Consider the following 576,716-nt stretch of genomic DNA (forward strand, 5'->3'; position numbering starts at 1 on the left):
ATAACTTTTGAAACTCTACCCACCCATTTTTAGTTGCCTTTTCTGCAAGGATGATGGGCGGACACTGATCTACTTGCTGACTCTCTTGCTCCCACTCTCTCTTGTTACAAACGGCTTAGGTTCCCTAGTGTTTGGGATGCAGTGTGTTGCTTTGCAGCCTGCCCAAGCTCACTCTCCTAAACCAATCTCACATCTTTCAGGCTCATTAACTCTATACTCTAACAAGTTAAGTTCATTTGAGTTACATTTGTTAATTTACTCTGCTAGGGAAATTACTCACACTGTGTGTGTGGCTATGCCCTAGTGGTCTGAGAGAATGATCACTGTTTGTTATCTGAGAGTCACTTCACCAAGGGGAAAAATTTGACTTCATCAATTTTACCCATAATATCAGAATATCTGCTTTCTATACTTGACTTCTTGCATCCAGAAACAACTTTTGAATAAAATAAAACCATCAAAGCAATGGAGAAAACCAGTACACGCAGGGGACCTGGTAGTAAGATATGGGTATGGCAGCATATAAATTATGAAATAATTGTTTTGAATGAAAGCAATAATCAAGTCAACATCTCCTGTGAGTCAAACAGAATTATCTTTCAAATTTTACAGGATGAAAATTGTACTAGTGTTTTAAGAATCAGATATTTAACAAAAAAGAAGCTGAAACATACATAAAGTAAAAGAACATTTCAAGACCACTTTAAGAAAGCATACCTTTGTTGGTGTGAGTTTTGAAAGTGGCTTGGTTTTTGTTTTAAGATCAATACCTAAATTCCATTTTAAAATCTGGCCATATATAAGATTTGAGTTTTGACCCAGTGGGTAATATTGGGCATTACCTGAGATCATACAGATTCTGTTTTGATCTATATTCTGGTAGTTGTCTTTTAGCTGTTAAAGAAGAGGATTTTCCTCTCTCTGTCTCTGTCTCTCTTTCTCTCTCTCTCTCTCTCTCTCTCTCTCTCTCACACACACACACACACACACACACACACACACACACTACGGAGCAGGAGCTACAAAGTGAGATGACAAGAGCCATTTTCGAGATGTCTATCTTGAATGCTCTGCAGAAGAAACTCATACTGGAGAAAATAAAACCTCCTTTAGTTTTCAGCAATACCCAAGTCTGAGAAGAGAAAGAAGTATGGTAGATAAAGACGCAATTGTAGCCAAGCACTGAGGATTCTCTGTGAGTATTTAAAAAGTCCTGGATACGTCAAAGAACCAATGTCTCTGTCTATAAGTATGGGAAATGGAACAATATGAACTCAGGGATTCATTGAATCAGGGAGAACTGCAGAATCGGGAAGGGGGGATAAAAGGATGACCTGGAGCAGAAGAGGACAGAGCTATTTCTATAATTTATAGATTTCCATAATCATTATGGAAATACTCAACTAAGGATTTTCTGCATGTTTTAAGTAAGGCATAAAGAGTAAGTAGAATCTAGCACCAAGATCATATTGCATAGTATATGCAGTTCATTGGGTACATAATTATGCTTAAGTTATCTTTGGTAAATTGTCAAGTATCTTAGAAGAATCATTCTTAGTAGGGTAGAATTCTTAGTAGAGTAATTTCTTCATATATTGTTGAAGAGAAATAGCAGAATTTGGTGGAATCCTGCTGATAATTTCATTCAAGATTCTAGTAGGCAGAGCAGGTCCACAGCATCCCCCATACAATGGCATCTACTTATGGCCTATCGCTTGGGTTAATTCAGAAAGAGAAAGAATTTTATAGTATTACAAGCACTGAAAGAGACGTTATCTCATCTCTAGCAAAACGCTCATCTTTTAAGGAATTTAGGTTGGGGCAATAAATGTCCAAGGCTACCAAGGGAACATAGGGTCCTAGGGCTAGGACCAAAACATAGATCTTTAGGCCCCCTCCTTGGCTTGTGACCCTCTGCTTCCTGATTTCACCAAATTTGCCTATTCTAGTACAGGAGAAAGCCTCTCTTAATCTGTTTCTAGGAATAAAATTTTCTCTTGCCGTTTGCAACACTCTAGAGAATAGAAACATAACAAAATCATTGTTTGGCGTTAATACTTCCACTTCTAGCCATCTCAGCAATCAATCAGAACTTTTATCTTCTTGCCTGAAGAGACAAGGACATTTAATTCACAACAATTTCCTTTTCCCTTTCTCTCAGTGACTCTATTAAATAAAACATGATGGATCACACTCTGCATTTGCATGCCAGCTAAAACAGGGCCAAGGCTCTGCTAGAACAGAGAGGATCCTGCCCTTGCCTAAGCATGACAAGCGAAATTGAGGTTAGCCCTGCTCAAATTATGCATATGTGAGTATTTTCCACTCAAAGGGGGTTAATAAACAGCCAGAATGAAAACTGAAAGCTATGCTAAAAATTAATAAATAAATTTCAATTGACAAAGAGCATAGTCCTTCCTAATTAAGGCTAGTGTTCATTATAATAACACTTGGATCTTAGAGAGCAGAGCTGGGGCATAATCTGGCTAAGTATTTATGTTTCTATACTGGTTCTTTGAGTTAATTCCCTCCTTCCCATAACAATTAGAATAGAGGTTTTTTGAATCTGTGCATTTAGAGAGACTGTTCACCTTTCCTCTTCTTCAGAGTGCCCAGGAGTGCTTGTTTTGCACGTATTTTAGAGCAGCCCAATGCACCTTGCAATCTTTTGCATATGAAGCTATTGATTATAGTGTTGACAGGACCATAAGGGCATTGCCCAGGCCAGCCACCTGGTTTTATGAAGACAGAGGATCACATTTTTACTTCTATATTCTCTTCTACAGAAAGTTTATAGTTTGCTTAAGATCAAGGATAAAGAGTGAAGTGTTGACTTGAGCACAGGTCTTCTGCCTCGTAGTAGCAATGATATTTTCATTCATCCACTTATTCATTCAAGAGATCCCATTTTGTGCTGAAAATATAAACAAGATGCAGTATCTTCCCCCAAAAGTTTACAAACTGTGAGGGATTCTAAATAAATAAGCAATTATAGTAGTGTGATAAGTGCCATTATGGAATGAACATGAGATTGTGTGGGAGCACATAGAAGAGGTTCATAATGTAATTTGAGGGTTAAGGAATGCTTTTTGGAGAAAGTAAAATCTAAGCTGCAACCTAAAGAATGGAGAGGCATTAGCCTAGTAAAGGAGTGAGGAACCAGGCAGGGGAATAATAAATGGGAAAGCCTGGCTTACACAAGGAAAACAAGTGCGTTTATGCACAGGATGGCTATACCATTGACAATGGTGAGAGAAGCAGCTGGAAAGAGAAATTGTTTATGGCTTCATAAGCCATGTTAAAGATTTCTGGACTTAATATTTATTGCAATGGGAAACCACTGAATGATTGTCAGAACAAGAATGACAAAATAAGTTAATGTTACAGAATAATTACTCAGGCTAGGGTGTGCATGATAGATTATATAAAATCAACAGAAGCTTGGAAAAAGATGGCCCACCATCTTTCTATACCCAGCTCAGGCCTCACATTAGTAAAGACCAACAGAGCTCTCAGGAACAATCCTCACACAAACCAAACCAAGGGGCTGTTTGGCCCATGTCCCTTCACAATCCCAGTGTGGTTTGAAGTTAGAGGCCAAAGTAGATCACTTCTAAAGTCAAGAGAGGATGGCTCATAACCAGGATGGAGGTGACAGGAGGGGCTAGGGAACGTTTTGGGAGCAGCAGTGACCTCCCTCTCCAATGACTGGCTCTCTTCGTCATTTCTGGCAATTTACTGTATTGAACAGAAAGCATTAACTCCTATCTTCCTACATAGGTGTTTATGCTGAACCTGGGGCTTATCAGATCTCAAACCTCTTATCTCTCTCCATGTCATTTGCTGTGGGATTGTCTTGCAAATCATTGACCTGACAACATATCAGTCTAGATACCTGGCACTACCCCAGAACATGCCCTGTTTTCTCCACAGAAACCTTTTAGGCAAAGTCATCCTAGGATCACACACCTGTTTTCCCAGAACCTACAATATTTGTTCAGTTAACATTCCCTAAATGCAATTAAACTTTTAAAGCAGCAAATGACTCAAAATCTCCACAGGCAGTTTGAATCCTGCAAACAGCATGCCCATGCTGATGGAGCCACGCTGGGATGGGGGATGCTCACCATTTGGGACCGAGAGATGACACTGGGCACTAGGATGACAGGAGCCTGTCAAGGTGAAGGTGATGGAGAGCTTTGCACAAGGGAGGTGATTATTTTAATAAGTTTTATCTGAGTTAGCCCAGAATAACCAGCTGCCTGTCTCCACAGGGAGCACCATTTGACATAAATGAAGACAAGGACAATGATCAAGTCTGAAAGAATGTTAATTGAAAAGGAGTAGCCTGCTCTGATCTGCAGATTGAACTTCTTAGGATTGGGGGAAGTCAGAGTGAGTCAAATGATTTTACATAGAGGGAATTTCCCTGGGAGACACAAACACCGTAACTTTATTGACCTCAAATCAGGAAAAGGTTGACATCATAGCAGTGCAAAGGGGGTTAGTTTCAGGGGTGCATCTCTTAATTGCAATGTTCATTAATATGGTGATTATTTTTTTTTAATTTCAGAGCTAGTCAAACTTTTAAAGAAACATCAAAGAATAGGAGAATGAGAGTGGGCATTAAGTACTTGACTCTTTTTCATCTTCTAACAAAATACCTTAGCCTTTTGGTTGAAAGTTTGGCTAAAGATTCATTTCTCTATTAATTAATCTGGGAGTGAAGAATTAATAAGCATCTGTCTTGGAAAAGCCACCATTATTTTTGTCTCAATAACTATGAACGACATACCATTTATTCTCTACCATGCCAACCAAGTCTCTGTCCAAATGTCATCTATTCAGACAAGCTGTGTTGGACCACCACCCAATCTACGTTACTGTCCCCATCATTCTCTGTCAATAATTGCCAAGATACATTTTTCTTTATGGTATGTAGAATTAAGTGATATATAGTTATTTGTTTGTTTATCATGCTAATCTGACTGGAAGGCAGGGCCTTTGCTTAATTTACTATTGTGTCTTAAGCACCTAAAATAGTGCTTGGCAAGGTTAAAATGAATAACTGAGTATCATGGGCAAGAATTTTCACATTTCTTCCTAATAAGCCATATTCACTTTTTTCCATGTTTGGAAAGTCACTTTATTACTCATTTCTTTTATTCTTTTATGATGAATCAATAACAAAGTCATAAAAGTACCATTAGCAATAACCAACAAAGAAAACTAATTATAACTGGTCATATAGGGAGAAGAAACAACAAAAATTAATGGCTGAGGAGATAAAAAAAAAAGGTACCACAGACATGAGCAGCCTAAATATAAATATATTACAAAAATAAGTGAAGTAGAGTCAACTATGTAAGAGCTATCACAAATTTTATCATATAATTGGTATACATGATTCTGTTAGGGTGATCAGCTTTCAGGAATGAACTTTGCTGTGACTAGCTGTGCATTTGTTTAAAATGAAGTTTTTTTGAGATAATTACAGGTTCATATGCGGTTGTAAGAAATAATAAAGGGAGACCTTGTATGGCCTTTACTCAGTTTCCCCCAATGGTAACGTGTTGCAAAACTATAGTACAATATCACAACCAGGATACTGATACAATTTACCAATCTTATTCAGATTTCTCCAGTTTTACTTGTACTCATTTGTGTGTCTGTGTGTATTTAGTGTTATGCAATTTTATACCAAGTGTAGGTTGTTGTATTTGCCACTGTAGTCAAGATATTCAACAATTCCATCACCACAAGAATCCCTCTTGTTGCCTTTTATAAGCCATCCATTAACCTCTCACTTTCCCCTCCACTTAACCCATGGCAACCTCTAATCTGTTCTTTGTTTCTGTAATTTTGTCATTCCAAAAATGTTACATATGTGGAATCATATAATCCTTTGGGATTGGCTTTTTTTTTTTTTCACTCAGCATAATTCCCTGGAGATTCATTCATCCAAGATGTTGTGTATCATTAGTTCACTCTTTTTATTTCTGAGTAATATTGCACGGCATGGATGTGCCTCAGTTTGTTTAACCGCTCATCAGGTGAAGGATGTCTAGGCTGCAAACGATTTTTGGCTATTACAAATAAAGCTGCTGTGAACATTCACGTACAGGTTTCTGTGTGAACATAAGTTTCTTATTTCTTTTATAATCACGTTTAAGAAAAAACATAGTTAAAGGAAGATATGGGAATGTTAACCTTTTCTGCCAAAAATATCTTGCAAAAATTGTAGTTGTAAAGGTTTATTGAGCTTTGGACATTTGTAGGAACTCTACGGGACAAACTGACATCATGTACCTTCTGGTGTGATACACTGAGGAGGACATAACATCACTTAGGTAGTATTCCTGCCAAAAATTTATGACCTGAATCTAATCATGGGAAAGATCAGACTAACCCAAATTGAGGAACATTCTTCAAAATAAATGGCCTATACTCTTCAAAATGTCAAGGGAGATTAAAGGAGACTAAAGGGACATGAAAACTAAATGCAATGTGTGATCCTGGCTTGGATTCTTGACCAGAAAAACATGCTAAAAAACAAGGGCATCATTGAAAAGTTTGTTGAAATTTGATTAAGTTCTGTAATATGATAATAATATTGTATCAATGTTAAAGGTTCTGACATTGATCATTGTACTGTGTGTGTGTATATATATATCCTTGTTCTTGGAAAATACACACTGAATTATGATATCTACAACTTATTTTCATATATAGGAAAGAAAAAATTGCACATACATATATGGGAAAGGAGGGACAATGATAAATCAAATGTGGCCAAATATTAGCAATTGGTGAATCTGGATGAAGTGTATAAGGAGTTATTTGTATTATTTATACAATTTTCCTGCACTAGATTACAGAGCATTTGGGAAATTAAATGCATCTTACTCATTTGGGGGCCTCAGCACCTTAGAACAGTGGCCCAGGCATAGCATGCAGCCCAATAAACAGTGAAGAGCTGTCAAGAGCTATTGCCCATGCGCGTGCGTGCTTGTTAAGGATAATGGAGAAAGATGCTACTTGGAGCATCTTGGAATTACATGGAGCTGTCATTATGATGTGGCTCCAGCTTCCTTCTCCTAGAACCCTGATTGTTTATTTGATTTTCACTTCTTAGGGCTTTCAGCAACATCTTTATGAACTCTTGACTCTTCCTGGTTGAGGTCTCAGAATGGACCCTGGACAATGACTTTCATCCATGTGTTAGCATAAATTTGGCCATTTTCTTGTTGTATACTTCTTAAAATAACTTTTAGTATTTTATTTTTTCTCACTAATATATGCATATTTTGGGAGTTCAGAAACTATGGGCAAGCATAAATAAATACCTCCAATTCCAGGAGCAATTACTGGTGAGACCATTTTGGTATTTGTGTTTATGCATAAATGCATGTACTTATTTAACAAAACTGTGACCACATTGTGTATGCTGTTCAGTAATCTATTTCTTCCCCACATTTCAGTGTGTTGTTCACATCTTTCCACATAATTATTAATACATATTATTTTACAATTCTGTTTTTGATGACTTTGTAATATTCCATGATTATAATGCACAGTGGGGCTATTTATTTATCCAGTCCCTCCTTATTAGACATTTAGGCTGTCACCAGGTTTGGCCTATTATAAACAATATGAAAGTTGATACCATGTAGCTGAATATTATCACTCATCCCTGATTTTCGTTGGACTAGATTGTTAGAAAAAGACTTACTAGATTAATTTCAACGAATATTTTCATAGAGATGCAAAATATCCCTTCAGAAAAATTTGGGAATTATTTTATCCTCTCTACAGTAATGAATATGAATGGAGGTTTTTCCTCATCTTTGCCAATCTTGGCTGGTATTTTGAAAACATATGAGTATTGATCATTTTCTTTTCAATGTCATTATGGGTTTTTGTCTATTTGTTTTGTTTCAGTGGTTATCAACCCTGGCTGCATGTGGATGTCCTAGTGAGCATCTAAATACTGATGCTTGAATCTTAGCCCTAACCAATTGAATCAGTTGCTCCCCTGGGATTTCAACATTTATCCATCCATGTTTGACAACCATTGTTTGGAGCTCATATGGTAGCTGATAAGGAACAAACTATTGAGATTTTAACTCAGTTCAGCAGATCATAGTAAAGCATACTATCACATCAGAAAAACCACCCAAATAGACAAACCGGCTGACAAATATTTTGTGAACTCTACAGGCAATCAAAACTTGCCACATTTCCAGTGACAGTAGTTCAAAGTCAAGACAGTCAGGCAGGGCTGGGCGCGGTGGCTCACGCCTGTAATCCTAGCACTCTGGGAGGCCGAGGCGGGTGGATCGCTTGAGGTCAGGAGTTCGAGACCAGCCTGAGTAAGAGCGAGACCCCGTCTCTACTAAAAAATAGAAAGAAATTATCTGGCCAACTAAAATATATATAGAAAAAATTAGCCGGGCATGGTGGCACATGCCTGTAGTCCCAGCTACTCGGGAGGCTGAGGGAGTAGGATCGCTAAGCCCAGGAGTTTGAAGTTGCTGTGAGCTAGGCTGATGCCATGGCACTCACTCTAGCCCGGGCGACAAAGTGAGACTCTGTCTCAAAAAAAAAAAAAAAAAAAAAGACAGTCAGGCAGTTGACCAAGTTCGGGCATAGTAACTTTTACATGTTGCTGCATTGGATGTGTAAGATCAAACCAGTCAGGATCAGACATTTCTTTACATAAAGCAACTCTCCTTCTTCATTTTTTTCTGGATGATTACAGTATTATTTGCCTACTTCAGTAAACAAAATCTTGGCTAAATGTTTTTTATTACTGAAAATGTCAGGTACTTTGTTTCACATATTTCAAATAAAACAAATCTCTCTAAGATTATCTTCTATTGCCTGTTACATTGTTACTTGTAAATGAGATCCCAAATGGAGCCTCCTGTGTGGAAGGAATGAAGTTTTTACAGGAGGCATGGCTCTCTTTGTTGGAATTATCATTGGGGATGGTCTCTTTGGGAAATACCAAGGAAGAGACTCAGAAGAAGACTGACATTGTGTAGCGTTCATATGACAGGTGCTTTACACAGGTTATCCCATTTAATCTTACAGAGGTAGTGTTAACATCCCTATTTTTCAGCTGTGACCATGGCTTACAGGGGTTAGGATCACTTAAGAAGTATCAGGGTTGGTATATAAGCCTGTGTCTGTTTACCCATAACAATGACATTTGCCATCCTTCCAAACAACCTTCACCAGGTCATGAGATCATCACACTTTTATATGGAAGTTTTGTTCTAAGTCAGGTACAGTGTATTCTGAAGGATACACACTATAGATAAGCAGCAGTAGAGATAAGATCTATAATTATATCTGCCTGCTAACTTCAGTGACTATCATATGCCCTTTATAAAATGACATCTGGCAAATGGAATATGACAGTTCTCTTTCCTGATTATTTCAGCCTAGGCAACTTGATTCATGACAAAACTTCTGAAGAGGAGTATGAATTAAGGGTTTTTGGGAGAAAAGAAGTTGTCAAAGGAGGACAATGAAAGAATACAAGGTAGAGACATTTGTGTCTCATTAAAGCATCACAAGCAGTTCAGCACAAGAAATATTTTACGTATTAAAAGTGAGTGATTATTTTGACACAGTCAAATATCATCCACAGAATAAATCTGGAAAATAATCTGAATGATTAAGTAACATAATTATAATTTTGGTTTAAACTGGATGTATCAATATAAAATACAAAAGTTGTTTGATGTGGAACTCAGTAAGTACCATAATATAGGCTAAAATTACGATAGTTTCATGAATTAATCTTAATTTTTGAAGTATTATAATGATATTATGAGTACGTAACAGAATGCCCTTATTTAGGGGATGCATGCTGAAGTATTTTGATATGAAATGTCAGGATGTCTGCAACTTACCTTCAAATGGTTCAGCAAAAAAAGTCACTTGCAATCTTTTGTTTCCATGTTCTCTTTGCTTTGCTGCCACCTTCTCCATTCAGCATAGCAGGCATAGTGCGTAGGGCCCTTAATACTCTTAGGGATTCTTGAAACGTTTTAATTTCTTTTAAAATCAAAAGACAAAAGACGAATTTCCAGGTCAAGGAAATGTTTTAATATATGATATTAATAATCTTTATACCAACACAGTCATAAAATATAACTTTAAATATATTTTTATGGAGGCTGAGGCACATGAAAGTGCCTATGGGCCATGGAAGCTTTAATGTGGCCTTGGTTGTCATCATCAAAATTTAAGCTCCATGATAGCAGAGACCAGAGGTCTTGTTCCCACGTATATCCCAGATGTTCAACACAGAGCCTGGTATGTGGCATAGTCTTGATTAACATTTGTTGATTGAATGAAAGGTGAATGAATTACTTTGACTTGAGTTTTATGAACATTGGACACATTCTTCTGTTGAAGTTGTATAAAATATTCTTCTATAAGGTAAGTATACATTATTTTTAGAATATCAGACATTTTGTATTGTTAACATCTCTTTCCTTCTTTATTAGTATGGACAGTTGAGAACTGATGGCATAAGAAGGAAAGACTAGATCAATGATTGAGCAATCCCTCGTTGCCCACTCACTATAGGATAAGCAGTGACTGCCATTCTAGGCACTCTTTTTATATACTTTAAGTCCAATGTGTCTGCCTCTAGGAGGAAAAGACATGACAATTTTATGAATATTGTTCTGTATATAATTTGCATATAACAACATATAGCAACAACTTAATAGTAATTTATTGGGCACTTATCACATGCTAGGCAATGTGATCAAAAACACATCATATGAATGATAGCATTTAAGCCTTACAACAGACCTTATATATAAAAACCAATAATAGCTCATTTTATAGATAAGCAAACTGGGAGATCAAGAGGTTAATAAGTCCCCTGATATCACACAGCAAGAAAGTGGCAGGGCCAGGATGTGAACCCAGGTCACCTGACTCAGAACCACATGCTCTTATCTGCCTTGGCCTGTTCTGCCTCCCACATGTGTCTCAGTTGCTAGTGCCTTCAGCAAGCTGCCTGTGAAAACGTGGAGACTACTTTTGGCTTTTCAGATAGTTGGCCTTTGTGTGCATCCCAATTCTGGATTAAATCCCTCACCCATAACTGCCATGAGTAGTAGCATTTGGAACTGAAGAATCTGAAATAAACTTGTGATTTCAGGAAAGAGAAATTAATGTGAAATGGAAAGTTGTACAGACCCTTTCGTCACAACCTGATGCCCTGGAGTCAAATCCCTTATAGGGAGAGCATGATGCAGTGCAGGCTATGTCACCTGGGGAGGGTGAGCATTGCTGCAAAACCTCTCAGGGACCCATTGGCCTGGCAGTAGCAGTCAGTTAGAGAAATGGACTTAGGTTCTATCAGGCTGAACCTAATTTCTAGCTTCTCTGTCTGCAGGACAGGGAAGAGCCCAAAATTTAGGTCTACTAACCTGAAATTTGTCTGTAGGAGGTAGGCAACATCTTCCTTTAGAACCAAACTATCTTAAAGCTAAATGTGGCTGTGGTTTTACTGGCTTGAGCACACCATTGACTGAAAAAAACTAGAAGGTGTCCAAGACCCTAAAGTTGCCCCATAAACCCTAATCTGCAAGAGAATATATAAGAACAGTGACATTGTAGGCAAGATTAATAGAGGACAGTTTCTCCATGATGTCCCCTGTTTTGGGCCCTCTGAGGAATAATTTTTGTTTCTCTATCTAAGAGGTGGTTGGAGATATAGGGCCTGTATGTATGCAATGAGTGGATATATGAATGAATGAATCCTTCCCTCTGCAGAATTGTTATTCTCCCCCAGGGACCCTGTGTATTTTGTGAATACTTTACACTTGCTGGCATTGTTATATACTGAAGAGCCATAGAACGGCTCACAGTTCATCCAGGAAAGCAAAACAAGTTCATAGTTTGTTAATGTGGAATGCTACGTGGAGAAATTGAGGTATGAAGCATGGATATCATCTCCATGTGTATCTTTTTGGTTTGTTTTTTTAAATTGTATTACAGACATTGTATTTGAAAAGCTATCTGAAATACAAATTAAGAGCTAGAATGATGTTGTCATTTTTGGAGAGTATTTTTTTTACTTCTGCAAACATTGGGGGAATATCTGTTTGGATTGATGGGAATTCAGTTTTAGGGATTGAGAGGTTTGAGGCTGAGCATCAGTATTTCAAGGGCCAGGCTACCTTTGTTTCACCATTACCCTTGGGATACGGCCACTCCAACCCAATGTATGGAGGTTTACTAGGCTCCTCTGACCCCCACCTTCCCAGAGGGTCCCAAACTCCAACCCCTACCCCCTTAGACTCACAGTGCATTGGAAAGAACTGTTCAGACACTCCACTTTTCAAGTGGCTCTCCTGAGTCAGTAAATATCCCTAAGAGTAAAGCAACGTTAAAAGCCACACTTATGTCCCAGCAGTTCCATTTTCTGGGCCTTGGCCTGGTGATTCTTCAACATGTTGTTTGCTTCTGTGATATCTCAAAGTAGATTTTTCCCAGATTTTCTAATTTTTCTATGTAGGAGAGTTAGTCCCAATCACCTAAAGTGTTATAACCAGCAGTGTGAACACTGAGATGGCTTCTTTTTGGAAGAGCCAAAGTAAAAATAAATAATTATCATAAATATCAGTGGCAACAACACCTGTTGTAGACAAGCTTCTGCTACTCAGTATAATTTTTTTCTTGAACCAAGAACACTATAATTTTAGAGTTGGGAGAAATCTAACTGATCATCTTGTCTTGATTCCTTGCTTTACTGAGGATGAGGATGAGGAAGAGGAAGTGATCTATATAGGAGTGGGTAGGGCTGGGATTATTACCAGGTTTGACATATAACACATTTTGTTCATTCACTTGTGAATTGATGGGCACTGGGGTTGATTCCACATATTTGCCATTGTGAATTGTGCTGCAATAAACATTCAAGTACAGGCGTCTTTTTGATAAAATGACTTCTTTTCCTTTGGGTAGTTACCCAGCAGTGGGATTGCTGGATCAAATGGTAGGTCTACTTTTATTTCTTTGAGAAATCTCCATACTGTTTTCCATAGAGGTTGTACTAATTTGCAGTCTCACTCACAATGTATAAGCATTCCTATTTACATCCACACCAGCATCTATATTTTGTTTCTCGACTTTTTAATAAAAGCCATTCTAACTCAGATAAAGTGATATCTCATTGTGCTTTTAATTTGCATTTCCCCGGTGATTAGTGATCCTGAGCATTTTTTCATATGTTTATCGGCCATTTGTCTACTTTCTTTTGAAAACCTTCCGTTCATGTCTTTTGCCCACTTTTTAATGGGTTTTTTTTGTTGTTGTTGTTCTTTTTTCTTGCTGATTTGCTTGAGTTCTTTGTAGATTCTGGTTATTTGTTTTTATTTTTTCATTAAAAGTTCATATGTATCTACTGAAAGAATTTGGAAAACACATCAGAAAGAAGAAATTTACTGAGAACTCCACAACCTAAAGATGGCCATTTTGATATTATTCTTTCCAGCTTTTATTACACGGATTGGTAGGTGTTTTGTTCAGCTGAATTTGCAGGTAGGGTCACCCCAAAAGTGGCGACAGGGGAGTTCCCAAAAGGAAATGCCCAAACTATCCCAAGATGGGCTGATTGGGACTTCTAAGAAAGAAACACTAAACACCACAGTGATCACTTGTGAAGTTAGTATCTGAAGGGGAAACTTTTAAAGAGAATTTCTTTGAAGGATTATTCTAATTATTACTGACTGTTTTACAAAATTAGTCCAGGCCCCAGGCCGCTTTTTATCAGTTGGTGGTGGAGCTAGCTGGAACTAGGGTTTCAGGGTGGAGGATTTCCCTTTGGCCAGCCATCCATGGATGCCAGCAGTATTCTGCCCTGTGCCCTGTGTTTCCCTGTGACAGGGCAGCCCTGAGTTCCAATGCAAAGTCTTACAATCACTTCACTCTTTCCTCACAGATTTTTCTCTTCTCTCAGCGTGCTGGAGCAGCACTGCCAGGGGATGGAGTAGGGGTGTTGCAGGCAATGTAAGACTATCTTTTTTGCCCTCTTTGGTGTCTTTCCTTGATATAATGTTAAAACCAGGTATCATGATCCATACTTGAGTTTTGGTTCTTCTGTAGGTACTTCTTTGTGTGGATAGTTGTTGAATTTGGTGGGACAATCTCTGGGGATTTCTATTCGGCCATCTTGCTCTGTCCTCTACCGAGATGACCCTTTAAATGCAATATTTCTCTGTCTATACTTTCCATATCACCCACCCCCACCTTTGTTAGTCTTACTAACAAATCTTTTCCAACATAAATATATGTGCAATTTAAAGAAAAATAGAAGTGGTAACATCTGAGAGGCAGAGTACTCAACTGAAGTCATCTTTTAGTTCTCATAGTAAAGAAGCCATCTTTCACTTAACTTCTTGTTTTATGGTTCAAAGGGCATATGATAACTTAAAGCTAGGGATCAACTTCATAGAACTTTATGGATTATGATCATAATGGAATGAATTCACTTGAAGAATCCATTGTTATTCAATATCATTCAGTAGAAAAACTTCAGAATTCAGTGACCAAAGAAGAATAGTGTGACACACAGGCAATATGTTTCCATAGTAAGAGAAAATAGAGTTTATAATTAAATCATTTTTGTCAATTAATAATTTAAGAGACAAGTTTAACACATCCTTTGCCTTTGATGCCAACTAGAATTTATATATTAATTGCCCCAATCTGATGTGAAATAATGCAGATTTCATCCTGCAACTGCTCTTTCCTATTTACTTTAACTGATGAGTCTTTCATGGTTCTCTAGCATGAGATTTTTCTTCTTAAAATATTTATGATTGTGCCAAATATGTGTAGATTCCTTAAAAAAAAATCTCATTTTTCAAAGCAATTAAAAGTGAGAATAGGCCCTATTAAAATTCAGGAATAAAACCTGTCATTAAATGGAAGTAATCTGTGTGCTGAATACCAAAGGAATTGGCAGTTCTAGGCCAATGACTCTGAGCCTCGGCTAGAGCAGAGTAACAAGGCTTTAGTGACTGAAACATGAGTTAAACTGGAATTCTAAAAAGCTATGGTGAACTTCATTTGCATATGTGAGAAATGGAATTTTTTTTTTAATATCTTTTGAAATTCAGGTTGATCCAATGCATGTGAAAAAAGGAAAAGTGCTCGGGACGTAGAATGGAGAATAATAGAGTATATATAACAAAAAGAGATAATCTGGGCATGTGTCCCAATGTATAATGTTTCCATTTCATTCAGGGATGAAGGCTACATAGTGAAAGTATTCTAAGCAGAGTTAAATGGTAGAGACTGGCACCTTCTGTGGAATTAGGCCTGGGGGAGCCTGAATTGAAATACCTAAGGGCTTTTAATGTTCTTGTCCAATGCCTGGAAAAATGATTTACAGGACTATCTTGAACAGGCAGAATTTAATTACTCATCGGATTTCAAAAAATCTACATATAAAATCTCTTTTCTTCTCTTATACCTCTCTTACAACACCTATCCTCTTTTAAATGAGGTTAAGGAAAGTCTTGAGATACTATTCATGGATTCATCACTCCATTACAGCTACAATCCCTGTGTCTTTGTTATAACAACTTTAAATCATTGAAATCCTAGAAAGAGGCTCTGTGGCCTTAACTTTGCATGTATTGTTGTGAGAGCTGGGTGGAGGGGGGGGGTTGGATATACAAATGCTAAGGTATAAACCAGCTCTAAAGAGGTTATGGGGGGGATGTCTCATCTTGGAATATCAAACATATTAAATTTACTATCTGACTGAGGAGAAATTGTCCAAGGATATATTTTGAATATAAACTTTTGTATTTGGGTAGAAATTTTGCCTCACATTCTGTCCCCAATTGCCCTGGTTTCATCGCTGGTGAACTGGGCTAGATGTCAGGTGCAGCTACAAGGCTGCTTCATGCTTCTTTCCCTGGCATCATCCTGACCTTGACCTTGCAGGAGAGGTGATATCTTCTGAACATAAGCCGCTACCAGCTGCTGCTGGAGCTTGAAAAACCAGTTCCAGATAGAGGGGGAATGCTGAGCTCTTTCTCTCCCTCGGAAAGCTCCACCCTTAGTCAGATGTGGAACAGGTGAGTGTCAGTTATTAATGCACAAAGACTCTCATTCTTAAATCAGGGTAAAAAGGTAGGGGAAGACCAACATTATTCCTCATTTCACAGATATTTATGGAGGCACCATATGTGCTAAGCATTGTTGCCAATACAAGCACGAGAGTCTCTACCATTAAGGAAGTTGCAATCTGTTAAGACTAGAGAATACTGAAATTTTCAGGAGATCAATAATTAATAAACCTCTCCCCCAACCAGGTTCTGAACCAGTGGAGAGAGACAAAATTGACACGAAGGTAGGATCTAAATATCAGCTTTGGTACGATAGAGTTGTTGATGAATAAAGCTTAGATGTGAGGCAACAATGGGATTCCTAATAATGCACTCAGGATTATATAGATGTAATCTCCAAGTCACAACCTCCCCCACTTGCTGCATGGGGGGTAGCCCCTGCAAACCACAATTGTAGACGAGCAGACCTCCAACTATGCTTCTTGAAGAGTCAATTCCCAAGAAAGAAACTATGCAATATCCAGTTAATTATTCCAACTTTACCAACCAGATAAATTCCTTCTCTTCCCATAGAAGAATATGTTTTTAAGAAATATTTTCCTTATATAATCTTCTAGATTTTATCTTGTGAAATCTCCCAAGTAAAAGATACAAAAGCAATGAGTTTTGAGTCTGCCAAAAAATTTTATTGTTGACATCTTTTGCCTTCAGTTTTTTGGTTTATGCAATCTCACCAAGTGGTGATCTCCCAGATCAACATCTAACCAGGACTTGATGCCATTATTGTCCTTCGTGGCTTTCATTTAATATGCTTCATCTTTAGTGTCCTAATTCCATAAACTTTGAGCATGGCCCCAATTCTATCACTCCACTTTCAATAACATTCCTTCATTACAATTCACTTAGGAAGACAGTATTTTTCACTGCTGTTCATATGGATTTTCCTTCTGTGGTTTTAAAGGTGTCCTTGATAGTTTTCTAGTTCCTAGCTCCCTCTGGAGGTCATTCTAGTCTGCTATTTGACATCTATTTTTTTTCCTTGATGGATTTTGTTCAGTGCTAGGCACTCTTTCCGATAGAGAACAATTAAAACAATTAAATAGTCCTCTCTTTAAACCTTGCTTCTGAAACTTTTCTGCATGTGGGCACTACCTGGGGAAGCTTTAAAAACACTGATGCCAGATCCCATCCTCAGAGATCCTAGTTTATTTGTTCTGGGGTGCAGTTCCCCAGTAATTATAGTATCAGCAATGTTTGAGAACCACCGAACTAAAACATGTCCCCCCCGCTTTTTCATACTTTCTTTAAGAGCAATATGGATCTTTCTTATGTTATATCCATCTATTCTGACCTTTAAGTTCTGGTTTCTTTCATATCTATTTAGTTTGTTTGCTAACATCTCAACCACCCCCTTAAGTAAGTCTCTCTCTTGCTTCTGCTTAACTAGTATGTTGCTCTTTATTTGATTTTCATTCTTCAATGGTTCCTATTAAAATAGAAAGACTAAAGAATCTGAGAATTTGACATGTTTTCTTTACAATAAGGATTCTCTATATTTTTATTTGGCAATTAACAAAATCTAAAAATTTTTTCTGGGTAAAGACTAATTTGGGTCTAAAATCAAAGCCAGCTTCAGACCAAATATTGGGGTAGCTTCTGGGCCTATGAGAAAGTTTTATGAATTTAAGGTTAACTGCTTCATAGTTGTCTTCTGATCCCTGAATGAAGAATGGAATTCAGAACCAGAGACTAATCCCTAACTGTCTAGCTAGATATGATACTAAAATTAAATCTAGAATCTCATGAATACTCTGTAGAACTCAGCTGTACAACAGATCTGACTGTAAAACAGTAAAGCAAGAAGATTTTCCATCCATTGATGTTCATCCACCCTGGCATTACACTCAACATGAGGTCAAATCATTCTTATAGAGTTCAAGGTCAGACTGTAGCAGCCTCCACCTGAGGCCTGCATGGCATATCCCTGAATATGTTTCTAAGGCCCAGGGCCTACACCTCAGCCTTTATAAAAGAGCCACTCACCTGTAGTCAAAGCTATAGTCACAAGCTTTGATGACCTGACAAGGTTCAAGTGCCATGTGTTAAAGGTGAAATCTTAAAGCTGTTCATTAAGAATATATCAGTTAAAACCAAAAAGCAAATAAAACAAAACAACAAAAATCCCTCCAAGTTACATGCTAAAACCAAAGGGCTAGAAACATACTTCTTTTGGGCTACAACAGGTGCTTCAATCTCCAGGTATTAATTTAGTACCCAAGTTCCTCTCTTTGTCTATTTCTCATGGCCCTTGAACTAGGGCATTAGGACAATATTTAACATCTCCTATCTTCCTTCAATTAGAGACAAAAGAATAAGGACAGTGAGATCAAAACACTGACATGTTACTACTACGGCTTTTGGAGAACATGACTTGGTTGGGTGACAACAGTGGTGTTTTTAATGCTGCAACCCTAAATTAGATAGGTTTATCCAATCACAGCCAACCTAGAAAAGCACACACAACTCTTGAAGAGTAAAGCAGCCAACTTCTGTAAAGCAGAAGGCTTGGAAGAGCAGACCACAGCATGTGCTTCCCAAAGTTAGGCTGCCCCAACATATGTTTTGTTCCAAGCTCATAAATGACCTAAGTCACTCTTCCAAGAGTGTTCGGTTAACAGAAGTCCCTCAATGTGAGGAGTAGGAGTCAGAGAAGAGGAAGTTTTGTTCCCTCCAACAAAGGGGGTAAGATATGAACACAAGTGCCCATTACACCAGCAACATGTGATTGAAACCATGGAGACAAAGTTGGCAGCTTTAGCTCTGAGGAAGAAAGAAGGACTCATGCTTATTTCCATGAAAGAGAGACAATCCTTGCATTAGATCTTACATAGTAGGAGACATGGCACAAAAACAGGGGATTTGTTGTAGAAGCATCCTTGGCAGAAACATCACCAGAGAACAAGATAGAAAAGTTGCAGATGAAGTGTCATCTCAATTCTATTTTCATAATTTAAGTTCCACCATTCCTACCTTAATTAGCTCAGCTTTTTCTGTTAACCAAGTTAATCCCATTTCCATTTAATATTTTATAAAACATCTCATACAAAATCTTTTCCATGCCTCTTATAGCATGGAAATGACACAGAGTTGGATCTTAGCACCTTTAATTCAATCTATTTTCTGGTTTTTCCTCTAATAAGTATCATATTCTTGGCAGTTGTGGTCTCAAGTGATTGAACTCCAGACATTGTCACAAGGCTGGCAATGACCTGTTGGAGCATCCTTTTTCTTTATGGGACCATTCTGTGGGTGGTGATGGCATAAGGGACAGCCTGAAGAAGGTAGTTCTTTGAGCAGGACTGCAAGTTCACCCTGAAATCAGGTGAAGATCTATCCTCCCACCCAGGAAAAGAGAAGAAATGCTCTAATCAGTTTCTGTTCATGGAAAAACACCCATTCATTCCTGTGTTTATTGGATTGCCATGAAAAAAAGCACAAATGATCTTTAATGCTTAAATATTATGACCTATAAACACACAAATGTTATAACTTATAAACATATTAAGAAAAACATTATGTGACTTTTCAATGATGTGAAAATCTTTTGTGTGTGACAACATACACTCAAATATAGTAGAATTTTAGTCTCCCTTACAATCTTTAGTTAGCTAGCTGTCAGGAAAATAACAAAATCTTGAATTATGCAAATTTAATACATTAAAAATTCATCTCAAGTGAGAGTAGGAAGGTGAGCATAGGAGAATACTAATCATCTTTAAAGGTAATAACTTATTCTTAAATGATGACTCTCACTGTCACGTCTTGCCTGGATCTTGGTCTCTATAACTCCACCATTTCCACAACTGGAGACATCTGGCCACAGACTTTAGGACATCACTTAAAACAAATCTTTGTGACTTAAAATGGAGGCACCTGTGTGGGTCGTCAGACCCTGATTGTTCTCCTTCTGACAACTGAGCTGATGGTCTATCCATTTATCTCCCAGTGTCAGGATTCAACCTCCACGTAGGACCAGACTTCTGAGGGGAGGGCCTGGTTTTCGTACTCTCATCATCCTCCCTAGGGCACTTCACGACACTTATTTAACCCTTGCTATTGGTTCTGCTTTGCACACGCAGAGCCCTCTTCCCTCATGGGCATTGTAGTGAGGATTCAATGAGATGCATCTGGGTTCTCTATTCTGTTCCGTTGGTCTATATCTCTATTTTTGTACCAATATCATGCTGTTTTTGTTACTATAGCCTTGTAGTAAGTTTGAAGTCTGATAATATGATGCCTCTAGCTTTGTCCTTTTTGCTTAGGATTGCTTTGGCAATTTGGGCTCTTTTCTGGTTCCAAATGAAGTGTAGAATTATTTTTCTAAATCTGTGAAATATATTGTTGGTATTTTGATGGGGATTGCATTGAATCTGTAAATCACTTTGCATAGTAGGGGCATTTTAATAATGTTGATTCTACCAATCCATGAGCAGGATATGTTTCTCTATTTATTTGTGTCATCCACAATTTCTTTCCTCAGTGTTTCATAGTTCTCCTTGTAGAGATCTTTTACCTTCTTGGTTAAGTATATTTGTAGGTATTTTATTTTTTTTGTAGCTACTGTGAACGGTACTGAGTCTTTGATTGGACTCACAGTTTGACTGTTATTGATATATAGAAATGCTACTGATTTGTGTATATTGATTTTATATCCTGAGACTTTTCTGAACTTATTTATTGCCTTCAGGAGTGTCTTGGTGGAGTCTTTGGGGTTTCCTAGATATAAGATATAAAACCATCTACCTACAGCCAATTGATCTTTGATAAAGCAGACAAAAATTGCACACTGGGGAAAAGAAGCTCTATTTGATAAATAGTGCTGGGAAAATTGGATAGCCACATGCAAAAGAATGAAACAGGACCCCTATCTTTCACCACTCACAAAAATTAATTCAAGATAGATAAAAGACTTAAATGTAAGTCATGAAACTATAAGAATCTTAGAAGAAAACATAGGAAAAACACTACACATTGGTCTAGGCAAAGAATTTATGACTAAGACCCCAATGGCAATTACAGTAGCAACAAAAATAAATAAATGGGATTGATTAAAGTCCCCTTGATTAAAGCTTCTGCACAGCAAAGGAAATAATCAACAGAGAAAATAGACAACCTACAGGATGGGAGAAAATATTTGCAATCTACACATCCAATAAACAGCTAATATCCAGAATCTATAAAGAGCTCAAACAAATCAGCAAAAAAAAAAACAACCCCATTAAATAGTGGGCAAAAGGCATGAACCGAAGTTTTTCAAAAGAAGATAGAAAAATGATCAACAAATATTTGAAAAATGTCACTAATTATTAGGGAAATGCAAATTAAAACCACAATGAGATATCACCTTACTCCAGTTAGAATGGCTTTTACTAAAAAGTCCAAGGATGCTGGCATGGATGCAGAGAGAAAGGAACACTTATACACTATTGGTGGAACTGCAAATTAGTACAACCCCCATGAAAAACAGTAGAGAGATTTCTCAAAGAACTTAACGTAGACCTACCATTTGATCTCACAATTCCACTACCCAAAGGAAAAGAAGTTATTTTATCAAAAAGACACCTGCACTTGAATGTTTATTGTAGCACAATTCACAATCACAAAGATGTGGAATCAACCCAAGTGCCCATCAATTCATGAGTGGATTAATGAGATGTGGTATATGTATACCATGGAGTACTACTCAACCATAAAAAAGGGTGAGTTAATGCCTTTTGCAGCAATTTGGGAGGAACTAGAGACCATTATTCTAAGTGAAGTATCTCAAGAATGGAAAAACAAACACCACATGTACTCTCTAACAAATTGGAACTAACCAATGAGTATACAAGTGCACAGAAGGAAATACAAGTCATAGGAAATCAAGCAGGTGGAGGGGGGAGGTGGGTCAGGACAAAAACCCAGCTAACAGGCACAATGAACACTATTCAGGTGATGTGCACATTTATAGCCCTTCCTCAAGCCATGTATCAAAAACATTTGTATCCCCTTAATATTTTGAAATAAAAAAAATTAAAAACATAAATGAGATGTAATGCATGCAACACCATCCAGGCCACAGGTATTTAGTGAACCCAAGCCCCTACTGTTCTTCCTTTTCTTTCTAGGCATTTACTGCGAAAGGCCAAGTGTTGTACTTACTGTCCCAAGGATCTAAGGCATTTGGTGATAAATCTGTTCAGCCATCTACTATAGCACTTAGAGCCAATTATTCAACCACTGCAGAGCATGTTCCAGCTAAATGCACTATATCCCTCGCTAAGGCTACATGATGTTGGATGTCCATCTGAATGACAACAAGAATCTCCAACAGAACTTAATGGTATGCAAAAATTTCTATGGCGCTAGTGACAAAAATATGTATTCTACAAACCTCAGTTTCCTATATTTCATATCTTGATCAGATGCCTGTTCTTTTTTCCTGTTTTGCCTTACCTGGCTGCTATGCCTTATTTTAGTCTGGTTTATACACAGCTTCAGCAACTTACTTTTCCTCTCTGAAGCTCAGGCAGTTCATTTGAAAATACAAGAATAGTTTATCTCAAAGAGTGAGTAGAGATAAAATGAGATGATATATGTAAAACAGCATTTCTCAAACATGTTTGACTCAAAACTTCTTTAATGCTTAAAAATTATTGATCTCAATTTTTTATTTATATGGGTTATATCTATGGGTATTTGTTGTATTAGAAATTACAACAAAAATTTTATAATATTTATTAATTAATTTATTTAAAAATAGCAATGACAAACCCATTACATGTTAACATAAATAACATATTTTTAAATTAAAATAACTATTTTCCAAAAGATGCTTTAGAGAATGCTATTATTTGATCTCTTTCATGTCTGGCTTAATAAAGGACAGCTGGGCCAGGTGCGTTAGCTCATGCCTGTGATATAAGCACTTTGGCAGGCTGAGTTGGGAGTATCATTTGAAGCCAGGAGTTTGAGACCAACTTGGAAACAGAGTGAGACCCTCGTCTCTACAAAATATAAAAAAATTATCCAGGTGTGGTGGCATGTATCTGTGGTCCCAGCTACTCAGGAGGCTGAGGGTGAGGTGGGAGGATTGCCTGGACCCAGGAGTTTGAGGTTGCAGTGAGCTATGATCAGGCCACTGTACTCCAGCCTGGGTGACAGAGTGAGATCCTATCTCCAAATAAATAAACAAACAAACAAACAAATAAATAAATAGAAGAAAGCTGGACTCTTACATACCTCTACATTTGATCTGTTGCAATATGTTGTTTCAGTTGAAGTGCTGTACATGAGAATAGGGCCTCACATGAATATGCAGCTGAAAAAAAGAATACTCTTCTAGCCTTCTCAGATCATTGTGGATGTTGTTCTTTGAAATTCCACCCAGACTTAACAAGTGGTAGTTTACAAAAAATTAGTTGCAATCTGGAATCTTAAACTGTATCAGTGAACATTTTGTACTTTTATTACATTAAAATCCATTGTAGTCATTGTAGTGTGAGTAGATTTTTCACCCATGTATGACTTTTTACATTGTGCATGGGTTATTTGGAAAATATTGGTCTACTGAGTTGTATAGGTCTTCCAAATATTGACATGTTTTATTACAGGATATTTAAAAAGTCATATTTGCTAAACTCACTAGCAGTCAGATCAAAAAAGTCTTTAAATATTGGAAAGCTGTCAAGCTCATGGTGGTAGATACAAGTTTTCCAAAATTCTGATTTTCACTTGAAGGTTCAAATTTTATCAGTGGCCACAAATATTGTTAGTTGTTTTTCTTGAAGTGACAGTTTCACTTTGGTCATTGTCAGGAAAGTATCTGTCAAATATCAAAGTCTGAAAATCACTGTTTGTCTATCAGCTGTTCTTTTAAGTAAAAATGGTATTCTGTGAAAAAAGTGGCAAATGCCACTTGCAGCTCAATCACACAAGTGCTTTTCCTTAAGGCAACCATCGTACTTCAGTATGCAGCAAACAATCTTTATGTGTACTTCCCATTTCATCATATAGAATATCAGAAAGATGTGTACTAAAGAACTAAAATTTATTAAAATTATTTTTTACTGCTTCATTAAAAGCATCCTTAAGTGGAGCTTTCTTTTTTCCACCTGCAAATATATGGCTGTGTACAATTATTACTGATAAATATACAATTATTGCTGGTACATTTTCACTTTGGTGCAACTGCCTTGATTTGTACTGAGTGCTGCTAACAGTTTTACCCATGATTGATTTTACGTCATCAGTACAAATGTCAATATAATGACAAAAGACATATAACTTCTTAGCATTGTTCCAAAACTAGTTTTGACTTTGCAGAGCCTCTAATAGGGTCTTGAAGATCCCAGGGGTTCTTGAACCATAGTTTGAACTGCTAATATATGTTTTAGATGTTACATGGCCTAAAACAGAGTAGGGCCTCAGTAAGGAACATTAGTTCCATTATGGTGTTATATTACAAATTTTATAATGTGAGTATGTGTGTGTCCATGCATCTGAATCTACGGTGTGGCACATTATCATCACAGATCTATGAGAAATCTTCTATGTTTTAATAATTTTAACCTTTTCCCTTTGTTCCCCCAGCTCTTGCAGTGGTGGCTGCTTCCTGCAGTTGCTTCTGTGATAACTTCAGTGCTGCCTTTATGCCTGGTGTAGAAATAAACAAAGACCACCCGCGTGAGAACAAATGGAGGCTATTTATTCAGAGCTTGCTATAGCAAGGGAGTCATTCACTGTCACTTGGGTTTAGCAGAGGCTCTGGGCAGGCATGTGAGTGGGAAAGCTTCACTTTGGGTATGCCCTGATTAGAGGTGGTTAGCCTGAGGAAGTTGGAGGCAGAGCAACTAGAAGTGGCGCATATTATGTGATTGGTTTGGAGAACATATTTGGCTTTTTCTGATTGATCGTGAGTTGGAAGCAGGGGAAAAAGTAGAAAAACTGGTCAAGTCCTGACCATTCTTGGTCTATTGCTGCAGAGGTTGTGGGTCAGAGTTCTGAGTGCTCATGCCATGTATGGTCTGGACATCATCTATATATTCAACCTCTCATTGGTAAATAGTTCTTTATATTAAGTTCACTCTGTTAAAGTGGCTGGTATGGTTACTGTTGCCTAGGTAGACACCGATAAAATCACTAAACTGTGTGCTCATTGTTAACAAAGTTGCTTATAACATAGTGAAATAATGGGTAAACCATTTGATGAATATTTTAAATTATCACAGTTTGCCACAAAGATGGAAAATGAGAAAGGGTAAAGGAAGAAGGTGTAGTGCTAGGGTAACCCACTGTCCTGATTTGCCTGGGACTGAGGAGTTTCCAGGATGTGGGACTTTTCAATGCAAACACTGGGACAGTCTAGACAAATCAGGGTATTTGGCTGCCCTACAACAATGCCCAAAGTAGTAGTTCACTAATAACCTTTTTTTCCCCCTACCCAAACAATACGAAATACTCCAATCGATAAGAGCAGCATTCTCTCTGATTCTCCGTGGGTGGGGAAATCAAACACCAAACTTGGTGGGGTGGAGGAGCATAAGTCGTTTCATAACCCACTCCCTGGTAAAGGTTATTGCTGTCCCTCATTAAACAATGATCTGAGTTTTGAGGAAACAAATTACTCTCTTAATCCAATCAGTCATCACGGCTATTATTTAAACAGTCTGTGCCTCTAATACACTTAATGTGATTCAATTTATCCAAAAAAAAAAAGAAAAAAACAAACTTTCAGAAACAATGCTATTTTTAGAAATAGGAAATACTCTTCCCCCTCTACCTCCTGATATAATGCTACCTGAGGATGATTACATACATTCACAGGTGATATTTAAATTTGGCAAAAGTGTGTATTTGTTCCCAAACAATTGAGAAACTGAGATAAACACAAAGTGTTTCATCATTTGAAGACATTTCCTTCAGCTTTCTAACAGAGAGCAATTTAATTCTAAAAGAGTGCATGTATTGATTCAAGTGCTGGCCCCTGGATACTTAACGGATGAATGAAACCAATGAAAAGGGCACTTACTGTTCGCATTTCCCAATATGGGAGAACAAGTATTAATAAAGGGAGAGAGTTAATTTTGGAAAATGATACTTACTACAAAAGATTGCATTTACTGAAAGTGTTTTGTAAAATAGGGTTGTAGGTTATTAGCATGAAACAATACAAGAGAAGGAGGTCAGAGAGAGCAGTTAGGGAGAATGGCTCGTGAAGCTGCTTCGGATAGAGAGGACAGCCTCAGCTGCCTGAATCAGAGTTGGGCCTTTAGGCAGTGTCTAATCTTGGGAAGGGTTGTGAACATGAGTAAACCTTTGCTTTTCACTTTTAGCTCTTCTTCTTCTGCTCACTCTCCCCATATATATTTCTAGTCTTTAGGTCTCTTCCGCTGCTCCAAATTGTTGTATACCTACTGGCTAACAAAATGGTGCTTGCAAGTGGGCTTGCTTCGAACAATGGGAGGCATCATCTTTTTAGAGAGTTTCTATCTGAATTCATTTATTAAAAGAAAAAAAAAGAACACCAGCAGATCCTGTGATATATCTTTAAAGGATTATCTGATATCTATGATGTATAATATATAATCAAGTAAATCACCTTGCAGTGTGTTAAGTGACTGGCCAAGGAGATGAGGTAGGAATAAGAGGCATTAACTGTTACTTAGATTGTCAAGTTCTTTGGCAGTGTGATGGGTTTTACAAACATTAGTGCTTTTACTCTTCACAAAAATCCCATGATAATATCCATGATTGAAAGGGTGAGTAGACTGAGGGTCGGAGAGAAAAACTTGTCCAAGATCGTTCAGATTGCTGTGAATTTGCCTAATCCATTTGGTCTGTCCTATTAGCTTCCTATTATTAGATCAGGGTAGCCGCTGTCAAGGAAAGCCAGACACTCTTAAACAGGCAAGGAAGACTTTATTCAAGGCTATTACAATAGGAGACAGAGACCAGAACTATGTCTTAGCTCAACTTTGCTGGAACAAAGAGCTGGGACAGGGTAAACTTTGGCCATCCGAGTTTGCTAATTGGCTTGACCCAAGGGAAAAATAAACTATCACTTATCTTCATGATAGACAGTAGTTTTACAACTTGGAGTAAAGCACCTGACAAAGTTAGGCAAACCAGGCATCCCTTTGAACAATTTAGGAAAGGTAGTCCTGGTAGTTTGTTTCAGATTTCTGTTATTGAAGGATTAGTGGAACCATCTGCTGAGACTTGGCAGTGGAAGGAATTTGGTGTGAGCAATCAGGCATTTAGTGAGGGAAAGTCCAAAGGAAATCAAAAGGAAAACAAAGATTAATGGTTGGAGCAGACCTGTTTTTGAGTCCAGAGGGCAGCCAGTCAAGATTTCTAGACACTGGGCTTGAGGCTTATTTAGATGGTGGAATAAAGATGTCAGTAGCAATCTGAAGGATTTCCCAGTTTGCAGTTTGAATGCTTTTGGTGATGGCATAGACATCAGAGAAGTTTTGGTAAGACTGTCCGTAGCTCATAGTTATTTTCTGTAGCAGAGTGTGAAAGATGTGGGAATTCTGGTGAATTTCCTGAGTGGCCCACACAGAGCAGTTCCAGGCACAATGGTTGACCATATCTGATCTGCTGTGATAATGAGTACCCTAAAGTTTATATCCGGTCATCTGGCTTCAGCTCACAGAGTTTCTTTAGATCCTGGGGGAGAGGGCCAGCTAAAAGACAACCTAGGGTCCCAATAAGGGCCTGGAAAGTTAGGTTTTAGTTTTCAATGACACCGAATCAAAAGGGTGGGAGAAAAATTGGAAATGTTAGTTTGGAGGATTTTGTAACTAGATATTGAGGAAAACTGAAATGTTTAAAATTTGGTAAGGGTTGATAATTTTTCAAGATGATAGGATCTAGTCTAATTTATAGGTAGGTAAAAACACCATTCAGTTTATAAAGAGGTGAAAAATAGCTGAAAGACAATAAATAGGACTAGAATCTGATACCTTATAAGGGTGTGCTATAGTTTTCTCTTGAAACATACAATTTCTCTCTAAAGTCATCCCTGTTTTGATCAATGATAATCAAAGTAAGATTCTCTTCAATCACAAAATAAGTCTACTAATAGATTTGGCTTGATTATTTACATAGATGCAGAATGAAAATTAATCATAAAGGCCTTTCAAAGTTTGCTTTGCTGTAAGTTTTCATAAGGAGCTTCAGATGGGACTCTTAAAAGCCTCTTGAGGTTGGGAAGTAGAGCCAAGAACTCATCACCAGATTTCACCTGCAGTACCTAGATATTTGGATGAATTCCTCTCTTCTTAAGGTTCCCACAATATTTTTAAGGTTTCTAGCCCTGCCAGAGTGACTTTCCTTACTCATCTATAAGATTGGGAATCCCATAAGCCAGGTACCAGGCTGGTTTTCCCAAGAGGGCTTTGTAAGCATTCATTCCATAAAGTTCCTTAAAACTTTCCTTAGTTCCTTAAAACTATCTGGTTATATATGGTTCTATACATGTCATACTCAAGTATGTTAATCCAATGAAAGCCTTGGTTATATAATGAATGTTTCTAACCATGTTTTGTTATAATATCAAGAACAGATTCTGATTGAACCTATGAAAATAATTATATCGCCTGAAAATAAGAATTCTTTGGTTTCTGAATTACGGAGGGATCAGACAGGGAGAAAAAGATAAATGCTTCATTTCTGTTTACAAAAGCATAATCTACTCTGATTATGAATTATAGATGGCTTAAGGAAAAGAGAAAAGGGTTTCTTATATCAAGAAAATAGAACATTAAAGCATCAGTAATATTATAAATAAAACCCATAATCATCTTTCATTATTTCATTCAGACATACAGAACTGATTCTTGTTCTGTATAATGTTGTATTAGCAATATCATGAACCAATCAGCTTCTCCATCAGAGTTTTGGAAATCTGGAAGTCCTCACTCAGTCCAGTAGTATGGTCTCAAAGTTATTTGAGCAAGGCCATCAGAAGCCTATGTCTCAGAGTACCCAGCATAGTCCTTTCCATGGGTCTCTGTAAGTCCTTTATTGTTGAAGATGAAGCACTCTGGCCTGTTGCTGATGGCAATTGCTTTCAGACAAGCATTAGAGTAAAGCAAAAATATACAGACTGTCCTCTACTTACAATGGTTTGACTTATGATTTTTTGAATTTACGATTGTGTGAAAGTGATAGGCATTCAGTAGGAATTGTACTTTGTTTACTCATACAACCATTCTGTTTTTCATTTCAGCACAGTATTCAGTAAATTACATGACATATTCAGCACTTTATCATAAAATAAGATTTATGTTAGATGATTTTGTCCAACTGTAGGCTAATGTAAGTGTTAGCATGTTTACAGTAGGCTAGGTATATTAAATGCATCTCAATTTACTATATTTTTAATTTACCATAGGCTTATGAGGATGTAACCCCATTGTAAGTCAAAGAGAATTTTTATCTGTGGATGACAAAAGACTTAAAATGATTGTGACTAAATATATAATGAGTGTTCCTTACAAAAATAATGGGCTGACAAACATATTTGGCTGTTTCTGTGACATACAACATTTAAAAACCTCTGGATTATGACTGACAACACTATATTCAAGTTTGATATCAGTCATAGCAGCACCAAAACATATTATGGACAGTGAGGGCATTGAAAAATTTCTAGAAATTTAATAAATTTTTTTTAATATTTACATTAATAACATTTCACCCACCCATAGAAATATAACCTAGGAAAACATAAGCATTTCTTCTCAGTCGATAACAATTCCCATGCAATCCAACACATCAAAAAGAGTAGTCATTTTTCTGTAGCTGTTTACAAGGTGAAAGATTCTTTGTTGATTATCAGGGGCCTTCTCGAAAACCCCAAAGTCAGTTTTGGGGGCAAAAGATTTCATTTAGAGTTAAATTTTTGAGAGGCAAAATATTAAATGTTGTCAGAAGGTTTCAATACTTGGTTAAATCAGAACATGTGTCATTGAGAAATAATATTTAGCTGCCTATTTGATCAAAGTGACAATAAATGATTTCCAAAGTAAATACAGAAGGTATGATAACTATAAAAAAACCTTACCTCCTTTAAAAGTGAGAAAATTCTGAAGTTTAAGGAGGGAAAATGGCAGAATAAAGGTGACTTCCTGACTCTCTGCTCCCAGAGAAAGAGGCGAAGGACTCGGTCTACCACACACGAGTGGATCTCTCCCCCGCAAGAACAGCGCTGTGAAACTGCAGAGAAACAGCGTGGGACACACAATACAGGGGGGAAAAAGGTGAATGGGAGATACGATAGCGAAGTCTGGAGAGTGTGCGAGATAAACAACAGAGAATAGAGCATGGGATGGCTGCACCCACCCGGCCAGCGAGTGCAGTGGCTCTGACCCACAGGGGAACATCCTGCTTCCCCACTGACCTCCACACCCACGCAGACAGGGACCTGCCTGAAGCCAGCGCAAAATGGCGGCAGGAGACGCGGGGTCTGTGGAGAGGAGACAATAGCCGGCAGCTTCTTGAACTCCCCGGAGCTCTGTGCTAGGACTGCACGGGCAGGGGAGGGACTGCTCTGAGCTAGCACTGGAGGGAGTTAGGAGACAGAAACCTCGCCTCTGGCAGTGACGGGGGCCAGAACAACGGAGGTGAACACTGAAAAGGGGGCTCTAACCTGGAAACCGCTGCAGACGATTAGGCCGGCTCAGGGCGAATGAGAGAGAGCAAGACCTCCTCCCAGACAGGCCCGAGATTTTCGGAGGGCGACACACAAGAGACAAGGGGCCTCCTGTTGACTCAGCTCCCCAATGCAGCACCCGCCAATTCCTGAACAGTCGCCCCAGCGCTAGCGCTCTGCGGGTGGGCGGCCGCCATTTGGGGTCCACAGCCCAGACGCTGCGGTGCGCTACGGTTTCAGGCAGCACCTTTGCTCCGGCCTGGGGACTCTCGCGACAGGCTCTGCCCTTCTGCGACCTATTGTCAGCTAGCCGGCCTGTTTTGAGGGGTGAATTTTGAGTGCTTCCCCAGTCGTGGGAGGCTACCACCTGCGGGATCCACAGGCGCTGGGGCGCTGGGCGGTCTCAAGCGTGACCCCGCCCCCTAGCGCAGGGGCTTTCCCGCCAAAAGTGGTAGGCTCCACCCCTGGAGGTAGGGAGAGGCAAGAAAAGCCACTTCCCTGTGCAACTGGTGTGAATCTGCCAGGCGTTGGTGCAGATCAATAGTTGAAAGCCCAGTGACTCTGCCTGTCAGACTGGCTTAAGTCATCCAGTAGAATCATAACTCTGGGGCAGCTGCCAACAGTTTTGTACCCTCGTAATATTCTGACATTAAAAAAAAAAAACAAACTAAACAAAATGTAAATGAGAAGGAAATCTGCCACTAAAATATATCAAATAATTTATGTTAAAGTCAAAGAGGAACAATCTTTTCCAGTACTCTCCAGTTTGTATTCTACTAGTAAGTATTATATGTAACCTCTGACTCACGATTTTTATAACAAATGACATAATTAAATTCTTTCTCCATGGGGGAAAAAAAGTCCCCAAATAACAAATGCTGGCATGGATGTGGAGAGATAGGAACACTCTTACACTGTTGGTGGGACTGCAGATTAGTACAACCCCTGTGGAAAATAGTTTGGAGATTCCTCAAAGAGCTATAAATAGAAATACCATTTGATCCAGCAATCTCACTATTAGGCATCTATCCAAAGGAAAAAAAGACATTCTATAAGAAAGACATCTGCACTCGAATGTTTATAGCAGCACAATTTACAATTGCAAAGATGTGGAAACAACCCAAATGCCCATAAATACATGAGTGGATTAAAAAAATGTGGTACATGTATATCATGGAATACTACTCAACTGCAAAAAACAATGGTGATCTAGCACCTCATATATTATCCTGGATGGAGATTGAGCCCATCCTTCGATGGGGAGTATCACAAGAATGGAAAAACATGCACCACATGTACTCTCCATCAAACTGGTACTAATTAGTGAACACTAAGGTGCTCACATGGTAGTAATACTCACTGGGTGCTGGTCAGGTATAGGGGATGGGGAGGGTTGGGGGTAGAGGGGGTGTGGTGGGTAAACTCACAGCTAATGGAGATGGGGCACACTGTTTGGGGGAAGGTCACACTGTGGCCTGGGCTTGAGTGAGGCAAATGCATTTCATGTAACCAAAATGTTTGTACCCCCATAATATCCTGAATTAAAAAAAAATAAATAAATGAAAAATAAAAAAAATAAAAGTGAGAAAATTCTGGGTTTTTTTTCAAAGCAAGGACAAGCCCCATAATATGCTGAAATAAAAAAGTAAAGAAAAGAAAAATAGAGAAAAAAAAATACTGTGTGTGTTTAATACTTGCCATGATATTTCCAGGCCTTATGGTGGCTTTTGATGTTCATTGACTTTTGTGCTCTTAGTATTTGGAATAAATTGGATTTTTATTAAAAAAAAAAAACAAAGCAAAGATAAGATAAAGTCAACGTAAAGACCAGGAAATTATTCTGATAAAACACAGAGTCTTTACTTCCTAGGTAGATTATTCCAAGGTAAAGAAAACTGTTTACAAACTCTTAAGAGCAGACCAATAAGCCAAGAAAGATTTGTCTTTTTAACAGACCCCGCCCTCCTAGTTTTGCATTAGTATTCTATTGATACTAAAGCTCACTTTAAAAACCCACCGAATCTTAGCGAGCTTTGACTATGAGAAATAAAATTTCTTTTCTGTAAACCTTTACAAGTTTCATATCCATTCAGGCTTTGTCCTACACTTTATTCATTCCTTTTCTGGGTCAACCAGTCATCTTATTGTACCTGTATTTTTCTTTTTAAAAGAATCACATACATTTCATGTATCCTTTGCACACAAAATTGTTCCCCTTTGCCTTATTGCTTCTGGTACTGTTCATTTACATATATTGGTTATAATTTTTAACTATTAGTAGCTTTCATTTTGCAGAAAAAAACTAAGAAGTAGACAATTGTAAACTGTCATATGTCAGCATTGTGTAGTAGACTAGCAAATCTAGTGACTATACCATCTCACAATTTTTATAGGTTTATGTATTCTTATAGTACAATTTCTTAATGTGGCAAAAAAGTTTATCAACAGACTCAAATATATATAGGCTTTCCGTACCATATAAAAATAAGAATGCAAGGTATATAAACTTAAACTTATGCTTAGTAATTAATGTTTCCGTATTTAATCTTATTTAGAGATGATCTAGCTATTTAATAAATATCCATTACTTAATTTAGCATAAGTCTAAGGTGGTAAGTTACCAAAAAGATTTTGGAAACTACTTTTGAGTAGATAAGTCATAAAACATAATTATTGAAATAAACTAATCATATAAGATTCCTGGCTTCTAGTTAGTGTGCCTACAGCTTCCACAAGCCAACACTCTCCAATCACAGAATACCTGAAGCCTTACTTTTTGTCTACTATAAAGCTTTCTCATTCTGCTGCCTGCATTTGAGTATTTGTCAAATGCAAGTAGTGATGGCTGGCTCCTTTGCTATAGCAAGCTCTGAATAGATAGCCTTTGCTTATTCTTGAGTGGTCTTCATTTACTTCCACACATTTATGAGATACTATTTGTAATATCTACTTTGCTATTTAATAAACTACTATTAATAATGTCATTAATTAAAAAAACCCGTTTCTAACATTCATTATGTCAATTGGCATAGTTTGTGGTATAGTAGGAGATACAACAGCAGAGGTATTTGTTGCAGTTATATCTGGAATGTGGCCTTTCTGATTAAATGGTAGCTGACGATACCTAGAGTGTGAACTGATCAAGGGAACTGATTTCCTGAATCATCTTAATTCCTTTAACCCCCTTATCTTCCTTAATCAATTCGCCAATAAAACCTGATGGATCTACTTCTGAGACATATCTTCATGTCCCACTACTGCTACCCTGTCCACATCATCATCCTCTCTTGCCTGGACTAAAGCAATCACTTCCTAATTGGATGTTTCTATTTCTGTTGTTTATATACATCAACTCTCCACAGAGAACCAAAGGACTCTTTGAAATATATGTATCAGTTCATGTCAGTCACATGTTTAAAACTCTCAAATGGCTTTCTTTTCTACCTAGAATCATTTTATTTTGGCCCGCTATCCCCTACGTAGAGAAGCTAGACTTGACCTCTCTCTCCGCTCTCATCTTATTTTACTCTTCCCTTCACACACTAGTCCAAGGTCTCTGTCCATTTTGTTTCTTATAGATGCCAAGATTTTTCCATCTGAGAACACTTACACTTGATCATGAGGCAAAAATCCTCAGGATCATCATCGACTTCTCTCTTTTTGTCATATCACATATCGATCCATCAATAGATGTTATCAACTCTACCTTCAAAATACATCCAGTCTCTAACCACTCTCATGCCATCCATCCTACCTCCTGGTCCAAGCCAGCATTGTCTTTTGCCTTGATTATTGTTGTAGATTCCTATCTGGTCTACTGCCCTATAATCTCTTCCCAACAGAATGGCCAGTTAGCCCAAATTAAACAGATTTCCAGCTATGTCATTCTTTGCCCCAAAGCTTTCCATCTTGTTATCCTCTGCTCAAAACATTTCCGTTTCACTCACAGTAAAATTCAATTGCCTGTAATGCCCAGTTCCCTCCATCCTAATATCATCTCCCCCCACTCTTCCTGTCACCCATTTCACTCTAGCCAAATGGACATTATTGCTGTTCCTTTAATATGCCAGGCACCCTTCTCTCTCCGGGCATTTGCACATGCAGTAGCAACTGTCTGGAATATTCTTCCCCCAGATATTCACATGGTTTGCTCCTCAATTCTTTCAAGTCCTTGCTCAAATGTCACCAGATAAATGTGACCATCTCTGGCCAACCTATCTAAAATGGCAACCCCTTCTCTGATCACCTTATCCCCAGTAGGCTCTGGATCTCTAACATGTGACTTCTGTCCTTTACTCTGTTTAATTTTGCTCCTTAGAACTTTCACTATGTGACACATTATTTATTTACCTATTTATTATTGCTTTATGGTTTATCTCCTTCCAGTGAGATACATGTTCTATGAAGGCATGGACTTTTTCTTTTTTGTTCGTACTTTATGTCCTATACCTAGAACTTCACCCAACAGCTAGTTCTCAGTATTTATTTATTCATTGAATGAATATACCCCTGGACTTTTCAAATGTTTGAACCCATTTCTTGATTAAAGAAATCTGAATCACATTTCCATTTTTTACAACATGGTTTCTCAACCTTGGGAGTATTGACATTTTGGGCCATATAATTTGTCATTGTGGGGGGCTACCTTGTACATTATAGTATGTTTAGCAGAATCCTTTCCCTCTACCCACTAGGTGTCTGTAGCAAGCCATTAGTTATAACAATCAAAACATGTCTCCAAACAGTGCCAAATATCCTCTGGGGGACAAAATTTTCCCTAGTTGAGACTAGTTGAGTTCAAATATGATCTCCATAAAGGTTTGATAGATTTTCTGTCAATATGAGTTAGGAACCCTTCATCTGTGCCTTTGTAAAAATCTGTTTTATCCCAGTGTCTCTCTATGTGTAATTTTTTCATATATCCACATATCCAAAAAGGGAGTAATTGTCTCCTTATTTGTCTATACCAACTAGGCGGTGACATCCTTGAATGCAGGAACTGTATCCTGTGTATTTAACACTGTCCTTGCACACCAAGAGATCAATAAATGTTTTTGAATGATTGGACGCATGGCACTAACTCTCTTGTTGAGGTAAAGATGATGAAAATAGAGGTGATATAAGGCTCTCCATTTTGGTAGTTAAGAAATCAACTAAAGCCTTGACAATTTTATGACATACAAACAGGACTGTAGAGTAGAAAGTTCTGAGAAATGAAGGGCAGTGAATATTAGAGCTGAGTGCCCACTGTAGGGAAGTATCTCATATCAAAAAGAATCATTCAAAAGTCAGTGCAAGCATAGGTGCTATGGTTTGTTTGAATAATTTAGGCTGTTCTGCATCCAATGCACCAGGGGTAGGTAATTTTCTCTTCTGTTTTTCCAGAACATGAGATGAAGCCATCACTGACATTATTCCTACTTTCAAAAATGTTCCTGAAAAGGCAAATCTGAGATAAGTGATACAAAAACAAGCTTGTGACTCATTCACTTTATGTATTGCTGAGCTATTCAAATGAGAGTAACGGTGATTTGATTCTCTCATTTGGACTATTTCACTGTAAGTAGTATGAGCAATTTTATGTTTTGTTTTTAAAGTCTTTTGGTTTCTCTGATTTGATGTTCTTTTCAGCTTTGCTAAAAAAAATAAGGCTTGCTTAACTTATTCCGTATTATTTTTTTAATGTCCAAATAGATTTAACATTGTGATGATAATTGAAGGTAAATTTAAATGGAACTAATTTTAAAATCACATACAATTTTTTCTAATATCTTCATCTAGAGAGATTTAAGTATGCATATTTTCTGGCAAAAGAGGAGTGTATGTTTAAAATATATTTGTGATGATAAACATCAATGAGAGTAGAAAATGCAAGCCTTATTTTAACCCTCCACTTAGAAATTCTACAAACATCCCACAGGCAAACCAAGTGGAAGGGAGGCAAAACCTGCCTGGAAAAGATAAAGAGTAGTTTTTCCTCATCAAGATTGAGGAGCTCAGCCTCATCCTTCCCATCCCTGGAAATGTCACAGAGCACTTTCATATACCTAATATCATTTTATCCTTAGGAAATTCTGTGGAATAGACAAAACATATATATTTTTCCCTATTTTATGGTAAAACAAAATACTATCCAGAGTTATTAAATGACCTCAATAAAATCACACCTCTAGTAGGGATGATTACACTTAGCAGAAAGTGGTCATCCAATCCTGGTTCATGAAGAAGACATAGTTTACCTGTTGCCCAAATTTGTGTATAAGTGGAATGATTTTCTCCCCAGAACCGTTAGCAGGCTCATTGATGTTCACAGTCAGACTTTGTGAGATACAGAGGAACTATTAAATGAGATCACTATCCTGAAGTCCTTACATACACAAATAACCCACCTCAAACATGAATGAGCTATCCTCCATCTTCTCTTACAGGCTTTGTGTTATGAGACATGCTCTGGAAAGAGAAGAGATCAGATTAATCATATTTTTAAATGCTAGGTGGGCCATACTTTTGGAAATTAAAGTACAATGGTCTAAGTTGAATGTAAGATCAAGTTGCCACCTCAAAATGGAATCAAGAATTGTAGACCCAGCATTATGGTTTTATTTTTGGTGCTCCCCCATTACATTACCATTCTACATGTTTCTACAGTTAGTTACATAGAGTAACTATGTAAAGTAACTATGTAACTAACAGTTAGTTACATAGAGTAACTAACTGTAAAGTACATTTCAAATGACAATAGCTTTATATAGTTAGGATGGAAATATACATTTACTGGAAAGAATAAATCAAGTAGTTTGAACAAGACATGGATGCCTACTGTCACCACTTCTATTCAACATAGTACTGGAAGTCCTAGCCAGAGCTATCAGACAAGAGAAAGAAATAAAGGGTATCAACATTGGGACAGAGGAGGTCAAATTATTCCTGTTTGCTGATGATATAATCTTGTACCTAGAAAACCCCAAAAACTCCACCAAAAGACTTTTAGAATTGATAAATAAATTCACTAAAGTCTTAGGTTACAAAATTAATGTGCATAAATTGATAACATTTCTATGCACTATTAACAATCAAGTTGAGAGTCAAATCAAGGACTTAATACCATTTACAGTAGCTAAAAAGAAAATAAAATACCTAGGAATATACTTCACCGAGGAGGCGAAAGCTCCTTACAAGGAAAACTATAAAAAACTGATGAAAGAAATCATAGATGACACAAGCAAATGGTAAAACATCCCATGCTCATGTATTGGAAGAACCAATATTGTTAAAATGTCCATACTTTCCCAAACTATTTATATATTCCAGGTAATTCCCATCAAATTCAAATGCATTTTTCATGGATCCAGAAAAAAATAATCCTAAACTTCATATGGAATCAAAAGACCCCGAGTAGCCAAAGCAATCCTAAGTAAAAAGAAGAAATCTGGAGGCATCACATTACGTGACTTCAAATTGTACTACAAGGCAAACAAAACAACATAATACTGGTATAGTACAAGTAAACAAAACAACATAGTACTGGTATAAAGATAGACACATAAATCAATGAACACAATAGAGAACACAGAATTAAAACCATATAACTATGACCACTTGATTTTTGCCAAAGGAGATAACAACAGACACTGGAGAAAGTCTAAAAACTTTTCTAGACATTGGCATAGGCAAAGAATTTATGAGTCAGGCCCCAAGAGTAAATGCAACAACAATGAAAATAAATAAATGACACTTAATTAAACTAAAAAGTTTCTGGATAGCAAAGGAAATAATCAACAGAGTAAACAGACAACCTACAGAATGGGAGAAAATATTCACAAGCTATACATCTGGCAAAGGGCTAATATCCAGCATCTACAAAGAGCTCAAATATATAAGCAAGAAAAAAACAAATAACCCCATCGAAAAGTGGGCAAAAGACATGAACAGATTCTTCTCAAAACAAGATAGACAAATGGCTAACAAACATTTAAAAATGCTCAACCTCACTATCAGGGAAATGCAAATTAAAACCACAATGCAAATTAATTCAAATTAAGTACTAATTAAAACCACCTTACTCCTCTCAGAGTGGCCATTGTTAATAAATCAAAAAAATAATAGATGTTGGAGTGGATGTGGTAAAAAGAGTACACTTAGATACTGTTAGTGAGAATGTAAATTAGTCCATCTGCTATGGAAAACAGTATGGAGATTCATCAAAGAACTAAAAGCAGACCTACCATTCAATCCAGCGATCCCACTGCTAGGTATCTACCCAAAGGAAAAGAAGTCATTGTATAAAAAGGACACCTGCACCAGAATGTTTATTGTAGCACAATTCACAATTGCAAAACTATGGAACCAACCTAAGTGCCAATCAACTGATGAGTGGCTAAAGAAAATGTGGTGTGCGTGTGCACACACGCATGCATGCACACACCATGGCCATAAAAAGCCATAAAAACGATGAAATAATGTCTTTTGCAGCAACTTAGATGGAACTGGAGACGATTAAGCTAAGCAAAGTATCTCAGGAATAGAAAAATAAATACCACATGTATTTGTTCTCACTTATAAGTGGGAGCTAAATAAGGGATGCATATGTTCATAAAATGGTGTTATGGATGTTGGAAACTAAGAAGGGAGGAGAGTGAGGAGTAAGGGATAAAAATCTACCTATTGGGTACATGTGCATTATTCTGGTGATGGGTACACTGAAAGCCCTGACTTCAGCATGGTAAAATTCATCCATGTAACAACAAACACTTGTATTCCCTAAATTTTTTGAAATTAAAAAAAAAGGAGTTGGAATCCCCACTACCTACATTTATAAAGAAAACAAAATCTGGTGAACCAGCCCCATTCTATGGAGTATTTTAGAAAAAGAAAGAACACAAAGGGAACACAACAGTATCAGCTGTCATCAGCTAGTTCAGACTTGAGTGTTTTTTCTCCATGTTCTGCCAAAAACCCAGCTGGAGAAGTGGTGGTACTCCAAGACCTGCACTCTCCTATCTCCTTTGGTTAGTCCAAATTCTGTTCCTGAGCACATTTAACCACTAAACAATGAAATATATGGAAAACTTTTGTTATGGTCCTTAGTACCTAGTTTCACTTGTTTTAATGTTTTCTGTCATACTGTATCAAATACCAACAACACTATCAGCAATAAAAATCCAATAAGCAGCCATATAGAGTTTGTGACTACTTTTGCTATAAAATGGTAAGGTGTACATACTATTTCTGTTGTTTACTCATGATACATCTTTAGTATCTTTGACAGTGCTACACAGATAGTAATTGTTCAGTAAACATTTGTTGAATGAAAGAATAAATGGGCTAATAAAGAAAGACTTACTAGCAGTACCTCTTAATCTTTCAGGTCCTATGTTATGCACTGGGATATTATGGTGGGTAAAACAGACAAGGTCTGTGCCTTTGAGAAGCTTAGAGTCTAATGCAGGACACAAATCAGGATCATACACACACATAATTATAAATTGTGTTCAGTACTGTGAAGGGAATTTATCTCTTTGATAAAAGTTTCTACATTCTCTTAGAGGAAAGCTTTTGTTGCCTGGAGAAAATGGTTTGATTCCCCTTATACAATGATCTCAATTGATCAATTTCCTGTTTTCATTATATTTACTCAGAAATTCAGAACTAATTTGAGCCTAATTGCAGAAATTATGTTGACCTTATGATCAACATGTTTTGTGTTCTCATTTTTATTGATCCTAATATTCTAGCAATTCATTCATTCAATACATACTTATAGAATGCCTACTATATATCAGGTTGGATGCTAGGCATACAATATTGAACAAAACAAACATGATCCTTCTCCTATGGAGGTTACAGTACAGAGGGGAGAAAGAAATTAAATAGTAATTACATAAGCAAATATAATAAACACATATGAAAAGTCTTATGGGAAAAAAATCATGGTACTATTAGAGAGACTAGGAGAATAATGGAGAAGGATAAGAGAGGATTATTATATCCCTAAGGAACTGACATTTTGAATGGGGACCTGAAAGATGAGTTGCGCAGATGATGAGAAAGAAAGTGTGTGTGTGTTTATGTGTGTGTAGGGGGGTGGCTTGAGAGTGGAGGGCAGAGTAAGTCATTGCAGGCAAAGAAACACAGAATCTCTTGATGTAGAAAGATCAACTCTCTAATCACTCAGAGGAAGCCACATTCATTGATGCTTATTGAGCTAAAAGGAGAGGGGCACTAGATGGCATAAGAGTTCATGCAAAGCTTGGAAGGCTACTTTAAGGATTTAATTTTTAACTTAAGATCATTAAAACGCTATTGCAAGGTTTTCTATGGCTGAGTAGTGCTCCATGGTATAACATATACCACATTTTATTAATCCACTCATGTATTGATGGGCACCTGGGCTGTTCCACATCTTTGCGATTGTGAATTGTGCTGCTATAAACATTCGAGTGTGTGTGTTTTTTTTATAAAATGTCTTTTTTTTCCTTTGGGTAAATACCCAGTAGTGGGACTGCTGCATAAAATGGTAGTTGTACTTTTAGTTCTTTGAGGTATCTTTATATGCTTTCTATAGAGGTTGTACTAGTTTGCAGTCCCACCATCAGTGTATGAGTGTTTCTTTCTCTTTGCATGCACACCAGTGTCTGTTGTTTTAGGGCTTTTTGATAAAAGTCAATGGAAGAGGTAACATGATCATATTTGCATTTTATTGTATTTACTTTCTCAGCTACCTGTTGAAATGGACTGGAAAGAAACAAGTAGAGAATTATTTTTAAAAAAATTAAAAATATTGATATCAGCCATTCCTGTTTTGTTTAAGATTTTTGCTAATGTATATAACAATATAGATCTTTTGCTTAAATTCATACTTTTTATTACCATGGGGGTACTCTCTCTTGTCCTATTTTAGTTGTTTTCATTAGGCCACTTAAACAGGTCATTGAATGTTGTCAGAGGTTTTTCTGAGAAGAGACTTAGAAGGTAAATGACTGGCAAAAAAAGAAAATAAGAAGTGGTGTGAAAGAAAAAGAGGCCAAATGCCCCTAAAAGTATGGTTCTACGAGTTTGTTAATGGCTGGCCATACAAACCTAAGCTTAACTGGAGATGCAATCCTCTTTTTTGTTCACCTGGGGATACAAAAGCCTCCATTAGTAGTCTGACATCAATACATGTTTGTAAAATTAACTAATTAAGACATTCTTATCTTTTCTAAAAGTTTTTACATTCCATAAAAGAAGCTGTATTGGAAATATTTTTCTTCTGTCCCTTTCCCTTTCTCTCTCGGTCTAAGCAGACATGCCTGTGAGGTTCATGGAGCCATGTTTTTTTTTTTTTTTTTTTTTTTGGTGAGAAGAGAGGGTAATAAAGCAATAAATACAGCAATATGGCCTTTTTCTCTTCCCATCATGAAATTGATTTTGTTTTTCTGGGTTTATTTTTGGTGCAACTTTATATATTCCCCTAGCTGGAAAGAAGCCAACTTGGAGGTTTGAAATGTTTACATTCCATAATGGTTTCCTCAGGAAGACTGACAAAGAGTGTGTCTCTGTATGAATTCATGTTTGCAGGCAAAGACAGAGGAGAATATAGCCTACGCTTCAGTCCTGTTGTCACTTAGATGGCTCATTTGCTCTGATAATGGCCCAAACTGACTTATTAGTCTCTCACACACTTTTGTCTGGCAATGAAATTGTTCCTCTCTCATTAGGGAAATGCACAATGTTGGACAAGAAGTGCTTTAGGCTGTCTTTCAGCACTATCACAGCCAGACCATCTAGCAAAAACCTTCAAAAATTGCACTCCATCTCCTTCACACACAAAGTACCCACAGCTAAATTAAGATGCTAATGCCTGTGCTGATGACTCCAGCATGAAGATGTTGGAGTGCTACTGACAAGGAAATGTTTCTCTGCTGCCAAATCTATTTAGAATATTTCAAGTAACTGGACATTTTATTTCTGTGAAGTCCCTTGCTCTGCAGGTTTTGAACATAGAAAGACAAATTTTATTTTTTCATCACTGAAGGATGCCACAGTTGCGATGAGTCAGATATGGAAATGGGGTGTTCTAAATGTCATCTCAATATCTTTCCTCCAGCTGCATGAAGAAAAGCTGCTCCGGACCTCCTGACCTCATCAGGACACCTTCTGGGAGGGAGATTCGGAGCTTCTGTCTAGGTCCTTGGCCTTTTTATTAGCCCTTCCTCCCTGCTCTCTCTAGTTACTCTCCGGTTATGGCTCATCTGTTTTCACAAGGATGTGCCTTACTACAAAGTACCTCCCTTCAATGGAGCAATAAATTATTGTACAAGAAGCATCTTGAAGTGTAAGTGTAAGTTTATTATAAAAATAAAACTTCTAGTTTTCCCATTCTCATTCTATATCTGCTCACTCATCAGTCTTCTCTCTCTCAATCAATGACACCTCCACCCAACATCAAGGCAGACACACAGTGCCACCCTTGACACTGTCTCTTCACCACCCCTCACATCTCTCCATCAAGACTTCTCAATCATAGTTTAAAAATATCTATTAAATCTGAGATTTTCTTCATTTCCACTGTTACTCTATTTCAAGACACCTCTTACTCCCATTGGACTAGTATAATGGCCTCCTAATGGAGTGATATCTAAATCTCATAATGGAGGGTTTACTGAGAAAATACAAGTAATTATATGTCACTAGTAAGCAAGTGGAAAATATGGTTTAAAAAATTCTCAGGAATAAAGTTAGTGAGAGATGTTCATAGGTTTTCTTCTTTTCTTTTTTCTTTTTGGCATAAGCTAAAGCTCAAAGCCTTATTGGGATATTGAGAGTGTAGAAGAAATAGTGAGCATTTGCAGACTTGAGACATTCTCTTGGATGTGATGGATATCTATTCTTTCTCTGTTTTATATTTGTAGTTACATTCCAATTAAAATGTCATGAAGATTAAGTTTTATATTTCACAAGAAATATGTCAAATAAGGTGCAAACAGCTCCATGCACAAGTGAATACTGGACAAAATAAACCAAAGAATATTTGGAAACATAGCCAAGCTCAAAACCAAGAGAGATAAATCACCATGAGACAAAAATGAAGAAAACATGAAACATCAAAGATGTAAGCAGAGGCTGCTGCCAACATCCTCAATGGGTTATTGAAAATATATTGAGATCTTAACAGCCTGGTTATGTGTTTTAGATACGCAGAAGGAAAAAATGTTTATCCATCAATCTCAAATGCATAGGAAACCAGCACTAGGCTTCTTGCCTAAAGCCAGTGTCATCAAGGACTGCCCCATCCCTGAAATAAACATCAGAAAAGCACGATCCATGGCTCTGAGAAGCAGAAGAAAATTTATAATAACTTCCATTTGCTTGTCCATGGGGAAAAATACCCTTGAAAAATGAAAACTGCAGAATTGTGTCAGTGGAATGTGTGGGCTCAAGAAATTAAGAGCCAATGAAATCTGGGACTTGCAGTGCTGAGTAGGATACTTCTATGTAAGGTATTTACATAGTCCAGAGCATATTTGACTTCCCTCCAGACAATACAAAATGACAGGATAAAGATGATAGTGAAATCATTCAAATCACACAGAATGAACCAATGTGGGAGAGAATCACAAATTCAGTAAGTAGAAGGATTTAGATGCTTAGAACTTGAAATTACAAAATAGTCTGAAAGAAAATTTACAATAAGTTTATCTAAATTGTTCAAAAAAGTAAAGGGAAGAACACGTCATAACACAGGAACCAAAAATGCATAAAAAGAATTAGAAAAGATTCAAGTAAGTCTCTCTCTCCCTCCCTGCCTCTCTCTCTCTCTCTCTCTCTCTCTCTCGCCATATACATATAAATTCTGAATGCAAAGATTGAATAGTAAACAAGATACAGCTAAAGAGAGGATTCATGCATGGGATAGTAAATCTAAAGAAGTCACTTAAAATGTACCACTGAGAGAAGACAAAGGGATGGAAAGCACTAAAATGTTAGTTAAAGGACATAGAAGCCAGAATTAGAACCAAGATATGTTCAGTAGGCAAAATTTTAATAATTCACATTAAGAATTTTCTAAAGTTGAAGAAAAACATAAATTTTCAAATTGAAGGAGAATATTGAGTCTTAAGCAGGAAAAAAAATCTCACAGAATCATAGTAAAATGTCATGATTTAAAAGACAAAATTATTATAAAAGCTATTAGAAAGAAAATAAAAATTGTTTCTAAGAATAAATTTGCAATTGGCAGTACACTTCTTATCAATAATAATAGATGTCAAAATATAATGAGATTCCACCCCTAAAATGCTGAGGGAAAATAATGTTAAATAATCACACAAATTTTAAATAAAAAATGCATAATTTAATTACAATCCATATTAGTCTGAATAGGCTAGGTTATTCTGTGGATTAAAAAAATGAAAGTTTATTTCTCATTCTTGCTCAATTTGCTGCAAGTAATTCTTCAAGTTAACTCTTCTGCATGTAATGACTCCTTGATTCAGACTGCTCCAGTCTCTTGGTGCTAGGACCTCACCATAAAGCCTCCATGTTTTTTGCATCAGAAGAAGGAAGGGCATGGAGAGCTTATACTTGTTTTGTCTCTATGTCAGGCCAGAATTGACTTGGGTTCACTTCTGCTTACAGACCATTGGCCAGAACTAGTCGATTAGCCTCACCTAATTTTAAAAGTCTTAGCAGTGTTGCTTTTCACTTGCCTGGAAAGTGAGGCACACCAGATATTGTGAGCACTGATAATGTCTGCCACAGTTTAGTTCTATTATCATCAGATAGTCAGTTTACTTTTACCCAAACATATAGTGCCTTTAACCAAGAAAAGCCAAATCCCCTATTCAGAGAACCATGCTCTAAGTCCAGGATCTCTGGAGATCTCTATTGGATCCAGGTATAGCTCCTCTTGATCCAAAGAACTGTAATGTAAAAGCTCTCCATCCTCAAATGTAATTTATGGTGGCAGAATGAGTTTTGGTTAAGTACTTCCATCCATAAATTGGGAGAATATAAAATATACAGTAGTCACTGGTCTGCACCAACTCTGATATCCTGATGGCAGACGTTGAGAGGATGCTCTAGTTTAGAGCTGGGAGAATATTCCGTTATTAGACCATGAGCTAATGTCTAAACCCTCACCCATTGTTTTCTTTAGCCTCTGGCTCTACCCTATGAGAGATGCTTCCTTTTTATCATCCCCTTTGGCCACATCTGAAGGGTGCCACAGAATGCCCTCCTTGGGAGTTGTACTGCTTTCTCTTTCTATTTCCTGCTTATAGAAAGCTGGATGCCCAAGGGTTAAGTACTAAAGAGTCGATTGCACTTTTTCACTCAAGTTTTTAGCATCTCTCTCAACATTTATGAGGCTTCACTTTTATTTGGTTGAAGTCCATTCCATATGCCAATCATCACCTCTAGAATTCTTTTCAAAGCAAAGTTCTCCAGATAAACTCTATGTCTTTGCTTTCTTCTCTGCATCTCTTTGTATCTCTCTCTCTCTCTCAACTTAATGAGAGCTAAAATGGGGATGTCACATCCCTGAGGAATGGTAATTCTTTATTCTCTTCTTTGCCCTAAGTAATTTTACCCATTTGAAAAGTTTTATTGAATGTTTTCCCTCAAAGTCTTTTTTTCCCCAATCTTACATTTTATTGCTTATAACACAGGAAAATTAGACTTTTCCAACACTGCAAGGTCCTAATTTTCTAGACTTTCTTTCTTTTTCTTTCAATCTTACTTGCAAACCATTCAGTTCCTTCCTGAGTTCTTCCCTCTTGTAATTCTTTGCCAAAAATAGCAACCAACACACACTACCAAGGTTCTATTTTCCCACGGCTTCTCTTAAAGCTACAAGTTTATTAAGCAAATAACCTGCCTTCCAGGAAAATGTTTCTCATGCCCCCAAAGTCTATTGCCTTCCAGCCAACTCTTCAGGGTGGTTGCTTTCTGTGCAATGACTTGGTTCTCTGGGCTGCTGCACCATCCTAATATGAAGCTGGTATGTTCTTCTTAGCAGGAGAAGGGAGCTCCTACTAAAGCAGGAGATCACATAGCGAATCTTGTCTACTTTGTCATGGAAATGATAAATGTCACCTCACTTCTCAGTACTTTGGCCACAATTAGTCATAATGGCTTTCCCTAACTGCAAAGGGGCTAGAAAGTGTAGTCTCATCTGTGCCCTGCTGGAGAGGAGGACCAGATATTATCAAACACTAACAATGTCTACCTCATGATGTGTAAATTCTAAACAAATTAAAAAATGAGGGAGGAATGATAGAAGCTAGAAAAAGAAAAAAAGAAGCAGTAACCCAAAAGTTTTGAGGAATCTAGTATATGCTAGAGGTGGAATTACAAATCTGTTAGAAAAAGAATGCATTTATTTACTAAGTATTTTTAGAGCAACTGGCTTTTCACAAGGAAAATAAAATAAAATAAGATTATTACTCCACATGTATTACATGAGATAACATTGAAGGATTAAGCAAAGCCAGTTCCTCTATGAAAGTCATGGTAAGGAATTTAGATTTTATTCTAAGAGAGATGAGAAGCTATTTGAGCATTTTAAAGCAAACAAGTGAAGTAAACAGAGTTATGATTTTGAAAGGTTGCTCTTTTAAAATAGTGAATGGACTACTGAATGAAACTAAGAAGACCATTAGGAGAAAAGTACAGTAATCCAAGCAAGAGATAATAATGGCTTTTACTGGAGAATTGGCAGTGGAGAGTTGGAGAAATACCATGTGGCTTAGCCTGAGAAAGCAGAACATGTTTTACCTTTTATTTAGGGAGCTGCAGTGAGGGACAATAGGAGTTCGAGTGATAAATAAGGGAGAACCCCTCTGAGGTTGTCTTACTGAGGTGGGTAACTGATTGTTAGGTTTGTGGGACTACACTGATAAGAAGGTAAGTTGGATCTTAGAATCATCCTCTGAATGGCAAAAAAGGAAAGAATTATGCACCCATTCATGTTTTCCTTTCTATACTGAATTCTCTGTGGGTTTCACAAACCTGGACATGGGTGCTAAGTTGGGTCATGAGCAGTATAAACAAGAAAGCCCTGGATCAGGAGACCAGACATGCAGGGATGGAGGGAGAAGTGGCACTGTTAGGTTGCCCCTGCACAAAGTTGGTCAGGATCCAAGTAAAGCTAGAACAAGAGACAGATGAGGCCAAGATCTCAGGTGGTGCATAGTAGGCCTCTGGTACAGAATATTTTGGTATAAATTTGGGAGGTAAGAAGAATAGACAGCCTGGTGAATTGGATGGTGATGTGGTGGGTGATGAGGGAAAGGAAGGAAGGAAGGAAGGACGGAAGGACTTGAGTTTGGGTGGAGAAAGATGTGATTACATGCAGTAAGTGTGCTATCAGAGCACACATAAGGGGGCACCTCAGCCACAGTCAGGGCTTCTCAGAGGAAGTGAGGGCTGACAAAGATTTCAATAATCATATAAGTTGATGGAGAGGGGAGAGAAAAACAAGTGGTGACAAGATGCAATTTTTCAAGACATAGAGAAGTATCTTATGTGAAGCCCTGAGAAGAAAAGTTGAGTGCACAGATCATTTGAAGAACAGTATGCCTGGAACAGGGAAGCTCTGTCAGGGAGTGGGGTAATAAGAAAAAGTGAAATGGGAAATTATAGGAGCAGGGATCTGCAGGGCCTTTAATCTATGGGGAGGGGTTGGATTTTACAATAATAAGAATCCACTAAATAATATCTTTTAAAGATTTTTTGAAAGATCATTCTGCCTATAGGGTGAAAATAGATTGGAGAAACACAAGATCTGAGCAAGAATGTTGGAACCTAAGTGGGAGATGAGGGTGATCTGAACTAGGGTTATGGCAGTGAGGTGGAAATTAATGGACGTATTCCATGGAGATAGTTAGGAAGAAGAATGAACCAGATATGGAAGGGAAAGGGAAAAAGAGGAGCCAAGAATGATGCCAAGACTTCTGGGTTGAAGAAGTGAGTGGATACAGGCTTGGTGGACACAAAATATGTTTCAGACACAGTGAGTCTGAAGGGCCTGCCAGATATCAAGAGGCAATGTTTAACAGACAGTCGAAGGCTTCTGGACTTCACAGAGAGACAATATATGTTTTAAAACCATGAATTTAGAATGGCACCAATCTGCAAATTTGTGCTATCGTTTTTAGCATTGTTCAGGATTTTGTGCAATAACTCTGGAGAAAATAAAAAGCTGGAGTGACCATGACATGGGTTTACCAGCCAGTTGTGATAGAAGAATAATCTGTCTTCTCGGGAAAAGATTTGAATACATTGGTAAGAGAATGTCATTCCTAATGAACAAAGAAATCTAAGCTGAATTAAGACAGAAGTGGCCAGAGGAAAGGGCTGAAGGAAGGAAAATAAGACACCACAGCGCTGGAGAATGGGGAGGGGAGGAGGAACAGTTTTTCTTCCCATGGATCCTGGGTCTGCCTTCCAGGAGGCTGGCCCAGTACAGAATTAGGCATCTGGAATTGTGCTTCCAGAAGGTCTATGAATTTATCAACACAACACATGGGATTAAATATTAATGCACTACTCCCTACCACCCCCCCCAGAGAAGAAGAGTCCTGGAATCTTCATGAGAGGTAACACTGCTCTTCTTGGGGGCTTTGCAATGGCTTACTGGCTACTTTTGCCCTTGGAATGTTAGGAACCCAAAATATTTCCATTGTCTGGACCAGGAGAGACAAAGACAGTACAAAAAGATAGAGATAAAATGAGAAATGAGTATAATTTGGGCATATGATACTGCCAATAATGTCATCTCAAATATCTAGAGGAAACACCACTACATGGTTATCGACACCATTATGTATGTATTACTTTGTCATATATGAAGACTATTACATATGAAAACTAAATCTGAAATACTGGAGTATTAACTATGAAAAATAATATCTTGAAATGGGAACCTGATGCAATGTGATTTGATTTACATCATTAAGGGCTAGATGGAAATATTTTTCTCCACATTTTCCATAGAGAAGTTGCATCTACCTGTCACTTGTTAGGAGAATAACACAACTTTTAATATTTTCCAGGTTGAAGACTCTTGATATATTCCACTGGAAGTTTATCTCCCGATACAAGCCCTGTACCACCTTAATACAATATATTCTCAGGCTGGCTTTCTGCCATAGTGCATAGCACCCACATGCCAGGGGATTATAGCTCCCATAACAGGCCTGGCTGGAGGCAGAGAGGAGGGAGGGATGGCAGCGGGGGTGGGGGGGTGGGGACACACTATACAGTAATCAGGGTCTGAGCCATACCCATGTTTCATTCTTTGTTGCTTACAGCCAAAGTGTGAAGGGAAAATCAAACTCTGTATTATTTCATTCAAAGAGGATCTTTAATGACAGAGGATGGGAAGTAGAAAGTATGCCCTGGGCTATTCTCAATACTAGGATGAACAAGATAATTGCATTTCTGTCTAATTCATCTTTAAGGCATACCTTTCCTAATTAATTTAAAACTGTTGTTAATGAGAAAAAATGGGTACATAGCTTCCTGTTGTTTGTAGTAAACAAAACATCTTTAATGTTACCCTGAGTATGAACCAGTCTATATAAGTTAGTACCATAAATGTAGGCAGCCGTCTCTAGCACAGATAGATTTCCTGTAACACGTTAAGTTGTTGGCTTTGTGGTTTTACAAATGACCTCATTCAGAACTAGTCTCTTGTATTCAATTGGCTCTTTTAGGAATAAGTCACTCCCTTTCCCCTTTAAACCCAATGGAACAATGTTAATCCTGTTATGAATTCACTCACATTAGGACATCATATCTTGCCAGTATGCATAGAAGGCCATTTTTCTAGTTCTTGATGCAGAGCTCTGAAAAAAATACCATTAATGAGAATATTGGATTCACAGAAATGTCTGATTCAGGAGGTCTATGGATGCCAGCATTGTGATTGTGGCCTTATCACTTGATAATCACAGAGATGGTTTTTAAGGGTTCCCACATGAGCATATTGCACATTACAATTTTTTTCCTGCAATCTTGAATCAGCCCAGAAAGCTTGTTAATTGCTCAAAGTACTCCAAGCTTGTTTGGATAGAAAATCACCCTGAAACCTATTAGCTCACTTTTCTCTCAGCATGCCAGTTGTATAGACCTGAGTATCAGTTCCAGAAAAGTTATTTTTTTAGGGTATCATTCAATATTTTGTCAATTCCTGGCACACTTGTTCCCTTGAAAATATCCTCCATAATCTTTTTTCCCTGTGAAGTGTATATAAACAAATCTAATTCCTTGTTAGATGCTAATTGCAGCTGCTATATAACTGTGCCTCTGAAACTGTCTAAAAACATTATCCATATGTCAAGGTCTTCCCCTAATTGCTTCGTTATCCTAAGGAAAGAAGTATTTTCTTCTTCCTCCTGCTGCTTAAACCCCATCTATCTTGTAAACTAAATATCTACTGTAAAAATATCATCATAATTTAAGATTATCAGTGATGGTGCACTGATTTCAGGTCCAGTAGTGATAATTATAATAGGGTGCTCTGGAAAATCATCAGAGGCATAGGTAGCATGAGGCTGGAAAATTTGCTTCATTTTTTTATATGTTTCTGAATTAACAAATTTTACATGGTCGTTGAGGAACTTTCTGGAAAACAAGTAAACAAACCCAAATGACATTGATCCCTGTTTCTACATATATAAACACATCTGGAAGCCTTTGAGGTATGTGGAGATGGAGATGTTATGATGCAAAATTTCAAGGAAGAACCTTAGAATTGATGAGAGAGGCTATAGCCTAAAAAAAGGAGATTGATATGCTAAGTGGAACTCAAACTCTCAGTAGTGTTGGAAAATAATAGTTCTGCATATAATGTAGGGATCCTTATTTCAACCTAACTGAGTGTGACAGACACTGTAGCATGATGCCAATATCCCCCCTTTAGAACCTTCTCCCAGCTGCCAGAATATTGGCTACCAATGACTCACAACCAATGACTCTGTTTCCTGGGACCACCCCTGGCACCAAATTTCTTAGGCTGAGTACCTCTCTGGAAATTACCCTCAGCAGAGAGGACCTGCCTTGGTCAAGGCTATACCCTAACCCCCTGTGTTATTGGCTGAGGCCTCTGTTGCACTGCATTGTAGTCAATTTTTCTCTTTGCCTAATCCTTCTTTCCATGCTCCTTATAGGTGATGAGGCATCAGGAGGTCACATTAGACGCCCTGTAACAAAATCTCTGGACCTGAAATAGGTGCATCACTGCTGCTAATCTGGAGTTGTGCTGGTGATATTTTTATAGTGGATATTTAGCCATTTAGTTGAGTACCTCTTAAACTTGGAAAAGGAGAATACTCAGATATTCAGGGACTGTTGGGCATACAGGGTCATAGGGTCCTAGCTGACATTGATATCTGGTGACCCAAAGTGTTATCATGACTCCCTGGTTAGAGTTGGGGCACAGGTGGATCAGGTAACAAATGAAGGAGCTCTGGCCCAGATTTGTCAAAGAGTGGACCAGTGGTCATTACTGAGTCTATGAACATAATATTGGAATGGATGGACTTAATATTTGGTAGAAAACCCACTTTGATTTCTTGACCTGTCGGGTAAGACTTACATTGATTTGGGTAAGGCCAAGTCAAAGCAGTTCAACTTCCTCTGTCTAATCCTGGTTCTTTTCAGGCAGAAACAGTTTCGTGCTGCTAAATGTTTAACAACTAAAGCTTCAGGGCAGGTGGTGGGGGAGACCCTTATTTATTTATTGAATTTGCCAATTGGCAATGTCCAAGATATAGACTCACACCATGGCCAATTTTAAATTACCAACTTGATGTCATTGCATGCAGAGTCAGGAAGAGATGCACATAATTGCTTCTTGAAGTTGGTACCAGTTGGCTCCAGCATACCACTCACTGCTGAGTGCACACCTCAGTTTTCTTCAGTGTGAAAATATCTGTCTCTGAGTCCATTTCTGGAGAACCCAATCCAAAACATCCAGCCACTTCTCATGATACATATAATCTGGTATATGTGGTATATACAGAAATCCAAAACATCTCGGGGTCCAAGTAACCATGTTGTGGAATCTGGTCTTAAAAAGCTCCATGCAAGTCAGGAATATTCACATACATACCCATTTTTACTTCAGCAACAAGAAGCAACCCTGAATGAAGCAGCTGTGCTTGCTGCATTTGTGCCATGAGTCGTGTGGAGGAACATGCCAGTCATGGCTGGTGTCTTAGCAAAGTAGTAGGTGATGAGTCTGGAGCAAGTATGGGTGGTGGCTTAAGCCACAGTTGAGGCATTGAGCTGCCCAACTACTTATAGTCAAAGATATTAATAGCATAATGTTGCAGCAGCAGTATGAGATATAGTCTAGACAGATCCACTGCTGAGGTCTGAGATCTTTGTGCTCCACCATGATTGTAGCAACTATGTTTCAGGTTTTGCACATTATGCATTACCTACAATCGTCAAAACAACACTGTAAGGTAGATGGAATTATCTCTACTTTGTAAATGTAGACACTTAAGATGTAGAGACTGAGAGAAGTTAAGTGACTTAAGGACAGTCATTAAATATATACCAGTGAAAGTCCACCTGGAATTTTATTGCAAATCTACTTTTGATTGATAGGTGACATCCACGTGACATCCTCTTTCATTTTTTTCTTTCTCTCAATGTTTATGGCTGCGACATGGACTAGGAATTATGAAAACTGAAATAAACATTGAGAAGGGCAATAATATTTCAGTTGACATAAGAATTGATGGTTTCTGCTTTGCTTTTTAGAATTTTGGAGCATTTCCCTTAAGAGAATAGATAAGGGAAAATTAAAATTCATGTAAGATGAAAGATGAAGGAATATATGATCAAAGTCCATAAATCATGAAAAGTACACACAGAGATTTGCCCAAAACAGGGGTACCAGGGGATTCAGGATTGGCTTTATGCTTTTTAATGGAAGGTGCAACTTATAAAAGTGAAGTTATATATCTCTTTACAGCTAGGATAGGTATTAAGCGTGAAATATGGATATTTTCAAGAACACGTTAGATATTCCTGTATATTCATGTCTGATATACCCTCTTGGGTGACAGGGATCCCAGAGTGTTAAAGCCAGACTGTGCCTAAATGCCCAAGACCTTGGGCTGATGTGAGGGTGGGATATAGGAAAAGCTGGGAAGAATCAGAGGTGCTGCAGGGGCAAAACCAAAAATAAAAGCAAGTTGTCAGTCCAAATGGCAGAACTGAGAGGGGAAATCTGGATATAAAAAACAGGATAGAATTCTGGTGAAAATGGCCCAGGAAAAGGGCTGAAGGCAAAACTCAAAGGAATTCCTTGACTCACAGGGCTCTAAATCACACTTTATAAGGTGTTTAGAGCCTGTCTTTAGAGAGAAAAAGAGAAACCTGTTACAGGCACAGCAGGGGTGAAGGAAATCCAGGAGTCAGAGAGACTTGACCTTGACTTGACTATGCCATTACTCACTGTCTAGATTGGGCAAGTGATTTTAACCTTTCTGAGTTTTAGCTACCACATTCCTTAAAAGGAGGCAAACAATGCTTATCTCATAGATGTGTTATGAAGACTAGAACAAGCAAATATTAATAAACTGCTCAGAAAACAGTAAGCTGTCAATAAAATGGTAGCTGTTAATATATCTACATATCAAAAACTATGTTTAGCATGTTGCATATATGGTTTATTTTAATAAATCCTTGCTACATTCTATGAGGTAAGTGGATTATTACTCCCATTTTACAGACAAAACATCTGAGGCTTTGGAACAGAGGTAATTATGGCCTTCAGGTCAAATCTAGTCCACTGACTGCTTTTATAAATAGAATTTTATTAGCACACAGCCATGGTCCTTCATTTACATATTGCCTATAGCTGCTTTTGCCTTACAAGGTGGGGTTGAGTAATCACAAAAGACACCTAATGACCTGCAAAGCTTAAAATATTTACTATATTTGCCAACTCCTGCTCTGGAAAAATTAATAACTGTTTGAGGTAGCACAACCATTCTTTTTTTGGATATATTAATCTATTGGATCAAAAAGGAGACTCATCAGCAATGGAAACAAAGAAAAAAGAGGATTGCAAAGACATAAATTGTAATGTATACTATACGGATATAGAAATGTTTGCAAAATTTAACAAGTATACAAAGGTAAAGAAAAATATATAAATTTAAAAAGCATTTCTACAGTGATAATCACTAACCTAAAAAGTTGTTACCTCTTGTAGGTTTTGCTTAGGTTGTCAAAGGGGACTTTGATCTATCATTTCTTATTATAAATGAGAACGAATTCATGTATTATTTTTGAGCGTGTGATTAACTTTAAAAAAAGTAAATTAGATTCTAGAATTGTAACTTGTATCTTTCAGAGTACAGATGTGGGTGGGTATCAGAGAAAGAAATAATGGTATGTTAATTTCCCCATCTTTCATAAGAGGAGTCATTAAATAGGATTTTTTCTTGAAATTTATATTATAATTTTTGAACTGGTTTATGTGACAAAAAGATATCTATGCTTAAAATGAGTACATATAAAAATGAGAGAAAACATAGGTATCTGTAAGGTAGCAATAAAATGTAAGTTGTATTATTTCATTTAGAATTTTCACCACATCTAAATTATACACTAGCATACTCTCAACTTGGGTGAAAAATCAGAACGAAAATATAGTCTTTTTACAAGAAGCACACGGAAAATAGTAACCAAGAATGTTTAATAATGAAGAATAGCCAAACGTATTTAAGTTAAAAGTTAATTAAATAAAATCTTTGGCTTGAAAAACGTTAGACTGAATATATATGAAGTCCAGGGAAATATGTTAGAAATATATTTTAAGAAATGACAGAATCATAAGTGTAATAGGTGACTTCTATATTCATAATTCTTGACTAATATAATAAAAATTGAATAAAAACAAGCATTTAGAGAATCTGAAATGTATATCTGAATATGTGCTTTAGCATATATTTGTCAAATTTTATACATTAAATGAAATGCACCTTTTTAATCTTAGGTAATTTTTAATAAACTAATGGCAACTGAGCCACAATAAAATTACAATAAATTTGGAAAAAGGTATATACTACATTTTATAGCAATGATACAATAAAACTTGAAGATAGCCCAAAGTTTAAACAAACAAAAAGAGAAACTAAAAACCCCATTGGAATATTACTTTTCTAAATAATCATTAGTTGAAAGTAGAATTCAGAAGTGTTTTCATAGCCTTCTGGAAGATGAACGTAAAATTCCACGTATCTAAATTGTAAGGCTTAAAGAATTCACCCTCCCCAAACTTCCATCCAAACCTCCTAAAAACCCCACTCCTTTCCCCTTCCTAGGGGTATATCAGGCACCTAGCCTTTGCCAGAAACCTAGGGAGATAAGGGAATGAAATACAAAAGGGGAACTTACTTTCCTTATCCTTTCTGATAAGGAGGATGCTTATCCCTCGAGGTTGTTCCCTACGGAGATAAAGGAATAGAATGCAAGAGAGGAACTTATTCCTTATCCCTTCTGGTTGTTTGAAAAGAATTGGTTTACTCATCCCAGAAAAACCCTCTATAAAACCCAAGGCTCTCCCGTTTTCTCTAGTGGATGCCTTTTTCCGCCTCCACCCATTTGCACCCAGATGCTCAAAATAAACAGCATTTTGTTACCCGTGAGGCTTTGTGTGTATCTCTCTCTCAGCTCCGGACCTAATGAAAATGTGTGTGGTTCAGTCCAAGTTGTTTACAGAGGAAAATTAATAATTTTAATTATTAAATGGTAAAAATGAATTAAATAGCTCTTTCAAACATATTTAAAAAGAACAACAGAACCCCTTGTGTATGAAATCTATATAAATAATTTTATATTAACTAGCAAGTAAAGAGAGTATACTACATTATGAAAACACAATTCCTTTTTTTACATATTGTGAACATTATTATTAATTTCCATTCACCTGTGTTGGTTGCTAGAAAATTCTTTAAAGTTTTCTTCTTAGAATTTCAAAAAGTATATCTTATTTTGCTTTCCTATCAGGTAAATTGGTTATTCAAATAATACTTTTATCTACTTCTCTGTCTGTATGTTCACCTCTGTTCACCATGACCTCAGGAATTTAGAATACATTTATTACATGAATAAAATTCTTTTTTTATATTTTTGTTTGCATTTTAACTAGAAAGTGGACTGCATATGCATTTTTCTAAGACGGGAATATAGTTTTTCTCCTCTTATCTTACTCTTCCCAATACTTACTTCTAAAAACACATATTGCCAGCTACTTTCCCCATGGTGTCTCAAAAAGTCCATTAATAGCAACTAAGAATTGTATTTTTCATTTTATAGACTAGGGAAAAACTCAATAGAAGAGTTTTAACAGAACTGTGACATAATACTCTTCAAAAACTGACATTAATCTTTGTCCAAAAACTCTCACATAATCAAAATCAAATTTAGATTGCTTAAAAAAGTTTAATGTCCTCCTTTTATAATTTATTTTTCCATGTACTGTTGTCATATTTTACTTGTAACCGAAATGCTTCCCACTGGGTCAAATGGAAGGGTCAATATTAAAAGTATTATATTCTGTTTTCATGTACCACAGCTAAATGCTGTCACATGTTTTATAAATCTTAGTTTATAAACATAGATAAGACTTTAATGTAAACACAGACACATAGACATACACATACTCTGCTATTAATTTTTAATAACTTAGATTCCACAATTTTCAATGGATTTTAAGTTTTCATCTATACAATTTTTTTTTAGAAATTGTCAAACCCATAAACATTTTTCCTGGATCAGGAAATGTGTTTACATGTTGACTATGTCACATGTTTTCAGAATTCTGGGATTCAACTGAAGTCAGTATTTCAGAGAGCTCAGTGTAAAATTTTCACAAGAAAATAGCACTATCTTGCATTTGGTAGAATTATGGAGATTCTGTTGTTGACACTATTTGACAATTCCCAATTTAGAGTGTATTTTTATATGTTTGATATATAAATATACTTAAATATAGGTATTATATACATATAATTTGAATATGTGCATCTAATTATTAATGTAAATATCCATAGTAGAAAAATGATTTTTAAAAGTATGGTGTGGTTTTAATTTGCATTTCCCTGATGATTAGTGACATCGAGCATTTTTTCATATGTTTATTGGCCATTTGTCTATCTTCTTTTGAAAAACTCCTGTTCTTATCGTTTGCCCACTTTTTGATGGGGTTGTTTGATTTTTTTCTTGCTTAAGTTCTTTGTAGATTCTGGTTGTTAGTCCTTTATCAGATGTGTAGCTTGCCAATATTTTCTCTCATTCTGTAGGTGAATAAAGGGAAGTAAAACTTAATAAAAATCAAGCAGGTGGGAGTGGCAAGGGGGTGGGTGGGTGAAAACTTACCTAATAGGTACAATGAATACTGTCTAGGTAATGGGCACACTTATAACTGTGACTCAAGCATTATATTATTATTATTTTATTATTTATGTTATTTATTTTTTACATTTTTTTTATTCTTATTTCAGCATATTGTGGAGGTACAAAAGTTTAGGTTACGTGTATTGCCATTGCCCACCCACCCCCAGTCAGAGCTTCAAACGTGTCCATCCCCTAGACAGTGCGCATTGCACTCATTATGTATGTATACACCCATCTCCTCCCCCACCCACATCTGCCAGACACCAAATCAATGTTATTCCTAAATGTGCTCTTAGGTGATGATCAGTGAAACCAATTTGATGGTGAGTACATATGGTGCTTATTTTTCCATTCTTGGGATACTTCACTTAGTAGAATGGGTTCCAACTCTTTCTAGGAAAATACAAGAAGTGCTATATAACCATTGTTTCTTATAGCTGAGTAGTGCTCCATGGTATACATATACCACATTTTATTAATCCACTCATGTCTTGGTGGGCACTTGGGTTGTTTCCACATCTTCACAATTGTGAATTGTGCTTCAAGCATTATATTAAAGTGATCCATGTAGGCCAGGAGTGAACCCGGGGAGGCTGAGACAGAAGGATTGCTTGAGCTCAGGAGTTCGAGACCAGCCTCAACAAGAGAGAGAGCCTGTCTCTAATTAAGAAAAAATAAATAAATTAATTAATTAATTAAAAAATGTTATAAAAAATAAAGTGATCCACATAATCAAAAATATTTGTACTCCCATAATACTTTGAAATTAAAAAAAAAGAAATTAAAAAAAGAGTATGATGTGTTTGATAGACCTAGTATTTTCAAGCATGGAAATTATGAACAAAACCAGATTTATTTTTGGTTGATAAAACATGGAAATAGTGGGAAGCATATGGAATGCGAGCATTTGGTCATCCCTTGACACTGTGGTAGGACTTAGATTTACAAAATCAGGTACAACTCGTCCCTATTATTACAAAGTTTGTCATCTGAGGATGGGAAGGAAAAGAAATAAACACAGCAACGTGTAAGTGCCAGGATCTGGACATACATACATCCACACCGAGTAAGACACATGTTGTTTGCCTGGGGAATCAAGGGTGGTTCCCAAGACCAGGTAACATGAAAACCTTGTTGGTGGGAGAAGTGGGACGTATGAGGCTTTCAGGAAACTGCAGGTAGTTTGATACAATGAAGAGTTAATGCCTTTTGAGAAATGACTACAGGAATGAATGATTGATTAGCCTGAAAAAGTTTTTACAAATGTTTTTAAAAATTGAAAGTGAGTTTACCCCTGAAAATTATTGTTATTGTACATATCAACACTAAACACCATCTGATCTTAAACTTTATTAAAACAACAACTTTTGAAAATAGGGAAAGTCATTTAAATTGCGATATGCTTTGGCTTATGTAGTACTGAAGAAAACAGTGGAATATGACTGTTAAAAGTTCTTTCTGTGGCGTCAAACAGGCTTGGGTGAGAATCCCAGTTTTGTCATCCACTGACCAGGTGACGCTACATGAGTTACTAAATCTCTTTAAACAGCCTCCAGTTTCCTCATGTGGATGATGGGGCCAGTGATGTTTTCTTTAGACGATGAATAATATCTTTGTCCTAGTTTTCTGCACAAAGTAGGTGCCCCAAAATACTGGCTATTATTTTCAAGGAAAGCTGTATTTCCATTGGTCAGTCCTTTATTCTGTTCTATAATTTGGTACCTGTTTAAAAAAAGCTAATAGAAAACAAGTTTTGTGTTTATCAGTAACTCTTCTTAATGCTACATAAAAATAATTAATTGCAGTATGTACAAATGTGATATTGAAATAAAAGATAAAACTGAAATAATTGGTTATGCCATTTGTGTACTAACATGTGCATTAAAAGAATACCTACAGTGCATTAAGTATATTTACAAATATAGAAAATGATTTTTATATCTGTAATGCACAAACATGTATAAATATCCATATGCATAATGAAACAAAAGACTTGTATTTGAAGAAAACATTTAATGAGAATGTAGTTAAAATGAGTTGGATTTGATAAAATAAATAAAATGCCTCAATATAAGTATCTGTCTTAACATTATGGAGCTTATATATTTTTTAATATAATTCTTTTTCTTTTTAACATACAGTTTGTTTATTTTATGATTATTAAACACTCAGACATTAAAGACAATTTGAAACATATAGAAAATTGCAAAGCAAATATAACCAGTAAATCTAACATCTAAAAATATCTACTTTGAAATTTCATTCTTAATTAGTTATTATCTATTACTCCTGTACTGTTAGATGCCAACACTCTAAATACATGTTTTTCTACAATTATTATATCAGTCAGGATGGGCTGGTTATGCTGCAGCAACAAACAACCATGAGCCTCAGTGTTTTAAAACAAAGTACTATTCCCTGCTTTTGCTATATTAGCTGCTTTAGCCCTCCTTTGTGTCATCCTCAAAAGTTTGTAGGATAACTTAGCAGCCGCTTATTATCTAAAAAATTGCCAGTCCCTGAGATGGAAGGAAAGAGAGAGTGTGGCAAATTGCACACTGGTTCTTAGACCTTTCACCTGGAAGTGATAAATATCACATGATCTCATTTCAAGGCAAGTCATCTAACTTCAAGTGGGCATGGAAGTTCAGCCTGCTACTTGCCTGGAATGAGAATAAAAATATTTTGTGAGGAGTTTTCAATTACTACCATAATTATTAAACAAGTACGTGAGAATGTTGGCAATTATCTGTGGGAAAAAATAGAAGAGAGAAAAGTACAAGGAACCATTTGAAAAATCTTTTTAAGTACTGTCTTTCTTCATACTTCCAAAAACTTTACCCTACCCTTTGCTAAAATAATCAATTTTGCTCATTTGACTTTTGCCAGCTTTCTGAAATGTGCTCCTGCTTTCTAATTTCTTGAGAAGCCCTGCTCTTGATTCTCCCAAACTCATATATCTAACACTGGCTCTGAATCTTGGCCTTTTCAAAGTTTGTTATGTAATTATTTGTTTTCTGTGTTTATCATAGGTTAGTTTATTATCTTAACATCTTCATGTCTAAGTCAACTTTGTGATTTTTAGACGGTAAGTAGAAGTCACCAAAATAAACAGACCTATCTTACTGGTGTTTTCTTTGTCTATTTGTTTGTTGCTATCCCTAGTAAAAATAAAACCTTCACTAAAGTAAGCTTTTGGGAGAAAGATCATACTGAATTGCTTCATTAATACAATAAAAATAGGACATATAGCAGCAAGACAGTGATATCCAGTCATTCCTTTATTTACTCACTTGTTTAAGGGCAAATATTTTCTTATTGTTTCTCATGCACTGTGGTAGTTGACACAAATAGGAGTGTTTTTTTTCAATATTCTTGCCATGTTTTTGCTGTATTCCACTTCTGTTGGAGAAATACTTCCTCATCCCAACATCCGTCTTTTACAGGTACTTCTTGATCCATGCCTCTCTGGCTATGGTTTTTCAAGAGTTGGGTATCCGATTAAGTTGAGCTAATCATAGCAAATCTTCATCCCCCCGGTTATAGTAAGTAGTTCAGAGATGAAGGGGCAGGTGACTTCAGCTGGAACATCAGAGTCAGAGCCTATCTTTTGGATTTTTCAATGTGGAGTTGAAAGTGGATAGTCCTTGACTTATGAATGATAAGAATTGGGCCTATATTGGGCTATAATGGCTCTTGTTCCAGCTCTTATTGGAAAAAAGTGATTCTGACAGAAAAAGTCAGTAGGCTGAGAGACAGAGATAGAGACAGATAAAGAGATATTTCTGATTAATTTTTTGTTCTGATTATTCTGTTTTTTGTTATTCCATGTATCAATTGTTCCTGAGAGCTGAATTTTTGTTCTGCCTCATTTTTGATTATGAGTCAATAGACTTCTTTATTCTTGCCTCAGCAAACTTAATTTAGGTTTATTTTACTTGTAACTAAAAGGGGTCGGAGTAATACTTCCCTAGATGCTATAAACCTACTCATGTAAAAATGAGCAAAAATTGATTATATAAATACTTGGCAGTTTAAACCAAGGATAGCAGAGGGTGTCTGTTTTAACCTGATTTTAAATTATAATATTTTACTTTGATGTCACAGTGAATTTGAGTTCACCAAGTTGTCTTGCTGGGAAAAAGACATAAAATCATCTTCAGATGATTTTATATTTTACTTGAATAAAGAGACAAAACTGGTAAAGGGATTTTAGATAGTCTCTAATTGTAACAGTGTCTTTAAAAAAAAAAAGAGTATAGTCTTGCATTGGACTTTATGTCCTAACCTATTTGTATAAGCACCTGTATTGTCATCCAAATAATAACAGAAAAAAAAGAGCGAATAAAGAAAAGTAAGTGTAAATGTTTGATGTTTCCTTGATTATGATTTAAACTTTATATCATTTATTTACAGAAAATATATTTTAATATATAAGTAAAAGCTATTCTGCTGTTTTTCACAGGCTCTGGGGAATGCAGCAATAGGAAATCCAGTCCTTGTCAAGGTCCTAAACAGTGTTGGGTTTATTTTCTCATTAATTGGACTTCATTAGCTCATAATCATGGCATTTGGTTGGAGACAGGTTAATCTGTGTTAACAAACTGACAATAGGTCCCTTTATACGACAAAATATAAATAGATTAATTACTATTTGGAGAAAGGTAGTCTAGAATACTTGTGTTTGTTGATCAGTGCATCCTCTTTGCATTAGGAACAATTATTCAAGAAAAAAATCAATTTCAAATGATGTTATTTGGTAAGTAGAGGGTCAAAATAAATTAGTGGAATGGCTTTATAGCAATTTATATATTATCAGTTATAATTTACATAATTATAATGAACTAGAAAAGTCATATCAGCCAGAGTACTTCTCTGATCTATATTGTTGGAACACAGACATTCTTCAGTATCCACTTACAAATACTCTTGTCATTACCAAAATCATTGGCATTACTATATCCAGTATTATAGCTCATATTTCATCAATCACATTTTATTATTAATTATAATTTCCCAATTGAATCAGAAGTTAGCATAACTACATCAGCATTATGTTTACAAATCATATTTTAAAGAGATTTCCTTAATGGAAGATACTGTCATATGGGTTATACCAAATATGTGCAGGGATTTTCTGATCTTTTAATCAAAGATCAAACAAAAAGGTTATTTGAAACCACAAGGCTTTGTCTAAATGCATGGTATGCAACTCATGCAACCTTGTAATCGATAATCAAGAAATCCTGTAGACTGAGTCTTGAATTTATTTGAAAGATCATTTCCCTTTCATTCTGAATAGTCTATTTGTATTCATTGTATTAAATATTAGCATGAAATTGACAATAAATGTAATGAAGAATATCAACAAAGCAAGACATGCAGTAGTTCATTAACTTGGCAAAGACTTACTTGTCAATCTCGAGTAACTCGCCTTTCAGTGGATCACCACTATTCTAAAAGCAGTTAGTTTTCTACAATATGACATCTACAAAAATGGATCCTAATTTCCTTTCATAGAAACGGAGAGATGAGTATTATACAGATATTTATGCCAACACATAATATTTGAATTTGAAATTTTAACTGTTATTGTAAAAGCTTGTACTATTGACATTTCTGATTAAAAAAGGTCATTATTTTTTCCCAAGTGGCTAATACTGACAACGTGATTTCCCACATCTATGTGTCAGTTTTGCTACAAAAAGAGCATATTTTTCAAAGAGTCTCAAGCACTGATATGTCTTTCCTATGAATTTCCCCTTTGTGCCACATCACATCCTCTTTAAGAAAACCAGTTTAACAATTTCTGAGCTTGCAAATAGATGAATTAAGAAATAAATTCATGAAGTGAATTACAAGGTAATCTAGAGCACTTACAACCAAAATTGATTCATAAAATTCAATTTACACTAATCTTTTCAGACACTCAGGCATGCCACCAGATGACACAGGACTATAAGTAATAAAATAAGATTCTAGTGAAATAAATTGAAGCTATAACCAAATTAAAATGAATAGCCTAACTGATATTGAGGCCAGGAAAACTTTGGATTAGACAATTATTTCTTTGCATGAAAAGGTCTTTCTACTAGTTTGCCATTTTTAAAAAACTGATGTACTTATGAAATGTTCTTCACTTAAATGTGCAAAAATAGGAAAAAAAGTAAGTTTTTGGCTTTACTAATTCATATTCTTAATAGGCAAGGTCCCTTTTTGGTATTGACAGTTTTTGTGGAAAGATTATGGATATAGAGAACTATGACTGCTCATTAGACAGTGATTAGGCTATTACTAGAAATAGTATTCATAATAAGAAATAAAATGCATTTAAAAATACATTTTATGTGATTTTTGGTTCCGGATGGATGCTTTCTAAAAACTGGTAAATTAAATAGGAATTTATTTTTCATCATCCATATTTTAATGGTAAGCAAACTGAAACTTGCAGATATTAAAGGACTTGTCTTAGGATGCACAGTTTATAATAGTAGAGTCTTTCGTTCGCTGTATGCTGCTTCTAACCATAAAGACACTGAGAGTTTAAGCAACTTGCCCTGCCAAAGTTACTGAGTGTAGTGACGGTAGAATGAAAACTGAAGTCATAAAACTTTGAATATTTAGAAAACAAAGTCATAACACTTTGGCTATTTAGAAAACATTTTCTAGTAAAACTCCTTGTTTAAGCTAGAATCAAAATCTATGATCTGTTTGCAAGAGTCTTCAAATATTTACTGTAACTGTTGTGGCTTATTCCTTCCAGAACAGTAGAACATTGTCTTTTCCTCCTTGAGGCCATACTCAGCCTTAGGGTCCTTCTCAGATAGTGCTTCTGCCTTCTACCATGGGAGTGGAATTAGCAGAAAATGACATCTTCTATTTGGGAGGCAGTCATTGAACCTCCTGGCCTTCCTACAGCTGCGTTTCCCTGCCCCACCTGCTTCTGGGCCCTGCACATTGTGGAAGCTGAACGAATGAGACTGACTTATCAGAATGCTGTTTCAGGCCGGGCGCGGTGGCTCACGCCTGTAATCCTAGCCCTCTGGGAGGCCGAGGCGGGTGGATCGCTTGAGGTCAGGAGTTCGAGACCAGCCTGAGTGGGACTCCGTCTCTGCTAAAAATAGAAATAAAAATTATCTGGACAACTAAAAATATATATAGAAAAAATTAGCCGGCATGGTGGCACATGCCTGTAGTCCTAGCTACTCGGGAGGCTGAAGCAGGAGGATTGCTTGAGCCCAGGAGTTTGAGGTTGGTGTGAGCTAGGCTGACGCCACGGCACTCGCTCTAGCCCTGGCAACAAAGTGAGACTCTGTCTCAAAAAAAAAAAAAAAGAATAAAAAAAAAAGAATGTTGTTTCAGTTGAATGTAAACACCAAACTATCTGATATAACTATCAGGCAGCCTAACACTGTAATCTTGGAGAAATTGACCACAATCGTAAGGCTGATATGGCTCAATTTAGAAAAAACAATTCAGAATATAGCAAATGATGATCACTGGCTTCAATTTATGGGCTGCCTGATAGTTTTAATATATTTCTTTGTGGTTTGGGGCATTTATCTTTTTTCCATCTTTGGATATTGGAGTGAGAAGTTGAAGGGAGTTGCATTGGAGGTTACTGAGCCAGTTGCCAGAAGGAACTGGAAATACAGATTCACTATCTTTTCTTGAAGAACTAAAACCCCAAGTCCAATTAATTCACCAATGTATTCTAATCCATTTTGCATCTGAAATGTGTTTTATACCTAAAAATCTCCATATTGTTAAAAGACTAAGCACATTTTTCTTATTTTTTGTTATAATTGTGCCTCCTATAGAAGCACCTTTATGCTTCTATGGAGCTATGGTTTGAGTTTCCCATTCCACAAGAACAAACATCTGCCGTAAGATCCCCAGGTGCTTTCAGAGGAAGGCTGGAGAGTGTTGGCAGCAATATTGTATACAGTTACTAGTTCCCCAAATCTTGCTCCAGGCAGACTATTTAAGGAAATGTATCTTATAGAGATCTTTTGAAAATACTTTCAGTATAAGATTATGCTAAGAATGCAATTCAGAAAATCCATGCACTGTTCTTAACTTTGTGATTATAATAAGAAGCTAGAGGATTCTGCTAATTCTCTTTTTTTCTATCTGGATGCTTTCCAATTTACTGCAATTTATTGGTGGAAGGGGGAGGAGATGTGCAGAAAGAGGAGAAAGTGCAAGTGTTCCTAATCCCCAATCCTCTGGAATCATTGTCAAACATGGACTCTGGCTTTATCGTTGGTTCAGCTGAGACCTCTGTCTCCCAATCTTGAAACTGTATCGTGAATGTGTTTTCTCCTAAATATTGCCTTTATCATTATCTCCTGGAAAATAGATGACCCATCTTTCATAGTATTGGGAAGAATGTGCTTCTTGTTTCTATTACCAACCAGACTAAAACTTGGGAAGATATGGAGGAAGGAAACACAGAAGGTTGATGTCCAAGGCACTTATGTATTGAATGATGCATGTCATTTAACCTACACCACAGGATTTTTTGTAAAGTTTAATAATAATGGTAACATCTAAAAGAAGAGTTAGGACATTATTTAGTAATCCATCATTTCTAATTCCTAATTCATTTAAACTCAACACAAAATATTCATCTCCATGGTAGTCTTCTTCTCTAAGCAATTATTTTCAAGGTAGCAAAACTTGGGTCACAACAAACTGCGCCAACAAAAAATCATGTGCTTAGTGAAATTTCATTTCATTTGTTTGGTTATTTCAGGTGGATCGCCTCATACAGTTTGAGTCACACTGGCCCTGTTGCTCCTTCACATTTCAAGCTGCACGTCTGTGGCAGGCGCTGTGCACTGCTTGTTTCCTGGGACACCTTTTCCCCATATTGTCACCAGAATCATCACTCTCTCACTTCATCCAGGTCTCTGCCCAAATGGCACTGCCACCTCTGAGAGGGCTTCTTTTACCACCCTATCTCTCAGATTGTACCTTCTCTCTCTCTCTCTCTCCTCTTATGCTGCTTTGTTTTCTTTGCAGCATTATCAATACTTATAATATTTTGCCCATTTATTGATGGATTGATTGCTTGTTTTATACACTAAAGTATAAGCTCTATGAGGACAAGAACTTTGTTTTGTTCACTGTGCATTCCTGACACCTACAACAGTGCCTGGGACTTCATAGGTATTATACTAGGTAATTTTTAAACATAGCTTTAATGCCTACACACTCCACCTTTCTTTTAATAATTGCCTTTTTAAAAATTTCCATTATGGGAAATGCTCCAAATCTACCTAGCAGTTTCAACCTGGAACTTTACAGATATTATACATGGATATAACTTACTTTTTTGTTTTTAAAATTTATATTATTTTTAATTGACAAATCATAGTTGTATTACATTTATGGAGCACAACGTGATGTTTTGATATATTTATAAAATATGGAGTGATTAAATCAGTTAATTAACATATTCATCCCTTCACTTACTTGATAATTTTGTGTTGATACATTTGAAATTTACTCTCTTAGTTATTTTGAAATATACATTATTGTTGAGTATAGTCACCCTGCTGTGCAATAGATCTCAGAAGTATTCCTCCGGTCTAGCTGAAACTTTGTACTCTCTGATCAGTAACTTCACATTCCTTCACCCCAGCTTCTGGTAACCTACATTCTACTCTCTACTTCTTTAATTCAACTTTTTTTAGATTCACATATAAGTGAGATCATATGGTATTTGTCTTTATCTGTCTGGCTTATTTTACTTAGCATAATTTTCTCTAGATTTACTGATGTTTTCACAAATGATAGAATTTTGTTCTTTATAAAGGCTCAATAGAACTCTATTGTGTACATACATCACATTTTCTTTATCCATTCATTTGTTAATGGGCACTTAAGTTGATTACATATCTTGGCTATTGTAAATATGTTGCAATGAACATGGGAGTGTAGATATTCCTTCAACATATTGATTTCAATTTCTTTGGATATATTTCCAGAAGTGGGATTGCTGGATCATATGATAGTTTTGTTTTTAGTTTTTGAGGAACCTCCATATCATTTTCTATAATGGCTGTACTAACTTACATTCCCACCAACAGTGTATAGAGGTTCCCTTTTCTCTGCATCCTTGCCAACACTGATATTTCATCTTTTTGACAAAAGCCATTCTCATAGGTGAGAGGTCATAACCCATTGTGGTTTTAATTTGCATTTTCCAGATGATTAGTGATGCTGAGCATTTTTTCATAAACCTACTGGTCATTTGTATGTTTTCTTTTGAGAAGTATTTCTTCAGGTCTTTTGCCATTTTTTACATTGGTTATTTCTTTTCTTGCTATTTAGTTGTATGAGTTCCTTATATATTTTGGATATTAATCCCTCATCAGATGTATGGTTTGCAAATATTGTTCCCACTCTGTGGGTTGCCTCTTCACTTTGTTAATTGTTTCTTTTGTTGTGCAGAAGCTTTTTAGTTTGATGCAATTTGTCTATTTTTGTTTTTGTTGTCTGAGCTTTTGGGGTCATATACAACAAACCATTGTTGCCAGACCAATGTCATGGAGAGTTCCCCCTATGTTGTCTTCTAGTAGTTTTATAGTTTCAGGCCTTACATGTAAGTCTTTAATCTGTTTTGAGTTGATTTTTGTGCATCGTGTAAGATAAAGGTCTAATTTCATTCTTCTGTATAGATAGCCAGTTTTCCCAACACCATTTATTGCATAGACTGTCCTTTTCCCATTGTGGATTCTTGGCACCCTTGTTAAAAGTCAACTGACCATAAATGTGGGCTTAATTTTGGGCTTTCTATACAGTTCCATTGGTTGATGAGTTTGTTTTTATGCCAGTACCATGCTGTTTTGATTACAATTGCTTATAATATATTTTGAAATCAGGTAGTGTGATGTCTCCAGCTTTGTTCTTTTTGCTCAGGATGGTTTAGGCTATTTATGGTCTTTTGCGAATCTATATGAATTTAAGAATTTTTTTTCTATTTCTATGAAAAATCACATTGGAATTTTGATAGGGATTGCATTAAATCTATAGATAACTTTGGGTTGTATGGACATTTTAACAATATCAAGTCTTCCAATACTTAAACACAAGATATCTTTCCATTTATTTGTGTCTTCCTCAATTTCATTCATCACTGTTTTAATAACTGAATGGATAACACCGTTCTTGATCTTTCAAATTAGGTCAGGGTTTCCTCTTTTCAATGTTCATGGAATTTGTTACAGTTTGTAAATACATATTAACATGAATCTATATATTTTTTGTGTGTATATGTATATACATGTACACATGCACACTCATTTCCATGTAACAGAGACCTCAAATAATAAAATTTAAGCAAAAGTTTAAACAAAAGGGATGCTTTCTTCTCTTGGTATAAAAGTGCATAGGTAGGCAGTCCCAGAGCTAGCAGAGCAGCTTTGATGCACAAGGTCATCCAAAGACACAGCTTCTCCTATGTTGCTACTCAATCATCCATGGGCATAAACTTCTTGTGTATCACCCTAGGTAGCCATCAGTTACACATACCTGCCAGCAGGAAGGGGTAAATAAGAAGGGGCAAATCCTCCTCTCTTTTAAAAGTGTGATAATTTCCAGCTGCAAGGGAGTTTGAGAACCAGAGTGTTCATTATGCACCTATAAAATTCATTTGTCATGGAAGACAAAATAAATTATATTGGAGGACAAGTAGCAGGTTCTGCTATAGTCTCTTTGTGTAAGAATTTAATTATTGTTTCTCCCACTGAACCATTGAACACCTGTGGTTTTTATTTCTGTTTAATCCTCAGGCCCTAGCACAATGCTATCACATAGTAGTTACTCAGTAAATATGTAATAAATAAATAATTATTTTATTGATAATGCAGGTCTCAGCTAGGCATGCCTACTCATCACAGGAGGAAATTTTTCAGAAAGGAGGAAGGTAGGAAGATTATTCTATTAGTCTAGGTGGGAGGAGAGAGAAACTGAGGCAGGGAAGCATGGATAAGGATGAGGCAGGAAGACTTGAGGAATTTGAGGTTTTACAAGAGGAAGAACCCGAGGGTGGAAACTGTCCAAAGAAGTTAGGGAAAGTAAGGTGTTGGGTGTTTTGTAGTGGTCACTAGGCCTTCCCTAGAGGATGAATGGGAGGCAGCAGGAGGGTTCCTGGGGACTCTGAAGCTCCCCAGATCCTGTGGTCCCTCCTTCCATTCTGTGAGCTGCCCAGAATCTTCATCAAATCACCATCCTTCAGAGCTTACTTTCCATTATAATTCTCTCCTTTTCAAACAGACAAACAAACAAACAAATAAAAAATCCTGACTGATGCATCACTTAGAGAAGGGCCTTGGAAATTGTTCTTGGATTTATAGGTAAATCTTAGTTTATATGTAAACATCTGCAAGCATCTCAGTTTATAAGCAAACATCCCTGGAATGTTGAAAGAAACACATATTTCTTACGTAGTTAAGCTTAATATAATAGGAAAAATACCTATTGATTAAAAATTTGTAAATATGCTAAAAGAATTAAAAAATGAATATTGTTGAGTATGATAAACAGTTTCTATTAAAAGCAACATTTTTAATGATGAAATTTATTAATTTAAAGTGGCCATTTGTATGTCTTCTTTTGAGAAGTGTCTGTTCAGGTCCTTTGCCTATTTTTTAAGTAATAAAATCTTAATTTTATAAAATATAATAACAAATTTCATAGAGAAGTCACATTTGAAAGTTATAAAAACCTATTTTTCTTTGAGGATTTTATATACCTAAAATAATAGCAGGAGTAAGCAATGAACAAAACAAGGAAAAATAGAATCTTCTAAAAATGGTGGTATTAATTTGAGCAGGAAAAAAATGACAAAGATGAAAAGAATTTTAACCATCAGGGTTTTATCATGTCATCATCATAATAAGATTAGGTCGGCTTTGCCTAAGGTGGAAGCAATTTAACATCTTTGTGTCTTATGGTAAAAAAAATGCAATGGGAAAAAGGTCACTTTCACAACAAATTGTATCAAAGATGAAAAGTGACTAACAATAATGCCAGTGTGATTTTGCTGAGGTCTTCTGTGAATTAAAAGTAGCAAAATTTATGACTAAATGTGTGGTTTACAACATTAGTATAGTATTGACATTTGAATCCAAAAATAAAAAAATTAAATATGGGCTATATTTCAGTTGTAGTATGTTTTACCTAATTCAAATATATTACAGGATCTATTTATATAGTTTTTATGTTTAGTATTATATTATATCATGCTTCCCAACTTATTCAATATCATACTTATTATTTTCTGAGTAAATAGTCTGGGGCAGCTTATGATGGGCTTTGTATGACATGCTAAATAATTTGAATATTTGTTTGGTAGGACATGGTGAAGCATAAAGAGTATTAACAGGGCAGTAGAATAGTGAGAGCTGGTTTCAAAAAGATTATTCTGACAACAAGGAAGATAGATATGTGACAGCCAAACTGTAGGAAGGAAAATTAGAAGATTTGACATTTGAAACTGCTTATATTCTTTTTCTGTACATTACTGTATTTTCTAAACTGTTGTTTGAACTTTTCCACTTTCTCCTTATCCTCCTCCTTTTGTCTTCAGATTGCAGTTACCTTTCCGGGAGGGATTATTTTTACTTAAAGCCTTTGCTGTCCTAGTGACAGAGCTTCCAAGAATCAGGACCAATGATAGATTTGAGTGACTATCACTGTATTGTCTTCAGAGTCCTTATTCCTCATGAACAGTTAAACATTTGTATTGGGTTAAACTCCTTAAGCCGGCCTCCTTCCAATGGAGGATGGTTCTATTTCTGAACGTGTTTCGAGGTTCCTGCTTACAGATCCATCAGTTTGCCAGACATGCCTGCACATGCCTGAACCCCAGGAGCTTATATAACTTGAGATCTTTCTCAGGAGGCTCCTCAGCCCTGTAAATATGCTTCCGACAGGTCTATCTTACCAGTTTGTGAAACGTGCCTAAACCTGCCTGAATCCCAGCAGAAACGTGCCTAAACCTGCCTGAATCCCAGCAGTGAGCAGGAGTGTCTCAAACTGAGCTCTCTGCTATATACAGTGGATATGGTGAACATAAAATAAAACAAAATAAAACATAATTGAGTATCTTTGTATCAAATTTAATACTTCTCAATGAGTTTTCACATACTTGATCTTCACAAGAACACTGTGAGGTACATAGGAAAGGCATTTCTTATCATCCTATTTTAAAACCAAGAAAATAGTAGGAGATGTGAAGCCAATGGGAGAGACAAGGCTGGAAAGCAGATTTCTGACCATTGAGATGGAAGATAATAGGAAGCTGAACTGAGTTTGTGGCTGCAAGAGCAGGAGGAAGAGTCATGTGAAATGATATGGAGATAACTGACAACCAAAGGGACATGAAGAACCCAATGAAGGAAGAATCTAAAAAGATGAAATGATCAGAGACATGGCAGTGGGACGGTGGTGGTGAAACATAAGTGTAAAGAGGAAACCCTCCCTACCTGGAATCTAGAATCAATAGGAGTTTTCTAGGGATAGAAATGTAACAAAACAACATACTTCTGAATTTATTTTCAACAAATTATAGGGGGAAAAAACCCAAGTAGTTAAGATCATTTAGTTAAGAAATATATCTGTTACCTCTGACTGAATTTGTAAAACTTTAGTGTTTCATTAATACTGCAATTCCACTTCCTGATACCATATTGAACATAAGACATACCATTGTTTCATGCATTAATAAAAATTTTTTAATATGCAGCCAATTAAATATGGCAAGCCAGTAATTGCCACATGTATCTTGATTTCTGATAAAATATTTAAAAATGTGTATCTCCGAAAAATAAAATGTTAAAAATATAACATATTTTTATGTTATATATATGTTTTTACGTTAATGAGGGAAATCTGTGCACACTAGTTGATGAAGTTCATTGTACAAAAGACGATCTTACTTAGTGGGCTCCCAATTTGATCACTGGCCATGTGACAATCTAGGGAAAAAATGAACTTTATAAACTGTCACAAGAAAATCCTACCTCAATTCTTGGAGTATTTTATTCCAAAGAAATATTTTATGTAAGTTTTATTAAGGGAGAAGCATGTAATATTTTAAAACTTCTTAAATATTATAAGCCCTAATAATTGTGCATGCTTGCTTCCTTTCAATATTTCTATTAAAGAATCAAAGAAACATGTTAAAAGTCTCTCCAATGAAAAAGACAAAGTTTTCCTTGGATAATATCATTGTCAATCACCTAAAGCATAAAAGAGAGAACCAATTACCAGGTCATGTACAAGGAACTCAGCTAAGGAAGAACCTGTCTTTGAGCAGTCCCTTAAGGATAAGGATGATCTTCAGTCTGCTTGGATATATTTAAAAATTCAAAGAAAATAAAATCAGCAAAGACATGAGAAACTGATGTGGATAATATCTAACTAAATTTAATATAATCTTTAATGGCAAGTAAGAGTGATCAAGTCAATAATCCATATGTCTGATGTATGTCTGCAGAAATCATGAGCATTTCACTCCCTGTCTTGTTAAAATAACCTTGAAAAGAGTAAGAAGTATATCTGAATCTGGTCAAGAAACCTAAAACAAATGAAAAGTGTACTTGACTAGGAAACTCAAGACCTGTGTTCTAGTCCTGAGGCTGCTAATAAGTAATTATATGACAGACAAAATTCCTTAACTTATTTAGGCTTCACTTTCTTCTTTTGTAAAATGAACAAACCAGAATAAACCACATGCTGTGTAAAAAATCCCTTTCTACTGAAATAATTGTAAATATAAATAGGCAGAAAATATATGGTTCCATTATCAAATTAATTAAAATTTATAACACAAAGTTAGTATAAAATGTGCATAACATATTTTTTGGGAAAATACCTGTTAACTTTCCCTCTCAAACCCACTCCTCTCTGCTCCCACAATAAAATAGAAGGATTTTGTTGAAAACTCATAAAAGAAATCAGGGAGATTACCAGTTTCCAATATGAAGGAGTACCTTACAGCCTCTCCAATCTTCCTGTGAGAGAAAACTAAACCGGATTAAAAAAAAATCTGTTTGAAGGGACTATCAAGGTATAAGGAGCCAAAAAATCCTGGTGAGAAGGAAACTCAGGGATGTGCGCTTGATATTCTCTGTTATTTTAATTATGAAATGGGAAAAGGAAGAGATCCAAATGGGAAGAGGAAGAGGCAAGGAATGGTGGCAGAACAGAGTTTTTGGTGGTCTCACAGGACTGGGGAGACAGAGATATCATGGTTAACATGGCAGCCAAACTGAGACTCCAGAGAGAAGGGAAGCACAAAAAAGCCAGCCCTGCTTTTCATCTTGAGGTATTTGTGTGTGACCCAGGCCTAGAATATAAACCAAGTGAAAAGCTCGAGTAAGAGGCTGAGATAGTAGGTAGGACCTTCAAGGAGTCTCATTGCCTGGGGAGATGAAAAGTAGAATTCAGGAACTTCCAATGAGTAGGGACCCATGTAAAGCTCCAGAATAAGTATCTAGGTAAATTTAAGTAAGTATTATCTGTGTAGAATAAGATTAATAAAAATAATGTCACATTGGGTTAAACATTTATGTTAAACATATAATTAAATATGTAACATATACATTAATTATGAATTAAAATATATGACAATAACTCAAGACACAGAGGTTTAGTATTCTAAGCTCATAGCATTGTCAAGCAAGTGACATAAGTGCTAATATATATCAGACTATAATAAATCAAGGAAACATTTTAATCTCAAAGTTATCATTAAAAGAATAACTAAGCTAAAAAGGAGGGAACAGAAATATAAAAATATTTGATTATTTTCAAAAAAGAGAAGAAAAGAGAAACAAAAGAACCTATAAAATAAATGTAACATGGTAGATTTAAATTCAAATATATTGATAATTATATTAAATGTAAGAAGACTATTCCAATTGAGAAGCAAAGACATCAGTGTATTAAAAAGAAAAAATACCTGTAATTCTGCTTATAAGACATATAACTTAAATATGAGCAAACAGTATAAGTTAAAATTAAAAGGTTCAAGAACTTTCTCTATATAATGCAAATTCTATCTGCTACTGCTTCCTCTAGCCCAACTTAATGAAAACAAACAAACAAAAAAGCTGGTCAGGTTAGATTAATAGAATTGAAGGCAAGGAACATTACACAAGACAAAAAGATGCATTGCATAAATATATTATATAGATAGGGTCACTTCACCTGGAAGGTGTAAACATTCTAAATTTGCATTAGTAATCACTTAATTATATAGCTTCAACATTTATAAAGCAAACACTGACAGAAATTTAAAAAGAAATGGAAAATCCACAATCATGTCTGTCAGTAATAGATGAAACAAATAGGCAAAATTCAGTAAAGATTTGAATAAAAGGATTAACGAATATGAATAACTGAAATATATGAATGCTATTTCATGTCAGATCCAACTCCCAAAGTCACATTTTATAAAGTGCCCATGGAAAATTTACTAAAATTAACTACATACTGGTACATAAAACAAGTCTCAACAGATTTTGAATAATTTGAAATCATTTCAAGGATGTTCTCTGACCACAGTAGAATTAAAGCTAGAAATTGGTAACAAAAAATAAATCAATAGAAAAAGATAACTATTAATATAAAATTCCCAGTTTTGAAATTAAACAATATCATTCAATATAACCTATGAGCAGAGAAAAAAATCACCATGTAAATTTAAAATATTTTTAACTGAAAGATGATAGTTTGTCCATAGTTTTAAAAAAGGTTTCCTAGATATAAAATTACGTCATTTGAAAGTCATGGCAGTTCTGTTTTTCTCCTGTTCAGTCTTTACATTCTGTGTTTATTTTTCTTGCTGTGAGTGCATTGTTAAAGAGTTGTATTAGCAGACATCCTTGTTTGTTTCCTGATCTCAAGGGGAAAGTTTTCACTATTTCACCATTAAGTGTTATGTTTACATGTAAATTTTATTTCTAGATGAATTTCAAGATCAGCTTCTCAAAGGGCCAGAAAATGGTCAAATCTTGAAAAGAAGCAGAAACCTGGGAGACTTATACTACCAGAAACCAAACATTATAAAGCTATTAAGACAGTATGTTGCTAGACAAAGATGACAAAGGGACCAAAAGAACAGGATAAAGAAAGAGTATACAAATAGATTCACACATATATGGTAACTTGATTTATGACAAAAATGACACTGCAGTTTGGTGGAAAAATGATGGTCTTTTTAACAAATGGTGCTGCATTATTTGAATGTCCAGGTGAAGAAAAAAATGACTCTTGACCCTTGCTTTGTAGTATAAATGAAAATCTATTTTTGATGGATTATTGGTCTAAACGCTAAAAATAGAGAACATAATATTGCAGCAGGTGACAATTTCTTAATAGGATATAAAACACCAATTATAAATGAAACATTCAAATATCAGACTTCATTAAATTTAGTACTGCTGTTCATCCAAGTATTATACTAGGAAAGTGAAAAATCACAGACTGGGAGAAGACATTTGCAATACATATATCTGACAAAGGTCTTGTATCCGGAATATATAAAAAACTCCTACAACTCAATGAAAAAAAAATAGCTCAATCGACAAATGCACCATGTCACACATAGACAAAAAGATATCCAAATATCCAATAAACAAACAATAATGTGCTCAAACTTATTGTTTTTCATGGAAATGGAAGTTGAAACTTCAATGCCAAAATGGCATCCTACAATACATGCACCATAATGGCTAAAATGAAAGAATGATAATATTAAATGTTGGCAAGGACTGGAGCCACTGGAGCTCTCAGACACTACTGTTGGGAGTTTAAAATGTTAGAACCACTTTGGAAAATTATTCACATTATATGATAAAACTGCATACTCTTACCATTTGATTCAACAATTTCATTCCTAGATAGATATTCGAGAGGAATTAACACATATACACGTGCACCAAAAACATGTACAAGAATTTTCATAGCAGTGCTTGTTAATAGCTTCAAACTGGAAACACCTAAAAGTGATTTAATTGTTAAATGGATAAAAAATGTTGGCATATTCATACAACAAAATAACATACAACACTAAGAACAAATGAATTATCGCTACACGTAACAACACACTTGAAGCTCACAAACCATGTTGAGGGAAAAACACATATTGTATAACTCTAGTTTAAGGAATTCAAAAACACACAAATTAATCTGTGATGATGGATAATGGTTACTTCTGGTGGGCCTGTAAGGACTTGGATGCTGAAGAGGGTGAGCTTCTGAATGCTGGTATGTTCTACGTTTTGATGTTGGTAGTCATTACATGGATGTGTTCACTTTGTACATCTCTTATACTCTAATAAAACATTTTAAAAACTCATTAGATCCTTGATAACAGGGTGATATAATTTATCTTTAATATTACTAAAGGAAATGTCAAATCTAAACTGAAGATTCATAATGGAAATATTAGCTGTCTCCAGTTTTACCTTTAAATAAAATATATGAAATTCCTTTGAATGTGAGACAATAAATTACATTAAAATATATAGTCAAGCTGCAATTAAAATCTGAAGATTAACCATGTATGCACAGTATAAATCAGGGTAGAGTGATTCTTTGAAGGAAAACAATCTAGACATAATGAACCTTAAGATAGTAAAGTATAAGAAATGATTACAGGCCTAGATTTAGATATCTGCAAAATATATGAAATGAGTCTCTTTTTATTCCAAATAGAGGGCAGATAGGCTTAGTTTTCTTTTTTAGTTTTAAGTATAAGGTACTCATGTTTTGTTAAATCATACTTGAAAGATGGATTAAACATATTCATTTGTAAATGTATTTTTTGGTATCAATCTATTAGTGGCAAAATATTTCCCCTTCATGTATTGTTTGGGTAAATGCATAGAATGCCAAAACACTTTTCCCAAAACATGAACTGGTGTTTTGTGCTGTGTCTTCACAGCTCTGTGGTGACATGATTGATTTCTGGGTGAAGATCTTTGGCTGTTTCATCCACATACAAGGATGACCTATATCATGACAACAGTTATGATTAACCATTGATGCTGGGAAAATTGAAAAATGAATGGTGTCATATATTTTACTAACAGTATCCCCTAAAGTGTTAAAGTAAAAAATACCAGAGAGAAATCAAGAATTTTGATTCCTTGCAAACGTAAATATAAAAGTTTTTAATATTAGTCTGTGAAGATATTTTGTAGTTGATGAAAATAGTCTTTTGGTGATTTGTAACTATGAGAAGCTATAATGTTTGTCTATTCATCTCTGGCGGCAGGCAGAGAGAAATTTGGTAAAGAGTGTGTATGTGTCATCACTTTTCTCTGTCTAGGGGGAAAATGCAAGGGTAATTTCTACCTTTCTCTGAAAGACTTTAAAAATAGAAAAGAAGGATGAAAGAAAAAAATTCATCTCTTCAAGACTATGAAGACTGTAGTTCATTTCATTAGAATGCTTGTCTTAGTATCCGTTTGCTATGCATGATGTTAAAGCTTCCTCTTTTCCCCCATCCTGACAAGTCATGGTAATTAGCTCCTCCTGGAACCCTGGCAGAGTCTTCTAAATATTCTGTCCACTTCTGCATTTCCTCCTCCCCAACCTTTTTCTCCACTTATGTGCTAAAGTGATTGTTTTAATGCCTGAGGGTATCATAGAATTCCCTTGCTCAATACTCTTGAGTGAAGTTTCACTGCATCAAGGATGGCGACTGCACAGGTCTATGTGATGTGGTCACAGACTTGTCTCACGATACTCTCCCCTTTTCATGGGGCTCCAGCCACAGCAGACTTCTTCCTGTTTCTCATACTCTCCCTGCTCTGACTTGCCCCAGGGAATTTGCTCAGACCCGGAACTATCTACCTCACATTCTTTCCTCATCCACCAGTCTAAACCAAGTCTCTCCAAACCCTTCACTTTTCCATGATGATGCAGTATATGCATCCTTGTTATTTATCTCAAATCTGCCTATCCCTCTGTACTGCAAGCTCCATGAGGCATAGCAAAATGATTATTTTGGTTTTCATCACATTTCTAGTATGTAAGACAGTGTCTGGCATATATCAAGTGTTTAATAGATGTCAGTGAAATAAACTAACAAATTTGATACAAAAAATGAATCAGAAAGTAAAATTACTAGTTTTATCTTGTTATCTATTCATTTAGCGTTTCAATTCAAGTTTATTTGTAATGAAAAAGCTCCATTCTATTTCTCCTCCATTTAACTCCTATAGTTTAGAATTTTAAAGGTAGAAGGAAGGTAAATATTAAGTTTAAATTTTTCATTTTATTGATCAGAAAACAGAGACTTGGAAGAGGCCAGAAGACACTGACCAATTTAGGCATATCTCATGCCAAATATCTTTGGGAAATTTAGTCAATGCTGTCTATCCATGGGAATCCTGCTTGAATTCTTGTGGGAGACAAGGGTAATTATAGTATAAACTTTCCATATTGTAGCATGATATTTATTTTGTAGAATACAATGTACATAGGGAACAAATTAACTGATGTTTATTCAGACACATAGCAAAGCATTGTGTCTTAAAAACAGTGTTTTACAGCAAACAAAATTTTTAGAATTTAAACACTTTTCCAGATAAGACATACCTAGGCTTTCAGACTTAATATTTATTTTCATTAATTCAAGCTGAACATTGTCAATTGAATCACACACTTCCTTTCCAGGTGCCTTCCAATTTGTCTTTGACTGATGTTTTAATAATACCTTTTTTTCTTCAATTTCCCTAATACTTAGGTAGTGTTGGTGCATTTCCTTTAGAACATGTCATTTTCATTATAGAGTTTCAGAGCTACTATGCAAAGAATAGGATTGTCTCCCCAAGCTTTGGGATGCTCACATTAGGGTATCTGGACAAGAAGTTGTTAACCAGTTCCATGAACAAAAACACCTTTTTGCAGTTCCCTTATACTTTAAGTTCCCAGGCCAGTAAGATTTGCGGGCCCAAACTTTATAATTTTCTGTTTCATTGCTCCCCCTCCCATTTGAGTTGTTTTTCAGAAACAGTGGCCCCACCTTTCAGTAACGAGATAATCACAGGGCCTTGCACTACCTGATTGTTCAAAGAAATGAGGTAAGCAGCATTTCACCACAAATCTTGCCCAAGGACCCTGAGCATCCTACTCCCCACCACCTACATGTGCACAAGACTGAAAGGATGGCCAATATTACCCACTAGCTAGTAAAATCTGCACCCTGGGAGGGACTTATCCACCATTTTTTTGATCATGCAATATATGTGTCAGTCTGATTTCTCACTGTGCTTGCATGTCCTGCACTCCACCCCAAACATATAATTGATGTGCACTCACTTCATGCATTATTCATTCCACCCCTAGAAAAAACCCTGACCCTGCCAGTTGTGGAGGCAGATTTGAAGCAATCCTCCCACCTCCCGGTTGATGTCCTCTGCAATAAACTTCCTTTCTTCCTTGACAATCCTCATCTCAGTAATTGGCTTTCTGTGTGGCAAGCAACTGAGTCTAGGAAAAAAACCCCTTTGTGGTTTTGTTGACGAAGTTGGCCAGGACTTAGGGTTTTCCCTCTTCTTTTAGATGAAAACCAGCTCTTAATCTCAGCATCCTCCAGAACTGGTGGCTTTCTTCTCTGTCAAGAAATCCTGTAACATCCTGTGCCCTTTTTACACTTGTGCACATGCTTCTCCTGCTCTCAGCATCATCTTCACCCACTCCATTTTTCAGAGCTAAATCTTATGCTTTGGGTCAGAGAATAGATATCATGTTGCCCCGATGACTGTGAGGCTGGCTTACCTACTTCTCAAGTACATTCTCAGAGCTCTCATACTTTCTCTATCATAGTTGTTATCAAAGTGCAATCAGTGACTGCAATAAGTCACTTTCCTGTATGCCCCAAGAAGTTGGAGTTTTAGTGAGGACATAGTCTGAGTCTTTGCTCATCCAATACTTAACACAGTTTCTTTCATATTGCCTAATAAATATTTGTTGCACAAAGAAATTTCCATTTAATACCATCATTTAAAAACAGCATGCAATATCAAAATTTATTATATGTTTTATAGAAATAAATGTCCCACAGATGAGTATGAAATGAGCATTCTTTAAAAAAATAATGTTAAAAGGACAGCAACCATAACAATATCCACTCATATCTGTTAGTAGGACAATAGTTCAGAGGATTTGTATTTGACACTAATATCAATTTTAAGTTGTAAAGTAAAATGTATTCTTTTAGATCAGACTAATAGAAGACCAGAGTATAAATTATTTTGAGATTGACATATGTATGGTATTCTTTAACTTTGATTTTCCCTAATTATTAATGATATCTACAGAAAAATATGGAAATCAAGAATTCACTAGCATTTTAATAATCACTTCTACCCTCTCGGCCATAATTGATTGATACAGGGTATGACTTACAATCTGCTTTTGTGTGTGTGTGTGTGTGTATGTGTATCTGTGATGTGCATTATAACTATAGTGACTGTATATTCCAGTTTTCCCCTGTTGTCCTGGAATAATTATTAATATTATTCTCTGTTTACTCACAAAAGTGTCTGTATTTGAATAACAAATTTATTTGAATAACAAATTATGTGGTCATTTTAATTATAAAATCAGACCTAAAAGAAGGATCTGAATTATTTACCTTGTATTTTTTCTTCATTTTCCTTTGCTGATAACAGAGGGGAGATGCGGATTCAGTAGCGAGGATGGCAGAAAATGATACTTGCGATGCCAATAACATGGACTGTCTGATGCTTTAAGAGCTTTAAGAAGAGACAGGAATGAGAAGAGAAGAGAAGAGCTGGTTGTTTGCTCCAGGCTAGTGTCTGACTAGATCAGAGGACACGTCATGTGGCCCCACACAACATACATCTGAAATCTTGCACATCCAGGAGTGAATGTGAGGGAGGCCAACAGGAAACAGCATTTATTGAGGGTGTAGTGTACCGTGTGCCGATCATTCACCATGAGCTGGGGCCTTTGCATTCATCACCTCATTCCATTTTCCCAACAACCCTTCGAGGTAGAGATGTTCACGTCAGATTAGCAGGTGGGGAAACTGAAACCTAGCCAGGTGAGACAAGTTTCCAGTTGTCAATTGCCACATACATTAGTAAACTCATATTCAAACACTTGCTTTATCACCCTGGGATCGGCATGGAGAGAACAGATGGGTGGTACTAGTGTGTAAGTTACCATGTGTAAAGTATCTGCCAACATTTCTTTCTCCCCAAACTAAGTGTGCCAGCCACAAAATGGTACTCCAAATTTGCTTTCATTTGAATTTTTAATTCCCATGAGAAAGAGCATTTTTCCCTAAAAGGTACGATATGGCCTCTGAGGCCTTGCCTAGGGGCCCCTGCCTCCCTCTCCAAGCTAATTTCACTCCTCCACACACCTCACTCTGTATTTCAGACACACTGGGATTCTCTCCATGCCTGGAACCAAACATGTTCTCCGTCCACTCCACTCGTTTGTGTACGTTGTTCCATCCACTGGACAGTCTCTTCTGATGCCTCAGCCCGTGTTTCTGTGGTCCCCTCCCTGAGCTAGTGCTTCCTGGGCAAGGTCTCCTCTGACTTCTCAGACCAGAGCAGTCCCTCTGTCATGTTCTGTTATGGTATCTGTATTTCCTTTTTGGTAAGGTGCATCACACTTGCGATTTCTTACAAACCTTACAATGGCAAAGGGGATAATGATATGTACAAAACACTATTGTATTGCCAGTGCCCAGCACAGACCCTGGCACAAGGTATGCACTCCTTACATTCTTGTCGATATTAAATCTCGAATATTCAGTCCTCATCTATATCACACCTGCTTGAATATGTTTCCAATTATTTTTTTTTATCTGACTGTCCCTTCATGTCTAAAGTGTAACCAATCATATTTTTAAAAACTTTCAGCATTAAACAATATGTCTATGAAAGCAAAAAGAATCAAAAAGCTTTGGCTACATTTGTTGGAAAGACTGTGTGTGTATTTGAGTCCATGAAGATTAAAAAAGTAAAAATAAATGCATATGCCTCTCTGTTACTATGGAATTGCTTTGTTTTATTTGCAATAGGGTTCACCCCAAGCTTAATTAGCACTCTTTAGAGCAAAGAAATAATGTCTGACATGATTCACCTTCTATCTGGAGTAAAATTAACAAGAAAAATGTAAGGTGTGAAGACTTGGAGGCACTCAGAATGTATCAATTATTTATATTAACATTCATTATCTGACTAAAAGGCAGGATAAAGGCTTTGGGGAATGGTAGGGTTCACATAATTTCTCTCTCATTATTCTAATTTACTGTAATTAAGACACTAAAATAATCCTGAGAGAAAGCAATAACGTCTTTTAATATCAACTGAGAGGAGAAAAAGCTATTCTGCATTTTTTTTAGCTTTATTTACTATAATTTTTAATGTGACAGAAAGAATGATCCTGACTTGTAAAAGTTTTTAAAATTATGGCTTTTGGAACTCCTAACGTGAAACTCGAAATTCTAACATTTAAGTCTATAAAGTATTTATAAATTCATAAAATCTATCACATTGATGCTGTATATGAACTCTATCAAGATCATGGCTTTTAGGAAAAGAGTACCTTTAATATACATTCTCAGGATTTCAAGAGTAGTAAAAAGTATGAAGAAATAAATATGAATTAGATATGTTCTCTGTAGAAGTAATTTCTAGATGGGAAAAAGACTCTGGAAGGGAGAATCACAACAATAGGTAGATATAAAGCCTGATATTTGTTATTTAATAAATCCACAAGATCTATCAAACTAATGCCATTGCATATTTTTCTCATATAATTGTGAATCAATTTCTTTATAGTCGGATTGTTTTAGATTGAAGGAAGCATAGTTTAAGATGGAAATCCACACCATTATTACTAAATGTAGGTTACGTTGCAACTCCAGCAGCTGCTTCTGGGGCTTGGGAATCTTGGAAATAATAAAAAGACTTCAGGGGACCCAGCCAGTGGAGGAGCCACAGCATGGAACTATGACCAATTTCTCATATTCAAAGACCTTTTAAAGAAAGGTGAATTGAGAATTTATGTTAGATTCCTGAGGTATTTTTACAACTTTTATTTGTATAAATAGCGTTAATTCCTAGCAAGCCAGAGAAAAGCTACATTTCTCATCTTTCCCTTTCCAGAATATCCAAAGCAACATCAGACAGAACAATATTTACCTTTTCATATTTTTGTCACTGAGAAACACACTCTCTATATACGGTATATAGAACATATAGTTTCAAGAGTACTGCTATGCACCTAATGCCAATACAAATGATAATTAAGTACTTTGGAAACCCTCCACAGGCTTCTTCAATCTTCCTCTCCTCTTCCGAGCGACCATTGTGTAGGATTTGGTGTCTTCATTTTCTTTTCTTTGTCAGTTCACCAGAAATATAGGTAGCCCTAGATAATATGTTGTTTAGGTTTGACTTTTTGAAGTTCAGAAAAATAGAAATGTAATAGTATTTAGTAATTTTCTTTTTTTCCACTCGACATATTTCTGAGATTTGTATTAATATATATTGATGTATTAACTTAATTCATTTCACTGTAACCATTATAGAAATATACACAATTTCATTATATGAACTGTTCAAATCCCATTCTATACATTTCATTGTATGAGTATAACAATTTATTTGTTCAGTTTACTTTTGCTGAACACTTGAGCTCTTTCTCATTTTCCACTTTTACAACAATGTGACTATGACCACTAGGAACATTCCTGTACATGTCCCTGGAGCACACGTGCAACGGTTTTTCCAGGGCCTGAGGTTTTCTGTAGCCAGGAGTGGAATTTCTGGGTTGCTAGGTTTATGCTTGTTCAACTTTACCATGTAATGCCAATCGTTCTCCAAATGTTTTTTAACCAATTCCCACATCAATCAGGGTAGCCTCAGTGTTCCCATTGTTTCATATGCTTGCCAATACTTGGTAAACAATATCTATTTTTGTTGTTCCAATAGACTGAACATTATCCGAAGGAAGGTAAAGTACATATATTTTTGTTTGATATAGATTAAAATTAGTGTGATATAAATTATACGCAAGAGATACCTGTATTTTTGAATAGAGAACTACACCTGCGCTTGAGTCTAAAAGTGCTCAGTTCATGGCACCAAGCTTAGTATGTAAACATGCTAGGCATTGATTAAATGGAAGAGAAATGAACCAAGATATAATAGTTACTGAGACAGAGAAATCTTCTTGCTGTTTGCAGTTCTATCCAAATACCACAGATACTTGTAGGGGGAGAACTTATACTTTATATATCAGAAATAGTTTATTTATTTATTTTTTATTTTTAGTTAATTATTTTTTATTTACTGAGTTTCTAGGTTTTTTCAGATGTGTAAGAAGCATTTCGTGGGTTTGGAACACTAAGGACTCATTGTATTTTGTTACTTGTGATGTTCCTAGACACCCACCCCTGGACAATATTTATATTTGTGGCAGATTTATGGAAATTCTACCCACTTTCGGTATCTACACATTTTGTAACGGGACTCTGCAGTTCCCACTAGCAAGAGGTACAGTATATTTTTTTTTTTGGTATATCTCTCCATTTATTCAGATCTTTAGTTTTTCTCAATTTCCTCTTTCATGTTTACTTTGGCCAATCTGATAATTATGTGAAGTGGTGATTGCCTCTTCACGTTGAGTCTCCCAGGAGTTCAGTGTGTTTCTTCTATCTGGATATCTAGGTTTCTGGCCAGACCAGGCATATTTTTCTCCAGTATTCCAAGAAATAGATTTTCCAGCTCTTTTGTATTTTCTTCTTCTCTTTCCAGGATGCTTATAATTCTTATATTTGACTTCTTTACATAATCCCACATTTCTTGTGTGTTCTGCTCTTGTCTCTTGCTTCTATGTTCTTTTTTTCACCTGATTTATTTAGCACATAGGCATTATCTTCAAGCTCTGAGATTCTCTCCTCTATGTGATCCATCCTATTCTTAAGGCTTTCCACTGTGTTTTGAAGTTTCTTGAATGCCTCCTTCGTTTCCAAGATTTCTGTTTGTTTTTTTTGGTAATATTTCAATTTCTTTAGAGAATTTTTCATTCATTTCCTGCATTGCTCTCATGGTTTCTTTGTGTTGGGTTTCTATTTTCTCTTCAATTTCATTGAGTTTCCTTACAATCCATATTTGGACTTCATCCTCTGAAGAATTTAATCATTTCATTTAAATTAGTATCCGATTCTGAGGGTTTCATGATTCTTTTTGGGAGTGACTTTTCTCTCTGCTCTTTCATATTCCCTGTGTTCTTTCTCTGGTTCTTTCTCATCAGGGTAATTCATTGAGAACTGGGAGTGCTAGGACTGGTCTGTGCCCTTAACCTGAAGCCCCCAAGGGACATTCCTTAACAGTGGTGGGAGGAGGCACGCTGGTCTTGTATTGCCTTAGAGGTATTTTGGCAAGATGGGTTACCTCTGACCTGTTGTCTTCACCTCTTGCCAGTGGAGATTAGAGAGTTTGGTCCCCCAGCTGAAGCTCGCATGTGGTAATTTGCACTTGTGTGTATAACTCCACTGCCCTCTAATAGCTTGAGATGGAGGGCACTATGTTGAGCTATGGGGTTACCCTCTCTGTCATCAGTTGTAGAGTGTGTGGAGGAGCCAGTTACCGAGGTAGTCTGATGCCTCTGTTTTGGTTTCTGGTCCCAGGGTGAGGAATACTAATGCCCCGATCTTTAGGAAGGATCTTGCCACTCCCGAGGGCTACTTGCACCCTATTCCCCCTTAAAGTGGTGGTAGGAACAAGACAGATCACAGCTGCTGCCTACCAGCCTGGGTGTGTGTGCTTCTATGGTTGCCGGATCTGCCACTAGGGGGAGCCGCTAACATGTTATTCAGGGTTCTTCCACCAGGCTTGGGAGGCTGCTCCTGATGGGAGAGGTTACTTGGTGCACCTGCTGTGGCCTCTGGCCAGGATTTTCCTTCCCTGACCGAGAACCCCACTCTTGGCAGCTGCCTGGACGTGGAGATCAGGCCCCAGAGTTATGATTCTACTGGATGACTTAAGCCAGTCTGACAGGCAGAGTCACTGGGCTTTCAACTATTGATCTGCACCAACGCCTGGCAGATTCACACCAGTTGCACAGGGAAGTGGCTTTTCTTGCCTCTCCCTACCTCCAGGGGTGGAGCCTACCACTTTTGGCGGGAAAGCCCCTGCGCTAGGGGGCGGGGTCACGCTTGAGACCGCCCAGCGCCCCAGCGCCTGTGGATCCCGCAGGTGGTAGCCTCCCACGACTGGGGAAGCACTCAAAATTCACCCCTCAAAACAGGCCGGCTAGCTGACAATAGGTCGCAGAAGGGCAGAGCCTGTCGCGAGAGTCCCCAGGCCGGAGCAAAGGTGCTGCCTGAAACCGTAGCGCACCGCAGCGTCTGGGCTGTGGACCCCAAATGGCGGCCGCCCACCCGCAGAGCGCTAGCGCTGGGGCGACTGTTCAGGAATTGGCGGGTGCTGCATTGGGGAGCTGAGTCAACAGGAGGCCCCTTGTCTCTTGTGTGTCGCCCTCCGAAAATCTCGGGCCTGTCTGGGAGGAGGTCTTGCTCTCTCTCATTCGCCCTGAGCCGGCCTAATCGTCTGCAGCGGTTTCCAGGTTAGAGCCCCCTTTTCAGTGTTCACCTCCGTTGTTCTGGCCCCCGTCACTGCCAGAGGCGAGGTTTCTGTCTCCTAACTCCCTCCAGTGCTAGCTCAGAGCAGTCCCTCCCCTGCCCGTGCAGTCCTAGCACAGAGCTCCGGGGAGTTCAAGAAGCTGCCGGCTATTGTCTCCTCTCCACAGACCCCGCGTCTCCTGCCGCCATTTTGCGCTGGCTTCAGGCAGGTCCCTGTCTGCGTGGGTGTGGAGGTCAGTGGGGAAGCAGGATGTTCTCCTGTGGGTCAGAGCCACTGCACTCGCTGGCCGGGTGGGTGCAGCCATCCCATGCTCTATTCTCTGTTGTTTATCTCGCACATTCTCCAGACTTCGAGATCCTATCTCCCATTCACTTTTTTTTTTTTTCTGTGTTGTGTGTCCCACGCTGTTTTTCTGCAGTTTTACAGCGCTGTTCTTGCGGGGGAGAGATCCACTCGTGTGTGGTAGACCGAGTTCTTCGCCTCTTTCTCTGGGAGCAGAGAGTCAGGAGTTCACCTTTACACCGCCATTTTTCCTCCCTATGTCTCCCAGAGGTACAGTATATTTTCTTACCCTTGGGTTTGGACTTGTCTTGCAACTTATTTTGGGTACCACAATGTGGTTGAAGTGACAGTAAGGTTTCACATTTCCATTCTTACTCTGGGAACTCTAATGCTACCCTAAGAATAAATCCAGAATTTCCTCCTTTAAAGGAGCAATGCTGTCTTCCCAAGCAAGGCTCTGGTAGACCAGCCTTCCTGCAGTCAGCCTTCTAGTTGACCTTAGATGTGTGTGTGAGCTGGGTCCCAGCAGAATTGCTCAGCTGACCCGTAGAGATATGATAGCATGAGAAATTTTACTGGTTTTTGTTTCGAGCCTCCAAACCATAGCAATTATGAATGTTCTATAAACAACCATGTGCAGGTTTTTATGTGGACATGTTTTCAACTCCTTTTGGTAAATACCAAGGAGCACAATCACTGGATCATATGGTTAGAGTATGTTTAGTTTTGTAGGAAAGCGCCAAACTGTCTCCCACAATGGCCATACCATTTTGTATTCCCACGAACAATGAATGAAAGTTCCTGTTGCTCCACACTCTTGCCAGCATTTGGTGTTGTCAGTCTTCTGGATTTTGGCAATTCTAATAGGTGTATAGATATGTTAATAACAATATGTTATTATTGTTTTAATTTGCATTTCCCCGAGGACATATGATGTGAAACATTTTTAAATATGCTTATTTGCCATCTGTATATCTCCTTTGGTGAAGTGTATCTTAAGGTCTTTGGCCAATTTCTTAATTGGGTTGTTTATATTTTTATAGTTGAATTTTAAGAGTTCTTTATACATTTTAGACAATATTGCTTTATCTGATGTGACATTTGCAAATATTTTCTCCCAGTCTGTGGCTTGTCTTTTCATTTCTTGATAAACACCTACTCTTGGGATGCACATTTAAGAATGCTACCAAACTAAGACAAAATATTCATGTTACAGCATAAAAATTCTTTTTCATTCACTAAACATTTTAATAAGAGCATAATATCCAATTTCAGCATATATATTGATAGAACTATTTTTGAGAGTTTTTTTTTTTTTCAGTGAGAAAATTATCTTGTCTTGGAGACCAAATCTCTCCAAGGACCAATATTGTGGTTCTTACTCTTGATCACTGTTGGGTGTAAAATTCTCAAAATACCAAGCTGCCTTTTGAGAAATCTTGCAGTAGGAAAAGTTTATCATCGCAACTGCTGCCTGCTATGTTTGAGAGACGTTTAGGATATTCATTTTAATTAAGGAGTTCCTAAACAGTAAAGTGCAATTACTTTAGATATTGAAATTTAATTTGTAGATTTGTAAGTGTCTTTCTGTGGCTGTACCTCACATTCATCTCTGCATCTTAGGCTGGATTCCCAGGCTGGGGAGGCAGGGAAATAATGTCATGCAGTGGTGCCCTTTCTCATAACTCACGGCACCTGTACTGGGTATCTTCTCTTCCCCCAACTGCTTGAATACCAAGCATTCAGGAAAATGAAAAGTTGTTTCCTCCCAACACAACAAAAGCCCATTCATCTTTCAAAGCTTATCATTAATGTTATATTTTTCTAAGATTTTCTCTGAGCCCTTCCCAACCTCACAAGTCCTGCCGCATCTCTTCCCAATGCTTCTATTGGAATGGATCCTCCCTTCTTCTGGGCCCACATCACAGATTTTCAGTTTCTCGATCTTGGCACCTGAGTTAACCTACTTTACTTTCTGGGTCTGTGTGAGAGGGAAGTTACATTTTGAAGGGAGGATAACGTGGTTGTTATTTAAGAAAATTCTATGGGGCCTGGGCAGGGCAAAACAGGGTAGAATTACCTCAGAGCAGTGACTCAAGCAGTCACTCTCCTGAAGTGTCCAGTCCTCAGCTTTGCAGATGCAGAGTCCCATGTGGTCAGGATCCCAAAGAGATTTGTTCCTCATTAGGTGACTTTGCACTAACCAGACCATCATAAAAAATGAAAAGTTAATTCATTATTTCCCAGTGAAAACTGTAACAGAGAGTCATCTAGAGCAGAATGTTCTGAAGGGCACACTTCTCCATATATCAAAGTTTCAAAGACAGTGAGACTATAATCAGCTGGATGTTGGCAATGAGTTACCTGGGTAATGAATGAATGATACCAGGTGACGATAAATGAATGCACCTGCCTCCATTCTGGGGATGGACTGGACTCAAGGCCACATTCTTCCCCTTGCTGAGAATAGTTTCTTTTTTCTAGGGCAATCCTGGGTGGATATTACCAAATTCTACCTCACTGACATTACTTTCCCATGGTTCCATACTAAATAAATACCTTCTGTTGATTTCTTCCTTTTTTTTCCTTTTCTTTTGTTAAGTTAATTTTCAAACCTTATATTCAACTACAGTTAAGTCTTGTTCTTCCTGTATTAAGCCTAGGACTACTGTCTTGAGATGACTTCTACTTACAAGTGAACTTTTACCTCAAGAATGGATTTTAAGTGTTTCTTTCTTAGTTCTCAGAGTACCTCACCCTTGATGACTTGCAAAAATTACATATATCTGTTTTCCACTAATCACATGATAAATTCCATAGGAAAGAATTGCATTTTAAGTGTCATCTTGGCTCTACTATGTATACTTAGCAAAATGATTTACGTATGGTAGATACTCAAAGTTTAATTCAAAAAGGTTTTACTAGACAGATCTTTGAGTGAAAATAATGAATTACTAAATGAAAACAAAAAAAATTAGAAGTAATCATACCCAGAATTCTGTCCTTTCCAAAAATATTATTCCTATGTTTCTAGGTTGCCTTTCTCTTATTGTCTATTTGAATAGCTATTTTGCAAAATTAAAATAAAGGTCGGTATAATTTTGTACTTTGGTTTTTGCTTTTTTTCCATTCAATCATGCCCAAATATTTATTTATTTATTTATTTTTTTAGACAGAGTCTCACTCTGTTGCCTGGACTAGAGTGCCGTGGCATCTGGCTAGCTCGCAGCAACCTCAAACTCCTGGGCTCAAGCAATCCTCCTGCCTCAGCCTCCCGAGTAGCTGGGACTACAGGCATGTGCCACCATGCCTGGCTAATTTTTTCTATATATATATTTTTTAGATGTCCAAATTATTTCTTTCTATTTTTAGTAGAGATGGGGTCTCGCTCTTGCTCAGGCTGGTCTTGAACTCCTGACCTCGAGTGATCCTCCCGCTTCAGCCTCCCAGAGTGCTAGGATTACAGGCGTGAGCCACCATGCCCAGCCCATGCCCAAATATTGTTAAACTGTTATAAATTTTTATAATTATAATTGTAATGGTTGCATAATATTCCATGGAATGGAAATGTCATAATTTACAGAACTATTTTTACATTTTTAGACATTAAAAATGTTCCTGTCATTCATTAACATAAAGAATACTGCAGTAGATATCTTAATATTTATGGATTCTTATTTTTAGTTTATTACTTTGGGATATATATGCAAAAGTATGAGTATATTTCTGTGCAATTAAACTATGAAAGAATTAGGAAAATAGCTGTGAGTTGAGAACTGATTTCTCTCAGTCAGACGATGTGTGTGTGTTAGGTCTTGGCAGGCCTGCTGCAAGAAGAAATAGAAGCTGATAACAAACAGACCCTTGGGAGGATCCTGTCTTGGTTTAACAGTGTAGTGTAAAACACAATGTGATCTGTGACCTGACTGGTTCCTGGCTGTATGAAGATGATCTCTGACCACCAAACTTCAGTCTTGCTCGTGTGAAAAACTGCAAAGACAAGAGATCTGTGCAGACTCACTCTCTTGTATCTTTAACTGATGACCAGTCTTTACACCATTGTTTACTGGTTTGAAAATAAACAAGGTGAACACATCTTGAGTGAGGCCAAGACATTTTCCCCAGAGTTACGAATGTGGAGCAGGCTGTACATCTGGTCCAGCTACCGGTGCCTTTTTGTGATGACGTTAGGTTGACATTGTGACAGTGTTTAGAGAGGGTCCTGGCGATGCCTGCATATCGTACTCAACCATAGCTGCCCTTCCACAAGGTCCCTGGGAGGAAGAGAGAGAGGTACAAAGATGCAAAGAGAGGCAACATGTGGCTGAGTATTTGTCCCTAAACCCCAAATATATTCTGGTAATCCAGGCTAGGCCAGTAGAGGGCTTCCCTGACCCGAACTTCATAAGAAATCTTGGAGCTACTGTTCTAATCTGAGCAGACACGAAACCTTGTTACTATTTAAGCTGGATGTGATTAAAAAATAAAGCAGGTGTCTGCCAGTATGTCAGGCATTTTTCTCTACTGTCTCTTTTCCTTTGAAAAATAGAAGCACTAACCATGCTAATCTTTAGAATTCAGATACCATCTCTCTCTCTCTCTCTCTCTCCACACACACACACACACACACACACACACACACACACACACACACACACACACATGTTCAAAATGAATCATAATGGACTTACTGTCTCAATATCAACCCCTTTGCTTAATAACCTGTAGAACTTTTTCAATTCTAATTCATAAGGTTGTACATTATCCTTTTAAGAGTTTCAAAATAGTCCATTGAGAACTATGCCAATATAATTCTTTTGATTTATTTTATTTTCCAAGAGCAATTCCTCAAAAATATTTTTGAAAAGTTAAGTTAATGCTATATTTTATGAATTCTGATGTGTCTGAATATGCCTTTCTTTTGCCAGGTACATGGATAAAATTTGTCTGAGTATAACCCCATGGTCACAATCCTTTTTATCCAGAGCTCTATAATATTGCTCTATTGTTTTCTAGCATTAATCTTGCAGATGTGAAATACAAAGGCAGCCTAATTCTCTTTCCTTTGTAGACAGCCTATTTTATTTTTCTTTATAGAAGCTTATGGGATTTCTTTAGTCATTTTAATTTAGAATTTTCCCTAGGATATTTCTAAATGTGCACCTTCTATCAATGTTTATGCTCTGCACTCAGAGGGAGGGAGCCCTTTCTACCTAAAGAGCCAAGCTCAGGCATATTTCCTTTAATTATTTTGTTTATTATTGCCACTTCTTCACATACTTTGTTTCTACTTTGCCTTTTTATTCTGGAATTACTCTTAGGAGCAGGGGCGGTATAGCCAGGATTATTGCTCTAGTGTTGTTATGCAAGTATTTTCCATGTTCTGTTAATGGTTGTTCTAACCTCAGATGGGTTCTATCCTCTGAGTTCCAGAGCTTTCAAGCCTACAGAGTTGAAAAGAAGATTAAAAATGTCATTATATTGAGTACCAGGAATTTCTTAGAAAAAATTTTAATTTACTATTTTTTATTTGATTAAATATGTGCTAAAAGAAACCAGTCACTTAATGTAACTGATAACATTTTCCTCTTTGGTATAATCAGGTGATTATTACTTCACTCAGTAATAGCTAGGATACGAAGCTTTAAGAGGAGTCATCATGGGAATAGCATATTTCTTTGAAATAACTTCAATAAATAAATCTGCCTCTTTGAAAAATTATTGTATTCCTAACACCTTCTAGTGATCAGATCATGCTTATTTTCTGTATTAATACAACAATTTTTATATGTCTATTTCAGATAAACCAATTTAATATCTTCTTAGATAAGAATCTTCCTTTGAACCACTTTTTTGCCTTTTCTATTAAAAAGTGCACATTTATAAATAGTCTGCATAGTAGTAATATACAGATTATTTCCTCATACCTTACATCAGTACTTCTCAACGCTGTTCATTAGACTTGCGAGAGCACTTTTAAAAGTACTGTGGCCCACACCACATTCCAGAACAATTAAACCTCTGGATCTGGGGCCTGAGCTTCAGTATTTTTTATAAGTTCCCCAGATTATTTTAATATGTATCTGTGTTAAGAACTACTGCCTTAGAAAGACAGGAAGAGGAATGATTCTACATTTGTTGATTATTATTTGGTCCTATGCATGGAACTCTTATGGTGGCTGTATATTACAGAAAGCACATGAGGGTCAAAATCAGCAATGCTCTGGGCTCTAGACCAAACCACCAGTTCCAAAGGTTTGCAGCAGCCATGAAGAGCCATGCAGGGCCGTATGGTGCAATGTAAAGGCATGCAGATACATGCATAGCAATGGCCATGCACACTTGTCAAATGTACCTGAGTACTTGAGTACAAGTCTATCAGATAATGTGGCACATTGGAAATTGAAGATTTGTTTATTCTTTATTCACATATGAAGAACACTTTATTCTAGGAAACACATACGAAACATAATATGAGCTGTTACCTCCAAAAGACAAATTGTAACTACAAACTCTACTTTAAAATCTCACATCTTAGTTTGCTCATCCACAGAATTTCTGTGCCTAAAAAATTTCAAGTCTAAATTGAGATGAGAGTATATAATAAGATTTTCTTTGAAAAAATTCTAATATAACCTCACAAGTCCCTGCTATGACAATGACTGATTTTAGATTATGAAAAGTTCTAGATTGTGTTTAGGTGATCCTTCATGTTGATAAGGTGATACATTTTATCAGTTCTTCAAATAAGATAACTTCTTAAATATTTATTTCATGGTATTATTAATACATGAAATAGAAGCAACATATATGCAATTCTCCTCTACTCCTTTCTCTCTTCCTACCTCTTTTTTCCTTTTCTATATCTTCTTCCCAGAGAGGTTAGACAATAGAAGTGCATGGGAAAAATGCCAAGTTGAACTATGCAGACTTGATGTCTCAAGTATCACAGTGTTAATAGTTAAAAATTTCAAAGAACTTAATATTTAGTTAGACTTGTATGTCTAGGAATATATTATATCAATAGGAATATATGTATACATGGCTAGGAGTTTCTCATGGCATTACTACTACTGCTACTGTGACCAGTACCCCTGTACTACTGGTAATAATGATAATGATAATAATAATAATAATAGCAAACACTTATGTAGCACTTACCATTTGCAAGGCATTACTCCAAGCACTTCACATACATTAATTAACTCTCTTAATCCTCAGACCAACCCTATGTGGATGGTACTATTATCATCTGCATTTTACAGAAGAAGAAACAGGCACAGAGAGGTTAATGCATTTGCAAATGTTCAGTGCAGGAGTTAGGATTCAAAACTTCACACTGTATGCTATATTTAATTTATAGTGAAGTACAAAACTATACTCTAATTAGAAATATAAAATAAGATTTAAAGAGCTTGGAAAGCAGAGAGGAAAAATGTGCTTAGGTTAAGGAACCTCAACCAAAATAAATGAAAGAATGACTGCCCTGAGTTGTATGGGTTTGAATTTTAAGGAACTAAATCAGATTGCAGCTGAATTTAATATTAGAAAATAAGAAGCAGGATAATGAAACACTTCATTTATTAAACTATAGAGTGTAATAAAACAACTGGCTATTCAAGGAAACCAATTTTTAATTCCAAAGCAATATCTTCAGGCTTGTTAATTGCAATTATTATATTAGGTATTAAATTATGTACAATAGTATAATTTTTGGCTAACGTGGAATAAATTCAAGAGTGTGAACAAGATTTTTTTCCCCAAATAGTCCTTTTTTTTAATCTGTCATAAAATTTCTCATTATTTTCTTTTTAATGCATAGGCATTGAAGTGGCTGCCATCCATTTTTACTGCTAAGCTGATTTTTCTTTAAGTAGAATCACTTTTCTGCATCTTTGCTGTTGTACATTTATTTATTTAATTTATGGAATATGACAATCATAAAAAGGATATATAATGAATTAAAAAAGTTTGAAAAAACAATAAAGTAAACATCTGTGTACCAAGTTTAAGGAAACAATTATTGCCAATACAATTATAATCCCTTCTATGCTGTTCTCAATCTGTTCCCTGGCCTTCATGTTTCCCTCCCTGTCTCAAGGATAAACATGGTTTTGAATCTTATGTCTATCATACTCTTGACTTTCTAGATAAATATGTACATATATATACAATATAAAGATTATATTGTTGATTTTTATTATTCATAAAATTCAGATAAATGGTATTGTACCATAAGAATTCTTCTGCAAGTTGCCTTTTCCAATCAACCATCTGTTTTCTGAGATGTTTCCATGTCCATAGGTATAACACTAGTTTATTGATTTTCACCCTCTGTAGTATTCTGTTGTGTGAGTACATCAAAACAATTTGCTTGTTTTCCTTTTCATGATTATGTGTCTTGCTTTCAGTTTTTCTGTATCACAAATGAGGCTGTTTTGAACTTTCTTGTACGTGTTTTTGTGTGTTCATGTGAAGTAATTTCTAGGGGTGAAATTAATGGGTAATAGCATAGGCACATTTTGAGCTTTGCAACATAACACCAAATTGCTTAACTTGGTCATTGAAACAATGAGCATTCCCACAAAAATTCCCTTAATACCCAATTTTTAATCAATATATGGCACTTTCAGAATTTTAATTTTTGCCAGTATACTCAAAATAAAAGTTTACTTTGCTATGGTTTTAATTTGCTTCCTCTGATAGTAATAGTATGTTTACTGATCATTTCTGTTTCCTTCTCTGAAATACCTTTTTCTCGTCTTTTGCTTCTTCTTCTGTTGTCTTTTTCTTATTATTTAGTAGGAGTTCTTTATATATACTAGAAATATAATATTTGTCTATTACAAGAGTTTTAAATATTTTCCCAGTTTTGTCTTTTTTTTTAACCTCTATTCCATCACTTTGGGAAGATAAATTTTAAATTTTATTATTGTTAAATTTATTAATTTTATGGCTTATGACTTATGCCATGTTAATATTTGTAATTGTGAAAAGTAATACGTGTTCAATACTGAAAACATGGAAAATCAACAAAAGCAAAAAGAAAGAAGAAGAAAAGAAAAAGGAGGATGAGTAGGAGGGTAGGGAGTAAATATTTTAATTTTAGTTATAATAAATAAGGAGCATTAGTATGTTTTCACAGGTTTATTGGTCTTTATGCTCTTTCTTAAATTTCCCATAAAGGTCTTTGGCATACTTTATACTGAACAGTTAAAGTTTTTCTCATTTATTTATCTGAATTCTACATATGTTAAAGCTGTGTGCCTCTTGCCCATCAAATTTAAACCATGTTTTCCTACTTGTTTGTTTTGATTCTATGGCAGTTTATAATATAAAGATATTTAAACTGTCAGAATTTAAAATTCAAATTTAAATATCACTTTCATTGTAATGGGTTTTTCAAGTTTAGAAGGTCCTATGATGTCCAGGGATCAGTTAAGTATTATTTATTCTTTATTCTACACTACATTATACACACACGCACACACATATATGCACACATACACACACTTTTTGATTGATATTTTACTGCATTCTATTATTTAACTTGAAATTTGGCGCTCCCCAAAACATTTATTGAATAATCCATAACATCTCTCTAAATTATGATTTTTCATATAATCAAGTTCCTGTATATAATATGGCCTTAAAAAGTCTGCCTAATTCATTGCACGATTCTGACATTTTCCATTCTTAAACAAAGACTACATTCTAATATTTTACTTGTTGAATTTTATAATATGTTGTCATATATTTAGTGTTCTTAAAATTTGAAACAGAAATGGCTAGAGGAAAAAGAGAGACATGCTTTACAAATTATATAGTTGTTACTCTGGTTCTATTCCTACTGGTGGTTGCTCAAAAGTTACTCCTTGCCAGAACTGCTAGAGGTGTCAACATTTGAAGAAGTCCTTCAGAAATGTACTGAGTACTCCTTGAATGCTCTTAGACAAATGGTTGTCTCTAGGAAGTATATCATGAATCTCCCTGGAATGTAGAATGAGAATATCTTTTTGAATAATTGATGCCTTGCATACCTTCCACTATTGCTCAAAAATCCCTTTCTTCTACCAAATGTGACCTATTTCCACTCCCATCTTTGGCTTCAGCAACTAAGAACATAAATCACCCATAGTAATAAAAATGTTCTATATTTGGGACTGTATTAGTCAGAGTTCTCCAGAGAAACAGAACCAACAGAACTGATACACACACAGTTTATTATAAAAATTAATTCATACAATTATGAAGGCTGAGAAGTCCCAAGAGATGTGGCCAACAAGTTAGAGTCTCAGGATAGCCAATGATATAGTTTCATTCTGTGTCTAAAGGCCTGAGAACCAGGAAAGCTGATGGCATCAATTCCAGTCCAAGAGCAGACAGGCTTGAGATCCAAGATGAACCCATGCTTTAGTTTTTGTCTGAAGGCAAGAACAGACTGATATCCCAGCTCAATCAGTCAGGCAGGAGGAGTTCCCTCTTACTGTGGCAGGTCAGCCTTTTTGTTCTATTCATGCCTTCAACTGATTTTGTTTTATTCAGACCCACCCACATTAGGAAGGGCAATCTGCTTTACTCAGTTCTATTGATTCACGTGTTAATCTTGTCCAAAACACAGACACATACAAAGTAATATTTAGCCAAACATCTGGGCACTCCACTTGACTCCAGTCAAGTTGACATATAAAATTAACTATCACAGGAACTTTATCACATCCCTGTTTTGTCCCCATTACAAGAATGTTACATATAATCTTATGAATTAATAACATTCTTGGTTTATTTTGATATTTCAAATTATTATCCCTGTTAAAAATTGAAAGTGAAAGTATATTTATATTTCAAAACCCTTAATTTGGTTTGCTGGAGGAAACTACTGCCTCTAAGCCATCATCTGTCCCTGAATTCTTGGATATTCTGAAGCAAAAGTAAATATAAACTGTAGCACTGCAGATCAGCTAGAAGCAATAGAACTGTCAAAGGCTTTGAAAAGATATGCCTGGGAACCAGAAGTGCCAAAGAAGGAATGAGAAAATAATCATGTTTTTGCTAGAGCAGTTGACATTTTGAAATCTATATTTCTCCTCAGAGAAGTCCACATGACATCTGTAATTGAAATTGTTCTGAGTGAGAGAAGAAAAGGAGAGAAGAAATGAGTATTAAAACCTTTGTCATACTCAATTCCTAGTGAGTGATGCTCATAGTGATAGAGCTTATATTCATGACTAGAGAGCAGATACTTTAAAAGTCTATTTTATTTATATGCTTACATAATGAATTTTGTATGTTTTACCAACAAAATTTAAATACTTGAAATCAAAATTTTCAGAGAAAGGCAAATGTCAGATGCTAAAATTTATCTCAGATATATCAGTCCCATTAAACAGGGAAGCTAGTCAAGAGCTGTCACAAGAGACAAAATGGTCACTATATAATGATAAAGGGGGTCAATTCATCAAGAGGATATAACAGTTGTAAATATTTATGCACCCAACATTGGAGCATCTAAATCTATAAAGCAAATATTAACAGGACTGATGGGAGAAATAGGTAGCAATACAATAATAATGGGGATGCTCTACTTCAATGAGTAGAGCATCCAGACTGAAATTATAAGGAAATATTGAACTGATTACCATTATAGACCAAATGGACCTAACAGAAATATACGGAACATTCTATCTAATAGCAGCAGAATTCTTCTCAAGTGCACATAGACCATTCTCCAGGATAGATCATTGTTAGACCACAAAACAAGTCTTTCCAAACTTAAAAAGATTAAAATTATCTCAACTACCTTTTCTGATAACGATGCTATAAAACTAGAAATCAATAACAGGAGGAATTTTAGAAAATTCACAAATATGTGGAATTAAACAACACACTCTTGAGCAAACAAGGGGTTGAAGAAGAAATCTATAATAAAGACATCTGCACTCAAATGTTTATGGCAGCACAATTCACTATAGCAAAGATGTAGAAACAACCCAAGTGCCTGTCAATCCATGAGTGGATTAATACAATATGGTATATGTATAGAATGGAATACTACTCAATTAAAAGAAACAATGGTGATCTAGCACCTCTTATATTTTCCTGGATAGAGCTTGAGTCTATCCTCTGAAGTGAGGTATCACAAGAATGGAAGAATAGGCACCACATGTACTCGCCATCAAACTGGCACTGACTGATCAACACTAAGGTGCTCACACAGTAGTAATATTCTTTGTGGGTAGTGGGGTTGGGGTGGATAAACTCGCAACTAATGGACATGATGAGCGTTGTCGGGGGGTGGGGAGGGTGCATCTCAAATCATGGTTGGGATGTGGCAAAGTCATAACATGTAATCAAAGTGTTTGTACCCCCATAATTTCCTGAAATAAAAAAAATTAAAAAAAAGAAACCAAAAATATCTTGAGAAAAATGAAAATAGAAATACAACATATTAAAACTAGTAGCAGAAAATATAGGAGAAATGTTTCAGGAAATTGGTCTGGGCAAAGATTTTATGGAAAAGGCCTTAAAACAAAGGTAACAAAAATAAAAATAAACAAATGGGATTATGTCAAGCTAAAAATCTTCTATACAGGAAAGGAAACAATCAACAGAGTGAAGATACAACCTACAGAATGGGAGAGAATATTTATACATTATTCATTTGGCAATTAATATACAGACTATACAAGGAACTCAACCAACTGAATAGCAAAAAAAGCAAATAATTTGATTAAAAGTGGGCAAAATATCTCAATAGACATTTCTCAAAAAAAGACATACAAATGGTCAACATGTACATAAAAAATGCTCAGCATCACGAATCATCAGGGAAATGCAAATCAAAACTCCAGTAAGATATACTCTCACTCCACTTAGAATGGCTACTATCAAACAGACCAAAAAAATAACAAATGCTGGTGAGGATGAGGATAAGAGGGAACTCTTACATGCTGTTTGTAGGAGTGTAAATTAGTATGGCCATTATGGAAAACAATATGGATGATCCTCAAAAGACTAAAAATAGAACTACCATATGATCTAGCAATCCTATAACTATTTATTTAAAAAAGGAAATCAGTATGTTGAAGAGATATCTGCACTCCTAAGTTTATTGCATGACTATTCACAATAGCCAAAATAGAGAATTGACAGTGTCCATGAACAGGTGGGTAGAGTTTTAAAAAAGTGTAGTACATATACACAATGGAATACTATTCATCCCTAAGAAAGAATGAAATCCTGCCATTTGCAACACCATGGATGAACCTGGAGGACATTCTGCTAAGTGAAATAAACCAGACACAGACAAATAAATACTTCATGATCTCACTTATATATGGAATCTAAAAAGTCAGACTCACAGAAGCAGAGCATAGAAAGATGGTTGCCAAGGTCTGGGGGTGGAAATGGGGAGATATGTATCAAAGGGTAAAAATCATTAATAAAAATGAATAATTTCTGGGGATCTAATGCACAGCATAGTGTTTGTAGTAAATAATACTGTACTGTTGCTTCAAATTTGATAATAGAGCAGATTTTAGTGTCCTCACTACATACATACACACAGGCAATGGTAACTGTGGATGATGTTGAATGTTTAAATTAATTTCATTGAACTATAATCATTATACAATGTCTATGTATATAAAATCATGTTGTACAGTTTGAATACAAGCAATTTTGTCAATTATGCCTCAGTAAAGCTGGAAAAATACATTGGAAAATAGCTAAAAACCAGTATTGTGTGTAGGGTGTATGTTATTTACTATATGTCTGTTACAATGCTGGATATAAGGAGAATCAATGGTCAACAAAGGAGCCATGTTTTCTGACATTATGGGGTGAGATAATAAGTAATTGCATTAGACTGTGAGATAGTTTAATGCATGCTGTGATCTTAATTGAATGCTATCTATCTTTTGCTCTTATAATAGGAATATAAAAAACATTTAGATTTTCTTGGAACTATTTAGACATATACATGTAGAAAACCAACATTAATGAAAAATGAGCTTTTAAAATATTTTAGGAATAATTTTTCAACATGATTCATAATGTAGTAAATATTCATCTACATTAATGATACCTAAGTCCCATGATTCTCCATTTATCTTCTGTATGATGCATTTTGGGTGAGAGAACATTTTCAAGCACTCTTATTGGCACATTTCCAGCTGATTTTCTTTTAAGTTGTTTACATAATTTCACCTAGTCACTAATTTGTTCATTCATTCAGGACAGACTGATTGATTGGTACAAGTATGGTTCTTTCATAGGAGCTGCAGAAAAGAGAAATAAAATATGAATGAGACATAAACTCAGTATTATGAACCTATTGACCAGTCATGTAGTGGTAATGAGAAGACATCTATTCAAGATATAATTATGATTAAAAAAATGGTTAAGTCCCACAAAAGAAGAATGGGTAAAGTTTTATGAGAAAGATACTGTTTATTTTCATTTCACTTCATTGATGGAGGCATTTGACAGAACTCAATGCTAATTAATAATTTGGTTAGTGGGGTTGGAGTGTTGGGGAGAGCCCTCCAGGTAGAGAGAACAATGAAAACCAAACAGGATGATATGGGAAGTGGTATTCAGTTTGATAATGCATGGAATTTTTAATGGCACAAAGCAAGATAAGGCTAGTAAGACTGGGGACAGATATGAAAGCCTTAAAGACCATCTCAAGATTTTTTGCTTGCTTGTTTTCAGTAGGCAAAGGGGAGCTATTGAAGATTTTTGAACAACAGCACTTTTTACCTGAATGATCAAAGATACATTGTTGTTCTTATCTGAAATTGGGGATACAAGGGATGTACACATTCAAAAAGCTGTGCGTGTGTTAGGGAATTCGTACTTATGAATCTTTCATGGGATGTTTTATGCAGGGAGATGTAGATACAAGACCAGAATTCATAGGAGAGTCTCAAGAGCTGTGGTGGTAGGTATTTTAGTCACTGCCATAGATGTTAGTGCTGAAACCATGACATAGGATGAGATTTCCAAAAACCAGCTTGAGTTTATGTAGAGAAGATGAAAGTACCTAGGGTTTAAACGTGAAACAGGAGGGGGAACAAAAAATAATCTGAAATTAGAAAATGGGAAGAGGAAAACAAACCCAAGAAGCAGAGTAGTAGTTGCAATGTTAGAAAGAGAAATGGAAAAGTAGAAAAGTATGCCATAGAAGCTAAGAAAGGAAAAACTGACAGAAAAGGAGATAATGTTGCCAAATGATCAAAGATATTAAGGTGAAGAAATACTAAGGAAATATTGATATATAAACCTATAGAAGGTGAGCGTTTTTACAAATCATACATGTTACTAATTGCCCTTTCATTGTGAATTACATACAAACTCTTTTTTTTTCAATTTTTATTTTTTGAGACAGAGTCTCACTCTATTGCCGGGGCTAGAGTGCCGTGACGTCAGCCTAGCTCACAGCAACCTCAAACTCCTGGGCTCAAGCCATCCTCCTACCTCAGCCTCCCGAGTAGCTGGGACTACAGGCATGCGCCACTATGCCCGGCTAATTTTTTCTATGTATTTTTAGTTGTCCAGATAATTTATTTCTATTTTTAGTAGAGACGGGGTCTTGCTCTTGCTCAGACTGGTCGTGAACTCCTCAGCTCAAGGGATCCTCCTGCCTCGGCCTCCCAGAGTGCTAAGATTACAGGCGTGAGCCACCGTGCCCAGCCTACATACAAACTCTTAAGTCACAGATGTCAAAATATATTACTTAACTTAAAGTGTATAATCCATACTCCACTCATAGGAAGAAGAGTGACTGGGTGGAAGATATGATGTTTATTTACCTCTGCCTTGGGTTACGTTGTAACACTCAACCTGATTCCTAGATATGTGCTTTTTATGGCTTAATGAAATACTTGGAATAAATACGTGGTGCCTTGGCCAGAAAAGAGAAATAGATAGTGTTGTGTGTGTCTTGGGTATGAGTGTGAGAGTGGGGTTGGATGGTACATTTCATTGGTGTTCTGTGGTGGGCAGGTCTATGCAAACCTATCCCCAAAGGCTGCAGAGGCTGAGAGGCTGAAGAAAGAGGCTAACAGTTCCAATTTCTCTGAAAGAAATATTTAATAGGGTCTTAAGTACAGAAGCCAAGCTAGTGGCTGTGAGATGAGATGGGGGATCCCTGCACCTTTACCCCCCCATCCAGGACTTATATAGAATTGGGAAGGAATGTGAGGGAAAATTGAAGTCCCTTCCTCAGAGAAAGACAAGAATGCTACGTAAATCTTCCTAAGGGCAGGACTTAATGGTCATAGTTGTTTTGACCTAATGGGAGGATTTATGGTAACAGTACGTAAAGTAGAAATTTTAGAGGCATTCCTGGAACAGGGGTTGATCAGAAGTCAACATGGTGGATTTCCATCCAAGATGGAGTTGCTCTAACCTCCATAATTGATCTGGGCATAGTCTTCTCTTTCCATTGCCTTCTATGTGTTCCTTTTCAAGCTAAGAAACAAAAATTTGCAAATGAAAATAGTGAGCAGAGCTGAGAGGCCGCTTAAACATTCTGTTAAAAAAAATTTCACCCTTTTAGGATGGTTATTTTTCATAATTTTATGTTACCATAAATAGTGGTGTTGTTAAAACTACAAGGGAGTTTCAGTCTAGGTCCATTTGCTCTTCACACAAAGATCCAATTATTGAGACAGTGAGAATTGCCAAGGACAAAAGGAATTTTTTAATGTGACAAAAGTCTTGTCAGGAGAATGGGAGAAGCTGCCTCAAATGCTCTCTGACTACTGAAGATCATGGACTTTTAATCGCAGGGCCATGTGCCTTCAGGCAGGTTGTGGTGTGACCAATAAGGGGCTACATGCATTGGGGGCAGGTTGTGGAGGATGGTGAGTGTTGGCATTAGGATGTCTGCCCAGGGGCCTTCAGAATCTCAGCTCCTTTGTCTTGTAGAAAATATAACATTTCTGGGAAATAACTCAAAAGGTCAAGTAGTAAGTTAAGGGAGAGGATTATACAGGAGCCATTGAAATTTGTTGAATGGAGGACTGGTCATAATGGCACAAAATTAACAAAATAGATGAGAAGTGAAAGAATGGACACTAGACACATTTGGCAATGCACAAAATTGTCAAAATCATATATGACATTGGAAAGAACTTCAATGGATTTTGATTGACAGCTTAAGTCTTTTTCCTTCTGTTAGTCTCTGCCATTTCTGAAGAGGAATTCTCCCCTGCTGAGTTTTGTGAACTTGAGCGTGAAGGTAGAGGGGCTTTATTTTCTCCCTCTTGACCTTCCTGAGTAACCACCTGGTTAGAATGGATTTGCTCCAGATGCCTATAACAAGGACCAAAAACAAAACAAAACAAAATAAAACAAAATACCCAGCATTTTGGGAGGCTGAGGTGGGAGAATTGCTTGAGGCCAGGAGTTTGTGATTAGCCTGGGCAACATGACAAGACCCCATTTCTCCAAAAAATTTAAAAATTAGCCTAGTGTGGTGGCATGGACCTGTAGTCCCAGCTACTCTGGAGGCTGAGGCAGGAGGATCACCTGAGCCCAGCAGTTCGAGGCTACAGTGAGCTATGATTGTGCCACTGTACTAGTCTGGGCTACAGAGGAAGACCCTATCTTGGAAAAAAAAAATGCAGAAATTTATTTCTCTGTAATAGTCCAGAATTAGGAAGTCAAGATCAGGTTATGCCAGATCCACGGTATCAAAAACAAGGATATTTCTGTTTTATTTTTCCACTGATATGGCTTCTATTCTCAAGGTTACTTCATAGTCCTCTATGGCTGCTCAAGTGTCGCTATATCATATTCCTGGCAGCAAGAAGGAAGAAGCTGGAAGAAGTAGGACTTCTCTCCCATTTAAGGAAACATCTTGAAAATATTCACAGTGCTTCTGCTTAAATGTCCTTGGCCAGAACTTGGGCCCAGGGCCATACTTGGCTGCAAAATAAGCTGGAAAAATGTAATCTTTTAGGTGGGTGGCAGTCTGTCCTTCAACTACAGCCGGAATAATCTTGTCATTTTTCTACACAAAATCTTTTCATAGACTTCCCATTAATGAAGAATTAATTAGCAATTCCTTGGTTTGGTGTTTGAGTCTTCATAGTACAACCTGGACAAATTCTTACAGATTTGTTTTGCATTACTCTTGCACACACACACTCACATATTTCAATCATACTAAACTCACAAATGATTTCTGAACACATCTCTTGCTTTCTTTTTTTTTTTTCTTCTGCTTTGTGCTTTTTCTCATCTAGAGTTTCCTCTCTCCACTATTGCTTATGTAACAGAGGGAATGGCTTGAAAAAAATGGCAAAAATAGTTTCTGTCTCTTTAAAACATCCTCCACTCCTTTCTGAGAACTAAAACCTGCATCCTCGCCTCAGGCCAGTGGTTGGGAGGGGCAGGATAAGTCTTTTGTTATTTGTGCAACAGGAGATGGCCCAGCCCATACCTGGTAAAGGGAGGTCCTGGGTAGAGGTCATAGCTAGACAAAGGAAAAATACAGTAAAAATAAAAGATAAAAAATGGTACACCTACATAGGGCGCTTACCATGAATGGAGCTTGCAGGCTGGAAGTTGCTCTGGGTGAGTCCTGATTATCCTTACGATCTAATCACTGAAATTTTATACTCTGTTCGATATTTCTTCGAAAGTATGTGAAGCCACATTGTCTAATGTATCATATAAGAGGTTCTGCATTAAGAATGAGTGTTATAATGAAACATATAAATACCTTCTACCAACAAAATGCCAGTCACAGAGTCATCTCAAATTTTTCCTCTGCATTTATTAAGTTCCCTACCAGAAATTAAAGTTCAAAAAATAGTATCCCCTTATAAACTTAATGTGGAATATGATAATTCTAAAGGTATCAAATCTGAAATAAAATTGTCTTGTCCTAAAATAAAGGCCCAAAGTCTAAAATTCTTAGGTCAGATTAAAATCCAAAGTCATTCTCTCCAGTCTGTTAATCTGTTCATTCTTAGGTAGAGGCTCTTGATGCCTGGTTAGATTCCTGGACATTGTTTTAAGAGCTCAGGATATGTATTAAAGCAATGGATTCAAGGTTAGCCCTGCCAGAGTTTATTTCATGGTCTTGAATGAAGTTGATTAGGACTTCTGACACCCTTGATCAATGACAATTAAAGGTAGAACCTCATTAGTACCTGGTAGAGCACTTGGGAGTTAGCTTTCTGGCTAGAAAATATTGTTCCATGCTCTGAGATGCAGCAGACCTCTAGTCAACTTTCTCTGTAGTTGCATCTCTCACAAGGCCTGCTGTATACATCATTCCCGTATCTGCTCAGAGGTCACTTCTTCAGAGAGGGCTTCCCTGTCCCTCATCGGAAATCACCCTTACCACATCTCTTTCTATCTTTTCATCACATAACACTGCCTGATATTATCTTATTTGTCTGATATCTTATTTGTTGTATTTGATACTAGAATATAAATGAAGGGCAAGGACATTGTTGTCTTATTCTTGGCTGCATCTCCAGTAATGAGAGCATCTTCTTGGACAACAAGAGTCAACCTATCAGCATTTGTGGAATAATTGATTGGAATAAAAAATCAAAACTCTCCTGTTGGACACTCCTATACACCAACATCTTAGTCCATTCCTAAGGCAAAATTGCCTTTAATTCTGTTTATAATTTTTCTATTTATTACCTTTATTAATATATCAATTTATGAAATTATTTTTGACAACGTGCTATAAATAATGAGGCTTTTTAGCTCAGTTTAGCTATTCTCCTGACTATTGTTAGTATTACTATTTTGAAGGCCACAAATTAAGTCGTAAACATTATTTTCTTCATTATATTGATGTTAGGAAATGAATCACTGAATATCCATTTTTTAATTTCATTTTTAAGGTGAGATGGCATATAAATTTATTAACTTGCACAGGGGAGAATCATTGAATGATTACCCAAATATCCAAATGGGGCTCAAATACTTATATAGTCTTTTTTGAGGGGGCAGGGGTGGTGGAATATAGTCAATACCCATTTTCAACAGCATTTTTTTTGTTTTAACCATAATTATTTATTGGACCTGCATTAGGAGCTGACTATGGCTTCCAGCTCAATAGCATTTTTGTTTCAGCTTTGGCTGTGCCCCCTGCATTCTGTCTAGAATATGAACATAAAGCTGGAAGTGGCAGCAGCCATTCCGTGGCCCTAAAGAGAAGAAAGATAGGAAGGTCTCAGGTATTCATTAAATTGTTGACAAGTTGTACCAGCCTAGGGCTGAGACAGAAAAACTCGCGTGTATTCTCAATACCCTTAATCCTTGTTTTCCTGTCCCTTATAGTTGAACACATTACTAACTGATGCATTATTTAGTCAATTTTGGACAATAACCGTTGACTCCCCATTATACAAAATGCAGAAATAAGGGTTCCTATATTTCTCTTCAGCTGTCTCTTCTGCCAGTTTCTCTCAGCTATATTATTATTTTGCTATCAGAGTTTATAATTCTTACATGCTGTTCCATTATGGTAATCAGTTCTCCCAGGAATTGCCTTCAAAGTCAATTTAAAACTTGATAAATAATGAACAGAAATATAATTATGTAAATATCAGTCACAATTAGAACCTCATATTGGGATTGTATTTGGAGGCAAAAAAATATAAGTAACAAAACCTGTGCAGCTCGAAGAAGAATCTTGAACTGTAGTAAAATGTAGTCTTTTACAGTTTACTAAATCATGTTTCATTTGGTTTGTTTAATATTTGAGCCATGACTTTCTTTTATTTATTTTTCTTTGAAGTTTTGTCTTTATTTTTATTGTCATAAAAGTGCATTCTTCATCAAACAAATACTTTTTAATTAAGTTTCTTAATCAATCTCCTCACTGGATATAAATATTCAAAATTATTTCCAAATGTACCTACAGAGTTATATAAGTTCATCCTCCTAAGATAAGCAGATGACATTGCATTTCCTTTCTCAACTTACCACTAGAGATTTTATTCATTTTTTCATACTTAATAAATGTGAAAATATTTTAAAATTGGAATGGAGAAAAACTTACCTGATCATGTTGAGATTTAGACATTCAGATACAAGAAGGTAATTGAACTCCTATAATATATGTAACAAACAGCACAACTCCAAGGCCCACTGTCATCAGACTGGCCAAAGTCAAAGTGGTAAGTTGCCAGAGCAATCATAGAAGAGAAAGAAATAAAGGGCATCCATATTGGAAAAGGAAAGATCAAAATATCCTTGTTTGCTACTGATATGATCTTATATCTAGAAACTCATAAAGACTTCTCCAAAAGACTGAAAGAATTGATAAATAAATTCAGTCAAGTTGCTGGATATAAAATTAATGTACAAAAATCAATAGCATTTTTATACACTCGTAACAGACAAGCTAAGGGTCAAATCAAGAACTCAATACTATTTCCAATAGTTGCAAAGAAAATAACTTCCTTAACCAAGGAAGTAAAATATCTCTATAAGAAGAACTACAAAACATTGATGAAAAAAATCATAGATGACACCAATAAACGGAAAAACGTCTCATGCTCATAGATTGGAAGAACCAATACTGTTAAAATATTTATATTGCCCAAGTGATTTACAGATTCAATTCAATTCCCGTCAAAATACCAACATCATTTTTCACAGAACTAGAAGAAAAAAACCCTAAATTTCATGTGGAATCAAAAAAGAGCCTGAATAGCCAAAGCAATCTTAAATAAAAAGAACAAACTTGAAGACTGCACGTTACTTGACTTCAAATTATACCACAAGACTAGAGAGCAACAAAAAGATAAGGTACTGGTATAAAAGTAGACACATAGATCATTGGAATACAATAGAAAATATGGAAATAAAACTATATAATTACAAACAACTGATTTTTGACAAAGCAGACAAAAACAAGCACTAGGGAAAGGAAACCCTACTCAATAAATGATACCGGGAAAACTGGATAGCCACATGCAGAAGAATGAAGCTGGATCCCTTTCTCTCACCATATACAAATGTTAATTCAAGATGGATTAAACATTTAAATGTAAGATGTGAAACCATAAAAATTCTACAAGAAAATGTATAAAAAACTTTTCTCGACATTGGTCTAGTCAAAGAATTTATGAGTAAGACCTCAAAAGCAAATGCAACAACAACAAAAATAAATACATGGGACTTAATTAAACTGAAAATTTCCTCATAAGAAAAGAAACAATCAACAGAATAAATAAGCCACCTACAGAATGGGAGAAAATATTTACAAACTATACCTCTGACAAAGGACTAATACCCAGAATCCACAAGAACTCAAACAAATCAACATGAAATAATAAATAACCCCATCAAAAAGTGGGCAAAACATAAGAACAGATTTTTTTTCAAAAGAAGATATACAAAATGGCCAAAAAACATATTAAAAAATGCTCAACATCACTAATTTTCAGGGAAATTTAAATTAAAACCATAATGAGATACCACCTTACCCCTATCAGAATAGCTGTTTTTTTTTTTTTTTTGAGACAGTCTCACTCTGTTGCCCCAGGCTAGAGTGCCGTGGCATCAGCCTAGCTCACAGCAACCTCAAACTCCTGGGCTCAAGCCTCCTGCCTCAGCCTCCCGAGTAGCTGGGACTACAAGCATGCGCCACCATGCCCGGCTAATTTTTCCCTCTCTCTGTATATATTTAGCTGTCCATAAATAATAATTTTTTTCTATTTTTAGTAGAGATGGGGTCTTGCTCTTGCTTAGACTGGTCTCAAACTCCTGAGCTCAAACAATCCGCCCACCTAAGCCTCCCAGAGTGCTAGGATTACAGGCGTGAGCCACCATGCCGGCCTAGAATAGCCATTGTTAATAAATCAAAAAACAATAGACATTGGAGTGGATGCAATGAAAAGGGAACGTTTAAGCACTGTTGGTGGGAATGTAAATTAGTACAACCTCTATGGAAAACAATATGGAGATTCATCACAGTTGTGGTCCCCAACCCCCAGGCTGCAGACCAGTACTGTTCTGTGGCAACCCGGCCACATAGCAGGAGGTGAGCGGTGGGCGAGGAAGTGAAGCTTCACCTGTCTTTACAGCGGCTCCTTATCTCTTGCATCATCGCCTGAGTTCTGTGTACCCCACCTCCCCTGGTCTGGGGAAAAATTGTCTTCCATGAAACTTGTCCCTGGTGCCAAAAAGTTGGGGACTGCTGCATTAAAAAACTAAAAACAGACCTACCATTCGATCCAGCAATACTACTACTACTATCTCCCCAAAGGAAAAGAAGTCATTATATCAAAAAGGCACTTACACCCAAATGTTTATTGCAGCACAATTCACAATTGCAAAGATATGGAATCCATCTAAGTGCTCATCAACTAATGAGTGGATAAAGAAAACACGCGCGTGTGTGTGTGTGTGTGTGTGTGTGTGTGTGTGTGTACCATGGAGTACTACTCAGCCATAAAAAGGTAATGAAATAATGTCTTTTGTAGCAACTTATGTGGAACTGGAGACCATTATCCCAAGTGAAGTATCTCAAGAATGGAGAAACAAATACCACACATTCTCACTTGTATGTGGGAGCTAAACGTTGGGTATATGTGGTCATAAAGTGGTATAATTGACATTGGAAGCTAAGAAAGGGGGAGTGTAGGAAGTGGATGAGGGATAAAAAATTAATTACCTGTTGGGTACAATGTACATTATTCTGGTGATGGATATACTAAAATCCCTGACTTCAGCATTATATAATTCATCCATGTAACAAAAAACACTGTATGCCCAAATCTATTGAAATAAAAAAGTTAGATGGATTTGCTTACCAAGTATTTTAAATATTTTTAAAAAATTTTTCATTTTTCTTCTTTTAATTACATGTTCCTGGCCTCTGTGTGTTTTTAAATTAAGATAGCCATCTTTATTTTGCTGTTTTATAATAGTTTTATGTTGGTTTTATAATAGTTTTATGTTGCAAGCTGTTTCATGTTATTACAAATAATTTCCCAGTTTGTTCTTTGCCTTCTATTTTTATAGTAGATTTTTTTTTTTTGCATTGTAGTCTTTGTTTTTGTTTTTATACAAAAGTTTTAAGGTAGAAGTTGGTCAAATCAACAGTCTTCCTTTATGATCCCTGTCTTGATGTCATTTTGGCTGAACTTAAAAGTAAACTTAATCAGGTTGTGTACTGATATTACTTAAATGATTTATTTCATAAGTATGTGTTCATTATACCTCAATTACATGCTACACAATGTTTTAGACAAAGAAAACAATAAAGTATAAAACAATGTATTCATTGCTCATGTGAAACATATATTCAAAATTAAGACTTTCTTAGTTGTAATTGAAAGATCTCAAGTTTTTAAATGAACTCCTGTCTATCTAGATCATATTAATATTAACAGGGCCTTGAATTTAGTTTTGTGATCATTATACAGATGGCAGCATCATTACTCTCCAGCTCTCTCCTATGCCAGTTTCTGTCAATTCTCTTGATCCATAGTTATGGGAATTGACTAGTCGTGCAAATGCTTACTTAGAGCAGTTAGGTATCAAAATTTTAACAGCCTATATAATATGTCAACTAAAAAAATAAAAAATTTAAAAGAAAATGGTTGTTTCTTCATTTACTTAGCTCCAATTTTAGAAGTGCAGTGCAGAAAACACACACATCCTTGCAATTTTACTACACTGTTTTGCTTCATTTCCCCTAAAATTAAATAATTTTAATAATTAATAATTTTCCAAATTATAGTGTACATTTTTGGTATTGTTTTGCTTTGTTTTAAGAAGTTAAATTTTAATTAAAAATGTCTTGTGTTTTAATCAAGAAATATATATCTAATAGTTTTTGTATCCTTTAAATTTTTTTCTCTGAGATTCTAATTCCTTAGAAATCAGGAAATACACCCTGATAGTTAACATTTATGTGAATGTTTCTAAAATATAGTTGACAGGCACTATAACATCAAGGGGAACAAATGGGTTTTGTCCTGAGGGCTCCACCATTTGCTTGGTGGATTAATATTCTTAATATAATGCCTGTAAAATATAGTAATAACTATCTGATAAATGTTTTGTGAAACTTAAATAGAAAAAGGTGTTAAATATTTAAGACAGAGTCTTGAAAATATGCAATAACATATTTGCATTTATTATTAAATTATTACTTTTAATAACTGTATAGTTGCATGGTACCATTACAATAGGTCCCACTGCCATACATGATGGTTAACTCCAAACTAATCATAAGCACAATATTCAGGAACAAAGGCATTTTATGGCTCTAATATGTGATTTTGTTAACTAGAAAAGAAAACGTTTATTGGACAAAAAATGGGAGAAGCCATCAATCTGAAAATGCACAAAATTTGTTTTTTTACTTATATATCTCTCTCACTAAAAGTGAACATTACTCTGCATATTTATCACAAACCCCAAATAATGTAAACATTCCCATTACTACAAATATATCATTTCTTTACCCTATAACGTATGGAACAGTGTGATGACTTTGAATAGTCAGTAATAAATTCTCCTTTTAATATTTTATGCAGACATAAACATAGTACAAATGCTTTTCTTCCTGCAAGTATTTTTGATTAGTAAGTTTAGCAAAGACAAAGAAGTCACTGAACCACTATATAGAATAATTATCTTAATTTTCTTATTTATGCTTTCACAGATTACTTAATGCTTTCCTTGATTGTTAATTTTTTATTATATTTCTCCTAGCAAATGAAAGATAGGTTCAAAGAATAAATACCAGTGCAACTGGCACTAACATAGCAAAAACAAAGCCTGTGATGGTAGCCAGTATCATGTGAGGAGAAATTCCATGTTTAAAGGCAAAAAATTAATGAATTCAGAAACCAAAAAACTTGTTAACGTTTTTATTGCTTTACATTTATAACCTTTCTGTTTCTCAAAGTATTGGGATAATAAAGAGAAATAAAATCTATATTAAATTAGTAATTCCTTCTATGAGCTGCTATTAAAAAATGTTTGAAATCTAGATAACTTTGTTGATTAAGGGAACATCTTTATGTTGAGAAAGAAGATGATTGTGTGCAATACAAACAAGAAAGCTTGACAGTGTCAGATATTACCCTCTGCACAGAGGTGATATTTTGGGCTTTTCTACAAACAGAGGAAAAACCTTTTATTTATCCAGAAGCTCGGAATACTTAAGAGTTTTAATGATTATTCTATTGAGTCTGAATCATAAATAGTTTGAGAGAATTATTTTGCTCTAGACATTTTAAAAATAATTCCTCAGTCAGGCACATTTCTGTAAAGATTGTGGTACATGCTTTACAAGGGAAAAGAAGACACACAGTCATCCACTTTATGCTGCATTGTCCACGCTCATGTTCTCTAAACCGGTGAGAAAAGACATCATTTCACTTTCATGCCTAAAAGGGAAAACTCATTTTTCTATACTTTTTCTACATTAAAAGATACTGAATTTTTTTTAGAGCTTGTAAATTTTCTGCAAAAGTTAATCATCGTATAATAGAAAAAAAAAAAAAAAACAGACTACTGTCTCTCCAGGGCCCCTGTTTCACTTAGCTTTGCAAGGTGAGGTAATTAAAAAAGCATGAAAAAAATAAACAAAACTGCCTGAAATTTTCATATAAATAGACCTTAGTTTAGGGTGACAAAGTCAAGTACTTCTAAGTTAAATCTCTGGTGATTTCTGGGAATGAGGTAGAGACCAGAATTTCTCTGGGAGATGTGTTGGGTAAGGACAGGGAATAGGAATAGGGCTAGAAACATATCTATGGGAACACAACTGGGGCATACTAAGGGGCTCACACTTGCTTTTTAGGTGCAGATGCAAAAGCTTAGGAAAATCAAATCCCACTTACAGCGCTTGCTCTGGGTTTTCCCTCCCATAACAGAGAATGCTACCTACCAGGATTTGGAACTATAAAAGACAAAAAGCTTTGTAGGAACTCTAGTTTACTTCAAGATTGAATGAACCACTTTCCCACTCTTGAGTTTCAAGATGGGGAAGAGGAGGGTGTGAGTCTATACTTTATATGCCAGTTTTCATAGTCTTGAAAATCATGTGGAAACTATGAAGCCACTACTCTCGCTATCTCTTTTGTCAGTAGAGTTGGTCATATATTGATTGAAATTAGTTTATGAAGATACATGAGTGAAAACTGAGATGTATGGGGCAAAATAAAGAAGTCTGGGTGTTAGATTTATGTTCTCTTCTCATCTACCACTTACCAGCTGTATAGACCTGAGCAATGTAGTGTTAAAAAATTATTCAGAACACTTGTCAAAAATGATAAGAGGCTTTATTTAAGGGAGTCTACAGCAGTAGGTATAAGGACCACTGCAACAAGGTCTTGCACTAGGGCAGAGAGATTGGACCCAACTCTGACTCCAACAAGGACAAGTGAGGATTTACAATCAAGAAGCAGGGAGGTGGTCAGTGGATGGGAAATTACCGAGAGGAAACATGAAACATAAGAGGTTTCTGGCTAAACTGACTTGATAGGATTTTTGCTAGGGTGGCCAGATGTGAACAGTGGGGGATTTTTGATAAACTGACTTAGCAGGATCCTTGTTCAAATTGAATTCAACAGGGGCAAAGAGGGAAGACCAAGTTTGGGCCTAGTCAAACAGAGGACTCAGAGGAGCCTGACTAAAGTTTTGGCCTAGGAGAGTCTTTATCAACATTTAACGTCCCTGACCTTAAGTTTCCTCTTCTGGAAAACCACAGAATTTTGCGATATGGATTAAAATAAAAAATATGAAAAGAATTTGGCCCATAAAAATAAAAACTTAAGAATACATATTCCTTGCCTTATTATTTCACATGTAAAATGTTCTTATATTGATTTGGGGGCAAGAATTACAGAGTTAGATATGGATATAGAAATAAAAGTTAAGCTTCATAGTTAAAGACATTCTGAGTCAGATTCCTTAATGTCTCAAAAGCAAAAGTAAATTGTTCTATGTTCTACCAACAGTTTATTATTATTTCTTGGATTTTCCATTTAGTCTCATGGTTTTGATATAATTAATTCATACAGGTACTTTTATTTCAGATATTTTATCAGTGCAAATTCATAATGAAAAAAGCTCATAACACTTTTGCATATCATTTTGGAAATATTCTAAGTATAAATAAATCAATAATTTTGTTATTAGGAGTAAAACACATTTTTCCATGTTCTCATTTAAATATTTGTTTTGGAGGAAGGATGAATATTAACCATTTATATTTTGATCATTTTTCTTTGTTTTTAAGATGTTAACTAAGGCCAGGCGCGGTGGCTCACACCTGTAATCCTAGCACTCTGGGAAGCCGAGGCGGGCAGATGGTTTGAGCTCAGGAGTTTGAGACCAGCCTGAGCAAGAGCCAGACCCCATCTCTACTAAAAATAGAAAGAAATTAAATGGACATCTAAAAATATATAGAGAAAAAATTAGCTGGGCATGGTGGCACATGCCTGTACTCCCAGCTACTCGGGAGGCTGAGGCAGAAGGATTGCTTGAGCCCAGGAGTTTGAGGTTGCTGTGAGCTAGGCTGATGCCACAGCACTCTAGCCTGGGCAACAGAGTAAGACCCTGTCTCAAAAAAAAAAAAAAAAAAAAGATGTTAACTAAATGAGAATTTTTGCCTCTCATTACCAAGTGATCAGCATCCCAGAAATGAAATGAAAGAATAGGCCACAATATTCTGAGATATTTTTCAAACATTCTCTTTTAGCAAAATTATGTGGTTTGTTAATTTCCCTTTGACAAATATAGACCATGATTTAAATTTTTATTACTCTTCCTGAATTGTTCTATTCTTAGTACTTTCATAAAGATTAAAACTCTCTTTCTTTATCCCTGGACCCGAGAGACATTTTTATTTTAATTGAGCCCCTTAAAGTTGAAAATTCTATTAAGTACTTTTAAATTCACCTAATAATAAGTTTAACAATATATAGTCTAATTTCCCCATTTAGATGTAAAGAAATTGAACATCTGACTAAGGGTGAATTTCAGTAGGAGACAAGTAGAGTTTTACTGGTATAATGAGAAAATATTTTGTGCAAATTCAGATTTTAAGTGCCTAATGCTTTATATTTTATTTGCCTCAGTATAATTTTCTTAATAAAAATAAGTTTCAAAACTTTAAATATGCAATTATTTAATTTAGTGTTTTCTTTTTGGTTTTGACATTCTAAAGAAATTTATTTCAGTCGAGGTGGTGCTATGAGTTCATACTTTGATGTACTACATATGTATATATATATGAAGTATATAAAATTAAAAAAGAGAAAACAATCAAAAAGTAGGTATAAATAAGACTTAAAAGCAAAACCAAATCATCCTCATATAAACTATCAAAGCACATCAATTTAAAATTTCAAACACTATAGACTAAGAGAAATTTCTCAATCTCCGGGAAGGGAAAGATAGGCTACATACAGAGGAGTATGAATTAGAATACCTTTGTTCTTCCCTACAGCAACTCTAGAAGGTATTTAGACAATGACTTCAACATTTATTTCTAACTACAATTATATACTCAGCCAAAATGTTAATAGAGTTAATAGGTAGAATAAAGACTTGAAGCCCCTGGAAGACATGATCCACAAAACTAGTGGATAAGGAAGATGAATGAATGTGATTTAGGAAACAGCCTCCGAAACACAGGGAAGAAGTCAGAGAATTTACAGGATGATCCTGAAGGGAGCTAACAACATGTCAGCTATGTACTAGGAATAGAGGGTCACCAATTCAAATTAGATTAAACCAGAAAACTTTGGCATAGACCCAGAATAATTAAACTAATAGAATACTTAATGTATTTCAATCTCATGAGAAAAAGAAGGCAATTGAAAATACATACAAAAAAAAAGTGGGGGGAGAAATAATGATTAGCTTCACTGCATGAAGAAAAAGTAGCTATAGTAACCACATGTGTAAACAGCATTTGCTGATTGGGAGCTCATAAATAGTTAAAATTTATGAAATAGAAACTATAACTATTTGGGAGGTTGAGAAGGAAAGGGGTACTAGTTTTCTACTGCTGTTAATCAAGTACTATAAATTTAGGGATTTTGAACAATACCCACTTATTATCTCACAGTTTTTGCTGGTTAGGAGTCCAAGCACAGCTCAGCAGGACTCTTTGATTGGAGTCTTCTAAGGCTTCAGTCAAGGTGTTGGCTGGGCTGCATGGTCATCTGAAGAAAGACCCATTTTCAAATTTCCTCAGGTTGTTGGAAGAGTTCATTTGCCTGTGGCTGTAGAATTCACAGTTGCTCGTTTCTTCAAGGTCATTAGGAGAGCATCTCTGACCTTAAAGAGTACTCCATTCCCTCTGGTAAAGAATTTCACCCGATTAAGTGAAGCCTACCCTGTAGAGGCTCCCTTTTGATAAACTCAGATCTAACTTACTTGGACCTTAATCACATCTGCAAAAAAATCCTTCACCCTGTCATATTCTATGGGCTAGAAGCAAGTCACTGGTTTTACCTGCACTTCAGGCAGGGATTACTTGAGGGTGTGACTCAGAGGGGGTCAAAAAGGACCTGTGCATGTGTGTACTGAAGGCAATGAGGGGAAGGAAAGCTAAATTCTCACCCACTATGGTGATATGTTGGTATCGACTGTGCTTAAAACTGAAAAATTAAATAGTAATATGACCATTTTATTGAAAGATGTGGTGGCAAATACTAAAATTATCTACTAATAGAAAGAAAGATGGTTTTCTTTGAAAAGAAGGACATGAGAGGTTAGTGATGGCAACTGTTAGGTTTCCCAGGAAACTTCATAGAACTACATGGCTCTTTTAAATGAGGTAATAGCATAAATTTGATAAAAATAAAACCATTAGGGAAAGAGACTGAGAAAATTTTCAAGAATTCAAGAAAGACCCAGGTTCTTAGGGGGAAAAAAGTATACTTCAAGTTACAGGAAGAATAAATAAAAATAAATGTTCAACAAGACAGGTTTTAATGGAACTGTGGAATATCTGTAAAATTACAGAGGTTTCGTATATGGATTAAGATATACATTGTGAAAAATGCTTGTCATATAAAAGTAGACATTTAATAATATCAAGGATAAAGAAAAAATCTTCAAGTTATCACACAGAAAAAAGCAGATTATCTACAAAAAATGACAATTAGGTTTAGAATAGACCTCTCAATAAAATAAATGTCAAGAGAAAATGGAGAGTCATATTAAACATATCTAAAAACTACCAACCTATCATTCTATACTCACATATTCTATAATTCAAGAATTAGGTTAAAATAGGGATATTTCAAGGCATATGAAGATTAAGAGTTTACCACTCAAAAGATTTTTTCACTAGTAGAAAGACTGGACACAGAGAAAGTATGGGAAATAAAGAGCAGCTGTGAACATGAAAAGTAATTTTTATAATATCATTTAATTATATAATCAATTGCATTTCCCAGTAGAGAAGAGAGACACAGGATTACTAATGATCAAGGAGATTTATAAAACAATGAAATGTCATTTCAAAATTGCTGGATAGGCTTAAATAAAAAAGAAAAATTGGAAAGAAAAAACAAATCTGACTGTACCAACTTTTGATGAGCTTGTGGGAAAATAGGAATGCTTATTCAGTGCTGAAGTGGATAGGGATACAGTGTTTCTATCACATGGCAAAGAAATTTGTCACTGTTTAATAAAGTTGAAAATATGTATACACTCCACTGGCTACTATAACCCCAAAGAAAATTTGATTTTATATTCAGAGTCTTATATAGGAATGTTAATTGAAGTATTGTTTACAATACTACAAAACTAGAAGCAACCTTCACATAAAATAGCAAGAGGAACAAATAAATTATGAAGGTTAATACAATGAAGTATTATATAGCATTGGAAATAAATGGACATTGGCTATAAGTATCACTGGAAAAATCACACCATAATTTTGAATAAAAATGCGGCTGCAAAATTGTACATAAAATATGACACCATTTATATAAAATGTGAAAATATGCAAAATATTATTCATAGTATTAATGGAAATTGCGTATGTAGTAAATGTATACAAGATGCATGAGAATGATGAATATCAAAATCAGGTGAATGATTATTTCTAAAGGATGAGATAATGAAATGGAATTGGGTGGATATACTTAGGTTTCAACTGAATCTATGTGAAAAATAAGTTAGGAATTACTCATGGTGAGCTAAGGTCAAGAGATAACCAATAGTCAGAAAGTCCAATTTCAGTGAAAAGATAGAAAATAAAAGGCTCTTTTACAAGACAACTGATATTTAAAACTTAGCTTCATCATAACAGCAATCAAGGTGATTTGAAATTTTAAAATGTTAGCATCATCCCTCATGAGGACAATTTTAGTTGGACCAGTCTTGTTTTTTGTAGGGTCCCACTTAAATGTTAATATTTAACATTAATTTTTTTCCCCAGTTAGTGAACTTTATAGATATATCAATTAATTGGATGGAAATTCTTTTATAATTGCTTTTTAAAATAAGTTGGCTGGACTATAGGCTAGACTTAAAGTGAAGGCATCCTCTCCTCTTCCATTGCTGGAACATGAAATGCATGTGAGGTTATTTGAACAAGGAAACAATTGTCAAAATGTGGCAAGGGGAAGACTGGTTCAAATGTGGGAGCAAATCCCAGAGTGCTCCAAACCTGGCACAGGTACCTCTGGGTGACTGGTAGTGTAATTGGCTGTTGTACTGCAGTAGGAACATCCAGTTGGGTCAAAATCTTCTCCAACCCTCTCTCCCTCAGGTCAAGTAGAAGTAAACAGAGATGTCTGCCATTAGGGACAGGAACTGAGTGTGGGGACTTCAGTAGGAAGAGGGAGGCAGGGGCCAGGGTGACTGGGATGACGTCAGGAAGAACTGGGGGCATCCACGCTAGAAGACCAAGTAGTGGCACACTTTGGTTGGCAGATTATTAGTATGGGATTCAGTTACCTGAAGAATGGAAGTCACCTGAACAACTAGCCAAGTACAAAACTAGCCAAGTACAAAACCTAAGAAACCATAAAACTAAATGGCTTTCCCCAAGCTTCGACTACATGCATACTGAGTGCTCAACTGTTAGTTACTCTGAAACTAAAACATGTCCCAGCGTAAGAACTTTTTGGAAGCTGCAACTGATAGATCAAGGTCCTTCCAGAAACAAATGCTGTTTGTCACATGTCTATTTCATTAATCCTTAGTGAAAGTTGGTGTTGGGTAAGACCTGAGGTTCATGTAATTCTACTTTCACAATTCAAGTATTAGATTGAGCACTTACTATGTGTTAGACTCAGTAGTTTGATTACTTGATAAAGTAATACTAATTATTTGCCTTTTTATGTAGAGGTTGGAAGTTTCCTTTGAATTATATTTCTGCTGTAGTAGTTAGCAAACATATTTAAAGCATGAATTTAATTTCAACATACAATTTAAATGCATTTCATTTATAATTGTAATTATATTTTCAAACCGAGATACATTTTCAAAATGAGATATTATATGCTGAAATATCTCTTCTACCCTGATATTGTTTGAGGACATGTAATGTCTCTGGACATTTTTAAAAATTTTGTGCAGATGGGGAAAGTAAAGCAGAAAGGATTTTACTTTAGCTTAAATACCACACTTAGGTCATCATCACTCTTACTTGTATTTCTAAACTGAAATTACTTGAGTTTATTTGAGCAGCATTTATAATATAGCAACTTAAGATAAATAAATTCCATGATCATATTCCCAAAGAGGAGGCAAATTGGTTTGCTAAATGGAGACAGACCACTATGCCAAGCACTGTAACTTGTTTTTGACTTTGCTGCTGATAGAGTGTAAGTCCCTGGAGCATATGATAATATTTGAAGTGATGGAACGCATTTTTCTCATTAATTCTCCTTTATATCACCACCCACATCAGATATGCTCTCCGGCAGTTTACTGTTAGCTGTACACACGGAATTTAAATAGCTAAGGGCCTGTTCTCCTTCCAGAGGATATTACAAATCTCACTGCTGCTAATTGAAATTGTATGGGAAGGGTCAACTTTCTTTCTCCTGATACTCTATGCTTAAATACCTGATTATTATTAATCAATAGTCTGCAATGCTACATATGCTGCCTTACCTAGCAATCACAAAGAGTAAGGTAGAGGGAAGGATGCTTGGGTTGTTTAAGTGCGGGTTCCTGTAGCACTCACAGGCTTTCACGTATTTTACCATTAGAAAATACTTAGGAAAGGGGATACACTCTATCCTTTTATGGTTTTATTCATTGATTAAACAAATATTTTTTGAGAAATTACTTTGTGTTAGCACTGATCTGGGTCCTGGGGTAAAAAACAGGGAAGCAAAGAGAAAAGCAATCCTCATGCTTATGAAGCTTACATTAGACTAAACATCAAATAAAACACATCCTCAAGTTATATAATATACAGTATAAAATAAAATAGAAGGTAGACATAGAATAGAAAGTAGAATTTTTCTCTGGAGAAAAAGGAGTCAGGGAGTGATGTGAGGGCAGGTGTAACTTAGATGGCCAGGAAAGGCATTGAAGAGAGGGTGGCATGTGAATGGCACCTGAAGCCAATGTCACGGAGTATTGGAGGGAGACAACTGCAAGCATTAGGAAGGGAAATGAAAAAGCCCTGAAGCAGGATTGTGCCAGGAGGAGCTCAAGGAAAGTACATAAGAGGGGAGACCAACATGAAATGAGGTAGCAGAGTGGCAGGAGCCTGGAAGTGGGGCCCTGGGCCACTTTCAGGACTTGGACTTTTATAGGGGTAGAGATGGAAAAAATCACTGGGAAATTTTGGGCAGTCACCTGACATGGTCTGCCTTGTGTTTTTACAAGACGATTCTGACTGTGTGCTAAAAATAGATTTTTAACCAAAAAGCAAGGTAGGAGCAAGGGAGATGAGCAGAGGTGGTCACTTGTCATTCCTTCTCCCTGCTCTGAGCCTCAGAAAGCTGATGTATATGAAATACATTAACTACTAATTGACTTCTTTAAACTCTGGCTTGCATTGTGTTCAACTAATGAGAGGCACTAACAGGGGAGATTGGGAGGAGAGTAAAATTCATGTCCTTAATCCCTTTTCCTCCTGTCCTTTCAGGTCCCTGCCAGAAGCCCTCTCAGGACTCCCTGAGTCTAAGGGTGGTAATGTCTCCCTGTTAATGCGAACACTGGGGACCACACTATCCCTTGTGGATTTTCTGATTTCTGCTTACACCACTGTAAATAGCACCTTTATTAAATACGTCCTTTTTTTCTTTTTAAAAAAACTTCCTAAGCCTAGCAGGATAAATACTTCTTAATTATTCATATTTGCCATCTATTTCCTCCCTACAATTGCCTCATGCACCAGACTGAAGGCCATGCAATATTCTAGAGAGAGATGATGGTGACTTATTCCAGGGGGATGGTAGTAGAGGTGGTGAGAAGAAGTTGAATTATGAACCTGTTTTGAAGTCAGAACCTACTGGATTTACTAATGGGTGGAATATGGAATGATGTGTAAACACCTCTAGGTGATACCTGCTTTTGTGGCCTTAGAAAGTTGAATAATGGAGTTGCCATTTGCATACAGTCTCTTGAAGTTCAGCGAAGCTAGGCTAGAGATACACAATTGGAAGTTATCTGTGTTGTGATGGTATTTAAGCCTTGATATGGGATGTGGTCACTAACTGATTGAGTGTAGACGGCAAACAGAAGAGAAGAGATCCAAAGACTAAGGCTTGGAGTAGCTGAATATTGAGAGATTAAATAAATGAAGAGAAACCTGCAAAGAAGAATGAGAAGGAATTGCCAAAGAGGTAAAAGGAGTTCTGGAAGATAGTGATTTCTGGAGCCAAGTGAAGGAACTGCAGGGTGAGAATGAATAGACTGCTTTGTAAGGTTCTGAGAAACAAATGCTGGCTTTCAGCATAAATTATTAAAATTTAAAATATGTATGTGTATACATACATATTTTATGTAAATTTAAAATATCTTCAAGAGATATATTAAAAGTGTGTCCCTGAAATAACAACAGCATTTTAATTACACATACTTCAGCTGTCCTCAGTCACCTGAACCTCAGTGTGACCATTTCACAGGACAACTTGTATTAAGAATTGGACACACTGGTAGCTTCACAGTGTAACATCCTGTACAGTGTCTGTCTACACTGTCCCCACACCCCAATGCAACTGTCAGGAAGGAAAGTTAAAACTTATTTACTCCAAGAAGTAGAAGTTTCTGCATCAGGGAAAAAATAGCTGAAGGAAAACATCTCAGTGACTCTTGAGGAAAAATTCATAAATTTAATGATTTAAAAAGGGAGGGGCACTGCTTATCAGATCATCACAAACAATTAAAAAAGGGAGGACAGGCCGGGTGCGGTGGCTCACGCCTGTAATCCTAGCCCTCTGGGAGGCCGAGGCGGGTAGATCGCTCAAGGTCAGGAGTTTGAGACCAGCCTGAGCGAGACCCTGTCTCTACTAAAAATAGAAATAAAAATTATCTGGACAACTAAAAATATATATAGAAAAAATTAGCCGGGCATGGTGGCGCATGCCTGCAGTCCCAGTTACTCGGGAGGCTGAGGTAGTAGGATCGCTTGAGCCCAGGAGTTTGAGGTTGCTGTGAGCTGAACTGACACCACGGCACTCACTCTAGCCTGGGCAACAAAGTGAGACTCTGTCTCAAAAAAAAAAAAAAAAAAAAAGAGGGAGGAATAAGAAAGGCACTTTGGAGCCCACATGACTTTGGGAAACATTTCTATCTATTGCATTAATTTAGAGAAGACTTTTAGGTAAGGGTAGCAACTTTAGATTATTTTTCATGGCTTTAAAATTCTTAATTCTCCATGTCATTAAAATATTTATTTAAAAATAACTAGTGATTAATTTACTTAAATAAAATATTCAGTAAACATAATTTCTTGAGTTTTAATTGACACAAATTTTTTAGCTCAGTGGAAATCTCAATTTTTGTGAAGATATTTACTAATCATTACAAAAATGCTTGTGTGTGCCACATTTCTGTAATCAAATTATTTTGCAAAATGAGCTATTTTTGTGTGAAAGATTGGCTTCAAAACCTAATTCAATGCTACATTAGTGAAGTCTCTTCCTAAGAGACTTGAGTTAGAAAGCTAACAGGGATTTATTATACGATACTAGTTTTAATTATCTGCACACAAGTGCCAAGGTGACTAATAAAAAATTGATATTTACAGTTGTATGTGAAGAATTTGCTTCTGTTCAAGTGTTAAGAATGCAATTTTCTAGGACAAATGCTTTGCATTTAATTTTACTGGGCAATTTGAAGGAAGACCTGAGAATTTCTGATTTTAACCTCTTTATGATGTTTCTGTTTGTTATGTTCCAACATGATATCCATTTCTCCATAGAATCATAGTTTTCATAAGCACACTAGAGGCTTAGAAGATTCCTCTTACTAGCAAAATTTGCATTGGTTCTTTTTACATTAATCTTTTGCTAGTCTTTTCTTTCGCAATCTCTTCCTCTCTTTCAAAACTATGTTTAATATGTGCCTTAGTCCATTGGGGCTGCTACAACAAAATACCACAGATTGGGTGGCTTATAAACAATAGAAATTTAGTTCAAGACCAGAGTGCCAGCAGATTCAGTGTCTGATTAAGGCCAACTTCCTCATAGATGTCCATCTTCTCATTGTCACCTTACATGGCAAAAGAGATGAGGGATCTCTCTGGGGTCTCTTTTATAAGGGTATTAATCCCCTTTATGAGGGCTCCACTCTCATGACCTAATCACTTTCCAAAGGCCCCAACTTTTCATACCATCTGCTTGGGGATTAGGATTTCAACATATAAATTTTGAGGGAACACTAACATTCAGACCATAGCATTATGCTTTGATTTATTTAAGAAGGTGTGTGTGAGGTGTTTAATTACAATGGGTTAAAACACATCAAATATGTTAGGAATCTATGAAGTCATATGATACTTAAAAAATACTCATTGTACTTAATATGGGTGGATAGAGAGAAAGAATCCATGATTTATCCTGCCTTTCTCTTAAATGAACTGTACCTCTTGGTGATTAAAAAAAAATGGACTGATAAGGGGATGTTTGACTTTAAGAAGATAAATGAAGTTAGGTAATGTTAAGACTATTGATTAAAGATTCAAGGCTTAGTGAAGTTACATATTATCCTGTGGACTTTTGTGTGGTAGATAAGCAAATAGTTTCTGTCCAGTGGAAAAGATAATCCCAAAAGTAAGACATCAACCAGTCTGGTGTATAATCTAGGAAACTGACTCTAACATTCTCTTATTAAATTGATAATAAAGTCCTAGAACCTCAAAATGTATTTTGAATCACTCCTATTTTCTTCATTAATTAATGAGTTGAGTGAAATCTTATACATGCATGTGTTAAATTTGCATGTCATAATTTTAAATTTTTGAAAGCTTTATTTTAGCAGCAATAAATAATAAAACTGGTAAATGAAGAAATGTTAGAATCAGAATATCATACTGCTTAGCAATTCCTAGTGAATTAATGAGTATAAGCAATAATCATCAGTTGCTGCTACACCACCTATGAAGCAGTTTTGCCAAAAATATTGAACGTGGATCTGAAGACATAGGTCAATGAATACATTAGGTTTATTTGTTACTAGGTTTCAGGACAATTTGCAGTATAGCCCTACTACTACTAATAAAATGGATAATCTTTTTCCATTTTATCCTCTCTCTATCCCTTTCTGTCCCAGCCATCAATGTTCTTCTGGCTAATATTCTCAAGAACCTTGTGGGTATTTTACATATGTCTTGGGATTTACTTCAATAAGCCAGAGGCTCCTCCTCCCTGATCTTTCCTGGGTAATCCCTTCTGTTTAGATGGTTGAGTGGATCTATTAATCACAAGCTTAATCTTCTCAAAGAGATTTTTGTGTGACTGAATCCTCTGACCTAGTGATTCTCTGAGGGACAGTGAAAAGATTTTCAGTTCACACCCTCAATTTTTTCTCTAAAGCACATTTTCCTGAGAATGAATCTCTTAGTTTTAGTGTGTTTTGCAACCGGGATAGACAAAGAATTTTTCAAGGTGTTATGTCATGGTTTCTTTTCGTTTAACTGTTCTTCCCTCATTTTATCTCTTTTCTTTGGCATTTTGTGAACAGCAAGAAGAAACCTATTCACTTCAACACTTTGCTTGGAAATCTCCTCAACTAAATATTCAAGTTTATTATTTACAAATTCTGCTTTCCATATAACTACAAGACACAATTCCACTAAAACACTATATTAAAAGGATTCAGGATTCACTTACCTAGACATTCGAGGAAAGTCTGCAAAGTAATGAAAGAATGAGATAAACAAAAACTGAAGGAAGCATAATTAACCAACCAACCAACCTCCCCCCTCCCCTACAAGTTTAATTAATAAGAATACATTGCATTTTACCAGTGCAATATAAAGAAAATGTAATATAAAGAAATAATAAAAGAGCTGAAAGTTTTCAATAATACATTGCTCATTTCCTAAGCCCTTACCAGCAATGCCTTTAGTGTTTATACTTCTACCAGCAGTCTCCTGATTTAGGTATTTTCTAAGGCAGTGGTCCCCAACCTTTTTGAGACAATTTTTCCATTGCTGGGTGGAGGTGGGTGGGTGGGGAGGAGGTGGAGCCCAGGCAGTGATGCGAGAGACTGGGAGTTTGGGACTGGCTGTAAATACATGAAGCTTTGCTTGCTCACCCGCCGCTCACCTTCTGCTGGTTAGCCCCCTCTCCACCCTCCTAAGTTTCAATTTTTCCATGGACAAGGGTGGCAGCGGAGCTCTGTAGCCTGGTCCCTAACAGACTGCAGACCAGGGTTGGGAATTGCAGCTCTAAAGTAATATGTTGTCTCTACACTTTTCCTCACTTTCATGTGAGTCCTTCATAGCAGAATCATTATCATCCATATTTTTATTAAGGGTCTATTCAAATCACTCCAAGATTTTTAAAATCATTCTTCTCAAATTTCTTATAGCCTCTGCTTACTACCCAATTCTAAAGCCACTTCCACAAGATAACTTTAATAACTAAATAACTTTAACAAATAGCTTTTTAGGTTATTTGTTACAGTAGCATCCCACTCTCAGTACCAAAATTTGTATTAAGTTTCTAATTACCACACACTGGTTGATTTAAAATAATGAAGATTTATTATCTTACAGTTCTGTATGTTAGAAACCCAGCACAGGTCCCAGTGGGCTAAAATCAAAATGTCAGCAGAGCTGTATTCCTTTCTGGAGGCTTTAGGGGAGAGTCCATTTCCTTGCCTTTTCCACCATTTATAGGCTGCTTACTTTCCATGGCTTGTGGGCCCTTCCCTCCATCATTCAAGTCTGCAGTGTTGGGCAGAGTCCTCCTCATGCTGTCATCCTCTGGTTTTCTCTTCCAAGTCTCTCTGCCACTTTTAAGTACTCTTGTGATTACACTAGGTCCACTGGAATAAGCCAGGATAACCTCCTTTTCTTAATGTTAGCTGATTAGCTATCTTAATGCCACCTGCAACCTTAATCCCCCTTTGTCATGTAGCCTAACGTATTCACAGGTTAGGAGGATTAGGATGTGGACATCCATGGAGAACCATTACTCAGCTTGCCACATATGTTCACCCCTTAAGGGGTCCCCCAGCAAGGTGGCTACTCCTTGGCCAGTCAAACCAAAATGAGCCTAAAGGTAACAAATGCAGCCCATGGACAGAGACACTGCAAGCAACTTTTCTTTCCCTTTATTTTAAAATATGGAGAGATTGTAAACATTCACTAGACATTAGAAGAAAGTTGGCAATGTAATAAAAACCAAGATAAATCAGCAGAAAAATTGGCCCTGAAAGTAACAGAATTAAACAACTTTTCCTCCCTATCCCTCACTTTTAATTGATAAGCCTACAAAAGTTTAAGAATACATTATATTCTACCCACAGAATATAAAGAAAAATGCAATGAAAAGGAATAAGAGAGCTGAAAGAACTCATAGAATTTGAAACTATGAATTCAAATATATATTTTAAAAATCTTGTTAAGTGTTGGAAGATTTAAAAAAGCTCCCTGAAGATATGAAACAGAAGATCAGTCTAAGAAGTTCAGCTTCCAACTGATCAAATTTCCGGAAGAGTGCTGACAAAATGGAGCGTAAAATGTTACCAAAAGGATATATTTTAAACTAAATTCCTAGAACTGAAGGGGATCGCACATCTTGATATGGGAAAGGTATCTACATGAAAAAAGACCTAAACTTAGACATCTAAAAGAAATTTCAGAATCCAAATATAGAGGATTCTAAAACCTTTCATGAGAGACAATAATACATATAAGACTGAACTGGCTTTAGGCATCTCCTCAGCAGTCAAGAAGATGATGGCATGATGCTTCTAAAGTTTTAAGTAAACAGAACTTTAAACCTAGCATACTTTAGCCAGCCAAATTATCAATGATGTGCAAATGCAAAATTAAGTATTTTCACACATTCAAGGACTCAGAAAGTTTATCTGTACCTTTTTCTCAGGTACTGCATTCCAGTAAAATGAAGGATTCTCCCAGTGAGAAAGACATGAAGTACAGTAAACCGTGGATCAACTAAATAGAGCAGTAAGAAGTACCCCTGGATAACAGCTGTGCACCAGACCTAGAAGCCCAGGCTGAAGCTCTCGGAGGGAGGCCTCTTGATGATAGAGGAGGTGAACTGAGAGGTTCAAAATCTTGATAATGTGTTAAAGGAGTGAAAACAAAGAAGTAAAGGATGACAGACGCTGCAGGAAAAGACAAAAATGTTGTATTCCAGAGTTGTAGTCCAAACAAGAAAGAAAGGGCCCAAATGAGTACAGAAAGATAGAATGATGAAGAAGCTGGAAGGCCTCAGAGGTATGGTGAAAAATATAAGTGATTCTTCTCCCCTAGACAACCACCACCTTCAAAATAACAATAAAAAGTAATCAGAAATAGTGGACGGGGGATGTGAGACCTTTTCCCAAAGAGGTTGTAACATTTCACGTTTCTACCAAAAGTGTATGAGTGTTCTGTTGCCTACACGTTGGTATCCTTGCCAGCATTTAGTGATGTCAGTGTATTAAATTTCAGCCATTCTACTGGGTGTATAGTGGCATCTCATTATGGTTTTAATTTGCATTTCCCTCATGACTAAGGATGTTGATCACTTTGTTTGTTACTAGTTGTCTGTTCAGAATTCTTTATGTTTGAGGTGTCTATTGTGTTTTGCCCTTTTGAAAAATGGGGATATTGGTGTTATTTATTTGAAAGAGTTATTTATACCTTCAGGGAAGAAGTTTTCTTTCATATTTGTGTTTCACAAACATTTTCTCCCAATCTGTGGCTTGCTTTTCATTTATAAACAGTATCTTTTAATGAACAGAAAATTTTTAATTTTGATGAAAATAGTAACTTTTAAAACTGTTTTGTATTTTTTGTTTTCTTTCAACTATGAAATCTTTTTTCCCCCAGGTTATAACTATATTTTCCTATTATTTATTCTAAAGGCATTATAGTTTAAGCTCTTATGTTCAGGTCTATGATCTTGAAATAATTGTTATATATGGTATGAGGCCAAGGTGAAATTTTATCTTTTTCCACTTGAATATTCAGTTGTCCTTCATTTGTAGTAAAGACTTTCCCTTTACCCACTCAATTGTTTTGGTGCCTTTATTGAAAAACAATTGTTCATATAACTTTGTGTCTATTTTTGATTAATTAATCTATTTGTTTATTCTTATGCCAATACCACACTGTATTGATTACTGTAGCTTTATCATAAGTCTTGAAGTTCATTAACACAAGTCTTCCAAATTTGATTCTCATTTTCAAGGTTGTAGAGAATGACTAAACATAGTTTTACATGTGGCTGATTTCTTTCTGGTATTTGCATTCTATATCTGTTTTTTAAAAAATGTAAGTTAAGTATTCACTTAGAACATTTGAATTATGCAGGTAAATAATTGGAAGGAAATGGTAAAAATTACACCTAGATCTCAATTAGCTTTGACGTATCTAGGGCACATGCAAGTATATTATAAATAAGGGCAAGTCTATACCTAGAGTTGGCAAGTGAATAATATTACCAGTTACTGTGGTGTTTTAACTGCAGGATTTTAAATAACCCAACACTGGGACATATATACTTTTTATTCAGAGATTCCACCAGCAACAGCTAACCTTGTCTTGCTATTCGAAAAAAGCATTAACATGTCAAACTGGGTTATGAAAGTCTCCACTTTGTGAGTAATTCCAAAAAGAAGAAAACATTAGTAGGATTCTGGTTATACCTGCCTTAGCTTAAATTCTGAGTTCTACTTGATTGAGAAAATCAGAATCCACTGGGTTTTATATGTTATTTTATTTATTTATTTTTATTTTTTAGGACATATCAGATATTAAACTGATAAGAACAGATACTACACTTGATCTTGGCCAAAAGGCCGAGAAGTGATATGTAATGGTTTAAATTTGTGAAATAAACATTGCCTCTGTACATGTGAGTTTGGAGAAGGATGAGGGGATACACTTTAGGTTGTTAGCATGAAGATGCAGTGGCCTGCATAAAATACAGAGGGAGCAATCACAGCACATGGAAAAGAATTTCTCTGCCTAAGAAATTTATATTTCTGTATTTTAGGCAAGTCTAGAGTTAGCTGAAGTTCTCTCCCTTTTCCCTACCTGGCACTTATCCAAAAGTATGAGTTTGTTATCTATGAGTTTGTTGTAACTATCCTTTTGACCTCCCCCTTCTACTTGGCATACTGACCCCTCTAAGTGTCAGCTGGGAGTAATGAGCCATTCTGGTGCTAGCAACTTCTTCACTGCCCAAAGCCTTGGGATCTGCCTTTTGCTCCTAATTTCTATGTCTTTGAGTGTCTAAGTTTCAGGGCATTCTTCCTGATTCCCTGTGGGCATATTTTTTTCTTCCCAAAGGCTAGACTCTGGACTCATAGTACATTCCCAGTTTGCAACACTTAAAAGATATTTTTTCACTTTTTTGAATATTTTTTTGCTCATTACTATACAAAATTGGAGTTTGATCAGGGTAAAAACATGGTTTCAAACCACCACTGCAAAGTTAATCATTTATATATTTTATGTAGTGCAAGGAAGAATTTTCATATCGAATTAAGTAAATATCCATGGTAATTTCCAAACTGTTATACATGTTCATACTTAGATCAAAAAGGAGAAGTTAATATACTTTAAAACTTTTTTCTGTAGGTAAGTAAGCCCACTCATCTTTAGTGTAAGCAATGATTTTTTTAAAGAATCATGCTGGTGAATATAAGTTCTTGATGTAGTATCTTAATAAAATTTACTATTTAGACGAAAATCATTGCACCTGTCATAATGAGTACAAGATATTAAACAGCAGTCAACAATTAGTTGGGGTCCCTGAAGTTCTGAGAATTCATTATGGCTACAAATTAGAACCCCATCTCTTAATTTCTCTTTTATGTGGAACCCAAGTCAAAATCTAAGAAACATTATTCATTTGCCCATGAGCAAAAGGAACTATTTGAGCTCATTGCTGGCTTTCAGGAAAACCATCATGATGGTTATTAGGCATAAATGTAAAGTTAAACCAACTTATTTCTTCAGGAAAGTTCACTTTACTACTTGAACATATATGTATATATTTTTTTGTTTGCTTAATTTCTGTAATTATTATTGGCAGTCCCAGTGATTTGGCATTTAATTTAAAACTGCCTTATATTTCACTTTAGCTTTAGGTGTATGTAGGTGGGTGATGGGATAGCTATCTCCCCAGCAAAGGCCATGGTTGATCCATCTTTGGTGCCTTACACATTGCTTAGCATAATGTAGGCATGTAAGGAATATTCAGGGTACATTTCCTACAATAATAAGGAAAAATGGAGTTGTGGGATTTCCTGGATACTGTGTCAGAGTATTTGCATTTCACTGCATAAACCCTGGAAAGTGAGCGTAGTGTTTTGAGAAAACACATGGTAAAAGCAGCATTTTAGGACCCCTCTTCTTGGAGCAGTGTGTAGGAGGAATGAAAGAGGATAGAATGTCAGAGGAACCATATCAGTTATCAGGCTGCTACATAGAAATAGTTACTTCTATGGACTCTATTTCCAAGTCTAACAAAAATTCTTATTGCTTCCCTATCATTCTATCGCTCTGGGTTTTGTTTTAATTTATCCTTTCCCTGTACCTTCACTATCCCGTTCAGGCAACCTCTCTCCTCTAGGCTTTAGAACCTTCCAAAGCGTGAATGACTGTGATGCCCTGATGAAGTACCATCTCTTTCACTAAAACTTTTCTGACTTCCTGAGTTGGTAGTTTTCATTCTTGTCTCTGAAACCCATACAGCCTTTTTTTTTTTTTTTTTTTTGAGACACAGTGTCACTTTGTTGCCCTGGCTAGAGTGAGTGCCATGGCGTCAGCCTAGCTCACAGCAACCTCAAACTCCTGGGCTCAAGCGATCCTACTGCCTCAGCCTCCCGAGTAGCTGGGACTACAGGCATGCACCACCATGCCTGGGTAATTTTTTCTATATATATTTTAGTTGGCCAGATAATTTCTTTCTATTTTTTTTTAGTAGAGACGGGGTCTTGCTCTTGCTCAGGCTGGTCTCGAACTCCTGACCTCGAGCTATCCACCTGCCTCGGCCTCCCAGAGTGCTAGGATTACAGGCGTGAGCCACCGCGCCCGGCCTGAAACCCATACAGCTTTATCTCTAAAGACCTATATGAAATGTTTCTTCCTTTGGGCATCAGAGTTGCAGGGAAATAAGTTACTCAGATCCCTCAGTTCATGGCAGCGGTCCCCAACCTTTTTGGCACCAGGGACTGGTTTCATGAAAGACATTTTTTTCCATGCAGGATGGGGGTTTGGGAGTGGAAGGCCGTGATGCGTGCAATGGGGAGCAGCTGAGGAAGCTTCTCTTGCTCGCCCACCGCTCACCTCCTGCTGTGTGGTCCCGGTTCCGAAATGTCATGGAAGACAATTTTTCCATCAACCCAGGTGAGGGTCAAGGGTGAGGAACGGAGCTCAGGCAGTGATGTGCGGCCCAGTTCTTAACATGCCACAGAGCAGTACCGGGCTAGCTCGGGAGTTGGGGACCGCAGCTATAGGGTATACTGCTTCTGTATAGCGTCTGTCTATGCCCTTCTGCTGGCGTCTCCACCTTAGTTAGGACAGGTCTGCAGTACCTCCGCATCAGAGTTTTTCACAGGCAGCGAGGTGTCCTGCAAGCCACATAAGGAAAGTGCAGCAGAGAGAGGAGGAGGACAACTCTTTTAACTGCTGTCGGGCTTCAAGTAAGATGAGGACAAAGACTTAGTCAATAGATTAACACCAGCGACCTCATTAATGACCTTGAACAGAACAGTTTTGGGGGACTATGGGGGTATTAGACTGATTGAAGAGAGCAAGGAAGAAGAAATGGAAAGAGCAAATACATCCTTCTCTTTCGAGGATATTTGTGGTCAGAGAATCTTCTCCCAAAATGTCATTCTAAACTGGAAAGTAGCATGACAGAGAAAACCTAAATCAATTTTAAGTCTTACGTTCTGCACCTCAAAGAGATGAAACAACCACAATGAAGATACAAAGAAACAATATTGATGAGTAATAACATTCTGTGTTATAAGTATGATACCTTTATTATTTTCACACTAATTTGTACTCACATCTATAAGGAGAACAGCTTCAATGGAGAGTTTGTATAATGCAGGGTCTTTGAGTTAGGTAGATATTGTAGTTAGATCATTCAGAAACCCAACAAAACTTTTGATTTGAGATTTAAATAAGTTACACTGACTGGATTCTCTGGGTAATAAAATGTTTTCTTCCATTGTTGTATATCGTATACCTGCTGATTATTTGGAGGGTCTTGAAAATAATGCGAGGTATTATTTTTATTTTTATTACTTTGCAAGTGAAATGAAGCTGGCCAGAGTGAGAATAGTAGTATAAGCATGTTTTATTGAATTATGGTTTTAATAATGTATTCCATTATTATAAAACATCATCCAATTTTGCATTATTTTAACCACTCAGTAGTAAAGGGAAAAGCAATTCATAATTAAATTAATGAAACCTAGCATCAAGGTGACCTTTCATTAATTCATATTATGGCTGAACTGCAAGATAGTTATAAAATGCTGTATGATCTCTGACATATATTATGGATTTAAATAAATTAAATGGAATTAATGTAATACACATACAGTTGAAAGGGTGTGGAGATAAGGAGTATTGTTATGTGTAACCTTCCTAATTAGGGGGTAAAATAAGCTATTAAAAAAACCTCACATCATCGCCAATATTTTGCTGAGAACAGGGAGTAGGACTAGAACTAGAGATTAGGCTTCAGTTAAAGATGCCCTGTTTGTTTGAGTGGATAGATGCTGTAATGAGCTATAGAGTTGTTCTCCCTGTGAGTAGTTGATGCTTACAGGAGAGAGCCAACTGCAAAAATGTTCTTTTGTGCCTCTGATAAGCTCTAGTCCCTCAGGTGAAGCACTTGATTGCTCCCAGATTTTGGAGCGGCCTTGTAGCTCCTAGGGGGTTGCTTGATCTCCGTCACAGCAGAGGTGGGTAGAGGGGTGAGGCTGGGCACAGTTAGGTTGTAGGAGTCTGCAAGGCTTTGCAAAGCCTCAGCAGGGCTCAGTGGTTGTATTCTTAGCTGCTAGGGGCAACCTCTGGGAGGAGGGTCAAGGCCAGCCCTCCAAGCCAGAAAGGCTGCTTGTGAGGGAGCAGCTGTACTTCCCAGACTGGCTGTTGAGAGTGAGCTCTGTCCCTCTTGCCTTGCCTCTGCCATCAGGCCCTGCGAGTTCTGCCTGCCTAGTCCGATAGCACAGCTTTACTGCTGAGGGGATGGGCGCTTCCCCAGTTCCCCATATCTCAGACCCCCATAGTTTTTTCCCATCAGTTCTGCCCATGTGGGCTCCCTTGCCTCTCAAGTCCAGCTCCCAAATTGCTCCCACCCTATGTCCCCCAGCAACCTCCTCCAGTCCTGGGGGCATGGAATCCAGCCTGCATGTCTGACCCACTGGCTGTGTCTTTGCAAAATGCCAGAGGGCAGGGAGCTCCCAGATCTGGTGCCCCAGGTCTGCTGCAGGTCCCTAACTGTAGAGGCATGGGCCCCAGTCTCCATGGAAATTTCAGACTGCAGGACACACCAGCTGAGGTGAGGAGGCCACTTGCCATATTCTCAGCTCAAACTGTTCTTCCAGGTTGCAGTGGGTGGGGGAGGGGTGGAGGGAGATAAGAGTTGAAGGGAAGAAAGCCCACTCTCTGGCCTCTTGTGTCACTCTCCTTGGAGGGGGACCCCACATGGAATTTTTAAGCTCTGGAATCATGCAAATTCTCCCCATAATTCCGTGATTGCCACAGTGCTTGAGTTTGTGAAGGTGGAAAAACTACCCAGTAACTCGGTAGCCTGCTGATCACTAAAGGATTGTGAGAGGGAGATAGGGATCCTCTCTTACCCCTTTGCTGGGCTCTGAGCCACCCTGGGTTTGGTTCTCACCAATTTCTTTTTTTCCTTTTTCCTCTTCCTTCTCTGCTTTGGAGTTTTCCTCCATGAGATCCCCAGTAGGCTCTGGCACTTCTCTCACTGAAATTCACCTGTGCTGCATCCCCTCTCCCCTCTCTCCTCTCCCCTATCCAAAACCCTTCCTTCTCTCTGGGACAGTCCAGCAAGTGATATCTCTAGTCAGTCATCTTGCCCCATCTCTGTAATTAGAGCTTTATATTAATAGTATATCATTACCTGCCAGAGAACATTTTTTAATTTTTAAAAATTATTTTAGCTAGTCCAAAATGTTTATTTTCCCTGAAATATTTTAAAATAAATTTTATTAACAAAAACTTTCTTGGAAATTTACTATGCTTTTGATTAAACTTTTAAATTATTTTGAGATAAATTGGCATCTTTGTAATATTTAATAATCTCATCCATAAGCAAGGTCTGTCTTCTCCATGTATGTACACCTAATTTATACTTCAGACTACATCTTGTAGTTGTCTTCATCTAAGATCAGCAGATTTCACGTTAATATTATATATACACATGGCTCAGAATCTGAAAGAATCATAATATATTACTCTACATTATATATTTTTTAAAAAGTCCTTCAAACTTCTTGTCACTGTCCTTACCATTGACTGGTATTTTTTTCTTCATTTTTTTTCATTTCCCTAATGTAGACATTCAAAATGGTTAGAAGAAACTTATTATATCCTAATATGACTTACCTCTGTCAAGTCAAAAGTGACAAATAGATATCATTCTTGAATCAATGAAGGATAATCATGGTTCCTTTACTGTGATAGAGTAGTCATAGAAAGTGATTTTCCACCATTATAATTCAAATATAGTAAGATTTATGTCACAGATTCTCAATACAATATAAAATCTGATAATAAATCATTGAATATTTTGCTTCACTTACCAAACAAATTACTAGCTATTTCCTTTAAGCTCACCAAGTTAGATATTGCATTTCACAGTTTGCATTGCTTTTTGTTGTAGACATAAAAATGAAATCCATTAAGAATATTTGTGACAAGATAACTATAGTATAAAAACAGAAAGTGTTAAAGTTTAATGATACACAATTCAATTAAAGGTTATAAAAATGAAAATATTGAGACTAAATATCTTTCATAATCATATTTTGTGATACTCATAATCTTTGATGAAAATAATTTGTCATCATGAACTAAGATCTGAAATAGTTTTTGTTTAACATTGTACTTGACTTGGTAAAAATTTGGCTAAAAAGAACACTTTTAGGGGCTACATACATATAATTTTGTGTTAGGGACATTGGTTTATCTCAGAAACTGTAAAATACCTTCTTATATTCTCAAATCCCCTTTATAAATAATATAAATTTACTTAACTAAGTATGTTTTTTAAAATATATTTTATAGAAAATTTAAAGCATATATAAATGCACTAAGATTTTGGGGCATTTATATAGAGAAAAACACGATATCTAGCTCATCATGGATTGTAGAGGATTTTCCAGAGTGTGAATTGAGTTTGTAGTTAAGTGAGATATTAGTTATTATCCCAGAACAACTTGGTTGCAATCTGAAATTGTACTAAGTATAATTGTGTGTAAATGTCTTCTTATTTGTGTAAGCTTTTAAGTCAAGTTTATAATAAAGACACTACCTATTTTTAGTTTCAAGGAATCCCAGCACAGTCAAATGTTAGATGGGAAACATATATTTGAAAATCATGAATTCAAATGTTAGAGGTGAGAAATTATATTTTATACTGGGTATATAAAAATGTTTCACTTTAAAGTGTCCATATTACCTAAAGTGATCTACAGAATTAATGCAATCCCTATCAAAGTACCATCATCATTCTTTACAGATCTAGAAAAAATAATTCTACACTTTAGCAAAAAGAACAAACTGGGAAGTATCAGTCTACCAGACTTCAAGCTGTACTACAAGGCTATAGTAACCAAAACAGCATGGTACTGGCACAAGAACAGAGACATAGACCTTTGGAACAGGACTGAGAATCCAGAGATGAAACCATCTGCATATGGTAATCTAATGTTTGACAAAGCAGATAAAAATATACACTGAGGAAAAGAATCTTTTTTCAATAAATGGTGCTGGGAAAACTGGATAGCTACATGCAGAAGATTGCAACTGGATCCTGACCTCTCACCTCTCACAAAAATCAATTCAAGATGGATAACAGACTTAAACCTAAGGTATGAAACCATAAGAATTCTAGAAGAAGTCTTCCTTTCAGACATTGGCCTAGGCAAAGAATTTTTGAAGAAGACCCCCAAAGCAATAACAGCAGCAACAAAAATAAATAAATGGGACCTGAACAAATTAAAAAGCTTTTGCACAGCCAAGGAAACTATCATTAGAGCGAATAGACATACTACAGAATGGGAGAAAATATTTGCTGTCTACACATCTGATAAAGGGCTGATAACAAGATTCTATCTAGAACTCAAAAAAATCAACAAGCAAAAAATCAAACAACCCCATCAATAAATGGGCAAAGGAAATGAACAGAAACTTTTCAAAAGAAGACAGAATAATGGCCAGCAAACATATAAAAAAATGTTCAACATCTCTAATCATTAGAGAAATGCAAATCAAAACCACAATGAGATATCATGTAACTGCAGTGTGATTGGCCTCTATCAAAAAATCCCAAAACAACAAATGCTAGCGAGGGTGTGGAGAGATGGGAACACTCTTACACTGCTGCTGTGGGACTGCAAATTAGTGCAACCTCTGTGGAAAAGAATTTGGAGATACCTCAAAGAGCTAAAAATAGAAATACCATTGGATCCAGCAATAGCACTGTTAGGCATCTGCTGAAAAGAGCAGAAGATATTCTGTAATAAAGACATCTGCACTCGAATGTTTATGGCAGCACAATTCACTATTGCAAGGATGTGGAAACAACCCAAGTGCCCGTCAATTCATGAGTGGATTATTAAAATTTGGTATATGCATACAATGGAATATTACTCAATTATAAGAAATGACAGTGATCTGGCACCTCTTATATTTTCCTGCATTGAGCTTGAGCCCATTATCTGCAGCAAGGTATAACAAGATCGGAAGAATAGGCTCCACATGTACTCGCCATAAAATTGGCACTAACTGATCAACACTATGGTGCTCACATGGTAGGGTAGTAATATTCTCCAGGGATTAGGGGGTTGGAGGGTAAACTCACAACTAATAGATGCGGTAAGCATTGTAGAGGGGAAGGGTATGCCTCTGATCCTTGCTTGGGTGAAGCAAAGACATAAAATGTAACCAAAATGTTTGTACCCACATAATATCCTGAAATAAAAAAAAGTAAAAAAATAAAATAAAAATGTTTCACTTTAGTAATGATAATCACAATTCTATTATTTAACCACATAAGGAGTAAAACTATCTATTACCACCTACTACTGTAGGTCGAGTCCTTGGAAAATTAACCCACCTACTCTGACTTGCAGGTTAGCGAATAAACTCATTAATGGTAGTAGTGATTGGTAGTAGCTTGAACCCAAAGTGGTAATTACTTGCTATGAGGAGTTTTTAAATAATTGCAGAACATTTATATAGTTATTTTCCCCTAAAAAGTTTAAATCATATTTGCATAATTTAATCATTCATTATTAGAATTTTTTGGTAAAGTCAGAAATCAACTGAACCCTAAACATATATTTATAATTATATAAAATTAACAGCAAAGTCTTGAGAAAACACTTGTGTTTGGAATCTTTGCCTCTGCTCCAGAAAATGCCTAAGTTTGTGAGTAAGAAGGGGTAGTAGTGATGGAGTTAACTAACTAAGTGCTATTCTGGAAATATGGATTCCAAAGGGCTGAATACCTACCTGGTCCTCTAGATAAATTGTGTCTTCAGGTGCCCCTGGCTTCATATGGTAAATTCTGTCCCTTGAAGGCCAGAGAAGACAAATATAAATTTCTGTCACAACCACTCACTCTCCCTGTTCCTTGCTGGCTTTAGGCTTTACCTGGCTGACGTCCCATGGCCCTAGTGTTTTGTAGAGTTCCACATCTACACTTAAATAGAATTGGAAGTGATTGTAGAATATGTAGACTTCTAGGAATTTGCTTTGGAGAAGTGATCAGGAGTTGGCTCCTACATAATCCAGTACTTAGGACCTGGGGTTCCTTCTAATTCAATGCTAAAATAAGGATATTACAGGTTGAGGACATCTTGTAAAGGGGTTGTCTATGCCTCACAGTCCCTAAAGTCTCCCTATCTAGGCTGTAAAAAAAGAATGTCCACTTAGTGGTTTAACAATCTTACCGTGTTAATCTCTGCCATGGGAAATAGTCATAGCAAGAGTAACGCAAATAAATCAATACATAAATAAATTACACCGCTTTTTGTGTTTATTCATTAACCAGTCCTTTCCTGGCACTTGATATAACCAAAGCCTTGTCCTGTGCACCCTGGGAAAGCAGATTGCTAATACTTGTTTTCAAAAATCAAGGAGCTATAGTCTCATGGAGAGACAGAGACAAGCACAGGTAAATACAGGTAAATATAAATCTGAATGTAATAAATCTTTTAACTGATACAGAAACAGCATAAAATGTGCAGACAGAAGAATTAATTTTATAATAGCTTGGGAAATCAGAGAAAGCATCTTATAGAGATAATTTTGAGCTAAGCCTTGAGAGGTGATTGGTGGAAAGTGATGTAGAGAATGTATAAAGTTGAAGGAAAAGAATCTTAGGAAAAAGTACTGAGTGGCTAGGATATGGAAGGTTATTTGATAACATGGAAAGGGATGAATATTTACTAGAGGTTGATATGAGTGGAACTTGCACGTGGTGAGTTCTACATGCCATAATGAGGATTTGGGACTTTTCTTTATGCCATAAAAAGCGATTGAAATGTTGTGAAGAGAGAAGTGACATGTTTTGACTTCTCTAATGAGAAGGTCTGTCCAGAATATTAACATAGCAGAGGCTGAGAGATTATGAGAATCCATGAATCTATCACACAGTGTAAAGAAGAAAGGCTGAGAATCAAAGTGAAAATAAATAAGCTGATGACTTCTCCTAGGATATGAGAAATTGAGAAGAGGATCATTCTAGACAGGGAGAAATGCGGGAGTAGTATTAGGGTCTCAATTTAGGTTCCTCCAACCTTCTTAAAGAAGTAGCCATCAAGGCTAAGTTTGAAGGTTTCCAAGAGTGGTTTAGAAAAAAAACCTAATCAAAATTTGATTTGGATTGTGCTAAAATGCAGTTCTATTTCAAATTGATGTAATAATAGGTCAAATGATCTGAAACTCAGAACAGGAGGTGGATGGGAAGAACTAAGGGGACGCTGTAGGGATGGTGAGAACTATCCAGGGCACTGTGGCCCCCTAGAAAACACAAAACATGAGACATCTATTTCAGGAATAAACTTTCTGAAGAAGAAATTCCATTTATTCTTGGGTGGCAACAGCAGAAATTTACTCAAGGGTGAATAACATCAGGAAGACATCTATGTAGGAGCAGCTGTGGGCTTGTTATCTCTGATCATTCATCCTGCCTGGTGCACCTGTAGTTTTCCTTTCCGGTTCTTTCCCTGTCATCTTGCGCTACCCGGTTCAAAGTGTTCTATTCCTTAATTATTATCATTTTTAACTGAGAGGTAGACAAGATACAGATAAAATGAATGAACACCTGGTGATAGAAAAGACTCATGTTCGTACTTACATTGAGGTCTTATGATAAAGAGCAGCAAGTGGAGGATGGGAGGGGGAAGGAGGAGGGAGAAGATACTGCCTGGACTGGTGTATTTGTTTCTCTTCAAATGAGAGGGAACTAACATGTGTTATACACATACTATGACGAGTCAATATGTTTATCACTTTACATATATTATCTCTTTGGATTCTAAAACAATTTTGCAAAACAGGTACGAATATTTCCGTTTTACAAATAATGAACTTAGCGATTGAAAATGTCAGAATGCTTATCTGAGATCATCTAACCAGATAGCAGTAATGCTGAAGTTTGAACAAAGTCCAATTGATTCAAAAGACCATGTTCTTTCCACTATACCACATTAATATTCATGTGAAAGGCAAATGTATTTTTAAAAATCTAGTATTCAAGATAATCCTATATATGGAAAATTTGTTAGTAAAATGATCTATTTATATACTCTGATATACTCTATTATTTTTAGGAGCTTATTACTGTAAAACTTTGAAAGTATTTCCAAGAGAATAGTAAAATGGTGATTATCATTATTGCCAAGCCTTATGCAATGGGAGTTGACTAAAATTCCATTGTAACTCTGCCTATTAACCTTGTCTTCCACAAGGAAAAAAATTCAGTAATGTCCAAATTGATTCATGAGCTGATGGGACCATATCAAACTAAATGTGATTTAAAAAACCCTTCTGTTAACAAAATGAACGTGTTAACCTATTGAGTACATAGGTATAAGACTTTGTTTCCTTCTGAAGAGCTAATGTTGTTGACCCCTTCCTGAAGAAACTTGACAAATTGTTAAGCTGCAGCAAGACTATTTGTTTTCCCACAAAATTTCCATTGTAGCCTCTGCTACAGTGAATTACCCTCCTGTATTTCCAGTAAAATATTTATAGGCAGAAATCATATTCAAATTTAATTATGAGACCATAGTGCTATTTCTATACAGATTTCTGACATCATTGGTGTACAAAAACTGATTAGTCATCAGTGATCTGGTCTAGTAATACCTCCAAATGCCTTCCTTATACTTTAATATGTTCATGATGAGAAAGTCATGCTTCAAAATGAAACGTACAACTCTCCAGCTGAAAACCCCAGCTGTCTAGAAATGCTTAGCTATTTCGACATGAAAGAAAAACTATTACCCTCCATTGAAGTCTCTGTGTACCCTTGGCAATATTGACATTTCAGGAAGGACCAAGATGTGCCTGAAACAGAGGCTGAATTCACATAGTGATGACACCCGTTAACCACAACTAGCGAGAAAGAAATATTCTGTGATAAAACCATTAACCTCATGAGCTTTAGCCTCCTGGTAGATGAAGATGCGTGTAACTGACTTATGAATGTCGCAGAGAGCATGCATATAAAATCACTGTGATTTTAAAACATATCTTGGTGCTTTCTTTATTTTGGTGGTGATATGTATAGGCATAGCTCATAAACATAAGGAATTATTTCAGATGGTCAAAAATGTCATAAATAGACAGTTACTCCTAGAGCTCACATCTATTGCACCACGCCCTCACAGGGACTACCGAGATGTACTGACGGGGCAGCACTCCTTCCACCTGCACCTTCCCTGATAAGGGAGAAATTGGAGTCCTGGATTGGGTCAGGGGGAATGCAAATGATGATTGGCAATATGCTTGAGGAGACAGAAATTATGAAGTGAATATTTTTGCTCTTGGTTTGGTATTCAGTGGGAATGGCAGGAACCCAGAGAATAAAGAGTAAAGGAAGTTGGACATTGGGATAATGTTCCACCAGATCTTTCCTTTCAAATCTTATTTTCAGGAGTCTCCTGATTTTTTTCTCTTGCCTTTGCTCCACATTTTCTTTATGTCCTCTAAGGTATTGTTGGAATTTGTTCCTTAGTCTGGCTGAACCCCTTCATCAAGTGCTAATACCACTTACATTATGGAGGGACTATAAAGACAATTTGGAGACTTGAATGTTTCCCTTTTGACATACATTCTCCTCTTGTCCTACAAACCATCATCTGGATGCTTGCAATGACTTTATACAATTTGGTCAGGTTTTAGCATTGTCTGTACTTTTATGTGGAGGATGATATTAAATGGTGCCTTTCTTGTTAAAGAAAAACTAGAAACCTCGATTTATCAACGATATGTCTCAATACATGCATGCTTCTGTAATTTTATGCCTACTTTTCTGACTGAAAAGCTGTCTATACTTTTCATCAGCCTCTTTTAATTTTTTAAGTTTCTATTCAATTAAATAGTGCTTAGAGCAGTGTCATGTGGCTCCCCGGAGTGCCTTTAAGCTATTTCAATGAGTTTTATTAAATGTTTCCAATTTTTTTAAAGTAAAATTAATATTAATACACTTTAATGATAAAAGGAGATATGCCACAAAAGCATTTACTTATCAGAGTATAAATCTGATTTCAAACAACTATTCTTTATTTTTATTTCCCTATTAAGTTTCAGAAATACTGAACCCAGAAATTGCAGCTGACTGCATTTGAATTCATAAAAGGGATGGAACAACTGATAAAGCTAACTAAGTCTAAAAACTAAAATGCAGTTATGTCTGGCATTTAGCTTTAATTTTTTGTTGAAAAAAATGCTTAAATGGATAGAGAAAATTCTTGATCAGAGAATTAGAGGAATTAGCATCCTTAATAAAAATGGAATGATCAGGAAGCAAGTAAAAGCAAGTACGAATCCTTCTATTTGGAAAACCTTTAAACCAAAAATAAAATAAAGTGAAATATATTTATATTTTTATTGTTTTTTTCTTTTATTTTTTTTTCCTGAAAATGAGTTTTAATATATTTACATTTTGATATTAACAAGTAACAGTTACCAGTTCTCATAAAAATGTATGTAATGTCAAAATTATTGACTTGTGGATGTAATTAAATATATCTGTTGGAAAAATAAATAGCATCTAATAAGGTAACAGATAAAATTTCTTTTTGATGGAATTTTATTGATGTGATACTTCACTGAAGTCATTAAAGTGATAGATTTATAATAAAGGCAGCTTCTAATTTATGTAGTTATCTTCTTCTTTTGACAGCATCACTGGACACAATGTTAATGTTTAGAACCCAAAGTTTATAGGGTTTGTTACTTTCTAAACAAAGAATGAAGGCCTTCTGACTTTTTATCACTTGCAAACAAAGCAATGAGAAGGATTATTACATTAATGAGCCATAAGCAACAATAAGCAACTCTAGTTTATAAGAATTACAAAAGTAAAAGCTGCTCTTTAAACATAATACAAAATGATATAGAATATAAGACTGATTTAACAAGGAAAGAATTGTCAAAAGGAGAAAAAAGCCAAATTAATGATAGAATTTGAAATACAGTTCCTAAAAAAAAATCAAAGTGATTAAAAGTTAGATGACAAAAAGGCATTATATGTAACCAAAATGTTTATACCCCCATAATATTCTGAAATTAAAAAAAAGGAAAATAAATAAATTGAAAAAAATCTCATAAATTAATGAGGAAAAATTTTGGAAAACAAAGATATTCCTAACCTATTCAATGAAAAAAAGGATTTGTAATTTTTATATGGAGGCTTGTGGCAGCTAAGAGTTTATAATATGGAAAGATACGTGGTATCATTGATCGCATCAGAGGTAGGTAAAACTACGCACTGTAGTAGCTTGGTTAGGAAGAGATAGAAAAAGAAAACTTCTACTCAGTCACTGTAAGTTCTTGCAGGACCAGCATACTGTGCTGTGCATGGAAGAAATAAGTCCTCAAAAACAAAAACAAAATTTGGCAGCAGAAGTTGAAAAGTGAAGACATACTAAAATCAGTCATTTGGTGATTTATAAGCTGCACAATGTTCTTGATTTTAGCTTGCTTTAAATCCATTCCAAATAAAGATTCAGCCATTTACAGCATCTTGGACTTTTCCTCTGTTATCTTGTTTTATATAATGATTGACTAGTATAATAATAAACATAAAGTTGTGATATGAAATCTGTTAAGAGAACTGTCTATGAAATAACTGATTAATTTACACTTAAATCTGCTTGTGAGTACAATAGTTGAATCAATACATTTTTAGCATGGAGAAACTTTCACCTACAGAGTTCTCTCTCATTTGTTAATAGTAAGAATAATCAACTCTGCTTTTGCCATGTAGATGAATGCCTCCTTCCTAAGGAGGCATGGTACTGGGCAGGTAAGTTTATGTTTCTGGAGCTCAGTTTTAAAGTCTCTGAGTAATTAACCTGCCTCATCAAGGTAATGAACAGATAGTTAGGTAATATTTGTGAACATGCTCAGATTTGGAGATCAATAAATGTTAATTGTTAATGATTTTCTTTCATGTTAAATTTGGCATTCTATCTACATTTTGGGAGCAAACAAGTCAGCACAGATTTACAAATATAAACTACACATATGTGATTTTCTAATTCTTATCCCATCTTTAGTCTTATCTTTCAATATGTTGTCCTGTGGTCACTTCCATTGAAATTCAGGTTTTAACGTCTCTAACCTGGTATAAGGAATTCATGTGGAATCCATCCTCATTCTGCTTACTTCTGACTAACAATAATATTTATAACATTTTTGACTTTCTGCAATGACTGTGACAATATGACAGGAATGATTTGGTGAAAATTGCAAAGGAGAAACCATCCCCTTTCTCTCCTACACTGCTTAATGACCCCAAATACACAACCTGCACTTAGAAAAAAATCCTCCACATTTCCTTCCCATTTCTAAGACAAAATTTGATTGTGTCAGATACAAAAGAAGTGCCAGAGAGTCAGTATCTAATAGGACCTCAGTGATATGAATCAATAAACAAACTAAATCTGATGTATCAAAAGAATAAGTTAAACATAATGATTTGAATTTTGCCTGATGCATCAGAATATCATCTTTTGCATCATAAAAATCTTTCTTGATGTATCAGAAAATGATGAAGGATGATCTTTTATCATCCTATGTACAAATAAGAATTCTGCTGACAGTTTAATCAGATGTTGTTTTATCATTCTAAATAAATAAAATCAATATTCTCTTTGTTTTAATTTTTCTCAATACATGTTTGCTTCTTATTTTTATTATTAATACAAAAGACATTTGAGCTAAATATCAAGCATACTGATAGGTAGGATGGGGTGAGGCAATACTATGATTGTATCTTTATGGATTAGAGTCTACTTTAAATTTGACAAAAGTAAGCAAAAAGTGTTGGACTCATTTGAGCAAACTCTACAGTGCAGCAAGTTTTCATATTTCAACATAGTGTTAATACTTTGTTTTAAACTTCATTCCTTTTCAGTAAGAAAAGCATGTCACAGCATATAGCACAATTTGGATAATAGCGTTAGCTACTGGTTGCTACTGATAACTCTTGGGAGAATGGGGGACTGATCATATTTTCTGTATACTTGAGTATCAAAGCTAACCAAACACTGATGGTTGTGCAATCTGGTAATTAATGACAAATGGTGAGTGTTATAAATACATTTGTAAAGACAAGAAACAGCAAAAAACATGCAATTAACATTGACTTTTTTAGTAGAATCTTTATTTTGGATTACTCGATAACTTCCAAATACCTTCAATAAATCAGAGTTTTAGAACGGGTGGGGATATTTGGAATTTTATCATACAAATCCCTCATTTTGCATAGAACAATGGATATTAGATAATCTTTAAAAGTGCTTATTTTTGTTTTGTTGGATCCGAAATGGACTGAGATGTTTAGAGGTTCAAAATTATTGTTCCTGGTAATTTCTGCTTGGTCTCTTAGTTTTGCTCTTCCTATTGTAATACATTCTGTATACACACCCCACACACATGAATTCACCATGTAGAGTTTCAAGAGGATTATATAATATCATCGTTAAAATATTTAACTGTAATTAGTAAAATCTTCTCTGGTGCCCTGTATACATTTTTCTATGGATCCTCATTTGAAATTAATTTTGTCACCCTTTTTCTGTGTTGCTTTTTTTGGTCTGGTGAGTTTTTGCTCATTAATTTTCATTTATTTCTTTGTTTTATGCATATACTATGAAAAGGGAACACGGTTGGTATTTTTAAAGAAAAACCTGAGAATATTTACATCTGCTCAACTAATTTTATGTTCTCTTTAAAACTATACTACATTGTTGTTTACTTTGACTGCTTTTTTAAAAGAAATATTATGATTTTTTTGTCTCTAGATTTTCCAAATTTTGAAGATATACATTTTTGTTCAAATCTACTAGTGGTTACTTTTCAAAGTATTACTCTTACTAGAAGTGTAGGCATAACGACCATTGATTGTCAGATTGGATTTCAAGGCATGTGAAATTTGAAAACAGAGGGAGATGGATTTGATATAGCACAGTGGTATTTGGCTATTTTTGACAGTAAAAATTGATCTACTGTTTCTGGCAACAGCATATAGAATGTGTTTCTAACGTCAATCATTCACTTACTGAATTCATAATTTTGCTACAACCACATACTTCTTATACTGCCAATTACTTAATGTTTTTGTTAGATCAACTTATTTCTAAACATAAACATTTACTTTATAGCATTATCCTAAGCAATAATATCGGGGGAATCATGGGATCATAATGATAGGTGTTTTTTAAATATGCTAAAGTAAATGCATTACAATTAAAAGGAAATACTGTTCATGCGAGTACCCTATAAAATCATCTTACATGCCACTTGTAGTGGAACACTGATTTAGCTTACATTTCTCTCATTTTCAAAGTATAAACTTAAAAGGACATGGTTATAAAGAAAATGCAGCAAAGAAAAGCAATGGATAGCAGTGAAGGTAAAAATGCAGAAAAGTTAGGAAAAGCAATGAAAAGTTAAGTTTGAAACACAGAAGGAAAAGAGAGGAGTGGTCATAGATATACAGTATTTCTCAAAATATTTTTCTCCTCTGTAGTGAACATCTATTATTTCTGCTGTTCATTATCCATTCAGCCTTTCTCTGGTAATAACACCAAGATTTTCCCTAAGAAAGCATGTTGCCCCCTGGTTGAAGACTGTCAATTCAGTCAGGGAATTCTCAAACATTTTTATTAGCATGTAAGTAGGTTAATCTCTAGGAAGAGAAACTTGGAATTCACTAATAATTATAAATGTGCATCGGTTTTGACTCAATAACTGCTCTTTTGGAATGTATCTAAGTTGAAGTAACACAATGTCCTCCCAGCTTTGTTGTTGCTGCTAGTGTTTTTATACTGAGTTTCCTGGAATAATTCTGTAAAGTCTGTGTTCTTTGTCATATGTCACCTCTGAATTTTCTACTCTTTTAGTTTAGTGGTCAGCTAATGACTGGACAAAGATTTGTCCGATTTGTCAATTTGTTTGCAATCTAGTGGCAGATGTGGGCAGATAAAAAAATTAAGTAAAATTTGGATGTGACTGTATTTATTTAAAATAAAGAAATCAAAATAAATTGCCAGTTTTTAAAATTTGATAAATTCTTCCAACACCATGATATCTAAAAAATTAAATACTTTTATAATCAACAGGCTAATACAGAACCATAAAGCTTTTTACCCCACCTGCATTCTTGACTGCATACTCATTGATCATCTTCTCTTAGGGCAGTGATTTTGTAATATAATTTTCTTTAGAGAGTATAAAAAACAATTTATTCATTCCTACACTGCAGTTGATTTACATTTGTTCTTAACATTGATATCTGGGTTAAATAAAACAGGTGACTTCAATACGATATTCAGCTGTCCCTTGGTAGGCATGGGGGATTGGTTCCAGAACCTCTCTCAGGTACCAAAATCCGAGGATGCTCAAGTCCCTTATACAAAAGGGTCTAATGTTTGTATAAAACCTATACACATTGTTCTGTATACTTTAATCACCTCCAGATTACTTATAACCTACTAGAATGTAAATGCTATGGAAATAGTTGTTAATGCTGTATTGTAGGAGATAATGACAAGGGAAAAATCTGTGCATGTTCAGTACAGATACAATTTTTTTCATGAATATTTTGATCCATGGTTAGTAGAATCCATGGATGCAGAATCCATGGGTATAGAGGGCCAACTGTGTTTACTATGTGGAGAAATCCTACAAGCTTGTGTCCTAGAAATATGGGAATTCTGATAATTTATATGTGGTGTGGTCTCTACAATAAAAGAATAACTCTATAGTGGGTTTAAAATCATATATGCTGTGTTAGTGGGAATGTTCCTGACAGGAAAGAACTGTTTTGACTAGGAATTGCTGAAAATCAAATCTGCACCTTAACTCTTATGTAAACTACTTTCTGGCTCCATATATTTTAGACACTGCTTCTCTTCTATTACATATATATTTCTAGATGTCATAGGGTATGTTTATATCACAATATGATCTCTGGCCCTGCACCTTTATGTAATATTTCTGGGTGAGTTCACATAGTAGGCTATTTCTGGAAGACATTCCTATTTGGGATGGATAGCAGTAATAAACAACACATGGAATGACTGCAATCCACAGAGACACAGTCTACTAATAAAAATTAAATACATTGCCAACTCAACTCTATTCTCAAAAAATGCTTACAAGCTATTCAAAAGTGGAGTGTGTGATGAAAGAGAAGTATTAAAAATAGACATTAGACATAATTGATAGGGGTTTAGATCATTCATCCTTGCTAATTTTACAAAATCAAATGTGAACACATTGCTAGGGTACTCTTCATCCACCCCTGTAGCAACTTTCAGAGTTGCATTAGAGACTCCTAGAGATTTAGTTTCATAAGCCTCACTCAAAAGCCACCTATGGGTAAAGTCATAAATCAATATTATTTTGTAGCTAGAGGATTAAAGGTTGACTGTAGGAGCATGATGAAGATCTACCATTATTCTAACAGGTCTTCTCTCTAAAATAATAAATAGAAGCATTCCTGATTTTCCTGGACCAAATGTTCTTGCTCTATATAGGTAAATGTCTTGACAAAGCAGCCTATAATCCACACTTTCCATTTTTCACCAAACCAACTCAGTTCCTAGAATCTGACTTCTACCTAAAGTGTGGTACTAAATCTGCTCTTCTAAAATGAACTTGCAATGGTGAAGTATAATCACTTCTTTGCATTCTCAATTATTCCATCACATCATAATACTTGCCATAATTAGCTGTCTTTTCTTAAAATACTATCCTCTGTTGTTTCCTGTAACCCTGTATTCTTACTGCTCTCTAGCTATTTACTGTTAGTCTCTTCACTACTCTTCTTCCTCTGCCCATGCTTTAAGTGGTTGTGTTTCATTTAACGATTAACATGTATTGAGAATTTAGAGCCATGACTGCCACTTGTGAATCACTCTCACATTGAACATGTTACACATGTTAAACCTCGATTCTTAAAATAACACTTGCAAGGTGTGTCTTATGTCCATTCTACTTATGAGAAAGCTGTGCCATTCAGAGAAAAAAAAGTAAAGTAATCCGCCCAAGATCATACATGACCTTGGCATCTTCTTGAGTGGCATCTTTAGTTATTTTATTTTCATTCCTTCTGTGTTTAACAATAAAAGCATGTAGTGCTACGGATATTCCTCTAAATATAATTTTAGTCACATTTCATGATTTAAAATATATAATATGGGGTTAACTTTTAATTAGTTTGCAACTGATGGTTTTTAAATGTTCTTTGTACAAATAATTACTTATGACAGTGTGTTGTTTTTTGATTTCTGTTTTTAAAATTTTCAATTGTTTGATTTTGTTTATTTTTTATGTATTAAATTCTAGCTTTATTGCATTGTAGCCACAGAATATTGATATTACATTATTTCTTTTAAATATTTAATATATACCAAATTTCAAAGAAAAATTTCAGTAAATCTTTGGTACCTATTAATGGATGCTTAGAAAAAAGTCTTCTCCACGGGGTAAAATATCTTGATTTTTAAAAAGAGAACTATGTCAAAATCATTCATGTGTGGTATTTTTTTAATTACTCCAATTATTATTTTGAATAATCTCTATGTATGTATGTATCTGTCTTATATTAATTGATATATTTGTAAAATGTGCATAAAAACAGTACCTCCTGTAGGTTTACTTTTAGTATTAAGTGGATTAACATATGCAAAGCTCTTAAAATGATACCTGTATATAGAAAGTACATTAGCAGCAGCAGTATAAATGTTTATAAGTGCATCACATTGAGAATCAGCATGGTAGTTAAGAAACATATTAGATGTATATTGCCTGTTTCAGCTCAGGTTCCCCAGGAACCAGACTCAGAAATGGAGATTTATAATAGAGGAGGTTTTTTGGAATATGGTCTTGAGATCAATACCCCTAGGAGTGAAGGAAGCAGGGTTGGGCAAAAGGAGAGGTTGAGATGCCATGTAGTCAAACCAAAGGCTTCACCCATTCCCATCAGCATCTTTTAGGACTAGGATGGCCCTTCAAAGTTGTCCCAGGTTGTGGCAAGAGCCTTTATAACACTGTGTCTAGCAGTCTTGAGTGGAGGTGGGTAAGAGGACATGACCTTGGGTGAGGCTGTCTTCTTCAACTGAGGACATTCAGGTTGTTAGGAGAATTTATTATAGTTTCACATGGTTATAGGTCTGAGGTCCCATTTCCTGGCTGGCTGTTAGTCAGGGTTATTCTCAGTTTCTAGAGGCCACCTACATTCCTTAGCTCATTGTTCCCTCTCCACATCTTCAAAGCCAGTAACAATGGGTCAAGTCCTTCTCATGTTTTGATTCTCTTTGATCTTCCTTTCTGCCTCACATTTCCTCTGCCTTCCTCTACTGCTACATCTCTCACACTCCAGCCAGAAAAACTTATGTGCTCTCAAAGGCTCATGTATTAACAATTAGATCTAACTCATCCAGATAATGCATGATAATGACCCTATTTTAAGGTCTGTAACCTAATTACATTTGCAAAGTCCCTTCACGGCAGTACCTAGGTTAGTGCTTAATTGAAGAACTAGGAGATAGGAATCAGAGGGTGCATCTCTAGAATCTGCCATCCACAAATGGCATCTTTATGGGGGGATGGGCAAATTGCATAATGATTTCTGATAGTTCGTACCAGTGAAATCCTGTACTGTTATTTCTGCAATGTGATTATGTCCATAAGCAACATAGAGTCCAGAATGTACTGAGCAATGACCTATAGCCACCAGCCCAGTGTTTGGAAAGGGAAATGTGTGGTTCAATTCAAATCCCCACAACAGTCATGGTGTTTGTAGGTTTATTCCTTCCTTTAAAATGATGTTTGAAGTGTTGTTAGACACTTACAAAAAGATACAGAGAAAATATGTGGCAGGAGGATTTTTATGGAGATCAATGAGTGGAGGAAAGAGTTAAGTAGCAGGGCTATGACTCCCTACTAGGCAAGCCCAAGAGAATAGTTGACCTCAAACAGACCTCTTGTAACCATGCTGATGACCTTTACTAAAAGAAAAAAAAGACAACTTTTTTACCCAAATATAACTGGTATCTCTAGATGCTAATTGTAAATAAACCTGAAAATCCATGGATTTACGATGCATGGCTGGCTGGAGAATGCAAATTAGCCACTATGTGGCTACATAGAGTTTTGCTCTCTGTGTGATTACCAAAGTATAAAACTAGGTAGTCTCCCCAAACCAGAATTGCTTACACGGAGGTGAATGTCCCACATAAACTTTTAAGTACTCGTCCAAGGTCTCTTTTGAATGTGTAGGCTCTTAGTACCCTTTGAGTGTTGGGGCTTTAGCTAAAGCTGAGACAATACGAAAAATGTCATTTTTAACAGCCTACCTACTATATAGTTCTAAAAAGTAGGAGCCTGATGTATATAAGTAAGATTTACAGTAGGCAGAATTTACTTTAGGGGCATAGAATGGCTCTGTGACCCTGGAAAACCTCCAAATGTCAGAATATGGAGGTCTTTTTTCATCATTTTATTTCTTTAAACATATGGTTTAAGTAACCTAAACATTTGTTTAGGTTTGTACCCCCGTAATATGCTGAAATAAAAAAAGAAAACAACAAAATAATAATAATAATAAAAAAAGAACCATATATTTAATATGTATAAGGGTCACTGAAGAACACAGTTTCCCGTCCCATCCCCAGCAACTTGGTTGCATTTTGAAAAAGTTCACAGGTGATGCTGGGGATTCAAGCACCACACTTTCAGTAACATTGCTGGCAAAGGGAAACCCTGTGATGTTTTGGTGGATGGTTAGATGCCTACTTTCTAGGTGTTTTGTATTTGGGATTGGGGCGGGACAGGAGGGGAAACAGTTGATCTTTAATAATTAGGCCTTCAGTTAACTTCTCTGTGCTTATTTTCACTGTGGTCCCTGACCTGCTGGGGTCCTTAGTATTTCTGGGATTCTGAAGGGCTGATGATCGCCTTTGCTTTCATGTACCATGATGCAGTCTTCCAAGTGGAGCCTCCTCAGGCAGCCTCTCCTGATGTCATCCCTCTGCTATTTTTTAATTCATCAGAATTTATTGAAATCTCTTAGGATGACCTCACTCCTATTTTCATTGTTATAGATTTTTATATTTAAAAACATTTCTTTACCATTATTTTAGTGGTGGCTAAAATGTCAACAGAGATATAATTTTAAAAATTATAATTAAAAAAATGGAAAGTATAGCATTTTGGATCAAAAATTTATTTTAAGGTTTTCCATTGAGATGCTATTTTAACATCATCTTTAATGTTAATAGTGTCATTTAAATAATCTCATGTGTCTTTATGTGTATATTCTATTATATAATCTTTGTCAGTATGAATTATCAGTTTCTGACAAATTTAGGTTAACATCTGCTTCTGTGAAAGTGGATTTCTCTAACTTTATTATTTTTATGAGTTTGATTTGCTTGATACCATCATATATATATGTGTGTGTATATATATATATATTTACTCCGTCTTCCTTGTTGGCTTAATTTGATTTTCTCTGTTCCATCGAGTTTCTTCTACTGGTTTGGAATTTATATCTATTTTGGATGTCATATCTATTTTTCTACTGCATATTCTTACTTTTTTTCTTTTTCTCTTTTTCATTTTAGAGACTGGCTCTCACTCGGTTGCCAGGCTAAAGTGCAGTGGCACACTCATAGCTCACTGTAGCCTTGAATTTCTGGGCTCAATCAATCCTCTTGCCTCAGTCTCCTGAGTAGCTGGGACAACAGGGGCACACCACCATGCCCAGGCTATATTTAAAAATTTTTTGTATAGATAGGGGTCTCTCTACATTGCCCAGGCTGGTCTTGAACTCCTGGCCACAAGTGATGTATATTCTTAATTGTTAAACCAACATAGACAAATTTACATTTTTAATTTTTTTTAGTATCTATAGAGGTTATTAAGTGTATATTTTCCCACAATAAAATAAAGGAGTCCCAGAACGGACATTTTAATAATTCTGATAAATTTCTGATTAAAAAGATGCATCCTCTTCTTGGTTGACAGTATACCCACCCCATCTCCTAACTGTTCATGTCATAATCCATGGAACCTGTGAATGTTACCTTATAAGCAAAAGGAGATTTTGCAGATGTGATTAAATTAAGGATGTTGAGACAGGGAGTTTACGTTGGATGTGCCCAACGTAATCATAAGGTTCCTTGTAAGAGGGAGATAGGAGTGTCAGAGTCAGACAAGGAGATGTGAGGATGGAAGGGTAAGAGGCAAGGAACAGTAGGTGAGTTACCCATTGCTGGTGTAAAACATTACCACAAATTCAGTGGCTCAATGCAACATAGATTTATCATTTTACAGTTCTGAAGGTCAGAAGTTGAAATGGCTATATTAGGGCTAAAATCAAGGTGCCAGCAGAGCTGTATTTCTTCTGGAGGCTCTAGAGAAGAACCTGCTTCCTTGCTTTTTCCACATTACTTCTGGAGGCTCTCTGGGGGAATTTGTTTCCATACGTTTTCCAGGTTCTATATACTACCCGTATTCCCCCTCATGGCCCTTCCTTCATCTTCAGAGTGTGTCACTGCAACCTCTGCTTCCATCCTCACAACTCCTTCTCTGACTCTACCCTCTTGCCCACCTCTTACAAAGGTCCTTGTGATTACATTGAGCCCACCTGGATAATCCAGGATAATAACCCAATCTCAAAATCCTTAATTTAGTTACATCTCCAAAATGATTTTTGCCACATAAGGTAATATATTCACAGGATGAGGACATGGACATCTTTGGAGGGCCATTATTCTACCAACCACAAATAGATTCTCCCCTAGGGCTTCTGGAAGGAATGGTGGCTTTGATTGTGGCCCCATAAGACCCATTTCAAATTTCCAAACTTCAAAAATGTACCATAATAATTTTGTGTTGTTTTAAACCACTAATTTGTGGTAATGTGTTACAGCAGCAATAGGAGAATAACATGCTTTCCTTCTCCTGTATATTTTGCCTTCTGAACACTATACTGCATTCAGTGCATTAAAAGCCAATTGATCATTTTTGTTGGAAATCAACACTTTTAATCAGTTTTGTCCTAAAGTTGATTTGAACATGTGGCACTTTAATTATCCCCTCAAATATGTAAATCATGTCATTGTCATATCTGCTAAAGCCATCTAGCAATATTAATTATACGAGAGGGATGATATGTTTTTCATATTAGAATTATAACCCATAAATTGGATTATCTTATTTGTATAATTAATTGAGTTCAAGAAAGTGTCCTTTAGTGCTAATAACGATATGATATGGGATACCTCATATTTTATTAAGTATATTCATTCTATTAATAAGTTAAAGATAAGTATTGCTGCTAAATATATATTGCAACTTTAAAAATCTGGTGTAATTTTTCTATTTATAGAATGAAAGTATATCAATTTTCATGCTGAACCAAAATAATTTGATTGGCAACAGAGGTTCACAACTGACTTTTGAAATAAAACATAGAATATATTAAAAGAATATACATATACACACACACACAGTCGCACATCACTTAATGACAGGAATATGTTCTGAGGAATGTGTCGTTAGGTAATTTTGTCACTGTGTGAACACTATAGAGTGTATTTATACAAACCTATATGATATAGGTTATATGTTATGACCTATTGCTCGTAGGCTACAAACCTGTATAGCATGTTACTGTACTGAATACTATAAGTTGCCTATAGTAACACAATGCTAAGTATTTGAGTATGTAAACAAAGCTAAACATAGAAAGATGGAGTAAAGTACAGTATAAAAGTTAAAAAGTAATACATCTGTATAGGACACTGACCACAAATAGAGCCTTCAGGACTGGAAGTTTCTCTGGGAGAGTCAGAGAATGAATTGTGAGTGAATGTGAAAGCTTAGGACGTTACTGTATGCTAATGTGGACTTTGTAAACACTATACACTTAGGCTACACTAAATTTATAAAAAGTTTCTTTCTTCAATAATAAATTAACCATAGTTTGCTATAACATGTTTACTTTATAAACTTTTGATTCTTTTGCAGTAACACTTAGCTTAAAACACAAACACCTCATCCAGCTGTACAAATATGTTTTATTTTTTATATCCTTATTCTATAAGCTTTTGGCTATTTTAAAATTTTTTATTCTTTTTTTTACTTTTATATATATATATTTTTAAAAATCTAAGACACACACACCTATTAGTTTAGGCTTACACAGTGTCAAGATCAATATCACTGTCTTCCACCTCCACATTATGTCCCACTAGAAGGTCTTCAGGGGCAGTAACACATAGGGAGCTGTCATCTCCTATGACAACAATGCCTTTTTTTAAAATACCTCCTGAAGGACCTGGAGGCTGTTTTACAGTTAACTTTTTTTTAATAAATAGAAGGAGTGCACTCTAAAATAATGATGTAAAGTTTAATAAATACATGAACCAATAACATTGTCATTTATTACCATTATCAAATATTATGTATAGTACATAATTATATATGCTATAATTTTATATGACTGGAAGCTCAATAGGTATTTTTTTTACACCATAATTACCACAAACATATGGGTAATGGATTGTGATACATTTCAATGCCACTAGGCAATTGGAATTTATCAGCTCCGTCATAATCTTATGGGACCACTGTTGTATATGTGGTCCATTATTGACCAAAATGTTGCTATGCAGTGCATGACTGTGAATACACACACAGACCCACACATCATAGATTCATGTCTCCCATATCAATTAAACATTACTAGGCTTAATAACAGCTAACAACCATTAGAGAAATTAAAAATAATGTTTTTATTCATCCATTTATTATGAATCTTTATCTAGTTTTTAATGCTGAAAACTAAGTTCCACTGTTGGTGTTCCTTTTTAAGGTATATGATAAATTTTGGAAGTGTTGCAGCTCAGTAATTGAAGATAGGACTACTAGAGAAGCTTATACTATCTAATATCATATCTAATATGAAATAATACAAGTAATCTAAGTTTCTAAGATTTCTAAGTGTAATAATTACTTGTATATAATTTTAGTAATATTAATTAATATCATCAATTGGATCGTAAAGTACCTTTTAGGACAGGAAGATGATTGTAATTATCATTATATAATGATTCATGCTTTTATTAATGATTCTGTTCTGTTTGGAGAATGAGAATAAAAGAATAAAATGTACATATAGGATACAGCATGTAAAATGCATTAACTTAAAATATCCATCACGATGCAACTATATTAAGTTACCTGTGTGTTATTATTATTCCTTGTTATAAAGCTTTTCAAGATGCTAAAGTTCTATAGAAGTCTTCATTTTAAAATTAAGAAAATATTTAAGTTAAAAAATATCAGCTTTATAGAGAAATGTATTGTTTGAGAGACAGTATGGGAATAATTTTACACATTGAACAGAACAATCAATACTCACCAGTGTAAAAAGAACTGAAAGTAAAAGCTCACAGCTCTTATAAAACAGTAACACAAGGAAGGAAACAAAGCAACTAGGTAGGGATCAACATGATGACTGGTACAGTATCTCACATAGAAAATTAAAATTGAATGTAAATGTTCTAAATGTCCACTTAAACACTATGGATCAGCAGAATGGATAAAAAACACAACCCAAATATATGCTGTGTCCAAGAAACCCATTTAACTTGTAAAGATTCTCGTAGACTCAAGGTAAAGGGGTAGGAATTTTTTTCCATGTGAATGGAAACCAAAGTGAGCAGGAGCAATTATTCCTATATCAGACAAAATTGAGTTTAAATCAATGGCAGTAAGAAAAAAAAGCAAAGATTGTCATTGTATAGTGATAATGGTAATGATTCAGCAAGAAGATATAATAATCCTAAATATACACCTAACAAAGGAACTTGCAAATTCATAAAACAAATACTACTGGATTTAAAGAAAGAAATGAATAACAACATCATAATATCTGGGGATTTTACCACTCCAAGACAGAACTAGAGAGATCACTGAGGGAGAAAATCGATGAAGAAACATTGACATAAACTAGACTCTAGAACAAATGGACCTAACCATCATTTACAGAACATTCTACCCCCAAACTGCAGAATATACATTCTTCTCAATACATGAACATTTTACAAGATAGATCATATGTTAGGCCACAAACCAAGTCTTAGTAAATTTAAAAAATTTGGAATCATACTATGTACCTTCTGTGAAATAAAACTAGAATCAATTCTAAGAGAAACTCTCAAAACTACAAACACATATGAAAATTAAATAATCTGCTGCTGAACAACCTTTGGGCCAATGACAAAATCAACATGAAAGTTAATTTTTTTGAGTTGACCACCAAAAGTGACACAAGTTACTAAAATCTCTGGAATACAGAAAATGGAGTGCTAAGAGGGAAGTTCATAGCACTAAATGCCTACATTAAAAGACAGAAAGATAAAAAAATAACAACCTATTGTCACACCTCAAGGAAGTAGGAAAAAAACAAACCAAATCCAAAGTTAGCGGAAGAAAATAACAAAGATCAGAGGAGAACTAAATGAAATTGAAATAAAAAAATATAAAGGATCAATGAAACAAAAGTTGTTTCCTTGAAAAGATAAACAAAATTGATGGACCATTAGCTAGATTAACCAGAAATAGAAGAGAAAGGGTTAAAATAAGCCCAATCAGAAATGAAAAAAAGAGACATTACAACTGATACCACAGGAATACAAAATATCATCTATGACAACTATGAAAACCTCATTGTACACAAACTAGAATATGTAGTGGAAATGGATAAATTTTCCAAAACACACAACTTCCCAATCTTGAATCAAGAAGAAATAGAAATCCTCCACAGACCAATAAAAAGTAGTAATACTGAAACACTAATAAAACATCTCCCCTAAAATAAAAAAAAGCCCAGCACCAGACAGATTCATAGTTGAATTCTACCAGACCTACAAAGAAGAACTGGTACCTAACCTACTGAAACTGTTTCATAATATCAAGAAGGAGGGAATCCTCCCTAACTCATTCTTGAAGCTAGTATCACCAAAGCCCAGAAAGGACACAACAAAAAAAGAAAACTACAGACCAATATCCCTCATGAACATAGATGCAAAATCCTCAAGAAAATACTAACAAACCGAATCCAACAGCACATCAAAAAGATAATTCACCATGATTAAGAGGGTTTCGTCTCAGAGATATAAGAATGGTTTGGCAGTACAAGTCAATAAACATGATTCACCACATAAATGGAATTAAAAACAAAACCATATGACCATCTTAATAGATGCAGAAAAGTCTTCAATAAAATCCAGCATCCCTTTATGACAACCCCCCCCCAACAAAACAGGCATAGAAGGAACATACCTAAAAATAATAAAAGTCATATATGACAAACCCATAGCCAACATCTTATTGAATGAGGAAATTTGAAAGCATTCCATCTAAGAACTGGAACAAAACAAGGATGTCCACTGTCACCACTTCTATTCAACATGGTACTGGGGTAGTTAGGCAAGAGAAAGAAATAAAGGGCATACAAATTGGAAAAGAGGAGGTCAAAATATCCTTTTTGGCTGCTGATATGATCTTATATCTAAAAAATCATGAAGTCTCCTTGAATTGATATATAAATTCAGTAAAGTCTCAGATTACAAATTAGTGTACAAAAATCAGTAGTATTTCTATACAGTAATAACAACCAAGCTGAGAGTCAAATCAAGAACTCAATACCATTTGCAATAGATGCAAAGACAATAAAATACTCAGGAATATACTTAACTAAGGAGGTAAAATCTCTACAAAAACTTAAAACACTAATAAAAGAAATTGTGGATGACACAAACAAATGGAAAAATGATATATGCTCATGTATTAGAAGAGTCAATATTGTTAAAATATCCATGCTGCTCAAAGTAATTTTATGGATTCAATGCAATTCTCATCAAAATACCAACATCATTTTTCACAGAAATAGAAAATATAATCCTAAATTTCATATGGAATCAAAAAAGAGCCCAAATAGCCAAAGCAGTCCTGTGCAAAAAGAAAAATCTGGAGCCATCACTTTACTGGACTTCAAATTATACTACAAGGCTATGGTAATAAAAACATTGTGATACTACTGGTATAAAGTTAGACACATAGACCAATGGAACAGAATAGAGAACCCAGAGATAAAACCATATAGTTACAACCAAGTGATTTCTGACAGAGCAGACAAAAACATACATTAGGGAAAGGATCCCTATTCAATAAATGGTGCTGGGAAAATTAGATAGCTACATGTAGAAGAATGAAACTGGATATCTATCTCTCACCATATACAAAAGTTAACTCAATAGGGATTAAAGGCTTCAATGTAAGACTTGAAAGCATAAAATTTCTAGAAGAAAACATAGGAAAAACTGTTCTGGACATTGGCCTAGGCAAAAGATTTATGACTGAGACCCCCAAATAAATATAGCAACAACAAAAATACATAAACGAGATTTAATCAAACTAAAACTTTCTTGGACAGCAGAGGAAATAACAGAGTAAATAGATAAACTAGAGAATAGGAGAAAATATTCACAAACTATATATCTGACAAAGGGCTAATATACAGAATCTACAAAGAACTCAAATAAATCACTAAGAAAAAAGCAAATAACCCCATCAAAAAGTGGGCAAAAGATATGAACAGATTTTTCTCAAAAGAAGATAGACAAATGGCCAAAAAACATGAAAAGATGCTCAGGATCTCTAATCACCAGGGAAATTCAAGTTAAAACCTGAAAGTTTGTACCCTTTGACCAACATCTTCCTATTTTCCTGGTAACCACTGTTCTACTTTCTGCTTCTGTAAGTTTGGGTTTTTAAGATTTCATATATAAGTGAGATCATACAGTATTTGTCTGTCTGTATCTGTATTATTTCCCTTACCATAATGTGCTTCAGGTTCATCCATGTTGTTGCAAATGACAGAATTTTCTTCTTTTTTAAGGCCGAATAGTATTCCATTGTGTGTGTATGTTATGTGTATATGTGTGTATATATATGTGTGTGTATATATATGTCTCACATTTTTAAAATCTATTCATCCACTGATGAACAATTAAATAATTATCATGTCTTAGCTATTGTGAATGATGCTGCAATGAACGTGAGGATGCAGATATCTCTTCAAGATAGGTACTTAATTTCCTTTAGATGCATACTCAGAATTTATATTTCTTTTTTTTATTTCAGCTTATTATGGGGGTACAAAAGTTCAGGTTATATATATTGCCCATGCCCCCCCACCCTCCCAAGTCTGAGCTTCAAGCGTATCCATTCCCTAGACAGTGCACATCGCACACATCAAGTAGGTATACACCCATCCCTTCCTCCCAGCCCCCACCTCTGTCCAATACCCAATTGGTGTTATTCCCAAATGTGCACTTAGGTGATGATCAGGGAAACCAGTTTGCTGGTGAGTACATGTGGTGCTTATTTTTCCATTCTTGGGATACTTCACTTAATAGAATGGGTTCCAACTGTCTCCAGGAGAACCAAAGAGATGCCATATCACCATTATTGCTTATAGCTGAGTAATATTCCATGGTATACATATACCACATTTTGCTAATCCATTCATGAATTGATGGGCATTTGGGTTGTTTCCACATCTTTGCAATTGTGAATTGTCCTGCTATAAACATTTGGGTGCAGGTGTCTTTTTTATAGAATGACTTTTGTTCTTCTGGGTAGATGCCCAGTAATGGGATTGCTGGATCGAATGGTAGGTCTTCTTGAATCTGTTTAAGGTATCTCCATATTGCTTTCCACAGGGGTTGCACTAGTTTGCAGTCCCACCAGCAGTGTATGAGTGTTCCTATCTCTCCGCATCCACGCCAACATGTATTGTTGTGAATGATGCTGCAATGAACATGAGGATGCAGATACCTCTTCAAGATAGGTACTTAATTTCCTTTAGATACATACTCAGAATTTATATTTTTAATTTTTGAAGAACCGTGACCATTTTTCACAATGGCTGTACAAGTTTATGTTCCCTCCAACAGTGTACAAGCGTTCTATTTTCTTTACATCCTTGCCAACACTTGTTATTGCTTCTCTTTTTGATAATAGTCATCCTAACAGGTGTGAAGTGATATCTCATTGTGGTTTTGATTTGCAATTTTCTGATGATTAGCAATGTCAAGCACATTTTCATATGCCTGTTGGCCATTTAAATGTTTTCTCTGGAAAAATGTCTATTCAGGTCCTTTGCTCATTTTTAATCAGATCATTATTATTTTTATTTCTCATACCTCTGCTTTCTCAAAGTTTGGTGCTTGCAGACATGTTTTCTTTGAGCCTTGGTTCTAGGTTGCTTATATAGTTAATTCCTGATTTTCTTGCACAGGAGAATACCTTTCAGTTTTCTCCCCAAAATAATTTTCATTTAAATACAACTTCATTTATAAATATCAATGATCAAAGATGATGAACATTTGGGTGAAACATCTTATGTTTAAAAATGCCTACAACTGTGTGAAATGTAAGGAGCCCATGCTTCTCCATGCAACAAGAGTAGCTTCACAAGCAGCTCTAAATAAGATTGGCCTTTTCTGCATTTGTTGTTTTGTTTAGCTCTTTGAAAAGTAGACAGAGCAACAAGTGACATGTAAATTAAATTCAGGGCAGAAGTGGCTTGGTCAATATTTGATGTGGAGGAAATATTAGCACAGTATGAAACCCAACTTAAATTTGTTATAGCAAACTCCTATTTCTGCTAACAAAATAATAAAAGCTCAACCCTGCAATGTGTGCATTAGAAAATGAAATTCTGAAAAAAAAGTTACTTATAGATCATTGTCGTTGGGATAAAGTTGCACTTTTAATCATATATTTTAAGTATGACCTGGCAAATATATCATCCTGAATAAATTAATTGTGGTTTGTAGTGGGCTGAATGGTGGCTTCAAAGATATCAGGTGCTAATACCTGGAATTTTTAAATGTTATATGGAAAAATAGTTTTTGCAAAGGTGATTAAATTAAGGATCTTGAGATGGGGAGATTATTCTGGATTATCTGGGTGGACCCTAAGTGCCATCACACATACTGTTATAAGAGGGAGGCAAAGAGAGATTTGACACACACGGAAGAAAAGAAGGCAGTGTGACCACAGGGCAGATTGGATTTACACAGAATAAAGAATGTTGGCAGCCACCAGAAGCTGGAAGAGACAGGAACAGATTCTCTGCTAGAGCCTCTGGAGGGAGTGTGACCCTACTGATACCTTGATTTTGGACTTCAGGCCTCTAGAACTATAAGAAAATAAATTTTTGTTGTTTTAGGCCTCTCAGTTTGTTGTAATTTACCATAGAGGCCACAGGAATCTAGTATATGGCTCATGATATAAATATAGTGGTATCAATTATCATAAAAGGATTGAGATCTTGTTATTAAACCATTGACTACGTTTGCAGGAAAAAGACAAGTGTAACTAGTGAACATACTAAAATGTTTTTCCTAATAGCAATCATTTCTTAGTGTCATTTTTATAGTCCTTTATAAAGCGTATTTGTTCTCTTTTTAGTATTTCTTTCTCTCCTACATTAGCACTTGTGTTTTTCTTGGCAGCCTCTGACAATTGATGCTTCCCAGTTCCAGCACTCATTTATCCTCTTATTTTAACTCTGACACAGATAAATCCAAGAGCTAAAGAAGAGAACAGAAAACTGTCATACAGGCTTTTCAAAACATGAGACCCTGAGGCTACTGATGGTAAAATTCACTATTCAGTTCAAACTTCTCTTTTCTCAATATGTAGTAAGTGGCCATAATCTTCTTGAACAAAACTATTGAATTTCTCTTGGTTCTTAGAAAACAAAAGTTTGATAGCTGAGGTATAACAGTCCTCAGATATTTGTCAGTTTATGTTTTTGTTCTTATTTTAGTTTTTGGTGATTTTGTTATTTTATTTATTTATTTTTTTTGAGACAGAGTCTCGCTCTGTTGCCTGGGCTAGAGTGCCGTGGCGTCAGCCTAGATCACAGCAACCTCAAACTCCTGGCCTGAAGTGATCCTCCTTCCTCAGCCTCCTGGGTATCTGGGACTACAGGCATGTGCTACCATGCTTGGCTAATAATTTCTTTCTATTTTTAGTAGAGACGGGGTCTCACTCTTCCTGAGGGTGGTGTTGAACTCCTGACCTCAAGTGATCCTCCTGCCTGGCCTCCCTGAGTGCTAGGATTACAGGCATGAGCCAACATGCCTGGCTGTTTTTTTTTTTTTATCAAAGTAAAATAAGTACATCATAAAAACATTTTCAAAGGGTTATAATAAAAAGAAAGAGGACGCTTCCACACTTGCATCTTCTCCAATCCCAGTTTCTTTAGAAATATCTTTTAATGGGCTCAGTTATTAATGTTCTAGTTGTCTCCCTTTATTAAATAATACAACTATACTGTATTGCTTGGTTTATTATTTTTGATATTTTCTATTATTTCTATACTTTTGTGTTATAAAAGGTGAGAATTTAATTTAATATACACACTCTATAATTCCTTTCTCTCCTTCATCTTCCCAAGTTTTGATTGTTATTTGCATATTGTTATTTTACCCTATTCATTTGGATAGTTTTGATACTTTCAATAACAGATTCTTTTTGCCAACTGCAAGGATTCAGCACAATGATTGGATGTAGAAATGGTTCACCTTTATGTCGTGACAGGAAAGAAAGGCAAGCTTCCGGATGAAGCTCGTTTAATTCATGCGGTACCCATCTATCCAGCTTCTTTACTTTGCCAATTTTGTTTCAAATGGTCCAATATTGTTGCAATAGTAATGTCAGACCTTGCTGCTAATTCATGCACAGGTTGAGATAGATTCACTTCCACTACAGCTTTCAGCTCATCATTATCCACTTTGGTCTCAGGTCACCCACAAGGCTCATTTTCAAGATTAAAATCACCAGAATGGAACTTCTCAAACCATTGACGTAGTGTGCATTCATTAGCCACATCTTTCTCAAACACTTTGATAATATTTCAAGGTGTCTGCACTGCATTGGTTCCATGATGGAGCTCATATTCAAGAATAACACAAATTTTTGACTCATCCATGGTTTCACATGTGTTTGGAAGACTAAAGATGTACCTTCACGATAGAAAAAAAAAAACAAAGAAGTGTCAGAGTGAAATTTCAGAGATAGCAACTGTCAAACTTAGTACTTAAGGAAACCAGACATTTCCTACTTAATGACCTAATAATTAAATCACTGTAACAAACCTATGAGTATCATCCCCTAGGAAATTTCCAGAGATAAAATCTTAGGTCAAATGTTATGAAAAAAAAAATGTTAAAGCTTTTGAATGCCTAAATATTTTACTAGTATCTGTTGACACAATAATTACTTCTCTGGAATGCCATTATTTCTTTACCACTTTTGAACACAGGAAACTATTCTAAAATATTGCCATTTTAGAAGACTAAAAATAATATGTATATAAATATTCAAATATTCATATATATTATAATATATTCAATGTTCAAATGTATACTGAATTTGAATAACTTAAATATGCTCTTTAGAGGTTTGCATTTTCTTTATAAATTACTTATTTATGTTCTTTACCATAATATGTTCTAGCCACTGGAGATAAATCTCTAAAAATTTCTGTGCTCGTGGAGTTTACATTATAGGGGAAAGAGAAACACATATATAAACAGACAGACTATGTCAGACAAGAATAACCACTATGGTAGAAATGAATAGTTTGGTATGATAAGGGTCTACTTTAAATGGAATGGTTATCAAATGTTTGGTTTATCTGTAGGAACTTTTTATGTATTAAGGAAATTATTTACTTGTTTATCTTATATGCAGCATATATTTTTCCAAATTTGTTTCAGATATAGGAGAGGAGATAGGACAAGGCCCTGACTGGAAATAGCTTTTGTCTCCCCATGTGAGGAAAGAAACAATTGACTAGGAGATAGAGTCTTTGTGTCAAGAAACTTTAAACTTTTCCAGAGGTGTTTTGGCTGAGGATGGGAAGAGAGGGGCTAGGGAAGAGAAGGAAAGTTATAGAGTGATGAAGGGGAAAGGAAAATGTTGACAGAGAATCAGAAATGGTACTAGGGGAAGGGACTCAGCACCACACTATCCTCATGTTTGGATTTTCTCCACTCAACAGCCCCTCGCCTGTGCATAGCCCAACACCCAATAGTCCTGGACATTGTAAATCCTTGAGCAGAGTACATACTCCCCAGTTCAGTAACATTTATAACTAAAAAATAGAAAGCAAATGTTATCACCTGACAAGTTGAGAGGAGGCAGGATGGAGAAAACGTGGAGGGAAAAATAGACTTGCTCTCCAGGTTTCTTTGCTGCTGGCATAAACAAGCTACGGTTAAGATGGCAAAACTGTTGATAGTTTGGGCACATATTTCGATTAATTGTACTGCTTCTTGTTTGAGATATAATAAACTAAACTTTTGGTTCAAAATTGGACATTTCATACTTATGACCTAATGAATCAGTACTCGTTGTGGAACTGCTCAGAATGTGAAAAAATTAAATGCTCAACAAAAGGTAATTAAATAAATGATAATACATCTATTCAATGAAATTCTAGGCAACTCTCTCAAAAATCCACAAAAATATTTAATGATAAGAAATATTTTCATAAAATACTATGTGTACAACTAGATTGTATACCAGCATTTCACTCCTGTTGGCATTTTAAAATTAAAAAACAGGTATAAATAGACAAGCAGATGCACACACATACACATTAAAATAAGTGCATATAATGCTGGGGAATAAGCAACAAAACTTTGAGCCAGTTGTTAGTAATCACCTTTAATTTTTATTTTTTCTTCAATGTAATTTCAAAATGTTAGAGTAAGCATGTATGCGTTTTGTAATAAACACTGCTAAAAGAATAACAATATTCTAGGCCGGGCGCAGTGGCTGACACCTGTAATCCTAGCACTCTGGGATGCCGAGGTGGGTGGATGGCTCGAGGTCAGGAGTTCGAGACCAGCCTGAGCAAGAGTGAGACCCCATCTCTACTAAACATAGAAAGAAATTATCTGGCCAACTAAAATATATATAGAAAAAATTAGCCTGGCATTGTGGCACATGGCTGTAGTCACAGCTACTCGGGAGGCTGAGGCAGTAGGATCACTTAAGCCCAAGAGTTTGAGGTTGCTGTGAGCTAGGCTGCTGCCATGGCACTTACTCTAGCCCCGGGCAATAAAGCAAGACTCTGTCTCAAAAAAAAAAAAAAAAGAATAACAATATTCTACATACAAAATAATATTGCAATGGCCTACTGAAAATGTCAAATTAGGTTTTTTTCCTGTAACCAAACATGAAGTCTGTTTGATGAACTCAATTGTGCCTGGCATATGGGCACTTTTTCTGGACTCTGGCTTAGTGTCTTTGCTTGTGTTATTTGTAGCATGCAGGCTTGTCTCCCGTGGATTTTGACATTATTTTTGCTGTTTTCTGGTTGACATGATGCAAATAATCTCTTCTGGGCCTGATTCTGAAGCCAACGCTGAGAATAAAGGTGAAGCTGCTAATTCCTCCACGTTCTCTTTGGTTAAATCTTGTTGGTGAGGCAAAGTGTAAAAGGCTTTGTTTCTTAACAGCATTATTTTGCAGCCCTTAGACTGCTTCAGACAAAAGCCTAAAGATAAATTCATAGGAAAAACACTGAGCTGTCTCACTAGGTCAAGGAAGGCATTGCAGATCAAAATCTGGGAAAAGCAGCAAAAATGGCCCCAGTTCAGAACCGGGACTCAAATGAACTAGGATTCATTCTCTCTTATTCTGTTTTTATTTTAACTGTGGCTTCAGCTCGTTCCCAATAGAGAAGTTTTGTCCCTTTAGCCTTAGTTTGGGTTAGGTTTCTGTTCTCGCTATCAAAGAGTTCTTGCTAACACTTAATTTTTATAAGGTTTCATAATCATTTGAAAAGAATGTATTTACTTTGATCATGTGTCATTTATAATGCATCTATTAACCACAAGTGTAATTATAGTTTTCAGAGTCCTTAAGACTTATTCAGTGCTTCCATACTCACCTGTTATATACTGAAAAAGATGTGGTAATAAATTCTCAAACCATTATGCTTTTATCAGTATTTACTTTTATTATTATCAGCACCTGAGATTTATATTTTAATGTTTTCTTTTGTGGTGCTAACATTTATAAATGTGTATATATACAACAGGTGTGCCTAATGTAACAGATACCATTTTCTACCTCTATCTCTCTACCTCCTTTTTAAGGCCAATAACTCTTAGATTTGCCCTTTTGAGGCTGTTTTCTAGATCTTGTTGGTGTGCTTCATTCTTTTTTATTCTTTTTTCTTTTTTATCTTCTGACTGTGTATTTTCAAATAGCCTGTCTTCAAGCTCACTAAATCTTTCTTCTGCCTGGTCAATTCTGCTATTGAGAGACTCTGATGCATTTCTCAGTTTGTCAATTGAATCCTTAAGCTCCAGAATTTCTGCCTGATTTTTTTATTATTATTTCAATCTCCTTGTTATTTCTCTGATAACTTCTGAATTCCGTCTCTGGGTTGTCTTGAAGTTCATTGAGCTTCTTTAAGACAACTGTTTTGAATTCTTTGTCTGAAAGCTTAAATATTTCCATCACTCCAAGATTGGTCATTGGCACCTTATTTAGTTCATTTGGTGAGGTCATGCCTACCTGGATGTTCTTGATACTTGCGGATGTTCATCAATGTCTAGACATTGAAGAGTTAGGTATTTATTTTAATTTTCATAGTCTGGCCTTGTTTGAACCCATCCTTCTTGAGAAGGCTTTCCAGACACTCAAATGGAATTGAATGTTTTGGTCTAAGTCTCTGGTCACTACAGCCATAGAATCACTGGAGATTCTAGCAATGCTGTGACTCTTGCAGATTCCTGGTGGTACCATCTTGGTGAGCTTGGGTAAGATACAAGATAATTCTGTGGCTTACCAGGCAAAGTCCCTCACTCTCTGTGCTGGGCTGCTGGAGTTAGGGCCAGGTCACACCTGAAGCCAGCCCAGTATCACTCAAAGCCAGTAGTATCTGTTGCCTAGCTACCTCTGATGTTTATTTGAGCCCAAGGGTTCTTTAGACAGCAGGTGGTAAATCCTGCCAGACTGGGTCCTTCCCTTCAAGGCAGTGTATTTCCTTGTGGCCCAGGAGGGGATGAGTAAATTCACACCTAATGGGTACAATGCACACTATCTGGATGATGGGCACACTTATAACTTTGACTCAAATGGTACAAAACCAATTTATGTAACCAAAACGTTTATACCCACATAGTATTCTGAAATACAATTTAAAAATTAAATTAAGTTAAAAAATGAAAACAAAAAAGATGACCAAGTTGGAAAAAAAATGTACTTCCACCAATATGTTGAAATATCTTTGCCAGCCACATTTGATAAGCCAAATGTCATCAACTTTAGGATTTTCACTGATAAGCCAAATATTGAAATGGCTCATTGCACAAATACTTCTGAAGTTATTTGTAAATATCCCACCAATGATTTTCCTTTTTTTTTTCTTTAGCTTGTTAAAATCCATAAACAACTGCTTTGTATTTGTTACAATGTATCTTGGAAATATGTGTGTGTCTCATTTACAACACAGTTAAGTCTCTGAGTCAGACATGCCACTTTTAATGAAATACCATCCATTTTTCTGCCTGTGAAGAAATTTTCATCTGAGGAGATATTATTGTGTCAAAAGGGCACTTTCATCCAGAGAGTTTGTAATATTAGACTGATAAAACTTATCTCCTTCTTTCTTAAATTCTTTATCACATATTGTTCTCAGATGTTGATTCTCTTGGCATACATTCTTATGGTTCCACACTGGAAAATTACTAAGTTAAATTCTTGAAAGACATAATATTTCCTATCTTTTCTTTTTAATTAGTCAATAACATAATAAAATCGTATTGTTTTTGACTCAAAACCCGTGGAAAAAAGTCAAGACCATTTATTTAGCATCAGCTCTTTGTAGGCATGATATTATTATTAGGAAAGTAATTTCTAAGGAAAAGATGATACAAGTTAAGAGCTTAAGCAGCTAGCTATATGTGGTAGCAACATAATATATTGTGAAAACCTTATATTCCCTTAAGAATACTTTCAAAGGCGGCATGGGTCACTGCAACGTGCAGAAATCTTTTCTACATGTAAGTAGATAGTTCATCAAAATTGCGTTATCCAGGCATTTCAGGGTACATCTCTTTCTAGTCCCAAAAGGAACCTTTGATAACTCGTGCCAGAGGATCAAGTTAACACACACTCCATGAGCACTTGGGCTTTGTTGGCCCCTCTGCCATGGGTGACTACCAAAGGTGATTTCATACCATGACACACCAAGGTATGTGGTGTGTGTGTGTGTGTGTGTGTGTGTGTGTGTGTGTGTGTATGAGAGAGAGAGAGAGAGAGAGAGAGAGAGAGAGAGAAACAGCACATGCATGAGTCCCTGTAACACTGAAGGGACAGCTCCATAGAACTGTGATTTGCTTGACAGAAAGATGACAATAGACATAGTTAAAAAGTATAAAGTTTCCATAAAACACAGGATGTGGAAACAGGCAGAGAAAGTTAATTCTATAAAGGACATGATACAGTATACTTCTAGGATTCTCAGGGTCCCTAATTGTTCTCCACCCTTGTTAACAGCTGCTGCTCCATGACCTATGCAGAGTGAGGATTCCACCAGGTATGTGAGGCTTGCTTTTGCCATTCTGAGGTGTTATTGATATTCATCTTTCTTTGTTCTAGAGATACTGAATGAGTGCTTATCTGTGCACTGGGTGCATTTAGCTAGTGACAAACAGCCTAGCATATTCCTGACTGTTACTATAAATGTGAATGAAGGAAAGATCAATTTACCAGGCACGGTATCACTTAGCAGGCTTGGGCTTCAGGCTGCTGGAGGTCTAGTTTCTTGTTTATCTTGTCCTTTCAGCCTCTGGACTATAATGTTACATATGCAGAATTTTTCATTAAAAAAATTGAACAAATCATAGGAGGACATTGCAGTGTTACAATGTATGTAAAACAAAACTTGCTCTTTCTGCTCACTTAGACATGTCCTTGACACACAGATGCAGTGTCTTCCGTGAGGCTTTCTGCATTCTGACTTGTCTATTTCTCCTCTCGTCTTCTTTCCATTCATTCCTCTTCAAGTCTCATTTAGGGGATCTCAAACCTCAATTTCCCAAAGGAGAAGTTTTTGTTCCCTTTTACTTGTTCAAAAATCAGCCAACCCAATTCCTTCTATTGTGTGAAAAGCTTTTTTTGTTTGTTTGTGTTTTGTTTATTTTTTTGTTTTTCATCTGTCTTGTATGTGGCTTGCTTGCATTTCATAGTAATCACACTATTGCACTAGCCCAGATATGCCAGCACAGTTAAATTATTTGGTTTTCTGTTACTTCAGGGAGTTCTGAATAATTGGTAAGATTTCCATTATCACACGAAAATTTAACACTTAGGAAAAGGAACTCTAATCTACCACCCCACCCCCAAAACAAACAAACTAAAAAGCAAACAAATAACAAGAACAACAATAAAAAGAAAATAAGAGCAGAAATAAAAATAATTAAAGATATGATGGCCAGGTGCGGTGGCTTATGCCTCTAATCCTACCACTCTGGAAGGCCGATGTGGGAGGATCACTTGAGCCCAGGAGCTGGAGGTTGCAGTGGGCTATGATGATGCCACTGCATTCTACCCAGGGTAACAACAACAACAAAAAGGATATAAATTAATAAATAGAAGTCTTAATACTTTTAATTAATGTACATAATACAAAGATCATTGAATCTATAGAGGAAAAAATACAAACAAAATTAAAAATAAGAAAAATTAATATAATAATCTATAAAAAGTCAACTAAAATAACAGTATGTCTTCCTCAATTTCAAATGTAGTTTTATAAATCTAAAGTTGAAATAGAACAAATAATATAAAGTAGCAGCATTGACTCAAGAAGTAGGAAAATCTCAGTAGATTAATTATTTAGGAAAAAAATGAAAATATTCTATAAAGTCTACTCACTCTGCCTTCAAAATACCTAAAATGGGTAGATTTACTGGTGGTTTCTTTTAAACGTTGAAAAATATAATTAATACCCTGTCCTATAAGCTTTTCCAGAAAGTATGATTTTGAGAATGCAAGAAGAGTTCAACATATAAGCTTTTCCAGAAAGTATGATTTTGAGAATGCAAGAAGAGTTCAACATAAGGAAATCTGATAAATAAGGTAAAATTTCTCAATAAGAAAAGTTTGTAATATTTTGACAAATATTCATTGAATCATAGCATTGGATACAAAGATTCTCTAAACAGACAAGAGAGTATAAAAATGCACTTCTCCCAGCCTCTATGATGGGGAGAAGAGGACATATAAACATAAAATAATGCCATTGTAATTCAAAACAATAAATGATTAAATGTCAGGATGATTAACATAGAACATACATGTAATAGGACTCAAAAACAGAGGAGATCATTGTACAATGAAAGGTGGTTTGGGCTGCACCATTTGACACTTCTCCATAAGAGTCAAAAAATTCGTGTTGCCCATCCTAGTATTCCCCTACAGGTGGAAAAAGGTGTTACACTTTATTCCTATAAAGCATTACTGGGAATACATACCTGAAGAATTTTAGCATAATATACACAACACAAAAACAGAGCAGGGCATTGTAAGAGCATGCCCCGCTGACACAGACAATATTGAGAAATAAGCAGTAAGTGTGTCCTTGCTAGCTCCAGCTGTTATCTGTTACTTTGTCAATACCATTTAGTGTCCATGAAAAGCCTTTCAGACATCCAATTCTCCACTGTTGACATGTTAGTCTAAACTTAGTCACCATGCAAATGCTTCCTGAGGTTTAGTTCTCCTTATGAAATGAAAGATTTTGTCTTTTACCAAAGCAGCACTGATGTCAGAAATTAGGTAGGAGACACAGTTTTGGAAATATTTAGTGGAAGAAAGAATGGACATTTCTCTTGTTAGGCACATGGTAAATGGCCTCCTACTCTCTTGCGTGGGAGGGGAGATACAGGGCTTAGTAGTAACACCTTAGACTCTGAGGCCAGATTACCTGCGTTCAAATTCTGACTCCACCATTAATTAGCTGCATGACTTTGGGCATTCTTAACATCTTCATATCTCAGTTTCTTCATCCAAAAAATGTAAATAATAGTACCTGCAAGATCATTTTCATCTCAGTCCTGCGAGGATTCAATGAGGTAATCCATGTAAAATGCTTAGAACTAGCTGTTACTGGTTTAAAATAATCCCTTGCAAGGGATGAAATAATAGTGATTCTAGTCATACCACTAATAATGCTAAAAAACCATTGTTGCATGCACACACACAGACAGAGTACTAGTGGTAGTCATCCCTCACCCTTTGCACACACTCTGAAACATTGATTGACATCCTGCACGTAGTTCTGATATGCTGTGGTCAAACTTTAATGTGGCTTTAGTGCTTTCTTCTGCCCACACAATAGCATTCTAATTGCTCTACCATAATTGATCCTCCTTAAAATGCTCTTTGAGAAGCACATTGACATGCTTCTCTGGAGTTTTTTTTTTTTTTTAAGTATTTTTTTCTATTTTTTTAATTTCAAAGTATTACGGAGGTACAAATGTTGAGGTTACATATATTGCCTTTGCACCGCCTGAGTCAGGGCTACAAGCGTGCCCATCCCCAGACAGTGCATACTGCACCCATTAGGTGTGAATGTATGCCAACATTTGCTGTTTGGGGACTTTTTGGTAAAAGCCATTCTCACTGGAGTTAAGTGCTATCTTACTGTGGTTTTCATTTGCATTTCCTTGATGACTGCAGATGTTGAGCATTTTTTCATTTCTTGGCCATTACTCTATCTTCTTTTGAAAAGTTTCTGTTCATGTCCTTTGCCCACTTTTTAATGGGGTTGTTTGATTTTTTTCTTACTGATTTTCCTGAGTTCTATATAGATTCTAGATGCAGAGAGATAGGAACACTCATACACTGCTGGTGAAGTTGCTTTTGTGACACCTGAACATTTAATTAATACCCACCAATGGGGTGGTTCTGTCTTGAGTAACAGCTTCATTGCGTCATGTGTTGCCGGGAAATAGCAGAATAACCTCATCCTGTCTCACTAGATTAGCATCCCTGGGCATTGGAGAAGCACTGTTCTTTTACAGAACCACATTTCTTCACACGCTGTGATCTGGCCTCACAGTAAAGAGCCCCTAAGCCTGCCTCTTCTAATTTGATGTTACCACATGGCAGAGAAGATGGATCACAAAGGTAGCATAAGATATCTGAGTTGAGGGCCGCCAGCTGTTTATTGCTACTTAGCTGCTTCCGGAAAAGAGACTGTGGAGCTGCCTTCTTTTTTCCTCCCACACATAAAACTTGATGAGATATTAACATTTAAATTACAGCACTCTTTATTTTTATTCTGTTCTAGAAGCTTTGAAATGCATTAGACTGTTTCAAACTGCCTTCTGGGAAAGGTTGATAATACCTCCAGCTTTTTTTGTGGTCTTTTTCAACCTGGATGCCTGCTGTCACTCCCCAGGTCCACAGAAGAGAATTTCAGTGCTTGCTGAAGCCCCAGGCTTTTGTTTGTCTAAATATCCCCACATGTCTAATCTTCCAGGTACTTTAGCCTGACAACTTGGACCAAATAGAAAGTAAAATATTAGCTTCCCTCCTCTTATGAATTCCCTGGTGCCTAAGCCCTTGCTCTCTGTTTCCTTCTTGTCCATAAGTCTGCAATATGAGCACAAGGTGGACTTTTCATTAGCAAGTTGGAGAGAATGGAATTATTTTGTTGTTGGGCCTGTTGGGGCCCATTTTTCGTAACAGTAAGTGCAGAATAGTGTTTTCTACCAAGAAAACCTTCCTGCTCCGGCCACCACCACCACAGCCACATTTTGCTTTGCATGCACAGCCCTCTCTAACTGTTCTTTTAAGACTTAGATCAGGAAAATACAAGAGGTGCTATATCACCATTGTTTCTCATAGCTGAGTAGTACTCCACTTGTATTTTCCTGGAAAGAATTGGAACCCATTCTATTAAGTGAAGTATCCCAGGAATGGAAAAATAAGCACCACATGTACTCACCATCAGATTGGTTTCACTGATCATCACCTAAGAGCACATTTAGGAATAACATTGATTGGGTGTTGAGCAGATGTGGGTGGGAGAGGGGATGGGTGTATATATACATAATGAGTGCGATGTGCACTGTCTAGGGAATGGACACGTTTGAAGCTCTGACTCAGGGGGGTGGGGGAGCAAGGGCAATATACGTAACCTAAACTTTTGTACCCCCACAATATGCTGAAATAAGAATAAAAAGAAAGACTCAGATCAAATGTTGCCTCTGTTTGGTAGCTTTTTCTGACACTTCTTCCCTTCCCCAGTATCTTCTGAATTCTTATGGAATGAGTTTGTCCCATTTTTCTTCTCAAAGAATTGACTGTGTAATTGTAATAGATAGATTTATTAGCTTGTATGTATGTCCTACACGTTAGTCTGTGATGACACAAGTACATTTGTCCCTCAGTATCCACAGAGGATTTGTTCCAGGACTGCCTGTGGATACTAAAATCCAAGGACATTCAAGTCGCTTATATAAATTGGCATAGTATTTGCATATAACCTATGTACAACTTCCCACATACTTTATATCATCTCCAGAATACTTATAATTCCTAATACAATGTAAATGCTGTGTAAATAGTTGCTATACTGTATTTTTTTTATTTGTATTATTTTTGTATTGTATTTTTATTTTTTTCAAATATTTTTGATCCATGTTTGATTGACATGCAGAACCTGCAGCTATGGAGGCTAGCTATTTTATTCATGTTTGTACTATTTGGCACCATTGGGCTGATGCATAAGAGATGATCATTTGAACTGCTTGTGGAATTAAAATGAACTAAAATAATAAAGATTTCATGTGAAAACATAGGTAGGGTTCTAAAATACTTAAAATGTCATTGTAGTCTACAATACCTGCCTTAAAATCTCACCTGAATAAATCACAAAAGCACTGGTTTAGTTACATTAAAATAATAACAGTGATTGACCAGGGTTCAAGCCCCCACCGGAAGGGAGTAAGTGCTTCTTAAAAGATTAGTTTGTCCTCAAAATCACCCTGATAGTTTCAAAAGATCCCTTACAGGCAAGATTGGAAGCCATGAGCAAGAAGTCTGACAAGAAGCTCCTAGTAGGCCGGGCGCGGTGGCTCACGCCTGTAATCCTAGCACTCTGGGAGGCTGAGGCGGGTGGATCGCTCAAGGTCAGGAGTTCGAGACCAGCCTGAGTGAGACCCCGTCTCTACTAAAAATAGAAATAAAAATTATTTGGACAACTAAAAATATATATAGAAAAAATTAGCTGGGCATGGTGGCACATGCCTGTAGTCCCAGCTACTTGGGAGGCTGAGGCAGGAGGATCGCTTAAGCCCAGGAGTTTGAGGTTGCTGTGAGCTAGGCTGACGCCACCACACTCACTCTAGCCTGGGCAACAAAGTGAGACTCTGTCTCAAAAAAAAAAAAGAAGCTCTTAGTTACCGCCCTTAAAAAAAACCCCAAACGACAAATAAACCACTACATTTTGACCAAAATAACTAAAGAGCTCCAGAGAACAAGCAAAAAAGTGGTAGCAATCCTGTGCAGCAGCAGTCGCTAACCTTTTTGGCACCAGGGACCGGTTTCATGGAAGACCGTTTTTTCCATGGACTGGTGGGGGTTGGGAGCAGGAGTGGGGGGCGGGAGGGGAGAGGCGGAGCTCAGGCAGTGATGCCAGTATGGGGAGCAGCTGTAAATACAGATGAAGCTTCACTCACTCCTGCTGTGCACCCCCTCCCTTTCCTATGCTTCATGGAAGACAGGGATGGGGTGGGTGGGGGAGATGGTGACGGAGCTCTGCAGTCCTGGTCCCTAACAGGGCACAGATCAGTACCACTCTGCGGCCCAGGGGTTTGGGGACCACAGCTGAAGAGCACAGAAACCCAGGCTGGCCTCATAGGGAAGGGAAGGAAACCCCTTATCGCTGCCACCTCATGCCCTCAGTTTGGATCAGCTCCAAACCAGGAGAGACTTCTTCCTGCAAGAAAAGGTAAACAAGAGGACCCCAGCAGCCCCGTCACAGTGGACACCTGCAGTCTTTGCTACCAAAAACTCCTTCAGTCCTCATATCCCTGAGCCAAGCCGAGAGAGCTCCCCAGAGTCCATGCATTGAGCTATACCCCAGAGAAGGAGCTGATGTTGGTCCCTCCCCCCACCCCACTCACAAGGTACATGCTACTACTATGCTGGGCCATCTTGAAAATGGAGCCGCTGCTAGAGTATGTCCTGCTCCAGGGGCGAGCAGCCATTGCAGCCCTCCATCCCTAAGGCTGTGCTACCACTACAACAAGCCTACCCACTCCCCAGCTCACATCCCCAAGCAGAGTTGCCGCTACATCCTACCCCCTAGGCCAGGCTATCATGGAACTGCTCCATCCCCCCATTCAAGTTGCTGGGGAACCCTTCCCTTAGGGCTGAGCTGAAGAGCTAAAGCAGTGCCCTGCCCTCCCCACCCTCACCAGGCACCTCAGGCCTGCAGCACACCAGAGTAGTCAACCCTCCCCTGCTGGTGCCACAGGGAGGCAGCAACCTGCCAGCTGTGAGCACCAAGCCTCATGCACACCAGAGCAATTGCACTGTCTAGGGCCACAGCTGATGGAGTTTCCTGTCTCTCCGGAATCCAGAGATTCTGCCAACCCATGTAGTGACAATTTCTGGGGCTGAGCAGACACAGGGCCTCATATCCCAAGGATTCAGAGCTTTGGCTGAGCTATGCCATCTGATTCTCCAGGCTGAACAGCCACAGTGCCCTGCCTACCTAGAACAGGGCTAGCCTCCTGCAGTCTGAGCTGTTGAGGTGCTTACATCTTTAGATAGTGGAATTAACACTGTGCTGCTTCCCAGCTTCCCTCCTTCCCACCAGGGCCCAAGCCACAGTGGCATCTTGCCATTTCTGTGTCTTTGTTGCCACTGCACCAGCCTCATAAAGCCTGGGCCATAGATCCTATCATCCCAGGATCCAGAGTCAAGACTGCATGATGTCTCATCCCTTGGAGCCAAAACTGTTGCTATGCCTTGTTGGTTTGGGTCCTAAATTGTAGCTATGTCCTGCTCCCAAGAGCCTGAGCTTCTGGAACACACCTTCTTCCCCAGAGGTGGGCCAGGGCTATGCTCTGCCCCCCACAGTTGTAACAGTAGCCACATCTCAGACCTCTGGGCTCTATCTACTGGTATGTGCTTCAGAGGAACAGACCCCAGCTTAGTGGGAAAATTGCATCCATTTGTGCCTTGGAAAGTGAATCTGCACCTTAAGTCCTAGGTACTACAGTAGTTTCACGAGATACTGAACCCAGGAACCCAATTCCACAGCTGCTCAGAGCACCTGTGCCCTGGATCCCATTGCCACTGCAGCCACCTGTGGGCTGTGTCAGACTGGACACCATGAAAGATCCTCACAGTTAAGACCCCTCACTGTGGGGAAGGCAAGAACAGTAAGATCCCTAAATCACTTGCCCTCATAACCTATGCAGCCACCATCACTGTCACAAACTCCTGCAGCCTAAATCACTGAGAAACTCACAGTCATTGCTGACATTGATCACAACTGAAGAAGCTGCATGGAGACTATACCTCTGCACCCACACAAAACCACAGCCACTGTACCCTGACCAACTGGTGTCTTCAGGCGCATCTGCAGGTGAAAGTCCTTCCCTATGAAAGCATGACTCTGTAAAATTTGGAAAAGGTGACTACACTGTGAGATGCACAGACATCAATGGAAGGACACAAGAAACTTGTAAAAGCAAGGAAATGTATGGGGGGTGGGGGGAGGGGATGGGTGTATGCCTACATGACGGAGTGCGTTGCGCACCCTCTGGGGAATGGTCATGCTTGAAGGTGCAGACCTGGGGAGGTGGGGGGGGGAGGGGATGGAGGTATGACTACATGATGAGTGCCAGGCGCACTGTCTGGAGAATGAGAACGGACGCGCTTGGGACTCTGACTCGGGGGGATGGGCAGGACATAGACAATGTATATGACCTAAACTTATGTACCTCCATGATGAGCTGAAATAAAAAAAAAAAAAAAAAAGCAAGGAAATGTGACATCACCAAAGATACAAAATAACTCTTCAGCAACTTACCCTAAAGACACAGAAATTTATGAATTGACCAAAAATGAATTCAAAGTCATGATCTTAAGGAAATTCAGTGAGATATAAGAAGATACAAATATAAAATTCAATGAAATGAGGGAAACAATTCATAATCTGAATGAGAAATTCAGTAAATAGATAGATATAAAAAAGAACCAAACAGAAATCTTAGAACTGAATAATTCAATCAATGAAATAAAAAAATTCATTATAGAGCTTCAACAGCAGACTAGATCAAGCAGAAGAGAAAGAATCTGTGAACTTGAAGATAGGTCTTTTGAAATGATTTAGTCATAGGGATTAAAAAAAAATGAGCAAAGCCAGCCTATGAAACTTATGGGACACCACTAAGTGAACAAACATTTGCATTACTGAACTTTAAGAAGGAGAAGAGAAAGAAGTGGACAAAAAACTCATTCAAGAAAATAATTGCTGAAAACTTGCCAAGTTTTGGGAGAGATATGGACATTCAGATCCATGAAGCCCAAAAATCCCCAAACACATACAATTCAGAGGTCCTCTTCAAGTTACATTATAATCAAACTGTTCAAAAGTCAAAGACAAAGAGAACATTTTAAAAGCAGCAAGAGAAAAGCACCGAGTCATGTATCAGGGAATCTCCCTTAGACTATCACCAGATTTCTCAGCAGAATCTGAGAAATCCTTGCAGGCTAGGAGAGAATGGAATGACTTGCACATTGAGGATATTCAGTAGGTATTTGCCAATGAAGATTATTATGATTTACTAATTTTTTACTCATGGTTTAAAGGAACTATGACCAAACCTTTAGCAAGCAGACTTCTGTTTACACTTTATCAGGCATTAATATAATATATACAATGGTTGCTATATGTCATGAAGTTGATAGAATTAACAAAATATTTATATATTTTATTGTTGTATGGATGTTGACCAAGGCTGAATATTTTATAGCAATTAATGCTGGTAATAATCAATAAAGAGAACCTTACTACATTAATTTTCTAATTTTGAGGAGTAGCTGCACTTACACCTAACTTAGTGCTGGATCTGATCTTGGTATTTTCTGCATTGAAACTCCAAAGGATCTGATGGTTCATAGCCCAATTTCATTTATTACTTTTTAAATTGATTTTGATTGGTGGTACTAGGTAATATATAGCTACCTAACTTTGACCTTGAATTTTACTTCAAAAATGATGAACATTCGGGTGTTTGGGAATGTGTCCAACACAAGCTAAATGTACAGGGATTCCTGTGGAGCTAAAAGCGAGAAAGGCAGGTATAGTTATTGCCCTGATTTTTCCATCTCTCAAAGGTAGAGTCACTTATACCCTTTATATACAAGTTTTTATTTTTCCTGGAAAATTAGCTGAATAAAGGTGAGACAAGCAAACAGGAGAATGGATAAGAAGGAAGGAGGAAGCAAGTGAAGTACACTGTCTAGCTGACCTCCTGTTTCATTTCATACTGCTTTGTGTGACTCATGGCCAAACATTTTCTCCTTGAGATAGTGAGTAAATCATAACAGAGAGTGTTAGGCATTTCAGTCGTCAGTCCCAGTCCTCCTAGATGCAGCTTTAGTTATATATTTACACACATTAGCTTATAAGGGATTAATTTTATATATCAAATTCTACGTACACAGAAGTATTAATGTCAAAGCCTGTAAGATGGCTTTAACAGAAATGATAAGTATGTATAGTATAGTAAACATGTTTCTTTTGAACCAAGCCATATATTTTGATGAGTTATAATTAGCAATTATCTTGGCAACCCAAGTCACTTACAGACAAAATTTATACTGTAGAATATGTTCTGTAGAAAATATAAGCTTCTTTCAAAGTCAGTGTTGATATGTGCATCTGATAAGGAGTAAGTTAATTGGTCTGTTTTAGCTTTCTATTAATGATAAGCCTTAAGATTTTAAAACTCATAAATATAAGTACTGATTTCACAGTCCTACAAAGAAAAATGGCTTCATATAGTTTATTGGTTGCATATTGTATTTCTCAGGCATCTCCCATACGCTGAGACAATAAGAATTGGAAAATTTGAAGAAACCATGTATCCACTCTAACAAACAACAAAAGAGGGTCATTTTAATGGCTGAGTTATGAAAATGAATTATAATTTTGCTAGAGAGAAATAGTCAATAATGACTGACGATATTGCTAGAGTGTTTTAATAGTAGTCAGCTAAGTTTACTGCACAGGAAAGACACAGTCATTTTTACTTTCTGCTATTTACTAAAATTTATTATTTGCCTGGAAGGCACTGATTTACTATCACCAACCTACTTATATTTCAAAGGTCCCCAACTCTGTGAGCTTGCGGCCTTATCTTATGACAGCCCTGCTATGCCCACATGCTTTTGTAGTTGATACAAAAGAGTTCAACCTGAAAGGATACCACCAGAGTTTACTCTTCACCAAACCAGATGTCTGCTAGTGTGGCACTGCACATTTCATTAGCTACTTTGTGTAGCATGGTCTTTGGGGTGTCTTTTCTTCCAAATGCTGACAGGAAAAAAATCTAAGAGTAACTGAGTGCTTCTGACATGGCAGAATGTTTGTGTGGCCAGGAAAGCCTCTGTGTCTGACAGAGGTAAGAGGGGCTTGCTAGACAATAATTGGATAAAGAGGTAGAGGTTTCTTTTCACAGAGGGAAGAAACTAAAACATGACTACTGTTGCCTGTGCTTTATTAGCTCTGTTCATACAAATGGAGCATGAATTCATTAGCCAAGCTGGATTGAAATTTCTGATAATGGCTGAGCATAAACAAGCAAGAAAATAAAAGGAAACAGGATGAAAAAAGGGCATGGGTGAGAAGAGAAAGCCTGTGTTTTTCAAAAGGGAAGAGAGAAAGGTAGTTTGTTTGATTTTATTCTCAAGATCAGCTGGCCTTGGCCTCTGTTCTGCCTGGGCTACCATAACAAAATACCATAGACTGGGTGGCTTAAACAACAGGCATTTATTTCTCAAAGTTCCGGAGGCTGGAATTCTGGGGTCAAGGTGTTGGCAGATCTAGTTCCTGGGTGAGGGCTCCCTTCCTGGCTTACAGCTGGCCGCCTTATTGCTGTGTCCTCACAGAGCCTTTCCTTGGTGTGTGCACTCAGAAAGAGAGATCGCTTTCTTTTTTTCCCTTCTTATGAGGCCACTAATCCCATCACGAGGCCTCACTTTTATGACCTACTCTAACTCTCATTACCTCCTGAAGATCCTATCGTCAAATACCATCATATTGGGGATTAAGGCTTCACCATATGAATTTCGTGGGGACACCGTTCAGTTCATAGCAACCTTTAAGGCCTAAACTCTATTCCTGGTGGATGAATATATAGGGTGCTGGATGCAGAGAGGGTTTTCAGGGTCAGAGCTGAGCACGGAGGAGGCTCAGAACTGCTTGTTAACTACAGAGCCTGGAGCCAAGGGAGATGCAAAAGGTAGCAACTGGGGACCAAGGCCAAAGTCAAGAGCCAAGCCCTAAGAAATAATTAATCCAAAGGGGCTATGCTCAGAGGAAGGAAAACTGAAGTCACCACAGCTGAGCAAGTAGGTGTAGAAGAGAAGGTTAAGAGGTAGAGCCTGGAGGGAATTCCTGAAGAGCTGTGGCATAACTGCATGTGCACCCTGGTGGGGGTGGGAGGGAGAGGCTAGAAAAAGCAAAGTGCACTCAGATGTGTAAAGAGAAAATTGATTAGTGGCTTCCACAGAGACCTGGTCTCTGGGAAGATCTTAGAGAGTTCAGTCATTTACATAAAATATCTAGGAAGAGACCTAGAAACTGGTAGGATTTGTTGTTTCTGAGGACGGGAATTGTATGACAGTGGCTTTGGGCAGGAGGGAGACTTCTCACTGTAGTCTCTTTTGCATTTTTAAAAAAATTCTGAATCATATTTATATAACCAGGGAAAGTAATATCATTTAAAATTTTAAAAAGGAATAAAAAAATTCAAAAAGAATGAGGGATAGAGAGATTTCAAATATTAAGAGGAAGTAAGTAATGTAAAATTTTCTTCATGAATGTTTTTCAGGCTAGCAACTATGGGCCCTCTGCTATTTTCATCATGTATCTCTTAGTACTGAATTCAGAAAGGAAGGTATACAATTGTATCAATGTTCCTATTCCTCTTTAGGTACAAGAGTCTTTTTTTTTTCTTTGAGCATGACTGTGACCGAAAAGTTGGGCCCATACTCACATGAGAATTTTGTATAAACAACCTTCTTGTCACTTAATAGAACACTTGGTTATTCATAATAAATCACTATCAGAATTATCATAAAACATTTCTAATTGCATACTGATACATTTTCACTAAATGCTGAAATCACAAGCTACTGTTTTCTAGAAATACATGGCCCAATACAGCACAAAATAGAAGCACACACATGAAATAATATTAATATTACCATAATAATCTGTATAAGCCAAAGAGTGAATATATATGGAGGAGTGTAAAGTAGAGAAGGATCAGATATGGCAAATATTGGAAGCATTGTGAGAAATTTACCTCTCTCCAGCTACTAGGAAAAGTTTCCCTGGGGAAGGTAAGTCACTGTCCAGCAATCAGAGGGGAGAGGGAATGCCTGGCATGTAGCAGCTGAGAAGAACATTCAGAGATGAGAGTGGGAGGATGGGGTAAAGGCCAGTTAAATAGATGTTCCAGGGAAAACAAATTGTCCAGAGGCTGAATTGTGGGAAGAGAGCCATCCTAGCAAAGACGTGGGAGCAGAGGCTGGTGTAGGGGCAGGATAGACCAACACATCATCTTCAGAATGTCAAACTGCACAGCCCTGCAGCAAATGGTGAGTAAAAGGACTCATTGGCAGCATCATGAGGATGGATGCAGAGCCAGGGGAAGTGAATGCTTCAATAAAAAAGGGGCCAGTAATGTCAAAGCTGCACAGGATCCCAGAAAAATAAGGACCTAGAAAAGTCTTTTCATCTAATCTTTTTCGTTTTGCAACCCCAGGGTGATTGGGGACCTTAAGAAGGGCAGAGTTGGGGCAGGGTGGGGCAGGAGCCGGCTTCTGTGATTTGCAAGATGAATGGGACTGCAGGAAGTGGGGACACTGCATGCAGACAAATCTTAAAAGAAGCAAGGCTGGAAAAGAAGTGAGGACACAAATGGCTAAATGTGTCAGAGAGGGATTTGTTTTATTTTGCACATGAGAGAGGCCTGAACACATGAAATAAAAAATCATGGCAGGGAAAGATTGGTGTGGTAGCGGGTTAGCAAAGGCTGGGGCAGTAAGGTGGCTGAGTATGAAGGCTGCGAGCATAAGAGTACGAATCAGCATTAGGCAGAATGGAGGCATCTTCCACGGAAGAAGGAGGGAGGCTGAGTTTTTAACTATGGCTTCTACCTCAGCAGTGCCTTATGTCCAGAGGTATTGCCATATTTATGCCTGTGTGGTCCACGAATCTCAATGGATATTTAGTTGTCCTGCACAGTCTTGAGAACCATTTGCATGCTGGCATTTCAGCTTCTAGAGACAACCAAACTAAAGGGGATTTAGAGAACCCTAGAATCAACACTTGGCTTAGAGGAAAGAGTTGGCAATCAGTACTCTTTTTTTAAAATTTATTTGTTTTTTAAATTCACTATATTATGGGGGTATAAACATTTTGTTTCCATGAAATGCATTTGCCTCGCTCAAGCCAGGGCCACAAGCATGTCCTTCCCCCATACAGTGTGCCGTCTCCATTAGGTGTGGGTTTACCCACCCCACCCGCTCTACCCCCCCACCCCTACCACCCTTACCCCCACTATTGGACTCACACCCAGTGAGTATTACTAGCATGTGAGCACCTTAGTGTTGATGAAATTAGTACCAGTTTGATGGCGAGTACATGTGGTGCATGTTTTTCTATCCTTGTGATACCTTACTTCGAAGGATGTGCTCAGTCTCAATCCAGGATAATATAAAAGGGTTTAGATCAACATTGTTTTTTGTAGTTGAGTAGTATTTCATGGTATACATATACCACATTTTGTTAATCCACGCATGTATTGATGGGCATTTGGGTTGTTTCCATATCTTTGCAATTGTAAATTGTGCTGCTATAAACATTTGAGTGCAGATGTCTTTCTTATAGAATGTCTTCTTTTCCTTTTGATAGATGCCTAGTAGGATTGCAGGATCAAATGGTATTTCTATTTTTAGCTCTTTGAGGTATCTCCAAATTACTTTCCATAGGGGTTGTACTAATTTGCAATCCCACCACCAGTGTAAGAGTGTACCTATCTCTCCACATCCTCACCAGCATTTGTTATTTTGGGACTTTTTGATAGAGGCCATTCTCACTGGAGTTAGGTGATATCTCATTGTACTTTTGATTTGTATTTCTCTAGTGATTAGAGATGTTGAGCACTTTTTCATATGTTTGCTGACCATTATTCTGTCTTCTTTTGAAAAGTTTCTCTTCATGACCTTTACCCATTTATTGATGGGGTTGTTTTATTTTTCTTGTTGATTTTCTTAAGTTCTATATAGATTCTTGTTATTGGCCCTTTATTGGATGTGTAGAAAGCAAGTATTTTCTCTCATTATGTAGGTTGTCTATTCACTCTAAGGACAATTTCCTTGGCTGTGCAGAAGCTTTTTAATTTGATCAATTCTCATTTGTTTATTTTTGTTGCTGCTGTGATTGCTTTGGGGGTCTTCTTCATAAATTCTTTACCTAGGCCGATGTCTAAAAGAGTCTTCCCCACATTTTCTTCCAGAATTAAGGTTCCATGCCTTAGGTTTAGGTCTGTTATCCAACATGAGTTGATTTTTGTGAGAGGTGAGAGGTGGGGGTCCAGTTTCAATCTTCTGCATGTGGATATCCAGTTTTCCCAGCACCACTTATTGAATAGAGATTCTTTTCTTCAATGTATACTTTCATCTGCTTTGCTGAAGATTAGATGAAAATATGAGGATGGCTTTATATCTGGGATCTCCATTCTATTCCAAAGATCTATAACTCTGTTGTGCCAGTACCATTCTTTTTTGGTTACTATAGCCTTATAGTAAAGATTGAAGTCTGGCAGACTGCTGCCTCCCATTTTTTCTTTTTGTTTAAGATTGCTTTGGCTATACGAGGTCTTCTCTGGTTCCAGATGAAGCATAGAATTATTTTTTCTAAATCTATAAAGAATGATGGTGAAATTTTGATTTTGATTTTGGGATTGCATTAATTCTGTAGATCACTTTAGGTAGAATGGACATTTTAACATATTGATTCTACCAATCCATGAGCATGGTAGTGATTTCCATCTGTGCACATCATCTACAATTTCTTTTTTCAGTGTTTTGTAGTTCTCCCTATAAATATCTCTTACCTCCTTTGTTAAATATATTCCTAAATATTTAATTTTCTTTGATGCTATTGTGAAAGGTGTTGTGTCTTTGATTTGATTTTCAGCTTGACTGTTATTGGCATATATGAATGCCACTGATTTGTGTGCATTAATTTTGTATCCTGAGACTTTACTGAATTCGTTTACCAATTCCAGGAGTCTCTTGGCTGTATACTTGGGATTTTCTAGGTATGATAGCATATCATCAGCAAAGACTGAGAGTTTGACCTCCTCTGCCCCTATTCAGACACCCTTAATTCCCTTCTCTTGTCTGATTGCTCTGGCAAGGACTTCCAGCACTATGTTGAATAGAAATGGAGATAGTGGGCAATCTTGCGTGGTTCCAGTTCTAAGCAGGAGTGCTTTCAATTTTTCCCCATTCAGTATGATATTGGCTGTGGGTTTGTCATCTATGGCCTTAATAATTTTAAGGAATGTCCCATCTATGCCTATTTTGTGAGGGTTTTTATCATAAAAGTGTTCTAGATTTTATCAAATGCTTTTTCTGCGTCTATGAGAGAATCATATGGTCTTTGTTCTTCTTTTATTTATGTGGTGAATTACATTTATAGATTTCTGTATGTTGAACCAGCCTTGCATCCCTGGGATAAAAACTACCTGGTCACAGTGAATTATTTTTTTGATGTGCTGTTGGATTCAGTTTGCTAAAATTTTGTTGAGAATTTTTGCATCTATATCCATGAGGGATATTGGTCTGTGGTTTTCTTTTTTGGCTATATCCTTTCCTGGCTTTGGTATCAAGGTGATATTGGCTTTGTAGAATGAGTTGGGGAGGATACCATCCTTCTCAATGTTTTGGAATAATTTCTGCAGTATAGGTATAAGTTCTTTGTGTGTTTGGTAAAATTCAGGTGTGAACTCATTTGGTCCGGGACTTTTTTTTTTTTTGGAAGATTTTTTATTGCTGCTCCAATTTCTGCATGATATTGGTCTGTTCCGGAGTTCTATTTCCTCCTGACTGAGCTTAGGGAGGTTGTGTGTTTCCAAGAATTTGTCCGTTTCCTCCACATTTTGTAGCTTTTGGACATATAGATTTTTATAGTATTCAAAGATAATGTTTTGTATTTCCATGATGTCTGTAGTGACATCTCCTTTTTCATTTCTGATTGAGTTTATTAAAGTTCTTTTCTTTCTAGTTCTTGTCAATCTAGCAAGAGGACTATCAATTTTGTTTAGCTTTTCGAAAAACCAGCTTTTGGTTTTATTGATCTTCTATATAGTTCTTTTATTCTGAATTCCATTTAGTTCTGCTCTAATCTTAGTTATTTCCTTTCTTCTGCTAGGTTTAGAATGAATTTGCTCTTCCTTTTCCTGTTCCTTGAGATGGTTTATTAGTTCGTTGATTTGTGAGCTTTCTGTCTTTTGGATGTGAGCGTTTAATGCTATCGGTTTTGCTCTCAGGAATACTTTTGCTGTATCCCACAGGTTTTGATAGCTTGTGTCCCCATTATCATTTACTTCAAAGAAATTTTTGATCTCCATCTGAATCTCTTCCTTCACCTGGCAGTCATTCAGCAATGGATTGTTTGATTTCCATTACTTTGTGAAGCAGTCAGTGTTTCTGTTGGAATTGATCTCTAGTTTTACACCACTATAGTCTGAGAATATACATGGTACAATTTCTAGTTTTTTTAATTTGTTGTGGTGTGATTTGTGGCCTAAGATGTGGTCAATTTTGGAAAAAGTCCATGAGCTGATGAGAAGAATGTATATTTGGCTTTATTTGGGTGGAATGTTCTGTAGTTGTCTGTTAGGCCAATTTGTTCTAGAGCTCTGTTTAAGTCCATTATTTCTCTGCTTATTTTTTGTTTGGAGGATCTGTCCATTTCAGACAGTGGGGTGTTGAAATCCCCCACTACTATGGCATTACTGTTTATCATGCTATTTAGTTCAGACCAGGGTTTGCTTTATATATCTGGGTGTTCCTGTGTTGGGTGCATAGATATTAAAAATTGTTAAGTCTTCTTGTTGGATTTCTCCTTTCATCGTTATATAGTGACCATCTTTGTCTTTCTTTACTTTTGGTATTTTAAAATTTATGCTGTCTGAAATCAGAATCGCCACCTTCGCTCTCTTTTGGATTCCATTTGCCTGAAAGTTTGTTTACCAACACTTGACCTTGAGTCTGAAAGTGTCTTTGTGGGTTAGATGCATTTCCTAGAGATAGCAGATGCATGGCTTATAATTTTTTATCCACTCAGCCAGTCTGTGTCTCTTCAAAGGACAATTCAAGCCATTCACATTTATTGAGAGGATTGATATTTGGGGTAGATTTCTGTTCATATTGTTGGGTAAGTTCTTACTGTTTTGTTTTACCTCTCAAGCCATTGTGGAATCTGGGTTCTGGGTTTTAACTCCAGTGTTTTTAATTTGGTGGGTGTCTATTGTGCTATTCAGTGTATAATGCAGGTCAGAGTACTTCCTGCAGAGCAGGTCTGGTCTTCACAAATGCCATCAGTGATTGCTTGTCTGGGACAGTCTTTATTTCTCCCTTGTAGATGAAGCTCAGTTTTGCTGGGTAAAGAATTCTAGGTTGGCCATTGTTCTGTTTAAGAAGATTGAGGACATGTCTCCAGCCCTTTCTGGCTTGTAGGGTTTCATTTTAGAAGTCTGCAGTTAGTCTGATAGGTTTTCTTTTGTAGATTATCTGTTGTTTTCATCTTTTCATGCAAAGGATTTCCTCTTTCATGTTTACTTTGGCCAGTCTGATAATAATGTGATGTGGTGATTGCCTCTTCAGGTTGAGTCTTCCAGGAGTTCTGTGTACTTCTTGTATCTGGTTATCTAGGTTTCTGGCCAGGCCAGGCATATTTTCCTCCAGTATTCCAAGAAATAAGATTTTCTAGCCATTATGTGTTTTCTTCCTCTCCTCAGGATGCCTATAATTCTTATATTTGGATTCTTTACATAATCCCACATTTCCTGTATATTCTGCTCTTGTCTCTTGCTTCTGTGCTCTTTTTCTTCATCTAATTTGTTTAGTACATAGGCATTATCTTCAAGCTCTGAGATTCTCTCTCTATGTGATCCATTCTATTTTTAAGGCTTTCCACTGTGTTTTGAAGTTCCCTGAATGCCTCCTTCATTTCCAAGATTTCTGGTTTTTTTTTTTTTTTTTTTGGTAATATTTCAATTTCTTTAGAGAATTTTTCATTCATTTCCTGTATTGTTCTCGTGGTTTCTCTGTGTTGGGTTTCTATTTTGTCTTCAATTCCACTGAATTTCTTTACAATCCATATTCAGAATTCTTCCTCCATCAATTTAATCATTTTATTTAAATTAGTATCCTATTCTGAGCATCTTATGATTTCTTTTGGGGGTGACTTTTCTCTCTGCTCTTTCATATTCCCTGTGTTCTTTCTCTGGTTCTTTCTCATCAGGGTAATTCATTAAGAACTGGGAGTGCTAGGACTGGTCTGTGCCCTTAACTTCAAGTCTTCAAGGGACGTTCCTTAACAGTGGTGGGAGGAGGCACGCTGGTCTTGTATTGCCTTAGAAGTATTTTGGCAAGTTGAGTTACCTCTGACCTGTTGTCTTTACCTCTTGCCAGTGGAGATTAGTGAGTTTGGTCCCCCAGCTGAAGGTCCCATGTGGTGAATCGCACCTGTGTGTGTAACTCCACTGCCCTCTAGTAGCTTCAGATGGAAGGCACTGTGTTGAGCTATGGGGTTACCCTGTCATTGATTCTAGATTGTGTGGAGGAGCCAGTTATCGAGGTAATTTGATGTCTCTGTGTTTGTTTCTGGTCCCCAGGTGAGGAATACTAATGCCCCGATCTTTAGGAAGAATCTTGCCACTCCCAAGGGCTGCTTGCACCCTATTCCCCCTTATAGTGGTGGTAGGAACAAGGCAGATCACAGCTGCTGCCTACCAGCCTGGATATGTGTGCTTCTATGGTTGCTTGACCTGCCGCTAGGGGGAGCCGCTAACATGTTATTCAGGGTTCTTCCACCAGGCTTGGGAGGCTGCTTCTCATGGGAGAGGTTACTTGGTGCACCTGCTGTGGCCTCTGGCCAGGATTTTCCTTCCCTGACCGAGAACCCCACTCTTGGCAGCCACCCCAACGTGGAGATCAGGCCCCAGAGTTCTGATCCTACTAGATGACCTAAGCCAGTCTGACAGGCCAAATCAGTGGGCTGTCAAGTATTGATCTGCACCACGGCCCACTAGATTCATACCAGTCAAACAGGTAAAGTGGCTTTTGTTGCCTCTTCCTACCTTGATGGGTGGAGCCTACCACTTTTGGCGCGAAAGTTGCTGCGCTAGGGGGCGGGGTGATATCTGAGACCGCCCAGCGCTCCAGCACCGGTGAATCCCGCAAGTGGTAGCCTCTCATGAAGGGGGAAGCACTCAAAATTTGTCCCTCAAAACGGGCCGGTTGGCTGACAATAGGTCGCAGAAGGGCAGAGCCTGTCGCGAGAGTCCCCAGGCCGGAGCAAAGGTGCTGCCTGAAACCGTAGCGCACCGCAGCGTCTGGGCTGTGGACCCCAAATGGCGGCCGCCCACCCGCAGAGCGCTAGCGCTGGGGCGACTGTTCAGGAATTGGCGGGTGCTGCATTGGGGAGCTGAGTCAACAGGAGGCCCCTTGTCTCTTGTGTGTCGTGCTCCCGGAATCTCGGACCTGTCGGAGAGGAGATCTTGCTCTGTCTGACCCGCCCTGAGCCGGCCTAATCGTCCTCAGCGGTTTCCAGGTTAGAGCCCCGTTTTCAGTGTTCATCTCTGTTGTTCCGGTGCCGCTGACCGCCAGAGGGGAGGTGTCGGTCTCCTAACTCTCGAGCGGTAGCTCAGAGCAGTCCGTCCCCAGCCCAGGGCAGTCCTAGCACAGAGCTCCGGGGAGTTCAGGAAGCTTCCCGCTATTGTCTCCTCTTCACGGAGCCCCGCGTCTCCTGCCGTGATTTCGCACCGACTTCAGGCAGGTCCCTGTCTGAGTGGGTGTTGAGGTCCCTGGGGAAGCAAGACGTTCTCCTGTGGGTCAGAGCCACTGCATTCGCTGGCCGGGCACGCGCAGCTGTCCCACACTCTATTTATCTCGCACTCTCCAGACTTCGCGGGCCTATCTCCCATTCACCTGTTCTTTTTCCCATGTGTTCTGTGTCCCAAGCTGTTTCTCTGCAGTTTCACAAGGCTGTTCTTGTGGGGAGCCATCCACTTGTGCATAGCTGACTGAATTCTTCGCCTCTTTCTCTGGGAGCAGAGAGCCAGGAGATCACCTGTACTCTGCCATTTTCCCTATTCCTCCACAGTCAGTGCTCTTAATTGAATCAAGGTGAACTATTCCCTATGAGTCCATTGTGCTTAACGTTCCTATGGCCAAGTCCAGGGGCCTAAGAACATGGACAGTTATTGGCACAGCCATCTAGGGCCAGTGGGAATAATCTCCAAATAATGCCCGGAGGAGCCTGGTCTGCACACCCAGTAAGGGAGGAGGTAGGCCCAGTCTGTCTCCTGGGGCCCAGGGAGCTCTGTTAACTCAGGAGCCAATCATCTGAGTACCAAGGACAGAGCTATATCCACTGGAATGTAAATTCCTTGGGGACAGATACAGTGCATGTTCTCTTTAGTGCCTGGCACATATTGAGAAATGAATTGAATATATGGAAGTAAGCCTGTCTATACTTCCATTACAGAAGCAGTGATGATGGCTGTGGTGAGCTCTGAATGGAAAACCTACAGATGAGAGCAGAGAACCCGGAAAGTCCTGGTGTCTTGCATCTCTGGCAGCACAGCAGTAGCACTGGTGAGCTCTGCGGAGGGATTGGCAGGTAAGAGAGGATCAGAAGTGGTCTCCAAGGGACCACTAGGGGAAGGTGAAGGCTGAGACAAAGACAGGTGGTTGACATTTGTATCTCCTGTAGAGCAGTGGTGCTCAGGATCAGCTGTGTAGAGCTTCAGTTTCTTCATCTATAAAATAATGGTAATAATATCAACTCCCTCACAGGTTTGTCATAAAGATTATATGGCATAGTAATTGTAATGTGCTTAGCACAGTGTGTGGAAAATTGCTGGCTTTAGACAAGAGCCTTGTTTCTTCCTACTCTTAAGACCTTGGACCAGGCCAGTGTCCAATCATCATGGAGCAAAATGTCCAGTGTTTGCATGGATTCTAATATAGTTCAGTAGGTAAATGTACTAAGGTGATTATGACAGTTATTTGACCTAAAGAATGAGTGACGGTGAATCTAAACACCAATGCTGTCAGCTTGAATCAATATATATCAGGAGTAATGATCCATTGACTTTCGGGTAATGAGAGAAAGTTATGATATTTTGACTATATGATGGCTTCTTGGAATTTTTATTGCTTTTCACATGCATTAATATAATAACAAGGAGCATGAATCATTTGCTTCTGGACTGCAAGAAGCCACAAGCTGATGTGTTGATCATTTTATGTCAGAAAATCTTTTCTGGAAGAAAAACAATCAGGACAGTGCTATGGCATTTACTGACAAGTCCTTTAAATTTGCAGCTATCCATATTAGGTGATTTGTCTCTGGAATTATTTGGTTCCTGTCTTGGAGGAACACTTGTATTAGAAAGGCAGTATACAAAGTCAGTCAAATGTGAGCACTAAAAATCAATTTTACAGAGGATAATTGTGCAATATTTCAACAAAGATTTTTTTTATGCCTACTATGTGCCAAACTTTGTCCTGGGCATTAGAATATAAACATTTATATCACATATTCCCTGTCATCAAAACATTCATGTTGTAGTGGCAGACAAAGAAATATGGTAAATACTAAATCTAATGACAGATGACAGTTTGGATATTATGGGAACTCAAAAGAGTGAATTTTAACACAGGCTTGAAGAACCATAGCAGATGGTGTCCCTTGAATTTTTTTTTCAGCTTTGTTAAGACATAATTCACAAATAAAAATTGTTTGTATTTATGATATACAATAATTTTTCAAGATATACATACACTATGAAGTGATTACATCAAGCTAATTATTATATTCATCAGCTCACATACCTAACACATTTTTGTGGTGAGAGCATTTAAGATCTACTCTGTAACAATTTTCAACAATACAATATATTATTAGTAATTATAGTCATCGTACTGTATTGCCATACTGTACAACATATATGTAAGTCCCAGAGGAAAAGAAGGTAAGAATGAAACTGAAAAAAATTTTTAAAAAATAATGTCAGAAAAATGTTCAGCTCTTATGGAAAACACCAAGCCATTTATCCAGGAAGCTAAGCTAATCCCAAGCAATTTAAAAACAAGCAATTCTACAGAAGAAAAGGGTGGGGGGGCAGTGCAAGTAGGGGGAAGTAAACACCCCAAGAAACATAATAGTCAATCTAGAGAAAAATCAATGATAAAGATAACATCTTAACAACATCCAGTGAAAAAAGGCATATTGCATGCAGAGGAACAATGATAAGAAAATGTTTGATATTACATAAGAAAAAAATAGAAGACAGAAAACAATAGAATGCCATCTTTAAAGTATCTTTAAAGTGCTTAAAGAAAAAAAATTGCCAACCTAGAATATATACCCCACGAAAGTATCATTTAAGTTAAGTGAATTAGAGATCTTTATAGATTGAAAAAAGCTGACTAAATTTGTCAGCAGACATGTACTACACAAAATGTCATTTGGAAGAGCTTCGTAACTCACTGAAGCAATATTTTTCACATAACCAAGGCATGATGTTACAAGATCATGCATGGGTAAAAGATCTTTTGGAAATGCAAGATAGATAGATCAAGGATTTTAATGTGACAGAGAATAAAAATCCATTGATACAGTTTCAGATTCTACACTGTAAATAAATTCTTTTTTTACCTTCAACTTTTTATTTTTAGAATTATAAAGAGCACAATATATAAATATATTCTCACCGTTCTCACTGTAAAAGGTTCAAGCAAGACTTAAGTTACATATGTTAAAAAAATGAAAATCTTTATAGTCTCTTTCCACTTCCATCCTCAGATTTAATCGCTAATAACATTTTGCTACGGGTCCTTTCAGGCTTTTTTATATACATTTGTTGCATGGATACTTATACACACACGGCATTAGTGTCTATTTGCACGTATCAGATTATCTTAAAACTTAGTGGTATAAAACAACCAATATTTATTTTCTCAGAGTTTGTGTGGGTCAGAAATCAGGATGCAACTTCTCCTGGTATTCACACTGTAATTAAATTTTAAGAAACTATCACTAGTTGAAGTTTTGTATAGTATTAAAGAATACGCAAAATTATTTGGAAAGACTATACAATAGTCTTCCCTTTGTAAACTACATATATGTTTGAAGCTGAATTTTTTTCACCTACTTTACCCAAAACAATGCAGAACAACAGATTTAATGCAGAAGCACATATGGCAATTCACCTATCTTCTATCAAGTCAGACTTTAAAGAGATGTGCAAAAAATGTAAAATGATGTTATTCTTTTAGCTGAATTTTTTGTTTCAGAAAATACTTTTTTTACATTTTTAAAAAATTTTTAATAAAAATTATTAATTATGGTAGGATGTAATGGGTCTTTTTTTTCAAATAAAACAGTAAATATTTTCCAAAAATTCTGTTTTAATTTGTAGTACAGATAACACCAGTAGATATAGCCTACATTAAAAAAATGCTCTTTGGGGTCCTCAATAATTTTTAAGAGTATAAAGTATTTTTGAAAGTGAAGGAGCTCAGGAAATTTCACCCCAAAATATGACTCATTGATATAAAGAGTATTTTCAATTAAAGGCCCTTAGAGATCAATAGGCATTGGAAGGGGCTTTCTATCTTTTTTCCTTAAAAAACAGACCCATAAAAAAAGAAAAAAAAAACAAACTTCCCTTTCCTTCGTTGTTATCTCAATTTATTGCAGGAAAGATCAAGAATGCAACCAAACCTGGCCCAAATCATTTTAAATATACCTGTCTCTCAGGTTAATTTAATTTCCAAAGAGAACATTTATAAGTCAATCTGTTTCCCCTCATCCATTCATTCTCCCAGGTATCTATTCATCCTTCCATAATTTATTGCTCCTAAACAGAATTACCTATATTCCTCATCTCCCACTCCCCTCTAAAATGAGGTTATATACATTTCTGGACCCCACTGAAATATTAAGTAATCACTCTGTGATTTTCCCCATGCGCATGGTAAATAAATCTCTTTCTCTTAATAATCTGCCTTATTCTGAGATGATCTTTCAGCAAACCTTTCGGGGTGAAGGGAAGTTTCCCCAAGGGTAGAGGTTGTTGACCTGTGACCAGTTGTCCCATGGGTCTTAGAACTGCATTATGGAGAAGGATGAAGTCAGGAAGAGCTCTGGGAACACACCGTGGAGTGCAGCCTTTTGTAAATAACCTCTGTGCAGAGCAACTGTTTTTCTTAAAGAAAATTCCTGATTCTAGTTTCCTAAGTCCACTTTTGGGCAGCTTCTCTGCACTGTGCTGTCTGCCTTTAGGAAGAGAGAAAGTCCTGCTGAAAATGATGTAATTATCACTCTCCTCTAAATAAGTTCTTTAATTTTGCCTCTTGGTCTTGATTTGGACTTTCATGTTAAATCATTTATTTTCCCAGGCCCTTTCTAATTAATTTGCTAGGCTAAATTAGTGCCAAATAAATAATGAGCTTCCAAATTAGTTGACATCATAATGGAACAGAGATTTAATTAATTTACTATCAGGGGCCTCTATAGACAATTGTATGTTTATAGCATAAAATGATGATATTTATTAATGTGGAAAGTTTTCTTATTTGAACAGGTTGTTTTAATAACTAGACTTAAATATAGAAACTTTCTCATTTCATCTATGTAAACAGCAGGTCTTAGGTCAGGCAAAGACCACATTGATATTTAGTACTTTTAATTTCACATGAAGTTCTTTGATTTTACTTTATTTAGCATTGAGAATAATTGGTAGCTCTCTCTCAACTACAATTGTTTAAGTACTCATAATAATTCAGTAATATTTTATCCACGTATTAGACCACACAAAACCTACACAAAAATCTCTGGTATCTGTCTTTCACTGGATGGCCAGATTGAAAGGTTTCTTCTGTAACTGGCTTTGGTGTGTGTACTAGGCCAATTTCTTCCACTGTTTCCCTATATGGATCTTTCTGTGCTGGCCATTTCTATAGAACCCTGTGTGGTAGAGTCTACACCATAACTGGGAACTTCTACTTGGTAAACATATGATTTGGCAAATAATATCCACCAAAAACCCAGATTTCTTCCTGCCTAAAATGTAGATGTTATAATTATCTTCTCTATTAAGTTCATTGGATTATTTAGAAAATTAAGTAGATTATGGTCATAAAAACTATGAGGTTCCATGTTTTAAATTCTTAATCTTCTTGAATATTTTATACAATAAGAATCTTACGCTGCTATCATTCATATTTTATTCAATCTTAAAAGTAATTATATATCAAGTATCTGTATGAGTAGTCAAATATTGGTAAAATACTTGCAATAAAGCATATAAAATACAAAGTATATATGTTGGTAGAGATGAGGATAATGGTTTCTCTTATTTTTATCATCAAAATCATGAAGATATTGAATCATCTTTATTCTATGCAATTAACGTACTTCCTGAATTGAAAAAATCAACATTACATTACATTGGTACTCTCCTAGAAAATGCATGTCTAAGAGGATTTGGAGAGCCTAGGAAAAAAACACCAGAAAACTAAGGTGACTTCTTTCCATACCTACCCTATGATTTGAAATATTTTACCTTTTCATACCTGCCCAACATTTAAGGTTCTTTTTCTAGGGTTAGGAAGATAATGTATTTCTGAGAAATCTTAATGTTTTAAGAAGTTGATTTTATTTTTAAAAGAAAGTTTCTCCACTCAAATGGCTTTTTAAAATATTAGAATATATGGAAGTAGAAAGACATTGAAATGTAAAAGAAAAAAAACGGTACTCTTTGCTACAGGCTAGGTTCCTCCTTTGATAAAGAGTAATTAAAACTTCTCACAACAAATAAAAAAGTAAATCATGCACCAACCCTTTCTGAAAAATTGCTAATCCTTGTCATGGGATTATACAAAAGCATGATATAATAAAAGTGTCACAGGAACAACAAATGTAACAAGATGAATTTTTTTTTTAAGGCCAAGAATGATTTTGATTTCAATAAAATTATGAGAAAAGGGTGGGAGTAGGTGTATGAATAGGGATCAGCCTTGAGTTTCCAGAAACAAAGGGAAAAATATTAAAGAATAAACTAAAGAAACAGAGTAATGTATCAGTGAGGATGTAGTCAGGGGAGCAGAGTCACCATGAACATTATGAGCAAAGGATTTATTATAGGAATTCTCTTACCAAATTTTGGGAGAAGCTGGAGAAAGGTCTGTCTGTATAAGGTTCAGAGAGAGTCACCAAAAAGTCAATGTCAAAGTCTATGTCAAAGCCAAGCACTCCCAGGGGCAAAGCATGACTGTGGAGAGGGAGATAGAGGAGAGGCCTTGGGAAGCTATTGTTTGGGGGGTCTGCAGCCAAGGTGTGGGCAGTGAACCTGGGGATACTGCCAGCAGGCAGGAAGGAGAGATAGACATAGAGCAGAGGAGACCAAGGACAAGCTGTGTCTGCCAGGAACCTCTGTGACTATTTATTGCCACATCTATCTGTACAAAGATCTTCAGAGAATAATGGCCAGTGGACAATGTTTTAATTCCATCTTCTACATCTCAGACAGGTTCCTCGTTGGGCCTACTCTAACCAAATCATACAGCGATGAGGCTTCTGACATGTAGTTCTCAGGGTTACCAAGTGGACACAACATTATTCGAGGGCCTGCTGTATTTCTAATCAAGCTTCTGAAAATATAGGTGGTTTGTGTAATAAAGAGGGAGGAGCAAGGGCAAAGGCAAATACTGTAAATAATTAAAGGCAATGCTCTGTCATGCGATGGAAAGTGTCTAGTATGATTGCTAGTTAAGAGTTCGCTATACTTATAAGCAAGCCATGATTTTCTATTTGTGTTCAAGAAAAAGGGTTATGATTTTGGATAAGAGAAGAGTGTGAAACTCTGTGTAAGTTATTTGGGATTTCTCTATAAATGAAGCAATAATAAGCAGAGACACTGTGATATAAAATCCATCTCAGAACATCCTTGTGCTTGAGACAGGAGAGAAAGATTTCCGTGGGTCACTACAACGGGAGGATTACTTAAGGTTATAAAGCTGAAATTTCACCAAGAATTAATACACATTAGTCAGGAAAAACTTTGTGCCTCTGGGTAGATAAACTCCACAAGAAAATTCTTAAAGGAAAAGCTTAGCTGCTGACACAGAAAATATGCCTAATATGACCTAAAATTTATTCTTGAGGCTCTATTCTCTTCTCTCTTTCTTTTCCTCTCTCAGTAGACAGGTTGATAGGTAGATAGATAGATAGATATAAAGATGTATTCCATCACAGAATATCCTGTATGTGTGTATGTACATATGTATATAAAACCTCTTATTGATTTAATCTTTGTTGAAAACAAAACTGTTGTGGTAGGCATTATTCTCATTTTACAAATGAGGAAACTAGACCCAGAGAGGTTAACGAACAGGAAAAAGGTCACTCAGCTAATGAGTTACAGAGCTAAGATTCAAACACAAGGTTGGTGCTTCCACCTTCCTTCTGCTACAGCCTGGGCTCATGAGATGCTGTGCCTGTTTGTTGACTTGTCTCATCATCGCGCCTAGTTTAACACTTGTGGGACTTAGGGCATATATATAAATGGAGGTCTGCATATCATAAGTGTTTAAAAGCTATAAAGAAAGACAAAAAACTGTTAAAATATATGCTATTCTTGTATCCCAAGAAATCTACATACGGCCTGTTTTGAATTGAAAACTCTTGGACTCTGTCAATTTCCGCACTAAGACATGACTCACATTCCTTGCCCCTTCTCTTCCCACCCCTGGCTCTGTCTTGCACCCTGAGGAGTCTTCTGCATAACCGTGTAGACACTCCAGCCCACACAGCCACATGCCATCCAAACCTTCCCTGCTGCCCCTGGGCCTCCCTTGGGCCCCGAGGTGCACACATGAACATCACAGTATCATAGTCTGCCTCAAAAAAGAGGCCACACAGACACTGGAGGTGGGCTGGGACAGTCGGTGTGGAAATTTTCAGGTCTCAGGTACCCAAAACTTGGCCTAGCAGAGGGGAACCTGGGGGTGTGCACTCTGTGTGGACTTTATCTGGGCACTCCTCATTCCATGAGGGGTGGGCACAGCCAGAGGAGGTCCAGGAAGGGGCAGAGTTCCTTGTTGCCTGGATATAAGGTTGGTACTGCTCACACACTTTCTAGTAGTAGGGAGAAGATTGGCTGCCGTGCTTGTGAAACAACCAATAATTACTTACTCACATCAATGCCCTCTTTTTTCATAACAGAAAGGACCTTCTGACCCTCTCTCTAACCCTATCTCTCCTACTCCTTTATATACAGTAGGTTAAATTTGAGGTAAAGAGAGAGAGAGAGCACTTCTAAAAACAACAACAACAACAACAAAAAAAAAACCAAGTACCATTTCAACTCCCTAGATACATTCTAAAATTTTTAGAAGAATTATGTGCTATGCTGGCTACATGGTATATCTGAAATCCTCTCAGCAGATGCTTAAAAATAAGCCAGGGAAAAAAGAACAGAACCCACTCCATTGTAAGCCCTCCTGCCAACATATTCCATGAAATCTGAGCCAAAAATTCATGCAGAGTGATGCTACTTACTAAATTATTTCATGCCCTTCCCTTTACATCCCTCTTGAGAAATATCTCAGGCTCTAGCATCTATTGTTTCTGGACTTTTTAATAAAAGCCATTCTGACTGGGGTAAAGTTAAAGTGATACCTCATTGTGGTTTTGATTTGCATTTCCCTGATGATTAGTGACATTGAGCATTTTTTCATGTTTATTGGACATTTGTCTATGTTCTTTTGAGTAGCTTCTGTTCATGTCTTTTGCCCACTTTTTAATGGGGTTGTTTGATTTTTTCTTGCAGATTTGCTTGAGTTCTTTGTAGATTCATATTATCCATTAGGATCTTCTTCATAAGTTCTTTACCTAGGCTGATATCTAGAAGAGTTTTACCTACAGTTTCCTCTAGAATTCTTAAGGTTTTATGCCTTATATTTAAGTCCTTTTTCCATCTTGAAGTAATTTTTGTGAGTGGTGAGAGATAGGACCTTGTTTCATTCTTATACACATGGCTATCCAATTTTACCACCACCATTTACTGAATATTCAGGGCTTTTTTTCCCCAGTGTATATTGTTGTATGCTTTGTTAAAGATCAACTGGCTGTATGTAGATGGTTTTATATCTGGGTTTTCTGTTATGTTTCATTGGTTTATGTGTCTATTTTTGTACCAATACCATGCTGTTTTGGTTATTGTAGCCTTGTAGTTTGAAGTCTGATAATATGATGCCTCCAGATTTGTTCCTTTTTCTTAAGGTTGCTTTGGTTATTCAGGCTCTTTTCTGTTTCCACATGAAGTGTAGAATTATTTTTTCTAGATCTGTGAAATACAATGTTGGAATTTTGATGGAGATTGCACTGAATCTGTAAATCACTTTGTGTGGTATGGACATTTTAACAATGTTGATTCTGCTGATCCATGAGCATATGTTTTTCCACTTGTTTGTATCATTTGCAATTTCTTTCCTCAGTGTTTCATATTTCTCTTCATAGAGATCTTTCACCTCCTTGGTTAAGGATATTTCTAGGTATTTCATTTTCTTTGTAGCAATTGTGAATGTTATTGAGTCTTTGATTTGAATCTCAGCTTGGCTGTTATTTGTGTAAAGGAATGCTACTGATTTATGTACATTGGTTTTGTAACCTGAGACATTGCTGAATTCTTTTTATCAATTCCAGGAGTCTCTTGGCAAAATCTTTGGGGTTTTCTAGATATAAGATCATATTGCCTGCAAAAAGTAATAGTTTGATCTCCTCTTTCTTGATTTGGATATCCTTAATTTCTTTCTCTTGCCTGATTGCTCTGGCTAGGACTTCCAGCACTGCGTTGAATATAAATGGTGACAATGGGCATCCTTGTCTTATTGCTAGCATGGATGCAGAGAGAAAGGAACCCTTATACATTTTTGGTAGGACTGCAAATTAGTACAACTTCTATGGAAAACAGTATGGAGATTCCTCAAAGAACTAAAAGTACGCCTACCATTTGATTCAGCAATCTCACTACTGGGTATTTACCCAAAGATAAAAAGTCATTTTTATCAAAAAGACATCTGCAAATGAATGTTTGTTGAGCACAATTCACAATCGCAAAGATATGGAGTCAACTGAAGTGCCCATCAATTCATGAGTGGCTTAACAAAATGTGGTATATGTACACCACAGACTACTATACAGTCATGAAAAAGGATGACTTAATGCCTTTTGCAACAATTTGGATGGACCTGGAGACTATTATCCTAAGTGAAATATCTAAAGAATGGAAAAACAAACACCACATGTACTTTTTTTTTTTTTTTTGAGACAGAGTCTCGCTCTGTTGCCTGGGCTAGAGTGCTGTGGCATCAGCCTAGCTCACAGCAACCTCAAACTCCTGGGCTTAAGTAATTCTTCTGCCTGAGTCTCCTGAGTAGCTGGGACTACAGGCATGCGCCACCATTCCCAGCTAATTTTTTTTTTCTATATATATTTTTAGCTGTCCAAATAATTTCTTTCTATTTTTAGTAGAGACAGGGTCTCACTTTTGCTCAGGCTGGTCTTGAACTCCTGACCTCCAGTGATCCTCCCGCCTCGGCCTCCCAGAGTGCTAGGATTACAGGGGTGAGCCATGGCCTGGCCAGCACTCACTGTTAATATTAAATTGGAACTAACTGATGAGCATACCTGTGCATAGAGGGAAGTAAATCTCAAAGGAAATCAAGCAGAGGGAAAGGGAGATGAGGGGATAGGATAGAACCTACCTAACAAGTACAATGAACACTGTCTGGGTAATGGACACACTTTTAACCCTGACTGGAGCATTATAAAAGTGATCCATGTAACCAAAAACACTTGTACCCATATAATACTTTGAAATTAAAACAAAACAAACAACAAAAAAGAAACATCTCAGGCTCCAAGAAGCTTCAAAATTAAAGAATTAAAAATTAAGACTCTAAGACCTCTCTGCCGGAAAACTATTTTTTCATGCCTTTTGCCAATGTAACTTACAAAATGTTTTGTTCTTCAAATTGACATAAATTGGATGAGAGGAAAATCTAAATTGTTTCCTGATCTTTTTCATGTTGAAAACATACATAATGTTGGCTCTGCCAGGAAGTATGTGTAGAACACAGAGATTCCTACAGTCGGTAATCACTGGCAGTCTGAAGGGGTTCTGAGTATAAAATGCATAATATGGAAGATTGGTAAGAGACTCATCTTCAGTTTCCATGGAAATTAGCATATTTACCTAAAGAATGATACAGGATGAAATTTCTGAATAAATTTCATCTAATGCAATCACTTTGCTTTTAGGAACATAATATAGATGTTGAAGCTATAGACTGAAGAGAAACTAAAATCTTGAAAAAATTGTCATAAAATCATCATATAATTATTTTAGTAAATGAATCTATTTTTAGATTTAAGGAAAGTCGTATGTTTAAATTGCAGAGAATAGTGGGTGAAAAATATTGATGTAAGATCCCTTCCTCTTGTTTCTAAATACAGCGGAAAATTAAATCAATTTTTATGAGCAAACAGTCACTGAGGGCTATAATGAAAACAGAACGAAACCATTTAAACTAACACACATTTAGGGCTAAAAACATAAATGAGAGCAAGACACTTCTTAGTGAATTTACCTAATTCTCTAATATGGGCATTAACTGCCACTGGTGTTTACTTGTTGCACAAAATTATAATGTTGGTAGCTGGACGAGGGCTTAGAGATATTCTACATTGATGGTTTCAATGATCATGAAAATCATTTATAGCAGTGCTCTTCAGACTTTAATTTGCATTTAAATCATCTGGGGATCTTGCTAAAATGAAGATGCTGATTCAGTAGGTCTGGGGTGGGGTTTGAGTGTCTGTATTTCTAACACACTCCCCAGAAATACTAATGGTGCTGGTCTATGCCTATTACTTTGGGTAGCAAAATCCTAGAGACTCATGTAGAATACAGATTCTGAGGTTTCATCCTCAAAGATTCAAACCTAACACAATAGACTTGAAAATTTCCTCATTTTATAGATGAGGAAACTGAAGTTCAAAGAGATATAGTGATATCCTGGGTAACATAGTAGTCAATCCAATATTAGACAAAAGGCCTCCTAATCCCAGTCCAAGGCTGTTTCACCTACACAACAATGCTTCCCATATTTTGGGAACCTTTCACATTTTATAGTCAAGATGTTCCCCCTGTGCAGTTGCACAGAGCTTCATGCTGAAAAGGGCCTCATGCTTAGGGTTTTAGGCCCTATGGTTGCCATCTTGAAATTTATAATAATTTTAACTTTGAATTTGAGTTTTGTAATTGAAGTCCAATAGGATAATGGAGCACGTGCAGAGGAAGGGCCTGGAGTCACAGCTCACATGTTCTCTTGCCATGGATGATTGTCAGCTACCTGCTACCCATTCCTGATGCTCTAGGCTCTACTTGGCCTCCCTTTCCCCACTTCTGTACCAGACTGCTGCCAGTCCCCACCAGGAGCCACGCCAAATTGTACTGGTGAGGGAAGGCTTGGATTCTACCAGCACCCTTCACCCCCTGTGGAGACTTGGGTGTCAAAATGGGGAGGGTTAGGGTTGAGAATATCCAGTGGTGGCCCAGGACAGGTCATGATGGTAGCATCCTGAGCAATGGTGCAATTGGGTGGCTTGTTGGGTGGCCTGTCAGGGGCCTCTCAACTACCCAGATCCAAGTATTAAATGTATCTTCCTGGAAAGCTAAATACCTTGGGCAGTGGGTTTATGGGAAAGGGTGATTGAAGTCCCCTCACTTCTAGCTGGGGCTCTAAATTTTCATTTTGCATCAGTCCTTTTTACAACATTGTGTGGATCAATTCTCTAGTAGGACTGCAACCAGAGAATATCCTGAAAATATCCTCAAGGATCTAATTTTCCTTAGCTTATGAACTACACTCCAGATGGCCATCAGATTATTGATCTAAATTATAGAAGCCTTTAAACATACTACTGTAAGCAGTCTTTCCATGGTGATGTTGCTGCTGGTTTACATTCAGATTTTGCACTTGTTTGGTATGAAGTAGAGAGTGAGCCATCTGGGCACAGCTGAGGGTTGGTTTCATGAACAAAGGTGAGCTTGCATTGTTCTTGCCATTAGGCTTCACCAAAGGTAAGAGCGTCAGAGACAGCATGGTAACCTGAGCAGTAGTCAGAAGGAACACAAGGGCATAACTCTAGCCTGTTTAACAGGATATAGCCGCAGAAGCGAGGTCAGGTTTTTTTAAACAAAAATGTATATGGTGTACATGTTTCTGCTTAAAGAGAAATTCACTTTCAATTAATTTCTGAATGCAACCAGGCAATGTCCAATAACCTCAGCACACATAAAACAGAGACATGCAGAATGAAGATAGCAGAAAACAGAGGAGCTGGACAGAGCCCTAAGACAGGAGACAGATAACAAAGAGAAGCTACTGGTGTAAATATTGTTCAGAAAGTGGCATTTGCAGAGCATATTTGGTGGTGGGGATAGTCTCCTGGGAAATGTTATCAGTAAGATGCAAAGTGAATTTAGAATAATTATAGATTATCAAGATTGAGAGATTTCTAACTAGGATAAGGGACTTGTTTACATAAACCTAGATGGGTATAGCAAAAAAAAAAAAAAAAAAGAAAGAAAGATAAGGGACCTGGCACACAAAATGACCTGAAGACCTCCTGGCACAGACTGGTGTGTGGCAAGAATAGTGAGGGGCCCACCAGAGGATCAGCAGAACTGAAGTAACACAAGCAGAGAATTCAGGCCAAAGCCAAGACAACCATTCTCAAGGCTACGCCTCACTCCAAGTCCTCATTGCCCACTTAGAGGGAATATTTTCATATGAGAAATAGTTGTTTTTAATTATGCTTATTAACTATATAATAAACTCTGTGCCTTTCACATTCTACATAGAGTGTTTGATATTTTTAAAATTCCTCTACTGAGTCTTGTCAAATACAAATGAATGGAAGAACCACACCTAACTACTGTGGGCAAAAGTTTTGTGCCTAGAGAAGTAAGCAGACTCCTCATGGAATGTTGTCTTTGCCAGATGTATTTCTGTGGTATTGTGTTAAGCATTGTACAATTTCATCTGACTAGTGGGTCCTTTAATTTATTCACTGAGTTTTCCAGAGGGCACCACATGTTGGTCTATGAGAGCCCAATTACAGAACTAAGTTATTGGAAATTCTACCTCTCATCAGTTGGTCTCTGAAGGCCCAACAGAGGGCAAGGCAAATGCTGAAAATAGGAAGTGGGGAAAAGCAGCACCCCCAAGACTTCCTCCTGTTTCCCCCTCAAAAAAAATACAAGTAATTGTACTTCAGCAATTTTCACATCATATTTTAAAGCTTGAAGAGGAAAAAGTTTCATCTACATAAAAGTACAGCAGGTTCCAGAATTGTGATGAAAAAATGTAATCTTTAATAGAGATGAGATAAGAATACATTTATGGTTTCTTACTTCTATTATGCTAAACCCTCATAGCAAACTGAGACTCCCAAGAAAAAGAATGCAATGAAATTCTGGAATGTACCCTTGATTAGCTCCAAATTTACTGAATATAATTTTAGTGTTTTGCCATATATTTGTGGTAAAAATGATCTACATTGCATTAAATAATTTTCTTAGCAAACTATTTTACTTAGAATGTTTATTTGGAATGTGTGTTAAATTTTATAAAATGATATTTAGGCATGTATGGATATAGTCATAAGCTTTTTTCATTTAATCTATTTACTTGATTCATTTTATGGTAATGAATCATACTTGTATTTCGTGAATAAACCCTACCTTTTGGTATATTACTGGATTCATTCTCTGTTATTTTATTTGGGATTTCTGTATCTTTTTAAAAAAGTAGCTATTTTTTACACTTTTTGTTCTTGTTGTTACCAGATTCTGGCATTAAAATTAGGCTGGCTTCATGGGTAAAGTAAGGAAGGGTCTTTATTCTTTCTGGCCAAGAATAATTTAAATATCATAAAATAATCAGTTCTGTACGTGCGAACTCATTGTGTATTGATGCTTTTTAAAGGGTAGATCTAAAAATACCATTTTTCATAAATTTATATATCTAGTCAAATTTTCTATTAATAGGTCAATTTTAGTAAATAATTTTTCCAATATTTTCAAATTTGTTATCATAATATTGCATGTGATGTTTATTATCTTTTTTTACATCTACAGTTTTGTTTCCTTTTTCATTTCTAATTTTGTATATTTTTGGCCTCTTTTTTCTTAGTCAGGCTCACAGTAGTTTTTCTATTTTATTGATCTTTTCAAACAATTCTATAGTTTATTATTCCTACTGTGTTTTTGTTTTCCTTTTCATTAATTTCACATTTACCATTATCTATTCTTTCCCAGGTTTCGTTTAGTTTATTTTATTGTTCTCTTTATTAATTTCTTAAAATGAGTACTAATTTTTCTATAGTTTTGCCTTTATTCTTTTGCATTTAAAGCTATACATTTCCTCTGAGTATAGCTTTTATTATATTGGAGTCCATATATTTTGTAATTTTTTCTTTTATCAATGGATATTAAAGGATGTTAATATTTTTTGTAATATATTTATATTGTACTTTTTATTTAATTTTATCATCAGAGAATATGACCTATAAAATCTCTACTTTTTAAAAATAGATTTAGGGGGTACAAGTGCAATTTTGTTAAATGGATGTATTGCATCATGGTGAAGACTGGGCTTTTAGTGTACCCATCACCTGAATAGTGTACATTGTGCCCAACAGGTAATTTTTCATCCCTCAGCCCCCTCCCAGCCTCACAACTTTTGAAGTCACTAATGATTATTAATCCATTTGTATAGGTCCATGCATACCCATTGTTTAGCTCATGTTTATAAGTGAGAACATGTGGTATTTGACTTTGTGAGTTACTTCAGTTAGGATAATGGCTTCCAGTTCCATCCATGTTGCTGCAAAAGACATGATTTCATCCCTTTCTATGGCTGAATAGTATTTCATGGTGTATGCATATATACACATGCCACATTTTATTTAATAAAATCTTTATTTTTAGATGTAAAACTTTCTTTTCAATCAAATACATTATATTCTTTCATAAGTGGGTACAAGAAAGATGCATAATATATATGTGCATGTGTGTATGCATGTATACACACATATATATTTGTGTATACACATATACTTATTGTAGTTTATCTACTTGTATTTAGTTTTTTACTTTCCTTACTTGACTTTGACCTTTAATCCTCAAATGATTTAATTCAATTTATACTATAATTGGATTTTTATCAATTTCTTTCTACATTTCTAATATAATTTCCTTATGTATATGTAACTATTTTGCTGGTAGCTATATGCTGAGTTGATTATTATATCAACATGAATTGTTCCTATTATAATTTAAAAATGTTCCTTTTTGTACTGCTTACTGCTTTTAAGCTTACATCAAAGCTTTTCTGATGAAATATTGACATTCTTGCTTTTCCTAATGTTTGCATTATGCCTGGTATCTCTTAGCTTCTCCCTTTATTTTTAAACATTCTTTATCACTTGGTCTGGAGCAAGTTTCTTGTGAATAGCACATTCCTCAATTTTGTTTTTTAACCCAGTTTGACAGCTTTTGTCTTTTTATAGAAGAATTCAGTCAGAGGATTCAGTCTTCAAAAGCAACCACAGCACAGAAGGGAGATTGCCTCTGCATATTTGAGTAGATTGTGTTCCAAAGATACAGAAATTGTTGAGGCAGGAGAACTAACTGGCTTCTTATATAGAAAGGTGTTTCTATAGGGAATTCTCCACAAATTCCAATTAATTATTTCACAGATTAAGAGAGTCACCAACGTTCCCTTCTAACATTTCTCATCAAAGAGCGTTCTGTGGGGAGGAATTAAAAACCTAAATAGTACAGGAAGCCAAGACAAGAATCTGAAAAAAAGGAAACAGAGCAACAAGATAATGTAAGTCACCACTGAGCCAGTTAAGGAGCAGGAGACGCAGCAGGATGTTTCAGACAAAATGACTAGAGATCAAGTGTGGACAACCAGAGTGAATTCTTACAAAGCTAATGTATCCCCAGGTGTGAACTGAATAACATGAAGAAAGGTGTCCTACCACTTCCCTATGGGTTAACAAAGTAGGAACATTGCAGGCTGCAAAAATGGGCAATGCCAAAAGTAGCACGTTTTGAGAGGCGTGAAGCTTAAGCTATCGGTTGAGGGGGCTTCTTTAAGAAAAATAATACAGATACAAACCAGATTATTTATTGAGATAACAAAAGGAATCATACCAAATGACTGGATTTTTTGAGGTTCAGGTTTTTCTTCTTAGATCTCTTTGGACATGTTACCAGAAATGCTTATATAGGAACGCTCTCTGTTGTAGCCAAGTGTTCCCCTTCCACTTAGAACACTTGACAGCTCCCATCTCTGGCAGGGGCCATTTAAGTAAGAGGCCATGAAGCTTAAGATCAATTAGCCTCTAGGTAAATCTGCCTTTGGTTTAAACGGTAGCTTCTATAGGAGTAAGGGTAAGGGATGCATATGCTCAACATGGATTAGCCCAGGCAGCCAGGCCTAGGAATATAGAAGGCAATCCTAAAATAAAGGCTTTCTACCAGGATGCAGGAGAAAATCAGTAAACTCAGATGTACTCATCCAAAAAGCTAGGAGATTTGAGGACTCAGGTGTCAATGCATAATTTCTGAATCTTCACAGTTGGGTAAGGCACATCTTATTGATTATCAGAGAACCATAGTGAAAGAAGCTTAACTCCTGGGAAAAATACAATAGCGAGCCAGATTTTGGGATCTCTGGAAGTTGAACATTTGGCAGTGTCATTTGCTTTCCCAAAAAAGATGGGACTAAATTCTATAAAGAGAAAGGAGTTAAATTAAAGCACAACTTGGTGGACCTACACTAGAGCGAACCTAAATTTAGGCAGCCATATCTTTTTATTTTGTACTTAACTAATTATAAATCAGTTATGAAAGTGCTGAAGGAATTAGGGTGTAGTACAAAGATTGCTGACCCAGAAGAATGGAGTAGTTAACTTCTTTCCAGGCAGGGAAGCTGGTATAAGGATCATGATCCATTTGGGGAATCACATCAAGTTCTCTAGATGTTAGTATCCCAACGTAAGATAATGTGAAGTTATTTTAAGGAAGTTGATTAATTGAAATTTCATGTTCCAGAGGAAATGGGGAAGACAAAAACTTTTGTTGGGATTACCCTGGATTTAAGATCATGGAACCAAAGTTAAAATTTTCTGGTGAGGCACCTTCCTAAAAATTTAGGCTTTACCAAGCTTTGTTCTTGAGAGCCTACTATATACCAAAGATCTCAGCTGGAGAGCCTTCTCTGATCAACTGGAGAGATTAGAGACCTTCACCTGCAGGTGTGGCCTGGATTAGCTGGGGAATTGGGTAAACCTGAGTCTGGTAATGTATTAGGAGCTAAACCTCATTTGGGGTAGTAGTAGAAATGTCAGCTGAATTAGCAACACCTAGAGTTGGCCTCACTGACTTAAGTCCAAATCCTCTGTATCTGTCATAAGTTTCTTATGTGTATGCACAGCCTCTTCCATGCATGCTCAGTCTATATAAATGAGGGCTCTCCTTCTATTCCTGATTTATGTCTAATTCTCTGCTAGAGACTTGAACCTTACTTGGACAAGGTCTTCACAACCCATTGAGCCTCCCAAAACCCTCTTTCTAGAGAATGAATCTCATGTTTTTCAGCTTTATTTGTGTCCTGCTTTTTACTAATAGACCCCATTCCCCAAAGAGACCCCTAGACCTATGACCTCTTGAAAGATGTTTCTGAAATTTGCAAATGCCTGTTAACTCCTATTATTGTGCCAGCTATAGACCCTCTGACTAGCAGCCCCAAATTAAAAATTTCTTTTAACTGAGGTTACTTGTACAGAACTCTGAACTCTATAACAATTTATGAAGGAAACATAAGGGGTAGGTAAACTAAAGCAGTTGAAAGAAATCCTTCTGTGGTTTAGGTTTCATATAATACTCCCAGATAAAATCTTCAACACAGAGTTTTATGCTTCCTACTGAACAGAGAATGCCAGTGAGAACTGGCCTAATGTCTAAGACAATCTGAAGTAATGGAGACTGTGATATCCTAGTTTTATTGTATCTCCAATGCAATCTGAACTTGGTCTTAGGGATTTGATCTCCACATATCTCACTACTTATGACATAAATAAAAACTAAGTCTGGGAAGTATGAATTATCCTATTTTTGTGTATTGGATTTTGGGAGATAAATCATTCAATTAATTTTTGTAACAGTCCATATTTATCATAAAATTTTCTGTGTCAGAATCCCACATTAACAAACTTTGCCTTTGATTTAACATTTGCTTAGTGGAGGGTATTAAAAAATGCTAAGGCAAAATTCCATTTTAAAACATTATTCACTATATACATTTCCTTGGAAAAAAGTACATACTCTCAAGATAAAGTTGTAATATGTTTAATTGTGTATTTTCTGCAAGTTTTGATTTTTATTTATGGGGACTACCTACTAGATCATAGTTATAGAGAATATTTGGGATTTATAAAACATTCACTACATCTGTAGAGGTTTAAGAAGTATTTACTGGAATGAAAGATCTAACCCTAGATATTTTCAGTGAAGATAAAGAGCTAATCTAAATATAGGAAAGTTGAACAAATGTCAAAAAGATTCAACTGTGTTCAACTCTAACTGTAATTGTCAGGCTAACTGTAAATTATATTAATAATATAATAAATATAATTTATTGAGTATTTACTATGTTTCAGGTACTACTTTTAGCATTTTGCATGAATTAACTCATTGAAATGTTGTAACAAACCTATAAGGCGGGTACTATCATTAATTACATTTTCCAACTTTAATATTTTTAAATATAAAATTGATAGATATATTACAAAGTCAATTAGATTTAATTATATGTTGAATCACAATGGGAAACATTGCTTTTTTTATTTATTATTTATTTATTTATTTATTTATTTTTTTATTTCAGCTCATCATGGGGGTACATAAGTTCAGGTTATATACGTTGTCCATGTCCTGCCCATCCCCCTGAGTCAGAGCCTCAAGCGTGTCCATTCACCAGACAGTGCGCCTGGCACTCACCGTGTAGTCATACCTCCATCCCCTCCCCCCACCTCCCACCTCCCCTTGTCAGCACCTTCAAGCATGACCATTCCCCAGACGGTGCGCAACGCACTCATCATGTAGGCATACACCCATCCCCTCCCCTCACCACTCCGCCCACCCCCCCGCCCCCCGTCTCAGTCTGATATCCAATTGGTACCCTTCCCCGATGTGCATTTAGGTGATGTATCCAAAGAATGGAAAAACAAGCATCACATGTACTCACCAGAAAATTGGTTTCCCTAAAACATTGCTTTTTAAGATTGTAGTTGTCAATATTATTTAGGATAAAATACAATTATAACATTATTTTTTGTAATTATTGCTGTAAAATGGCACCAATCTTCTGCAGAAGTGACACAGAATTTGATATATTTCTCTGTGTTTGTTTTTGCTATAATCACCATAAATGATGAAATTAGATAAAAGGTATAAACACTTGCAAAGTAAAATATATTGACAATTTTTATAAGTTTGCCATCATGTTTTAAATAATGTCACTTTTGCCTGGTAATCTATTTTAACAATATTAATGAATGTCTGGAATATGATGTACATACAAAAATGATCAAAATTCATAGATGCTCAGGTACCACTGGTGTCATACACACAGTACTGTTACAAAATAACAGGCTGAGTATAGAGTCTAATACTCATTTATGCCCAATGGATACACAAGAGAGAGAAAAATATCTCCAAGCCAAGTTTGAATGCCAGTCAGTATTCACACATGTCAAAGAACACTATATCCAAGCTCTGATTGTAAAAACATTTTTAAAAGAACATTTTCTCCTCCATTAATTATGTCAGTTGCTTCCCCAGTAATTTACATTCATGAACCTTGGTTTCCAAGGCATTTTATAATGATATCATAAATGAATGAACAGAGCCTTTTCAGCCTTCCCTTTATGTGAAAATGGTTAAGGGCACCTTTTAAATGTTCCCATTGTTCTATCACTGTGTACTTCCTCTGAGAGTAATTGCATTACCTTTGCCTACTCCAGGATATCCTTGAAAATAAAAACCAAGGTTTTATCTCAGAGGTAAACGTTTTGTTCTGCAAAGCTGAGACAGTCATCATTGTACTTTCTAATTCCCTTGCTGAAGCCCATGACCTTCATTGTAATCAATCTGGGAAAATAGCTTTCAAGCAGTCCCATTTTGGTGACCGAAACTAAAATGTTTTGTTGGAACCACCACAAACAAGTCACATAACAACTCTATTTACATGTTAATGGAACAGCAGAACAGGGATGCTTAAGTCAACCGGAAGTTACCATCACAATTTCTCATAGAGTTTACATTACTTCAGGTGGTATGTTGTAAATATCTTCTAAAATATCCAAATGCATTGCTGGTGGCCTATGTGAGCCTTACCTAATCCACTTATATAAAGTGATTACTGGAGTAATACTCATCAGGCCCTCTTCCTTTTCATCCCACTCTTGTTCCTGGGCCAGGATTCTTTCATGGTCAGTGCATTTTTCCCATGGAAGAAGGTAGAAGATGATGGATGTGATATAAATTACAACTCTTAGACTATAAATTACTTATGCTGGGCCCCTGCCAAGGGTCTTACCTGAAGAAAGTCCAGTGGGTCAGGTTTAGTACCAAGGTATCCTTCAAACAGAAAGGATATGCAAATATTAGCAATCTTCTCTGTAACCATAATTCATTCCTTTCATAGATTCATGCTCATATATTTTATCAACTATAATAGGTCCCCATAGGAATAATGCATCAGATGCAGGGACTTATCTCTCATTGACTCATTTACTCCTTGCATCTACTCAGAGAACTGGGGGAGGGTTGTTTCATCATTATTGTCCTAACTGCATTATGTAACTTAGAAAGATAAATTATAATACTAAGGATCAAGGCATTTTTTGGTTTTTATCAGCTCTAAGTTATCCCTGATGTAGTTAAATAAACCAATACATTAAATTTCTAGTTAAACATGACATATTAAAAAATCTTGTTGATCTTGTTTTTCTCCCAAGAATACACTAAATGCCAGTACAGGAATAAAAACAAAATTTTAAGTTCATATTTTAATCTGTTTTCTGTTGCTATAACTGAATGCCACAGACTGGATAATTTATAAAGAAAAGAAATTTATTTCTTACATTTCTGGAGGCTGCGAAGTCCAAGATCAAGGGGTCACATCTGGTGAGGGCCTTCTTGCTGGTGGAGACTCTCTGCAGAGACCCAATCCTGAATGATGGTGCTTTCAAATTCTTTTATCCATCCAGCTTCTAGAAGACTAGCATAATTTACCACCACTGTACCTCCATGCCTGAAAAGAAGACCGAAGGATTTAAATGATTTTCACATATTTATATTTGAGAGTTCCCCAATGAACCAGCCATCATCATCCTATAATGAATATATATATTTTTTTTACTCACACAAAACTTCCAGCTAGTAAAATTTAATAAATAAAAGTGAGCAACCAAGAAACCACAAGACATTTGAGGAAAGCCTCTAAAATGAAAGAAATCAAAACAAATATAACAAGGGATGTCATATTTTAAAGCTTCAGATTATAGCCCTCTAATTGAAATCTTTAGTGAGACAAAGCGGCATTATGTACACAAAAGGGCTAATGGATGCTATGACAAAATAAAAATCAGGGAGGTCTAAAGAACTGTGAAAATGGAAATAAATATAAGAGCAAAACAAATTTTTTAAAAAAATGAATAGTAGAATTCTGGGTTCAAGAAAGATGGAGTAAGCACACATCACCCTGTCTCTCCCGCTAAATGTAGATAAAAACCTAGACCTAATGTAGCAGGTGGCAATCTGAGGACTCTCAACAGTAAGCTGGAACAGGCAGAACAGGTAATTAAGTTAAAACTGAAAGTATTAATAACTCAGTGGCAAATTTTCTAGTTTTTTTTTAAATTCTGTATCATCTAGCCTCAACTCAAGTGCAGTCAAATCCTAGAACTATACACTAAGCATGGACAGAAATACCTGCAAGAAAATCTCTCTTTTTCACCAGAGTAGCAGGAATGAAAACCCCTAGGGACAGAGACAGTGACGAAATCCCTAGGTTTTTGTTTTGTTCTGTTTTTTTCTCTCCCACCCAGGTTCCAAGTGTATCTTAGCTTTGAAGCTGCATCGCAGCTGAGTAGCAGTGGGTGACAGACACAAAAGATGCCTAACACTTTGAGGAAGGAGAATCCTTCTCTCTGACCATGGGAACTATGGTCTGAAGAGGGTAAAATGAATTCTCATTGCCGTTTAAAATTGAGATGTAATTCATGTACCTTAAAATTAACCCCTTTAAAGTATAACTCAGCAGTTTGGAATTTTCACAATGTTGTGCAGCTATCTCTACTATGTAATTCCAGAACATTTTCATCACCCCCAAAAACCTCCTGTGCACATGATCAGTCACGCTCTATTTTTTCCTACCCCTAGTCCCTAGCAACCACTAATCTATTTTCTATTTCTATGGGTTTGCCTATTGTGGAATTTGATGTATGGAATTTTGCCTCTGGCTTGTTTCACTTTGCATAATGTTTTCAAGCTTCATCCATGTTATAGCATGTATGGCTATACCACATTTTATTTAATCTACTCATCAGTTGGTGGACATTTGAGTGGTTTACACTTTCTGGTTCTATGAAAAATACTGAAGAACATATGTGTACAAGTTTTTGTGTGAATGAATGCTTTCAATTCTTTTGAATATTTACCTAAGGATGGAATTGCTGGGTCATGTGATGAGTCCATATTTAACTTTTTGAGGAACTTCCAAACTATTTTCCAAAGGAGTTCCACCATTTTGTTTTCATATCAGCAATATATTGGATATATCAGATATATAATTTACAATTTTTTTCCCATTCTATGATCTTTAACTGTCTTTTTACCTTATGAATGAGGTCTTCTGAAGCATAAAAGTTTTAATTTTGATAAAGACCAATTTATTTATTTTTTTTGGTGGCTTTTGCTTCAAGTATCATATCTCAGAAATCAAGGACACAAAGGTTTAAACGTATATTTCCTTGTAAGAATTTTATAGTTTATTTAGGTCTTTGATCCATTTTGAGTTAATTTTTGTATACAGCGTGAGGCAGTGATCCAATTTTATTCTTTCATATATAAAATATTCAGTTGTCCCAACCCCATTTGCTAAAAAGACTCCCATTGCTTTTTGTCTCCCTCTATCTTCCCATTACTTGCTTCTGGAGGCATATTGTGGAGCCAGGCATATGTGGTAGCTCGTGCCTGTAGTGCCAGCTACTCAGGATACTCAGGAGGCTAAGGTGAGAGGATTGCTTGAGCCCAGGAGTTCTAGGCTGCGGTGAGCTGATTGCACCACTGCACTCCAGCCTAGGCAACAGAGCAAGACCCCGTCTCACAAAACAAAACAAAACAAAACATGGTAGACATTATGCAAAGTGAAGTAAGCTGGCACAGAAAGACACATACTTCATGGTCTCATTTATATGTGGAATCTGAAAAAAAAAAATAGAACTTACAGTAAAGAGTAGGATGTTGGTTCCAGTGGGAGAGGTTATGGGGAGATTTTGGTCAATAGGTACAAGTTTGAGTTAGAAGGAAGAAGCTTTTGAGATCTATTACACAACAGGTGACCATAGTTAATAATAATGTTCTTATTTCAAAGTGCTACGAGAGTAAATTTCAGAAAATCTCACCACAGAAAGTGATGAGTGAGTGAGGTGATGGATATATTAATTAGCTTGATTTAATCATTCCACATTGTATTCATATATCAAAATATCACATTTATCCCATAAACATATATAATTATTATCTCAATTAAAATAATATTAATACAAAATTTTCAAAAAATGAGAAAAAATATTTAAAGAAATAATATCTGAAAACTTTGCAAAATATATAAACTTACAGGTTAAAAAAACCCAGTGAAATCCAAACAGGATAACCTCACAGAAGTCTGTGCCCAGACATAGCATAGTCAAAGTGCTAAAAGCCAAATACCACCCACCTCCTGAAAAACATTCATGAAAGCAGCCAGAGATAAAAAGTGTATTATAGGTAAGGTAACAATGATTTGAATGATAATGGATTTATAATCAGAAATCAAAGAGGCCAGAAAATAGTAGGACAGAATTTTTAAGGAACTTAAAAGGAATTGTCAATCTAGAATTCTACATCCCTAAAAAATATTCATTAGAGATAAAGGTGAACTTATGACATTCTTAGGTGAAGAAAAACTAAGATAATTCATCACACATCTGTTCTAAAACAAATGTGAAAGAAAGTTGTTAATATAGGAAGAAAATTATATCAGAGAAAAACTTTGAACTGGAGAAATGAAGGAAGAGCAACAGATGGTAAAGATGTTGCTAATTATATTTTTTCCTATTAAGTTCTTTAAAATATATATGATGGTTGAAAGGATAAATTAAAACATTGTCTGGTAGTTCCCCCCCAGCCCCAGCTTTATTGAGGTATAACTGGCAAGTTAAAATTATGTGTATTTATGATGTACAACGTGATGTTTTGATATACATATACACTGTGAAATAATTACCACATTTAATTAATTAACATGTCCATTACTTTACATAGTTGCCTTGTTCTTCTTGGTGGGGAGAACATTTAAGGTCTACTCTCTTAGCAAATTTCAAATATTCAAAAGAGTATTATTAATTATAGTCACCATGCTGTACATTAGATCTCCAAAACTTACTCATCTTGCTTAGCTAAAATTTTGTGCACTTTGACCAACATCTCCTCAATTTCCCCTGCCTCCTAGTCCCTGGAAACCACAATTCTACTGTTTCTGAGTTCAACTATTTTAGATTGTACATACAAGTGAGATCAGCAGTATTTGTCTTTGTATATTTACACATGGTGCCTTAAAGGCAGGCTTAACAACCTTGGAATCATATGAGGGAGGTTTAAAGTTTAGGTTATTTTGCATGTGTAACTAAAGTATTATCTAGAAACTCATTGTGTTTCATGCATTCAATGAATAAATATTTGTTGAGAACCTACTATTTCCTAGGCACTATGCTAGGGATACATCATTGGATGAGAGATATCACAGGTCGTATATTTGTCACTCTCCAGATTTTCCCAAGACTACTATGGCCAGTGGAAGCAATGGTTATATATTAGTTCAGAAAAAGAAACATTGCTGTATTAGAACATAGTAAGGGAAACACTCTCCCCATGATGGTTTTAACAGAATCAGAATTCTCAAACATCATTATTCTGGTTCCATTTTTTAAAAAAAATTCAGATATTTTTGGGGTACACATGTTTTGGTTATATAATTTGCTTTTTACAGTTTAAGTCAAAGCTAGGAATGTGTGTCCTTCACCCAGATAGTGAGCATTGTACCTATTAGGTGTGAATTTACCCATCCCCTCCTCCATCCACCCACCTACTTGATTTTCGTTGAGTTTTACTTCCTTATGTGCATGTACATATTGATCAACTAGTTCCAATTTTGTATTGAGTACATGTGGTGTTTGTTTTTCCATTCTTGTGATACTTCACTTAGAAGAATGATCTCCAGTTCCATCCAGGTTGTTACAAAAGATACTAGATCACCATTTTTTTATTTGGCTTTAAAAACTTCATAGCTGGGGATTTTCACTCAATTCTAGCCCATAACTGATACCGAGATATGAGGCATGATGTTCTCTAACACTTCACATTGAGATTATTCACAGTACTTGAGTTTCCAAGTCAAAGGTGAAACCTGAGCCAACTTGGAATGCCTCTGGCTGAATAGTAAGTGTTCTCAAGTCAAGAGATGAAAATTTTACCAATTACTTTGAGTTAAGTTTGATTAAGTTTCCTGCCAATCATGTAATAATTCTGGGATTCCTGTAGTGATTCTAGATACTGAGTAAATAGGCTCATCTGTTTAAGCATTTTTCAACTATTAAGTTCAGGGAAGATGAGTATACACTTATGTACATACATGTTCAGTAAATAAATATGTAGAGAAATAAAATTCATTCAAGAGAGGTATTCATTTTTATGTAACCAATGTAGGAAGTGGTAAAATTATTTTTAAGCAGACATAGTGGGACAAATATGGTTTGAGAATCACCTCTGCCACCTTACCAACTGTGAGACTTTAGCTAACTATTTACCTTTTTCAAACTTCTGTTTTCTGATTTGTAAAGTCTTCTGAAGATAAATAGCATTGATAGAGAAGGCATCTGTGGAACATGCCTTGACATCATTCTCTCAGGTTCTTCCCTGAGGAAAGAACCTCAGGGAAAGATGGCTACCAGCACTTCTGACCTCCCAGAGTTAGGGCTTCATGATCAGAGTAGGATAAGGTGTTCTTATTCTCTTTCTTGATTTCTCATACTTACCTGAGAACATTTTAATTTTAGATCCCCTGAATCAGGAGAAGAGTAATATACCAAGCCCAAGATTAGATCCCTAATTCTACTCAGTGTTCTGTCTCTGACACTTAAATTGATACTTTAGCCAGTTCTAAAACAATTGTTACTTGAGCATGAATTTTATCTGTAAGTAGGAAAAAGGATGTGGTTTGTAGGGAGTACCTCTGTTGTTTATCTTCATTGTATTTTACATTTTGCTCACTCAGACCACCTTCATACAATTGTTAGCTCTCAACCCACAAGTGAACACCTACGAGTAGATTTAATTGAAGTGACTATACATAGGTATCTTATGGATTTTTCAGAATTTCTGATGTCACTCTGTGAATGTCCCTTATTGATTTAGCCAATCCGTCAGTTGATCCTGCAACCTGGACTTTTGAGATGCCAGTTCTAAATCTCCCAGATCTTTCAGGGACTGTGTGGACAGTGATGTTTTTATGAATAATGTTAAGATGAAGCATGTGCATACAAAACACAGGGCTCAGCTCCTCTTGGAAATAGCAGCAGAGGAAATAGCAGATTTTATGTTTACTGAGGGTACAGTAGGCAGAGTTCTAAAATGCTCCTCCAAGGTTTAATACCTGGGATGGTGTATGTGATGAAAAATCACAACTGGTATTATGCTACCTTACATAGCCAAAGGAATTTTGCAAAAATATTAAAGTTACAAGTCAGTTGACTTTGAGTTAATAAAAAAGGAGATTATCTCAGTACACCTAATCCAATCACATAAGCCGTTTAATGACACAATGTTTTTTCTGGCTGATGGAAAAAGAGAAGGAGAGAACCAAAGCATGTGAAGAGGGACCTTGTACAAGGACTTCTAGGTGCTGAGAGTGACCTGCAGCCAAAAGTCAGAAAGATAACTGGGACAACCACAAGGCACTGACTTCTGTTGGTAACAGGAATGAGCCTGGAAGAGGATTCCAGGCTCCAGATGAAAATGTAGCTGGCTGTCATTTTGATTTTAGTCTTGTGAGACCGTTAGCGGAGAACCCAAGTAAGCCCCCCTGGATTTTTCACCTAGAGAACTGTGAGCTAATAAATGAGTTTTGTGCTAAGTCACTAAAATTTGTGGTAATATTATTAATAAAAGAACAATAGATAACTAATACAGATGTCTGTCTAGTAGCCAGATATTACCCTAAGTGTTTTCCACCTAGCATTTCATTTAATCACCACAGCAAGTCCCTTTTACGGATGGTAAACAGAGGCTTAGGTGGTTTATGTGACTTGTCTAAGGTCTCACTGGCTATAAGTGGCAGAGCCCAGATTGGGAGTGATTGGCTGTCTGTGTAAGTACAAGCAGCTTTCATTAAACTATTCTCAGAAGTCTGGTAGAATAACTAGCAAGAATACCATCCATCCAGGGCAAGTCAGGAATGCCCCAAGGAACACATTTTCCCCCTGAACTGCCTGGTAATAGACTGAAGGCAAATGAGCCCCAAAGGCTAAAATTGTCAATTTTCTGTGATTCTTCCCTGTCTCCTTTAATGTAACATGACTTCATCTTAATCTCAATATTCCAGTTCTAAACCATGAATCATGAGAGCTGCCTCTCTATGTAGTGGTAAGTTTTTGTTTTTTGAAGACTTGTCCTTAAAGTGCTTCATATTTTGCTTTACCTATATGGAATAATGCTAATTATTTCGTAGTTAAATGTGTCCTCCAGGTTCCCTCTCACCCTTATCACTAAAGAGGAAATACCTTCCAACTTCTTGCTCCACGTGATATTCATATTATTTTTAAATGTAATTTTTCAGAAGAAAGCATTGCCTAGTTCAGTTAAGACTAATCTGATTCAATTGTTGAATCTTCTATTTTATCACTTGGGTTGTAGGCATATTTAATTGATCAAGTTATGACAATTCTCAGAAACAAAATATAGACAAAAGCTATCCTCTAAGTCCAACTAAGATTCAACGGTTATCTTTATAGATTTCCCTGTGGTAATATTGTTTCACTTTGCAAATATTTCATTTGTAAATAAAATTTGATTTCATTTACAAATAAAATACACTTGCTCTGTGAATCATACTTTGATCTTAAACACACCTAGAGTCAATTTCTGATTTCAAGAATATAAGAATGCACATATTTAATAGATTTTAACATTTAGTGTAAATAATTTAAGACAACTTTATTTGGAATATCATATGGATGCTTAATTCAATTGTCATGATCCAGTGGCCCGAATTAGTCTTTGTGTTTTTTTTGTTTTTTGAGTTGAATTATTTTTTCACACCAAAAGAGCTCTAGCTGATGCTCTAGTAAGAAGTACTCAATTGAATTCCACAATGTAGGACATTTCCTACTGAATCAGATTGAGTACTTAAAATTCATTCTCCGTTATAGATTGTGATGAATAAAGCAAGTAGTATGCACTTACTAAAAATAGACAATTCAATTAAAGGAAAAATATTATCCTGAGTTCTAACTCAAAGAAAATAACTAAACATTTCAAATCCATTTCTTATTTTAAAATATGTATTGTTTATTTATAGAATTATAATCATAGCATTTGAAAAATTAATTATCTTTATTTTCTTCATTTAATATTTAAAAATAAGTATTTTCTTATGTTATCATAGTCTCCATAAGCATCACTCTATGGCTGTGTAATTTCCAGCATATGGCTATATTTAAATTCATGAAACATTTCATTATTTTTAAGTATTTAGATTGTGGCCAATTTTTCCCTACTACCATGATACCTTTTTTTGAATTGAGAAATCATAGTTGTGTACATTTTTGGAGTGCAATGTGATGTTCTGATATATGTATACCATGTAGTACGATTAAACAAATTAACATATCTATCACCTCAGTTACCTATATCATTTTTAATGGTGAGACTTTCCAAATTTCTTAGTTATTTTGAAATACACAATGCATTATTGACTATGTTCACTCTGATGTGCAATGAATCTCAAGATGAAGAATTTTGTATTTCTTTTATTTTGAAATAATGCCACTTTTCAATTGTGAAGCTGATACTTTTCAGCTTGATGTCTCTACTTGTGCAAATAAACAAAATTTATTAGACACTTCATCCTCTAGGGGCTTGACTCATGTAATACTTTAATTTTCATTTTTTTCTAAGCCAGTTTTCTCCATCCCCTGAAATAGATGCCTCAGCTTCCAGTGATTAAACCCTGGCATTCCTTTCACAGTTCATCTCCATCACAATGTTTCCTGTTTTGTGGTATAACTAGTGATTAATTTTAATTACAATTATGACTACCTTATAGCAGAGGCCAAAAGGATGATTACACATCATGTTTCATAATATTTTTCAGTAAGATGAAGCTTCAGTGTAGCTACTCTGCTCAAATATCTAATTTGCATGTGACTATATAGAATTCAAATGAACTTATTTTATCCACTCCCACTCAATGGTCATCTTATCACAGTTTAGAAAAATGTGTTGACTCTACACCATGAGTCTGCAGGTGAAAATAAGACAGTGGCATTCCCTTATAACACAGTTATAATGGTGAGGAAAAAATTTTCCAGATTATTTGGTGTTCTTCCTGATTTAATTGATTAAATCACTCATAGACCATCAATACACCATTAAAAATTTTTATAAGATTTAATTGTTTAAGAGGACTCAGTAACAATTATTATAATTTATTGAATGTGTGCTGTGAGCCTGGTACTGTGCTAAGTTTAACATGTTCTCTTATTTAATCGTTACAAAAACAACACTCCATTTTAAGTATGAGGGAACTGAGTCTTAGAAAAGTTAAGCAACTGACTGTGAAAAGAGGTGTTACTCTTTTCAATTCTTTATAGTCCTTTTGCATTTCTTATATGTGAATGACCAACTTTATTGATCAAGATGATTATGTGGATTTTTCACTTTTTGACTTGATAGATTTCTTCATTTTGAACCATTCTTTCATACTCATTGTCTATTTATGTCATGTATATTGTGTTAGATGCAGAAGACTCAATGGTGGATAAAAAAGGAGTTCCTGACCCCATGGAGCTTAGTACCTAATTGATGGAATAAACACATCAACCAATAATAATAATAAGTTGAGATAAGTGCTGCAGTAAAGCACTTATAGGTATGATAAAGCAAGTGATTTAGTTATAGTGCTAATTTAGGGTGTGAGTAATATTGCTTGGAATGGTCAGATATATCAGAGAAGAAAAACACGAGAGGTCTGTAACAGATAAGGAAAAAAAAAACGTTTCATGCCAATAAATCTTATGAAGAAATTTCTCAGCCTCTTAAAATCTTACACTTAATTACTCCCAAGGCACTAGTTAGGCCAAGGGCAAAATAAATGCTAGTTTATTCCCTTGCATATCCTTCATGGGTAGCCTAGCACCTTATTTGGAGGCACATGACACCCACTGTTGCATTTTTCAGCCTTTGTGGCCTCAACTAACTCTGAAACATATTAGCTCATTTTAAAATACATTTACATACCTAGTGCCAAGCTTGCTATGTGACACTGTAGCAAAACTGGAGGTAAGATACACTTCTGTTACGGTTCTGATTTATAAACTGGATACCCAATGAGTTGGACTCAGTACCTTTCATTCAGGCAAATTGAAGTTGCCAAATTATAAAGGCACAGACAATTTCTCTTGGAATCAGGACTTCGGGACATCCAACAAGATAATTAGTGAAGTAAATCTTTGGCCTCCAAAATGGTGAACATCTAAAGTAAGAATTTATGGGATGGTTGATGTCCTGATGTCAGTGCCAGAAGGACGATGCACATGTTGGCTGAGAGCCCACAAATCACCCAACATGTAGAGGTTTCTTGTGAATTTCATTTCTATTTCAAGTAGGAACGTGGGATTATCAGAGGTCCCAGAATCTGTGTTAGAGATGAATGAAGTGTAAAACCAATACTATGTGTAGAAAGAATATTAGGTTAAAACAACATGAACTTGCTTTATAAGTCAACTTTTTTCTGACCCTAGAATATAGCAATTTCATATGACTCAAGCTGGTAATAATACAAGCCCCTGGATTACATAAGCAATCTATAACAGATAATTTTAAATACATTTCCTGAGAGGTAGCTGAAAATTGCCTTTCTAAATGAGATGGGGCACAATGAAATATAATCCCCGTCTTGGTAGTATAGTGACTTGGTCACTACTCTGATTTGGAGATATATTCAAATTTCACAAGACCAAGACCTTTTACGTAGTTTTCTGAGGCCCTAAGAATTGAAAACACAAGGAAACGCAACTGCCCAGGATACCAAAAATTAGATCATTTTAAAATTCCATTAGATATTGATTTGATATATGTGTGAATAGCTTTGGTATTTTTACACTTTTATTAGATTATACTTTTATATACTTTCATTAGATTATAGTAGTAAAACAAGTGGATTGTCTTTGAACAAAGGCGGCCTGTATTCAAGACGTGATAGAGGCAGATAAAATGTTAGTGCATTTCATTTTGATTTAAGAAACCATATGCTTTTCAAATTTTTTTTTGTTATGAAGCTTACATCTGAATAAAACTGATTTTAACCAATTCACCAGCTTGGGATATAGATAGGTATGATGACAATTATTTTGTAATTTACAATTATTTTTTAAATAATTTATATTTTCACTATTATTTTTTAAGATAATAATAATTGCTGTTTTACAATTATTTGATAAATAATTGCTGTCTGCCCTAATTTTCAGGATATTTAGCATGTCTTTCTTAAAACTATGCCAACCTCCATTTTTAATTCTACCAAGTATATCTGGGAACTTGAGGGTGGCTCATTTTGAAGGGGTTAATCCCGCTTTCAGTGACAGGCGGGGTGAGAACTGGGAAGTCTGGTTAATACACCAACACCAGGATTTTCTTTGCACCTATGAGTTGCACCTACCTAAACACTGTTGACGGGCAGGACAGACCACGTATGTCTACCAATGCAATGATGTCAAGATCCACACCAGTACCCCATTAGAACTACAGACTTGAGCTCCATGGTTTGAGTTCTTTTAATTCATATGCATGTGATCAGTCATTATTCCAAAAGCATAATACTATGCCCTAATAAATTATCCCAGAGGCCCTTCATTCTTAGATATACAAATACCAGGCCATGGGAACATATGTTGTGGCAATCAATGTTTCTTTACCCAACAGGAATTCCTCCTAACTACCACTTTAGCTCAGAATCATATCAGTCCTTCTTAAAACACTTTATTTTCTAGGCAATCATACCCAGCTTGTTTTTTCCATGCCTCAGTGGTCCAACCTTCAGCTTCCTTTCCTGGCTCCTTTTCCTCTATAAGTTCTCTAAATGATATGATCGCTATCTACTTCTTGTTTTCTGTATCTATGGTCTCTTCCTAAGTGAATTATTCTAGCTCCAAGGCTATGAATATTATCTATATACAGATGAACCTCAAATTTATTTCTCCAAACAAGGCCTCGCTGAATCTCACACTCCTAATTGACATATCCACTTGGCTGTTGCTAGGATTGTTTGGGGTGTGTGTGTGTGTGTGTGTGTGTGTGTGTGTGTGTGTGTATGTGTTCATGCTCCAAGTAACAGAACCCACTCTAGCTGATTAAAGCAGAAATAGGTTTAGCAAAGAATAAGTACCTCACAGATTTTCAGTAAATAGTAGAAAGGAAGGCTTGGGAATATATGGCCTGGCACAATACCCAAACCACATTGCCAACAGACTGCATGACCCCTGCATGCAGACATCTTAGCTTATTCTGTTGACCCAGTGCCACCCCTGGACTCCAGAACACCTGATACTACTCCTTCACAAGGACAGATACAGGCTGATGGAGTCCACACGTCACCTGCTGCCTCAGGTAGCTGAATTCTGTCTTGGTGGGTGCATCTGATGGCCAGATTTTAGGTCACATGACTGGCCAAGCTGCAATGGGGTCTGGGAAAGTGAGGTTTCTGGTTTTTACCTTTGGAGATGAGACTTCAAGAATACAAGAACACAAAAGCTTGAAAAGAGTGTTCAAAAGGTTGGGAAACCAGATAATAGTATATGTCAAGTGTCCATTAAGATAAATAACTAATATTTTACATTTAATATGAACAAAACAGAACCATTGATTTTCTCTCGAAAATGCCCTCACCACCTTCCTACCACCCTCTCTTGTTCCTTCATTTTTTCTATTCATTGTCAGTAAATCTTCCTGGAACAAAATCTATCCCAAATCTGACCATCTCTCACTATCCTCACTACTATAAGCATAGTCTACAGCACCACCATCTCTTGCTTGAACTACTCTGAGAATCTTCCAACTGGTCCCCTGCTTTGCTCGTGTCCATTTGTAGATGGACCAACCATCGCAAGGGGTAGTGATGATATTAAATTTCACAAAGGAAATGATAGCAATATTTATCTCATTCCTCTTTTAACCTTATGCAAATTTACTCACCTCTAAAAGACTTGCCTGCCTAAGAAAAAGAGAGAAGATGGAGGTGCTCACAGAAGACTCTATCACACCCTGTGTCTAGGGTAGTGTATCTACTCTGGAGATTCCCATGAAGTGGGCAAGTCCAGTGACATTTCCCCAAGAGATTCTGTCCCAAGTTGAAGAACTATGTTGACCTACACAGGAAAGTGTTGTCCAAATTTCTCAGTAAAACATTCTGCCTTTTTAGGTTATACAAAAAAAATGTGTTTAATAATGATAATGGTAACCATTTATAAGGAGACCTCAGACTCTCACACATACCACAGAATTACAAATGTTCCCATCAATGATAAATAGCACTAATTAAAATGCTTTTCTCTCAACATAAAATATAATGATTCACATCCCAGTAAAGTAAGAATACTCAATCCCCTGAGACCATTGCAGTGAGGAGATTTCTGAAATTTTTAATGCCCCACCTTCTTGTTCTATTCATCAATCTCTCAGATTTGTTTTTGTTTTCACTTTACTCACAGAAGTTTATATTGAAGTTAGTTTTCATCTCCATGGCCTTACTTCATTTTTTTATGGCTCACCAAGATGCTGTTGCACAGTTTGCTTATATGAATCCTATGGGGTTAGAATGACTTTTGTGTTAAAAATTATTGCATTCAAACATATCCATGATGCAACAGTTTGCATATAAATAGAATGTAGCCTGTTACTTACCATTAAGGTCACTAGAGAAGTACCTTTCTCTCATGCTACCTTCCTGAAAATAGGTGAATACAGATGAATACAGTATATTCTACTCATTCTTGCATCTTCTTTTAATGTTTCTTTTCTGCATATGCCAAGCTTTAGAAGATGTATTATTATTTATAGTAGGGTATTTTAAAAAGCAAATAACTTTCTCTTCAATGTTGGCAAAAATCTTTAATCGTCTTCTTAACTAAAGAATTCAAAAAGTCTCACCCTCCAGAGATTTAAATAAAGTTCAAATAAAGTAAAATTCCTGGTCTGGTATTTAAAATAAAAATAGTATGTTTCTCATCTTTTGACAGCAGAGTTCATTGAGACAGAATCCCTTTGCTTGATGTTGTAGAATTCATACTCACTACAAATGTGGTAGCTCCCAGGAGTTTTTACAAAGACTTAATTTGTCTGTGCTTATTAATATGTGCATCTGTTGAAAAGGAGGAGGCTAGGCTTGAAGGAACAGGATCAAACCAAGTTGAGTCTAAATGACATTGCAAGACACATCAAATTTTGCTCTTTAACATGAGGAAAAGAATCAGTAAGTTGAATGCCTATGCAGCTAAATAAATCTAAACTAATTGTAATCACCATACTATATTAATATTACCACTGGAGACTTCAAGTTTAGTTTCACAAATTTAGAGTGCTGGGATCCTTTTAGAGAAGCTGAAACCTAACAGTGCATATTTGACAGCGAGTCATTAGTGGTCTACTGGTCATTTAAAAACTAAGGTATAGTTCATTTGCATAGCCGCCTGAGTATGCTGCTCCTGTAATATACCGCCTGGGTGATTGCATTTGCAAATGTGTTAGAATATTCAGTTAATGTATGCTGTCCTAAACATTGAGGGGAGAAAAAGCCCAGGCTGTCTTTAAACCTAATAGACTTTGAGAACTTGGAATATAATTTGAAGCTCAGGCCCCTAGGGATGCAAGTTCTGCCATAGTCAGTCGCAAACAGTTTTCTCCTGCAGAAATATTCCACAAGAATAGCTGCAGTCCAAATATTGGCTTGTCAGAGAGTCAAAAACTGTGTCAAGTGGTGATTTCAAGGCAGTAGAGTATGAGTTAAATGAGAGGCTTAGAATCAGACAGACCTGATTTCCAATCTGAAATCCACCACTTATCAGCCCGGTACATTTTTTTAACCTTGCTGAGTCTCAGCGTTCTTATATGTAAAATGATAATGATAGTGCTGATTTCAAAAGGTTGTTTTAAAGACTAAATGTTGCTGCTGCAATTGGTGGTTGTTGTGGTTGATGCTACCTGGATTTTCTTGAAGGCTACACATCTATAAATCATCTTCTGAGGTCTCTAAAGGGAACTTTTCTTTGCAATGAAAGTGTTGTCTGCATAATCATCTTTGTGGCAGGGCTTCTTCTACCAGGAGGAAGCAAGGAAATGTTGACCCCAAGGGTCAGTGTTATACTCAAGGCCATATGTCTGAACCTGAGCTTCCACTTTTTCCCACGACAGGTGCTAGTGCACCTTCCTGTCCTGCCACAGGAGCTCTCAGAGAGAGGACAGCACAGCGCACACTGCATCACAGAAAATTCCATGCCAAGTTGGCTGGGTCCTTGGAGGTTAAAGGTCTTAAGTCACTCATACAGGCACCTCCCCAAAGTGCAAATCTGTTCCAGGAAAGCTGGATTGGGTGGCCTCTTTTTTTCCTCTCTCCTTCCAATACCCCTGCCTCCTCTCAGATTTAGTGGCAGAGTCAGTCTGTAGGATTGTTTTTTTTTCTGATACCAAGTGTAATTTTAGTTCAGGGACTCCATTACCCTTACTCACTGCTTAGCAATGATTAGCATTAGCCTGCTTTGCCCCAATTTAAAGATACTAACTTTAAATCTTAGTATCTCAGTTTCTTCCCTTCCAGGGTACCCCTGAACTGGAAGCGCAAGTTGGTACACCCCCTGCCTAGAACTCTGCACGTCAAGATGGGATAGCTGTTTACTAAAACAGAAAATCAGCTTCATATTGACATTTTGATACAACGTCTATACATAGAAACTTCTAGCATAATTTTCATGTTCAAATTCATCAGTCAACCTTCTATAATAGATTATTTTACCTAATTACCAAATAAATATTTTGTGAGGGAAATATTATCATCTTCATTTTATAGGTGAGGGAATTGAGGCACAGTTCAGTTACAAGCCCAAGGTCATCCAACTAATAATAGTTGGGAGAACTGGGAACTGACCTCAGCCATAATAAATCTGGCGATTATTCTTCAGAAATACAGAAGCCACTTTTACTTTGGTCATATTTAAAGTAGTAGTTTATATATAAGAAATGTAGTTGCTTACTTTTCTACTTTTTATGTAATCATTTTAAGATATATATATATATATTTTTTTTTTACAAAGCAGACTACCTTGCTGAAACAGCTATGTATCAACATTGAGTATAAAATATAATGGTTGGAATAGATTGAGTATCCCTAATCTAAAAATCCCAAACCTGAAATGCTCCAAAATCCAAAACTTTTTGAGCCCTGACATGACACTCAAAGAAAATGCTTCTTGGAGCATTTCAGATTTTGCATTTCAGATTAGTAATGTTGAATATAATGCAACTATTCCAGAATTTGAAAAAAAATCTGAAATCTGAAACACTTCTGGTTCCACGTATTTTGGATAAGGGATACTCAACCTGAATTAATTGAGACAAATTGGAAGAGATGACATCAGAATACTCTCTCCTGTCAAGCACCACGTAATGGAAGCGTAGTGTTTTTTCCTCTGTTTAAGTAAACATTACTTGTTCCAAACTTCTGGAACTTCTTACTCCAGAGCCCAGGACTCACTCTACTTAGACATCAAACAGTCTAAATGTGTGCTCTGGTCGCAATGTTCTCTATCTCAGTCACAACTTGTAAATGGCAAGTTTATGGGCTTACAGTTAATGAGAAGAAAATGTCATTTTAGCTTTTCCTATTTTGCTCATCAGTATAACACAATAAAAAGAATATGGATTTGGAGCCTGTCAGGTATGAGTTCACAATTTACTCTTTATAAACTTTGACAAATTACTTAAGCTCATTGAATCTAGTTTTCTCATTTATAAAAATGGTTAAGATAAGTCACTCAGCTGGTAAGTTACTGCTATAGAAACTGAATCTTTGTCTCCTTGTCTATAAGGCCAATGCTCAGTCCACTAGACCATGCTGCCTCTTGGAATTTCTCTCTGGTGCTCATGTTCTACTTTCCAAAATAAAAGTTATAAGGTGGCAACTCAAAGTCTGCCACAGCCCTTGTCCTGGGAATCATGCACCTTTAAATGTCTCAGATCAGAAATTTTATTTGTTGATATAGAGGATGAAATTTTGAATATGCATATTTTCTTTGTTAAAGGAGTCACAGATATTTTCAGGTTTTCAAAGGAGTCCTTGTTTAAACATGATAAGAACCATTTTCTTTGAATCCAAAATATTTCCCTACCTTCAATAATAAATAATGAATGAGCTATGCCTGAGGAGGGAAGACAGATCCAATAGCTTCTTGTAGTTCTTGGTTTTGGAGCAAGCACCCAAGCATCGTGATATCCTGAGAACCTGTGTAAGTCAACATAACTTTAGAGTCTCGAGACTGTCCCCAAATACTCACCCCAACACTCCTGTCCAGGTCAGTATCATTCTAGCAACATTCATTTTCAAAATTACCTACATATGAAAGAACACTTTAAGCATTTGTAAAGAATAGAGAGAAAGGATGTGTAGTATAAAGGGAAAGCTCTTTAGGACTTAGTGAAATTTAACAAAGACATTGATAAAGTAGAACAGATGCTATCCTGTTGCATTTTTTTGATGTAGAGTGATTGCCTTGGAAAAGCAAGGTAGACAGAGGGCAGAGTCGGGAGATGGAAGTTGTCATCTTGCATATTGCTGAGGGAGGTACCAGTGGTCATGTTCTTATGCTGCAAAGGGAGGTGAATATTTATATTATATCTACTTCAATGTCTGGAAATGTCTGAGGAACAACTGCTTATCTCTGGACCTAATGATAATCCTCTATCTTCAAGTTATTTGTCTTTGTGAAGATTTGTGCTTTTGAGAAAGGGGAAGTTTACTCATGTTACAGGATGAAGGGACATGTCTATTGATGCTGGCCATATCATAGAATTTCTGCAACAAATAAGGGTACAGTCTATATTGGGAGACTGAAGCAACAAAGGATATCATAAAGATATTTTGTCAATGGGGCAAGCACATTTCTTGATACTTGTACTGGGTAATATATGCTTTTATCCATTATAAATATAATAAAAGTTGACCATCCTTATTTACATTGATAGAGCTTTATTTTCTAACATATTTTGCTCAAAGCCATGTTACAAAAAGTAAAGTAAAAAATTCCTTTACTTGTGCTAAAAAAGATAACTAATATTTAAAGATTGCCTATGATATGATGTACCCTAGGAGAAAAACAATCACAAAAATTCTCAAAACAGTCTTGTTGTTTTATGATGTCCATAGCAGAAATGACAAAATGACCTTAGAGGTAAGTCAGGTTCTCCTGTGACACACAGCCTGTAATAATAACATTATTACTTATTTTAACTTAATAATTTTTATTTACTATTAATAAATTAATATTCTATAACATGATGAAATATATAACTTTAAAAATTGGCTCAGAATAATAAAAAGTAAAATTATCTCCATGACACTTTGGACCTATGATATAAATGTGGCTTATAAAGATAGCACTACATAAAATTTACTAATAGATCTTTCAAAAAGAGTATTTATTTAACCTCAAAATTTTAATTTCCAGTAAAGTTATCAATTTCAATCCCAGTCAAAATCCCTATGGGTTGCTTTAGTTATATATGTTCAACAATAAAGCAATCAGGTAAGTACAGAAAAATAAACGTGCTAGAAAGTTGATGGTAGTGTTGCTTATTATAGTGAAAAATATATTTGTTGTTAAAAGATTAATTAATCAAAGTATGGTGTAGGCCTATACTGCAATGTGGCCATTATGAGGAAAGAATGTTTCTTGAGATGGAAAGACCCACAAAACATATTACTTTAATGGAAAATATTGAAAAATGATATGTATTATAATCATACTTATATAAACAACACAGGCAAATGTGCAAAATATGTTTGCTTATAAAAATATTTCTAGTGGAAAGCTCTAGGTAGAGAATTTTTATCTGTGCTATTTAGTTTTTTGTATTTTGTTAACTTCCTAAAAATGCATTTTTTTGTAAAATAAAAATATTAATTTATAAATAAATGTTATTAAAAAGCACACAAAACAAGAAAAATAATAGTAGGCTAGGCTATATGATGGACAAAGAGTTGGTATTCTATATTAGACATTGTTACAAAGTATTCAGGGAAAAAGCAAACATTTAGTACAAATTATGCAACAAAAATTGAAAATCACAACAGGAGAAATACAAATGATGGTTAATAGCAAGACCTTAATAAATAAATAAATAAAATATTTTATTGGCAATATATTTGGCATCAAATAGGCACCCAATGTTCATCTTAAGTCAAAAATGCATAAATGGAGTATTCACTGGTAATAGATTTTTAAAATGTAAATTGAAGTAGCAAATAAAATTTTGCCTTTTCTTATATGTCAAACAGACAAAAAATGTTTGCATGTTAATATCCAATGCTAGCAGAAGTTAGAAAAAATTGACATCCTCATACTCTACCATTGAGAATATAAACTACTAAAAATACGGAGATAAATTTGCTTGTATTTACAAAAATCTCATACTATTCAAAGAACCATTAATTCCATTTATTCAATGAAAGATAATTTACAACAGATTAAAATTAGAAAAAATGTAAATGTCAAACAATAGATTATTTAAATAAACTTGTGTAACTAGAGTTTTAGATATTTAGGATATTTAAAGATATTAAAAAATCCTTACAAAATAATATTAAATGAAAATTAAAATAAAGGCAATATAATCTTAATTACATTTTATTTGTTTAAATTTTATGCATTCATAAAATACTAGAAGGATAACATAAATACCTTCATGTTTTCTATATTTATATCTGGATCACTGCATGCTGTTGATAGTGTGCACACTCAAGGTACTTTGTGGTTTTCAAGTTTCCATAAGAAACATATTTTACCTTGGTAATAAAAAGAGATATGCTACCTACGTAAATGTTATACATATATCATAAACTAAAACTGAGAATGGTAAAGTAGAAAGAATTTCAATGCACATTTGTTTTTATTCTCCCAGGATTGCCTGGGGTTCTGCTGGGATATAGATGCATTATGTTTTATGCCTGTGTTGTAATGGGTTTATGTACAAAATGAGTCTTTAAATGACTATGGAGGTCATCATTCCCAATTGCCACACAGTAAAGAAGTCTTTAGAATAGTGATAGTTGCCATTATTGAGCCCTAATTATGGACCAGGCAACATCCTACAAACTTCACTTGGATTATTTCATTTCATCTGGACAGCAGATCTAAGAGGTTAATATTATTATCATGTCCATTTTTTCAGAAGAAACGTGGGCTTAAATAAATCAAGTGCATTGTTTAAATTCAGCAGCTAGTACATAGAAGAACTAGGACTTGGATTTGAGTAATCCAAAACTCCCATGAGGAATGCTTATGAAAATCATTCTGCTTTTTGAAATTTAGTAAAGTAAATTCACTTCCTTCACTTTTTAACATTTGAGGCTGATGGTGCAGCTTGTCTACAGAGAGTTGACAGAGAACCCATGTTGTCTTTGGAGACTGAAGGAGAGAATAATCTAAGCTGACATGGCTGCCTCAAATCGCTCTGACTTGGAATTCGTTAAGGGATATTTTGAAGCCAATTTGCTCAGGGACTACATGTATGAGACAGTGTCCTGTCAAAGTGCTGTCAAATCATGCCAGGCCTCTCAGCAGCTCATTCCAAGAGACACCTGTCAAAAGAGTGGACCAGCAATCTGGTATTCTCACAACCACATGAGAGGAAGAAAAGTGTTTATCTTTCAAACACAACTTCTATATTTTCATTTAAACATTTTAAGAGTGATGACTAATTTTACCCTCTAAGTCAGGAGAAGAGCTGGGAATGTGAGCTTCAATATTGTGTAAATTTCTTTTAAGTGAATGCTTTTTTGGGAAAAATATTATCTTCCTTGAATATAAATGTTAAAGTTTCTTAATTCAAGTTTATATAACCTCTTTGTTTCTTCTTTCTGATTGTGTGAGTTAGACCATTAGCAGTTGTTAAATTAACGTTAGAACATACCACAGTATTGAACCGAGGGCATCTGAGGTTAGAACCTTGAAGCTATATAATTATTTTCCTTTCTTTATTGAAATTAATGTGCCCAAGTCAATTAAAATTCCAGGAATCTTCAAAATATAAAAGAAAAAGGTGCTAACTACATGTTAGCTGAAGAACAAAACAAACAAAAGCTGTCATTTTTTTCCCTTCTGAATTCACTCAAGAGCATTTACTGAGAACTGACTGTGTTAGGTGGTAGGGATTCAAAGAGGAGTAATCCAGAGACTTGTTCAGTCAGGAGCTCAGAGTCCAGTTAAAGGCACAACAATGTAAACTAATAATTAAACACACCATGCAGCCTCAAGTCCTGCTTATAGAATTAGGATTATAAACACATACATACACACAGTGAGAAAAAAGTTATGGTAGCCCTGTGGTCAACAAGACACAAAGGAGAAGAAGCAGGGTCACCTAACCACTGTGGGGACATAAAGAAGGTTTATTCCTAAAGGGACAAGAGGAGACAAAATTGGAGCTAATGTATGACAATTAGAAGAAAAGAGAAAGAAGAAGAAAAAGAAAGAGGAGGAGAAAGGGGGTAGGAGGTGGAGGGAAAGGCAGAAAGCATGAAATTAAATTGCTTACATTTCCACAAACATGGCTGGCCACATGGTTTGGTGAGGGAATGTAAAACTGAAATATCTGTTTTATTTAACATTCAATTCGTTTTCAGTGCTCCTGCACCTTTTCTCTGTTTTGTTCCTCTCATTCCCATGACTGAGTTTTGAGCAGTATTACACCTGCTTACAGCAATTAAATCAGAATCTCTGGAAGTGGGGCCAGAAAATCAAAGCTCTGCTGGGCATCCTCATGGGTTGAAAACTGCTGGTATAGACTGACTGCGGCAAGCAGACAGCTGGGATCATACCATGAGAATATCTAATACTACTCTTTTAAAAAATTATGGTTAAGAACTCTTAGCATGAGATCTACCTATTTAACCATTTTTAAAATGCACAATACAGTATTGTTAATGGTAGGCACAATGTTGTAAACCAGATCTCTAGAATTTATTCATCTTGCATAACTGAAACTTGATGTTCATCCAGTGCTACTTGTTAAAACACGGGACTGAGAGAATGTGGAATCTAGAGGTGAAAAAAGAAATTTGAGGTTTTATTCATGGTTGCCAGGGATTCCTTCTCAGGAACTAATCAGAACCCTGTAACGATGTCCATAGGATTTAATCATTAGCAGGACTTGATTTGGCATTTTTATGAAATTGCCATCTGAAGGCAAGATCAAGGCAGCATCTGTGGAACATCATCTGGTCATATGTCCTGCCTTAGATGAAAGGTGAAAAGGCAGTAGGAAATATGAGACCACAGGGGCCTCTGTCACCTAGGTTCAGCTCTGTGGAAGAATCTACCACAGGAGTATCCATTGCAAGTGTGCATCCGGCCTCCTTCAGTGGCCCTTGTACAATATGCTTATTCCCTTTGCAGGGTCACTTTCCTGTCCGTATAACTATATATGATCCTGGGGGTTAAGCACTGACAGTGCATAGAAAATGAGTTACAAAGGCTCAAGGATGACCTGATAGTTGCCATAAAAAAAGGGTAAACATTGGGTCTCCAGTTATTTCTTTTTAACCATATCAATTTAGATATGTCACCTTTTTTTTTTTTTTTTTTTTTTTTTTTTTTTGAGACAGAGTCTTGCTCTTTTGTCCAGGCTAGAGTGCAGTGGCATCATTCATAGCTCACAGCAACCTCAAACTCCTGGGCTCAAGTGATCCTTCTGCCTCAGCTTCCTGAGTAGCTGGGGCTACCGGCATGTGCCACCATGCCAGCTAACTTTTTTTGGTAGAGATGGGGTCTCACTGTGTCGCCCAGGTTAGATATGTCACTTTTTATATTCACACACTGTAATGAAGCAAACCAACAACAACTAAAACCTTTTAGTTGAAACATCCTTTTCTGAAACCCCTAAATTCCCAAAGGATACCAAGAAAACAATTGGAAAATGAACTTGAAGTTAAATGCTAATGATCAATATTCTCCACATGCCAGACTTTGAAGACATTCTGCTAGGTAGCTTCTAGATGGGACCAGATTGAAGAAGCAGACCTTTGGTTAATTTTTACAAGCTCCTCCTGGAGAAGTGACTGTAGAAATGCAAGAAGTAAGCAAAGCAGACCCTGGCAAATGACACACACACTCTTTGATATGCAGGGACAGAGCATGTGGCAGTCTCCCCATGGAAGGAATCAACAGTGAGGAATCAGTAGTGCCAGGAATCAGCTGCACCAAAACCAGGAGCACCATTAAAGTCAGACAGAGGCGGGGGTGGGGGGGTGGGGCATGCTGGCAAGTAGAGGATTGGAGGATAGCATATGGTTTTTATGTAAAGCACTTAGGTCTGATGCATTCGAATCCTTTACAAGGATGTGCATATCTTTTGACCCAGACACTGCTTCTAGGTATTTGTCCAGAGAAATGGCTTAGATATTCACAAAGATTTAGCTACATTTCACTGACATTTATAGTATAATGGAATTATAAATAACTAATATGACTGAAATAATATTTAAAATATGTCATAACTATATAATGAATGTTATTCTATTATTAAAAATGATGCTTGAAAGGAGTAGTTAATGACATGGAAAAACACTTTCAATAAATTGCCCTTAAGTGAAAAACCATATTTCATTATAACATCACTTCTGTAAAATACTACAAAGTGCATATTCATATACACTCTATTTCTGAAAATCCTCCATTCAAAGATGCATGTTTTGTCCAAATATATGAAACTCAATTTGTCTAACAACTGATGTCAAAAAATTTTTGGCAGCCACGAAATCAGAAAGTGAGTTGAGATGTGGTGGTTGTTGTTTGCGCAGGTGGGAGCCTCCTGGTGTGTATGGGGGACTTGTTGACTGATTATGGCTTAAGTCACGTTCATTAGTAGCATCTCAGGCATTTACAATTTAAATGTACATTCTTCATTGTTGCTAAAAATATCTTCCAAAATATTACATTGGGATACAACATTGAAATTAAAAGTTATTGTTCATAAAACACATACTGTCACACACACAGCAATACAATTAAAGACATTAGAAACAATCATCTCCAACCAAATCCTGGAATTTTCAAAGATGTCACTCTGGTGCCAAACATTATCCGCCAAAATCTTCCATCAGACTTGCAAGGAAAGCTTTTTCATATTCTGTGCTGGTATTGAATTAAAATAAACAAAAACCCTACGTTTTCAATAAGTTTAAAAATGGAGTTGAAACTCCAGTATTCTTTGATTTTCCTTGAAATTGTACTACTGAGCACAACGGGCCTCAAAAGGTCAAACTCCTGATGCGGAGTTTGGAAAAGCAGCATGACTTTATGATGCTTGTAGTGCTGTCTGTGGCCAAAGTGGTTCACAAAATTTTTAGTCTCTAAATGTGAAGGAGGGTTTGATTCAAACTTTGTGATATAAAAGAAGAAAATGTTATAAAGACATATCAAATGTTTTTCTCTGTGTAATTTTTTCTATATATTAAATGTAAAGTTTTTTTTTCCAAAATGCTGTTATTGAATCATGTAGTGGTGTCATGTAAAATGAAATATTAGAATCTATATCTTCTAGAATTAAGAAAATATACTCATTACATATGCAATCATACCTTCTTCACACCCACATAGCAAAAATATTGTAAGCATACACCAAAAATGTGATTATCTCTCAATAATAAAGTTTAAATTAATCTTTAATTTTCTTTTTCCTTAAATGTTTTCTGTATTACTTTTGCAACATAGAGCTATTCAAAGTTAATACTTATTTAATCTTTAAAAAAATTTATCTTCCTCTGTAATCCAGCCTTAATTTTCATGTCAAATTTTTAATTTATCTCACTTCTTTGGATCTCTCATTTAGTAGAATTTATATTTTTTAAAATTATACAACTATGTTCTTCTTACATCATTTTATTGCTACATTTACGTCCTCTCACTGAGTATAATATTTTTAATTTTCTGCCTATGAATCCTTAAATAAGAAGAGATACTTTAGATATAGTATTTACCTAAAAGTATTCTCCTTAGGTTTCCTCTCTATTTAAACTGCTTTATAAAAGTTCATCTTTTCAGCTCTAGAGTCCAGCAATCTATAGGAAATAGAGAGGAGACAGAACCATAGGCACCCAGTTGGGAACTTTGTTTTGATGAATTAACCCTGGTTAGGGTTCTTGAAGCTTCCAGGACAAGGAACTGACTTTCTGTTCATTGGTCCAAATTGTAGTTTAGAAATAGAGTGTAGCAGGTCTGACCTCCTTTGTATGTCTCCTGCCCAGGATCTGAGGGATCCCTGCTGTCTTCAGAGAACAGCCTGACCACACTCCAGGTTTCCATATGCAAGATGGTTTTCATCTTGGACATTGGTGGTCCAGGGGCTTCGGGAAGTGTTTCTCAACAGAATGAGAGCCATTCCTAATGTGTTGCTTCTTTCTCATTTCTTCAGCCACCACTACTCCATATTAGGGACTCACAATGGGGATTCTTCCAGAATTTTCTGTATTACTCTCAAAAAGAGCAAGTGGATTGCTCTTAAAAATGGAGTTTTGTGTTAGCCCTATATTCCTTCCTAGCTAGTTCCATCTGTATTGAATGTCAAAAACTGTGATATGTGTTTTATACCCTTATCTAGTCTTTTCAGAGAGTATATGTAGGATTTCCCATATTTGTATATCAGTTTTGTCAATTCAGCCTGCTTCTCGGTGAAGGTAAGATAGGAGTAAGGGAGCTAGAATGTGAAGCAAGTGAGAAGTTTACATTTGGATGCCATCAGCTCACTGCAACTTCAAACTCCTGGGCTCAAGTGATCCTTCTGCCTCAGCTTCCCAAGATGCTGAGACTACAGGCGTGCACCACCACACCCAGCTAATCTTTTTTCTGTTTTAGGAGAGATGAGGTCTCAGTCTTGTTCAGGCTGATCTTGAATTCCTAAGCTCAAGTGATCCTCCCACCTCAGCCTCCCAGAGTGCTAAGATTCCAGGCATTAGCCACAGCAACTGGCCCCATCTTTTTTTTTTTTTTTTAAATCTGAGGTTGGGAAGCTTGATTATGTTCATCAACTTAGCTCCAAAGGCTTTGTAGTTAGTGGAAATTCCTCTTGTGTGGCTGGAAGACTAGATGTGTATCTCTGCTGTCAATGTTATTGAGAACTTTCTTCTTTTCATGTCTTCATTAGAATTTTAGTGGAGAATTGGAAGAGGTTGACTCAGAAAGCATTGCCATGAAATTTTAAACCAGAATCTTCCAGAGCATTGTATTTGCTGTAAAATGCTTAAGACCCTAATATAATATATATGGAAACCTGGGGCTAATGCTTTACTATGTACAAAATGTACAGGCTTAGAAAGGAAACTTTAGTTATGCTCTTACTTAAGACAATGATTCTCTTTGGAGCATCTTCAATTAAGAATCATGAAAAATAACAATATTTCTGTTGGCTAACTAATATTAAAAAAACACATTCATTTATACTTCATTAGAGTCTAACATGCAAGATATAATGGGAATAGTATTCCAGTTCCAGCCTCTACATAGTATGAAAAATATAAGTAGTTTTTAAAAATATTTTCATTAAAATAATCTTATAATTATAATTCAAAGTACAATAATATAACTAGTAATTTGAAAGAGTGTTTTCAGAATATCACTTACATAAATACATAATTTTATTTCTTTGTTATGGACAAGGGGAAGCATTTAGTCCTCTATCAGAAAGAGGCTCTAATTCTTCTCATTATATGGAAGTGATTTTCCTTTTGTGAAATTCAAATTTTAGAAGATATTCATTTACTCAAATTTTTATCCATGAGAATTATTTTATTTTCATAAAAAATATTCCACTTAATTGTTAAAAGATGCAAGTATCCTCAACACAACAAGATATTACTCTAAAGCAATATTAGTAAAACCTATTTTTTTTTTTTTTCTGAGGCAGGGTTTCACTCTGTTACCCAGCCTGGAGTGCAGTGGCAATGATCATAGCTCATTGCAGCCTGGAACTCCTGGGCTCAAGCAATCTTCTTGTCTCAGCCTGCTGAGTAGCTGGGACTACAGGCATGTGCTACTATGCCCGGCTAATTTATTTTTGATTTTTAAATTTTTTTAGAGATGAGGTCTTGCTATGTTGCCTAGGCTGGTCTCAAACTCCTGGGCTTAAGTGATCCTCCCACCTCAGCCTCCCAAAGCGCTGGGATTATAGGCGTGAGCTACCACACCTGGCCAAAGGTATGATTTTGAAAAAACATTTCAAAGGGTGTTTCTTTATTCTTTGTTTCATGGTTTTTCCAGTGAAATCCTTTTCATGTACCATTAAGCATTCCTATTCTAAATATTCTATTCTTGTAACATCATAGTGAAAAAATACTACCTTAGTATAAGCAAAAGTGACTGTTGGAAGTGGAAAGACTCTTAGGAACCATCAAGCTCAAACCTCTTATTTGGACTGAAGCCCAGAATTATTTGGACTGAAGCCCAGAGTGGTTAAATGACTTTCCTAAACCCTCACAGCTTTTGAATGCCACATGAAGGTCACAGCGGATCTCTAGACCTCACAGTCTGCTGAAAATTATATTGTGCCCCTGTGAAACAATGCAGTGTTAATTAGCCTATAGAATAGATCAAGGGAGTTGATACTCAATGGGATAGAACTCTTCAGGACTATGCTCATTCGGCCTGCCTCAGGTTTGGGTGATTCCTCCCCATTATTTAATTTATTTTTCCCTTAATTTTTCCCAAATGTCATTTGTACCTATCAGCTATGAATTGGTTCTACCCACACAACCTCAGAAATAATGAAATGATGACAAAAGACACCATGAGTAAAGCTCATTTAACCTCACAGTATTTAGGCATATAGTTTCTAAAGTACCATGTCATTTAATTCCTGCTGCCTTTCTTACTCATTGTCTGACCTTGAGAAACCACCTAACTATTCTGTCCCTCATTTTCTCAACATCAAAATTAACTTTGTAATATATATATGTATGTCACTACATCCTGGGCCTTAAAACAGCCTGGACCGTCAATATTAAAAGAATTTCTGTTTACCTCAATTCATGTATCCACAAAAGAATACCAGAAATTGTGTGAGAAACTTCATCTATTATGCAAATTATCACAAACATGAGAACATCTGGCCTTAAAATAGGGAGTAAGAGGCACATTTTTCAAAAGACATGCGAAAGTCTCAGCCATAGACACATGGAGTATCGAAAGGGAAACTTTCCAGATATAAGTTCAGTTGTCTATGCCTAATACCGCAAAAGCCCTGACTGATCCAGATAGAACAGAAATCCAGAGGAGTAGAAGTATGGAGAAGTTCTTCATCCAAGTTTATTTAGATGGCCCAGGAAACTAGCAAATGACATTTTTAGGAGAAGTAAAATGGAGTAAGAAAGGTTAGGGAGGCAAAGCCTGCTTCTTGTGCATCTCTAATCTTGTGGCAAAGCAAGCTTAAACACAGAATCTCTCAACTGATTCGAATGACCTAAGTAATGCCACTTACTGAAGAAAATGCTGCTTCTCAGCTGAGAAGTCCTGAGTTCCTTAGCTCACCATGGTGGCTTAGGAAATGAGTCTGCTGCACTTCAATGACAGCATGATGTGAAAATTAGTAAAGCAGCATTCTTCCCTGGGCATATTCTATAGTAAACTGAAATTATCAAGAAACAAAGACCATTTCCCTGATGTTGTTAACAACATCAGCTTAAACTTAGTTATTTAGCTACCTCTAATTGTTCAGAAACTATCAAGTAGAAAAATTAGACATTTGTCACATGTTGGAATAAAGAACGATTATAGGGTTAATATTAAAAATCTGGGGCATAGCCCAAGTTTCTTATCCAAAATATTTACAAGGATGAAAAAAAAATGCATAAAACAATGGCCACTACTTGGCCTCCACTCTTATGTCTGCCAGGTAACCGACTCAGAGGGCTCTAAGTAAATTTTCTGGTACATCCTCTGAGAAGCTGTAGATGAGGTATGATTTGTTCAAGTATCATTTAAAGGAAATTGATAATATGTCAGTTTCACTCAGTATTTAAAAGTGATATGCATTGTGTTGCTAAATCACTCTTAAAATGATAACCCAAGAACCATTCTCAGACTAATTCATAAAGTTTCTGGGCCAAGTGGCAGATATAACTCTTGTCTCTTTTTTTCCTCCTTCTTTCTTGTGCCTTCTGGAAAGTCCCCCACCTGTGGCAAATGAAATATTGGAAATGAACAGTTGCTGTTTCTTAATGGTCTTTTACTATCTTTAGGCCTTAGTTGCTGGTTGTCCTCCTGGAGTGTCTCAGCATACCCAGAAAATAATGGTCCGAGACTGGTTTTATTTCCATGATTTCAACATAATACATTTAATAATAGAATAAAACTTGTGGCATAAAATCGTTTTTCAAGAGGTGCAGTTATAGAGTGGGGAGACATTCCTTTGTTATATGGAAAAATTTTCACCCCTGAATCCTTGGGATGAGTTTCACTGACTTTTTTCTCAATAAAAATTCACATATTTACTTTGTATCTTGAAAAACGCTGCCCTCCCACCCCTGTTTTCTTCCCCCAACTCAAACAAGATATTTTTAGAAATCATATTTGAGGATGAAAACAATCATGATTCAAGTTGACTATTCAGGCAGACTGAGCCCCTCCTATATAAGAATTGTAAAATATAAATGGAAAATTAATTCCCAATTTGAATGATTTCATGTGTATATATATCTTCTCTCCCCAGCATTATGGATTTCTTAATAAAAGAGGCAATAATTTTTACTCCTTTGACTTTCTGTGCTGTTGCTCACCCGTGTAGGCAGGTAGAGGTTGTAATACTTAACCACTTTTTGTTTGGGTATTAGGAGTTCAAAGTTGATTTTGTAATCCAACTACTCTCCTACCAAAGGGTTTTCTGTAATTCCCAGTGCAGGACAGTCTGGTAAAGCTGGAGGAGAAAAACTAGGTGTTACTCACATATATGAGAGATATTTGTTCTGTATATTTTTTCTGAACAAGGTATTTATTGAAACATTCTTTTTAATTCTACTAGTTTGTTTTTTGGTGAGCTCTCTTGGATTTTCTAGGTAATCATATCATCTGAAAATATATACCTGTCATCTCATTTTTCTCCCAAATTTATGCCTCTTCATTCCTTTTTCTCATTTTTTTGTTTAGATTAGTATTATCAGAAAAATACTCACTGATGATTTTAATTATGAGTATCTTTGTGTTTGTTTTTTGTTTTATTTTATTTTCCTAAATGTAGTTGAGATGCTTCAAGAATTTCTTCATTAAGTATGATGCTCCCACCCGGTTAAGGATGGATACAATTTTGCCATGTTAAGAAAATATTCTTCTATTTTTGTTCTACATAGAATTGGAATTAAATTTTACAAAATTATTTTGGCATTAATTTAGATAACATAATTTTCTTTTCCGATCTATTTTGAACTAATTAGTTTTCTTGGTCATGGTGTTTTTTTAAAAATATATATTTGAGTTTATAGAGGGGTGATTGATTTTGAATAGATGAAATCATTTCATCATTGTTTTCCTTATTATAATTTTCCTTGTAGGCTTTATATATGTGTATTGGGAAAGCTAAAATAGACACGCTGAGATACGTAAGAACTAAGAAAATATTTCTTATGCTTTCACACAGGAGGATAAATTTGGCTAAACAACTATTCCCTGTCAAAACCCTGTAGACGCTGCTCTATTGTCTTACTGTATTTTAGTTTTATTTTTGAGGTGAGAAAGGAGATTTCTTTTATAGATTATGTAACTTTTTTCCTAATGTATATTTGTAGGATTTTTCTTAATTCTTATGATTAATTTCCCCAAGATACATCTCATTCTTTTTTCTATTTTCTAAGTGTTCAATATGACTTTTGATTTTAGAATTCAGGTCTTCCCCCACCTCCACCTCCACCTATTCTGCTAATTACCCTGCTATTTTCATCTTGGAACACTTTTTATCTTTTGATTTTTCTAATTCATGTTTAGAAAAACAAAGGAGCCATAAGGTAGGGCTTCAATTTCTAGGCTTCGATTCTAACATGCTGATTTTGATTGTTACTGCCTCTTTGTGATCTTTCTCTGCATTCTGAGAGTGCATCTCACATTGCTGATTTAATTTTCAGAAACTTTGTTTCTGTGGTGAGAATGTCTAGTCACAGTGGTGAAAATCTTGGTGAGTTGAAAAAGAGCTCATTTTCATGTCACTGGAAAACCTTTCCGTGAAGAAAATTAGTCCGTAAGGTTGTTTTGTGTGGTAGCATTTTCCCTTGACCTTTTAATATAACTATCACAGAATGCTTTCATCATTGTGAACAACTAGATAATTTTCCAAATTTTAATATCCTTTTCTTTATTCTAGTTGTCAAAGGGGAGGGGTTAGTAGTTATAGTCTTGTTGTTGTAATCTCATCTTTTATATAAATTAATGTATAGCTTAGGTTTTAATCATAAAAGAAAAGCTCAATGGACAACATATTTTTTAATGGTTTTTACTATTAGAATATAGATTCAGAGAGACTTTTTCGTATACATTCTTTCAGGATCTTACAAAGCTTGCTAAAATGCAGGACTTTTTGGTAAAACATTTACATATAAATGTTAAATATTTATTTATGTAAATAGAATTGATAGGAAAAACAACCATTTTCATACTTAGGGAAAAGGGCTGTGTCTTCTAAGAGTGAAACACAACTTTTCTCCTAATTTTATATTACAATTTAAAATAGCATGGGTATTAGCAAAGCAGTAAGATCTATCTTAATTTATTACACACTTTTAAAGGAAAAAATATTAAACTTGAATTCCATTTTATAATTTTTTTCTGTGAATGTTCACTTTAACATAAACAATGCTATAATCTGTCAATGGATTTTAATTAGCTTTCTGTAAAGAAATAGAAAAAGAAATGAGTCAATTTCTCATTTCAATTTCTCAGCTAGTCAATGAAAGTAGCTTTCAAGCTTGGTTTTCCTCCTACTCCTCCTCAGTTTCTCGTTCTTCCAAATAGAGAGATTCTTATGCCTTTTCTTTTTTTCTTAAAGGTGGCTGTCTTTGTAACAGAGGGAATGCCTGAAAAATTGGTAGAATGTTTTATGAGTTGTCTCTTTAACCCCTTCTCCCCACACACACTCTGTTTGGGAATCAGCACATTAACTGCCATGTGAGTTGTATTTAACTCACACTAGTTTTAAGCCTGGGGCCTTGTGAAGCAAAACCCTACAGTTGGTTAGTAAAAATCTTACTTGTTGATGTTCTTACTGTTACAATTAATATTGACAATTTAATTCTTAAAACGTGGGCTGCATTGCGTATAATTCACACACAGAAAATAATTAAACAATAACAAATTAGAAAGGATCATTTTGTTTTAATAAAATACTGTGGCCACAGGGAAAATTTTTTTTCACTAGTGTGGCAATCAATGTTTTAAAACCTGCATCCTTGCCTGAGGCAGTAATCTTTTTTTTTTTTTTTGCATTGACACCATAGGAGATAGCTTATCTTCACTGGAGATGGGCTTGATCAGGACCATCAACTGTAGTTAAACAGCAATAGTCCCAAGCTGAAAACTCCTTGTAAAAGCACTATATTTCTGCTTATAGGGAGGACTATGGCACTTTAAGATGTGAGGCTGTCATACTACTAATTTGCTGACAAATTAATAAACTTCTCTTTCCTTCTTCTCAAATCATTTATCCTCATTTTTCTGATGTGGTCTCAGAGACAAGTGCTGAACTTTTGGTAACATCTTTGGAATCTGATTATTGTTTAATGCTTAAATATTAAGATACAAAAAGAGTTAGTCTTTATAGTCCTTAAATCTTATAGTAATATTTTTAAATGGGATTACCTAATGCATAGGATGTTCAGGGTCACAACAGTTTTTTAGTACACTACAACAAACTGCCAGTTATCGTGAGCCCTCTGGTCTCAAAGTGCTCCTTGCTGTAGGATTTGCCATCTGTGGTGAGGCCTGAAAATTAAGTGACCATAAGCAGCAGCCTATTTGTCAAGAATTTATAAAACATGTATTCTGGCCCTTTTCCACTTCTAAGTGATGGGACTGGAGCTGAGTAAGAAGCCCTACATTTGCCAGACTCAAACTGAAAAAGGCAATTCATCCTTGAGAAAAAGATGCAAGGAGCACATTATTTGAGTGAATTTTCATGAAAACCAGTACACTCTAAAGCAAGACTAGAAAAAACATCTTGGCTAAGCTAAGTATTCATTATGAGAAAAAGAACCACCAAGAAACCCAGTAAAGACCAAAAGGAATCAAATTTTGGGAATAAACAATTGACCCTTTCCAAAGGAACTAGGGCAGAAATGCAACCTTGTATGGAACTATATAATTAACATACACTGACCTCACTTAATTAGTGCATTCTACTACTTACCAGGGAGCCAGAAAGTCACACTGAGATTTCTGGCAAATGAAATGAGCTCCTCCATACCATGGTCACTCACTAATTATATTGCATACAAGGCTTATTCAACTTGATGTTTTCTTAAAAAATAATTCTCTCCACATTGAAAAAGAAACCATTATAGTGGAGCAGGTATAACTACTCTGACTGGATGAGTTCCCAAGTGTGATATGGTGATTTTCATTTTTGGAGTGTATACAGCTTGGTGAAATGAAAAGAGAATTTGTTCATCCAATAAATATTCATAAGTGCCCCCTTCCTTGACACCCTCCACCATGTGTGTGTTGGACTACTCATTAAGACACCTGGTTTCAAGTCAGATTTGTACTGTGTGATGGATGTGTGACATTTACCAGGTTACTTCTCTCCTGTCCAAGTTTATTTGTATTTAAGAGAAGGTCACTGAAATTGAGCAGAGCTTAAAAAATAAAGTGTCTGATAGAAATAGTCCCACTGAACTTCTGTTCAAATATGACATCTTATACTTACCCCAAATGAGGCATCTCAGAATTTTTCATGTCCCAACAACCTCTATTAATAGTTTGGAGTGTGAAAGCAAAATTGACATCTTAGCAGGCCACAATTGTAGGTAAAGTTTCACATCACATCCTAAGACCAGGAAAACAAACAAACAGAAGAACAAAACAAAAACAAAATGACAACACTTTTCACCTCAAATCAAACCAAAAGAACAGTGCCACTATGTTTAATTCTATCTCAAAATAAGTGAAACCTTAAGTGTTCTCCATAAGTTAACTGACTGCCTAACAAAAACATCTTCATCCTTGACTTATATAATGCTGATACTTGAGACAATGTCAGGATCTTCTTGGATAGGATAATCACGTGGGAACACTGCTCTTTTTCTACCATGAACAGACTAAGTGTAAATTTGATAACCTGGTAATTTTGCAGGTTTTTCCTTTAAGTGAATGTTGTGTTTTTATTTGATGAACAAATTTTTCTGAAATCTGGCTCCCTTGCAAACTATCTTTGTGAGTAAATGACTTTTTCTTAAATGTTTTTGCCTTTGCATTTTCCTTCTGTAGGAATTACAACGTGAAAGAAAGGAAATCTACTGTTACATTTGGACTAGTAGGGTCTGGACAGTCATTTCCTGTTCAAAAGGTCTAGAAGAATGCTCCTCATCTTGTAGGAAAATGGATGACCGAGGTTTCCTCCCTTGGTGTTTAGTTCATCTGTCTCATTATTAATGGGTACAAGGTGAAGGGTAGACAAAATTTTCTGATTATAATTTTTGATGTTTGGGTTTCATGAATTATATAGTTCCATAGAATTGATACTTATAAGAGCCATCTGCTTGTCAAAGTCTGAATAGAGGCAGGACTGTCATAGCTGCTGTTAACAGCTAAAACACTTTAGAAGCAATACTCAGAATCAGTATTCTTCATATTCAGAAGCAAGTCTCTAATATATTCATAAAAACTAAAACAAGTTGTTCATTACATTTTTCTTTCTTTTTATTACTTTGAACAAATGTCAGGCCAAATCATTTCTTGCTATAGAGTAGAACACAACCCCTTCGTTAAGGCTCAAGCTCAAATTAAATGTTATATTCATGAAAGCTTATTTTAATCCTTTAATCATTGATTGTACACTCACATGAGAAATCCTATTTGATATATAGCTATTTGCTTATTGAAGTGGGAGTAGAATATTTACACTTTGCTTTGGATATTTAAAAAGAATGGTGGTCCTTGGCAAAGCAGGGGAACAGATGAGGAGCCCCAAAGTCCGAATCCTTTTAGAAGTTGAGGTATGGATTTGTCTTACGGTTTTCAGCTTGGCATAGCCAACCTGAAGAGAAATTGCTGGAGGAACCTGTTCTGAACTGGAAAAGAAAAACTCAGTGCATCAGGATATGGGTGTTATTTAATTCTCTTACAGATTCTAGGAAGTAAGAGGCGGTGGGGACACTGGACAAGAATGGCTGAACTTTAATGGGTTCCTTATGTTAAATCTGGAAAATATGAAAGAGGGACATTCTAGAAAATCAAGTTCCTGGCTTCCTCCTTACAGAGTATCCCATGGCAAGATTATCCAGAGTTTAGTCTTCTCTGTAGGAGCTTTGCAGGGAGTTTACCAGGATGCAGGGCAGAGATGAGGTGAGTGAGGCAGGGTAAGTGAAGTTGCCACTAGAACAGGGAATAGATACTGTGCGGGTATGGAGGTTAACGCTAGCTAGGTTCAGCTTGCTTGTGATTTGGGCTGGAAGGTGAGGAAGGGGGATGATATTGTGCAAGGGTAAGTAACAGAAGTTGTGGGGTGAGATTGTACCTGGCACACATGATCTTAATCAAATTTTGGAAGCCAGCAATGCTTAGATTTGGCCTCTTCCACATCCCTCTAACAATAAGGCCTTTCTTAAACTGGCCTGTTCTTTATCACCCTCTTGGTTCTAATACAGCATATCATTTTGCTCCTTACAAAACTAAAAATGAATAAGGTATTAGATAATGGCTTAAGCTGCAAGCCTTTTCAGAGATGTCAGGAAGGCATGCTTGAAGATCTTCAAAAGATTTACATATTGAAAGAAGTAAGCATTGAATTTCAATGATTGTCAATAACAATAGATCCATTTGGCCAATGGTTGCTAGAACTTGTGATTGATGAGTGAAATCATGGCTCAGGTGTGACCGTTATTTATCCCTTTCAATAAAAATCTGTCCCTAATTTCCTTGAGTGACTTACTTTTAATGTGAATATGTAGTCTGGCTATGTGCCTTTACTGTTATGCTAATGAGACTCTCTGGAGAAGAGAGGAACCAACAATTATGTGCTGATTTAGAAAACAAAACAAAACAAAAACAGCTCTGCATATGCAATGGGAGAAAAAAAGATATACAGAAAAAAAATTTCTGAATAGTTTATGCTTAACCAGAAACTCCCTGAAAGAAATTTAGAAGAAAAAAATAGTCACATAATCCCAGAACTGCTTGAGATCATCAGGCTTTCTGCTTAGATGTGAGTGTCCACGGGGTTCCCAAGTGCCTGATTTCTAGAGGATGCAGCCAGCAACTCATCCCCCCAAAGAAGCCTGAGACTAGGGGTTTCTGCCTAACTATGCACATGAAGAGGTGGAAGATGCCCATAGTGACCATATAATTATTTACAGTCCACACTAGAGGACTTTTGGAAGTGAAAGTGGATTCTATTCATTACTGCATATGGATAGCAAGAGTAAAGCTAGGCTGTCTCAGAAAAACTATGACATATGATCTCCTTAGCATTGTACCCCATACAACTGGGCAGCTTGATTTTTAAATACTCCCTGGGCCTCTTGGCTTTAGCAAAGGACTGGTTAGATTTCCCCAAAGAGTACTTTATGGGAAATGGCCTATGCTACTATGTACAGGGTCTGGCAGAATCACTGGCCCTTCTGCTAAAATATATTCTGATCCCGCTTGTAATAGGCCAGAAGAACTTTTGAGTACGTCTAAAAAGAAGAGTTGTCTGAAGAGTGAATAGATATAGACTCAGGCCTCAAGTCTTTAGGAATTGATGGATTTTACTAGAAGTCTTCGGAAGTCCACTTGGGAAAGCAAATCATCTTTTCATGGCCTCCCACTAGCTCTTACCAAGTACCTAGGATAGGAGGTGAGAAATTTGCTATTGGCAAATGTTACAGCATCCACTATAACTTTGTGTGTGGTCACACGCTACCTTAACAGGTTGGGCCAGTGCTCCAAGGGTCCCCAGCATGGTCTCTGGAGCCAAATTGCCTGGGTGTTAACCCCAACTTGCCCACTTGCTATCTGTGTGGGCAAAGTGCTTAGCTGCCCTGTGCCTCAGTTTTTTCAACTGTGAGATGATAATGATGATGATGATGATGATACTTATAGCATAGGCTTGTTTACCTATTAAAAATTTGTTAATAGTGACTGACAACAAATACTGTTCCTAATAAAGGATCCCCATGGTACCTATACCCTCAGATCATTACAGTGAGTAGAGCGGGAAGAGCTGCAGCCCACTAGACAGCACCTATCTCTGACTACTTGGGTTTTACCATTCCTGGTGCAATTAATGTTAACCATTTTTTCTATCCCTTTAACAGGGGGGTATTATAAGACACCCATTTCCAAAAAGGAGATGTGAATAGAGAACACATACCCCCGGGAAGACTCATTAAGAGTTTGCTAAAAAGCAGAGCAAGTTCCTTGTCTTGACTATGCCTAATTTCAGTATTTTTTAGATAAGCAATGGGACAGAAATTTCAGGGCATCAAGAGGTTCTAGAAGCCATTCAAAGCATTTTGCTGCTGGATTTTTATACTGTATTCACAATTGTATCACTCAACACTCATATTATCACATTGGTTTTAGACCACTGCCTATGAGATGAATTCTTCCCAAAGTGCTAGCAGGTTTTCCACCCCACATTTGTGGTTAAACACCCATAGACAAAATTGTCTACCTTAAGATAATTCTAAGTAAACTGTTTTCTGACTCTTTTTATTATTCCTGAGGACAGAAATAAGTTGAGATCAATAAGCAGCTCTTTCTTTTGAGGCTAACATTGAAAAATGACCTGGCAGGATTTTTGGACTAAGCGTCTCCAAGGAACTTTGCAAACATGTATTCTGTTTGCTACAACAAAGGAAAATTTATCTTTCTGAAAACAGGTATATACAAATCTTGGTGTGATTTTCTTGAGAACAAAAGCTCCCACAATTTGTTGTTTCCTTAAAAGCAAGGAAAAGAACCTTAAATATATGGTGAGAGTTAAGAGGCATTTCAAGGCTATAAAATGAAATTTAACTAAGATTTTAGTGAAACTTTGCCTCTGTGGATATGCCTAAGATGGAGGAAACTTAAAGTTTTTTTCCTTCCTTTGCTCATAATATTGATACACCAGGGATTGGCAGAAGTAGCCCCATTTTATAAATGCTTATATTGGGCTACATTTTAGCTCTGGTGCCTGCTACCTTTCACCAGGTGCTCTGATCTCAGCAGTAGGGTCTCAGTGAGATCCAGGTTAACCTAGGGGCTGCCTTAGAGGTGTGAACCCCTGGGAATGCTGACCAAAGAAAAAGACTGTGTATACTACCTGGCGAGTCCCTCTCCTAATTGCACCGGGTAGTAAGACACCATTCTTTTAATCCCTGAGTTTTTCCTAAAGGGGAGATGGAGCTTCTGATCAGCACAGAAATATCCTGGAGGCTGTCTTTGCTCTGTCCTGCACCACAGCTCTGCCCTTCGTCCGTTCGTTTGAGGCTCTTGTCTTATATTTAGGCTTTTCCTTCCTTGCCCTGTTAGTCTTTGTTTTTTTTTTTTCTTTGCTAATTTTATATTTTTTGGTTAGTCTTTGACTTTGGCTTCTCATTAGCATTTCTGCTCCCTTCTCCGTTCTCTCCGATATGTCAGACGCCAGAAGCCTGGAAACTACTTTTCCTATACTTTTTTGCTGGCAGATTTCTGTTTTCTCTGAGAATCAACGAGGGGCTTTCACATGACGTATGATGTGTGAAAGCAGACAGCAACTGTGCAGGCAATTCTTGCACATTGAGCTAGCGGGAAGCTAGCAGACTATCCTATCCTTTATTCCCCTACTTCTACCAGCCCCTCCAATTGCTTTGTGAGTCTCTGATCCTTGGTATTAATTTATTTTCTGTGTAAAATACTTAGAATGGTTTTCCAGATCGGACTGTGATAGATAAAGTAGCCACATTTTGGATAGCCTATGTCAAGATTATACAGAAACCCCCTTTGGATACTGACTTTAGCAATATATCGACATGCTGTAATTTATGGTGGTGAGAAATTACTCAATCCCCAGCCTTGAGACCCAGAATTCCACCAGGCAGGCATCTCTAGCCTCTTCTTTACAAGGAGATAAAAGAGACCATTTCTTCTACTTTTCCTAAGAGCATTCCTCTGAGGAGTATTGTCATTTTCTCCCACTTAGAAAAAAGAAACTGAAGGTCAGAGAGTTTAAGTAGCAGCAAACATGTTAAAAGGCAGAAGTCTGATTTAAACTAGGTTTTCTGTGCTATTTTCACCACATCTCTGAATTCTCATCTAGAATAGAACTTCTAGGAATTCCTTAAATCTAATTCTAATCTATTTTCCCTTTAGTATTTTGACTTCAGTTATTATTGTCAGATTTTTAAAATTTCCTTCTAGAAAACTTTGTAACTATGAAAAAAGCTGGAATGGTAGTAACAATATTAAAAAAGTATTACTAATTAGGCAGTTACAAATGTGAGATACCACTGAGCATTTTAGTTGTTCATTAAATCACTAAAATAATCCAGACAGCCATTCACTTTTACTATTTCTGTTTTACAAAAATAAAAACTTACACATACAGAGATTAAGTCCAAAATCATATAGTTGGTTTCCTGCAAAGCCAGGATGGAAACCCAGGTCTCTCCAACTCTAATGTCCCTGCTAATTCATTTAATGAGTATATATTGAGCACCTACTTTGTGCCAGGCACACTTTTAAGTACATAGGGGGAACAAAAGCAAGTACTGCACAAAAATAAATAGGAAATAGGAAATGAGGAAGGGGTGATGGAATCCAGCTTGAGAAATTTGTGGTGACTAACAGGTGACTAATACATATTCCATGAATAAGTTGTTACAATTATTTATGAATGAAATAAAATGTTTTTTGAATCTATGTATATTAGTTTATAAAATGGCTACAAATTTGTCAGTATGTAGACACTTATTAAGTAGTTTGAAACTAACTATTTAATAAAAAAACCAAGGATGACTTGCAAAAAAATACTGAGAAACTAAGAATGCTATGAACTGAAGAAGTTTGGGAACCTATGGGCTGTCAGATAGAAGTGAAATGAATTTCAATTTTAAATTTACTGATGTGGTCTTAAAATTTAGTTGATTTATCTAAATTTTAGGATTTCTTCTTTCCTCAAAGCACATATCAATCCCTATTAAATGTGTGTGCTCTCTGCTTTGATTTAAAAATATTTCTGAAAGCAAAGTAATACAGAGGAACACAGAGTTTTCTTACTAAAAACAATGCATCTTCCAATTGCTGTTATTAGTCTTCCTATATGACTTTTTCAGTATGCAAATACTTTCAAAAAACACCACTTCTTCTGAGAAACCAATTGTGAGAAAGAAATTGAGTGTTCAGAGTCTAGACTGGCAATGGACAAAGAATGAGTTCTCCACAGAATGATCTGTCTTTTGCTCATCATTTTGTGCCATGTTTCCGTGATTAGATGAATCACGAGAAAAATGCTTATTATGGTTAATAAAGCAAAGGCTGTATTGGTAAGCGGTGTTGGACTAAGAATGTCTGTATCTTTCATGCTAATTTAAAATTACCTACATCACACTCTCAAATGTATGTAAGATGATTTCAGACTCTATGTGATTTTATATAGCTTCATTTATTGTATCACAGTGTTTTAATCACTGCAACTTTACATACGTGTTACTACATAGTAGGATAAGTTGTCTCATTTTTTTCTAAAAAAATTCCAGCTATTATCATTTGTTCTTTCCACAGATAATTTTAGAATAGCCATTTCTTCAATTTTATTGAAAGATAGTAGGTGCTACTAAATAGTTGTTTCTTACAGCATATCTCTTAAAAGATTGCACTCGTCCTGTGTTTCCAGAGTCATGTACTGTACTTTTTGTATGTATATTTTCTGAATCATACTTTTCATACTTTTTGCACCATTTATACACTCTTAAAATTGGAAAGGTCTACACTCTGTGGAAAAAAAAAGACAGGTAGGTTAAGTGAACTATAGACCTTCAGCATTTATGAAGCGTAGAATGAAAAGGGAGTGAGGCCAGGCTTTGGGCAGTCTAACATAGAGAGATTTTGGATGCAGACTGTCCTGACTAGTTTCCAATTCCAGTTAAGACTCTTATCACCTGCAGGACCTACAGCAAGTTTCAGATCCATTCATCTGTAAAACTGGAATAGTAATAGTACTTATTTCACTGGGTTGCTGTGAGAATTAAATGGGATAATACATACATGTCCTTGCTGTAGTACCTGAGATACAGAGTGCTCATTAAATGGAGTTGTTTTCTCAGAGCTGATGGTAAGTCTGTAAAGAGTTTCAGAAGGGAATTCAATTGCTAAAACTGTCTTATAGACAGTGACCTCTGGTTGCCATGTGGAGGGTGGACTGGCTGTGGGAGATTCACTGAACATAGAGTGTTGGGAAAATAGAATTCAAACCAAAACATTCTTCTAATTCAGGACTCCTCCCACAAAAATAATAAAGAAAGAAAACACTTTTATTATTGAATAGGCATTAAACCAGAATGTGATCTGCATGACAGGCAATGCATTAAGAGATTGCAAAAACAGAACAGAATCTTATTTTCTTACATTACCAAGCTGATAGAACCCATTGCATACATGTTTTCAAGATAAACAACAGCTAGTCCTCAAATAAGAGGACTTGACAGCACTGGTTGCCACACATAGTTTATCCTAACTTTACCATGGTATTAGAGCCACCATCTTTGTTAGCTAATTGGCTTCATCCGGAGGAAAAACAGTCTTCTCATATCTTTATGACAGGAGATAGTTTTGCTACTTGGAGTAAGGTGCCTACTGAAGTTAGGATCCTACTTTCACAGAAACTGGGAAATAGGAGTGCTCCCTCCCCTGTTTGTATTTCAAAGGATGGCTCCCAGGTACTTCAGAAAGACATTCCTAGGTAATAAAATGGATGAAATGTCTATCTTACTGTCAAAAATAAATAAATCTATCTATCTATCTATATCTGTCTATCTATCTATCTATCTATCTATCTATCTATCTATCTATCTATCTATCTGTGTGTGTGTATATATATATCATTGACCCTTGAACAACATGAGTTTGAACAGCACAGGTCCATTTATACACAGATTTTTTTCAATACAAGTTACACTGAGTGCACCTGCCTCTCCTGCCTCCTATTCCACTCCCTCCACTTCTTCTGCCTCTGCCACCTCTGCCACAGCAAGACCAACCCCTCCTTTACCTCTTCCTCCTTAGCCTACTCAATGTGAAGATGACAAGGATAAGGACCTTTATGATGATCCACCTCCACTTAATAAGTAGTGAATGTATTTTCTCTTCCTTATGATTTTCTTAATAACATTCTCTCTTCTTTATTGTAAGAATACAGAATATAAAACATATACAAAAATGTGTTAGTCGACTGTTTATGTTATATCAGTAAGACTTTTGTTCAACAGTAGGCTATTATTAATTAAGTTTTGGGGAAGTTAAAATTTATATGTGGATTTTTCCACTTGTGAGGGGATTGGCACCCTTAGCCCTGTGGTGTTCAAGAGTCAATTGTGTATCTATAATATCCATATCCCAATAGACTGGGATGCCCAGTAGAGATACCATAGCTCACCTGTAGTTTGTCCCTCATCCCCTCCCCATAGAGACCCTAGGCTTTGAGCAAAGGCTCTAGAATCATGTGCCACAAATGATTTTCTAAAACTGTTTCCCTAAAAACTCAGGTCCTATTTATTTCTATAAAGAGCTTGCACAGTGTGGTGCTTGACATTTTTTTTCTGAATGGTAAATTATCTTATGTTTATCTATTATCTATTATAAATTTATTATTTTTCCTTTTGTTGGTCAGTTGTTTTTGTGTTTTGATACATGATGAGTTTTCTGATATTATTCTCACAGAAGTTCTTCAGGGTTTATGAGCCAATGAATTTATGTTATGAACAGTTTCCTGACATTCAGTTTAAACTGATATACATCTGTTATTATGGCCATTGCTGTTTTTTCCCTTAAAAAAATATTGTTAGCTGTTTCCTTTTAAAACCCCTGAATCCTCCCTTTGTTCAAAAGTACTTTAACACACTTGTGAGATGGTGAGTGTTGAAGGCTTTTTTTTTTTTAAGGGAGAAATGGAGGCATCGAGAGGTTTAATAAAATAGTGAACAGCGTCACTGCATTAGAGAACAGCATCAGCCCTAATTCTAATCACGTATAAATGTGGCCCATTTATCCTTCAGGTTTCTGTTTAAATATTATTTGTTTAGTGAAGGCTTCTTTAGTAACCTCAATTCTACCCTACCATAGTACTTACCTTTTGAAACACATTAAATTTGAACAGGGAATTACAAATATAATGAATTCTCCCCCAGCAAGTCCCCGAAGGCTAAGTACCAAAGCTTTCTTGTTATCCCTGTGTCTCCAGCATTTAGCAGGCTGCCCAGGCTTAATGAGCATTTGTGGGAGGGAGGGAGGAGGAAGAGGAAGAAAGGAAACAAGGAAGGAAAGAAGGGAGGAAAAGAGAGAAAGTAAGAGGAAGGATGGGTCCAAAAGTAATTTGAGAAAGTTAAAAACTGTGTTGACTGCAGTAATTAGAAGGACCCAGAGCTCTGTTCTTAAAGTATTGCTTCTTGAATGATGGCAACAATAGACCTTGAATGGCAAAGAAATGACTCTGATAATGGCATCTGTCTGCTTGCCAAGCTCCATAGATGAGAATTAAGGGGAATAATACAATCAGCAATTAAGTAAACTCATCAGCCTTTCTATACCGATTACTATTCCCTCACAATAAATAAGTGTAGAAGGAATAGACCAGTGCAAGGGCTGGTCTCAAAGAAACAGCAGACAGAATGGTTCAGACAAACAAGGAAAGTATTCTCAAAAGCACTGAAAAGCAACAGTGAAGCACAGCCAGCATGGTTCAAAGATCCTAAATTATACAGCGGGCGTCATTCTTTCCCACCTTCACTGTCGACTGATCGCAGTTAGCCTTGCAGGCCTTTCCGTCTTAGAATGTTAGCCCTCAGAAATTGGAACGTGTTTTTAACCTGGGACGACTTTTACTTCTCTCAGACAAACACCTCCACAATACCTTTCATCAAAGGCTGCTTCAATCAGGAGTTGTAACATCCACTCCCATTTCTTTTCATTTTTCTTACTGGTAAGATGAAATTATGTTTTGGGTTTAGAACTTTGGTTATCCACAGGGTCTCCTGACTGAATTAATCTCTACCTGAGTGTGCATGTCCATTAGGCCAGTGGCGTCCCTTTGATTTATGGACCCAGGTTTAGTGATCACCCTCTCATCTCTTAAATGCAAACTGCTGAGCAGAGGAGCACTAGTGAGTGTGACTGTCCTCCTATGAAGTCATTGCTGCCTGCTGGAAAACAAGCCTTCATGCCAGATCCTGTCATATGAAGTCACACACTTAAGAGTTGGCAGGATAATTAAGTTCCTTTTTCACCATAGTATAAATAACTCAGTTCAGAGAGATGAATTGGGTGATGTTTTTTCAAAGAAAGAAAAACTACGGATGAATGTTTTTTGTTTATTAATTTAAGGTGTCATAGCTACCCAGAACTGGACTTTTTCTTTTGCTTTGTACAAGCAAGAGCAATTGGTAAAAGAGCTGAGATATAAATTCTGCAAGTACAAACAACAATGAGTTAGAAGATGCCTAGAGAGTAAGTAATCCAAGAAGAGGAATTTGTAAGTGTATTCCACATTGGGAAGAAAATGGAGAACCTTAAACACTGATGCGAAAGAGGCCACTAGCAGTACACAGCCCCACTGAAGCTAGTCTCTGAGAGATTTAGCAGACTGCAATCTCCTTGGAGGAAAGAGCTTGGTTTCATTTCTCTTTGTTTGCTCACTGTCCCCTACCTCCACCCCCAGAATAAGTTTTCCATAAATGGTTGTGGACCGAATTCTTCACTGTCAAGTATTTTGAAGTGTAGTTTACATTTGATATCTATTACTCTTTACCATGCACTAACTTACATTATAGCTTCTTGTTACATGGTTCTGCCCTCAGTGAAACTGCCCTCAAAACTTATACTCTATTTACAACTAAATTTATTATTCTTTTATTTAAAAATTATTTTATTTAATAACTAAATTTAAAGTGTTATCAACTGAGTATCCATCTTATTTAGCCTTAGTGGAGTATTTAACATTTGACAGCCATGATTTCTTAAAACTTTCTCCTCCATTGATTTCTGATGCATCGTGTTCTTTGAAGCCCTCTCTCTGTCCCTCTCCCTGGATCCTCTTCTTTTTTGTACATCCTAGGACTGCACATTCTACAAGCTTCTGTCCTTTATCTTCTCCTTATACTCGCTCAGCAGAGATAACTGAAATCTTCATTCAAATATCTATCTATTTCTTAGGACTGTTTCATAGAAGGCATGTTACTAGGTCAAAGAGTATGTCTCTTTAAAGTGTCTCTTGATCCACATTGCAAATTGCTTTCTAGGAAAGTTATATCAGTTTATATTCCACTTATAGTACATTAGATGCCCACCTTGCTATACCCACATTGAATGCTAGCTTTAAAATATTTGCTAATTTGATATGCAAAATTAATACCACAATGGTTTTTCTTAAGTAGTTAAGCATCTCATAATGCTACCTGCTCTGAGCTGCCCATGCTTTCTGCTACTTTTATATTGGGCAGAGAAAGTAAAAGAGAAAGTGTCAGGGGCACAAGAAAGGACAATTTGCAGAATTGGTTTGGTTGACAAGATGGTCTCATGGTGCTGGAGATTATGACCTCCTTTTATGCCCCATGTAGGTCTGTGAATCCTGAAATTAGGTGGAGATAGTAGGGATGAATCAGTGTTCTCCTCACCTTCTTCTGACTTGCTCATAGACCAGCATAGAGTGCAGAGTTTAAGAAGGTGTTATTCATTGTTTCCTCATTAATAAAGTAGCTGGTAAACATTCTGCCCAGATTTTGGCAGATCTTCCTTATATTTAACATACAGGGCTAATGCCATTATTTGTGATTTTATGTATCTCCATAAATGTTGAGTGTAGGCATACCAAGTATATGCAATCCATTGCCATGAAAATCTGTAATGAATTCTTGAAGTTCCTCAATTTACTTCAGAAATATCTCTAGCACAAAACTTTATGAAAGATAGCCATCTTACAGAAGAATTTATGAAGGTAAATAGACTCATACTCTACTGCTTAAGTTAAAGAGAGTTAAAGAAGTAGAATAGATAAAGCACATACATAACTATAAACCAGGTGACATTAAGTAAAGTACAAATGAAGCATGTGAATAACAAATATAAGAATCATCAGGAAGGAAAATTCACAATCAGATGAAAATGGGAAAATTTGCCCAAATAATATGAAACTTGATAAAAGCCTGAAAAGATGAATAGGGTTTTCACAAGTAGAATGAGTCTCTGGTTGGGAGAGAGGGGGCAGAATTTCAAATTGAGGAAATTGTGCAAGAGCAAAGGGTATGGATGTATGGAGGAGAGCAGTGTCTCTATGACTTGTAGGTACATACTCAAATTGTGGATGCTAAGTGTCAAGATGATGAGATATTATTATATTCAGTAGCCATTAGGAGCCATTGAGAGTCCCTGAATAAGAAACAGATTTGATGTTACATTTTATTGTGAAATGGTATTCTGATAGCAGTGTGAAGTCTAGATTAGAGTAAAGAATGGGAATATGATGCCCAAATAGAAAGATATCCCATTAGTCCAGGGTGAAGGTGAAATATACTTCAGTTAGGGAGGCAGGAATGAAAAGAAAAATGAAAAAAGAGATGCAGAAAGGTCTGGTAGAAGCAAAAGCTAATAACTTAATACCTAACTGAATTTGATATAAGAGGGTAGGTTTCAAGTCCAGGTGTCTAGAAGACTATTACATTTGTAGTATTATTAATAGATAATGAAAGTGGAAGAAGGAAGTCACGTAGGAAGTGAAGTGATTTGGGTTCCAACATACTGATTTTAATCTGCTAGTTTTCATTCATTTATTTGCTAAGTAGGCAATTGGAAATGCAGGTTTGGGAGTTAGGAGAGAAGAAGTGATTAGATATGTTTAGGAGCAATTAGTGTGGTTGATTTTCTGATGAGAACATCACCCAAGATGGGTGAATCAGATTCCATTTTTAGGAACAAAAGAAAGGAAAGAATGGCCAGTCCTGCTTTGGTGTCACAGAGGTTGGTGATAGCACCATGCCCTTTTAAATGAAGCCAGCTGATCTGAGAGGATGAAGCAAATACAGAGGGAGGAAAAGAGTTGAAGGACAGAGAGAGAAAGGCCTGGTGTACTCGAGTCCCTAAGAAATGGCTTCATACCTTTCCATGGTTAACTTTATCCAGAGCCTTTTGACAAATTTATCCCTTTGAAGAGAATTACTAAATTAGTTTGAAGAGAATTGCTATAATTTGTAACTAAAGGAATCCCGACTGTTACGCTATTAACTAGTCAGAAGTAGTCTTCAGATATTTCCTTCCAATGTTAAATGTGCTACAGAATTTATATTCTCATTTAACATTTGTTAGGTGTCTGCTCTGTTCTGGGCATTGTGAAAGTCTCTGAAGGTAAATTGGATATTGAATTGGAGAGGGGACTGAATGGAGCAGGAAGGTTTTGAAGTAAGTCTTGTCCAGTAGTAAAGACAAACCTCAATTTATGAACAGGCAGAATTCCAAATGCCCTTTTGTAAATTCTCTGGTTGGCAGTAGGAATAGTTTACTCCACAGAAACCTCACTGTGAATGGTATGATGTGCCCAGGATAGCTTGGAAAAGCCAATTCTACCTAAATTATGGCAAATTACACACACAAAAAAACCAGTTTGACTACATGTAGCATATTTCTTTACCAAGTTCATACTAGGTAGCACCTCAGGACACCAGGTATGGATTGGACTTGGGTGGATTCCTGTGGGTTGAAAGAAGTCCTCCCTCCTACCTCGTGAAAGAGCTGTGGCAACAGTAGTGCCTAGAATGGAATTTTTAAAACTCTTGATATGTGGGGAAGGACTAGGGCATCTTAGTGGTGGCTGAGAGCTCCCTAGACTTTCTATCTGTGATGAGAAAATGGAATTCTCCCAGCCCTTATATACAGTTGAGTTCTCAGTTATAGTTGTATAAAAGATATTTGTAAATCAGGCTTTTCAGGCTGACTTACATATGTCAAATAAGTGAATTTAAATTTCTACTATCCCTGCAATAAGAACAATTATGACAATGAAATTGAAAGGTTTTGTATTCTAAAATAAAATAAAATGAAAAAAGATAAAAATATATATGCACTTAATCATTATTTCATGAGTGCATTCATATACATATTTAATAAGTCTTTATTAAGTACCTTCTATACCTTTCATATGTTCAGCAGAATGCTAAGCCCTAGAGATGTGGAATTAAGTAAACTCAAGAACTCAGAGTCTAATAAGAGCAAATGGTTAGTTAAAAAATAATGAACAAAGCATTATTTGAGTAAAGAAGTCCTTTACACAGTTGTGAATTCTTCCAAGAAGCTTTTATTTTTCTCCATAGCACTTATTACTCCCAGACATAAAGTATATATTCACTTCTTATTTATTTGTCTTTCCTCACTTGGAAATGAGTCTCTTGGGGTAGGAGGAAAATGAACTCAGTCCTTCCCAGACATTTACAGGAAAAAGTATGAAGAATGAGTCCTGTTTATCAGACCGTCAAGGAGAATAGCATGGACAAAATCATGAATAAAAAAAAAAAAAAAGAAAAAGAAAAAAAGAATACCTCACATACTTTATCTCACCTTATCTCATGGAATCTTTGTGGAATAGTTATAATAATAATATTAACAGCATATATTGCTATATTGATATACAAAGCACTGCAGTGAACACTTTGGGTACATCAACACATACAACCTTCACATGACTGGATAATTAGCATTATTATGTTCCTATTTTATGGGAAGAGGACACTGAAGTACAGAGAGACATTAAGCAACTTGCCAAAGGTCACATGGTTAGTAGGGGAAGGAGCCAGGACTTGAACCCAGATAGTCTGGTGGAAGATTAGGTTGAAAAGGTCAGACAGGGACCAGATCAAAAAGGACATGAATGTCATGTAAAGGGATCCATCTTTTGCTTGGAGATAATGGGGAAATACTGATGGGGCATTCCTGCAGGGGATATGCCTGATAAGATTTAGATTTTAAAAAGTGTTCTGAAGTAGAGTGCAGAATGGATGTGAGAGGGAAGAGGAATAGGAAAAGGGAGGTTGTGGTGGCAGTTGGTGGAAGAAATAATAAATCTAAATTAGGACTGTGGTGAAAGGGGTGGAGTAGAGTGGAAAGAGTTCAAATTATTGAATAGACATAAACTACAGGAAGATGAAATATTTTGCCAAATTACACTCCTACTTGCAAAGTTTAAGCTTGTCCATTTTACTGCCACTTTACCCACATTGAATGATACTGTACTTCTAATTTTTTTTCTGGTTCAGTAGACAAATAAGTATATCAATGTTGTTTCTGATTTCATTTCCTAACTTGTTGGAAAAGGTAATTTGCATCTTTCCATGCAGATTCCATAAAATGTTCTTTGCCTGTTTTTTTCCATAATAATATATTTTCCTCTTGGTTCCTAAACTATCTGGATTCTTTCATATGACCCTACACACAATTCTGGTAGAAGAACTCTGACCTCACCTCCTTTCCTCAGCCCTGTGGGAAAAAGGAATATGGCCAGGACTTGACTAGAGTCCCTCCTTTCAGGAGATGAAAATTAGGCAGTGTCAGTATCTTAATGAAAATTTGCTAATGAAGGTAAGAAATTTACTTTGTGATATGCTTAGTTTAATGTTCCCATTAAATGTCCAAGTGAATTTAACTAGGTGAGGAAAATGCAGGATTGGAAGTAATTATTTGAGCATTGTCAGCATGTAGTGATGATTAAAACCGTGATATACATAAACAAGATCACCATATATAGAGTTAGAATGTGCACGGCAGCTCATGCCTGTAATTCTAGCACTCTGGGAGGCTGAGGAGAGAGGATCACTCGAGGTCAGGATTTCAAGACCAGTCTGAGCAAGAGCGAGACCTTGTCTCTACTAAAAAATAGAAAGAAATTAGCTGGACAACTCATTAGCTGGGCATGGTGGTTCATGCCTGTAGTCCCAGTTACTCGGGAAGCTGAGGCAGGAGGATTGCTTGAGCCCAGGAGTTTGAGGTTGCTGTGAGCTAGGCTGACGCCACAGCACTCTGGCCCAGGCAACAGAGCAAGACTGTCTCAAAAAAAAAAAAAAAAAAAAGAATGTATAGAGTTAGAATGGAAAAATAAAGAGCCCTATGTAGATGCCCTGGAGATGGCCATTCATGGATCTAGAGGGTGAGAGTAGAAGACTCTACAAGGGAAATCAAAGTTAATTATTGGACAGGTGGGGTGGGGGAGGAATAAATAATAAAGTTTATGCTGAAAAAAAAAAAGGAAATTTCTAGATCAAGAGTAATGGAGCGATTCTGTGGGAAGATGAAGGGAAAGAATAAATGCAACCTTTATATTTAGCCAATAAATATCCTTTGGTGAGTTTACCCAGAGATGATTTCATGGATTGTTAAGATGAGACTAGATTTCAATATGTTGAGAAGTGAGAAAAATAATGAGGACTGAACCTCAAGCATATACCACCTATCAAAAAACTTTGTTGTTAAAGGAGGTAGGAAGAAATGTCAGGACGGTGAGTAGAAAGGGGATGAAGGGTCAAGAAGGGGCTGTATTTTTAGGATAGAGAAAGTTGGCTATTCCATTATGGGAGTGGGGAGAGCAAGGGAGTGTGGCCATTTGCAAATATAGGAGATGGAACAAATCCTGGAGAAGATCCAGAGGGTAGGTTGAACAACTATTGTTGGATAGAATAAAACATATGAAGAAGGATGAACCTGCTGTTTAGTTCAGATCAATTCAGAAAATACATATAAAAGACTAAGTGTGAGGACACTGTGTTTTGCCTCACAGACACAAAGTTTATGAATCATCTATGCTCTTATAGTCTAGTGTAGTGGGGAGCTTGGTGATTGGGGGATGGGAAAGACAATAAGGAAGCTCCTGACAGATGTGATATATTAATATTCTCTATAAAAAGGCAGTAAAGTCATCTCCCTCAGGAGTGAAGGGGAGTGGGTTTGAGAAAGAGACTTGAGGATGTGGGAAAGATACAGTAATTGTGGTAAGAGTAATGAGCGAAGAAATGGATAGGTGAAAGTAACAGGATCACTGAAAGGTCGAAGATCCCAGAGAGATTAGAAGCTGTTTACTTGAAATGGCATCAATCTTCGGGCCTGTGTGATTTCTAGCAACACTCTTCTTGGAGGAAGTGGATATATGTGCATGAATTCAGGTTTAGAGATAAGCATCTGCAAGATGGAATGAGTATGATGGAAAAGCAAAAGGGAAAAGAGGAGTTTATTAGGAAATAGCTTAAGTGGTAAAACATTTGTTCCAGGCTGGACAGGGAAGGAACTGGTACAGAAGCCTGACACGAGTGGATTAAGGAGAAGATCAAGAGACAGGAGCTCTTGATAAAGTTTAAGAGCAGATATGCTATTGGTAATAAAGGAATGAGAGATCTAGAAACAGAGAATTATATTTAAAATCTAGACAATAAGGTTAAGGATCAAGGATTGGGTAGGGTAGCTGAAAGAAAGTAGAAATAAAGGTCATTATGATTAAAAAAAGGCAAATGAAAAGGACTAAGGTTCATCATGTGTCTGTTTTGTTTTAGGCAGTAAAGATAAAGAGCTTGAGATATTTAAATTTAGGAACACAGCTGGATCATCCAGTTTGGTGCCAAAGTTATCCTGAACAATGGTAGAGAGTTGAGGTAGAAAGAAAGACTGTAACATATGCCAACTGCTTTAATCAGTAGTGGAGAATGAGCTTGCCTGTAAATAGCAGCAGTAAACTGTGCATAAGGCAAGGGACATAATACAAATCATAAGAATTGAGGGAAGAATAGCTTTTGCAGGAGGATAGAAAATATCAATTATCTAGAATTGATGTTGGACTTCAGGAAGAATCCCAAATGCATCTTCTTTTCCTGTAGTACATAAGTCAAATGATCAGTTAGAAAATGATCAGTGTCCACTTAAGATTACTTCAGCAGAAGTGGTCTCATTGAGCAGAGAAGAAGGTGTCACTGAAGGTCAGATGGTAAAGAAAGAGTTCAAAGAAGGTAGTTAAATTAGTTATTGCTAAGTAACAAAGAAGTTCAAAATCTCACAGTATACAACAATAAGCATTTATTTAACTTATGTGTCTACAGTAGATGGAATTGGCTTAGGTAGGCTGGACTTGGCTCAGTCAACTTATCTAGAGCATTCCTGTACTGTATGTCTATCATTCTCCCCATTAGACAATGGAGGTAGCCCAGTAATGTTCATCTAAGGCCAATGCCAGAGGAGCAAGGAATCAGAAGCCCAACTGGGAATGCATATGTTGAATTTCTGCGCTTTATGTCTGACTATTAACATCCCAGCCACAGCATTCCCCTAAGCCAAAACTTAATCCAGAACAAGGCCTTGACTTTCTTCAATTTTATGAAGCCTGACAGAGGGGAGGAAGATGCAGAAGAAAAGTGTGAAGCTAGCAGAAGTTGGTTCACAAGGCTTAAGGAAAGAAGTCTTCTCCATGACACAAAAGTGCCAAGTGTAGCAACAAGCACTGATGTAGAAGCCACAGCAAGTTATTCAGAAGATCATTGATGAAGGTAGCTACGCTAAACAAGATATTTACAGTGGAGTTGAAAGAGCCTTCTGTTGAAAGAAGTTGCCATCTAGGACTTTCATAGCTATAGAGGAGAAGTCAATGCCTTGTTTCAAAGCTATAAAGCACAGGCGGGCCCTCTTGTTAGAGGCAATTGCAGCTGGTGGCTTTAAGTTGAATCCCATGCTTCTAGAGTTTTCTGAAAACCCTAGGGTTCTTAAGAATTATGCTAAGTCTACTCTGCCTGTGATCTATAAATGGAACAACAAAGCCTGGATGACCGAAATCTGTTATGGAATAATATACTGAATATTTTAAAGCCCATTATTGAGACCTACTACTCAGAAAAAAAGATTCCTTTCAAAGCATTACTTCTCATTGATAATGCACCTGGTCTCTGAAGAGCTCTGATGGAGATGTATAAGGAGATTAATGCTCTTTCCATGCCTGCTAACATGATATCTATTCTGCAGCCTTGGTATCAAGGAGGGATTTTACTTCCAAACCTTCTTATTTAAGAAATATATTTTGCAAGGGTATAGCTGTCCTAGATAGTGATTCTTCTGTTGAATCTGGGCAAAGTAAACTGACAACCTCCTGGAAAAGTTTCATCATTCTAGATGCCATTAAGAACACTCATGATTCATGGGAGGAGGTCAAAAGATCAACAGTAACAGAAGTTTGGAAGAAGCTGATTCCAACTCTCATAGATGAATTTGAGGGTTTAAGACTTCATTGGAGAATATAACTGCAGATGTGGTAAAATAGTAAGAGAACTAGGATTAGAAGTGGGACCTGAAGATGTGGCTGAATTGCTGAAATCTCATTGCTAATCTAAGGCATGAAGGATTTCTTTCTATGAATAAGCAAAGAAAGTGGTTTGTTGAGATGGAATCTACTCCTGGTGAAGATGCTGTGAATATTGTTGAAATGACAACCAAGGATTTTAGAATATTCCATAAACTTAGTTGATAGAGCAGTAGCAGGGTTTGAAATAACTGACTCCAATTTTAAAAGAAGTTCTACTGTGGGTAAAATGTTATCAAACAGCATGGCATGCTACAGAGAAATCTTTTATGAAAGCAAGAATCAGTTGATATGGCAAACATCATTGTCATCTTATTTTAAGAAACTGCCGCTGCTATCCCAATCTTCAGCAATCACCACCCTGATCAGTCAGCAGCTGTCAATATAGAGGCATGACCCTTCACCAGTAAAAAGATAAGGACTCACTGAAGGTTTAGGTAATCATTAATTTTTTTTAGCAATAAAGTATTTTTGGTTAAGGTACGTACATTGTTTTTATAGACATAATGCTATTGCACACTTAATAGACTACAGTATAGTATAAACATAACTTTTATATGCACTGGGAAACCAAAAATTTCATGTGATTAGTTTTATGGTAATATTTGCCTTATTTTGATATTTGTTTCATTGCAGTGGTCTGGAACCAAACTTGCAATATCTCTCAGGTTTGCCTGTACTGATTTGGGGATTAAATGAAGCCTCCTATTTGGCCACCTAATTTATAACATAAAATTAAGGCAATAAAGAACCTCCTTGTAATCTTTCATTTAATAAATCTCGCTTTGACTTTAAAGGGAATCTTAACACAGGTGTGGATGGATTAAATTTTTTTTCAAAAAAAAGGAGAGATGGAAAGTAAACATCTGGGAACCTTTTGGCTCACCAAATTTGCAGCTGTACAGCAGCAAACATTCTTCCCTATGAAAGTTCTCTAAAGATTAGCCTATTCCTATTTTTCCCATTCAAACATATATATGTTATAGGGTATTAACCACCAGTAAATGCAGTCTATTTGCTATTATCAATAACAAAAAGTTAAAAATAGCAAGACAGTGTGAGACTAACTTGAATCAAAATAATTCTTACGTTTGTTATTTGTTCTCTGCAGTGGAGTTAGACTAGAAGCTCTTGATAAAGGGAGAATTGTGAGCATGTGTCACCTGTGTATTATAATTACAAAATGCCAGAAGGAGAGTCTTGAATTTTTCAAAAGGCCTTAATGACTCCCAGGACATTGGGTTGTAGCATGAATCTTGTTGAGAGAATATAAACTCAGTATTACAGAATAATAATTGTATGGATAGAATGTAGAGAGGGGAAAGATACTAAACAGCCACTCTGAATTGTTTGAATGGTCAATGGGGTATTTAATTTTATGAAAGGTTTTTTTGAAAACCTTTCAACCTAACAGAATCACAGCCAAAAGTGTAAGGGGAAGGATGGAGGTGTAGAATTATATTATTTAAATTATATTTATAAAGCCCACAGAACTGCTCCATCCTTCTTTCTCTGAGCAAAAAGGCACAGAAATGATGTCCTGAAGGCATATGAGATCAGAGATCAGTTGGAATAAATTAAGCAGTGAATGACAAAAGAAACATAACAGAAAAATATAATCTGCATTATTTAAATTATTCAAAGAATGCTAAAAAATTGTTAATAAAGTCACCAAGATGCATAATGACAACGTGTGAAATGTTAATCCTATGTGGTTTTTGAAACACAAGTTTTCTGTGCAAATTTGGAAAATATATAAAAATATGAAGACTGAAATAAAAGTAAAAATCCATAAATAAAAAGTTAAAAATTCTATTTTGTTTCCCAGTATTTTTCTTTTTAACTGTTGTTGACTGACTATAAAAACAATGAGAGTTCCTTATAGAACATTTAGAAAATATCAAAATATAGTCTAAAATAAATGTTATCTTTAACTCATTAGCTACAATAACAATTGCTAGCATTTGGTGATATATGCATCTAGGAATTTTATGCATTTAAATATGTATTTTATCCAGAATAAAAATTTACAATATGTACTATTTTAAGCACTTTGCTGTATTTATTCTGTTAACAATACATTCTGAACATTTTGAATATCATTAAGTATTCTTCTACTGTTCCATTTTAATGATCAAATAGATTTCCATTAAATTCCACAATAAAGTGTTGATAAAATATACTTTTAATAAACAATATCATGATGAAGATGAGGAATATGCACATTGATACTTTTTCTAGGGTAAAGACTTGGTTGATTTAAACTTCTGTTAGATGTTTCCAATAATTTTCCATTATAGTTGTACCAAATTCCTCTTTCATCTGCATTTCATGATTGGGCCCTTTTCTCTGCAACTACAACATTACCAGATCTTTGTGGTCTATGAAATCTTTGACAGGAAATTAGAGTTCTTACTCAAAACTCATTTATTTAACTTTCTTTTTCTTTCTTTCTTTTTTGATACATAATGGATATACATATCTTAGGAGTACACATAATATTTTGATACATTCATACAATGTATAATAAATCAAGGTTATTATTAGAATATTTATCACATTAAATATTTATCTTTTCTTTATTGTAGGAACATTCAAATTATTCTCTACTAGCTATTTTGTACTATATAATAGGCTGTTGTTTACTATCATAACTCTACTGATTTGTCAAACACTATGTCTTATTTCTTCTTTCTAACTGTATTTCTGTACCCATTAATTAACCTGTCTTCATATCCTACTCCCACCTATCCTTCCCAGCCTCTGGTAACCTCCAATCTATTCATTATCTTCATGGGATCTACTTTCTTAGCTCCCACATATGAATAAGAACATGCAATATTTGTTTTTCTGTGCTGGGCTTGTTTCACTTAAAATAATGACCTCAGTTCTATTCATATTGCTGCAAGCGACAGGATTTCATTTTCTATGGCTGAATAATATTCCATTGTTTATATATACCACTTTTTAAAAACCCATTAATCTATTGATGTGCACTTAGGTTGATTTCATATGTTGGCTATTGTGAATAGTGCTGAAATAAACGTGAGAGTACATATGTCTGCAACATATTAGTTTCCTTTCTTTTGGATGTATAACCAGTAATGGGATTGCTATATCATATGGTAGTTCTATTTATAGTTTTTTGTGGCACCACCAAACTGTTTTCCATAGTGGCTGTACTAACTTACATTCCCACCAATAGTGAACGAGAGTTCCCCTTTCTCCGCATCCTTGTCAGCATCAGTTATTCCCTGTCTTTTTGATGATAATACTTCCTTATAGTTTTGATTTGCATTTCTTTGATGACTGGTGATGTTGAGGGTTTTTTTTTATATACTTATTGGTCATTTGCATGTCTTCTCTTGACAAATATCTATTCAGATATTTCCTCATTTTAAAAATTGGATTATTTATTTATTTATTTTTTATGTTATTGAGTTATTTGAGTTCCTTATATAATCTAGTTAATTAATGCTTTGCCAGATGGATAGTTTGCAAATTTTTTCTTCATTCTGTGCTTTGTCTCTTTTTCACTTTGTTCATTGTTTCCTTTGCTGTGCAGAAGCTTTTTAGTTTGATGTAATCCCATTTGCCTATCTTTGCCTTTGTTTCCTGTGCTTCTGGGGTCTTACTTAAAAAATATTTACCCAGACCAATATCCTGGAGCATTTTGCCAATGTTTTTTGTAGTATTTTCATAATTTCATGTCTTATATTTACTTCTTTAATCCATTTTGATTTGATTTTTGTATATGGTGAGAGATAGGAGTTTAGTTTCATACTTTTCCATAAATTATTCAGTTTCCCTAGATCCATTTATTGAAGAGATTGTCTTTTTCCCAATATATGCTTTTGATGCCTTTGTTGAAAATCAGTTGGTTGTAAATTAGTAGATTTATTTCTGAATTCTCTGTTTAGTTCCATTGGACTATGTATCTGTTTTTATGCCAGTACCATGCAGTTTTGGCCAGTAGAGCTTTGTAATAAATTTTGAAGTCAGGTAGTACGATGCCTACAGCTTTGTTCTTTTTGCTCACTATTGCTTTTGCTATTCTAGGTCTTTTGTGGTTTCATATAAATTTTCAGATTAGTTTTTCTACTTCTGTGAAAAATTTCATTTGTATTTTTTTGTTTTTGAGACAGAGTCTCACTCTGTTGCTCGGGCTAGAGTGAGTGCCGTGGCATCAGCCTAGCTCACAGCAACCTCAAATTCCTGGGCTCAAGCGATCCTACTGCCTCAGCCTCCCCAGTAGCTGGGACTACAGGCATGCGCCAATATGCCCGGCTAATTTTTTCTATATATATATTTTAGTTGGCCAGATAATTTCTTTCTATTTTTAGTAGAAACGGGGGTCTCGCTCTTGCTCAGGCTGGTCTCGAACTCCTGACCTCAAGCGATCCACCCGCCTCGGCCTCCCAGAGTGCTAGGATTATAGGTGTGAGCCACCGCTCCCGGCCTCATTTGTATTTTGATAGGGACTATATTGAATGTGTAGATTGCTTTAGGTAGTATTGGCATTTAAATAATATTATATCTTCCAATCCATGAGCATGTAATATCTTCCCACTTTTGTGTGTGTGTTCTCTTCAATTTCTATCATCAGAGTTTTCCTTGTAGAAAACTTTAGCTTCTTTGGTTGAATTTATTCCTAGGTATTTTATACTTTTTGTAGCTATTGTAAATAGGATTGCTTTCTTGATTTCTCTTTCACATTGTTCATTGTTAGCCTACATAAAAGCTACTGATTTTCATATGTTGATTTCATGTCCTATAACTTTACTGAATTCTTTTATTTATTCTAACAGTTTTTTGGTGGTGTCTTTAGGGTATTCTAAGTATAAAATTACGTTGTCTGAGAAGAATAATTTGATTTCTTCCTTTCCAATTTGGATGCCCTTTTTTTCTTTCCCTTGTCTCATTACTCTACCTAGCACTTGCAGTACTATGTTGAACAAAAGTGGTGAAAGTGAGCATCCTTGTCTTTTACAGTTCTTGGATAAAAAAGTTTCAATTTTTTCCCTGTTCAGTATGATGTTTTCTGTGGGTGTGTCATGTATGCCATTTATTGTTTTGAGGTATGTTCCTTCTATACCCAGTTTGTTGAAGGTTTTTATGATAAACAAATGTTGCATTTTATTGAATGCTTTTTCAGCATCTATTGAAATGATCATATGGTTTTTGTTTTGGTTCTGTTAATGTGAGATATCACATTTATGGATTTGCATATTTTGAACCATCCTTATTTTGTTGGCTGAATCCCACTTGTTCATGGTGACTGATCTTTTCAATGTATTATTTAATTTGGTTTTCTAGTATTTTGTTAAGATTTTTAGCATCTATGTTTCATCAGGGATACTGACCTGTAGTTTTCTTTGTTTCTTGTGTCCTTCTCTGATTTGGTATCAGGGCAATGCTCTGATTGAACAAAAATGTGTTCAAGTTTTTTGAAGAGTTTGAGTAGAATTAATATTATTTCTTCTTTAAATGTTTGGTAGAATTCAGAAGTGAAGCCATCAAATCTTGACCTTTTCTTGATGTGATGCTTTTTATTATGGCCCCAATCTTATTACTTGTATTGATTTGTTCAAGTTTTCTATTTCAAGATTTAATTTTGATAAGTTGTATATGTGCAGGAACTTACCCATTTTTTCTAGATTTCTCATAATGGTCTTTAATGATTCTTTGTATTTCTGTGGCCTCAGTTGTATGTCTCTTTTTTCCTGTTGATTTTATGTATTTGGATCTTTTCTCTTTTTTTCTTGGTTACTATATAGCTAAAGGTATGTTAATTTTTTATCTTTTAAAAATCAACTTTTTTCCTTGATATTTTGTATTTTTTTTTAGTTCTATTTCATGTATTTCTGCTCTTATCTTTACTATTTTTTTGCTTCTACTAAATTTGAGTTTGGTTTCTTCTTGCTTTTCTAGTTTTTTCAGGAACATTGTTAGGTTGTTAATTTGAAGTCTTTCCTTTTGTAGATGTAGGTGTTTATTGCTATAAATTTCCCTCTTAGTCATGCTTTTGCTATATCCCATAGATTTGGTTATGTTGTATTTATATTTTGATTTGTTTCAATAACTTTTAAATTTTCCTTTTGAATTTCTTCATTGGCCCACTGATTATTCAAGAGAATGTTGTTTAATTTTTATGCATTTGTGTAGTTTCTTGTTATTGATTTCTACTCTGGCGGTAGAGGTGGGGAACAGTGAGGAAACAAAGAGAAATGAAACCAAGCCGTTTCCTCCAAGGAGTTTGCAGTCTGCTAAATCTCTCAGAGACTGGCTTCAGTGGGGCTGTGTACTGCTAGTGGCCTCTTTCGCATCAGTGTTTAAGGTTCTCCATTTTCTTCCCAATGTGGAATACACTTACAAATTCCTCTTCTTGGATTACTTACTCTCTAGGCATCTTCTAACTCATTGTTGTTTGTACTTGCAGAATTTATATCTCAGCTCTTTTACATTGCTCTTGCTTGTACAAACCAAAAGAAAATCCAGTTTCAGCTTCTTCCAAACTTCTGTTAACATTGATATTTTGACCTCCTCCCATCAATCATGAATGTTCTTAATGGCATCTAGAATGGTGAACCCTTTTCAGGAGGTTTTCAATTTACTTTTCCCAGATTTTATCAGAGGAATCACTATCTATGACACCTTACAATAGGTATTCCTTAGATAACACTTGAACGTCAAAATTACTCCTTGATCCTTGGGCTGCAGAATAGATGTTGTGTTAGTACGCATGAAAACAGCGTTAATCTCCTTGTATGTCTCCATTAGAGCTCTTGGGTGAGTAGGCGCGTTGTCAATGAACAGTCATATTTTGAAAGGACTCTTTATTTTTTCTGAGCAGTGGGTTTCAACAGAGAGCTTAAAATAGTAAATCATGCTGCAACAGATATCTATCATTCAGGCTTTGTCGTTTCATTTATAAAGCACAGGCAAAGTAGATTTAGCATAATTCTTAAGAGCCCTAGGGTTTTCAGAAAACCCTAGGAGCATTGGATTCAACGTAAAGCCACCAGATGCAATTGCCTCTAACAAGAGAGCCAGCCTGTCCTTTGAAGCTTTGAAGTAAAGCATTGACTTCTCCTCCATAGCTATGAAAGTCCTAGATAGCATCTTCTTCTGACAGAAGGCTGTTTCATCTCCATTGAAAATCTATTGTTTAGTGTAGTTACTTTCGTCAATGATCTTAGCTAGATCTTCTGGATAACTTGCTGCAGCTTCTATATCAGCACTTGCCACTACACCTTACACTCTTGTGTTATGGAGAAGGCTTCTTTCCTTAAACCTCATAAACCAACTTCTACCAGCTTCAAAATTTTTGTCTACAGCTTCTTCACCTCTTTTAGCTTTCATAGAATTGAAGAGAGTTCGAGCCTTGCCCTGACTTAGATGTTGGCTTATGGGAATATTGTGACTGGTTTGATCTTCCCAGACTACTAAAACTTACTGTGTGTCAGCAATAAGTCTATTTCTCTTTCTTATCATTTGTATGTTCACTGGAGTAGCACTTTTAATTTCCTTCAATAACTTTTCCTTTGTATTCACAACTTGGCTATTTGGTGCAAAAGGCTTAGTTTTCAGCCTATCTCAGCTTTCAACATGCCTTTCTCACTATGCTTAATCATTTCTAGCTTTTAATTGAAAACGAGAGACTTGCAACTCTTCCTTTCACTTGAACACTTGTGGGTCATTGTACGGTTATTAATTGGCCTAATTTCAGTACTGTTGTGTTTCAGAGAATAGGAAAGTGTGAGGAGAGGGAGAGAGATTGGGGAATGGCTGGTTGCTGGGGCAGTCAGAACACATGTAACATTTATGGATTAAGTTCGTCATCTTACGGGGTGTGGTTCTTAGCACCCCAAATAATTATAATAGTAATATCAGAGATCACAGATCGTCATAACAGATATAATAATAATAATAAATTTGTAATATTGGGAGAATTGTCAAAATGTGGCACAGAGATATGAAGTGAGCCCATGCTATTGGCAAAATGGCCCTGACAGACTTGCTCAAAGCAGAGTTACCACAAACCTTCAATATAAAAAATGCAACATCTGTGTAGCACTGCAATAAAATGCAATAAAAGCAAACTGCAATAAAATGAGGTTGCCTATCTGAGCAATTTGGCAGGCAGCACTATCTTCTGCCCTATGTTTTCCTTTTAACCAAAAATACTATGTGCATTTTCTTTCATAAATTTCTGATTTTGAAACCTGTCATATCCTGATCTGGATGTTATGTAGTTGTTCCTCCTTAGTTTCTTACAGGGGTGCTGCCAGCTTGACCGTTCCTTAATTATCTTCTCCAGATCAGATCTTTATCTCTCCTTTAACACCCATTTTTTAGTCTTTGGAAGCTCCAACTATAACTCCATTTCTTTTGAATTATCCCCTTAGGATTTTCTGATAAAAACAGTTTCAGTACCTCCAAAGGTAGTTTTTAAATATGTTAGCCAAAAATATGATTAACAAGTAATATAAAAAGGGATGATAATGATCTTTAGACCTCTGGAAAGAAAAGGTTTAGATGCTGAAACCCTGGGTTCCAATCTTTGTGCCGGCTCTGGCTCTGTATCCTTAGAGGAGGTAACTTCTCCAGGCTGCTATTGCCCCATAGGAAAAAGGAGGAATTAGACTTTATAATTGTTAAGATATAGTTGAACCTGCAAATTTTTAAAAAAACATTTTCACTGAAATAAAAATATGTATTACCATTCAACTCATGACATATAAAGAATTAAAAATCATAATTCCCCAGGCTTAAGTTTTCAGTCAGTCAGACATCAGTTTACTTTCTAAAAATAAATTTGCATTTATATTTTGCACATGATTTCTAATTTGGTTTAGTTTGTTTCTAATTTAGACTTTTATAAAACTTTTACTGAAAAATAATCCAAGTGACTACTTCAAATAACTCATTTCACCACTAAGAGGCTAAGTCCTTAATTTCATCTCTCATTATGAATCCCAACAACTTAGTTTATATTCATTTATTTATAGTACATTAGTTGTCTTTTTTCACACATGAGAAGTTTGAATCTAACATACTTAGACTAGAGCAAATTTACCAAGATCAAATTCAGTATTTGGCTTTGAAATCAGAAAACAACAATGCTATAAAAGACAATGGAACATCAAGTACATTAATGCCTTTTGGCTCTCTAATTAGTCATCCTGAAAATGTAGTCTTCTTAGGAAATATAGAATGCTGTATTTTAATGCCTTTAGAAGATCTCTCCTAAGCAATCAATTCAATCCAAGATCACAACCCAATAATGGAGTAAACAGATTGTAAAAATCAGAAAGAATAATGAATAGAAGACATTTTGTTAATGAATAGGGAGTGGAGAAGAATGTTGATTAAACAATGTTGAAATAATTTCAGTGGGCATATCCAAGAACATATATTTCAGGCTTTGAAATAATTTTTAAAAGACTTCTGGCTTCAGAAATTTCTGCCATACATGAAAAGGACACTAATATTATTATCAGCTAAGTCTTAAGTCATGTGCATGAGAAAGCTCTGCAGTAGTACAAAGCACTCAACTGACTCAAGCTCATTAGCTGACATAAAGAAAAATAACAAAAGTAAAGAGAATATATATATGGAATCAAATCCCATAATTTGTATATTTCTGATTTTTTTGTCTTTCCTTTTTTCTATTTTAACTGCTATACAATGGTAACAATGAATTAAAATATCATTACAGCTATGTTTTTCCATTACTCCTAGTATTTGTCAAAGAAATTTGGCTTTCTATATTGAAATGCCTTGCTAATGTTTGGACATAAACAGATTCTGCGTTTTCACATTTGTGTGCGCCTTTCATCATTACATTGTTACTTTCACCTTTCACTTGATAGCTCCCTTAAATTTTACTGACTTAAACATGGGAAAAAGAAGAAGAAGAAGAATGGCAATATTAATATTAGGCAGATAATTTTGTCTGGTGTTTTAGTCTAACTTTTGTACAGTTGTCCCTCAGTATTTGTGGGGGATTGGTTCCAAGACCACAGTGGATAACAAAATTCATAGATGCTCAAGTCCCTTGTATAAAATAGCACAGTATTTGCATATAACCATTCTAGGCACATTCTTGCATATACTTTAAGTCATCTCTAGATTACTTACAATATATAATACAATGCATACACATCACTTATTAGCATGTATTCAACACAATACTTTGTGCCTGCCAATTCAAGTATTGCTTTTTGAAACTTTGTGGAATTTTTCTTTCCCTAGTATTTTCAATCCTTGGTTGGTTGAATTCAAGGATGCAGAGCCCACAATACGGTGGACCAACTGTAATTTGCTTTAAGCATGTCTTTTGTATTGAAAAAAATTACATATATTACTTTATTTTGGGGAATCATACACTTGGTCTACATCTTGCCTTTTTACTTTTTGTGACTTGCCTTTTATCTAGCTCAACAAATAAGTATGCCTCTTAAATGTCCATTATGTAACCAAGAATTGTGCTAAGCATTAGGGACACTATATAAATGGTATTGGGACCAGGTTTTATTCAGGGTTTTAATCTTTTCTTGAACTAAGTATGATTTCTTAAGTTTAGAAATTAAATCAATTAGTAGCCTTAATGTTATATATATATTATCTATTTTGTTGATTATCTTAAAACTTCTCTAGCTATTGTTAATCCTTTGTATAACTCTAATAGCCCACAATAACTTGATTATATGGGAAAAAGAAGTATTATATTTTATATCTTTACATTTTCAGTGCTCCACCATCCTATTAATCTAATTGGAACTGTAAAAACATTTCTGTGTGTTTTTATATTGTATACTTTTTGTAATGTGTTTGTTTCAACACTAAGATAATCGTAGCCAGCTGCATATATTGCTTTTAGTGTCCTTATTTACTGACTTCTTCAATAAATGGATCTGTCAGCATCCATTTTCATCAATAATATCCCTGTCCCAAAATTCCTTTTGAAATTCAGCCTTCAATACCTGGAGATATTTCCTTGAGAAAATTTTGGTGAAAGAGCATGTTTCATAACTATCCAAAGATAGTTCTTTTTTTCCCTCCATATATAAAAGCTCAATATGGCTGTATAGGCAATTCTTAAAATATGTCCTCTTTTTCTTGAAATCTCTCACTTAACGCCACTTTTTATTTACTTCCAAATAACATGATTTTTCTCCTTAGTAGCCTTGATATTTGTTTATTTTACATTATATTTAGAATTTTATAATGCTATATGGCAGTGAGAAGGGCTCTCACAAATATCCTGTTTCACCACATTTTCCAGGAATATGAGATGATTGTACTTCTCTGCCCCTTTGTAAGTTAGACATAGTCATGTAACTTGCTTTGGCCAACAAAAAGTGAGTGGAAGTGACATTCAGTATTTCTATTGAAAGCTAAAAAGGTATATTGCAAAACATCCATTTGTTAATGAAACCTTTGTCACTCAGGGTTCCTGAGGTAGAATCCTCCCCTCCCCCAACGAGTACCCACTGGACTTGAGCAATAAATTCATTTTTTTCTATGTTCAGGTTTTGGAGTTATTTGTCATGTCAGTATAACTGGTCTATCTTGACTAATGAGAACTATATCTTATGGTCATTCTTTTTTTTTTTTTTTTTTTTTTTTTTGAGACAGCTCTGTTGCCTGGGCTACTGTTTAGTGGTATCATCATACCTCACTACACTTTCAAACTCCTGGGTTCAGGCAATTCTCCTACCTCAGCTGAATAGTTGGGAGCTACAGGTTCATGCCACCACACCTGGCTAATTTTTAAAAATGTTTTGTAGAGATTGGGTCTCGCTATTTTGCCCAGGCTGATCCTACCCTCCTGGCCTGAAGGGGCCCCTCCCATCTCAGCCTCCCGAAGTGCTAGGATTACAGTTGCGAACCACTGCACCCAGTCCATTCATCTTAATTGTAGATACAACCTAGTGAATACTATCTATTTTGGGGTGTTTTCTCCTATTCAATCAAGAATAAAATACCCTTGACTACATGTGTGATTATCAATCTTGTGCTAGTTAGTCTTTCTTCTCTGATAATATCTAGTATTGAAAGCTCAGACCTTTAGGATTAGTTCTGCAGACATGCCATCTTCTCTATGGGGAGCTAGATAATATTCCTAATTGCCTGCATATTGGTGAAGCACAAAGAGACATGGTTTGGATAGAGACGTAGTGGATGTTCTCCTCATCTTTTTATTTAACTCTTTAAGGTTCTAAATAACACTCAAATTTATTTTCTTTTGTCCTAATTTATTCTACACAATATAGTTTCTACCCTTTACTGATTTCAAAGTAATTTTTAGCCCATTTAATGCAATAGTCATTATGCCACATCTTTTCAAAATCTTCTGTGTCACATAAAAGATGTGGTCACTCCCAGAACTAATTACCTGCATCTAATGTACTCAGGTGAAAACACTCTTGAACAAATACCCAAAGAATATCAGATCTAGCAATTAAGCCAAACATAAGAAAGTGATGAGGTAGCAAATTGTTTTGTCAAACTCATGAAGATTGGCAGGAAAACACTGGAGAATTGAGCAGAAGGTGATAATCAATTGGCCAGGAATAGGTAGAGTATGTCATATTTTTTTACATCTCTAGTTTTAGTAGGAACACATCTTCAGTAGTTTCCTAGGAAGAGTGCATGAGGAGTAATATATTTGAGACATTGCAAACCTAAATATTATTAGTTTACTGCCATTGTTGATTAATATTATACCAAGGTGAAGAATACTAGGCTACAAACCATGTTTTTCTGTTAGAATTTTGAAGATATTCTTCAGTGTCATCTAGTTTCCTATGTTGTTGGTAAGAAGACCAGTGTCTTTCTGATTACTCTAGACTTTGTATACATGTTTTTTGTCTTGACAGTTGTAAATATTTTCTTTTAATCCCTGGTTTTCTGGAATGTCACATTAACACGTTTTGTGATAGGCCTTTTTTATTCTTTGATCACAGCACTTGTGGACCCTTTCAGTTAGAGTCCTTCAGCTCTGACTGATACCACTGAAATGGTCTTAGAAATGGTATCTTCTCTGTATTGTTTCAGCATTTTATGACCTAAATAATGTAGGTGCAAATATAACTTGGTGACATACCTGGCTAACATGGGCAGAGAAGAGACACACACACACACACACACACACACACACACACACACACATATAAATCTCTTCAACAAGACCTTATTAATTATTTGTAAAATTATTGAGAGGATGACAGGGATTTCAGTGAAAATACAGAAAATAGAATCAAGAAATCCTTCGTAAAAAGAATAGTCATTGGTATGATTCAAAACAAAGGTTTCTTGTTTTATATAGAACTCCATTGCATTCCTAAGAGTTTGAATTGTGTTAAAGAGAGAACTTCTCTTTGGGAGGCCCAGCCTGGAGGATCGTTTGACCTCAGGAGTTCAGACCAGCCTGAGCAAGAGCGGGAACTATCTCTACTAAAAATAGAAAAATTAGCCGGGCGTTGTGGCGCGCGCCTATAGTCCCAGCTACTCAGGAGGCTGAGGCGGGAGGGAGGAACCCTTGAGCCCAGGAGTTTTAAGTTGCAATGAGCTGTGATGACGTCACTACACTTCTAGCCTGTGCCACACGAGTGAGACTCTGTCAAAAAAAAAAATAGGATTTCTTCCAAAATTCCTGGCTCTGCAGTGGGCCTCTTCTGACTCTCTGACACTGCTCTGACGTGGGAAGCAAGGGGAACCTGCATGTTGGGCGCCTGCTGAGTGTGACTCTTCCCAGGAGCTGGCTGGGGCCTGCAGCGTTCGCGCCTTCACGCCCATGGGCTGCCGGGAAGGGACGCAGCTCCCTGGACCGGCCCCGCCCCGCCATTTTGCGCCGGCGTTTGGGCCCGGCCGCCCCGTGGAGCGGGTGTCGGCGGCAGAGGTAGCGGTGGGACGTGAAGGCTGGTGACGTCTGAGGCCTAAGGCTGACGCCTCCTCGGCACACCGGAGTCCGCAGAAGCCCTGTGCTGCCTCCCTTTTGCCTTTACACCTCTTTTCTAAGGCCCCTGAGACACTTGCTTATTACTTAGTTTGTGTATATGTGTCTCTTGTAAACGACCAAATGTTTGGGTTGTTAACAAATTTTGGAAGCTGATCTTTCAACAGGGACACTCGGTAAGTCCATATTCATTTTGAGTAGTAGGTATTTGTTTAAATGATTCCTGGCATTTTTGTTATTGTTTTCTATTTATAAGGTTCTCTTGTGTGTCTGGTTTTTGTCCTGTTTGCTCCCAACCTCTGTGTGTGTGTTTAATCAATTTTTTTTTCCCGTTAGAGTTCTTAAAGAAGTTTTATGGTTTATGGCCATGAATCTTGTTGTTGTCTTTAATTTAAAAGAATATTTATTTTATGCACATTTAATATGACGAAATATGATTAATTAAATAATAATCTATAATCCCACCCTCTGAAAAACTTAATTTCCTTTATTCTAAAAATAATATAGCAATATAATAACAACTACAAAAAAATCAAATATGGCTGGTCATGGTGGCTCACGCCTGTAAGTCTAGCACTTTGGGAGACAGAGGCAGGAGGATTGCTTGAGGCCAGGAGTTCCAGACCAGCCTGAGCAATATAGCCAGACCCCATCTCTACAAAAATAAAAATAAAAATAAATTAGCTGGTGTAGTGGCAAGTGCCTACAGTTCTACCGACTAGGGAGGCTGAGGCAGGAGGATCACTTGAGTTTGGGAGTTTGAGATTGCAATGAGCTGTGATGCCGCCATTCCACTCTAGCCAGGGCAACAGAGGGAGACCCTGTCTAAAAAAAAAAAAAAAAAAAAATGAAATTGTTACTGATGCTCCTGGGTTCTTGTAATCTCCCAGGATAGAAATCAAGAGAGATCACCAGACATAGCAACAAAGAAAAATGTTTTATTTACCTTGTACACAAGGAAAAGAAAAATTTGGGTTGCTCCTCAAGGATTGTGTGGAAATTGGTTATGTCACAGCATGCATAGGCGGGGTTTTTCTTGTGCCTGCACAGTAGCTTTACATACTTCATGCATTATATATAGCATTAGCATTTTAAATCTCCACCTCTGGGAGTGATTTTTACTATTAAAATGAAGAAAATGTTACCATAAGTTGGAGCTTAAGCCTAACTGCACCTGTAGGGGCTCCAGGAAAGTTCCTAGCCCTCTAAAGCAGGAACCTGTGGTTAACAGGTTTTTGGTCTCTTGATTCTAATTGGCTAGAAATTCAGCAATCCTCAGCTTGAGCAAGAGATCTCTGCTCCTCTCCTGTGGAGCACACCAAAATAGGAAACCAACCAGTCTGTCTGTCTCAAAATCACACAGCAAGTTACAAAATAAAAATAAACTTCTCTATGCTTTCCAAACTTCTCTTCAAAATTATTATTATAGGCTTTTTATTAATATTTTTGGTATTCTGTCTGTGTGTATTTAAATATATATTGCCAGTTATATATTATATATAATCAATGATGTTATGAAAATATACCAAAATAACCTTAATATTACTATTTTATCATATTATCTGTATTATATGAAGTGTTATCATCACATCAAAGAGCTTATGCTCTGTGTACTGTTCTAGTCTTTGCATTTTTCAGCTTAACCCAGTATACTTTGGAGATTCTCCACACCAATGTATATAAATGCATCTATTTAATTTTTTCTCATAATATTCTATGTGCAGATAAACCAAAATTTATTCAACCATAATTTTATTGGCTGATGGACATTTTAGGTTAATTCTTGATTTTTTTTTATTATATATGAGGCTGCTACAAGCAGACTTGCACATTTCTTAGCAAAATTTTACACATATATCCTAGCAGGGGAATTCCTGGATTAGAACATCTCGGAAGAGTGATTCTTCTTTGAATTGAGGTAGGAAATCTGTACTTTCTTTTTCTTTGGGGAATCTGGATGAACAAGTCCAGGATTTATTACAGCCTCAGTTTCCTCACATGTAATATTACAGATCCCAATACTTACCATTCCTTCCTCACTTTCCTCATACATATTTTCGTTATAAAACTAAACAGAACTGGTAATTGCCTCTCATAGAACTGTGGTGAGAATTAGAAATAATATATGTGAATGCTCATATATGACCCATATTTGGTGAATAAGAAGTAATTACTTACTTTCATTTTTATAAATGTAGTTATTAAAGAAACCAGAGAGGAAAAAACAACCTAATAGATCAATGGAAGAAAAAATTTTACCCATGAGGATCTTTGGTTCAAAAATAAATTTGGTAGTGGTAGAGGGGAACAATAATATTAAATTATGTTAGCTTATTCACAAACATTGCCTGAACTACTTTCAAAATGAATTGACCTCATTTACATTAAAAGGTATGTGCATAGTTTAAAAATGAAGGAAAATAAAAAAATAAAGATTAAACAAATTATAAACCACAAGGGAAAAGAAAAAACCAAGAACATGGATTTATGTAGTTGTTGCTGTTAGTCCTTAATTTGAGCATAAAGACCTATATTTTCATATTACATTTAGAAACCTGAAGCTGTTTATCATTGTAATGCCTGAACTGTTTTCAGCTCCTCATCCTCAAACCACTGGCTCCCTCCCTCCACTACTAGTGGGAGGCAAACTCCTTTGTTCATCAGTGGTATTCCATGTTTTGCTGTCTAGCTACTTCTATGCATTCACCATTTCTTGTGAGCTCACAGTGAAAACAAATAAATGAGCATTCTTCACACATCAAAAGGAGAAGAAAATTGAGGCCAAAAGGTTAAGCGAAGAAAGATGTAGTCACTCTTTTTTCTGGGCTAGTACATGGTGGTTTCAGTTTGAGTGGGCAATTATAGGTATCTGGTGAGTCAGGTTTCTGTATTTTTGCCACAAGCCTTGATAATTTGGTCCTCAGCGTAGTTGTCTTTGAATTTTTTATATTTTTTTCCCTTATGCTCTGGGTCAAAAAGTCTTAGATAAAAACTTCCCATTCTTTGTAATAAATTCTGAGTTTCAAACTGTTGCTGTAAGAGTGCTAAGGCAAAAGTGTTTCTTGTGAGTGTGCACACACACACATACACACACCCCCATTCCACTCCTACAGTCTTAGAGCCAATAAAAGGTGAATATAACATGAAAAATCACAGGTCAAAAGTACAGACCCTATGGTTTATATATACATACACAGGAGCATATCTATTAAGAAATATTATTCTGTTTTCCCATTTCTGTTTGTATTACTACAATATGTCTGTTTCCCCTGCATTTATTATCTTCCTTATTCTTTACTCTTCTTTTTCTGTACTCAGTGGTAAACATAAATGTGTTCATCCAGGTAAAAGATATAACATGCACACAAATACATATATATGTATATCAGTATATGCATTTGTTTCACTCTATCTATATGACCATTTTAGTTAAAATATATAAAAGCTTTACAAAAATGAAGCTATGTGATTCAGGTGGTGATACCCTTATTCTAATGCCAGAGAGAGAGAAAAATTGCTCAAGAAATAACAGTTACATTAAATACAGTCTTGCCATTTTGACTTGTCACATAATTTACCAGAGGTAAACCGAATTATCACATGAATAAAAGAATGTCATTTTCTGCAAGATAAAATAGAAGATCACATTAACTTTGGAGAAGCAAAAATAATATCACTTAGTTTCTCTTTTAGGCAGTCATCTAGATAAATATGCTAAAGATATCTGATGATCACAAAAGGCATTTAACAAAGTCTATGCCCTGTAAAACTGAAAGTATTGGTGTAGTAATCTAAGGAAAGTTGGAACCAGCAAAGGCTAATAAGTGCTATGGAATTTGTTTAATTCTGCCTACACAGAAGGAAACTACATTTCTTTTTTTCTAAAGAGATTTTTTTTGTAATAATAAATTGTTTCTCAGATTGAATTCACATAATTAGTGTATCAGTGCATTTGTTAAAATTGTCTGTGAAGGAACAGGAATACCAATGTAGGATCCAGAAATGAGGCACCTTTCTCAGCATCTGGGAAATGCAAAAACAAATGAAGGCACAATGAAGGACAAAGACAGGGAGTAGATGACAACATATGAAATGGAGCTTCTAGTACAGAACACTGGGATTTAGCAGGGAAGTGATGGGGATCCTTTAAGGCATGAAAAGAGAGATGAAAGCAGCTATCCCTGCCAGTAGAGGCTCAGAGCCAGGAGGACCTCCCCATTGCAGGGAAAAGGTAAGCTCAGTGGTCCACATTCCCACCATGGACAACTGTAATTCTAGCCATAGGAGAGCCTCTTGGCCCTCAAAGGCCCTGTGACTAACAGGGAGCTGCCTGCAGTACATGTGATGGCATTGTTCCAGAGAAGGAGTTCATACTGAGTGCTACATACCCACTGAGACCCAAGCAGCTGTATCATGGCACCATTTTGAGGGCCCAGTTTCCACCAGACTGCATTCTGCCCTGGAGCACAATGGTCCCTGTATCTCCACATTCCTGGAGCCCTGGATCTCCATGCCTGTGAAGCTGGGTCTCCAGCACTGTAGGCCACACACTGCCCTACACCTTAGGGAATGAGAGATGCAGTGCACCAGGGAAGCTGACCCTGGGACAAAGAAATAAAACTAGAAATTAATAAGGTTCCTAGAAGAACCTTGGAAAATACAGAAACATATGGAAATTAAGCAACATGCTCCTGAACAACCAATAGGTCAATGAAGAAATTAAAAAGGAAATTAAAAAATTTATTGAAACAAATGAAAATAGAAATACAACACAGCAAAATTTATGGGATATGACAAAAGCAGTCCTTAAAGGGAAGTTTATAGCAATAAATGACTATATCAGAAAAAGAGAAATACTTCAAATTAGTAATGTATTCATGCACTTTAAGGAAATAGAAAAGAAGAACAAATCAAACCCCAAATTAGTGGAAGAATAGAAATAATAAAGATCAGAGCAGAAATAAATAAAATTGAAACAAGAAAATACAGAAGATTAATGAAACAAAAAGTCAATTTTTTGAAAAGATAAACAAAATCAACAAACCTGAGCTAGACAAAGAAAAAAAGAGAGAACACACAAATACATAAAATCAGAAATGAAAAGGAAGAACATAACAACCTCAGAAATACAAAGAACCATTAGAGACTATTATCAACAACTATGCACCAACAAATTGGAAAACCTAGAAGAAATGGATAAATTCTTGGAAACACACAACCTACCAAGGCTGAACCATGAAGAAACAGAAAACATCAATAAACCAGTATTAAGTAATGATATCAAAGCTGTAATTAAAAGTCTACCATAAAAAGAAAGCCCAGGACCTGGTGGATTAACTACTAAATTCTATCAAACACTTTAAAAAAAATTAATACAATCCTCCTCAAATTCTTTAAAGAACTGAAGAGGAAGATATATTTCCTAACTCATTCTGTGAGACTAGAAACACCTGATACCAAAACCAGACAAGAAAAAAACAATGTTACAGTTCTATGTCACTAATGAACTTACATGCAAAAATCTTCAACAAAATACTAGTAAACTGAATTCAATAATACATTAAAAACATCACTCATTATGATCAAGTGGGATTCATCCCAGGGATGCAAGGATGGTTCAATATATACAAATCAATAAATGTGATATATCAAATCAACAGATTGAAGGACAAAAATCATATGACCATTTCAATAGATGCCAAAAAAGCATTTGATAAAATTCAGTATTCCTTCATGATAAAAACCTTGATCAAATGGGTGTAGAAGAAGCATACCTAAAAATAATAAGGGCCTTGTATGACAAACCCTTGGCTGACATCGTATTGAACAGGGAAAAATCAAAGGCCTTTCTTCTAAAGACTGGATCAAGACAAGGGTGCCCACTTTCACCGCTATCATTCAACATAATACTGAAAGTCTTGGCCAGAGCATGAGAGGAAAAGATAAAGGGCATTCAAGTTGGAAAGGAAAAAGTCAAATTAGCCTTGCTTGCAGATAACATGATCTTATATTTAGAAAAACTTAAGGATCCCACTGAAAGACTGTTAGAATTGACAAATTCAATGAAGTTGCAGGACACAAAATCAAAGCACAAAAATCAGTAGCATTTCTATACACCAAACAATGTGAAAGAGAAATCAAGAAAGCAATGCCATTTACAGTAGTTACAAAAAATATAAAATACCTAGGATTAAATTCCACCAAAGAAGCTAAAGATTTCTACAAGGAAAACTAAAAAACTGTGATGATAGAAATTGAAGACGACACAAAAAATGGAGATATATTCCATGCTCATTTATTAGAAAAATTAATACCATTAAAATGTCAATCCTGTCCAAAGTGATCTATAGATTCAAGACAATCCCTATCAAAATACCAATGAAATTCTTTGCAAAAGTACAAAAAACAATCTGAAAATATATATGGGACCACAAAAGACCCTTAATAGCCCCCCCAAAATAAAAAGTACTGAGCAAAAACACCAAAGCTGGAAGCATCACACTACCTGACTTCAAAATTTATTACAGAGCTACAGTAACAAAAACAGTATGGTACTGCCATAAAAAAAAATGGACCAATGGAATAGAAAACCATATATAAATCCACACATTTACAATCAACTCATCTTCGACAAAGCTTCCAAGAATTTACAATAGGGAAAGAGCAGTCTCCTCAATAAACAGTGCTAGGACAACTAGATAATCATATATGAAAGAATGAAACTAGACCCCTATATCTCACCATACTCAAAAATCAAATCAAAATGGATTAAAGACCTGCCTCTAAAACGTGAAATTATGAAACTGCTAGAAGAAAACATGGGAAAATGCTCTTGGACATTTGTCTAGGTAAAGGTTTCTTGTGTATGACCTTAAAAGCATAGGCAACCAAGACAAAAATAAACGATTGGGATTATATCAAGCTGAAAAGCTGCTGCACGGCAAAGGAAACAATTGACAAAGTGAATAAACCCAAAGATTGGAAAAAATATTTTCAAACTGTCCATCTCACAAGGGATTAATAACAAGAATATATAAGAAGCTCAAACAACTCAATAGAAAAAAATAAATATTCCTATTTAAGAATGGGCAAAATATGTGAATAGACATTTTTCAAAGAAGACATACAAATGACCAACAGGTATATAAAAAAATGCTCAACATCATTAGTCATCAGAGAAATGCAAATCAAAACCACAAGGTGATGGTACTCAGTCTATCAAAGGGATATCTGACTCTGATGTTTATTGCTGCACTATTCACAATAGACAAGATATGGAATCAATGTGTCCATAAGCAAATGAATGGATAAAGAAGATGTGGTATATATCACAATGGAATACTATTTATTTGTCAAAGATAGTGAAATCCTGTCATTTGCAGCAACATGGACAGAACTGGAGGTCATTATGCTAAGTGAAGTAAGCCAGGAACAGAAAGACAAATATCACATTATCTCAGTCATATGTAGGAGCTAAGAAAGTGGATCTTCTCAAGGTAGAGAGTAGAACGATGCTTACCAGAGGCTTGGACGTGTTGAGTGGGGGAGACTGAAGAGAGGCTGGTTAATGGGTACAAACATACTGTTAGATAGAAGGAATGAGTTCTACTGTTCCATAACGCAGTAGGGTGACTATAGTTAACAATAATTTATTTTATATTTCAAAATAGCTGGAAGAGAAAATTTGAAATGTTCCCAACAGAAAGAAATGATAAATGTTTGAAGTAATAGATATCTTAAATACCACCATTGCACATTGTATGTATGGATCAAAATAATCACATTCACTTGTATCTAATTAGTATGTACAATTATTAGGTATCAATAAAAAGTGAAGAAGGGTTCCTGCTCTCAAAGTGTCCACAATCTAACTGTGGGAGTTGGGAGATGGGGTGGCGGCAGAATAGCCCCCTAAATGCAAAATTAAATTGATAATGCCTACAAGAGCAAATAAACCAATTCAAGAGAGTCTAGAGCTAAAAAGAAAACAAACAGAAACAATACAGAGGTTTCTGAATTGCCAGAATTGTTTATGATAATACGTGCCTCTTCATGGTGTTATGGAAGTCGCTTACCCAATCATTGTCACTTATTTAATTACTTTTGCAAAACAAATTCTGGATCATACAGTTAACCAGATTTTATGTTACTAGAGTTAATTATGTATTGGAAACCTAGTGGTACCGAAAAAAGACCAAACTATTTCACTTTACAAGTCTTGAATTTTATTTCCACCCTTGCTACTTGCTGTAAGTTGTTTGACTTGAATGTAGTTAAATCTCTGATAATTTTTCTCTTTAAAAGAGGCATAAACTCAGCCTCCTGATTTCCCATAATTTTTATAAGCCTTGTTAAAGAAAATGTGAATGTAGTTATTAATTTTGGTGATAATGGTCTTATGCATATTTTTTTATAATTAGAACTGAGAAGTGGATATTTTTAAGGTCTGTTTCAAAATAAGGAGGTTACCTGAGATGCCAGGCTGGAATGGCCACTGCTCCAGTTCATGAAAATGACCTAGGTGAATTGTTATTAATGGAGCCTAAATACTTCTAGAACTGTCTTAGACTGATATCTAATACTGAGATCAGTAAATAATCAGCATATCAGAAATCACTTCCAATTGGTGATGGGAAATAAATGATAGAGAAAATCAAAATCCTTTAGGACTGGACAATTCTATAAAAGTTAATACCGAATTTTGTCTTCTTTGTGTCATTGTTCTAGCCCATTGCTTAAAGTACTTTTGGGTGTCCATTCTTTCCTCCACCTTCTCTCTAGGAGGAAGGGGATATGTGAAAACTGTGTCTCTCAGATTCCCTAGCCCATTGGCTTTTGTTTAGGTTCTGGAGTTGGGAAAGGACAGCTGGGCTCTTTCTCTGCCCTTCTGTCTGCTTTGTGTGGAATCTTCAGCAGTGAAGATCCCTCTTCCTCTGTGATTCTTGTTCTTTGTAGACAGCTCCTTCTTGCCCCCTGTTCCTTCCTTTATGGTCTCAGTCCCACCTGGAAGCCCATACTATGGGTCTAACTCCTGCCTGTGGTTCCTGCTCCAGAGTTCCAGCTATCCCCTGGTGGCCTCTTCTGCATGGCTTATCTGGTGGTCCCTTGGGAAGCCCCTTCATTGGAGTTGTGGCTCCCTCCTGGTGACCCTAGCTTCTGGACTCTGATATCATCATTTCTTCCTCCCTATGTACCTCCAGCTTTAAGGGTATAAACAGTAGCTTCCTGCAGATTATTTATCTCTGGGCTTCTCATCTTTCCCTGTTGTAAGCTTTCTGAAAACTCTGTGACTAGTTTGCTGAATTAAATTCCCTGGTGTGGTTCTGCTAACAGACAGTGTATATATAACTTATTAATGTTAAGAAACAAATTGAAAGAAAGGGAATGGGTGAGTGAAAAAAAAATCTATTTTTTTAACCAAATGCAATTATGCTTTATATACTACAAGAACCATTTTTTTTTAACCACGTCATCATGATGTTGATATATGTTTGAAATTTGATATAGGTTTTGTGACAATATCAGCTAAAAGATGGTATTTTAAAAACTCATACAGGTTGCTCATTAATAGGTTCCAGACTACAAAATCAATTTTTTTTAACCATGATCATTTGTAGAATAATTTTGCCTAAATCCCATCAGCTCTTCATGGAGAATAGTTTAGAACTACAATTTTTCAAGAAATAAGCTCGGATAAATTTTTAACCAATTTCCCCATAAATCAATGAATGAGTCTGTCATTTAGAGGGAATGGATAATTTTCTTTCAAAAATTTGGATAGACTCTGTTCTGAACATATCACTATGTGTCTACATCTATAGAATTAATAGAAATGAATGCATTAACATTAGAAATCTGCATTAGAACTAAATAATTATGATATCTAAAAGTCTTTTTACCACCACATGCTTTATTTATTTTGAACTTCTTATTTATTTATTTATTTTTAATTTTTATTTTTTATTTCAGCTCATTATAGGGGCACAAAAGTTTAGGTTATACACATTGCCCATACCCCCCTATCCCCCCGAGTCTGAGCTTCAGGCGTGTCCATTCCCCAGACAGTGCGCATCGCACTCATCATGTAGGTATACACCCATCCCTTCCCCCCAGCCCCCACCTCTGTCCGATACCCAGTTGGTGTTATTCCCAAATGTGCACTTAGGTGATGATCAGGGAAACCAGTTTGCTGGTGAGTACATGTGGTGCTTATTTTTCCATTCTTGGGATACTTCACTTAATAGAATGGGTTCCAACTCTCTCCAGGAGAACCAAAGAGATGCCATATCACCGTTATTTCTTATAGCTGAGTAATATTCCATGGTATACATATACCACAATCTAGTAATCTATTCATGAATTGATGGGCACTTGGGTTGTTTCCACATCTTTGCAATTGTGAATTGTGCTGCTATAAACATTCGGGTGCAGGTGTCTTTTTTTATAGAATGACTTTTGTTCTTCTGGGTAGATGCCCAATAATGGGATTGCTGGATCGAATGGTAGGTCTACTTGAATCTGTTTAAGGTATCTCCATGTTGTTTTCCATAGGGGTTGTACTAGTTTACAGTCCCACCAGAAGTGTATGAGTGTTCCTGTCTCTCTGCATCCACACCAGCATGTATTGTTTTGGGACTTTTTGATAAAGGCCATTCTCACTGGAGTTAAGTGGTATCTCATTGTGGTTTTTGATTTGCATTTCCCTGATGATTAGAGATGTTGAACATTTTTTCATATGTTTGATAGCCATTTTTATATCTTCTTTTGAAAAATTTCTATTCATGTCCTTTGCCCATTTTTTGATAGGGTTGTTCAATTTTTTCTTACTGATTTTCCTGTGTTCTAAATATATTCTTGTTATCAGTCCTTTATCTGATGTGTAGTATGCGAAAATTTTTTGCCATTCTGTAGATTGTTTACTCTCATGACTGTTTCTTTTTAAAACTGCTTGGTATTGGCACAAGTGCAGGGACACAGACCAGTGGAACAGAACAGAAAATCCAAATATAAAACCATCCTCATATAGCCATCTAATCTTTGACAAAGCAGAGAAAAACATACTCTGGGGAAAAGATTCCTTATTTAATAAATGGTGCTGGGAAAACTGGATAGCCACATGTAGAAGACTAAAACAGGACCCACAGCTTTCACCTCTCACAAAAATCAAATCACGGTGGATAACAGACTTAAACTTTGGGTGGGAAACTATTAGAATTCTAGAAGAAAATGTAGGAAAGACTCTTACAGACATTGGCCTAGGCAAAGAATTTATGAAGAAGACCCCTAAGGCAATCACAGCAACAACAAAAATAAATAAGTGGGACCTGATCAAATTAAAAAGCTTGAACTTCTTATTTATTTATAGTCTTTAAGAATTACTGTCTTTCTTGAATTAAAAAGCTGATGGAAATATTTCTTTTCAATATAGCATCTGGGCCTAGTTTATCGTACAAATGTATGTGTCTAGTATTTGCCTGCCTTCTCTAGTGTGAGGAACAATCTCAGGACTTTGCTCAAGGATCTGTTGAATGCAAGTTGCTTAGAGAAAGTAAATTTAGGATACAGCTCAATTGGTGATGTTCTGTTTAATTTGTTATAATTTTCATCTTTTGTTTTCCCTCAATAGGTACACTCAGGTTTTAGAATGATTACTTCCAAATAAAGGATGAGTGATCCTCATTCAAACTTAAATATCCAATTAAAGCTCTGTCTACTTCATCAATATCCCCTTTATCTACATTGAGAAGGGCTGAGAACTTCTATATATTCAAGTTTAAAAATAATTTTAAAGACCCACATTCTATTTTAATTTGTCCAATATATCTAGTGATGTTAAGTACAAAGTGTCATGAGGAAAGAACACTATGCAAAAGGTTGAACCCAACTTAAGGCTGATAGTGAGAATAAAGAGCTAGATTCTGATATAATCTATCAGAAGTACTTAGTTATTTTTTTAAAATCATAAATTCATTTAAATTCATAAATGATAATTATTGAGCAACAGTTACATGATAGACACCGTATTAGACATTTTGTATATACTATGTCAGTGTAGGACTCTATCCAATCTTTTTTCCAACTGGCATATTGGAATGCTCAAAACAAAAAACAAACTGGGAGGGTCTTAGTTGAAAAAAAGAATGGCAGAAAGTTGATGATTATTAAGCAAAAAGTAAATGTCATTACCAATAAGAAATGTATACTGAAGCCTTATTATGCAAAATTTAGTGATGTCTGGAATCTACTTTAAAGGAATCCAAAAAAAAAAAAAAAGAAATAAAGTGAAAAACAAGAAAACAAAGTGCATAAAAGTAGATGAAGGAATATTGACTCTAAGTAGGCAAGCAACATGATAAATTTTGCAATTTGAAAGATCACTATGGAGACCTGAGTGGAGAAAGACTACAAAATGGATTAGAGGGAGTGACTGGGGAGGACTGAATTCACTTCATGTCTTATGGTCACTTATTTTTTCTGTTATTTTGTTATGCTTGGACAATGGCTTTCCCTTGTTTCTCCTCTCCAAGGATTGGCCCTTGTTTCTCTACATTCTTAGCTCCTGGCTGACAACTTCACAAACCTGGCTGACAGCCTGAAACCACAGAACTATGTGTTTGGTTTCAAGCTTCACCCATGCTTTGAAATGCTTGCTACTAAACAACCCTACCAAATAAGATTACCCTACAAACTAACCATGGCCCATATGAACCCCAAATTTACCACTGGCACTATAATTTGTTTCAATGAAGACTAGCCCTACAGCTCAATTTGACTCATTAGCTCTGTCCTTATTTTATGTTTGCTTCTTTTCGTCATTGATCCATGTCTCTGAGGGACCAGAATCCTTACAACTGAGGCTGCCTGAATTAAATCTGAAGCAGACTTTCTCAATCCTTGTTAACTTGTATTAGCAAAGAAACATTTTATAAATTAGTTTTAGAAAATTTACCGTTTGTTGTGGAGAAGAGTCATAAAAATTATAATCTCTGAGCATAGTTATTGTGAGGTAGAAAAACTCTCTCTAGGGAGAAAAAAAGAAAGCTATGTTTAGAACATTGTTTTTAACATTGCAAAGATATTTTCCAACATTGGAAAATATCTTTGCAAACAAGTTTGAGTATTTTGAATATTGTAAACTAAATAATAGAGACTTGGGTATAGTCTGAGTAATGCCAGGTTATGCTTTGGTTAGTAAATAACTAAAACTTTCAGAGACTTAAGTCAACAAAAAATTATTTCTTGCTCAATGTTCACTTCAGTTCCTTGCAACAATCTGAGACAGCTCTCTTCTCAGCAGTATCTCAGGGATTCTAGCTGTTTAAATTTTATGGTTCTCTACTATCAGCATAAGACCTGGGTTGCTAAATGGGAACAGAGAAACTGAACAATCCCATGAGTTTTTCACTGTCTCAGCCTGGAAGTGATATATATTCAACTTACATTTGATTAAATTCAACTAATCACATGGATCTGCACAGTGACAAGTAGGCTGAGAAGGGCAAAATTATGGGAGCTGGGAGTCTGGAAGAAGAGAATATTATACTGGTGAACAACATAATATCTACTCTAGTTAGCACCTAAAATATAGAGACTCAAGAAGCATAAGAGGGAGGGGTGGGGGAATGGGGAGGAAGCAGCCAAGCAACATTGGCTTATCTCTGGAATTCAAAGAAAATTTAATATTTTGAAATTTTTAATGAAGGTTAAATACACGCAAAAGTATTTATAACCATAGATTCTGGAAAGTACCAAATAAACTAAGATTTTGTAAGGTTGGTTTCTTCCAGTGTTAGGCTGTTCCTAATCTTCCTTCCTACTGGAGATTTAAGAAGGCATTTACCAGGCCAGTAGCTGGCTACCAAGTGCAAGACACTGTGCTGATCTGTTGTAGAAAAGATAACATGCAGTACATAAACTAGGATTTGGGCTATCACTTGGTTAAATTTATGATAGTCCATCATTATCTACTGTGGACCATTTGTTTATTCATTCATTTTTTTGTTGTTGTTTTAATGGGGCACACTAATTAAATGGGGACATGATGGAACTTAAATCCTTCATGCCTTTGAGGGTAACATTTTATTCTGCCAATGTAGGATGTGGCATATACTAAATTTGCTTCACATACTCATTTCTAAGCAATTACTGATGAAGGGAATAAAATCACCCTGATTAGACTAGACCACCATGGTCCAGCTATTCTGAAACATACAGTTCTAAATACATTCCCTGAATATATTAAGACATTTTTGAAGGTGTGGTAACACTTTTATTTTAAACCTTCATTTTATTTTAAAACATATTCAAAAATCTAATAAGACTTCCTTTTTTATTGGCAAATGTTGGAATTTCTTGTGATGATGTCAGTGGATGTTAAATTAATGATATTAATTCTTTAAATCTATGAACATGAGCTAGCTTTCTAGTTATTTGTGTCCTTTTCAGTTTCTTTTATCAGCTTTTTTATAGTTTTGAGTGTACAGATCTTTGATCTCATAGGTTAAATTTATTTGTAAGTAATTTATTTTATTGATGCTATTGCAAATTGTTTTCTTAACTCCTTTTACAGTTAGTTTGTTGTTAGTGTATAATAACACTATTGATTTTTGTATGTTGATTTTGTATCCTGAAACTTCAGTGAATTTGTTCATTAGCTCTCACCTTTTTTTGGTGGAACTTGTATTTTATTTTGGCTTGTTGTTTTAATTGACTACTCTGATATCTTGTAGCTCAGCTGTCTCCAGCTTAGCTCAGCTCTTGACATAGAGTTTGACTTAACTGGTAATTTGTTGCCTGCATAAAAAAGTCTTTTTAAATAAAAAATTAATCCACCATCTATTTACTTATTTTTTTATTTTCCATATGTATAACCAATTTCTTTGTTTGAATAGCAGTAAGCTCTGCTCTGACCACCACCTTAGCCCTGACTCTAAGGCCTCCTTGGTAATAATTATTAGTTGACATGTATAAAGCAGTATGATTTTCACATGTCTGTATATGTATTGACATATCTATATAATGTTTACATACATTTCCATATATATACATATTGACAAATCTGTATACATCTGTATAATGTCTGTATTTGTCTATTTAATTATCTGCAAGATTTCTTTGTCCAACTAGAATAGTTGGAATTTCTCTCATTTGCCATTATGTAAGTATGTTTGGAAAGGAAAAAAAAAAACCTCAAATCTCTTTTCAAAAGTCAGAATATGAAAGTCTCTTTTATATTCATCTAAATTATCAAACAGTGTCATGAATTACGTGATTGAACTGAGCTGAGAGCAGAGGCTTTAGATGGAAACTTCATTTTTACATCAAATATGAGCCTGCAAGGGAGAGAGGTTGACTTCTTTTGGGTCTGTTTAGAGCCTCCCTATCTCTGCAGTGACCTCTACCCAGCTTGGAGCTGTATCGCCAATATTTGTTTTGTTGAGAGAATCCAAACAGCTTTCAAAATATAAGTAGGAAATTTACATATATATCGTTTGTTGGTGTCACTTTTAGTTGTTGCCACTTTTAGTTGTTGCCGTATTGTAGGTATAGTCAAAGATTTCTAAGTATGGGTTGAGAGGTTTTTTTTTCCTCCTGACACCAAATATGTGATGTCTTTTCCAGCATTACTTCTTCAACTTTCCAATACCAACTAGGTGTTCTATAATTCAATTCAATTCTGACACTAACCACCCAGAGTTAGCATCAGACCCCGTAGTTTTAAGGGGTCAGTGCCATAGGACTGCCCTCACTTCAGATGCTAGTTGCAAGCATCAGGTCACCCATATTTCTGATCACCTGGCTATAAATTGGAGTTGTCCATGACTCCCTCCTCAGGTTTGATGATTTGCTAGAATGGCTCACAGAACTCAGGAAGCCACTTACTTGGGTTTACTAGTTTATTATAAAGGATAAAAATAATAGCCAGATGAAGAGGTGAGATAGAGTGAGGTTCAGAAAGGTCCTAAAGGCAGGAGATTCTGTCCCCCATTGAGTCAGGGTGCAGAACCCTCCTGGCATGTATATTTGTTCCCCAATTAGGAAGCTCTGAGAACCCCATCATTTATGGGTTTTTAATCTAGGTTTCATCGTATAGGTATTATTGTGGCCATTGATGATTAATGCAATCTCTAGACCCTCTCCCCTCTGCAAAGGTTGGGAGCTGAGACTAAAAGTTCCACAGTTACAATTAAGGCTTGCCCTTCTTTCTGACAACGAGCTCTCACTCTGAAGCTATCTGGGAGCCTGTCAAGAGTTTCCTTATTAGAACAAAAGATGTTCCTATCATCCTTATCCCTCAGGAAGTTCCAAGGGTTTTAGGAGCTCTGTGCCAGGAACTGGAGACAAAGACCGCATATATTTTTTATTTTACCACAAAAATTTGTAAGCTCATATATTTAAAAATACACAAATGTAATTAAGATGCAAATTACAAACTAGGAAAGTGTTGGGATATGAATATACCGAATAACCTTATAGATAACCTCAGTTATCTATTCCTGCAATAATGTCATATAACAGCCACAAAATCTCAGTGGCAAAAAACAATCAGCATTTTATTTAGCTCTCAGGTCTATAGGGTTTAGCTGATCTCCTCTGGACTCATTCATGTGTCTGTGGTCAACTGAGGGGTAGTGAGGCAGCTCTACTGATCTGGACTGGGCTCTCTCACAAGTCTGAGAGCCAGCTGGCTGTCACTTAATACAGGATAGACTTGGCTGGGATGACAGGGGATGATTCAACTTTACACATCTTTCATCCGGCAGCCTAGCAGAGATAAATTCTCATGGCGATGGCAGAGGAATGAAAACCAGTAGAAATGCAGACACCTTTTCTAATGTCTATATCACATTAGCTAGCATGGCATTTGTCAACACAGGTCACATGATTGATCTCCAAGTTAAGGGGTGAGTATAACATCTTTTGCTGCATAGGCAGGTACTGCAAAGTTACATGGCAGAAGAACAGGGGCACAGGGTGGGGCAAAGAATTGGGCCTTCAGTGTAGACAGTGTATAGCACTATATAAAGAGCTCGTATACATCTACAAGAAAAAACATGAGCACCTCACTAGAAAAATAAGTAAAGACAAAGACATAATTACCAGCTAGAAACTACAAATAGCCATAGGGCATAATACTACATTTAAAACATTTTTATAGTCAATTAATAATAATTATAATAATAAAGCTTTATTTATTGTTGGCAAAGTAGTATGACATGTAGTAATATATTCTGTAGGGTGGAGAATAATTGAGGAGTTATTTCATAGAAAAATTGTTAACATCTTATTAAGTGCTTTTTTAATAATATTAAGCCTATAATCTAGTAAATCCCCTTCTTGGAATATAATATTAAAACATTGTTAATTAGCATAACTGTTCACATACAATTATTTTTCAGCATTATTTGTATGAGCTAAAAATAAAAACACTCTCTGCATGTAACACCTAGGGAGCGTGGGAAGGTCTATGTGAATTAGGGGCTGGATGGCAAGTGGGCCTGGCAGGATAGTGTGCACACCCTGCCTTCTTGCTGGGATGAGAGGTAAGAGCCTGCATGTCTGATCCGACTCATACAATGTAGTTTGAATTCAAATTCCTCACTTAGGGAAAACATGGTAGCAATGTTGACAGTATTTCTGGAAATATAATGAGTGAAAAGGCCCCCATTGAAGAAATATAAAGACAATGGGGGTAAAGCTGGGAGGCTGGAGCTTAAAATTTGACGATAGTTATTATTTTAATTAAAGTAACTACAATTTATTGTGGACCATGCTACATTCCAAGTGTCAGGGATTTTAAATACATGAATTCATTTATTCTTCATAGTTTATGAGATAAACATTATTGTTTCTATCTTACAGATGGCAGAACTGAGGGTCAGAGAAGTTAAATAATTTGTGCATGATCACACAGTTAGTTGAGTGGAAAAGCCAGGATATGAAAAAAAGACTTTCTGACTCCAAAGCCAGTGTAGTTTCCACTGTTCCATAGAGTAAAACACTCATTTTATCTTCTGCACCTTGGATAATAAAGGTGTAGAGTGACCTAGAATAGCTGAAATGGGATGTGATTACATAGTTTCTCAGGCACACACACAAAAACTAGATTGGGTATTGCTTATTGTAGTAGGAAGAATAATGGCCCCTGAAGTTGTTCACGTCCTAATCCAAGACACTTGTGAGTATATTACCTTGGCAAAAGGAACTTTTCAGATGTGATAATGTTAAGGATGTTGAGATGAGGAGGTTATCCTGGACTGTTCAGGTGAGCCCACCATAATCAAAAGGGTCATTATCAGAGGCAGGCAGGAGAATCACCATCGGAGAAAAAGAGGGAATGATTGCAGCAGAAGTCTGAGTGATATGAGGAATGGACCATGAGCTAAGAAATGTGGGCAGTCTCTAAAAGCTGGAAAAGACAGGGAAGTTCCAGAAAGAATGCAGGCTTGCAGACTCACTTTAGACTCCTGACCTTCAGAACTATGTAACATAATAAATTTGTGTTGTTTTAAGCCACTAACTTTGTGGTAATTTTTTAGCATCATTTGAAAACTAATGCACTTAACATACTTATTCTGTTTAAATTATAGATGTAATTAATCTGTGGGTTATCTATTTAGTTATTTTATATGGATGCACACTTTGTTATCCTATTTTATCATCATGAAGTTAAACTAATTTTAGAGAAAATCAAGTTTCTAAATCAATAACTGAATGAGTTTATTTCTGATAATGAGGAAATTCAAATAAATAAATAATCTCACATAAATATAGAGAACAAGACTGATTACATTAGATAGTTGGCTAATGATACTGTTAAGTACAAACTCCTAAAGTTGTATATTATGGGTAGCGTTCCAGCTAGAGAAATAGGAGAGAAACACTGTGCAAAAGGGTGAAAAATTCAATTAGGGTGGAGATGATACTGGTTACCTTCTGTGAGGCTCTTGAGCAAAGGAAGCATTCAAGATGTCTTTCTGTATGTCACTTTTTGCATGACATATTTTCAGTCTAGAGTGCCTTATGCATTAATACAAGGCACTACACAGTGGCCGTTTTCTTGCAGTCAGTTCCAAGACACAATGGGTTTGGTTTCCCTGTAGCATATAAACACAGCTAAATTCTGGACTGATTAGATACCAGGCATAAAACAAGGCTTAATTATTTCAGCAGTAAAAGCAGCACAAGGCACCTCCAGGTCCTTTACTGGAGGTTAATTGGATCTGGAAGGAATCAATGCCTGTAACACTAGGTCCCCTTAACACTAGGTCCCAAGGAATAGCATTCATAGAACCCAGGAATCTTTCAAACTGAGTGTGGCTGGATGTGTACGTGATGGCAGTGGCTTTCCTTGAATTAGAGTTTGGTTGAGTAGGGTTCCCTTCAAAATCAAGCCAAATAACAACTGCTGTAGGACCTATCCTATAAGCAGGATTCTGTCTTTCATAGTTTTTCTTAGTAAGGCTACTAATAATGCACAGTAGTGAGGCTTAATGCTTATTAATCTACTTATTAGTCTATCACTTCTTCCAAGAAAAAATATTAGCAATAATTAAAAGCAGAGAACATTTTCTAAATATTGGTTTGCACTCCTTCTATTTCTCTTGCCTATAGGAATAATGAAAAGGGAGCATAGTCTGGGCTATCAGGGGGGTCTGTTTAGCATATTTGATACAAATTAATTGTTTTTCAAGTAATACCAGTTAACCTATATGTAAATTCTAACTGGTGTAGGGCATGTTGAACTTGGCCATGTGTATACCCCAGAAAAAATTAAAATAATCACTCTTTTGAAATGAAATATCTCTCCTATTAGACACAGATAGTGATACAGGTCATAAAATTCTAGTTGAATTCTCAAAATTGCTATTTTGAAATACAGAATTTGGAGCACACCATTATCTTCTGGGAGATACAACTCTATATTGTGTTTTCTTAATGCAAACTTAACGTTCTGTAAAGCTTGACATTAAATTGTTTCATTAAAGGAGAGATGAGTTTTATTAATTTGTAGATTTTAAATACATGAGAAAAATGTCATTTTATAGCAGTTTGAATATATGACTATAAAAACGTAGAAAAACTATTCTTAAGCTAAGTTAGAAAAATTTATTTAAGAAAACTAGTAATGGTTTTTTAAAGACTGATTTTAAATATGTGGTATACAGTTAAGCAAATCATATAATGATTCTATTTTTTTTGTTTCATTTTGAGGGATGCATATTACAGAATTTCAAATGGTAGTAATGGCTACTAGGCCCATTATAGATATAAAAAGTACTGCCACTAATTGGTGTGACCAGTGTCAAACAACTGCATGAGATTTAAAAGCAGTTAAAAACAGTTTTTCTCCTGTGATCCTGATGTCTTAAGTGGTGAGATACCATCTTGGAGGTATGATAAACCATCTTGTAGGTTAAAATTCATGGAATGAAGTCTCTTTATCAGAACTTATACTAGACAGAGGATAAATTATTATAATTAGTGATAAATAATGACTCCACGGTTTTTAAACTTGTTTTACACCCATAAGAGATAATCTAATCAGAACCTAATATGCCTGCATATTTACAATTACTATATCACTGGGTGACAATATCAGCTTCCTAGAAAATTTCAGTGGAGATACTTCCAATCTTGCTGAAGTTCTACCTTTCAAACATGATCTGGTCAAAATTTTAAATATGTGCTGGATACTACAAAACTCTTATGGAGTCATTTCCTTCTGACTGTAGCTTCAGTGGATGGTAATATTTTTGAAAGTTGGAATAAGGCTGTTATTTTTCTCTTGTTTCATCTTGCAATTGAAAACATAAGGGAATTTACAGATGTGATACTTTTCAGTAATCATTATATTGTAAGCCAACCTGCTCTAACAGAAACATCTGCAAAGGTAAAGAAGTATTAAGTGTGGTTTAAAATTGATATATAATTATAAATAAAATAATAATACTTATACAAGAAATAGTAAAGATCTTGGCTAAAATCCAGAAGCATCCCTAAGACATATATTTTAAAAGAGGCAAAGATGGAAAAGGTTTTTGTCCTGAACCTGTAGTTATTATCAAATTTCCTTGTACAGTATTTGATATACCACTTTAAATTAAATAATGAAATAGGAATGGCAATTACGTTATATTATAATTGATTTTTTGTGATTGTAGAAATTGTTGTTGATGTAAGAGTAAGAATAAAGATAATATTGCCAAATAGAAAAAGTAATTATTCATAGATTTTACAATTACATACCTAAGAAATCCCGAGTAGTCTACTCAAAACCATTAGATATAATGAAAAAAAATTCATTGAAGGGGCTGAATAGGAAGAAATTAAAACACAAAAGTGTTGCTGCATTCCAGCAATAACTACCTAAGTTATATTTGATAAAAAATACCACTCATAACAAAAAGATAAATATTCTGGGGGATAGGCAATAAGCAATCTGGATGAGTCATATAGAGAAACTGCAAAATTGGGACATGCTCAAGGACACATACTTTATACATCAGAGTGAGTATTCATGGAGGGGAGGGAAGAAGAGATTTGTTATGAATGGAACAGAAATGAAGTAGGAACTGAGCTTTGATTACATCACTGACAAGGGCATGATGAAGAGAGGATTATGTTTAATTCAGCTCCTTGCCCCTGAGGTTAAAAAAAAAAAAAGATGGAGAATAAAAGATAACTGGAACATGTATCATGTCCCTGTTCTCACTAAATATTGTGAAAATAGACATTCTGTCAAGGTAGTTTACATTTTGAATACTGTACTCACCAACATTCCTACAGAAGTTTTCTTTGGCATTTTTAAGGTTACATAGAGGTACAAGTAGGCAAGAACTTTAAAAAATGAAATATTTGCCAGTGACAGGGACTTTTGATAACTGTATCATATGAAGATCTCATACCAAGGGAATGGGAAAACAATGTATATGAGAAAAAAGGGGAAAGCTTATAATTGTTATAAACAAATAATTTATATTAAAAAAAGAGAAAGGTAAACAGAAACCTGGAGGTCCTATTCATGTCACCTTTTAGAATCCTTACCATTGCCAGCCTCATTTTACAGAAAAGTGAGACACAGAGAGATTAGGTAGATTATCTGAGGGCACAGCTCCAATCAACAACCATTTATTGACTTCCTGCTAGTGACAGATACTGAACTAATTGGCAGGCATTGGCAAAAAGGGTGGAACTTGAGTATTCTCAACATGCACACTCACACACATGCACATAGGCACATACACATACACAAAGACTTAAAAAATAGTAGCTGTGTGAGGTAATAGATATGTTAATTAGCTTGATGTAGTGATAATTTCACAATGTTTATCAAAACATCAAGTTGTACACCTTAAATGTATGCAATTTTTGTCAATTTTACCTCAGTAAAGTGGAAAAAAATCTTTATAACAGAACAAATAAACAAACAAAAAACCCCCCCAAAACCCAGAAAAACAAACAATATTCTTCCTCTGGACTTATGTATAATTTAATGGAGGAATCTAGGAAACAGTCATGAAAATAGGCAAAATATATATATGGAGAGAGAATATTAAACTTATTAGCTACCAAAGAAGTGCAAATAACTTTATGCCCTTAATTAGCAATACTAATAGCATAATTCATAACACTCAGAGTTTCTGAAGTTAGAAAAATAACTGACAGTTATTTATCACTATCACTTGTGACTGCTTTCCAAAAGATTGTTCCTTTTTATACAATTTGGCAATGGATTTCAAGTCATAAACTCATTTATATAATTTAAATTACGTCATGACCCATAATCCAATTATTGTTCATTATATTTGAAATAACTTACAATGAGGGAAATGGTTATATCTATGTAAAGATTTATTTTTAACAATAGTCAACCATAAAGAGGAAAGGGACATAAATACTTAATAGTGGGGAAATATTTTAATCAATGAGAGTATAAATGTATAATAGAATATTAAACCTCCATTGGATATGATAAGATAGAGAAAGAGTAAGAGGGGAGAGAGAGAGATAGAGACAGAGAAATAGGGAAGAAGTGAGGGAACTATGAAAGTAAAGCTGTTTAATTGTGTGATAGTAAATTAATTGGTATGTTCTTTATTTTTATTGTTTTTTATAATAAAATGGTTGTGCTCCAAATTAAAAAAATTATGTCTCATGCAACTAAGTCCAAAATACACTAATTTAAAATATTAAATTAGGAAAGAATGTTATAATATACAGTTTCTTTTGTATTGAGTGTCATCATGAAAGATGATAAATGAGGTAGAATTTTTAAGTATTTCCTAAAACTCTAATAGCATCTGGCATTAACCAAAATGGAACCTGTTTTAGTTTTAATTTCAAGATAGCTTTACTAGTGTCATCCATTTTTAATAGCCTAAATTTTAGGCCTTCAAGATTTCCTAAGCTTGATAAACTTTTATATGAGAAATGAAGACTTTGTCTTCTAACAGGAATCATAAGATATCATAAGATAAGCAAAGATCAAGATTTTGCAACCTGTGAGCATCCCTGCTATACAACTAAGGCCAATTTAAAGACAGGTGAAAATATCCTGTTTCTTTTCTCTCTTCTGGGCCCACCCCTCTGTTTTTACTCATACACCTCATGTAAACCTTCCAAATTGATAGTGAGTTCATTTTTCCTCCAGTTGTTATTTTGGAATTCTTTCTCATTGACTGACATCCTCCAAGTTCTTTTTCAATAAGAAATGTATAATTTGCAGTCCCACCAGCAGTGTATGAGTTTTCCTGTCCCTCCGCATCCACGTCAACATGTGTTGTTTTGGGACTTTTTGATAAAGGCCATTCTCACCGGAGTTAAGTGGTATCTCATTGTGGTTTTGATTTGCATTTCCCTGATGATTAGGGACGTTGAGCATTTGTTCATATGTTTGTTGGCCATTCTTATATCTTCTTTTGAAAAATTTCTATTCATGTCCTTTGCCCATTTTTTGATAGGGTTGTTTGATTTTTTCTTGCTGATTTTCCTGAGTTCTAAACAGATTCTTGTTATCAGACCTTTATCTGATGTGTAGTATGCGAAAATTTTTTCCCATTCTGTAGGCTGTCTGTTTATTTTCGTGATTGTTTCTTTGGCTGTGCAGAAGCTTTTTAATTTAATCAGGTCCCATTCGTTTATTTTTGTTGTTGCTGTGATTGCCTTAGGGGTTTTCTTCATAAATTCTTTGCCTAGACCAATGTCTATAAGAGTCTTTCCTACATTTTCTTCTAGAATTCTAATAGTTTCCCCTCTAAGGTTTAGGTCTGTTAGCTACCGTGATTTGATTTTTGTGAGAGGTGAAAGCTGTGGGTCCTGTTTTAGTCTTCTACATGTGGCTATCCAGTTTTCCCAGCACCATTTATTAAATAAGGAATCTTTGTGCAACCCCTGTGGAAAAAGCATTATGGAGATACCTTAAACAGATTCAGGTAGACCTACCATTCGATCCAGCAATCCCATTATTGGGCATCTACCCAGAAGAACAAAAGTCATTCTACAACAAAGACACCTGTACCTGAATGTTTATAGCAGCACAATTCACAATTGCAAAGATGTGGAAACAACCCAAATGCCCATCAATCCACGAATGAATTAGTAAACTGTGGTATATGTATACCATGGAGTGTTACTCAGCTATAAGAAATAACGGTGATACGACATCTCTTTGGTTCTCCTGGAGAGAGTTGGAACCCATTATATTAAGTGATGTATCCAAAGAATGGAAAAACAAGCATCACATGTACTCACCAGAAAATTGGTTTCCCTGATCATCACCTAAATGCACATTGGGGAAGGGTACCAATTAGATATCAGACTGAGATGGGGGGTGGAGGGAGGAGATGGGTGTATGCCTACATGATGAGTGAGTTGCGCACAGTCTGGGGAATGGCCATGCTTGAGGGTGCTGACTCAGGGAGGTGGGGGGTGGGGGGAGGATATGGAGGTATGACTACGTGGTGAGTGCTAGGCGCACTGTCTGGTAAATGGACACGCTTGAGGCTCTGACTCAGGGGGATAGGCAGGACATGGACATTGTATATAACCTGAACTTATGTACCCCCATGATGAGCTGAAATAAAAAAAAAAAAAGAAATGTATAATTGATGGTGATTTTTAGTCTCTTTCAGTTTTATACTTGCTTGGCCTTGGAAAGCAGGACTTTTAAGATAAATTAGAATTTCATATCAAATTCTCAGTTGCAAACTTGAGGCTGATTTACTAAAAATCATCATTTATTTACTCTTTTGATATTCACCGAGCATGGATGATGTGCCAGGCTCCAGACTGAATCAATCCTCCCAATATCCATCCTCCAACCCCATCACAGATCCACTAATCAAATGAATTTCAACACCTGCTGTCATCACACATCCCTATATATTTGTCCCCATTCTGTTTTTTCCTCTCTTTCCTCCTATCCTTTGAGAGCCTATCATTAATTTTTTCAGAGTGCCTTCTGGAAATCCCAGTTCACTGCCAATAGGTGTTTTTATATGCTTGAACTTTTTCTTGACCACTAGATTTACCTCTGGTCTTTAATATTTTTTCCTCTTACGGTACCAGTTTCTTTTTTTTTTTTTGAGACAGAGTCTTGCTCTGTTGCCTGGGCTAGAGTGAGTGCCGTGGTGTCAGCCTAGCTCACAGCAACCTCAAACTCCTGGGCTTAAGCGATCCTACTGCCTCAGCTTCCCGAGTAGCTGGGACTACAGGCATGCGCCACCATGCATGCCTGGCTAATTTTTTGTATATATATTTTTAGTTGGCCAGATAATTTCTTTCTATTTTTAGTAGAGACGGAGTCTTACTCTTGCTCAGGCTGGTCTCGAACTCCTGACCTTGAGCGATCCACCCACCTCGGCCTCCCAGAGTGCTAAGATTACAGGTGTGAGCCACCGTGCCCCGCCGGTACCAGTTTCTGAACAACCATTCTGTTAGAGACCCTCACTTTCTCTCTCTCTCTCTCTCTCTGTCTCTGTCTCTCTCTCTCTCTCTCTCTCTCACACACACACACACACACACACACACACACACACACACACACACACACCTCACATACATATTTACACTTACTTTGAAGCATCAGGTATAGCCAGCATTTTTCTGCCTCCTATGAATGTCTGGTATTTTAAAGCTTTATTATGCAATGCTCCATACATTTAATAACATGAATTTAGTCCATTTTACAAGTTCTTTGGCACCTAAGTTCCTAGTTTAGCTCACAGTTAATGAGTTTCTGATCCAAAAGTAGCCATACACATCTAGGATTTCATCTAACCCAATGACTCTCTTTTTCACTTTGACAATCCACACATCAAACTACATTTAAAATCTTTTTATTACCTAGAGCTGCTGTCACTGAAATGTCGATCTCTAAAATTCTCAGACTACACTTTATATCCTACTTTCATTATGCACTTGCTCTCTTCACTCCCACTTAACCTATTGCTTGTTAGAATAGGAAAAGTCAATATAGAGATGCTTGAGGGATGTCATCACCTCTCTGGCTTCATTGCTGTTTGCTTTTCAATCAGCCTGTATCTCACAGTGAATTATTTTGGTGACATTCTCACCAGCACCATTAATTGATTTGTCTACATTTCATGTATTTGTTTAATTCTGTTCTTTATGCATCAATAGTCAGGGGAAGATGGAATGAATCCAGAGGACAACTTAAAGGATTTTCAAATTGGGATAAAATTATATGCATATGTTTACCTTTTAGAAAATTATGATATTGTGACCCTGCTCAATTAAGTATTAGAAAGTTCAGTTAATAATTTAAAAAGAACATAATTTTTGTATGTTTTTGAAGAAAATAACTTCATTTCCTTTTTGTAAATAAGAAAATACCAAACAGTACCAAGAAAAACTGTACTAAATAATCCAATATTTCATTACCCAGAATTGTAGTGTTAACATTTGTTAACACCATTTTTGTCACCTCTTGATAATGGTGTAAAAATATAATCACACACTAAAATGTATTAAATATCGTTCTAACTGAATTTAGCATGAGGAAAAATGTAAGGTGAAACTAAAAATAATTTCTAATTTTCAACAAGTATTTTTTATGATGGGGGATATTAGAACCTTATGTGATTCAACTTGCATCTGTATTAAGAAATTGGAGCCTTGGAATTGTAACTACAGTTCAGTTATGGAGAACATCAGTTTATTCACAGCTATGAAAGACATTAGCTCTCTGGGAATTTTTTTGCTTCTGGACTTGTGTTTCTTTTTTTATTTTTTGAGGGCAATAAAACTGTGCATTGTTTTTTATAAACATAATTTTCCTTATTGTTTAGTATTGAATAATTTTTTTGCAGTGTTCACCACTTGCCATTTTATTCATCTGCATCCATTTTTGATGTTCACATTAGCACCGGATCCTTCTCCCAATTCATCTCAGCATCCTAGCAAGGAAGAAGCCCCAGCCAATAGCCCTTCTTATTCTTGAGATCTTAATTGACTTATCTGCTCTCTTAGTCTATATTTTTCCAATCCAGGGGTATTAGTTATAGTTCTCAGGACTTTTTTAGGTGCATTATATTTCTTTTGAACTGCTTCTAAAAGGTGAAGTTGGGATAGAAGCCCCTTTCTGTAGCACAAGAGTCTCTTTTTCTTTCCTTATCATTTTTTGAAGTTGTTGGTGGAAGCATGAAAATTTTCTGCTTTAATGGGCCAGAGTCAACTAGAAAATGTATACTTCTCTAAGAACAGGAGTTCTGTTTACATCTTTCTGTAGTCCATTAGCATCCCTATGTCCAGAGGGCCTTTGGGTCCTGTCTTAGGTTGAGTTCCCCAAAACCAGAGCCTAGACAGAGGACTCTTGAGTGGGTTACTAAGGAAATGATCCCAGGAGAAACTGGTAAGGGAGACAGGGAAACAGGGTAGAGAAGGAGAAGACATCAGGTGAAATCCCATGGAAGGTAACTTCAGCCTGATCCCATAGAGGAACTTGAGGCAAGGGAACTGGGCTTGTACACCCCTAAATTTATTTCTCTTCTCTGTTGAGGACAAAGGTACTTAGATATTCTGACCTAAGTAGCTGAGAGTAGACCTCTGTAAAAGAGCCTCAGAAATATAGTTTTTGCCTTTGGAAATACAGTTGAAATTGGTCAGGGATGGGAGTGTACACAAAAATGAAAAGAGGAGTATGAGGGAATTTAGAAGGAGCTCTAATGTTATCCACTACAGATTTTCTAATGGCATGGTTGGTCTTTCCTCTGGGATTTCCCTATACATATTTGAATCTTCTTTTCACATTGATTTTCCCGTAGGGCTAGAATATTAATAAGCCTACATGTAGATAGTACCTTGCAAATTCATTACAGGCACAATGATGTTGACTAATCCTTGGTCCATAAGGTTAACTTGCTGACTATATGCATAGAACATACTTTAAAAATATATTATCATAATGAAGCTTATTTATTGTTTGTATGAGTCCTTGAAAAGACATGTGATGACAGTGGCTACTATAGGTCATGGTGTGTCATAGCCATTCTCTTAACACAAGTGAGCTGTGAATGCCCATGAGAATGAAAATTCTTTATTCAAAGCATGTGTTCTCACAATTAGAAATTTCTCATTTCATGGGCATGGACATTAAATTCAAAACTGGAGTTATCACTTGAGAATATTCCTTGGGATTATGGAAAGTGATATTTTTCAGAGTGGTCATTCCCTTAAAAAAGTACAGTGGTTCCCCCCCCCCCCCCCCGTTTTGAATACTCTTCTGAATTATGCTGTGAAGCAGCAGAATCTTTGTAAAATTCAGCTCATGGATTTTGTTTGAGCAAATGATACATTCTCTAAAACTACTTTATGTGCATATGATAAAGTACAGATTTAAACCATTATACAGGTTTTAGAAAAAAGAAACAGATCAAGCTTTATAAAAAAAAACAACCTAGCCCAAGTACTATATTCCAGGATCTGTGCTTCATGCTTTACATGTTTTATTATTTAATCTTGTTTTTTTGAAATATAATTATCATTAAAAAATGCAAAGATCTTCAGCGTTCTTTTGATGAGTTTTGACAATTGTATGAAACTTTATAATTTGTAACTCCCCAAAGCAATATATAGATAATTTTCATCCCCTCAAAATATTCCAGTTTATAACTCTTCTCAACCTCCTCTGCCTCCTATTCCCACCAAACGCTATCATAATAGACTAGGTTGCCTATATTTGCATTTAAAATCACTGGACTCATACGGTTTGAATTCTTAGTATGTGCTTTTGCATTAATTAATTTTTTGATTCATTCATGTTGTATAAATCAATATTTGTTCATTTTATCAATGATTAGTATTTCATTTTATGAATTATTAATAAGGATGTATATTGATGTACAAGTATTTTTGTGGGCATAACTTTTTATTTCTCTTGGATTATAAATCCTTCAATATTGTTTTTTGTTCACAAGTGTGCTTTGGCTATTCTGTATCTTTTGCATTATTGTATACATTTTAAATTTATTTTTGTCTATTTTTTTCTAAATAGACTGCTCAAATTTTGATAGAGAATTACGCTGAATCTATTTATTAATGTGGAAAAAATGGACATCTTAGCAATACTGAGTCTTTCAGTTAATGAATATGTTATACAATTCTTATAGAGGTCTTGAATTTTTTCCAACAATGTTTTATAATTTTCGGTGTAGAGGTCTTGAAGAATTTTTGTTAGATTTATTTCTTGGTGTTTGATGTTTCTGATGCTATTATAAATGCCTATTGACATCATTGTGTAATTATCTTTGTCTTGATGTAGAAATTAACTCACAAAGAAGATTACTAATATGCCCAAAGTCAATACAATTGTGCAGAAACAGGACTTAAACTCTGGTCTCTCTTCTCTTCTCTCTGCAATGGCAACACAACTTACAAAAATTTATTAAAAGTCCTGAAAAGAGGCTAAGGGTTGGGCTTTTAAAATTAATTTCATGCTCAATATTATGTAAAGCTCTATCCCCTTAAGTAGAAAAACATATAAGAAGTATTAGAGATAGACTTAAAGGTTCATTTGTGATGCCTAGTGGCTAAAATTGTTTCTAAATGGTATATTGATATGTGCCAAAACAGCACTAGGGCACTTGACCTACTTTCTAAATGTCAAATCTAATATTAAGGGTAAGCATTTGAAGTTTCAGACTTGTCTCTTTTACGGATTTTAGAGCAAACTGGAAGAAGAATTTCATGACTTAACATGCTAAAGCTGTTATTTAAGGCATATTGATAATAGTACCAAAGAAGAAATTGTCTTAAGCCCCCTAGGGAAGAAAAGGAAATAGAGTAAATACTTAAAGAGGAAATTGGATTGAAAAACACATTAAATTTGTGCACACACACAGTCTCACACACTCAAATACATAGCCCCATAACAAATCCACCCTGATTTCTCATCTGGATACTTTGGCCTAAATGCTGATGTACATATGGATGAATAATGTTTATTGTATATGAAAGAAAATTTGTATGCTACCAAATTAGCAGAGGTGTTCCATTGAATGTAGAAACAATGAAAATTAAAAGGATTTCAATTACATTTATTTCAATTATGAAACAAGTTGATGTTTTAGGATAACTGAAATGAAGTTCGATTTTAAATCAATAAGACTAAATCTAAGGCCCAAGAGATTATATAAATATATGAAATAAATATGCAATTTATTTTAAGTTGTATCTAGCTTAATAAAATGTTGATAATTCTAGGTCATGTTGCTAAAAAAAAGTAAGTTTACCTATGTGTATTACCCACCTTTGTTGGTAGGCAATCATATTTATTAACAAAAATTCTTTAATATTACTGTCAGACAGAAAATGGGCAGAGTGAACCACTGATCTCACCAAGAAACACATTTGTTTACCCTCATAATATAGTAGAGGAGTCAGTTTTGTCATCTGTAAATATTGTTATTTACTGTACTTTTTTGTTAGAATTAATCTATATAAAAACATTTTATGTACCCTTTAGCTTTTATTTCATTTGTAAATTCTACTAATTACAAATTTCATATAAATTCCACTCATAATAGATACTGAGATTGAGTACTGCTCTGTGCCGGGAAGTAGGAACACAGTAATGACCAAAATGAAGTCCCAGAATTTGTGGAAGTTATATTTTTTGGGGGGAAACAGGAACTAACATCAAGTTACATGATCAGTTATTTACAATTGTGATATTGCTAAGAAGAATAAAGTTATATCTAGATTAGGCAGGCAGTGATGGCTGCCTTGAAAAAGTGACACTTCATATGGACTCTGCAGTTAGAGTTAGAATTAGTTACTCATAGAGGGAAGCTGCTCCAAGCACAGTAAAGGTCATGTTTGAATGACCTGAGGCGGGAAATATAAACCTGTGTTATGAGAACTGAAATAAGAATGTGAGGCTGGTTGTCAGAAAATACAAGAAGGGTGGCATAAAATCAAACTGGTGAGGTAGGCTAAGGTGGGTTATTCAGGTCCTTGCTAGATCTTTATACTAAGAGCAATGAGGAGCATCTGAAGGCTTTCAGGAAGGAAGGTGGCATGATCAGATATGTATTTGGAAAGGTTCTTTTTTTCTACACATTGGAAAATGAACTAGAGAATTGTAGGAGTGAATTTAGTGACCTCAATTTAGAGGCTATTTCAGTTGATGGAGACATGATGGTAGCCATACCAGTGTGGTGACAGCAGAAATGCAGAAAGGCATCCTGCAAGGGGTCAGTCTAATTATTACTGCCATTGATATAAATGATACTGTCTGTGTGGTTGGATTTTCAAAGTGGAACTTCAGCTTCAGTGTACATTTGTCTCTAATGCTTTGATTATTGAGATCAGGATGAGCTGAGTGAAGGTTTTCTTTTTTTGCCATCATTTGTTCAGAAATGCATAAGCATGTGTAGAATAAAGCATGGGTAGAAAAAACAGTTACATTATTTACTATGAACAGCCCCCAATACATGGCGTTAACAAGTAGGGAAGTTTCCTTTTATTAGTTACTCATTGATGAATAATTTGCCTGGAATTTCTGAAGTTGAGGTTTGGCCGTCTGGTTTAGGGAGCCTCAAATCTAAGTTCAGAGGTTTTGTTCCTTCTAAATTCTATGTAAAGGAAAGTGGTCTTATAAGGTAGGAGAACTAAAAATATCTCGTTTTTGAGAGTTGTTTGTCCCAACAGTTTAGATAAATGACTTTTCATTTGGAGACATTTATTACTGTCTCTATTTCTGTAAGGTATCTCCTGATTTGGTTGAATAGTTACTGAGAAGTTACCTGAGAAGTGACAGCTAGGGGAAAATAGATGCAACCTAAATAAATATAAGCCTTGCTGAGAAAGAGGCCAGCTTAAGATGTAAATTAGAAAAATCTAGCTCTTGGGATGAATTTAAAGAAATACCACATTCAAACTACATAACATCATTTTTAGCTTCCACAGAAGCCACTGAAGTATTTATTGTTTATCTTCTACATATAATACTACAGAACCTGCTTACCTTTAATATTTAAAAATAATTAGAAGTACAGCGGACATCAGTGATCTTGGCTTACATTACTGTAGAGATGCTCTAAGAGGGCACAGCTCAAGATGAAACCAAGAGTATAAGACCATTAATAAGAGAAAAAAAATCTGAATTGTCTTCTAAGGAGAAAAGTTCAGCATCCTCCTGGCCTCACAGCCTTGGGAGTCCCTCCTAGTGCTGAACTCTCAAAGTAGTCCTTTGTGGAGGTGAAAGATGATCCTCATCAGATGACTCCTGAGCCTGTCTCAAGGCTATGGAGAATTTCCTGGAGGAATATGATCCCTATCCAGGCTGCAGTGCACTTAGGGTTCAAGGCTTATTCAAATCTTAAAAGTGAGTGACATTAGAAGAAATGGCAGCATAAGGACCTCTGAAAATTCACCCCTCTACAACCTTTACAAAAGCAATGAAAAAATTGTCAAAAATATCAAATTACAATTTGCATAACTCTTGGCTTGTGGCAACTCAAGAGTGTATTTTCAAAACAAATGCCTGAATTTCAGTAAGAACTGCAGGTATTTTTAAATTTAAAAAAAAAATTTTTAATCTTTTTTATTTCAGCATATTATGGGTGTACAAAAGTTTAGGTTATGTATATTGCCCTTGCCCCCCCATCAGAGCTTCAAGTGTGTCCATCCCCTAGATGGTGCACATTGCACTCATTATGTATGTATACACCCATCCCCTCTTCACCCCACATCTACCAGACACCCAATTAATGTTATTCCTAAATGTGCTCTTAGGTGATGGTCGGTGAAACCAATTTGATGGTGAGTACATGTGGTGCTTATTTTTCCATTCTTTGGATACTTCACGTAGTAGAATGGGTTCCACCTCTATCCAGGAAAATACAAGAGGTGCTATATCACCGTTGTTTCTTCTAGCTGAGTAGTACTCCATGGTATACATATACCACATTTTATTAATCCACTCATGTATTGATGGGCACTTGGGGTGTTTCCACAACTTTGCAATTGTGAATTGTACTATCTAATCTTTGACAAAGCAGACAAAACATACACTGGGGAAAAGATTCCTCGTTCAATAAATGGTTCCAGGAAACTGGATAGTCACATGTAGAAGATTGAAACAAGACCCACACCTTTCACCTCTCACAAAAATCAAATCATGGTGGATAACAGACTTAAAACCTAAGGTGTGAAGCTATTAGAATTCTAGAAGAAAATGTGGGAAAAACTCTTATAGACATTGGCCTAGGCAAAGAATTTATGAAGAAGACCCCAAAGGCAATCACAGCAACAACAAAAATAAATGGGACCTGATTAAATTAAAAAGCTTCTGCACAGTCAAAGAAACTGTCACAAGAGCGAACAACCTATAGAATGGGAAAAAAATTTTCGCATGCTACACATCCGATAAAGGGCTGACAACTAGAACTGCAAGTTTTGTGGTGTTTTATTAATAACTCACTTTGGTTCCATCCTCTGTTCCATAGCTCTGGGATGGCTTTGAAAAACCACAACCCACATTCCTAGTACCAGCGGTGGCATAACTGAACTAGAACTCTTTCCAAGTCTCATTTCCAAAAGATGGCATTATTTGACCTGCCTAGAGCACCTGTGGAAAATCTCACTTAAAATGTTTGTCTTTTTTGGCCGGGCGCGGTGGCTCACGCCCTAGCCCTCTGGGAGGCCGAGGCAGGTGGATCGCTCGAGATCAGGAGTTCGAGACCAGCCTGAGCAAGACCCCATCTCTACTAAACATGGAAAGAAATTATCTGGCCAACTAACAATATATATAGAAAAAATTAGCCGAGCATGGTGGCGCATGCCTGTAGCCCTAGCTACTTGGGAAGCTGAGGCAGTAGGATCGCTTAAGCCCAGGAGTTTGAGGTTGCTGTGAGCTAGGCTGACGCCATGGCACTCACTCTAGCCCGGGCAACAAAGTGAGACTCTGTCTCAAAAAAAAAAAAAATGTTTGTCTTTTTTGACCTGATGGAACATGCCTAGTGCTAAAAGACTCTCAGAAAATATTTACTGGCAAATATTTAAAGGTAACATTGCCTAAAGCAGTAGATAACGTTTGGGCCAAACAATAGGCTAACCAAAAAGCTTAAAGGAAAATGAGATGCCCACAGCACTTTGAAACCTCAAACATATTCTTGGACACCTAGAAAGCCACTTAACATACATGCCCCCAGGACAGTGGACGTGCCCAGGAAAAACCTGAAAAGCTATACAAAGTATGTTGTCTGGCCATAATAAAAATAAGTTAGAAATCAATAACAAGGAAAACTTGGAAAATCAATAAATATTTGGGTATTAACAACAATACACTTCTAAATAACCAATGGCTCAAAAAGAAATCATAAGAGAAGTCAGAAAATACATTTATATGAATAAAAATGAAAATGCAGGATGACAATACTTGAGGGGATGCTCAGTACTCAAAAGGAAATTTATAATATAAAAGATCTCAGATCAATAACTTAACCTTCTACCTAAAAATACTAAAAAAAGAAGAGTGCTAAACTCAAAAGTCAGAGTAAGAAAGGGAACAATTAAAATTAGAGCATAAGTAAATAAAATTGAGAAAAATATAAAAAAATCAACCAGATCAAATGTTAGTTCTTTGAAAAGATCAATAAATTATAAATTAGTAGCTATGCATACTAACCAAGAATAAAGAGAGATGTCTAAAATTATTGAAATCACTGAAAAAAGGGAGTAATTACTAGAGACCTTAGAGAAATAAAAACAATTATAAGGAAATATCCTGAACAGTTTTATGTCTACTAATTAAATTATACAAAATGTAAAATTTCCTGGAAAGACATAAAAATTAATGAAACAAACTCAGGAAGTGTGGAACATCTGAATAAACCTATAACAAGTAAAGAAAATGAGTAATTAATCAAAAACTTCTCACAAAGAAAAGTCCAGGGCTATATGGATTCACAATTAAATTGTATTTAAAGAAAAATTAAAACCAATCCTTCCAATCTCTTGTAGAAAATAAAAGAGGAGGGAAGATTTTCCAGTTCATTTATGAGATCAGTATTATTCTGATATGAAAACCTGGAAAAGACATCCCAAGAAAAGAAACTACAGAGCAATATCCTTAATGCATATAGATGCAAAAATTCTTAGCAAAATACAGCAAACGTAATCTGGCAGCTTGTGCAATGTATTAGACAAGATGATGAAATGGGTTTTATCCAAAGAATTCAAGCCTTGTTCAACATATGAAAATCAAGCAATGTAATTCACCATAAATAGAATAAAAGAAACACATATGATCATTTTAATGGACACAGAAAACAACTGACAAAATCCAATACTCTTTCATGATAAAAGCACTCAACAAACTAGGAATAGAAGGTTACTCCCTCAACCTGATAAAGGGAGCCTATGAAAAACCTAGAGCTAACATCATATTTGATGTTGAAAGAATGAAAGATTTTCCCTAAGATCGAGAACTAGATAAGAATGTCTGCTTTCTCCACTTGTATTCAACAATGGACCAGAGGTTCTAGGCAGGGAGATTAGGCATGAAAAGCAAAGAAAACACATTAGTATTGTAAAGATAACAAAGAAAAGGCATTAATATTATAAAGGAAGATACTTTGGATTGACACAGTATCTTGTGCTGGTTTCTTCCACAAAAAGGGACCAAAACAATGAATAAGTGATTATACTTTGACTGAAGTGACAGAGGATGTATGCCGGAAAGCACCAGTGGAGCGGCAAAATCCCTGTGGAGCATGGAAGCCTGGGATAGCACCACAGAGAGGGGAGGGAGTCATCTTGCTCTGCCACACTGTCTTCCTGGCCTGGAATGGCTTGGAGTCAGGAGGTACTACTTTTCACAGGGAAAAGGTAAGCTGGAGATTCCCAGTGGGTCCCATTGCCACTGCAGATGCCAGCAATTCTTGTGATAGGAGGGTATTCAAGTCCTCATAAGCCCCAAATCCAGATTGAAGAGTAGCTAGGAATGCATGCAGCTGCATTGTCCTAGAATAGGAGTCCACTTTGAGCACCCCTCCCCACCTCCATGACCTATGCTGCTATGGCATGATGCCATCTTGAATCCAAACCCACTGTATAGTGCATCCTACCCTCAAGGCCAGTAGCAACTAACTCTTTTTATCTCTGAGGCCCTACTGTCATTCTACCACACTCACATGGATATCTGAAATACTATACCCCTGGTTGTCTGGATCCTAGACCATATGAAATGACTGAGACCCCAGCATCTGAACCATGTAGTACTGCGTACCCCCAGGGAAGAGGTGGACCTACATATCAGAGAAACCATTGAACAGCTGGCTGGCCCAACTCCCCCACATGCCCTCACACTGCACAGCCAGGAAACCTACTACATCTGGGCATGCCCATACCCAGCGTGACAGTCAGCTGGGTGGCATCCATGTCCCCCTGGCACACAGCTACAGAGCTGCCTGTTTCCACCACACTCATGCACTTCCATGCCTGGCTTGACAGCTGCCCTGGTGGCAGCCCTGCTTCTTAGGACAGATTGCCACAGAGCTTCCTGGCACCGCTGTGCCCATGTGCATCTCAGCCAGAGCTGACATTAGCATAATATAGAGGTGATAGGTGCACAACCCTGTGAATGTACAGAATGCTACTGAATTGTACACTTAAACTGGTTAATTTTATGTTATGTGAATTTTACCTCAATGAAAACAAAATTATTTGGAGTGGTATACAACCTTTAGGGTTTTATAACTAGGTGAGATAAAAATAACTCAAAAGTACTGAAAAATAAATTTTAAAAGTCATAGTATTTGGACAAAAAATAAGTCAAAATATAGAACTGACTTTCCGTTAAGCTGTGAAAAAATGTAAAAAGTTCGTAAATTGAATAATATGTGGTTCTTCAGTCTTGTTTAATTTGTTGATTTTTTTTTTGTGCTTAATAAAAAAAATCTGTTCCAAATCAGGGCAGGAATGAAGTATTGCCTTCAGCATTGTTTAGACTGAGATTCTGATGGGTTGCGCTTCAGACTGAATTCTCTTTCAAAACTGAGCTTTGTTACTGCAGTTATAGTCAGAAATCAGAAATCAGAAAAAGGCCAACGAGGGTTTTGGTTTTCATCCCAGGACCAAATCTGAGTCTTTGTGGTTGAAAAACTGATTTGCTTAATTGTTACCACTAAGGATCCTCTAAAAAAAAAATCTAGGACTGCTATAGGGACCAATACTATGTCCACATTTGCCCCAGGTCTCAGTTTAATGATAAGAATGATCTCAATTAATGAAAATAATTATCCCTACCCTCAAAGTTAGTCCAGGGACTTCAAATGACTTTTTATAATTAGAGCAAGGTTAGACTAGCCAGCAATCAAGTGAATGAAGACATGATCTTTTATCATTCAAACTCCGCTATGGAGGTGGCTGGATTGTTAAACTGCCAAAATATTATTCATGACTATTGAAACTAATAGCAGTCACAGTTATTATTTCAGAGCATCTTCATTTGTGAGTCACAGTAAACAGAAAAAAAAAACAAGTTACGCATTTCTGAAAGTGTTAAAATTTGTCTAAATATCTAACCATAACAAAAGGACTATTCAGTACAATAAGTGTTAATACCATCATTTAACCAAAAAGATAAAATACTTCATTGTCTGTGAAACAGCAGAAATTACAGTTTCCAAAGGAGACCAGCTATATTCTATATTCTCTAAGGATCAGTTCAGCTAAAGGTCACATTCCCCACCACCCAATCCATTATGCTTCATGAATATAAAGTATATACTAAGAAATATTCAGCCTTAGCAGCTTATCACAGTGATGCTGAGGTGAAGCAAAAAAAGTCCATGATTTATGACCAGAATCTGGTTGTCCATATGCTCCCAATAAGCCTCAAGAAAAGTTTTAGTTTTTCAGACTGGAATCAACACATTTTATAAATAACAGCATTAATACAGATGTTCCCCCTACTGTTTTCTGGATTAGAGTTGGACTATTTCAAGGATCCCAAATGAATGTTAAAAATTAAACTAATACACGTTAGTCTTTAATCTCAATGTTAGGGATGAAGATTTTTATTTTGCATTTTATTTTCATGAGCTAATAGTGAACATTACATCATAAGTAAATTTTCATGTTATCACTGTGCTAACTTACAATTAACCATTTGAGACTTCACTTTTTAACATCTCTGACAGAGTTGTATTAGAATTGGCAAAAGAAAATAAAAAACCCAGAAAGGCCATGAAAGCTACCTGAATATACCGTAGCAAAATCGGATATTAAAAAGATGCAAAGTAAGCCAAAGACAGAAATATGGCCAAATCTAAAAGACATTAGTTCCACACCTCAAATAAAACCAAATTAAAAAAAATTCAAACAAAAAAGAAAATCCTTTGAGGCTACTTTATGTTATTAAACTTAATGAAAGCATGAATTAAGTAAAATAACCTTTAGATTGTGTATTTGTGTGTGTGCAGCGTAAGATGAAAATGAAGATGGGAAGGTGAAGGAAACAATGATCAAAACAATACATACAGGACTAAAAAATTATAGAGAACAAGGAACAGAACAGAATAGGTTGAACATTAAATTACTTACAAAGAAAAGTCTGTAGATAACTACACAATTCAGAGAGGGAAGCATTCAGAGTAAGGCACAATAGATATTAGGTGCAAAGACAATAATTATGGAGACAAAGACAAACCATTATAAGACTTTTTTATGTCCCTGAAATTAGAAAGAAAACACTCTAAAACTGTAGAACAAAAAGTATTTTACAACATATTAGAAATAAATATTTGATTACAGAAAAGAGTCTACATTTTAAAAATGTACCTTCCATTCTAGGAAAAAAAACTGATCAAAATTTGTCATGAGACATTATTTTTCTTAAAGTTACAAAAGTCTAATTTCCCACATGTATTTATGGCAAACTTATAAAAATTTGTAGGAAAAGAACTATAAATTATTTAACAGAAAAGTGGGCAAAGAACGAGAAATAATTTTGAGAAAAGTAAAAATGACCAATATATATATATATAAAAGATATGAAAACATAAACCTTCCCATCAATTATACCCAAGTTTAAACTTAGTTTAAGTTTACATCCCACAATAAAATACTTTTTTATTTATAGTTCTAGCAGAATATGTGAAAACACACACTATCATAAACTGTTGGTGGGAGCATAAATTAAGTAACCATTTGTGTGGAGAATTTGAAAGTAGCTGACAAAATTTATCATGCTATTGAGGGAGATGCATTGCTTAGAGGAGAAACCTTTTATGTAGGAGGAGAAAGGCACAAATGTTAGCATGAATTAAACTAACAAATTAGGAAAACTCTGCATGTGAGTCTGAACCTAGTAGAGAAAAAAACAAGGCAAATAAAAAAATGAGAGCAAACATACAGAACAGTGGGCTATTTGCCTAATTTTTACCACAAGGGTGAGGGTAGCTAAGACTCTATTCAGGAGAATGCAATCAGGTAGGTGAAAGAACTCAGCCAAAGCTGCATTGTGCAGACTACAAATTCTTGCCTTTGCCAAGGGAACTGGCCTTAAAACAGCATTATAGGAAAACAAACAAAAACTAACATGGAAATGAGTTCTCCAGTAATTAAGGCCAGAGCAGCCTGGATTAGTGCCACCTGGAAGAAAGCCTGGGGAGGGGAAAGGATTTGGAAAGAATTTCTAAAGGACACTAAGAATGAGGTCAAGAATGAGGAAGTTTGACTTAAGCATAGAAAGGTTAACTCAAGCCTGCATGCATCAGAAAGCAAGGATGTTCTTTTGGTAAACTGGTCTATTACTTCTCTTCCAGACTGATACAATCATTTTATATAAACAGATATGACATACTTGTGTTGATATCTCTGTCTCTACCTCTGTCTGCATAAGCTATTATTCATCAATTCACTGAACCATCTAAACAAGGCTTACTCTTGTAGAAAATTAAAAGATGGAGTACTTTGTCAGTCCTTACAGTCCTATCCTTATGCTGGTTATTAAAAGAAAGCCAATTAGATGACCTTTAGGAAACTTAGAGAAGACACATAAGCTTTTATTAGCTCCACTCTCAAAAACTGTTTTGTGATTATTAGATCATTGCATTAGTCAAAGTTTTCCAGAGAAACAATCAAAAGGATGTTTGTGTCTAATAGGAATGGCTCACAATATTATGGAGGCCTAAAAGACCCATGATCTGTCATCTGCAATCTGAAAAATCAAGAAAATCTGTGGTGTCATTAAGTTCAAGTCTGAAGGCCTGAGAACCAGGGATCCGTGGAAGGAAGTAGAGGAGGGAGGGGCCGCTGGTGTAATTTCTCATCTGAGTCTGAAGATCCAAGAACCAGGAGCTCCAATGTCCCAGCAGAGCAGGAGACGAGTACCGCAGTTCAAACAAAGAGCAAATTCACCCTTCCACCACCATTTTACTCTATTTGGACCCTCAGGGCATTGAATGATGCCCATCCATATTGGTGAGGGTGATCTTTTTTCACAAGTCTACCAATTCAAATTCCAGTCTCTTCCAGTAACACTCTCACAGACACACCCAGAAATAATATTTTACAAGCTATCTGGGCATCCTGTAGCCCATTCAAATTGACACATAAAATTAACCATCACAATCATTCATTGTTTTCTCCTTTAAAATGTGTTATTTTCCAACTTAAAGACATATTTAATAATTGAAATTTTGATGACAATTAGGTCCATGAGGCTTCTTTTAATTTTCATCATTAATTATTTAAGTTCAAATGAAAAGTTTTCAGAAATAAATTCACTCTTTGGTATTTTCCATATTCTTAGAGAAAACACAATGACAGCGAAAATCAACATGTTACATATATTATCATCTGAGACCATGAACAAATTTGATTCTGAATATCAGTTTGGGTATACTTAACACAACTAAATCATACACTTAAAATGGTAATTAAAGTGGTAGTTTTTTGACAGAAAAGAGAAAATTGTGATTGAACTTTTTCATGATTAATGATGGCATTAATTATGGTCTTGGCAGTTACAAAATAGAACAAAGGTACTAATGCAAAGTTACAACTTTAATTGGAACATGTTTTAAAAATTGTCGATTTATTTAGAAGGTAAATATGAGATCTGGATCATCACTCCTGAAAATATATTCAGTTTTTTCTTTCTTTGGCATAGTAGCCTTTGAACTTAATTTTCTCTCATTTTTAAGGTAATATTTGTAACATTTCACATGAGTATGGTGAATCAATTCTACAAAGCTACTATTGAGCTGGAAGTGTGGGCAGCAGTGAGTTATAAGTTCACTGAGACTGGAACAAGACTAGCTTTCTGGATCATAACTTGGCAGGACTGGAAATAGCTCAGGATATTGATTGTCATCATGGCTCAGAAAGTGGATTAATATAACTTGTCTCCTACTTTATGTCAAATGCACATCATCTGTTTTCATTCTCACAACTGGGGAAAATCCCTGTTTCGGTCTGATAGATGATGGTGCCAGAGTCAGAGAAGTTGACAAACATGTCGTATCCATGAATAATGGTAAGGCCAAGATTCACATGTAGGGCTTAATGACATCACAGTGTATTCTTTTCTCCACTTACTCCTATTTTCCAAGTTGAGGAAAAAAACAGGCCAGAATGGGAGAACTCACAGCTGTGGAAAATGAGGACATAGCTAGAAACCAGTGCTCAGAATGTTGACGTTGAACATCAATGCATTGTCCCTCTCATCCTTCAAAGCAGACAGCCGTCACAAAGGAAAGTTTACAGTGTGAACGGTAGAGGTCAGGAATCCAGATAAAGAAATTGAATAAGGTCCTTTAAAATTATCTTAAGGACAGGTTTCCTTTTAGGGGAAGAACCAATTCTCCAAATGTGATTGACTGGACTGCTTGAGGTGGAGGTGAGGAAGACAGTTCTGGAGGATAGTGTCTCAATGTAGATAGATTCCTGTGAACAGAATCTCCATCACACATTCAGATGTTTCGTAAATCTCTGGCATCTTCCATGGTAGCTTTCTAGCCCTCCTAAGACCATGGACCAAAAAATTCCAACTTCCCACCTGGACAATTTATTCCTTTCTCTCTTCATTAATTATTAAACATATTTTATGCTCTAGGCACTGTACTAGGTACTGGGCATGCAGTGACAACCAGTATGAACATGGTCCCTGTCCCCATGGAGTTTAAAATCTAGTCAGGACAGATGGTGTAGACACATAGATGATTATAATGCAATGGAAAAGTGAATGTTAGAAGAAAACAGTATCTCACTTTTCAAATAGTGAGATCAGCTGAAGTGTAGAGCATGCTGTCCTGTCTGGGAGTAGGCAAAAAGAAGAGGGAAAACCAACAGGTTAAGTGTTAACAGTATATTGAAGCAATATTATTTATGATCAAAATATGTGATACTTATAAGATAATAGGAGTATTGTGAAGTAATAGGAAGATTAAATTAAATGAAAAATTGGTAGTCATTCAGAGATCCATTTATCAATTTTTACGTACTTAATCTTGCATCTTATACTGTAAGAGACGAAAGAAGATATGATATACAATCCTTGTTCTCAAGGAGCTTCCACCTAATTTCATGAAGCTACTTTTAGCCCTGGTCATTGTATATTTTTGACATCAAAAGCAATGCCTGTAGATACAGCTATTCCTTGTAGGCATGGGATTCTGAACAATCCACACAATAAAGGACAGTCCACACTTTTCATATATTAAATCAACACTACTTAAACAGTATCAGAACAGCCTACCATACGATATTTCCTTACTATGCTGCAAGCTCTTTGAGGGTAGAGATTGTGCCTTATTTGTCTATTTATAGCATCCAACACAGCATTAGGCAGACACTGGGTATTTTGTAAAGGCCTGTTGGATTTTTCTTACATAGCTTTTGCAGTATTGGCTTTGAATCAATTTAAATCTTTCTTTATTTTCTAGACTACCTTCCTAGGCTATCGAGAATAAATCTATAAGTTAGTTGGCTTTGATGGTGGTTCCAAGTCATGGAGCAAAAGAATAAGCCTTTTGAGCACCATATCTACACAATTAGTGTAATGTCATTAGAAATGGTGCATAGAAGTAGAGAAGAATAACGATAGATTGGTACCTGTTTGTCCTGAACACGCCTGTGCATTCACACACACATTCATGTAGGCCCAAGCCTATGTTTTACAGGGAAGGGTATAAATTTTGTTATAATTGATCAGAAAATAATGTCCTAATACAAATTTAATTAGAAAACTCTGTTCAAACCCAAACACTTTTGAATGTCATACACGCATAAGCTGACTTATAGTTTTGTTTTGAGCCCCTTGTTTAATGCACCATTACCTCCTTGAACCAGATAGTACAACTGATTGTGTCTTCTCTGTTTGAATTGTTTTTCTGTATCTTGAAGTCAGTGATACTACATGACAGGTAGGCTATTACATTGCTTAAACTCCCCTGGGGTTTATCTCCACACCTCACTGACAATAAATTTGTTTCTCATATTAAATCAGCATTGTATCAAGTGGAGACATGAACCAAATTCTTCAGTTAACCAAGTTCAGGAACCATATTCTAGATGAGATATATGGTGATACTGTTAACTTATTCTTTTTTGATCTTCTTTATTCTAAAACCTATAACAACTCATTTTCCTATTTAATTATTTTAGAGTTATAGTAATTCTAAGGGACTTTCATATTCCGTACCTTTAAAAATATATTTAAGAATCTATTTTTTTCCACCTGGAGGAATCGTAAGTTTAAGTTCATGTGGAATTCTTAGATAGCCTCTTTATTTAGAAGAACTACATTTGAAATAAAATTTATATATGCTTTAATAATAGGGGAACTTAAAGCAAACAAAAAAAGATGATGAAGTACTTGGACTTTTAATTTAAACATTTGACTTTCTATAGTCTTTGCTTTTTTATGTTTAGAAATGTAGAAAATATGGGGTTATTGGTTAACTGTGAGTTTATTTCCCACATATATACAATACTTTTCTTTACTGTTACTCTACTGAAAGAAAAAGTTGTAAATTAGAAGAAGCTCTGTATAGTCATAGTTAGTAAAATCATGGAAATGACTTATAAACCACAAGAGATTTAGATTTAGACCTCCTGGTTAGAATGCCAGGATAATGATAAGGCAAAGATTTCTAGTTTGGGTTTTGCTACTAAATAAATGCATCACCATGGGATAACTAATCTTTTGAGTTCTCAGTATTCTCACATGTATAGTAAGAGCAATGGATGAAATGATCTTCACAGATCATAGGATGAGACTAAAATTCTAATCAGGTGCTCTTATTAATATTGTTGACTTTGGTTAATTATAACATTTTATTTGGTTTTTGTAGAAATCTTCATTTGAGTAATATAAGGTGTGGGAATTGCATGTACTTATCCATAAAAATGAATGAGTAAATAGGTGATGGTTCATGTTAGATTTTGAGGAGCAAAGGTAAATACCCAGCAGATATACCATTTCTTTCTTTTAGCCTTGTGGCAATGACAGATATCATTCATTCATCATAACTACGACTCCCTTGAGGATGCTGAGGCTGGGCTTGCAGCCAAATACTCAAGCATCCACTGCCTACAGATGATAAAAATGAAGTTCAGAGTGATAAAAGACCATTCAAGATCACAATGTCATGTGGATGATAAACTCTGAAGCAAAGGTTTAAACCCTGGTCATTTGAGTTCTCATCTGTAACAAGTAAAATCGAATGATTAATGAACTAATATTTACTAACATTTTGGTCCTATTTTAGCTGGCAATGGGTGACACATAACCAAGCAATAACAGAATTTATAACAGCAAGTTAGCGTAGTAGAAAACACACACATAGACACACAAATGTGTTCAGTGGATGATCACCGTCTCCACTCACTTAAAATAAATGTGTATATATATTTGGTGTTAGATTCTCTGTCAAACACTGGATATGTAATGATGAAGCAAATTAGAATTGCCCCTGAAATCATAAAATTTGGAATCTAGTGGGAAAATAAAAGAGATATATTAAATATACACACAAATTACAATGGAGATTTTATATGTGCTACAAATAAAATAGAACAGCATGAAAAATAGTAAGAGGACTGTATTTAGATGGGAGCTTGTGGTCAATGCTGTGGTGTGCTTCCTACATTCATTTCTTCAGGATGGAGACATTCATTTCTCAGTTGCTGTAGTATTGTCTGTTGATGGCTTACAGCTAAACCCCTTTCCAACAATTGATCTTGGCCTAAAGGAGCTGTTTCTTCCAAGCTGTGCTTACTCCCTATGGACATATTTCATCCAATAAATGGTCAGTGCAGAGTTACAAAGATCTAGCTCCAGTGGCTCCAAGTAGAGAAACATCTTAATGCTCTTCTACCTCCATTGATACCTTTGGTCTTGGCTGAGACCTCAGTTGCACTGCATCACTGTTCAATTCTCCCTCAATCCATTCCTGCTTCACCCACTCTCTCACAGGTGTTGATACTGAGGACTCCCCAAAATAAACTTCCTGCATGAAAATCTCCATCTCTGACTCTGTGTGCCAGGGAACCTGTTACATCTGAGATCGTTTTCAGAGTGATTTGAGGGACCTGATTCTAAAATGGGATTTTGGAATGAATTATCCACTGATCACCATGCAATGAGGATTCCATCACTGGTGATAGGTGGGGTCTGGATATCACATAACATGCTGTGATGCTGTGGTGGTGTAATTGTTAAAGTTTTCATGGATAGTGAACCGGGATGGGGAACTAGTGGGTAGGAATGAACAGTTAGGTATATCTCAGGAATTTGAGAAGTTTATGAGAAGTAGTTATGTAAAGACTATGGAATCATATAGTTACCGCTGGGGTCTACTGATGCACTAGAAAACAATAAAATTTCAGGATGATTATTCACCAATTTAGGGCAAAGTGTGGAAGCAAGAGATCCTCTTTGATAGCATTCAGGGAGACTCTCATAGCTGCAGTTGCATGACAAAAAAAAGTGAGGATCAGGCCCAGGACTAAATTATATGACCAATAGAATTTCAGAGAAAGTTGAACTTCAGCCCTTATAAGTTGGCTAAGCCACATTGTATATCTGATTGGGAGGGAAAATGATATAGAGACACTGAGAATGGTAAGGAGATATCTGGGTTGATACACTGAAGAACCTTGAATCCCCAATACCGCTAAACCCTTTGGGCCTGTAGAAGCTCTCTACTCCTCTGTTAAAGGCAGTGTTTCCCCCTGCTTGAAGATAATGCAGAGACCCTTGCTTTGCAAGATAATGTGCTCAGTACTGGGAATCTTACTCTACCTTCTCTTCTGCAAACACATCAATAACTTGGGTCAAGTAACAACATGATCAGGCTGGCAGATGATAACATCTAATGGTCAGTTCTCAGTCTTCATTTTACTTGTGCTGTCAGCAGCATCTGATAGCCAAGCACTCTTACTATTTGAAACATATTCTTTATTTGGCTTCCAGGATATCACTCTCTAGTTTTTTCTGTGACATCACTGTTCCCTCTTCTCACGTACTATTGCTAATCTCTCCTCAACTTCAGAATGCATCAAGCTCAGTCACTGGACCTCTTCTCTTAGCAGTGTTCCCTCACTTCTTTAATTATCTTATCCACTTTCATGGCACTAAGTGCCATCCATATGATGATGGCACTCAGATTTTATCTCCAGCTCAGACCTAGTTCACAAACTCAAGTTTTGTATGTCTAATTACCCACTCAGTATCTGTATGAGGATGTCTCAAACTTAATGTGTCTTAAATTGATTTCCTTAACTTGCTACTCCTGAAATCTTCCCTCATCTCAATTAGTGGCAACTCCTTTTTTTAGAGTTGCTCATGATAAAATGCTTAGGTGTCATTATTTGATAACTAACTTTTCTTTTACCTTCATTCTCATTATCAAATCTGTAAGTAAATACTTCAGAATATACTTGGAAACTTAACTTATTGTGTCCTCTATTTCTAAGACACACTTATCTTTCTCCTAGATTGTCGCAATAGTTTCTTTTTCTCTTTAGGGGTGTCATTAAAACAGAATAAGCTTTAATAAAATTTTCATTTATACATGCTAAGAGTCAGTGCTCATGTATTTTTGTTTGGCCTAAACATTCATGACTATTAACATAATTGGCTATCTGGAATTACCCCAAATTGTACTAGGTCCAATTTGTATAATAGCATAAGAATTAATAGTTATATATATCCTATGGTTAACCTTGATTGTCCTCTAGGATTTCACATAACTTCAGACTATGAGGAAGTGGTGGTTTTTATTCTAACCTTGCTCCCTGTGCCAATCATTTGCCTGTTCTCTCTTAGCTCCATCCTTTTCCACCCTTGCTCTGCTTTGTACAAAGGGACCTGATTCCTGGAAACTACATTTCCCCAAATCCCTTGTCAACTGGCTTCTGCTTAGATTTAGCCATGAAGAAGTACTTACTATTCAGAGATTGGAAGTTGGAAAGTGGGAAGAAGCCAGTGCTCTTTCTGCTTCTGGGTGTGTATTCAACAGCAGAAGGTGGTTACGGGTTAACTTGCCCATCAGTGGTTATGGCACAGGCGATAGTAAATAACTGTGGGCCCTAAGAGATCTTTGGAAATTCTAGATGCAGTGTCAGAGATTTCAGCAGCAGGAGAGTCAGCAGCAAGTATGCTCTAGGCTCTGGTAACATCACCTTCTCCCTTTGCTTCCTTCAGCACTAAGTGAGACAAGGAAATCTCTGGGTCTCTTCTGCTTCCTTGTTTTGATTCTGTATCCTTTTCAATGCTTATGTAATAAAGCCCCAGTATTAAAACCCCTCTGTTTGAAGTACCTATGTGTTTTTTGTTTTCCTGACTAAATGATGACTCCTACATTCACTAGCCTTCATCCTACTCTAAACATGGTTTAATAAACATGTCACATTATAGCGCTTCTTCAATCAAAACGCTCTAAAGACTTTAAATGTCACTCAAAGTAAAAACCAAAGTCTTTTACACTGTGCTATAAAGCCCTACCCAGTTTGATCCCTAGTTATCTCTTTGATCTCATCTCCTACTGCTGTACCTACTGCTTACTTTCCTCCCAAACACATTAACTTCTATTTTTTTTTTCTTTGAGCTCTTGTTCCAATTTAAGAATTATTCCTTTGCTAGTCCCACTGCCTGTGGATGCTCTCTTGCTCAGATTTTGACATAGTTTATTTCCTCATCTCAATCATATCTTTGTTATCTTTATAGGAAGGGCTTCCCTGTCCTCTTTTTCTAATATTGTATTGCACCCCCCCAACACTCTTCCATTAATTTTCTTCATAGCACATTCTCCACAAACATCCTCAATTTTACTTATTTATCTTATTTGCTGTTATCTGTTTCCATTCACTAGAGTGTTTACTCCATGAGCATAGGGATTTTGATTGTTTTCTCATTGCAGTAGTACTAGACTCTGAAATATTGCTTGGTTCAATTAAAAATTTTGAACAAATTAATTAATGATACTTTGGAGGAGGGGCAACAGTGTCTGAGGGGAGACTTCTAGGAATCACAAGTAAGGAATAATTATAGCTTATACTAAGATGGTGCGTGGAATAAAGAGAGGAGACAGATTCAAAGTATATTGGTGACACATGTAAGATTTAGATGAAAACAGCCTATGCAAATGATAATGCAGTGTAGATTTAGCATAGTGATTAAAAGTGTGACAAAATCTTCTCTAGATGAAAGTATAGGAAACATTTCCCTTTTTTATTTGTAATCTAATGCTTTCGTATCAAATGAATTTTTTAAAAAATATATTTCTGAATTTTTATCATTTTCTCTTCTTATAAATATTAACTCTATTAATCAGAAGATGAATTCAGTAGCCATATAGTTTGCAAAGTAGAAGCTGCTTCAGTTAGCTATGGATTAGTTATCTATTGCCACAATAATTCTGTATAACAAATAATCACAAAAATCTCAGTGAAATTCAGCAACTTATTTAGTTGACTCACCTGAGGGATAACAAGGGCATCTTATTTAACTAAGGGCTGCTGTGTTTCTCTTGATCATAGCTGGGCTCTCTTACATGATTCTGGGCAGCTAATCTAGGCTACAGAAGCTAGAAAGACTTTGTTTCATGATCTAGGTCTGGTGTTTGTGTTTCCCATTCACCTTGGATAAGTGGATTATACAGGAATAGTCTTCCAGAATGCATATTGAAATTAATAAAACCTCTTAAGGGTTAAACTGTAAACTGGCACCCCTTATGTCTGCCTCAGTCAATTGGCCAAAGCAAGGCACATGGCTAAACCCAAAGTCAAGAGAAGGCACTCCAAAGTCACGTGAGAAAAGGTATGGACGCAGGGAAGAGTGAAGAACTGGGGTCAATAATGCAATCTACCACACTGTAGAGCAATCTACCACACTGTAGAGCACAAATAATTATTGGAATAATTCCAATAATTATTTCCAATAATTATTTGTAATTCTTTGGTGATAATAAAGAATTTAAAATGGTAATGATAAGGAGAAACTCTCTAATGGGAATAAAAGAAAAATATAAGTAGAAAGAAAATAAAGGTGATACTCATATAGAATAAGCACATGATAAATTTTTCTACAGATGTTGAAAGAGGGATACATGTTTGATCCTGCTTATTATAGTGTTCAAAATAACGAAGAAAATGTGCTGAGTCACAAACTTCAAAGAATATGTTGGGGGGAAGATCATTTGATATAGTATAAGTTAAATTAAGCTGAGTAAAAATCTTTACTGTTAAGAATGTACATCCTTTATTTAGAGAAGGCTTTATAAAATTTAAAAAACAATTACAACAATATATTTCTGTATGCAATTAATGGGGGAAAAGAGCTTGAGAAATTATTGTATTTTATTTCTTCTTGGTTTTAATTTCGTTCTAATAGTCTCTTAAGATATGCTTAATGAAGATTAACTAAATCAAGTAAAAAGAGAAAAAAATTAAAGATCATTAATTTCTCTTGATGTATGGAGGAAGAAATACCAGAAATGTTTGGTTATATTATTGTCCCATAGACAAAAATAGGTTTGTAATCACTACATTTAAGCAAACTCTGCTTGTAATCATTAGTATTTTCCTTTTAACATATAATTAGATAGTGCTTTCAGGTGTGATTTCTGCACCTCTGCAGCCTGTTGTTTAGAGGACAGCAATAAATTTTAGGCTGACAATCCATGTTCTGTGAGTGTTAGTCATCAAGCATAAATGAAACTTGGCTACCTAAAGTGGACTATAAATTCAGGCTAGGTAATAGTGATGTGGCATAGCAATTCATTAGCTGAATTGCTGTTATTTAGACTGACTTTCTAGTTTTTGTTATCACTTCAAAGTGGGTTATCATTAACAATAGACACATACTTGTTTAGAAATCAAATTTGGTATTACACAGAAGAAATGTTTGCTTTATTCATTTGTCTACTGAGATATACAACTTTATACAAAGTTACAGTCCCTAAAATGTATTTTTAAATGAAGCAAAGATGTGATATATGCATATTCTCACTTCTGTATTATTTATCATTTACAGATTTAGAAATATGTCAAAGAGTAATATGATTGTTTTCATTCAATTCAAGTGAGGAATGTATCCTCAAACACAGCTCTTTTACTTCTCAGTATGGTCCTGGAAAAACTCTTGCACATGTACACAAAGAAGAGTTTATAATAATATACATTACAGCAAATTTTAAAATAGTAAAATTGAAAATATCGATAAGTATCAAGATCAATTAAAATAAGAAATTGCTCCTCATGGAATATCTTACAGCAATTAAAATAGTTAAATATAATAAGTAATTATGTTTAGATATAATAAATAATTAATAATAATCAGATAATATAGACAGTAAGATTTCCTATGGGGTAAGATTCCCAAAATATTGTATGATACATTTATGGCTAAATATACACCCATACATTACCAAATACTAAACTATATAAATGGATATGTATATGTGTGAGTATATAAACTTCTGTTTCTAGACACAATTAAATAGGGAAATGATTTGTGAAAGATCTGGGAAGATATGTATCTAACTGACAAGTGGCTAACTCTGTGGAAGGAAGTAAAATTTGTGATCAAGAAGGATTTCAGCCTTATCGGTATTGTCTGTATTCTTTTACTAGCATAAATAATAATTTTTTTTATGGAAATAGTGAATTGAAATTCATTTTTGCAGGTAAGGAAACTGAGTCTCAAGGAGGAGTGGATAGGAAGTGAGTTAACTTTATTAAGGTCAGGTTCAGTCTTGGAATCAAGTTCACTGCTTGCAGACATATAACCTTTGCCAAGGTACTATGTCTCTCCAATCTACAATTTAGTCATTGTTAAAAATGCAGGTGATGAAAAATCAAATCACGGTGGATAACAGATTTAAACCTTAAATGGGAAACGATTAGAATTCTAGAAGAAAATGTAGGAAAGACTCTTACAGACATTGGTCTAGGCAAAGAATTTATGAAGAAAACCCCTAAGGCAATCACAGCAACAACAAAAATAAACGAATGGGACCTGATTAAATTAAAAAGCTTCTGCACAGCCAAAGAAACAGTCATGAAAATAAACAGACAGCCTACAGAATGGGAAAAAATTTTCGCATACTACACATCAGATAAAAGACTGATAACAAGAATCTATTTAGAACTCAGGAAAATCAGCAAGAAAAAATCAAACAATCCTATCAAAAAATGGGCAAAGGACATGAATAGAAATTTTTCAAAAGAAGACATAAGAATGGCCAAAAAACGTATCAAAAAATGCTCAATATCCCTAATCATCAGGGAAATGCAAATCAAAACCACAATGAGATACCACTTAACTCCGGTGAGAATGGCCTTTATCAAAAAATCCCAAAACAACACATGTTGACGTGGATGCGGAGAGACAGGAACACTCATACACTGCTGGTGGGAATGCAAACTAGTGCAACCCCTATGGAAAGCAATATGGAGATACCTTAAACAGATTCAAGTAGACCTACCATTTGATCCAACAATCCCATTATTGGGCATATACCCAGAAGAACAAAAGTCATTCTTTAACAAAGACACCTGTACCTGAATGTTTATAGCAGCACAATTCACAATCGCAAAGATGTGGAAACAACCCAAGTGCCCATCAATCCACGAATGGATTAGTAAACTGTGGTATATGTATACCATGGAGTACTACTCAGCTATAAGAAATAACGATGATACGACATCTCTTTGGTTCTCCTGGAGAGAGCTGGAACCCATTATATTAAGTGAAGTATCCAAAGAATGGAAAAACAAGCATCACATGTACTCACCAGAAAACTGGTTTCCCTGATCATCACCTAAATGTACATCAGGGAAGGATACCAATTGGATATCAGACTGGGATGGGGGGTGGGGGGAGGGGATGGGTGTACGCCTACATGACGAGTGCATTGCACACCCTCTGGGGAATGGTCATGCTTGAAGGTGCAGACCCGGGGAGTTGGGGGGGGAGGGGTTGGAGGTATGACTACATGATGAGTGCCAGGTGCACTGTCTGGAGAATGAGAACGGATGCGCTTGGGACTCTGACTCGGGGGGATGGGCGGGACATGGACAATGTATATGACCTGAACTTATGTACCCCCATGATGAGCTGAAATAAAAAAAAAAAAAAATGCAGGTGATGGCAGTACTTATTTTCCAAAGATGTGCATTAGGCATATTCTACATCATGTCTTAACTCTCAGCTCATCTTTTTGCCCCCAGCCATTGCGAAGAAGAGGTGTAGCGTGCTAAGAATCTTGGTTTAGCTTCATGACGTATGTCATGAGTTGTGCCACCATGTGGGAGGCCTGTGAGCACCAGGTTATGATATGGCACATGCACACACCAGAAAGCACAGAGGGACAACTGTAGGCTCCTCAGGGATCTCCAGAGAGATTGCAGGTTGGCTTTCCCTTCTTTTCTGTTTGACTCTTTTCAGTCTCCTTTGCAATTCTTGTTCCCTAGGATCACTTCCAAAAAAAAAAAAAAAAAAAAAATCTACCTACATTCAAACTGTTTGTCTTGGGCACTGTTTTTCTTTTTTTTTTTTCCAGGAGGGGTGGGGTGCTGGGGAGGGGAGTTTGGGAAACAGACTGAAACAGGAAGTGTAGACAATTCTCTCTGGGAAGTACATAGAGCTGTTCCTAGCAAAAGTTAGAATACTAAATGGTAGATAGTGTTATTGATATCTTATCATAGTTATTGAATACAAAGTTGTAACTTTTAAAGGATTATTGAGGTGTAATTGATGAACAAATAAACTGTACATATTTAAAGTGCACCATTTGTTGAGTTTTGGCATACACACACACATGAAATTGTCACCAAAAGGAAAAAAAGACAACAGACTTTTTCATCTCTCCCCCAAATCTTCTTGTGTCTATTTATAATCCATCCATTCCTCCACCACTGTCAATAGGCAAACATTGCTCTGCTTCTTGTAATTGAAGATTCATTTTCATTTTCTATAATTTTATATAGATAGAATCATGCCATATGTGCCCTCTTCTGTTAGGCTTTTTTCACTCCACATAATGATTTTGAGATTCAGTCATGTTTTTCAATGTGTCAATAGTTCATTCCTTTTTATTGCTAGGTAGTATTTTGTTATATGTTGTAGTGCAATTTTTAAAACTTATTTACCTGTTGATGAACATTTGGGTTGTTTCTACTTTGAGGCTTTTACACATAATGTGACTGTAAACATTCATGTTCATGATTTATTGTGAATATATGCTTTTATTTCTCATGAATAAATACCTAGGAATAAGGTGGCTGGGTTATATGGCAGGTATATGTTGAAATTTTTAAGACAGTTCCTAAATACTTTTCAAGGTTGTTACACCATTTTACATTCATAGAATGAAAGTTCTGGGAGATGAGAGTTCCAGTGTCTTCACAACCTAACACCGTTGGTATGGTCATTTTTCAAAGCTATTTTATTGGGTATATGGTGATATCTCATTTTGAATTTAGTTTGCATATCCATGATGACTATAGATGTTGAATATCTTTTCATGTGTGTACTTGCCATCCATATATCTTCTGTGGTTAAGTATTTTAAATAGAAAATTCCTGGATTGAGTTTAAAATAAGAGAGTTAAATTTACCAACCTCAGAGTGGAGTCCTGGTTTCAGTGTTTATCTCATATTCTGGACATCTAATCATGCTGAATGTGATTTTATTTTTAAGTATACAGGATTAACAAAACCCCTAAATACAAGCTGAATACTTTATTTACTTTTCAGTTTAAGCAATAGGAGGAATGGAGGGAAATTTTGCTGTCTTTTTTTTTTAATAAGGAAATTTTTTCAAATATGCATGTAAACATAGAGATAAATACTAACACCCTTTAAACCAGTTACAGCTCAAATTTTAACATTTCCTGCTCTACTTCCCTCTCATCAACCTCCAAGGAAATCTGTCTTAAGTTTAGTGTTTGATGTACCTAAGAATATTTTAACACTTTTAAGTTATCTTTGAAGAAATATAAATTATGTCACAATTTTTCATGGTATTACTCTTTATATAAATGGTATCATACTGCACATATCATTCTAAAACTTGATTTTCTTTTGATATTTTCTTTTTGAAATTTATCCTTGTTGAGCATTTAGCTAAAATTCGTTTATTTACTACATAGTAGCACCTTAAATAAATATATTATACTATAATTTATATATTCATTCTTCTGTTTATGTACATTGAGTTTTATTTAAAATATTTTATTATTGCAAGCAATAGATAGATGAAAGGGGATATCTTAGGAGAATTGGCTAACATGATTATGAAGGCTGAGAAATCCCATGATAGGCTGTCTGCTAGCTGGACACTCAAGGTAACCTGTAGTGGTTCCCAGTCCAAGTTCAAAAACCTCAGAACCAGGGAAGACAATGTGTAACTTGCAATCTGAGGCTGAAAGACTGAGAAACTTGGGACAGGGTGTGCTGGTGCAAGTTATAGAATCCAAAGGCTGCAGAATCTGAAATTCTGATGTCCAAGGGCAGGAAAAGAAGGGTGACCCAGCTTCAGGAGAGAAAGAGAGCTAATTCTCCTTTCCTTTGCTTTTTTGGTCCTCAGCTGATTGGATGGTGCCTGCTCACATTGAGGGTGGATCTTCCCCACTCAGTCCACCAACTCGCACACCAATCTTGGGAAACCCTCACACATACACCAGAAATAATGCTTTAGGAGCTATCTAGGTATCCCTTAATTCAGTCAAGTTGATACCCACATTAACTGTCACAGTTGTTAATTTTGCTTCTTTCCAATTCTGTCTCGTATTTCTTCTCATCTTCATACAAAACAATACTAAATTGGAGTAGTGAGAGAGAGATATACTTGTCTTGATTGTAATTCGATTGTATAGTAGTATAAAATCATGCAGTTCTAATGTAAATATTTTTATTATTTTTTACTGAATATATTTTAAGGTAAACTCTGCTTAATAAAATTGTGTTAATTACTATTTTGTTTAAGTTAAACTACATTTTTATATTGAATATAGTATTACATGAATAAGCTCAAAGGGCACATTTCTTTTAAAATAAAGCTTGTTTTTTTTAAAAAAAATATTTATTAAAATAAATCTTTTTCTAGGGTATAGTCAGAATGATTGGCTCTTGAAAGTAGTTTTAAGTATGCCTGTAAATGTTTGTAAGAGCACAAAAAAGTGTGAAAGAATACATATCAAATTTTTAATAATAGTTACTCCAAGGAATTGATTTTCTAAGAAGGTGTGAACTTATGCAGATTATTAAGTTTATACTTCTACTTGTTCAGCTTACTAAACAAGGAAGAATTACTTCTTTAATTTAAAACATCAAATGAAGCAAAAAAACAAATAAATAAAAATAATTACAACCAAAACCATTCAGTGAGATGTTATAATACACCTTTATGCATTCTATGTGTGACTGGAAGAAACTGAGTGTAAATTTTATTACAATTCTGAGATCAGATAATTTTAAATAGAATGACACTAATTTCTTTTTTTATTAGCTGTATCCAGATCTGTATTTAATTCCCACACCTGGAGAGAGATTTGTTGATCTCCAGTCTCTGATCAGCCAGAGTCTCAGGTTTTACTGACACCTCTTTCTGAGAAGTATAAGAGAATGGTCACATCAAAAGTTATCATTATAGGGTGATTGTAATAGTCTGAGTATCTGAGTTCTCCAGGCAAGCAGAAACAATAATATATATATATATAGAGAGAGAGAGGTGGGGGGGTGGGGAGAGAGAGAGAGAGAGAAAGAGAGAGAGAGAACGGGGCGTGGCAAGAGACAGGGAGGGAGAGAAAGAGATTTACCATAAGGTATTGATTGGGTTATTGACTCATTGGCTCATGCAATTATGGAGGCTGAGAAATCCCACAGTCTGCCACCAGCAAGCTGGAGACCTTGGAAAGGAAGTTACGTAGTCTGAAGACCTGAGAGCTGGAGGGCCATTGATATAGATTCCAGTCCAAGTCTGAAGGCCCAAGAACCAGAAGCACACAGAGCAAGAGAAGATCTATGTTCCCATGCAGTGGGGCAGAGGGAAGGCAAACCCAATCTATTCAGGCCCTCCATGGATTGGATGATGCCTGCCCACACAGGGGGCGGCCATTTGCTTTACCCAGTCCACCAATTCAAATGCTAATCTCTTCCAAAAACATCCTCATAGATACAATGTTTAATCAGATATCTGAGCATCCTTCAGCCTAGTCAAGTTGACACAGAAAATTAACCATCATAGATGTCATCTGCTTCCTCAGATGGGAACCTCATGAGCAGGAAGTCCAGAAAAACGTCACAGAAACTCAGGAGATAAACATCAAGCTCAACACGGCAAGAATTGCACATTTATCCCTTCTTTTTTCTTTTTTTTTTTTTTTTTTGAGGCAGAGTCTTGCTCTTTTGCCCTGGCTAGAGTGCCGTGGCGTCAGCCTAGCTCACAGCAACCTCAAACTCCGGGGCTTACGCAATCCCTCTGCCTCAGCCTCCCGAGTAGCTGGGACTACAGGTATGCACCACCATGCCTGGCTAATTTTTTCTATATATATTTTTAGCTGTCCAAATAATTTCTTTCTAGTTTTAGTAGAGACGGGGTCTCACTCTTGCTCAGGCTGGTCTTGAACTCCTGACCTCAAGCGATCCTCCCGCCTCGGCTATGCTTTCTTAAGAATACAAAAATAAATAAGAAGAAATTGACTTCTAAGTGATATATTTTGGGAACAACATTTAAGTGAACTGGAACTAAGTGACCAATGACCTTTTAATTAAAAAAATGCATGAAGACTTAACATATACGTTTTGAAATTTTACTGTGACTTTCAAAATGTTTTATGTAAAACTGGAAGCATGATCAATTATCATGATTATTTATTTTTCTCATTGATAGAACATTTTTGAGCATCTTCTAAATAGAGATTTAGAAGCACAGTCAATTATCATGATTATTTATTTTTCTCATTGATAGAACATTTTTGAGCATTTTCTAAATATCAAATATTAATGATCTAATTGTAAGGAAAGCAAAGATGAAAATGCATTCTCTACCATAAGAACTTTTCATAAATGCATTATCTGATTTTTTTTTTCACGGTTTTCTTCATTGTAATTGTTCAACAATGTTTTTTTCTCATTTTTCACAAACATCTCAAAATACACATATTGTCTACCCATGATACAGTTCTACTATCCTCTATGTAGTTGCCCTCAGGCCAAACACGTATTTTGTGATCTTGTCAGTCCTTTTGGCTTTCCAATTGACTTTAGTATCTATTTTCTTATAAATATAATGCTTGGGGATGGATATCAAAGAGGTATGAATATTTCGTAAAAACATACAGTAAAAACATACAGTTAGTGGAAGAGTCAGAGATCTGGGACTGTTTTACAGGCATTCCCAGGTCAATGCTTTTTGTGCATTATCTGATTTCCGAATTTCTTATTTAGCTTTCAAATAGGGTAGTAACAATATTCACACCAAAGAGTTTGGGTGAAAATAAATTGAAATGATATATTAAAATGTTTTGTTCAATTTAAAGAGCAAGTGAAATCTTAAATAATCTACGGAAGCACTTTAAAGCCTTTAGATCCAAACTAAATTGAAGATAGTATTCTTACCAGCATTCCCTATAGCACTTTAGAGACAGAGTTACCTACAAAATTGATATTTTCTAAAGATATAATCATATAATCTCTTTAATGAAAACCCATATTTCAAGACAAATTGAGACAAAAGAATCAAATATTTATTGAGTGCCTTCCATGTACCTTGATATGCTAGGAAGGCCCTCGAGATACAAGAGAGGCTGTTTCTGCTTTCACAGAGCTCACAGGTTTTATATCAAAGTAATTGCTCCAAAACATCAAATTCTGAATAAATCATAGAACACTGCAGAAAATTTACAATGTAAACACAGTTGAACATATCATGTAGTTCATAATCAGGGCAAAATATAGGCATCAAAACAGCTCCTTTTAGGGAAATAGAAACCCATGCTGCTGTTTGGACAGAAATAAAACTGTACCACAAGCAAATGTGCCATAACAGCAATATGCACTCTAGGGGAGATGGAGTTGAGGTCTGAACCTGATTTCTCAAACGGATCGCTTTCAAAGGGCAAAATGAGAATCCAGAACAGCACACATCAAATGATATTCAAAATTTATTTGCCATCTCTCTAATTAGACCTAGAAGTTCATGTAGTAATACCCCTCAATACACTAACCTGAAAACAGCAAGAATCAGACTGCTTGCATTTTGTGATATAACATACACTGTGCTTCTTCTAAAGAATAACATAAATAAAAGAAAATCTAATGTGTCACTCCAAGAAGAGGCTGTAACAGAAAAGGCACATGACTAATTCCAGAGATACAAAAGTTACATATGGTAAGTCAAACTCCCTTTGTTAGTTTATAAAAGAGAAAACATAAGAAAATAAGCCTTTAATATGACTGTAGGACTATTTCTATTGTTTCAAAATTGAACACAATGCTGAATATTTTTTTTTTTTTTTTTTGAGACAGAGTCTCACTCTGTTGCCTGGGCTACAGTGAGTGCCGTGGCGTCAGCCTAGCTCACAGCAACCTCAAACTCCTGGGCTCAAGCGATCCTGCCTCAGCCTCCTGAGTAGCTGGGACTACAGGCATGCGCCACCATGCCCGGCTAATTTTTTTTTCTATATATATATTTTTAGTTGTCCAGATAATTTCTTTCTATTTTTAGTAGAGACAGGGTTTTGCTCTTGCTCAGGCTGGTCTCGAACTCCTGACCTTGAGCGATCCACCCGCCTCGGCCTCCCAGAGTGCTAGGATTACAGGCGTGAGCCACTGCGCCCAGCCTAATGCTGAATATTTATGAAACAATATTCAGCATCCTTCTTAATCATGAAGCACTAGAAGAATTCTCATAAAAGTCAGGAAAAAAAGGAGGCACTATCATTGATTATTTAACGTTGTTCCAGATGTACTAGCCATTTGTATTACACAAAAGAAAGAAATATGAGGAACATATCTGAAAAAAAGGAAGCAATAAGTTTATTATTTGCAGATGATTAGAATACATTCCTGGAAATCCCTTGAACTATTAGAAAACATGAAATATGTCAGTAAAGTTACTGGTCACAAAATTAGTATGTAAAAATAAATAGGTTTCCAAGATAGTAAATAAGCAGTGTGGGGTAAATGTGCCCACACACTCACCACATGCATATATTCCTGTCTTTTTATGGACACAGAGTTCATAATAGGGAGGGTTTGTTTATCCTGGCCTCAATTCATGGTACATTATTGCATATGGTCTATCCAAGATTCTCCTTTTGTTTATTTATGTGTTTATTCTCTTACATTTCTGTACTTATCTTTCTCCTGACATCTCAATGAATAATCATTCTAATCTATTTAATGTATTTTTGCAAAATGGTGTGGTTATATTAATGCTTATACTTTATTACTTGATGTCCATATATACATTTTACCTAGTCACTTCTCAGTGACAGTGATGAATTAATTTTTCAATTAAGAAGTTATTTATAAATAAGATTTTCTTTTTAAAAATGTATATTTCTGACTTTCCAGATATGAGTTGTGTTTTGATTGCTTACTAACGCTGTTGGTGAGAAAGGGTTGGACACATGATATCCAACAATGTATGGAGGAGTTTTTAGCAATTTACTAGTCACCTATACTCACATCCCATAGGAGGAGGACAGCATTTGCCATGCAGGGCCTCATAGAGGCAGGCCTTGTATTATAGTAACAAAGGGGTGAGTTGATCCCTGGTTTCCATGGGTGAATTTGATTGGCTTATTTGAACAATTCTATGGGCTTTCAGGGAAGTGAAAACCATTAGATTGAGGACCCAGCTAGCAAGTACAGCTAGCTGTCCAGCTGATAGAGAACTAGCCAGGTGAACATCCTTTCCCGCTGCGTGGGGTATACATCTGGTCAGAGCAGGGGGACTCATAGTTAGACCTTTGGGACCCTGTGAGGTTCAAAGATGTCAAAGCAGCACATGACATTTTAACCTTTACAATACAGCTTCAAATTCTTACAATATTTTTTGTGTTGGGGTCTCCCAGAGGCACTATAAAGTCTCCTTTTTGTTTCTCCCTTAGTTGGCATTTGAACAACATCCTGTTAGTACCAAAAGTAAGACAAACCTCCTTCCTATTCCATTGCATTTATTCCATGGTGACATGAGTCTTATCTGGAATTTCTATTTTTCAAATACATAAAACATTCATATATGTTGGTTTTCTTGTGAAATCTCATGTGAACCTTATTATAGTCAAAAGAGGAGAAGAGGCTAATAAAAGAGTGATTTCTTATCCCTCCAACTAGAATGGGCTGAGAAAGGTTAAGTGATTTTATCACATTTGGTAAACTTCTTTTTACCATGGTTGAACAATAATTCATATACTAGAGAACCAGATGTTTGATCGGTGATAAGACAAGGCAGAAGACATTGTATGGCAATTGAAAGTTTACAGTTTTATACTAAGGAAGGAAACCAGGGCCACTTTTGGAAATGATCATGACTGACGTGGGAGAGGATCTCCTCATTCAGAGAATTTAATGGAGAAGAAAAATAGGTGCTTTCACGTGTGGTGTAGAGAAAGAGTGCTTAGATCTCTCTCATTAGAGTGAAATAGGCTATGTCATGTGACAAGAAAGGATTATCCTGGACAACAAGGCAGGTCTTTCTGGACAGCAGTCCCAGTGTGTAGCACAGAGGAAAGGCGAGCAGAGTGGGAGCAGAGCTTGTGGTGGGGCCACCCAGGGGTAGCAGAGAAAAGAGGGGTTGGCACAGAAGGGCTCCTGAGTGAGCAAACCTTGATCATTGTGCTTCCTGAGTGCAAAGAGGGGTCACTTGACCCGTCTCACCCAACTGAGTAGTTTCTAACTTAATATTCATGAAGGTCCTTGGCAGCAAACCTGTGGTTCCTCATGAGCACCATCCTCCTTACCAAGTAATCACAGAAGATACTAGGTTCCTCAGGGTTTCAGGAAATTGAGCTATCCAATTCCTGCGTACCTCCTCTCTGGGCTTTCCAGTGTGGACATACGGTAAACACAAGATTTGTAGTAGTTTCAGCCGGGCGCGGTGGCTCACTCCTATAATCCTAGCCCTCTGGGAGGCCGAGGCGGGTGGGTCACTTGGAGCTCAGGAGTTTAAGACCAGCCTGAGTGAGACCCCGTCTCTACTAAAAATAGAAATAAATTATCTGGCCAACTAAAAATATATATAGAAAAAATTAGCCGGGATGGTGGCGCATGCCTGTAGTCCCAGCTACTCGGGAGGCTGAGGCAGTAGGATCGCTTAAGCCCAGGAGTTTGAGGTTGCTGTGAGCTAGGCTGATGCCATGGCACTCACTCTAGCCCGGGCAACAGAGAGAGACTCTGTCTCAAGAAAAAAAAAAAAAAAAGATTTGTAGCAGTTTCATGAATGTAAATAAAAGCAATATCTACTTCATAGCTTTTTATCCACACTATTTATTTATTCTTATTTATATTTGTCTACTACTGTCACATTTGAATATGTCATCTCTTATTTAATACATAAAAGTGCTTTATGAATTATGAGGTATTATACATGTTATTTTTAACATTTTTAAAAAATAAGGTTGATTTCTTAGAGGAGCAGAGAATGGAAGAAAGAAAATTACCTTACCTAATATTTACTGAATAACTGAGTGTGCCTCACCCTATAATAGATATTTTAGTAGATTAATTAGAAACCCAGGTTTCAAATAGCACCTTTGTCACATATTAGTTGAAGGAATATTGTTAAGTTTCTTACCATTTCTGAAACTCAGTTTCCTCATTGGTGAATGTCTGTCATTGAAGTTAGATAAGGAAAAAGTAAGTTGACATGTTTAGCATCCAACTCAGTGCTTTATATGATGGTGACCCATGCTCATGAAAACAAAAGAAGAAAAGATTAAATAGTTCTTTATTGTAATGGACTATTATGTATTCAACCTAAGTATTTCTATTACAAACATTCTCTAAATGATGAATACAGGAAAGACTAGAGCAGAAACTAGCACAGAATATGAAATTGCTGGGTTTTATCATTGCCATATTTTAGTAGAGGAAAATATGAATTTATTTAGAAATATGTAAAACTCAGTGAAGGGCAAAGTCTAACACAGACATCACTGTTGATTAGATGATATCGTGCATAAAACGTAGGTCTAGTGTTCGGGAAAACACCAGAAGTCATCCACTGCAGAGGAGGCAAGCCAGTCTTCATTTTTGGCAACCAACCTCAGTGCTTGCTGAGTGAATTCACGAATGTAATAATTGTGACGTTTGGAATGTAGGCTGTTCTGCAGTAGAGGCCATGCACCAGCCCTGTTGCTTCAGCTATCAACATCAAGGACTTATTTTGAGTTCTCATTTTGGTGCCATCAATTGAGGAGACCAAGGAATCAGTTACTGGCAAGTCACTTGCATCAGACATCTTCTACTCTGGAAAAGAGACCTATTCATCCTTACTGGGATTGATACATATTCTTTTTATGATTTTACCTTCCTTGCTGACAGCATCTTGGCAAGCAACACTATGGAGAGATCAGAGAATATCTGAATTATCAGCATGAAATGCTGTAGATGTTGTATTGGACCAGGGGACTGTGGTGTGAATAATGAAGATACGAACATGGGAGTTACTGCATAGAGACAAGTACTACCATATACTGCATCAACCAGAAGCTGCAATCTAGTGGAACACTGAATGGCCTCTTAAAGACACAGCCAGTATGCTAGTTTGAGAATGATACCCTGAGAGTTTGGGTCACTAGTTTTAAAACTGTTGAGCACGCTTTGTAGCAACAGCCACTATATAATGCTGTGTTTCCAATAGGTAAATTTATATGAGTCCAGGAAGCAAGTAGGAATAGCCCCTCTCACCATCACTTCCAGTTGCCCTTGTGGCAAAATTTATATTCCCATCTCATACAATTATCTAATTAGTTTGGGTTCCTCATGCCAGGAGACCAGTAGTCAAAGAAAGGAATTGCTACACTGCCAAGAATAATTGACTCTATCAGGAGAAGATAAAGCTATTTTTCCATAACAATTAGAGAAGATAATATATGGTACTTAAACAATTCACTGGGCACCCCTGGGTGCTTCCAAGGTCAATGGTAACTATAAATGGGAACAGGCATCATTCATAGCTTGAAAAACACATGAAACCCAAGGTTTAGACGGTGATGAATTTAAGTTGCAGCCTTGGGACCCACTAAAACAGCAAGGAATGTAGCTTGTCCCACTAACTGTCTTATACTTCTGTTTTTAAAAGAAAACTTAACTAGTTCGTTCTTTGAAGAAGCAATAACATCACAGAAAAAACCTAATGCAGAGTATTAGTAGAAATGAGCAGGACAAGAATATATAGGAAAGCAGACATGGTTGGTTCTGCCACCTATATTCTTTATACTTTAGATGCCAAATTTCAACTGTCAGAATTTTCTTTTTTCTTTTATGGCCTAAGGGTTTCCTCTGAAGCCAGGGAATGTTGCTCTGCCTCCATGCAGGGCAGGCTCAAAGTGTCAGGAAATTAACACTCCAGGCAGCAGCACTCAAGCAATGGCCTACAGGAGCTGGTGTACAAATACCAGCTTTTTTATCTCAAGGGTACAACAACTGAGGCATGTATTCAACACTATTTACCAGAGCTTCCCCATGAAATTTTGCTTCGGTTGCCCACAGTGATAATCAACTTGATTACACACTCTTTATTCTTTGCCTTCTATTGCCTAACTCCCTGACCAGTTTTTACTGGGATCATCCTCCAAGTAAAATACTTACATTCAAATGCTTATTTCAGGATCTTCTGGGAGAACTCAAGTCAGTAGGGTGGGAGGTGAGTAGGAAAAATCTTACTTGTAAATGTTAAGTTTGAGTGTTTAAGTGTATGCATCTGTGTGAGTCAGTCCATGCTTTAGCCATAGGTAACAGAATATCTGAGGAAGGTTTAATTATATAGGGAAGGTTTTTTTCCTCTTTCCCTCACACACACATGGAATTCTGAGAAGGAAATTTTAGAAAGAGGACCATACTTAGAGATGTTGCTGTAGGTGCGAGGCGGCCCCACAATGTCAGGGCTCAGGGTAAATATATTGTCTGATTCTCTTGGCCTTCTCCCCGTACAAGCTGGCTGCTGCAGTGCAAGCATCAGAGACCCTTTCAGAGACACTTCCCTGAAATCAGTGGGTGTCTGATACCAGAAAAAAACCGTGTTATAAGGAAGAGAAGGAAGAATAGTTTGCAGTAGGCAACAAACAAATTCTGCCCCAACGAGAGATGGAGATGACAAGTGAGGGGTTATGCTTATACTGCTTATGAGTTTGGAGATCAAAGAAATATGAGGAGAAGGAAATATAGAATTCTAGTCAATAATATATAGATATCATTTATAACAATGGTATTAGATGAGATCACCTAAGGGGTGAATGTAGCTAGGAAGAAGAATGGAGAGGCCAAAGACTGAACCCAATTCCACTGCCACATTCAGAGGCAGAAGAGGAGGAAGATGAATAGCAGTGAAGGAGGAAGCAAACCAAGAGTGGGGTGTCCTAGGAACCCAGTGAAGAAAGTCCTTCATGAGAGAGGAAGTGATCCCAAATGCAGCTCAAAGGTAGAGTACGGTGAGAAATCACTATGTTTAGCGACTTGGAGTTCACTGGTGACCTAGGTAAAAGCAGTTGCAGTGGAATGATAAAGGTTAAATTATTACAGGAATGGGTTAAAGAAAGAAAGGAAAGGGAGAAAGTCAAAACAATGAAAAAAACTATTTTGAGGAGTGTTGCTTTACAGAATATCAGAGAGCCAGGGTAGTAACTGGAGAGAGACATGAGGTTTAAGTAGGATGCTGCCTGTATTAATGATGTAGGAGAGGACGAAGTTAGAGTCAGGTTTGTCTCCAGATGTATTCAGTTTCTTGGGTATAAACATGAAGTTGGTGGAAATTTATAATATTAATTTCTTGGTATAATATAGTTTGTATATGTGTGTTATATCTTGACTCAGTTTTTTACTTTAAAAAAAATTTTTGACACAACACATAATAATTGTATGTATTTATGGGATAGAGTGATATTTCAATGCATGTATACAATGTGTAATGATCAAATGAGGGCAGTGACCATATCCATCACCTCAGTCATACATCTTTCTTTGTCTTGGGAGCATTCATAATCCTCTCTTCTAGCTCTTTGGAAATATATGACAAGTTATTGTTAACTATATTCACCCTACATTGCTATAGAACAATAGAACTTATTCCTATCTGGCTGTGACTTTGTATCCATTAACCAATATCTTTTTATTTTCCCTTCCCTTGTTTCCTTCCAAACCTCTAATAACCACAATTCTATGCTCTACTTCCATGAGCTCAATTTTTTTTAGTTCCCACATATAAGTGAGGACATGCGGTATTTCTTTTTTTGCCTGACTTATTTCACTTAACATAAAGTTGTCCAGGGTCACCCATGTGGCTATGAATGACAAGATTTCATTCTTTTTTATGGCTGAATAGTATTCCATTGTATATGTATCATGTTTTCTTTATCCATTCATCTGCTCATATTTAGGTTGATTCTGTATGTTGGCTATTGTGAATAGTGCTGAAATAATCATGGGAGTGCAAATATTTCTTTGATATACTAATTTCCTTTCCTTTGGATAAATATCTGGTAATGAGATTGCTGGGTCTTATGGCAGTTCTATTTTTATTTTTTTTGAGAAACCTATATACTGTTTACTATAATGGCTGTGCTAATTTACATTCCTACCAGTAGCATATGAGAGTTCCCTTTTCTCCACATCCTTGCCACCATTCATTATTTTTTGCCTTTTTCATTATAGTCATTTTAATTGGAGTGAGATGATATCTCATTGTGGTTTTGATTTCCATGTCCTTGATAATTAGTGATGTCGAGCATTTTTTCATATATCTGTTGCCTATTTGTATGTCTTCTTTTGAGAAATGTCTATTCAGATGCTTTGCTCATTTTTTAATTGGATTATGTGATTTTTTTTTTGCTGTTGAGTTGTTTGATTTCCTTGTATATTCCAAATATTTTTTCATATCAAATGAATAGTTTGCAAATATTTTCTCTCCTTCTACAAGTTATCTCTTCATTCTATAATTGTTTTCTTTTCTGTGAAGCCTTTTAGTTTGATATAGTCCCATTTGTTTGTTTTTGTTGCCTATGCTTTTGAAGTCTTTTCCATAAAATCTGTGCCTAGACCAATGTCCTGAAGCATTTTCCCTATGTTTTATAGTTCCAGGTCTTACATTTAAGAATTTAATCTATTCTGAGTTAATTTTTGTACATGGTGAGAGATAGGTTGACTCAGTTTTAAGGCTCTGCCTAGAGACCTGTCAATTCCTGTCATGAGCAGCTGATTAAGTCCACAGTCCCCAACTTTCCTTTTCTGGATCTCACTTTAGGCCACTATCCTCCTGCCTCTCCCAGAGCCAGGTACTGGACAACTAGGGCCAGCCCCTATGCCCAGAGATTATTCAAATTAGCCAATCTATAGAGAGGCTGCAAAACCCAGCTAATCCCACCCCACTTGCCATACATAAGCTGCCTGCTCCAGTTCCAGCTTGCTGTTACCCTATCCCGACAAGCAGCCCTTTGTATGACCCTGCTTCATAGCCTTCTCTGGCTTGGAGCTGTAGGTAACAATAAATTCTGCCTTTCATATATTTGAGTGTCTGTGTCTTTTTTCCCACCATCAAAAGACCTTTAAATCTTATAAAATACTAGGTTAGTGGATTGCCAAGAAAGTACAGTAGTGTGTGAGAGAGAGAGAGAGAGAGAGAGAGAGAGAGAGAGAGAGAGAGAGGGAGAGGGAGAGAGAGAGGGAGAGAGGATAAGGTGGGTAGTTGTGTAATTAAGGCAATGATTGTGCTGGGCCATGAGCACTAAGCAGAAGGACAGTGAAGGTGTAATGCAAGTAACCATGAGCAGGAGACACAAAGGAAGTCAAACATTTTGCACAGCAAGTGGTGCTGTTATTTGTACTGACAATGGAACTGGTTAGCTGAGATAAAATAACAGAAATATTTATTAGGATTCAGAAAGTAAAGTAAATGGGAACCCAGGGTGTTGCTTTGATGATCTATGTAGTTGTTGAATTTACCAAAAATAATGAAAAGACTAGCAGAAGAGAGAAAGGTTGTGACTCTTGGGCTAGAATTTTCAGGTGATGAAGAAGAGAGGTGAGGAAATTGGTAGATGACTGCAATAAAGCAGGGCAGTGTTCAATGTCATTGATGCTCATATTTCAGAACAACCAGGTTTTTGAGTGAGAGAGCAGGAGGAGGGGAGATGGATAGAAACTAGCCTGCCTCTGTACCCTGTGGAATGTGGGATCTGAGAGAAAAAATGCACACTGTGTGAGAAGGCTAGAGGGAAATAAGAGTTCTGATTTTTGAGAAAAACCTGGGCTGAGTTTCAAATAATGAAGATATTTTCTTACAAATTTTGTGGGAGTGCTACAAAACCATTATGGTGGGTTTTATTATTCTAACAACTTTAATCATCCCTGAGACAAAAATTCATTTTGCACTGTTATCTTGACTACATAAAATTGCAAGCTTAACATGAAATTACATTTAAAAAGATGTTTTCTTGCTTTTTCATAAAAATCATAATTTACATAGAAATATTATAGTACCTTAGTATTCATGGTATCTAGGTTTTCTGAGCTCTGTCTTTCTGCTCTTTATAAATAATCCTCTTTGTCTAATGAAATTTTATGTGATTGCACATTAAATTTCCTACATTGTATTTTTATTATACAACTTATTAACTTAGTGATAAAAAATGGCCTGATTGTTTCTTCTTCTGGATTAAAAATAACTTGGACACCAAGCAGGTTCTCCAACTGTTTATAAGCCATATGTCCTTTACAATAATAATTGCCAAATTTTTTTGATTCCCATATAAGGTATAACATACAACATTTATGTTCAACATTCTCTCATAGGTGGATCAACATTTATAGGCTGTGAAAGACATTGCATGGGTGTAAAAACTGTAGTTCTGCTATTTCCTTTCTTCTTAGGACAGAACAGAAGAGTTCCAGTGAGTGACTACACCTTTATTTTATAAATACTAAAACTTATTTTATATATTCAATGCAAAGAAAGTAATTCACACACTTCTGTTCTCTATTAAAACTCTATTAGTATGAAAATATTTGTGTCACACACTTCTATTATGTCAGGATATTATGCTTAAGAACTATCTTTTTATAAAACTGATCTATATTTCATTTGCTCAGAGGATTGGGAGCTGGTAGCTCTTGCTAAGTCTGTACCTAGAGAAGGAATCATCTGTCCCTGTCTGCTTTTCAGGGCAGGACATGTGCTGGGAAACTTGAAGCAGCTTCAGGGTAAACAGTAGGTTCATAAGCTGTAGGGACAAAGCAAAGGATACAAAGATTACAGTCATCTTAAACTTCTTAAAAAGTAGGGACCAATTCTTTTTAATTTTATTCTTTCTACTGGTATTCCTTTCAGCACAACACCTGAAATGTAGTGAACACTCAACCTACATGTAAAACCATAAACAGAATCCAGGTAAATTATAAACAGGGAGGAAGAACCAGGATATAGATTTAGATTTCTCAATGAGTAGAAAGGTGAGAAAAACAGGAAACCCATATATCATTGTCTTGACTAAATGGACAACATATTCCAGAAGAGTACTATGTCAGCTGAAAAAGTGCTCCCCCCCTTTGGACTAGGTATAGGATGATTAGTCTATTTCCTGATAGAGTGCCTGTCAAGGACAATTAAGGATACTGTCCTGGGGAGTAGAGGATAAAGAAGAAACATACAGGACATTAAATGATCATAGATGGGCACTTTGGGCACTGTACCTTGGGCAACAAAATCAGAATTTTCATTATGTACACAAAGAGTCTTCAAGGAGGGCCCATTACTTCACTGCTCAGGTGATCCTTATCAGACTAAAATAGTGAAATTTAAGGATTTCCTGTTTGAAGTTACAATTAGCCTGGGAACTAGAATAGGGAAGCATGTGGGTTTTCTGGGGAGAAGAGAGGCTAAGAAATAGGAAGGAGCCCACCATTATGAAGATAGAACCTTCTATCTCTAGCCACAGGAATGATGCAGACAATAGTTACAAATATTTTGATTTTAAGATTTGGAGTATGAGGGTTGGTGGATTAAACTCTTACCATTCTACTTATACTACATTTTAAATGCAGAAAGTCAAATCTTCTTTTCTGTATTGTGAGACTATCCTGCATGGCTGAATAAATTATGTTGCCAAATATTATCAGTATTAACTGCAAAAAAATCTCTTTCTGGGCAGGAAACGTAGCAGATTAGACATTCCAGTGATAATTGAGCAACAAGAAATAAGAGTCAAAATTTCTTACTTAGAAAGTTATTAGCCTCAAGAATTAAATGCTAGAGCCTGGTACTCTGAATAATTTTGTCTGAAATGCCTGTAACCTGCACCTAATAGTCTCCGTCCTGCTAAGGTAAATTTGAAAAGACATTCTAATGTTTATCATAGAATAAGCATTATTTATTTTTATTCTAGTACTCAAAAAAATCTTTTGTGAAGTCCTAGAGCTAGACAAAGTCAAGAAAATTGGCTCCCTATTCTTATGAGAGTAGAGAATGAATAGAGAAGGGACCCTAAATTCTACTTTTCTCCTAAAAGTTTTTTTGGGGCTAATCCTAAAATGTGGTTCAATTATCATGAGGAAGATCTGGCATTTTCCTTGTCGTTGATTCCAACTTTACAGCTATGTGATTATTTATTCAAGTAACAGTTTTACCAACATAAAATCTGTCCAGTAGACCAGGTGAACACCAGGGTCATGGTAATTCTCAACTCGGATAATATATTTCTCAGGGAATCATACTCTTAGCACAACAAAGAGAAGGCAACTGACCAGAATACTATGACATTGCTGGGTATTTATTAATACATACACATCCTCAGTAATGTCCACAATAACACTGGTGTTTTAATTTGTCTTTTCCAAGATGAAGAATTTGACAGTGATAAAACTTTTGCTACTTTTCTTAGTTTATACAACCATTAGAAGATGATGGAGCACAGATTCAAGTTCATAAAGTCTGAATCCGGAGGCCTGTTTTAAAATATAAAACAGGTGGTGTTCAACCTTTAGAATTTTTAAAAACAACCTGATGTGCTTTTGCACAAAACATCAAAAGAGGGGATTGGTAATGGATACAAAATTACAGTTGGATAGAGGAATAAGATCTATAATAGAGTTTGATAGCACAATAGGACAACTATAGTTGAAAATAACTTGTCATACATTTCAAATAACTAAACGAGTGGAATTGGAATGTTCCCAACACAAAGAAATGATAAATGCTTGAGGTAATGGATACTCCAGTTACCCTGATTTGATCATTACATGTTGTATGCTTGTATCAGAATATCACATGTACCCCATAAATATATACAACTATTATGTATCCAAAATAATTAAACATGAGAAAAATTAAAAATGCACAATCCCAGGCCTCCCTTAGAGATTGACTTCATGGACTACTTTAATAAACAAACAATAATGTACAATCAACTTCTCTTCTTTTTCTTTATACTCATAATTCCCATAACTTTAATGACCTCACATATATATGCTCACATCTCCAACTCCCACTTTCCAGAGCTCCACATCAATATTTTCAGCTGCTATTGGACCTGGTACCACAGTATGCATAGAAGGCATCACACTCAATGTAGTTCAGACCCAACTCTCATCTTTTTCAACTCTCCTCTGCATCCCTTTTTGTGTCTCAGCCTCTGTCAAACCATCCACCCTGCTACTCAGACCAGAAACTTCCAGAACTTCATTGATTTTTGTTTCCCTTTCTTCCTTTCTTCAAGTAGAAGATAGATTGATCTTTCTAAATTATAAATAAGGTCATTTTACTCTCCTGTGCATAGTGTTTCCTGTCGTCCCTCATTCTCATATATTCCTCTTACCCACTCCCATAGTACTTTAGCCACAAAAGGTTCAGCTGTTAGAACACACTCCGTTATTTCCTGGATAATACTTTCCTGTATCTGGAACCTGTTTGCTTATCACTGCCCCCACCTCCTTACCTTCCACCAACTTTATATGTGACTGGTTCATATCTCCCTCTAAACTTGGCTACCAACCCAGCTTTCTGTCTTTTTATTTCTTTATAGCTCTTATAAGAGGTTGCTATTTTACTAATATCATAAATTTATTCACACTGCATTCAGGTATATATAATATATATAATATATGTATATAGAACATACACACATGCGCACACACACACATAACCAGCTCTAATGACCAGTCAAGAAGCTCCAACAATTTGGGTAGAAACACAAATGAAAAATATTTGAGTCCTCATTTCATTTAAACACTTAGTATATTCAAAGTTTGCCTTCCCATTATAGAATCTTAAAAATTGTAACTTTTTGGTGGTTTGGCTTAACTATGACTTAAACCCTCATGCCAACCTCACTTATTCACAATGATAGCTAAGATTTCTTAAGTCATATCATATCCCCACTACTAATGTAAGCACTTTACATCCTACAGTACAACATTTTTGGTCCATTTTATCAGTTCCATATATTTGTGGCTTAAATAGCCAATCACTTAACAGGCAGTGCCTACAGTGTGAACAGTAGTATGTGATATGGGTACACTAAATGGCCCAAGACAAGTCCTACTATTATTTTGTGCTAGTGAACTCCGCTTTTGTCAAGAAAGCTTCAGTTCTCTAAAGTATGCTCTCTCACTGTAATATCGATACATGCTGCAGTTGCATCTTCTTCTTGCATCCCCAAAGGTGAAGGCAGATAAGGAGCCACCTGAACTTTACATATTCATTCCTCTGTTGGTTTAAGTTGCATGTGGTTTGATTTAACAAGTCAGTAAAAACAGCCAAGAAAGTGTGACAGGTAATATTCAGAAGGTAGAAAAAATAGGAATTTTCTCCTTGCATGTGTTCTCCTCACACAGTCCAAACCCTGGCTATTTGTGATTTGGTAGAGCACAGAATCATATATATTTGATTAAGTTTACTTTATTGTTAGAGTTTCTGAGTTATGATGACAGTGAAGAGTCCCAGAATAGTCCCTAGATCAGATTCAGAATGATGCACCAATGCTCTTGATTCTCAGGATGTGACTAGTGTTATCTGGGTGTCTTAGTCTGTTTTGTGCTGCTATAATATTAATAGAATAACTGAACCTAGGTAATTTATAAAGAACAGAGATTTATTTCTTAAAGTTCTGGAGAGTGGGAAGTCCAAGATTGTGGAGTTGGTATCCGGTGAGGTCCTTCTTGCTATATCATACTGTGGGCAAAGAGAGGGCAAGAGAGACCAGAAGAGCAAACTCACAGCCTCAAGCCCTTTTATAATTAGCATTAATCCATTCGTGGGGATGGAGCCCTCATGACCTAAACATCTCCCACGAGGCCCCACATCTCAACACTGTTGCATTGGGGATTAAGTTTCTAACACATGAACTTTGGAGAACACATTCAAACCATACCACTGGGCTTAGGTTCTTTGTTCATTCTCCAAAGTAGAGAGGAAGTTCCCTAGACTGGTGAAGATGTTAAAACTTGTTTCTGAGAATTTATATCTAGATAATTAAGGTATTAACTTAATGTTTTACCAAAGTTTTAGGTACTTATTATGTTACCTAGTTATGAGAAGAAACTTACAACATAAATAAACTCTTTAAATCTCAGCTTGCTTACAATAATGTGTCTGAATCTTCTTATTTAGAAAAATGAGTACACACAATGCACAATTGTTTTAATATCTGAACAAGAATTTTTCAGACTTAATTATATTAAACATAATTGCTTTTTTCATAGCTGTCCATGTTTTCTACATCTTCTTCAGGAGAAAGTATTAACTAAGTCAAGGCCACAACAAGCCATTAGTTTTTAAGTATTACTTTTGCTTTGGCTTCTTCCAGGTACATTCACCCTCTTACCTTCCTGACATGAGAATGGCACCTTATTTCCAAGAACCATTTTTTGGGAGGTGAATAAATTGTAGTGATTTAAAGATCGGTTATTATTTCTACCCACTTTGTTCAGAATAAAGTATGTAGTTTTATGGTGAAGCAGAGGATGGTCAAATTAAGCCAATGAGTTTTTTTTTACTTGAATATTCATTTATATTTGTGATATAAATTGGAGGAGGAAAATAATTTTCACTGCTGGAGCATAAAACAAATTAGGCATAATGGTACATAAAAGGCAAACCATAATCACCCTCTTGAAAATTAATGCTTTTTACAGGATATAAAGCCATTTAAAAAACTGCCACAACATTTTTACCCTAGTCTAGTTGCCATGCTCCAGCAACATATCCACTTTGTTGACCTCATTCTGGGAAGCTAGTACCAATAATTAAATAAATTACATTGTAGGAAACATACAATCATTTAATATGGCATGAATCCAACTCTTTTCTTCCACTTAAAAAAATTCTATTACTATTCTATTTTCTGACTGTAGAAATTTTTGTAAACAAAATGGTTTTATTACAAAATTCATTTTTCTCAGTGACATATGTGATCTCTGTGAAAGCTATCTTAGGTTCACAGATATATAGGCATAAAGTATTATACTTGTAGCCGTAAAAGGATAAAATACCTTAGGCCTAAAGTATCCATATAATGTGATTATTAGATTTGCATGTAAACAGATTCTCATGTGTGATTGTGTTAGAGAGGCCAATGTGGACTTCCTAGAATTTCAGGTGAGGTACTGCTCTAAACTAAACCAGCTCAACATTATACTGCCTGTATGTGACTGATACCTATTATCTGCAGTCTCATTTTAACTGCAGTCTCATTTTAACGTTATCTAAATTACCTTCATGTTTTAAATCTAGTTGAAATTTATTTTTTTGTGTGTGGTGAGAATAATAATTTAATTGCATTTATTATCCAAATGTATAGCAATTGTTCCAGAAACACCATTGTGTCTCTATTAATATTATATATACACATTTACATATATAAACACACCTGTGTGTGTGTGTGTGTGTGTGTGTGTGTGTGTAGGCTATGAAAAGCATGCATAAATAATACCAAAAACAAAGGTAATAAATGAAGACATTGATAAATTAACTGTATCAAAGTGTATTCTTTATAATGAAAGACAGAAATTAAGACAATTTGGATAAAACATTTTGGATAAAAGCAATTATTTATTTAAGATATATGATTAATGTTCAGGGTTTATAGAGAACTCCTAGAAATAAGTAAAGAAAAGTTAAAACTCAACAGAAAAAATAGACATAGAACATGTTACTGTCTGAAGAAGAAATGTAAGTGGCCGTTAAACATATGAAAAGTTGCCGAATCTCACTGCATTCTGAAAACTATGAATTAGAATAACCCTGAGGTGCTTACTTTCATGTATCAGATTGTCAGAAATGGACAGTTCTGATAATATCAAGTGATTGAACAGTATATATTCTCATAAACTTTCCTTGTGGGAATAAAATTTAGACTAGGCATTTCAGCAGGCAAATTCTATTAAAATTTAAATTATGAATACTCAAGTATTTCACTTTTCAACGTCTATCCTGAGATTCACTTATACTTGTTACATATAGAAGGATGTTCACTGCGTATTGTTTATAAAGCAAAATATCAGAAACCCCCTATATATCCAACAATGAATTTAAAATTAAATTATAGTACATGCACACTATGAAATTCTATGGACTAATTAAAGAAGAGACATATTGAGTGGAAAAAAGTACAAATCCTTTATGTAAATAGAAAGTGCATAAAACTATTAATATATATATTAATAGTATATATTATTATAAATACACAAATAAATAAATAAATATATATATATATGTAAAGCTATTTGTAAGCAAATAAATAGGAAAAATCTAGAAGAATCACAAACTTACAATAGAGGCCACCACTCATGAAAGCATGAGCAGGCACTTTGACTTTGTTTGTAGTACTTTATGTTTTTTATCTAGGTAGAATCACTAATACATTATTTGGTACTAAAAAGAAATAATTATTTAAAAAATTAATCTACATTTAGAAATAATAATATTATGCTAATAAATTACTTATTAGATTTGGAGAGAGCTTGAAAAGTAGGACCAGGGTGCAGTTAAAATGAAAATCCAAGAAACTAACCCTATGGATTTGTTAAGATAGCTAAACTAAAATTACTGTTGTCTCCTCCATTGACTTTATACAGCAGAATAGGAGGGACCTAGATTCAGGAACCTAAGATTTAAATTTCCATATATGGTAGCTAGAGTCAGGTCTTTGTGTTAATAAAACTATGACTGCCTAGAGATTCATCATTTGCAATAATTTTTTAGTTTAAAGGTAAAATCTCTTCATTTATTTTAGGAGTTGCCAGTCTTTGAGATGTTCATTTTCTTTGGCTAAGAATACAATTCATTATATTATTTGAAATAAAACAAATTTAAATACAGAGTGTGAGAACAAAAGACTAGTGAAAGGATTTGATATGTACTTATCACATGCAATGTCCAAATAATATTTGCCTATTAGCCACATTTCCTCCAACTTTCTGCTTGAAGGTGATATATTGGGATTGATCTGGCTGTAAATAACTAAAAACCCACCAAATGCTTTAATTCATAAGGATATTTAATATATTAACAAGAATTCCATAGGTAAGTATGTCCAGGTTTATTTCAGAGGTTTATTGATGTCACGTACATAGGGTTTCTGCCCTTCTGCTCCACAGTACTCAAGAGTGTTGACTTTTCATTCTTGTGCTTTATTGCTACATTGGCTTAAGGCAGCTCTTACAGCTCCAGGAATCCTTACCCCAACATCTTAAGCTAAAAAGAAAAGGCTAGGGAAAATGCTTTTCCTTTCACAAAGTTGTGGTATTTTCTTTTTCAAAATTTCCCCAGGAGAAATTCCTCTTTTGTCTATTTAACATGGAACCTATGTTTCATGGCCCTTGTTTCTATCAAGATAGGCTGGGGAAATACACAGAAAAGGGGACTGATATTACCATGGTTGGTTTAGACTAATCTTGATTCATCCAGTGGAACCAGCAGAGAGACATACTTTTTCCAGGTTTGAGGGATCTTTCTTTCTGCTTGCTTGCATGAATCAGAGTTTCATAAGCAGAGGACAAGGTGTGGGTGGTTAGGGTTTGTTGCATAGGGTCTGACAATGAGAATCTTTGGTTGTTCGTATTAATATAATCTTGCTTCCCAAAGTGGCATTGCTTGCTCAGTGCTAAGAATTAAAGACAGAGGTGTTACCTGTGTGTTTCAACTCATTCTGTACCCTTAACTATGCAATAATTTTAGCAAAAAGGAGTAAGGATCTTTCAACCTTTCTGTTTTTTCACTTAACAGGACAGAAATTGTAAGCTTAGATAAAATCCCAATTGTGCCATTTTTTTAACCTTATTCGGTATAGAATTCAGTCTTTTCTTGCTCCCAGATTAGCTAGGAAATTCTGGATTAGGGTATCCCTAATTATAACAGTGAGTTTCAGGCATTGTGCAAAAGGCATTCTCTGTGTTATTTTATGCAAAAAACTGATGAGGTGGCAACTCTCCAGATTTGCAGGTCATTTCTAGATGAGGGGGTCAATGATTGGGAGATTACTTAGTGGGCAGGAAATCAGAACAATTCTCAAGGAGCTCTTTGCATGGCTTATAAAACAAACAAAAACTTGATGGACTTTTCTCTGTGTCATGGCATTCCTTGGGTATTTAAAGATCAGAATACTCCTTTCTATTTCCACTGCTATTTGGGTAGTGGTAAATAGACACTGGTACATTGTTCCTCTGATCCTTCCCCCTTAGTTCTAAGCTTCATGCATTCAGTCCCCCCTTTGTTAACAGTCTATATTAATACAGTTTTTTTTTTTTTTTTTACAACGAGTTAAGACTTTGCTTCCTTGGCTAGAATCATATTTAAGTCCTGTTTCTGCTCAAACACTCTGGTGACTTTGATTGGATTCTGGAATTCTCATATCTTCTCAGCTTTATACTTATAGACAATCAATGAGCTAAATACAGTTGTCCCTCAGTCTCCCTGGAAGATTGGTTTCAGGATGGATTCCAAAATCTGCAGATGTTCAAGTCCCTTATATAAAATGACATAGTATTTGCATATTACCTATGCATATTCTTCGATGTATTACAAAAATCCCTAGATTACTTATAGTACCTAATACCATGTAAGTGTTACATAATAGTTGTTATACTGTTTTTTATTTGTGTTTTTTTACTGGTTTTTTTTTCCCAAATATATTCTCTCTATGGTTGGTTGAATGCACAGGATTCAACCAATGCACATAGATACAGAGGGCCAAATGTACCTATACAGAAAAAGTCTGTTATTTTTAAAATTATTTTGACTGTGTTCACTTTTAGAAAGTAAACTTATTTTCAAACTCTAGATGTGATTTAATTAATTTGATGTACTGACAAATCTATAGCAATTTTTGTTAGTGGCAAGGTGGAGGGAGAGAGCTGAAGCAAACAAGAGTGAGGTGGTCCCTTAGTAAGGAACCAGGTATACCAAATATGTCTGTAAATAGCTATATAATAATTCTAAGGGTAGAGTTCAATTATGTCTGCCTGGAGCCTACTAAGTGTATGTATTCCTCATTTTCTGAATCTTTGATGTGAGAACTTACGAAATTGTTTTATTATTTGAATAAAAAACCCACTATTACAAATCTACAAGCCAACCTAGTCAAAGTGTTTGTTTTCTTTGAATCTTGGTAAGATATTATAGAGTGCACTACATTCTACCTTAGCTACTCTTCGTATAATAGAACCCATCTTGTGCATGTAGAGTTTAAATGTATTTTCATCTTTGCTTTCTTCTACATAATTAGGTGAAAATGTTTTCTAAGAAAGTCAACTGTAGAGGTAATAAAATACTTTAAAAGGACTAAACCCCCCTATGTATTAGAAGAAAAAAATGAAAGTAAAAAAGTGCACGGAGAACAGCAAATGCATAAAATATTTTAATAAAGACATGCATGCAATCCCATAAAAATTGACATTAAAAAAATGTGGAATTCACTAAGGAGTCTAGAGTTAGTGAAAAGATCAGTGAACACATAAAAGAACTGATAGTTTCACACAGCAAATAATTTATTACCAAGGGATTTGATCTTTTTTGTTTTTGTACAACAAAGTCACAGATATTTATTGCCAAAGATTTAACAGTTATTTTATCTTATGTAGATAAAATGATTCTGAGTCAGTGAGCATTGATCATAGTGTACAGAACAATACAACACTCAGAAGTGTAATTAAAGGTGCTGCCTCATGTTATTGGAAGTCCAGTCACAAGCAATTGGTATCATGAGATTTTTTTTTTTTTTTTTTTTTTTACCCCATTATTTCTTCTACAGTTTTGGATGATAGAATTTTATGTGTCATTTAAAGTATGTGGGAATGGAGATAATATCTGCTAGTCTGAATAATTTTGAAGTCTGGACTTAGAGGTAGCCTACAGTCAGTGTAGTTGAAATGGCTGGAACTTCCCTAGTAAGAACATAGAGGAAGGAATCTGAAAGTTCTAGGAAATCAGCATATTGAATTTATTACAGTACCTACTGGCTCAGCTATTCCTTAATCGTGCCCCAGCCTGGAAGGGCCCAAAGGAAATTCCCTTCACCAAGGCATACAGATAGATGTTGGTGAGGGTATGTCAATGTCTTTGAACATCTATACAGTGACCTGTACTCTGCAGGCTCAAGATGATGATGCTGCAGTAGAATTGGATTCTCTGATCTTTTAGGAACAATAAATGAATCCAGAATGGTAGGGGCCAGTGGCAACACTTAACTATCCATGCCAAGATGTGTTCAATATATTATAAGAGAAGAGGGTTTGACCCATAGGAAGAGGTATTCATGGTTAATTGATCATGGGTTCTTTAGGAAATAAATAAAATAGCAGCTTGCAATACTATGTTTGACATATATAAGGAGAAAAATTCTAGATCAAGAGAGCAGAAACGGAACTAGCCTAGTTTTCAGACCTAAGTTGGCTCACAGATCCAGAATCCCTTAACCTGGGTTTCTTTGAAAAAGAACCCTGAAACACTTTCACCATTATAATTTATATAATGTAACTGAAGACTTCCAAAGAGGGATCTGCACCCCTCTGAGAGGGTAACCCTATGTGTTAAAAGGGAAATGATTGGTAGATTTACAGGCATATCCTTTAGTCATTTCTCCAGTTTCATAATGTATAGTTACAGGCAGTTACCTGTTCCAATGGTTCCTTGGCCACTAAGGTGGCAAAGACAGTTGAAAGGACCTAATGAAAGCCTTTGTTTGGAACTACCTACACTTAGCACTTCCACTAAGACCGTAAGCTAATGATATATCCCTGGAGGAATTACAAGAGTTAGTTCCATCACCATAGACTTGAAAGATGCAAAAGTGGTGATTCCCAGTACGTCCCCATTTAACTCAGCTCTTTGGCCAGTACAAAAGCCAAGTGAGTTAGGAAGAATTAGAATATATTTTCACATATTTAATTAGACAGTTCCAGATATAATATCTTCATTGGAGAATGTTAATACAGCTCTAATTTTAAATTAGAATAAGTTTTTCATTGTTCAATCCTAACAGTAAAGAAACATTCTGCATAGACATTATATCTTTACTGTTTTGCCTTAGGGATCAGTCACTTTTCCTGCTTTCGGTTAAAAATACATTAAAGATGGTTCTTAATCATCTCAGTATCCCGTAGGACATCAAGTTCATCTATTACATTAAAAACATTCTACTAAATGGACCCAGTGAAGCAAGCATCCTAGACTTCCTGTTAAGACATATGCTTGACAGAGGATAGGAGATAAACATACATGAAAGATTAGGGTCCTCGATATATTGAATTTCCTAGGATTTAGTGCTGTGTCAGGTTATTCTTTTTAAAGGGAGAAAAAACATTTTTTCACATGATATTGCATAGTACAAAGAAAAAAATAATCCATGGAGAACTCCAGATATTTTAGGTAACATAAGCAGTGTTTGAGTGTGTTTCTTGAATCATTTATAGTTTTGAATGGAGCCTGAACCAAGAAAGAATTTTTGAGTCAGGTCCAGGTTGGATGGAAGCTGCCCTACTACTTGGGTTTTATGACTCAGTAGACCCAATGTTAATGGAAGTATCTGACTTAGACAAATATGCTATATGGAGCCTTTAGCAAGTCTGAAACCTCCCTAGGGTTTTGCAGTAAGGCTGTGGTTTATTTTGTAACAACTGTTCTTCATATACAAAGTGGCTCCTGACTTGCTGTTAGGCCTTGGTGGGGACTGAATCTTTGACTATGAGACATCAAGTGACCCAAAATGTCCATCAAGAACTGGTTATTATTTGATCAAATCAGCAATAAAAGCGGACATGCACAGCAGCATTTCACTTCAAAATAGAAATAGTATATATGACCATGGGTTCCAGCAGGTCCAGAAAACAGAAGTAAATCACTGTACAAGCGGCACAGAATCTCATGGAAGCTGTTCAAACAGCTGTAGCATAAAACTTTAGCTTCATGGGGAGTTTCCTATGAATGGAATGGCTCATTCATTGCCATTTATTCCACACAACACTGCTTCTGACTAGGGTCACATAGTTCAGCAAAGGGAAGAATGACAATGGTCCATACACAGAGAAATCGCTGATTTTCCAACATGCTTTATTGCCCAGAAGCAGATGGATTGACATAGTTGAAATACCTGGCTTAAGGCTAAGTTTAGTATGCTGTACCATAGAAAGTGCTATATGCTTTAAACCAATGGATTTATGGTACCATTTTCTCATAGACAGAGTACAGGTGTCCTGGAACCAAAAAGTTTGGATGGGAGTAACCCCAACTTTTGTTATTTCAGTGCTTTTTATTCTCTTGATCTCAGTATGTTTAGAAGTCCTAGTGCATAATGGTGAAATGCTTTCACCATGGATTATGGGAAATACAGTTATGGTTCTATTTTATCAGAAGCTAACACTATGTCCTGGGTATTTCAAGATTCTCTTGCCAATAGGAAGAAAAGAGGCTTGTTCTGTTGCCTAAAATGATTGAAACTGACCACTAGGGGGGATGTGTTGCTGCTTAATTTCGGTAGGCAAGGAGGGAAGACTATGTCTTATTCCTTTCTTGTACTGTTATCATGGTTGATTGGCTTAGATACTAAAGGAATAAAATTTTGGATCATATTTCAAAGTATAGGAGACCATTGAACCAAAGTTATGGCAGAGGCTAAGGGGAACATGGACCAGGTGGTAGAAGAAGGTATCCGTGATCATCTACATGGGCTTTGTGGCAAACTGTAGAAGAAGCAGTTATGTTTCATGTTGATACGGGAAAGTAGACCCCAAAACTGGGGGGTCTGGTCTGAAAGTCAGATAGGTTCCTGTCTTTACGCAGGAAGGAATTCAAGAGCAAGCCAATAGAGTAAAGCAAAAACAATCTATTAAAATATTAATGAGTAAAATAGTAAAGAAACAGAAGAAAGGCTTGCTCCACAGGCAGAGTAGCAGCTATCTCTCAAACCAAAAGAGAGTAGGTCTTTGTGAATGTCTGGGGTTTTATTTTATACCTTCTATTTAATTTTATGTTAAGCAGAAGAAGGATTATTCACAAGATCTCTGGGAAAGGGGTAGGGAGTTATAGGAACTGAGGGTACTTCTTTTTAAACCGTATACTGTAATTTCCGGGAGTTGCATGGCATTTGTCAATTGGTGCTGGTGGGAGTTTATTTTAGTATGCTAATACATTATAAGCAGGGTCTAATGAGCAGTGAGGGTAAAATGAAGTCTTTTTTTTGTGACCATCTTGGTTCTAGCTGTTTTTGGCAGGTTTCTCCACCACCTCCTGTTTTATCAGAGACCTTGGTTTGGGTCTTTTTTTTTTAATTTTTATTTCAGGATATTATGAGGGTACAAACATTTTGGTTGTATTTTATGAGTTTGCCTCACCCAAGCAAGGATTAGAGTGACTCCTTGTAGAGCAGGGCCTGCTGGTTCCCTAGCTCAATGTTGTCCCTTTTTCAACATTTCTCATACTCTACCTTTCCTGAAGAGTACTGGTTTTAGCTAATGTTTGAGGTTTTAGGTGGGAGCATGGCTATGTTGATACTCTAGTTTTTGGGACTCTGTTGAGCCACATATTTTACCTGATCAATCATGATGTATTATTCTTTTTATATGTTGCCATATTGAAATCACTAAAAGTTTGTGAAGGATTTATTTTTGCATCCAGGAGAATTTTTTTTTTAAATTTCAATACTTTATAATATCTTTGTCTGGTTTTGGTATCAGGGAAGTTCTAGCTTAAAATGATAACTTGTGAAGTATTCTATTGTATTCGTTTTCTGGAAGAACTTGTGTAAAATGAAAGGGTATTTAAATGCTATTTATAATTCATTAGTGAAGCTATCTGGGTCTGAGTGCCCTTTATAGGAAGAATTTTTTTTAACTACAAATTCAATTTCCTTAATAGACAGAAAGGTATTCAGGTTATCTATCTATTCTTGAGTGATATTTGTTAATTTATGTCTTCTGAGTTTTTTTCTATTTCATCTAAATTATTTTTTATTGATTTACATTGTGTGATTTATTTTGCCTTATGCACCTTTTAATAGCTGAAAATATTGCTGTAGTGTCACTCTTGTACTTGACATTGGTAATTTGTGTCTTTTATTCTAGTTTAATATGACTAGTTATTTTTTTCAGTTCTGTTGATATTATCAAAATATCAGCATTTGGTTTCATTGAGTTTTCTATATTTTATTTTTATTTTTTGTTTCATTGATTCCTGTTCCCAGTTTTTAGTGAAAGTCTGCTGTTTATGAATTCTTTCAGCTCTCATGTTCCAGAGTCTTCATTTTACATTCATTTGTGAAAAATATTTTTGCAGGATAAAGAGTTCTAGGTTGACTTTTTTTTTCAATATTTTAAGGATGGTGCTTTATTGGTTTCTAGCTGGAATCATGTCTGATGAAAAAAATCAACTCTCATTCTTATCTTTGTTTCTTTGTACATAATGTGGCTTTTCCCTCTGACTACTTTTAAGATTTTCTCTTTATTTCAGATTTTAAGAAATTTCTTTAAGATGTGCCTTGGTGTAGTTTTCTTTATTTTTCTTTTGCTTAAAATTTTATTGAGCTTCTTATACCTGTAGGTTTACAGTTTTTATGAAATATTTAGAAATTTGGAAATTTTTGACCATTATTTCTTCAAATTTTTTAATTCCTCCCTCTTTCTTTTTGCATCCAAGGGGTTACATATTAGGCACTTAAAGCTGTTCTACAACATAACTGTTTACTTTTTTTAGTCTTTTTCTCTGTTTTTCATTTTAGATATTTCTAATTGCTATACTTTAATTTTAGTAATTCTTTCCTCTGCAGTGTTTATTCTGCCATAAGCCTTTATAGTGTATATTTTTATCTAAAATATATTTTTCATCTCTTAAGGTTTTATTTATGTCTTTTTAAATATCTCTTCTGTCTCTCTCTAACAGTCTCAATTTTTTCTCTACCTTTTTAAATATATGTAATATAGCTATAACAATTTTTAAATATTCTTGTTTGCTGATACTCTTATCTGTCATTTTTCTGTTTTTATTAATTTATTTTGCTCCTTATTGGTTGTATTTTCCTGCTTATTTGCGTGCCTACTAATTTTTTTTATTATAATAGAGACATGAATGTTGCCTTTTTTGCATTTTTGTATATGTACATATATATGTAAAAATATACATTTTTTTCTGTAAATAATCCTGAGCTTTGTTATACAATGTGCTTAACTTACTTTGAAACAGTGTATTCCTCTTGAAGATTGCTTTTAGGCTGTGTTAGACAGAATCAGAGCAATCTTTCATTTGGGCTTCTGAGGAATTGACCTTCTGACTTAACCTGTTCTCTCCTCTGGGTTGTGGGACTACTTATTATTATAGGCCTGTTGTGAGCTCCAGACATTATTTCTTCTAATCTTTTGGGGTATTTCTTTCCCTGGCCATGGGTAGCTTCGTTATACATATATGATGATCAGTGTATAACTAAAGACTTGTGTATATCTCTGTATCTCCAGAGCTCCCTGTCTGCAACATTCGCTTCTCTATTTCTCTACAAGTGGAAACCCCGGGAATCTCGGCCTCCTTAAACTCCCAACTCCATCTCCTTCACTGGCAGAAACTACTGGGCTCTTCTGGGGTTCCTCTTCCTGCACTGCTACCTGGAAACTCTCTCCATTTAATAACCTATGGCAGTTTTAGGGCTTCCTTTTTTCTTTTCTCAGGTATCACTCTCCTCTGCTGCTTGATGTCCAGCATCTGTAACAATTATTTCCTATATTTTGTCCACTTCATATAGCAGTTTCATGTGAGAGGGTAACTTCAATCTTTGTCATTCTACTTGGTCATAAAAGCTGTATACCTTTTAGTGTTTTAATTTTATAGAGTTAAAATTAAATGAAAAATGAATAATAGGATGAATTAAGATTATTTTCAATGAGGAAATCATATTTTATTTAAGGGAATAAATTTTATAAAACAGATTATTTATGACTAAAACAACAAACATAGCCTGTAAGACTAGTGTGGGTAAAGCAAGATAAAACACCTCAAACCAAAGTCTTCTTGTTTCTACACCTAGATATAGAGAACTAGGTATATCCCTTTATACTTAGATTTGAGAGACACAAGCCACAGTTGACCCTAACAGCTTCATTTTCTCTCCGTCACTTGGTCCCCCCTCAGTGACTTAGGGATATCTATTTACTTGTTTAAAACATGGAAAAGCAGATTGCACTGAAATAACAGTAGCAGCTGCACTTTCCCTCAGTGCACTTTCTCTTATTAAGCCCTACACAGTACTGATCTTCTATTCATAAATCTTCACTGTGTGCCTGCTGTTTGCTGAGATTCAAAGGCTTTACATTTTGAAAAATAAAAGCATCTGGTTTCTCCAGACCAGAAAATCTACATTGTTTAATCACAAAAGAATTGTTGTATAGTTTTAAAAAAATCATCATGAACATATTGAAAATCAAATAAAGGTGAAAGTATTATGTTGCAGTGAATGCTTGTGTTCTATTTTTGTTCAAGCCCCATAGCCAACTCAGTTACTTCTGGCAGCAAATCTTTCTTGTAACTTGATATCTTTGCCCTATCAAATAATAAATTAAAAAATATGCTTAGTTGTTAATAAGTAATCATTGTGAAACCTAAATCTTAATATATCCTTTAGGATGGTTAAGAAAATATATATTAAAAAATTGATTTAGTTTTCACTAAAAAAAGAAATAAAAACAAACAAAACTTCCACAATCTATATACTTATATTCTTTCTACCTTTACCCTCTTCCCAGTTTGCTAGCCCTATTCATTCACAGAAGACAAATCTCTCTCCACAAGACTTTGTTCTGAAAGTCTTCTAATGACAGTTAATGACTATTAATTTGACACACCAATCAAATAGATCCTAAGTATCCACTTTCCCTTCCATAAATTAAGTAAATGAATTTTTTTAGAAATAAAACATTTTCCTGCCAAAATAACCACCCACCTACCTTCCTCCTCTTGTCACTATGAACTTGTCTCACCGAGCTAGAAGATGTAAAGGGGTGGCCACATGTGGCCAGCAATTCAAGCCTCATTGGTTGATTTCTTTTGTGACTTTCTATAGTCCACTCTCATCCTTAACCCTTTCATTTTAGATGGAATTTCAAATATGTAGGATAACCTTTCTAGAAAATTCTGTTTCTTTCACTTTTTTCCCCTAGGAAGATTCAATTTTGAAAATGTAGAACTATTAACTGATTACATTTAAAAGTTTGCTAAACTGTGTAGAGTTAATTCATATTTGGTAAAATACCTAAATAGCATAAGAATCAAATTTTTTTTCTGGGAAATATGCAGTGTGGTCATATTAGAAATATCAAAGAATTAAAGTGGAGGGGTTTGGAGTCTAGTCCCAGTCCTAGCAGTGTGACTTGAGCAATTATTTAACCACCCTAGGACTCAGTCCCATCTTTAATAAAATACAAGGATTATACTACCTTATCGATAAGGCCATCTTAAAACCTAAATTCCAGATCCATGATTTACTTATTTGGTTAAGTAGGAGGGAAAGGAAATTATGTTGTGCTGAGCATGTGAGATGGAGTTCCACTATAAGCTAGGAAATGGGATGTGGAAGGCCATTTGAATATACCACTAGAGGATTAGATTAATAATCCTAAACTCTTCACTGTACTGTGGTCTTGGTAAACCATTCCTTTCATCCTCCTTTTAAGATGTAGTATACATGATGGTCAAAGATTATTCTGGAGGTATTTGCTTTGTCAGCGTTGATTTTGGCTGCCTCACTGGCTTTGCTAAGTGGTGGGTTCATTTATTTATATTGGTATAAAGCCATTATTCAAAATTCAAGGATTTTAGATCCTGAATTTATGATAAATTGGTGATAATTTTGCAGATATCTCTAACCATAGAAAATGAATTTTTAAATGAAGAGCAATGAAAAGTTAATGAAGTAATTACTCGTTAATTGCTGGTTTATCACTTACATGTCACTGCCCCCTCCTCTTTCTGAGATGACTGTTTTGGTGTACATTTATATATGTGTTTATTTATTACAGAAAGGATATAAGAGAGTTAGCAGGGAATGCATAAAATATAGCAAGATAATACAAATGAGCGAATGAGAAAGAAAAAAAAAAACAACAGAAGTTAAGGAAGTAAGGCAAATAAAGAAATAACTAGCACAGAGATCTACAATTAAAAGTCTAGGGTAAGCAAGCTTCATCACATTTATGGGTTAAAAGGAGATCCCAGTAAACCTCACGGTTCTTAATGTTCACCAAATACAAATAATTGTTATTCAGGAGAAGCACTCTAATTTCTGATTCTTAGGCAAGGAGGAAGAACAGAGTACTGGAAAATTAGAATAGTTTGGTTCAAATTATAGCTTTGGCCACATACTAGCCTTGGGGAAGTTAATTCATTGCTTGGTGCCTAAAAGATGCATCCATAAATTGGGGATGGCAATACTATTCACCCCAGAGGGTTGTTTTGAGGATTAAAAGAAATAATGTATGCAAAGAACTTAACACAGTCTCAGAGACTTAAGGGACTTAGTATAGGTAATGTTTAGCTATTTTCATTTTTTTTTAGAGATGACATAAATTCATCCAAGATTCCCTTCTATAAAAACACTGTGCAAAGTTAGAAACATATCAATATTCATACTATTTTCAGAGTCTCTTGATAAACTTATTTACACTTGGTTTGGGGAAGTTGCAAACAGTAGAGTGAGAGCCTTTCTGCTACAGCCCTTTGAGAGAAGATTTACCTTCATCTGTCTCCATGATAAATCCTGGCAATGTACAACATAGGGATCAAAAATAAAGTGGCCAAATGATAACCTAGATCTATAAATCTTTTGTTATACACAGTTCTTTCTTCGGTAATTTAGCATTGTAATGCAATGTACATAAAATACTGTATAGTATAATCAAGCTATAAGTGGTGTGTGACATTGGTCCAAATCAATGTGATGTCATGGAGTATTCCAGAATTTTATTTTAAACATGATATATCTCTGCCACTGCCTTCTGTTTTCTCTTCCTCTTCCTCTCCTCCTCCCAGTCCCCCTTCTCTTCCCCCTCCTCCACTTCCTACTTTTTTTTCTTTTCTTGCCGTATACTTCTTGCTTCATAAATTTAAAATGCTCAGTGCATTGCTATTCAGCTGAGAAGTATTTGTCATAGATATTTTCAGATATAAGTAATGCAGGAACTCAAGTCTTTCTGAGATTCTGTGGTTTTATGATTCTATTTGGCCTCTTCAGGATTGAGAAAAACGAAGAAAAGATAATACAGTTCAAAAAAAAGAAAAGAAAGAAAGAAAGAAAAAGGTGTGTCAGAAAAATACAGTGCTAGTCACTTGATCCACAGACTTGGTCTCTGTTCATTGTTGTAGAGTACAAGAAGAGAAGAGGACACTTCAAAATGACGATTTTTTTTTTTAATTTTTGATCAGCTCATGAGGCACCCACTTATCAAGCTTTTTCACCTGTCCAATTTGCTTCAAATGCCAAATGACCATAGAATGGTTGACGTTGAGCTCTTCAGCAACTTCTCATGTAGTTGTTAGAGGATCAACTTCCATGATTGCTCTCAGTTGGTTGTTGTCAATTTCCGATGGCCGGCCGCTGCACTCCTCATCTTCAAGGCTCTCGTCTCCTTTGCAAAATGTCTTGAACCACCACTGCACTGTACGCCCATTAGCAGTTCCTGGGTCAGATGCATTGTCGATATTGAGAGTTGTCTCTGCTGCTTTATGTCCCATTTTGAACTACAATAAGAAAATTGCTCGAATTTGCTTTTTGTCTAACATCATTTCCATAGTCTAAAATAAATATAAAATAAACAGCAATTAATGTCATTAGCAAAAAATACATAAAGCGAGAAATGTGTGTTAATATGATGTATAACATAACCACATTTATTTAAGAATATATTCCAATATCAAACAGCAAATTTCAACGATGCTAAAACCTCAATTACTTTTGCACTAACCTAAATATATATAATTCATGTTCCATGGCCCAAGAGTCAAAAGATACCAAAGGGCAGAGAGAGAAGAGTACACACCATTAGTTTTTCATTTTTCTTTCTGAATCCTTTGAGAACTATTCTATACATTTGCATATACATATACTTTTTACCACATTAATGACATATACCATGCAAAATGTTCATTACTTTGTTTGTTTAACATGATTGCTTAAAGCAGGGCTTGGAAAAATTTTTCTATGAAGAACCAGATAATAAATATTTTAGGCTCCACTTTTGTAGCCATAAACAATATGTAGATGGAAAGACATAACTGTGTTCTAATAAAACCTTATTTACAAAAACAGGTGGTGGGTCAGATTTGGCCCATTGGCCATAATTTGTCAACCTGTTTTGGAGAGTTTTCTGTATCTATAGATACATAGCTACCTCATTCCTTTTAAAAAAATTAGTATCTAGTCCTCTGTTGGACTCCCAAATTACTTACAGTTTTTTTGCCCTAGCAAATATTGCTGAAGATGAGGAAATTAGTGCCCAGGAGAACTGTAAGTTGCCCCCTAGATCACTAAGGTAACAAGTGGTGGAGCTTTGACTTGAACATAGGTGGTCTGGCTCCAGAAGCCGCACTCACAAGCATAACCATATACCCCTTCCAGCATATAACATGATTGGGTCATAGGGCTCCATTTTGGAAATGTGTCCTTGGTCACACTTTTTCTGCCCTCAGTGGTAAGGTCCACATGTGTGTCTCTGATTCCTACCCCCTGGGAACATTGAGTTTATCACTGCTTCTACATGAGGTCTCTGATGGTGGCAAAAATAATGACGCTGACTCTCTCTTCATTTTCTGGCCTTAATTTGTAGACTAGGATGAGGCTGTTCCCACATGAGTAGTCTAACGAAATGCCCATTCACACTGCAGCTTTTACACCTGATAGAAAATGTCTAGTTCTTTGGGTTTTTGAGAATCCGTTTAATTTGTACTGGAGATGGGTGTGTTGGCAGTCACGGATGTCTCATTTGTGAATAGATCCTGCCCTCCATCGATACCATTAAATATTAGTAATTGTGAGTCAACTAATTTTGAACTAGTGCCATGAGCTTGCTCTGGGAATCCTGATTTATTGCCAATTTGATCTTAACATTTTCAGCTCAAACTTTCTCTATCGTCTTGATTCATAATCCTTGCTTTCAATAATTTTTCCATACTCACCTAGTTTCAGTTCCTTGTATATCTAAGCCTGAGGTTGCATCCTGCCTCTAGACTTTACATTTATTTACATAACTTTTGTTATCTAATTACAACTGCCCCCATTGTTTTGTTTGGGATATTTAGGCCAGTGTGTGATGTGGACTGGCAGCATAAATACCTAGCAGTTTGTTAGAAATACACAGTCTCAGTTTCCCTATCTTCATACCTGTTGAATCAAAATTTCTAAGGAGGCCACCCAGACACTTTTGTTTTCATAAGGTCTGTAGAGAATTTTTATGTGCACCAAAGTTTGAGAAGCACTATTCTAAGCTATCATATACTGTTTCAAATAAACCTCAAAATCTCAGTGACTTAGAATAAAGGCTTATTCTTGGTGTCATCAGTCACTGCAGGTTAAATGGCTTTCCTTGGGAGCTTTCTCCCAAGTCAGAGATCCACATTCCTTTCATCTTGTCATGTCATCAACATGTGATTTTCATGGTCACTGTAGACAGAAAATGGACTATTGAGCATTGAGGGTTTTAAGGTAAATCTTAAAAGCAGCATATGTTATTTTTACCCACATGTCATTGGGTAGAACTCAGTCACATATCACCAATATTCTGCAAGGGAGGCTGTGAAATGTGAAGGAACATGTGGGCTTGCATGAGCACTGGCAATCTTTGCCACTTATGGGCTGTCCTTTGCTTGGCTCACTCTACTCCTTGCGGTTTCAGTAAACATGTCACCTCTTCATGCAAATCTGATACTGACATTTTTGTATACTCCTTGCTGTATTCCAGGATACTTAAGATTTAATTCTTAAATCTTTAAAAGATTTTACATCTTTATTTTGATATATGGTACTAACAAATTGCCCTTCAACTGTGCTTAACAATGTGCATTCTTAGAATTTTCATTCTCACATTAGGAAAATGATACACTTCCCTAATTTTAATTCAAATTAATTCATTAGAGAATTTGTCCATATTCTGATGACATTTTTTCCCAGACTTTCAGCCATATTCTTGGTTTAATTTACTGAGGCATTTCTCTTGCCTATCTTTTCTTTTAAAGGTTTCTTACATTTATGAAGAAATTTATTTTTCCTGAGATTACGATTATTTCTTGACTGCTCAGAGAGTTTTGGAGTTTTTTGTAGTTAGGAATATGTTCCCATTTGTATTTACCGTATTTCATCTTTTTGAGGTTATTTAATTTCCTGACAGGTTTAGAAAGTGTTCCTTACATGAACACCATGAAAATAATATCTGTATTCTTCTACAACAATGATGGTTGAAGAAAAAGAAAAATATAGAAATTCATGAACTTCTGATGGATACTAGAGATTTAATAAACCTGAGAAAAGAAGAACATTCTTTAAAAAGAGTTAAATGGCTAGTTTTATGAAGGGCCAAAGTGACAGCACTGACACAGGAGTCCTTCAATAAGCCAGCATACAATTTGTGAGCAGTTGGCAAAAGGGACACTTAAGAGAAATAAGGCTCATTTTACGGTTATGTCACTCTGGACACAGGGCAGTTATTTCATTCAATCTCCTGGCCAGAAAAACTGACTGCTCTTTTTTTCTGGACAATGTGCCTCAAAAAATGGGGCCCCACTAAATAGCTCCTCACTGGTCAGAAAAATTCATAGCTAAAAAATTTCCCTTACTGATATATCTTATGTTTTATACCCTAAGTTGAATTTGGCAATTAAACTGACCCCCTTTTATTAAGTTACTTGATATTACTTTCCTATCACCGTTATAGTCTGAGAGCCTATATTAGAAACGTATAATCCCTTTTAGCAGATTCTCTATCCTTTCACCCAGGACACTTGGTTGGCTGCTTCTATAATCTCAGGAAGATGTCATTAACAATGTCCTTTGGCACACTCTATCTCTATCCTATTCATCACCAATCGTGTGTCAGCTTTCTTCTCCGAAAGAAAGCTGCAGGGCTAAGTCTTTTATCCCTGTCTTCTGTCTCTGTCTCTGCCTCAGCTCTTCCTGATCAAGCTTGATTGCATACCTAATCTCCACCCAATCCTGAATAAATAGAACTCCTTATAAAATTTACTTGCTTTTTAAAAAATGTATTATAATATTGTCAGATGATCCATTACTTTCAAGTATTTTCATTCTTAGTTTTTTTTTTTTTTTGAGACAGAGTCTCGCTTTGTTACCTGGGCTAGAGGGAGTACCGTGGCATAAGCCTAGCTCACAGCAACCTCAAACTCCTGGGCTTAAGTGATCCTACTGCCTCAGCCTCCTGAGTAGCTGGGACGACAGGCATGTACCACCATGCCTGGCTGATTTTTTCTATATATATTTTAGTTGGCCAGATAATTTCTTTCTATTTTTTAGTAGAGACGGGGTCTCGCTCTTGCTCAGGCTGGTCTCGAACTGCTGAGCTCAGAAGATCCACCCGCCTCGGCCTCCCAGAGGGCTAGGATTACAGGCCTGAGCCACCGCGCCCGGCCATTCTTAGTTTTTTTTAAATAAAAATGTCAGTAGCTTTATACACTGTTCACCACTGAAAGGAGAACTAAATTTTATTTAACTACAGCCTTGTGTCAGCCATTGAAAAAAAATTTAACTAAAATTTGTAGTTATAAAATTTTAAAAATTATGCATCCACATGTTAATTATTCAGTCAATACAGAAAAAAATAATATACTGCCTCCTCTTTTGAATCCACAGAGGAAACTTGATGTATGCAAATCCTTGTAGATATTTTCTATTGATAATATATTTTTTATTCATAATATGTTTCTTTTATAAATAAAATACCACTCATACTGTTCAGCTCTTTAATACTTAATAATACATCTTAAAGATCTTTCCATTTCAAGCTCAGAGATCTGCTTCATCTCTTTAGGGGCTGCTCAGAGTGTCAGTATATGCCTATGTCAATTTACTTACCTAGTCCAGAGCAGAGGTACATTGTCAGTTTGCCTGACACACAAGCTGCTGCTTTTTCTTCTCCAACATAATGCTTAGAAAAATCAGGGTCCACTCATTAAATTTGACAAATGAAATCACTGAGGCCCAAATAGGGATGCTCGAAGGCATCACAGAATCAGTGGAATTGTTGGGACCAGGTGCCTGGTGTTTCTCCCCACCCCCACCCCCCAAGTTCCAGTGAAGACCTGTTTAATAATGTCATTTTCTTGTAGAATTATGTGAACAAGAGGTGTTTATAAAAGAGGTTACCTGGTACCTTAAAGGGGTTTGGAGAATAACAAGAGTGTGTGTTTGTGATGGGTTGAATCTCAATCATAAGATTGCTGAGGGCAAGCCCATTTTCTGTCAGAAAATGAGACTAGCAAGAGAATGTTTATATATTTCAGGGAAAATTGGGTGAGGAAAATAGTTAATTGAAGCCAACACATTTCAGTGAGAAGGAGGGATGGAGAGAGGGAAAAGGGAAGGGTGGGGGGGGAAGACAGAGAGAGAGAAAGACTCTGATCCAAGTTCTATCCACTGGGTAACCCAGGGAGGTGATTTAATCTGAAACTAAAGTAGTGCATCTCCAGCTTCAGTTCTCGTATTTTTATCTGTCCCATGCAGGTTTCCTGTACTTTCTTGTGAGCTCAGCTATGCAATAAAAAGTGGTCATTGTGATTTATCCATTATCTTGGCATTTGTATTGGAAGACTTTTCAAAATATTTAGTTAGCCATGAAGCTAGAAGTAAAAGTCTCTCTGAAATTTTTTTTGGTAATTTTTATAATTTTCATTCAAGTATACATACAGACGTGTGTACAAATTATAAATGAAACTTTATGGATTTCAAAATGAACACAAAATGTAAACGTCACCAGATCACAAGATAGAATGTTGTCAGCATCTTAGAAGCCTCACTATTCCTCCTTTCAGTCATCACGCCCAAGTGGAAAAGGGTAACCACTCTGTTGACTTCTAATACCATATGTGGATTTTCCCTGTGTTTGCACTTTATAGAAATGGAATCAGAATGTACTCTGTGGCAGACTTCTCACACTCCTGTTTGTAAGATTTACACATATTGTGTATACATGTAGCTGTTCATTCTCATTGCTGTGTAGGATTCCATTTTATGTATATTTAAAAATTTGCCTTTTCTGTGGATATTTGGTTAGTTCCAGTTTGGAATTTTTTAAAGTAGCTGTATTTTCAACATTGTTAAACATATCTTTTGGTGAACATATGTGCACATTTTTATTGTATGTGTCAGTATAATTTATAGGTCATAGATGTGCGTATTTTTACCCTACTTTCCATTGAGTTAGCTGTATTTTATTGATTTGTAGAGTTCTTTATTTTTTCTGGATGTAAGTTCTTTGCCAGATAGACATATTGATGATTTCTTATTTCTCTGTGACTTGTCTTTTTACTCTCATTGTTGTCTTTTGATGAATAAGAGTTCTTAATTTTAATAGCCTGATTTTTCAAAATTTCCCCTTGTGGTTAGTGCTTTTTCATGCCTCTAAGAAATATTTGCTTACCTCAGGTCATGAAGACATTCTGTATTTTCTTCTAAAAGCTTTATTTGCCCTTTATATTTAGATCTACAATCCATCTGGAATTGATTTTTGTTCAGTCTGATTTACTTCAAAATAGACAAATGACTTATTTCCATCATTGTTCTGCTAAAAGTGCTGTGCTTTTGTGAAGGTCATCAAATAACCCTAGGGCTGTTCATATTGCTCTGCTCATTAAAGATATTTTGTGGCTTTCCATGGAAACCACAAATTTTAAACTACTTAGCAAGGCTATGAAACACTTCACAATTGTACCCCACATTGATTTGCTAGCATCATGACCTATAACCCTATGTTTCTCCAGAATGAATTAGCCATGCCCCTTTCTAGCTAGGTATTAGCGTATTAGTCATGCACTTCCCTCTGAACTGCTGTCACCCTTCTCTATTATGTGAAAAGGCCTACTCATGTTTCCTGGAATATATATAAATGTTTTCCATAGTCAACCCCTGATCCCCAAGGCAAATTTATTTCTCCCTTAGTTCTTGTGTTTATTCATATTCTAATATTTTCTAGACTGTATTCTTATATCATCTCAACAAAGGAGGTGCTATTATATCCTCACTTTATAGATGAAGAAACATAAGAATAGAGTTAAATTTTCTAATAATTACAATATCAAAATTTAAATAATTGTAGATATTGAATAGATATGTGTGTTATAATCTTTCTCTAACAGTTTATGATAACTGATTTTCCAGAACTTAACATCATTTTAGGGGCATTGGTGTTTTTCTACAATGCTGTGAGAAAGGAACCAAAGGATACTATTTCAGTTGTAAAGAAAACTTCTTGCTGGACTTGCTTCACTCAAAGTGAAAATCTCTCTGGACAATCAGATCATACTAAATGAAATTAGAAAGGGGGAGACAATGCAGGGATTGGTTGCAATCTTAATTCTTGAAGCCAAGAGCCTTCCCAAAGTTCTCTCCTTTTTAGTAGGTCCTGAAAAGCCTAGGGTGACAGGTGCCTTGAAATTTAGGGGATGGTAATATGCATAGTCTGAGAAGACTGAGTCTTCTCTATTCCTTCCTTATAATGATAACAAGATGGTTAATTTTATGAAATGTAGTCCAGATTGTGACACCTAGAATTTCATAAAAGCATAGATTCCCAATCTGTAAATCTGTCTTCACATGCCTTGTTCTTTAGCCACTCAGATTCCTAAAATACTGTATTGAACATATACTGAGAAGCCAAATAAGGTATAGATGAGTAATACTTTATCTGGAAGTGGGATTTGTATTAATATTAACAACACTTTTCTCTGCACAATCTTATAATTTCCCACCCGTAATACTTAAAGTTGTATCCTGTAGTGTCACTAAAAAGTCTAGCTGACTGCTACATCACATGTCTTACTGTAATTCCATGTAGCCAGTAAGCTGCTCCTCAGCATAGCTTATATTCGTATTCTTAATACATCTTTTTAAGAAAGTGAGGCTTAATGGACATGTGATTCTGCTGCTCTGAGCAGTGGGAAATATGATTTGAAAAAACATTTTGGGCAAGGAAATAGATGACTATAACCTGGGAGCCCAGTGATGGGGCCCATATCCTTCGTAACTTCAGGAGGCATTCTGATGGCTTAAGTTTTTTTTTTTTTTTTTCATTTTCTCTCATTCTACATTTCTTGAAGCCAAATCTTGCCTTTCACATAGCATTCTTCTCTATGTTTGACCACCTTTTCATTCATATTTTGAGCAATTGTATTTCTTTATGAATTCCCTTTTAAAAGCACGGGTTCTTTTCTTTCTTGAATTTTAATTATTCAGAGACTTGTCTGCTGAATGTTTGCAAGGTGACTTAGTTTATGGCATGAATTGCCTCATAGATATTGCTCATGTTTCTGTAGTAAAATGTTTGTCATTTTATGGCTTTGGTTATTATCTCTTCCTTAGATCTTTCTCACTCCAGAATTTATGTTTGTTTTATAATATCTTCTGGTTTTGTCATGTCTTAAGAGCAGGGGTAACAGCTCTGTTTTCTGAAACATGAGCGCTATAACCATGGTGAAATAACACCATATTAATAGAGCTAGACAATGATGAATTGTGAATTGAAACAATTGAGAGTGCTACTGATTTATAAAGAAGTTTCTCAGCTTAAGTCAGTCAACTGTAATTATAAATACTTTATAAAGATGTTTTACAAAAATAAAACTATTTTAGAGTTTGATTTCATCTGAAGACAGGAAGAACTTCCTTTTATGTGATCCTATAGTCAAAAATCCAAACATAGTCTGTTTCTTGTCTGCAGTGCTACAATAAAATATAAGCTTAAATAATTTCTTACTGAATGCTTGTAAGTACATGAACCTACCGAAATTCTGCCTTTGGTAAGTGACATTTCAACTTAGAATCTGGCAACTCTTGATTTGAGCCAAATTAAATATTATTTCCTGTATTTTTAACCTATGTAATGAAATTGAAACCCATTTTTTTTCAGATTACATAGCTTCATATATAATATTCTGGATTTAGGCCATCTAATTTGTGAAGAGTTCACAAGAAGAACACGTAGATTTTTTTAAAAAAGCGAAGATAAATTAAAGTAATTAGAGAGTGGCTCATAGAAATCCCAGAACCTAGACCCATGCCTACTAGTGATTCAATTTCATGTCAGCCATCAATAACCTCAAAATAATGCAAATGCACATTTTACTCAATAGAAATATTTTTGAGTCTGTTTAAAGTGTTATGATGGGTTCTTATGGTAACAATCTTACTACTAGATCAATACAAAGGCTCAAAGATGTAACTTCAGTGTTCTAAGGCAAGGATTGACAAACTATACCCTGTTGGCCAAATCTGGCCACATCGATTCATTTAAATGTTATCTGTGGCTCCTTTCACACCACAACAGTAAAGTATTGCCGTTGCAAATGAGACTGTATGTCCCATAAATCCTAAAATACTATCAGGCCCCTCATGAGAGAAAAAAAATTACTAACTCTGAATCTAGGCTCTCATATGCAGGGAAAAAAAATAAAGGAAGGAAGGAAGGAAGGAAGGGAGGAAGGAAGAGAGGAGAGAGAGAACTGGTTATAAGTTTCTTATCTGGTACAATTTAATACAGGATTAAATTTGGCCAACTGGTGCAATTATAATATTATACACATCTAAGAAATGAATCAATGGTAAATCTCATAGTCACTGAATCAAACCAGCTCAAGGCTAAACATATACTGTCACCAGCCCACTATCTTTGAAATCAACTAGTGACAAAGTATAACATCCACCCCCGGGCAGAGTCTCTGTAATGAAACTGCAGTCCTGGGGCAGGCAAAAGTGATGGCACCAGCAACAAAAGTAAGAGAGGTGAGATGACATTGGAAGCCCTCTCAGGCGCTCTTCTGCCAATCTGCACCCAGCTGGAGCAGTTTTGGAAACTGCACAGTAGTCCCAAGAGTCAAAGGCTCTGCTCTTAACAGAGCACTATGGGAGTGAGCCCAGTGAACATGAACTGCTCACATCCTTGAAAGTCAGAATAAATTGGCACTTTTTCAAAAAACTTGGCAAAATATGTCAAGAGTCAAACATATGTTCATATCCTTTGGTAGAATAATTAACTTGTGAGAATTTGCTCTATGTGAAAAATAATCCAAATTATTTTTAAAAAGCCCAAAATATTCATTGGTGCTTTATTACATGAATTAAATAGTTTTATTATATATAATCTAATGATTTATGTTAAAAGCAAATGTCAATTCACATTGTTTTCAGCCATTCATTGGATCATTATGGAAGGTACACAAGAAATTAAAATCTATATAAGATAGTATTACATGAAAAAAACTGCTTTCCAGTTGAACTTGAGATATGAATAAAGTGCTTGAACAATGCAAAAAGTAATTTTGCAGACTTAGTTTTTAAATAATTTTTTAGATTTTATAATAGTAATGATATCATGGTGTTTTAAGAAATTCATAATGATTTAGTTTTTACTTAGGATATAGCAATTGGTTTAATACGCAAAGCCAAGTTTGTTTGAAGAATCCTACATTATATATTGGAGGTGTTTTAAGATCAGAGATGTTTGTAAACTGAGACAAAATAATTTAAGTATATGTATAACCGTGACAAACATTTTGGCATAAGTATTAAAATTCTTAATGTTTTTCCATAAATCAGAGTTTGGAGAATATCTTCCAAGAAAACTGACAGAGCTTATCTTTCAGTTTTCTATTCCTGAAATAATTCACTAACACTTTTTTTTCTGTTCTTTCTAATTTGGGTGCATAGCTGCCTTGTTATAAAGCAGGCTGGTAAGGTTGTTGGGATAAAAATAATCAAATGGTCCATACCCCTAAAATCTCTGGCCTATGAATTTTTTAATTTCACAGAGCTTTGCACTCACATCTCCTGGCTGGGGATGGCAGTAGAAGTGAGTGACAAGAGTACAGCATGTCAGTTCCAGTCATGTTCTCCACTTCGGATTGGTAGAGTGAACTGAGACATTTAAAATACTGCTACTGACAGTCTGGAATTCAATTCAGTTCATCAAATACTGACTTCTATGTTCCAGGCATTGACCAAATCTTTTGAATTCAGAGAGCTGATTAACCTTATGGTTGCCCTTCAGAAGAGACAGGCACAATACAAATAATACAATGTGATAAGTGCTTATAATAAAGGATTATATTAAATGATATGGCTAATATAGAATAGTCAACTCTTCTTGGGCTTTGGGGCAGGCCAGAGACTGCAACAACAAAGAGATATTGATTTCATCCTTGAAGCACTGAGTAAAGAAGTTTAAGACAAAGAGACTAGAACCATGAAAAACCTTGTCTTATTTGGGAGAGGACAGAGATAGCATTTCAGATACTGTTGGAATCATTCAGATTAGAGACACTATAGGTCCAAATCAAGTTACTGCCAATGGGTAGGTATTAAGAGATAGAGTTTGGAGTTATTAGGAAATTAGAACATACAGAATTTGGTTACTGCATGAGAGAAGCAAGGATAACTTTTAATTTTCTAGTTTGGAGTTTTAGTTAAATGTTGATGCCATTAGTTTAAGCCTTGCAAACGTGACTTTAACTTAACTTTTGAATCAATGACCAGCGTCTGTTCAACACTGTATTTAGTGCTATCTTTAATTAAATTTTGATGAAATAGCTAGTCCTCAAGCTCTAAAAGATATAGAAGCAGATTTCCCCACATCAAAAAAATTCAAGAAGTTTAATAAGTTATAAATATTATTTGTTCATCATTGACTTGCCTCAAAATATATATGTATACAGAGGTTTTATCTTATGAATTTAGGTTAGTCTTTCTGAACATCCAAATTACACAGCAATCCTGTCACTAGAAAACACATTCTATCACAAAGATGCTATGAAATATTGTTACAAATCAATGCTATCTGATATACTTAGAGTAAAAAGCCTAATTTCCAAAACCTGTAGGTTGTCCCATAGTGACCCATGAACAAATGCAAAGCTACAGGTAATCATGTTCAATAATAATCAGTCACACAATCTTTGCATGATACTATTAAAGCCAAAAGACTCAGAAAATTTGAATCTCTTACCAAAGGAGACCCATATTCAGAGTCAAATAATTAAAAATAAGCTACAAGTTTGGAATTAAAGGAATTAATTTTCCTATATATAGGATTCATTACAGTAATTGTTTGAACTCTAGTGAAACTCATTGAAAGTCTGAAAACTGGACAAATGAGTAACATTGTGAAGAATTCCAAAGGGCCAAGTGAAAGCAAAAAGAAGAAAAATATTTTTGATAACACAAAATGTATCACATTTAAATAAAAATGTTATTAAAATTAGGATATTTATTATATACCTTAGTAGGAAGAATAAATAATATAAGCTAATAATTCCTATCAATTTAATTTATTGGATTAATGTAATTCTGATTTACTTCATTAATAACTTATCTAATGTTTTATTATGGAAATTATCAAATATATAAAAAAATAATTTTTCACTCAATACTTGCTGAATATACCATCTGTATTCTATTGTTAACTTGCTTTATCACATAGTGATCATGGTATCAAACCCTAAATCCATCCATCAACCAATCAATCTTTTACATTTTGATACATTTCAATGTAAATTATGACTTCCTTTTCCAGGCAAGACAGAGTAACAAGGACTTGATTTACCTGAAGCATAACAATAAAAGAAGAGCAGACAAAAAATATGAAAGAACAGTTTTCATAACACTGGGGATCAGGCAATGAAGGACAATGAACACTGTTCTACAGTTGCCCAAGTTTACTGCCTTGAGAGTGTTCCAAGCTGTGGTTCACAGAGAGGGAACCCAGGAGGAGCTTCACAGACTCCCTGAGTTGAGGGGACTGAGATAAGAGTCTGAGGAATCCACCTAAGTGAAAGAGAGAAATTGCCTGAAAGTTACAAACAGCCAAAGCACACTCAAGAAGAAATAGATAACCCGATAGCCCTATATCTATAAAAATAAATTGGATTTGTAGGTAAATATCTCCGCAGAAAGAAAGCTCCAGGCCCCGGTGTTGATATGTAAACTCTACCAAATATTTAAGGAGAAATGATACCAATTCTATAAAAACTCTTATGCAAAATTGAAGAGGGAAGGACACTTCTCAATTTATTAAATGAGTGCAAAATTACCCAGACACCAAAACAAACAAATAAAACGAGATTACAAGAAAAGAATTCTGCAGACCAATATCCTTCATAAATATAGATGCAAAAAATTATGAAAAATATTTTAGCAAACCAAATCCAATAGTGAATGTAACAAATATAAAGAATAATACATCGTAACCAAGTGATATTTATCATAGGAATTCAAATTTGGTTTCACATCTAAAAAATAATCAGTGTAGTTCATTATCATAAACAAAACTAAAAAACAAAGAAATATATAATTACCACAACAAATTACAGAAAAACATTTTACCAAATGTAAAATCCAATTCTGATTAAACCACTCAGAAAACTAGGGATAGAAGGGATTTTCTTTGATAAAACTGCAAACTAGCATCATACTGAATTATGAAAGACTAAATGCTTTCACCTTAAGATCAGGAGTAAATTAAAGTAGTCCACTTTTGAACTTGTATTCCACATTGTACTGGAGAGTCTAGCCAGTGAAATAAGACAAGAAAAAGAAATAAAAGAAAGTATCCAAATTAGAAAAGAATAAATGATCTTTTTTGCAGAAAACATGATGATCTATGTAGGAAATCTCTTGGACTTTTAAAAAAAAGCTACTAAGCATGTTTAGCAATGCTGCTGGAATGGGTGATTAGTATGCAACATTAATTGTATTTCTATATACTAGCAACAAACAAGAGAAAGCATATATAAAATACATAGGAATAAATCTTCCAGAAAATATGAATTAAGTAAATACTTAAGTGAATTCAGTAATTAAGAAAGTAGAGATATACTATATTCGTGGTGCAATGAGTGAAAATTATTAAGTTCTCCTCAAATTGATTTATAGATTGAGTGCACTACCAGTCAAAATCCTGGTGGACATTTTGGAACCTGACAAGCTTATTCTAAAATGTAAAAGAAATTTAAAAGAAAACACCAAAACAGCTAAATAGGCAAAGCAGCTTTGAAAAAGAACAAAGTTGGAAGATTAATGCTGCCTGGTTTCAAGATTTATTTAAAAAAAAAGACTTATTTTAAAGTAACCAAGACCATGACTATTTGAATATACAAATTCAAATAATATATTTGAATTTATAGCAGTTGCCTCTACAGAGGGGTATGTGGCCAGTTTCTCCCTGGTTGAGAACCACTGGATAATGGTGGGGAAGGAAATTAATATTTTGTTATAAACATTTATAATATGACTTTTTAGACTATATACTTATAGTACTTCGATACACTAATTATTAACTAAGAATAAAATAAAAAGTTAGATTAGATGATTTTGAATATCTCTTCAAGTCTAAAATGCTACAATGTCAAATTTTCCAAGTACTGCTTTTTAGCTACATTTTAGTGGTAAACTATGCTTTTCCCTCCCCTTCCCTCCCCTCCCCTTCTCTCCCCTCCCCTCTTCTCTCCCCTCCCCTCCCCTCACCTCCTCTTCTCTCCCCTCCCCTCCCCTCCCCCTTCCCTTCTCTCCTCTCCCCTCCCTTCCCCTCCCCTCCCCTCCCCTCCTGTTCTCTCCCCTCCCCTCCCCTCCCCTCCTGTTCTCTCCCCTCCCCTCCCCTCCCCTCCCCTTCTCTCCCCTCCCCTCCCCTCCCCTTCCCTTCTCTCCCCTCCCCTCCCCTTCCCTTCTCTCCCCTCCCCTTTTCTTTTCCTTGACAGATAAATCTCTACTGAATAGTTTATATTAAGTACAGTTGATTAGGTAGTGCTGAGTACAGAGACATATGTAAAACCTTATTCCTCATTTCAGATTAATTACAAACCTCTCTGGGCATATGACACAAACAACAATGTAACGGTGGAGAGATTCTGGGCCTCTATTAGCTCTTTGTCTGTGAGCAATGTTGGGCACATACTTACTACCCAACAATGTCATTTCCTGCTGCCCTTCTCTTGAACATCTTGTTCAGTTCTATGACTATGAAAACACACTATGATAAAAAGTTTGATTTGTACAAACAACAGGTGCTGTTGGTATTCCAAGGAAGAAACAATAACATAGCCCTGAAAGAATAGGGTAACATGGTTACAGGAGAGTGACAGCTTTTTAAATGGGCATGAAACAGGACTGTGTCTTAGGTCCTTAGGTTTATATCAGCAAAGGTCCTTTTCCTAATGGAAAAGACAAACCAATAATCTCCCTATGTCATATCCAGTGTAAACCCCTGAGAGACTTACACTAATTTGTATGTTGCCACCACAACTAATAGTCTTTCTTTGACCCCTTAAGGTATTTGTTTGGTGTGAAATCCAGCATAAAAATGACCTGGCTTGAAACTTATAATAAGGCGCTGGGAATAAATTTTTCTCTTAATTGAGTTTATTAAGGTTATTGGCTTTTAACAAATGCTAAGAACTGCATACAAAGAGATTATTTTTGGTGAATAAGAATTAAGATGCTTTTTAAGCCTAGGTATAAATGACTTTGAACAGTAATTATATTAAATCAAATAGTCTGCATATACTTTCTTCTGATCTACCTTTCCAGGGTAATTATTTGCTATTCATAAGAGTAATTATTCTTTATCCAAAATCAGTTTTGTTGTGGTTGATGTTATTTATTGATACAGGTAGAACTAAGGGCATTTTCACATGGCATGAAGTAGATTTTTATTTTTCAAACCTGAGAACAGACTGAAGTTTGCTCGTGAAAGTGCTTTGGTAAATACCATCAGTTCTGATGACAGATTATTTTCAATAATCTCAGGCAGTTTTGCTCCACTGCTGTTATGTTTAGGTGATAGCAAATTAAAATGATAAAATGTCTTTATCTCTTTCCTGCAGCTGTTTTAGCATTCCCATAAAATGAGTTTATACTGTCAGTGGTACCTGTCCAGAAATATATAAATACAGGTGGCATTGTTCCTTAAGTGTTCCACTAGTCAGCATGCTGTGGAGACAATCTAATGGTCCATTTCTAAAGAAAATGTTTCAGTGTCTGTTTTTCAATTATTTGAAAAATATACACATTCATTGCTTTGCCTGGTGTCAGGGTCATCTCACCATATATATTATGGTAAATTACTATAATAGGAACACTTGGCATGTTTCATTAGAGCAAAAAGAAAAAAACAGATTGGGTGGAAATAAGAATTCTTTCTTCCTCCACTCTAGTGTGTATGCCCTGACTACTACCAGGGGAGCTTATTAACCTTTCTCCCATAGTAAAAGTTTCCAGAAAGCAGAACTGAATTGAACAAGCTGTGCAGTCAAAGAAGGTTTTTTTTATTCTACTGAAGATAAGTATTTCTTTCCTAGACATTAAAGGAAACCATTTAAATATAAATTTGGATTTAGTCCTCAATACATTTATACATGAAGTTTGTTTCCATTTATGTTTGAAAACATACATAAATTCTTTTTTTTTTTTTTCTGTTTGTGAACCTGATATCCTGTGCTTGTGAAGTATTTTGCACTAAACTGGTGGTTTCATCCCTATAAAATTTACTGAATTCTTAGTAGAAGTACCATGCATGGCACTGTGTCTTGAGCAAGTAGCATTGAGCCCATAGGGAATTAAGTTTGTAGTTTCACTGAAGGTCTGCCACCTCTTTGGTCACTTTTTTGGCAAAACTCTTTTTCCACTAAACATACTCCAGGGTTTTCAGTATTTGCTTTTCTATAGGTAAATTTCTTGGGACATGCTTGTCTTAAGTGTATCTTTGCCATTTCCCTAGCATTGTTGCACATTCTGGTTCAGTGTTCCATCTCATTTCTTACCAATCTTCTCCAAATATCCAAACCACATCGACACTAACATTATTCTGAAAAATAGGGCAAGATATCTGCTTCTGTGATTTAGACCCAGCTAGTTTGGATTAGATTTATGCTTCTGTAAGACACATTCTTATATCCAAAGGAAAAATAATTAAAAATTGGCTGGGAACTCCAATCAGATCTGTTTGGATTTGGTTTTCTCCTAACATGTCAAGATGGCTGTGTCGGGAAACACTGCCAATGGATGCCAATTAATAGATGTTCAATATTGTAACAAATGAGTGACCAATTGGGGACAGTCAGGTTTCAAGTCAGATTTAAGTAACTTTTTTTCATATGACTGTTGCTTTATAATTTGGACTTAGGATGCTAAGGGTGTAGTACTCTCGTGTGCAGCTCATAAATCTTGCTCTGGACACAGAAGAGCGTAGCAGCTAAGACGAGAGGCCCTGCAGTCATAGGATCGGAGCTTAAATCCTCTGCCCACTACTCCTTCTAGGCAAGTTATTTAATCTCATGTACTTATGGGGAAGTTAAAATTAGATGACCTATTTAAAACACTTACCAAATAGCCTGATATGTATAGAATAATGTGAATAAAATAAAAGCAGAGCAAACAACACACATGTCAATTTGGTATAACTTTAATTTGAAGAATTATGCTTTCTGAGAATCTCTGAAAACAGCCCATCTTTCTAGAAGCTGTCTGTGTCAGTACTAGGCAGGACCTCCCATCCACATTTTCGCTGGGGAAGACCCTGATTCAAACTCATGTGTAGAGCTCAAGTCCTTCAAAGGAAATGAAAGAGGAACCCATTACTGAACAGTTCTCACAGTTTAGCATGATGATGACTGTCTTTTCTTTGCAAAGGATTAGAATTGTCCTTACATGCTTTCAGACTCACTAATCGATGTGACTAAAGCAATTCCTTTAAAATCTCGGGAAAATGTATTAGCATCCAAGGTTTTAGAAATCATTATTAACCAAAAATGAGTGCTGTGCTCTTAATGTCAGATACCTCTTATACTGTAGTTAAGATACGGTTTTGTGTTTTGTTTTGTTTTGTTTCATTTTTGTTGAAAGAAAACAGAAAAATCTCATTATAATGATTTGATCTCAAGTTTTATTCAATGGCTTGTAAGTAAATGCAGTATTGAAAATACAAGATACCAGAAATACTGACAGTCATTTAAAAGATGATGTATCTAGGGATACTTTTAAAGAACAGAACTAAATATTGCCTTTTGTGCTAACATAAAGCACTTATATCTAGGTAGTTGTCAGTGTTCTCTGTGGGTTTGTGGAGACAAAATGCTATAATTTTGTTTGATATTAGACAGTTATTTGTAAATATATTCTTATATACTCTATAGTGAATGCTCTTATTGTTGTGCAAAATGGTATCCAATTTGGAGTGTGTATCATAGATCCTGACTGAGCTTATTTTTGATAAGGGAGTCAGTGTGAGATTGCATTCAGTTAACTTGCCTGCAGGCTTCCAAAGGAGATGAAGCAAATGAAGTGATTTCTTGCCAAAAAGGGAGCTACATGTTCTGCATAACTAGGACCTGGAACTAGAGCCATTAGCCCCAGCCAGTAATGAAGTGTTGATCTTATATCTGAACAAAAAGATCTCAGCTCAAGTACCTATTAGCCATAAGTAATGATCTGTTTGGTGTGTGATCTCTTAATCCTTCTAACCTGTTTCTTTATCTGTACAGTAGGAAAAATAGAATACTTTCATAAGAATATTGTAAAATTTAAAATAAACAAAATTTAGCAAAGTAAATGATCTATAGCATATACTTGAAAAATATGTTTGTTCTACAAATATCACTAATACCTCTACTACCATTATTGTCATCATCATGACAAAAAGTTTACCTTTGGTTACCTTTCATTTTCCCTTTCATTTTTCTTACTTCCATTTTTGAGGTTGAGCCATAACTTGAGGTGTAAAAATCATCAAGAACATGCTTATATATCAGAAGAGGTAAAACCAAGTGGCTTTATGTCTAATATACATTTACTTACCTTGATGCCAAAAGAAACACTCATCAAATCAGTGGCACAGAATATAGCAAGACAATCACAGATCTTAGAACACAAATTATTCAGGCCTGGGGACTGTTTTCCAAGAAATATATTGTCCCTGATGTCTCTGAGACAACTGTGTACTGTGGTAGGTAGGCACTGCCAGGACAATAGTTTACAAGTGGGTGATTCTAAGAGTTCCATGCAAGGGAAGTTTTTAGACTGTGGTCAAAGCCAGAAGTACCAGATTCCTTCCCTTCCTCTCCCTCTGGATCTATTCTAGGAAGTGAACCTTTGGGCAGAATTAGAACTTTTCTGAGAGGTCTGCCAAATGTCAAACATAAATTGGTTTTAATACCCTCAGTGGGCATTTATTCATCTATTTGTTTATTTATTCATTCATAAACTAATTTCCTGGGTTTCTATTAAATGTCCAGCATTTTATTGGACTTTCAGGTACTCTGATAAATAGGGCAAATTCAGGTTTTGCTCCTGTGGGGGCAAAACCTTTACAGACTGGTTGAGAAGGGAGACATTGAATCTGTAATGAAAGCGTAATGAGTGAAATGAATGGACAAGTAGAAGGTGTAGTTGATACATGTAGAAGGGGACATCTAACCTGACAGGAGAGGTAGAAAAATAAATGGAAGGTGTATTGTAAAATAAAATATTTATATAAGTAGGGTAAACAAAATCAAATGGGAAATGAATTGGGCATCAGAATAATAATTGGAGAGGAAAGGATGAATTCAATGTATAAGCAACCAACCAAACAAAATCATTATATTGCTGAAATAAAAACTGTCAGGAAAGTACTGTGATAGAAGCTTTTACAGGGAGAATGTAATTTATATGGTAGCTGGTAGAAAGCCTCAAATGATTTTTAATGATATTAATACAAACAGAACTTATGTTTTAAAATGTTCTGTTAGTTAGTGGGGCAGTATATGGATTTAAGATGGAGAGAAGTTAAAGAAAAGGCAGCTTATTTAGGAGCTACTAGTGATATGTCAGGAAAAGATACTGCTGGCTTAACGCGGGGCCCTGAAGCAAGGAGATGGTTGATTTAGGGTCTGGGTTCTTCAATAGTCATGGGTTATTTACTTAACTGATTTTATACCCAGTCCTATTTGTGGTCGATATAAAGAGGAGAAATACATGGTTCTTACTCTAGAGAAACTAGGATAAAGAAGGGAAAAGAGAGAGAGCATGAATATGAAATTGTACTGTGATAGTCTTCAGTTAAAGTTAGCAGGATAAAGTGATCTGTCAATTTTCTGAAAACAAATTCATCAAAAGCCCATTTAATAAAAGTTCAACTCTTCTAACTACTGCTACTACTATACTACTACTACTATTATTTTGCACTTCAACAAATTCCTTATATGTGTTAGGTTGGTGTAAAAGTAATTGCGGTTTTAGATTGTGAATTTTAAATCATTATAACTAGGCTTAAACACATCTTTATTCATCAAAATAGGAACCATTACAATCAACACATTTTTGCCAATGAGAAATAAGTTTGTTTATTCGTGTAGCATAAAAATCCATGCTTTAGGATTCAGTGAACTCTTGGAAAGCATTTTGTGCATCCTGATGGTTGTGGAAGTGTTTTCCCTGCAAAAAGATGTCGAGAAGTTGAAGAAGTGGCAGTCAGTTGGCCAGAGGTCAGGTGAATATGGTGGATGAAGCAAAACTTCATAGCCCAATTTGTTCAGCTTTTGAAGTGTTGGTTGTATGATGTGCGGTTGGACCTTGTCATCAAGAAGAACTGGGCCCTTTCTGTTGACCAATGCCAGCTGCAGGCATTGCAGTTTTCAGTGCATCTCATTAATTTGCTGAGCATACTTCTCAGATGTAATGGTTTTGCCAGGATTCAGAAAGCTGTAGTGGATCAGACCAGCAGCAGACCACCGAACAGTGACCATGACCATTTTTTGGTACAAGTTTGGCTTTGGGAAGTGCTTTGGAGCTTCTTCTCAGTCCAACCACTAAGCTGTTCATTGCTGGTTGTCATATAAAATCCACTTTTCTTCTCACATCACAATCCAATTGAGAAATGGTTCTTTGTTATTGCATACAAGAAGAGAAGATGACACTTCAAAACAACGATATTTTTGATTTTTGGTCAGCTCATGAGGCACCCACTTATCAAGTTTTTTCACCTTTTCAATTTGATTCAAATGCTGAACAACCGTAGATAGAATGGTCGACGATGTTGAGTTCACGTAGAGTTCTTTGGCGACTTCTCGTGTAGTTGTGAGAGGATCAGCTTAGATAATTGCTCTCAATTGGTCATTGTCAACTTCCAGTGGCTGGCCACTGAGCTCCTCATCTTCAAGGCTCTTGTCTCCTTTGCAAAACTTCTTGAACCACCACTTCACTGTAAGTTTGTTAGCAGTTCCTGGGCCAAATGTGTTGTTGATGTTGCGAGTTGTCTCCACTGCTTTACGACCCATTTTGAACTCAAATAAGATAATTTCTCGAATTTGCTTTTTGTCTAACATCATTTCCATAGTCTAAAATAAATATAAAATAAACAGCAAGTAATAAATCATTAGCAGGAAAACATACAAGAAATGTGAATTAAAATGATGTATAACATAACCACATTTAAGAATGCGTTCCAATATCAAACAGCAAATTTCAACAATGCCAGAACTCCAGTGACTTTTGCACCAACCTAAATATTATCATATCTAGCTCTCTTTACCAGTAAATAAACTGGGCTCCAGTTTTAGCTCTATTTTACAAATGAAAACATTAAGAGAAGAGGTTAAAGAGGCTTTGATTAAGGTCACTGAAGCAGGATGTAGTGAAACTTGAATTTGGTCTGACTGACTTCTGAGTCCATGCTTTTAGTAGATTAACAAAGACAATGAAAAAAACTGATAAATAAAATGTCCAGAAAAAAAATGCCATAAAGCAGCAATACAATAGCAAGGAAAAGAGGCATTGCATTTTTGGTTAACAGTGTTAAACTTCCCCTTTACAAGAGAATGTCAATGAATATCTAGAAATGAGAATAACATCACTCTAAGTGATGGAGACTTTTCAAACCAAGTTTTTAAGCCTTTAAAATGAATGTTGGAGACAACACTTCCTTAACTGAGTAAAATCAGATCCCCTCTAATTGGGATGCAATTAAATAACACTGGACTTATGGTTGGAAGTTCTGGGTTCAGGATATTTCTGTGCTTTTCTGGCTCAGGGAATTTATATAAATCATAAAGAATCTGTTTGCTTCCACATTTTTAAAATTAGAATAATAGTGCCCATCTCACAGATTTGTTTGAAGATTAATTAATGATGCATGTCAACATCTAGCCAACTCCAAGACATAGAAATGAATCCTGCTAGAGGTTCATATGATGATCATGAGCTATGCTGGGGAATGTGGAGAGAGGGGAATAGCACTGAAATACTAAGAAAAACAGAGTTAATTGGAAAGACACTAATGCTATAAGCAAAAAATGCCATGGAAGTGTCTTTTTTCAACCCCTGACACAAAGAGGAGAAGAGTATAGACCTACATCTAGTCAGTAGTAAGGAGTTGGACACAACTCTAGGGTTAAGCTTACATGGATATGAAACTCCACTGGAGACTGTTAAGTAGTTAACTACATTATAATGCAACCATGAAGAAAATATGACGTCCTAGATTAAAGGAAAAAATGAAGGCATACCCTACCAGCCAAAGTAAAGGGCTTGTCTTGCTATGAACACTAGAGCTTTAAGAAATAGGCAAATTTCTTTTATAGAAACTGCTTTTTATTAGAAAACAGGGCTTCAATTAAGAGATGATTTGGCTGATTGCAGTGGCTCACACCTATAATCCTAGCACTCTGGGAGGCAGAGGTGGGAAGATTGCTTGAGGTCAGGAGTTTGAGACCAGCTTGAGCAGCAGCAAGACCCCATGTGTACTAAAAAAAAAAAAAAAAAATAGAAAAATTAGATAGGCGTGGTGGTGCACGCCTATAGTCCCAGCTACTCAGGAGGCTGAGGCAGGAGGATCTCTTGAGCCTAGGAGTTTGAGGTTGCAGTGAGGTATGAGGATGCCACTGCACTCTATCGGGGGGACAGAGTGAGACTCTGTCTCAAGAAAAAAAATGGGTGGACTAATAATATTTTCGTGTCTTCAAAAACATCAAACCTAAAATTTACATATTTATATATACACACACACATATATATGTAAATTCACAATGCAGAGAGGGACAAAAAATAATGAGATATTCTTATATTCTAATCCTCATGCAAAAGTTCTCTATTCCCCATGAAATTAGTGAAGTTATGCAGAATCACTTTTTACAGAACACTTCAGAATAGGCAACAGTGAGGAGAAAAATGAAGGTTACTCAGCATATACATCAAAATTGTCTTTTATAAATTATTGAAAACAGTGTGTCCATTTGTGGCATTGCTAATTCGTTGGCAACAGTACAGCCATCAATTGGAATACTAATTACATTTTTGTTCTGGGCTGGTGCTGAGAGCTATGATCAAACATAGTTTTGCATTGAACAGTTCATGATGCAGTAGTCATTAAAATAGATTTGCTCTTTTTTTCTAGAATATTTATTCAATATATTCCACTGAGTGAGTACTTCAGTAAATAACAGCTACATAGTCTCTTTACATAATTCAATAGCACACAGGCATGAAGACATATTTTTTTCAGATTAGATCTTTTATTTTCAGTAATATCTAATGATACTTAGACCTGGTATTTTATTTCCCATTTCTTACGAATGCCTGGTGCATTAGGACCTAGATTAATTTTCTAACCTTTAAAACTGCAAGGTCTATGTAGAAAATAAGTCAGGGAGCGCCATTCCCCACTTCACCACAGAGGAGCACAGACCGATGGGATGGGAACACCACCCCCCAAACTTGGCTGCACATTGGAATCACCTGTGATGTCTGAGTCTCACTCAAGAAGTTCTAATGTATTCGGTATAGGGTCCAGCTTGGCTATAAGGACTTTTTGAAATCACAGGTTACTTTAATATGCAGCAAAATGTGAGAACCACTGGATGAGAGAGTACGCTTGTGTAAAAAGAGTAAAAGCCAGTGCAAAGGACAACGTAGTCCCTCCTTCTTCCAACCCTTTATCCCCCCCCACCTTCCCTCTCCTCCTTCCTGGAAACATTTAGCATTTATCGAGCACCTATTACATGTCAGAAAATGTACTAGGTAGTAAAAATACAAGGCAAACCAGACAGTTCCTCTCCACATGTTTACAATTTAGTCTGACTCTGGCCTCACCTGAACAAATGTTGCATGTGATGATGGGCCCCAGCCACAGTCACCTCCCAATCCTCAGGTGCCATGCTCTGCACTGCTATAATGACTTTCCACAGGTAGCTGCTGCTCCCATGTCAAGTTACTACTACTGCTTGATCTCAGTTTAGTCCTCCATGCCTTAACTTTCATGCCTGAGTTCAAACTCCTCTGATCATACCATATACCTCACTCTGATTACATACATCATAGATGTGTTATGTTCTCACATATTCGATGTTTGTTTTCCAACTAGACAGAAATCACTAGCAAGGAGTTAGTAAGCGTTGGGGTCCTTAATAAATGCTTAATAAAATACTCATTGAATGAAGGAAATAATTATGCATATGAGTGAATATGAGTCTGTTTTTCTTATTTGTTGCTTCATTAAAAAACTACCCTAAAACTTAGTGGCTTAAAATAGTAACCAGTTTACAACCTCTTATGATTCTGAAGGTTAAGGGCAACCAGGACTGCAGCCATCTGGGGGCTCCACTAGGCTGGAATATTCAAGATGACCCTGTCTCATGTCTGGCACCTTGGGAGGGGAGGACTAGAGGCTGGTTTCAGTTGGCGCAGGGGAGCTGCTCAGACCTCTTTTCCATGTAGTCTCAGATTCTTTCCCTCTCTGCATGGCCACTGCACCTAGTTTCTCTAGCACCTTCTCTAGCACCAGATTTCTTAAAGCACCTTTTACAGTGCTTGTAAAGAAGCATTCTAAGAGAAGCAATGCAAGCTGCCAAGTCTCTTAAAGTCTAGGTGAAAAGCTGGTACGGTACTACCAATATTTCATTGGTCAAAGCAGTTACGGGCACATTCCAAAATCAGTGAGAAAAAATAAAAATAAAAATACAGACCTCTCCTCCTTACAGGAGAGTCTTAAAGAAGTTGAGAATGTCTTTAATTCATCACAGAAACTAAGGCAAAAATGTATTGTGCTTCTTTCTTTTCTTTTCTTTTTTTAGCTGTAAATAGAGTCTTTTACTTTTATTTTTATTTTATTGTGGTAAGAACACTTAGCATGAGATCTACCCTTTTGGCAGATAAAATTTTTTTAATGTACAATTCAGTATTGTTAACTATAGATATAAGGTTTTACAGATCTCCAGAACTTACTCATCTTGCATAACTGAAACTTTATACCAGTTGATTCACAACTTTCCATATTCTCCCCACTCCCAGCCCCTGGAAACCACCATTCTACTCTTTGATTCTATGAGTTAGACTATTTTTGATACCTCATATAAGTGGAATTACACATTATTTATTTCTCTGTGACTAGCTTATTTCATTTAGCATAATGTCCTCCTGATTCACCCATGATATTGCATGTTGTAGGATGTCTGTCTTTTTTAAGGCTGAATAATATTCCATTATATGTATATGCTGCATTTTCTTTATCCATTAATCTGTTGATAAACATTTATGTTATTTCCATATCTTGGCTATTGTAAATAATGCTGCAGTAAACATGGGAGTGCATTCTTATCTCTTTGAGGTCCTAATTTCGATTCCTTTGTGTATATAACAAGAACCAGGATGGCTAGAGCATATGGTTGTTTTACTTTTAATTCTTTGAGGAACATCCATATTGTTTCCTGTAGCAGTTGCATCATTTTGCATTCCCACCAACACTATAGAAGGGTTTCAGTTTTTCTACATCCTATCCAATATATGGCAAAGGAAACAGTCAACAGAATGAAAAGGTAATCTATGGAATGAGATAAAATATTTGAAAACTGTGTACGTGATAAGGGTTTAATTTCAAAAACATATTTTAAAAACTCCTACTAATCAATGTCCCCCCAAACCTAGTAACTTGATTAAAAAATGGACTAAGTACTTGAATAAACATTTCTCCAAAGAAGACATACAAAAGGGACAGGTGTATGAGAAGATGCTCAATGTCACAAATCATTAGGGAAATGCAAATCAAAACCACAATGAGATAGCACCTTACACCTGTTAGATGGCTATTATTCTATAAGCAAAAGGCATAAAATGTTGATGAGGATGTGGGGAAATTAGAACTCTCTATTTTCTTCAAAACAACCTAAATGTGACTCAGATCTCTTGTTTGGCTAGGCTGCTGGAAATGTTCATATCAGCCATTCTTGAAGATTCCTCTACAAGGGTTTCATGTAGTGGTGAGGCACTGGGGTGCTTTCTGCTCAGCATTCCTCAGTCCTCACTGCTTACAGAGAGCACCCGTTATGGCAGCAAGCCTGGTCCTTTCAGGGGCAGCTATTTTACAGCCAGTGTGCCAGAGGATATGGGGTACTATGTATGAGTGGACATGCCTTCATAAGTTCACCCAGTCATTCTATACTAAGATATTCCCCTTTCCTTAGTTTTCCTCAAATAGAGGAAATTACCTCTGCCTTGTGAGAGGAAGAATGAACATCTCTAACTCCTCATCAATAACTTCATTACATCTTCTTTGGTTTGTTTTAGGACTAGGGCTAGGTTTTCCTGTTCTGTAATAGGTCTCCGTTGCCTAGCTTAGTCTCTTCCTCTTTGGTCCCTGCTATTTAACTTTTTATTTTGAAATAATTTCAGAAAATTTTCAAGAAGAGTGCAAAGAATTCCCATACTCCTTTTATCAAGATTCTCTTAATGTTCAAATTTGCTTCATATGTATCTTTATGTCATCGGTGTTATACAATTCACATCACTTCGTGCAGAACAGTTCATATTTCTTTACGTGGTACAATTCACTGTGTATTTCCTACAAACAAGAATATTTCTTTACATTATAACACAATAATAATTAAAATCAGGGAATTAATGATACATATTCAGAGTTTTTTAACTGTCCCAATATTATCCTTTACAATGAAAGAAAACTCCACTTCATGCATTGCATTCAGGCATCACGTCTCTTTATTCTCTTTTATTCCAAAACATTTCATCTGTCTTTCTTTGTCTTTAATGGCATTGGCATATTTAAAGAATACTAGACTGATATTTGGTAGAATGGCCATCAATTTAGGTTTGTCTGATGTTTCCTCACGATTTAATTCATGTTATTCAATTTTGACAGGAATACCACACAGTTAGGTTCTCAGTTCATGCTGTCAGGAAGAATTGCTGATGACGTTAGCTTTGATCAGTTTGGGGTTTCTGCATTGTAAGTTACTATTTTTTGTGTCATTAATAAATATCTTGTGTAATTAATAAACACTTTGAAACAAGATAACTATCCCATTCCTAGTTGCAGTTTCACTCTTTAACATCTGTTGTTATTTTAGGCCTGAATCAATTATTATTATATTATGATGGTTGCCAAATGGTGATTCCTCTTTTTCTTTCCTTCCAACTGTTTCGGTTCATACTGTTGGGATGTGAGCCAGATACTGAGTGCTATGTTTAAGTAGAGAAGTTGGGATGACTATATTAAATAGGCAGGAAGAAGGATAAGTAGGCCCAAGAGACATTTTCCAGAGCCTGTAATGAACAGCTCATTTTCGTGACTTTCTTATAAACAGGGCTGATAGATTCTTGAGTCAAATCCTCATGTATGTTCTATATTTTTATCTGGTAGTGGGTATATGGTTTTATATATATATTTGTATACGTGTGTGCATATATATATAATTTTATAGTGCTTAATATTTTACCTTTTACTACATGTAAATTATACCTCAATAATTAAAAAGAGCCACAGAGCAAAAATTATAAATAAATAAGAAAGATCTAATTTAGCTGCTCAGTTGCATAGCATTGTATATGGCTTGAAACATGGCATAAAACTTTAAAAAATATGCTCTACCCTGAGTAAAGAGATATAGCTAATATGGGGATCATTAAATATTATAAAATTAGGACAGTGGCTCTATAATAACATGTAGTGGTCACTTAAGATTTAATAATTTTCAGATAAAGAAATTAAAGCCAATGTTTTTCAAAAAGTCTTTTTTGAAAAACAAAAATTTCTTTTTATGAAAAGAAATTATTTTTTTCTTATGATGTTTATAAGGTCAAATATTTTGCATATTGATATAAATATTTTTAAAATAAGATAATTAGAATTTTGCCTACAATGGAGATTCACCCCTGGATTTCTTTAAGTTGGCAATTACCCTTTGACTTTACAATATGGTTTGATTTACAAAATGGCAACAATTTTAGTAACTTAATTGGTTATTCTCTGTTTACCTCTCCTCCTCCCATAAGCTCTCTGTCCTACTTCTGTGCCTCAGGGCTGAGCCTACGGATGTAGCTCCAGGGCTTCTTTGCACTCTTCCTTCTGGTTGAATTTGGCCAAAGGGAAAGCAGATGAGAAGAAGAGAGGTTGGGTTATTTCTTCTCCTTCCCCCACTTTATGCGTCGGCACTCTGGCTCTGGTCTAATTCTCTAAAATTATAGCTCTTTCTAGAAACTTCTATGGCTCTAGCTCTCATCATGTTCCTACTGTTTCTTTTTCTATTGTTTTAGGCCTAAGCCTTTATTTATTGATTTTTTTTCCACACAGGAACTTATGTTTATTTCAGAGAGAGAGAGAGAGAAAGGGAGAGGGAGTTGTCTGGTCAGAAGCACAACATAAAAGGTTAAGAGTTTAAAGACGTCTTACATTCTGCCTTAATGGCAGCATTATCAGTAGGAAGAAAGAGTTATCTTACTGCCTGCCATAGGAGGAGGGTATTTTTACAGAGCAGACCAGCACATTTTATGATATATGGATTATGAAGGAAAAAATCTTGTCAGGTCTTCGCTATAGACTCTGGACTTTCCAGCGTTGTGAACTGATATCCCTTGCATGGTCTGGTAGACATATAACTTCTCACACAAAGATCCTCTGTATTTGGGCGAGAGATGACTTTTCTTCTTCTGACTTGTTGAGCATTTTCAGGCTTCTGTATTTTCTTCAAAATGCCAACAAGTTGCACATAATCTATGCACATTCATTGAGCCCCCAGAATACCACTGGTGACACTGTAGCAGAGCTGCTCCCACAGGCTTGCCCTGATCTAGGAGTCTGAGGCTGGAATGTGATGTCCACGGCTCCATTCACTTGCTTCTACTTTTAGTTGCCCCATCATTTTTCAATATTCCTTATTGCTTCCTTTTCCTTGCATATTTGTAACTAGTCTCTTCATTAAATTATCCTCAAAATAATGCTTTAGTTACTTGCATTTTCTCCTGAGACCATGAAGGATGCAATACCACAATTCAGGGGAACAACTCAGAAAAATTAAGTTTCTATTAAATAGCTAATGAGTGATAACAAATAGGAAACAGACTTGAAAGTGTGGCCTCATCTGTGCATTTTGTCAGGTGCCTTCACTACAGACTCTTCAGTGAAATCCATCAGTAGTTCCTGACTAGCCTCCTGGGGGATATATATTTTTTCTGTCATATGAAAAAGCAGGTGATATTGATTTTATCAGTTGTGCAAAACTATTTTTAAAATATTGTTGAGAGACTTAGAGAATGGAGATAGGTCATGTTTTAATACTTAAAAAGCACTTGCCACATGACTTGAAACTTTGTGAACTTTCTTATACATAAGCTTATTTTCACTAAAATGCAAATAAAATAAAATGGTTCCAAAATATGTGGTCAAGTGTTGTTGGAGAGAGATAGGAGAGGAAATAGGGCTCTTTTAGAGATAATCCTCTCTGAATAAATGATTAAGCACTAGAATGGATATCATAGTCAAAGTCTAGCCTCATTTGTTTTAGTGATCCTGCTTCATTTAGGCAAAATGCCTCTTTATAACTTAGGCAGTTAGGCAATGAAGTCAAAGAATGGCTAGAAGGAAAAAAAAAAAAGATTAGAAAAGTCATTCCAGTAAAGCTGGGAAGTGAATGGATATTTAACTTATTCTCAGATTCATTAGTCTTACAGTCTATTACTTTAAAATGCAGAATAGCAGTCATGTATTATACTTAAATAAATCAAGAAAGGATCACTTTCAAAAATGCCAGATGTTTTGTATTTCTCTGGTGGCAATATAAATCTGCAGTTTAGCTATGGTAAACATATGTCAAAAATACACACTTGTTTAAGGGAGTCACAAACAGTTCAAAAATGAAGCATTTCGAATAATGCATCAGTAAGCAAAAGGTTTAGGTTTGTTCATGCTACTTAAAAATGAACTAAATATCTCAAACAATACCATATATCATTATAAGTATGGACATTATGAACTAAAAGTATAAAAACCTGCAGAATATTATCTGCAATCCTGAGGATAATGTGCTAGCTTCCTGAGCTAATTTTTATACTTTAAGTGTATATATTTGTATCCAACATATTAAGGAATATTTGTAATACTTTATTTCTTAATGAAAAAGGAACATACGGACATATATTTAAATTGTTAAATCTAGGTGGTAGGTATATGTGTCTGTTGTATTTTTGTGTACTTTTAAAATATTTCAAAATATACTGTTGGAAATGTTTCATGCTTCATATAATGTGTGAAAAGAAAAATCAGAGAAAAACTGAAGTTATACAGGGATAAACACCACAAACTGTGTATCTACAAAAATGAACACACTATGTGACTGAAAAGGCAAAACAATTGCTACCTCCAAAGAGTCGCCTGTAGGAATGGCAAGTCTGCCATTAGGTGGATGGCAGGTGACTGGGATAGGATCAAAACAAGTGCAGGGAAAGTTCTTACACAATCGAAAGGCAGTTCTTCTGAAACTAAAGATTCAGTAATTCTCTAATCACCCTGAAAAGAGGTGAAGTCATCTTTTGAAATGGATTTAGCTAGAAAAATGTGAAGTGAGTGTGGCTGGTGTGGGGGACAGGGAGACAGAGATGAGGGACACTGGAGAAGGTCAAGCTAAAGAATTATCAAGTGGTGTTTTGAGAACCTTGGTAAAATTGAAATCCACTGTTCTATAGTAGTGTGGACTTATTTATTTTAATATTTTTCTCTATAACTGCTTAGACGTGAAATGTTTTAAGATTGACCTAAAGTTTTGCAGAGTGGATGCAGTAGCAGGACAAGCTGCAAAAAGCTGAGAGTGAAGGAGAGAGAACGAATGAGGTTGCCAACAATAGGGTTCAAATGGGAAGGAAGGAAGGAAAGAAACCCAAGCGGGAACTGACAGATTGGGAGAAAATGAAGGTGTCATGGGACTGTGGATCTCAGTATAGTGGAAAATGTGTGCAGTGCGAATAAGAGAATGAATGAGGGACTAGAAGGCTAGAAGGCTGACATTTTTTTGAAACTCTAAATACGATGACAAAAATCTAATATATGGACAGAGAGTGGAGGCTGAAATGGAATAAAATTGAAAGTCATTGGATTTAAAACAAAATCTTGAAAGACAATTCTTTTGAAATCTATTGGATCAACCTCATGGACATTGAACTCTTCTAGGAATATGACAAGAGTTAGGTGTTAACAAACACTTTGTACTCTCCTCCAAAGTCCTCTATGAATATGGGAAATAATGAAAATATCTGTAAATGATCATGTTGAGGAGTGATGTAGCCAGAGCCAGTGGTCTAGAGAAAGTAATGAAGATGAAAGAAAATACTACTATATTTCTCCTTCCCTAGAGATAAGATGGTTGTGTGGTGGTGGGGCGAGAACTACAGAAAGTGACGTCCCTGAGAGAGAATGGTTTTAGTGTAGATTCAAAGATAGAACCATTGAGCAAAGAGGTTAAAGGCATTTTTTTGTGACAAGACAGGAGTCCGTAATATACAGAGGAAAGGATCAGGAAGAAAGTCAGCCAGAGCGGATGAATAGGGAAAAATTTAATATGTAGTTTGCAGAGAAAAATGAGAGGACGGGTGATCTAGACTATGTGTATTTGGTGGTCAGAACTGAGTTCTCTAGATGGGATCAACTGACCTCATGTTCTGAAATTAGAAGTCGAGTTGCTTCCCAGCCTGTATAAATGAGACCCCGAGATTTTTCAGACCCTAAGTTTAGCCAGATACCAGTAATTTGATTGTAGCTCTCAGTAGTTCTGGTATAGAGGAAAAAGTTACATTTCTTTGTATAATCTTTGTAGTTTTCTTTTTCTTCCATATCTATGTATGACATTTTTTTTTTTACAAAATAATAAATAATTAATCAATACCTACTCTACAACTAATATTAACCTCTCAGTTTTTCTTTCTTCTCACTTCTGGGCCTTTTCACATTCTTTCTATTGCCTTCATTGGAATGTCCTTCCCTTTGCTTCTACAATGCAGTCATTCCTATGCAGTCTTTTGATAGCAACTGAAATGACGCTGTCCTAGAAGTACCTTCTCTGATACTCTTCCAGCACATGGCACTGATAATTCACCAAATTAGCTTAGGTCTCCTTGGAACTTACTCTCATTGCTGACTCTACTTTTCATTTCTAGAACATACAATGATTGTATTTATGGAATTATTTTCGGGAATATTTATTTATTGTGTTTTCAAAGCTAGAACATAAGATTTAAGATCACAAGTATAGAGTCTATTTTGTTGTAGAAACCAAAGGCAACAATGTGAATTAATGGATAGATGAATGAATGAATTATAAAAGAAATTTAAAGAACAACAAGTTATGAAAGAAAAATCCAACATAACCTCACTCTTTTTAGAAAGTCACTATTAATTTTCCGAATTAGCTTCTTATTTTTTTAATGTATTTATATAAAGTTTGCTATCTATATAAGAATGTATATGTGCTAACATAATTTGAGGGGTAATGCTATACGTATGTTTTATAATTTCTTCTATAACTTAATAATTAACCATGTGAATCTTTCCATGTCATAAATATTATAAAAGTTGTAGTAATTTTTATTAAATGATATAACAATTTATTACAATAATATCCTTTTGGACATTTTACAATATTTTGCTAAATAATCAATGATGCTATAAATACTCTTCTACAAATAACTTGTATACATAAAATATATTCACTTCAAATAAATTAGCACAAATGGAATTTGTGGGCCTAAGAGTATGAACAATTTTTATGCTGATATGTATGGCTTAAATTACCTGGTTTACTGTTGAAATGACAACAGTTTTTTTGGTTTTTTTTTTTGAGACAGAGTGTCACTTTGTTGCCTGGCTAGAGTGAGTGCCGTGGCGTCAGCCTAGCTCACAGCAACCTCAAACTCTTGGGCTTAAGCGACCCTACTGCCTCAGCCTCCCCAGTAGCTGGGACTACAGGCATGCGCCACTATGCCCGGCTAATTTTTTTTTTCTATATATATATTTTAGTTGGCCAGATAATTTCTTTCTATTTTTAGTAGAGACGGGGGGTGGGGGGGTGGGGGGGGATCTCACTCTTGCTCAGGCTGGTCTCGAACTCCTGAGCTCAAGCAATCCACCCTCCTCGGCCTCCCAGAGTGCTAGGATTACAGGCGTGAGCCACCGCGCCCGGCTGGCAACAGTTTTTTACTTCTCTCATGAATAAATGGATTTTATTCTCTTACTTTTTGAATCTGGGATTGGTTTTGCAAATTGCTTTGCATAATAGAATGTCCGGGAAATGGCACAGTGCTAGTTCTGAGCCTAGACCTCAAACATCCTTGCATGCTTTTGAATACTGTCTTGGGACCTCGCCTCCACCAAGTGAACAAACCATGTGCATCTGAGCTAATTCAGAACAATTGTCCCAGGTGAGGCCCTAAACAGGTGAGGGATACCAGCACAGATTAGTGGAACATCTTGGTGTGCTTACAGGATAGCGAGCCGCATGAGTGCTTATCATTTTAAGCTATTAAAGTTGGGGGTGGTTTATTAAGCTGCAATAGGTAGCTAATTTATTCTTTTTCAGAAAATGACACTTTTGTGAAGAATGTATAAGAGTGCCAATTTCTCCATTCCTTCAACTGTAGTGGAAAGTACCAGTGTTCATTGTTTGCATATGAGTTTCTTTACTAATAATATGATAAATGTTTTCATATGTTTATTGGTCACTTGTGCTGCTTCTTTTTGTTTAATTTGGCTATCTCTATTCTCCTTTCAAGAATGTGTTTTTAAAAATTATAGGACCTAATTTCAAAAGCAAAAATTTTAAATTTTCCGTCACACTTGTAATTGCTAAGCTGTTAAGGTAGGATTAATTTCTGATCCAACTCAGATCCTCAGCTTTACTTTACCCTTGTATCTTTGGAGCTGGTGCTCTGAATAGATTCTTGTAAGAACAGTGAAATGGAAATAACCCAACATTATTGGGAAAATTTCACAATAAAAATATGTCCTATAGGTGGAACTTAAAAACCAGAAAAAACATTTAAAAATAGAGGGTATTGCCTTTCCTTCATTATGATAGCCTTGTTTCTTCTAATTTAAAAGTTGTTCATGCACATAAAAATGAAACCCAAGGCACAGTTTTCAACTACTTTGTATCTTCACAGAAAAAACAAAACAAACCAAAAACCTATAGGCTACAAAGAAAAAGTGGGATTAAAAACTTATTTGGACAGACAGATGATTTAAGGCCCCAAAAGTTTAGCAAAATTTGTCCAAGTTAAAAACATTAAAACATTGTATGCATTAGATTGAAAACATAATTTAGGTCCCCCCAAATGCATTTTCACTATATTTTTCTATTTTAAACTTTCAGAGATGTGCTTTTGGATTCTTGTTAAAGACATACTTGCACAAACTTGAAAAACATAACCACATGGATTTTCTTTCATCATTATTTCTTCCTGGCACTGAATATTTTTCTTCAAGGATGTCAGTAGCAAAAGATGATGGCTGTGACCTGCTAGGGTAAATACAGTGTGTTGTAAATAAAGTACTATCAGTTCAGTGGCTAAGAATATTCATTTTCAACCTCACACTTAACCAAAAAAAATGTATAATACCACAAAATGTTCTTTTCTCACTCTGAGTACTGTATAAGACTTTCAGTGGTTTATTTTTAAAATTGCAAAGTTTTAAAAGCCTACTCGACATATGGCAAAATGAAGTGGTGCCTGCGATTGTTTTAATTTCAGTTTTAGGCTAATTTTATGGCAATTGCTTTACTGAATAATATTTTTTCTGAACAGTCAATGAATTTATTTAAAAAGATATTTGAATTCAATTTTTTTTTTCATTTCATTATATGTTACTTTTTGTATTGCTTAAGAAATGTTTCTTGAAGAATGAAATGAAAAGAGCAATACTGATGATATTATTAATTGGAATTTGCAACAATTTAGTTGTCATATCTGAACCTCTCAGGTCAGACAGCCATATAAGATAAAAGGATGAGTTTAGGAATCTGTGTGAGAGCAGAGAAGGGAAAAGTAGCGTTTTGAAGACCCACCTAAGTTGTGCTTCCCAATCATAGGATGGCCTCTTGTCTTTAGTTAGGCTAAATTATCTTGACTAGAAGAATAATGATATAAGATGAGGTAATACTAGAAAGTAATTTAATGTTAAAATATTGTGCATGATCCTAAACCAATAAAGGACTATTATCTTGTTATTCTGCATGAAGACTCACTGTCCTTGATTATGGCCAAAGAGTCTATGGAATACCAATGAGTGAGGTAAATAAAAGAAGTGGGGGACTAGAGTCACAATACTTTTTAGGGATGGTGTATGATAATCTAAACTCTTCAATGTCACTATGTTTTTGGTCAAAACTCTTCATTTCTCTGAGCCTGACCTTCCTTGTTATTAAACTGAAATTTTTATTTCATGATTTTTTAATTTTAATTTAATTTAATTTAATTTTAGTTTAGTTTGACAGAGCCTTGCTCTGTCACCCCAGGTAGAGTGCAGTGGCATCATCGTAGCTCACTACAACCTCAAAGTCCTGGGCTCAAGCAATCTTCCTACCTCAGCCTCCTGAGTAGCTGGGACTACAGGCACATGCCACTGCATCTGGCTAATTTTTCTATTTTTTCAGTAGAGATGGGGTTTCCCACCTCAGCCTTCCAGAGTGCTAGGGTTACAGGTGTGAGCTAATGTGCCCAGCATATTCCATGATTCTTTTAAGTGGTTGGCAGTGCTCTCATTCTGTGAGGGCCTTTGAACCAAATTATACCCAAGGGACTGAATGAATTTAATGGCAATATTGAGTCATTTCATTCATATTTTGCAATAAAAGTGAATCACTTTGAGTTTTATCCCCTTCTTTATGTCTAGCAACTCTGATCTCAAGATGAGTCTCTCCCACACTACTTCTAGAGGTTTCCCTTTGTTCTTAGAAAGTATGTGCAGCATAGTGGTAATAAGTTCAGTCTATGGAGTCAAGTTATCTAGTTCAAATTTGCCAGCTGTGTGACCTTGAACAAATGACTTTTTCTGCTCATGCATTAGTTTTAGCACCTGTAAAATAGGAATAATAGTAATAGAACTTATCTCTTAGTTATACTGTGAGTATATATTAATTAATACATGAAAAACCTCTGGAGCACTGTCTGGCATGTAGTAGGAGCTCAGTCATTATTAATTATTATAAATAATGATATTTGAATAAGGCCATTGTTAATCGCAATATGATTTATGTTTCTGGTCACTTACACATAAATATACTTTATAAGTGGTGATTAATTAATGCTGTGCTTAACCAGGGATTGTCTTTTATACACAAAGTATAGATGTGTATATTTATTAACATTTCAATTAATACAACTCATTTCTTTCAAGAACAAGAAAATGTTGAAAAGTGCTGGTGATATAAAAAAATTACTTGATGTAGAGTAAATCTTAGGATGTAGAGAAGGAAATCATAGAACCCTACTTTTCTATCACATCTTCAAGATTTTGATGGCATCAGAAATTAATATGTTCAGGTTAGTGGAATGATGCATTAAAAGAAGAGATTTTTACGTAGAATTAAGGAGGTGGTATAGGAAGACAGCTTAAATTTACCAAGTATTATACAATATAGGAAAATTGGATTTGTAAAATATAAGTGGCAGGGTAACAAACTCTTAAATATAATATATAAACACCATGCATAGCAAATAATCAATAAAATGTAAGATTTAATTATTAGAAAACAAACAAAATTATGCCTTTGTAGTAAAATTCACTTCTAATACTGGAAAATTCACGTTAGCAGATGGGGCAAGTTATAGAAAAGCTCTAAGTACAGTATATTACTTTTATCAGTAAAATAAAGAAAAATTGGTAAAATGAGAAAAATCACAGTTTCTACCTTACAGATTTGCTGTGAAGATGACATGCAGTAGTACTTGTGAAGGGCTTGGCACATTGTCTGACACAGCAGTTCGCAAGGTGTGGTCCACAGAACTCTTCAAGTCCTTAAGGCTCTTTCATTAGGTCCATTCAGGCAAAACTATTCTCATAGTAATACGAGAATGTTATTTAGTTTTTTCACTCTGTTAACATTTGTACTGATGGTGCATAATCCATGGTGTGACAAAATGAGAAATATGCATAAAGCAAGAATTTTTGCTTTCTGAATTACTATGATTGTCTTAAGGAAAAGCATTTGAGCAATGCTACAGTTGAGATGTGAACTAACCCCTTTTTTCATTGAACACTATTTTTACTTAAAAAAATGACTAACAGGCAAATATGGTTATTGAAACTTGGATATCTGATGGACTTTTTTTTTGAAAATGAACAAAAGGAGCTTGTGATTTCAAGGAAAACAATTAAAAGTTAATAGCTGGGAAGATAAAATTCAAGATTTCAAGCAAAAATTAGGATTTTGGAAAAGTTGTATCTGCCACCATGAACTCAACATGACAATACTTAGAACATTTTCTGGTGAGATCAACAGTGACATTAATAAATGTGGGTTTTTTTTATATTGTCTAATGACATGTGTCAACATTTGTTTGGTTTGTATAATTCGGTGGACCAGTATTTTCCAAATGATCAAAATTATGCTCATGTAAAAGATTTATTCAATGTGCAATGAAGACCAAGAGATTTTTATGTAGCAGAATATGGTAAGTTCATTAATGTGATTCCAGATTCCACATTGTGACTAATCTTTAAGAAACTACCTCTTGCCAAATTTTGGTATAGTAATTAAAAAAATACAATTATCTGAAATATTTAAAAATACTCCTTTTTCCAACTACATAGCTGAGTGAGGCTGATTTTTATGTATATATTAAAATAACATCTTGTAATATATTAAACACAGAAGTTGATATAAGTATTCAACTATCTTCTATTAAGCCTGATATTAGACGTTTGCAAATATATAAAACAATATCACCCTTCTAACTAAACTTTTTCTTTTAAAAATATAGTTATTTTTCATAAAATATATTGTTTGGGGTAACATTTGATGAATTTAATATATTTTAAGATAAAGCCATTCATAAGTATAATAAAAAATTTCATTTTTAATTTCAAATGAGGTAACATCAGTAGATACAACTTACACAAACAGGAGCTTGGGATAAGGTGGGGAACCTCAATACTTTCTAAAGTAAATGTTTCCTGAGAAAATGTTTGAGGACTGATGTTCTAGTACAGAGATATTTCTCAACACGGTTTAACAATCACTGTTTTCTGTGTATCAGGATACATGTGTTTTACACTATTTCAGGTAATGTTGGACTACTATATGGGATTCAATTGTACTCCACTAAAAAAATGATGATTAATTTTAGAGATGAAAATTTACAGTCTTCCATAAATTCAAAGAATTTAAGTAGCACTGGCCCTATTTTTCAAAACCAGTATGTTTTTTCTTATGTTTTAGATTACATTAGCTAGTATAGAATGTAATTGGGTTCATCCACAGTGCTCTGTTTATACAGCAAAGTGGGTACTTCTAGAAAACATTCATACAGCAACTATAATGATACCAGCATAATCTTAGATAATTACATATTTTATTAATCAATGTGTACTTACTGAGAGCTAGCTAGCACACCCATAAGTGCTTATAAGTTACCAAAAATATACATGACTCTGGATCCTAAGGAGCTTAGCATTTTTAGTGGGCTAGTGGAGACATTGACACACAATTAATGGTATGAATAAATTTTTATTTTCTTCCACATCTCTTTTAATATACTTTCTTTAAAAGCATATATAGAATTGATTCTTAAATCCTTTTAGTGAAACATGGTGGTTTGATATTAAAGACATTATTTGGGGCCCAAATGTAAGTTTTATAGATTACCTGTACCAGTTACTAATTTTGAACTTTTGAAAATTTATTAACTACTATGAAATTAATATAAATATTTAATTAAATCAAGTTTATAAAATTGTTGGTGCATAGTACATGCTCAGTAAATATAAATTCATTTTCCTCTAATGAAAACTGATACTAAATAAAATTCCCCACCCAATTCTAGTTAGTTTCTATAATAAACTTCCATTCTAGAGGTGGAAGAGAAGCAGTTCACTTTCGCAATACTGTATATATCACATGTAGATAGAAATTCAATTTATGGTTCCCTTTGCAATATCTCTTCATATATAAAAATGTTATTTTTTTCCTAAGACTGAGGTAAATGTCACATACTAATCTCTTTGAATTTCAGTTAACTCTTTTAAATAGATAAATTCCATTCTGACTGGCCTGGCTGAATACCTTTAATTTTTGGTGTACCCTTTAAAATTATATGAAAGCCTAGCCTTCATTCAGAACAAAAGACAATAAAATGGACAAAGTTTAATGATGTGACATTTTGTTTTATTTATTTAACTCAAATTACAATTTGTAATATAGATAAAAAGAATGCAGGCATCTTAGGGCAAAGACATCACCAAAAGTTTAAATAAAATGAAACAAAATGAAATAAAAGGCTTTGGCTTATTTCATGCCTGTTTTTACAAACTACTTTCATCTCTCCTCTTATGGAGCTATTTGTGTTTTAAAATATACTGGACTGTGGAGATTTCTGCTTCTAGCCATGATGGTGATACGGGAACTAGACTAGTTCTTCTGTTTAAAACAATTATAAAGCTAGATAATGTATGAGACAATTGTTTTTAGACTTTGGCAACACACAGCACATGTATATAATTCTGGAGAGAAAGACTATGACTTGAGCTCAGTGATTGTTCCAGCTCTTTCCCCACCTGACCACTTTCCAGATCATTGCATAGAGTGGTGAAGCTCAAGAAGAAAACTGCATTTCAGTGAAGCTGACTTTGATGTTTGGGGCTGCTGGTGTGACTGAAGTTTGTAGCAGAGGATATCAAAGAGAGGGGCCTTGTGCAGAGAAGGAGCACCAGAAATCAACATTGCTGTCTCCTGAACGACAACACCCTTGTTTTCCTCCTGTTACTAGTTACTCTTTTTTTGCCTTCTCTGCTTGTTCCTCCACTAATCCCCAATCTCTTGATGTTAGGATGCCAGTGGCTCCTTACTCAGCCTTTGCACATCTTTTCTTTTCTTTCTATAGACACCACTTGGGTGATCTTATCCAGTTCCAAGGCTTTAAATACCTCTATACCAGCCACATGTTGATGGCATCCTTGTTTATATCTCCAACTCAGACCTTCCTCCCAAACTCCAGATTTACATAAATGGCTTCCTATTCAGCACTTTCACTTGGATACTTAACAAACATCTCAATTTGTATGTGTCCATAGAATATAGAAAGATTTACAGTTTCATATAGTCCCTGAATTAGAAAGAGTAATTAGGCCGAGGGTGAGGTGACGGGAAACACTTGGTCCTGTCAATCCTAACAAACCCAGATGAACAGGAATTTAGAACAAGCAGTAACTTCAGATTATTACAAAAAGAAGAACCAATCACCCAGTTCCTTATCTCTTATCCTTAGTCCCAAAGTAATATAATATTTCTAGAATGAATTTGGTTGTTGATGAGTTCTATGTACTAACAGCTTTGAGATAAGAATTTAATTGTACCAAAAATGCATATTCCTCCAGAGTCATGGGGATAGGTTATATCTCAATACCTCCTAGCAAAAGAATCTGCAACTAAGCAGTCTCTTGTAGTGGTCAGGATTTGGTCACCTTACATTATATGGTACACACTCTTTTTGCCCCATCCCAAACAATCCCTTAACCAGACTACTCATTTCTTAAAGCTCTTGTCATCAAAAGTAGGTCCTGATTTTCATGGACCTATCCCCCTCAGGGATATTTCATCCAATTAACTTATTTATTACTTGCAAGTTAAATGTATTAATAGTGTTGGACAACTTATCATTGCCTGAAAAGCTTTATCTTGTTTATTGCTCAAACTTTATTTACATCAGATACTGAAAGATATTGTAGTTAGATTTGATGACCTTATAATATCTAATTTCTAGGAATTGGGGTGGGGGAGAGACAGAGAGAGCAAGGTTTCCCCGAAGAGAAGGAGTTTAATTTTCTCAGTTACCAGGTTACCAGTGTGTAAAGATAATCTTGAAAGAAAAGCCACTGGGCCCTGATATTATCCTGTACTTCCCAAGAGCTAGTATGTAGCTTATGAATAGGTCATTTGTCATGAACAAGGTAGGTAGCAAAAAAAAAAAAAAAAAGAAAGAAATTCCTTAGAAGCTGCTCTAGATACTTGGAATGTACATATTCTTTTATGTCTCTATATTTGGATTTAGTTTTTATATGTCATTACACTTTGGTTTTATTTTTGCTGTTTTGGTATATTTGTTATTTTTCAATGTGTCCATTGGTAGAGATAGGAACATATTTGACATAAAGAAAATATAGATAGCTATAAATATAAATATACACTTAGATGGATATTCAACAAAATGCTAATATAGGTTATCTCTGGATACTGAAATTATAAATTGTTTTTAATTTTGTTGTACTCTTCTGTTTCATCTAGATTTCTGTAGTCAGCATGTAAAAAATGGATTAATTGGGAGACTTAATCCAGCTCTTAGAAAAAAAGCACCTAATACAATAAGATTACATAAGTTTGACTACAAACACAAAGGCAGTTAAAAAGTTTAATTCTATCCATTTAGATTGATGGGGTTATTAGGTTGATAAAATTAGGAAATGCTATATGAGTATGAGTGTGAGTAGAGTAGCTATATTTCAGAGATTATTTCTCACTCTATCCTTAAAAAGGTATTGGCAGGATTTCAGTGTGGTTAGATGGAGTTGTAGTTCTTTAAGTGACCATCAGAATGTGGGTAGATTAATATTTTACATCAATCCCTGGGAGGTTCTATGGTAGAGTTCTGAATCTGACCATATTTTATTCAACAATTTCCTCAATAAAAACAGATGATATGCTTATTGTATTTGTAAGTAATAAGGTATCCAGCTTAGCTGGTATCAGACAAAAGCAGCTTGTTGAGAGAATATATAACTGGAAAAAGGTATTATATGAAGTTTACATAGAGCAAGAAATTTAAAAATTGTTGCACTTCTCTGAACTTATGGAGGTGGATGTTAAAAGTTGTTAACCAGAAAAGGGGCTTCAAGTCCAGAATTGCTAATTGATTATACAGATATTAGAAAGATGACATAAGAAAATTTGATTTATAATGGATAAAGCCACAAACTGTATATGCAAATGGCTTAAAATATATGAAACCTAACATATATATTGAATATGAGTTTATCTAAAAACAATAAGAACCCATTTTAAGCTACAAGTTTCTTGTATTTGTGTATGTGTTTCATCTATTTGTGCATGTGTGTGCATAGTCTGCAACATCTCTAAGTCTCAATGTGACTTAATGTTGAAATGTGTGGATTATTTCTGTAGGTGTCCTTGCCAACTGCTCATAAATTGCAGGTGGGTTCACTGAGAGGCTTCTGCATAAATTTATGGGACTATCAATTTTCTGGTTAATTGATCTTGTACTTGATGATTCCAAACATGTTCTGCTCCATCAAATGCAATGTCATTCTTTTCCCAGGGGCCAGTTGATTTCAGTGTCTGTAAAATGAATGTTATTAAAAAAAAGGTTTTATATCACCCTTTGCCATACTTGGAAATACAAATAACAAAAAAATCATACAATCCTAGGAATACGAAAAGCTTTTCAAACACATGACACAAAACCTCTGAATTATAAAGGGAAAACACACAAACACATTGCACCTCACACACACACACACACACACACACACACACACACAGTAAAGGAATAAAAGAAAACATATTTGCAATACATTTGAAAAGGGCTAAAAATGCCTCTGTAAACAATGATGTGATCTGTAGAAGAAAAGCTGGAAAGGCATAAACAAAATGATTAGCAAGGATATTTATACAAAGAGGAACTTAGAAGTAATTTATTTCTGCTTCCTATACATTTGTATTTTTAGCAAATCATTTGCATTATTTTATAATAAAAATATATCTTCAAACTGTGGTCCTGTTGCCCTCTCTGCTTTCCTTTGTTAAATTCTTTTATACTCTTAATAATTTATAAATAATACAACAAATCTGTTTGGAAACTGCTTCTAGTTTCTTTGTGTGTGTGTGTGATTCTTCAGGGAATATGCTTACATGTGAGCACTTTGTTGGGTTATCTGTCAAAATAGTTTTAATTCTTCCATCCAATCTCAGTGCCTTTTATCTCATTTTCTTGCCTAACAACCCTGGCTAGAACTTCCAGTATGTTGTTGAATATAAATGGCAGGAGTGTACACCCTTATTTTCTTCCTATTCTTAAGGGAAAAATGTTCAGTCTTACACCATTAAGTGTGGTGTTAGATGTAAACTCTTCAATGATGTACTTTTATCAGGTTCAGGAAGGATCCTTCTATTTTAGTTTGTTGAGTGTTTTAATAAGAGACAGATGTTGGATTTTTGCCAAATAATTTTTCTGTATCTGTGGAGATGATCACGTGAGTTTTGTCATTTATAGTATTAATATAATGTATTACCTTGCTTTTCAGATGTTAAAACAAGCTTGTGTTTCTGGGATACATTCCGGTGCATCAAGGTATGTAATCCTTTATATACACTGCAGGGCTCAGTTAGCTGCTATTATGTTGAGGAATTTTGTATCTATATTTCCTTAGGTTCTACAGTATTGTTGTTTGTGATGGCTTTTTACGGCATTATTATTTCAGCAATACTAGTTTCATAGAATAAGTTGAGAAGTATTCTTTCCTTTTCTATTCATTTTGGAAGAATTGCTAAAAGATTAATGAAACCATTTGAACCTGAGCTTTTCTTTATTGTAACTTTGCAGTTTCAAATACTAGTTTTTCACTTATATTTAATTCCGATTTTCTACTTCTTGAGGCAGTTTGGTAGTTTCCATAATTTGGGGAATTTACTCATTTTATTTAGCTTATCAAATGTGTTGGCATAAACTTGTTTCTGGTATCTTGTTATCATCTTGCTTTTATTCCTGTAAGATCAATAGTGATGTCTTCTGTTTCATTCCTGATATTGGCAATAGATTCTTCTCTCTTATTTTCTTGGTTACTTAGCTAAGTTGTCCATTTTCAATCTTCTCAAATAATCGACTTTTGATGTGTTGATATTCTCTATTATTTTTCTATCTTTGTTTTTCATTTATTCCACTCTCATTTTTGTTATTTCCTTTCTTCTATTTGCCTTTATTTTAGTTTAATCTCCTTTTCCTAGCTTCCTACAATGAACAGTTTGTTTACTGACATGAACTATTTCTTCTTTTTATATAAGAATTTAGAACTATAAATTTATCTCTAAGAATTAACTTTAAATAATTGTTGTAATGCTGTGTTTAGATTTCCAATTTCTTGATTTCCTTCTTGTATGATTGGTTGAAGAATGTGTTTTTAAATTTTCACATATTTGTAAATTTCCCAAATTTCTGTTGTTTATTTCTAATATTAGTCCGTCATAATTGTACTGTGTAATTTTCAGTGATTTCAAGTATTCTAAATTATTGAGGCTTATTTTGGCATTTTAATTTGTTTTAAGTTTTAACATATGTTCTATTCTGGAGAATAATCCATGGGCACTAAAGAAGAATGTATATTCTATAGATGCCTATTCTAGTTGGTTTTTATTATTTTTCAAGTCTCCTACTTCCATATTGATCATATACATGGCTCTGTGCATTACTGCAAGTGGGATATTGAAATTTACAATAAGTATTGTTGAATTGTCTTTCTGCTTTTGCTTCAAGTATTTTGGGACTTTATTGTTAGTGACATATGTTTGTAGTTATGTTTTTATAACATAACTCTTTTATTTAATCTTTTACCATTATGAAATGTCCTTCATTTTCTCTAGTAACAATTTTGTCTTCAAGCCTATATTGTCTGATATTAGTATAGTGACTCTAGCTCTCTTTTGGTAATGGTTTACACATTATATCTTTTTCCAACATTTTATTTCAACCTATTCATTTCTTTGACTCTGAAGTGTGTCTGATGGCCTATAGTTAGATCATACTTTTAATCCATTCTGCAAATCTCTTGTTTGATATGGCTTAATTTATTTACATTTAATGTAATTGCTCATAAGTTAGAGTATTTATATCTGTCACTGGTATTTATTGTTAATGATATTTCTGTATGTATTATATTTTTAAATTTTGTTTATATATTTCTCCATTACTATCCTCTTTTTTGTTAAATAAATGTTTTATATCATAACATTGTAATTCCTTTCATTATTTTTGTGATATTAAGTTGTTTGCCTATTGCCTATCACTGATGCTCTTTGTTCAAAAATATTTGAACTACTGTTTAAGATCCTGTTATTTCAGTATGAATGTCTCCTTTCAGTATTTCTTAAAGTGAAGCTCTGCTAGTAAAGAATTTTTTTAGCTTTTGTTTACCTGGGAATGTGTAAATATCTCCTCCACTCTTGAGGGATCATTTTGCTGGATATAAAATTCCTTACTTTCAGTACTTTGAATGTTATACCGCTGCCTGTCGATCTCTATGGTTTCTTATTAGAAGTCAGCTGTTAAACTTATTGAGTCTGTCTTGCACATGATGAGTTGATTTTCTGTTGTATTTTTCATGATTATGTTTGTGTTTTATTTTTAACAGTTTACTACAAAGCACTTAGATATGGTTTTCTTTGAATATTTGAAACTTCCAATATTAGTGATACCTACTTCCAACATATAAAAGGGGAGAAGTTAAAGAATTTTAATAGCAAAATCCTTTAGAAAAATGTATTCAGCTAGTAAGAATCCCTGGAACTCTATTCAAGCTGTGTCCAACCTGGGCCATATTTCCTCTTATTTGATTCTGTCATCTGTGTTATTACCCTGTGCAGCCACATTCTTTACCATTCACTTAACTTGAACCCCATACTCTATTTTCCTTCTAAGAAACAATAATAGCATTAATTTAACTATTTAGTATGATTAATCCATTTTACCCTTTTCTGAAAATAACTGGGAATATACTATACCTAAATATCCTGGAAAGAATTATTCCTAGAATAATGGAGTATTTCCTTTGACAAAAATTTTATAAAGTCTTAGAAAGGGATCTTGTACCATTCTCATTTATTAAGAAAAATATTCATAATATGACCTAAGGATTCTGGCCCTAGATCATGAGACTAAATATGGTCATGTCTTCATACTATTCCAAATCACCATCCAAAGTACAATTAAACAACAAAAGTGCAGAATTCCTTTCTATTACTTTAAAAAGAAGTCATATGACAAAATTATTTTACTGTAATTTTGTTGATAACATATAACTATTTTAAAAAATGTAATGTAGGGGTAGCTCCCAATCCCCCCAAAAGTAATTTTGCTTTATATGTAATTGGTGGCATTTCCTGATATTGCTAACAGGAATAGAAATGGAAAGAGTTTATACCAAATTCAAAATACTTATTTTCTGATAACTTGAGATTTCTGAGTTGAGAGATATGAACAGTGGACATATTGAAGTAAATAAAATTTGTCATATTTAAAAGGGAGCTATAAAAAACAAAAGGAAAATTATCCATGAAGTATACAATATTAAATAGCAAAACATTTACAACACATTGGGTATGTTTCCAGTTTTGGAAAAAGGAAAAAATCTACTTCTAAAAACACATGAAGTGTGCGTGTGTGTGTGTGTGTGTGTGTGTGTGTATGTGTGTATGTGTATGTGTAGTTAGTGTGTGTATATATACATGTAGCCATATGTGTACATATATGTGTGTGGACCATATATATGCAAATCTAACAAATTTATTTCCTCATAAATTTTTTAAATTTACTTCATTTTTTAAAAAATACTTTCCATTTTTTATTAGAAAGGAAAAATACATGCAATAAACTTGTTCCTTTCACCAGGACATATCAACAAAGTGTATGCTGTGGTATTTACTTGAAAATCTAGTCAGTAGGTGAATGACTAGATTTTCTAGGGAGAAATATCATTATTAAAATGAAATATTAAGTATTATGGGTACTTATATATTATAGGTAGCAATGTAAATATGTTTAGGCCTCTGGAAAAACAATTTAACATTAGGTTTTAAGTACTTAAAATTGTTTAGGTATTTCACTTTCTTTTAAGGAAAATACATAGTTCCCAAAAGGATGTAACTCACTGACAGGGATGCTAGGTTTCAAATAAAGGGTGGACTAGATACAGAGTCAAATATTCACTGCAGTGTTATTTATTGTAGTGAAACACTGTAAATAATTTTAATTTCTTGCACTAGGCAGATGGTTAAATGAATTGTAGTTAAGTCCCCACAATGTCTTTTAAACCAGCATTTATTGACATGGTAATGTGATCATGATAAAACAATTTTGTTTTTTAACAGACTTGTAAATGATATATTATCTTGCAAATATTAACTTGAAAATGTTATCTTCTTCATAAATAGATACTCATTTGTAGAAAATATGTGAAGAAAATCTAATAAATTGTTATTAGATCTTATCCCTGGTTGGTGATGAGATTATATATGTTTTTTAATGTCATTTGAAAATAGACCTATGGTCTCTAAACTACTGAAAGTGATATGTTCTTCCTTCATAATTGCAAAAAAAAATCAGAAAAGAAAGCTTTCTGGAAAGGAAATTTATGACATGTTTCCTATAGGATTTATTTTTTATTTTTAAAGAATAATGGGCTTCTAGGTGTTTATTGGCTTTGAGTTTCCTCCTTTTCATGAAGTTCTTAAAGATAAAATAATATTTATGAAGATGATAAATGCTAAGAATGATAATATTTATGTAGAAAAATAATTTTTCTTTATTATTTAGCAGAGAGGAGCTTTTCTCATCATCCATAGGTGAGAAAGACACTAAATCTCAAATATTTTACAACTATCAGGTCAATGCAGCACATTTTTCTATCAAAGAATGCAGCAAAATGTGAGACTGTATAATCCCTGCAAATGCTTCTATAGAAAAATGCCAATAGCTTCTACCCATAAAATGAGAGAGAACAATGCATTGTCATGGATGATGAGAAGAGGAAGGCACTATGTCAATAGGATGACATTTTTAGAATTCCAACTGCATGAAAAAAGATGCAAAAATAGATTTTGGGGGGGGTGGAATTCATAGGAATTTATATTCTTGGACATCACTTGTATGTTATTATTTTTATTATAATATGTTAATGTGTTTACACTTATTCATATAATCAGAAAACATTTCATAGTTCTAATTAACAATTACCTTATGTCAGGGACTATTCTAAACCTTGGGAATACAAATTTAGTAAGGCACCTGTTGGGTTGGTTCCAGAGAAACTCACAGTCAAGGAGTACTTAGTATACCAATGTCCAAAAAGGATTAGAAGCAATTATGAAAAAATAATAAAAAAATAAAAATAAAAAGGAACTCAAAGCAATTCTAATGCCTGGGACTGTCTTTGTTACTAGAAAGCAATCAAATTTAGGCATCATAAATAAACCTGTTCCCCTGAATCAGATCCTATTGTTTCTCCTTGTATCTAAAATCTTAACATAAGCAAATTAGTTGGAACAAAACAATAAGCAAGATAAACTTAATTTGGTGGCTGGCATATGAAGCAGGTAGTTCCCACTTCTTCATGCATCTCATAAATGTCCACCAGCTCAATTACGAAAGCTAGAAAGAAGAGTGAGTGGGCTTTATGGGAGTCTTGTCTACTCAACAGTATGCCCATTTGAGACTTGCAACAAGGGAGAATAGTGGAATCTTTCATTTAATAGTAATTATTATAATTATTAAAAAATATAGGCCGGGCGCAGTGGCTCAAGCCTGTGGTCCTAGCCCTCTGGGAGGCCGAGGCGGGTGGATCGCTCGAGGTCAGGAGTTCGAGACCAGCCTGAGCGAGACCCTGTCTCTACTAAAAATAGAAATAAATTATCTGGACAACTAAAAATATATATAGAAAAAATTAGCCAGGCATGGTGGTGCATGCCTGTAGTCCCAGCTACTCGGGAGGCTGAGGCAGTAGGATCGCTTGAGCCCAGGAGTCTGAGGTTGCTGTGAGCTAGGCTGATGCCACGGCACTCACTTTGAGACTCTGTCTCAAAAAAAAAAAAAAAAAAAATTATCAATTATTTTACCAATTTACAGAGAAATGAATATAAATTATCAATAAATATATGAAAAGTCTCTCTACTTCATAAATATAAGAATAAAAGAAAATAAGATTATCATATTAATAATCATTTAAAACACTGCAATATCCAGTGGAGGTGTGGTGGGAGAAAAGCTTACTTTCATATGCTGTTAGTGGGTTTGCAAATTGGTATAACTTTTTTTTTTTTTTGCAGAGCAATTTAACCGTGATTATCAACAGGTTAAGGTGCAACTTCTACTCATCCTACCACTATCATCTCTTCATGAAAGGCTTTGTTTTCTACGTGTTCCATCTCTGGTCAATTTTATCATTGTTGTCTGCCCTACTTACTTCTTCCAGGGGCTTTGTCCAGTGGCCAAAGTATTGACAGATTCCATACTCATTGTTATGGGAGAAAGTAAATTCAATTCCTTTTGCTGTGGCAATCTCTTTCCTTACAATTGAATATTCTTGGTTCTGAGTCTTTTGCCGGTAGCCAGGATGTCTCTTACGATTACCTCTTTTATATACCACTGATTCACTTTGATTCTGTTTCCTAAGCACATACCACAATGTATTCTTTTCTGTTGCTCTTCACAGTGGTTACATCTGTTTGCAGTGTGAGAAAGAGTCTTTTCTTCTCTGCAGCCCCAGACCATTTCAAAGCTACAAAAATGAAAAGGAGCTGGCATGTCCATATATACTCCCAGATTTAGACTAAAGATTTTTGCCTGTTACCAGGTCTCTCTAAAATCGACATCTGACTCCCCATTCAGATGTAAGGAATATCTTACAGAGATCTGGACACTAATGGATAGACTCAGTAGTCTGTTCTATGTCTTTGCTGTGCTATTTCTTAGGATGCTTCTGTGCTTGTGACCGGCTGCTGAAAGAAATAAATTTAGCACTTTGGGGAAAGAAAATCCTAGAGACCCCTGAGATCAGAAATAACTCAAGATGTAAGAGGAAGAATCCAGTTTGGCACATCTGCTGAGGGAGGTCCCAAAGCATCACTGGATGAGACTGTGTTATGATCTGAGTCCATGTGTAGAGTAATGTGCATACAGGGGAACACAGTGATGGAGGAAGCAAAATTAGTACATTTCTCTGAATGCATTTCAGGCACTGGTCTTGTGAGGTGTGAGGATGCTAGGCCTCAGGGCACATGACAAAAATGAATCTAACCAGTGGAAAGGCAAGTGTAACTTTGACAATGCCTGAGTTGTTTCAAAAATAAAAACTTTACTCATTATTATGGTGATGTTTGTTTTCAAACTTGTTATCCTAAAAAAGAGACCAATAACATAAATTATCAAAGGCAGTGAGCTGTTTTTCAGCCTCTCTCAATTCAATGATAGAGATTATTTCTAAGTAAAAGGACTATTATGTTACCAAGGAAGCCAGCAGTCCCACTGTGTTCTGGTAGGTTACACCAAAGACAGGCCCTGATTTGAGAATATTTTTTCTTAAAAGGCCCACTGTCATAGCAGAGGATGTCTCCCATAACAAGGAGAAATAGGAGCTGAAGTCTTTATCATGTGGCATATGTTATGAGACTAGGCAAATTTAAGCTCTCATGCCTACACAGACATTGGTATGATAGTTTTAAGCAGATATCTGAAGTACTGTTATGTGGAAGACAGAACACATGCATACACATCACATTGACACGTAAGATATAAACATGGGGAAATATATATGGTTTGCAAATGTTATGTGTAACATAAGTGTAATGACAAAGCACATCCAGGATCCATGTTTATCATTTGGTACTAATTTGCTCACTTGCTGCAAGGGAGGCTGGAAAAGGAGATTTGGGTGAAGGGAACTAGGATTGCCATGACAGTTTAGACCAATCTCAACTCATCCAAGGTTGGCATTTTGCTGCTAAAAAAAAAAAAAAAAAAGACTATGCTGTGAGAGGCAGGGAGAAGAAGGCAATAGCTGAGGGTTGCCAGCAGTGAGGGCTGCTCTGTATTGTTTTTGTCTGATTTCCCACCTGTCTCCTGATGCCTTGTGAGATCCTCACAGGAAAGATTTTGTCTTAGTAAAATTTTGGTTACCTGAGCCCAATGTCAAATTAATAATTACTGTTAAATGAGTGAATAAATGAATGGCAATATATTAATGTCAGGGTTCTTTCCTAAACCTCTGAATCACTTCTAGGAAAAGTTTGCAAACTGCCTGACTAGAAAGAAGGCTATGCCACATACTGTACCCCTGGAATGCGTTTCCTCATCAGGATCTCATCACCACCCACTCTCTCAAAAGGTGCTGTTTACACCATCCAGACTCTGCTCAGGCACCACCTCCTTGTTCAGCTGCACTGGACAGCCCAGACGGAATCTATGCTCTTTCCATCTGCGTCACTCTGTCACTTGCCCTATGTGTGCTTTGCTGTGTTGCAGGCTTATCCTCTGTCAAACTCTAAGCAGTTTGAAGGAAGGGTTAGATGCATGCCTACCATTTAGCATAGTGCTTGCCACAAAGTACATGTTCAACAATATTTTTAAACTACATGCTGAGTTTGCTGTGTGGTTCCAGGTTGGATACTCTAAAGGATACATATAAGCACTAGGAAAGAAAGGTTCAAGAGAGTTGCAGTTCCCTCAAGAAGACATGAGTAGCATAAGATTCATTACTTTTTTCCAAATGCATATGTTTGTGATGATAGATGTATATTTTTTCCTACATTTAGCCCTGGTCTTCATCAACCTTTTTTGTTTCTAGAAACAATTTTAAAATTTATATTGCTAAAGTTGCCACCTTTAATTTGAGTCAAATTTATGAAAAGCTTAATTATCTTTATTTTGACTTTTCATGTTTATTTAAACTTAAGAAGAGATTTTCCATTCTCTCATATTATCAAAGGCTAAACAACAATTTTTCTAAAGTGGAGTGCCTCAGGGCCAGTTGTTACAGCAATTATCAATTATATTTGGCTTCATTTAATTGTTTGCAAAATTAGCTTTTTAAAGTACCATTTAATTCTCATTTCAGTCTCACTTCTCTTGAAGGTAATTAATGAACTAACTATAATTAAATATGAATGATAAAGCACAAGGAACTTTTAAATTAAATCATCATTGAACTTTTGGTATATTGTCTACCAGCTGGTTCTCAGGCACTGCAGGGCATTGAATACATTAGAGAGTTCGGTGCACTCCTACTTAAGCCTCCCCCACCTCATTTTTTTGCAGTTATGTATGTATCTAAATTATTAATGTAATCAAAATGTCCCATCTGAGTTATTTCTCAATTATCATTATTATAATTATCATTTTGATAGCTTATGGGCTATCAAAAATATATTTTAAAGTATTCTAGGAGCTTCAGAAAATATGTGTCAACATTGATCAGCTTAATCCCTGTGAAGTAAATATCCTATGACCCTGAAACTTCACCCTTGGTGAGAAGAATGTGTCTTGAGGCTGTCAGTATCCATTTCATACTCCAGGTAGCAACCAAACCTACAACCCACACCTCATATATCACACTCAGATACAATTACTTTATGATAAACAGGGGCATACAAGATGGCTGACTGAGACACCAGCTGCCAGATCATCTCAGAAAGAACGAAAAGTTTTAGATGAAAATTAAAAACAAACAAACAAATACAGATTGGGTGTAATTCAAAGGCAAAAGTGCCAGAAACTACCAGAGATTCCATGGGAAGAAGTTGCAGAGCAGAATAAGAAGGAGCAAGATATCAACAGAGATCAATTCCTGAGAGGCTTGGAGTCCAGCAAAAAGGGTAAGTGGGGGGGGGGTTGTTTTTCCTCCCTCTCATCTCTGGCAGTCAGCAGGTTCCTGAGCTGCTGGAGAGTCCCAAAGCATAAAAATCTCTGCACGTACACTTGAAAATGTGGAGGAAATGGACAAATTCTTAGAAGCACATAGCTTTCCTAGGCTCACAGAGGAAGAAATAGCATTCCTGAACAGACCAATATCAAGTACCGAAATTGAAGCAGCAGTAAAAAACCTTCCTTAAAAAAAGAAAAAAAAAAAAAATCTCAGACCAGATGGTTTCACACCTGAAATTTACCAGACCTACAAAGAAGAACTGGTGCCTATACTGTGGAAACTACTGCACAACATCAAGAAGGAGGGAATCCTCCCCAACACATTTTATGAAGCCAACATCACCCTGATACCAAAACCAGGAAAGGACACAACAAAAAAAGAAAACTACAGACCAATATTCCCTATGAATATAGATGCAAAAATTCTCAACAAAATCCTAGCATACCAAATTCAGGTGCTTATCAAAAAAAATAATCCATCACAACCAAGTGGACTTTATCCCAGAGATGCAGGGATGGTTCAACATATAGAAATCTATATATGTAATTCACCACATAAATAGAAGTAAAAGCAAAGACCATATGATCCTCTCAACAGACACAGAAAAAGCATTTGATAAAATTCAGCACCCTTTTATCATAAGAATCCTTACCAAAATAGACATAGACGAGACTTAACTAAAAATGACAAAAGCCATATATGACAAACCCACAGCCAATATCATACTGAACAGGGAAACATTGAAAGCATTCCCACTTAGAACTGGAACCAGACAAGGTTGCCCTTTATCACCACTTCTATTCAATTGAGTGCTGGAATTCCTAGCCAGAGCAATCAGACAAGGTAAGGAAATCAAGCATATGCAAATGGGGTCAAGCTATCGTTCTTTGCTGACAATATGATCTTTAGAAAACTCCAAAGATTCTGCTATGAGACTAGTGGAATTGATAAACAAATTCATCAAAAGTCTCAGGTTACAAAATCAATGTACACAAATAAGTAGCATTCCTATACACCCAATTACAGTCAAGCTGAGACTCAAATCAAAGACTCAATATCATTCACAATAGCTATAAAGAAATTAAAATACCTAGGAATATACTGACCCAAGGGGATGAAATATCTCTACAAGAGAACTATAAAACACTGAGGAAAGAAACTGCAGATGAACAAACAAATGGAAAAACATATGCTCAAGGATCAGTAGAATCAACATTGTTATAATCTCCATACTACCCAAAGCGATTTACAGATTCAATGCAATCCTCATCAAAATACCAATGTTATATTTCACAGATCTAAAAAAACAAAAACAAACAAAAAAAACAATTCTGCACTCAGTTTGGAACCAGAAAAGAGTCTGAATAACCAAAGCAACCTTAAGTAAAAAGAGCAAATCTGGAGGCATCACATCATCAGAGTTCACACTATACCACAAGACTATAGTAACCAAAAGAGAATGATATTGGCACAAAAATAGAGACATACCCCAGTGGAACAGAGTAGAGAACACAGATATAAAGCCATCCACATACAGCCAACTGTTATTTAACAAAGCAGAGGATAATATACTTTGGAGAAACAAAGCCCTGTTCAATAAATGATGCTGGTAAAATTGCATAGCCACATGTAGAAAATTGAATCAGGATCCATATCTCTCACCACTTACAAAAATTAATTCAAGATGGAAAAAGACTTAAATATAAGTCATGGAACCATAAGAATGCTAGAAGAAAATGTCAGAAAAACTCTTCTAGATATTGGCCTAGGCAAAGAACTTATGAAAACACCAATGGTAATCACAGCAACAACATCTATAAATAAATGGGACTTGATTAAATTAAAAAGCTTCTGCACAGTTGAGGAAATAATCAACAGAGCAAGAGACAACCTACAGAATGGGAGAAAATATTCACAAGCTATACATCTGATAAAGGGCTAATAACCAGAATCTACAAAGAACTCAAGCAAATCTGCAAGAAGAAAACAAATGTCCCCGTTAAAAAGTGGGCAAAAGACAAGAACAGGAGCTTTTTGGAAGAAAATAGACAAATTGCTCACAAACATATGAAAAAATGCTCAATATCAATAATCATCAGGGAAATGCAAATTAAAACCACAATGAAATATCACCTTACCCCAGTTAGAATGGAGACTAGAATACAGGGCTAAGACCAGGTGCAAGGTCTTGCAAAGTGAGTGAAGGTGTTAAAATAAACAACCCACAGGTAGAGCTAATTAGGCTACTAGGCTAGGAGACAGATATTGGGGCTTGCAGAGTAGTTGCAGGTGTTAAAATCTAACTAAGAGGGGCTGATAATCGCAGACAAGAGCTGGCTTTAATTGGCTTGTCAGCTATCCAGGTCACCTTACATGAACTTTGGCTAATTACAATATCATTTGTACTGTAGTTTTAAAGTTTCTCTGCCCTTGAAATTGACATTATAGTTCTGAAATAACTATATAAAATATGAAAATATGAAGTATTCCAATTCTGGGAATTACTACTCAAATTCTTAGTAAAAACCAACCACTTAGCGATGGATATTCCTCCTCTCAATGAGCAAGACTTCAAAATACTAAAAAAACACATCCTCTGGGTGCAGGTGCTCTTTTCAAGCCTGAGTGCTCCCTCTCTCTTGAGAGAGTATACTTTCACATTTGCTTTCAATAAAAGCTGCTTGCTTTGGTTTATGTGTTGCATCCTGAAATTTTTTCTTCCCACAGTCACCAAGAACCTGAAAGAATCTCCACTCAGGATGGTAGCACCTTGTCCCATGACCTTCTCAATCCTCAAACCAGTGATGGGGAATCTTCCTGTATTCATCTTCACAGACTGCCATAAAAAAATACTACAGATTGGGTGGGTGGCTTAAATGACAGAAATTTATTTTCTCACAATTCTGGAGATTGTAAGTCCATGATCAAGGTGCTGAAAGGTTGGCTTCTGCTGAGGCCCCTCTTCCTGACTTGTAGATGCCCACCTTTTTGCCATGTCCTCACATGGCCTTTTCCTGTGTATGCTCGAAAAGAGAGGGGTGACTCTTGCTCTTCTTATAAAGACACTAGTTCTATTAGATTAAGGTCCCACCATTATGACTCCATTTCACCTTTATTATTTCCTTATAGGCCTATCTTCAAATACAGTCATATTAGGGGTTAGAGTTTCAACATATGAATTTCAGGGAGATGCAATTCAGTCTATACCAATTCCCCATATCAAGTTCCCCTCATACTTCAAAATTCTCACACCAGGAAGGGACAAACCTTTTTTAAGGGCTCATCTGATTAGGTCAGACCCACTGAGGATAATCTCCCTATCTTAATGTCAACTGATTGAGACCTTAATTACATTTGGAAAACCCCTTCACAGCAACACATAGACTAGTGTTTGACTGAAGCTTAAAGCTTAAAGCTAGGAGTGACACTGGTGATTCAATGTCAGCTCTGCCACTAACTGACTATGCAAGTCCTGTTACCTCTCTTCCATTTGGTTTGCCTGTCTGGAAGATGAGTCTAACAACTCCTGTTGTTCTGATTTTCTGACTTGATATATTACTTTTTAAGGAATCACCTTTAATGCTGCTTGTCAGTTTTCCTTTCTTCAGCACTTTATCTACACTGAACTTTATCATTATGCACTGACAGCAGTAGCAATTTCCTCAAAGTTTATCAAAAAATGACTACACAAAGGTAGAAAACAATCTCCCCTTTTAAAAAGCTTCATTGTGGTGAGAATCTCCAGGGTACATTTAGATAGCCTCATGACTTGTAATGTGCCCCTGTAGCTTCTTTAGATGGTAGTAGCTCATGTCCATGAGGCTATATTTCAACGCTGGATAACAGGGATTTGGTGAGATGTTAGTATTTTTCTGTGTTGCCCTTGTCATTTCATAGGCTTCTTCAAAAGTGTAGAACAAAAGTGTGGCAGTACAGATTCCTATACTGTGAATGTCTGACCACTTGCCTTCACATTGAATGACTACTACATACCTCTTGAGTGATCAGGATGCCTAGTTTCCCATTCTAATTTCTCAACACCACCTCTCTTAATGGCTGTCACCCCCCTGCAGTGCTTACCAATACCTTGTCAACAGCCTCTTTTGAATTGACACAAGGCACTGCCAGTTGTTCTGTCTGCCCAAAGCGAAAGAAAAGAAAGTCCACTTCCATCTTCATTTCTTATCAGCTGGTAGTGATTCCCAGTAAAATAAAACTCCTCAACTTTTCAAACAAATAAAGCTTATATTGTCCATTATATATGCCATTATCCAGTTACACATTTCCATAGGTTCCTCTAAAAACATAGGGCCTTTATAAACTATTTCAATAGGCCATAAGCACTTATCTATGACAGTAGATAATTATTTTTTGAACCAATGCAGAGAAAAACGTTCATGATGCTTAACTGGATCTATTCTTTGAGGTGAGTAATTGGCACTTGATTATTGTAGCTTACAATCATAATTTCCATCTTAGCCATTTGCATTATAGTCACAATTTCATCTACCCAATGCAGCACATGGCAATAATAATGATATATGCTAACTTCTAACTTGCATTTACTAGGTAATGAACTAAGCACTTTGCATGTATAATCTCATTTACTTCTGATAAAAGCACAATTAAGTAGGTATTTTTATTATCCTATCTTACAGTTGAGGAAACTGAGCACAGAGAACCTAAGTAACCGTGTCCAGCTTACAGCAATAATAAGTGGCAAATACACCAGTATATGAACCCATTCTTTCTGAAACCAGAGATAGTTCTCTGTTGGAACACATTATGAAATATACTACTGTTAATAGATTTTGTTATGTTTGACTAGAAACATAATGTGGTAGAGTAGACAGAGTAACTGCTTAGGATCTACACAGAATGGAATTCAAATTCCATTTCAGTTACTTACTTCAGTTGTGTATCCTTGTTCAGAGTACTTATTCTTTAACCCTCACTTTCCTTATGTTTCAGTGAAAAAATAAAGCATTCCACAATAGGTACCTTCTTTTTATTTCACATGACATAGGTAATCATTAAGAGCTGATATCTGGATCTCTGTATTGAGATGGATGCTATTGCCATTTTAGTAGGAAACTATTTTGACAGATGATGTTTAGTGATGTTCACAATGGATACTGAATTGGATGCTATGTATTTGATATCCTCAGGCTAGTACATAATGAAACCTGAGATATAATAGATGAGGGTTGTTTTCTCCTATCATCAGGTTTTCTAATTCCATGAGTATATTTAAAATGCAATTAGGGACTTAAGCTTCTTCTATTTGTCAATCATTGAGTTAGCTGCTATAAGAACTAAGATAATGTATGATCATTGTATTCTTAGAGTTCATGTTTAAGTCTAATTGTGGGATGGAAGAAGAGAAAAGAAAAGGAAGGTAATGACTGACTTTGGTTGGGGAATAGTATCCTAAAAATGCAAAATTTCCTATTGTGTTATTTTATATCAGAGTGAACATTTGTGCCATATGTCCAGGACTTTCATGGAAATTAATAGATAAAGTGTCAGTAGCCCCACAGCATAATCTTATGCCTAAAAATTAATTTGTTCTTCCCCCAATATTCTCAGCACATGGAAACTTTAATATTCTCCCTTTCACCTAGTTTATTTCCCCAGCTGCCTGTCTTATTCCAAAGTATTGGCCCAGTATACTTGAACTGAAATTGTCCTAGAGAGAGATTTAGACAAAAAAAGAAATGAAAAGTTGCTGAATACACATTTGTAGGGGATTTCATTTGTCTTCAGGTCCAGACTGGGCCCTGCAGCTCCATATAGCTGGATATCTTCTTTGTGCTCTGGTCAGCCTGTGTGCAGCTGTAAGTCCTGGGAACACAGCTGACCACAATGGGCTTAGATGGAGCTGTATTTCCAAGCTCCCACCAGAGGCACCCTCACATATTTAAAATTTCTACTCAGTGCACTAAAGAGTCTCCCCACTCTGGTGTGATTGAAAACCAGCTCAGCTGCCTTTTCTCAGATGTGACTTTTCCAGGTGATATTATGTTTTTTTGTTTATAGGATAAATTGAGGAGGTCACATGCTAGACCTCAAACATGTTAGGAGAGCAGGGTAGTGTCTATTCTTCTGATTTGTGTTTTCTGTCCAAAGACTATTTGGGCCACATGATAGCCTTGAACATGAACAGTGGCTTAACCTGGCCAGAGGTACATATGTAGATAAGTTATCATTCACCAGCTCTGGGAGGGTCAGACAACTAGCCCCTATTAGAACTTTTAGTGTTAGCTCCTCACCTAGGAGCTTGTTGAAATAAGTTGGCTCTGAAAGAAGGCAATGCATGAGTTTAAATGTGTATTTGTGAATGTTTCATGCTTTCTTTACCTCGCACATTTAACTTTGTGTTTGGGTATCTTGCTTCTCTTAAATTCAGCGAATTTTATTATACTTAAATGTTTAATTGGAGGATAATGATTATGACCCTGACTTTAATCTACACTAATTATGAAAACAGAGATAGATGCTAAGTCCTTTACAGCATTTCTAATTTTGTGAATGACTACATTCATATTTTAAAAGAATGTATTCTATTAATGCATTTACCTTTTTTCAGAAGCATATTGGATGTCTTTTAAAGATTCTGTGTTTTCATTATTGTGCCTAAATAATGTCACATGTTTCTTCAATGTCTTGAAGAATAAGGTTGTTGACAGAATTCACTTTCATGTGATTACAGGAACAAGGTCCAGTTTCGTTGCTAATTTTTCCCAGCTTCTTGGGTCTGGTCACATTTCTTAGCTCATGGCCCCCTTTAAAGTTAACAAATCAGGTTGGGACTTTCTCATATGCTGAATCTCTCTGCCTTTCCCTTATACCTCATCTCTTCTAATCCTTCCTATTATGCTGTACTTCTCTGACTGTCTCTTCAGCCTTCCTCTTCTGTTTCTAAGAGCTCCTGTGATTATATCAACCCAACATAAAATCCAGGATAACTTTGCTATTTAAAGGTCAGCTAATTCATAATCTTAATGTCATCTGCAAAGTCCCTTCACACCAGTACCTAGCTTAGTGCTTGGTAGAATAACCACAGGATCAAATCTTGGGAGAATATCAGTATTAAGCCCACCATACTGCCTATATTCTCCATGACATTTTTGAAGTTTTGTTTTGAAACAATGGTTTGACCCATAGCATACCAAAATGCATGTAATAATGACAAATGATTTTCAGTATTTCTTTATTGTTATTTTTCAATAAACAGCAAACCTTAGAGGCACTTTTATGTTTATGTATAAGTACACCAATAAATGGAATAGTAAAAATAAACTCATTCTTCTATTTGACATAGTTCTCAAAAATAATAGTGAGTAACAAATGACAGTGAGTTAGCTTTCAAAAAACTACAAGGTAATAAATGTGTAATAGGAAAACAATTTGCTGTAAAGTAATGTCTAACTCAGCCTGGGTTTTGTTGTTCCCAAAGGTTTAAAGAGGGATTTTCTTTGAATTGGACTGAAGAATATTTGGAAAATGAAAGAAATGTGTTCTCATATCTCATTAGATAAGATGCTTGGCACATTCTCACAGATATTCCTGATTTGAAATATTTTGTGTGATAACTATTTCTTCAGAGAGTCAGAAGTTAGAAGGATCATTGTCCCAATCCTTCTGAAAATGATCTCAAACTGTTCAAAATATAGTATGTTTTGTCATAAGAATAGTCAAGATTATATCTTTGGTGAGTTACATTTGATTTGTTTTTCCTCTAAACTTATTTTTGCAAGTAGGTAGAGGTAGTAGGAGTGGTAATGATGATAATTAAGGCAATGAGAATGAAGGGAAAAGAAGGAGGATATTCAGGGTCTTCATGTGTGTGTGTGTGTGTGTGTGTGTGTGTGTGTGTGTGTGTATATAGTGGAATATTAAAATATTAAAAACAAACTATTTTGGATAAACCACACAATTATGTGGCAAAAGTTATTAATTAGAATTGTATAGTTATTTATTTATAGTGGTTCAAACAAATGAGTGATTGAGTTTTTTACATGTATATATTAGTTTACACATAAAATATTCATACATATTTTGTGGGCTATAAAATAATGGTACTGGGTCTTGTGTCAAGAAATAAAAAACATGGTTGCTAAATTTAGTCTCCTTTAAAGTACATTCTTAGCTCCATATATATTGTTTCTTTCTCAAAAATTTATTAATAAAATTCCATAATAAAAATAGTTTTAATCTGTCCATAAAACTTATTACTCTTATTTAAGATTTCCAATATTGGCATAGGTATTGAGGAAAGACCCTTCAAGTTTACTGGTCTGTAGAAATAATTTAAAGAATTGACACTTAGACTATTTTTCTTAATTATACAGAAAATAACCTTTATATGTATATAAATGTGTGGCTGTGTTTGTGCATGTGGGGATGTGTCAGGGTAAACTTAATATTTGAAATCAACATTTATTCATATTCAACATATAAGTTATTGAGTGTCTAAAATGTGCTCAGCACATAGGTATAGAAGATATAATTTTGAAACAACGAGCCCTGATACCTAACCCTTAAGAATTAAAATTTGAGTAAAAAGATTGTTTAAAATCAAAGAACCTGGGTAGGGACAATGGTGAAAGTTTATAAAATGGGCATCAGATTTATCATCTGAAGTTTAGGAACTAAGTAAAAAATAGTGTAACATAACATTACATTGTTTTTGCCCTGTATTTTTATTATATTTGCTTTTTGTTTTTCCTTAAACATAAGAAAATATTTCAAAATTCTTTGCAGGTGCATGTTTATAGAGAGAGAACACACACACAATAAATCAGTTTGTAGGTGTCTTTCCATTATTTTAACCAAGACAATTATTTCAATTGACTTTTGAGCAAATGTGAAATAATCATGAAACCCAATAATGGCCATTACCCATTACTGAAAGTTTCATTTGGCATTTGTAGATAATAAGGGGAATACCAAAGCTACTGACTCATTACATTTAATTTAAATGTCTTTCCAATTCTGTGTTTTATATGCTTATCTGGTCTCTATTATGAATAGAACTTATAATGGAAATAATGTGAATTAGTACAGAGTCTGAGATTGAATTAGCATCACAGAATTTTCCATTGATGAGGTTTTTAAGGAACTAAGAACATGTGATACAAGCAGCTTAAGGAATATCATTGACAACTCCCACACTGAAATTCCCAGGATGGATTTGCTTTATTTTCACAAACCTTAATGTCATTAAGGTAAAACAGTCAATGTTTGGAGATGGTTAGCGGGGGTAGGGGGGCAGTTGAAAGATCAGAGTAACTATAAAAGAATGGCTGCTACTCTTTCCATTGAAATATCATCTGTATTATTTCACACAGAATTGCAAATTACAATTGTAACGCCAGAGTAGCAAACACCAATTGCCTATTGAAATCCTTTATCCTTTTCTTTGCATAAACAGCCTACATTTTGCAGCCTTCCTTGCTGTTAGATGGGGCCACATACCTAAATTCTCACTAATGAGTGTGAGTGCTAGTAAGATGAAACTATTCCCTGTCTAGAACATATACAAACTGTGACAAACTCTCCCTCACTGCTTTTTCTCCTCTGCCACGTGGATACAGATGGAGATGAGGCAAAGGAGATGGTGCAACCAGATATGGAAGGAAGCTGAATCCCAGGGTTACTTGAAGGAAGAAGTGCATGCATCCTACCAAATAAAATACCGACAAACTATCTCCTCCTCATTGGAGAGTACATTGGTGGTTAACAGAGGCCTGGAAGGGTAGGAAGTGAAGGGAATGAAGAGGATCCCATTAATGGGTACAAATATAAGGTTTGATAGAAGAAATAAGATAGATCAGTAAGGTGACTATAGTTAACATTAATCTATTACACATGTCAAAATATCTATAGGAGAATAGTTCAAATGTTTCAAGCATAAAGACAAATATTTATGGTGATAGATATCCCAAGTACATTGATTTGATATTTACAGATTATATATATGTATTAAACTATCACATGTACCCCCAAACTATTTCTACATTTTATGTATGAATAAAAAATTAAAAATTAAAAAAATGCACAAGATTGTTACATTAGCAAATATGTAATAATAACTTTTAGTTTTTACACCAGGCAAATTTTAGAATCTGTTTATTATCAGTAAAATATTGCCAAATAGATTACTCTCACTCAATCCAGAAAAACAAAATCTCTTTTTCAAGGTTAATATTTACTATTATTTGAATTACTCTCTGGAACTAAGAACTAACAATAACACAAGACCAATAATTTTTAAAAAGCAGCTATAAGTGGAGAGAAACTTTTTAAAATTTAATTAAGCCTAGTTTTACCTCTTTGTAACATTCACACTGGTTACGAGATAAGGAATAAATACAAGTTGCTCTGATGAATTCAAAAAGAAATTTTTTTCCTTATCTTTTCTGTCCGTTTTGAGGAAATCCTCTGTCAGCTGCTACAAGCACAGAGTGACCAAGGCAGGCATGGCCATACCCTCATGAGGTTTGTAGCCCTAGAGAAGATAGATATTAAAACAAAATAACTACCAATTGCTCCACTTGGCTGGTATGTAGAGAATGGGTATGTTTCTAAAACTATCTGCTTTCATCACTACGATAAAACCATAGATTACACAGACTAGAAAGCAATGAAATTATCTTCAATGCATATGAGAAGGAACCGAGGTCTAATGAAGGTACTAGTTACCCTATATTCACTCATATTGTTAATCTGTCACTGAAAAATATATTTTAACAGTGAAAGCACACTGTCCAAGTTACATTAATTTGAAAACTTGGACATCACTGAACTGAAGCATGTACTTTTTGCAAACTCTATTTTATAAATATCGAGGATTACTCAGCTCCTTAGTAATACTAAAATTTTATTAATAACTTGATTATCACATTCTTTGAATGTCAAAATGTCCAGGGTTTAGAATTGATTAAATATTCAGGAAATTGTATTTCCCCTTGTTAATTACTCATATTTTAGAGTCAGGCCATTATAGATCTGAGTTCCAGCTCTGGCACTAATTGATGTTGTTATTATATTTTGGTCAGTGTATATAATATCTGTATGACTTGTTTTGGTTTGTTATTAATCCATTGGGGTATAACTTACATTCACTAAGAATGATTCAGATTAAAATAACAGAACACCCTTTAAAATTCAGCTCAAAGGAAAGCAGGCTTATTTAGCTCACATAACAGGAAGGCTAAGGTGGCTGAGTGCTGGCATCCGATCAGCAGCATGCTGAGGTATGGCATGGCCAGCATTTCCATGATCATCTTCCCATCCTCATGCTTTGTACCTTACTGTCCCCAAATTCCTGCTGTGTCTCTTGACGTTGTGACTGCCTTCTGCAGAAAGGAGAGGTAAGAGTGGATGGCGCTTTATTTATCTTTTTATTTTTATTTTTTTAAGAAGGAATGCTCTATTCAGGGAATTCCACATGCCATAGTTTGGCCAGCAGTTTTTCACCTGGCTCCCTATAGCTCTAAGGATAATGTGAATTTTAAATGCTATCACCCAAAATGAAATTTCAGTTCTGTTAGTCATCAAAAAGCAAGGAAATAGATATTAGAAGGGCAAACAGCAATATCTGGTAGATCAAGTTATGTGCCTTATGGGCCAATAAAAGAATTAAATGAGATGATGGAAGCAAAGCTCTTACCAGAATTCCCTGAAGTAAGTTCTTAGTACAGAAAGCTATTATTATTACTATTCATTACCATTGAATGCATCAAAATGCCACATATATATTTAATATTAACTATTGATATAAATATTGCCATAAAATAAATGTTTCTGGATATTCCCTGGGGCATATGGTAGAATTATACTTTCCCTCTTCTTGAAATATGATCAATGAATTATGAGCAGAAGTGACAAGTCTTACTGCTGGGTGGAAGCTTTAAAAGTCGACTTGAAACTTAGCACATGCTCACTTCCTCCTTTGGCATGGTGACATTCCAGATGGTGGGTAGTATGTGAGCCTGTGTCCTGTAGACAGGGTAATATGAAGCAGAATCCTCAGCTGCCCGACTCTGACAAACTTGGAGCATGAGTAGGACATGAACGTGAGTTTTTTTTTTTTTTTTTTTTTGAGACAGAGTCTCACTCTGTTGCCTGGGCTAGAGTGAGTGCCGTGGCGTCAGCCTAGCTCACAGCAACCTCAAACTCCTGGGCTCAAGTGATCCTCCTGCCTCAGCCTCCCGAGTAGCTGGGTCTACAGGCATGCGCCACCATGCCTGGCTAATTTTTTTCTATATATGTATTTTAGTTGGCCAGATAATTTCTTTCTATTTTTAGAGACGGGGTCTTGCTCTTGCTCAGGCTGGTCTCGAACTCCTGACCTCGAGCGATCCACCCACCTTGGCCTCCCAGAGTGCTAGTATTACAGGTGTGAGCCACTGTGCCCTGCCTAACGTGAGTTTTTAAGTCACTGATATTTTGGAGTTGCTATTTATCAGCCTATTCTGATTGACACATATATTTCATTAAATTCTTTTACTAAACAGCCTTGCTGTTAATTGTTGCCCTTCACAAGCTTGTTTATGGATAGTCAAAGGTTAATGATCTGCCTACAGTCACACAACTAGCAAGCAGCAGAATCCAGATTTGCACCCAATTTTTATGTCTTCACAGATCATTCTAGTAAGTATCCCTGGTTGGCCTCAGGACAGTAATTGAAATGGAAAAGATAGCTTTAGTGTATCAATTTTCAGTATATCCTTTTCTCAAGACTCTCGTCAGTCCTGAACTCAGTGATTCATTTTGTTGCTGATAATTTTATGAGGAGAAGGACTTTTAATATCAAACAGTAAGATAAAAATAATGAGAAGTAAGACGGCTCGGGATTTATTATTATTTTAACTTTCTTTAACCTATTTCTATATTTTCTTACCTATTCTTCAGGGTCCATACTTCTTAATATGCTTTTCACAAAGTACTTTGAGAAGATCATATTAATGATTTGTAGCATATAAACTATTTTTCACATTTATTCATCGTATTCTAATTTTTAAGTTATGCCTAAGTATTAACCGTCAACTCAAAACAAATTATCAGAAGTAAAATAAATTGTATTTTAAATAATCAAGGTTTTTTTCTCCCCGGGAGCATAAAGGACAAGAAAAAAAATAGTAAGAACAGTGTTTACTTTATAACAGACAGTATATTTTACCTTTTTAAAATGAGTAGGAACATCGACAAAATTGAATATTGTTACTACCTTTCAAGTTTAAGTTTGCACACCCAACTGAAGGAGTGGAAGATTTATTCTATTCTCAGGTTTTTAAATTTTCCTCTGTTATATCTGATTTACAAGTATTTTCTAGGCTGGGCACAGTGGCTCACGCCTATAATCCTAGCACTCTGGGAGGCCGAGGTGGGAGGATCACTCGAGGTCTGGAGTTCGAGACCAGCCTGAGCAAGAATAAGACCCTGTCTCTACTAAAAAAAATAGAAAGAAATTAACTGGACAACTAAAAATATGTAGAAAAAATTAGCCGGGCATGTTGGAACATGCCTGTAGTCCTAGCTACTCGGGAGGCTGAGGCAGTAGGATTGCTTGAGCCCAAGAGTTTGAGGTTGTTGTGAGCTAGGCTGAAGCCACGGCACTCTAGCCCAGGCAACAGAGTGAGACTCTGTCTCAAAAAAAATAAATAAATAAATAAAAATAAATAAATAAATAAATAAAAAAGTATTTTCTAGTTTCAATCAAAATCTTTAGCTTAGAACATACCCAATGCCTACTTCCTTAAAGAAAAAAGGATATTTTATAAGTTTCATTGCATATGATCCCTACTTGACAAAAGCAAAATAAACTTATCATTTATTTAACAAATATTATTGAGAGCCTTCTGTGTGCCAAGCATTGTCCGAGGCATTGAGGGCATAAACAAAAATATGAGCTGGCGTGTTCTCTCAAATATAGTAGTAAGGGAAAGTAGATAAAAATATGATTGCCAGATGATGTGTTAAGGGTGGTTATGGAGGAATGTACTTGGGGAAGGAAAGAACACACATCTAGGTTTAGCTGAGGTCATGGAAGGCTCTAAGCAAAAGGAGGAAGCAGTCTTCCTTTTCAGGATATGTGCAGATCATCAATCAGGCATAAGAAGGAAGGACATTTAGGGAAGATGCCATCTCATGGGTTAAGGCCTGGAGACATATTAAAATGCCATGCTCTGGAAACTATAGAAAGCTAGTTTTGGCTAGATCTTAGAGCTCATGTAGAGGAGTTGTTACTGATGAGATCTGAGAGAAAGACTGTGGCAATGATCTGAATGTTATGTGCTGTTATATGAGAATGGATTCAATTTTGCCTAAAGGTATTAGAGATGCATGCTTTTACACAGTGTTCCATGAACAGATCTGTGTTTCAGAAAGTTTACTCAGGCATCAGTATGGAGTCTGCAGGACCATCTGAAGTCTATTCCAGAATTTTAGTTAAGATATAAATGAGGAGAGAAACAGTGGATATGGAGAAGAAGCATAGATTGGAGATATTTATAGGAGATATAACTGAAATATTTGCATTGTCATTGAGAATGGAGGGAAAGGTGGTTAAGAGTGACTCCCAGGTTTCTGGTTTAGGTGACGGTGTGAGGAGTCCTGTACCATCTACCCACAAAGCAAATACAAAGGATAAAAGAAGAATGGTATTAAGTTTGTCAAGTATTGCACTTGACATTGCTACAGGAAATGTACAGCAAGTAGTTGGTTATATAGGTCTGGTTAACATATTGACTGCCACACTAGAGAAAAGATTTTTCCTTGGGGCCACAGTGTTTTATTATGAAAATAGAATAAAGACTTTGAAAACAAAATGATCCTTTCTAATTTAATGAAAATTTTGTTATTTTTTATTGTTTTGTGTGCATGAGTTATATGCAACTTGAAAAATATTTCTCGTGACTCCCAAGCTGAAGAGATGTGTGAGTTACACATGCTTCATGAGGCCCCAGGCTCAAAACTAACATAAGGTAAATATAACTCACATGGCAGTTGATGTGTTAAATAAGTCCAGGCCAGAAATATTCTTAGAAGATTTATTGTTTCTAAGGTGGTAATAGAATCCTCAATTTTATGTGTAGTCATCAGTACAATGTATAGAATGAGAAGAGAAAATATGTTTCCAGTAACAGAAAGGAGGGGGAAAGACAATGTCAAAGACTAGGGAGGGTTATATACAGGTAGGAGGAGACCCAGTAAAATGGGCTCAGACAAGCTTAGGGAATTACCACCAGTAGGAGAGGTCCTCAATGTAAATGCCTCCCAGAGAGGAATTTGTGATGAAAGCTGAAATGGAAACTGTGTAAGAGGCAAAAGTGCTGATAGTAAGAATAGTTTTAGAGCATGACTGGGGCAGAAACCTGGCAGTATTGAGTTGGAGGAAAGAGAAATGAGAAAATAGATAATTCTTTTAAGAGAATAGTTTTGCAGGGAAAGAACAAGGCAAGTTAATGTTAAGTAGTAAAAAAGTGACGCAGGTTCAAAAAACTGTTATTATTATTATTATTAAGAATAGGAGAGAGCTGAACTTGCATATATATGAAGGAAAGAAACCAGGAGAGAAAGGGTCTGAACCATGTTAGTATTGTTGACATAGCAAGGGCATGATGACTTAGAAGGGTATAGGATCTAAACCTTGGGTGAAAGGATGTGGAAAAAAAGGAAAAAGGTAGAATGAGTATTGAAACAGGTAAGTGGGCTGGCAGAACATTTAAGATAGAAAGTCATATTACCTTCATTGATTATACATACAGAAGCCAAAAAAGGCATATCAAACATTAATTCAAACTGAATTATAAACCTAAATTTAAATTCTAAAACTGTAAAAATTCTAGAATAAAACATAAGAGAAAATCTTTTGACCTTGTGTTAGGCAAAGATTTCTGAAATGCAGCACCAAAAGTATGACACCTAAAAGAACAAATTGATAAATTGACTTTTAAAATTAAAATTTTTACCCTATGAAAGACATTTGTAATAGAATGAAAAAAAAAAGACTGAGAGAGCATATTTTCAAATTACTTATTTGATAAAGGACTTGTATTCAGAATATCTTAGAAAACTTCAAACTTGGTAATAATAAAACAGACAACCCAATAAAGGATACAAATGTTTGAACACTTTGCCAAAGGAGATACACTTTGGCAAATAAGCACATGAAAAGATGTTTAACATACCACTGTCTTAATATAATGCAAATTAAAAAACAGAATGCTACTGTATACCTATTAGAAAATCTAAAATTAAGGAAAAGATGGGCCATACCAGTTTTTGGTGAGGATATGGAGTAACTGGAACTCTTAAAGGTTGCTGGTGGGAATGTAAAATGGTACAATTTCAGAAAAAAGCTTAGCAGTTCCTTAAAAAGCTGAATATATATACCGATCACATGACCCAGCCCAACCCTAGATATTTACTCAATATCAAAAAAGCAGATACCAATGAAAGACTTGTAAATAAAAGTTCATAGAAGCTTTATTTGTAATAGTCCTAATCATGAAACAATATAAATGTCCAGCAACAAGTGAATGGATGAATAAACTGTGGTATATCCATTCAATGATATATTAATCAATAATAAAAAGTAATGAATTATTGATATACAGATAACATAGATGAATTTCAAAAAATTATGCTTAATGAAATAAACTGGACCAAAAAGAGTACTTTATATAAAATTCCATAAAATGGAACCTAATCTATAGTGACAGAAAGCTAGTCAGCAGTTGCCTGGTAGATCAGTTTTCTATGGCCTCTCTAACAAAATACCACAGACTGATGGCATAAACAGTAGATATTGTCTCACAGTTCCTGAGATCAGGTTTTGGCAGGATTGATTTCATTCAACAAGGACTCTCTTGTTGGCTTGCAGATGGTTGTGTTTTCTTTGTACCTCACATGGCTTTTTCTATGTGCAATTGTATTCTCGGTATCTCTTTATGTGTCCAAGTTTCCTCTCCTTAAGGACACCAATTAGATCAGATTAGTGCTCATCCTAATGGCCTAAATTTAGCTTAATCACCTTTTTGAAGGCCTATCTCCAAATATAGTCACATTCTAATGGAGATAAGACTTCAACATATGAATGGAGAGGGGCATGATTTAGCCCAAAACACCTAGGGATGAGGATAGAGAGTACCTAGGGATAGAAGGAAATTTGGGGGAATTATGGGATGTTCATTGTCTTGGTTGTGATGATAGATTCATAGGAGTATATATATGTCAAAAATGATTAAATTGTATACTCTAAATACATGCAGTTTTTTATGTGTGAATTATATCTCAATAAAACTGTCAAAAATGTTAGAAGAGATGTGGATTGAGCTCTTATAAAATCCCTGCTGTAGCTCAATAAATCATATCAATACCATTTTAATATATTAATAACAAAATGTATTCTGACCCGGATTCCAGATAACAGTTATTTTTTTAAGTAACTTTTGTGGGCAAGCATCTGCTAATTGAAAATATACAAATCCTTTTTGGAAATTGGAGATCTCATAATATGATTGTGAAGACATTGCGTGATGTATAAAAAAGAGAAATGAGCCATTTTATTATCATCAGTTCAAATTATTTATTGTATGCCCAGTCAGTAAAAGCAATCACTAGAGCAATTTTAAGGAGAGAGAAATTAATAGGACAGAACTCTGACACCCAGGGTTCCTAAAGTGTAAGGACCTTACATCCAGGAAACCTCATTTAAATTTGTATTAAATTCTAGAAACGTACAACTTCCTAAAGTAGCTCAATCCAATTTGAGGACATGTCAGTTTTTCACTGCAATGAAAGACAAAAGGCAAGAATCAATGAAAATAGACTTTACATAGATGTTACAAACAGGGATTAATTATTACTAAATGATACCATAGATAATTTTGCTAAGTGGCATTCCTATCGGTTGGCACGGTGTCAACTCAACAGATCACACTATTAAGAATTATTGCTCAATAATATGCTGCGATATTGTTTGTGGGGTCAGTCAACAGCAAAATGGAAGACTATTACTCAGGAGACTGATAATTTTTCTTGACAATTTTGGTGCAAAATTAATAAAAGATCAGGGAACGGCAGGAAATGGTGCTAGATAACACATTTATTTCTCAGATTATTTAGAAAAGAAGGCACAGGATTTGTTTTCCATTATTTTCTCCATATTGATTTAGTCTACCATTCTTCTCCATGTTAGGACATGCTGTGTGAAGCTGACACTAGATGGTATTGTGCTCCTTCAATTCATCTGGCTTCCTAAGTGAAAGCAATTTCTTTCTGTGTGTAATTGTGCTGCATATGTATTTAATGTGAGATCAGTACCTCCCAGAAAAAAAAGTAGTTCTTTGTTTATGAAATATGGTTTAAGAAAATGTAAGACCAGCCTCTTTTCTAGTTCTAAAGTTAGCAAATGTGTTTGAGACACTCATGGCGTATATCCTCAAATATTAATGCTTGTATTTTGCCAATAAAATAATATTCGGAATATAAGAAAGGAGTCTAATGGGGAAATGAGAAAAGGAACTGTGCTGTCTGTTGATGCTATATTTAAAATGCTGCAGCAGCATGTTAATGTTTTTTTAAAGCTATACCATGGAAAGACCAATGTCTGTTTACATTTTTTCTCTTTTTAAACTTTAACGGGCTCTTCAAAGCAAAATTTTATTTTGGAAAATGAATAACATTTAAATATAAAGCTAAGTTTGAATACAAGACTGAATACTTTTGTTACCAACCAGGATATTAGTAATGGTAACATTTGCAACCGTTTTATATCAAGAAGGTAGTAACACCAAAAAGATTTAATTGCTGTCTGGATATTTGGTTAATATGTTTCCTTTATCTGGAAAACTCTTCTCTTTCATTTCCTTTCAGAAAATGCCCATATTTCAAGGTCTAGCTTAATGCTACTTTCTCAATGAACCACTTCAGATCTTCCAGTTTAAATGAATCTCTTGTGCTCCAATCATGTGAAATACATTTCTTACAGCACTTAGTGTAGCCTGTTATGTGACAGTTATATTGGTAAACATGCATCTCCTCTGTAAACTTATGAATATTTTAAAGCTAGAGACAATATCTTCACTCATTTTCACTCAATATTTTTAATTTGGGGTAAAGAGCAACCCATTAATAAACATTTGTAAATTGACTTTTTTACTTAACAAAGACACATAAATACAGAAATCTTTAATCAAGCTCATATTTACCATTTTATGAATAAATAATTTGAGAACATAAAAATTACTCTTTATATTCATAGGTAAAATTACTCTTCACTCTATATTCATCCTTTATTATAAAAGATTTGTGGTTTATTTCCACATTCTTCAATATATTCAGGTTGTAAGCTTCCAAAGGTCAAGACTATTTTGACTCTGTTCAAGAATCTTATATATATGCACATGAATTTTTTTATTTCTTTCTGAGTAGTCCTTTTTCAGAAGCAGTTACAAATGGCCATTTTCAAAGTATTGCTAAGACAACTTATAGGATAGACAGTTAGGGAACTAATCAAGCTTTAGGTGTAAATTAGTTCAGGCAGCTAAAGTCTGAAAGGAAAAGAGGAAGCAGTTCCACCATTTTAAAATGTATATAGTGTAGACAATTTCCCTCTTTGATGACATGTTTTAGGGGAATCAGTTTCAGGAGAATGAGACCAATTCCATAGCCAGCTGCCATGATAAATAGAAGCATTAAAATGTTATGACAACTGGAAGTTTCAAGTTAACATTTCAGGAATACCTAATATTAATATAAATGGAACACAAGTCACCAAAGTTTGCTATAAAGGACCAGAGAGTAAATATATTTAGATTTGCAGGCCATATAGTTTTGGTTATACTACTAAAATATATCACTATTGCAAAATAACCATTGATGATAAATAATTTGTTAGGGTGTCCAGATTTGGCCCTTGGGCTATAGCTTGGTAACCCCTGGTTAATAAAGTATAAACAAATGAAAAATTAGAAATATTGGAAATGTCAAAAGCCATTCTAATGACAATAGAAAACCACATTATGAGAGCTGTATCATTAAAGCAAGAGCAAAGATATGGTCAAAAATATTTCAAAAATATAAAATTATTAATATGTCACAAATTATGGTTGGGCAGCAAAGAAGAGTATAGAAGGAATACAGCATCCAATTTCTCAGTAAAGAAATTAGTTGAATCCAACGTAGGTAGAGTTGTAAAGTAGCATCCAATAGAATCATGTTATCTAAACTTGGATTATGAAGCGTTGTACACTTGTCATCTCCTGTAGCTATTACAACTGTAAAGAAGACAGTGTATCGACCTGTGGACTGGGTAGGAACTGAGAACAGCTGCTTAAAGGTTGCAATAATCTTAGTTCATCTGAGATGGTAATTCTGTTTTCTTAACTGTGTAAGTGATTCTTCTACTCTGAGAAGATAAAGATATGAATACAGAGCTGGCAAGAGAAAGTAAATATTAATTTTATATAAATTTAGCATAATATGTATACTTTTAAAAAATGTTTGCTGTTGAGAGAATTTAGTATTTTGGTCTTGAAAATTCAATTTGATCCAGTGAACACACTTGGAGCAAAAAAAAAAAAAAAGAAAATTCAATTTGAAATGTGTAATTTATATGAAACTTATGATTTTGACTTAGAAAATATGAAAATCTGACTAAATGTATATATTATTTGCGTGTTTAAATAAAAGGATTTACTATACATTTAATTTACTAGATTTATAAGGTTTGCTTAAGGGCTCATAAATGTTTTGCTTCTCCGTGTTATATTCTGTCAGGCATTTGAATTACTTAAAAAAGAAAATCAAATATTTTAAATCTGTAATTTAAGTTTAAAATATTTAAGAAAGTTTATCCAATTCTATGAATGGGGTTAAATATTTAAGGAAATTTAGTGTTTTTAACTTGAGACAATGCAACTTTTTTAAAAGAATAAATAAAATGTTCCTTTTATACAGAAATAGGTAAATTTTAAAAACAGAATAAGATTTGTAGATTGAAATCCTAAAAAAATGTTCAGAAAGTTTGTGATTAAAAAAAGTCACTATTAATTTTAAACTAGAGAAAGTCTAGAGAGCCCCCAATCTTTCAATAAAAACTCATACTGGCATCTGATAATAGCAGAAAATTTGAATCCATTAATGGAATACATACAGAGAGATGGTGATACTGATGAGAGCTAACATTTATCAAATGCTTACTTAGAGCTAAGCACATAAGAAATAAGACCTTACTTAATTTTTCCAACAATACTATGGGGTAGGTATTGGAATTATTTTTTCCATTTACAGAAAAGAAACAGGCTTAGGATGGTTAAGTATCTTGGCAAAAGATACACAGATAGAAGGTGGCAAAATTAAAGAGGGAATTAAGTGAGAACTTAAAGAAAAAGCAAATGTCTAAATATTTTCACATTCTTATCATAAGATTTTCTAGAAAATACTTAAGAAGTGGAATGTGGAATTTGGACTGAGCTATCAAAAATAACAGCAAAAGAAACTATTTCTTTCCAGGAAATCTAAAAGATGAAAGGATTTATAAGCCTGAGTTTCAAAAACACTTTTTTATTTTTTGGTAATTGTTGCTTGTCATTTCAGAAGAAAGGAAAGTCTGAGATATATCTCTAAATTTTTGGAGAATATTTATGTTTTTCTGATAATTTTCTGATAATTATAGATTTGAAATAAATGTTCATACACACATAACGTTCTATATACACATATGTGGTATGTATGTATACGGTGTGTATGAGTATACAAACACAATACTGGGAAACTAATGCAAAGAAACCTCATAATGGTCTTGTAGAAGTGGTTAAGGGCCTAAATTTAGTAGTTATGCAGTAATGATATTTAGGTTAGCTTATTGTTGGTGATACTGTCTTAGTATTGGTTTTGGTATTAACAAAAGTTATGTTGGAATATACAAATTAACTGTAGGCAGTTTACCCTAAATACTTTCTAGTAGAGGAAATAATAATCCAGAAAGAATGAATAATTTGTACTGAATATAAAAGAATATCCTCCTTCCTTAGAAACTGAATACTGAAGAGAATTATATAGGAAAAGTTATTTCTTAAAGATAGATTCAAATATGACTTCATTAGGGACAAATCATGGCAACCCTTTCCTTCTCCTTCCTGTTACCTCCAATATGACATGTACACAAACACAAACATATAAATATCACAATTAGTCCATATACATACAAATATGAGAAATTATAGCTAAATATGTGAGTATGGCCTAATACATTTGTCTTCAAAATAGATTTGTAAACAGAACACAAAGGAAAAGACACCGTATAGTTCTAGGAATAAAGATGGTGTATAACAATTTCTCAGCTCCCCTGAGATAGAGTAAGAACTTTCAAGTTATCAGCCAACAAGTGTTTTTTGAGTGTCTCAAGTTCCCTTACAAAAATAAGAAATAGAAAAGTTCAATAATGCCACCTAGCCCAATCCTATTTGCAGTATCAAGAAAAAAGTTCTAAAAAACACATACCTGTGTTACATGTACTTTTACTGAGAAAGTTATGTTTTCTTTCCAAAAATCAATTACAACCTCTTCAAAGCGAGCACACATGTGTATTCATCGTAGCAATAATTTCTGTTAAAAATTATCTAAATTGTATGAATATTTTCCTTTAAATAAAATGAGGAAATGTGGAATGAATGGTGAATATTAAAAAAGAATCTGGAAAGCATAAATCGACTCTCCATTTGTACAAATCTATAGAGAGTATTATAAAGTCCAAATAATTTAGTAATAGAGTTTGCTGCCTTTTCATCCTAGAGCATTGCTAAAAATGGTTATATAAATATGACCATTATGAAATGGATTGCATTTCCAAAAACTAGTTTTTAAATAGAGGTTACAGGTCTCACAAAATAATGTATTTTGTGAATGAAGACAAAAATTATATATGTCTCTATAGCATAGCATAAAGCATTTCTATACCAAGAGAAAAATTAAAATAGCAATTTTATGTCATGTATACATGTTCCATTTTGTTGACGAGGAACTGGCTCACAAAAGATTAGATGTATCCCAGTAAATAAATATAGTAAGATAGCAGAGAACTATAAACTGAATTTAGATCTTCAAATTTGAATCCATTACCCTTTCCACTACCTACCAAAGGCATACATATATTATGAATAATAATTTAATAGTTTGAAATCAATGTACATTTACTGTTCATGACATATTAAATTAAGCACATACAAGTCACACTAATAAAATGAACAGCTCTTAGGTCCACCACGGCTTTCAGATATCAACCTTTGCTCAGTGTGCTTATTTTAAAGCTGTGAAAACCTACACTGGGTAAGAGATTTATTTTCAGTCATATTCATCATCACTTATCTGTCAATAAAGAAATCTATAATAAACATTGATGTAAACATTGATTTGAAGTTATATTAAAACAAAATATATACCATTTAAGTATTTAGTTTAGTTGTTCAGGTGAGAGAGCTAATATGAGCCATGATACTTACAATTTTTGCTGTACCTCTTTATCCAAGCTGTAGCCATCAACACTTGAATCTCAAGTCCTTCAGAGCCTTCCCATTTGCATTGCTCAAAATTCTCCCATGGGGTGGCCCATGCCCCTCTAACTGCATCTTGTGCAATTTGCCCACATGTTGACTCACCTCCACCACAGGTGGCTGCTTCGGTACTATGATGACACTGATCATTCCCACTTCAGAACTTTCACATTTTTTTCGTCTTTCTCTGTAATTTCCTTATTCCACATATACACTTGGGGGAAGTTATATAGTGTGAGTTCTTGGTAAATATTGAAGTATTGAAATTTCAGTTCCTTGGGCAAGATCTAAGTAAAATCTGAACAAAAAGTACGACCACAGATTTAAACAATTTGAGGATTATTGCAGACGTGACTGAGATTAGTTCAAGCTAAACAGCAGAAGCAGGAGCCAGATTAAAATAATTTAAATGAATGCAAGATAGGAAGTAGAGACATGAAGTACTGACTCTTCTTTAAAGAAAAACTAGGCTGTTCAAGGATGGAAAGGCGTAGGACACAATCTTTAGGGAGAATTGAAGACTGCTTTTTTATGCTGGAAGAGACTTGGATGTGATTTAGGTTCTTATTGTTCTAGAAGACAGGCTCAGAGACTATTGAGACAAGGCCGGAATGAAAGTGGTAAACAACTGTTTATTCAAAATCATTAGGCTATTAATCTGGAAATATTTATTTAAATGGAAGAGTTTGGAAATAGAGGTTGTAGAAAAGGGAAAAACCATGCTTTCAGATTTCAGCACATGACATTGTACATAGCTTATTGTTGAGGGTGGTTTTGGCACTTCCATATGTTTATTTTACCTGCTGTTGTTTTGTATAAGAGACAGATTGTATATAAAATTGACCCCCAAATTAGCATTAAGGGAATACAACAATTCAGCAAGAAAATTCTCTGAACTGGTATACCATGCCACATAAAAACAATACTCCAAACACATTAAATAAAGCTGGCAAAGGACTTAAAAAAAATCTTTGCTTTAGTACAGTGAAAAAAGTCTTTTATAGCAAGCGAACATGAACCAATATTTTATTATAACTGCTCCATATATGCGTGAAATACCTATGATGTGCTTTCCTTTTTTCACTTGAAACTCCAATTGTGAAGAGCAAATAGCTTTATTTAATTTGTCTTATAATGAGTGAGAAATATGGCTAACTCTAGTGATTCCAGATCTATTAACTGCTAAGTCCTATATAATCTTATGAAGTTTGAGTGTGCGTGCACGTGCAAGCACATATGTATGTTTTTATACTATATTTCATGTTGCTACCTCTGAGATTATGCCTCTTTTTAATAGAATTTTTTCACAAGCAAATTCTTGTATTTTAACATATTCTTGACAATTTTACAACAAGTATAACGGAATTTTTGAGCTCAAGATGAACAGTTCTTCTTGTCCAGATAGTTCATATCAAAAATGATAAAGCCAAAATTATTTCATCCATTTTATCTAAATCACAATCAGATAATGAATTACTTACTTGGCACAGAAATCTATATTTTGAGACTCAAAGTTAATAAATAAAATCTTGATCCTGTTATGAATGAATTTGGTTCCAGGTTTTGAACCTTGATTTTATTGACTTTGGAACTCATATTAATTCTTCCATATATGAGGCCCACTGATTTTTAACTCTTCTATCAGTCATTGTCAAGTCAGAAAAGGGAAACCATACAAGTTATTATAAAGAAAGAATTTAATATAGGAAGTTTTAAAAACATGTTGGATACTTGAATAAGCAAAAAGGAATAGAGAGGTAACAGCAGGAAAAATCTACCAGCCCCAAAGCTGAGAAAATACAGCTGGGGTCCAGACCCCTGAGGAGGGAGCCTGCCCAACTAGTACTGCTGCTTCAGGAGCCCAGGGCCTGGGTCTCAGACCTGTGAGGGTGGACACTGTCCGGCTAGTACTGGTATATCTGAATGAGTGTGATGAGGCTTTTCTGGGGAGTCTGAAAAAATACTGGAAATTGGAACCATCTGCTACTACAGGAACTAACTGCTTCCATTGCTAAGTGATGCTGACAGTAATGGGGCAAACTGGCTCAAGTCCATTCTTCCCCCTCCAACTTCACAGTCTTCCTCTAGTGCCCCCGGTTGGCAGATCCTAGCAGGGAACTAGCCAGCAGAGGAGGAATATGGTATGCAGTCCTAGCCCAGCATCACAAGGTAGAATATTAAATGATTTGATTATGTTTCTGATACCAACCATTTTTCTTTAATATTGAAATTATCCACACTCAATAAGTCAACTAAAATTATACATCAATAGCTATGTTATACCTTAGGATTTTTATAGGTTTTATTTTTAGTGATAATAATCCAGTATTGGCCTTGGACAAGCTTGAAAATTTACTTTTATGAATGCTTTATATAAGTCAAATATTTTATTTATAAACTTATATAAGTGTGCTTATTATAAAATTATAAACAAACTTATAAGTATTTATTATTTTAATGAAAATATTCTTCCTTTATTTAAGCATGTGTGAGGAAATAAAACATTCTCAGATTTCTCCATGCTCATACAAAATCTTAGCATCATTAGACTCTTCACATAATATGAGAATTAGGTGTGAAGGCTTTACTAATTGCTTTGATCTGAAAGAATAATAAAACCTCCCTTATCTCCTAAAGAGGACCAAATGGTTACAGCCTAGACAAAGTCCCTAGGTGAACCCCAAGATGCCAGAAAGACTACAGTGGCTGTCTTTCTAGGTATTTACATGTCAAAAAAGATGTAACCTAGAATTAGGAGACATCTGTAGGTCATACAAACTGGAGACACATAAGATTCTCTGGATCTCAGTGAGAGATATTATTTGTATACTGAAGAACTGGAATGAGGAGGAGTCCCTTTCAGGAGAGGAGAGGAATGGCTGCTTCCTCCCATTTTATATAGAAAGAAAGATTATTTTTCCTATTGACTCATCTATGAGGTGTCCAGATATTCTAGGACACTTGCTCTGGCTCTTACCATATCATTGTAAGAGTAAGAACTAGGGCGACACTTTTATCATTTACTGTGAGGTATTTAATAAGAAATCCATCTCTGACCCAGAGCACCTCATATGCAAATGCAGGATAAATTAATGAAGATGAATATTAAAAACTCAGCAATATGACCCACTGTGCAAAATCATTCTTTTACCAGCTGAATTAATTATCTAACAAATCTAGAGACTACTATTCATTCAAATTTACTCTCTATTATGGTTTGTTGATAAAAATCCATATAGGTAAGAAAGAAAAATAACTGTGATTTGGTTTTATCTTTTGAGATTGCTCAGTGTGATCCTGACATTTTACATGAATACATTTATTGTTATTGTTGTTTCTCCTCTAATATGAAACTTCCCTAACTAGCTGTGTAGTTTTCTTAAATGTTTGGGCAAGAAAATGTGTACTCTTGGATGAATTGGCAAAACGGAAGTAGATACACAAATCAGGTGCTGATTTGTTTTTACTCATTCAATAAATGGTACTTGAACTCCCACTATATTTCAGGATCCTGCTAGGAACAAAAACAAAACCTCCTCTGGAGTGAAGAAAAATGATCAAATAGCAAATATAAATGCTATATAACAGTACTTAGAAAGCTTTGGAAGATGAAAACAGGATAAGGTGCTCAGCAAAGGCACCTCTCATTTACATTTGCAGGTCCTCCTGAAGGAATCAAGAGAATGTGCAATATGGGAAACAAAGTTCTAGGCAGAGGGAAGGCCTTTAGCTACTAGATAAGACAAATGCATCCCCTGAGTTTGTTTCTCATGTTCCTATTATCTACAAGGTTACTTCTTTATCTTGACTCCCCTTTCTGGAAGCTCTCTCTTCTCAGCCTCCTTTGGTGGCAAGATGACTATAATAGATTCGGGACTGAGTATCTATGAACTGATAACTTGGCCAAGAGAATGTGAGGCATGGACTCACTTGGACTCACTTGGGACTGGGTCACATGCTCCTTCCCTCAAGACAGGAGTGGAGGGGACTAAATGAAAATTGAGAACTCAAAGTTTCTCCAAGAGTGGATGGTGTCCCAGTGGGAAATTGGGGTAGAATTTCCAAAAATGGGTAATGGATCCTTGGAAGCTCAAACTAACAATTGTTCACTACAACTCACTACAACTCCCCGTAGAATTCCTAGTTTCCCTCAAAATATAGGAATGTAGAGAAAACTGAAATATAAGGTAAATTCTACTCAGAAACAGTTTACAAAATATATTTTTCATTTTAAAAGAAACTTGTTAGTACAAATACAGGTTTTTTAGATTCTACTTAGAGTTTAATAAATGGTGACCCAAGAATACTCTCCAAATCATGGCAGCAAAACCAGGCATCTGCTGGTAGAAATGAGATATTATGCACAATGTGTATTTATGATTGATGGGGAACCAACTGACCAGAAAAGCCACATATGCACTTGGTTACTTACAGAGGGAGAATGTAAGCATTATGCACAGTGGGAATTTCTTGCACTAATTTCCTACTACATATATATAGTATGTGCTTTACACTCTAGAAGACTTTTCCATTGTACATTTTCCCTACAAAACTTCTGTTTCTCCTTATCACTCTTACTTTTCTCATTAATCAATGGGAGGGGCTCTGCTAAGCCATTTCTCCATAGCTCTAACCTGAAATCATAGACGATTTGCTCAGAATGACTAAGGTGAATAAAATCAATGAGTGATTGTAAAATCAAAATGTTTTCTTTCTTTTCTTTTTTTTTTCTGTAAATATGATGCATTATAGAGAGACACCCCTCTCTTCCTAGTTTACTTCCTTTGTTCATAAAATGGGAACTTCATTCAGTCCTCTAGGAAATGTGAGGGAGATACCCTCTGAGTTTTTTTCAATTCATAGTTACCGAAAGTTCGATACTTGTCCTTAAGGCAGTATCAGAAGAAAAGGCACAAATGGTTGAGGAGAAGGAAAGAGAAGTTTATTACTTTGCTGACAAAGGAGGAGGATGTGGATTCCTATGTGAAAAGTGCCATCATCTTAATAATAAACAGAAATATAGACCTTTTCAAGGATGGGTTTCTCAACTTCAGGCAATTGCTATTCAACTACAATTTATGATTCTAACTGTCCCATCTCCACTGAAGACAATCCCATGACCTCAGCGCAGGACCTCCTTCTGCCAGGTCTAGGCTGAGCCATCTCCTATAGCACAAAGAACAAAAGACCTAAACTGCTCTCCTCCCAACCACTGGCCTGAAGCAGGGATATAGGTTTCAGTTCTCAAAAAGGAGCAGAGGATGTTTTAAAGAGATGGAAATTATTTTTTCTGTTTTTTCAGGCCATTCCCTCTGTTACATATTTCCCACTGGTATTATTTCCTTCCCTTCCATGTCTATGTGAGGAGGAGTGGCTGCTATGTTACAATACTTACTGCTCTCTACATAAGAAAATGTGATCAGTGATAAATAATTGGGTAAGAATGGGAAAAACAGTACTGAAGGAGGAGAAGTCAATGTGTCTCCCTCCCCTTTGCCTTCCTTTATATGACTTATTCCTTATTCCTTTATATGACTTATTCCTTATTCCTTTATATGACTGGCCACAGTTCCTATGTGATTGTTCTCTGTGTTCCTGCTGTTGATAGAATATCAGGATATAAGTCAGGCCAGCTCTGCCATTGCTCAATGTGTGACCAGGGATTAATGCATGAGACAGTTGAGGGAACACAAAATAGAAAAAAATTGATGCAACAAGTCTAAGATGTGTATTCTGCCCCTGATTTGCCAACAATTAAGCTTATATATTTGTCTCCATAAAACTTCTATGTTTATTTTTAGTGAGGTCAGAACTTATAAGAGGAAACAATGTAATTAATCATATTCACACACCAACAATTTTGTGTGCATTTTATAATTCTGTTTTCAGTGATGGTTATTGCTTAACAGAGTGGTACATAGTATTACTATTAGTAGTAGTAGTAGTGGTAGTAGAAAGTAGTAAAAGTCATTGATGAAAGCTTGTTATGCTCCTTACATTGTGACAAGTACTTGTCTACCTAAAGGGAGAAACTGAGAAAAAATTAATATAAGTAGAGAGTCTATTTGGGCCAACCCAGGAGCATAGATTCAAGTTGCCCTGAATATGTATGCTCAGATTAAGGTCCACTTATAAGTGAGTTTTTAAGGGGAAAAAGAAGAGGCAGTTCCTAAATGTAAGAATTTACATTAACATAACATGAGCTATTTATTGGCTATACATTGTTCTTTGTATCAAAATTCTAGGAACATGAAGATAATGGATGAGACTACTAGTCAAGAACAAAATACCTTTAAATAATTGTCCTTTTCAGGGGTGGGGGCATGACTGAAGTTCTATATTCATGTCTTTCTGGGCCTGATCAATTTTTCATACCATACATAGCTCAGACTATTCTGAGATATTTTTTCTTTTCTCATACTTTATAGCTTTTTGTTTACCTTTAAGTACAAGAAAAGATTCATATGTTGAAGTCCTAACCCTCCAATGTGATGGTATGTGGAGATGGGGCCTTTGGGAGGTAATTAGCTTCAGATCAGGTATGAGAGCAGGACCCACATGATGGGATGTACCCTTGCTCTCTATCTCTCTATTGCTGTCTCAGCAAGGTGAGAACACAGCAAGAAGGAGGCTATCTGCAAGCCAGGAAGAGAGCCTTCACGAGAACATGACCATGCTGGCACTCTGAACTCAGACTTGCCACCACCATAACTGTGAGAAAATTTATGCTGTTTAAGACATCCAGTCAATGGCATTTTGTTATGGCAGCCCTAGCAGATTATTTGTCACATTTCAGTAATGGCCTCTCCAGTGCCCAATACCTTAATGGATTAAATAGTTTTGTGTAATTTTTAAATTCATTTCAATGATTTTGAAATGAATCATTGAAATGCATATATTAATTTTTATTTAATTAATAAAATTTAAACAATGCTTGTCATTAATAATTTTTAAATGATATGTATAGATGCCATTATTAAATATACTTTAGATTAATTAATCTATAGTAATTTTAAGTGTTAAAAGTCAACATTTAATATAGTGAAAAAATTTTGGTTGTTTTACCTTTTTGTACTCAGTTACTTAGAGGTTACATTTAATGTGATCCCTTCTACCAGGGAAGGGATCACAAAGTTTTTCTTACAAATCATGTCTTAATATTCAGCAAATGCCCATTATAAAGATGTTTTATGGTTAGTATATGTACTAATTTAGAAAACATTTATTTTATCATGAAAACTTTGAAGTTAACTTGGATACCAATATTCCCAATCAAATAAAAATTTTTATTTGAAAACAAAAAACCTTATTTAAAATTTTTAATTCTCTGTTGTTTAATGCTGCTTTGATTATTATTATTTCTGCAGTTTATTGTTATTCTCACATAAATAGGAACTCATTTCTCAAATACTATTTTAAGAATAAGTAATTTAAAAATGACAAGCAAATAATTACAATAGAAACTCTTCTACAGAATTACTTATATATTAATTTATATTTGATATGCAATTCTTCCTCTTAGCATTAATATTAATACTGTTATTGACAGTTTTGTTAAAAGTTACTTCTTCAAGTTGCATCACATCCTTTTATTTTTATTCGTTGTTTTCTATTTTAAATCACTTTCTTTTAGGTGTGTCTCATCCATTTTGTAGAGTTTTGTTTTGTTAATCTACTTGAAGTTAATTTTAATACTTATTAAACTTTTAATACTTATTAAACTAACTTGAAGGTATTTTAAATGCACTTATTTAAATTTGTTGATATGACAAATATATTTGGTCGTAGTCCTATTATGTTATTATTCTATTTAAACTTTTTGCTTTATATTCCCCTCTGTGCTTTGCTTTCTATTCTTTTTTAGGGCCAGTTATTCTGACATTTAAGAAGCTTAAGAACAATCATATATTTTAGTGGCTATATTCATAATTATATATTCATAAAATATCTTTAATTCCTCTATTTCGTTAGGCAGAATATGTCCTTTGTTATATTTTTTCTGTTTTCTCAGTACCCTACCAACACTTTTTAATTGTTTGAACTTTATCTTTGGCCATTAAATATACTTATACCTTTATTATATAGTTGCTATTAAGGCAGATTAATTTTCAATTGCCCTAATCTTTTACCTCTCCCTGTATCTATGCCCCTTTAACATATAATTTTGCAGTTCCTTTTGAGGCATAATTTATTTCCCTGCCCCTTCATTCTGAATCTGTCCATGTGACATATTTGTGAGCACAACTGATATGCTCTGTAAGAATTTCATGAAATAATAAGAACAATTTATAGAGTTTGGAAAAAATAAATCATTAAATACCAAGCCCAATTTCAGACCAAGTAATCTCGTTTTCCATTAATACATGAATAGTTTTATTCTCTAACCATTTTCAGTCCACTAGAAGTTATATCTTAAATCCTTAGTGACAAGAAGAAATATCACATGTACTCCTTTTGTTATCGAAACCTCAGGGAGGTTTTGGCCTAGGTCCAGTTGCTCATCACACAAAGATTCAAGTATTACACAAAGAGGATTGCCAAGGAAGAAAGGAATTTTTAATAGGACAGACATCTTTGCAGGAGAATGGAAGAAGCTGCATCAAATCCATTTCTCTGACTAATAGAGATCATGGGCTTTTTTAAGGAGGGGCCAGGTGCCTTCAGGTCAGGTTCAGGGGGATGGTGAGCCCAGGCATCAGAATTCTGATGGAGGCCTTCAGAATCTCAACTTTGTCTTGTAAGAAATCCATCATTCTGGGAAACCACTCAAAAAGTCAAGTAGTTAGTTATGGGAGAGGGTTATAAAAAACATATAGTATTCATAGAAATTTGTTCATGGAGCCAGTTATACTTTCCTACAAATAATTTATAATCTTATAGATAAGAACCAAAAATGTAAATAGAATATGGAGTAGAGAAAGCGAATTGTGTTTATCTTTTAGTTTTAATGGTATGTTCATTACTGTGCTAAGCATTTTGGATAACTAGTGAGTTTTTTTATTATCTTCACTTTATAGGTGATGAACTGACTACGAGGGAGGTGAAATAATCTGCCCACATATAGAACTTTAACAGTATAGTAGGGATGTAAATCTAGGGTGTTTAAATGAAAAAAAAAGTGTATTAGGGTTCTGAGAGAAACACAACCAATAGGATGTGTGTGTGTGTGTGTGTGTGTGTGTGTGTGTGGATGTGTGTGTGTGTGTGTGGAGAGAGAGAGAGAGAGAGAGACAGAGACAGAGACAGAGACAGAGACAGAGAAACAGAGAGAGAGAGACAGAGAGAAAGAGATTTATTTTAAGGAATTGGCTCACAATATTATGGAGGCTAGCAAGTAAAATATCTACAGGGTAGGCCAACAGTTTGAAGAACCAGGAAGGAGCACATGTTTCAGTTCAAGTTGGAAGGCCGTCTGCTGAGTATTACCTCTTACTTGGGTGAAGATCAGTCTTTTGTTCTATTCAGGCCTTTAACTGACTGGATGAGATCCACCTATGTTGGGTAGCACAATTCACATTACTCAAAACCTACTGATTTCCATGATAATCTCATTCATAAACACCCTCACAGAAACATTCAGAATAATGTTTGACCACATATCTGGGCACCATGCCCAGCCAAGGTGACACAGAAAATTACCCATCACAATATGCCTGCTTTTCATTACATCACACTGACTCTTTAGGACATGTATGATTGTGGAATATGATAATTGGTGATAGATCTGAGGGACTGCAAAATGCAACAATCATTATGGGTTGATGCATTTCATGAAGGAGTCATTGATTTGTGCAGTGTTCAAGTTCACAGTTACCAAGTGGAAGAATGAGAGTTCTCACCTCATCTGTCTGGGAGCAAAGTTCATTCTCTTAACCACAAGGATGCATTGTTTCTGTCAACATGGCACTTCAGGCAGTTCACTTCTGCACTTAATAAAGTGAAACTTGCCCCATCCTTGTATTAGTAAATATCAAAGGAAGATTCATTCTCCTGTAACACATATTATTTTTTCTGACCCTTTGTTTCACTGAGACAGAATTTTGTGGACATGTGAAAATGGCAAGTTGAGACTCTTGAAAGCTTTCAATTCTTGGTGACCCCTCTTTGCTTAGGACCAGATCTGGATTCAGATGGCACAGGAAATGATGTATAGCATAAAAATATTCCACAATTCTGTCTTCCAAATGGCACGGGCCTCTAATAATTTAAGTAATAAATTTTAGCACTCCTCCCCCCAACACACACACACTAAAAAGGATTTTGAGTCAGGGTGGGAGATATTGAGAGCCAGACATCAAAATGGCTATTTAGGAAATGTACAAAAGTTCCTGAAACAATGACTAGAAAGGAATCATCCTACTCAGGACAAGTTGAAAATATTGGTAATTTTTAGGATATATAGAATCGCAAAAAATGTTAAATGAAGAGAATTTGATAAAAGAACAGGAAAATTGTCATTATTTTATTGTTCATAGCATTTTCACTGATTCTGTTGATTTCTTAGATTACCATTTTGGGTACACCAAAAAGTACATATTCTAATATGTGTGTTAATGTACTATTTTTATGGGCCCATGTTGTCTAGTCGACACAGTCATGCTTGTGTTTTTAAAGCAAAAAAGTCATATGGGAATCTGTGATTAATATACTGATAGGAGCAGGATAGATGTTTGACAGAATTTTGAAAGATATTTAATCTCTTTCTCATTGTGAACATCTGATTATAATTATGCTACATTTTTTATAATGGAGTTTTCACTCTATTACTATGTTTAAAAGGATAGTATTTGCTATCTAGTGGCAAACAGCATTACACAAGTTTCATATCCAGGGTATTATTGAATATCTAGTAAATATTTTCTTAGAATTTATGAACACTTGGTACAGAGATTTCACTAGACAACCAAACTTAAGAATTTAAGTTGATAATGTAATAATTTCTATTTTCATAAATTTTAAATGGAACACATCTGCAGAAGGCATATTCCAATTGGATATCAAAAGCTCCTTGTTAAGAGAGACAGTAAAGAAGCTCTATATTTTAGACAATTTACTTTAGACCATATGTAACTACTTAAGTTGCTGTATACTATAGAAAATAATTCCAAACTGAAATAAAGATATTAATATATTAAAACATAGGGTAGAGAATCTATAGTAATTACTGATAAAAGGAGAGATCTATCATAGAAATTAGACCAGAACTGGTTTTACGCACCATCTGCTTATGTATTCATTTCAATGTAATATATATTTAAAGTAACAGGATTATTTATGGATTATATTTATTTTCTGTACAGAAGCATCAGTAAGGAAATAAAATCTGATTTTACAAAAAGCCACAAACTATCAATTTTAGTTATGAGACAACTCTCTTAAGTCCGTAACTTAAGTAGCCAATAGCATGATTTCTTATTATCTAGCACAGGAATTCAAAGCCGTTGGGTGAAGTTCCATTAGGGTGATAGAAAGTGACATTCATCTATTCAGGTAGCAGTATGATGAATCCACTTTGTTCTGTCATCTAAAATGATCAGAAAATACCCATTATGCAAAAACAAGAGTGTGTTGAGTTACGGCTTTGTGTTCTGGGGCCTAAATGAACCTTTGTGTGATCAGGCATCTTTATGCCATACCTTCCTACTCATTAGTAAACCTCAAGAAATTCAAACATATCTTTAATATTACATTTAACATTAATGGAAAAAATTGTATCATTATGCTCACTGGATACATTACACATTTATGACTTTATATCTCAAACTGGCCTTTGATGTGGGGCAATCTCTATGTCTGTCCTTTAATTATCTCCCATCCCTTTTTCCCATATTATATATTCCCAACTTTGATGCCTAAAGTACAATTCACCTACCCACCATTCATTCTCAGCAGTATAAATGCTTCTCAAAAGCAATATAATCTGTTGCATTACACCTTTTAGAAAAAATAATTGAGGCTATGTTTTTCCTTCCTTTTCCAATGACAAGCCTTTTAGGCATAGACTGTTTCTCCACGCTGAGTATATAAATAGGCCATAGTAGCAGTTTCCCATTCCATTGGCTCTTGTCTCCCTCTGACTCTTCAGGGTATCCTCCATCTCCCCGCAAAATCCTTATCCAAGGCATCACTCACATGTGCTCTCAGAACAGCCCAGTTAGGTGCCATATGGCATCTGTCAGACATTGCTTTTGTTACCTATGCTGGGAAATGTCTGCCCACCAGGCAGCTCTGCCTCTCCCAGGCTACAGTGCCACAGCCACTTGTGCACTCCTGCTTTGGCCCAGTGTCAACACGATGGCTGGGCACTTCTGCTGCTTTCATTGAGTACTGCCGTGCTTGCCAACCCCACTGACATCACCTGCCAGGCACAGCAGTGGACCATCTGGCACTGTGGCCATCTCTTTCCAAGGAACTGCTGGAAAAGAATACACATCATTTGAACCTATAAAGTGGTCTGTGATAATGGGAAAGAATAAGCCCCACTTCATCTCTTAATATTATACTGACAGAGGTGAGCTAAAGTACCCTTTTGTGCCTTCTGAGATTTTACTGATATAAAGTCCTGTTTTTGCATAGAATCTAGATAAAAGTCCATGGCAGTTTGGAGAAGATCAGAGTTGAGTGACAAAACGTACAAGAATTTTTTGATGTATTAAGTGTCATGTTAAAAAAATGAATAAACTCATTAATTGCTTTGTTTGGTCAGGTTTCCTCAAGTAGACCCTAAGATGAGGATTTGTGAGCAAGTATTAATAATTTTTTAAATGTTCTGAAAGAAAACAGTAAGCAGAAACAGGAAGAGGAAAAGGTCAAATAAGAGTATGATTTTAGGTGAAAATCCCAGCTCCATCCTGATACTATGAAGAGCTCTGACATGCAAACTGTGCCTCAGAATTTCTTCTAAGAAGAGTCGGGCTTTTTCTTTAATAATTATTTATTATTTTAATTGACAAATAAAAATTATACATATTTATGGTGTACAACATGATGTTTTGGTATATGTATACATTGTAGAATGGCTAAGTCAAGCTAAGTTACATATACATTATGTCATACTTTCCATCAGTCATTGGGTAAGGCCGGTATTGGGGTCAGGCCCCTAACACTTTGAGCTTCTGAGTAGGCAGTAGGCTTTCGTAGCCTGAGGCAGTTGTTTGAGGACAGTCACAGATGTTCTTTATTAGAAGGAAAACCACACGAAAGTAGAGGGAAGGATGCACAATAAAAGTTAAAGGGGTCCCAGGAGATCTTGGCAAAGTACCGATAGGGTCCACTGCACTCATTTATTAGTCATGGCTCTCTTTCTTTCCTAATACGAGAGCAAAACAATCCTGGAGCCAACAGAGCCAAAAAAAGGCCTCAAAAGCTTTTAAAGTTCCATATGCATTAGAGTTCAAAGCAGATATATATTTTTTTCTAAACTAAATTTGGCCTAAAGGATTTTGTAAGATTTATTTCATAGAATCATATATTTTTGAAACTGAAGGGAACCTAGTGACTATGCACAACCCAACCTCCCACCAGCTTAGATTCCACCCTGCCCCACCCCCAACCTCACAGCTGTCTAGACAAATGTCACTTTCTAGATGTTAAGCAAGTTGCTAATAGGGCAGTTATAATGCCTGTCTTTCTGTTACAAACTTTTATATTTCTTTATATAGTTATTTAAATTACAAAATACAGGAAGAAAAAATAGCAGGTACCATGTTCTCATCAATCATTTAAATGGACATGATTTGATCAAATTTGGCTAAGCCATCTTTTTTGTATCAAAAAAGTATATGTTATAAATTCACCTAAATTGTCAGGCTTCTCCTTCACCAATACTCTCAGTAATTCTTCTACAGAAGGAATCAGTCCTGAAAAAGGTGTGCTATTATTTCTTAACTTTTTTTTTATAACATTGCTACATTTGTATGTAGAAAGATATACATATGAATGTTATCACTCTGTAACTTATTTTTAAACATTTATTCTTTTGATTCTTATAGATCTAATTTGTTCTTTTGAACAACTATAGAGTGTTTTGTTATGTTTCCAGCAAAATTTTCTTTCTTCACTTTCAAGCCTCTGTGCGCACTTCCCCATTTCCTATTTACCATCCATGTCTCTGCAATTAGACTTCATTTTGGCTCTCTTCCTTGAAAACATGAAAGAAAACAAAAAAATCTGACAGTATGAACCACTAAACTGCACTAACTGAGCATTTAGGTGACTGATTTTAGTTGTAACGATAAGCCGTCACATTGCTAAAACAATGAGCCCTTTCTGTGTCTTCATTTGCTTGGGCCTTTGGTGGAGTTAAACTCTGTTGCTCATTCTCTTTGGTAAGGCCTTTCTGGACACCCATTTTGCCTTATTTTAGTTTTCATCTTCCACTGCCTAGCAAAGTATAACGTTGTTCAGTGCCCCATCCTTATTTTTATTATTCTTTCACTTATCATGATATCTTTAGTGACTTCCTCTACCTCCCTTGTTTAGCTATTGTTTATATACTGATAATTTTAGAATACATGTCTTCTGTCTTGATTTTCCTCATAAAAGGGAGAACAACATGAGCTTTTCCAGTAAATATAAGTTGGATTTTATATGTGCCAAGATGTCCTTAAAAATATAACTTAAGAAATAATTATTCTGATTTGTCTTTGTATTATTCACAGTGAAATGCATGCTACTTCTAATGTTAAGAACTTAGAAAGTATTCAATACATATTAAATGAATGAATTTAACTTTGTAAATTCTTATAGAATGCAAAAGTAGAGGCTCTGTCTAAATTATTAAGTATAAATTCTAAATTTTAAGGAAAATATCTCCTCATAAATTAAAAAACTTTCATTACTGTTTATATAATACAGCAACAGAACTCTGTGCATCCCTGAAGAACAGGCCATGTGTTCCCAACAAGTTCTCAGAAGTGTAATTCATTATCCAGCTGTTCTGTGGTTTATGTAAATTACTTTTCCTGGAAGAACTTAAAACTGCAACCAATCAATCACTCAAAAGATCAGTTAGTGCAGTTATGTCAGTAGTACTCCCAGTGAAGTGAACATTCCATGTCTCTGTCTCTGTCTCTGTTACTGATCTATGATCCTTAATAGGGTTTCATGTTTGTAGAGCCTCATTCTTTCTAATTTTAAAGTAGGGCCATCATTGATATTTAAAAAATTATATAAGATAAAATAGTCTAAGGAAAAGAAAAATTATAGATTATATGATTTAGGATGATTTTGACTATAAATTATAAACTCACAGGATTCTATTATAGTAATAATAATATTGTTCAAGGGAAAATAATATCCTACGTGATTTTTCAGTTTTTTCCCCCACTAAAATTTCCTAAAAATAAGCCGATGGAATAGGTATTATTATCCCTGTTTTGGAAGCGGGGACACTGCAGAGGAGGTCTCAGAAGTGTGGTTAGAGCAGAGGGAGAGTGTGTGGGTAATGGTGCTGGTAGGGAAAGAAGGGATAATTAGAGTAAAATGGATTCAGGGAAATTGGAGGAGTAAAGAGTTTCTTGAAAGAAGGGTCAATAAAGTTAAATATTAAAGAGGAATTATGTGAAATGAGATAGATAAGTAACTCTTAACTTTTGGTAATTAGAGAGTTCTGGTAAACTTGGTGGCAACCATTTTAAAGGAAAGGCAGAGGAGGACACAAGAGAGCCAGAGGAAGAGTGGGAGGTGAAGAAGCTGATCAGTAAATATACACCATCTGGGGAAACTCGATGCATAGGTAAGACACGAGGCAGAATAAATGCTCAAGGAAGGCAGCTTCTCAAAAAGGTTTTTATTTATGGTTAACATTATTTGCTTTTTTGCTAGTTTTACAAATGACATTACTCTTGGGAGATTTATGTGGTTACAAGCAGGAACCAGGAGAGGGGGAAAGGTAAAGACCCAACAAATAGGTTTGTGATGGAGGAGGCTTCTACTGCAGTAGGAAAGTGTTGAATCCCAAACTCAGATGAAGGGCTCAATTTCAATCAGAAGTAACAAACAAAATATAAAATGCCAGGGCAGATAGAGCCAAATATAAACAAAGTATATTGGAGGTAGATTGAGAAGTCAACTTCTCTTTGGGACAAAAGAGAAGGACCAGTTCTCTGGAACCCCATTTCCCTGGGGCCCGGGATCTGAGGACTCTGATTACACCTTTGCTAAATTTCAACAATTGAGAGTATTAGGGACTCTGAAACAGTATATTTCAGATAATCAGGGAGAATTCTAAGCCAGTTAGGTGCAGGCATGGCAAGAGTTTTCGTATGCATGGAAATTATGACTAGATATATTTATTCTAACAATGTGATTTATGGTGAGCACCTGCTTTTGCCCTGAAGGGCTGGGGTCTGAGTAGCTGAGGTCAGTCATGTAGGTCCTGCATGCACCCCCAATAAGAACCTTAGAACCCAAGGCTTGAGTGAGCATCCCTTAATTGACAACATTTTGACCATGATTGTCACATATCACTGCTGGGAGAATTATGTATCTCTGTGTGACTCCAGTGGGAGGAACCCCTGAAGTTTGCTCCTGCTTTCTCCTGGACTTCACTTCATGTACTTCATGTACCTATTCCCTTTGCTGATTTTAATTTTTATCCTTTCACTGTAATATACTGTTACCATGATTAAATCAGTTATCCTGAGTCCTTGAGTTCTAGCAAATTATAGAGCATGAAGATGGCCTTAGGGACCCCTAACCAACATATTAACATTACTCACTACCTTTTAAAAGGCATCTGTCTTTTATAGCTTAGTACTTTCTTCATTTATTATCTATTTATGCATAGAGTGTCCACCATGGTCTAGGCACTATACTAGGTACAGAACATATGGTGGGAAGCCTATGTCTATACTCAGAGCTTGGAAGAACTACAGAGAAAACAAATTAAGAGAAAACAAACAATCTCAGGTATGGTAAGTGGCTAAATAGTAAATATAAACAAACTCACAAAGAGACAGACTGGGTTTGGGGGCAGTCCTTTAGATGGTATGGTCTTCATAGAGAGAGACACTTTCTGGAAGGAATATGCAAAGATCTGGAAGAATGATTTAAAGGTCCTAAGGGTAGGAATAAATTTAGAATATTTTTCTGACTAGAGAAAAAACAAATTGGAGAATAAATGAAGAAGAAGATTGGTAAGAATTGAAGTCAGAGTTTGGAAAATATAATATATATTTTTATATATATCCCAATAATATATTTTTTAAATATTCCTTATTGACATGGACAATCTCTCTCAATTTGGAATATAGAAATCTTTTATTTTATCTTTATACTCATTGGTATTTTACTGTAGTTTTTTGGTTCTGTATAGTAAGTATTAATCATTGCTACTGTATTGACCAGAATACCTTTCTTTGTTACGTGAACTAAATAACACATGGAGAGCACAACACATTTCAGCACATTTCTTAATCTTTATGTTTTCTACAGTAACAAAGATGATATGAATTTGTAGCATAGTTCTCCATAGAATTATAATAATAATTTTCAAAATCTCTGTGGTAAACACTTCCTATCCAATTTAAAGCAATTAAGGGATATATAAATAGGATATAAGAAATCATCTAGAAGCTTTTCACATTGAATTACTGTCTTGTTTAAATACTTCTTGATATAGACACCCATTAATGACATTCCTCTTTCCTCAAGCACCTGTTCCTGGTAAAAACAAGGGCTATATTGATTTGCTGCAATTTATCTTCTCCCAGGATTTTTGTCTTGACAGTGTGAGAAGATTAATTGGAATTAATGGCATTTGCACAGCTAATTAAAGTCACTCTTTCTAAAATCAAATCAATTCCTTTATCAGAGGAGTGACAAAGCTTTGCTTACTTGTTATAGTCTGCATGTAAATGTTCCCTGGATGAACCAGAATCTCTGCAAACATTAGGCACTGAATACACTAACTGCTTGGGTTGGTCAGAAATTTCTCTGGCACTTAGAATTTACAAAATGCTATTACTTCATTTATGTATACACTATGCATGTTTTTAATTAAATGAAACAAAATTTACATGTATTTTATATATAGGTTGTCTTTAAAACTCCTTACAATGGTTGGTATCCACATGCATAAATCCTCAAGGTAATTCTTGGGCAGAGTTCACATAATGCAGGAGGAAGCAGACAGTAATTATCGGTCAATGTAGGCATCAAATTCACATTCAGTTGTTATCAGCTGATTTTAACACATTCTGCCAATTCCTTTCTCCACATTGGATATATATTCATAGGGTAATTGTTCATTAAAGACTGAATAATTTTGGAAAAGTAATACATATTTCTGAGGGAAAATTTGGGCAGATACATCAAAATTTTTATTATGTTATTGTTCACTGTCAATGCAACAATGATGTGACATTAAACATGGGAGTGGAGAGATGGGATATAACACCTGTACATTCTCTCCTCCATCATGTCAGAAATAATTTCTCAACATTTCAGACAAAAGGGGGACATAGTGAATATGTTAAAAAGGAAGCAGGTACTATTTGGGACAAGCCAAAGACATTTTGTAATATCAGTGGCAGTAAGATTTGCTCTGTGATGGTGTAAATATCAAACATTTATCAAATGTCTATGGATATTTTTTTGTAGTGGGCACTTTTTGGGCACAACTTAACACTAACTTGCCCTGGCCACTAAGCCCAGTCATAGCTATAATGTTCTCTGTAGGCTTCAGCCTCTTTCGCCCTAAGCCCCTGACCTCAAATATTTATGGGAAAGGAAAACTCTTGTTCCGCTTTCAGAGTTTTTTTCTCTGAGTCTGTCAATGCACTCATGTAGGTGCAAACCCAACCCTTGTGTATGAGGCAAGGAACTAATGGAAACAATGCAAACAATGGGGGACTGGGCAGGAAGTGATAGATGAATTTATAACACATTCTATAGGTTTCTAAGAAGAGCCTGAATGGATCAAACACTCTGGTTACTCACAGATATAAGCAACTTGAGAACACCTTTCTGTATTGGCTTACCTGCCTTTCTTGCCTTCATCTTTTCAGCTTTTTTATAGTGTAGTGAAAATGTAAGAACTGATGGAGCAAATAATCCAAAACTTTAAAACCACACAGACACACTACTATGGTTTGAATGTGTTCACCAAATTTTATGTGTTGGAAACTTAATTCTCAAATTCATATGTTGATATTTGGAGGTGGGGCCTTTGAGAAGTAACTAAGATTAGATACAGCCATCAGGATGGAGTCCTTACTTTGTGAGAATAGGAAGAGAGACCTTGGTACACATGCACGTGCTCTTTCTCACCATATGATGCTCTCTGCCATATTATAATGCAGCAAGAAGGTTCTTATCATATGATAATCAGATGCCAGCACCATGCTCTTGGACTTCCTAGGTTCCAGAACAATGAGCTAAAGAAACCTCCATTATTTATCAATATCTGAGGTGTTTTGTTCTAGCAACAAAAAATGAACTAAAACAACCATGAAATTATTTTTGGCGAGAAGAGGAGGGATCATCCCAACACATGGTCATGTGAAATATGAAAATCAATACATTGGTCTTTAAGAATTTATTCTCTTTATTCTTTTTCATGCATTAATTTGGAGCCTATTGTAAGTCTATTAATGATGGCAATGTCACTGGTGTGTATTTTAGATTGATTAACAATGATGAGAGACGCGTTAATCAACTTGGAATCAGATGATCTCCAGTTACTGAAGCATCACTAAAATGTGGATAATATCCTCTTTAAATATGTCTTATGGCACTTTTGAGATTGAAATTATTAATATTTTCATTACAAAATGGCCTATATACATCTAATAAATATCTGTGAACATATAGCTAAGTGTTTAGCATGTAGAAGATATACCTAATAAGCACTTATTTAACTAAATATCTAAGCCTAAATATTATCAAATTTTCATAACTATTTCCTACCATATTATTGTTCCAACTACCTCAGCTCAGTTAATTGCACTGCAACAATCCAGTTAAGTTTACAGTTTTGTAATGCCTTGCTCTGATTTTACCTCTTGCAGCTATTTAAAAGAGCAGAGATTTCAAAACTTCTTATTGTCTTCTGTAAATAAGGATAAATCTGTTAGTTATTAAATCAAAGCCATTACTTTCTAAACCAGGATGGTTAGAAAAAGGTACTGTTTTTCCTTACTAAAGGGATAAATCTAAAAAAATAATGTATGAAATTGCAGCCAAGATTAGAATTCTGTAGAAAATTAGCCAATAAATAAATAAATAAATAAATCCTCTTCTGAGTTCATTCGTTGGGTTTATTCTTAAGTATTGCAGATTTTTTGTAGAGTTGAGCTAGTGAGAGGAATATATGATTACCAATTTATGAAAAAAAGTTAAAAACAACAAACTAACCCCAAAATCCTTTTGATATACTATATTGATGAAAACTATATCAATGAAAGAGAGAAATGAGTAGAGATATTTTTTGGATTAATACATGTGCAGTGGAGTTTGAATTGCCATGGTAACAGTACTGAAACGAAGAATCTTTGACAGATGATTAGGACATGAGGGCTCTATCCTCATGGGTGGAATTAATGCCTTTATAAAAGGGCAAGTTTGGTCTTCTTTTGCCTCTTTTGCCCTTCCACCTGGCCCTCACCTTGTGAGGATGCTGCAGGAGGGCCCTTGCAAGAAGCTAGCTCCTTGGTCTTGGACTTCCCAGCCTCCAGAACTGTGAGAAAATAAATTTCCATTCTTTATAAATTACTCACTATTGGGTAGTCAGTTATATAGTAGCACACATGAGTTAAGACAAAGGACCTCCTATTTTTCCCCCTGGGGGTTAATAAGGCTTCTCTCTTAATAACTTATATGTAATACTCAGTTTTGAACATGGCATATAACATTTTGCTTAAGGAGAACAGGGTAATGTGGGGAGAAAATTGATTGAGAAACCATATCCCTTCTGAACCCAGATTCAAATATAGCAAATCCTATTTGGATAAGCATATGTAGCCTTTATCTTGACCTGTGGTTGGGAAGTGAAAAAGAGGCCTCTCAAAAACGATTTTCCATGACTCGCTGTGACTTGAGTCTGAGGACCATGATAATGAAGAAGGAAGAGGAGAAAATGGTGCAGGTGTCTTTAGAAGACAGATGTTAAAGCACATTGGGGTATATAATAGAATCCTAGGATGTGGCTGTGTGAATGAATTTAATGTTATTACGTTATCAGGGAGCTCTATCAAGTTAGAAATGTAGGTCTTTTAACCGAAAAAACTGTAGAAAATAGGCTTGTCCTCCCACAAAAATGGTTATGATGAGTACAGGAATCTGCACTCACACCTGCGGTAGCAGCAGGGGAAGAGAGTTTGTCTGCTCACATTTTCATCCACAGCCCTCTCCTTATTAGAGACATTGTTTTCCCTAGGGAAATGGCCTATTTCCACAGACAGTGCTTCTTCATTGCAGAGTCAGAGAGTACAGCGTGGTAGAAGTAACAGAATTGGATGTGGAGGTAATAGAATTGGATTGTGGTTAAAGTGATGTATCCTTGAAAAGGCACTTGGACTCCTTCGGCTGAGGAACTTCATTAAGCATTATACTGAGAATAATGTCACCATTTTTTTGACATTGAAGACTAAGCAAGAAGGTTTGAATATAATTATGCCCTTCCACCCACTTCATCACTAGCTGAACGGGCATGAGTCATAATTGACACTGAAGAAGCAAGTAATTGGTGGGGGCAATTGGAACTTCTTCAGCCTCTAATGACTGGCATATAAATTCTGAAATGGCTTCAGCACAGGAAGAAGTGAGACAGATATTTCTTCCCCATCCTTTAGCCTGAGTCAGCTCAAGCAAATTCTTAGATTTGTGGTGAGAGTGAGGATTGTAGCAAGGATAGGATTAGACCAAAATTGTAGCTAATCTAGGCTTGTTGATATAGGCTCTGCATTTTTCAGCATCACCAAAGACATTATTTGCCTTCAGATTATATTGTCACCTATTCCAGTTGCATATATAAGGCAACTAGAAAAGGCCTGGAATATAATCATTGCTTACCAAGTGTAAGTTGCTCTTGAGTGTTGATTATGATTATCTGCTGAATAAAGGCTCTCTCTTGGTTGCCTAGAAATGAGCTGAGTGGGGTCAATGCTTCTCCCTCCCCTATCTGGGAGAAGATGGGCATGAGTTAAGCTTATGCAAGGTCACCAGCAGTTATCCGCTGGACATTCGATATCTCTAAACTCAAGAGTATTTAATGCCCAAACACAGAATGTTGATATTGTCTTATAAGACTACACTTACACTTGCTTTATGTAAAGGGAATTTAGGAGGATATCTTGTCCTGGATTATAGACCTGTTGTGTGGTCAGCTATACCTTGGCCTAATTCTGCCACTTATTAGGTTAAGATGGAGAATCCATGCAACAGGAATACCCTATGTCTTAATTCCAGCCTGTAGCTAGGAAGCTTTGTTGATGTTTGCATCAAGCCCCTCTGTCAATAGTTAGTGTTTTCATTAACACATCATATGTCTAGAGGTGAATCAGTTTAGGAATGACAATGGCTAACCAATAGTCATATATTTTATTAGCATGCATTAATGTTTGATTTCACACTTGAAAATGTGCCTCAGATGGCAGTTTCAGCTAAATATAGCTAAAGTCCAAGTGGTACAGAGGTTGGACACTTCGATCCTGGCAAGTTTGGTTATAAACCAAGGTATTATTCCAAAAAGTACTAGAACAGGAAAAAAAAAAAGTTATTCTTATAAAGTAAAGAAATGAGTGAGGTCTTGCAAAGGAGAAATGGAGAAAGCATCCTCAGACTCAGGGTAGAAGACAATAACCAAAAGGGAAGCTAAATCTAAAAATATGTCTTAAGCCACAGTGCAGGAAGCCACATGGCATTATGAATGTAATTTAGCAAACATGGATTGAATGCTTATGCACATGGAACGTATTCAAGTATCAACCAGGAGCTGGGATTAAGATGAATTATTAATGACTTTTACCCTTCAAGAATTCCAATCTTGAAGAAAAGAGACATGGTATAAATAATTTCATTTATTTTTGATACTTATATTGCTACAATAGAGATATGACTTCCAGCATTAGTAACAGTTTTTAAACGTGCAACTACCTTTTCTTTGATGTCAATTAATGTTTAAAAATAGAAAACTGGTTTCCCTGATCATCACCTAAATGCACATCGGGGAAGGATACCAATTGGATATCAGACTGAGACGGGGGGTGGGGGGTGGGGGGAGGGGATGGGTGTATGTCTACATGATGAGTGTGTTGCACACCATCTGGGGAATGGTCATGCTTGAAGGTGCTGACTTGGAGAGGTGGGGGGTGGGGGAGGGGATGGAGGTATGACTACATGGTGAGTGCCAGGCACACTGTCTGGAGAATGGACACGCTTGAGGCTCTGACTCAGGAGGATGGGCGGGACACGGACAATGTATATAACCTGAGCTTTTGTACCCCCATGAAGAGCTGAAATAAAAAAATAATAAAAAAAATATTCCGATGTGGATAAAAAGTGAATTTAACACACTTTAAAAAAAACTCTAAGTTCAGGAGTCAAACAAAACACAATCCCAGTGAGAATTATTTCTTTTTCTTTTTTAGTAACAGACACTCAAAATTAGAGAATACGTAAGGATATAGTTTGTGGAATTATCACAAAGCAAATGTATACATATAATGACTCCCAGATTTTAACAGCATCCCAGAAGCTGTCCCTGTGTCTCTGCCAAATCTGTACCTCCTACATACTCTCTAAAAGAAAACTCTATCCTGACTACTTAAAACAGAGATTAACTTGACTTGATGTTTTGAAATTATATATATATAGAATCATGTGATATATATTCTATGATATCTGGTTTCTGTTGCTAAAATACTGTTTGTGATTCATCATATTTTTGTATGTATATATAGTTTGTTTAATTTTATTACTTATGGCATATTATTATATTAAAATATCAGAATTAATTTATAAATTCTATTATTGATGGACATGAATGTTGTTTTCAGTTGGTTATTATGAGTAATGTTGGAAATATATTTGCATGTTTTACATATCTTTTGGAAGGTAGATATGCTCTCCACTATACCACCAACACTGTATTGTTACATTTCTTTTGTTTCACATATGCATGAAAATTGATTTTGTCTGAAGTTTAACCTGCAGGACATAAGGTTTGATAGTAGATAGTGTCAAAGACTTTCCAAGTGTTTGTACCAATTTACATCTCCACCAGGAATGTATGAAAATTCCCATTCCTATAGCCTTGTCAGTTATTGTCTTAGACTATTCTGGCTGCTATAACAAAGTACCATAAATTGGGTGGTTTATAAGCAACAGAAATTTATTTCCCACAGTTCCAGAAGCTGGGAGTAATTATCTGAAGTCCAGTCCACATCAGGCACATCTAACCAGTACTGGCAAGACTCATGGGAATTCTCTGCAAGTCCGGTTTAAAACTGCTTGCTGTAACCCTAAGACTAGTTTTGCCTAATTGCTGCTGAAATGACCTGCTATAGGACTGACTCTAAGGCTAGTTTTACCTACCACCAACACTCACCAGTCAGAACTTGCCATTGCCCCAAAACTTGGCCAGTGAAAACTTTGCCAATGAACCTTCTTTTCAAAATCATACTGATATTTCTCTTTTTTTATGAAGCCACAAACTTCTCTTTGTTATTTAGACATACCAAAGACCACCTAGTCTGTGTGTATGCCCCAAATTACAATTCTGTGATTTCTACATAAAATGTTAAATTTTAGAGATTTGTCTCTACATTTTATTTTGTTGTTGACACAGATCAGTGACAAGGAAATAATTAAAGCTGGGAAATCAGGCCATATTTAGGAACCTACATTGCACTCAGGAAGCAGTAAAGCAAACTAGAGTAAGCAGATAATAGTACAAGCTACTTGGGTGAGGTGGTGGCTGTGGAAATGGCAAAAAAATGAATGGACACAAGATATGAAATAATGAAATCAAATACTTGATTGAGACTTTTGAGGAAAGCAAAGCCAATTCTTAACCCAGAAGTCCAATATTGGTATCTTTATAATGGTCAAACTTCCATTGTGAAATAGCTTATAGTGACACATAGGATTTTTTTCTTGTTTTCATGATTTTTATATGCTATAATAAAGTGTTTAGCTATCAGAAAATAGAGACACTGTATTTCCCTGGTAAAATAATTTTATGCCATTCACATATTTCCTGGATTATATTTCTACCCAATTCTAAACAAGTTCAATGGATGGATTTATATTTCTTGGGAAGCTAGATACAGTAGGTTTTTCCATGAAAGCTTCTTTTTGACAACTTACTGTAAATTTGCTTTCCCCTAATCACCTCGTTTGAGTCTCTATTATACCCTTTTCTTCCAACAAGTGTGGTTCCTGATGTTTTCCCAATGAAAATATCGGTCAATTGGGACAGTGCCTTCTACCAGTTCCCCTCAGCATTCCCCACTAACAACCCAACAGGTGATATTTCTGTCTATACGGATATTTCTCTCAGAAAACAAAGTTGCCCATACATAATAGCATAACCGTGGATCCCATCAGTTGTTTCAACCGAAACAAGTACTTTGCCATTATTAAGCCTTTAGCATTTCACATCATTCTTTGTAGCTCTTATGTTTTAATATGAATTCACATTTAATTTGTTTTCTATTAACACTCCCTGGAATTATTCAGTAAAATGTTTTCTGTCTTCTCTGCTCATTGCATATCTATTACTATTTATGCATCCCTGGAGATATTAGTTTGCATCCTTCCCAGCAGAACTACATTTTGTTACGTGGGGCTCAGAGTTCTGAGACTTTTGCATCTATTTCAGTTGAATTTCTCTCAATTACAGTTTTTTTCAACAACTTCCGATTTCATATTGTTTGAAAATAGCATATGCATACCATGTATTCCCTCCTACAGATCATGCTAGTACTATGATGTAAGACCAAAGGGAACACAACCTGGCTTTCTCCAGAGGTGTCCTGGATATGTGACCTTTGACTTCTCATCACCTTTTGTTTTCATCAAATGTATTGGAAAAATAGGTTTCTGCTTTAATGCTATGTGAACAAGTATTGAGCAAAAAGAGGTAGATGAAAAGATAAATGTAGTTAATATTTATGAGTGATAATAAGTCATGATAATGATGATTTTAGTAACATATTCATTGAGGGCATAACGTGTGCTCTGCTATGTTACAAGTGTTTTATATGCATTACTTCAATTAGGGCTCACAGTACCTCTATACCTTAGTGACTGTTCTTATCCCCATTTTTGCAGACAGGTAAATTGAGTTTCTGAGAGATTCAGTGATATCTCAAAGGTCACACAGCCACTAAATGGAAGATCACAAAATCTATTTTCTTAAACCAATATGCCTTGTTCTTTCTTTGTGCTGTATATTATTATTGTATGTTTGTACAAAATCGAAATATACCCACAATTCAAAATTACTACTTACCCTCCTATCTTGGAAACATAGTAAGAAGAATCAATAGCATCTCTGCCAGTATTGGTGTTGTTTTCATAGTCTTTGTAATCTTTTTACTGGGGAAAAAAAAAGAGCAAATGTTGGTCCCAGCATCCCAACATGTACTCCTTTCCTAGATTGTGCATTTGTCTCTTAATCCACTCTTCTCTTCTTTTTGTGGTTCCTTCTCTCTGTATACTGACTATTTCCAAAATCACATTTTCACAGATTTAAACTTTAAAAGTTATTTGCAATTAGTGTATTGCAGTGATCTACCTAGTGATGCCACTAAATATGAATAGAGTTTTATGAATAAGACAATATTTAATGGTTCATTTATTATGATACATCAATCATCAACAGCAAGATACTTTCTTCCTTATATTGTTGAGTATGAATCTAAATGAACATGAATGAGAAACTTATAACAATTATGAAACTCAATAAACTTTACATTTTCCTACCTTTTAAAATTACACTCTTTGTTCTGTAGTGAGTATAAGGGCAACCCTTCAGGTAAAAGTTTCATTTCTTGAATAGTTGCTAAGGTATTAGAATTCAGTGGCTATAGCAAGTGTGAAAAGCTTGTATTTTTTTTCTGGTATTTTGTGATATATATCCTAGTTTGGACTAAATAGTAAAGAATATAGTTTACTATAGTATACCTTATGGATCTTTCTCTATATTTGGAAAATAAATCCCAACATTTTGGCATTTGTCAGGACGAGAACAGCTTGCAAGAAATGAGCGCCCATTCTCCAAAAAAGAGAAATAGCACAGATTATGATCATGAACTAGAATTAGATTATGTTAACATCTGGGCAAATGCCAGCCTCTGATTATCAACATCAAATTCCTTTTAGTTTCCTTGTGATCACTCTCATTTTTAACCAATTTAAAACCCAATTTTGTGATTTACCAAAGTAGACAAGCATGAAATGGATTTTTCATAGTAAAGGGAGATTCTCGGTGAATAACAATGCTGGGAGATGGTATCACTTCTCTAGATTTGTCTTAACTTCTTCACTGTGTGGCCCATGTCTTGTGACAGAGGTAAGTGTATTTCCTGCTGTTTCTGGGCTTATAGCTACATGCTTTCTTAGCTCCTTAAAGTTAGGTAGGGACCTAGGACTGACCTCCGGCCGGTAGAAAATGAGTGTATGTTCATCTCCAAATAAAAATCATCTTCACACAATTTTACTTTATTTTACCTTGTTCAGAGACTCTGGAAGGCACATGTGATAGATGGTGGGTCATAAGTTAGAAATAGCCAGCATCCCTCTCTCCTTTCCTCCCAACACACATGCAAGTGTGCACACACACACACACTTACACACACACTGGATTGTGATTTGAGTGGAACAATAATGTTCTACCTTAAGACTCTGAGATTTTAGGTGTTAGATCAATAATTCTTCCCTGGATAATAGTTAGAGTTATTTTAGGGTTGATGTAAGTATGTGTAATGGTTAAGAACACCGGATTTGTGTAAGATGTGTCTGAATCCATAGCCTGGCTTTCCTTTTTGTGATTCTGTTTTCTGTGGCAAATTATTTAATTTCTCTAAGTTTCAAGTCTTTCATTTGTAAAATGAGGATAACAGCTACCTCATACGTTTATTTTAACTATTGAATAATTATACATATATATATATGTATATATGTATACCACCTAGAAAACAGTAATATTTGGTGTTAGCTTTTTAAAAAAATCCTTCATCTTTTGTAGATGATACTACAATCCATTTAGGTTATGCTGAAACATAAAAAACACAAAATTGAACTCAGCTCTGTAATATATTCCCCCCAAAACAAATGCTCTTATCATAATGCTTCAGAAAAAATTTGATAACTGAGAATGGTGTCTCAGACACTTAAAAGTTTATAGAAAATATTTCTCCACTTTATTCCTAATTACTAAAGTGGAACTTATTCCCCCAGATCCTAGATATCTGTTAATATTACTTTCTATACCTGTGGCTGTGTCTCAGCTCTCCTTAGACCTAGGGAATTTCTGTTGGGAAGATTATATTTCACTGTTCGATACCAGGTATCTTTCCTAGTCGTTCAAGTCATCCTCATATCTCCCTGTAGTTACTTTCAGACCAGCATGTGGAAACCCTGTGTTCCTTTCTACTGCTACTGGGATAATCACATTTACTCTTTTTGGAGCCCACACAATCTCTAAAAGCAGAGAAAATAATTTCTCTAACAAAAAATTTCTCTTATGTAACTTCTGTTATGTCACAAAAAACAATCAGAGGGCATTTTAAATAGGTGCAATTACCTTAGGGGTAATTGCTTTTCCTAATGTCCTTAATGATTTCATATCCTGTGGAATAGATTCAAGACGACTTTGGTGGGTATTACTTGAGGAAAACAGTTATCCTTTCATACTTTGAACTTCTTTTTCCTGTAGGACAACCTCAAGGACTTGGATACTGAAACAAAATAATTCTCATAATTTGTAAGGACTGCAAATTCAAATCCTTTCATTTTGCAACTATTTAAGTTGCCCCATTCAATATAAAAATTTAGCTAGATCTCTTTAAAGATTGTTAAGAGTAAACCTAGAGATTCTCTGAGCATATGAGAAGGTATGAACAGTTCAACATGCCTAGAACTTAGTGCAATGGAGAATAAGCCATAAAAGAGATAGGAGTGCTATACAGTAAAGAGTGAATTAATAATAGATACTCCATATTACATTCTTTGTTTTAAAGACTCTGAACAACTTTTAACAGGGAGATTTGTGCTCAGACTCAATAGAAAAATTACTTTCATCTATTTAGGTACTTATTTAAAGATCGAAGATTTATTAGGCCTTAGAGCTGTCATTTACTCCCTCAACTTGCTCAGGAAAAAATTAAAGGTTCCAGAAACTCAGTAACTTGTCTAGTGCTACCCAGCTACTTAGTGGCAGAGCCTGGCCTGGAACATAGCCCCCAGATCCCACCTTGTGCTGATTCTATTTTAAATTGCCTCTTTTTCTTCTTAGTTCTCTCTTCTGAGTTTTTGATTTGCACCATTTCCTTTTCAAAATCAGACACATTTATGTTTAACTGTATCATTTTTGGGATTTTTCATAATTCCATTCAAATGGAAAAAAAAGTAATGGTACAAATATTAAAATAGAGTTTACTGTGGAATATACTTCTAATGAATAAAAACATAGTCTATTCTTCATTGTAACCTAGTAAGTTTGTTTGATATTTAATGAACTCAACATGTCCTAACCTGGCTATCTTCAAAATGACTTGAATTAGAAAACTATGTGAAGGCACTAACTAGGACATAGTGGTAGCTATTAATTATGTCCCCTTTTACACTTTTGACTTTCTAAATGCATTTCTTCCAAGTTTAACACTTTATATTTCATTTCATTTGTTTTTCTTTGTTTTTCACAGTTAATTTGTAACTTGCCAATCATTTTATTAATTTATTAAATCATTAACTAGCCAACTCCTGAAGTTGACATCTTTAATTCAATCTATACAAAAATTGCCCAGTGGATAAAAATTCAAAATCAACTGTAGATACTATCTTTTAAAAAATGTATATGACTTCAGTGTAGGTAAAAGAGGCTATAAATCAGCTGGCAAAATTTTCTTAACTTGTAAGATAGTATTTTAAGTGTTTTCCTGGGCATTAAAATTATTTTCAAGAATTGACACTTGTAATGACAATAAAGGTAATTATAATATTTAAAACTATCAATATATTTCTGAGTATCTCATCTAGTTAATGATACATCTGATTAATTAATATACTAGATTAAATATTAATATATTTTTTTCTTTTTTTTAATTTCAGCTCTTCATGGGGGTACAAAAGCTCAGGTTATATAATATTAATATTTTGATGGTATTCAAATTTCACCATAATTAAATTTATGCTATTTGTATCAAAAATTTTGCAGTTTGTATATGATCAAAAATTTGACATTACCAGTGAGTAGAAACAGATGGAAAAGTCTATTGTTCTTATTTGATGCAACTGAAACAATTCTAAGCTCAAGAAGGTAACACCATGTTGTACCTGTATGATAAAGAATGTATATCCTTCCTATCTATGAAGGAAGCCAATTATTGTATTCTCAATTATGGCTATTAATATTACCTTGCAACAACACATCATGGCCTGCTTCATAACTACACCCCAAACTAAACCCAAATACACGCCTAGCAGGACTTTCCTATTCAAAAAACATTTGTAGTCACTTTTTCTTAATAATTTTTTTCCCCTTGTAGCTATGGGTGAGGACATGTGGCTCCTTTGTTTTTCAACAGAGTAGCCTTTTTCTCACCCAACTTTTAGTATCCTCTCTATGTTAATGTATTAATCAGGGTTCTCTAGAGAAACTGGAGGGCAAAACTTTATCAATATTTAAAATATATTTCTGAATATCTTTTCTAGTTAATGCTAAATCTGTTCCTTATAAATTTCCAAGTTTATGGTATTCTATTATAGTAGCACAAAACAGACAAAAACTTCATCATGGTTCTAGATACTGAGAAGTCCAAAATCAAGGGGCCAGCATCTGGCAAGGGTTTTGCTGCATCATCCCATGATGGAAGGCAGAAGGGCAAGGGAGGTGGTGAGCTCACCCTTTTATAAAAAACCCTCTCAAGATTACAAACCCAGTCCCACGATAACAGCATTAATCCATTTGTGAAGGCAGAGCTCTCATGGCCTAATCACATCTTACTAGCCTAACTTCTTAATATTGTTACAATGACAAATACATTTCAACATTAGTTTTGGAAGAGGCAAAGATTCAGAGAGAGAGAGGGACATTTATTATGAGTATTGCTGATTCAATTATGGAGGCCAAGTCTCGTGATTGGCCATATGCAAGCCAGAGAACCAGGAAAGCCAGTGGTTTAATTCAGACCAAGTCCAAAGGCTTGAGAAACGGGGGGGCAAAGGTGCAACTCCTGGTCCAAATGTTAAGGATCGCCAGTGTCTGAGGCCAGGAACACCACAGTGTGAAAGCATGAGAAGATGGATATACAAACTCAAACAGAGACAGCAAATTCACCCTTCCCTTGCCTTTTATTTCTGTTAGAGCCCTTGATTAATTGGATGATGCACACTAAACATTGGTAGGGTGATCTTTATTCAGTGTACCAATTTAAATGCCAATCACTGCTGGGTGAGGTGCTCGTACTTGTAATCCTAACACTCTGGAAGACCAAGGCAGAGGATCACTTGAGGCCAGGAGTTCCAGACCAGCCTGAGCAAGAGCCAGACCCTGTCTCTACAAAAAAAGAAAAAAATGAAAAAAAGAAAACTTAGCCGTGCATGGCGGTGTGTGTCTGTAGTTGCAGCTTCTTGGGAGTCTGAGGCAGGAGGATTGCTTGAGCTCAGGAGTAGGAGGTTGCAGAGAGCTATGATGACACCACTGGACTCCAGCCTGGGTGGCAGAGAAAGACTGTGTCTCAAAAAAAAAAAAAAATCAATAAAAACCCTGCTAATCTCTTTCAGAAGAACCCTCAAAGACACACCTAGAATAATATTTTAGCAGCTCTGTGGGCATCCCATTTCTGTGGGCATCCCATTCCAGTTAACACATAAAATTGACCATCACAGTTAGGAAGAAGAAATTACTAATGTGAATGAACAGAAATCCAGTTCATTCCTGGGCTGTACTCATAGGTTGTGTCAGTCTGAGAAAAAGTGTCATAAACTCATTTTCAGCTCACTCTTTTACTCTCTTCCATACATACTTTGGGTGACTAGGTGAGCTCAGTTCTTATCCACTGCAGATTCTACCACTTGTCATTATTCACTCAGGAGTCAATTGTTGGTCTGTGCCTCAAGTTCTTATTCTGTGCAGACAGCCAAAGGATCATAAGAATATAAGATTCAATTTGGGCTATAGAGTTTAGAAAGAGGTAGGAAGCTCTACTCAAAGATCTGGTGTAAAGCCATTAAAACCCACTTTTAGTAGAGTCTTGTATTGGGATAATGACAATTTAAAAAATTTTTTTATTTAATTATTATGGATACATAATAGTTGTCTATATTTATAGGGTATATGTGCTGTGTTAATATAGGCATACAATGGAATTAATCAAATCAGGGTCATTGGGGTATTCATCACCTCAGGCATTTATCGTTTCTTTGTGTTCGGAGCATTTCAATTCCATTCTTTTAGGTATTTTAAAGTATATCCTAACTTATTATTGATTACAATCATTTTGTTGTGCTATCAAATGTAATGACAATTTGATTTTAAAATAATTTTGTATTTAATTTTCAAAATTGACTATTGCTCTTGGCATATATCAGCATTGGCAACATCAGGGGGAAGGTAAAAAATAAGGGATAGGGTAGGATTTGTACAGACCTGGACTTCTCTTGATACTTTTCCATCCCGGTCTAATGAGCTTGCCTAAATTCTGATGGGGAAGAGTGATAATATATAGAATGTGGTAGTGGATAGTGGACATGGCAGCTGCACATACTACTTCTGGGCAGATGGTTTATAAGCGAAAAGGAAAGTTCTCCTCGCATTTGTTTGTTTTACTAATTGGAATCATAAAATCTTGGAGTTGGGCAGACAATTACAGGTTGTTCTGTTGGTTAGTTTTGTGTGTTAACTTGGCTAAGTTATAATGCTCAGTTATATAATTGAACACTAATCTAGGTGTTGCTTTGATGGTATTTTGTAGATGTGGTTAACATCTGTAATCAGTTGACTTGGAGTAAAGGAGATTATCCTTGATAATGTGGGTGGGTCTCATCCAGTTAGTGGAAAGTCCTTAAAAGCAAAACTGACATTTCCTTGAAGAACTTTCGTCTCAAGACTGGATTTCTGACTTCTGCCTCTGCCTAAGACTCTCCAGCCTGCCACCTCTTCCCCAGATTTCAGACGTGCTAGTTTCCACAATTGCATAAGCCAATTCCTTAAAACAAATCTATCTACCTCTCTCTCTCTCTTTATATCTATCTATCTATCTATCTATCTATCTATCTATCTATCTATCTATCTATCTCTATTTGTTTATCTATCTGTTTCTCTTTGTGTGTCTATTTGTGTGTATCTACCTGTTTCCATCCATCCAACTATCTGTCTGTTTATCTATCTATCTTTCTGTCTATCATCTTATATCCAGAGATTCTTCTGCTGGTTCTCTTTCCTCTGGAAAATCCTGATTGATATACCTGTCTAGTCTGATTTTCTACCTAATTCAGAAATCTCTTTTACAAATCTTTCAAAAGATCCTACATTTTTAAAGTATTTTCCTAGGCAGAATGCATCCTGCTTTTTGAGGATCCTCTCACATTGTCGGATTGATTGCATTATTTCAGTGTTCTATATTTTAAGCTTTATACTAAGAGTATAATTCTAGGAACTGTCCTATTATCTTTCAAGTTTATTTAAATATAATTAGGGTTTCTTCTTTATTCATTGGATCTCGTGATGCCCATTGTCCAAGTAGCACAACAGTTATTATGATATTCATTGTATTAAAGTGCCATATAAATATACTTTGTTTATTAGTTCTAGATAAGAACTGTGAGAACTCTGCCATATTCATGTGTTTATACATTTCTTAGATATATAGAATGATTGCTTAATTTGGTTTCAGTCTGGGGACCTGTGAAGCCTGCCTCACCAGTGCTGTTAAATGTTGGTCCAATACACTGGCTATCAACCTGGCTTCAAAGGCCCAGACCCTACTCCAAACCATTGAAAAACAGCTCTTTAGGATTGGAACCAGAGATGGGAATTTTTAAAGGGTTCCTCAGATGACTCTAGTACTGAGCCAGGGTGAGCAAATACTGTTGTAGAATAACACAGAACATCCTCCTCCTCCTTCCCCACAACACTGCTTTAAAATTTTAAAGATATTTATCATATCTCCTTGTCTCCTTACCAAATGAGCTACTGTATTTATAACTCAAATTATTATTATTGTCTCATGCAGTTTGACTTGATCTGAGATTCATATTAACTTATCATAACCTTCAATAGAACTTGGTGGGGCAAGATGGCTGACTAAAGACATCAGCCGCCAGATTGTCTCAGAAAGAAGGAAAAGTTTTAGATGAAAAATAAAATATACCTTAGGTATAATTTTGAGGGAAAAGTGTCAGAACCTATTGGAGATTCCATGGGAAGAAGCTGTGGAGCAGAAAACAGGAAGGAGCAAGATTTCAGCAGAGATCAACCCCTGAGGAACTTGGAGCTCTGTGGAAAGGGTAGGTGGGGGGTTTGTTTCTCCTTCCCCTACACCTCTGGCAGACTGCAGGCTCCTGAGCTGCTGGAGAACTTCTCAACCATCATGAGCCCTAAAGCTGTGGCCGCCAGTGAACTGGGAGCTTCCTGAAAAGAGAGCCCTGGGCTGCCAGCCCTCTTAAGTCCCCCTCACCACAGACGCAAGCCAAGATGGCAGGCACCATACTGACTCTCCATCCATTGTGTGCTTTTGTCCTTCCCAGGAAGTTTCAGCCATTCGGTTTTTTTGTTATTGGTCCCCATACAAACATTTCGTAAATCCTGCCCAGACTGGGGGGAGATCCTGGGGGAACTATGTTATCCCAGAGCTTAGACATTTTGGGCAGGCTGTGTTCAGGCGAGAGGAGGGAAAAGGACCAGAGTGCCAACTCTCCTCCATTCATACTCTTTTTCTCCCCATGTCCTCCACCCACTGCTACTGAGTGGCAGTTCCTGCGGGTTCCCCAAGGGATGATTGATCCAGAGCTCTCAGAAGTGGCTACTTTCCCTTTGGTGGTGCACCCGTCACACTCAGGATTCCGCAAAGAATAAGACTCATACCTTTCCTCTTAAAGACGTGCAGCAGACCAAGGGATGCTCAGACTGTGAGCTCCCTGCTCACCAGCTCTTCCCGGTGCTGCTCACCTGGCTGCTCCAGCAGAGCAGCGCACACCTTGAAGTGGAGGGACATTAAGCCTGCTGGAGCACTTCACAGGCAAATTAGGACCAGTATGCTTCTCCCTGGCAAGGTCAGGGATCGAACTTGGGGGATCAGAGGACAGGCTTGCAGGCCAGATCCTATACCCCCAGGACTTGATCTTATTGCTCAGGAGCACTAGGGGGAGATTTGTCAACTGATCTGGGCAGGTGAGGGAGCCTATGCGGGCAGAACTAATAGGAGGGTGCAGTGTGGGTCCAAGCCACAGTACTCTCGTGGAACACCCCTCACCCCATAGGAAAGCCATAGTTTTGGTCCAGAGTGGGATCCAGGGCAGGGAAGCTCCCAGCCTGAGGCACCCTTACTGGTGAACTCAACTAGTTTTGTCTGCTGCTTGCAGTCAGACACCTGAAGTAGATTGTGGGAGAAGGGAAGAGGGAGAAGAATGAAATCAACTCCCAATGGCCAGACTGTGAATCCCAGGCTGCCCCTCCCCTATGAGCAGACTTCTTGGCTTGGTGGGGCTGCTTCATGGATTGGTAGAAACAACAGCCTTAAAATGTGCATAACAGATTCAACACAATCCCCAGCAATATATCAGTGCCACATTTCACATATTTAGAAAAAATAATCCTAAGCGTCATTTGGAACCACAGAAGAACCCAAATAGCCAAAGCAATCTTTAGCAAAAAGAACAAATGTGGAGGCATCACATTACCTGACTTCAAATTATACTACAAGGCTATAGTAACCAAAACAACATGGTACTGGTACAAAAGTAAAGACATAGACCAATGGAATGGAATAGAGAACCCAGAAACAAAACCATATACCTACAACAAACTGATCTTTGACAAAGCAGACAACAACATGCACTGTGGAAAGGAAGCCCTATTCAATACATGGTACTGGGAAAATTGGATAGTCACTTGCACAAGAATGACACAGGACCCCTATCTCTTGCCATGCACAAAAATTAACTGAAGATGGATTAAAGACTTAAATGTAAGGTATGAAACATACAAATTTTAGAAGAAAATGTAGAAAAACTATTCTAGACATCAGCCTAGGCAAAGAATTTATGACTAAGATCCCAAAGGCAAATACAGCAACAACAAAGATAAATAAATGGAACTTAATTAAATTAACAGGCTTCAGCAGAGCAAAGGCAATAATAAACAGAGTGGATAGGCAACCTACAGAATTGGAAAAATTATTCACAAACTATATATCTGACAAAGGACTAATTTTCAGAGTCTACAAAGAACTCAAACAAATCAGCAAGAAAAATACAAATAACCCCATCAAAAAATGCGAAAGACATGAATATAAGTTTTTTGGAAGAAAATAGACAAATGGCCAACAAACGTGAAAAAATGCTCTACATCACTAATCATCAGGGAAATGCAAATTAAAACTACAATGAGATACCACCTTACCACTATCAGAATGGCCATTATTAAAAAGTTAAAAAGAAAAAAAATAGGTGCTGGTAAGCATTCAGAGAGAAAGGTATACTTATACACTGTTGGTGGAACTGCAAATTGCTACAACCTCTATGGAAAACAGTATGGAGATACCGCCAAGAAATAAATGTAGACCTACCATTTGAGCCAACAATCCTACTGCTGGGTATCACAAAAATCTCAAAAATGTTTATTATATGTCAATAAAAATTTTTTCATAAAAAGAAACTTCATTAAATGTGGCATTCTCAGCATGTAGCTTCTGTGAGCCTTTTGGAGATTATTAGCCTCACAACTGAGATTCAGAATTTATTGAGACAACACTGTTTTTATGGACTCAAGTTTTGTTTAGCTCACATTGCAGGTGATACTTAGTGTAGTTCCATTGTCTGCTCTTCTCTATTACTGATTTCACATTTACTGTTTAGTAACCCTTTTTTTATTTTTTTTTGGATTTTTTTCTCTTCTAACTAAATAATACCCTGAGATTATAGCAAAAACATAGGCTTTGGCATCTGAGACATCATGAGTTGATTTCTGTTTCTACCTATTGGTAACTAACGGGCCACTTGGAGGAAGCAGTGTTAGCTGGAAGAGCTTTGTTTTCCTCATCTGTAAAAGGAAGTAATGATATCTGATACTAATTGTGACAATTATAAACACACTTGGTGAAGGATTTAGCATAGAATCTGGAACTTGGAAGATGTCCATTAAACTATATCCATCATTATAGCATACATGGATTTAAGGTGGCCTCATCTTCTCTGTTTTGACCTCTAAGGAACTATGCTACAACATTTTTATACCAATAGCTGAAATTTTAGTAAGGTAAGTACTGATATTATTCAATTTTGAAGGATAGAGAGGCTAAAAGGGCACAGGAACTGTAATCATCTATTCTACAGAGTCCATTCAACACTTCCTGGCTGGTTCAGACTTAGAAACTCTGTTTTGTATGGACCCACACCTGACAAGTGTTGGTAAACCCAGCAGAGACTGTTGCCCGGCTTGGGTATCAAACAAGGAGGGTACACACTAGTTGTGAGTATCATTCAAGGTAGATCTCATCTGGTTTCCTACCTGCCACACTTCCAGATTAGAGATAAAGTCTGCAACATTGCACAGCATGGGTTCAGGGAGTGTTATGTAGACAGGAAAAACACATTAAGCCAGAGTCACCAAAAAAGCAAAAGGCACAGATCCTACGTTCCTTATTATCTGACATGAAGGCTTGGTGGGGGCTGGGGCACTTTGCTAGACTCCCAAATTTGGACCTGTGTTCCAGAGGAGAGATTCTTTATCCCTGTGAGTTTCACATTGTTTTCGGGTGTGTCAGGGAGTTTGGGTGGTGTTTAGAACATAAAAAAAAAAAGTCAGCCTTATTTGTGGGGCTTGATTTTGTCTCCTGGAAGTCAGGAATTGGGGGCTAGCTTTTTATGGGTGTTGCCTGAGAAAAGCACTTAGGGTCTCAGGAAATGTTTTTTTAGGGGGAGAAAGTCACTGTTTCTTTTGGAATCTCAAACAAATAAAAGTAGATAAAAACATTTGAAACTTGCTGAATGTCTCAAGTGAAACATTATTGTGTGTCATGGCATTGAGATTGCCCTGAATATATAGTAGCTATTATTGCTTTTCAGACACCACCACTCAGAGGTTGGATAGCTATGATGTATATATTAAAGCATATTATAACAGAAGTCATGAATTTTATTTCTGAACAACTACTAGCGCACTAGCCATTTCATCAAAATCCCAACATGTCTTCCTTTATTTATGTGTACTGACAAATTGCTATTTTTTGAGATAATGTAATTACATGATCCAAGAGTCAAATATCTTATGAAAATATTTATATAGAGAAGTTCTGCTTCTACCCTGTCTCCATTTACCATTAGAGGTAACTATTTTTATATTTTTAGGGTTTTATGATGTTCCAGTGTTTCTTTAGGCAAATGCAAGCAAATATGTATATATATATATTCTTATATTTACCTTTTTATTCTACAAAAAATACTGTATACAGTGTTCTGTTAAGGTTTTTGGTGACTTTCAATGCTGCTCTCACTGTGGTAGAAGTAAGAAGGCAATAGAATGTGAGAGTTTTCCTCTTTACTGCTGCTCCACTCTCTTGTTTAATACCTAGAGCAGTGGCCTCACTCTCTGTTTCTTACTTTTACTCTCCAGTCTTCTCCCTTATACATTTTGATACAACTGTGACACTCCATCCCAGTGTCTAACACTTCGCTGGGAACAAAGAAAGTAATTATATGAATAAATATTTGAGTGAAAAATAAACACATGAAATACCTCAGGGCCTGAGGCATAGGATCTTTGCATGGCACACCACAGTTCTCCTGCCAAAATATCCATCCCTGTTGCACATGAATACATGTTTTAAGAATTTCAGCACCTCTGAACATTTAGTGTGCCAGTAAAGTATGGAACAATGTATTTTCTTCTTGCAATGAGTCAGTTTCAGGTGCTGGTAATTGTTGCTATGCACTCAGTCGGTTTTCAAATATATTGAAAAAATGATTCATGATGAGTTAGGCAAAGAACATTATGTAAATGATATACCTAAAATATAGTTTAATTCCAAAGACTCGATCCTTCTCACATTTTAAATATTAATCATTTGGTTCAAATGTCTGATTTTAGGTCAAAAAAACTGGAATAAAAGCACCAATTTTCCGGTACCCAATTGTATCTTAATGTATTTCTGTCTAGCTGGAATTTTAAATAATAAGTAGTCGAAAAAAGATATTGAATTATTTTACAGAATAGAATTTGTAGTCTATGAGGACAGTTAATAAAATTTCCATCAAAGAGAATCTGAAAGGAAATTTAATCACTTGGTCACAATTATAATTGTCCATTTAGGATTTGAATACTGAAATTAAATGATAGTAGCAGTGCATTTAAATTTTCACACCCAATTCTGTTGAAGGATAAAGCCTCAGAATTTTGTGACATCTGGCAGGGATAAGTAACTCCTCTGTAATGAAGGTATAATGGGGTTTTACAATAAGCTTTACCAAACTCCTAGAAATAGTTCCTACTGATAGATAGGGTGAGGACAGATCTGAGCCTGTTTTATTTTGGTATACTCACATTCAATAATATTCATAAAATTTTATATTTAAATTGTGGATATATTACTATGAGACAAACTCTTTATCCTCAAGCACCAACATATATTTAAAGCTATTTCTATTAAATTAAGAGTTCATGTCAAGATTTAAGATATATTTAAAAATTCACAGGCACACAACACACATACTTCACACACTGAGATCAAATAACTTGCAAAACTATGAAAATTCTAGCACCTGAATTCATTATGAGTATCATTAATTTTTAGAAGAAATAAGTATAATAAAATGGAAGCTGCTATAATCTATTTTTAAAGGAAAAAGAAGGCAAACTTTCTGAAATAAGATTGTTTATAAGTGCTTAGTATTAGGTTAAGTATGAAATGTCCAATTTCCTTAAGTACTAAATTTGACAGTTGACGTCTCTGACATTGCACTTTGGCACTTCTTGTTTTGTTTTTATTGTGAAGGTACATCCTCAGTCTTTCAAACACATGGTTTGGCTTATGATTATCTTTCAAATTCTTTTTAGAGCGATATTTGTGAAACCACAGATAAGTCAAAAATTTGTGTTATTTTCAAATATGAGTTCTGTCATGGAAATATGCAGTGTAGCCAGCTCGAAATCCCAACAAAGCATTTGGGAAGGATGTGGCTAATGAACGCACAGTACATTGATGGTTTAAGAAGTTCCATTCTGGTGATTTTAATCTTGAAAATGAGCCATGTGAGTGACCAGAGACCAAGGTGGATAACGACAAGCTGAAAGCTATAGTGGAAGCAAATCCATCTCAACCCATAGGTGAATTAGCAGCAAGATTTGACGTTACTATTCCAATAATATTGGACCATTTAAAACAAATCAGCAAGGTAAAGAAGCTGGATAGATGGTTCCACATGAATTAAATGGGGATCAAAAGAGAAATCGTCTGGAAGCTTGCCTTTCTGACATGACATAAAGGTGAACCATTTCTATACTGTGTATTGTTACATGTGATGAAAAATGGACTTTTTTTTGACAATTGCAAGCATTTGCCACAATAGTTGGATAAAGATGAAGTGCCAAAACACAGTCCAAAACCAAATATTCATCAAGAAAAGCTAATGATGTCTGTTTGGTGGTGGATTTCCTGGTGTTATCCACTACAGCTTCATGAAACCTGGTCAATCAGTTATAGTGGATATCTGCTACAAGCAGTTGGATGAAATGATAAGGATGCTTATGATTAAGCAGCTGAGATTGGTCAACAGAGACAGGCCACTCCTCTTGCAAGACAATGCTCGACCATGTCGCGCAAACAATGCTCCTCAAACTATAGAGGCTGGGCTTGGAAACTCTCTGTCATCCACCATATTCACCAGACCTTGCATCAACTGACTACCACTTCTTCCAGGCTTTGGATCACTTCTTGCAAGGAATAGTATTCAATTCTAAACAAGCTGTGGAAAACGCCTTTCATTATTTCATTGCCACTCACTCTCCAGGCTTCTTTGCTATTGGCATAAACAGCTACCATTAAGATAGAAAAATTGTGTCGATAGTTTAGGCCCATACTTTGATTAATTGTACTGCTTCTTGTTTGAGATATAATAAACTATTTTTTTTTTTTTTTTGCGACAGAATCTCTCTCTGTTGCCCAGACTAGAGTGCTCTGGTGTCAGCCTAGCTGACAGCAACCTCAAACTCCTGGGCTCAAGGGATCCTCTTGCTTCAGCCTCCTGAGTAGCTGAGACTACAGGTGTACGCCGCCACACCTGGCTAATTTTTTCTGTTTTTAGTAGAGATGGGGTATCACTCTTGCTCAGGCTGGTCTCGAACTCCTGACCCCCAGTGATCCTCCCTCCTTGGCCTCCCAGAGTGCTAGGATTATAGGTGTGAGCCACTTCACCCGGCCTAAACTAAACTTTTGATTCCAAATCATAGATTTCATATTTAATGACCTAATATATTGATGCTCATGAAATACATATGACAGCATCTTCTGTCACATTGCAAGCTTGACCAGCCTACATGCCATTTCATGGGCTTATTCATATGTAGGAAATATAAGTAAATTTAAGAATTTTTTACTTTTATGTGACTTTCAGGAATATAAAGCAAATGATTAAGAAAAATTAAAATTTTTAATGTAAAATTATTTCCCCCCCTTTTTTAATTAAATTTGAGAGATGAGGGTCTTACCATTTTGCTCAGGCTGAATTCAAGCTATCCTTCCACCTCAGCCTCTGGAGTAAACTGAGAATACAGGTGTGAGCCCTCACACTGGGCTCTTCCACAATTTTTTAAATGTAACATCACTTGATACAATGTACTTCTAATTGTGAATGAAAGAACTCCTTGAAGTAAGTGATATTATTATAATTTCCAGTGGACGCTATTTTGCTGTTAGTTCAAGTGTGTGTTTGTTTTAACATATATAGAGTAATAAAGTGTGTCTACAACTCATTATGTTGTTCAACCAAACTGACATTCAAACTAATGTACATATGAATATGTTAAATAACAAGCAATTTAATATAGGAAAATTAATTAAATGAAATTCCAGTGGCTTGACAGTATAGTGTTGTTGATGGGTCATTGCAATGGGAATCAGAATACTTGACATGGATGTTTGATCTTGAGCAAACTATCCAAGATTTGTTTGTGTTTGTTTGTTTTTGGTCCCAACTTCTTCATGTAAAATGAAGGTGTTAGGCCCAATTATCTCTTGTGAAAGAAAAATTATTTATCCTTTTTATGATGACACCCTTTTCACCTTTCAAATCACTGAAGACAAGATTTCCCTTTGAGAAGGAGAAAATAATTTTGATAAGGTTATCAGTGATCTCTGAATTGCTAAAATAAATGGGTCCCAGCAGTCCTTACCTTACCTGATCTCTGTAGCTTTAGACACTGAGATGTCTTCTTCATTTTGAAACTGCCATCTCTTTGGCTTTCCAATAGCATTCTCCCCTCATTTTTCTCTTCCTTCGTTGCCCACACAGGTATATCAAATTTAGTATATTGGAACTGAGCTGAAAAAATTTCACTACATAAAAATGTCCTCTTCCTGTATTTCTTCTTCAGTGAATGGTGTCACCACACACAGTCATAAACATCAGAAATCTTTAAGTTTGGAGGTTGAAGAAACTATCCTGTGCTCAGCTCACCAGGCAGTGCACCTTGGCGTAGGGTTTTATGTATCATGAGGAAAATTTCTCTGTACCCACCACCCATAGAGGAAAGGCTGTGCTGGGTGAACTCTGGGTCAGGCCAAATGAAGCTGCAGGCAGGATTTTCCAGGGAACTGCCAAATGGGTCAAATAATGAGAGTTAGCTAGGAATTGGGTTTTGGAAGACCTCTAAATCCACTCTGTCCACTTCAGTGTCTGTTTAGGTGCTAGTTTTCATTGTGACTGTGGGCTATTAGTTTTCAAGGCTATCAGGAGCCAGGAGATTTGGATGGGATTAGGGCAATTAAAACATCACAAAGTTCACTATTCTTATGAATATGAAGCCATTTGTCTTGAATAATCACTTTTCAATGTTACAAGCTTTTAATTTCCAGATTTCTTAAAAAGACAATTTTGACCAATTTTTTTTAGTGTTCTGATTGCTTTTACAGAGGAGAGGATTTTTGGAAATCATTACTTACCATTTCCACTGACCTCATTCTTTCTCAATGTAGTTGTTTTCTTACTTTCTAATATGATTCTTTCGAACTTTCTCAAACAAAAACACATCTTTTCTCCCATCACTGTTAGCTGATGTAATGCTTTACCAATAAAATAAATGCAATCCAGAGGAACTATTTATCTCCACTACTAAATAAACAAATTGACCTACGTATGTAATGTAATTACATTATGACTTACCCTCCTTTTCTAAGGGAAGACATGATCCCTCTCCTGTTGAAGTCCTGCCCCCTTACCTGTGTTGTAAATCTCATCTCCTCTTTCACATTCTAGGGCTTTATTCTTTCAAATTTCTTCCCTCTTTTGAATTGTCATGTTTCTCTTCTTTACTGTATCATGACCAGAAATATGCAACTATATTATAAGATATTCTCTATTTAAAAATTTCCTCCCTTAACCACCTGTCTCTTTGCTGTAACTGAACTATTTCTCTTCTTGACTTTTTCCCTAAAGTTCACAAATATGTTGTCCTTAACTCTCCCCATTTCTGTAACTCCAATTTCCAAGAAAGGAGCCTTTTATAGCCAACCATTGAGCAGATTCAGCCTTGGGAGCAAACTCTGGGTCTGGGTCCAAGAAGGTCTTGCTTGGGTAAAGAGGGGCTGGCTGCACTATCATTAAAAGCAGGAAGAAGTGGTACAGATTAATGTCTGGAAGGTCCAAAGACAACAATAATTTGCTTGATACATCAATTGTCCTTGCCCCATATAATCCTTAAATTATATGAAATAAAAAGTAATAAAGATGGTACTAAAAAACTAACAGAGTCCCTGCAGTCTCAAGTATTTGTGATGCATAGAGTTTCTGAATCCAAAGGCAATATTTTGTCCCAATTGCCTCCTTGCTTGAACGTTTTTTTATTGACATAAAATAATTGTACACATTTATGGGGCACATGTGATATTTTGATACATGGGTATAATGTATAATGATTAAATTAGGGTATTTGGATATCCATCACCTCAAACATTCATCATTTCTTTGTGCTAAGAACAATTTAAATCTTCTCTTCCAGCTATTTTGAAACATACAATAAATTATCAACCATAGTCACTTTACTGTGCTATCAAACATGGAGGTAGAAAGTAGAATGATGGTTACCAGTAGCTGGAAACGGTGGGCAGAGAATGAGGAGATGTTGGTTGGTGGAATCAATCATAACAGTTAAATAGAAGGAATAAATTCTGGTGTTCAAATACTTTTTAAGAGGAATAAAAACTGTACAGATCCTGCTGCAGTGGCTGACAACTGCCACTGAAGGTTTTAGGTTTGGGTTATTCAGAGCTGTACCTGTGTATCCAAACTTCTTAAGCTAAAGTACAATCACAGATGAATTTGACTCTTTTAAAAAATTCTCACCTTATTTTCAAGGCATAAGAAAGAACCTCTATACTTTAGGAAAAATATATGGTATTATTATCAAGTAATCACTCTTCTTATCTACAGCATATTCAGCATACAATGAAAGAATACATATCATTATCATAATGAGGAACAAGAACATGGAACCTGAATTTAAGCAAAATAAATGCAACAGAAACCAACTCATATATTAACTATAGTAGACAAGTTTACAGTAGCTATTATTAATATGTTCAAAGTATTACAGGAAGATATGGAAACGAGTGAACATTTATGGAAATGGAAACTACAAAATAGAAACAATAGAAATTATATATCAGAAAAATATAAATAACTGAAACCTGAAACACTTTGGAAAGTTTGACAGAAGAATGAACACCACAGAAGACAGAATTAGTGCTCTTGAAGACAAGTGAAAGAATTGTCCAAAAATGAGGCAAAAAGAAAAAAAAAAGACTAAACAAAACTGAATTGAATCAGTGATTTATGGGGCAGTGCAAAGTAATCTAACATATGTATAACTTGAATCCTAGAAAGAGGAGAAAATGGGGCAAAAATTACATTGGGTGAAATATTGGTCAAAACTTACTTCATTTGACAAAAACCTTATCCATAAATCTAAGAACTACAAATCACAAACAGAATGAATATACAAAAATCTGCACCTAGGTAAATTATCGTCAAACTATAGTATATCAAATTACATACAGGGAAAAAACCATAAGAATAACTATTTAATTTTCATCAGAAGCAATGCAAGCCAAGAAATAATGAAGTGATATCTATTGAAAGATCCAGCTGTGTTTGAGGGATAAATTGAGGAAAGGTGAAGGAAGCCTTTTAGGTTTTGTTTAAGAATTATAGGTGAGGTCCCAGGTAATGTGGTAGGAGGAATGACAATAGGGACAAGTGGAAAGTAGGGTTAGAATCAAAGAGATAGAGAAACTACAATGAAGTTGATGATAGATGAACAAAGAATAGAATGTACAGCATCCAGAATATAGACTGACACATATACGAATGATATTCGACAAAAGCATAAATGTAGTTCAATGGGAAAATTGAATATCTGTATGGAAAAATTAAACCTTGATTCAGACTTTACACCATGCACAAAATTACCATATAGAACATTAACTTAGATGGATCACAGACCTAAATATAAAAATGAAACTTAGAAAGTTCATAGAGGAAAACACAGGAAAATATCATTGAAATCTGAATGAGGGTTAAGATTTCTTAGAATACAAAAAACATTAAAGTGGACTTCACCACAATCAAACACTTTTGCTCATCAAAAGACACAGAAAATAAAAAGTAAACCACACACTGAGTAATCACATTCTAAGTACATATAATTCATCAATCTTTACCTTATATAAAGAACTTTTATTAGTCAATAACAAAAAGGACAATGACAATAAAAATTGTAAAAGGCTTACACGAGCATTTAAAAAAATGAATAAATTTACAATAAACACATGGAAATATTCTCATCATTATCACTCAGGGGAATGCACATTAAACCAGTGTGATACCACGACTCACCCATGAAAATAGCTTATATTAAAAAGACTAATAAATCAATGTTAGAGAGGATGGGGAACAACTGGATCTCTCACATATTGCTGGTGGAAGTGTATAGAGATATAAACTCTGTGGCAAACCATTTTACAGTTTTTTTCTGTTCAGCAATTAAAAGAAACAAAAAGGAACTGATACATGTAACAACATAGACAAATTGCAAAAAAAGAAAAAAAAAGAAACTGTTTCAACCCTCCTCTTTGATTAGATTCCTATCTTTCACAAAGCAAAAGACTAAGACAAATAGGTTGCCTTTTATTTTATTGCAAAATGTTTGCATTTTTTCCATCAGATCTATTTGCTACTGACTATTTTTTTTCCATGCTGAATTGTAAATGTAGGACATACAAACTCTTTCTTGTTACTGCATAAAACAAAAACAAAACAAAAAAACCTGTTTTTAAACCATATTGTTTGACGACTAGGAAGTGATGTTTTACTCATTTACTGCTTAGTGATAATTTGTTTTTTTATATAGGCAGTTTATTTTGTTTTGGTTATGTTTTGGGAAATTAGTTAGAGGTTTGTAGTAGTAGTATAATGCAACATAATTTTCCCCTTGAACGTAATGGATATAAGGTCCAAGTTAATGTTTTCTGGTAGAATATTTAATTTTAGTAGGAAGTTTAATAACATCAAGCAGGGGATAACTATATTTAATTACACCTTGATTTTTCCCTCTTTGATCCCACCACATGTCCCTATGAAGTCTCTATCTGAGGGACATGCATAGCAGATAATGTCATAATGTCACAGAAATCCAAGTAATAGATTTCATATATACAATACATATATACACATATATATGCACACACACATATGTGTGTGTGTGTGTGTGTATATATATATATATATATATATATATATGCACATACATACTTTTTCACCTCCTATTTCAAAGCAGAGGTTTCTCCTAAACTCCTTTCATTTCTTAAGTACACAATATCATGCTTGTGCTATTTAGTGGTTTGCAACATGAGCCTAGAGACAAGAAGTATGAGGAAAACAAAGCTGACCTGGTTTTCTCTGTAGTGGGAGCTTGTCCTGTACTGATTATTGCTGTAGCAGCCTGAAGGAAAGAAAAGAATGGGAACACCACCCTGATTTTCTAATTTGATTCCCTGCTTCTAGTTATGCACAGTTATTAATACCTTGACCAAGAGAGTTCATCAAGAAAGATTATACCACGGGCACTATCTGATACTACAACACATAACAGAATACTAATCTATGTATAACATAAAGCCAGTCTTCTACAGGGGATTCTGATTTCCACAGAGAAGTTAAACCAATAAAAAACTCGAAATCTTCTTTTTTATTTAAAATGTATTATTTAAAGTGCTATAAAAATATAATAAATATATCAAAGGTATTAGTTTTAAAATATCTTTTACCTGATGTAGAAGGAATATCTTTAAAGCATTTCATAAAGTTCAATGGACTGCACATGGATTTTCATATGATCCCCTAAGTCTTAAGTTGATTTGTGAGCTATAGTTTTACATTCATCAACATATTCACTCTCAAAACTTGCCAATTATCTTTGGTGCCTGAAATCTGTCACAGGTCATTGTGTCATCTTTTGTTGAATGGAGAAATCCATTTCTTAGATTAATAAAACTTTTATATACAGTATGTTGTGGAGAAAAGTAGAACAAACTATCTTTATAAATGTTAGGGTAGAAAGCTTAGTAAGGGTTCAACCGGCACAGAGGTAGAAAAAGGAAGAATGTGCTGGCCCTGAAAACTGGCTATTGAGGCTTTTTAAAGGGGGTTGTAAAAATGGCAGGGTACAGTCGAGAAACTGCTGCATCTGCTCCTTCCTTTCTTCCTGGCGGCAGGTAGATAACAAAACCAGTGAGGATGTCAAAGTCCAAGAGTTAGCTCTCTCCTGCCTTTCCTTTGAGGAGGGATTATCACAGGAGATGTGACTCTGCGCTCAAGATATGGTTAAGGCTGTTGCTCTTCTCCTGCTGTTTACTTGGGAACTCTATAAAAGCAGATTCTCAAAAAACAATTTTGAAAGAGAGATTTACATCTCTTTTCTGGTCCATTCAGCTCTTTTCAGAAGTTGTACAAAACAGAACTCCTGTAGAGTGCCTGTTAGTGAGAGAACTCACAGGATTGACCTTTAGCTGATACTGGGGAAACTGTGGGATTCTGTATTTTCCTGTAATTTCTGCAAGGCTGCCCCTTTCAATAAATGTTTGAGTGTCTCATGTTTCCTCTCATAGTTTAAAATCATTTTTGTTCTTTGATTTAATTCATTTTCTAAGTATAAGCTCAAATATGATCACTACCTTTTAAGGTGTTATAAGTTTTATTTAATGATGACAGCTTAATCAAGAATCTAAATTATCCTCCAAGTCTATATTCTTGCTTACTTTCTCAAAACATAGGCACAATGCTATTTTTCAGAGGTGTTTGAGCAACATATAAATATAAAAACATTTCTAGGAGTCTTATTTCATAAAGGAGAAAAACATCATAATCCTGATCATATGTTTGATTTAAAAAAGTAAAAATGAAGTACTAATAAAAACATTTCACACTGCATATGTTAGTGTGTGTATGTATTATGTATGTATTTGTGTGTTTGGAAGCAAACAGATATTACTAACCCTGTGATTATCACTTGTCTAACTGTTGCTTAAAAATAGCACATTTGCAGTATGTTTGTTTTTAAGTCATATTTTCGGGGAGAAGATCAAATGGAACAGAAAAAATCATTTTGAAATTTTTATCTGATTCTGATCCATTTAATCTTGAGCTCAGCTACCCAGCAGCACTTTTCCCTTAAACTTGATTATCAGTAGGGAAACATTTCTTGTCAGACCACGAAGAAAATCTTTCTAAATCTAGATTACTGTGAGATCTTTTGTTTTAAGTAAATCAGAGGACCAGTATGATATATTTGTTTGATTTAGGATAGAGTTGTGATTTTATTTGTTGTATTTGCTCATATGGTGTTTATTTTCTAGAAAACGGAAGTTCTTATGTCAGTCTGTGAAATTCATAATGGTTTTAGATGAGCTCCATGAAGGCTTTTATTTCAAAGAGCTTAACATTGGGTAAATAAAAATTCTGTGTTCTTCATATACAATCATTTCACAATAATATTTTTCTATTAACACAGAAGAGTTTGTGGGCCATTCTCTGAGCCCTCTCTAGGTCACAATTCTTGTTACAAACCAGGCTTACTTGCAAAACAGCTGGAGTTTCAGGCTGCAGTCCTCTGCCATAGAACAAACAGGATGGAGCAACAGGAAGACAGCTCCTGCTCCTTATCATTTAGCCCAGAAGGTGAGCCTTGCATATGCATCTATCAGAACAAAAGAAACTCTACTGACCCAAGTGGGGACTAAGCCCATAGTGACTAGTTTCCAACCTCTGTTAAATGATCTACATCACAAAATGGTTGAATGAAGAACTCATTTTTTTTTTATATATATATTTTAACCAAAGTTTTAGTTGGGACAACAGTGGTATCCTGTTTGTTTGTGACTTGGGCCATTGAATCTAGACTCTTCTACTTTAGATTATTGTTTTTTAGAAGAATTAAATTTTACTTCTAAAATTCCTTGCTTCCCTCCTCCTTTGATTATGAATATGTTATTCCCTCCTCAGGCAAGTTTACAAGGGGTTTAAATGAAATATAGTGTTGCCATGGTATATCTGTGTGATCTGCATAATAGCTCAAGATGAATAGAGCTTCTTTCACTTTAGCAAAGGGAGAGCTGTGTTTTTTAAGTACTTGATTTTTAAGCATTGTATTTGATTGATGTTCTTGAGATGATACTTTCAGTGCCTTGTTTAAAACAAGGGTACATATCTGAGAGAAGCTCATCAGTCCAGCAGCTCCTACAAATGTGGTGCTTTCTGTTTTTAGGTAGAAAAGTGTCAGTCCTGGAATTTTTTTTTTTTTTTTTTTTCATTCCACAGTGGCTCATTTGCGCCGTTCCTAGAAATATCATCTCACTTGGCAGCTTTTCATTAAATGAGAGAGTGAATTTGTCAGTGTTCTCACAGAGAGCTATATTTATCAAGGGTTGCTTTTACACACACTATGAGCTCCCTGCAGTCCTGGGAAGACCATGGAGTCTCTGGTGTTTCTTGCCTCTTGGATCCAAACAGCTCAGAAATGACCTCAGTTCAGCCTATAAAACAAGCATTGCAGAGCAGTTCATCTCTTTTGCAAGGGTCAAATCATGTTGATGTTTTTCTTTTCTCAGGCTGTGCTTTATTAATAGCCAAACACCAAATGGAATATTAAATGAAAAAATTAATTGATTTGTCATTACTAGATGAATTTTTATATGAAGACATTTTGCCATCAAATCTCTATACATTTGTTTTTCTTTGGCAAATTCAGTACCTATTGTGTTTTGACTTAAAGAGGATGTTTCATGATGTTGATCTGTGCTTGATAATTTTGCTGAAAACTCCTCCTTTGCTATTTGCTACCCATTCTACAACCAGCCATGAAAAAGTTGCGGCCACGTTCAAGCTATCATAAGTGTTTGAGGATGTCATACGATTCTACTTTGTTATGTCTCTCTGAGTTATTACCTTAAGAGCCAGCTTTTGATAAAATTTCTTCATATAAAATTTCCACAAACACATTGAACAAGAGGCCATGTGTTCTTAGGTCTTATATCTAATAAGGTCTTTTAAAATGACTTTTAAAAAATGATAGGTTCTTTTCCATCAAGGAGTAAATTCTTCTTTACCTCAGTTTTCTTTTTGTATTTATTAGTTCACTAGTTGAGTCATTCAGTAGATGTGTTAAGTGTTAATTTCTCTGACTAGTAACTCAGATGTGGCAATATAATAAACATGGATAAGACATGTTCACTATCCTTGAGGAGTTTATTGTTTTATGCAGTCTAAAATCATCATGAATATAATCTCCATCTTCATAAATTCCTTGAATTAAAGTTGCATCAAGGGAGAACACAGTAGGAAAGACATAAATAAGCCTCCGACAATGGAAACAATATCGTAGGAAATGTAAGGGTATCAGAATCAGAGCATAAGGTTTCTGCATCTGGCTCTGCCCCTATAGCCAATGACTTTAGGTGAGTCACTGAAATCTCTGGCTTGCAATGTTGTCATTTTCACATGGAAAGAGCTTATTAAGTTTTTTGGATGGTTAAAAGTGATGGAGAGGGTCAAAACAGCATTTAGCATATACCTTGTCTTTAATAAAATTAGCAGAAATCATGTTTGGATACTATCACTGCCACATACTTTTAAAGAGAAACTTACACTATACCAAGACCTTGCCTCTCAGTCAAGGCAAGTTTTGTTATTTTGTACTTTCTCTGTTGTTCTAGTGACTGTTGAACTACCTTGCCACCAGACTGATTTGTGAGTTCCTCTTCATTTTCGTTAATATACAGGTAGACTAAAAGAGAACAATAGAAAAATTAATAAAATAGGAAAGAATTAAAAAATTGGAATTTTACAAAACAATTTTATAAATTCCATTTATTTATGTGATACAAAGCCAAACAGTATGTGGCACATATATGGTCAGTTCACAATAACATTCTGTTAAAGTGAAAATAGACAAAAATGCCTGATACCTCCACTTTAATAGCTGTAGTAGCCAGAAAAAAAAAATGCTTTCCTTATTTTGGAATGATGAAAAAATTTCAAAAATAATACTTGATAGTTAAATTTCAGACTACTCAAAACAACTTTCTATTTGTTCTGCTGTTTTTAAGTAGCATAGGAAGGCAAAAAGGATTCAGGGAAAACTATTGAAGGGGAACAAATGGCACTGGACTCACCTGCATGTTGACACACTTCCCATAGCATTCACTATAGTGATGAACAATTATTGAGCCAGCTTTATGGTCACCAGGAAATATAAAATTATGCCTGTAAAATACATAAAATGCAATAACAATGATAATGCTGTAACAACAGCTAACATTTATGGAGTCAATCCATGGCTATGTGTCAGACATTGTTAGATATGTTTTACATTTGTAATATTATTTATGGTTATGAGTACTGTAATAAACTAGGCACTATTACCATTTTCAATTAAAGATGAGAAAACCAAAGCACATGGTAGTTTGGTAATTTGCCTAAAGTTATGCATTATTATATAGGAGAACTAAAATTTGAACCCAAATAGACTGACTCCAGGGTCTATAATTATAATCATTATGATGTAAAATATGAAAGCAGTAGAATGTTCTTGTTTGCTTCATGAATTTACATCTAATTCTACAACAGAGAATAAGAAAATATCCTTATTAGTGGTTGCTCTAAATTAATTTCAGCTACTCAGTACAAGATAAACCTTAGCACTGTTGTATCCCCCACCACCCACCCCATCTATCATACACATACTTCCAACAACCTTATACAGATAAGCTCAGCCATCTGAAACATTTTATAACACATTTGTTCAAGCTTAAAGAATAAAATACCTGCCTACCCATTTTTAATGTCAACTGAGATAAACACAGACCTATTTGTAGTAAAATCACTGCCTAGCAACCTTTGTGTTAATCATGGCTTTGACACATACTGCATATATTGTGAGCTTTCTAAGATAAACTTTATCAGAATCGTAAAAATTCTACCACTGCAAGCTTTCAACACTGAAGCGGGATATTTCCTAAGGTGTGTCTGGGTGATGTCTTATGAGCTGAATGAATTTACAGTCTCCCATCTCTCCACAAACATTTATGATGACTTACATCAAAACACCCATAATTATAACATAAGCATAAGAGCCTTCATACCAAGTTAGGCTCACCAGTTATGAGATGTGTTTCTTTTATGTAGGTTTCCAAATAGCTTTAACTTGAAGTTTTATCATTTAAAAAATGAAATAATTATCCTCTTCTCAGTGTTAATGGTATAACAAGTAATTTTAAAAAAATATTTTAAAAAGTATAGTGCTTAGCTAAGTATATTTGAAGAGCCAAATAATTGTTCACGGTGATAATAAGATTACCAGTTTATAGCAAGACAAACATTTTTCCACAAAGACATTATAAAATCAACAAGGCCATTATAAAATCAACAGGCCCACTGCAGTGGCTCACGCCTGTTGTTTTAGCACTTTGGGAGGATGACTCGAGGCCAGGAGTTCAAGACCAGCCTGAACAAGAGCAAGACCCCCATTCTACAAAAAATAGAAAAATTAGCTGGGTGTGGTGGGATGTGCCTATAGTCCCAGCTACTCGGGAGGCTGAAAGGCAGGAGGATTGCTCAATCCCAGGAGTCTGAAGTTGCAGCGAGCTACTAATATGAGGGTGCCACTGTATGCTAGCTGGCGAAAGAGAGCAAGATGCTGTCTCAAAAAACAAAATTATTATCTTAAATAGTACCTTTTCACAGGGGAGGTCTTTACCAGTCACCCTAAATAAACCTGACTTCGCCTCAACCTTATTTGCTGCCTTATATTTGCTATCTGAAATTGTCTTACATTGTCATAAGACAATTACTTGATATTGTCTGTTTTTCTTTGATAGAATGACATCTCTATGAAAGTACAGACCTTGTCCACCTTTATCAATGCATTATGCCCAGACATAAAGTAGGTTCTCAATAAAGGAAGAAAGAATAAGCACCCTATCATTCCAAGACAGTTACTGTCAGGACAAATAAAATAACAGGTGTGACAGCATCTCCTAAACTGTAAAATATATTACAAATTACTATTATTAGATGGATCTAAACATTTTCATGTTACTTGCTTAAAGTTATACAGCTATTACACAGGAGAATTAGAAGTCAGGGAAACTGATTCAAGGTACTATAGTCATAATTATTTTTCAGCAATTCATATCCTATTACAGAAACTAGGCAAGATAATGTTGTCCACCCTCTTCAAATAAAATCATTTTTTTTTGTTGACTCAAATTGGTGAGTCAGAAAGAGTTCAGCCTATTAAAACTGCCACTGGATAGAGCTCAACATGATCTTGGAATTTTTGCAACTTACTTTAAAAACTTGGTATAGAATATTTAATTTTGTCTTAATTTTTATGCTCTTTTTGATGGACCAAGCCTGTTGGGATCATAACAAAGACTATTCTTCACTTTTTACCTTCTAGTGCCAAGGACTCATTGGTTGAAAAAAAAGTAGAAAAGGAACTGAACTACATGAAGCCTATAACTTGGCAATCAACTTTTCTATGACCTCCAGAGAGAAATGTGGCTATATTGAGGCTGATTTCCTTATTAAGGCATATTTGCCTAGAGTGAACTCTCTTAGGATTTCGTTCGCAGCTGCTAGAAAGAAAATGACATAAGAGAAGCCATATGTGCTCATTTTATAATTGTTTCAAATGCTGCTTGAAAAAATTCAGTTTTATAACCTTAAATATTGTTTATATAACTGGCTTACAAGGGTACTAGTTCTTAGAGTCTTTTGTATGATATAATCAGGACATAAAGTGAGCAGGCTTTTTTCCTTATTCTCTGTCAATGTCACTCTATGTTCATTTGGTTGCCTATATAGTTCCTACATAATGTTGAGTAAATATTTCTTTTAGACCTAGAACAAACTTAAATGTTTGTTTCCTTATCAGTTTTTCTATGAAGTTTTTCAGAGACATATAGTTCTGTATCACTAATATGCCATCTAGAAAATAATGACAATCTATTGTGAGAAATTAAACCCTAAGTATTTCCAAAGGTTTAACTATGGTAAAATATGGTATCTAATGAAATAATGCAAACTTCATTATAAGAAAATCCTGATAAATATATCTGAAAATGAAAGCTTCAGATCTAAAGCAATAGGCCTGCTCATATTTTACAGGAGTACAGTACTTACAAAGTAGAACAATCAGAATGCTGAGAGGACTCAAAAGCACACCATCTATCACTAACACAACATGGTGTTTAATTGAGGAAAAAGGAGACTAAAAGTACTTACTCTTGTTCTCATGTATTGGAAGAAACATCATATTGAAGAGTATTTCAGCTCCATGCTATGTATTTGCAAAGTGTGAGCCACGGGAACTCAGATCTCTTATAGCACTGTTTCTGATACACTCTTTGGAGAGCAAGTGTGCTGTATTGGGAGGTGATAAGACTCCTGTCACTAGAAATGTAGAAAGAAGATACATATAGAGATAGAAAACTGCTTAAAGAAAGAGATGGTACAAGTGGGAATAAATTTTTTCTATTGACAAACTAGATTCCCTTCAAGTCCTGGAATTCTGTGGAATAAACATCACCAAGATCAGAAGACCTGAGATATAGAATTAGTTCTTTTGGAGACTTTTGAGGAATATTGAATATATCACCTAAGCACTGTTTCGTTATTAAATATCTACAGTATCACCTTTAGATCCAGCCAAGCATCCAGAGGAAACTTCACTTTGGAACACTTTTCTTGAAAAGTTTAAATCTTCCCTCAGTTGCCTGAGATTATCGAGGGAGTTGGTCAGTCAGTCAAAGAGTGGGTCAGTGAGTCAGTTTGTCTCCCTCCACTCACTAAGACCCGTTTAGCTTATAATAAAGAGTTGCTTGTGTGAAACTGCTTTCTGCCTGGGGTTACTCCATCATATTGGCCCTGCTGGTGATTTTTCTAAGACAATAGTCTGGACTTGACACTGTGGTGTATCTGGGCATTCTTCAGCCCAGAGCACATCAAGAACTGAGGGCAGACTGCCACCCTGACATTTTTGTCCTGCAGTGTCCAGCAGGTTTCTGCAAACCAGTTCTAGGAGCTGTGTGGGCTCCACTCTCCAATCTACTTCTGGTTGTTCTCTAAACTCTACCTCCATGGAAGAGTCAAACAGATGCTCAGTGAGCTCCAGGGCCAACACATATGTAGTTTCCTAAAGGTCCTGTGTTTGAGGTCAGGCCTGGCAAGTTGATTGCCCCTATTAGCCAGCATGTTTCTTTGGACAGATTGAGTAAGATTTTACTTTCTGAATGATACTGACATACTGATTCTCACTCATGTTAGACACAGGATGAAGTCAGTCTCTAAGTTACCAATGATCTACTATGAAACCTTGGGCTTAAGCCATGTGTGTGGCAAGATGTGTAACTTCTCATTCATCCATGTTCCAGCCTTGATTTAGCCTCCAGTACATAGCACTGAGGGCAGCAGGGCTAGTAGCAGGCATTCTTTACCCTGTGTACCCTCTGTTACTGGAATTCATGGTGGTCACCTTACGCCCTACATAGTCTCTGTGTCACTTCCTCTGGTAGTGGCAGAGCCTATCTCTTCTAAGGACTTTCAAGACTTTTGCTCCTCAAATACAATAAGACCTTCCAGTTGATGTCCTCTTGTGTATCCAATCAATGCAGTGACGTTGTGCTTTCTCAGGTCGGTCTTAAGCCATGCTAAATTAAAAACAGACATTCCTTATGGAATGAAACCGCTTATTCCCTGCTCCTGGGTCTCTTGTCTATCCTTTGTATTGTTGGCTATGTGTGGAAAGCAAATGTCTGGTCAACACTGAAATACGTTACCTTTTAAGTAATCAATGATTAAGACCTAGAGTTCAAGAGAATGTATTGTTGAAAGATGTGTTATTCTATGTTATATCATATAAAATTCTGAATGGTCAGTTTAACATTACCAGAAAATGAATTATCATTTATTTTTTTTTTTGTTTAATGGGATAAACCTTGCATTTGTGGTCACTGTCAACAATTCACAGTAATACTTTTAAGAGAGTCAATAGAAGTCAGTATTCATGGGTAGCACAATGGATACTACAGCATTATATGAAATGATATAATTAGCATTAAATAAATAGTATCAGAGAACTGCACTAACAAGAAGTTTCATATTATTTTAATATAATCAGATTTTATAAAGGCATGGCACTGTGGATAATAACAGTGTTCTATGTTTTTCTAAAGTTGAGATGTGTGAAATTAATGATTAGAGACAGCATATTTCATAATGCAGAACATAGAGAAAGAATTTATGGGCTTGAAGAGGAAGAGATGATATTTGGGTACTATGAAGAATCTTCATGTCCACTGACTAGACAATAAATAAATGTGTAAGTAACTCTTCTCTACACACTGTTCTACATGATCATAAATAAATTACTATGTTTAACAGGCATACATGAGTTTTCTAATAAATTTATAATCAAATTATTTATGTAAACAGGAGCCCCACAAAAAAATATTTGCTCGGGGCCCCATACATCCTAGCAATAGCAATGATTATCTATTTTAGAAATTTCCCAGATTCTGTAAAAAGTCCCTTCTAGCTCTAAAAGGCTATACTTCTACATGTATATTTTATTACCTGTATCATAAATATATTTGGCATCATTTTTAGCAAACTTAATATGAATAAACAAACAGAATTAGAGTAAGCTTGATAAACAAAGTAAAATATTGTGTGATAGGTAAGACCAAAGGCTGGATTAGATTTGAGTACTGGTGAGACTAACAATGGGATCTTGGCTGAGTCTATTAATAAATTTTACTACCTTACCAGCAAACAAGCTATGCAAAGGATTTGTATAGAAATGCAAGATCAAGGGTAAATGATGGCACAGGTGGATATGACTTCTAAGGTTTTTTAAATTATTATTTCAATATATTAAAGGGGTACAAATGTTTTTGTTATATGGATACACTGTATAATGCTGAAGTCAGAGCTTTCAGTGTGCCTGCCACCAGGACAGTGCTCATTGTACCCCATAGGTAAGTTTTTATCTGTCACCCTGCTCCCATGCTCCCCTTTTTTGGTTTCCAATGTCTTTTACATCTGTGTGCCCATATCATTTAGCTCCCACTTATTAGTGAGAACATGTGGTATTTGTTTTTCTATTCTGAGGAATGGTCCCAAGTTCAATCCAAGTTGCTATGAATGACATTTCATTCTTTTGTTATGGCTGAATAGTACTCCGTTGTGTGTGTGTGTATATATATACAAACACACACTACATTTTCTTTATCTGTTCATGAATTGATGGGCACTTAGGTTGATTCCACATCTTTGTGATCGTGAACTGTGCTGCAGTAAACATTGAAGTGCAGGTGTCTTTTTGATAAAATGACTTCCTTTCCTTTGGGTAGATAACCAGTAGTGCAATTATTGGATCAAATGATAGGTCTACTTTTATTTCTTTGAGGAATCTCCATACTGTTTTCCGTAGAGGTTGTGCTAGTGTGTAGTTCCACCAACAGTGTATAAGCATACTTTTCTCTCTGCATCCATGCTGGTATCTGTTGTTTTCTGACTTTTTAATAATAGCCATTGTGACAGTGGTAAGGTGATATCACATTGTGGTTTTAATTTGGATTTCCATGATGATTAGTGATATTGATCATTTTTTCATATATTTTTTGGCCATTTGTGTATCTTCTTTTGAAAAACTTCTGTTCATGTCATTTGCCCACTTTTTGATGGAGTTCTTTGGATTGTTTTATTCTTGATGATTTGTTTGAGTTCTTTGTAGATTCTGGATATTAGTCCTTTGTTGGATATATAGTTTTTGAATATTTTCTCCCATTTTGTAGGTTATCTGTTTACTCTGTTTATTATTTCCTTTGCTGTGCAGAAGCTTTTTAGTTTAATTAAGTCCCATTTATTTATTTTTGTTGCTACTGTATTTGCCTTTGGGGTCTTAGTCACAAATTCTGTGTATAGGCCTATGTCTAGAAGAGTTTTTCTTACATTTTCTTCTAGAATTTTTGTAGCTTCATGCCATACTTTTAAGTATTTTATCCACCTTGAATTAATTTTTATATATTGTAAGAAATATGTTCCTGATTCATTCTTATGCATGTGACTATTCAATTTTCCCAGCACCAATTATTGAATAGGGTTTGCTTTCCCCAGTGTATGTTTTTGTCTGCTTTGTTGAAGATCAGCTGTTCTTAGCTATATGGTTTTATTTTTGGGTTCTCTATTCTGTTCCTTTGGTCTGTATCTTTATTTTTATACCAGTACCATGCTGTTTTGGTTACGATAGCCTTGTAGTACAGTTTGAAGTCAGGTAATGTTATATCTTCAGATTTGTTCTTTTTGCTTAAGATTCTTTTGGCTATTTGTGCTCTTTTTTGGTTCCAAATGAAGTGTAGCATTATTTTTTCTACATCTAGAAGAATATAGATCCCATTAAAGTAACATCTGGTATTTTGAGGGAAATTGCATTGAATCTGTAAATCACTTTGGGCAGAATGGGCATTTTAATGATACCGATTGTACCAATCCATGCGCATGGGATGTTTTTTCATTTGTTTGTGTCATCTACAATTTCTTTCATCAGTGTTTCATAGTTCTCCTTGTAAAGGTCTTTCATCTCCTTGGTTAAATATATTCCTAAGTATTTTTATTTTCTTTATAGCAATTAGTTCCCCATGAAGACATAGCTAATGTTTGAGAACTCACCATGAGAACAGAATCTACCATGTTAAGAGAGCCCATAACATTGAGAGAGCTGCTTGTTATACCATTTTAAATGAAAGTCTAAGGGGAGCAGAATATCTCTGCTGAAGGGCCTTCTTCACTACCATAATCAGTTAAATAGTTAGCCAGTTGTTCGTTTCCTGATGCACAATTCAAGAATTCCTCAGGCAGGCCTGGCTATGTCCTAGCCTGAAGATAGTGACTCTTCCATTTACACAAGTCTCTTTTATTTGATATGGGTTTAATATGAGTCCTTTAAATGGAAAAACCCTTGAGAACAATTAAAATATGAAGGTATATGTCAAGAATTAAAATTTCCCAGCTTTTTATGCCTTCCTCAATACTCAAAACAAGTTAACTCCACACTTCCAATAAGAGACTAATAGGCTTGATTGCTATTTAACATAAGTACCTCTGATACAAATATATTTTCCCCCCCTGAAGCATGAGGCATGGTATTGCTCAGGGGCAGAAGAGTGAAGATGTAGAAGATGTGAGTGTTGTCATTGAGTATGGAATAGCAGTTGGGGAATTTTAGGAGATTTGTAGGAGAAAAGTTGATATAGTAGCTCCAATGATGTCTCAAAACCAATATATCAGGTTTCATACTGAAATGTAAGGAACCAGAGATTTAGAGACTGTATAGATTCAGAGATGCAAAGAGTGGATACATACTTGATGTCAGACAGCTTGACTTTAAAGCTCACTTGCTGTTTACTAACTTGTGTTATACTGAAGAGAGCTATTGTCTATGATTGTGTAGGTTGTGCACTTCCCAAATTCTCTGAGCCAATGAGGATTCATTCAGTGATCTTAACAAGGGACTTTCAGGACTGCTTCTACCTACAAGTAGGGAAGACTTTTTTCTCATTTCTGCAAAAGTACTGTGTGTCCTGAGGGTGCTAGTTAGCCTCTCTGAGTCTCAATTTCTTCCTCATAATATTTACCTTGCAGGGGTGTTGTGAAGATTACAGATAATGTGTGTGGAGAGCCTCCAACAAGATAGGCACCTAATTAGAGGCTGTTAGAATAATAGGACTCTTGCTTTGCGCTCAGCTCTGTGTATACATACATGGGGGATTATAGCATCATATGGTGTCTTCTAGGAGATTATAACTTATTTGTGGAAAACAAAATCTGCACATTAACCACAGTGAGTGGGAGAAGCCAAGGTGGCCAAGGGAAATCAAATAAAGTTTCATGACAAGCTGGGCATTTTACTGTATGTAAAATTATACCTCCTTAAATAAATGTTTAAAAAAAAGTCCTCTGTTTTGGAAAATGCATATTCATTACAATGAATAATATGCAAAATAGCCCTTGAAAAGCAACCTGGGATGCAATGTAGCAACGTGTTAACAGCATGGAGGGAGCACAGAGAATAGGACTCCAGAGGTAAAGAGATCTTGGTTTAGACATTTGCTCTGCTCTTTATTAGCTTCCTGGTCTTTAACAAGTTATTCTCTGGCCTTCAGTTTCCTCAGTGAAAGCAGATATATGATAAAATCTATAGAATGCTTTGGCTGTGAGAATCGAATGAGATCATGAAATAAATAACTATAAACTATTAATAGTATTATTACCATCATTGAGCAAAAGCACTAAAGATGATTGACTTTACACATTTCTGAATTTCCAGTTTCTTTAGAATGAGCATGAATTACATTTACAGCAGAAATATATAAACTTATTTTTGAAAGTATTTTAGTTAGATGAAAACTGTGATTGTATGTAAGAAAGCAAGTATGTTTCAAAATCAAAAGCACAGAAACCCTTTCAGAGTTACGTCTGTCAGGTAGAACAGAGAGAAGTTCTCTCTTATGCATAGCTTTTTTCCAAGTAGACACTTCTATGGAGCTATCTCAGACCTACTGTGCTGGTGTTAGGTAGATAGCAAGGGATTCCGAGTCTCCTAGGAACAAACATGGGTGTTGTTGCCTTGGTGCAATTGCCCCACCTGGGAAGAAGGACAAGGGTGGGCCCCAGGCCCTCATCTTGGTCCTTCCCCACCCTAATCCTGCTCTAAGCCATACCTGAGGCAGGAGGGAATAACCTATGAATCTGCCAATCATAACTTAGTGTGCCAGCTGCAAAAGAATGCAGAAGACTTTCTAGTCCATGGGCCAAGCTGCGTAGGTATCACAGAGTTCGGAAATTGACCTAGAACACTTGCATTCCTAGTAATGCAACTCCCAACAGTCCAATCAAAGTGGTCCCATGATGACATCTGAGTCACTAGGGAGGTCCCAACCTGGGCACTATAAAACAAGATGCAGACCATAGCCTGACGCTCTCTTTGCCCTTCTTTCGCTCTTACTGTGCTGTGACAGTGGGTCCAATTGTCATCTGTGGCATATGTATAATGCCCTGTAAACCTATATCTTTCTCTTGCTCTATAATCCTACGTTTCTCTCCTCAATATACCTCATTTTCGTGCTTGCCTTACTTCGGTGCATCTGGTCATTCTTCAGCCATGAGTGCACTAAGAACTGACATTTCAGAATAAAACCTGAAACTAGTATCTAAATAACCAGAAGAGGAGAAGAGTGAGTAACTAGGGTAAGATTGACAGATTCAGGAGGGAATAAAAGAGAACAGAATATGCAGTTAAATTCGAATTTCAGATAAACTATTTTTTTTTGTATAAGTATGTTGTCATGTAAATTTTTTTTTTTTAATATAGGTATGTCCCATACCATATTTGGGACATACTTAGGCTGAAATAGTACTCATTGTTTATCTGAAATTAGAGCTGAAATAGAAATAAAAAAAAAAAACTTAACTAGGAATTCTGTATTTTATCTGGTAACCGTATCCAAGAGCTTAGCCTTTGAAAAGCTCAAACCCCTTATCTTTCCTGAGGCAATGAAGCTATCTCAGACTTGCTGAGCTAATATCTCCCTAGGCTTCCCAAAGAGGAAACAGAATGAGCAACTAGGCCATCAAGATCCTTCTTTTTACTCAAGGAATAATCAGGTTTAAAAAAAAATCAAAGTAAAAACAAAACAAAACAAAAATGAACAGAGGTTGAGGAGAATGACAGTAAAACATTAAGGCTCAGCCTCTGGGCCAGCACCTTGAAATTACAGAGGAAATAAAGGAACCAAGAGGTTCTTTAAATTTAGCATCAGAGAGGCTAGCAAGCCCTTAAAATAATCTTTCAGATCAATTCAAGGCAAACATAAATATATTTTCTCTACATAGGCTGAGGTATGAAAGAAATAATTTTTCAAACGCACAAACCTATGCCACAATGCTGATTTGAGGAATAGGGCAGGAAAGCACACTGGACAGAGTCTGTGAGCTGTCAACACTTAGAATCTCAAACGAGGTATGTGAATCTGGAGCACATCTGAGACCAGGAGCATGGGGTGCCATCAGGAAGCGGCGTCTATGTGTGCCTTGCATAGTGCCCTGCAGTATGTTTCTTTAAAGTTTCATGGCTAATATACTGAGGCCAAGGTGGTTTTTGTATACTTGAAGATTTGAACAGTAAAAGAACTATTCAGGATAGGAATTACCTGTGAGAGGAACCAATAGCATATTATTAGAATGCTAATTTGTTGATTGAAAAATGCAATATGGAAAGATGGAGGGCAGTTCCCATTCTATTTTCTGTTACCAATGTTTTCCATTTGGGTGAAGGAAAATTTAGGTTGAGAATTCCTGTTGCTTTATTTTTTAATTATGTAAGCATTTTTCAAATACATTAGGAAGAATGGTTTTTTGTGTAAAAATTACAAAAATTATGTAGAAGGATTATGAAAGTCTAATATTTAAGATTTCTAACCTATTATATTGGAAAAATCATCCCCTTTGGGAGTGATTAAGAAAGAGCTTTAACATATTTTTGTGTGCAAAAGATTTTGCCTTTTGTTTTATTTTGGTGAGAAGAAGTTTTTAGAGCAATTAATAATGCATTAGCTGACAGCTTATCATTGCTTTTTTTAATCAAATGTCTCACTGCATCACTTTGTAATTTCACTCTCAGCCATCTGCCAGGCTAGGTACTTTCACCACGTATTGTTTTACATATGTGGCCTACTTTGAAAGTCTCAACGTTTTTCTGGCTTTGTTTTCTACAGACACAAAATTCAAATAGCTGAATGTGTGAATTGTTCCACATTTTTGTACAAATATAAGTATCACAGAAGATATACATACTCTTATTACTTGAGAAATACTGCTCTATAAGCTGTGTTTAGTTGAATGCTTGCTTCTTGATAAAGTAATCTTAATATTTCTCTTTTAATAGAATGCTACTGATGCCTGGGAAAGAAATTTCCTAAGATTTCTCTTTACTTTGGGTTATTCCCAGCTATAGTGAAAAAGTATGTTTTTTAAAACCCATTGTCAGTAGGCCAGTCCCACAAATATGGCTTCAGTCAGTGAAGAGGATAAAATTCTTGTTCCTCATGTTCACTTGGTAAACATGAATGGAATAACGTATATTCGAAGAGATCATGTATATGATAGAGAATGCCTGCTAACATGTATTGAGCACTGTGGTAGGCTGAAAAATGCCCCTATCACACCAAAGATATATTCACAGCTTAATCTTTGGAACCTGTAAATGTTACTTATTTGGAAAAAGGGTCTTTTCAGATCTGATCAAGTTACATATCTTGAAATGAGAAGATCATCCATTATCTGGGTGGGCACTGAATACCATCACAAGTGTCCTCATAAGAGAGAAACAGAAAGGAGAAGAAGACATATTCAGAAGAGGAGAAGGCTTTGTGAAGATGGAGGCATAGATTGGGGTGATGTGGACCTAAGTCAAAGAATGCCAGCAGCCACCAGAAGCTGAAAGAGTCAAGAAACAGACTTCAGGCTGGGTGCGGTGGCTCACGCCTGTAATCCTAGCCCTCTGGGAGGCCGAAGCGGGTGGATCGCTCGAGGTCAGGAGTTTGAGACCAGCCTGAGTGAGGCCCTGCCTCTACTAAAAATAGAAATAAATTATCTGGACAACTAAAAATATATATAGAAAAAATTAGCTGGGCGTGGTGGCACATGCCTGTAGTCCCAGCTACTCGGGAGGCTGAGGCAGGAGGATCGCTTAAGCCCAGGAGTTTGAGGTTGCTGTGAGCTAGGCTGACGCCATGGCACTCACTCTAGCCTGGGCAACAAAGTGAGACTCTGTCTCAACAAAAAAAAAAAAAAAAAAAGGACAGACTTCGCCCTAGAGCCTTTTGAGATGGCATAGCTTTGCTAACACCTTGATTTCAGGCTAGGGAAATTAATGTTGAACTTCTGGCCTTCAGAACTGTGAAAAAATACTTCTGTTGTTTTAAGCCACCAAGTTTGTGCTAATATATTAAGGCAGTCACAGGTATCTAATATATTATAGGAAACTACTCTGTTCTAGGTATAAATGTGAGGTAAGTAATTGTGTTAGGTTATCCTATTCTTCAGGATTATGTATACTGTAAGGAAGATAATCTTTGTCTTAATTTTATAGAATAGGAAAATGAGGCAGAGGTAATTTGCTGAAGGTTTCACAACTAGAGAGCAGCAAAGTTAAGGTACAAGAACCTGTCTACCTGATGTCAAAACTTGTGGTGCATTTATCTACTCATTTTGCTCACTAGTATATTATTTCTTTAAAAACTACATGGAACACTGATGGCCTCCCCATTAAAGGATTTATTTCCAAGGTTCCTAAGTAGTAATGGAAAGAACAGAGAACCATTTCTTTATGTAAAGCTTTCATCATTATTACTACAGAAAAAAATGTTCGCCAGATATCTCTCATATCTGTCTACTCTTTTTTTATCCACCATAATAATAGTTATTTTTATACAAACCTGGCTAGATAAAGATTGAGCAACCAATTAGGAAGGCTTTGAAATTGTCTGTGATTTAAAAACAACAACAACAACAAAAGAACATCCTGGTTCATCCATAGGTTTCCCAAAATCTTAACAGTGGAGTTTCTCTTCATGAAAATCCCAGCTTTGCACTAGACCACATCTGGAAAAGCATGTAACTAAAAAAAAAATTAATTTTCATTTTATATTACCTAAGAGAATAAAAATCAAGGCGAAAGTGTTAATCAACATGCACACATTAAAAGTATTCATTATAAAATGACCACATTTGTGCATTTCTGTTTAAAATCATTTCCTATTTTAGGTTAAAGTCACAGAAAATGAATAAATATGCTTCCCCATCTCCATCTCCTTTTATTTCCCTTGTAATATCCTAACAAAACATATTCACAGTTGGATCTGATTTTGTTATTAATATCATGTCAAGCTAGATGCAGAGCCAATCAAGGCTTTGTTCAATTACAAATCAGTCCCATAAACTTCACACTCTCTGCTCATTGGTCTGTCTCCTGCCTTCAGTTTCACTCCAATTCTCAGGGTAGCATGGATTTCAGGGAGAGAGTACTATGTTTTGTGATTTAAAGGATGCCCTTCAGCGCATCCAGATAGAATTAATAGATAGGGTGCACTAAGTCCAGATAATTCTGCAGGAATAACAACAGAGGTCCTTTCATTGTAGACAACGTGAAAAATATTCATTAAAATCAAATAAACTCATGTAAAATTGACCATAAATTTATTCATGAGTTCACAGTTCCTCTTTGTTAAGGAAAGAGTAATTTGCCTTAACCTGCAAAGTTAAGTCATAATCCTTGCTCTGGATGAGGCTGGACCCTCCATTCTTCTTATGCTGCACTCACTGAATCTACCCGATTTTTCCTGAGTTCTGTAGGATCTGATTCCTTACCATTTTCTGTTGGGATATTGTTTCCTCATTTCATGACCTGAAATGCTATTTCAGATAGGCTTTGAATATAGAATCTGTAGATACTCAAAGGTCACTTTGTGCACTTTGAGGTGGTTGGCTCATCCCCTTTTCAGCGCACAAAGTATGTGTCTGCTCTCTACTTGTTAACGTCTGTTGTCAGACCGCCTGGCTTGGCTGCTTTCTTTCTATTTGCAACGTCTTGCTCGCTCCATCAGCATCCTCTGCTATGCTGCAACAATAGCAATTATAGAGTGTTTTTCTCTTGGCAGAAAAAGTTACTTTTTACCTAAAAATGAATTCTACCCTGAAAACTACATGACACTTGCTGACAACATCACTTTAGTGGCAATATCTTTTTATCTATGAGGTACAATTTTTTAAAGGTAAATCTTATTACGTATATTTGAGGTTCACAAGAGAATGCTATAGGATACATAAAGGTAGTAAAATGGTCACCATAGGGAAGCAGATTAATATATCTATTATTTCACAGGTAATTTTTTTTTTTTTGGTGGCAATGCCAGCTACAATCTACTCATTTAACAAAAATCCCAAATACAATACAATTTTATTAACTTTAATCTTCATGTTGTACATTAAATCTCTAAACTAATTCAACCAACATATCTGCAACTTTGTATCCTTTGACTTACATCTCCCCATTTCCTCCCTCCACCCACACCAGTGTTAACTACTATTTTATTGTCTGTGTCTGTGTATTTGAGCTTTTTTTCACCCCACATAATTGAGATCATGCAATATTTTTCTTTCTGTGTCTGACTTATTTCACTTAGTATAATATAATATAATGTCCTCCAGATCCATCCATGTTGTGGTAAATGGAAAGAACTCCTTTTTTAAGGCTCAATAATATTCTTTTATATAGATATAATATAAAGAAAACATATATATATAATTTTCTTTATCCATTTATCTGTTGGACACTTAGGTTGTTTTCACATCTTAGCTATTGGAAATAATGCTGCAGTGAACATGGGAGTTCAGATATCTTTACATATCTTTACGAGGCAGTGATTTCATTTCCTTTGGGTATATACTCAGAAGAGGAATTGCTGGATCATATGGTAATTCTATTTTTAATTTCTTCAGGAACCTCCATACTGTTTTCCATACTGACTGCACCCATATACATTCCTGCTAACAGTATACAATAGTCCCCTTTTCTCCACACCCTGGCCAACATTTGGTTACTCTTGTCTGTTTGGTAATAGCCACCCATAAGGACATGAGGTGATATATCATAGTGGTTAATTTATATTTCTCTGATGATTAGTGATATCAAACATCTTTTCATATAGCTGTTGGGCATTTTTATGTCTTCTTTGGAAAAATGTCTGTTCAGGTCCTTTGCCCATTTTGTAATTGGGTTATTTGATTTTTCCTATTGTGTTGTAAGAGTTCTTTATAAATTTTAGATATTAACCCCTTAACAAGTATATGATTTGCAAATATTTTTCCCAATCTGTAGGTTATCTTTTCATTTTGTTGATTATTCCCTTTGCTGCCTATAAGCTTTTTAGTTCATTGTAGGCCCATTTATTTATTTTTGCTTTTGTGGCCTGAACTTTTAGTGTGATATCCAAAAATCTCATTGCAAAGGCCAATGTCAAGTACCTTTTCACCTATGTTCTTCTCTAGAAGTTTCATGGTTTCAGGCCTTACGTTAAAATCTTTTATACATTTTGAGTTGATTTTTATGTATGGTGTGTAATATGAGAGTCCAATTTCATTCTTTTGCATGTGGAAATCCAATTTTCCCAGAACCATTTATTGAAGAGACATCCTTTCCCCATTGTGTCATCTTGGTGTCCTTATCCAAAATTAGTTCACATATATGTTTGGATTTATTTCTGAGCTCTCTCTTCTCTCCATTGAGCTATTAATATGTTTCTTTTTTTTTTTTTGCCAGTGTCATACTGTTTTGATTACTATAGCTTTGTAATATAATTTTAAATCAAGAAGTGTGATGCCTCCAATTTTGTTTACCTTTCTTAGTATTGCTTTGGCTATTTGAGTTTTTTGGTAGTTCCATATGAATTTTAGGATTTTTTTCTATTCTTCTAAAGAATGCCATTGTAATTTTGATGGAGATTACATTAAATCTGTGTATTGCTTTGAAAAAAAAGTATGGATATTTTAATAATGTTAATTCTTTTCTTCCATAAATAGGGGATATCTTTTCATTTAGCTGTATCTTCTACAATTTCTTTTATCAATGCTTTATAGGTTTCAGTGGATAAATCTTTTGCTTCTTTGGTTGAATTTATTCCTAGGTATTTTTTTTTAGGCTGTTATAAATGGGATTGTTTTCTTGATTTCTTTTTCAGGTAGGTCATTATTTGTGTATAGAAATGTGATTGATTTTTATAGGTTGATTTTATATCCTGCAACTTTACTGAATTTATTTATTAGTTCTAACAGCTTTTTTGTTGTTGTTGTTGAAAAAGACATTGGTGTTTCTACATATAGGATCATGTCATCTGCAAATAAAGGTGATTTTAATTATAACTTTATTTTTGGATGCTTTTTTTCCTTGTCTGACTGCTGTTGCTAGTACTTCTAGTACTATGACAAATAGACGTGGTGAGAGTGGGCATCTCTACCTTGTACGAGAATATAGTTGAAAAGCCTTTAGTTGTTCCTCATTAATTATGATGCTAGCTGTGGGTTTTTAATAAGTGGACTTTATTCTGTTGAACAACTTTCCTTCTATACTTAAATTTAAGTGTTTTTATCAAGAAAAAATGCTGAACTTTGTTAAATGCTTTTTTGTGTGTTGATTGTAATTATCATGTGGTTTGGGGTACAGTTTTTACACAGTAAAATGCACAAATTTTAAGTGCACAGCTTGACAAATGTTGATATCAAGATATGGAATATTTGTATCACCTAATAAAGGTCCCTATGCCCTCTTCTATCAACCCACCCCCTACTCTAGGCAATCACCAGTCTAGTTTCTGTCACATTGATTAGTATTGCATGGGCTTGAACTTCATATAAATGGAACCAAACATCATATATTATAACTGCCTTATACATATATCATGCATCATGTATCTTTTGTGCCTGGCTTCCTTTGCTCAACATAATGTTTTGACATTTATCCATGTGTTTACATTTATCAGTAGTTGATTTTTGTTAATGAATGAGTAGTTTTCTATTCCACAAATACACTACAATGTTTCTATCAATTCTGCTATTGATGGACATTTGGACTAATTCCAGTTTGGGATTATTATATCTAAAATTGGTTTAAACATTCTTATACAGGACAAAATTCACTTGGGATACCTAAAAATAAAATTTCTGTATCACAAGGTAGGTGTTTTTTTTATCTTAGTTAGTAACAGCAATGTTAATATTTTAAGAGCAGTTGCAAAAATATTTTCTGGTTACTACTAAACAGGTAATAAGAGCTCAAAGCCCCGTAATCACTCAGAACCAACAATTTGACTTTTATGTCTAAATTCTTAAGTCCAGGTGTTTTATTCATTTATTTATTTGATAAACACTTAACAGAGAATGAAAAGCAGGATTGTCATATAAATGACCCTAGAAGTTCAGGTTGCCTCATAGTAGATGGACCACAAGTAAGGACACTTTTCCCTAAAGGGAGGGATTGCACCCAAGCTTACTTTCAGATGGGAGAGACTCTCTTCTTTTCTCTAGTATATGCATTTTCTACTTGGATGATATCATCCCCAAGGGGGTAAAAATTGGTTCTTGCTATAGGGGTATTAAAAATATTGTTTTTAAATATAAAGCACATATACATATAGCATATAAACAAATACAATGTATTTGAGGTATTAAAATTTCACTAGGCATGTTATTAGGAACAAAATATCTACAAAGGCTCCTGGGATGGGAGACAGTGGAAAAAAAAATGGTTGAGGAACATTGGTTTAGTAGCTCAAATACAATTTCTCAGGCCAACTGTTTGCACTGATATAATATTAACATTTAGACTCTCTAGTGCCTGGCTCCCTTCTTTTTATATCTCACTTCCAAGGCTATTCACAAACTTCATTATAAGAACGTCTATGACAGTAGATAGGGCCCTTTCCTGGAACTCCATTTCATGCTATCAACTCCAGCCTCATCTGGTCTCCACCTGTTCTCTCTGTGGCATGATGAGATGAGAAAACAGTGGACTATGTGTCTACACTTGATAAACTGGGGCTTATAGGCTTCCCCAGTATAGGGTATTCTTAACACATGCCATCAGACATAGTATTATTTGCCTGTACCCACCTTGTCATAAATGTCTACGTGCTTACTATAGTCTATCTTGTACTCCATGCAAAACAATCCATATTAATTTGCTTGTTATTTTTTAAAAATCTTCTTTGCCAAGAACCTGCTTAGAAATCCACAGTCTTGTTCTTATCAATTTCTTTTTCTAAGACTGGTAGTGTCATCCCTAATACCAAACCTGTGCTTCTGGTAAACAAAAAATTAAAAATTTAAAAAATAAACAAAAAATTTTTGAGCATTTGAGCATACCTAGAGACCATCTATTTGGCTGTTTGAGCTTTTTCTTGCTTTGGTCTACTCACTCAAACTATTGAGATTATTTGGTACTTCATTCCTCATTTTCAAATATTTACCTTAAGAAAGAACAGAAATTTCTATGCCTCTTAAAATAGGTCCTACCAACCCAAATTGACTTTTCTTGACATCAAATATGTAAGTTTAGCACCATGTCCCATTCTTCCTCCAGTTTACTGTGTTTTGGCAAAAATACATGGTGATGTCTAATAGTCAAATCCTCAACTCTGACAGTGTAACTGTATTAATAACTAAGGAAGCAGACGTAGTCCCTTTTTATCTTATTATCTCTGACAGATAACCTGGTTGAAAAATTTGCTGTAGAACCTTTCTATGGGATTTTCAGGAAAGAATGATAGATATTTTTTGCATCTTTTTTCCCTGAGGATACATTTTTCCTTACTCTCAGGGAATAGATAAGAGACTTGAAGTAGTATATAGTTGGATGGTTTGAGACTGGTTGGATTCCAAATGGTTTTGAAAAAAGAGAAGTGACCCTTGTGAACATATGGATTCCCCAACTCTTGTAACTGGCTGTTTGGAGGATTGAGATGGACTTGCACTTCCCTATTTAACACTGACCCAGGAGTGACAGGAGCATTTAAGGGAGCATTTGTGTTTTCAGGGACTTAAATGTGAGTGTTAGAACCTTGGGAATCACAGCAATGAGAGAGCTGGAACTTGGTCCAGAGCATCAGCATTGTGTGCCTTTCAGTGATCTATCACGTAGCCTTGGACAATCGATATCTTTATGTGGCCCATGGTGTATGAATCTATCATCTTCAAGATTTCCAAAGTTACTAAGTACAGAGCCTTGCATGACTCTACAGAAGGGAAAGTGCCTCTTGCAAAACAACTAAGACTGAATTTGCCACTAGATATTCAGAAGAGGGGAGAAATAAGGAAGCCATCAAAACCAAATTTAAGTCAGTTTAAAACATGGGGAAACAGAGTTTATGCACTCAAATGTGGACAAATTTGTACCTAATTTGCAGTCAATAACAACCAGCTCTATTAGAATTTGACAGTGTGCCCTTAAATAGAACATCCATCTTTATTTTGTTTCATCTTACCTTTTTATTTTTCTTAGGATAGTATAGCACTTAGTACTGTTTGATATTGTGATCCATATTTGTTTATTGCTTTTATTCTCTACTATTAATAGTTTTAAGCTCCATGAAGGAAAAGGCTTTGTTTTTCTTGTTTACTGCTCTATCCCCAGTGTTTACAATAGTGTCTGGCATACAGTAGCTGCTCAGTTAATGTTTGTTGATTGAATTAATATCTTTTAGAAATGCTCATGGTAAAAATAAGAGAATATGTTAAGGATGTAAAGAAATTTAATCTCAAAACACTGACAAGAAAATGAAAAAGGTTTCCTGGATTTTTTGAAAATAGTGCTATCATCATTTTGTGTTTTGCTTTAGTACTCTTTTCAGTCTGTCTACTCTCTTCACTTTCTCTTTATGGCTTATCTTTGTTCAGCTGATCATCCCCTTGGGGTTGATCTGAATATCTGAATATCCCAATATCTGAAATTGGGAAAGTGCATGATTTTATCGGTTCACACTACTTGACAATCTTAGACTTTCAGTCAGTCTGAAGTGACTTTATGTCCCTCTTTGCATACTACTGATATATATGTTGCTATTTTTTCCATACATCTGTGTTTTATGTTTTACCTACTTCTGATTTTCCAAGTAATTAAAGAACATTTTTATACAATGAATATTTACTATTCTTTACCTGTGTTTTCTACTTGGTATATTTACATTGATACCAGCATGGCATTTTTAATGCATTTTGAAATGCAGAGTTTATGCTAAAGAGATTGCTATGATTTGGATGCTTGTGTCCTCCAGAATTCACATGTTGGAATCCTGACCTCCAAGGTGATGATATTAGGAGGTGGAACCTTTGGGAGGTGATTAGGTCATGACTGTGGGGCCCTGGTGAATGAGATTAGTATGCTTATAAAAGAGGTTCTGAGGGAGCGTGTTTGCCCCTTCCACCATGTGAGGACACAGTGAGAAGGCACCATCTATGACGAAGCAGGTCTTCACCAGACATGGAATCTGCAGGTACCTTGATCTTGAACTTTCGAGCCTCCCCAACTGCGAGAAATAAATTTTTGATATTTGTAATCTTACTCCATTTATGATATTTTGTTATAGCAGCCTAGAAGGACTAAAACAAAGACTAAGGCAACTCTCTTTGTTTGTCAAGAGTGAGCCATAAAATAAACATGTGGCAGGGGGCAGATATTGTAAGAATTTAAGAGAAAGAGAAAATTTAAGAGTAAGAGTCAGTTGGAATTTTGCTACAAGGTATTGGTTCCAAATTCCAACCGACTCTTATCAGCAATGCATGCAGCCTGAAGAAAAGAGAAAATCAGTGATCCATAGGGCTTTTCTTCACCGTGAAATCTCACCAGGTTAGGTATCTCTCCAGTGGTACAAATTATTTTTTATTGATTATCTAATACTTAATAACAAATCTTTCAAAGATTAGTGTCTTAATCCAACCATAATAACTTGATATGTTTCATAGTTTTTCTGAGTCAGGAATTTCAAAGTGATTTTGCTGGAAAGTTTTGACTTGGGCTGTCTCCTGAGGTTGCAGTCAGATATTGGCTTGGGTCACAGCCCTCCGAAAATTTGATTAGGGCTGAAGAGTCCACTTTCCGGTGATTCTGATGCAACACTGGTATATTAATGATGGCTATAACCAAGAGGCTTCTGTTCCTTTTATGTGGGCCTCTCTATGGGGCTTGTTTAAATGCTGTTTGTGACCTTGCCTTGAATATCACACTTTCACCATTTCTATTGTTCACACAGATCAATCCCAATTCAATATAGGAGGGGATTAGAGAAGGATATCAATACAAGGAGAAAAAAATCATTGGAGTACATCTTGTGGGCTGACTTTCACAACTATTATACTTAAAACTGTTTCTCGGTAGAGTTAGTGAAAGAGAAAGCAGAAAGATTTCCCCGCCTGTGACTGCCGACATGAATAGCATCCTTAATAGTTTTTTTCTGTTGTTTGAACTGATCATTAAAATCTATAGCATCTAGCCCTAAAGTACCTCAAGAAGGGTTTAAATATGTGTTCAGATAGACACGAAGGAGACCTAAGTAGAATACACTGAAAGTACTTTGTTTTTCTTTGCTGCTGCTGCTTCTTTTTTAATTTTCTTTTTCAAATACCAAGTTTGACAAAATTGACCTGTTCTCATTTAAATATTCAAAAGGAGGAAAACAAAACAACTGAGAGCATAGAACAATAATCATACCATTATTTACTTTTCCCATCTTCTTTTCTTTCTCTTAAACTATTATTTGCTGTCTTCTCTACTCTCCTCAAATCTCAAAGCACTCTCTATCTCGCTGTCAGATTATGACCTTGCTTCTTAGTTTCCTAACAGCCAGGGGCTCACTTCTGTAAGATTAAACTCACTTTCCTCCATCTGTGTCATATACTGTCTCTTCTTCTGTTATTAGTAAAAAAAAAAAAAAAAAAAAAAAGTCTGTGCTTTTAGCTACTATCGACCCTTCCTTTTATGCAGTAGAGTGCCTTCTTCTCTCTTACTTACTTAAAAAAAAAAAACTACTACAGCAACTGTTTTCTTTCTTTTCTCAATTTTCATGTTTTTCTTTTTTATTGGCTTATTCTAAGCAGCCTATAAGCCTGCTGTTAATTTTACCATTTTATTTGTTTTTCTTGATCCACATTCATCTTCAAATGTCCATTTCTCTTTTCCTCTTTAAGACCTCTTCAAAAGAGTTATGCATACTTGCAGCCCCCAATTCCTCCCCTCCCATTCTCTCTTGACTAACTTCATTTGAGCTTATATTCTCATTGCTCCTCTGAAACAGTTCTTGCAAAGGTCAGTAATAACCATCATATTGCTATGTCCAAAGGTCAGTTCTAAGTTCTTGTTACATGACTTATCAGTAGCATTTGACACAACCAATCACATCTCCTCCATGAAATATTTCTCCATTTGGCTTCTAGGTCCACAACACACTCTCATTTTCTGCCTGTGACACTGGCTGCTTGTATTCAGTGAGGTGGTGTTTCTTCCTCATTTGCCTGATCGCTTCACAAAAACATATAGTAAAAATAACTATAGACTTTATGATCACTTTACAAAAACATATAGTAAAAATAACTATAGACTTTATGAAAGTTTGTAGAACTGAAGCTATACAGAAGAAAATCCTGAAAATTAATATTAATTGAGAGAATCATTTTAATTGGAGAATTTAACATGACACTTAAAAAAGAATATAAAATATATCAATTATACAATTAATAGTCATACAATATAGATGGGTTATAAATAAATTCTACAGAAAATAAATATATTGGTACATAGGATAATAATGGAAAATTTACAAAAAGTAAAAATATGTTTATAAAATAAACCTAAATATATGATAAAAGCATGCTATTATTTAATAATCCTATGATAATAAATTTTACAGCCTGATCCCAGTAACATAGATATGTGTGTGTGACCACAACGTAGATTTAAAGGGCATACCATCTTAGTTAACAGTCATTGTAAAAAGTTGAAAATATTTCTGAAGAACTGACCCCCAATGATAATTTGAATGAAATCTTTTATGAAAACCTTGAGGAATGGCTAAGATTACAGAAATTAGAAAAAAATATCATTTCTTGAAACTAGCATTGTGAATAAAAAGGTTTTATATGTAAACAAAATTATAAACAAATCATCATAAATATAAGCTAAAATTCCCAATAAAGTATTAGCAAATCAAATGGAATAAAGTATTAAAGCTGTGGGACTACAAATAAATCTAATTTAGTGTAAGAATTTAAGGAAAACATCATTAGAAAGCCTCTTAAAATATTAAAATGTCTACTAAAATAAATAAAGATGTTACATAATTTAGAAAATGATAGCATTCAGAGTTGTTAAGGTATGAAGTACTTAAAACACTGTTGTAGTCAGTAAAGAGTCATATGGCTTTTCTGGAGTGTCAAACAACAATCATTAGATCAACAAAATATTTTTACAACATATTTAATGCTTGTTTAGTAGACAACTATATAGATATATGATGATTTATTTAACCAATACTCCATTGTTTAGTGGTTATTATAACTTTTTTCTGTCAATAAAGATATTGGCAGATTGGGGAATGACAGATGTATATATAAAGAGAGAGAGACTGAGAATCACCCATTGCTCAAGATTTTGCACAGATTATCTTTAAGTGGTGGCATTTTTACATAGATTGGTTCATTCAATAAATTGTTTTTGAGCACCTACTATATACCAAACTCTGTTTTAGGGTTTGTGCATAAAACTATGAACAAGATAGAAACCATCTCTGATATCACTGATTTTTAAATTCTAGTAGATGGTTTTTATCATCTGCAATTTTAAATTATTTTCAATGGATGTAAGTTACAAAAGGCTTAACAGAAATGTAAAAATCATTCTAATAATTATTATGATATAAAATTGTTTTGAAATTTGGGAAAAATGCTCTTATCTGGTGCTTTTTTTTTTTTTTTTGGTCTTTAACTTTAGAGGGATAACTGGTAACCAAGTGAACAGGAGTAAATTTGGTGAATAAAACTCAATTCCTTTAAAACAAACCTCAAAGGGATCTTAGGTGACATTAACCAGTTATAGTGAGGAGCAGTGAAGAGTAGGCCAACTCTGAATGCTTGTCACTCAGGAAGAGCTCCCAACCTCCCATATTGGGAAGTAGAACTGAGTGAGCTGCTATACCCAAGCTGTATAGCATCCTTCCCTCTAATGTATATGTGATTGTTCACACCATTTACATGCAGTCTTACTCATAGTCTCAGGATCCTGTTGATTTGCTTATATTATTTTGTTTTTATTGTTTGCTTTCCTCTGTTAGAACAAAAAAATAGGAGTAAACCGAAAGGATTCTATTAGCTCTGAGTAGAACCGCTATTTCAGCAGCCACTGATCTATAAAGGTTTTCCTATCTGCCCCCAACATTGGATGTATACTGTGTGAAGAAACCAATGGTGAAAGAAATTAGCAGCATATAATGGATGAATAGGATCTAGCATTATGGAGAGAATTATCAGAAATCTCCATGTCAGAACAGGAAAACAAACACACTGCCAAAGCATTACATGCTCCTGGTTTTGGTTGTAGGTAAAATTCAACTTTGAGGTTTCCCAGAATTCTGATTGTCAATAAGTAGTATATACACTTTAATGCTTTGTATACAGTAGAGCTATTTCACTCTTTTAATTTAATTTAGACAATTCCAATAATAAAAATTTAGGAATTATTAGAAAGATAATAATACTCCATGACTTTTTACATAGGGAAAGTGAGTATAACAACAGAACACTTGATTTATACAAAATACAAGGGTTTTACAGTGGGGAGAACTGATAAGACCTGCCTTAGCAAGAGTGATAAGTTAGTGTCAGCTAGTTATTTACAACCTTCAGTAATATTTCATTGTTATTTCAAAGACGAGTATGTGCCTGTATAATGTTATTAGATGGAGAAAGCATAATAACAGTTTTTATGAAAAATACCTTAAAATTTTACATATAGAATGTCCATTACCTTTAGCAAAGCAAATCCTTTCTGATATTCACATTAAGTATTCACATTATAATCCTCTGTCTTGTTCTTAGCCTTTATTCCTGATTCATAATTATGACCATTTTATTTGGAACAGGATTAGGATCATTATTATTAGGAAAATGTTCTTTCCTTTTTAAAGTCAATGAATTCACTGGAGACTTTTGCTTGCATGATGATTACTTGATTAGGCACACCTGGAAAATCACAAAAGAAAAGAGTCCAAACAAAAGGGAATCTTTTTATTTTTCCTGTTCAGATATGTATAGCAATGGGAAAAGATAACTAAAGACACTCAAGCTATAGAAATTAAACTTTTATTTAGAAACATGGATTGATGGTACTCATTGGTACTTGTGTTCCCACAGCAGAGACCAGAATCCTACTGCATTTAAGCTGAACTGAGTGTTTTTTAATATAAATGTCAATATGCATGCTAGTCATAGTAATTTATTGGATCATCTATTGGGAATTAGCAGTACAGCATTATATTACAAGTAAATTTAGTGAGTCTATGATATTGAATATATCAGTTGCTATTAAAAGTGTAAGTGATCCAATTAATGAATGGAACAGAAAGAAAGTAGAATCTTGTATTCATTTTTTCATTTTTTTTCAAATGATAATAATGAGTTTTGGGGTAATGAATGTTTGATTAAAATAATCTGAAATAAAATAAATATTAAAATGTATTATTTTGGTGTTTCAAACATGGTGGATAGGTGAAATTGGCTAATACTTAGTATTAATGCTGACAATCAGCTTGTAATTAAAGAAATTATTTGTAAGGATGTGAATAGTGAACTGAAAAATAGATTAATAAAAATATTAAGCTTATTTTATTATGTAATGAATTTATTTAATAATGAGGTTTTAGAAGATAGTTAATTCAGATTTTATTTGTTTTGGAGCAATATACTTATGGTGGAAAATTAATTGTAAGACTAGTGATTTCTAACATTGAAATAGATGGAGAATATTAAGATTAAGAAAACATACACACAAACACTTGCTACTACTACTAGAAGTATTAAGCCTACAGTGGTTTTTTGAGAGCCAATATAAAATGTAGTACTTGATATTGGTCAACATTCGGTGTTAATATAGCATTATAATAAAAATGATGTAAGATTTGGACTTAGTTTTACTATTAAATATGAGAATAATAGGATTTTTTTCAATACATTGTTATATAGAAAAACAGTCAGATGACAATTAAAATGGTTAGTATTAGCAATTTCAAAGCTGAAGTGATCAAAAGTAAAATTTTATGTGACATAGAAAACATACAATTGAGGAATGCTTTGCCAGTAATTACACACAATCTATGAAATCCATTTTTAAAAAGTAATATTGATTCTTAGAGGCTGTCAGAATTAGTGTGCAATGTTTCACAATAATTCTGAAGTTTGTCATACGGTAAACATCTATGGTGATGTTAATAAATAGTGCTTGTAATATTTCTTTGATTTTTCTTTTCTTTTAACTGTGGGGAGTTTAAGTGATAGATACTCCAGCAACTATTATAGAAGAATAAAAATGTTAAGAAATGATAGTTTTAATGGGTTAGTGGTTTAGTGGTTTAATACGTGTTAGTGATCAGTTTCTACCAAATTCTGCTATAGGGGCCATATTTGACAGAAAATTCAAAAATACCTTGCAATAAAAATATTTCTAGCACATTGAAGAGGATTATTTCATATCAAAGTTCTTTTTGTACAGCTGATTTGTAGGGGACCTGTGAAAAGTAGCCTCTTAAACACTCTCTTTTAATTAGTAGCATACTGCTAGTGTATTGTTTGATAGTCTAAGTATTAATAGGGTTGATAAGTTAAATGGAGTCTTTAGTAGTGTAGACAAGGCTCCTCTTAGCAGCCAGAGCCTTAGCTTTATTATATGGTAAGCTTGTGAGTTATTAGGTATTATCTGTAAATGTGGTCTTCCTAAAGAGGTGAAGGCAAGTGAAGGAATTCAGACAACTATGATATGAGCTCTACAAATGTAGGAAGTACTAGAATAATAAACATGATTGAGGGTACTGATGAGATCATTGGTAATAGAGGTAATGCAGCTCCCCCAACTAGGTGAATTGACAGGTAACAAATTCAATGTTTGCTGTAAATCACATTTCTAAGACTATTTGTTAAATGAATAATCTAGGAATGGTAATGATAACAAAGGTAGGTGTAAATATAATAGGTGCTCCTTGGAGTAGAAAATACAGTGATGAGGCTTCAGTTTTATGGTGAAAACCAGTAAGAACTGTTCTGCCCATAGTGAGATGGCTGTTCCTAGATTTATTGCAAATTGAGTGTCTGGGGTAAAGTGTGAGGCAGGGGCACTAACAGGAATGAAGTTTCAACAAATGGAGTGAGAGAGATTGAATTGATGTTAGAGAAAAAATTTGTTCTTATTCTCTATAAGTTAACATTAATTTTCTTAAAATTAGTCTAACTACTATTGGCATCTAATTCAGACTTTAATAAGATGATTTGCTAAAGGGAATGCAATTATAGGGAAAATCATATTAATAATTAGGGTTATAATAGGTAATTCTACTATTGCTGAGAGAAAATAGATGCAGGTAAAAATTGTCATTTATTTTGTTACTCAATACTGGTATTCCATGTGTTTGAGTGAGGGTGATAATTTAAAAATACAACCAGAAAAGTTTCATTAAAAATATTAGTACTAGGATTATTTATAAGATAGTAATGGTTTATGGTGCTATGTCTACTTGTAACATGTCATCGGTAAGGGATTTAAGTTGTTAATCTTTAACTTAGAAAGCTAATAATTTAGCTCCCTAATGAATTTATAGTATTAATATGGGTCAGTTTTCAAAATATTCTAAAGTCCTATCTCAAGCACAATATCTATGAAACTATAATTTGAGCCATATAATTTATGATCACTGTTTCTAATAAAAATCATTTCCAGTAGATATTAATACTTCTAACTTTAGTTTCCCTGGAATAGCAACTGTTTTTAAACACAAAGAATAAACAGTCATGGATAGCACACATCTTCTGATTAGGTAAATGTTTAGATTGGCAGTTCCATGAGGATTCCTATATGACTAAATTTCTGGTAGATAAAATTTCAGAGCTATAAGTTTGAATCAATGTTAGAATTTTCATAGTCTCTATAATCATAAATTTAATTCATTTACATCCTATTTTTTCTACAGTTATGAATTGGTTATTGCTACATAATTAAGGAATCCATAATTATGGAAGAACAATAAGAATTAAAATAATTAAAGGTAAGCTGGCTCATGCTGTTTCTAATTCTTGAGCATCTGCTGTGCTTTTGTGAGTTAATTTTGTGTTTAATGTTAGATATATAATCTATAATACCAAAGAGATAATTATAAATACTATTATAAGACATGGAAATGGAAACATTCTTCTATAATGAAAAAATATACTTGAAAACCTAGTCAGAATGGATATGCTTAAAGGTACAGATAACCTATAAATTAACTTTGATAACATTAAATTAATGATTGGTAAACTTATTTTTACCAATATCTTATTTACTAAGAAAGGCTCAGAATTTATGAGATTGGCTTGATATCAACTACAGTAGGTTTGCTTCCTTCCTTTCTTGGTATTTATGGTTTTATTTAGGTGGGATAACGGAAAGCATAATATGTTGGAGGATAACTATGAAGTCATTCAATGTTTGTTGCAGTAAGCTCCAATGCTGTTACTGTTTTGAGGTAAAGCCATGTCAAGTTATAAATACTTTTATTATCATTGCTATTAGTGAACTAATGATTTCATAGATGAGAGAGTTTTCATCTTTGTCAGCAACTGGATACATTGAGTATCAACTCTGTATGCCAGAAAGGTCAAGAAAATGTTGAGGAAAGAAAGATAAATTAATGCCTATAAATAATTGTTGGGCTTCACCTCATATAGAATATAACATATATCTTAAAAATAATAGTTAGTAAATAAAGCCCCTTATGATAGTAAATACTGCTTCTATAGATACATGTGATAGAAATGAGCAAAAATTTAATGTGTTTCTTATAGAATGATATTGAATGATGAATTTAGATAAAACAACTCCTGTTGACCCATGCACAATAAGTGGGAAAACAAAGCCTAGGGTTCAGAATATAACTAGTGGTTACTTACTACTTCATTCTTATAATACAACTATCCTCTTTTAGGATAGTAACAATTATAGTAAAACTTTAGCAGCAGAAATGAGGCATATGGAACATCTACTTCTATACTTAGTCTCTTTGAGTTGCCATAACAGGATACAGTAGACTTAGTGACTTATGAACAACAGAAATTTATTTCATACAGTTCTGGAGGCTGGGAAGTCAAAGATCAAGGTGTCTCCAGATTCAGTGTCTGGTGAAGACCCCCTTCCTCTTAGATGCTGCCTTCTTGCCATGTCCTCACAAGGAAGACAGGTAAAGGAGCTCTCTCAGGTGTCTTATAAGGGCATTAATCCCATTATGAGGGTAGAGACTTCATGTACTAAATAACTCTTAAAGGTCTCATCTCCTAAATACAATTGCTTTGCAGGTGAGGATTTCAACATATGGATTTTGGGGAGACATAAATATGCAGAACATATCAGGGTAAATTATGATGTAGTATAGAATAAATCCTAAATTCCAACTGCCAGTTCTGCTCAGACTATTTTTTATGCAACTAAAGAATTTTTTCCCTGAATAATATATAAAATTATTCCAAAGTATGTGTACTTCAGGATATCAAATCAATCATAATAAATGTTGATATTAAGTTGGGTCTCTTCCTCCTGCTAGATTTTAAAAAGTAAACCTTAGATTCTATTTTATTTATAGTACTTTCTCTGGCAATTATAAAATGTTGTAACAATAATGAAATTGCAATAACTAACAAATCAAAGAAGGGTTGTCTGGTATTGGGATGTAAAAGGTGGTTTTATGTTAATTAATTGCAGTAATAAAATTAGTGACACCTAAAATTGATGAGACCCTGCTAGACAAGAGAGATGATAGTGAAATCAATTGTGCCTGCAGGTGTTATTAATATATTGCCAGTGTATGTAGGGGCACATTGTTTACTCCAGTCCTGCTTTGCTCCCACTGTTGATGGTGCAAGAAGTAAAAGGAATCAAAGAGGTAATAATCAAAAGTTTATTTATATATTAAAAGGCTATTCTGGAGCACCTATGGTTAGTGGCTGTAATGAGTTTCAAAATCCTCCAATCATGATGGCATCACTATAAAAATTATTACTACGACATGGGCAGTAATCAGTTATAAATCTGAGCATCTCTTAATAAAAGCCCTCATTGATTAAGATGTCTGAATTAGCAAGCTAAGGGGCTGTCTCTACTATTTTAGTTTGAGAATCAAGTATATAGAGTAGGAACCACTTTGTGATTTGTTGAGAATAGTCAAGGGTAGGTAAATTTACGTAAAATAGCTGAGAATAACATTTATATAGCAAATATAAGAGCAGAAGATGATTCCTCATTTTATCAAGCTGGGAATTTTAACTTAAATACTGAATTGCAAATTCAAAAAAGCAGTGAAATCATGTCTGTGCTTCTCCTGCCTTGACCCCAAAGTTAAAAGTAGATCAAAGTCAATAATTTAGGAGAGTTAGCTGTTAACGTAAATGACACATGTGCATGTGTATGCGTGTATATGTATGTTTCATATTGTGAAACATTATAAAGATAAAACAAAGGGAATTGCTCCAATATGAATTCAGGTACCATAGAACATTAATCATGGCACGAAAGAACCTTAAGTACAAGTTACCCCTTTAGGATGTGTGGATGCAACTATAAAATCAAACTTTATCATCAATTTGACTTCTAAAATAGAATTTCATTGTTACCACTTGAGAAATCTGTTCTTTTGAGAAAAATCTTAAATCAATGGTTATGGTTATGTATTAATGGTTATGTAGTTTGAGTGATTAGTCTAGCTTTGATCATTTGGTGGCTTTTCTATACTCTGTGGTCACTTCAACCAAAATAATTAATTTAGAGCATGATTACTTTAGTTACTTAGTAAGTTTTTATATTCAATTAATAAATTAAAGTTTTGTAGGTTCTTTTAATAAAAAGCGGAAGGTTGACTGTTTATTGAGTTTCTTTTACTGTTTTAAATCTTTTCTTTCTACATTTTTGCTTTAGTTTAATAGGATATAAAACTAATATATTCATATTTTTTCTATCTATTCACTATCAGTGGCTTATCTATTTTGTAAGGGGTTATAGAAAAAAATTATTTCTTATTGTTTGCATTAATTTTTTCTCTGCATATATAGATTAAAAAATAAGGTATTAGGAGGTGGGTTTGCATTGGCATTTACTTATGGTTAAATTAGAATGCATGAGAAGTTGAAACTGCTTTCAGCCAATTATAATTTTATGAGTAATTACTCTCTGAGGAAAATTTTATCCCATTTCAAAAGATCTGTATATCTTTTGATTAATATTTAAATTTACGTTAAGATTGATACCTCTTAAGGTAAATTTAAAATTGACTTTATGTTCTGCTTTGGATAACTAGCTTGTTGCTTTAGCTATAAATCCTTCTCACTATTTTTTCACAGAGAACTTTTCCTAATTAACTGTTTACAGATAGCTTGTCTATTTTCTATTTTTTAAGTAAAAATTCTCTGCTTATTATATTCTAGTTAATTCATTATGCTAAATATATAGGATATAATCTTTCTTATTTTTAGTGATAACTTTATCTTCCAATTTTTCTTTTTGATGCTCTTTCTTTAATAATCTAAATCAGATTTCTGTCTTCCACACCATACTTCTCTTTAGGTTGATTTAATTATTAGTTGTAGTTGTCTTTGCTTTATTAGGACTAATTGTTTTGATTTAGTTTGAGCTAGGATTGTTTCAAGTGCCTTTAAGTTTCATTTAAACTCTCTAGCTTTGTGTTTTAGATTTAAATTGTAGTTTGTTTTGCCCAAGTGACTATTATACTTACTGTACTATTTTATTCAATTTTTAGATACATACTATTTATAATTATTCATATTGTTTGGATTTTTATTTGGAAAAAAATGACTAAATCCATACTTCAAGGCCTAATTCAATTGGGCTTTCTGTTGTTAATTTACTTTTAACCTTTTAGTTTTCTAAAAATTTCTGTTAATAGACTCATAAGTTAGAGAATGTAGCCCATTATCTATGTCCTGATATAACATTGTTAAGATAATTCTTGGTTTTTTTTTAATCACTCTTTTTAGAGTCTGCTGAAATGGCATTATGTAGGCTAAATTGGCAAGTGGTGGTGAAGTTTATTGAGATTTATTAATTATAAAACAGAGTTCTTTATAGTAGTTTAAAGCATGCCAGATATTTGAATTTTAAGCTCCTGCTAGTAGTACTCTGGTGAATTTTATTTTATAAATAACACTGTGTGTCCTAATGAATTTATCCCAGTTGTTATAATTCGTGGAAATATTTTCTAAGTCTAGTTCCAGAACGTTTTGTTTTGACATATATTTAGAGAATTTAATTTCAAAGTTGAGATTAGTTCTTTTAAAATTGTATCTATAGAATAAATGAATTGGGAAAATAATTTTTTAAATAGGTCTCCAGAAAAGACATACAGATAAAAACAACTTAATATTGTTAAAATATTGAAAACCCTCTGAAAATCAAATAAACAATTTTAGAGTCATTAGTTCCAGATTAATCCCTAGCAAAATGAAAAAGAATCTCTATACTGTTGTGTATTGTTATCATTTTTTCAAGGTGTTAGCCTTGAAAAGAATAATGTTATCCTCATTTTGAAAATTCTTTTTTTGTGTATTTGAGAAACATGTTTGAAAACTAGAAGTTTGTTAGAACAATTTAAAAGAGTAAAAACATTTTTAAAAACCTACAAAAATTATATTCTAATCACACCCCAGCCTTTTAATATCTCTCTTTCTTTATAAAAGTATGCATAATTATCTCACAATTCATTAGCTTGCTCTTCAGCATGAGCCATTATTTGCATAGAACATTTTGCTGTTCTAATCTTGGTCTTTTGTAACTAACAAGAGAAAGTCCTTTTATATTTCAGTAATTATATAATCTTCCTTTAGTGGATATGACTTTATGCTATATCCTTGACACATTACTTGCAGCAAGATATATAGTCCATTCCCCATCTGGATGCAAGATACAAAGTATCTTCTCTCTTTTAATAAAGTTAACTTCTGCTCTCCAAATTCAGAATACATCTGGAGATTTATGTTTTTAAGGAAATAGCTAATTAACTGAGCAATTCTTATTACAGGTTATTCAGTATCATGTCATCCCAAACTAAAGTTGCTTGTATTATTTCAGGTGGGTAATTTTATCTGGACAATTACAAACAACTCTATCTAATAGGTCAGTTAATTTAATTTTGGGAGAATATATTTTCTAAAGTCACTTTTTCTATGATGCATGCAAACTCACTGACATGAATTATGCTCAAAAACAAGCCTTGATAGCATTTTTTCATATGCTTTCTATGTCTGAACACATACATATACACACATACACATACCCACACAAAACATTCCAGTTTATCTGTTTGTTTTCCATACTGTACAGTTTGGAATTCTGAACATTTGTGTTTAATTACGTAAATAAATCTTCTATTGTTTTCCATATCAATTTTTAATATTTGCCTTCACTTATAGTAGCCACATATTTATTCATTGAGATTAAAGTATTATAAAATTTGTAATTAATATGGAAAGTTCTTATTGTTTCAATTCGTGTATAGTATAAAAAATGTGGATCTCTAAAAAGTTAGTGATATTGAATACTGGTACTTCGCAGAGGGTATCTCAAGATGCCTATTTCTGGTTCTGGTCAAAATCCTAGTGGTTTTGATTACTATGTTATATATCATAGTAGGAGACATGCTAAATTATAGATCATTTCTTTATACTTTTAAGAATCTGAAAAATTTGAGAATATTCCAGTATTCTTCTGTTATGTGTTCTCCCTTGCTCCAAGAAGCTAATAAATCTAAATTGGTTTGACTAAAGGTATGTGGTAGCCATTGGTTAGTGGGCTTTGATGATAGTGGCAGGAAGATGACACCATATATATAGACTTGAGTGAGATTATAAAGATCATACCATGATGGACAATACCGAAGAAGTGGTACTTAGTCATATTTGCTATGGATGGCCATTGGAAAATGTAACCCACAGGCCAGAGAATTTCAGAATTACTTAAAACATCATTTTAGTGGTAGTATAGACAATAAATTGGAGTAGGGGAAATATTGAAAGGAAATAATTTAGTGGGCAGTTTTAGAATCTGGACACAAGGAGATGAAGACCACAACTGAGGACTGCAAGTGTGAATATGAAGAAGTAAAGAAGAAAAGTGCAGGGTTTAGTAACTGGTAATGGCAATGCCATTTACTGAAAAGTGATGTGGAAGGAACAGCTTTGGGGAGGGTTGAATGCTTGAGTAGCAGTTTGACAGTACAGAAGGCAATGCAATCCATTGATATAAAACTCAGGAGAGATATTTGAGATAGAAAAACAGATTTGGTTGCCAACAGAAGAGGGATGAAAATTCAGCCATTAAATTTTTATGTGGCATTTATTTATATCCTATACTGGATGAACCCAGATGTCTCTGCTATTCAGTTTTTGCTGTCTCCTACTAGCAACTAACTAATTGATTCATTCAGTCGTAAAACATAAAATGAAATTGAATAGGATAATTTGTACATTCTTCAAGAAGTCAAGTAAAATAGATTCAGGTGATTCATAAATACAGCTCAGCTATGAGATAAGATAATAACATTCTCTTCTATTCATGAACCCGAGTTGTCAGGCAGGAAAGACCTTATGGATAGAATTACTCAGCTAATTATGCCAGGTCCAATGAAGCCTATGACAATTGGAGGGATCAGATGAATAGATGCATGAGTGGAGAATTTTCCTATGGAAGGGGTCTAGTCCTTATTCCTATTCTAGATGATATTACATATATGAATCCGTGGTAGTTTGTAATTCTCAATAACTTTCCATAGAGAAGAGAACCTTGGCAATCCATGGTCAGAAGATTTTAAGTAATTATTCATTTTTACATTCATTCCACTCCCAAGAATTTTTTCAAGACAGCCAAGGTTTGAGGGACACATAGATTCCTCCAGAATAAAACATTCTTAGCACATGATTAGGCAAAGTCTTTGTATAGCAGTTTTCCTGAAACCCCTCCCAGTAGCTGTAGATCAGGATAATTTATTGTTTGAGTCTACCCTTATTTATTTCTTACGCACAACTTTGGACAATATGAGAGAGTGTTGTAAGTATAATAGTACTGAACATTAATGCAGTAGACACAGCACTACATATGTTACATATATTGTCTTATCATCATAACATCATGAATTAGTTAACAATTTCATCCTGATTTTGTGGTTGACACAAGTGTGGCTTAGAGAAATTCTATATTTTAATATAGCTAGTAGAAAGACTCAATATTATCCAGAGGTCAATTCTTCCCAACTTGATCTATAGATGCAATAAAATCCCAATCAAAATTTCAGCAAGTTATTTTATACATCTTGACAAAATGATTCTAAAGTTTATATGAAGAGGCAAAATACCCAAAATAGTTACCACAGTATTGAAGAATAACAGAGTTTTAGGGCTGACACCACTCAGCTTCAAGACTTACTGTAAAGCTACAGTTATCAAGACAGTGTAGTACTGGTGAGAAAAATAGACAAATAGATCAATGCCACAGAATAGAAAGTCCAAAAATAGATATACATAATCAACTAAGTTTTGACAAAGGAAAGGCAATACAATGGAGAAAGATATCTTTTTCAATAAATGGATCTTGAACAACTAGATATCCGTATGCAAAAAAATGAATTTATACACAGACCTTACATTTTTCACAAAACTTAACTCAAAATGGATTATAGACCTAAATGTAAAATGCAAAACTATAAAACTCCTATAGGATAACATAGGTGAAAACCTAGATGACTTTGTGTATCATGATGAGTTTTTAGATACAACAGCAAATGCATAATCTATGAAAGAAATAATGAATAAGCTAGACTTCTTTAAAATTAATATAGCTAGAAGATAGTGGAACTTACTCCAGAAGTAAAACTCTTAAAAACTACACTTTTATTTATATATTACAGAAATTAGTGCATAGCTTCTGATGGTGAAAAAAATGGCATCTACCTAATCATTATGTGGTTCTTAATAGCAGTATTGTTATAACTTACTTCTGGTTTCCAATTAGTTATATACTAAAATTACTATCTACCAAATTTTATATTGCTATAAATTAATCCGTGACATTTTATGTAGTAGTGTGGTTTTAATTTGTCTTTGAGTGAAAAATCATAATCATCCTCTCTCTCCCTTTTATGTCATCTTAAAATTGGAAAGTGATTTCATTGTCTTTTATAATCACTTTCCTTCTCTTACATATTCTCTTGAGCCACAAAAGGCTTTAATGTGGATATATCGACCTTTTTATTTTCAGCTATTTACTTGGTTTTACCCCCTATAGCATGAGGAAAGCTCTTTTTGGTCCACATCCTGCTTTCCCTTAAGTCACATTTTGGCATCCTATCTGCAAACCTTGTTGTGTTGATTTAAAATGCAGTTTTCTGGGCCCCACATTACATCTACTGAATCAGAGTCTCTAGGGATGAGGCCTGTGAATCTCCAGTTTTATCAATAACTCTGAGTATGTTTTGTACATTACAATTTGACAACCACAGATATAGGAAAGGATGATTTGACTTAATTTTCTAGATATTTTACCCAACTGCTAATCTTTAATTATTCTTTGAAATTGCAAATAATACATTATTACTCCACAGGCCTTACAATTTTTGCAAGGTATTTTTTGTAGCACATAATTAGTATAATAGTATAATGATACATACAAAGCCCAAGTTTGAAAAGATGCATCTTGTATGATTTAGTGTTAGACTTCACAAACATAAATTAGTGCTTTAAAGAAGAACAAAGAAGACTCAAAGATATGAACAGAGAGCATAAAAAAGGGAATGAAGGAGAAAACACCAAGCATTTCTCACCATAACACCAGAAAGGTTAGAGTTTTCCTTTATTTCATAGCTAACCCAACCCAAAGGAGGAAAAAGAAAGAAAAGGTGGGGCATTATGATTCAGTGTAATTTACTTAAAAAAAAATATTAAATAATCTTGCCACTTCCAAAGCTAATGGAAACATAAAACAACCTATAGTAAATAAATTGAATATAAAGGATATATTGGTTTTATATTATGATTTTATAAGAAAATGGACAGTGTATGAAGATAAGAAAGCAGGAAGGGGAAGCCATAGAGGCAGCATATTATTAGGTCAATATTTATAAAATTATCATCTCTAGAGATAGAGGCCAGAATATGTACTTTTAATATTCTTGCTTCTCTCTCTATAAAAAAAATAATGAGAATCACTGCCTCATTCCATAGTCCTTCCTTATATTTGCCACGCATTTCCAAGTATGAAATAGGACACTACTGCAATCAACATAACAACCACCATCTAACATTTTGGTTCAAATAATTCACTACACTGTGAAAGAGTATGAAAATTTAGAAAGAACAAAATTTAGAAAGAACTCAAGCAAATTTAGTCAGTGGCTCTCGAAAACAGTTCTATGTACTAGCTGGATCAGAATGTATTGGAAGTTCTTATTTAAAATATAAATTTAGATATTATTTTAAGTGAAATAGACCAGTTACAAATGTTGCATTTTCACACTTATATATGGGACCTAAAAAAATTGATCTCAAGGAGGTAGTGAGTAGAATGGTGGCTACCAGAGATAGGTAAGGGTGGTGGGAAGGGGTAATGAAGAGGTGTTGGTGAAGTGGTAATTCTGTTAAATAGAAGGAAAAAGTTCTAGTGTTCAATAGTGCAATAGGGCAACTATAGTTAACAATAATTTATTATATTTCAGAATAGCTAGAAGTTTTCAAATGTTCCCAACATAAAGCAATGATAAATGTTTTAGGTGAATCATGTCCCAATTACCCTGAGTTGATCATTATATGTTATATGCTTATATCAAAATATAACTTGTACTCCATGAATATGTACAATTTTTATGTATCAACAAAAAGTTACAAAAAATAAAAAAAAACTGAAAAGAAAATATAGATTTAGAACCTTTCCCATAATTATAAGACTACAACTTTTTAGAATGGGTTCTGGGAGACAATAGACAGCAGTTGAGGTGTTCCAAATAAGCTGCTTGTGCTGAGATTATTTTTGTTTTAACACAAGCCTTAATTTATGTTTAATTATAATAAATATTGAATAATCATTGGGGATTAATTAGTTTCTGTTATAGTTTTGAGGTTGTTAAAGCATAAACCACAGCCATAATTGCTGAAGGTAGATCTCTATGAATACAAGAACCACAGGAACCACAGAAAAAAATCATTGCTTTAATTTGTCACTGAGCTTTGAGCTCTTGTCTCTTTGGCAGAAATAGGAATTCATCCCTTAGGCTTACAGGTCATTTTTTTCAAGCTGTAATTCACTTTTAGAACCATGCATGAATGTCTAAGGAAACCTAAAGTTCAAAGTGTTTTCTGAAGACAAGGTATTAAGTTAGGTGTGTTGTGCGGGAACCAGTGAAACTTCAGACACAGAGGTCTGAATTTATATGCTAGAGAACTCAAGGAAAAGAAAAATCCTATCATCAAGGATAGATTAAAAAAATAGACCAGAAATGTTAATAATGACTATCTATGAAGCAAAGGGACCATTTAAAAACTTTTTTTCTTGAGGTATGAAGGGGAGCAGGTGGGTGCTGGGTGTGTGTGTGCAGGCTGTGTGGAGGCTGTATGATGCTGAGTAGAAGCATTCCAAGCACATCTCATCCACTTAGGAGAACCAAAATAGTGTGTAGACAATCGCACTTTGAATACATTGTCCAAGAGGGAACACAGGAGTTCAACAGGAAAGTGAAAGGAAACTCCAAAATCTAAGAAGGAGAAGGAAAACAGGGAGCCTGTGTGGCCAGGACTGGCCAGGAACTCCCCAGTACAAGAGAGAGGAGTGAGTGTCTTTCTGCAGAACCACTTATACATTGGGAAATCATACAATCCAGGCCACAGAAAAGCACTTTGACCCTCACAAGCCCTGAATCTAACTTAGGGAGTTGGTGGGAGACTGTGAGAAGGAACTGCTCCAGGGAAGGAACATGCCCTGTGTCCCACGTCCTTCCTGAGACCTAAGTGGCTATAGCAAGACACCATTCTCCATCCTAGCTCTTAACAGACTGTGTGCATTCCTGAGACCCAGTAACACCAGTCCTCAGCATTAGGGAAACTTAGTCTGCTGCTTGTGCAAGTGGGACCTGAGTAGGAGGAGAGTTGCCAGGGAGGCTTGGTCTTGAACTGGGCAGGGCCTCCTATGGCCTGGTGCTGAGTTTCCCTAGGTATGAAATGCCCTATCTGACTAAAAACCAGGTTGGCTGAGGTAGACAACTGGGAAGGGAGAGGGAGCCCTGTTGGGACTAGAGTGTAAAAGGGTTTCCCACCACTGGCCAAAACTGTAACTGCTGGGACTGACCCCATCTCATGGCAGGGCTTCAGTATAGGGGCAGTTGCCCCTCACCCAAGCATTTCATCAGGGGCCTGAGGATTGTCAGCCCCCACAACTCACCACTGGGGGGCCTGAGTGCCAGGTTGCCTTCTCTGGCTTTGCCCAGCTTTGCACCATCCTTAGAGTGCAGCATGGAAGATCCTGGGGATTCCACAACCCAATCCACCACTTGGGATACCCTGGGACTTCTCCCTGAGGACAGAGGTTGGCCACAAACACCCTATTTCCCTACTGCTGCCAGCTCAGCTGGCTCCTACCTACAAGCATCACCTACTGGCAAACTTATCTTTGACAAGGCCTACAAGAACATATATTGGAAAAAGGATACCCTTTTCAATAAATGGTGCTAGGATATTGGATTACCATATGAAGAAGAATGAAACTGGATCCCTGTCTCTCACCATATACAAAATTCAACTCAAGATGGATTAAAGATTTAAATGTAAGACCAAAAACTGTGAAGAAAACCTGGGGAAAACTCTTCTGGACATTGTTCTAGGCAAAGAATTTATGAACATGTCCTCAAAAGCACACATAACAAAAACCAAAATAGACAAATGGGACTTAATTAAAGTAAAAAGCTTCTGAACAGCAAAAGAAATAATGAACAGAGTGAACAGATAACCTGCAGGATGGGAGAAAATATTTTCAAACTATGCATCTGACAGGGGACTAATATCCAGACTAAGTAAGGAATTCAACTCAACAAAAAAACCCATAAATAATCCCATTAAAAAGTGAGCAAAAGATGTGAATAGACATTTTTCGAAAGAAGACATAGAAATGGCCAAAAGGTATATGAGATAATGCTCAACATCATTAATCATCAGAGAAATGCAAATTAAAATCAAAATGAGATATCTGAATGGCAATTATTAAAAAAACAAACAACAGATGTTAGTGAGGATTCGGAGAAAAGGAAATTCTTATACACTGTTGGTGGGAATCTAAATTAGTACAGCCTCTATAGAAAACAGTTGGAGGTTTCTCAAAGAACTAAAAATAGAACTACCAGTGTATATGTACACAGTGAAATACTGTTCATAAAAATGACTGAAATCATGTCTTTTTGCACCCACATGGAGGATGCAGCCTCCTGATGCCCTCCACCCACAGCATTTTGGGGCATGTCTTGGCCACGTGGTCTCTGCCTTGGACTGGCACCTCACAATGCATTTGGTGAGGCTGACCCTCTTGACCACCCCATCAGATACCAGAGGTGACTAAGTCTTGCAGACTCTATTTCAAAACATCTCCATTTTATAACCATCAACTTCCCCCTCCTATTTCTACCAAATTATATTGAGATCCTGTCATCTTTTCCCTGGATTCTGCAATGGCCTGGTGGTTTCTGTCCTGGTCTATTTCTTCTTTCCAATCATTGCAAGCTCCAGGGTTAGGCTCTTTTTCTTCTAACAGGCCCTGTGGCTCTCTGTCTCCCTCAGAGCGTTCTTAGATATTTTTGTTTTGTGGATACGTGTACGTGTCCCATTTCTTTTACAGAGAAAATAATTTACAAGTTTTAAAAAAAAGGCAGTTATGAATTGGAAATAAACCTTGGATAGTGTGCCTACTATAGGTTTTCAAAGGCATGTCAGTTTTCCCGAGTTATGTATACATTTTTAAGATAATACTCTATTTAACTGTTGTATTTCTAAATTGCAAATGGTACCATTAGTATTTCATCCAATTATTGCAGAAAATATAACTTCTTAAACGTATTGTATAGGTGTCAAAAATTCTTAATAAATAAATAAAGGTGGCCAAAGAGATCCTAAGTAACCAAGAGGCAGGTGTCATCATACACATTCTAGAAATCCAGGTCTGCCAAGGAAAATAAACTAAATGTAGAGAAGTGGAAAAGGACTTTCTTGAAAAGCAAAGTGAAAACCTACATTCTTTTTGAAAGGAAAACAAAAAGGAATTACAAGGATCCATATGCACCCAGTAGCATTCTTTGTGTTTTGTTCTTAGTATCACTCCCAGATTGAAGAAGAGCATTTGGGCCTAGCCAGTGACTATGTTTCAAAGAAACTGAAGATATGGAAAATACTGGTGTAGACAACATGTAGACATTGTGAAAAGAGGCTGCTTAAACAAAAGAAAAATAGGAAAAAGATTTTAGTGCATGCCAGACTAATGAAAAATCTTATGTGGAAGTAAAGGGCATTGCCAAGGCTAACAAATACAAGGAAAAAAAAGAATAGGGAGAAGATATGTTAGATTAAGAAAATAGTAGGAGGAAGAAGAAGATTATGATCCAAATGCAACTGGTTCCAGTGTATTCTTTTTCCTGTCTATAATTCAACTCTCTCCTCTTAAAGAAAAATGAAATGTTGAAATGTAAAATTATATAAAATTTTTGGGTTTAACGTACTACTTGATGTGTCTTCTTTAAGTAGTTCTAGATTGGTGGTATGTTAGATAGCCACTTAGCTTGCCTGGTAGAGTATGGGCATTTGAAATAGCCTGAGCATTTAAAAAATATCCTGTGGGTGAACAGCACAAATCAATTATATGTGAAGATTTTTGTTTCACTTTTAGTTGTCTTTGACACAATTTATACAATTATTGCTGTTTTATTTTTTGAATATAATTCTGTAATTATAAAAACAAAAGTAGATATCATGTCATTCTGAATTAAGTAAATATAAAACATAAGTATATATTTTATGTTTACATAAAATATTTTATGCTTATATAAAATATAAAAATGAATTTAAAAGAATAAAATCTGGCTCAGAAATATACCAAAATAAAGTAGCCAGAGAAGAAAATGACAGGAATGAGCATAAAGTCTATGGGAGTGTTTTAACTCAAACTGTCTTTCAGTGTGGCCTTCGGTAATTACTTAATCTCTCTAAGCCACAGTGTATTACTTATAAAATAGGGCTAATAATAATAATCACCTAAGAAATGCTTAAATGAGATAATGCATGCAAAGCTTCCAAACAAAGCAAATGGTGAGCAAGTAATAAATACATGTATATTACAGTTATTTGTTTAAAACAGAATAGTTTGTCTACAAATAGGCTTGCTTAAAAATTAACTATTAGCATTAAACATTAAAAGAAAGGAGAACACGCATGTATTTTGAGTTCAGAGATGCCTTTGAAACCATAACATTAAGGAAAAATAAGAGAATGTTAGTATTAGCATCATTAATAATATAAATAATTGACATACTGAGCATTATATCTCAGAAAACTTCTAAATTAAGAAAGATTAAAAATATAATGAAATAAAACAGCAAATACACACACATACTCATACACACACAAAACTCAAATATTCTGATAGTTACTATTCCAACAAATATCTCCAGTGAATATGTCAGGGCAGCAGAGAAATATTAATGCATAAAGTAGAAGCTCATCTACCACCTTGGAGGAAAATGAGTTACTTCTCTCCAAGTGCAATATAATTCTGGAAACCACACTATTTGCCTTAAAGTTCTAAAGAACTTATATTTATTGAAAGATTTACAGTGTTATTTACTTAAAGTATTCATTTGGATTCTAGCCACTGCAATCTGTGATATTTGGATGGAGAAATAAAAATAAATATTGCTTTTTTCTTCTTTTGAAAGATTAAATATGCTTTTTCATTAAATTAATTCTCCCAAAGTCATGCAAATTGAAATGTGGAAGAAGTGTCAAACTATAGTATAAAAATACACAGCTTGCATGACAAGGAATTATGCAGCCTCCCACTGATTTCTCACACTGCTGCCCATTTAACCTCATTTCCGCTCAGTTCTAGCTTTTGCTTAACCCTCCCCCCTCAAACTTCTATTTTTATCTTTTCAGGAGGCAGATTTGATTTAGTAGAAAACGCAAGTAATTTGAAAGCATGTAGATGTTATTTTTAATAGCATTTCTTTGCTATAAAAGATTAGGAAAGATTATGGCTGGCATTCCTTTGAATCTTTATATAATGTATCTGAGAATGCCTTTCAGCTGCCTTGATAAGTGAAAGACAGATTGGATAATTAAGGAAACTGTAGGCCCATTTACTTTACTATAAAACTTTATAATTGTTTTTCATTCATCAGCTGGGATTCAATATTATACAGAATAATTCTGTAAACAACCTAATTCTATTCCTCTTTGTAGATAACATGAATTATTATTAATAGTTTTTTTATTAAGCTTTGGTGTTTATGAGATTCTCTGCTTTTGAAATATCAAGAAAAGAAACAAAATGTCAGTAAAACGAAAACAAAATAAAAGTTAAAGAAATAAAAATGTTCTTCCTCATGTGAACTTCTCTTTCATAAAAATTGCAAGTGTCTCTGATACAGAGATTCCAGCCTTTCTTCAGCTTAGGAAAAGGTTCTGTTACTACCACAACTTTCAATTGGCTTCCTTTTTATTCTCTTCTTCTATCCTTTTTATCCAAATATTGAATGTACATTGTTTAAATTTTGTAACTTCTCTAAAGCTCTAAATGAATTTACCTCCTCATCTTTTGTTTAGAATTTCTCAAAATTTACTTCACTTTGTTTATATTTTCTATAGTACTTCTCTATAATGCTTGTGAGGTTAATTACTTTATGTTATTATATTTGTTTTCTTACATTCTTTCTGTAACTTTTCAGATATATAAAGAGAGAAAATGGTAGGTACGTACATAGAAATAGATATAGGTACAGACATAGGTATACATGGATATAGATATGGATATAGATATTAATATAGTACTCGTCCTTGATCTTGAGTGGAGTTCAGTGTTCATTTAAAATCTATGAGAATATAAAATATATACTGTAAAGTTTAAGACCGGAGTCTACGGGAGGGGCGGCACAGCCAAAAGTCAAAGCACCCTCCCAGTTTCAGCACCAAATGTAAGGTTTTTTGGATTGGCTGGCCCCAGAGAAAGAAAGACGAGCAGAGTTGAAAGGGGTAAGCAACGAGGCTTTATTGGAATGCCCCCGCATGAGGGTAATGAGTCCCAAGAGAGGAACCTGGGCGAGCTTCACGGGTCCCACAAGTGGACCAGAGAAGTCACCCCGCCCAGAAGTCTGAGTGGGCTTATATATGTTTTTAGGGCTGGGGGATGGGAGTTTCTCCGGAGGGAAGATTTCTGTGCAAAGAGTGAGGAATTTCTTTGTTGCAGTTTTAGGGCAGGTATTGAGGAATAGGAGGGGCTTCTTCTTTTTTCATTAGGGAAGGGAGGGGTGCCTGGTGCCAGCCTTACATATACTAAGACTGATATCTCCCTCTAATATTTTTAAATAGAATATTCATACTTTTTCTTTTGGCTATTTAACAATTTATTTTTATAGTTTAATTCTATATGTAAATCCTTTTGTCATATTCCTATGTTTGAGTTTTCTATTGGCACTTTCTTATTTGAAAAGACAGATTGATATTTTTCCGGTGTATTTTCCAAATTATTTTCACACAATTTTTCTTAGAAAACTTGCATTTAACTATAATAATATTAGAGTCCTCCTCTTAATCTGGAAAAAAGATGATCAAATTTTGTTATCAGTTCAGTAATTCAGTGTCGTAAGATGGCTGGAAGCTAAGGCTGAGTTCAACAGCAAATTCCCTTTTCATTTATATTCTTCTTTTTGCTTGTTTGGAAACCCTATACCAAGGACCAAATCTAATTATCAGTTTTGTGTTTTGGGGGGAGGAAGCTGAGAAACACTGCTTTGTAACTGAAGTCTCTTCTAGAATTACTTTCTGGTAAATCATTTAAAACAATGACTTGATGTTAGAAAACTGCTTTATCTATGAACTTCCTGTGTCCCACAAAGACTTCAAATAGCTGTAACTAGGCCTGCATTGGGCATCATTGCAGAGCTACTTCTCAGTGAAGTTTTCTGTGCCCCTCCCTCACTCACAGATATTTGTGTGAAGGTAGAATATGTGTGTGAGAGGGGAGCAAGTTTCATGAGGACTTTAAGACTGGAATTTTTTTTTTTCAACATCACACTACTACTGCTGGGAAAAAAATAATGAGTTAATCCAGTGAATTCTTTCAATCCTTTATGATTTGCCCTTTTTCTAGCATAAAACCTTCAAAAATATGGCATTATAAGATTAAGAAAACTTACTTGCACATCTCAGAAACAAAAAGATAACATTAAAATGGTCTTTTATTTTTGAAGGCATATGAAATACATATTCATATATGTAAGTACTCAGAAATATACGAGCTTTATATTCTTCTTAGAAACAGGCAAAAAAACAAACAAAACTTGAAAACATGCTCCAGGAGAAAGAAAGGTGATTGAAAACTCAGGAATCAAAATGTGCAGGACACTATGTTACATGGGAATAGATTATCAAGAATCTTTTACTCTGGTCGGGTGCCGTGGCTCACGCCTGTAATCCTAGCACTCTGGGAGTCCGAGGCGGGTGGATCGCTCGAGGTCAGGAGTTCGGGACCAGCCTGAGCAAGAGCGAGACCTCGTCTCTACTAAAAATAGAAAGAAGTTATATGGACATCTAAAAATATATATATATATATATAAATTAGCCGAGCATGCTGGCACGTGCCTGTAGTCCCAGCTACTCGGGAGGCTGGCAGAAGGATTGCTTGAGCCCAGGAGTTTGAGGTTGCTGTGAGCTAGGCTGACGCCACAGCACTCTGGCCAGGGTGACAGAGCGAGACTCTGTCTCAAAAAAAAAAAAAAAAAAAAGAATCTTTTACTCTGCTCTCAGTAAAAAAAATTAATCAGGTGAATATAACATAATTGAACAGAGAAGAAGGGGGTGAGCAAACCATAAATATATGGGAATCATCTGGTCTGTAAGTGAAATTTCCAAATAAATGTGTGGCTGAGATTGACTAGGAGGAGAAGAAAGAGTGAAAAGAGCTTAGGGTTCTTTTCCCAACATAAAATGTGCAGATGAGTCAGCAAAGATGCCTGAGAAGGGATGGTCAGAGAGAAAGGAAATAGTAGGAGCATGTGATTCCACCAAGGCTGAAGCAGAAGTATGTTTTAAGGAGAAGAAGGTCAGACTATCAAAGGCCACTGATAATGAAGGAAGACGTGTGGTCAAGGCCACTGAGAGTTAATGTAAGACTGTACAGAAAAATATCTACTATCTTTATCAACATGGAACTCTGGTGACTTGTGTGAGAGTAGTTCTGGTGATCTGCTGGAGAGTTAGAAATAAACTGGAATGAGTTGAGGAAGAATAGAAGGGGAGGAAATGGTACAAGTAAAACACTTTCAGAAATGTGGCTATAAAGGGAAGAAGTAAGACAGGATTGTAACTGGGGTTGAAATTATTATAAAATGACTTAGTTTTTAAAGATGCAAGAGACTTGCAAATATTTAAGGAGTATAACAAAGGAAACAGGAACAAAAATTTTAGAATATTAGCAAATGAGTTAGCGTAATTATGAGGTTTATATTGGATAAGAAGAAAATGTGTAAGAAAGAATAGAGTTTGATAACATACTTAATATACAATATGTACAAATATTGATATATATGTATATATAAATGTATACTAAATTAAGAATTATTTGTTTTTACTTTACTGATATTTCCAAATTTTCAATTTTTGTGTATGTTCTGCTTTTGTAATCTGAAAATGTATTTTATTAGTATATGTGTGTGTGCATGACTGTATAAAATATATCAATAAAAATACTTGAAAGAAATATGTCAAATATACTTTGTTGGAAAGTGTGACTATGGATTGTTTTAGTTTTATATATTTTTAGAGATTTTCTACAATAAATGTATACCACTTTTATACTAAAAAATACATTATTTTGTAAAAGGCACCCTGATCTTAGTAGGAGTTGCAGTCTAAATTTGTTTTTATTGCTTTGTTCTAGCTCCTTTACATAATGTGGCATATAAAACCATTGTTTAGAGATTTCCTATGGCCTGTCAGTGTAAAGAATAAATGGGCAAATTTATGGGGTCTCGTAATGGAAGAAGCTAAAAGTAGTTATATGGCATTTGATTAGTCGTTCCTGACTGAGATTCTCTCATCGTACTTCAAAATACCAATAAAATACAGAGGGGGGAAAAAAGAGATAAATTTAAAAATATTTTCAGAATCTGAAAGCAAGTTCCATTAACTCTAATCTTGATGATTTTGGAATAAGTAAAACAGCAGCTGTCCTGTCAATTTCACTTCATGACATAGATTAACCCCCGAGCACCTGAATAATGAAGGTAATGAAGTAAAGAGGTTTAAGCCCTTGAATTGGACAATGAGCTTCCACATTCCACATTATGGAAGAATCACATGCCTCAGAGCACTGAATACAAAAAATGAGAATATATAGTTACGAAGAAACGTGGATTTTTTTTCTTTCCCTCCCTTCATCCCACCCTTTGTCCATCCCTTCCTTCCTTCTTTCCTTTCTTCCTTTCACTTTTAATTTGTCATTTCTCAACTGGACAAAGTTTTTTGTAAGTATTGGGGAAAATGAGAAAAAAATATAGAAAATTAAGATTGCTGAATTCAAATAAACAACACAAAACATCTCTTTATGTCAAAAATAAATCAAGTCATGTATATTATACATTTGTTTATGTGTCTGTGTAGCCATATATAATAATAAGCTTTCAGAATAAGTAAATGAGAGCATCATAGTAAAGTCTCAAAGAGAAAGTTGAAGCAAATGAAAATTAATATCAGAAAACATTTAGAAAATTCTTGGACATACTCAATAGAGGTGAAAGTAACAATGAACTTAATGCCAAAATATTAGGACACCTATAAATAGAATAAGGGTCCTCAGGACAGAAAGATTTGACAAATCAAAAAACAAATTCCTATTAAAAGATATATGGGGCTGGATGTGGTGGCTCACACCTGTAATCCTAGCACTCTGGGAGGCCAAGGTGGGAGGATTGCTTGAGGCCAGGAGTTTGAGACCAGCCTGAGCAAGACTGAGACCTTTCTCTACAAAAAACACAAAAATTAGCCAGGTATGGTGGCAGACACGTATAGCCCCAGCTAATCAGGAGACAGAGGCAGGAGGATTGCTTGAGTCCAGTAATTTGAGGTTGCAGTAGGCTATGATTGAGCCACTGCACTTTAGCCCTGGGTGACAGAGGTTAAAAAAAAAAAAAAAGATATATGTGTGATATGTGGGGAAAGTTTAGAAGCCTAAATCTCTCATTGAAAAAAAAAAAAGATATACATTTAAGTGAGTCAGAATAGTACTAACACTTCAAATTTGATAAACATTTGACAGCTTGGTTATATTTATCAGGAGAAATACTTAACAAGACTCTCTAAAACACTTATTAAGGGTGATAAAAGCAATTGATATTTTCAAGACTGTTTAGTTGAGTAATTCAATATTTGTAAATGTATTTTAAGAAAACAATCAAATATTCATGTGTATATTTGTGCAAAAACCTGTTCATGGCATCATTGATTACAATATTAAAAATTGGAAATACTCTAAATTTCCATAATTTGTTAAGAAAATAATACTACATAATTACAAGGTAATATTGACAGTATTAAGCCATATTTTCATGTCATTTTATTTTCATAAGAAAATACTACAACATAATGTTAAAGTGAAAAAGATCTCTAAACTATATATTTAAATTCTTTTAATTTTGCAAATATATAAAAATATGTGGTATTTGATTAAAATTTTTATATCTAGAAAGGAATTACCTTTGCATGGCTAGCAAGAGTAATTAGAGTGTTTCTTATAAAATTATTATAATAGCTGTAAATGTTTTATTGAGTCAGAAATACAATGACTCAAACTGGCTTGAATAATATCTTAAGAATACTGAATGTGGATAAGAAAAATTAGGCTGAACACAGTATATTATAAAATTTAGGAAACAAGACATTATTGTGGTAGCTTTAAATTATATTATGTCAATTTGGGTAAACTGGAAATTCATTTACTGGAATTCCCTTCCTTACATGAATCTGGAGGAGGGATGAGAAATTGGCCCAAAATTTGCAACTTGGAATGAAAGCAGCAATCATGTCCTCTTATACAAGGTCAGTGTAGGGATATTCAATGCTGCAGCTCACACACGTGGTCAAGAATGGGTCAGTTCACATTGTTGGCAGCTGGGCCTGCAGCTGCTCCAGCAACTGTGGATCTCCTACTGCAGCTTTGTAAAGTCCTGAGCTAGGTTCCAGTGAAAGTGCATGATGGTGGCACCAGCTTTTCTGTGGGTCATTCAACTTGAAGACCTGGAGGCGACTAGTAACCAATTTGAAAATCCAGAGAAAGATGCTAGTTTTAGTTTTTTATCATGGGTTCATTTATCCTCACAGGGTTCTATTTTGTTTTATTTTGCCCTTGCTTTCTCTCATATCATGTCTATTCCCAACTGCCAGCCCTGCTAACCTCAGGTCTTGTACCAGACTCAGCTATAGCAGAGTTATATAGGCTGCTTAACCAACACCCACAATCACGTGAGGTCTAATCCATTCCTATAATTTATTGGATCATGCTTAGTGGTCTGTGTCTGAGAGAATCCTAACAAATACAGCTACCAAAGTGTTCCTCATGCTTGATATTCTTATTTATCAAATAGTAACTAATCATGATGAATGAACCTATCAATTATCATGAATGTCATTGTGTATGCATGCTCATTTAGCAAAAGTAAATAACTAAAACTATACTGTATTAAGTCCTTGAAGGAAATCATGGTGTACACAAACCATGGTTATATAAGGAATATAAATGTCATATTTCTGAAAATTAATGGTGGAAAAATATAACAGAATAACTTCTACCACTCTCCCTCCCTATCACTTGCTCTTCTCATCTGCTCCAAAGCATCTGTGTTCTTAGGGTGAGTGAGTTCTCTGTATTATCTGGCATAATCTGGGTTAGAAACACTTATCCATAGGGTGCCATGAAAAATAAATCATTTCTGATATAAATTCTGTTCTTTTCCCCTTATTTGGTTGAGAAAATATTCCTAGAAATCATTGATATTCTATAAAACTTTGAGACTGACATAGATATATTTGTCTTAACTTCTAACTTTACCATTTTGTGAAGACTAGGAAGTTTCTGCTTTCATGAGTTTGAATTTTATTCAGGCAAATGCTGTCATGGAGGGAAATAATCTCAGAAATGCATGTTTACTTCTGATGTTCAGGAGTTTCCTATAAAATTTCTGAATTGGTAGAAGGACTAGAGTTTAAAATTGTTTTTCTATCTGCACATTGTTCTTTATTCTTCTCACAGATTGAAAAAGTCTTTGTACTCTCTGGAGGTGTCAGGAAAAAAAGGGCATCTTTGTATATATGAGATTTCTTTCTGGAGACACAATTAATTTTTCTGGAAGACAGGACATATTTCAGATAAATAGCTTTAATTTAGACTAGGGTTCATAAATCATAAGAATTAGAAAGTGTTGAATATATAATGCAAAATGAATGGTCAAACGAGGGAATCAATAACAACAAGATCTCTTGTCAGAAAATACAAAACCATTCATTTATTTTAAAAATCAGAACAAGCAAAACATGCATACCAAAACCACAGTTGATCATCCACTTCTATAGAAATCTGAAAAAAATCTAAAGTATCATCCTTTTGAATAGCTAAGCCGTGGCAGATTTTGCCTTTCTATTGATAATGCACAAAACCTTACATCCTCTTTGCTTTGTCCCCCATTTTATTGGCAGACCTCATTACAGTACTAATTCAATATAAGTGAAAATAATTAAATACTCATAAATGTCTGTGATATTGCACTGAATTTAAAGCCAGAGAAATGGTCTGTTATTGTCAAATTGAATACTAGAAGTATCTTGTTTCAATACAAATGGTTTATCCCCGAAGGACTATATATAGCCATTTAGTTTATTTTTTAAACAATAAATCTAATAATAAATATAATCCATTTGATGTAAAACATGCTTCAATTAGGATAATCCAACAGATTTAATCATGGAAAAATCAAATTTCTGATTAAAGCACAAAAGACTATTTTATTGTCTAGTACTGCAAAGGGTTAAATACAACCAAATATGTACAGTTGAGTCTTGTTATTTGCAGGGGTGATGGTCTATGAAGTCACCATTAATACTGAATTAGTGAATACTGAACTATTAATTCAAGGGGAAATACAAGATTAGGTTCTTGCAAGCCTCTGGTCACAACATTTTTGTCAACTGAAACACCATTTGCATTATAAGGTTTGGTTTCCAACATCCTTGTAAAGCAAGCTGGGCTGCTCTTCCACAAAACCATGTTCCTGTATAACACTTAGCAGGTATTAAAAATCTTCTGCAGTTTTCTGATCTGAAGAACCTTTCTCACCTGTAAATTTAACATTTTTCACACCATAATGCCTTTTGAAAAGTGTGAGCCAGCTAGGCCTAGTGGAGAAAGGTTTAATATTTTACTAACCTAGATAATGTGACTGAATTCTTTTGGCTTTCAATCTCACCATAATGCTGTTTAAATATACTTACAAAAATGTCATCATCTCATCATCTCACGAATTTACAGATTTAGCCACTTTTCCATATTTTCCATAAATTCACTAAGCACTATAAATGTTACTTTACCACTTTTTAAGGCAGCCTCACATACAGTTTGGCAAATTTCCTCTTCCTTTCTCTGAATGTACCATAGTATTGTTTCATTAACATTGAACTCACAGCCAACAGCACTATAATTCATTCCTGAACAAAGCTTTTCTAATACACATACTTTCTCTGCGAAGCTCATCACATCCTTCTTGTGTTTAGGAACACTAGACGGCACTTCAGCACTACACTTGGGGGACCATTATACATAGCAAAATCAACAAAAAGCACAAAAATGTGAAAAACATGGCACTGAATACACTGCAAAAAGGACACATATTTACAATGTGAGAGCTGAAAACAAAAAGGCACAGTGTTGCCTTGTCAACCTCATCTGGGAACATGTGCATAGAATGACTCACATTTTTCCCCACTCTGTGCATGTCTAAAAATAGCTGTAGAAGTTATAAATACATTTTAGTGATTAGGCAACTTCACAAATATGGAATCCACCAATAAGGAGAATCAATTGTATTCAGGATAAAGATCCAATGGAAGAGGAAGTCTTGTTGAGTTTATTTAATTGTGAAACAAAGTTCCCTTTCTGCTGGTGGTACTCTTTCGTATTGGAGCTTGGGGTGTGTGTGTGTGTGTGTGTGTGTTAGTGTGTTAGTTCAATTCTTTTGTTTAGTACATAATGGAAGATAGAAGTTTTGTAAGTGTAGAAGTGGAACAGGTCATTTTGTTTAAATTTGAAATATTGATTGAAACAAACAAAAAACTGCTTTTGCCTGTAAGTTTATTTTCCTTCCATGTTTTGAGGTTTCTATTATTCCCAGTATACTAGGTGTAACCTTTTGATTACTGTAGCAATTTACTTTTACTAATTTATTCATGTACTCTGCAAAGGCATTGAAGGATTCTTGGGTTAGGCAAAATTTTTCTTAAGAATGCCAGCCAAAATGGAGAAATAGGGAACTCCAGGACTCTGCTTCTCCACAAAATAGCTAATAGCCTGGAAAAGCTATCAAAATTAACTTTGGAAGAACTCTGGAATCTAGTCAAACACTTGTAACAACCAAGAGAAGGCTTATTGAAAAACAAGCTGCCACTTTACTTACAGTAAGAGAACACTGTGGCATTTTAAAATTGTTTACTCACTATCACCCACACCCCAGATCTGTGGTGGCCTTGAGGAGGGCAGTCCATATTTTGAGAAGAACTGATTAGGAGTTTTGTAAGATGTTGCATGATGTCTAATGAGAAGTCTCCTGTAAATTGTTATCCTTGTTCTTCTATAGGTAATATTTTTTCTGTCTTCTTTCAACAGTTTTCTTTGTCTTTGGTTTTCTGTTTGAATATGATATGCCTAGGTATACTTTTTTGGATATTTGGTGTCTGCAATTAAGTTTAGAATTTTTTTGGCAATTATTCAAAATATTCAAGTATTTCTTTTGCTTCATTATTTTATCTTCTCTTATTCCAGTAGTATAGATATTATATCCTTTGAAATTATCCCTAGTTCTTAGATCTCAGCTCTTTTCCATTCTTCTTTCTCTTTGCATTTCAATTTGCAAAGTTTTTATTAACCAATCTTCAAGCTCACTTACTATTTCTTTGGCCATGTTAAGTCTATTGATGAGCCCATTGAAGTCATTTTTCATTTCTGTCATGGTATTTTTTGATTTCTAACATTTCATTTAGATCCTTTCTTAGAATTTCCATCTTTCCTTATATTACCCATCTGTTTGGGAATGTTGTCTATTTTACTTGCCATTAGAGCTCTTAACATGTTAAGCATAGTTCTTTTAAATTTTCTCTCGGATAATTTCAACATCTAGGTTATGATGGCTGTTTTTTTCTTGACTTGATGGGTCTTATTTTTTTTGGTCAAAAGCCAGACATATTTTATCATGAGCCAATGTAAACAGGGCTCTAATATATAAGGTTTATCTTAATATGGCTAGGAGTGGGCTTTGTTTAATGCTTGCTGTAGTGATATGTTCCAGAGACTTCTAATTATTCTAGTATGGCTTTGCTCACCCCTCTTGACTTTGGGTTTCCCTATGTATTGCTCCTGAGAATGTCTCTGTCTTACAGCTTTTTCAGCTACAGTCTGGTATTATTATACTGAACTCCTATTGGTTATCTGATAAGATATGAGAGAGAGTGTGCATTTTATAATCTTTCATTTAAATCTTAGTGTCTTTGTGGTCTGTCTCTGGCCTGTGCCCTTCACAAGATTTTTTTCTTGTATAGTGTCTCCCCATTCTAGGTGGGATAGGAAGGCTAGGTGGCACTGGCATGAGAGGAATTCCTCTCCCTCTGGCTCTGGGACAGGCTGTAGCAAAGCCTCTCCTCTGGCAGAGGAGAACTTGCTGTGGAGAAGCCTCTGGGTGTATTTCAGAAGAATTATTTTTTCCCTCCTCTGTCATACCATATAGGATAATTTTGGGATCTTCACCTTGAGAATCTAGTGGGTTTTCTATATGTTAAACCCATGAAAGAGTGGGTTTACAGGACTATCTCATTGTCAAGCTCGTCTACATTCATGCCTCCAGTTATTCATCAAAATTACTATTTATATGTTTTTACCAGCTTATGATTCTAGTTGAAAATGTACCAGGTAATCATATTTTAGCTATTACTCTTTGGATTTGCCTGTTTTGCCTGATTTAGGGGTGGCATTTTGCCCTGCATATAAAGTTTTCTGATAGGTCCACGAAATACATTGATTTTCATTTTGTCCACTTTTTTCTTGTGAAGATGGGACTAATGACTTTCATGATCTTTATATATTGGAGTTGACATGAGAAGTTTTCATTTTTTTATAGTATGTGTTTTAACTTTCAAATATTTGGAGATTTCAAAGATATTTTTTATGGATTAGTGGTTTAATTTAATTGTGGCTTAAGAACATAGTTTGTATTACTTTAATTCTTGAAATGTCTTAAGTTGTGTATATGGCTGATAATGTTTCCATATCAGGTAATGTTTTATGAAAGTTTGAGAAGAATACGTTTTCTGATTTTGTTGGATAGAGTAGTCTACAAATGTCAATTGGATTTAGTTGATTGCTTTCATTTCAGTGTTTGAACCCACATTAAATGTAAAGATTGATAAATTAAAAGTAAAGCCACACAGAAAGATGTATGGCACTAACACTAATCAATTAGTATCTGGAGTAGCTACATTAATTTCAGACAAGACATACACTAGAATGAATATTAGGGATAAAGAAGGGTACTACAAATGATAAAGAAATTGATTACCCAAGGAAATATAACTATCCTAAACATTTATGCATTCAACAATAGAACATCAAGATAGATAAATCAAAAACTGAAATGTAGACAATATGTAGTTGTGTCTTTTAAAATCCATTTTGACAGTTTAATGATTGTTATTTCTCTCCAGACTCTTTCTACTTTCTTCTTATCATGCCTTACAATATTTTGTTGAAAGGCAAATGTTGTATCAGGTAAAAGGAGGTATAGGCCTTTAGTGTAATGAACTGTGTTACTCTGACTGGGAGTTTGGCTCTGTTTACTATTTGCTGTAGCTAAAGTTGCCTCAGAGGCTTCAAATACCTCTAGTATCCTTGTTTTCATCTTTTCTTTTTAACTTTGGGCTTCTGCAAGTACTCCTCAGAGACAGTCAGTGCTTTCCATCTCTTTCAAATGTTATCCCTTGATAATATACTGAGGACTTATTGATCTCTCCATAAGGTGTGGGGGAGGGAGAACATTCTATTATCTTCTAAATAACTCTCAGTCTTTTAGCAGCCCTGTGTCTTGGGACCATACTCTTCATGGGTGTTTCTCCAATGGAAGAGCTTTGACCTCAGTCCTATTTATATTTCCTTCCCTGGCTGCAACATTTCCAGTCCATACCCTTAAAGCATTGATCCCTGTTGATTACGTATTTATCTGTCTAGATAAGATAGGAAGTTTGGATGGAGTTGGAGTGAAAGGAATCCCCGTTCTTCAGCTGGAATAAAGATTTGACAGTTTTCCCTTAGAGAGAGGACCTTTGTTATGATGAAGGCTCTGAGTGTATTTCACAATGATTGCTCTTTTCTCTCTACCAAAGCTACAGTGAGATCTTTCTAATTCCTGGTCATAAGACCCGGTATAGGTCCCGGAGTTAAAGCCCAAAACATACATGTATGAATCGTATAGGAAATTGTATAACTTAAAAAATAAATAAAGCCTAAAATAGTGAGGGGATCCCCTAAGAATGACTCCAAAGACTTTCTCACTTGCACAGCCATCCACATTCAGCCACTGGCTATTTGTCACAATTGCCACTTACGTGTTTTTACATTTTATGACTCTAGCATTATATATTAGATTCCTAGGGCTGCTCTGAAAGTGCCACAAACTGTGTGACTTGAAACAACAAAAATTTATTGTCTTACAGTTCTGAAGGCTATAAATCTGAAATAAAGGTGTTGGCAGCTCATGCCCCCTCGGAAGCCTCTAGGAAAGGATTCTTCATTGTATCTTCTAGCTTCTAGTAGCCCAGAGCATTCCTTGATTTACGGCAGCATAATGCCATCTCTGACTCCATCTTCAAATGACCATCTTTCCTCTGTGTGTCTGTATTTTCACATTTCATTCACGTCTGTTTTATAATGTGGTCATATTGGATTAAGGGTCTACCTTAATGACTTCATTTTAAATTAATTACATTTCACATTTACAGGTACTTGTGGTTAGGACTTCAACATATCTTTTTGTGGCATAAAATATCATGCATAACAAATGGCTTCTGTTCCAGGGAAGCAAATGTAGGTTTTGCTCTTAACATAAGCCTGTCTCTTCCTATATTGAGATGAGTTTGCCTTATAACCTAAATTCTCTGCTTGGTCTAAGAAAAGCCATTGACCTCCAGTTGGTCCAGATTTTTGTTTTGTTTTGTTTTAAAGACAGAAGTGACAGCTTTTAAGCTCCATGTATCAGAACTGAAACCACAGAAGTCTTGTAATTTGATTTTAACTCATATCATATTGTTTTATATATCTTCAAATTCATAAATAACATGACCTCTGGATTAACACATAAAATTTACTATTAATTTTTTCCAACCAGAAATTTTTAAAAATTCTCTAAAGTGACTTTAGATTTATGCCTGTAAATGTTTGCATTTTTGACACTAAGATTCTGAACTACTTTACTTTCCATTGAATGTATCACATAGTGGTTCCCGTCCATTCTCTTCTTCCATATTGGTTACTTGACAAGAAAAATTCAAAGTGTTTAGTTGTATCCGGAAGGGTGATAACAAACCCTAGAACTGAAAGATTTGCCTTATTCAAAATGCCCAAATATTTTGACAAATTAATGAAATCATAACTTAATTTTCTTCTGATAATTTTTTTCCAGAAAGTGAGTTTTCCATTTCTCTTCAAAAAAGCTGAATTTTTCTCACACTACATTTAAGTCCAGCAAAGTTTGTTCATTGTAAACTCATTTAAATATTCTACAGGTTAGTTTTTACTTTCTCATTTTATTTCTACATTCATTATAAGAAAATCTCTGGTTCATTCACTGTAGTATAAAATTCCCGGACTGAAGAAAAAGTGTGTGGTATATTCATACTGGCTTGGAAAGCAATAAATTATACCCCAATATGTGAAATCCATAATGTATTGCCAAACATTGCACATACTCAATAATTGCATGCATCTTCATGGTTATTCAATTAATTGAAATTTTGATAAGTGGTGAAACATTTTACATTCTGAGGATGTCAGACATGGCTGTGTGTTAGACAGCTTCATAGGTACCATTCACTAGTGGTTCTGATCAAACTTTATAAAATGTCCCAAAGAGATTAACGTAAAGGCCATTCTTCTTTTATTACATTGGCAAAGACATGGCATGAAAAAATTGGAACTGGTTGCAATGGAGTGACAGTAAAATTTAATGTAAAATTTTATTTTACAAAATTGTGTGCTGAAAGGAAATGACATCACCTACCGCATCATAGATAATCCATTTAAGAGCATTATCAAAAAATGTCAATGGTTCTAGAGTAATGACTTCATTTTACAAAGGCACTGTTTCACTTTTCATTCTCTCTTCCAAATAGTAAGCAAAATATGCTATTTCAGGAGAATCTGACTTCATGAATTGTCCATAGATTTTATTTTTCTTCTTTTTGATTGGCAAGGTGATAGACATGCATCAAAATACTATTTTGAAGTTGGATAAAGTACACACTTTAGTAAGTTTGCTACTTTGATGTAAATTGTGCTATACTCTCATGAAAACATTCCTCAGTGACTGAAATGTTTTTATATACTTCTATGGCTATTAAAAGTTCTTTTCCATTGATAGTGACCTTACCATAGAAAGATTTTGTGTTGTAAAGCATTCTGAGTTGGAAGGGAAAAAAAAAATCAGTGGTTGTGTGCATTTGATTTCCCTACTACACTAACTCCATTGCAAACTAAAGATAGTTGTCTGTAATAATAATGACAAGGTTCATCGCATTTGCTTTATCTTAGTGGTAAATTATTCTAGACATAAAAACAACATTGAGAGCAGAAAAGATAGTATAATTTAATGTAAAATTTTATGTTATGAAATAAGTTTTGAAATACAAATATGTCTTTAAGAAGGTAGTTTGAGCATTCTGTGGGTGTTAATGTTTGTGAATATTTATATGTATTGCCAACTTACATAACCTTTGAATACCATTTATGGACTACTGGAATATACCATTGAAATAATTCTAGTGGAGTAATAAAATACAATTTTCCTGTTAGAAATGCAAAGTTGGACTCAGAGTCAAGAATTGATAGAAAGAAGGAAGACATGGGAACATGCAAGGAGACCAGTTGAAAACAAATATAATTTCCCAGGGAAAAAATATAATGTCTGAATTTTATCTATGTAAGATAAGAACAGATCAAAATGGATCAAGATGAACTTGGGACAACTTATTGACAGGATCTATTTATCACTGTGATATAGATTGTAAGTGATTAGGAGGGGCCATAAATGACTATAATATATGACTTGGGAGACAAACATACTTTGTCTTTAATAGTGATAAAAGTACAGAAGTAGGAACAAACTCAGAAGTTGATGATGACTCTTCAGAGGACAGTTTAAGCCACTGACATTTATTGAGAGGATTGAAATTTGAGGTAGAATTCCATTCATATTGTTGGGTGAAATCCTGTTGTTTTGTTTTACTCCTTGAGCCATCATGGAGTCCAGGTACCACTAGGCTTTAACTCTTGAATGATTTTACTTTGAAGAGTGTCTATTGCACTGTTCAGTGTGTAATGCAGGTCTGAGTACTTCCTGTAGGGCTGGTCTGGTCTTTACAAATTCCATCAATGATTGCTTGTCTGGGAAGGACTTTATTTCTCCCTCATAGGCAAAACTTAATTTTGCCGGATAAAGAATTCTAGGTTGGGAATTATTCTGTTTTAGAAGATTAAGGATAGGCACCCAGTCCCTTCTGTCTTGTAAAGTTTCAGTTGAGAAATCTACAGTTAGTCTGATGAGTTTTCCTTTGTAGTTTATTAGTTGCCTTCACCTCACTGCTCAAAGAAATACTTCTTTCATGTTTACTTTGGTCAGCCTAATAACTACATGATGTGGTGATTGCCTTTTGATATTGAGTCTCCCAGGAGTTCTGTGTGCTTCTTGTATTTGGATATCAAGATTTCTGGCCAGGCCAGACGTATTTTCCTCCAGTATTCCATAAAATAAGTTTTCCAGCCCTTGTGTATTTTCTTCTTTTCCGTCTGGGATGTCGATGATTCTTATATTTGGCTTCTTTACATAATAGCACATTTCTTGTATGTTTTGGTATTGTCTCTTGTTTCTGTGTTCTTTTTCTTCATCCTATTTGTTTAGTACATAGGCATTATCTTCAACCTCTGAGATTCTTTCCTCTGCATGATCCATTCTATTCTTGAGGCTTTCCACTGTGTTTTGAAGTTCCTTGAAAGCCTCTTTCATTGCCAAGATTTCTGTTTGGTTTTTCCGTAGTATTTCGATTTCTTTAGAGAATTTTTAATTCATTTCCTGTATTGTTCTTCTGGTTTCTTTATGTTGGGATTCTATTTTCTCTTCAATTACATTGAGTTTTCTTACAATCCATATTCGGAATTCTTCCTCTGTCAGTTTAATCATATCATGTAAGTTGGTATCTATTGATGGAAATTGAATATTTTCTTTTGGAGGTGACTTTTCTCTCTGATCTTTGATGTTTCCTGTGTTCTTTCACTGATTCTTTCTCTTTCTTTTCTTTTGGAGGTGACTTTTCTCTCTGATCTTTCATGTTTCCTGTGTTCTTTCGCTGATTCTTTCTCATCAGACTACTTTGTCAAGGACTGGGGGTGCTGGGACTGGTTTATGGACTTAATTCAGAATCCCCAAAGGGATGTTCCTTGAAAATGCTGGGGAGATGCGCTCTGGTCCTGTACTGTCTCAGAGAGGTTTTAGCCTGTTGGATTATCTCTGACCTGTTGTCTTCACCCCCTGCTACAGGAGATTAGTGTGTTTGGATCCCTTGCTTAGACTCCCAGGAGTTGAATCACTCTTGTGTGTGTGACTCCGCTGCCATCCACTAGCTTGAGATGGAAGACACTGTGTTGGGCTATGAGGTTTCCCTCTCTTTTGTTGCTTGTAGTTTGCGTGGAGGAGTCGGTTATCAAGGTATTCCAATACCTTTGTATTGAGCTGTACCCCCCCGAATGGGATATACAAGTGCCTCAGTCTTTGTGAGGCCTTCCAGCAGGGGAAATGAAGTGGCACAGAAGGAGGGAAGCAGGGATGCAATAGAGTTCATCTTCCAGGCCAAACGTGATCAATTGTTAAAGGAAACTTGGGGAATGTTGTTAACAAGTATTTTGCTTTTGATGATTAAGTCCCAATAAATTAGGACTTAATACTGTGATCAACTGTTAATTTCTGTCATTGGCAGAGAATGGAAAGTGATAGTGTATGTGATACACATTTGGGTGCATATATATATCTGCCATATGGAAGAGAGATTAACTATATTCTGAAAAAGGCAGATACCTGATAATTAAAAAAATAAATTCCATTTAACCAAAACATAAAATTGACTATTTTGAGGGACAAAGAGAATCTTGTCATCAAGAGTATTCAAGCAGAGTCTGGATGGCTACTTACGAAATGTGGAATGCAAGGTTTTCCTGCCATATATATCAAACTTGACAAAATGATCCCTCAGTTTGCTTCAAATGCAAATGTTTAAAAAATTGTACTAAAGTAATATATGTATGCCTCATAGAAAACTATTGTTCCAAGGCAGTGAAAGAAAGATTAATTTAAAAATTAACATTTCTCTAAGTCAATGCCTCATTTTGTTTTCCTAATTACCATGTGGACCTTTACATCTTGGTAAATATGTCTTGAAAGGAATTTATACATTCTCCTGCCTGTATAATTTCCATTTAAATTTGGGCATTTTACTTAATCACTTTATATTTGTGATTCGTGAAATATGGCTTGTAACAGGCCTTATAGGGGACTGCAAGTTTGCTTATCATTGATCCAGTGGTTTTATAGTAGCTAAATCTAGACTACAGTTTCTGGAATTACATAGTTTCAAGCCCTGTTATTAGGTATATGAAGTTTAGGGTTGTACTTCCTTAGTGAATTAAATCCTTTATTATTAATATTGTGTAATGTCCCTCTTCATCTCTCATAATATTTCTTAATCTTAAATCTACTCTTTATGGAATTAATATGGCCACTCCTGCTTTATTTTGGTTAGTATTTGCATGATACATGTTTTTACATTAGGTTATGTTTAAACTTTATTTTCTTACTTAATGTGGGTTTCCTGTAGACAGCATACAGATGAATGTACTTTTTTTTTTTATCAAATTTGACAATATTTGCCCTTTAATTGAGGTGTTCACACCTTTTACATTTAATGTAATTATGAGTATGGTTGGCTATACTTTATCATATTGCTAGTTATTCTTTTGTTTGTTTGATTTGTTTTTTGAGATAGCATCTTGCTCTGCCACCAGGCTGGAGTACAGTGGCTTGATTATAGCTCTCTGTAACATCAAATTCCTGGGCTCAAATAATTTTCCTGCCTCAGCCTTCAAAGTAGCCAGGACTATAGGCATGTACCACCATGCCTGGCGAATTTAAAAAAAAATTTTTAGAGACGGGGTTTCACTGTGTTGCCTAACTGGTGTTTAACTCCTGGCCTCAAGCAATCCTATCACCTTGGCCTCCCAAGATGCTGGGATTATAGGCATGAGCCACCACACATGGCCACTTGTTATTCTTTAATTGTTCAACCCTTTATTTATTTATTTCCTCTCTTTTTCTGTTATTTGAATAATTGAGTATTGTTTATGTGTCCACTTGACCTCTACTATTGGCTTAGTATCCTCTTTGAGGTTTTTTTTTAGTGATTGCCCTAGATTTTAGAATTTATATATTTAATTTTTCATAATTAATTTTTTATAATATTATACTTCCTCATGCATAATATAATTTTAGAAGAGTAAAGTTCTTTGTGCTATAGGCTATACTCTATATTAATCACCTTATTTGGAACTTTTTCTCTACTCTGATGCTTCTAACATTATTCTGAATATTTTTGAAAGTACCTACCACCTTCTAATATAACTACAGTTGACCCTTCAACAGCATAGGTTTGAACTGAGTCAGTCCAGCTATATGTGAATTTTTTTCAATAAATATATTGGAAAACTTTTTGGAGATTTGCCACAATTTGAAAAACCTTTCACATGAACTGTGTACCCTAGAAATATATATAAAAAGGAAAATAATTAGGTATGTCACAGTTGCATAAAATATATGTAGAGACTAGTCAATTTTATCATTTACTACCATAAAATATACACAGATATACACACACACACACACATATATATATATAGAGAGAGAGTGAGAGCAAGAATTAAAACTTATCAAAACATATGCACACAAATACTCACAGACTGTAATGGTGCCATTTTCACTCTAGACAAATGTAAAGAAATGTAAAGATGCAGTACTAACTCATAAATGGATAAAGTTAATTGTGGTACATACTGTACTGCTGTCATAATTTTATAGCCACCTCTTGTTGCCATTGTGGTGAGCTCAAGTGTTGCAAGTATGATGCTCATCACCTCTGCCTGAGCAGTTTATTTCTCCAGTAAATTGTGTATTGTAATAAGAAGTGATTTCTTATGGTTCTTGCATATTTTTCATTGCATTTAGTGCAATATTGTGAACCTTGAATAAGTTATGGGACCCATATGATGTACCATTAGTGATGCTGGACATGCTCATAAGAAGCAGAGAAAAGTCATGACATTAAAAGAAAAAGTTGAGTTCCTTGGTACTTACCATAGATTGAAGTGTGCAGCTTTGGCTGTCCACCATTTTAAGATAAATAAATCCAGCATAAGAGCCATTGTAAAAGAAGAAAAGGAAATTTGTGAAGCTGTCACTACTTCTACACCAGCAGGTGCAAAAACCTTGCACTTTTTGTGAAACAGCTTCTTATCTCAGACTGAAAATGCAGTTTTTATGTGGATGCAGGGTTATTATAAGAAAGGCATACTTATAGGTGCTAATATGATTTGAGGAAAAGTGAAGGGATTATATGACAATTTAAAGCAAAATGAAGGTGAGGATCTAAAGGTGGATAATTTAATGCCAGTAAAGGATGGTTTGATAATTTTAGAAGAGGTTTGGCTTAAAAATGTCAAGATAATAGGGGAAGCAGCTTCTGGCAACTAAGGGGCAGCAGATGAGTTTCCAGACACTATTAAGAAAATCATTGACAAAGAATCTGCCTGAACAGGTTTTTAATGGAGATAAAAGTACATTCTGGAAAAAAAAGTCCACAAAGGACATTTATTAGTATGGAAGAGAAGTGAGCACTGGCATTTAAGGCAGAAGAGGATAGCTAACTCTACTGTTTTGGGCAAACTCATTCGAGTTTATCATCAAGACTGCCATTATCTATGATGCCACCAAATTCCCAGCCTTAAAGAAAATATTTAAACACCAACTGCTAGTCTGTCGGTTGTACAATAAGAAGGCCTGGGTAAAGAGAATCCTTTTTCTGGATTGATTCCATCAATGCTTTCTTTCTGAAGTCAGGAAGTACTGTGCCAGTAAGGGACTGCCTTTTAAAATTCTTTTGATATTGGACAATGCCTCTAGTTACCCAAAACTCCATGAGTTTATCACTGAAGGCATCAAAGGGGTCTATTTGCCCTCAAGCATAATGTCTTTAATTCAGCCTTTAGATCTGGGGGTCATAAGGACTTTTAGGCTTACAACAAACAGTACTCTGTGGAAAAGATTCTCAGTGCTATGGAAGAGAACGCTGACAGAGAAAGCATCATGAGTGTATGGAAGGATTACACCATTAAAGATGCTATTGTTGTTATAGAAAAAGCCATTAAAGACATCAAACCTGAAAAAATAAATTCCTGTTGGAAAAAACTGTGGCAAGATGTTTTGCATAACTTCTTAGGATTTACAACAGAGCCAACCAAAGAAATCATAAAAGAGATTGTGGATATGGTGAAAAAGGTGAGAGGTGATGGGTTTCAAGATATGGATCTTGGAGAAATTCTGTTAGACACCACATCAGAGGAATTAACAGGAGAGGACTTGATGATGGAGATGGGTGCTTCCAAATCAGTGCCACACGATGAGGAAGAAGACATACAAGCAGCAGTGCCAGAAAGCAAATTGACATTAGGCAATTTGGCAGAAGGGTTCCGATTATTTAAGACTTCTTTTGACTTCTTTTATGACATGAACCCCTATGATAAGGGTACTGAAACTAAAGCAAATGGTGGAAGAAAGATTGGTACCTATAAAAATATTTTTAGAGAATTGAAACTCAAAAAGGTAGGCAAAAATTACAATGTAGTTCCATGAAGTTACACTGAGCATGCCTGCTTCTTCTGCCTCCCCTTCCACCTCCTCCACCTATTCTGCCTCTGCCACCCCTGAGACAGCAGGACCAACAACCCCTCCTCTTCCTCTTGCCTACTCAAGGATGAAAGCCCTTATGATGATCCTTTTCCACTTAATGAGTAGTAAATATATTTTTTCTTCCTTATAATTTTCTTAGTAAAATTTTCTTTTCTCCAGCTTACTTTATAGTAAAAATACAGTGTATAATACATATAAGATACAAAATATGTGTTAATCGACTGTTTATGTTATCAGTTAGGCTTCCAGTCAACAGTAACCTATTATTAATAGTTAAGCTTTTGGAGAGTCAAAATTTATCTGTAGATTTTCAATTGCTTTGTTAGTTGGTGCTTCTAATCCCCATGTTGTTCAAGTGTCAAATTTATATAAATTAATATTTATATATATTTTCAACTGTCTTTCCCTATTAAAAATATGCTTTATTAGGACACTGATATTTTTGTGTCCTTTATTTACAAGTGTATTCAAAGCACCAATAACTGGCCGGGTGCAGTGGCTCACACCTGTAATCCTAGCACTCTGGGAGGCTGAGGTGGGCGAATTGTTTGAGCTCAGGAGTTTGAGACCAGCCTGAGCAAGAGCAAGACCCTGTCTCTACTAAAAAAAAAATAGAAAGAAATTAGCTGGACAACTAAAAATATATAGAAAAAATTAGATAGGCATGGTGGCACATGCCTGTAGTCCCAGCTACTCGGGAGGCTGAGGCATGAGAATCACTTGAGCCCAGGAGTTTGAGGTTGCTGTGAGCTAGGCTGGCGCCACAGCACTCTAGCCTGGGCAACAGAGTGAGACTCTGTTTAAAAAAACAAACAAACAAACAAACAAACACACCAATAACTGTACCCGACATTCAATCAGTAGGTATCCAATGAATATTTTATAGTATTTGGACAGCAAATTTCACTTATGTAAGATGAATAACTTCTATAGATCTACTGTACAACATTGTGCTTACAATTAACAGTACTGTACTACACACTTAAAAGTTGTTAAGAAAATATACGTCTATGTCAAGTGTTCTTATCAAAATACTTAATAAAATAAGTAAATATATATTTCTTAGATAAATGAATGAGTAAATGAATGAATGAATTTGGAGGGGTCTTTTAACATCACTGAAAATTTAGATAGTGTCACAATACCAGATATTTTGAAAGAATTTAACTTTGAAAACTTTAAAGTATAAGTCTCATAAAGTAGGGCTGGGCAAAGTGGCTCATGCCTATAATCCTAGCACTCTGGGAGTCTGAGAAGGGAGAATCGCTTGAGCTCAGGAGTTCGAGACTAGCCTGAGCAAGAGTGAGACCCCTGTCTCTACTAAAAATAGAAAAATTAGTCAGGCATCATTGTGCACGCCTGTAGTCTGAGCTACTTGAGAGGCTGAGGTAAGAGGATTGCTTCAGTTTGAGGTTGCAGTGAGTTATGATGATGCCAGTGCACTCTACCCAGGGCGACAGAGTGAGACACTGTCTCAAAAATAAATAAATAAATACCAGGCAGTTTTAAGAAGCACAGCCTTGTAGTATAGTTTGAAGTCTGGCAAATTAATACCTCCCATTTTGTTTTTATTGCTTAAAATTGCTTTTGCTATACAGGGTCTTCTCTGATTCCATACAAAGTGTATAATTATTTTTTCTAAATCTGTGAAAAATGATGTTGGTAATTTAATAGGGATCGCATTGAATCTGTAGATCACTTTGGGTAGTATAGACATTTTAAACAAGTGTCATAAAGTAAATTTTAGATAAGTCTGGCCCAGTAAACTTAAATCAGTTATGAAGTACTTAGTTTCAGGCTAAGGATTTAGAAATTTATTAGGCAGGCCATACAGCTCTACTGAAAAGTTTTGACTGTTGGAGGGAACAGAGAAAAGGATTATAGAAGAGCAGAGCCTCTCATTTCTCAACTATGAGTGCCACAAGATAAGTTGACACTGATACCTAAAAATACATTTTTGCTGGTTTTCCTGGAAATTAAAAAAAAAAAAAATTGGAGGAGGAGATAGTATGAAAACCAGAAATGAAAATGAAATAATTTAGTCATTATCACAGGTACCTCTTAAGAAAGAAAAAAGTAAGATAAAATGGTAAAGAAAAATCATCTGACAAATGAAGCAAAACAAGCAAACATCCAAAAAGGGAAAAAAAGAAAAACACACAAGGAAGTTTGCATCTAAAGGCAAGTGAGCAAAGAAAACATAAGGAAAAACAAACAAAATGATTGCAAAATAATAGTGAGAATTTTACCTGAAAGCTATTGTTAGGTTACTTTTAGTAAGCAGAGCATTTTGGCAACCAAAACTTTTTCTTGGTTTAACAGTATATTTTACCATTTAGTTGAATGTTTGTCTCCTTAACTCTTCCCAGAATTCTGAACCTGCTGCCTCTTCACATTTATATGTGAAGGTTGCTTATGTGGTTACCTAAAGCATGTATGTTACTTTTTTCATGATAATTTCATTGTCCAGTACTACACGTTATTAGGAGTAAGTTACCTTAAACAAATCTTGGGCAATGATTAGACTCTCTATAAAAAAGTCCAAGTTTCATAGAATTCAACTATTTCAATAGCATATTGATAAATGTGGTTAATTTTTTGCAAAAGTTCTATTTTGTTTCTTCTTTTGTGCTTGACAACACTGCATTATGTATAAATCCAAAGGCCTATAACATTTACATGCATCACCTCCTTTGCAAGTGTCCCAGAAATACAACAGAACATATGGGTAAAAACACAAAATTTCCCAAGACACAACTAATATAGAATGTGCGGTACATGGCGACAGCCAGAAGCCCATGACATAATGATGCCTTCTTTCCTCAGTAGAGCAGCTTGATGTACGGCCCCACAGAACTGGCAACCAAGAGACACTGTTGAACATGAATCATTACTTTTGATATATTCTATTGTAATTTTCCCAGAACATGGCAAATGATTTAATAAAAGGGAAGAGCTGGTAGAGTGTTATGAGGACAAATCAAACAGATACCCATTCAAAAGTAGGACTCCCTTTAAAAAACAAAAAAAATCCTTGAAAATCAAATATAGTCAGCCCTCCATATTTGTGGGTTGCCCAATCCTATATAGAAATTTTTTTTAAATGAATTGTTGTGTCTGTACTGAACGTATGCAGACTTATTTTTCTTGTAATTATTCCCTAAACAATTTTGTGTAACAACTGTTTACAGAGTTTACATTACATTAGGGATTATAAGTAAGCTAGAGATGATTTAAAGTATACAGGAGGATGTGCATAGTTTATATGCAAATATTATACCTTTTTTATATAATGGACATGAGTGAGCTCTGATTTTGGTATCTGCAGGGGCCCTGGAACTAATCCCCCATGGATACTGAAGGATAACTACAGTCTTCATTAGACAGGCTTCTTTTAGCTTTATTCTTTCAGCAAAGTTTGAAATAGAAAATGGAATCAAATGTCATTATTAGATTACTAACTCACAAAACAAATCACAAATTAGGCCAAAATAAACAGCTCCCACTAGCAGAACTCATGGGAATTTCTACAAACCTGTGTTATCCTTAATAACTCAAATACTAATAAAAAGGAGGGTTCTATTGTCTTTGATAAATGCCGTGCCTTTTCTTTAAGGGTAATTTTTTAAATAAGATATTTATCGGAGTTTCTACTTTTACCACAATCTGAATACTCTACAGCTAATCTCAAAGCTTTATGGGACAACTAGAAATTGTGTAAATATTTTATCTTAGAAATTAGGAAACCAAAGCCCAGAAAAATTGCTGGTCAATTTGTTAATACAAAGGCCAGAACTAGGAGTGAAACCTTCTGCCTTTGATGATTTCTGTACTCTAGCACAGGATATCTCTGGCAAATGGAAAGATTAAATGGTGATCACAGGGTGACTTCTTTGGTTCTGGTACTAACACATTAGTTATATTCTCTAGATACTTTTTAGATTTCCCTATAAGCTTTTATGAAAATTCCCTATAGGTTGCTTTTGATTTCGATCCTATACACAAGATAATGTAGATCAATAAAATTAAAATTTCTAATATTGAAGAGATTTATCTTAGTGTTAACATATTTGAATATGTAGGTAAGTGCTGGAAAATATTATTTTCATTTTTTTAGATATCAAACTCTAAATAAAGAATTGGGGGAACAAGAAAATATTGTTTTCTCCTGACTTTGAAAGTAATACAACATAATTGTAGAAAAGTATGAAAATATAAAAACTTTTTAGAAAAATTTAAACATCCCATAGTTATCCAAGTATATTTCACTTCTGGATTATATATTTCATAACATAGGCAGTTGTGTATCTATAAGATATATGACGGTTCAACCACTGCAAAAATTCTCTCGCATGGTCTTTTGTAGTCAGCTGTTAACCTGTTCCCTTGCCTCTGGTAACCACTAATCACTTTTTTGTCCTATGTAGTTTTGCCTTCTCGAGAATGTCATAAATGTGGAATCAAACAGTATATAGCATTTTCAAAAAAGCAGGTACTTCATATGAAGCAAGTTATCACAGTGATAGGGAAGTCATAATATGTTAAAATGAAAAATAAATGAATGTTGAGTAAAGCACACAGTTGTTTTTGAGGAGAAATGGACATTATGTATATTTTATCAAATGGCACAGATGTGTATGATTTTTTCATCTTTATTATTTCATTCAACATTCACAATTCTGAAGTATGTGATCTTATCCACCTTTTACATATAAACTAAAGCACAGGTAAATAACAAAAGCCACACAAAGCTAGTCAGGCTAATCAACAATTCTCAAACAAGTAATCTGATATCAGAATCTATGTTGCTACAACTACAATATTTGGCATATGTTCTAATATTAGTTTATTTTTGCTAACTTTCTATAAATAGCATGAATTGCTTTTTTAACCTATACAATGCGATAAATTGTTTTTAAAGTCATACAAAATGATACTCCCATTAATTATGTGATTGGTCTCACATGATCTGATCTTCTTTTAAGAATTAAAGTAGTTCAAGAACATAAGGATAATTATTAATAGATCATCATAGTATAATGTATCTCATTTGTTTTGTTTACTTTCTTATACAGTAAAGGTTAACATTCTTCTTTTCATGCTAAATATTTAAACAAAATCCACATGAATATTGCTTATCTTTTGTACATACGCACCGTTTTATTATGCTATTTAAAAAACAAACAAGTAAAATACAATGAGTCCTATCATCATGAAAGAATTAGGAATTTTTCAAAGTGCTCATTTGGATTCAGCTCTGAATTCAACCTGGAAATTATAATTTTGTTAAAAACAGATGTCATCATTTGATACACTCTGGAAATAAGCTTTATTTGCTTGAGAATTATAATTATATGTTAAATATGAAATGTTTGATTTCCATCAAAAGTATAGTTTATTATATCTCAGACCAGAAGTAGTACAATTAATCAAAGTATGATCCTAAACCGTCGACACAGTTTTGCTATCTTAATGGTAGCTTGTTATGCTAGCAGCAAAGAAGCCTGGAGAGCTAGTGGTGATGAAATTACCAAAGGCATTTTCCACAGCTGTTGAGAATTGAATATTTTTCCTTGCAAGAAGTGGTCCAAAGCCTGGAAGAAGTGGTAGTCAGTTTGTGCAAGGTCTGCCAAGTGTGGTGGATGACAGAGAGTTTCCAAGTCCAGCTGCTGTATTTTGGGCGGCATTGTTTATGTGACCTGTGGTTGAGCATAGTCTTGCAAAAGGATTGTCCTGTCTCCATTGACCAATCTCAGCTGCTTCATTGCAAACATCCTCATTATTTCATTTAATTGGTTTCAGTAGATCCGCTCTAATGGATTGACCAGGTTTCATGAAGTTGTAGTGGGTAATACCAGCGCTGAACCACCATTAAGTTTTCTGATGGACATTTGGTTTTGGACTGTGTTTTGGCACTTCATCCTTATCCAACCATTGTGCCAAACACTTGTAATTGCCAAAAAGAATCGATATTTCACTACACATGAGGATATGGTGTAGAAATGGTTTGCATTTATGTGGTGACAGCAGAGAAAGGCAAGCTTCGAGACTGCTATCTCTTCTGATGCTTGTTTAATTCATTTGGAACCCATCTATCCAGCTTTTTTACCTTGCCCATTTGTTTCAAATGGTCCAGTGTTGTTGGGATAGTAAAATCAAACCTTGCTTCTAATTCACACATAGATTGAGATGGATTTGCTTCCACTACAGGTTTCAGCTCATCATTATTCACCTTGGTCTCAGGTTGCCCACATGGCTCATTTTTAAAATTAAAATCACCAGAACATGTGCAGACATTCTATAACAATGACATCTGCACCTGAATGTTTATAGCAGTACAATTCACAATTGTGAAGATGTGGAAACACCCCAAGTGCCCATCAATACATGAGTGGATTAATAAAATTTGGTATATGTATACCATGGAGTACTACTCAGCTATAAGAAACAATGGTGATATAGCACCTCTTGTATTTTCCTGGAAAGAGTTGGAACCCATTCTACTAAGTGAAGTGTCCCAAGAATGGAAAAATAAGCACCGCATGTACTCACCATCAGATTGGTTTCACTGATCATCACCTAAGAGCACATTTAGGAATAACATTGATCCGGTGTCAGGCAGATGTGGGTGGGGAAGGGGATGGGTGTATACATACATACATTATGAGTGCGATGCGCAATGTCTAGGGGATGGACACGTTTGAAGCTCTGACTCGGGGGGTTGGGGGGCAAGGGCAATATATGTAACCTAAACTTTTGTACCCCACAATATGCTGAAATGAGAATAGAAAAAAAAAATCACCAGAACGGAACTTCTCAAACTATCCACGTACTGTGCATTCATTAGCCACATCCTTCCCAAACATTTCTTTGATATTTTGAACTGTCTGCACTGTATTGGTTCTATGATGGTACTCATATTTGAAAATAACACAAATTTTTGACTTATCCATGTTTTGCAAGAATTTCTCTAAGAAAATTTTTGAATGGTGATCACAAGCCAAAATGTGCGTTTGAAAGACTGAGGATGTACCTTTACAATAAAAATAAAACTAGACTTGTCAAAGTCAAGTGTCAGAGATATCAACTGTCAAACTTAGTATTTAAAGAAATCAGACATTTCATACTTAATAACCTAATAAATAATGGAATATTATTAATGTCTTACCTTAAATGTATTTATACAGTTCAAGGGAGGGCTAGGTTCACAGTAGTTAAATTTCCCTTGAATGTGACATCTTTCAGCAATGGCAAAGTGGACAAGACATCATTGCTTTGTGATTTCTGAAGAAAGCCAACCTTCAATATATTTGTATAGAAATCAAAAAATTTATAACAGCATGTTGTTTAACTGTCCATTATATAGTGCTCTTTAGAGTTATAATTTTTATGTTACAGTGACACATCACTTTTTTAACAACTTTATTGAGGTAGAATTGATCTAAATTGATATACAAAAACTGTACATATTTAACATATGCAGTTTGATGAGTTTGGGTATATGCATACACCCTTGATACTATCACTACAGTTAACGTAATAACATATCCATCACCTCTAAAAGTTTACTTATGTTCTCTCTCCTTTTGGAGGGGGGTGTAAGAACACTTAACATGAGATCTACTCTCTGAATAAATTTTTAAATTCAAAATGCCATATTGTTAACTACAGAAACTACATCATACAGCATATCTGTAGAATTTATTCATCTTGCATAATTCAAACTTTATATCTATTGGACAATTCCCCATTCCTTATCCCTGGCAATCACCATTCTATTTTCTGCTTCTATGAGTTTTACTATTTTATTAATAGATATCTCACATAAGTAGAATCCCACAGTATTTGTCTTTCTGAGAATGGCTTATATCACTTAGCACAATGTCTTCCAGGTTCATCCATGTTGTCACAAATGGTAGAATTTCCTTCTTTTTTAAGACTGACTAATATTCCATTGTATGTATATGCCACATTCTTTTTATCCATTCATCTGTCAATGAACATGTGGATTGCTTCTGTATCTTGGCTACTGTGAATAATGCTGCAATGAATATGGAAATGCAGATATCTCTTTGAGATCCTGATTTCAATCATTTTGGATATATATCCAGAAGTGGGATTGCTGAATCATACAATAGTTCTATTTTTAAGTTTTTGAGGAACCTCCATACTGCTTTCCATGTGTCTATATAGTGATATCATCACTTTTTGTGTATGCAAAAAATTCAACTGCATAATTAATTTAAAGGATATTTTATTTGACAATTTATTTGAATTAAGTAGTGTAAAAATAATTTAAAAGTATGTAAAATGAAAGTAGATAGGATAAAAACAATGCAGAAGCTTATTTAAAAACTGATTTGGACTCAAATCGATTTAGAGACTGAGGCCAATTAGAGTAGAACAAGTAGATGTGATAAGAAAGAGCTATATGTCAACACCTATTTCTTTTTAGATTTGTTTGAGAACTGGTTAAATGTTTGTGAAATGGCTAATGCCAAACCTTTGTCAGAGCAAATTTATTTAAATTAAAAGTATTGATTAAATTTATTGCCTGTAGAATTTATGGAAGTGAACTTACTCCAGAGAGAATTGTTTTTTGCCTGCTTTCTGTGCAAATTTGACATTAGTGACTATTAGGAGATTATCCTGAATTAGATGTGGCCATGGTAGTAGTGTAGTGAAAATCACAGTTTCACCCTTAAAATAAAATGAAATGAAGTGTTGTTACCTTAAAAGTGACAAAAATAAGTAACTGAAATGAACTTGTTTGGCGCTTTGAACTTCAAATTTTGGTGGCTATTTTTAACCCAACGTTTTAGCAATAATTCACATTTTCACATTTCTATGTGACCTATTTTATTCTTTTAAATTTTACTACCATTATCAATGTTCAAGATTAGAACTAAATATGATAACTTGATTATTAGACAATTTGATGGCAGTATTCTTTGAGAAATCATACAAAATAGACAACATTTTTATCATTTTACCATTTAAAAAACTTACAGAGATTGGATAAATTCAAGTTAGTTATTAAAGAAGTTAAAGGTTCACAATGTATTCATATAAGAATGACTAAGATTGTAAGCTTTGTTTCTAATGGGTTAATTATATAAGTTTGATTTTATTTTTTGGATAAACTTTGCTGCTTTGAATGCATATATTTTGCATATATATTACTTGTATATGTATAGAATTTGTCCCATGAGTCTTGCCAAGATCTAGCACTATGCATTATTGTGCTGAAAAACTTAGTTACTATATTCATAAAGTTTATATTCTGGAAATAGGCAATAAATAAAAATATATGCATATATGTACAGAGAGATATCTATATATATAACATGCATATACAGATGTATGTATGCATGTATGTAAATCAGAACTTAGTGAATGCTGTGAAATAAATAGAAAGTGATATTATTTTGAATAAGATTATCATGGAACATATGATGATCATTATTTTATATTATGGTCATGATTTTATAAAGTTCATTGGTAAGGCAAATTCCTTTTGGTTGAGAATATACTCAGCACCAAATGTATACTTAAGCTGAGCATATATACACTAGATATTAAACTGTTAAATAAGCAAGCGGATGGAAGCATAATAAAATAGTATCCATTTTTTTCACAAGGTAAGGCAAAGAGGTAAACAGAATGAGAAAAATATCTGAGCTCTATCACAGCTAAATTAGGTTGTAGGGCATGGCTTAGCTTTGAAACATTAGGATTTTTTTCAATATCAAACCCCAGGATAGAATTAGCCCATCCAACCATAGGATATGCTAGAGAATTGTAGCAATTCCCCAGAGGGTTCTCTCCTTATAAAATGTAATTGGTATGTTAACAAGTTTGAGCATTTATTGTGCTCAAGACACAAAATATATTTTATTGTCCCAGTCCTTCTTATAGTTTTACTGAATAGAGAAAGTCTTTCCCTGTCCCT

At 35.5% G+C, this 576,716-nt stretch overlaps 1 long non-coding RNA gene and 1 pseudogene across 1 annotated transcript; one reads left to right on the forward strand and one right to left on the reverse strand.

Moving 5' to 3' along the window:
* Nucleotides 1-131,510: 131,510 nt before the first annotated feature.
* LOC123646823 lies at nt 131,511-131,615 on the reverse strand (annotated as a pseudogene).
* Nucleotides 131,616-194,057: 62,442 nt separating this feature from the next.
* LOC123646279 lies at nt 194,058-434,928 on the forward strand. Its single transcript, XR_006737849.1, has 3 exons — nt 194,058-194,128; nt 415,894-415,940; nt 434,874-434,928. It is a non-coding gene; the product is annotated as an uncharacterized LOC123646279 (long non-coding RNA).
* The last annotated feature ends 141,788 nt before the right edge of the window (nt 434,929-576,716 follow it).

This window comes from Lemur catta, chromosome 10, assembly GCF_020740605.2.
Source record: "Lemur catta isolate mLemCat1 chromosome 10, mLemCat1.pri, whole genome shotgun sequence".
NCBI classification, from domain to species: Eukaryota; Metazoa; Chordata; class Mammalia; order Primates; family Lemuridae; genus Lemur; species Lemur catta.